Source organism: Megascapheus bottae, chromosome 1 (assembly GCF_031878675.1).
Source record: "Megascapheus bottae isolate mThoBot1 chromosome 1, mThoBot2.hap1, whole genome shotgun sequence".
Taxonomy (NCBI): domain Eukaryota; kingdom Metazoa; phylum Chordata; class Mammalia; order Rodentia; family Geomyidae; genus Megascapheus; species Megascapheus bottae.
In genome coordinates, this window is record NC_143509.1 from 22,156,066 (window position 1) to 22,732,781 (window position 576,716).

Genomic DNA, 576,716 nt, shown 5'->3' on the forward strand with positions numbered 1-576,716 from the left:
GCACTATGTGGAAGACACTAATGTATGCAGCCTGGTCATGCAGTATCCATTGTGGCTAACTTCCTGGGTTAAAGCCAAACTCAAGTGAATTCTTATCTAGATAGCCCTACGCCACCAAAGTGGCTCAATGGGCTCTTCATTCTCAATAGAAAATCATTGAAATTAAGTTACAATATCATGTCTAGAATGCACACATCAGGCTTATTTTCCAGTGCGAAGTATTTGGCTTCTTTTTGTTATCTATGTTATGGGGGGGTGTGTATATATGTATGCATGCATTTTTGTGGTGCTAGGAATTATCCCACATCTCCAGACCCAACAAATTGTTTCATTTTTTCTCTTTTTTGGTAATACTGTTTTGTTTTTGTGGTGCCAGGTAGATGCTCTCCATGTGAGCTAAGCCTCTAGCCCAAGGTTTCTTTAGAATGGTACTAATTTTTAAGCAATCATACCTTTCATGTCTACAGCTCTTTTTCTGATCTTACTTCCCATTTTCAAAGTCTTTCTGATTGGCTTTGTGCTCCTGGTTGGAGTAAAGTCTAGCTAAAAGCAACCAATACTAATCATAAGGGATGCTAAATGTCTTGAAAATTTCTCCACCAAATTAACTAGTCCAACACCTTTAAACTCAGTCTCCCACGAAGTGTCAGAAAACGGGTGAAATGTATGTAAGTTCTTCGCCAGAATATAGCACACATATCCTCTCTTCTGGTTCCAGAGAATCCAATTTCCACCTGAAAGCCTATGAGAGCAGCCTTTCTCCAGTCTGCCTTTCTGTCTGTGTTCTGATCTTCTGCGCTCCCAGCAGACTCCTCCATATGTTCTTTTGATAACAGTCTGGGGCTTGTCTAGTCCAGTGCTCCAGACATTTCCAAATTCCTCCTTCAAACTTGTTCCAAAGGCTTAAAAGCCACATGGCTAAGAATTCACAGAAATGGCCTCAACTTTCGGTAACCATTTTCTGTGTTCATGACTTCTCTTGTCAACAAGATGGAATGGTTGACATAAGCAACTTGAAGGAGCAACGATTTAACTTGGCTTATGATTTCAGAAATGTCAACCCATCAGAGCCTGATGGGACAGAACAGTTCACAGGAGCCAGGAGCCAGAGGAAATGAACAGCGCATGGGGACCAGGAAGATACAGTCCCCGAGGACATGTTCCAGTGACCACTTCCTCTATGAGGGTCCACTTCATGCATTTCACCACTGCCAATTATACTATGGCATTATGAATCTATCAGAAGAATAAGCCATTCTTTACTTCAGACCCTTCCTTATGCAGTTGTCTCTGAAAACCATCACAGATGTCCCATTGGTGTGCTTGATGAATCTCTTAGGCACTCTGTGATCCAATCAAGCTGATGATAAGATTGACCATTGATTGCATTTTAACAAATTTAAGAAGATAGAACTCAAATCAATATCTCTTTGACCATAATAGAAATCTCAGAATCAATGACAAATTTCAAAAAGCTTGCAAACATGTCGTTGAGCACCTATAGATTCATTCAAAGGGAAATTAAAAGTATCTTGAGACAAATAAAAATGGACATAAGCTATACCAAAAACTTAGCCGAAAGAAGCAAACAATGAATATAGCATGAATAAGCAAGATAAGAATGCAGAAAGTATTGGAAAATATTGATGAAACAAAGAGTTGGGTTTTAAAAAGTAATCAAGAAATGATAAGTCAAATCCAGAAACCAAAAAAGTGACAATACAACTGAAGCCATAGACACCCAAGCAAACATAACAGAATACTCTGAGCGACTAGATGAAAGGAATTTGGATATCCAGAAGAAATGGATAAACTTCTAGAATCAACTTACCAAGACTTAGTCATGAATATACAGAATATTTAAACAGATCAATAATGACTGAGATTAAATCAACATTAAAAGTCTATCAGAGAAAACATCAGTCTTGACTGTTAAATTCAAACATTTAAAAATAAATGAGTATCAATTTATTTCAATCCCTCTTCAGCTGGTGAAAGGAAGAAGAAAATCTTTCCAAACTCATTTACAAGGTTGTCACTCCTCTAATAGCACAGGCAAGTGAGCACAAAAGAAGACAATAAAGTTTAAGTTAATATCCCAGATGAAAATAGATGGAAAATTTTCAGCAAAATATTAATAATAGAAGTCAATAGTATATTAGAATAATTTAGTATAACTGGATACCAGAAACTTATCCCAGAATCTTGGAAGTTCAGGAAGCTGAGCTAGATTTCAGCTCACACCAAAAAGTGTAAGATATTTCATTTCTGAAACTAATGAACAAAAATCAGGACTGAGCCCTCCGAGATGCCTTAGGTGTTACGGTGGTGGAAGAACAAATAAAACATGCATGTGTGAGCTCTTGTTTTCAAAGCCCAGTATAACAGAAAGAGAGACAGAGAGAGACACAGAGTCAGAGAGACACAGAGAAAAAGGGAGGGAGGGAGGAAGGGAGGAAAGGAGGGAGGAAGGGAGAAAGGAAGGAAGGAAGGAAGGAAGGAAGGAAGAAAGAAAGGATCATTTATTAACATCAATTGTAACATATTCTTGGCATGTAAGGACTGTTTTGTGTATAATAGCCAAGAAACATAATACATCGCACAGCAGAATGAAAGTAAAAATCTGTATGCTCACCTTAATAAAAATTACCTGTATAGGAATGAGCCGCAACACAAATGAAAGCTATAGTTTATAAGCCCTTCTCTGATAACATCATAACTGTGGTAAAATTAGAAAGCTTTTCCTGAAGGATCAGAAACAAGACAAAGTTGTCTTCTATTGCTGATGCTACTTAACATAGCATGGGAAGTTTTATCTAGATCAACTGGGCAAAACAAGCAAACACACACACACACACACACACACACACACACACACACACACGCTAAATGCCTTCCAGATTGGGAAGGAAGAAGTGAAATGATCCATGTTTGTAGATAGCATGTATTGATACAGTTAGAACCAATAACCAAATCCAATAAAGTTGCAAAACACATAGTCAACATGCACAAATGAGTACTGTTTTTTAAAAAAAGAACTATAAAAAAGATTCAAGAAACTATATGACTAACACTACTAGATAACTGATTCCATAAACTTTTGGAGAAAGTAACATCAAAAATAAAACACTTAAAAATACAGTTGATCACGAAGGAAAAATGTCTCTATAAAGAACACTATGAAAAGATAGAAAGAGTGGAAATGTACAGTATGATCATGGATTAAATATTAATAGTGTTCATCAATCGGAATATCTATAGTACCTAAAGTGATATGCAGATTTCATATAATTCTATCATCAAAATTCCAAAGACATATGCCACAGAATGGAAAACAAGCAATCCTCCCACTTATATGGAATGACACAAATACCAAATTTGTGAAGTCAGTCTTGAGCAAAACGTGCTAGTTAGCTCAGCATCTGACTTCAAGTAATATTACAAGTCTGTAGTAAACAAACAGCATAATACTGGCCTAAAACCAAACATAAAGGCCCAGAATAATTTGAAAGAATATGGCCCAGAAATAAATCAAAACATTCACACAGTTAATTTTCTATAAAGATACAAATAACACACAATGTGGACAGGACAATCTTTTAAGTAAATGACATTGAGAAAACTAAATATTTACATAGAGAAAAATGAAGTTAGACCTTTGTTTTACTCCAGACATGCACCTCATTGCAAAAGTATATTAAGAACTTATACAACTAAGACCTGAAACTATGTAAGCCACTATGAGGAATCATAATGGGAAAGATTCATGACTGGCCTGGGCAGATTTATTGGCTATTCTCCCCCAAAGTATGGGCAGCAAAAAGAAACAGAGATAGCATTATGTCCAACTGCAAAGGAGTCAATGACAGGGAAGAGTGACAAAGCGGGTAATTGGAGAAAATATTTGCAAACCATGCCTCTGACAAGATGTTAGTATCCCAAATATATAAGGAGAGGGAGAAAAGCAATCACCCAATTAAAAATGGTCATAAAAACTGAACATGTTTTCAAAGGAGACATAAAAGTGGCCAACAGGTGTAGAGATAGTTGCTAGAGATTGTGAATCATTAGGGGAATGCAAATTAAAGCCACAATGACATATTACCTATACAACTGCTATGATGTCCAACATAAAAAAAGCACAAAAGAAGCTAAACAAAATAGGAAACCATGGACAAATACACTATGATTTTACTCCTATTTGTATGCTGAACATCATATAAGTTATCTATATAGGAATGAGCTTCCACACAAATAAAAACTATAGTTTATAGAAAACACTAGGGAGAATCACCATGGAAGAGATTCATTATTGGAACATCCCCCAAATAGGAGGTTGCCAAGAGCAGAAGAAAGGGAGTATATTAAGTTCTGTGTGTGGAGAGTTTTAATTTCTCAAGATTAAGAAGTTAGAGAGATTCCTTGCAAAACAATGTGGATATATTTAACTACACTGAGGGACACACTTAAAAATGTTAAGGTTGTAACTTTGATGTTATATGTATTTTACCCCATATATACCCCATATATACAAAAAATTAATGGGCTGTTCAAAGTATAGTGTTTTTTTGTTAAAGTATAAATCAATGATCTAGTTGGGTTAGGTTGCTGAATACATCATGATAAACATAGAGACAGAGCTGGCTAGTTCTTTCATAACCTCTGTAGGATTTGTAAGTCATTCAACCAACAAATATCTCTGTATGGAGAAATGATATGCAAGCCGCTTTATTATTTTAAATGAGTGGTATGTTTAATTTATCATTTTCCTTTAAAATGACAGTGTGAGACCTCTGGGTTTGTAAGGAAAACATTCAATGGCAAAAGAAATGAAAGCTAAGATGCCTGTCCATATTTTGGTGTGTCTTCCCCAGATGAATTCTGGGTGAATTTCATTCTGTTTTTCCTGGCATCAAGATTCCAATGTTGCACAGCTCATTAGTGCCTGTAGGCATTTCTATAATGGCAATTTATTACACTTGCAGGTGGCAGGAGCTTGTCCTTTGAAGAATTGCTTTCTGACCTCCTTTTCAACCCCCAACAACCAGCCAAATGCAGTGCCTGGCTCTTTTTTCCTCTTCTTTTATTTTCCCGATTTACCATATAGATCCTGGAAGTGTGTGTGTGTGTGTGTGTGTGTGTGTGTGTGTGTGTGTGTGTGTGTGTGCAAGAGGAGAGGCTGGCTGGAAATCTTTGGCAGGAAGGTTTTTGCAGCAGCCGGCCTGTCGAACTGCATGGATCAACAATTTCTCAATTAGAAGAAGATAGACGAGGAGATAAAGTATTCGGTGACTGTAAAGCTTCAAGCTGCAGCTGAGCAAGATGTGGAGAACATCTGCTCAGAATCTATTTCTTTTTAGGTAAGCATTCCTTTTCACAAGGAGCATACACAAAGCATGAAATTGGTTTAGCCACCTCCTCTAGCAAGAAAGAAGTTGCTTGGGTTTATTATTACTCCTTTGCTGTAAGAAAGGAAGAGAGAGAATGAGTTGAGCCATAGCATATCTGCTGGGCCCTCTCCCCAATATTTTCTTCTCAGAGGCAACAATTGTCTGTTATAGTAAACCTAATTTTAAAGATGCCAGATGGGTTAACAGTGCAAAAAAAATCACACATAAAAATAAAACCCAATTCTTGATGGTTCTAGATTATTTTTCTCCAGGAAATTTGCATTTGAGCAAGGAAAATTATTAACCTACAAGTCCTTAAAGTTTTAAATTATTTCTTCGTGTATCTGGCTCATTCTCTTGAATTGCTCATTTAATAATATCTTAAATTAGCACAGAATTAATTACTTTATTTCCCTCATCTATCTCCATTTTGTAGATTCATAGCACCAAACTACATGATTAGTTAACTATATTAAGACTAGCCAACAGGTTATATAGTGCTCCCTACTGTAGACACCTGGTAAAATCAACCAATCAAACCAAATGCACACTGTTTGTTTGTTTGTTTGTTTTCTGGCATAGACTACAAAGGCAGAGCCTAATTCATATCATGCATTCTTTTTGTTTTATTTTAGCTTATGGAAAAACTTTTCAAGCTAATATGAAAAAAAATCAAGCTAGGTCATTTTACTTAAGCATAATTACTTATAAGACATACGCTTATATCATGATCCATGTTAAGGTGATTTAAAAGCAACCTCACTTTATGTATCCACCAATCCCATTTTAGCCTGTGACATCCTAAATGCTTTAAATGTTGATGTATAATAAAAAAATGTACTTTCACACCATGGTATATAAAAGGGTGCACTGTCTAATTAATGTTGCTTCTGTTTTTTTTTCTAAGTCAATGTACTTACACTGATTTACTTCCCTCATGCATGACTATAATCATAAAATCAGTTCACATGTCTGTATTTCCTCATTATTATTAGCTCTTTACAATATTACAGGAGTTCTGTCTTTCCACTGTGGCTCACAGACAACTTAGCCTTATATTAAATATTCTCTACTCCGTATGGAAGGATTTTTAAAAAAATATGAAGAAAGAAAATACTTAAAAACTTGTTTACCTTCCAGAGGCAAGGGGATTAGTTGTAAGCCCCCGTAGAGTTAAAACTTGTCCAGAGGCAAGAAAGAAAGAAAAAAAAAAGACTTAGTATTTCATAGACATTTTCACATTTTCAGAGTGCATTTCATCTATACCATCTGCTTTAGGTATGCTGCAAATGTTCTTTGAAACAAATTGTAATGAAACAACTTAGTGTTTCAGCTTTCATCCACAGGAACAAGCCAAAAGATTGATTGAATGGGGAGGGTTTTCTAGAGATGGTGCCTGTGCATTCAGAAGCCACCTTTATGGAGAACAAGCTAAGTATTTTTTTCTTTCCACCCCACAGTGCCTTTGGTCATTGTGCTATTCATTAGCACCTTGGTAGAAGAAAGAGAGGAAAAAGAAGAGGAGGTGAAATGAAGCCACCAGCCTTGCTGCTTCTTAACGAAGGTGGCAAAAGATGTTAGAAGTCAGATGTTAAAAATAGATCTCCAAATTATCAATGTGTTTTTAGCAACCTGTGCTGGCCTTGTCATCCTCAGAACCAATTAACAGTCAAGTGACAATGCACTGCTAGCAGCTGCCCCAGCCACTGGAGGAGGGGTGGCAGGCCCGGGATGGAGGGAGCATGTAGAAAGGCAAATCAGAAGGAGCCCTTCTTTCATGAACTATGAGGGCTCCAACAGTGATTTCTATTGTGTCACCAGCACTGAAATTCTGTTTAGTTTGTTTCCAAAAGACAGGCATCTGCTGTGTGTTTATACCTTTTCACTTTAAGTTAAACTTTATTCAGAAAAAAAAAAAAAACCAAACAGGATACCAGACAGACAGACAAGCCAAGCCAACAATCTCAGAGAAACCAGAAGGGTGGTGAAAATCCCAAACTCCGAATGTACAGGGAGCAGGGTGCTGTGATCTCTCTCATTCTTACTTTCTATTTCTTTTTCAAAGAAATAATCCCCCCTCTCCCGCACCACCACGCTCAGACCCTCCTGTAAATTTCCAATGGATTCTTTAGTGACAGGGGGAAAAAAAGCAGAAAGAAAAGAAAGAAAAGAAAGGGGGAACAAAAGGCTTAAAAGCTTGAAGCTAAGAGCCAGATGGTTAATTCAAGTAGGCAAGACAGGAGGGAGTCCAAACCACCTTCAGAGGAAGAACATTTTTAAGAGGCCTGAAGAAATCAGGGAGTACCACTTTAAATAGCTGACTACAAATGAGTCCCTGGAGAGCTACTTTGGATAAGTTTAGGAATCAAAAGGAAATGAAAAACAAAAACAAAATATTTGTCCCACTGCAGATCACTCCATTTTTCTGCCAGGGCGAAACGACACAGATTGTGGCTTCAGATTTTTATTTTTTCACGAGACAGACTCCAGAGGCTCCAGGCCTTCCAGGCAGCAGCTGGCGCAGGGCATGAAGGCTGAGCCTCCGGGCCGCAGTCGCTGGCGGCCGACCGCCGGGCTCTTGGCTGCGCGTCCCGGGGCGGGCTGCGTGGAACGGCCCCGCACCGGAGCCGGCGCCGCGCGGTTGGAGCGAGCAGACGCTGCGCCCTTCCGCGAGGGCCAGGGGAGCGCGCGTTAGGCGACCGCCCCGAGGGTCCCGGGCTAGGCTTGGCTCCTCCTTCGAACTCTGGTGCCCAAAGTGAGCGCCAGGCTGGCCAAATCCTACTCGAGGAGATTGTCTCCCGAGGAGGATGGCGGATGTGCGGACCCGCCGGCTGCCGTGGACTCGGCGGGAGAGGCCACTCAAGTGCGCTTTGGTTCCCACTTCAAACGCTCTTCCCCAGTCGGGGGTTCGACCCATCCCCGCGCTCCAGGTTGGGGAGGCGGCAGGAGGTGAAGCAGAGTCGTCCGCTCGCGGGCACTGCTGGCGGCGGAGGAGCTGCGGGTGGGGCGCTGAGCAGGTGGGTGTTTTGGGGGACCCAGCTGGTTAACATCTTTGGCGGGGTTCATTACGATTATCTTGGGGGGGGCGATGGAGGGTGGGTGGGCAGGACGAGGTTGGGAGGCGTGTGGGGGGAAGGTCTAGGGAGCGAGTCCTTTATTTGCAACCCAGCTACTGGTCCAGCGCCCAGGCTCGGGCGCTCGCCTCCCCGCGGCGCTTTCCAGAGGGGCGGGGGAAAGGGGGGCGCGGAGGGCGGGGTCGTCCAGCCCCGCGCCCAGCCACCGCGCTGTCTCTTTAAGCGCTCCGGAGGGGCCGGGCCGGCGGGCGGCGAGCGCGTTTCCATGGCAGCGGGGCTGCGGGGGCCGCGGGGCCGCGGAGCAGCGGAGTCTCCACTCTCCGCGGCGGAGCTGAGCGGAGCAGCTCGTCCGCTCCGCGCGCCTCCGGGGCTCTCCCCGCGTCTCCTTCGGCTCTCTGGGTCGTCCGTACCGCCCGGCGAGGCCGAGCCGGGGCGGCGCCCTGGACCGGGATTCGAGGCCCGGGGCGGGCGGGCCGTCCTGGGATCCCCGCACACCAACTTCTGCTTGGGCGAGCCCAACTTCGGCACCGGCTTTTGGACTTGGTGGATTCGGAGCGGCGCGCGGCGCGGGGCGGTGGCCTGGGCGGCGTGGCCTGGCCGAGAGGACTTCGCCCGCTGTGGCTTCGCTGCGGTGGCGTTTGGGTGACCGCCAGCTGGCCGCCAGGAAGCGCCCTACCGCTCCGGCCCGGCAGGTGAGTGGCATCCGCGCAGCCCGCCGGGGGCGCGAAGCCGGAGTCCCGCGCGCCCCGGTCCTACGAGCCGCCGTGGGTCCCGCGGGGAGCGAGGGTCCGAGAGTGGGGGAGGGGACGCTGGCTGCCGGGGGTGGGGTCCCCGGGCGGTTCCTGGGGGCTGGCGGTGGGGACCTGGAAGTGGGGTCACCCGTGTGTCTCTGGGGAGCAAACACTAGGACTGCGGGCCGGGCTGTGTGCTTTGCACTCGTGGTACTTTGTGAGCGCCTGACCGATCGCGCCCCTCCGGCGCCAAGTTTGCATGCACGCGTGTGCGTGCGTGCGTGCGTGTGTGTGTGTGTGTGTGTGTGTAAGTGTGGGTTTCCGTTAAAAATCCGGTTCGGAAGTAATCGGTGAACAGCAGTGACACTTTCTCGGCAGGGCTTTCGAAGGCAACCCTGCGCCAGAGTTTCCTGATAGTGTCTGCTCTTTACTGAGCCCCTGCACGTGCGTTTTCTGCCTCCCTTTGGAGAGGCTCGGGCACGTCCCCGCCACGCGTTATTCCACAGGTTTGATGGGAGAGGCGACGTGGGAGCGAGCAGGACGGCGAGCCCCTGCCTTCTGCTTCAGAGCCGTCTCCCTCGGGGAGCCCGGCGGGGTCGGGTAGGCGCCGGGGCGCTGGTGAGGGGCGGCAGGGGTGGGGTGGGTTGGGGGGGGGGCTTGGCTTTGTTTCTAGATGAGGAATGCAGGGGTGGATGTGCTCATTCTTGGTGGAGCACAGTGTAGCACTGAACTCAGGGGAAGTCCTCTCCGACTGCCTGGAGAAGTTTGGGCAGATTTTTGCAACATCCGCAGGATCAACTCCACCCAACAGTCTGAGAGAGAAGCCTGATGCGGTTCTGGGCTTCCGTTTCTGCTCCTGAGCAATCACGCAGAGACACAAGAATGTTTTGAACATTATTTGTTGCCTTGCTGCTCCTCCACTGCTGGTCTGCTTTTCTGAAAGGTGCCTCTTAAGAAAAAACAAAACAGAATGTCTCAGATAATTAAGCAGAACCCCTCCTATTAAAAAATACTGTTTTAAGTTTCATTTTACATTTTCGTGTTTCAGCGCACTGGTGTGAGATTCAGTGTGCTACCTGGTACTAGCACATGTCACTAACTAGCAGTCTTGAGGTGTGGCTGGGATATCACTTCCCTTTCACGCCTGCAGAGTTTGCCAGTGCCAATTTGCAAAAATACAAGGAGTTTCTGTGAATGTGATTGTTCTTGATTGTGCTTATTTGGGAGAAGTGGCTGGTTTGGGCTTTCCAGTCTATCTCGGATAGCTTGTGCATGCATACATCTTCACTTCTTAGAGACTTCTCTCTTATTCTCTCCCCCCCCCCCCAAGCTTGCCCTTTTATCAAGGGCAGGTGTTCAAGTGGAGTCTGGGTTGCCTTAGTAGTGGTTAGTAATGGAAACACCCATGTATTGTCATGTCTTTGGGAAGGCTTTGAGGAATAGCAGGATGGAGCCAGTTCTTTTTACATCACTGAATGGGCTTTACCTCACATTTCAGGGTTGATCCCTCTGTGGAGAAGGCTGAAGGATGACATTGCATTTTTAAAAGTGACTGCCACTGCAGCCAGTTCATTTACTTATCAGGTGAGGTGAAATCAGATATTAAAGACAACATGAAATCTTGAATCATTTTGTAGATATTGTTTATTACCCCAGTGCTTCATTAAGAACCCTCTGAAAGTTCTTGGTACTCTTTAAAATCTGGTAGGGGAAAATCCAATCAAATTTATGTTTAGTCCTTCCTGGTATATGAGTGAATGATAAGTTCTTTACCAGGAACCAAGGATTCTGTGCTGGATTTCTGTGGAAGTGTTTTGCAATTGTTGTGGGCATGTGGAATGAAGCTCTCCATCACACCTGGCTTCCACACACCTGTCCATCTGGTAAATTACACAGAATTCTTCCTGAGATTTTTATTGACCTCTGAGGTCCATTATCAGTGAAAGCAGGCTTCTAATGAGGTGAAAAACACTAATGAGAATTTGTCATCTTACTGACTGGCACTTACAGGTCATTAACACGGGAAAGTGATTTATGTTGCTGATCTTGTACTTGAGCAGATTTGGTGGGCTAGAGGGCAACGGTGTGGTTGATGGTCAGCATGAACATAATGCATTGTGTTCGTGGTACATTCCTCAAAAGGTAAACTCACTTTCAAAATGTCATTAATGAAGCTGAAGATATACGTCAGGGAGTTTTCAGTTCCAATGGCGATCCATCTATCCAGCCAATTTTCATGTGTCGCAAATATTTAGACCTTGGGCAACTGAAGGCTTCTTGAGTGGAAAAATCTGTATTCCACAAAGAGTACACAATTGTCTATTATGAAACTAGACATTGGAAAATATTTGAGTTCTTACATAGAAGCGAGCACACCTCTACAAATGTCCTATTTCATTTAGTTTGGGACATAAGCAGTACGGTCATTCTCGTCTTATGGTGGATACTCAGTTATGTTCACACTCCCCAAATCCACAAGATCTGAGACAAGGCAGTTTGGTTCCACGGCTAGAGTTCTGAACATGTGTAGCATTTTGAGCCATCCAATCTTTATCCTGTTTTTACCAAGTTCTTTTAAATCATCCCAGGCATTGTCAATATTTGGCACCGTCTACCTAGAGGATATTAAAGAAAACTTTCTCTTATGATTAGTGCAACAGCTGTAAGGGACTATTGACATTTGATGCTGACTTGGAATGATAATTACCCATTCTGCAGAAGAATGATCTGAATTTTCTCTGCATTACAGAAAGGCTTCATAAGAAAATTTCCTGATCCTCAGATCTGCAGGCACAAGTGTTCCAATGATCTGCTCGGCGTTAACTAGGAATTGTAAGGGAAGAAACCTCCTTGGCAAGAACTTTATAAGATGCAGAGTTGGACTGGTGGTAGTATTTTGATAAAGGGATATTGAAGAGTTTACTTATGATAATGCCACTCTGCAAATGTTTTCTGAAGGATTAAGGAAGGGGGAAATAAACTCTACCTAGATCTTTGAGACATCAAAGGGAAATGACTAACTGTAATGTACTCTTGTTAAGGTTTATCCTTTGTAATTTACTCTTGTAAATAATTGCATAATCACACAAACAGTAGTAAATAATAACACGAGAAATAGTAAGATCAAACGTTGTTCGTGTCATACCAGAGATAAAACAAGACTGAGCCAGCAGTCTCAACTCATAGAACTTGGAATATTTGGGTTTCTTTCATCCCTGGAAGGGATTTTTAAGGTGTGGCTACTTTGTGTCTCTGTCTCAGCATTCTCCTAAGCTCTGTCAGACACCTCCCATCCCTGCTTCTATGGGACTCATTGTGCTTCTGGTGTGACAGGGTTTAGTCCCTGATAGGCTGGCTCTGTTGGTTCCAGGCAGTGGTGAGACACAATGTTGTGGGAGAAGGGCGTGGCTGGGCAGAATTGCCCACCTAGATGTGGGCTGTGAAACAGACTGGAAGTCTGTCAAGTACGTGGCCTGTCTTTTTAGGCTACATCCCCAGTAATCTATTTCCTCCAGGGAGGCCCCTATCACCTCTATGAAGGGATCAGTCTACTCATTGGGTCAGAGGCTTTAGAATTCAATCACTTCCCCAAAGCTGTACTTTTCAGCATTGTACTGGGGACCAAGCTGTTACAGGTGAAACTGGGGACACTTTATATCCAACCTCCTCCCCCTCCTCTCCCCCCCCCTCCTCCTCCTCCTCCTCCTCTTCCTCCTTTTCTTTTGTACTCCCTTCCTCTACTTCATGAAGAAGCTCAGGGTCAATATGGGAGAAGCAGAGATTTTATGAAGATCCGGTTGATTTGTAAACGAAGCAATTTAAGAAGCAAGGGGAACAATCTGGACTAGTGAAAAGGAGTAACAGAGTGTGGCCTATAGCTCAGAAATTCCTGCAAGATTCTATTTTCTTTTCTTTCTGTTTTATTTATTTAATTTTTTTTTTGTTGGTGATGGAGCTTGAACTCTGGGCCTGGGCACTGTCGCTGAGCCCTTCAGCTCAAGGCTACCACCCTACCCCTGGAGCCATAGCCCCACTTCTGATTTTCTGGTGGTTAATTGAAGGTAAGAGTCTTATAGACTTTCATTCCCCAGGCTGTCTTTGAACCTTGATCCTCAGATCTCAGCTTCCTCAGTAGCGAGGATTATAGGCATGAGCCATTGACAGCCAGATGCTTTTGTTTTTATTCTTCATTTCTTTCCTTTTCCCCCCTTCTCTTTTCTTTTTATACTGGTCCTGGGGCTCAAACTCAGGGCTTGAGCACTATTCTTAATTTTTTTTTTTTTGCTCAAGGCTAGTGCTCTACCACTTGAGCCATAGCTCTACTTCCAGCTTTTTCAGTGCTTAGTTGGAGTCTCATGGACTTTTCTTGTTGAGCTGGTTTTGAATTGCAATCCCCAGATCTCAGCCTCCTGAATAGTTAGAATTACAGGCATGAGCCACTGATGACTGGCTGATTTTACTTTTGTTAAGACAAAGCCTGGAATTGAGTTAGACTGTCAGGATGTTATAAGAAAACTACCAACTGGATTGTTTATAAAGAATTTATTTCTGAAGTCTGGAGCTTGGCAATCTGATATCAAGGCCCTGGAAGATCTAATGTCTTCTGGGACCTATTAAAACTGGTTCACAGAACTGTGTTCTCAAGTGATAGAAGTGGAAAACAGCATTTTGGGTTTATTCTATAATAAAGGCCACTAGTCTCATTTATGGAGACTCCTCTCCCATGACTCCCATGTCCTTCATTCTACCACCATTGACTTGAGATAAGCACCTCAAGAGAAACATTTTAGAGGAAATATTCAGACCTTGGCAAGAGCAAACTAGAGATGTCTGGGGCTGTAAAAATCCATTTTGAAGCATAGACTGTCATCTGATCATTAGTTTAAATTAGTTCAAAAATTACTTTCTCATGTAGATCAATGACATTAATGAACATAAAGTGAACTCAAAAAGTGAAGGGTGTACATGCCTCATGAGTGAATTATTTTCAGCAATTTGTATCCATTAATATCATTAATGCTAATAATAATCACGAAGGGCAAATAATATCATCATCTTTTACTCAGATGAGAGCACTGTGGTCTAGACAGGTAACTTATCTGAGGATGCTTAGGCTGTGAAGAGGTGGAATGAATTTTGGATGGACTCAGAAGAATTGTGTCTCAACAAACTTGTGCTAACGTTTCTTTTTTTTCTTTTTTCTTTTGGTTCTCTTTTTAACCCAGCATCTGCTTTCTGTTTTCTTCCTCCATCCCTCCCTCCTCTTTCCTTTCTTTTTCTTTCCTTCTTTACTCTCTTAATGTATATTAACTGTGTAAGGGGGATTTCCATGTGGTGTCTCTTGTGGTATGTTTACATATGTACATAATATATTTTTATCATACCCTCTATCATGCTGTTTTTTCTTTATGTTTTCCTGCCATGCTATTATACAATCCAATAGTCTCTCCTTTTTATATTCATGTCATCCCTACCCCAGTTTTCTGTCTAAATTGTATGTATGAGGGAAGAGATGTAATATTTGTCTTTCTGAGTATGGCTTATTTCATAATGCAAGCAACAAAATTTCATATCCCACATTTTCTGTTGCATATCCCACATTTTCTGTTGTAGGCACTTACATTTATTCCATTACTTACCTGTTGTGAATAGTGCTGCAGTAAACATAGGGGCCAAGCTATATCTGTTTTATGCTCCCTTATAGTCCTTAAATATGTCAGAATGACTAGTACAGTCTGTTTTTAATTCTGTTTTTAACTTTTTTGAACCTCTCTGTTGACTTCCTAATTACAGTTCCCAGTATCCTCACACATATTGGTAGTTGTTTGGGTTCTTGACGATGGCCATTCTGGCTATGGTGAAATGGCATCTCAATATTATTTTGTTTAATTCATCTGTAGCTAAGGACATTGAATATTTCTTCATGCCTTTATTTGGCATTTGTAAATTTTTGAGAAGTATATGTTTGATTTATTTGTTTGTCACTTGGGCTATGTGTTCCTTTGGTAGTTCATTCTTAATCTCTTTATATATTCTAGAGGTTAATTCCTTGACGGACAACCAGCTTTTAAAGATTTTTCTCTCTTTCTGTAGTCTGTCTGGTCATTATTTCCTATGATGAGCAGAAGCTTTTTAATTTGATGGGATCTCCTTTGTCAGTTCTTGCTCTTTTGCCTGATCTATTGGAGACTATTTTCTTTAATAGGTAGGAGCAGATTGAAACTAGATGAGTATAGGTTCAGTGAGTTTACCCAAAGGATTGTGTTCAAATTCCCAGTGTTTATCTTTTCTCCTTTGACACCAAAATCAAATCAGTAAGAGAGTTGGTTAATATGTGGCTGATTTCGTTTTGTCACTTCATCCAACAAACATTTATTCAGTGTCAAGTACTCCACTAGACTTTGAGGATCCAGAAGAGAGAAAGATGATTCTCTTTCCTTAGGTAACACAGAATTCAGAGGGAGGGAGATAATTCGGCCAGACTGAAGCTTACAGTTGCAAAATTTCAAGCCAGTGAGAAAGAAGACTGGAAGCAGCAGTAGATGAATTTAGCAGAGTCCAGATGCATAGTTCATTGGGTTTGTATACCAGGGCTTCCGACACTGCAGAGGGACCTGACGGACTCAGTGTGCATTCTTGCTTGGTCAAGGATCCACTCTGATCTGTCACCACTCTCAACTCATTTGTGCCTGGGCCAACAAGACACTGGAGTAACCTATAAACAGAGGAGTTTGCGGTTTTTGTGTCAAGAATGGGTTGGCGAGAGATGAAGCCATAGTTGAGAAGTTTTATCTGTAGTTGAGGAGAGGCGGCACAGTGAGAAATGGTTGTAGTGAGGATAGGAAGGAAGAGATGGGAAAAATGATGATGAAGTGGAGGTGCTGAATGTGAGGAGAGTGGATGACTCGAGTATAGCCACATGAAATTCAGAAACATGAGGGAAAAGGTGACCTTGGAAGAGAAAAGCCAGGTAGAGGACTCTGTGGCACTTATGTGTCTGAGGGATTTCAATGGAAGACTTTCTGGAACAGCTTTTCATCACCATCAGGGAAGTTCAATAGTGTTCGCCCCAGGTTTTGAGGTTGACATTATGGAAGATAAGGAGAAAAGACTCATGAGGAAGGGAACCTGGAAACTCTGTGTGTGTGTGTGTGTGTGTGTGTGTGTGTGTGTGTGTGTGTGTGTGTGTGTGTGCTGTTGCTTGAACTAAAGGCCTCATGTGCTTGCTTTGCTTTTTCGCTCAAGACTGGTATTCTACCACTTGATGAACACTCTACTTCTGATGTTTTGCTGGTTAATTGGGTATAACAGTGTTGTAGATGTATCTGCCCCGTCTGGCTTTCAACCGTGATCCTCAGATCTTAACCTCCTGAATAGTTAGAACTACAGGCATCAGTCATTGGCATCTGGCCTATAATCCAGAAACTACTAGAGGAGCGAGGATAGAGGAGCAGTTTGAGAAACTGAAAAGAGGAATGCATGAGACTACACAAGGCATGAGGGGAGGTGGAGAAAGCAGGGTGTTGTGAGGTGGACAGTGTCACTCATGAAAAGTGATTGACTAAAGAGACCCAAAGGTGAGAACATTGTTCTACTGAGAATGCAGCTTGCACAGCACTGCTCGGGGTCACTAAGACCAAAGTGGAGGCTACCATGAAGGAGCTTCATGTTCCTTCTATAGAACCAGACAATGGCTGTCAGGCACAACCGCCCCCTCAACAAGATTCTCCAGCCAGAAATGCAGAGAACTTTCCTCTGAATTACCACAGCAGAATTGCTCACACGTGGGCTGAAGCCAGAGTCCACATGCATCCATCAAGGCATTTGCCTTGGACCTGAAGAGCTAACAATGCTGGGTGAAGCTACCATTCAGGACTGTGAGATGGTAGTGAAGATTGACAAAACAGACCAAAGCATGACTGTAATCCTAGATTGTGAGGAGACTGAGATCAGAGGATCTCAATTTGAAGCCAACCTGGGCAGGTAAGGCTGTGAAACTCAACTTAATCTTAGTACCAAAAAGCTGCAAGTGGATATGTGTCTCAAATGGCAGAGCACCAATCCTGAATGAAACAGTTAAGGCACAGTGCCCAGGCAGTCAGTTCAAGGCTCAATATCAACAAAAATACAAAAGAGAAGGAAATCATGGTGGCAGTGGAGGTAAGCTTGGGACTGGGGTCGAAGAAAGAAAATAGCACAGGCCAGGCAGGCTGTGGAGCATAGACTGGCAAGGGCTGTATCTTCTGGGGCTGACAAACACCTGTAGGAGCAGGACTGGCATTGCCCTGTCTGCTGCAATAGAGTTCTAGGGTCCCCACGTCATCGCCCTGGGTAATTCCCTGCCTCTTCCTGCCCAGTCTTCCTGGCCCATCTCTCAGATCCAGTGCTGGATTTACCTGTTTCTTTCCCTAGGAGTGATTTTTGTCTCTGTCACAGCAATTGAAACTGACTTTTATATGTTATGGGTGACATGGGTGTCTGGAGATCTTTCCTTTCTTAATAACAAGTCTTTTTGATAACCACGTGGTAATGATGTGGACATGTTGAGAATCAGTAAAGACATTAACAGTCACAGCTTTATGACATCAATTCCATCCGCATAAATGACGCTGCTTGTCAAGGCATGATCTGGAAAATGTCTTCTGCCTCTCTTCAGCAGACTGTTTTCAGTGGTGCTTAATGTTACTCCTGGGTGACATGGCTAATTAAGGATTGACAGTAATTGTGAGCTTCAGTGGGTTTTACTCTTGAGGGAAGAGGCAATCCTCCGGAGGTGTGAGCTTCCTTTGCTTTCAATTAGTAAGAAAACTATCTTTATAGTGTAGTTGTAGGGCCTATGGATTTTTGTTATGGTGTTATGGGTGTAGTTGGCATATCAAAGTAAATGTGAAGTTCTAATGTATGATTTGCAGTTCAGACTGTCCTGTTTGCTTGAATTTTTCTAATAGGAGAGATCATAGATGTCCTCTCTGTATAATAAAATAGCCAGTTAGTTAATAGATATGTTCACTAGATAGAAAATCATCTGTATCTGTACAGATGAGCTTCAACTCAACATGTCAGCTCGTGAGTACAATGCATCTTGATCATCGTTAACGCTTGCATTATTTTTCCCCATCTCCCCTGACCCCGCCCATTCTTTCATTTTAGCCAGCTCCATTATCACATATCCATGTTCAATATGACTGCTTTTCCTCAGTCTTCCTTTCTGTCTATTTGTCTATAGCTTTCCCCTTCACCTCCTCCCCACTGGACCACTGGATAACACATATTCCTCTTTTTTTTTTGTCGGTTGTGGTGAGCTCTTTAGCTCAAAGCTTCTGCCCTACCCCTTGAGCCAAAGCCCCACTTCCCCTTTTCTGGTGGTTAATTGTAGATAAGAGTCTCATGGACTTTAATGCCTGGGCTGGCTTTGAACCGAGATCCTCAAATCTCAGCCTCCTGAGTAACTAGGATTATAGGTGTGAGTCACCATTCCCAGCTCACATATTCCATTTTTTACAACTATAAGTTGTTCAAAGACTTACACTATTGAAATTCTTCCCTGCACATAGCATGTTTGTGTATGAGTGCATATAATATTTTATTTGTAACTCATACCTCCCTAATTGCTGGAGAGAAAAATTATCTCATAATAAAAAATAATAGTCAAATCCTGCTGCATCTTGATTATGGAGTTTAAACAAATTTTGGCTCTGAAAGCTTTCAGAGTCCAAAAACAGATAAGAAAACAATTCTCAGCATGAATAAACTGGGGCTGTATGTTGACATCAAAAATTTATTTTCCAATGCGTTTCACAGTTTACTCATGCTGAGAACAACTTCTTATCTTTTGAACTTTTGAACTCTCTGTGTATTGGAATGGGCAAAACTGAACATGACTTTCCTTTAACTGTGCTGGAATGCCAAATACAAAATAAAATGAGTAGAAACTCAAGACACAGCAATGCACATCGGCCAATTATGTGATAACTACCAGTATGTACACTCATCTTTTGGCATGTAGATGCAATACTGGAATGAATTTGGATCCAGAAAATACCATTCATGCGTAGGAGCCATTCACATCACACAAATGTATTTCTTGGATTGTTTGGGAAGCTGGTCTTACTTGAATTCAACTATCAGTAACAAGTCTGGGCTCGGACACAGCTCAGTCAGTAGTCTTCTATCATAAGACTGTACACAGTAGATACTCCACATTTTAATTGTTTCACTGCTAAAGGTGTACTCAGGGCCACATTTAAAGAGCTCAGGTTCATTGAAATGTAAGGGACTAGAGAGCTGCTAGCCATGTCTAATGCACTACCTATGGCGTTGAAGGCTATACTAGTTGGTGGGGGTTCACTAAGTCACTGGGGTTCACTGAAGTACTATCACTGTATAGCTAAATATGCTCAAAGGTAAAGGGTTTCAATCCCAAATGTTTTATATTCCTTTTCAGCATGTTTTTCTGTGGCTCTTTCTTTCCTTGTGGCCAATCATTTCAACAGCTAGGTTCCCATTTCTTTGAGAGCTAAGTGTAAAGGCAAACATTATTGTTGAATGCAAACCAGTTTCTGATGCTAAGCTTTGATGCCTCATACCTGTAATCCTAGCTGTTGAGAAGACTGATATTTGTGGATCAAGACGCAAAGTCAGTTCAGGCAGGTAAGTCTTCCAGACTCTTATCTCCAGTTAACCAGCAAAGAAAAACTAAAAGTGGATCATGGCTCAAGTGGTAGAGTGCCAGCCTCGAGTGAAAAGGCCTAGTGTGTGGAAGGCCCTGTGTTCAATCCGCAGTACCAATGAATCCGCAGTATCTCCATACCCAACACGCCCCTACCCCCAAAATTTAGTAATCCATTTGCACCTTACATTTTTATATTTCACATCCTTTTGGTCTCTTATTATGCGCACGCATGCACACGCGTGCGCGCGCGCACGCACACACACACACACACACACACACACACACAATTACCTAACAGGAAGTTAAAGTATTTGTGAACATGCAAGCTCCTTTTGTGACTGTCCTAAAAGTTAGCTGTCCCAATTGAAATACTAATGGTATCATAGCTACTGTAATTCATCATTTATTTCTTACAACATTGGAGTAGGTTCTAAGATGCATGTGCTTCTGGGATGATCTAACCTTAACATTGTCTTATTTGACTTATTCAAGGCAAATATTTAGCATTCCCTCATTAATGTAGAGCAGTGCTCTTCTAAGATAGTAGCTCTCCTTTGCCTCTAGGTCATGAGAAGCCCTTTCTAGTAAAAAGAAGTAGTTGAGTGACATATATATATATATATATATGTTTTTTTTCTCTAAAGAACATTTCTATCCAGGCATGCATAGCTTGTGCCTATAGTCCTAGCTTCTCAGGAAGCTGATATCTTCCGAATCAGGTGCAGACCCAATCCAGGAACAAAAGCCTCCAAGATTCATCTTCAATGAACATCCAAAACAAAATAATAAGTGGAGCTCTGGCTCTACAGTGCCAGCTTTGAGTTCCAGCCCTAGTTTGGGCAGATACGCACACACACACACACACACACACACACACACACACACACAGGAACATTCCTAATCATAACAAAACCCAACCATCTGGGTAAAGAGGTGAAGATTAATGTCAAATTGATCCAAAACCTTCCATGCCAATAAACTGCACTAAAAACCAGTTTGATGTACATTGTGTCACGATGACTTGTGATTGGAGGCTAAGATTCTATTTGTCCTTGGATTTGGCAACCTACTACAATGCAGACCATATCAAACCATAAGAACTGAAAGGATGAGGTCACTCTAAAACTCCGTGCCTTCTGTGTGTGAGGCCCCCAAATCGTGATGTGAAATGAGCATGTAGGATGGTTTTTGAAACTGCCTCCTAAGCATGTTACCCATGGTGTGTGGTAGTTTTCCAGGGCTCTACTTTGGTTTTCAAATCCATGCTATGGACACAGGGCAAGAAAGTCTGGCAGGTAGTAGCAAAATCTCTGGAGGCATCTGATAGTACCAGTTTTTCCACACTACACCAGCACATGAGGCTTTGTGAAATGCTCTCTTGTACTGCAGTTATGTTCTTAAATATCTCTCTCTCTCTCTCTCTCTCTCTCTCTCTCTCTCTCTCTCTCTCTCTCTCTCTCTCTCTCTCTCTCTCTCTCTCTCTCTCCTCTCTCTTCTCTCTCTAAGTTGTACTATTAGGATCTATTGACCATATTTGCATTTTTTGTCGGTCATGGGACTTGAACTCAGGGCCTGGGCACTGTTCTTGAGCTGTTCCACTCAACGCTAGTGTTCTACTACTTTGAGCCACAGCACCACTTGTACAGATCTCAGCCTCTTGAGTAGCTGGGATTATAGGAATGAGCCACCAGCGCCCTGGCATAAGAGATTTTGAGGACATTTTCATCTTGAAATACTGGAACTCTTTACCTAGCAGTTTAGTATGTCCTTTCCCCCCAATGTTAGAACCAAAATTCTAGTTTTTTTTTTCTGTTGAGGTTAGCGACTTTAGCAAAGGAATTATACAATAATTTTATTTCGATTTTGGGGTGGTTCCCAAGTAACATACTTGAAAGTTTACCCGGACTGTAGCATGTGGCAAGTTTTTCTTTCGCTTGAACAGCTGGATTTTTGATTCTATGTTGAAGTTCTCTTCTTCACTATCTGTAGGTGAACATTTTGGGCTACTGATAATCTCTTGCGCATTTTGGAGAGTGTGGATGTGAACTTGTGTATGCAAACACCCCTGTTCATTTCAATCTTTCTCAGTTCTTCTAGATACAGTCTTAGAAGTCGGATTGCTGCTTTCTAGAGCATTTCTATTTTTAATGGCATGCCCATCTTGTTTTCCACAGTAGCTCTGCAGTTTTATGATCTCTGAGAGATATATTCTAGGGGTTTTAGCTTCTCCTCATTCAGGTAAATGGGTTGTCAAAAATATTTGGTAGAATTAGGTATATTTGGCATGCATGCCATGTTTCAAAAATAGGCCTGTTGTGGAATAACTAGATCAACCTCGTTTCTCTACACTTTTGTAAAATGGAAATCAAAAAATTGACAAAAGTATGTTTATTTATCATATACATCACTTGGTTTCAAAATATGTGCCTGTTGTGGAATAACTAAATCAATGAAATCAGTGAGTGCATTATGCATTTATCAGTCACTTTTTATCAATTGCTTTTGTCTTGCAATTTTCATAAACTTTTTTATTATGTGACATCAGTGTACAGTTGCCCTCATTATTTCTTAAATTTTTACCCTTCTCAAATTTACCTAGTAGACTGGCTTTTCTGCCATATATTTTTAGTTAAAAACGAGTGTAAACCTGCATCAGTCATTCTGAAATTCTAGGAGTTCCAAATATAGCCAGTATCTCTGTTATTAATTATTTATCAAAAACCAAGAAGGTAGTAAAGCCTACACTGAGATATATGAATTTAAATAAAGACTTTATTTGCATTTGATATAAAAATATATTTCCTTGAAGAGCCATTTATATGGTTTGGTTGGGGTTCATCAGGGCTTTTTTTCTTTCTTCTTTATCATAGCACTGGCGGTTTGAACTCAGGTCTCACCGATGTTTGCAAGGTAAGTCCTCCCTCCACGTCTTGTTTCCTTTACTTGTTGAATACATTTTTGAATCTGCCTGTGGCTGTTTGTCTCTTTAGACTCTTGTAGGTTTATTTGTATCATATTGTTTGTCCAAGAAATGAAAAAAATCTCAATTCCAAACAATTGGCCCCACCCACAGTTTGTAGAAAATTCAAACCTGTATTTCTCAAAACAGCGTTTAAAATAATACTACTTTCCAAACAGTAAGTCAGACTCCCTGGCATTTGCTTATTTGTTTATTTATGCAGAGTTCTCTTATAAAATAAGAACTTTCTCCTCAGCAAAGAAGTACCTACCTACTTTTGTTTAAAATTTGGAGATTTGTTCAATAAATAAAAGAAGGTTCAGCTGTCCATATCCTAAAGAAAAGGGAAAGAAAGAGCTCTCTTATAGTATTAATGGCTATTTCATCTACTCAACCAGCATTTTTAAAAATAACATGTGTTGGCATTTCCAAATAAGTAATTAGATTTTTATCATTTAAGAAAGTCCCCACCTTGCTGGTTAGAATGGAAGATTACATGGTTTTTTCAGGCTCCTGTCTGCAAGGTTGTCCTTTGCTCTTAAGCACACTGCTGCTACTGTAGTGCAGAAAAAGAAGCCACTGGCATCTCCATGCCATCTTTGACACTGAAATATCAAATTTAGTGATAGGAGGATTAGCTAAAGAATACAATCTTGTTTAAATTTCAGTGTCTGATTGAACCCAATTGAATTTTCTGTGCAGTGAGAATGAACCTTGATTGGTCCTGATTTATTTACCTTTTCAGATGTCTAATTCCAACCAGGGAGCTGGTATTTGGCAAGATAAAGTCATCTGCTCAGGTCGATCTACCATGCTCCAGTTTCAAGTGTTGTTTTTTTTTTGCACCAGGATTTGAACTCAGAACCTCACAATAGTTCCGTTTATTTGTTCATGGCCAGTGTTTTACTATCCAAATCATGCCTTCAGTCTGGCTTTTTGCTGGTTATTTAAAGATGAAGTTTTGAAGATACTTCTGTTCAGGCTGGCTTTGAACTGAGAACTGTGATCCTTTAGGTCTCCTGAGTAACTGGGGTTGGTGCCAAGTCAATCCTTTCCACTATAATAGAAGTGGGCTTTGAAGTCTTGGCTCTCTTTTGTCTCATAAACTTTCCTGTTTCATCTTTTCATGTGCTTTATTCTATTTGTCTTGTGATGTGTCCATTTTGACCCTAACAAGAAGTTATATTTTTAATTTAGACTTCATTTGTGACAGATCTCTAGATGTTTAGACTCTGGTGAACTATGAGGTTCAAGGAGAATCCATTGAAGTGCCTAGCTCACGTTGCTGTCGTTTTTGCATTTTTTATTAAATATGCTTAAAATATGCTCTTTTGTATGTGTTGCCTTTGTGACCACATGGTGCATTATTAATAGCCTCCCGAAGGCTTTGCTTCTTGCTGTGACTACTTCAATTAGCTCCAAGTTTAAGGTCTTCATCTGGTGACACAGGTGGGACATTTATGTTCCTGTTATGATTTCTTTGGAGGGCTGAGTGAGATGGACTGTTCTAAGCTCTTTTGTAAAGGGTGGCGCCCCCCAAGGGAGTTCTGGTCACCATGGGACACACAATGTAAGGGCTTGGGAAGACAAGTTAATTCTAGAGGAGGCAGCAAAGCCAAGGGAAAACCCTCTGGCATCTGACAGAACTGGCCAAGAATTGAGCTGAAAGCAAAGATAAATATTCTTACTAAATGGGAAGGAAACCATGGGAGGATCACAAGTGGAACTTCTAGTCTCTGGTCAGTGTGGCAATAAGCTATAGAGTCATTTTTTTTTGCCAGTCCTGGGCTTGAGCTCAGGGCCTGAGCACTGTCCTTGGACTTTCTCAAGGCTAGAGCTCTACCACTTGAGCCTCAGCACCACTTCTGGCTTTTTTCTATGTATGTGGTACCGAGGAATTGAACCCGGGTCTTCGTGCATGCTAGGCAAGTACTCAACCACTAGGCCAAACTCCCGGCCCCTATAGAGTCATTTTTGACCTTCTAACAAATTAAACACCACTTACCAAAATAATAAAAAGGAGATTTATGACTGAGTCTTGGCAATTGTGTGAGATATGAATCACATTTGTGAAGAGACGCCTAGTAATAAAAGTCTGAATTAAAATCAATGAGTGTACCAGACACCAGTGGCTCATACTTGTAATCATGGATACTCAGGAGGTTGATATCTGAGGGTCATGGTTCAAAGCCAGCTTTGGCAGCAAAGTATGTGAGACTCTTATGTCCAAGCAAACAGCACCAAGTCACAAATGGATCTGTACTTCATCATCTTTGAGTGAAAAAGCCGAGCAAGAATGTGAGGCCCTGCCTTCAAACAAACAAACAAGCAAACAAGCAAACATGATCAGTAAAAACATTAAAACATTATGTCTGGACTGAAAGAGAAATGCCTGTTTTGATAGAGCCCAAGGCTAACAGCCCATCTTCTACTTCAGTATGTCATGGCTGTGTACATCTTTGTCTGAGAAATAAACCTGTCTTCTATTGCATACCATCTTTAGAATCCCTGTGTGTGAGAAGAAACACTAGAAGCAGAGAAAATGTCCAAGAATGAGCAAACAGTTAGGTAAATCATGGTAAATCCTTACCATAGGACATTTATGCAGCTATTAAAAACGATGTTTACAAAGAATTTTAGTGCCCTATAAAATGCTTACATTATAATAAGTCAAAGAAGAGGCAGGATACAAATGCCTATAACAGCATGGTTTTATATAGAAATGTATAAATATCAGACAAGTAAGCACAAAAGGGAGGGAATGCATCAAAATATTTTAATAGTGTTTATCTCTTGGTGATGAATTATGGAAAATTGTTTTACTCTCTCATTCAGAGTTCTCAGTTTTGGCCAACTTTAAAAATAATGCACATGTATGATTTCCTTCCTTAGAAGTGTATATCTTTTAAATCTATTTGCTCCTGAAATAATTTTTCAGCCCATTATATGTTACTGTCTATAACCACTAGAAAATGACTTTGTGAGCACATTTTCTCTCTGGCAGTACTGAGCATTGAACACAGGGTCTCAGACACACGAGGCAAGCATTCTACCCCTAGAGCCCTTTTGGGCTTAGTTTATTTTTCAGATAGGTTCTCACCTTTATAGCCCAGAACTGACCTTGGGCTATGACCTTCCTGCCTCTATCTCCTGAGCAACTAGAACCACAGCTGGGAGCCTCTATGCCGCTCTTTTGTTTGGGTCTGAATAGCTTTTTTCTGGGCTGACCATGAACTGTGATTCACCTGTTTCTGCATCTTGAGTAGCTGAACTACTCAAGTAGTTCATGTACAAGTAGGCATGTACTACTACACACAGGTTTAAGACTGCCTTTTGTGTGTGTGGCACTAGTCCTTGACTCAGAGCCACATGCTCTCTTGGAATTGTGCCCATGGTGGGTGCTTTACCGCTTGAGTCAGCCTCCAAGTTTTATAAGACTACTTTTGGTTCATTAGTGTTTATCACATTTTTTTGCACAAATGACTTTTATATGATTACTTTGAATCTTCTATCAGTATATATGAAAGAAAACTCTGGTGCATTCCTATTTTAGCAAAAATGTGCCATCATGTACTTTCTGTTGCCCGTACTAAATATTCCATTTGTGGTCAAACAAAAGTAGAAGGAAATTTCTCCTATTTAAAGTTTCTTGTAACATGGCCTAGCGGGGAAACTAAGCCAGATCACATGGGTTCCAGTCTTGTAACTTGGTTTAATAATGACTGATGTTCTTACATTCTTCTACTCAAGAGTAAGTGGGCTGTGAGCATGACTTCTCCAGGAGTTTGTGATTTAAGAAAGTTTTTGTCATGTCTCTCTTGCTCTCTCTCTCTCTCTCTCTCTCTCTCTCTCTCTCTCTCTCTCTCTCTCTCTCTCTCTCTCTCTCACACACACACACACACACACACGTATATGTACACATTCAGCTTTTTTCCTCTATCTAGACCTACTAAAATTATTCTCTTACACGATGTACTAGATATTAGGAGAGCTGTAAGTCGGTAAATACTTTAACACATTTATCACATCTTTTTTCTCTTCCTCAGGCTATGATTACAACTGACTTAGCATTTTAAGGGAAATTCTAAAACCAGTTGACTTCCTATAGAATTTGTTTACCTCCCGCTCTGTTACCTGGCAGAATTAATTCCTGGGAGAGGATAAAGAACAACATACCTAGCAGCAGGGGGCAGTAGTGAGCACCGTCCATTTGAGGTTTTTTTTTGTTGTTGTTGTTGTTGTCGCTTTGTATTTTGTTTTGTTTGTTTGTCTTCTCTTCCTACATGATACCAGGGTTACTTGCTTTTTCTAGTTACAGACAAGAACTTTTTCAAGACAGTTAAGTTGAATACCTTATCCAAGGTCTCTTAGCTAGTTACTGTGGATGGAGCTAGATTGGAACCACATTCCTGGAACATGAATGTAATCTTTGCTATTGCAGCAAATGAAGGAAAGAAAATAGGAATTCGGAAGTTTGTATTCTAAACAAGCCTGGGCAGTAAACCTCAAGGCCATGAGAAAGGCGCATCCTATTTTATACATTGCTTTGGCCAATTGTAATCTGATTGTAGTAGTCACTGAAAAATCTAGAAGAGTTTGAAAGCATAATGTTCTAGGTGGTTCTTGTCCATTTTGCTGAGTTCTAGATGGGAATATAATATAAATGTTCTCAGAAGACTGAGAGATGAGGAGAGTGGTTTGAGGCCAGCTAATTTGAGAGACCCTTCTCTCCAGTTAACCAGAAAAATGCCCAAACCGGAGTTCAAGTGGTATAGCACCATTCTTTAGTGAAAAAACTAAGCAACAGTGCAAAGCCTTGAGTTCAAGCCTCAATACTACCAGCACCCAAAATATATTTTATAAATATATAAATATGTATTTATATATGTCACTTGATCATAATATACCAATCCTGTTAAAATATTAAGAGCCAATCTAGTTTTTATTCTAACATACTTATATTCTCATTATGTAACTTATACCTTTTATTGTAGAAAGGTTAGGAAATACAGGTGAGAGAAAATGACAAAGTAAAACCATCTCGTAATTCACTCTTTTTTCATATATTTTATTGTAATTAATAGAAGGGTTACATGATATTTGCCAGATAGATGGTGCATTAATTCCCATACATTGATACCCTTTCACATGTCTTGGTCCCCATTTCCCTTCCCTCCACTCCCACCCCCACCCCTCATCTTGTTTTCCCCCCTTCCCTATCCAATTTCAAATAACCAAATACAAATATATCTGATATATCAGGTAACAAAGTGAGATACTGTAACAATATGAGATAGCCAAGGGACAGCAAAAGAGATGAGAGATAACATAGTACCTTAAGAACAACAATCATTCATTATATGGCTTATGTTTCTATATCCTAGAGATCCTTTCATTTAGCGTCCTACTATATGGGCTTTTGTATCAAAGTTTTTGCTCTATTGCAAATCCCTGCTAGGAGAGCCCAAGGTTTCTACTGATTATGACAAATGAGGGAAACCATTGAGCCTAAGTTCATTTGAGTCTGGCTTACACTCTTTATTGTTGATTTACTAGAACTATAAAGTATAAATACAAATATGTATGTGTTGCAACAAAGTGAAACCCTGCTTTATATTTATTTAGTTAGTTAGTAAGGTAGTTAGTTAGGTAGGGCAGTATCCTGTGCTTGCACCAGGCCTGGAAACTGTCTCTGAGACTTTATTTCCTGGTGCTTTACCACTTGAGTCACGTCTCCACTTCATAATTTTTGATGGATAATTGTAGATAAGAATGTCATGGACTTTTCTGCCTGTGGTGAAATTGAATCATGATCCTCAGATCTCAGACTCCTGTGTAGCTTGGATTACAAATGTGAATCACCAGCACCCTACTTTACTTTAAAAAACCATCTTCATGGGCCGGGAGTTTGGCCTAGTGGTAGAGTGCTTGCCTAGCATGCACAAAGACCTGGATTCAATTCCTTGGTACCACATATATAGAAAAAGCCAGAAGTGGTGCTGTGGCTCAGGTGGTAGAATGCTAGCCCTGAGAAAGCCCAAGGACAGTGCTCAGACTCTGAGTCCAAGCAACAGGACTGGCCAAAAAAATTGTCTTCACTTATTATTTTTGTGAGCATATCTTACATTATTTTAATAGTAAAAATAGAAAAAATATATATTTAAGCATGCTCTTCTTTCAGTAAGAATAAAAACATAATATTTAGTGCTTTGAGAAAAAGCCATATTAATTAAGAGAGTTGTTTTATGTGCATGAGATCATGTTTTTGTGATGATGACATCAGTGAGGTGTTATTGCATTTCAGTTGCATCCATGCCAGAGTGTTCCTATTATTTTTCTCTATTTAGACTAAACATATTTGAGAAAATACTTTTCCTTAAAGAAGACAGACTAGCAATGACAATGTAAGGATATTTTCAAATGAAAAGAGTATATATTTCCCAAATGAAGCTGATGTGAACTAAATTCATCTTCTCTTACTTACAACATAGTTGTAAGAGTATTTTACCTAGCTCCATCCATCCTGGAGGAAGGGCAAGGCTAGCTTCTCAAAGCTTTGGCATTCATTTAGCAAAGATTTATTGAGTAACTACTTCATGCAGACCTTTCTGCTTAACATAGATGTGCTCTGTGTACTAAAAATAATATCAGTTTAGTGCTTAAAAGAAATAAAGGCAAACAGGGAATTAAAATTCGGGATAGTGAGCTTTTATATATTATCCGGAAGGAAGAAGGAATCGTGTTTCAAAGTATTTGAAAGGATTTTCAGCAGACGTGTGAAGACCAGAGCTGTGGCTTAGAGCAATCTCCTGCACAGGCATGTGGAAAGTTCCGTAACTCTTGTGGCCCTTGTCTATTTATAATCCTAACTACACACAGGATCAAGGTTCCAAGCTAGCCCAGGAAGATGAATCAGAGAGACTCTTATCTCCAGATTATCACCAAAAAGCCAGAAGTGGATCTGTGGCTTAGATGGTAGAGTCTCATACTTGACTGGAAAGCTAACATTCAGTGCCAAGGCTCTGAGTTCAAGTGTCAGTAGCAGCACCAAAGGATGGAAGGAAGCGAAAAGCAAAGAAAGAAAGACAGAGGAAAAAAGAAAGAATTCAGGGTGGAAACACAGAGATTTGGTTACATGCAGGCGGAATCCAAGGGGGAATGCAGCCAGAAGAAGGCAAGGCTGGGTCACCCACACAGTCCTGTGCGCCGGCTCTCAGGTGCCCCATTTTCTTCTGCTATGGTTTGGTGACTGTGTCACTGATTTGCACAGAACTGTAAGGTTTCCTGAGAGAAGGGAACGCCCTTCCTGGAAAGGGATTCTGGGAGGGAGGGAAGTGTCTTATCAGGCCACTCAGAACTCCCCACTCCAATCACCTGTGAGTGGAGCCTTTGCCTGCACTTTTTGGTAGAAACTGCTGAAGAAATAGGCCAAAAAGCCACAGAAAAGGGACTCAGGGACCTGTGGGGATGACAGGTGCGTGTGGAGACTATGAGGAAACTTGAGGGGCGCTGCACATCCATGGTGCTTAGCAGGTGCTTCTCCTAATCTCCTGTCAACTGCCAGTGCCAGGATAAGGTGGCACAGAGGAAGAGGCCGGATGATACACTTCTGCTGGGAGTAAAGGGGGTGGCCAGGGGATGTTAGTGTTGAGGGCTGGGGACTGGGTGACAGTGTCTATAATGGTTGCTAGTGAAGGATTCCATGGAAGCCCATCCACAGGCAGTGTCAATGAGACTGGCGTGATTTGGGGTGGGTCCAGCTGGTGTGTGCAGTGAAAAAGTGACAGGAAAGAGATTTGGTGACTCCCTGGATAAACAGGTATGGGAAGGAAGGGAAGGTCAGTCAAGTGCTGTTTGTGGGTTCACCCTGGAGGACCGGGGTGGCGACTTGTGTGGAGGACGAGTTAAGGCTTCTCTCCGGGTTCGAATCCTAGTTCCACCACATACGAAGGCAAGCCACTGACCTTCTAGTAAGTGTTTGTCCTCTTCTTCCATTGCCTCACAGTAAACACAGTGGAACCCATCTCTGAGCACACGGCTGGTTGGCAATAAAATGTGCCAGTGTCTTCACGTGTGCATCATAAGGCTAACAGCAGGCCATGGTCAATAGTTTAGCTTTACTGTATCCTTAACATGAAGGAGGGAAGGGTAGTGCTATGTATGTGTTTTAGTGCCTTTAAAGAAGAGGTAATCCATAGGAAAAAGTTCAATAGCTTCAGTTATTTTTAATTATTAAAGGAAGCTTAGTGGCGTGTGTGTGTGTGTGTGTGTGTGTGTGTGAGAGAGAGAGAGAGAGAGAGAGAGAGACAGAGAGAGAGAGAGAGAGAGAGAGAGAGAGAGAGAGCGCATACTAGTGAAGAATACAGAATAAGGATTGTCAGAGAGCTCTGAGTCCAGTCCTAAAATTGAAGGCAGAGCTTGCAGACCTTGATTAAAAGTTGCAGGAAGGATAACGGAAGCAGGAGCTAATAAATGTCTTTTCTCATTGGCTGTGAGTTTGCTGAGATACTTGGTGGGATGGACGAGGACTGCATGCAGGGGCACCAGGGGGTGACAGCAGACTCAGCCAATGTGAGCCACCTTTTCAAGCTCAAAGGGTGGTCAGAAGAAGGCACAGGACTGATTGAGATATGTGGCTGTCACACAGTAAGTGACCATGAAATGTCTGAAGTAAATGAGAGAAGATTCAGAACAGGGTGGTGCACTAGGTACTGAGTGAAAACAAAACAGAAAACCTGAATTTTTTTCAGCAGATTTTCTCAAAATTTCCTGTATCCAGCACAGAATCCTAAGCTAAATACAACGCCAGAGAACAGGAGCCACATATGGAGAGATGCAAACCTGACTCTTCCATCCATCAGCAGGGGTGGGGGGGGTGGGGGGGTGTCTGTCTCTGAGGTAAAGCTAAGGGGAGGGGACTTTGCCTCTTTGTGGTTGAGATGTTCTCCAAAGACATGTTCTGTAAGCCTAGATATTCAGGACAATGAGATCTGAAGTTTGTGGTTCAAAGCCAGCTTGGACAGACAAATCTGAGTGACCGTGGTCTCCAATTAACTATCTCAAAGCAGGAAGTAAAGCTGTGGCTCAGAGTGCTAGTATTGAGCACAAAGCTAAAGGACAGTGCTTAGGTCATAAATTCAAGCCTGAATAGCAGCACACACACACGCACCCCACACCCTTCTGATTGGGGGTAGAAGGCTCTCTGGGTCAGTAATGTAGCCTGGTAATGATGGAAGCTCTTTCTCAGGTTGGACCCAAGGTCAAAGATGCTCTCCCAAGGAAGCCAAACCTCCTCTCAAGTTATACCAACTTATTCCCCATGGACTGCTGGCTCCTGCTTAGATACACTTTCCTTCCAAAGTCAGGCTGGCTTATTGGTTAGATCATGGGGTTCATAGCCGAGCATTTGTTTCAGTTTCATTTATTGGTTGAAAACAATGTGCTTTATGTAGATGCTACCGAGCGGACAATATGCCCTGGGCCAAAATGTGGATGGTTGTCAGGACAACTAGGGCAGCTGCCAAAGGAAACAAGCATTACAGTGGGGTAGACCCCAGAAACCAGCACCTATTAGGACATATGCGGAGTTTGTACGTTAGTTGTGACCGAGTCTGTTATTCTCTGGAAACTCATGTTTAGATGATGGCTGTTTCTTTTCCTGGTTAAGTAATACTGGGCCACAGGGTCTGCTTTGCCGTCTCATGGTGAGGAGAAGGAAACTCATCTAGGCTGCTGCTTTTAGATAGTAGAGATGTTTGGGGTACAGAGAAGGTAAGACAGAGACAGGATCAAGATCCACTGGGAAAATGCTAGCTTAGTAGAGCCAGATGCTGGTAAAGTAAATGGAGAATGTAAATGGCGAGAGGACCAGTTTGCAAAGAACAAACGCAACAGTGGGACTCATTAGGTACTATGGGGAAATTGAACTATACAACTGGTGTGTAGGATGGGAGGGGAAAAACTGGGAGAGAGCAAGGGAAGGGGTGATATTGTTCAAAACGAAATATAGTCTTGGGCCCGGGAGTTTGGCTTAGTGGTAGAGTGCTTGCCTAGCATACACAAAGACCTGGATTCAATTCCTCGGTTCCACATGCATAGAAAAGCTGAAAGTGGGTGCTGTGGCTCAGGTGGTAGAGCGTTAGCCTTGAGAAAGCCCAAGGACAGTGCTCAGGCCCTGAGTTCACACCCCAGGACTGGCACACGCACAAAAATGAAATATAGTCTTTATCTGATTTATGTAACTGCAACTCCTCTATACATCACCTTTATAAACAATAAAAATACGAAAAACTAAAAGAAAAAACTGGTTTGGACATTTCTGAAATGCGATCAGGGAGGAGTGAGAGGGAAGGATCTAAAAAGCCAGGGAGGAGAGAAACTCACACAGTAGTGAGCTGCAATGAATATCTTCACCTTAGTGCAAGGAATTTATGCAAAAAGAGTTTGATTTAGCTCAAACTTGAATTTAACTTGAACTCCCCTTTGATAAATGTTCTTTTCCATCTGCTTAACTGGGTGAACATTAGGTTGAAACAGAAAAGATCTCATTTGTGACTGTTCGAAGCATTCTTGCTAAAATTGTTGATGTTGATTTTTTTTTTCTGACAGTGTTCGAACCAATTCAGCTTATTTCACTTTTTGATTACCAGTTTATGAGTATGAAGTTCCTTTTTTGGGGAAGTTTCTAGTGTCCTGTGTAACATGAAAGGAAACATTCGCAGGTTTTCCTCTGTTGGATGGGCCACTCTTCAGTGAAGGTTTGATAGCAATTAGTTCCAGTGGAATTGTGTGGAAATTTGGCTCAACTGATGCACGCTTGAATGCTGAAAGATAGGAAAGATTCTGTGAACAGGTAATAATGCTGTGTTCTTTAGGAAATAGGACTGCCCAAAAGAGCATAGCCAATACCTAGTATGAATTCGTTCTTGACCTGCCTTGATGCGGACACAGCCTGGCGGGCGCTGAGAATCAATAGGCAATCTCAGGCGCTGCAGGAGGTGGCAGCTCGCCTCACCCTGCACAGGCTGAGAGCTCCTTGGAATTCAAGATTTCCTTAGCAACAGGGACTTCGTGTCTAGTTAGCATTAATACCGTCAAACAAGAAACTTGAGAGCTTTAAAACAATGTCATCTTCGGTTTTCTTTCTCTCTGGGGTCAAGAAATACTGTTTTTCAACCAGCATCCTTCTTATTATGTCCATCAAAAAAGACTGATGTGTGGTTGCTATGGGAACATAAATAAACATTTTGAGAATTAGTAGGTTTTGGGTGCCTGGTGAATGGTGGCAAATATTCTATGGCATGCCATTCATTTATATTTATTAACTGGTCTCCTATTTTTTTACCTTACTTATTGTGCCAGTACTGAGGCATGAACTCAGAGACTGGGTGCTGTCCTTTAGCTTGTCCACACAAAGTTGCCACTCTACCATTGGAGCCACAGTTCTGCTTCTGAAATGTACACACACACACACACACACACACACACACACACACACACACACACAGAGGCAAGATTTTTTTTGTGTGTGTTTTTTTTTTATTTTTATTTTTTGTCTGAAGGACTTTCCTCTATGACTGGCCTCTAAGTGTGATCCTCAGATCTCAGGCTCCTGAGTAGCTAGGTTTATAGGCATCAAGTCGTTGGTACCCAGCCACAGTTTATTTCTAAATTTAACCATTTATTGATTTTCTCCCTCTAGAATATTTAGTACCTTGCTTGTCATTTTCTCCAAATTTTACCTAAAGCAGTATGGGTCCTTTCTGACTTGTGCTGGTCATTTCTTCAGGCATGTGGACGAGGCTTCTTCCGAACCTGTCCCAGGAGTCATAGGGTACCCAGAGCTCTGGCTTCTTTGTTGGATCTAGAATGTTCCTCCCTGCTACCATTCCCCTTTTATACCCTGATCTCTTTATTCCCTTTCCTCTAGTGTTACTGATAGTCATGTGAGAATAAATGGCTCATGTCCACTCCTGAGTGCCACTAAGCTTTTCCCTGGATACATCCTGCATCCCATACCTGTTTTAGTATTTGAGCTACTATCAAACAATTTTTTTGTCCTCCATAGAGCTGCCTTTTAAGGTCTTCACCAGGCAGTGAGATCTTCAGCAGAAATTGACACCCGCATTGCGATTGTGCAGAATTTCAAACTCATGTTCTGTGGACTTTGTTCTTTGTCTTTCAGAACGCTTGGGTATTAGTCCTGGAGCCATATATTTTGCACCCCATAGACACCTTCCATATAGATCCTGACTGAGCCTTTTGAGCATTTTCACTCTCGTCACCCTGGTCCAAATTATCTTCATTTTTCTACCTGGAGTTTAGTTTTTTAGTGACTATCCTGGGCTCTGTCTCTGAGCTTCTTTACCACTTGAGCTACAGCCCTACTTCCAGCTTCCTTTTGGTGGCTATTTGGCAATAATAATCTCACAGAAGCCCAGGCTGGTTTCAAACTGGAAGTCCTCAGATCTCAGCCTCCTGAGTAGCTAGGATTACAGGTGTGAGCCACTGGTGCCTGGTCTACTTAGAGTGTTGAGTCCTCTTCCTAACTGAACCCTTCTTGGAAGTCCCACCCCTCTCCCACCTGTGGTGACTATGGAGGCCTATTAGTCACTTCTGGTTGCCAAGGGCTCACTGCTTTTCACCTTAGCCAGAGTAAAAGCCAAGATGGGGTAAAATCCAAGCAGGGGATTGTCCCATTGCCTCTCTCCTCTCCCTTCGAGGTACTCACTGTCTCGCTCAGGTCTTTACTTGAATGCTACTTTTTTCAGGTTCCTCTAGGTTATGATCTTCCATTTTCCCTCCCCTATTTCAGTTTTTTTCCAACACCTTCTAAAATGATTTTACCCACCTTACATTTTCAATTATTTATTTTATTCACTTCGGACATGGAGATGTCAGTTCTATGACAGCAAGATGTTTTGTCTATTGTATGCACTGCCACATGCACAGTTTTTAAAGAAAACTACAGCCCATGCTTGTTCCTCACACCTGTAATCTTAGCGAGTCAGGAGGCTGAGTGCTCAGTTCAAAGCCAGCCTGGGCCAAAAATCAGCAAGACTTTAATTTATGGTTAAGTAGTAAAAAGTCAGAAGTGTGGAAATGGCACTGTGGCTTGAGCAAAAGAAGCTCAGGGGCAGCACACGAGCCCCAGGTTCAAACCCCAGGACTGGCACACACCCACTCCCCACCAAAACTAAAAGCTGGAAGTGGCTCATATAGTAGAGAGCCAGCCCTGAGCAAAATAGCTGAGAGAGAGAGAGCACGAGGCCCCGTGTTTAAACCCCAGTACAAGCACATACCCCAACAATACCTACTAGGTAATAGTTGCTAATAAAGTTACTCAATAACAAAATTGAATGTTGTTATCCTGTTTACATATTTTCCACAAACGTATCGATTCATTTTAGAAATAGCCATTCTGTCCCTGTTCAAGAGTAAGTGACGTATTAATCGTTCTGAGGTGAGTAAGGAACAGGCTTTGTGTTCAGGGATTGTTGACATTTACTTGATGAGCTGTCAGGTAGTTACAGTACCTGGTAGTAAGTATTTTGAGATGGAAAAATGCAGGTGGCTTGGGGAAGAAGCTCAGATCTGGGAAACATAATCACCTTGTTAGGCCCTAACCATCATTCTGTCCTTTCTCAACTTAGGTGAGCTAAGAAGATGTTCCAAGGTCATATGACCTGCAAGTTAGGAAGTTAAGACAGACTTAGTCTAGTCCTAAAGCCTGAGCTAGTGTTCCACATTGCCTCTCGACCGGAAGATCTGTTTATTTCTGTCCAAACACCTATTTGTTGCTTTTCTAGTAGTCTTAGAAGGCTACTGACAACATGTGCCTCCAGGGAGTTAAAATTATAAAGGAAAAATGATGTAAAAATTCATGTAAATATTTTTAACCATCAGCCCATTCTAAAGTAGTGTGACATGGCCGGCCTGAGTGACCTTTTTAGGGATTATTTTTTTTCAAGGGTCTCTTTCTTCTTGAAGCTTTCTGTGACCTACTCTGCCATTTGTAGACACGCTTCATGTTTTGTTTCCAATGTAACCAATGTTCTTGCCTGTGTCTCATGGATATTTGTATGTTTAGAGAAGTGAATGCTTCGATCACTTTTCATTAATAGAGGAAAAGTCTTAAAGGAGAGTGATCTTGATTCACTGGGTGTGCTGTGTTTAATGCCTCTGAAAATGCTATAGAAAGAATCTATATCTTGTTTAAAATATCCCATAGAAAGTATGTACTGTAGTGTGAAACTATAGCCTCTCAATCTTTGGCTATATCATTTCCTTTGTTAGAGAACAAAGTAAAACTGAGTTGTGTTTGTGAACCCTCAACTCAGATTTAAACAGTTGATGACAAGATATAGAAAATTTACTTCCAGTGTTGAAATACAGCTGGAAAATGTCAAAGAATCACACTTCATAATTAGTTAGGATGCATAGATTGCTTTATAATTTGCCAAATGCTTTCACATTTGTTATTTGTTTTTACAAAACTTAGTGAGGTATAGCGGTACAATCCCACATTACAGGTTAATAGTAATTTTAATCCCATATTGTGGATGAAGAGTCTTTAGAATGGTTTGGTTAACTTTGATCTTAAGTGAGTCACACCATTAAACTGGAGTTCACAAACAGAACTCAGTTCTTCTGACTCGAAATCCTATACAACTTCTTTCCAGAATATTCCTATCTTTAACATAATGTAATATTCTAGACATTTACAAGTTCTGCAAAAATAAGTTATATATGTTCATTTTTTGAATGGTAGAACTGAGGCTTGAACTTCGGACCTCATGCTCTTGCCTTGCTTTTTCACTCAAAGCTGGTGCTCTAACACGTGAGCCACACTTCCACTTTTAGTATTTTGTCAGTAAACAAGAGGTGATAGTGTTTCAGATTTTTCAGCCAAGGCTGGATTCAAATTTTGATCGTCAAATCTCAGCCTCCTAAGTACCTAAGATTATAGGCATGAACTACCAGCTTATACTTCTTTCTACTGCAAAATGTTTTGCCATAGATCGGATAAGGCTTAAAATATATGATAGCTACAACTACAGTTTACTCATCTTTCATCTATATAATATGTTTACATCTGTCTCCGTGAACAATTTCAAGCTTTCTGAATAATTTTATACCAACTAGGTGGACAGTTTTTATTATTTCTGAAAATAACTTTAGGTTCACATAAATATATCATGGCCTTTTAAAGATTTGTTGTTAAACCCAGAGTAACACTCTCCCTCTCAATGCTATTTGCCCTAAAAGATAATCTTTTGAGATGTATATAGGACAGAATGTAGATGTAAGCCGTGCAGATTAATGCCAGTGATATAAAGTCACATATATCAATATGAAAAAGACAGGCACTTAAAAATATAGAGTGAACTTTTGACTTAAAGTTAATACAGCCAGGCTGCAGGGACAGCACAGAATAGAGGAGTCCTGTTTCACACCTGTGTATTTTAATTGTTTCCTGCAGCATTACCGATTTCATTGATTATGGTTCTCATTTTTTCCTTTGCACTCCATCCAAGTTGCCAGACAATTCAAAGTGGTCTGATGATGGATCTGGCCATATGTTTTGATTGATTGCATTTATCACAAACCACAATGGGGAAAAAAGTTGCCATAAAGATCTCAATTAAATAATATACAGGTTGCCCTGGACAAGCATTTCATAGTTGAATTTTGGCTGAATACACTGGGCTGCAGTTTTTCATTTCCTATTGATTGGATGACCTAGCAATTGCACATAGGAGCTGAAAATAGTTCCCTGGAGAAATTCCACTGTTACAGTATCTGCACAACACAGCCACGAAGCCAGGGAGAATAAAGCAGGGGAGAGTGCCAGGCCAGTATGTGAAGGAATTATTGATTTGGACTCTAGAATTTGGTCAGGATCATCTTTTGGAGAACAGAGAGTCTTTTCTCATATAGAAAAATAACATACACTGAAACAGAAGTTACAGATCGTTGCAAATACTAACAGCTGCTTAATCAGACTTCTTCTCTGAGTAAGGGTTGAATTGGGTTTCTACGTTTTTTTCTTTTTTCTTTTTTGTCTTTTCATAGTTAAACGGGAAGTACTGAACTCAGGCTCTTTGTCAATCTGAGTTCCTTTTTTAGCAAAGCTCTTCCCATCTAGGGAAATAATAAAAATATGGGGGAAATTAGCTGCAGGAAGATGTAGGAAACGATGTACCCATTGGATAGAATTTTTGTAGGTATTTTCTTTATTTCAGCAAAATGAAAATTATTCTGATATGGTGACGCCTAAAATGTTGTTTTATGTATATGAAATCACAGTAAATTACTATTATAATTTTGTCATGAATATGCATATGAGAAGGGACTTATGGGTTGGTCTTACTCATTACTTTTTATAATGTAAGATGAAGTAGCAGCAGATGTTAATATGGAAAATGACAGATTCTTCTAAAAATATCATGTGAACTTTTGACTTAATATAATAAGCCAACAGAAAGAGTAACGAATAGATAAGAAGTCATGTTTCATATCTGCTCCTTTCAATCACTTAAGCTAAGGTTCAGCAGTACTGAATAAGTTGTTACAACCGTTAAGGTAAATGGGTATCAGTAGCTCTAAGCAGGCACCAGAAGCTCTGGCCTGTAATTCGAGCTACTCAGGAGGCTGAGATCTGAGGTTTATTGTTTGAAGTTAGCCCAGGCAGGAAAGTCTGTGAGAATGTTATCTCAAATTAACTAGTAAAATAGCCAGAAGTGCATTTGTGACGCATTATACTACTAAATGAAAAAGATAAGGGACACCCCTAGTCCTTGAGTTCAATCCCCAGTTCCAGCACACACAACAACCAAAACAACAACAACAAACAACATAACCAAACCTAAACAAAACAAAACAAACAACCCATATATAACTAATCCTTGGCAAAAACACTATCAGATTTCATGGTTGTCTTTAACATAACACTGGACCTTTTTCATTCTATCAAATAAAAATCTACCTGTAAGATTGCTTCTACATTGAAGGAATTTAAAAAAAATCTGTAGTATAAGGAAAACTCAGGGGAAATCCAAAATGCTACCATTAATTTCATTTTACTCCATTTGTTAAATTTTCTGTATCTTTCTACTTGGGATTCTTCCTTACTAATTCTTCCCTTCCCTTTTGTTTATGTATTTTATTTTCCTTTCTGCACTTTTAGATGCCAGCTAGAAAGAATTAGATTTCTATTAAGACTTGATTTGGTTGGTGATCAAACCACCACCTCTTTTTTTTAAGATCCCCACTGCCCTTCTTTCAGCCTTGGTCATTTTCTCTGTGGGGCCTCTTACTTGTTTTAGGCTGTTGGTCTTTGTGGAGATTGCTGGGAGATAGTCCAGGGTACCCTCTTTTGGGTGTGACATCCATCAAATCTCATTTTATTAAATCCATGAATTTGCATCTTTCTACTCCTGCCCTTTGGGTCCAATTGTATGAATCATCTTCCTGGATGGTGATGGCTGTGTGAAGAACAAATGTTAACTGTTTCTGGAACAATTCATTCTAATTTGCCCTTTTAAACACTTTAAGCAAAGAGACTGATCCCTGGCTTCCCAAGGCTGGCGGATGGAGGTGTAAGATGGTAGTGTTTAATCTCATGTTTTCATGAAATTAACATGTTTGTTTTTAAGTGTCTTTTCTTCTCTGATAATTCTCCCTCTGGAATCAGCAAGTTTTTGAATCATTGGTTCTCTTGCTAGGATGTGCAGTTTTTCAAGAAGCCCTGGAGTTTAGAAGAGACTCCAGAGATCAGAAAAGATGTTAATTAGGAGAAGTAAATAAATAGCCTGTTTATCCCGATGTGCATTTTAATGATGTCCTTTCTTCTTCCTCTTCTTTCTTTAAATTAAGAAGTCAAAAATGTTTCCTTGCATAAATGTAGTGTAAAGTTTCCCATAGTCCTTTGGGTGTGGGTATATTTTCCTTGCTGAAAATATGCTCAAAAGAATTTTATCTCTTGAGACTGTCCCTCTTTGCTTTTATTGTTGCCACAGCTCTTGGTAGAAAAAAATGGTATCTGAATAGGAATAATATTTTGTAAGTCTGTTAGAGTAACTATACATATTCATTTTCAAAAATCACATAGGCCTGGAATTAAAGAAACAGAGGTCTGGGAATTGCTCATCATTTACATAAAACTCTTTCTTTTAAAATGTGAAAGTAGAAAAATGTAGAGTGACATGGCAAGGAGGAAGTTTTAAGAAGGCCTTTCCATTCTTATCTTCAAGCAGCCTTACACTTAAGAAGCTCAAGCAAATGAGCGGCTGGCCTGCGTTGGCAGCCATTAAAATTATTCTCAAGACTTTGACTGGTTTCTTCCTTTCAAAATGTAGTAAGTCATGCTAGTGAAGCTTTCTGGTTGACATAATCTCTTGCAGCAGCCTAGCTTAATGAGAGAAGCCAGGTAGAAGGGTGAGTCATGAGCCTGCAGTGATATCCTGTCTTTCAATCATGATTTGATGGAGGTTGTGCCTGTAGTTCAGTGGCTGAAAACCTACATAATCTCCACAAGGCCCAACCACCCATCTCCAGCACAGAAAAACCAAACAACAGGAAACAAAATGGTGATTTTATCAACCATTTCATGCTCAATGACCCTGGATATTTACCTTGATAATTAATGGGTGTCTTACCTCCCTAAAGTTTGGGAGTACTGGTCCTGATAACTTAGTGAGATATTGCTTTTAAGATACTTAGAACAGCATTGATAGGCTAGATGTATGATTATTAAAAGCGGGAAATGCTTTGCACATCTGGATAGGATAGTGCAATACAGTGAGAGGAAATTGAATCTCAGAGTGTCAGGATATCTTGTGAGGCATGGTAGCTGACATCTATAATTCTAGCTCCTTGGGAGGCAGAGCTAGAGAAGATTGTGACTTGAGACCAGACAAAAAAATTAGTAAGTCCCTATTTCAACCACAAACTGAAACGGTTTTTTTTGTGTCCATAATCCCAATAGGAGGGAGGTATCAGTAAGAAGGAGGGTTACAGCTGGACACAGGGGGCTCACATCTGTGGTCTTAGGTACTCAGGTGGTTGAGATCTGAGGATCTCAGTTCAAAGCCAGTCTGGTCAGGAAAGTCTGTGAGACTTTTATATTTTTTTTGTCCATTGTGAGGCTTGGACTTGGCCTGGGTGCTGTCTCTGAGTTCTTCAGCTCAAGGCTAAGGCCCTATCTCTGGAGCCATCTGTGAGACTCTTATCTTCAATTAGGTAGAATGCTAGCCTTGAGCACAGAGAAGGCTCAGGTGCAGCACCTAGGTTCTGAGTTGAAGCCCCATGGCCAGGGAAATAAACAAACAAACAAACAAATCAAAACTTAACATATGTGCTACTATGGAACTTCAGACTTAGCTTTGAAATTCTTGAGAGGTAATACTATAAAGAAGGTATAAGGGGCGGGGAGTTTAGCCTAGTGGTGGAATGCTTGCCTAGCATGCATGAAGACCCCGGTTCGATTCCTTGGTACCAAATACATAGAAAAAAAGCTGGAAGTGATGCTGAGGTTTAAGTGGTAGAGCTCTAGCCTTGAGAAAGTCCAAGGACAGTGCTCATATCCGGAGCTCAAGCTCAGGTCTGGCGGAAAAGGAGGTCTTATTGGCTGTTGGTTCTGTAGAAGTTAATTTTTCTTACGGCTGATTTTATTTTTAAAAAATCCAACAAATATGAATCACATGAGACCAAAGATGAATACTGATTTAATGGAAACTCCACAAAGTTTTCTGGAGAAAAAAAATAAAGCAGTTTATGGGGGGGGAATCTAAAGCTTATATTGAGTATCAATTTAGCAAAAGAATAAGTGGACAGTTTACATGACTGTCATGTAGTTTTACTTATCTAGAGTATAGGTGAAATATATTCTTACAGGGTTTAGGGAGTCTTCTATAACTTGTTTATTTGTTTGTTTGTTTATTTTGAAGTCACTTTCTGAATCAGAACCTGACATCTAGGGGATAGATTCTATTGGGAGAAAAGTCAAGAGTAGGGATATTCTGGGTTGGTAGTTTTACCATAATGAATATGGTTTAGAAATCACCTGGAAGTTAATAAAGTCCATATCCCATCAGGGAAACCTAAAGTATTTTTGTGTTATCAAACTTAAAGTTTTTAGTTTATGACAGGTAGCTTGGGGGTCCCTTGCTGTTGGGGAGGAAGGGGAAGGCCTGGGGATTTGAGATTAAGCAGCTGAGTATTACATCTATTTTTTTCTTTTTCTGTGGAATATTATGTTCATATTTATTGAAGCTTTTTTATTAAAGAATTTATTAACATTGATTTTTACACCATATTTTAAATAAGTTTAACAATCAAGTGTTCAAGGCGGGAATCTCTTATTTACAATCACTAGGACTTAGTATTTAGAACTTAATCAAAATTAGGCTAAGGGTTTGTATGTCATAGAAACATATTAATTTAAGAAATAAAACATTATGTCTATAGAGTCACAGGTTTTAATGTCTATATAGTTATGTTTATATTTCCATTACCATGTCCATAGTTTGGGGTATGCAGTTGTTGAGTCATTGCTCTTATACTCTTTGGATTTAATAGCTACACATTAAGGATACCATGTACCTTTTGTTCCTTAGGTCTTGACTTGTCTCACTCAACATGATTCCCTCTAGATTCATCCACTTCCCTGCGAATGCCATTATTTTTTCTTGTCTGTTGGCTATGTAGAATTCCATTGTGTATATATACCACATTTTCTGTATCCATTCATCTGCGGTGGGGCATCTGGATTGTTTCCATCGCCTGGCTATTGTGAATAGTGCAGAGATGAACATAGCTGAGCAGGTGTCCTTATAATATCTTGGGTATGATGTTCAGGATAGATGCCCAGAAGTGGTATGGCGGGATCTTAGGGAAGGTCTATTTTCAGTTCTTTAAGAAACCTCCACACTGCTCTCCAGAGCGGCTGAACTAGTCTACATTCCCACCAGCAATGTAGTAGGGTTCCTTTTTCTCCACAACCCATTCTTGTTGGGGTAAGGTGGTATCTTAGGGTTGTTTTTATTTGCATTTCCTTTATGACCATGATGATGAGCATTTTCTCATATGCTTTTCTGCCATTTTAATCTCTTCTTTTGATAAGTCTCTCTTTAGTTCCCTTGCCCATTTAGTGAATGGTTTATTGGGTTTGGGGGAGATTAGTTTCTTGAGTTCCCTGTAGATACTGGATATTAAGCATTTGTCAGATGTATTACTTCTATTTTTAAAACATATTATCTTTAAGTAATAGTATGAAGTGGTGTTTTGTTTTTGTTTTTGTTTCTTTTTTTTTTTTTTGCCAGTCCTGGGCTTGAGCTCAGGGCCTGAGTGCTGTCCTTGGGCTTTCTCAAGGCTAGAGCTCTACCACTTGAGCCTCAGTACCACTTCTGGCTTTTTCCTATGCAGGTGGTACGGAGGAATCGAACCTGGTTCTTTGTGCATGCTAGGCAAGCACTCTACCACTAGGCCAAATTCCTGGACCCCTTCCTTCCTTCCTTCCTTCCTTCCTTCCTTCCTTCCTTCCTTCCTTCCTTCCTTCCTTCCTTCCTTCCTTCCTTCCTTCCTTCCTTCCTTTCTTTCTTTCTTTCTTTCTTTCTTTCTTTCTTTCTTTCTTTCTTTCTTTCTTTTTGCCAGTCCTGGAGCTTGAACTAAGGGCCTAGGCACTGTCCTTAAACTTTCTTTGTTTTTTTGTTTTTTGGTTTTTTTTTTGGTCTTGGGGATTGAACTCAGGGCCTTGGCACTTGTTTCTGAGCTCTTCAGCTCACGGCTAGTGTGCTACCACTTGAGCCACAGTACCATTTCCAGTTTTCTGGTGGTTACTTGGAGATAGGAGTCTCATGAAACTTCCAAGCCTGGGTTGGCTTTAAACCTTGATCCGCAGATCTCAGCCTCCTGAGTAGCTAGGGTGTGAGCCACTAGAGCCCAGCTGTCCTTGAGCTTTGTAAAGGCTAGCATTCTACCACTTGAGCCATAGCCACAAGTTCAGCGTTTTCTATGTATGTGTTATAGAGGAAATGAACCCAGGGCTTTGTGCATGCTAGGTGATCATTCTGCCACTAGGCCATGCTCCCAACCCACATTACTTATAATAGCACAAAAAATTCATTGGGACCTCACATGGATTGTTTTAACAAGAGTTCTGAAAATCTGACTAAATGAATTCGTTGTACAAATGTACTTCCATACAGGAACATGGGTAAACAAATAAACAAATGTCAGTTGCCTTTCAAAGGAGAATTTCCAGAGACACTGATTTTTAGCTCTAAAGTAATTAAAAGTACATTACTTGTAATCCACAATCCATTAGGTATGCTTTCTTTTTTCTTACTTAGGACACATAACATAATATATCTGGAGACCAACAAAAATAACACTTTATTTTAGAGCACATGGAAGAATAATTATATTTCTAATTTCTGTGGAAATGGGGAATGCTTCCCCATTTATTTATGACAAAATGAAGAATATACTAAAGGAAAGCCATATTCTATATACATAGAAATCATTTGTTCTGCTTTGGTAAAACTTGATTATTCCAAAGTATAAATATGAAAGTACATCAGAAGTAATCAATAGTTACGCATCCATATTGAATCAAGCAGTTTTGGTCACAGCTGGTTCCTGTCACTAGAGCCAAAGGGAACTCAAGATTGATTAAAAAAAAAGCTATCATCTTCAATTTGAAAGGAAAACTTACATAGGACTGGAACTTTCTCTCATAATCCCTCTGAGATTGGATCAGAGAGAACTTCAGCTGATTTTACGACTGAGATTTATTAGAGAGTTCTCTACCCTTTCTCACACTTTTAGAATGGCTTTGTAATTAGTGTATTAATAAAACAAGAGTATGAAAATAGTTAATATTGGAGTAATCAGCAAAAAAGAAAGCTACTTTTGTAAGCTAACTTCATGTATCATCTTTCCAGACCTTCAGTACGTTGCTACAAGTATTTCAGTGTTAAGAGGAAGGGAGATAGGGAAAAGTCTGAACAAATTAATAAAATACATTTACTGTTGATCAGTTGAAATACCCCTCCTACACAATGTGTGTGTATCAAACATATAAGATTATGACAATCACCTAAAATTGATTCCTAGTAAATATTTTTAATATTTAGGTAATGAATTTCTCCCTAGAACTTTTACCCACTAAGGAATTTGGTTTTGATAGTCTCTCTCTCTCTCTCTCTCCCCCCACCCCTCTCTCTCTCTCTCTTCTCTCTCTCTCTCTCTCTCTCTCTCTCTCTCTCTCTCTCTCTCTCTCTCTCTCTCTCTGTGTCCTAATTGAAATTAGGTTTAAATACTGTTTTGTAGCTGTTGCTTTTATTTAACTTTTAATCTTGAGCATTTTCTCATGTCATGTATTATTTGAAAATGTTCTCTTTTAGGGGCTGACATTATTTTATCTTAAAGTTGTACCATAATATATTGTTTCTGTCTCCTTCTTATTTTCAGTTATTTCTAATGTTGTCATAAAATGTGATGAGCCTTTTTGTGCTTCAGTATCTGAGCCCCTATTTTCTTGAAGATGTATTCACAGAAATGGAATTATTGAATTAAATTTTCAAGGCTGTGTGTATATATTCAAATTGTCCCTCTGCAAAAGTATAATAATTTAAAATACAACTAGCAATGCATTAGATTATCCCAAATGTTTTGTTTCTATGACAATAGCACTTGAAATAGAAGGAAAAAAGGAGAAAAAGTGTGTGTGTGTGTGTGTGTGTGTGTGTGTGTGTGTGTGTGTATGTGTATGTGGTTTCTTCCAGACTTACCTAATAAATTGGTATGTGGTGGCAAGTTAGTGGAAAATAATTACCTCAATGTGATACTCTTACTTTGTTGATTTTGGAGAAATTATAAGGGTTTTTTTTTATGTCTATCTTTTCCTCTGTATCCGGGCTTGACATAAAAGCATAGCAAAGTGAAGTGGACCAAACACCTCACTAGGGGCCCTGGCGGAGTGTGGGGGGCGGGTGAGTAGTCAGGCAGAGCAGTTAAGAGGTGGTCAGGTCAGGCCTCCCGCTGGAAAGGACATTTCAGGCTTCGTGGGTGGGAAGCCTGATGTATCAGAGCCACCTTGAGGTGGGTGGAGGGGGTCAGATAGCTTTTTGCTTACTCGCAGAAGATATATCAGGATATGTTTCCAGGAAGCTTACGTCTATCACCCTGGCATTGTTCTTTAGTGAGAAGATGGATAGGTGATTGTGGCAGCTCACCTTAGGGAGTCCCTGTGGTCCAGACACAACTAGAAATGCCACACTCACTCCACTTCAACAGATCTCACCAGCTACACATGAATCTTGGACTACCCAGGAGGATTTTGGTTGTTGGTTTGCATTTTTAGTTTATGAGAAGCCTCAGGTAAATTTCCTCTAGCTCTGATTACCTATTGATAAAAAAAAAATCAGCAGTCCTTGATAACTTTCTCTTGTCTTCCCAATTTAAAGAAGATATCCCCTGTTTTAAAGGTTTGATTGTGTGTGTGTGTGTGTGTGTGTGTGTGTGTGTGTGTGTGTGTGTGTGTATACTGGGGCTTGAATTCAAAGCTTCACATTCTTGCTAAGCTTTTACACTCACTTCTACTCAAGTGTTCTACCACCTGAACCACTCCCCTCATTCGCAGATTTTTGTTGATTAATTAGAGCTAAGATTATCTTGGATTTGTCTGCCTGGGGCTGGTTTTGAACCACAATCCTCAGATATCAGTCTCTGAAGTAGCTAGGATTGCAGGTGTGAGCTCTGGCACTTGAGAGATAGCTAGCTTAGCAAAGCTAATCGTGCAAACAATTAAAAAGAAGCTTTGTGTATTGCACAGAGACAAAATTTGACTCATTCTTGCTTTTTAATGGATAAATAACATAAAACAAAATGCAATCCAAGAGTAAAACCTGGTACTATCAAGACTGTAGTGGGTCATACATACTAAGACGGTGTTCCCTCTAATTAAGGGAAAATTACTCTGATCCACTTTTGCCAAAATCAGAAAAGGGGAGGAAAATCCCCTTAAATTGCAACATGAGAATGTTTGACACTAGAAAGGATTATCACCAAAGCTCTTACATCCCCACACAAAGAGGAGGAGCCCGTGTGAACACACCTGGCTGTGAATATGTTGTACCGCCTTTCCCAAAGTTGTTGACAAAGGTGTATGAGAAGGGATGGGTAAACCATAGCCCCTGAATTGTGTAGGACTTTTTTTTTAATGTAAGAGAGATAACAAAGAATCACTTGTAAGTAAAAAAAAAAACTAACAAAACAACAAAAAGTTACAAAAAGAAGTCATGTCAGAGTGAGTGGAAGTAGAGAAAGTGTTAATATACAACAAAACAGGAAAGTGCCACATGCAGAACTGTCTAGACAAATGCAGCCACACTGTATATGAAGAAATACTGGAGGATTAAAATGGGAGATTGCTATATTTTTAGGAGGCACTGTCTGATTGTGGAAGTGTTGGATTCTGTGGCTGGAAGATACCAATGAAATGTAAATATCACTTGTATTTAAAATACTGCACAATGCTATCTAAAAGTGTGTGCTAGAATGATAGGGTTTTAAATGACTGAGATGTTTATGTGCCTTCAGACTGAAAGATAAAATCAATGGTCTCCAAAAATTGATTCCCACATCATGAAAATCATTGAGATATATTGGTGATAAATTTGTGTTATGAGGTTTCAAGTGCATCTGGTTATATAATTAAACAAATGTTTAGTAAGTAACTACTCTGACAAAAAAGGCAGAACTATGAGATGTTTTAACCAGGTGTGATATGACATATATATCCATGTATATCTGTATATATCCATATATATGGATCTATCTATCTATTTATTTATCTTTTCTATATCTTTATGAAGCATGCAGTGGATATAGGGATTTGAGGCTGACCAGTTCACAAGGGCAGAAAAATTAATGCTTGAGCACAAATAAGTCTGGAATGCTTTTCTGGACTGAGATCATGTCAGCTGAGATGAGGCTTGGGACGGATGGATGAGGAGATAGAGGGGAAAATTCTGGGACATAGACAATATAGTTGGCAGTGGTTAGAAGCTGTGAAGTATAAGATGGTTGGTTTCACCTGAAAACCAACATGTTTTCTGGGAGAGGGAAGAACACTCTCAGAACTTTAGTACATGTCATCAGAGAGGCATGAAAAGAAAGAATAAATCCCACCAGTGTGTCAGAATAATCTTACAGAAGAGGTGATTGCAATGCGTGTGAGATAAGTGATCAGAAAATGAGAGTGGAGGACTCAGGAGAGTGCAGGGTGAAGGCAAAACATAGGGGGAGAAATCAGAAATAGGATAGAAGGCAGTGGCTGGATGAATGTTGAGGCTATGGAAATACTGGAGAGAAGGAATAAGATGAGGAAGCAAGTCTTTGGAATCAGCTTGCTTTGCTTCTAACCCACTTTTTCTTCCTTTCCATCCTTTCTTCCATCCTGCCCATATTTGGCACTGTGATGGGCACAATAATAAAAGGAAATTTTAAAAAAAGGGAGAAAATATCTTTTTGCCCTTTCCATGCTTATTGTCTAATCTGAGGCAAAGATTGATCCACATACATGAAACAGTGAAAGGTAGTGTCACCCCCCTATGATTTCGAAGGAGAAAAATGAGGGGTTGAAGTTTTGTCTTGCAGGAGCTCATCTTAGGGGCAAGTATTTGAAGCACCCTCTTTTAGTTATGTAACAAATGAGGTCAGATATCTGTCTCCGGGGTTCTTGAAGCTGTTGCTAGGTCTCCATATGTTGCCAACCTCATATGCACAGATCAGAGGAATATTAAATCAGTTTATGACAAGGCTTCCTGCCCTCTCCTTATTTATGGAGATTCTTTACCCATAGGAATTACTTTTCATTTGCTTCTCTCTTTGAAAACTTTTCTATACTTCCAAAATATTTGTTGAATAGGATGACTTTTTCAGTTCATTGAAAGGCAGGAAAGCATTTAAGGTAAATAGAAGGGACAGCCTGAAGTGGAGTGCACAGGCTTTCTCTTGGCAGGGGACTATTATCATACCAGGCTCCTCCCCTTGGCTTTTTTCTAATTGCTGGGTGGCTCTTTTCATTATCAGAGTGGGCATCCAGGACATTATGAGAGGTAGAAGTGTTTGAATGGAAGCCTAAAGGCACTATGGGAGCAAGAAATGCCATGATAGGGACATATTATGTGTCATGTGTTCTCTACTTTGTATCCCTGTTTAACTAACAGTCCCCCTACTCCTCCCTTTCCTTCCCTCCCTCTTCAAATACAGAATTGCTAGATTCAGGGAAGTCTACCTTTGTTCTGAGAGTTACATTGGCTGGGGTAATCACATAGGATTCAAGCTTGGGATTTTATATCTGGAAGTGGGGAGCTAGAATAATTAGACACTGCCTCTCTCACCTCCATTCTTCTAAGGCCAGTCACTTTCAGCGGTAACTGTTAAGACTAAGATTTTATACCTGGACTACAGTTCTCAAAAATCTTAAAAAGAATCCCAAATGGGCTGGCTATTTTGTACTTCCCTTTTAATAGCACCCAGGGATAAATACCGGTATCTTTTCTTGCCATCTGTTTCCTAGTTTCTGGGTCTATTTTTATTTCATATTTCTATTCTGTTAAAAGTCTATTTATATCAAGAAGTACATATCATTGGCAATGTGAGATTATTTTTCTTTTTACCTCTTCTTGCATTTCATGAGACAACTGACTTGAGCATTTTGGAAGACACAGTGAATCTGTGAAATTTGAGCAGGAACATCAGAGGCCAAGGGAACAAAGCAGTTTGAGTATTGTTTGCCAGATGGAAGGTGTTTTGTATCCCCATTTATCCCAAGGTCAAGACACTTGCCAGGAAGACACTCCACACCGCATCTTGCCTCTGACAGTCAGCCAGATTGACCCTGCAACTCAAAACCCATATTGTCACTAGGATTGTGGTGGCATTCCTGTGATACATTTGAGCCCCTTCCCCCGATATCTACTCTTTGGGGGGGCTCAGTACTGTAATTAAAATTGGTGTTTTGGAAAAAGAGACCATGAATTCCAAATACAGTAATAAATTACCTCCTTGCCTCAGATAGAATTAAAATGACTGCAGACTTGAAATTTCCCTGCCTCTGAAAACTTAATTTGATATTTTCTGTTACACACCAAGTAGTGATTTGCAGAGGCACAGACTGTAAGATTAATTGAGGCAGCCATCTCTTCTGGCACATCTAATCTTACATCTAATTATCTGATCATCTGAATCACAAATACAGTAGTTAAAGGGTATTCGTGGAAAGGGCAGACTTAAAATGTAAATATTAAAAAGGCGCTACCTAGTTTCCAGGAGGCAGACATACAGATTTGTAATAAGCCTTTCGGTATTTGTGGCACTGGGTCAGCAGGTCACATAAAAATGTTGTTAAATTGCTCTATCACTAAGATGCGAAACTGTTCCTGAAGTCTGCACTATGCTTGTTTTGACAATTAACCTCCATTAGTATTCTAGACCACACAAGAGCAAAACTCTTAAAAGACTCTCTTTTCATGAATGTACTGTCAAATTGACTCCATCATTTAAATAAGACTGTAGTCACACTCAATGATGAGTTGATATTTATACAAAGCATAACCTTAATTAAAATATTATGAGCAATTAAACCCAGTGTTCACAGAATTATTGTACAGTTACATGGAACAGAGTAAAAACATTGCACAGGACTGTTAAGCTTTTTTGTATGAATCTAATTAACTTTGACAGGCTTTGGGCTTTTCTTCCTCTTATTTTTAGAAGTGCTAGAGATAAATGTACTTGCATCTGGAAAACTTCAAACAGTTTTGATTAGCACTTCAGGTCTGATTTAAAATGTATGATTTGAGACACTGTCTCACGAAGGCAGATGTGGCTGACATGATCAGTGCTGAATGGACTCCACCTACGGGCATTGTTTAATGTCAGGGGAACACTCCTGAGAACAGATCTTTATCTATTTGGCTTGATTAAAAAAGTGGACTCAAGTGAATCCTAGTTACTCAGGAAGCTGAGATCTAAAGATCATGCATCTGGGCAACCTGGACCGGAGAGTCTGTGAGACTCTCATCTCCTGTTAACTACCAAAAGCCTGAAATGGATTTGGGACACAAGTGGTATCGCACCTGCCTAGAGAGTAAAAGCTCAGGGACTTTGCCCAGGCCCTGAATTAAAGCCAAGTACCAGCAGCATAAACAACAATACAACCTGTTTTGTAAACTCACGATGCTAAGTCCTTGGGAGATGAAGAGGATAAAGACACTTTCCCTCATCCTTGCATTTCTGCAGGACTGAGACAGCCCAGGAAACCCAGGTTACCACAGAATTCCAGAGACTCCCCATGTTTTCTAAGTGCTGAAGTTTTCAACATTCCCTCTAAAGTCTTTTTTTTTTTTTGGTGGGTCATGGGGTTTGAGCTCTGGGCCTTGGCACTATCCCTGAGTTTTTCAGCTCAAGGCTACTGTCCTACCCCTTAAGCCATAGCCCCACTTCCCATTTTTTGGTGATTAATTGGCGATAAGAGTCTCAGGTTCTTTAGTGCCAGGGCTGGCTTTGAACCATGATTCTCAGATCTTAGCCTCCTAAGTAGCTAGGATTACAGAGCCACAGCACTTGGCTTCCCTCTAAAGTATTGATACACTTTTCATTGGAACAAATGATTGTAAGACAAGGAACTTTTAAGAGATGCTTTTTTGTTGTCTTGGTTTTTTTGCTGGCCTTGGGCTTGAACTCACAGGTTAGGCACTGCCTTTGACACTCAAGGCTAGTGCTCTACCACTTGAACCACAGCCCCACTTCCTGCTTTTCTGAGTAGTTTGTTGCCTTGGCTGGCTTTGAACTTCAATCCTCAGATCTACAGGTGTGAGTCACTGAGGCCTGCTGGCTCGTAATTTGCAGGTTTGGGTCTTGGGTCTTGTATTACCATAGGAATGTTTAGGTACCCAGGAGGCAGGTTCCTCATTTGAACATGAGTTGACCTCATTTTCCTGACTGTTTTGTGTTTACTCTCTTGCTAGGCTGTAAGGCAGCCCTGGGGCCCTCACCACAGACCTGCACCATGCACTCAGAATTCCCAGCCTCTAGAACCTTGGGCTAGATAGGCTTCTATTATTTATAATTTAATCAGTCATAGAATTTCATTCTGGCACTGGAATATATACTAATACAATGAATGAAGAATGAAGTCTTCCCAACAGTGAGAAATGACATTGGGTGTGCTGGAATGTCTCCTCTGCTCTGTAAAATCCCGGTGAGCATCCGATCTGGGAGGGAGACTGGAGCTCCTCTCTCTGCTTTCTCAAAGGCGACAGTGACCACAAACACAGTAGTAGTTTATTTAGCATCCACCACTTAGGTGATTTGTATGTGTAATTTCTGCATTTATTTAACCTTTATCCCAATTCTTCCATGTAGGTACTACTATGTATAGTGTATTCTAGAGGAGACTGAAGCATAGAGTGTCTACTGTCAGTCTTAATAGCATTTACCTAGAAAGCATACACACTAATTAAAAGTAAAAGAGACCATGTACACTGACATTGTATGTTGAGTGAGGTTGAAGTAAAAGAAAATGTAACAAAATGACACGGACCTTTTAAGTACAGAACTGTGTCTATCTGTCCTTCTATCTACCTGTCATCTATCCATCTATCTATCTATCTATCTGTCCATCTGTCTGTTTATCTGTCTACACATGAACACACACACACACACACACACACACACACACACACAAGCTTTATCTGATACTTAATATTATGTTTCCTGGTTTTAGTTATAATCAACATGGTCCAAAAACATTAAGTAAAAAATTCCAGACAAAAATAACTTGAACAATTTAAAATTGTGCCTTATTCTGAGTATGCAATAATGTCTCCTATCAACCCCTCCTCTCCTGCTTAGAAAGCCGTGAAGCCTGTGTGCAGGTCTCCTCTCTACAGAGGCCACCTGCCTTCCAGTTACTTAGTAGATATCTCTGTTATTAGCTCCACTGTCACAATAGTGCATACTTCCTGTTAACAGCACACCCTTCTATAGTTGCCTATAGCTGGGCCACAAGTCTGCCATTCACCTTTTATCTCATTTCATAGGCACCTTGCATCATCACAAGTAGGAAAAGGTCTCACACTGCACAATGTTATAGTATTTAAGAGAGATCACATTCACATTCATAGACTTTCATATAGTGTATCTCTTTCATTACTTTATTATTGTTGTTAATTTCTTACGGTGCATAATTTGTGAATTAAACACTCTCATGGGTAGGTTTGTGTAGGAAAGAGTAAGTGGAGAGTTTGTTTCTGTCTGTGGTTTGAGAGGCCTGCTAGGGGTTGGTCTGGGTGGCCACCAGTTGGATATATTTGCACCTGTGTGCGTGCAGATAAAGAGTACGAGAGTTGAGCCCATGGGAACGCAGGCAGTAGGTATTTTAAAGTGGCTAAATATGAGTGAAGACAAAGAAAGAAGATGTTCAAGTGCTGCTGGAGACTCTCTTATATTGTATAGAATGATTGCAAGCTTTGTTCGTAATTTCTTATATCCTTTAAATCTTCAATCTTCGGTTATCACAAGTGTCATGATTTAGAAAGGACCTTGCTGAAAACAAAAATACCATAAAGAAAAATGGTGACAAACATAGTCTTCATCTGGGTCTAAATCACACATATGTGGTTCCTCCCCACTGGCCCCCCATACCACGCTATGTGATCTTTACAAATAGACATCTCTGTTTAAAATAGCTCAGGGGAAGGGACCTTCAGTCTTCCAACCTCCCCTCCTATGCATACACCATTGAGGAATTCTGGAACTCCATTTTTAATGGCCCTAAACGAATCATTATATAGCAGTGCATTAAGCACCAATAGTTATTTGTCCATAAATTCTATATGTGGATGTATCCTATATGCCTATGTTATTTAGATATGTGTTGAGCACACATGGCACTGTGGAGACAGAGGAGGTGGCAGAAATAGGGAAGGAACTGACTCTGCTCTTATGGCACAATCAGTTAGTGAACAGGTAGGACAGGATATACTGGAAGGTCCATTGGGTTATGGAGTTTTGAAGGGTGGAGAATCAAGTGTCAGACCATGTATATGGAATGGGTAAAGCAAAGGAAGACAATAAAGAAAGGAAAAGACAGAGGTTAGCCAAAGACATTTGGTTTTCAGCCATTAACTTCTGCCAGCATTTCAGTATTATACTGACTGGGTGAATTATTACTAAGCAATGTTCAACTTCTGCAAAGGAAGATAGTTGTGTGAGTAGACTAAATTACTACATGCTGGGCATCTGAGATGGTTATTTTCTAAATGATAGTCTATGATACTTGGTTCATTGTAACCCTTTCTACTGAGGAGGTTGAGATCAGAGGATTGAGATTCAAAGCTAGCCAGGCCAGGAATATCAGTGAGACTCTTATCTCCAATTAACTACCAAGCAACCAGAAGTAGAGCTGTGACTCAAAAGGTCAGGAACAATTCCTAGGTTCTGAGTTCAAGCACTAGGACTGATGAAAAATATATTATTTATTATCTTTAAGTAGTTGTATAAAGATGTTAGCATAAAATTGTTTTAATTTTAATTTTAAAACAGAAAAATCTTCATAGCTAGTCTGACTCATACTTACATAACTGAAGACCAAAACGTGAGACTAAAGTCTCTCTAGGGATGTTTTTAAAGGACAGATTTTTTCCTCAATTATATAAGTAAGCACTTTCACACAGAAATTCTGTAACATAAAGAATGTAGAAGAAACAAAGACTTGGAAGTGGCACTGTGGCTCAAGGGGTAGGGCGGTAGCCTTGAGCTGAAGATCCCAGGTCCAGAGTTCAAGCCCTACGACAGGAAGAAAAAAAAAAAGACTTGTACTCCTCCAAACCTTAAACACAAAAGTTTCACTCTGAGTTTTTCTAGTTTTGTTTGTGCTGATTTATAACACAGATATCATGCATTTGCTCAGGAATCATGCTGTTTGCATTTAGTTATGCAAGTTTTAGCGAGGCTCAGTAGAGAGTATTCCCTCTCATTAGAATCCTGAGGTGCTGAGGGAAGAGGCGTTGGTGAACCTGTTCCTCACTCCATGCAGAGACCTCTTACCTCCATTGCCCTTTCCTGTGATGATCGTGAGAGCTGCAGGCCCATTGGGGAGGCCTTTGCTGTGACCCTGGGGAAGGACACACTGTACGGACAGAGGTCTGTCTAGCCATAGAGCACCACAGCTGGCTGGTGAGGTGGTTCTAAAATGGTTGCCTGCATATGATCAGAAATAGGAGGTGTTAGCTGGCCTGGGTCCTGTGTCTGTTCAAAGTTGAGTGACAGGTTAGGACCTGGTGTGGGTAGAAAGATGGTGGGCTACTGGACCAGAAACAAAATCAGGAGGAGAATTAAGAAAAAAGTAAGATCAAGTGCTTCTGTAGACCAAGAAGTCTTTTTCTGCTGAATTCTCAGGATATTAAAGTGACTTTAATGCACAGGTACCTGATTCTTTTGCCCAGAGGGTCTGTGTGCAAAGGGCTCAGATGCCAATGACTGAGAAAGGAAAGACAAGATATTTCTCCTCCAACTCTTTTATTCAGTGCATATTTATGAAGCATGAGCCTTGTTAAGCTTTTGACTATTTTGAGTTCAATGCCCATGCTTTAGATTTCATATCCAAAAACTCACTGGCCATTGTTAAAGGGCTTGTCTCTTGTTCTTTTCTTCCAGTACTTTGAAGCACTAAGCACATGTACTTAATATTGTGGAGAACATTTGTGTATACTATTGTGGATTAAAGTCCATCTCAAGGAAACACAACATATTCTTAGGTGCATTTACAAAGTGGTTAGGATTTACAAAGAGAAACCTTTTTGAAAGTGCTGCTTCAGGTTGCTTACCCAGTTGTGGGAGCTGAAGAAGGAAGCAATCCTAATGGAGGATTGTTGCATGTTCACATGTTATGTTGGCCTATTCCCTATGGCCATGGTAGAGCTTCTCATACTATTAGTTGTGTGTTGAAACCCAAGCAACTATGTGGCAGTAACAATAGACTTCCTTGGAGCAGTCTTTCAATATCTTGCTGTTTCTTAATTCACTGTTGTAGCTCCTTTACAATCTATAACCTCAGAGCCTGGCTTGAGAAGTTGACAGTTTTATTATTCCTTTAACAGTATTAGAAGGCAGGATGCAGATTATTGTATGATGTCTGAGAAGTGAATCTTCACATTAATGGAAAGTGGATAAGGATCGCTGGAATATTTGTAAGACTCCTCAGAGGATCAATGTTTGCCACAGTTTATAAATCATTTCTTGCTTTGTTTTGGAAATAATGTTTATTCTTTGCTCCTTTTTGACTAAGTCATTTGTTTTCTGTTGTTTTGAGTTGCTTAACTATTTTAGATACTAACTCTTTACTAGCATTTTAGCTTACATCCCTCCCCCCACATTGTTTTTTCATTACGTTGATTGATGGTTTATGCAGAAGCTTTTTGTATTGATACAATTTCATTTGCTAGCTTCATTTTTGTTGCTAGTGTTTTGGGTTTCATATGTAAAAACATATTGGCCAATGATAGAGTTGTTTTTTGTGTTTTCTTCCACTAGTTTTTGGATTTTCAGTCCTTTATTTACATCTGTAGTCGATTTGGAATTTATTTTTTATGTGCTGTGAGTTTGGAATTTTATTCCCTTGCATGTGGACATCAATTTGTCTCAATGTCATCTCATAAAGATAATTCCCTCCCCACTGTGGGTGCCTTAGTAGGAAATCAACTAACTCTTAAAGCCAGATGTGTTTATGGAAAAATTTTGTTCCATTAATCTGTATGTCTTTTCTTTTCTCTTATGTGAGTACCATGGTATTTTGATTACTATAGTTTTGTAGTCTAACTTAGATTTGGATGTTATATCTGACTCTTCTTTCTGTTCAAGATTGATTAGATATTTATTTGGTCCCTCCAAATAGCAAATCTAATTTCCATTTCTGTGAAAAGATGTTGGGACTTTGGTAGGGATTGCATTGCAGTCTGTAGAATGTTTTGGGTCATATAGGAATGTTAACAATGCTAGTTCTCTCAAATCAGGCATTGACTTTTCATTTATGCATGTCTTCTTCATTTTCTTTCATCAGTGTTTATCAGTGTACAGATCTTCCACTTGATTAAAGAAAATCCTAGTTTTAATGTAGTCTGGAGTTTATGTAACCTGGAGCACTTTTAAAGAATAAAAACACATTTTATAATTGCAATTTGTTTTTTGGCCAGTGCTGTGCTTGAGCTCAGAGCCTGAGCACTGTCCTTGGACTTTCTCAAGGCTAGAGCTCTGCCACTTGAGCCTCAGCACCACTTCCAGCTTTTTTGTATGTATGTGGTACCGAGGAATAGAACCCTGGTCTTTGTGCATGCTAGGCAAGCACTCTACCACTAGGCCAAACTCCTGGGTCCTAATTGCAAATTTTTATAAAAAATATTCTAATGGAAATATGGTTTAACTTCTTTTAGGGAAGGCTGCATTGTTTTGTTCACTTCAGGGAAGATTCATTTTTGGCTCTACTCTACTCATTTCTTCACCCTTGAACAATTCCTGTTACATTGTAGATGCTCAGTGAAACTCTGTGACATGAATTCATGAATTCTTCAGCACAATGCCTTTGGCACAGAGTGACTTCCATTATTTTTAGCTAGTTGATGTCACTATCTATGACTGAATGTTGAATATGCACTAGCAGTGAGATGTTTTGTAGATAAAGAAAGCACACAGTCAAAATCAATCAGTATTTTTCCCTGCAGAATGTGTAACATTCATAAAGGACCAATCCTCATAGGCTCAGAGCATGAACAGTAAAGACAAAATAGTGATGGATAGTTCAGGCCAAAGTGATGTTAGCTGGATAGAACTGATAACCACATGTAGGATTGGTTACTCAAAATTCTGTAGATAGTACTGCTCCATCCTATTTATTTTATTTCATCTTATTTTTGAGGAGATAAGGCTGTGAGGTTTTGAATGGTGAAATGTTCACATCAGAAGATATTGGTGGGGATTTAAGAGGTCAACTAAAGGAGGACTGACATGGGAGCTTATCCTCCAGTGTTCTGCAGAGAGCCGACAGTGTAGTCTGGTCCTCAAGTGTATCGTTTGGAGTAAGGGTTGTGTGTCTCCTTTGCTCTCCAGCTTAATGTGGTAAGGTTAGGATTCACATGTGACATGCTGAATGGAAACGTCTTTGTAAAACTTAACTATATTTTACATATATATATATATTCAAAAGTGTTTCTGCTTCACGATACCAGTGAATACAAGAGGAGAATAAATAGTTGAAGATTCATCTTGATCATGATCAGTACAGTAGCTTAGGTTTTCCCAGAGATTCAGGAAGGAGACAATAAAATTAGATGATTATGGTGCTGAACCAAACAATTTACAGAGACTCACAAAACACAGGACAGTTTTTCTTTTCATGCTTTGATTTCGAGTTGTGAGGTGATCATTGAAAAAGGAAAGTACATTATTAGTCCATTATATCCTGGATCAATACAGCCCACCATTCCTTTTAAGTAGTTTATGCATCATGGCTAATAGATTGCCCACGGAAAACAGAGTAGCATTTATAATTGTTACTTGAATATTTTATAGAAAAGCTAATCTACTGAAGACTTAGAGAAATCATTGTAGATTAAAACAAGAAATAAAGATTTGCATTTATAAGACATTAATGATGGTTCTGAAAATCGAAGAACCATTTAGTGCTGGGAGAAATAAATACAAATTGTAACATCTCTCTGATGGAGTTGTGTTTAGATTGCTTCTGGTGATAAACCATCTATAATAATATAAATCAAGAGCTGGTGTTTGCCATAAATTTGCAATGTTTAGCATAATTTTCGTTTGCACTCCATACTAAAGTGACACCAAGAAATATGAGATTAATAGTTAGTTATTAAGTGAAAATGGCTTTCATGTCTGTAGTCATTTTTAGAAGTGGTTACGTGTAATTCATTTAGGGAGCAGAGAAAATTAATTTACAGCTGTGGAGGAATCTAGCACATTAGAACCAAAAGGGAAGTGTCACACAGTAATAAACTTTGGAAACATAAAAGTGGGTTTAGTTTTAACTCCTCATTTTGTCTTCTTAGGTAAAATGCTCTCAGGTCACCATACTTTCATTTGTTGACTTTAGAATGTTACACTAATAGTGTAAGGTACCAAAATGTTGGTGCTATTCTCCAATAGCTTTGGAGATCACAAGCTTATCTGCTCTTAATGGGAGAAAGGGCCAGGCAGCAGTTGGTGGCAGTGTGGTGCCTTTTATTAATTTTAATTAGTGTTTTCATTAGAAAGTGTCATATTTGATTCTGATTTTTTTTAAAAATGGCACATAATCTACTTTAATTTATTTCACCATGCTGCAAATCAGTAGAGAGGTGCAAGTTAAATTCTAAAGGTAATTTTTCTATGAGAAATTTCACCTTAGAGTTTCTTTTTTTTTTCTTTCTTTTTTCCTTTTGGTGGCTCTGGGAAGTTGAACTCACAGCCCAGGTCCACACAAGACTTGAGCCATACTTGCAGCCCTTTTGCTTTTATTATTTTCTCATCAAGTTTCACTTTTATGCCTGAGCAGGCCTGGAGTGTGATTTTCCTGTTTTATGTTCCCTGCTTAGCTGGGATGGCAGACATGGTCTGTCACACTCCGGTTTTATTTGTTGAATAGAATGCCTGCATTGGCAGACACTATAGAATGAATTGTGAAAGGTAAAAATTAAAGGCATCTGGCCAAAATGCTATTAAAAATCATATTTTCAGGGGCTGGGAGTTTGGCCTAGTGGTACAGTGCTTGCCTAGCATGCACAAAGACCCGTGTTCAATTCCTCAGTACCACATACATAGAAAAAAGCTGGAAGTGGTGCTGAGGCTCAACTGGTAGAGCTCTAGCCTTGAGAAAGTTCAAAGACAGTGCTCAGGCTCTGAGCTTAAGCCCAGGACTAGCAAAAAAATATATTTTCAGAACTTCTTAAAATATAATCAAAGAAAGATGGAATATTTTAATGCATAATAACCACAATACATTAGACAACTTGAAAGTAGATCTGTAGGTAAATCAGAAAAAGGTGGAAAAAAGCCAGGCAATTGTGAGTTTGGATGCAATGGGGTCTTGTTAAACTTTGATTCTACATTCTGGAAAGAAAAGTCAGATCGAAGAAGGGATGAAGACTAATTATCTGGAGGTGAACAATAGAATTTTAAAGACAAACACAGAACATGAAGGAGGAACCATTTTTCCCCATCTCTGATATTCTTCACTTCCCCAAATTCCAGGAAGCTGATACCAGTTTTGGACTGAGCAGCGGTGTGAAGCATTGGAAGTAAACCTACCATCAAGGATTGCTGGCTGACAGTATATCACTGCATTCTGGAATATTATAAAACTACGTTTCCTTTTTAGTTTTTGTTTTCCTAAGGACTAAATTAGATTAATCCCTCATCCCCATATAGCATGATTCCTGCAGTACATGCTAGGTAATTCCAAAGCCACTTTGATTTGTTCACTTCTTCTTGCTTAGTTTAAAAACTAATTTTCAAAATCTGCCACCTTCTTTTGACCACAACAAGGCAGAACTCTTATCCTAGTAGTTTGAAAGGTATAAGAGGACAAAGGCTCAAACTTCTTTAGCTGGATTGTGTGATGACTCAAGGCAACGGCCCTGGGAAAAATCAGGGGGCAAGGGGAGGATGGGCAAATCAAATACTAATTTATATAAAAGTCCAAACATGAAGGAAGTCATGGGAAATACTTTCAGTGATACCCATACTATTCTGTACTCCTTCAGGATAATCCCCAGACTCTGACTGAGGCCAGTCAGCCAGGGAAGAAGCAGGCTTCATGCTCAGTGTCTTTCCTTAACACTCCTGGGAAAAATGTGTTAGCATAACAGAATGGCTGGATTTCCAGCTTTGAAGAACGTGAGGAAGGAGGTGGCTCACAGCTTTGTGGTGGCTTTCTTTGGAATGTGAGTGTAGCTGATATCTTTTGTTTTTAGGAGTACTCTTTTGCTGCAATTCTAAAACATTAAGAAAGTCTGTCTTCAAAAATCCTGTTAGCCAGTGAGGTGAAGAGAGAGCAAAAGAGAGCATTAGAGTGACACACAAAGAGAGATAGTCTGAGGAGACTATAGATAGAGGCTTTCCAGTGAAAGAGTTTGCAAACACGAGTCTGAAAGAAAGAAAGAAATAGGTCCAAAGGAAAGCAGTTATGAAAACTACTGACCAGACTATCAATTGTTTGAGCAATTCTCAAGCTGATGAATCAACTCCCAACTGTCTGATTCTCAAATCAAAATTATGCACGTTAGTTAATTCTTAAAAGAAACAAAGAAAGCATATGTATATTAAATCTGAGATCTATTTATTATAAGACAGATGAATAGCGAACTGGCAAAATAAATTTGTTGATTTAATTAATCACCGACTTAAAGGTCTCTATTTTACTGTCATTTGGACAACATACTACTTTTTTTGTCGATCATGGGGCTTGAACTCAGGGCTTGGGTGCTGTCCCTGAGCTTTTTGGCTGAAAGCTAGCAGTATACCACCCAGAACCACAGTTCCACTTCTGGTTTTCTGGTGGTTAATTGGAGATAAGACTCTCATGGACCTTCTTCCACAGGCTGAGATTTCAGCCTCCTGAGGTGGCTAAGATTACAAGCATAAGCCCCCCCCAAACCCCCGCCACAGTACTAAGCTACATTTTTTTTTTGTTTTGAAGAATAAACTTAATGAACATTATGTTTCACCTCAATGCCAATGGACCGTCCTGCGATTGAATCCTGAAACTTCTGGGCCATCACGACAGACCCTGCAGGTACAGGACCAGGTCACCCACAAGGCTTCACTTCCAATGACATGTCTCAGAGAGTTCCCCAGCTACCCCTGCCTCTCACCATCTTGCTAGGAATTTGGTGTCTTCTACCATCTCTCAGGCCTCTTCATTTTATGACTTGGAGTCTTCAGGAAGACACTGGGCATGATGGCAGGCATGCCGTGATCAGTACAAGTGAAGATGCACCATGCCCACTCTCTCTCCATGTGGTCAGAGTACAGCAACCTTCCCAGCACACCAGTGGTTCAGGGTCTAGAAGGAACTATGGGGTTTCATTATATAAGCAAGATGGATTGAATCATTGATTGATGTTTGAACTCAGTCTTCTTACCTCTAATTATAAGCTTCATTTTCTGGGTGAGAAGAGCCCTCGTGAGGGCTACAGAAGTCTTGTCATGACTAAGGCCAATTACTATGAACCTAGGAAAGAACTGAAATCTCCATTACATCCCAATGACTAACTCTGAATACTATTCTAACAAAATACAAGTATGAGCTATAAAGGACATCATGAAACTATTAGAATCGCAATTCAGAAATAATGATATAATGCAAATATATTCATATATAAGTTACACATGTGTATATAGACATACAGAGGAGACATACAGACATATAAATATGTCTCTATATACCTATATATAAATATATATGTGTGTGTATGTGTGTATGTGCATCTGTATACCTGTATATGTTTCTTTACCCTTGAAATAATATACATTAATAAATTAGATTTTATATTTCAGGTATACACAGTTAAAAGAATGTATAGCAAGATTTAAATAATAGCACAAGACCTAGATAAGGAAATGTCAATCAAAAGTTAGTAGAAAACATTTAACGTTGGATAAATACAATTTAAAGTAAAAAGCCAGTGTAAAACACATAATGATTGCTTAGTAAGAACACTACAAAATGATAGAAAGAACGATTAAGTGTACACAGTAATTACCAACTTGCATACCCTTAAGGAAATACCCGCAAATATATAAAGAACTAAAATTAGCCGCAACTATATACAAAACTGAAATTCACAGATTTATAAACCAGTGTTCAAAATTGACTAGTGGGAAATTTAAATAAACATCTTTCAGAATCCCAAATAGAGAAAAATATTTAGCAAATATAGAGAGTTAGGAATGAAATATATAAGCTCAACTATGTCTCTATGTGTGTATGTACATGGACTCATCTAGTCATGCAACTGCTAACAAAAATACATATCAAGTACAAATGCATACAAAACCTTTAAACAGTTGCACAAATTTTTCCACAGGCAAAGTGATGGGTATGTATTGATACTGCACATTGACTCAAGGTCTTTTATTGCTGCATGTGTTGCCACTGGAGTCACACCATCATCCCTTTAGTTATTTTTCCAACTGGATCTCATATGTATGGTTGGGCTCACTTGAATAGCCATCCTTTTCTGCATGTTTTCTAGAGTAGCTGAGATGACAGACACGTGATGCCTCATCCAGTTTTTATTGGATTAGACAGGATATTGAGAAAATATTCTCAGGGCTAGTGGCAAAATGCCCTCTCCTGATCTCTGCTTTGGAGTAGTTAGGATAAATACATGTGAGCCAAAGCACCCAGCCAATAGATATCTTTATAGTCACAGAATTTGAAGCATCGTCGCATAGACTATGGACTTTGACATCTGTATAGTTTAATTAGAAATCAATAATGGCCAGGGTTTCTATGAGTTGAGATGAATTTCTTTCTTCTACCAACTTAGATAAGAATGAGCTGTGAATTAACAGGCATAAATTAATAGAAGAGTTTGTCATGCACGCAGCTAGGATAACCTATAGGGAATAGTTTACACAACAGCTTAGTAAGGGTGGCATTTAGGTCTTTGAAAGATGGAAATCTCTAATGAAGCTTGTTTAAATAGATTCTTTTTTTCATATTTTTTCTTTATTAACATTGATTTTTACATCATATTTTAAATGGCAGGTTTAACAAAAGAGTGTTCAAGAAGGGAATCTCTATTTACAATCACTGGGACTTAGTATTTAGAACTTAATCAAAATTAGGCTGTGTTTGCATGTCATAGAAACATTAATTTTAGAAAATAAAACATTATGTCTATAGAGTCATAGGTTTTTATGTCTATATAGTTACGTTTATATTTCCATTACCATGTCCATAGCATTGGGTATGCAGATATTGAGTCCTTGCTCTTGTATTCTTTGGATTTAATAGCCACATATTAAGGATACCATGTGCCTTTTGTTCCTTAGGTCTTGACTTGTCTCACTCAACATGATTCGCTCTAGATTCATCCACTTCCCTGCAAATGCCATTATTTTTTCTTGTCTGTTGGCTATGTAGAATTCCATTGTGTATATATACCACATTTTCTGTATCCATTCATCTGCAGTGGGGCATCTGGATTGTTTCCATCGCCTGGCTATTGTGAATAGTGCAGAGATGAACATAGCTGAGCAGGTGTCCTTATAATATCTTGGGTATGATGTTCAGGATAGATGCCCAGAAGTGGTATGGCGGGATCATAGGGAAGTTCTATTTTCAGTTCTTTAAGAAACCTCCACACTGCTTTCCAGAGTGGCTGAACTAGTCTACATTCCCACCAGCAGTGTAGTAGGGTTCCTTTATCTCCACAACTCCACCAGCCACCAGCAACTGTCATTGTCTAAGTTCAAAATCTTAGCCATTCATGTTGGGGTAAGGTGGTATCTTAGGGTTGTTTTTATTTGCATTTCCTTTATGACCATAGATGATGAACATTTTCTCATATGATTTTCTGCCATTTTAGTCTCTTCTTCTGATAAGTCTCTCTTTAGTTCTCTTGCCCATTTAGTGAATGGTTTATTGGGTTTGGGGTGGGGGGATTAATTTCTTGAGTTCCCTGTAGATACTGGATATTAAGCATTTGTCAGACGTATTATTGGTGAATATCCTTTCCCAGTTGGTTGGCTGTCTCTCTACTTTTGCGAATATGTTTTTATCTGTATACAGAAACTTTTTATTTTTAGGTAGTCCCATTTATTATTGAGTCTCTCTCCTATCTGTTGTGACCCTGGGATTCTGTTCAGGAATCTTTTGCCTGTGACTATGAGTTCCAGTGTCTCTCCTACTTTATCATGTAGCGGTTTCACGGTTTCCGGTCTGACGTTGAGGTCTTGGATCCACTTTGAGTTAACACTTATGCATGGCGGAACGCTAGGGTCAATTTTTAGTTTTCTGCATTTGGCTGCCCAGTTTTGCCAGCACCAATAATTGAATAGACTGTGTTTGTTCCACTGTATATCTTTGGCTCCTTTGTCAAATACAAGTTGCCTATAGGTATGTGGTTCTATTTCTGGGTCTTCTATTCTGTTCCACTGAGCTTCTGGTCTATTTTTGTGTCAGTACCAAGCAGTTTTTGTTATTATGGCTCTATAGTAGAGTTTGAAGTCTGGAATTGTAATACCTCCCGCATTGCTCTTTTTGCCTAGAATTGTTTGGGCTATTCTAAGTCTTTTCTTGTTCCATATGAATCTTTGAATTATATCTTCTATTTCTGTAAAGAATGTGTTTGGGATTTTTGATGGGGATTGCATTGAATTTGCATATCAATTTTGGTAGTATAGCCATTTTCACTATGTTGGTTCTCCCTAACCATGAGCATGGGATGTCTTTCCATTTCCTAGTGTCCTCTTTAATTTCTTTTGTTAGACTTTTGTAGTTTTCATTGAATAATTCCTTTACTTCTTTGGTTAAGTATATTCCTAAGTATTTTATTCTTTTGGGGGCTATTGCAAATGGGATCATTTTCTTGATTTGGCCTTCTGTTTTTGTATTGTTAGTGACAAGAATGCTACTGACTTCTGAAGGTTAATTTTGTATCCTGCCACTAGAAGTTTGGGAGTGGAGTTTGTTGGGTCACTCAAGTAGAGGATCCTGTCATCTACGAATAGGGATAGTTTAATTTCTTCTTTCCCTATGTGGATCTTGCCTTATTGCTCTGGCTAAGGGTTCCAGCAGTATATTGAAGAGAAGTGGACAGAGTGGGCATCCCCATCTAGTTCCTGATTTTAAGGTGAATGGGTACAGTCTTTTACCATTTAGTATAATACTGGCTGCAGGTTTTTCATATATGGCTTTAACTATTTTGAGGAATGTACCTGTTATTCCTATTTTTTCTAGAGCTTTCAATATGGATGGATGTTGGATTTTGTCAAATGCCTTCTCCGCGTCCAAAGAAATTATCATATGATTCTAATCCTTAGCTCTATTAATATGATGTATTACATTGATTGATTTGCGAATGTTAAACCAGCCTTGTATCTGTGGGATGAAGCCTACTTGATCATAGTGTATGATTTTTTTAATTAGTTTCTGGATTCTGTTGGCTAATATTTTATTGAGGAGTTTTGTGTCTGTGTTCATTAGAGAGATAGGTCTGTAGTTTTCTTTTTTTGTTGGGTCTTTCCCTGATTTGGGGATGAGAGTAATATTAGCTTCATAAAATGAGTTTGGTATTGCTCCTTCTGTTTCTATTTCTCGGAAGAGTTTCAAGAGTATAGGTGTTATTTCATCTTTAAACGTCTTGTAGAATTCCGCAGTGAAACCATCTGGACTTGGGCTCTTTTTGGTTGACATTTCCCTGATTGCTTCCACAATTTCATTGTAAGATATTGCTTCATTCAGTTTGTTTACCTCATCGATATTCAGTGTGGGTAGCCTATATTTATTTAAGAAATCATCTATTTCTACTGGATTTTCTTGTTTCTTTGAATATAGACCCTGGTAGTACTTATTCATTATGGACTGAATTTCTTGGAAATCAGTTGTGATTGTTCCCGTGGGGTCTCTAATCTTATTTATTTGAGTCTCACCTCTCCTCTTTTTGATTAATCTTGCCAGGGGTCTGTCTATTTTGTTGACTCTTTCAAAGAACCAATTTTTTGATTTATCAATTTTTTGTATAGTAGATCTTATTTCAATCTCTGATATTTCTGATTTTATTTTTGTTATTTCTGTCTGTCTAGTTGTTTTAGAATTAACTTTTTCTTGCTTCTCTAGGTGTTTCAAGTTTTTTTTTAGATTATTTACATGCTCTTCTTCTGTCTTTTTAATATGCGCTCCTAGTGCGATAAATTTGCCTCTTAGAACTGCCTTTGCTGTGTCCCAGAAGTTCATTTGTGATGCTTCTTGATTATCATTACATTTAAGGAAGTTTTTAATTTCTTTTCTGATCTGATCTGTTACCCAGGAGTTATTCAGAAGTGTATTGTTCAGTTTCCAAGTGATTGAATGTTTTTTTTGACTTTGACTGCATTGTTCAGAATTAGTCTGACTCTATTGTGGTCTGATAGAATGCATGGGATTATATCAGTCCTCTTGTGTCTGCTTAGGTTTTCTGTATGAGCTATTATATGATCAATTTTGGAGTGTGTTCCATGTGCTGCTGAGAAAAATGTCAAAAGTTTCGCCGTTAGGTGAAAGACTCTGTGTATATCTGTTAAGCCCAGCTGGGCTATGGTGTCATTTAAGTCGATGGCGTCTTTGCTTAACTTTTGTTGAGTTGACCTGTCGTTTGTTGAGAGTGGTGTATTGAGGTCTCCCACTATGATTGTGTTTGAGTCTATCTTGTTCTGTAATTCTAAGAGAGTTTGACGAATTTGGGTGCTCCCGTGTTGAGGGGAGTAAATGTTTATAATTGTAATATTATGGACATGGATTGTACCCTTTACTAATATGTAATGGCCATCTTTATCTTTATGTACTGATTTTACTGAGAAGTTAATTTTGTCGGAGATTAAGATTGCTACTCCTGCTTTTTTGCATGGTGCATTGGAGTGGCAAATTCATTTCCATCCTTTCACTTGGAATTTGTTTCTGTGTTTGGCGGTGAGGTGAGCCTCTTGGAGGCAACATATGGATGGGTGGTATTTCTTAATCCAGTCTGCTGCTCTGTGTCTTTTGATTGGATCGTTCACATTTAGGGAAATTATGGAGAAGTGGTCAATGTCCATTTTCATTATTTATTTTTACTTCTAGGTTTCTTTCTCTCTCTCTTTTTCCCCCCTTTTGTGTTTAGTGAATTATAGATATTTGCTTCTTGATGGGGGTTCCTGATGTTTTACAATTTGTTCTCGATTAATTAATTTTTTTGTAACGCTGGTTTAGTGTGCACGTATTCATAAAGCTTCTCTTTGGAGTGAAATATTATTGTTTCTCCCTCAAATGTAAATGCTATTTTTGCTGGATATATCAGTCTGGAATGGCAGTTGTTGGTCTTCAGGACATCAAGCTTTTTCCAAGCTTTTCTTGTATTTAGGGTTTGCGTGGAAAGATCTGCTGTAATTTGAATTTTTTTCCCATTATACTATAGCTCTTTCTTTGTGCAGCATTTAAGATAAATTCCTTGGTATTTTGGTCTAGTGTCTTTACTATGATGTCTAGATGAGTTCCTTCTAGGATCTTGCCTGTTTGGAGTCCTGAAACCTTCAATAATGTGAGTATTTTCCCTTTTGAGGTTGGGAAAATTCTCTGCTATGATTTTGGTGAAATTCGGCCCCCTCATCAATCCCTATTATATGAAGGTTAGACTTCTTTGCTGCATCTCCCAGGTCCTGGAGTTCTCTCTGGCGGATTCTGACTAATCTTTGCAAGATGGTGATTCTCTGTTCCAGCTGTTGTGTTTTCTCTTCTGTTCCTGATGTTCTGTTCTCCATCTCAGTCAATCTGCTGTTTAATGCCCCCATTTTTGCTTCAAGTGTGGACACTGAGCTGATCAAGTCTGCTGAGAGACTATTGAACTTTTCTTCCACTGCTCTTTTGAATTCGAAGAGTTCCTTGGAAATTTCTTGCTTTTGTTTTTGGAATTCAGCCTTCATTTCAAAATCATCTCCTTGATTTGAGTCATATTTTGTGTCTCTTCAGATGCCATTTCTTGGGATGGTGACATCTCTCTCACCCTTCCGCTCTTGTTTCCTTCTGGGCTTTGTGTGGGACTTTGATTATTTATGTATGTCGTAATTTGTCTTTGTGCTCTTCTAGGCATGAAGAACTGTTGTATTAGGTTCACTCTGTGGTCGGTAGGTGGCGGTCTTTACTTGGATTCTGGGAATCTGTGTATACCTGTGGTTCTCAGCAAAATTGATTCTGCTGCTGACTAGGTCAGAGTTTGCAGTTTTTGCAGGTGTTTGGCCTATTCCCAGAGGCTGTGTGCTGCTGCACGACTAGCTCTCAGCCCAACCAGTGGCCTCACAGTGGGCCGTGGGATGGGTGTGCACGCTTCAGTCTCAGCGCACTGGGCGAATGGTTGGTTTTCCTGCACTGTTTCCAGGGTTGGGCCCCCAGCCAAGGGTCTGGAGTTTAGGGGTTTCCAGGAGCTCTCAGCTGGAGCAGCTGGTTTCTGCTCTGTTCCCAGGGGCGGGGCCCAGCCGAGGACATGGGCTCCAAGGGCGGAGCTGCGCCTTTCTGATTCTCAGAGTGTGAGTTTGGCTACTGGTCTGCCCTTCAGTTCCCTGCTTTGTTTCCGCCACTTTGGCCAGAGACTGTGACTGTAGGAGGCCCCTTGGCGCTGTCTTGCTGGGGATTCCCAGCTGGAGGGTGCCCGGCTCAAGATTTGAGGGGGACAGATGCTGGCCCCTTGACCCCCGCACACCCCACCCGCTTTTGGAAGGCAGGGTCTCAGCGCCCCCCACTCTCCAGATCCAGTGGCCTGGAAGATGAACCTGTTGGGCGGGAGAGCTGTGACACCTCTACCCTCTTTGGTGAGGTGCTGGGTCTTAGCTGCCGCCCACCTGTCAGTCTCCAGTCCGAGACCTGGGGGAGGAGGCTGTTGGGCAGGTGGGGGCTGGGACACCTCCGCCTCCCTTGGTGGGGTTCTGGGTCTTAGCACCCACCCGCCTGTCAGTCTCCAGTCAATGGGGGAGGGGGCTGTTGAGGGAAGGGACAGGGTTCTAAATTCCTTGCCCCCCTGCACTTGCCAGTCTTTCTTGGGCGGGGTGAAGGGGTCTGAGTTAAGTTCTATAGCTCGCCACCAGCTCTGCTTTCCCGATGGGTTTGGGGACCCAGTGGGCTACCCGCTGGGCTACTCACTCCTCTGCATTTGGCTGTGGGCTGCTCGGCAGTATTGGAGAATCATTCACTGCCTTCGGATCTCAGCGGCGGCCTGTGCTCTGCGTCTGGCTTCTGCTGCTGGCCGGGTCTATGCTGGTTTCTGTGGTGGTCGGGCTGCCCGGCCGGGCGCCCTCTGCAGCTGCTTCCCTCACTTGGAGCCGGCAGCGAGGGGTGGTGGAGGGGTCCTCGCATTTCGAATTCTTTGAGAAAGTTGGATGTAAGCTTTATCTGGATTTATTTTCTGGTTTGAGTCCTTCTCTGTTGCTTCTTGAGTTTGTTGTTGTGGATTTCTTAAGGTAGTTGGCTCGTGGGATTCCCTGGTTCTCTCTTTTTGTGGGAAAGAGCTAGGCAACGTCCCTTATTGTCTTGGTGCCATCTTCCTCTACAGATCTAAATAGATTCTTTTTGAAATGTCCTTCTCCCAAGGTTAGGCGCTTTCCTGGCTGCAGACTTCAGGGAGTTGGGAAGGTAATGAAGGTGATTTTATCACACTTGATTTAGCAAGCTTTGCCATAGTCACTATCAGAGATCTATCTTCAGATCCTGGACATAGGAGATATATCCAAAAAATCAGAACCATAAAAGTCTCCATTGTCTGCTGGGCACTGAGAATAAGATCAAAGCTGTTTGGCCCGGAAACTCTGCCTACCTCACCGAGTGGCCTGTTCTTTCTGATTCTTCAGACATCAAATAGCTGACTCAATTTCTTCTGCCTAAATGACTCCCAATGGGCACTTTCATGGCTGGCTTCTCTTCATTCTTCCCAAAGTCAATTGTCATTGAAACCTTTCCTAATAAATACTTCTAAGTATGAATGAGCCTTTCTCTTTTTAATTTTCTTCCATCTTAAACACATCACCTACTGTATCTACTTAGCTGCTTGCTGTCTCTTCTATTTGGATTATCTGTAGAGAATATGGCTGCACTTTTGTTTGCATCACTTGGAACTGAACATTCCAGGACCCTGCTACCCAAGCCTCTTCATTCTTCCCATACCAACTTCTCTTTGTCTCTTCTGGAGGACTCTGGTTTCTGGAAGCTGACCTGTTTGTCTCTGCTTTGGGTGCGAACTATTATGGAGTGAACAGTTTTCAACCAATCATTGACAGAAATAATCCAGATTCCTCTTGGAAGGCTGTTATCCTGTGTTGACTAGCTGGATAAGCCATCTTTTGCCAACTAACTCTTTTTCAGTCTCCCTTCATCACTACTGGTCTGTGTTTTATGTGCCTCTCAAGAAAACTCCATCTCCTCCAAAACCTTATTTGAAAGACTGCATCTGACACAATCCTTTATGCTTGGAGTTTCACAATAAATAGCTTTTTAAAATGGATGAGTGCGTGGATGGATGGATGGAGAAGAAGTTGAAAAGTGGAGTCCAAATTGGGGTGATATGTAACCTTTTAAACTACTGACAGCAGACTATTAAATTTGCTGTGAGCTCAATCTGTTTAGGGCTGGACTGGCTCACAGAACACAGATACTTATACCAAAGCATGCTGATGGCAGTTCATACAAAATCTAACATGGGATTTTTTTTGTTGTTAATTTATTTTTAATGTGCTCTACGTAGTTCAAGGGATTTCAGTTTAGCATGTCCGTTTCTGAGCACAGTGCATCTTGGCTGTCTTTCCTTCCATCATTTTCCCCATATCCCCCTAACCCATCCATCCCCTCAAGTTACCCAGTCCTCCCATGGGATTATTTTTAATCTAAGAGTTTCTTTAAGCTGGCTGCCAATTAGTGGATGCCCTAAAAAGATACCATTTTTAAACCTAACATTTTATTATTGTATTTACCTCAAGTATTACAGTGTCCCATGTAAATGTGTAAATAAAGTTCATCCTGAACTTTATTCAATTTAGGTGTGTTTAACAGCCCACATATTCACCTTTCAGAACTGTACATGGAGGTGAGAATTGGGCTATCAGTGAAATCAGATGGTGAGAATTACATCCAGAGAAAGAAGTGACAACAAAGGGAACCAGACACATAGTGTGGGCTGTACTGGCAGACAAGAACAGTGTCATTTTTGTGTCACTGGACATGTTCACAGAACTGTTTAGGAGCTGAGTAGAACCCTTCAAGCTTATTTCGATTTCCAGTGGATTATGAGCACAAAAAGACTAAGCTAGCCTGAACACTTCCTGAGACTTTGAGTAGGGAGACTAAGCTAGACTGACCATGAACCTCAGGAAGGTAGGAATATCAAGTCCAAATCATCTTACTCCTTCCAGTGGGGTCAGTTCATGGCTTATCAGTGAGTCAGTGACAGTATGAAGTGGGTGGCACAACTTACTGTGATGATTTCTAGTATCTAGTGTGACATAGGTTGCATTAGAAATTCATCTTGCATTAAAAGCATTCTTCCAATTACCAGAGACTACAAGATATTAATTCTTGGAACCTGATTATCATTACCTTTTAAATTTAAACATTTAAAAATCAAAATCAGTGCATCTTAAATCTATAAATCGGAACAAACTTTCTATAAAGGGATGTTAGTATCGAGGTGGGAAAATATTTGTGTTTAAACAAGTGGTACATTTGCAATTCAATTACAAGTATAAAGACTGAAAATATTGTTCAGAAATAATTTCCTGTGGATGAATGGATAGAGAAAATGTAGTATACATACATAGTGGATTTTTGTTCACCTGTTAGAAAGAACGATATTGTACCATTTGTAAAGAGGTGGAAAGACCTGGAAAAAATTATGTTAAGTCAGGCCTCAAGAAACAAAAGACCCACGTTTTCCCTTATGTTTGGAAGCTGTATTTAGATTAAAATGTTATGAGTAAATGTATTAGGTAATATGCAAAGTGTATGCAAGTCTACTAACTAAAATAGGGTCATTTCAAAGAAAATCTCAAATAGTATAATTCCTTAGAAAGGTAAAATCACAGTCCAGCAAAATAAAACACTAAGAAGTATGTACTCAGAAGGAATTTATAGGGTCAAGGAGCAGGTGGTAAACGAATGAAGAGGAGAGGAAGGGTAGAAGGCAGTCAAGTATTCAATGTATATTCAACTTAACTAAGAAGAGTGAAAGAAGGAGGAGGTAAGCAAAAGATGGATGAGAATGTAGACAATGGTGGCATTAATTAAGATGCATTGTATTCATAAACTACTTTGTTAAGTGGCAACTCCTTTGTACAACTACTTAAAGATAATAACATACAAATAACATGGGAAATAATAAAAAGTCCAAATTTAAGAAAAAAGACATAACTGCTAGGGAAAAATTAAGCTCTTTTGATTGATTTGGCCTCTTTTTTAAAATTTTATTTTTATAAGCTCTAAATAATTGTATAAAGGGGTTTCAGTCCACATGTCACTTTATGAGTGCAATGCATCTTTTTCAATGACACTTCTTCCAATGCCTCCCCTTTTCTTCATGCGTGTTGAGACTTCAACTCTCTGCCTTTTCAAATACAATTTCATTATCTTTAAGTAGCTGTACAAAGGAGTTGCCATTTAACAAGGTAGCATCTTGTTCAATGTCACCACTTTCTTCACTCAACATTCTGATTAAAAAGAAATTTCACTATCAGGGAGAGCTTAATTTGCAGCTGAAGTTTTCCAACCATGTGGGAAATCTGATTTGTATACCCATTTAGATTTTCCTAGCATTGATTCTGACGTTCCTCTTCCTGGTCCTGATATTTACTAAGTATTTTTAATGTTTTATAATAACTACCCATGTATATATATTATGACTTGAATATTTACAAATATTACTTGCATTCTTCTTTTACTTTCTGTATTCATCATGATTGCAAACTTTTTTGAAAATAAAAAAATAAGTGCTTAATATTTTTATAGAAAATATACATATTTCTATGACACAACTGCCTCTTTTCTTTTTTTTTTCTAGGCCAAATGTTTGTGAAGAAGAAGAGCTGATGGTGGTACGACTGGAATGCCCATGTGTGCAAGCCTTCATACACCTGGTCAAGCTCTGGAAATCCGTCTGCACAGGCAGCAGGTTGTGTGCTGGCTAAGAAAGGAGGTAACAAAGCTTTCTGCCATTTTTTTAATGCCATTAAAAAAATCAACATCAAGAACCTTGCTTGCTCCCTAATATATTACCTAGTGCATTTTAGGAAAGAATTATTGCATCACTAATAAAAGGAATATGGCATTCTCCTCAGGATGATTTAGGATGATGCATTTCCCTTCAGAGATAAGGTGCTGTGTTGACTCCACTTCTAGGTCTCATGTATGTGGGAGTATTATGGGTGAGATGCCACTAATTTCCCCTGCTGCCATGAGATATCATTGTAAGTTCAAGATCAGAATGTGGACAGAAACAAGGAATATTGTGTTGGTCTGCTAAATTTAGCAGGCCTTAGATCCTGGATATCTACAGTTGTGAACTAATGCCTGACCTACCTTTGGCCCTCTTGTTACACTTTGAAACCTAGAGCTGCTTTAACTTTATTATGGCCTTTGAATTAGGATTAACTCAGCAGGCTGGGAACAGAGCAGAAAAGCAAGTGTCCACAATGCTTCCTACAAATTCAGGCTTTTTCTTTTTTTTTTCGAAGTTTTAAAATAGTTTCACAAAGCATCTAAGAGCCTCTTGATACAGATAGTTGCTGATGGGCTGAGTGTTATTTAAAGGAATCAAATGGATCTAAATTCAGGACACCCCTAACATTAAAACAAAGTGTTGTTTTAAGTTAATGAAAGATTTCTTGTTTATAAGTATCACTGCCAATTGTAAGCTTGGAATGTTTGCTTATCAATAATTGTTTGCTTTTGTGTATGAGAACAGTAACACAATAGAACTAGGTGAAGTATTGCCAGATGAATTTATAATTTTATATATTTACATATATATGGTTGTGTGTGGTGGTGTGTATGTGTTAGAAGGGCTTGTTAGCTTCAGATTCTTGGCCTAAATTCAGGGTACTAAATGAGATTTAAATCTGAATTTTTCTCTGGTTTTTAATAGCTGTGTGGCCTAGGCAAAATTTCTACATTCATCTGTGTCTCAGTCTATAAAGTTGGAAAAACAATGGTCATACATAGATATTATGGGGAGAAGCTGAAAGCATATTTAACACATTTTGTACAGTGCTTGAAATGCAATGTATTCTTAGTATGTGTTAGTATAATGCAGTGGCAAGAAAGCTTATTTTAAAAGTAATCAGAATGAAAATCATACTTATATGTATGTGATTTATTCATTAGGATGCTTGTTTCTGAGTATCTTTCAATTTAAATTTCTGTACAACTCCCCTCACCCCAGGATTTAATCATTGTCAGAATTAATCTGAAGCAACTAAAGAAAGATATGCTAGTTATTCAGAAATGAGAAAAAAACAAGTATGAATAAGTAAAACAGGTTTTGTATTTTTATCATAAAGAGGTTACTAGCCACACTAAGTAATGCATTCTGGGGCTAACATCTGCTAGGAGTGACAGCCAGGTTGAAACGTGCTTAGAATTTTTGTCACACTTAGAGACATTTTGTTCATATAAAAGCATACAAATTTATACTTCTGTTCCAGTTGGAGAGATACACACAAAAAACATTCGGGTATATTACAAGATGGTGAATAAATAAAAGTTTTAAACAGTGATGCGGCCAAAAAGCTCTGCCTTTTTGTTGTTATTGTTAGTGTTGTTTTTGTGTTTTTGTTTTGTAGCAGTACTGTGCCTTGAATTCTGTTTCTGAGCACTGTCCCTTAACTTTTTCACTCAAAGTTGGTGTTCTATCACTTGAACCACAGCTCCTTTTCTGGTGTTTTGGTGCTTAATTAGAGATAAGAGTCTATGGACTTTATTGTCCAGGCTGACTTTGAACCTTGATCCTCAGATCTCAGCTTCCTGAATAGCCAGGATTACAGGTGTAAGCCACCAGCAACCAGCTCAAGCTCTGTTCTTAAAGGATAAGAAAGAGCAATATACATATACACAGAGGGGAAAGAGAAGTTGGAGGAAATGAAAATTGAAATTATAAACTATTTTTAAAAAATCTCATTGTATCACCAGAAGAAAAATGCAAAAAGAAAAAGAAAAGAAAATTGAAATTAGAGCTGAAGAATAATAGGATTGGCTCAGATAGTGCTCTATTAGAAGCTATGAGAAGAACTACCTCATGAGGAATGTTGGGTTTTCTTGACTCAGACCCCTGTGTTTCTCAGGACTCGGTACTACACTGCATACAAACAGGTGTAGAGCACACAGTAGCAGACGGTCTGCAGGTGCTGTTCTGGCTGAAGCTGATGGAACAACGAACATGGCTGCTTGCACTGTAAGTTGTCATTCTTCCCGTCAAACTCTGTCTTCAGAAGCAGTGGTTTGGCCCATTGCTTCCTTCATATCATGCCTGCCAGGTTGGCAGGTTCAGAGCATTGCCTTGGACTGAATATTCACGCATGACATGTGCAAAAATGCACAAAAAGCCTTTCTGTGGAGAGTTCCTAATGGTAGGTCATGGCTTAGGACCCATGGAAGAGCTGCTTTATAGTCTGTCTCTTGATTTAAAAAGACAGTTGATTTAAAGCCAGGCAGGTTATACCCCAGCGTCCATCTCTCTTTTCTGTTTGCTTCTTTTCCCATATCATCAAATTTGTAATCCGCAGTTGATTCAAAAGTCCGGGGGGAAATCACTGTACTAAATCTAAATGGGATTTCTCAACTTGTACTTATCATGATTAATTGCACAACTCTGGAGGCAGTTTACTTTTGAAGATGAAGTGTGCAGTCCTTTTGCAAACCCCGAGTGGAGGGCATTTCAGAACCCTGGGAAAATGTTTGACAGTACCCAGGAAGCAGAATGAGTGGCATTCTCTACAGTTCCTTCACAGAGGGAGAAATGGCTCTGTTTAGCAACCCTTCTGCCTACATTTTGTGCTTATGGTTATTTCAAGTCACTTACAATGCTTTGGTGTGTTACAGTCACTGGAGTACCATTTATCTCTCCTATTACTTTCTGCCGTAGGGATTTGGTCAACCCTAATGGACTTCTGGTTCTGGAAATACCTTCATAGAGTCAGGCTTCTTCTGGCAAATGGGCAGAGTGTGGACTGGTGCATCTAGGGTCATTGTGTATTTACACGAAGTTCTAGGTCAGGGCAGCTGGCTGGCTTAAGATCAGTGCAAAGATCTGGATACAGTATCACCAGAACTGAGACATGAATTAGTTGCTTGCATTCCCTGCACAGTATATTGTCTCTGGTTAAGTATTAGTGTGTATTCTTCCTATATTGTCTTGGTCATCTTATTTATGCAACTTATTTAGACCAGTCAGTCTCAGATTTGAATGTGGAGGCAAATCAACTGGTAGCCTACACAAAGCCATAATTTAGATTTTGGTTCCACAGGTTCTGGGGTGGGCCTGAGACTGGGCGATTATGACAGCATCCAGGTGATGTGGATGAATTCGAAAAGAATTTAGGGAGCAATGCTCTTGCAATTACAAACGGAGACATGTCTCCACATTAGCCATTGATTTTTCTTCTTACCCTCCTTTCAGATACCCCTGTGGTGGAGAGTCATGTCCATGGAAAGAAATGCTCAGCTGGTGAGGGCCAGAAGTGCCACTGCTCAGAGGGATTTTGAGGGCCCAACTGTGGATATGGTGAGTTCTTCTCTGGTAGGATCATTTCATTATCATTTGGAGCTGTCTGCGCTGCTTTAAGGCACCCGATAAATTAGGTTGATGCAGACAAATGGTAGGGTTATCTCTTTGGGGATTGCTGATCATTTAACAAATGAGCCACTAAGCAGAAACCTAGAGCCTACCACGTAACAGGCATCATAGAATGAGCTTAAGAGTTTGGTTTTAATTATTTACCATATGGAGTTCAAAGGTATGCACCAAATAATCTATTTTGTAAAAGAAAGGAAAGCTGAATAAGAAAACCCCATTCTGACCTCAGATGTTAAAATTTTCAGGGAGCTATGGATTGAAATTGCTGGTACAATGCTCTTCTACAAAATCTCTGTTTTGTGACTAAACAGAATGGATTAGCATGAATTATGCTGTTTGCTAATCATAGTTTCATTCTGTCTATTAAAAAAACAGAAAAATCTTGTATATTATGTTCCTTAAAGTTGCCACATGTGGCAATCCAGTTTTCAATGGTCAATGTCAGACATGTTCATTTATGATGTTTCCAATGTGGGAAGGGTTTGGAATGGCCTTTGATTTTGAGCTTTTCTGCATCCACTATGAAATGGGTGATTTCAAAAGGAATTTTTTGGCGTTTATCTTCTGCTTTGCCTCTCCAGATAATGTGGTTGCATCTGCACTTATCTTTTAGACAAGGGAAAACCAAGTGAAATCAAGCTTACTGGAGTTGGAGGAATAGACCTACAAAGCTTATGAAAATATTACATTTGTTGTCTCCTGATGCTCAGTTTTCTTTCTTTTACCCATTACCTGGATCTTTTTTATTGTTCTTGAATTAAAATTTAGGCTCTTTTCCATAGATCACTTCATAGCATTTCTTATTATCAGTTAACCCCAGATGCCTTTTTCTGAGTTGCTTGTCTTATGTCTTTCTGAACTCAGGTTGCAAGTTAAAATACAAGCAGACTTCCAATCCCAATTCATTATCTGAATATAAAACACTGCTTCTGAAACATATCGTAGGTGCTTTGAGCTCCAAGATATGCCAGTTTTTCTTCTGATTTTAAAGCTACCACGGAAACCACACATGAACCCATGATAAATTATTTTCCTCTGGATGCATTATTTCATATACATGTGCAGTGCTAGTATTCTTGTCTTGATCAGTAACTGTGATGTACAATTGCAGGTGTCAATGTTTCATAAAGAATTAAAAATGATTACTTTACAAATGTATTCTTTTTGTGGGTCATGGGGCTTGAACTCTGGTCCTAGGTACTTTCCCTGAGCTCTTCAGGTCATATGAGATCCTCATATCTCAGCCTCCTGAGTAGCTAGGCTTGTTACAGGTGTGAGCCACAGCATACGGCTACAAATGTGTTTGTTTTGGTAGATCAAAGTAATTAACAAAGTTTCAGCAAAAGGTATTCTCTCAAGAATATAGTTGATGGGGAACATAACCTATTAAGCAGGTTGTCTACACTCTAGCTATTTACCTTGTAGCTAGAGTTTTGTTCTGATTTGTGAGTATGTAATCATTGACCTGATTGATACTATTTCCCATTATTCCCCCTACCTTTCTCTTCTTTTTTCCATATATATACTACGTATATATGTATATTCATAGACATACATACATGCATATATACACACATACATTGTTTCACAATAAAACAATTTTAATGCTTATTTCAAAATATGTAAATAATAGAAAACTATGAAAGGCTAAAAAATTTCAAATCTTTCTCTGGATTTCTGTAGCTCTGTATAAGTAGCTATTAAGGTATTAGTAAATACCTAATATCTCAGGGTATTACTGATCACCATCTCATCAGTTGCTGATGAACATTAGTTTTGTAGTTTTTCTGAATCATATTCCCAGCCATGGAATTGTTGAAGCCAATGCCTATGTGTTTTTAATTTTTTGTTTTCTTTTCATTGAGTGTGCATGAGAGAGAGAGAGAGAGAGAGAGAGAGAGAGAGAGAGAGAGAGAGAGAGAGAGAGAGAGAGAGACACAGAGGAAGAGAGAGAGTAAGAGAGAGAGAGAGAGAGTAAAAGAGACAGAACATGCATGAATACAAACACTGGCTCTAGGGTTTGAACTCAGGGCCTTACATTCCCACTTGTTTTCCTAGCTCAAGATTAGTGCTTTATCACTTGAACCACACCACTAATTCTGTCTGTTTGCTAGTTAACTGGATGTAAGAACCTCAGAGAGGGTTCTGTCTTGGCTATTTTCAAATCTTATCCACAGAGCTCAGCCTCTTTAGGACCTAGGACTATAGACATGAGTCACCAGCCTCTTCAGCCTCTTAATTTTTTTAAAAAAATTTATATCCTTAATGATCGAAGTATTTAAATGATTTGTAAGGATTTTTTAATACAGCAGTTATGGTGATTCCAATTTACTTGATCATAAGGAATTCAAACCTTTGTGAGTTGTATTTACTCACTTATTTATTTATGTTTGTTAGGGGTTTGCAGTCAGGACCTTATGTTTGCTTGCTAAACTGGTGTGCCCTTCTTTAAACAATGTCTCACATCCTGCATTTTTGCTTTATTCTGTGGAAGTACAATTTCATAGACTTTTCTGCCTTATCTGACCTTAATCTCTGATCCTGGATGTCAGCCTCCTGAGTAGCTAGCATTACAGGTCAGAGCCACCACTGCGTAGTTATTTGTATGATTTTGATATGTTATCATAATAGGAAATCACTGCATCTTTATGTATATGATTAGAACTCTTGTACACATGTACTACTGCACAGAAAAGATATAATCAAGTTTGAGATGTGTGGAAAAAAGAACTTCTGAAAGCAGATGGCCTTTTAAAGATGGAGAGAAGATTGGAGTTGTAGAGAGAGCAGGGACACATGAATAGCTGGGGAAAATGCTTGAAGTCAATAATGATTCGGAAATTGCTGATCTACTTAACTCATTTGAAAAATCTTCCTCTAATAAGGAAAAATGAAGAAAATGACTCAGGACAATTAGGAAGTAATGAAGAGCTTTCTAAAATAGCTATTGATTAAAAGAATCAAAAGGAATACTTTGAAAATTTGAACATATGCAAATCAGGCTAGATAGCTAATAGGAAAGTTTTCTCTCTTTTTTCAATTTTATGGATTCAGAAAGATAAACTTGGAGTTTCATTAACTGATTAATACCACACACAGAATCACACCTTTTCCACTCATCGCATATTCTATCTTCCTTTTCTTTGGTCAGAAGTCAAATTAAATGATAATGTGCCTAATGGATAATTTCAGGTTTCTGCAGTCTTCTTCTTTCCCATATATCTATATTCGTTCATCCACCCACTTAGGCAGTCTTCTAGTTAGTAAATAGTTATACCTCAGGCTGTGTGATCCATACTTACTACACCAAAAAAATAGGTTATTCTCAGTATGGTGGGAAATAGAGGCCAGGAAACAAATAAGTAAAATATAGCTTACAGCTTGTATCATGCAGGAGAATTCTGTGTTTAGAAACATGTGTAGATCTACTTTAGTCATACCAGAAGATGAAGGAAGCTTTCCTTTAAAACATTATTATTTTTTTAACTAGGAAGAAAGATTAATTTTGGTTCCTGAAGCAAGGCAGGATACAATAGAATTAGGGCATGTGGACTATAGCTCTTCATCTCATGGCAGCCAGGAAACAGAGTAGTAGCTGTCTAATGTGGGGCCTAGCTAGAGGAAAGGGGCCATTGCAATGTCTTTCTGAATTAGTGGCATATAACATACCACTAATTCTTAAAGATCAACAGAATAATAACATGAAGTTTGGTGGAGAGAATAGTGCAACTTTTATGATATTAAAAAAACAAGAACAAGCTCAAGGAATAACAATAATCATAAAATAAAAGTTGTAATTCTCCTGTTACAATAGAAATAAAAATGAATCTAGATTCATTTGTATTATTAGCCAAAGTGACAAAAAATAAAAAAAAACATTTTTAGATAGGCAGCCCTTCTTCAGCCTTTTTTGGGGGGTTGTATCTCTGGGGCCCTGTGTACAGGCGGTCATTAATGTTAGGATTCTACAAGGCCTCTCCACTCATCAGTTTAGTTCTCTGAACAGACAGTCCTGTCGTTGCATGTCCTGAGCGCATAATGATACCATTTGGTTGCTCTACTTCTTACATCTACGGAAGAGTCCACAAATACCTTTCTTATTTCAGAGTGTGATGTTAATGTGCATTAAACCCTCAGCCTAATTTTAATTATGTTCTGAAATCTAAGTGCCAGTGATTGTATATAGAGACTCCCTTCTTGAATACTGGTTTGTTAAACACATCATTTGAAATATGATGTAAAAAATCAATGTTAATAAATTCTTTAAATAAAAAAAAAATGAGGGGTTGTGGCCGGGAGTTTGGCCTAGTGGTAGACTGCTTGTCTAGCATGCACAGAGACCCAGATTTGATTCCTTGGTACCACATACATAGAAAAATCCAGAAGTGGTGTTGAGGCTCTACAGCCTTGAGAAAGTCCAAGGACAGTGCTCAGACCCCTGAGCTCAAGCCTAGGACTGGCAAAAAAAATGAGGTGTTGCTCGAATATTTTCTGAGGTTGACATGGAAGGTCTCAGAAGTTCTGAGGTTGAGATTAAATCTCATCATTGATCATCTATATTATCTAGCCTTAAAATTATCATTTAAAAAATAGAAAACACTTCCAGGTGTTGTGACTTTAGCTACTTGGGAGGTGGAGATCTGGGGATTGTGGTTCAAAGCCAGGTCTGGCAGGAAAGTCCATGGGACTCTTATCTCCAATCAATTTCCCCATAATAGCTGTGGCTCAAGTGGTGGAGCTCTCACCTTAAGCAGATAAGCTTAGGGACAGAACAATGACTTCAAGTCTTAGGATTGACACAAACAAAAACTACCTATCATAAATCAGAAATGCCTATCATACACCATGTAATATGTTAGATGTTTCATATACAGGAAGTCATTAATCCTTTGAAGACTCCGATACGTATACTTCTGCTTGCCCAACCTTTATACCCAACTGAACCCTATAGATTTCTTCTAGATCCAACTGTTTAGACCATGCATGCATATATATGCAATTCCCACATTGTATTTCCATACATATACATTTCCATATCCATATCCATACTCTAGCTTCAGAGTCTGTAAGCGTCACCTTAAAACTACGACAGGTGCCACCTTATGATTTCTGATAGTGTATAATGAATCTTTTGGAAAGCTTCAGTTTGCCTAGAAATTCTCCAGGAATCATGGAGGAGAGCTCAGAGTGAGAGAGGACAGGCTTCTGACCACATTTGTTGGCCTGCCGAGTGTCATGTTGGATCACAGGTTTGACTTCATCTCTTGGGTAGGTTTCTCCAGCCATGGAATTGAATGACTGCTTGTATGATTTAACTTTTCAGTTTACATAAATGTCTTGGAGAAAGGATTTTGTTAACTTGATGTCTTTGTAAGGCCGTTTTTGTTTAAAAAGTGTTACAGTTGAGTTGTGTACCCCCATTCTCACATTAAAGTTTTGAAGTCCTAGCTCCAGGTTCCTGAGGAAATGATGTTATTTGGATGTAGAGTTAGTGGGAATGCAATTAATTCAATTAGATCATACTGAAATCTGGTGGACCTTGAATCTAGTAAGACTGGATGCCCTTGCTGGGCAAGGTGGCTCACGCCTCTAATCTTAGCTATTCAGGAGGCTGAGATCTGAGGATCATGGTTCAAAGCCAGCCTGGCACTAAAGAGTCTGAGATTCTTATCTCCAATTAATTACTAGAAAACAGGAAGTAAGGCTTGGCTCAGGGGTAGGGAGGTAGCCTTGAGCTGAAGAGCTCAGGGACAGCACCTAGGCCCAGAGCTCAAGCCCCATGACCACACACACAAAAAATAAGACTGGATGTCCTCATGACAAGGGAAAATTTGAAAACAGAGGTAAACACACAGGGAAAACAAGACATCTACAAACCAAAGAAGACCTGAAGTTGGAGGTAAAGCAACAAGAACCAGGTGACAAGCAAGGAAAGATCTGCATTCAGAAGGGACTGTCTTGACATCCAGGTCTCAGAGCTCTACTTACCAGAACTGGGAGATGACACATTTCTGTTGCTTTTATGTCACTCAGTTGAGGTGCTTTGTTCCAGCACCACTGGCAAAACACGACTGGAAAGTATAAAAACATTTACTATTTATCCACAGTTTTATTTCAGCAGTCGGCCTGTTGAAACAATGAAAACAGGGAGAGAATGGCAGGGGGTTTATAAAGAGCAAATTATGCTAAGAAAACTTGATGGCTTATTTTAATTGAATTCTAAAATTAGTGAGAAAGCAACCAACTTAATTTGGAAAAAATGCAAAAATAATGAATTGAAGACACTAATAATCTTCAATCCTATGTGAGCATTATCAGGAGATTTTGTACAGTAGATTGCAGGTTATAGTGGAGGTAAAATGATAGGAGATCTTCACATGTCCACAGTATATACTAGTTAAATACAATGTTACTTTGTCATTTAAAGGCAAATTTTATATCAGCCTACAGTCCTCTACGAATTCCTAGAAATTCTATATTAAGGTATTGTGCTTTATATACTTGGGCAAAATCTATGGAGGAATGTGGAAAAGATCACTAAAGAATGGATGGACAGTAACAGTGTGTGCCATCTTCCTGTGTGCCCAATAAAAGGACATCCTGTTATCTAACATTCAGTCAAAGATTTATAACCTGACATGGTTAAAAACAGAAGCTGTAGAAGTACGTTTGCTAATGTCCCTATCGAGCTATCCATTGCATGGCGATTTTTAGCAGTCCTAGTAGATGTTTCAAAAGACTGCATGATAAATACTTGATATTTTCAAAAATGACAATGAAAGAAGGGAATGACTTAGAACTGTTGAGGGTTATTTGATTTTGCATGGTTTAATTAATGATGAACTAGAACATGTGGTGGTGGATAATAATGGTAATTACAACCAACTTGCAAATCATGCTTTCTATACACCAGGAACTATCCTGAAATTTTTTGTACATGTTGGCTTATTTAGAATTCACAATAATTTATGTAAGTGCTATAAACAATCCTCTTTTACAGAAAATACATGTCTTAGCCTGTTTTCTGTTGCTAAGAATACACTATAAAAGACTGGATAACTAATAGGCAAGAAATATATGAGAGTCTAAACCTACCTGGTTGACTCAATCTTGACACGAGCCATTAATCCACTGCATCTATTCATGTAGTGCTTAGACAATGAATAGGTCAGTCCATCCATCAGCGCAGAGCTTGACTAGTTTTTAGAAGTTCCAACCTTCTAGTATCTCATAATAATTATACTTGCACGTGCATATTGGAGGAAACAAACCAAAATCCCCCCAAAGCTCATGTCTCACTTTTTGAGCTGTTCAGTGGTAGATGGTGGTTTGCATCTCGTCCCTTGAGCCTTCATCTCTCTCTGCTCCCTGGATGCCATGAGGAGAGCAGTTTTCTCCTACCTGTTTTGCCACAGAACCAGTGCTTATGATGCCAAAAGACCATGAACTGAAATCTCTGGAACTATGAGTCAGAATAAATCTTTCCTCCTTTAAGTTAATTTTCTCAGTGAAGAGAGGTGCTTGACACAAAGCCATAGCAATGTATTTAGTATAAAGTGGTAGAAGTGCCATTGTGTAGCATTGAATACTTGCAAGACATCCACAGCTGATATAATTTGCCTGGGAGAATTTCTGTGTTTGTGAGGATGTTAATGGCAACAATTTCCTTAAAGAGTCATAAAAAGATTTGCATGTTATTTTGAGTGTTTAAACTTGTTGTGTGTAGGAAACACAACTACCATAAAAGCATGAGATCAATTGCTATCTCCAGTTTTCCTCACTGTACATACATATTCAGGTGACTTCTGAAATGCCGAAGCTGTTCTGATGTTAAAAAAATCTACCTTCTCCATATGAAAAAAATAAAAAAAGTGATTATCATCTGAGGAATGGCATTCCAAGACACAGCTTCCAAGTGAGAGGAGCCAGGTCCTGGTGGGAAGTTTGGTAAATAAGAATGAACGTCAATGTCATTGTATACGTTCTTGCCATGTTAAATGCATTTGATCTCAACTCTTTGGGTATATAATGCCATGGAAGGTTTTAAGATAGGATGTTTTATATATAAAATGTATATATCATTGATGGAATACAATCCAATGAAAAGACATTAGAATGTCAAAGGAGATGTAGATATAATCATGGAAATGTTCAGGTCTTGGAATCATTTCTTCTATATCGTTGTTTGTAGCCAATAAGTTTTTTTTTAATCAAGCTACTTTTATTCTATTGGGTACAGAGTAAGACTTTGAAATATACCATTCTGTTTATTGACTGGAGTTTAAATGTCATCTTCTTGCCAATCCTGAGGCTCAAGCCTCAGGCACTGGGCTCAGGCTCAAGCCTCAGGCATTGGGCTCAGGCACTGTCCTTGAGCTTTCTCAAGTCTAATGCCCTGCCATTTGAGCCACAGCACTACTTCTGGCTTATCTCTGTGTATGTGGTACCAAGGAATCAAACCCAGGGCTTCGTGCATGCTAGGCAAGCCCTCTACCTCTAGGCCACACTCCTGGCCCTGAATGTTATTTTTTAAAAGATTATGATATACATGATATAAACAAACGAATCCTAGGTAGAAACAAAATAGAATACTTTATTGCACAAATCAGTATTCCGCATAAATTACTGTTTTAGATGGCCAGTCTGAATTCTTCCCTGTAATTTGACTTTGAACTATGGAATATCTGTGTGCACATGTGCATGTGTGGGCTGAGATTTTAATTCAAGTTTATCTGTTTCTGGATACAGTGTGTTTGAAAGGCATTAGCATTATCTGGTTTGAATGAACAATTTAAAGTCTTGAGTTTTTTTGAAGCCACTAATTCCTTAGTTTACATGAAAACTATGAGCACAGTAGGAGATGGAATGAAACTTTCCCCTCTTCTCTATTGGAGTTTAAGCTGGTCAATGGTTGAAATTTTAAGTAGCTGTATAAAGGGGCTTTAATTCATTGGGTCCAATTATGATTATAGTACATCCTGAAGAGTACCACCCCTTCCACCATTCTCCTCAGTCTCTCCGAAATCCACCAATTGACTAGATAGAGAATTTTATCCTGAGTTCCAAAACAAAAAGAAGTTAAATTTCCACCTAGGATTCTCTGCTTTCCAGGGTGTGGCATTTGAATGCTAAGAATGACCTGGTATGCTGACCACATCGGTGACATTCTTCAGGCTGGGCCTAGGAAGCTGTGAACCCGAGCATGGAGTTGTTGTAGTGTCATTTGCTGGTGCATTTTCAGAAAGGGTGACAATAGAAGATGGGAAATATGGTAGAAAGTTGCCTTTTGCATTCTTAGGTAGAAACAGGAGAATTGACTGACTCCTGACCCTGAAGATGTAAGTGGAGCTATGTAGGTTGGGATCTTGTTTTTCTCCGATTGGTCAAGTGAAATGAATTGCTGACAATGCAGGACATGAAACATGACATGCTTTTAACATAGTTCATCTATGTAAGTTATTATGCCCCTTAATGTTTCTTCTTAGAATCACTGCTTCCACTGCATTTTAGCAATTCATTCATACAATGCACTTTCTGAGTGTATGTTTGAAAACTGCTGTGCTATATAACTTTATATCAGGTTTATTCTTGTAAGGCTTTCCAGAACATTCGATCGGTTAAGGTATACTGTGGTCCTTGCAGAATGACATACAGATACTTGAGTATTCAAATTTATATAGCTAGTGAGGTACCGGTGGCTCTTGCTCATAGTCCTGGCATCTTGAAGAGACTCTGGTCTGTACCTGTATCTGGGCCAGCTCAGGCAGAAAGGTCCACAAGGCACTGTTTCCAGAATAGCTGGCAAAAAGCTGGGCTTGAGGTGTGGCTCACATGGTAGAGCACCAGCAAAGCCATCAAGCCAAGCAAGTGCTAGGTCCTGAATTTAAATTTTCATATTGCCCCCTCAACCAAATTCCTACAACTAGAAGGATCTTTTAAAATAGCACTAGCTTGAAGCATTATTATTTATACAGAACCTTCATAAATATACATATTACCATATATAGATAATATACATATCATGCATAGATATATAATATCTCTCTATATGGTTCTGTACTTGTATATAATACATAATATGTGAAATATAATTTAAAATTTGCATACAAATCTATAGCTGTTTTTCTAATCTGCCTAACCACTAATAGCATACTTATGAAAGAGTAAAAATGTAATCACATTTAACAAGTTACCTTCCCATAGGTTACCCTATTTAAGGTCACACCCACATGTGAGGGAGATCCCAGAAGTATCACTGATTTGCCTAAGGCACAATTTGCATGTAGTGGGACACAAAGTCAGCCCAGATTTTGGCTATAATGCAGAACAATCCATTGTACAGCCATGGGTGTGTGAGGAGCAACAGAGCTGGCAATGCATCCTCAACTCCCTTTCTCTGAACAAAATGTGCACCAGAGGAAGCTGAATACTCTTTGGGATTCCTGTCTCGTCTTTCTTCATCTGGGATCTCATTAAAGCTTTGTAATTCCTACCTTCTCTTTTCTTACCTCCAACTATTGCTTCTCTCAGTAATTACACTTAAGCTCAGATATATATTACTGGTCTAACATAATTGCTATTTGACCTGGCCTCAGAGGTCCTGAAATCTAGTGGTGACCGGGATTTGATAGATAGATCTGGCTAGGTAGGGCAGAGTTGAAGGGTCTCTGAAATGTGCTCTGCAGACTGCATTTCATGTGGTTTTCTCTTTGAGGTTCAGAACTGGCTGTGGCTGTGGCTCTCAAGTCAGTGCTAGGAGTTGGTGGTAGCTGTTTCTTTACTGTTGTTTCAAGGTCCCGTTTCTGGGAATGTATCCTGTCGCATTCACACCCATCCCAGCCTTGTGCTCACCTCTCCAGGCTCTCATACAAACTATTTTGTAACTCTGTTTTACTAAAGAAATACTTGAGGGGCACAGGTGACATATACCTGTTATCTCGTTTCCTCAGGTGGCTGAGATATGAGGACTGTAGCTTGAAACGAGCAGGGTCAGGAAAATCTGAGACTCTTATCTCTAGTTAATTACCCAAAATGCAAGATGTGGAGCTGTGGTTCAAGTGATGAAACATTAGCCTTGAGAAAAAGAAGCTCAAGGACAGCACCTAGGCTGTCCCTGTAAATTAAGCCCAGTACTGGGGTCTGCACGCATGAGCACACACATACACACATGCATACACACACACACACTCACACACACACACGCACACACAGAGATAAATACTCTGCCTTTTAAAATGTCAATGCCATAATTATTGTAAGGCTGAGTATGTGTACAATATAGATAAGTGCCTCCCCCCAATCTAAGTTTGAAGGTAAAGTGAAGATATGTATGTAGCAAATAAATTAGTCTTGCCCAGGTGAGCCCGCTCACCTGATTTTAATTTTGAGGTCTTATACAATCAGTAGGACTGAATAAGATTTTTGGATGGTGTTCAGAGGATGAATTGAAGCTTGTAATCAACCAGTGGATAGTCACAACCAATCACTCCTGCCTAATGATAACAATTACTGTCAGGACTGGTGCTTGGGTTAGCTACTGGTTGGTAATTCTGTGCACACACCACTGTTGGGACCAGAACATTGAAGCCTTCTGTCACCAATAGGGAGAGAACAATAGAAGCTCCAATTTAGTATTTCCCTAGATCCTGTCCAAGGCACTTTTCCCCTTGTCTGAGGCCTTACAGCCAATTGTTGAACATCGGAATGGCTGGTGTCAAAAGTGAGGGTAGTCTCTTGTGGGCACCTTTCCCTATAATGGCTTTGTTGGCCTAAACACTCACAAAAAGGAGGTACCTCTTCTCTCTTGTTTCTTCTTTAAGAGGAAAGGCCTTCAGGCCCGTGTTCTACTTCCACGTGACTGAGGGACACAGAGACTAGGAGGTGCCACTTGTGCTCAGCTCTAGCGATAGAGTTGAAGGAGGGTTTTCTACAACAGGAGTAAAGAACAATGGATGCCTGTCTGCCTCAGTGGGTTGAAAGTAATGGCTTAACACACCCATTGATTGAATCAGATGGCAAACCACAGAAGGCAAGTACAAAAATAACATGATTATAATCTGCTCGATCCGAACAATGCTGGAGGCTGGGGGATGGGGGCAAGGAGGAGAAAGAAGCAGACATGAGACATGAAGTTTTAAGAGTCTGCCTGCATTTGCTGTGAACATTTGTTGAAGTCATTGTAATGGTTTAAACAAGCTTTTAAAATACCTAAGGCTAAGGGATATTTAACAACCAAAGATTTAGCTATGTAACTTAACCAAGGGGTATTTTTTTCTCCTCATTGTGACAGGACAGATGATATGTTTGGTTCTGTTGTGAGTTCTAGTGACCCTTGCTTAGCTTTCATTTATCACAAATAATCTTCTCTAGGATACTGCAATTGCTGCAATGTTGAGATCTTATATTACATCTAACCTTGGAGAAGGGTCAAAATAAATCTGTGAATTAAGTAAGAATATATTACAGCTGGCTGAAGAGCGTGTCAGGAATGCCTGAAGAGGAAAATAAGGCTCTCAAGCTCATGGGCTCCTTTTTCTGTCACTCTGGAATTTAGTGGCAAAACACAATCAGTTTTCTTATCTACATGTTTCTTGCATTCAGTCAATTAAAGACTGAAAATACTTGACAAAATGTTCTGAAAATGTCAGACTCCTTCCTTACAATATTCCCTAGACAATATAGTCATGAAACTACTTATGTAGTATGTATAGTATATTAGGTATTATAAATGATCTAAATATCATTTAGTATATATGAGAAGAGGCTCATCATTAAGATACAAATTATGTGTCATTCTCTGTCAGGGGACATGAGCAGGTGGGTTTTGATGTTCTGGTGGCAGAGTGCTATACCAGATGTCCCTGGAATATCAAGAGACAGCAGTATCACTTACTTAATTCTATGCGAGGAACAGAATGGTGGAGCTTATTGCCACTCACCTATAGAAATTAGAAAATACTTAGGTATATTACAGGTGACATTTCCTTTTTACCCAGGAACAAAAGTATACAATGAAAAGCTCAAATACCTTGATTATTTAAACATATGCTTACTATAGTTTAGAGAGAATCCTGAAAAAGAAATAAACTCATTGGTAACTTCAGTGTTAGCCTGGAGTTTGGCGTAGTGGTAGTGTGCTTGCCTAGCATGCACAAAGAACCAGGTTCAATTCCTTGGTACCACATACATAGAAAAAAAGCCATAAGTGTTATTGTGGCTAAAGTGGTAGAGCTCTAGCCAAGGACAATGTTCAGACCTTGAGTTCAAGTCACAAGACTGCCCTCCACTCCCTCCTACCATCCCCCATAAAAAAATTATGAACAGGTAACTGTTCAGTGACCTACACAGGAATCCCAATTGCAAAAACTATACAAGGAAAGGAGTAAGAAAGATAAGAATTAAATTCAATAGGAAGCTAATCAAATGGGGACTTAATATTGTAGGAAATGGTGGAAATGAAAACTAATACTAAATGTGATAATATCAAGATTTAATAGTTAATATGCCAGACACATCTTGAAAATGTAATTCAAAATCTTTCTTCTTTATGCTTTTTGTTCTCATTTAGAAATCTCACTTTATGACGATGGCTCAATTAAAGATGGGAAACTTATGTGTTATAAGAATGTCACTTGAAAAATGTTCTTCATGACAAGTCATGATTAAAATTTTATCTATGCATGAAAATACTATGCTTTAGACCGAAGGACAATTTTTCTAGAAAAATGAAAGGAAGAAAAAAATAGATAAATGACAAAAAACTAAATGGTGATCATACTTAATAGTTTAACAAACATGAAACCATAAATGATGTTTTTCATGAGTCAGTCACTTATGTATTGTGCAAGTTACTCAGGTGGTGGAGGTTGGAGGATTATGATTTCTGACCATACAAGGAAATACTCAAGAAAAATCCACTTTATTTTTGTGCCTATATGAAAATGAATGAAAGGGCTGAGTTATGGTTGCTGTGGTCAAACACTTTGTGTCACCTGACAATGCAAAGCCCTGAGTTCAGAGCCTGGTACACTGAGAGGCTGAGCAAGGAGAGGGAAACAATGAAATTTTGCATTAAATTTGGTTATTGGAATGATGCTATGCACAAAGCCTGCCTGTGCAAGTCTTTTGAAGTGTTTATATATTTTATTATATTATATTATGTATATATTATATATATATTTATGGGGCTGAGATTTAAACTTAGGGCCTTAAGCTTAAGTAGTGCTATAGCATTTGAGCTATACCATCAGCCCAGATTTTTGCTTCTTACATTGGAGGAAGAGTGTCAGACATTTTAGCCCAGGGCTAGCTTTTAACTATAATTCTCCAGGTCTCAGCCTCCCAAACTACCTGGAATTACTGGTGCAAGCCACTGGCACCTGACTGGATTGTCCTTGGTTATCCGTCCTTTCATATTATGAATGTAGATGGACCATTTATGCAGTTGCTCACTTGGTTTTCTAAGTTCAGAAAAATACGTGAAATCGAATTTCAGAGCCCTCATTAATATGGCTACTTTCTAAAGTAGCCATAGTCTAAAATAGTCTAAATTTCTATGATCTCTGAATGGCAATTTTGAGTCTAGGACTTGATCTTAACTTCTTTGGATCTGTGCAGCCATCATAATTTTCCAACAAGGGAGGGACGGACTTGAATCAAACAGCTTTAAATGTCTGTGCTTTAGCCTGCTACCTATTGTACACCTTTCAATATCAAACTAAAGTTAGGCTTTTAAGAGGTGCTCATGGTCTCAAGGAAATAAATATTGCAGTGTCTGTATGATCAACTCAGCTAGGCTGAGCTTAATATCCTGCCATATGACCCAATCAGTGACACTCTTCTGAGAAATCAACCAACTAAACATCTACACATCAGCGGCAGCTGAGATGACACACAGCTAAGGTCCGGACAGGAGGTGGGGGTGGAGACTAAAGAGATATAAATATTTACTTCAAATGAAATGTCATCATGAAATTTCAGTAGCAAGTCCCACTCCTTTCTTCTCTCAGGGCTTAAACACCCAAATGCATAGCAAATTCATTAGGTGTTAACATTCTTACCAGCTTGGTTCACAGTGCTGTGGGAGCTACTGAACAATGTGTGCATCAAAGCTCTTATTTCAGGCTTTGATCTTTCTCTTCAGGTTAGACCTTTTGCTGCCTGCTTGCAATTTCTCAGAGAGAAGGCATTAATAATTTGCCATCGGAAGGCTTCCGGTTTCATTGGCTTGTTTCTTTGTCTACTTTGCAACTTTGAACTTGTTTTCCCCCTTCACAGAGACAGGCAGGCATTCTGAACAACAGGTGCCTGGTTTCAGCTCCTCTACATGCCTGGCTGCACCCAGGCTCCCAGGAGTCTTCTAGCACTGTGTTTGACCTGCTTGCCTAATTCCCAACTTCTACCACATGCAGTTGAGGAGTTACTTTGCGTTGAATTAAAACTTCTTTAATTTTTAAAATGATGTGATTATCTTTAAGTAGTTGTGCAAAGGAGTTGCCATTGAGCAAAGCAGTTTATGAATACAGTATTTCTTGATCAACCCTTTCAACATTCTTGCCCATCTGTCTCCCTTCATCCACTTCCCCTCCAGTCTTCTTTTTTTCATATATTTTTATTGTAATTAATAGAAGGGTTACATTATATTCGCCAGATAGAAGGTACATTACTTCACATACATTGATACCCTTTCTCATGTCTTGGTCCCCCTTTCCCTACCCCTCATCTTGTTTCCCCCCCTTCCCTATCCAATTTCAAATAACCAAATACGTCTTCTTAAGTTTGCAGGTTATATGTTGGCTTCATGACTGAATTCTCCCCATCTTCTCTTCATTCATCTACACATTTTTTCCTAGACCATACCCTAGCCCTTTCTAGGACCCACTTCTAGTGTTTTGTTAAACTTTGATTTTGGCTTTCTAAAGAATGACACTAGCATTTGTCAAAGGGAATTTTAAGGCAAAAACCTTTACAAACAAGCCTGCTCTTTCTTTTGCGCATGCACATTTAAGCAGCATATAACTGAATTTGAAAAAGGAGACCTGGTAGACAACTCAACGATAATTCCAGATGGCCCCTCTCCCATTAGACAGAATCCATGAGTATTTATGTTTGAACACATCAGCAAGAAACTGTCAGATGCTTGCTTAGTTCGTCTTTCCTGATTCTCCAGTGAAAGTATGGGTTAAAAAAAGAGAGGATGCATTTATGGCTTATGCTTCTTTGATATTTCTCCAGAGGTGATCTTGGTGCTTAGATGAAATTGTAATGGACATTTGAAAATCACTTCTTTTTTCCACGTTGGCTTATTTCAGCATGAAACGAGTGGGAAGCAAATCTTGCTTATCTAATCTTCTTAGTATAAATTTGCCTTTGATGTTCTTGCTTCGAAGACTCACGAGTTTTTTTTTTTTTTGCCTGTTATGTCTTCTGGCACATGAGTGGGGATGTGGAGAGACATTTTCATTTCCTGTACAGGCTTGACTCGGGGGATGGGTCTGTCTGATGCTCTTGCTTGATAATCACCCCCTCATACACACCCCCTGACACCCCCTTGAATTGAGTGTGTGTGACAATTATCTCCAGGCACAAACCTTTGCAAAGCATCTCTGCCTAGCTATTCAAGTAGCTTCTGTTATCTCCAGTTTTGCTGCTTTAAGGGCCCAGTGTAACAAAAGAGTTCCTATTAATGTCAGCCACAGAAAGTCACTCCACAGCCCTGCAATTGAAGTATTTTGTGAAACTCATAAAGTCCAAATACATTATTGTAGATTCCGGCAATCTTCAGGTTTAAAATGTGAATGTGATTTTTGCGAAGCACTAAGGCACAAGTTTGTGAATCACTTTAGCTGTTGTGAAGTATTTTAGGTTTCACAAATATTTCTTTTTATATAGTAGAAGCAGTCTGACCTTGCTAAACTTGTTATCCTTAACTAGGATGCACACAGTACCAAAATGAAAATTGTACATTTGACAAAGGGGAGCAACATATTTGGCAGAAATAAAAACTAACAATTATTGGTTCAAGTTAGTCCAAGATATGTTTGTAGGGGAGGGCAACAGTGGAGGGGTTGCCTGTTTTATTTTATATTCTTCAAAGTAATCCTCTAGGCTGGTCAAAGCTGCAAAGGATTAATTGATTAATCATGGTGAAGGGGTTTGTTTTCTCACTGAAATGGATGAGTAGTGGGCACAGGACACAATTGGTTATAATGGGACCAGTCCCATTATTGCAAAGAGGGAATCTTTACCTCTGAGGACAAGTCTGTCATCCATCTGAGCCTATGTTGCTACACAGTATGGGAAGTATTTTAGAAGATATTGGCATTTTTCTGATAATTCAAATGGGAGTGACGAAGGGAGTAATCTGTGCATTGTCTCCCAAGAATGACTATAGAAAAAGAGTATTTCATTGCCATCATGCAGTTTAGTAATGAGAAGGTGGAGGTCAAGAATAAAGTGATAGATTGCCTAAATCCAGTATAAGTGGCAGTAAGACTCAAGTCAAAGAGGCCATGAACTTAACATTATTCTGCACACTTTTTTCCTGGGAGTAAAAGGGTTTGAATTCACCACTTGTCTCTTACTATGCAACTGATCTACCATTTGAACGATGCCCCTGAGCCCTTTGTGTATGTCAATCAGGGCTTGGGCCCTGTCCCTTTTTCAAAGTGACTGCTCTACCAATTGAGCCACAGCTCCCTTTCTAGCATTTTTATTGGTGGTTAAAAGGAAAGAAGAGTCTCAGGAACTTTTCTTCCTAAGCTGGCTTTAAACAGTAATCCTCAGATCTCAGCCTCTTGAGTAGCTACGATTATAGACCCAGATTCATGGATCTTTTTTATTTCATCTATCAAAACTGCTATTTTCTTTACAGACTGATGTCAGACAGTGATCCTCAGACTGTCTCTGCCTTCCCTGTGGCTGGAATTATAAAGGAGCACTACCATACTTAGATATTGTCTTATTGCCTTTTTTTTTTTTACCAGTCCTGGGCTTGAGCTCAGGGCCTGAGCCCTGTCCTTGGTCTTTCTCAAGGCTACCACTCTACCACTTGAGCCCCAGCACCATTTCCAGCTTTTGTCTATGTATGTGGTACCAAGGAATCGAACCCGGGTCTTCGTGCATGCTAGGCAAGCACTTTAACCACTAGGCCAAACTCCCGGCCTCTTATTGCCTTTTTGCTTAGGTTGGCCCTAACCCATAATCGTCAGATCTGTGACTCTTGAGAAGCTGGAATTTCATGCATGAACTAGTTACCCCGTCCCTTGCCTCCAGCTCTTAAGATGACTTGTAGCCAATAAAAGTACAATAGATTCAGAGACATTTTATATTTTCACCAGATTGCAAATCACAGACCTATTTATAATTTATACCACTTTTTTATTGCTTCAAAGTGTGCCTACGGAACATTCAAAATGGTCTGTGAAATCAGTTTAAAAGTGAGCTCTTCTGTAAGTTCTTACTCTCCTTACGAAGGAAAGAGCAAAATGGCTATATTATCAGCTAGCAGAGTTCGGGTAGTAATAGCCCATCTTGAAGAAAGACTGTAGTTTTTGAAACTTCAGCAGGTGCTCCTTTCAAGATACAGGGAGACAGACACTCAGTGTACAAAATAGCAAACAAAGGCACAGTAGCCTGAGGAGAACTGGGATTTCACTGTGAGTCAAATGTAAATGAATTAAAAAAAAAACAACACTTGAAAAGGAATTTTCCCTTAATGTTTTTGGTGCAAAAAGAAGAAAGAAAGAAAGAAAGAAAGAAAGAAAGAAAGAAAGAAAGAAAGAAAGAAAGAAAGAAAGAGAGAGAGAGAAAGAGAATTCAAATTGCATTGTCTCAGAAGAGTGAGACAAAGAAGTGCATTATTTTTCTAGCTCCTAGCTTTCTAATTGCTACTGGCGCCATGTACAGACTGACCTTGCAAAAGTGGAGCAGAAAGAGGGTAGCTTGCACTTTGCCCTAATCGAAATGGAAGAGAGAGGTTGAGCAAGATGCCACAACTGCCCTGAGATTTCTGATGGCAGAGGTTTATAAACAACCATGACACACACACCCCCGCCCATCAAGTCTCAAGAAAAACCACTTAAAATATCTTGTATATATTTTTTCCAGGCAAATGTTTTTGGGGGAAAAGAATTTAGGAGATGTGAAAACTTATTTTTACAGAAAGTAAACTGCTTCCTTTGAAGGCTTTTCCAGTAGACATTCAAATGACAGTTGAATGTCATTTGTCACTGAGCTGCATCCAAACCCTTGGGAATAATTCAGAGTTAGGAGCCAGTGTGTGAAATATGGGGCCTAGACTCAGCTGTGATCCAGACTGCTGCATTTCCACCACAGATTGGCCTGTTCCAGGGTCCAGGCAGTATCTCTGTGAGAGTGCCATGTGGCTTCTTGAACTAAAGTAGTCACAAGAAGGTGGAAGAAGGACACACTAAAGCCAAATCCTTTCTCAGAAGTCTCTCTGACCTTGGGGCCTGGAGCTCTCCCTGTGCTCTTCAGCTCAAGGCTGAAGGGGTTACAATTACATTACTTCTTAAACCTTGATACCCCTTCTCAAGTTTTTGCCCCCTTTTCCCTTCCCCCACCCCTCCCAATCATCTTGTTTCCCCCTTCCCTTCCATATTTCAAATAAACAAATAAATGTCTATACAATATATCAAGTAACAAAAATCAGATACAATAACCACGTGAGATTAATCATAAGCAGAAAAAAGATAAGAAATTACTTCACGAAGTACATTAAGAGCAATAATCACAAAGATAAACCTCTTATTTCCATAAACCAGTGTCCTTCCTCAATATGTTTATGAGGCAGATCCGACAGAGTTCATGTCCTTAGAAGAAAAGAGACTGGAGAGCTTGTGTTCCCTATATGTGCTCAGAAAATAGGCCTGTGAGGCCAGATGGCGACCAGCGAGAAGGATGGTGTCCTGGTAGGCACACTGACTTTGCTTCTGCTTCCAGAAGTGTGACACACGTTTCTGTTTGTGTTAGCTGTGGTCTCTACCATTGTGTCACAGTACTGTGAGCTGATTAATATATACTCTTCTGCATTCAGTCACAGGCACTCTGCCTCCATCTACCTTGCCTGCCTGTATGGTTGTCAACTCTTCCAGCTTGTGAGCACATCTTACAGGCCCTTGCTTTCTGGATAGTATGTATTTGACCCTGTATAGTTCACAGTTGGTGACTTGAACCTCACTGTGTTTTGTTTACGAAACTCAGGAAATGAGGTAACCAGTTTTGGAAAAGTTTTTGTAGAGGCTTGAAATAAAATTAACATAGATTAATCAGGTACACACACACACACACACACACACACACACACACACACACACTGGGAAGGAGAGCAGAGGGCAGGATTCCTGGCCCCTCTCCTTTGTGGTGGAACGAAAGATATTCTAATAACCCTATGATGGGAGGTGAGGAGGTGATGGAGCCAGCTGACCACAAGCACCCTGCTGGGGAGTTGAACTCACTTTGGCAGATCTCCCGACTTCCTGCCTATCAGCTACTCGACCTTGGGGACATACTTTCACCTTTCTCAGCCTGTTTTGTCACATGTAAAATGGGAACCATAAGTTTCACCTTGTAAGGTTAAACTGCAGCCTGTGCTGTATACCAAACATCTGGTAGATATAAGGTGACATATTTAGCAATAGTTTCTGGTGAACAAGCTTGGATTTCATGCGCTACATTCAGGAGCGGGATTGAGAGCAACTCTAAATGCACTCCACGCTATTAGCAAGCAAGGCAAGAAATGTTTTCTTAATTCTAGTTTATGTATAGTAGAAAGAGTCCTGACTTGTGTGTAGCTATATTCTGTTAAAGAAATACAGGAGGATAAAAAGTTATTGGTACATAGTGGCTTTACAGCTTGAGCTTTAAGAAACAATTTGAATGGAAGAAAAAGCATGGGGAAGGTGGAACACAGCACTCAGATGCAATGAAGGTGAGGACATGGAAAACTCACTTAGCCAACATAGGTGAAAGAGGGTGGGACTCAGGGCAGACTCCAGGCAGGTCTTCCTTTGTGCTCATTCTGTTCCTCATGAACATGTGTGTCCCTGGTGTCCATAGCTGAACTGTGCCAACTCCCTTCCCTGGCTGGTGGAGATCACACTTGGGGCATTGATTTTTATACTGTGCCCCCTCCATTGGTACTGGGGCTTGAACTCAGGGATTAGGCATTTTCTCTTTTCCCTTAGCTTTTTCTTTAATGGTTGGTTCTCCACCACTTAAACCACAGACCCACTTGTTTTTTTTTTCTTTTGCCATATCTTCTGAAGAAGCACATAGGCATTTGCTTTTGTGTTTCTTTCTTAACAGTATTCTCTTTTGGTCTTACTATGTGTAAGTATCTAGAATCCATATAACATATCATATCCCAGGGTATTTCAGATCTAAGTTCCACATATCAGAGAGTGCATGCACTGTTTGTCTCTCTGAGCTTCGCTATCTCACTTAGCATGATTTGTTCTAAGGAAACCTACCGCACTGTTGGTGGGAATGTAAACTAGTGCTACCACTCTGGACGTCACTCTGGAGGTTCTTCAAAAAAACTAAATACCTTCCCTACAATTTACCCTGAACATCAAGAGACAGCCAGAATGTGATAAAGGCTCCTGCACATTCACATACATTTTCATACTATTCACAATAGCCAAAATATAGAAACAACCCAGACACCAAACAGTAGATGAGTGGGTCTAAAAAATGTGTGGTTCCTATACCTAATGGAAATTTATACTTTTGTTTTTCTTTTGTTTGTTTTCTTGTCTTTTTTTTCTTTGCCAGTCTAACTGACTTACTTGCCTGTGTTGTTTTTAACCCATGATCTTCAGATGTCAGTCTTCTAAGTAGTTAGGATCACAGGCATGAGCTACCAGCACCCAGCTTTTACTATTTATTTTGCTCATTGACTAATATGGAAAGTTCTTTAGGAAGGCATTTTTTAAAATTTTGCTCACACAGCACACGTAAGAAACACTATTTGTTGAATGGATGAACTGTGGAATCATTTATATTTGCATAATTCTTAGTTACTATGGATGTATATTCCATTTAAGTAATCTGTTCATTTATCTCCAACTACAGATTCTGTTGTACTCAGAATTTTGTGTGTGAGGTGTGCAGTGTGTAGTGTGTAGTGTGTAGTGGTACTGGCTTGAGCTTGAGGCCAGCCTGAGTACTGTTTTCATTCAAATCTAGCTATCATTTAAGCCACAGATCCACTTCTTGCTTGTTAGTTGGAGGTGACAGTCTCATGGAATTTTCCTTCTTTAATTGATTTTGAACCATGATTCTCAGATCTCAGCTTTGTGAATACATAGGATTACAGTTATAAAACATGGGCACCCATTATCCCTAATAAGCCTATTTTGAAATGTACAACATTCTTCTGAGAAAAATAAAAGAAGAAAAGCTGTTTCTAGCTATTCAGGAGGCTGAGATCTGAGGATAGCAGTTTGAAGCCAGCCAGGGCAGAAAAATCCATGTTGAGACTCATAAACCAGATATGGTGCTGTGGCTCATAGTGATAGAATACTAACAATGAGCAAAGAAAGCTCAGTGGCAGTGCTCAAGCCCTAAGTTCCAGCCTCTCATGAATGCTCCCCTCCCCTAATATTTATATATTATATAATATATATACATATAATATCTAATTAACTAGTAGATCAAAACCCGGCATTCACCCACTCACATAGCCCAAGATAGACTACCCCTCCCCCATCAAAGGTCCTCAATCTTAATCATATCTACATAGATCCTTTTGCCATGGCAGAGAGTATTTTCCCAGGTTCTTAGGGTCATGAAAGAAATGGGAGATGTCACATATTTCAAGACACTTGGTGACAAATGTCATATCCAGTGATCAGTCATTCCCTTACTTAGTTGAGGAGGGTCTCATGAGTTAATTTCACACTTTACCAAGTGAAAGGATATGATTTGTTAGATGTACACAAGATAAGCTACACTGATGTCTTAATTTTTAAAAGCATGATTTGATAAAATGGACCCTTATCTGCTCCCATGCTCTGGACACTCAAACCCTAAATATGAGTTCCATGAATGTAAATGTGTGTGTGTGTGTGTGTGTGTGTGTGTGTAAATGTATATTTAGTTCTGATTCTCAAGTACTATGTAAGCTCTTTGGTACTGTTTTATTTTTAGTGGGATACATTTCAATGTTTGACAGTTGGCTCTTTTACCTTGTAAACTGTATCTTGTTTATAGGTTGTGCAGTTAATTTTTCATGGATGATGAATTCTGAGTTAACCTAAGTTTTTGCGACTGAAATCAGATGTTCTTCTATATTGAGCATAATATTAATGTGTACTGGGTCAAATGTCTAGACCCAAATAAGCAATGCTTTGGTACAGGGCCAGAGTTCTAATAATTCCGCCAAATCCCTTTGCGCAAAGAGTATTTATACTAGTTTAATTCATAGCATTCTTTAGCCCCTGAGTTTCATTTAATCTAAGAAGGCTAGTGGAGTTAATTATGTTGTCTAGAAATGGAAAAAGAAACCCACCAACAACCACCAAGATTGCTGCTAATGTTGATATGATTGAATTCCCATTCTAGGCAGCTGGATTTAATTATCAGTTTGTAACGCTGTGGTTTCAGCCGCAGTTGCTGAGAAAGGAGAATGCAAGTAGCCTTCAAAGCCACTCACATTAGAGATAAAAACCTTGTCATTCAGTCAGACAGCTGACTGAACAAGTATTAAAATGAACAAAGGTCTCCCAAGGGAGCTTGCCGAATAAGGTTTGGTTTTGTCTTCTTGGCTTCGATTCAAATATGTCAGACACACTGGGTTTGATTCTTTCTAATTTAAAAATGTTAGCCATTCTTAGCACAGGGAATGGATCGTAGGAAAGGTGTGGGCATTAAGCAGCAATTATAGCAATCCTTAGTTAGCTAATTACTCTGTTCCTTCTTTGACTCATTTATGAGAAGAAATGTAGGGGAAAAATCCCTAGGTTCTAATTATCGTGGTAGCATTATCTATGTATGCGCCAACCAAAATTTTGTCAGGGCTATGACTGAGCTTGCTAAGAGCAACAGTGACTACTGCTAGCAGAATTCAAATACTTTCTTTCTAAATCAGGGTTATTCAACAATATAGCCCTATTAACATTCTGACTGGTATCCTTTGGGGTGTGTGTGTGTGTGTGTGTGTGTGTGTGTGTGTGTGTGCCTTTGCGTGTGTGTTTGGTGTTGTGTGCATTAAAGGACACTCAGCATTAGTGATGATCTCTCCATAGTTGATGCTAGCAAGCTTGTCTCCCATTTGTGAGGAATAAGAATGGTTTCACATATTGCAAAAAGTACCTGCTGGGAGAATACAAATTCCCTCACCCACCTGGGAATGAATGCTGCAGATCTTTGCAAGAAATCTATCTTTCCTAAAGATACCAGCCTCTCCTCCTGACTGGCTTGTATATGGTCATCTTATAATTCCTTAGGAAGGACAATCATTGTGTTAGGTGTTCCCAACACAGTGAAATGTTTGCAAGGCAAGCTATCTCTAGAGAGATGAAGTGGGTGGATTCACACAGAAATCCTTGGACCCATTCTCCATGCATTTGCTCTGTTTTCTTTCATAAGTCACATCTCTGTGATATTTTGAAAGGATGTTAAGATACCTGACCTCTCTGGACATAAATCTGGGGTTCTTGTTGCTTCTCTGCACAGCAGTGCTTCAGGCAGCCCTTTAGCTGCATGAGATATGAAACAGCAGGATGCAATAAGAAATGAATGAATCTTTAATGAACAATTTTAATAGAAGTCGCATTGTTTTAATAACGGGGGAAGATAACACAGTATTAATGCCAGCAATTAATTAAGGAATTCTTGTCAAGATAATTGGTAATCATTTTCTTAATTTCTTTGTGTGATTCAATAAATGTGCTTTGTAAAAATGCAGTAACATTCACTCACTGATTGATAGTTCCCTTTGGAGGTAATGTAGATTGAAGTTCAATGTAAAATTGTTCATTGGTGTTTTTCATATGGAAATTGTGGTATTTGCGGATATACTGGATCAAATTAAAACATTCTAGAAAAATTGAAAAAGGAACTGTAAAGTGAGTTTGTCCTATTATTTTCAACTAATAAGAAATAATTTAAGATACAAAGGTTTGTCTGTCATTCAAAATATTATGTGCCCATTAGAAAATGAATTTTATTATATTTAGTGCCTATATGTAAAAATGGAATCAATAAAATCAAGGCAATGGGAAAAGTTGGGCAAGATGAGGGAAAATGATAAGGAGGTGTCATTGATCTAGAGTCATTGTGCTCACAAACTGACATGTTAAAGGTGAGGCCCCTCAGGGAGGACTACTTAAAGATAATAAAACAATAAATAAACCTTTACAATTATGTGATTAAAAAGACAACATCCACTTACAGTCCACTTGATCAAATTTGATTTGGATCATATTTCTCACCTCTAATCTTATACCCAGAGAATACAGGCTCTTGGTAGTGCTGGGATTGAGAAGATAGAACTGGGAAATTGTTCTGGTTCTGTTCTTGTCTTTCTCCCCTATATGACTTCAGTCAATTTGTGTTTTATTTTTCTTCTCTTTTATATATAATATAAAAGAAACTAGCCTTTTCCATACCAATCTCCCATGAAATGTTTTGGGTATTAAGTAGAGCAGTATTTTGTGAGCCAAGACAGAAGTCACTGTCAGTAATCTAGGTAGTTCTTGTTTTCTCATCCCTAGCATCTGTTTGGGAGGTTGCTGCTTCTCCTATCTCCTCTCATCTATCCATATAGCTGTTGGGGGTTGATTAAGCTCTTGGACTCTCTAACCCAGCCTGCATTAAAGGAACAGGATTAGATTTCATTTTGTTGAGAGATTTAAACCATACCTTATGTGACAGATTTTGAATTCACCTCTTTAATGCATTTCTACAGGCTGTGGTGGCAGTATCAACCAACTTGAAAGCCCCAAGTTTATTTCTTAGTCACCTCGAATAAAAGTGATACCATTTATTTTTAACAAGTTCGGAATATTCTGATAGAAACACTATCAGTTCTGATAGACTTCAGTAATGTGAATAGTCTTTGCGATGTTTTAATAGAAAACTTATTTCTAACACTCTTCCTGTTTTGTTTGTGTGTTTTTTTGTAAATCTAATTGCTTCTGGTTCACCAAGAATTCATGGGCAATTGCTTTTCTCACTATTACAAATATATTGCAAGTGGAGCTTTTGTATTCAGGGTTGCTGACCTGAATCTGTTTTCCTTCACAGTCATCTTGTGCTGTTTCCAAGCTAAGGGATGCTGACAGAGTCTGAAAAGACAATATTCATCAGTCAGAGAATTGCTGTTATTTGGGCATCCTTTACACATAATTGTCACAATTCTATTAATACTCAACTACAGGCTGATGCATGAAAATGAAATCAGAATATTGCAGAACGGATTCAGAGACAAACAGGAACTTCAAACTGTCCATCATTTCGACCCCAATTTACCACGATCCCACCCAAATTTGATGTTCTCAATTTCTGAAGAAATTATCTGTATCAGACATGCAAGCGCATGGTCCAGAGGTTATAGGAAATGTCACTTTATATTAAAAAGGAACCTACCTCAAATCTACCTTTGTGCTCTGCTCCTTGCATTAATAATGGTGTCTTTCCAGCCATCATTTTACTTTCTGTCCTGGGGGACACATATTTTAAATTTTTATTGTCTGTTGACAAGTAGAGAAAGCCCTAACCATGTGCTTCTTGATTTATTGAACCAGAGATTACAGTGTGTGTGTGTGTGTGTGTGTGTGTGTGTGTGTGTGTGTGTGTTGATAAAGGGAGAGTAGTAACAGTTGAATTCAATTAAAAGTAGTCCATTTGGGTCTCTATTTAAAGTAGATGCAAGTCAGAATATTTGAATGCACGTACTCATTTTCCTTTTTCTAATGGATCTTGAAGTCTGAAATTGAAGGCAAAAATGGGTTGGACTGGTTGGTGAACATGATAAAGGTGAGGTATGTTTACTCATGATTTAGTCCATATGGCAAAATCCTTTGAAACTCAAAGATCTACAATGTCAAGTTCAAGAATAACTTTGGTTAGCAACCTAATCAACTTTTTTCTGCCCTGCTGGTGACTGAATGCTTAGTCTCAACATGTTTGAAAGGTGACATACTTTCTCCATTGCTGTGCAGTTTTAATTTATACTCCTTATGTCTCTCTATGTAAAGATTGTTCTTTCAGTTTCAATACTGAAGCATAATATCTGTCTACAAGTTTTAAAAAAGAACAGAAAATACTACACTTAGGAAAATTTTCCATCTAGAGAAATGACAGAAGGTTTCTCATACTAAAGTCACTGTAAAACCATGTTTATTGATGTTTTCTGTGCAGCCCTGTTTACCATAGCCAAGATATGGAACCAACCCAAATGCCCCCGAGTGAACAAATGAATCGCAAAAAGTGTCATACATATATAATGGAATTCTACTCCTCCACAAGAAAGAATGTTTGTAATTTTGTAAGGAAATGTAAAGTCTTGGAAAAAAATTAAGTAAGCCGGACCCAAAGATGTGTAGGTTTCATGGTTTCATCCATTTGTGATAACTAAAATGTAAAAGACAAAAATGGACGATAAAAGATAAAAAATACCCCTGGACATGATAAGTTATACAGGTCTCTAGACATTCACACAGTGAGACCCAAGGAGCTATTCCTAGGAGAGAATCACAAAGGCTCAACAGATATGTGTGTGCCATCATAGTGATAACATTTATTGAAATGAACTCCAAGAAATTGAAATGAGAGGCTTTTTTCTTTGTTGTTGTTTTTGTTTTCTGTACATATTGTCTTATTTGTAAGTTTATATGTTTTGGAGAAGGAAAGGTGGGGTGCAGAACTTGAGGGACAAAAGATGAATACCTGCAGCAGTGATATACGTAGATACCATGTGAGTGAAGACAGGAAGGAAAAGCTTGGCGAGAGCAAGGGAAAGGGTGACACAGTTCAAAAACAAATGCACTCATTAACTGATGTTTGTAATTGTAACCCCTCTGTAGATCGCTTTTACAATAACAATTATGGATGTATATACATATATGTATCTCTATATCTGACTATATATAACAATTATATATGTATATACATATATGTACCTCTCTGAATATATATTCATATGTATATATATATGGAGAGAGAGAGAGAGAGAGAGAGAGAGAGAGAGAGAGAGAGAGAGAGAGAGAGAGAGAGAGAGAGAGAGAGATTGTAATATCTGACTCCTTAGGGAATATCAGGTTTATTGACTGACAGATCAGACGATACCATAGTTCAAGGGAGCAGTGTCCTTGTTTGTGTTCACCCTGGGCCTTGACCTCTGGGCCAAAGAGTTGTCCCTGGGCTTTTGTGCTCAAAGCTAGTGCTCTACCAATTGAACCATAGCTCTACTTCTGGCTGTTTCTGTAGGGGGGGTGGGGATGGGGGTAGTGTTTAATTGGAGGATAAGACTGTCATGGAGTTTTTTCCATAGGCTGGCCTCAAACCACAATCCTCAGCTCTCAGCCTCCTAAGTAGCTATGATTACAGGCAAGTGTGAGCCACCAGTGGCTGGCTGCAGGTGACCATCTTTAATGAAGTTAGATATCACCTGGAGGGGTAGAATGTGAATGAAAGATGAGCGTCAGCTATTTACCTAGACATTATAACATTTAGTCTTTATTCAGCTACCTGATATTCTGAAATAGGCTCTCTCTGGCCTCCTTTATTTATCTGTGGCTGTTGCATTACTCAATGACAATGATAGAGTTGTCCAAGAAAAGATTTTCATGAATAGATTTGAATTATAATTTCTACTGGAGAATAAATGATCTTTTTAGTTAACAATCCCACTTTTCATGTGTGTAAGTAGGAGAGCTAATTAGAATGCTTTCTATCATTAGATAAGTTCATGATGTCTTCACTTCCTTATATTCTTAGCATCGAATTATAAAAGTTTTCATATCTAATTGCATACTTCTTTATTTAGCATTTGCTCTTGGTTTTGTGCTTGAAACATTGTTCACTGTAGAAGGTTTGCTTCCTCTTATCAAGGTAGAAAGATGGACCATTCTGATACACTGTTAGGGTTATGAATATGGTATTGAGCAATTGTTATGGACTAAATAATTTTAAAGTGAAAATAACCTTCCAAGAACTGCCTCATCCCCTGGCTGTTTTCTCCCAAACTTAGTATTTATAGGATCTTTCTACTTCATGGAAACTTGACGTTTCCTGTGTGCTCAAAAACCTTGATACCTCGCTGATTTTTCTTTCTTTGGTATCTGATGTTCAGTTTTCCCAACAGTCCTTATGATCCTATACCTGCTCATCTTACACCTGTCTCATCTTTCCCTATCTCCATCTCCTCATTCATTTCAGCGACCCTCAGTCTTTGCTTTGATCACACAGAAGTCTGGGAACTGGCTCCATTTTTACCTTTGTTTTCTTCCCCCAGTGTCCTCTTGGATCATCCTGTTAAGTTCTCAGTGTCAGGTATTTGTATGAGATCTTGTTCAACTCTTTAACTTTTATACTTGGAGGTTCCAGTAGGACGAGATTCCTCATCCTATAGACTTTCTTTCATATGAGGGTGTCTTGACTCTCATTAAAATTAGTTGATTCCTTGCACCCCGCTGGCTGTCGTCCACCCTTCCTACCTTCTTCACTGATTTTTCTCTCCCTGATACAATACTTTCTAGAAGACTACACACACTCTGGGCGTGGGCACTGCCCCTGAGCTCTTCAGCTCAGGGCTAGCTCCCTATCCCTAGAGCTGCAACTCCGTTTCCTCTTTTCTAGTGATCAATTGGAGATAAGAATCTCATGGTCTTTTGTGCCCAGGCTGGCTTTGAATCATGACCCTCAGATCTTGGCCTCCTGAGTAGCTACGATTATAGGAGTTAGCCACCGTGCCCGGCTAACTTATTTTATTTTTGCCAGTGCTGTGAGGGCAGGGATATTTTTTCATTTATTTTTTATTGTTATTATAAAAGTGATGTGCAGAGAGGTTTTAGGTACTCATTACAGATAATGATTACATTTCTTTTTGGAAATGTTAACTATCCTTCACTCTCTCCCTCTCCCCATTTTTCCCTCATTTACAAGTTATTCAGTTCATTAGTGTCTACTGAGTGCCATTGCTCTATTTGTTTACCGTTTGTCCATTTATTTCTGTATCCTTTCTTTCTCTCCCTAAGAGAGATAAACAAAGAAAAGAAAAAAAATAACAAAAACAACTACAAAGAAAGTTCTATTTCCTGGCTTATTTTGATAAATGTTTTATATGATCAGAAGCACATAGGCATTGTGACTTTGTGATCCTCTCCTAAGAGTGTACTGCTTTGGTCTCATTGTGTGAGAATGCCTACAGTCCTGTATAATTTTTCATGTCCCTATGTATTTTAAATTGAACTTCCACATATGACAGTGAACAGGTACCATTTGTCTCTTTGAGCTTGGCTTGTCTCACTAACATGATTTGTTCTAGGCACATCCATTATTATTATTATTATTATTATTATTATTATTATTATTATTGACAGGATCTGGCTGGGTATCCCAAAGTGGCCTTGAATTGATGATTATCCTTTCTCCTCTTCCTAAGTGCTGGGATTCCAAGCATGTGCCACCTCCACTAAAGAGATTTTTCAAGTTTTGTTTAAGGTCATAGTCTCAACCCAGAAACATACTTTGTTATAGCATATTCTAAATAACTGCTCTTATTAATTGACTATTTACTTTGGAGAAATATTTATGTCTATCATTTAACTAGCTTCTGCCTACTGGTTGGACAATTTGACATAAAAGTGATGTTCAGACTTGTGGGTTGACTAAAAACAGATACATGACAAATGCCTGCTACATGACAATGGAAAGGCTTTTGGAGAGCTGGAGGGCTGTGTGCACATATACAGATGCTTGAAATTAGTGTATGGAGATAGTTGGAGGAGAACCTGAGAGTGTAGGAAATGCAAGGAAAGCAGGACAACACGCAAAAGTTAGTAGCAGATTATCAAGTCTTGTTTATCTTAGCCAGAGTATGAATTCATTTTTCAGCAGTGACAATGCATTCAAAGATATTTGAAAACTTGACTTACTCAGACTAGTATTTTGTAAAGGAAATGATACGTCATGTAAATTCTACTTACCAATTGTGATCTCTTTAAATGCACATAGGTATATAAAGGACAATGTTTCTTATAATGATCATGAAGCAGTAACCTGGATGTAGGTAAAACTCTGAACCCATGTGAGATGTGAGACACTTTCAACACATCAGAGCATGAGCATAAGTTTTTGGTGTTTATGCAAAATGAATTAAGTTTCAGGATTTTCTTTCAGCTTCTGAAATAATATTCTTTTTTCATATATTTTTTATTGTAATTAATAGAAGGGTTAAATTATATTCGCCAGATAGAAGGTGCATTACTTCACATACATTGATACCCTTTCTCATGTCTTAGTCTCCATTTCCCTTCCCCCACCCTGAAATAATATTCTTGATTGCCACCACCACCACCAGCACCACAGGCTGGTTATTACTGTGCATCGTAGACATTCTATTTACTTTTTATTATTTATAGCTGAAGGGAAATTGATACACTTGTAAATTCTCAGCCTTTTCAATAACATTCAAATCCATATTCAAAAAGAAAAATTGACCAAAGGTTTTAGTACAAAACCCACTCCCTTTGTGAAAACAAAGCCTTTTCTTTTTAATGGAAAGAAAAAAAAATCCCAGCCCCTTAAGGAAGAAATTTTATTTTTAGAACAAGTGTTGGTGGATGATATTTTAAAGATAGTTTGTAGGTGGCCAACAGTGGTTGCATTTTTTTTTCAGGTAAAGACAGCCTCTACCAGGTGAACAGTCTCTGCCAATTAAAATGTCTTAACAAATTTAGGCAGGCAGGAAAAATCTCAACTTTACCTCAAATTCTAGTACATCAAAAGAATTCAGCTTTAATTGCATCTAGTAGGAATTAATCTGTACGGAAGCCTGTTTTTAAGTAGTCAGGGAGGCCATGCCTAAATATGTACCTATCTTTCCTTGGCAGTGCCCCACAGAGAGTTTGCTCATGTAAACAGACTCCTATTGAGTTCCTGTTAGAGTTAGTGGAAACTTATTTTTAATTGAGAATTTGAACGTGTTTTCTATCAGTTGGGATTCTTGATTCCAAGCAGCAATACTGGCTGGTTATTCTGATTTTAAGCTCAAAGGGATTCTGGGAGGCTAGTCAGGAAGATAGGCTAATGTAGAAAATCTCCTGCTTGCAGGAAGTCCTGAAGGGGGACCAGACACTACCATTAAATGGTCTGGCTGGTGTGTAAATCTTTGCTGTTTCAAGGGTGCAAAAATTTCTCTTTTCTTTCTTCAGGCTGAAAGAAACAAGAGTTTCATAGGATAAGAGAGTATGGGTATTAGAACATTCTGTTGCTTTCTGCCATCAGTGAGGTAAAGCTTCAAGGAAGGTCCAGTGGTCAAGATGATACCAAATGGGTAATTTTCTCAAAAGAGAGACCAGAATGCTCACAGCAGATGGGAGCATGGCTGGCTGCTCTCAGAATAAGCAGTATTTCCTGTATTTGTAATTTGATTGTGTGTAATTATGCTGTCATTTTTAAAAGGACTGATGGAGTGAAAAGAAAGGATTCTTACTTTGTAATAAGCTAAAAATATCCACCTATCTATATCTATTCATATAATATGTAGAGTTTCCTTTTTCCTATAAAGAAGGAACTGTGGGATAGAATGAAAAATGAGTCAGGTTTGATACAAATCAAATTGACAGTTTGCTTCTATTAACTCAGGATTATTTGTATTCTTGTACATCTAAAATTGTTAGTTTTAAATAAGTTTGAATTGCTCAATTTTCATTTTCTATCATTTAACAGATTCCTGATGAATAAATGACAGGAGTCAAAGTAAACAAAAAATATTTATATATTGTAATTCAAATCATGTTAGGACCAAAGGAAACACTGATTAAAACTCAAGGAGATATATGCATCTGTCTGTCTGTCTGTGTGTCTGTTCTATCTATTCTATCTATCTATCTATCTATCTATCTATCTATCTATCTATCTATCTATCTTATCTATATCTGTCTATCTGTATTTATCTATCTTATATATCTATATGTGTCATCTATTTTGTATCAAACATTTACCAGTTACTTTGTAAATGTTTACACACATACAGCTGTATGTTTGTCTTATTTACATTTTGATTTTTTCCAATATCCTTGACTATTGAATAAATTATAGGTCCAGTGCCTCTAAATTCTTCAGTGAGATTTCTTAAGAATAAGTACATTATTTTATGTAAGAATTGAATCATTATCAAAATCAGAAAATGTATATGTATATAATAATGTAGAAATCTTACTTGGACTTCCTGTTTTGCATAAATGTCTTTTAGAGCAAAAAAGAAAATCTCCGGTCCTGTATGGTAAACAACTATTGCCATGTCTCTTGGTGTCTTGAATATGGAATCGCGTCTCACTATCCTGGAGTTTCTTTGTAGTTTAAGCCACAGGCATTTCCAAGAATCTAGGCCCCAGTCTTGTAGCATGCTCCCCCATGCTGAGGTTGTCTGATGAGTGGGTTGGTGGCAGGATAGGTACAATGAGATTGTGTGCTCACTGCATCTTATCCAGAGGCAACTGAAGGCCAGCACCACTCCCAGCAATGCCAACATGCTCATACAGTGAAGCAGGTATCTGCAAGTTTCCACCCACGAGGCAGAAACCATTTGTCTTTGGCAGCTAATTAATATTTCATAGAGAGTAATTTTGGAACAATGGAAATAATCCGTTGCTTTAACCTGCTGATTTTACTATCTATGGATGCTTTTACCAAATTCTGCTTTTCCCAATTTAATCATTTCTTCTATGTCATTTTATTAGCTTTATTGGTTAGAAAGAATTTGGGTTTTGGTGGTAGTGGGATTTGAACTCAGCACCTAGCACTTGTCAGATGGGTGCTCTACCTGAAGCAGGCCACAGGCAGAATGTGTTTTCCTATTTGTTTATAGACAGGGTTTCAGGCTTTTGCCCAGGCATGCCTCACTGTCTTCCACTGTCTTTTCTTTCACTTTTCTCATTCAAGGGATCACAGTCATGAGCCCTTATGCTTGTCCTAAGGAAGAAACCTTCATATTTATTTATCAAATTTGTGTCCAGGAAAACAAAAGGAAGCTTCTTTACTATGTTATCCTGTCATTATAGAATTGAATGGTCAAATTATCCCAGATTTGCCCAATGATATAGCCTTTATTATGCATTTTTTACTGCTGTTGTAAAGGTGATGTACAGAAGGGTGGGGTGACAGTTACATAGCTCAGGTGATGAGTACATTTTCTTGTAGACAATGCCACCCTTCTCTCACTCTCTCCCAGTTTTCTGCTCCCATCCCCACCCATAAGTTGCATAGTTCAATTTCAACATAGTGAGTACCACTGCTGCATCTCTTCATCCCTTGTCTCATCATCTCTGTGCCCCCTCTTGCCCTCCAAAAGTCAGATAAATGAATAAATGAGACAAAAGGAAAAGAAAATAAGAATAGCAATGAAGAAAAAAAGTACCTCTTATTTCCAGTTCCTGGAGTTCATTGTGATGAATATTACTTTAAATGATCACAGTGGTAGCTTTTTAAAAATGGTTTCTGTAGTCATCTGTATTAGTTTTTGCTCCATATGGCAATTACGTTCTCTACAGAATGGTGGTTTACAAAACATACATGCTTAATAAGGGTATTAATTTTTCCAGAAATTCATACGTACCAAAAATGTCTGCTTTGTCATCATTTGTAAAATGTACCTTAAAATAAACTTTAGTGGTGTGATGTGTCTCTTGGTAGCATGCTTGTTTAGGTTCATGGAAGCCATAGATTTCTCCATAGCACCTAAACCAAACTAAACCGCATCAAATCATAGGAAAGAAAATGAAAAAGAATAACATATTTATTGTGCGGTGAATATTATGTCCAGATGCTGAGCTTCTCTCTCATCTTCAGCTGAAAATCTAGAGACACACAGGCAGAACATTCCAAGGTAAGCAATAAAGGCTGCACATAAAGTGCTCTGCGCTCCAGGGAAAGATGTGCTTCCCAACCAGGGGTTTTGAAATACAAGAGACCTTTGATAATAAGTGCAAATCAATGAGTCTAGGAGGATATAGTCTTTATCTTTTTCAATGGTAAAAGTCAAGGGATAACTCTAAAGGGGACTGTAATTTATGTGATCAAAGTACTGACCATTTTAATTTATAACAGGATGTTAGATAACTCTTGCATGTACTTTGTGAACATATCCTAGCTGTCATCCTTGCTCTTGCATAATGAGGTAACAAGATGGTCTAATGAATGGTTGGATGAGGCCTATTTAGGATATTATGATGGCTTTGATTATCTTGATATGGCCTAATTGGTGTTTTATGCATGTTTCATGTTAAAGAATCAGGAAACACAGGCCAGGTGTCCAGGCAACCCTTGACCGGGAAATAGGCTTGGCTGTGCTTTATGAGTGTAAGAAATGTTTTAAATTATACTCCGTTTTTGTTTTCTGCTGTTTTTCATTTATAGATACTTTTTCTGAAAGATTTTATTGTATTTCAGCAGGTCCCTCAAAACACTCTTTATTAAGAAGCTTTTGCAGGTAGAAACAGCGTTGGACTAGAGCTGGACCTTTTTACAAGCTACATTTGATGTAGCATAAGATCAATAATTAAATCCTAAGCTTTGATTATTCTGTAGAATAGGAACACTGGGTCCAGAGCTTCCCAGGAAACCTTTCTATCCTAGCATATATGTTCACAGTTTTGCAAGCTTTGGTGGACACAATTTTTTAAACATTAAGTAGCATCCCAAAGGGATGTCAATGGGATGTGTCCATTTATGGGTACAAAGCAGCTTTTTTAAAATTGTATTTTATTGTTGGGATGATGTATAGAGGGGTTACAGTTACATTCATCAGGTAATGTCTACATTAATTCTTGAACATTGATACCCCTTCCCATGCTTTCCTCCCACTTTTCCTCCCTCCAACACCCTCCCAGTCACGTTGTTTTTCCCCTTCCCTTCCCTATTTCAAATAAACAAATGAATGGATATACAGTATACCATGTACCGAAGTCAGATACAGTAACAGCATAAGTGGAATAAAAGAAAAGAAATGACTTCACATGGTACATTAAGAACAACAATCACAATGATAAACCTCTTGTTTTCATATCCTGGAGTTTATTTCACTTAGCCTCATCCTATTTGGCCCTATGTACATATCTTTTGACCTATTGTGATTCTCTGTTAGAAGAATCCTAGCAGTATACTAATGATAACAAATGAGGGAGACCATGGAACCTATGTCTCTTTGGATCTGGCTTATTTCACTTAATATGATTTTTCCCCAAGTCTTTCCATTTCCTTACAAATGGGTGTCATTTTTCTGATGGGAACATAGAATTCCATTGTGTATAAATATCACATCTTCTTGAGCCGTCATCTACTGAGGGACATCTGAGTTGGTTCCATATCTTAGCTATGGTAAATAAGGCTGCAACAAACATCGTTGTGCTGGTAGTTCTAATATGTCCTTGTTTACAGACATTTGGGTAAATGCCCAGAAATGGGATTGCTGGGTCATGGGGAGCTCTATGTTTAGTCTTTTAAGGAATTGCCATACTGCAAAGCATCTTGATCAATATTACCTCTTCCATTATTCTCCCCCATTTCTCCAAATCCCAACCCTCTCCTCAGTTTTCTCACTTTCATATTCACATACATACTTTGAAATTATCTTCCTCTCTTTCTGAATAGCTTTTATTTCAAATTTTATTTTATGTTTTTGTTGTTTTGAAGTGGCTTTACAAAGAAGTTTCCATTCAGAAGGTAGTTTATACATATAAGGCATCTTGTTCAACATTTCAACATTCTTACCCATCCCTCCCAGCCCACCTCTTCCTTCACTTTTCTTATTTTTCCAGGTTATACAATGAATTCTTGAATACATTCTCCCCCTCTTCCTCGTCTTCATTTGCCTATGTCCCTTATTTTTAATGTCTACCTTTGTGAATAATTAAGAAATTTGGAATATATTTTTCAGTTTCCCTGCCTCCTTTGGATTCCTATTACAGTACCACAACTGTTTAGAGCAGATTAGTGTGGAGAAATCACCTGTGTACAGATTCTTCCCAGCCCATGCATGGCTTAGAGTTCCACATCAGCCTGCTCCCTATTCATGGAACTTCCATACACTGGAAGCAGTTGTTAATAGTGTTGTCAGAAATGCAGAACAAAACCCCAGGTAGGGAGAGATAGTGGATGGTGAAATACAGAGGTGGCAGATTGTGAGGAGGGCATGGCCTCCAGGGGTCCTTGCCTCATATGTTATGGATACTTAGAGGTTCCTTTGTGAAGAAGGCTTACGACTTCATCACCCCAAAAGCCTTTCTTGCTTATAACTGAAGCTGGAGAATGATTATCAACTAGTAGTGCACATTTGGATGACATTCTCAAGCACATGCCATACATTTGTATTTTAGGGTGGCTCCTTAGCCCAAGCTCAATACAGTCCTAACATTATGTCACATGGCCTTGTGCAATTACTTTGACACTGAGTATCATTCCCTAGGCTACTTTTTGTCTTTTTGTAGCTCTATTAAATGTCTATTTTTTTCCTGGGGAGGCTATCCTGCTTGCTTTCTTTTTAATTGGCCTGAAATTCTTCTCTACCTTTTTACTTTCTATGTAAATTATAGAAAGTACTTTATTTTCTACTTTATGGGTGAAGATTGCTTCTCGTAGGCAGCATATTCTTGGATCTCCTTTTAAATTCATTTAGCTGGTCTAAATCTTTTATCTGGAAGATTTAATTTATTTAAAATAAAAGTTATGACATGTAAATAGGATTGGTTGTTTTTTGTTTCTATTATTTGTTCATTTGAAAGCTATTATTCATCTTTGTTATTGTATGTGTTGTGTTATTATTCATGTTGGGCTTCTGGATTTTCTTCATTGATAAGATTAGGTTCTTTTCTCTTAATGTTTTGTTCTGTTGAGCTTGATTCTTCATATATTTTCATTTTCTTAATTATTGTCCTTTTGCTTCTAGTGTAGTTTTAGTGCAATGAATTTCCTTGGCTTTCATTTCCCTTATATTTGTGAAGAATAGTTTTGCTGGGGCCACGAGTTTGGCCTAGTGGTAGAGTGCTTGCCAAGCATGCATGAAGACCCCTGTTCGATTCCTTGATATTACATACATAGAAAAAAACAAAAGTGATGCTGTGGCTCTAGTGGTAGAGCTCTAGCCTTGAGAAAGCCCAAGGACAGTGCTCAGCCACTGAGTTCAAGACACAGGCCTGGAAATAATAATAATAATAATAATAATAATAATAATAATAATAATAGACTAGCTTTGCTATACCTAGCAAACATTCTGGTTGGTGGGGTTATTGTTATTTTTCTAAATCTGTTATTTTATCAGATCTAATACATTATGTCATCCTCCCTTGAATTCTAAGGAGAGAATGCTGTTGCTATTAGTCTAATAGCAATAATTTTTTTAAAAACTTGATTTGGCATTTTTCTCTTAATAAGGATTCTTTCTGTCTTTGTGCTTTTGACAGTTTGAATGTGATATAACTTAGTGATAAGGTGTTTTTTTGTTTGTTTTTTGAGCTTCTTGGGCCAAAATATCTGTATTAGTCACAAGGTTTGGAGTGGTCACAACCGTTATAATTGGATAGATTTGTTTATACTATATTGCATCTTTCATCGGAAATGCCCTAGCTGCTGCCTGAAAGCCTCTGTTGGGCAGATCCAATCAGGAAAGGGGTGTGGAAGAGCAGGCAAGACCATGTGATCTGTCACTGAACTGAACAGAGGAGATGCTGGGATGCCATCCAGGCTGCTCCACAGCCCCGGGTGGGTGAGGTCTTCAGGAGGCACATGGGCAGATTTAGGAGAATCACCACGTGGCCTTGACTCTCTTCTTAAGATGGCTCAGCTGGGTAAGTTTGCCAGCAACTCTCCACGGGGCAAGATGGTGAGTACTTCAGGTTTTATCAGATATCTATATATTAATCCAGGCTACTGGGTTCTTCCTGATTACCCTCTCCATTCGCACCCTGTAAAACCTGGCTGGGTTCAGGAAGTATCCATGATTTGCAGTGTCTCAGCTGTATCCTACACTTTAGTGTTCTGCCTCCAAGTCTCTAGCAAGGATAGGGCGCTCTCTGTACTTTGATCCTTTATTGTTGGTGTCAAGCATCTGAGACCCCTGTACTCAGCCATCTTACTGCTCCTTTTCCTAACATGGGTTGTATTGTATGAAAATCTATGGAATCAGTAAATCCATCTACCATGTTGGAAATGACAGAGTATTCCTATGTGGTTGCAGGCTTACCATCCAGGAGGAATATGGAGTTAACTGTGATTTCTGCGTTGTACTTATTAGATGGTAAATAAATTTCAGTCGAGATACCTCTTCCCACTAGTAGTGATTGAATCTTATCATAATTGCATATTAAAACTTCATCAGAGAACATCTGTATCCCACAGACATTATTTAAGAAAAGTATGAGATATCCCTTTTTAGAACATGTCTTAGTTTAAACAAGAGACTTAATGTACATATGTACATCATAAGTAGGCATAATTGCCTTATCAATGCAATTCTACTCTGAAATCCCTTCCACCTGTGATTAAGTTTGTTCTCGTTAGTCGTGTAGGATGGCATTGAAATTTACTTCAGAAATTCCTTATATAACCAAGAATTTTGAAAATAATGCTTACACAGAGTTTACCATACCAATGTTTTTGTGAGTGATTGTTTATATGTGAGCAAACAATATGTGTACTGACTTGACGTGTACCAAGTTGACTCTGTATTATGAAGGTTATTTCTGAATATTAATTTCAGCCAAAGATAAAATTGGATCTCAAAGAAACATGAATAGTCTCTGAACTTGAAGGATTCCTCTATGTAATATGACTTATGTCTGCTAATATTTATTCATATTACGATTATCTCTGCCACATAGAGCAGTTTCAGCAGTAATGCTGATATACTTATTTTTTAAACACAAAGTATAATTGTGTACAGTAAAATACACTCAGTAATGTATAGCTCAGCTGGTTTTGAAATGAACTTGTAACTATAACCTGATTTCTGTCAAAATTGAGAACATGACATCCATTTGAGGCATCTCCTCTTTTTTATATCATTCCCTCAATTAAGATCCCAATATTCACACAAAGAAATACTTTGCTGTTTTTTTTCAGCATGTACTAAATACAAACAAATGAAATCTGTGTCTTCCCTTATTAGATGGGGCCTCATGAGTAGGCCAGCTATGCTGTACAGCTTGCTTCCATCAGTGTGACATGCTCTGAGGTTCATCCATGATATTACATGAATCACCAGCTCATTCCTCTCCGTTGCTGAGCATGGATGCCTGTTTCATAGGTGAAAAGTTGCTTTATAAAGTGAACTGAAATATGAAATGATGCTACAAGAATGAACTACTTTTTTCCCATGGAATTTAGAGGCTTGAACGGAGTGCTGGTGATTCCCATCTGTAATCCAAGCTACTCAATAGGCTGAGATCTGAGGATAAAGTTTTGCCATCCTTGCAAAACAGTTCATGAGCCTGTTTTTTTTCACTGAACCACTCAAAAGCCAGAAGTGAAAGTCAGGCTCAAGTGTTAAGAGTGCCAGCCTTGAGTGATGGTGCCAAATGAGAATTTATTTTGCCTTGAGTTTAAGTGCCAGTGGTCCTGGTACATTTAATATATATATATATATATATGACTAAAATAGGCATTGGTGGCTTTTGTCTATGATTCTAAATATTCAGTAGGTAGAGATCTGACATCTACCAGCCTGGGCAGACAATTCTGAGATGCTTACCTTTAATTGACCAACAAAAATAGAGAATAGGAGACCTGGCTAAGGAGATAGAGTGACAGCTATAAGGCAAAAAGCTTTGTGAGAGCCTCAGTACCTGAACACACCAAAAAATAGACTTAGGCTGGAACCTTCTGGCTCACATTGATCATCCGATCATCCCTGTAAGGCAGAGATAGAAAAGACTATGGGCTGCTGGCAACCTGGGAAATCAATCAATCAACAAAGCAAACAAACCCCTTCTCAGTACTCTTGCCTTTGTGGAAGTCATATGTCGGAAGATCATAGCCCTAGAAAACCTAAGGCAAAACATGCAAGAACCCTGTGGCAAAAGAGCCTAAAGGCAATGGCTTAAGTGGTCCAGTACTTGCCTATCAAATATGAGGTCCTAGGCTGAAACTCAATTCCAGAAAATAAACAAACCAATAGATACAATTTAAAGACTAGCAGCATATATTTGAGGATTGTTGCTTCTCTGGCAGTCAACTCTATTATATATACTTTTGTCTAAAGTATTTCCATATTTAAAAAAACCTAATTCCAACCACAGCTAGTTCATAGATTTTACCATAATATGTTAGGACAAAAATTGCATCGGGGTCTTTTAATATACCCCTACCTGCTATTTATTGCCTTTATGAGACACAGGGCTACCATGTGGCAGGCATTATTTTACACAAGTTGTCTCATGTTTAGAAAGATTTGGGAAAGCTATAAAAGAAAGGAGCCATCAGTAACTCATCTAAATCTGTATGTTTACACTTAATGATCATTAGCTTCAGTATTAATGTGGAGGTAGGAATTATGTTTGTAAGATGTGAGTATTGAGAAAAGCAAGATTCTGTGCAGCAGTTTTCAAAAGCAGTTTGTCCTAGAGGCTTTCTTTCCTGCTTGTTGTTGAAAAATGGACTCCATGGGGTTGAAGCATCATGGAGATTTTAATTAAGTTTTAATTAAATGTTTTCCATGGTTTTGCATAATAAGGAGATAATATCAAATCTAATTCCTGCAAAATCTTGCATGCATCTGGGTAATCAACACATGAGGAATCTCTGAGCATTCACATAATTTAGCACTATTTCTATTAAATGTATTTTAAAAGAATAATCCTTATTGTGTCTCTAAATATCTTTATTAGAATTGAGAAACTCAGTAGAACACTCCAGGAGAGAAAATTTGTGCTCTAACATTTACTTCAGATTTCATTGGTTTATTATAATGACAATTTAATGTTTTTAATGTCTCAGAAATTACCGCAGTGCCGTATTTATTGTCCTAAAATAAATCTTGCATCAGCTCTCTTCTGTGTTTTCTTGCATCAACTCTCTTCTGGGTTTTCTAAGGAGATAAAATAAAACATTCCATCAGTTTAGATTGTGGGATTGTGTACAGGCTGCCTAAGATATTATTTGTTTTATAATTGGGAATAATGGCAACCTCACTTTAAAAAGTTGTGACCGGGTCGACATAGGATAGTATTTCACAAGATTGCTTTATTATACATTGTCTGGACTCCATCCTTCAGGTTTCAGATTCAAATGAAGTTAGAGACGCAAATATGAATATCATATAACAGGGCTGAAGACTTAGCACAGACCACATTTTTGCATTTCTCTATTTTTCATCCATCCCCAGGCTTGGGCCAATATTGTATTAAATATTAGGAATACAAAGCTGATGAATGCAAGATTCCTAACTTCCCTTTCCCTTTTCATCCTTCCCCATTATTTACCTCAGTTTGTCTCCAGCGTGTGCTTATCAAGGCCACTGTTTTCAGTAGAGATGAACACGCCAGACTCGATCGTTCTATAAATCTCTTCCAAGTCTGTAATTCCATGACTTCAAAACTAGTGCTTTGAATAATAAGTGTAAGTAATGAAATAGATTTTGCTGAGAAATGCATTGTTTGATATTATTTTAAATCCAAATTCCAGAAACCAGGCTTCTGAGTTTCAGAAGACCTAAGTGAAAATCTTCACTACCTGAGTAAGCTACCGATGCCTATGAATTTATGTCTGTAAAGTAATGCATAAAATGAGGATAAAAACCATTCAAATGCTCCTTTATATGGTGGTGGGAAAACACACACAAGGCACTGAAACAGATGTGTTTATAACATAGCATACTCAAAATAAATATTAGTCATTATTACTCAGGTACTATAAAGGTAGGCAATTTTCTTATATAAAGAATTCAAATTATGTCCACCTTAGGTGAGTTATGTTTGTTCTTATTTTAAAAGAAATATAAATACCTTGATACATAAGGCCATATAGTATGACGCTCAATGAAAGGACCTCTAGGATATAGAAACAAAAGTCATATAATGAATGATTGTTGTCCTAAATGTACTATATTATCTCTCATCTCTTTTGCTATCCCTTGGTTATCTCATATTGTTACAGTATCTCACTTTGTTATCTGATATATCAGATATATTTGTATTTGGTTATTTGAAATTGGATAGGGAGGGGGGGGGAAAACAAGATGAGAGGTGGGGGTTGGGGGAGGGAAATGGGGACCAAGACATGTGAAAGGGTATCAATGTATGTGAATTAATGCACCTTCTATCTGGCAAATATCATGTAACCCTCCTATTAATTACAATAAAAATATATGAAAAAAAAGACAAAACAAATTTACCATAGCAAGGATATGGAACCAACCAAAATGCCCCTCATTTGATGAGGGGATCAACAAGATGTGCTAGCTATACACAATGGAATTCTATGCTGCTGTCAGAAAGAACATTGCCACATTTGTAAGGAAATGGAAAGACTTAGAAAAAATCATATTAAGTGAAGTAAGCCAGACTCAAGGAACATAGACTCAATGGTTTCCCTCATTTGTCATAATGAGCATAAACCTTGGGTTCTCCCAGAAAACCTAGATACATAAGGCCATATGGAATGATGCTAAATGAAAGGACCTCCAGGATATAGAAACAAAGCCATATAATGAGTGATTGCTGTCCTTAATGTACTATGTTATCTCTCATCTCTTTTGTTCTCCCTTGGTTATCTCATATTGTTACAGTATTTTACTTTGTTATCTGATATATTGTATATGTGCTTATTTGGTTATTTGAAGTAGGATAGGGAAGGGGGGAAAACAAGATGAGGAGCGGAGGTGGAGGGAGGGAAATGGGGACCAAGACATGAGAAAAGGTATCAATGTATGTGAAGTAATGCACCTTCTATCCCATGAATATAATGTAACTCTTCTATTAAGTACAATAAAATATATATGGAGAAAAAAGAAATATAAAATAATTTGGTGCTGACGAAAAAAACGAGTGAATTTCGTGTATCCTAGTGTTGTTCTTGATGAGGACTCTGAGAGAGAACACAGTAGAACAATCTTTAATCTAGTATCCTCACTGCTCAGAACAGGGCTGAACAAACATTTGCTAAGGGATGGGCAGATGGATGACCTCAAGGAAGCTTGAGAAGGGGTCTACAAATAATCTCTCATGAATACACCTGATAACAAGTCCAACCCACAGCAACATTGTTAAATGACTGACAGACTGCAATACCGATTTGCCTACATGTTGGGATGTTTCTTGTTATTTTCCTGGTTCTCAGGATATCACAAATACAGGGGCAGGTACTATAGTGATTTCACAACCTAGGATACTGTAAGTGGCTTTACTTCCTGTAACAAGAATCCTGGGAGCTATTTGGAAGAGTTGGTATCCTTTTTCTTATTTTATATTAGAGTGTGAGTGGTTTAACAATAAAACAAAGGACCTGGGATTGCAGACCAATATTTAGTGAATATGAATTTGCTCCAGAGGAAGTGACTTCTTCCCTAAACCTGTAATTGTCATCACCTACTCAGCGTCAAGGGTGATCTTCCATCCCAGAGGTGAAGGAACCAACAGGAGGCCAAGGCTTTAGACACTGACCTCAGCTAATTATGATTTCAGCTCTCCATTAAGAAGACTCCCTTTGAGATCTTCAGATTTAAAACAACCAAGCCAAGTGTACTTTAATGTTTTTAATGCCCATTACTTGAAATCACTGGATCATAGCCTGGGAAAAAGTTCTAGATTGTATTTGAAGAACTAAGAAAAACAAAAAGAGAAGTAGGAATATGGGTCAAGTTGCAGACTATTTTTCTAGGAAGAATGAAATTCTGTGTTCAATTTCAACTCTCTCCCTCTCTCTCTCTCTCTCTCTCTCTCTCTCTCTCTCTCTCTCTCTCTCTCTCTCTCTCTCTCTCTCTCTCTCTCTCTCTCCCACACACACACACACCTAGGCTGTGGTATTAAAAGTCATTTAAAGTTATAAATCATACTTTACTTTCTATCTTTGAGTTTTAGCAATCTGAGTTTGTAAACAGTGATTTTATACTCTTAAAGCAGCTGTGGGAATATGAATGCAGGTTTCCAAGAGGGATAGAGGTTGAGAATTATGAATTAAAATCAGGATTAGGACCTGGAGTTTGGCCTAGTTGTAGAGTGCTTGCCTAGCATGCACGAAGACCTGGTTTGATTCCTTGGTACCATACATATACATAGAAAAAAGCTGGAAGTGGTGCTGTGGCTCAAGTGGTAGAGCTCTAGCCTTGAGAAAACACAAGGACAGTGCTCAGGCCCTGAGTTCAATGCCCAGGACTGGCCAAAAAAATCAGGACTAATGTAGTTAATACAGCAGCTGGGTATAAAGGAACATTGTAATGTTTCACATGGGAATGAACCACTACTTACAGGTCTGGTGTTTTGAATAAGCATACCTCAATGTATTAAAAAATAGAAATATGCCTCTTTCAAATGCTTCCTTCCTATTTGCCATACGTGGAGTCAAACTGAAAGTGGAAATATAATAGGGAACACAAAATCTGCCAGTAGGAAAGTCAGTTGAAGTAATCCAGATGCTTCCACTATTTTAAAGGTCAAGTCTGGTTGGCTCATAAAGCTCAAAGTAGTGTGAAAAGAGATGTTTAATAAATTTTGGAATTTGGTGGTAGAAGAAAAGTGGTGAATTTACAGACCTTAAGCCCAGTTGCTTGAATTGTCACATTTTGCCTTCTAAGAGGGGAAAAACAGATTTCTTCCAGCTGTAAAATTGTGGGTTAAAAGAAATGTCACACTTTAACTTTTTTCCTATTTAAATGAATATCCATATGCTCTGAATGTTACCAGATTTTCAGGCTTTAGGAACTAAGGGATTTTTATTCATAGGACAGGCTTTGTAGAACTTACTATAGTACAAATTCATGCCCACAACTGCTTGCACACACACACACTTGTCTTTGGATATATCCATTCTTGGGTAGCAAGCATAATTTCACTGTGGCGGTCATAGCCTTTGGCTTTTGTCTGAACGATTCGGAAAGGCCAGAGTTTAGGATGCATCGCTTCAGTGCCCCGAACACTTGTCCCCTAGGACTGACATTTCAGGAACTTCTTCATGTGTTACAAAGCCACATGCAGAGAATGTTTGAAAGTCACTGGATAGCTGAGTTCACCCACCGGGAAAGAGACAGGGACCTGGAACAAAGCCTTTTCAGTGGAAACCTTTAGGTATAATTAGATTATTCTAGCAGGTAGTGGATTCATGTCAATCTAGCCATCTCTAGAGGATGCATGGAGTTACCAGATCACAGGCCAACTTCACTGGCTGGTTGCCATTGAACTCCAAGTTAACTTCAGGGACCTTTTGAACTGCCTTCAGGGTGTTGGCATAAGAATGCAGAAGGCTCAGGAGAACAATGGCACAGATTCATTCCACTGTACATTGGCTGGGGAGATTCAGACAGACCTCGATAGGGAAAGTATTCCTAGGGTCCTCTGAAATGTGAATTCCCTATGAAAAAATGATATAATGTACAGTGATTTATCCTGATATTACCATATCAGTGACCCAATTCTCGTATATTCTATGCAAAATGTTTACAAAATGATATTTAGAAATTTAGTGAAGCATATTGAAATGAACATTAAAATATTGGTTGATCCTAAATTTTAGGTCAATGAGGCTTACATGATCATTGCTTAAGCAAAGATCAAATGTGTGTGACTTTTTTTGGTCGTTGTTGTTCTTTGTTTTGTTTTATTTTGTTTGTTTTATTTTGCCAGTTCTCAGAACTCAGGGCTTTGGCACTGTCCTTGGGCTTTCTCAAGGACTAGTGCTCTACCACTTGAGCCACAGCACCACTTTCATCTTTTTCTGTATGTGGGGGGTAGCAAGGAATCAAACCCAAGGACTTCGTGCATGTTAGGTAAGCACCCTATCACTAGGCCACACTCTGGGCCCCAAATGTGGTATGTAAAGGCACATTTTGGCAATATGATTATCCATTAGTTCCTTAGTGAAAAATATATGAGATTTTGTCATAGTAACGTCTTTGCTGCCTCACCATTTATCCATCTTCCTCTTTTGGTTGTGTAGTGCACAGCCCAACAGGCTAAACCATCCATGACAGGGTTGCTTCCAGCCTTCTCTAACACGTGATCCCTTTTCACCAATGAGATCTGAGAGGAAATGTTTGTTAGCTCTGCAGGCTCTGTAAAACCTTGTATTATGGAAAAGGAAGTGTGTCTTCTGGGCCTTTGGGTTCTTGGCGTTTTAGCTCTCATTTTTCTACTTGCTGCCTCATTTCAATGGTGAGTTAACGACTTCAGGAACCTTGTATTTCTTCTTGTGAATAACAAACCAATTCGGTGATTTTAGGTCATATATTTCCAGATAAATCTTTCCTAAGGTGAAGAATAAAGCATAGTAGTAATTGATTTTCATTGATTCTAGGTTCACGTCTCACAAGGGTGCCCAGGGTTGACCTCAACTTTGTCGGTTCATGCAATTCTCCTGTACCTCTCCCCACCACATGCTACGTAGTTGGAAGTAGGAGTGTACCAAAGCCCATGGCTGTGGCTTCCATCCGTATTTCATTGGTCACAACTGGTACACATGATGAGAAAGCCTGGGTTTAAATATAGACAGTACCTGAATCAGGGTTATATATGAATTCTATTATTCTTTTTTCTCTTATTTTATTTTAATGTATAGAGGGGTTACAGTTATATTCGCCACATAGAAGGCACATTACTTCTCACACATCCATACCTCTTCTCATGTTTTTGTTGCCATTTCACCCCCTCCCTCTCCCCCTCATCTTTTTCCCCCTCCTATTTCAAATAAACAAATACACACACACACACACACACACACACACACACACACACACACATATATATGTATATGTATATAATATACCTGGTAACAAAGTCAGATACTGTAACAATATGAGATTACCCAAAGAGCAACACAAAAGAAGAGATAGAGAGACCAGGGGAAGGGGGGAGGAATGGATGGATGGATAGATAGATAGATAGGACCAATAGAGAGAATTTGCAAGAAAGCATATTCAAAACTCAGGAAGAATGAGCTGGTGAATAGATTGACTTCTCAGAAGTAAATTTGCTGTTCTCGAGCATAGTAGAAAGCAGGTTATTAAATTTATGAAAGACTATTATAAAATGACAATACGTTCTAGTACCATTTAAGATATTATTAACAAAAATAGCCAACTGTTTTGCTGGTATATATTATGTTTTATTAAACATTTCTTTCTTTGTTTTGTGGGTCATGGGGCTTGAACTCGGCCTGGGCGCTGTCTCTGAGCTCTTCAGCTCAAGGCTACCACCCTACCATTGGGCCAAGCCCCACTTCCCATTTTCTGGGAGTTAATTGGAGATAAGAGTCTCAGGTCCTTTTGTGCCCAGCCTGGCTTTGAAACTTGATCCTCAGATCTCAGCCTCCTGAGTAGCTAGAATTATAGGTGTGAACCACCGTGCCTGGTTTATTAAACATTTCTTCACCAGGAAAAACTTCTAGCTATACAACCAGCAATTCTGCTGGTTAGTGGTAGGAAAGAAAAGATAAGTAATTTAACACATCTATATTTGTATCTGTCAATCAGAAAATATGTTGCAGAGTTTACCCTTGTTTTGGTTCAACTGGAAGGGTCCTATTGCTAGTGAAAAGTGCTTAATTTATTGATAGATTATTGAAGGTTAATTGTATGTGATTCAAGAGGTAGTAATCCATATTCAAAAAATGCTCTTGGCTTAAATTTAATGTATGTTGCTAAATAACTATAGAATATATTTTAGATATTTAGCTTTAAGTATCTATATAGTGTTCATTAAAATTCATTTTTAATAAGGTATCTGTAGCAAGGCTTGGCTTTGCAACTTATGGGTTTGAACTGTTACCATAGACTGAGGAGAAACTGGCACAGACATGATGAATTTCCTTTCTAGTCAGCCAGTGTCCTAAGTATAACACAGCCCAGTCTGGTGTGTCAATGATTTTTCACATTTGGATTCTCCCTGGCGAGTATTGCATTGCTGCAGCGGGGCTGGATGTGGGTGAGATGTTACAAATACCAGCGCCCAGGAAGTCTGCTTCTTTCCAGTCTGTGTTGTTGGCTGAGGCTACAGGGTATCCCAGTGGTATCTGTTATAAAGTACCATGAAGCACCTGGCAGCCAGTTAGCGATAGCAAGACTTGTGTTGCAAAGCCCAGCCAAGACAAATGCAAAATGGTGCCCATCTGTTACTAGTCTCCTCTGTCCCTTGTCAGAGTAAATTTGGAAATGGCAGTCACTGAAGAACCTATTGTGACTGGGAAGCAAAGCCCAGAGGTCCTGTTGTGTGTGACAGTTAGGATGAACTTGAACAGCGAAGGCAGTAAACATGGATTTTCTTGTGTCCGTCAGTCCTGCCTGAGGGTCCTCCAGTGCAGCTACTAAATATTATATTGGCAGTGCCAGCTGCCAATGAAAATATAAAACTACCATAAAAATACCCTTTCGTTGGAAGATACTTGTTGCCTAATGACCAAGTAGCAAATGAATCTATTTTTAGAGAAAGATGGCTTAGAATATTTTACTTTCGAGCATAGTATCAAACACACAGAATGAAAACCAGATCCGTTTACACACATCCAAATGGGTGAATCTCAGAAGGAATGTTCAAGAAATGAGGCCAGACGTAAAAAAGAAGATGGAGGATGTTTTCATTTATGTAAAATTTATAAGAAGAAGAAAAATACAGTGGAATCTAAGAGTTCAGGGCCATGAATGTGGCTTTTTGGTGGAGAACTTTTCTAACATGTTTAAGGTTCTGGATTTGATCCCTGGCATCAGGGTAAGTAATGGTTACATTTGAGGTAGTAGCTTTTAAGTGGAGGTACCTCTGTGTAACTAGTAATATCCTTGTGTGGCTAAAATTTATGTGATATGTTCATGATGTGAAATACGTATGAAGTTCTTTGCTAATAGTTGATATGCTTTTCTTTTTGAGTATCATTCTTTGACCCAAAAAAATGAGTTACCACATAAAGAAAATAACATTTATTATCTTTAAGCAATGCATAGAACCACAAATCAGAAAAACTTAAAAAATGTATCACTCAGCAAGACCAGTGATAATAACACTGCTCATGTATGCACTGTACCTTTTCTGAGTTACCCATGGCTCTCAGTGTTCGAATTATATTAATTTACTTAATGATTGCACCAATTTACAGGTGCTGATTATCCCCAAATTGCTAGGGAGGAATTGGAAGTTGGAGAAAAGAATCAGTGTGCTCAAGGTCCTATATCAGGTTCAGCTTATTTAACCATAAAGGAGGTGGAGCATTTGATCTGTCACACTTCCATGTTGACACCATTGCAGGTTGAGACAGGTTGTTAATTTCATACTCTGGACTTAATTTTCATGTTGAGAACAGGTCTCTTCCACCCTGGATTTAACTTGTTTGTTGAAGAATGATTTTGATTTCTTAAATTTTCTTTGCAGACTGTACTTAGAATGGAGAGAACTCAAGAAGAAATCACATAGAAAGCAGCAATAGTAGTTTCTCCCAAATGTTTAGAAAAGTGAGAGGGTTAGTCATATATTTCATGAACAACCACACATGGTAAATTTGAGGACAATTTGATTGGCAGACTCAAATTTATGTTCTATTATTTCAGGAAGCTACTTTCTAACCTTTACCTTTGTGCTTCAAAGCCCTGTGATTTGAGAGAAAGAAATGAGAGATGTTAAGATTGAAAGGTTTGGATTTAAAAGCTGTAGCTTTTAATTTATCACAGCACTATTAGGCTATTAGATTGTGAGAAACCTTACAGTCTGAGGAACCGCATTGTATTTCTGATTAGAAATTGATTTCCTTCTATAGGCCACCCATAGCACTGGTAAAAATGGTAGGCAATAGGGCAAAGAAAGGATACAGACAAGTAGAGTCCTGCCTTGGGCAAGGCAGGCATTAACTTCTTGAAAGTCAGAATTTGTCAGAATTTAAGAAGTAGAAGAAATGAAGCATTAATATAGTATAGTTTAATATAGTATACTTTTAAAAGGCCTGCCTTGTTTCATTTTACCCTCATGGTTTAGAACATGGTTTCACTCTTATATTCATTTCATAGTTTTGGAATCTCTGGGTCAAAAAAGGCATTAGCATGACAAACTTTTTACCTTATAAGTGGCAGCCTGGTAAATGAAGGGGGAAAGGGACTTAATATGCCTGGATAAATCAGGAAGACTTTATAAAGGAAACAAATTACTTAAGTTCTGAGCCAGGAAGATTTAAGCACAAGAAAAGTAAGGAAATGGGTGGGCAGGGTTGGTTAGAATGCTTGAGAAGCAGAGCCTAAGTTCAGTGGGAAGTTTTTCTGTTGGTCTGTGGTCAGTCATTCACTGTGGTGGGGACAGCAGGTCTTGGGGCCATTGCCGGTTGACCATCAACCAGCATTGTAGAAGGAGAAGCTGGCCTGTATTTTAGAAGGCACTGATACTATAAATAATTAGAAGTGCATAAATGGAAGGGGGAAAAATAAGTGGTGAGTAATGGAAATAGTTTCCTGTGGGCTTGAACTAGGAGAAAATGGCAGAAGTAGAGGAAGGGGATTTGGAGAGCACCCTGCAAGAGATTCTTTTCCATTGCATCCCAGGTGTCGTGCTTGTAGCAGAATTCCTCCCAGTTGCCTATGCTGAGGAATGGAGTGAAGGAATTTCATTGCAGTTCCCTCACATCTTGTGCGGCTTTGACCTACGCAAGCTGTGTGCTAGGCTGCACTTGTGCCTGCCGTTCTTTGAAACAGGATTCACTGGCAAGTCTCTGGCTCTCCAATAAAGACTCTCAACTCACAACCTTAAGAAATTAGGCTTCTTGACAAATTTAATAAGATTATAGCAAAGAACGTACACAATACTTTCCATTTTTTGATTATTTTATTGTTCTATGCAGGCACATTTTGAAACAGAATTTGGAATTATGAAGGTTTGGCTTCAAAGCTATTTGAAGCAAATATAATTTGCTCTATCACACGCAATTATGACTTGCTACTTTAAGAATTTCCTACCCTACATAGCATATTTGACCTCCAGACAAATCTTTTTTTGAACTTAGGGCTTAGACATTGTTCCTGAGTTTTTTTCGCTCAAGGCTGGCACTCTGCCACTTGAACCACAGCTCCACTTTCAGCTTTTTCATGGTTAATTGGAGACAAGAATTTCACAGATGTTCCTGGACTGGCTTAGCCAGAATCCTCAGATCTCAGCTTCTTGAATATGTAGGATTACAGGCACAAGCCTTTGGTGTTTGGCTAATTATTTTATTTTTAACAACCTCTTTGCTACATCAAGATTATTTTCTATTAATAATCCTGAGAAAATCAGGCATGTTTTTACTTTCTTAATTTTTTTCTTTAGGTAAAATTTGTGACAACATTGAAATGGGAATATATGTTAATTTTAAGTTTTGATTTTTGTCACAGTAAAATTCTCTCAAAATGTAATAAGGTTTGTAGTTAGCAAATGAAGATGTTATACGTGAATATTTTTTCTCTTTACTGTTTCACTGGCTAAAAATTTAAATGCAGACAAAAATTCCAACTCATCACCCAAAATAACAAAATTACAGGACTTCAAGTTCTGTTTGTTCTGAAGGAGACTGGGCTGTCACTGCTTGTTTAGAACCCACTGATTGACTGAATGTAAGAACAGATAGTACTGTATATCTAGGAGATATGACACCTGCAGCAGGCTCACATGATTCTGAAGTGTTACAAACTTAGACTTGAAGTAAATGTGAAGACTGAATAGATTCCTTACTCAAGAATTAGCTTTAATAGTCTTTCTTATTATTTTATTAATTTTTAGCTTAATTAGTTTTATATTAGTTCAATGTCAGTACAATTGCTTAGAAATTAGGCAATTTTTAACATAACATTTTCTAAATGACACATGTGGGGTGTTACCAGTAACTTGATCACTATTTATTAGCTTTAAGATATACTTGGATTAACCATTTAATAGCCTGTGCCAAAGGTAGAATTTTTTGGTACTGCTGCTGCAGACAACAGTCACTGCTTTGTTGAAAGAGGGGAGCAAACCATAAGTTCTGGTTTCATGCCTTGAACCTGATTCCAATCCTTTGACAAAAGCTTGGTCATGTCACCCTACCTTGAATTTCTTTCTTCCATTTGCTTCTTTGGTTTGATTTCTATTCCAATATGGTACTGTTGTGTTTACTGGCTGTTAAAATATTACATATGTATACACATACATATCATCCTGAATACATATGCATATGTATGTATGTATGTGCGTGTTTCTTCTTTGCTATATTTTTGAACCAATGGGAGTGAGAATTTATACCCACACTCATAATTCCATCTTAATATGAAGTTCTCACAAGATTTAATTTAAATGAGATTAACCCTTTGACACACCATCATAGTCCTTTCCTCATTGCAAATTACAGAGATTTCATTTTCATTTTTTCTCTACCAATGTCTTTCACTTGATTTTTAAAGATTTTTTTCCGCAAAATGAAGGTCTTTTTAGTGCAAGGTAAAATCAGTTCATCATGTACGAAACCCACTATGGCAGGCTACTCAGCGCCATTAAGTCTTGTAGCTCAACTTTCTCATTTGTTAAAGCAGAGAGAGGAGTTGTGTGTGGAAGACTGAGCTTATTGCTCTCTCATTTTTTTCCTTGACTGAGTGATAGAAGTAATATCTTAAGGGAATATAATGGATGATATTAGAACACCATCCTGAAATCATTTAATAAACGTTATGTAGGAGCTAACTGAAGAAGGTTATACGTCCCTCATTCTCTGTCTTACTGCACGTGAGATGAGGTCAGACTCTTTCCTTCTGTGATGGGGAGTCATCGAATGCTCAATCCTTGAGGTCAGCTAGAATAGAAGATGCAATATTCTCTAGAATGGCTCTCATTGAGATGGTATGTTTTCTATTGCATGTGTCTCCCTGGGGAAGAAATTTAGGGAGAATGAAAACATCAGAGACTTTCAGGTGGGCCATTTCCCACATTACTATTGGAATCCTTCGCTTCTTAAAATCACTGGCATATTAAACTTACTTTATACAGTCACTTGCCTTCAAATAATTTATTCATTTACCAAAAATATTTCACCTTGCAGGAGCTAGTTACTTTAAAAAGTCCTTGAATTGATGTCTTATATTTTCCATTTTGTAGTGAGTTAAACAGTTAGGCACCTAGAACCTGTGAAATTATTTTAAAAAACTAAGGCCTCTATAAGATGTGTTTGAATTAAGACAAGGTCATACCATATTAGACTGGGTTTGCATCCAGTCTAATATGGCTTGGGGAATGACTAGGGATATTTATATGCAGAAGCACTGAGTAGCACTCCATGTAAAGACAGAGATGGGAGTGGTGAGCCCACAAGCCAAAGATTGCTAGCAAACATCAGAAGCTAGGAAGGAGGCTTGGAAACGTGAGGCTTGGTAGAGTTCATCCATCACAGCATCCATGGCATCTACACCTTGATTCTGGATCTTACATCTTCAAACAACAGGAGCATTCATTTTACTTGTTGAAAGTCAGTCCATTTGTGGCCCTTTGCCACAAAAAGTCTTAAACACATTCATGCCATAATCTAGCCTAGTCTATTCTAGATAAAGTACATTGTGAATGCCTTTCAATCCTTGTGTGTTAGTATGAATAACTTTTTAAATTTGAGTATGTCTGAAGAAACAAAACCAGCTAACTTTGCTGGTCTTACTGGACGTTCTGTCTTCTTATCACCTATTATGCTATTTTATAGCTATTTCTGTTCTTCTGCCTCTTTGTTTTTATGTGGCTGTTACAGTCTAAAAGGTATTGAATATTGCCAGGAGAAAATAAAGCAAAATAAATAAAAAACAACACAACGTCCCAACCTAATCAATCAACCATAGATTATCAAGCCAGTTGTTGACTTTCACTTATAATTCTGCATCTGTGCACTCGAGCTTGAAAGATCTCAGTTTTCCAAAATATATTTGCCCATAGATGGTCTGGAAAAAATTTTAGTGGAGATGGCTGTTTGTTGTTTATATTCAAATGTCTGGGAAACTATTTTTATAATAATGTGCCTTTATAAAATGTATATTCTCTCACTGCATGTGTGTGTGTTTATGTATATGTACAAGGTATGTCTCCATATACTTAAGAACCATATTCAAAAAGAGCATTTGATACAGGAACTCTCCTAGGTTCTGTGTTAAGATCTCAAATTTCTGTAGAAATTACTCTAAGGAATACAGTCATACTAGAAACAATGTTTGCTCCCTGTCAATCAGTTTTTCTCTAAACTCAGAGCTGAAGTGTTCACTGTGGGCCTTCCTTTCAGGCTTTGTCTGAATTTCTGAGATTATCAGAAGCACAGACACTATAGACATGAGCAGTTGTTCTAATTTGTTCTTAAAAGATGACTAATCTTCCAAAGTATTCTGTATTTAAACAGGAGGTTTTTGTTGTTTGCCTGAAGTAATTTGCATTTGTTTTCCTATTATAGTGTGGATATTGAGAAAGATTAAATAAACATCTATTTGTAAAATGCCGTAGAAACTTGAAATCAAAGACAAACAACACTGTAGTTGGGCTGTTTTTATTTTATTTTATTTTTTTCAGTACCTCATATTTCCCATGGCATCTTGCTTCTGAGGTAATTATGCCATGTCATGTCTTACATGTAATCATGTTAATTTAGACACTAAGCAGGTATTGAAATACTGCTGTTCATTGTCCTAAGAGAGTTGGAACAATTCATTTGAGTCAGTCAGTTGAATAAAAAAAAAATCTTTGAAACGATAGGTTTTGTTCTAGGTAGAAGTAAGAGAGCAGGTAAGATGACACACCAAGTCCTGGGCCAAAAAGAATAAGCATCAAACTACAAAGAGCCCAAAATACAGAAGTAGATTGGTAATATCCCTCGTAGGTGAACATCCAATAAGCCTTACAGAGAAAAATAAAGTAGACACAAGGAGAGATAAGGGTAAATAAAAATTTTTACTTCATGTTAGAATGGGTTTCACTAAAGTTGGAGAATTTGCTTATACACTCAAATTACATAGGGGAACTTGTAGTAGGAGAACTTTTGAGAAAGAAAGACCCAGGGACACAGATTGTATCTGGAATGACATAGTAGCAACATAAGCTGTACAGAGCTGGAGTGAGAATGGGCAGAGGAATGGGGTGGATTTGCTGTAAAGGAGTGATTTCTACTCAGCAGAATGAAAGGTCACTGGAGACTTGTGGTAGGACATACAGCATCATCTAAGTTACATTTCACTAAAAGGATGGTGAATCATGGGCTGTGGCCATTTTCGCTTAAATAGTAGTCATCAAAAAGACCTTTTGAAATAGACATAGGTGCTTTCTCCGGAAAGTATGCCTGTGGAGTTGCAGCTGCAGGAAGTATAGGTGGAGATTGTAATCTCCCAACAGAACAAAATGACATAGTAATAACAAAGAGTCACAGTAAAAACTATATTTGGAAAGTCGGAACTGAGCATATTTGTATCCTTTCTAGCTTTTTGACAAGGAATTCTCACTCAGGCTGACATATATTTTGTCAGTTATAATCTTGCTCTAGTAATGGAACTTGAACTCGAGACCTCGTATTCTTTCTTGGCTTTTTTGTTCAAGGCTGGTGTTTTATCAGTGAGCCTTCAGCTGGATTATGCTAATGTTACAAAGAATTTTGAAAACTGGTAAAAAGAAATACAAACAAAAATATGATTTTTCCTGTGTTTTTTTCTCAACAACTGCGTTGTAGAATAACCATTTAGTTAATGAGAAGAATATTCTTTTTGTAGAAGTCCCTGAGGTAATGAAGAAGAGAGAGCATGCATTAATTGGTCCTTACTCAGACATTCTTCGGTCAAACATTGCTCGGTTCCTATCCTATAATATCAACACCTTTTATCATTCCTTTTGCTGACCAGCAGATCTGTGGAACAGATTAACATGCACCATTCTGTTCAGCATGTAAGATATGAATTTTATACCTAGTAAAAGGGAAATTATTACAAAATGAAAGTAGCCATTTGTCAAGGATAATGGGATTTCATGCAGAGAACAGTGTTCGGTAAGATTTTGAACCATGTGCAAAATTAACAAACAGGAATGTGGCTTACTTAATATAGTTATCATTTGGAGACCAGAGAAAGCCATCATTCTGGATTACTGAGGTAAGGCTTCTAAAGGGAAAGACTCTTTCTGCAGATTCACATATAATAATAACAGTAACATTACAATAATAGTTATAAATGATTTAGCTGATTATTTAATGAATATTCAGGGAATTTTACATGTACACTGAGTTAGGATAATAGTTTGGCTGAATTAGTTTGGCAGTGTTCTGAGCTGATTTGTTGTTTTCTAAATTTATTTTCATTGTAACAACCTGGATGGAAAAGGGTTCTTCTCAGCAAAATTCTCAGAGGCTAGACTTCTTTACTGCCATTGCTTTACTTTTCTGTAGCATGTTACTCAGTAGCATGATCAAAGAATCCTAAGTTTCTTCCTTGGATTTCTCTTAGTCGTAGTTTTCTTCCTTCATTGGTCCAAACTGGAAGTTATACGTATCAAAACGGTCACATCTAGCTATGAAAAAATGGGAAAAAGGAGATATTTTTTCTTGGTGTCATCTGTTTTGGTGATTTAACAATAGGTAAAAACATATGAGACAAATCTGTTGAGATTTCTGTTTATAAATCAAACAGCTGAAACATGGAAAGGATTGATACTTTTGCCCAAGGTTCAGGAATTCTGTAAGTGTATTTGCAAGCATATCAGTGTTTCTCAAATATTTGGTGATAAAGAGATTCTTATTTCACTGAAATAGTTTTTAAAGTAATAACTTTCTAAATATGATAGAAGTATACTGCTATTAAAATTCAAAACTCTAAATTATCTTCATAATTTTGTAGACCAGGAAAATAGCTGATGTACTTGTGTCAGTCTTCAGATCATCATTTATTTAGCTCCAAATTAGATTTGTGTGTGTGGTTTATATATACATATGCATGCATACATATGTTGTCTTTCTTTTTCAGAAGTGGAGATTAAACTTAGGTATTTGGGCTTGCTGAGGTATGTCCCATTTTAAGATGCTATAAAGTTGGGACATAATTGGGAAAAAGTGACCATGTTCTCTCAGACCTGACAAGTTTCCTTAATCCAGTCTTTCCCTGCTTCAAAAATTGAGGGACAAAAGGCTGGGAGATTGGCCTAATGGAGCATACACAAAGACTTAGGTTTGATTCCTCAATACCACATACATAGAAAAGGCCAGAAGTGGTGCTGTGGCTCAGTGGTAGAGTGCTAGCCTTGAGAAAGTCGAAGGAGAGTGCCCAGCCCTGGGTTCAAGCCCCATGACTGGCTATAAAAAAAATCAAAGGACATTGTAATCCAGTCCTGCTGCCTCTGTTCCAAGGGGAACTATATCTCTGACTTTCCTCAGACTCCTTTTATTTTAACCCTGTTATGCTAAAAAATATCAGTATTAAACTTCTGAAAAATTTAATACTGAAGTGCGACTATAGTTATATTTACAAGTAGACATAGTTTATTTTCATAATTTTTAGTTTTACTTTTCAAGAAAATGTCTTTTTAACATTTCTGTTATTATTTGCAATGGCATTTTACTTCATTGTCTTTGAATTGCTAATTATATTATTATTATTATTTTACTAATTATTCCCAGGGATAACTTTATGTTCATTTGTATACTAAAAAAGCTTGGGTACAATGAGAGCTATGAGATTGTTTTCATTTCTGTAACCTTGGATAAATACAGATAATAAAAGCTACATCAATAAAACTAACAAGTAAGAAGAAAAAAATGAAACCATTTATTGGAAAGAGGTGTAGCAAACAGAGCAGAGCTGTCAGCTAGGCTGGCTAAAGCCATTTCGTGGCATGTACAAATTCTGCTTTCTTGGTCATGGGCACCTACAATATAATGTGGAGAAAGGTTTCGAGTCCAGATGAGATCGTCTGGGAGAGGTTGTCATGCCTGATTAATGATGCCTGCAAGAGAAGCAGGTGGACAGCTTGAATTCTGCGCATTTCCTCCCTTATCTGTTATACTGGTTCTGAGCTATCAGCAACAAGGAGAAAGCAGTAAATATAGCTGGTTCTTTCCATTATTTGAAAAGAAATACTCACACTGGAAAGAAGGATAAAATAGTTTTATTTTGCTACATTCCACAGTTTCTGTTTTCTAGATCAAATGAACAGTGGAAAATAGGACTCAACACTTTTCTATGAAGGATTCAGAACAATGCATTTTAGGAAGCCTATAAATAACCATATTCCCCTTTTCAAAAAAATCTCGACCCTTAATAATTCAAACATGTATCAGAAATAAGAAACCAGCTTATTTTTGTAAGAATTTCCATAAGTATTTCACTGAAGTTCGAAATAGTAATCAAAAAAGGCAATAATAAATGAGTAGTAAGTAAAGTGATGCATGCCAGGCAGACCCTCTTTATAGGGCATTCCGTACTTATTGTCATTTTTTTTCTTATATTTAGTCCCTACATCTTCCTTTCCTGTCCAAAGATAGGACATGACATTGTACAAAACAGGTAGAAATTCCCTCAATGAAGTATGACTTAGATATGTCAAAGAGTTTAGAAGGCCTTGGAAGGTGATTTCTGCAGACTTCCAAATTACAACTGATGTGGTTTTGACAATCTGTGCATATGGCAAAAACAGTGTGGTTATTATTTTAATAATCTATGGAGTCATAGTACAATCTTCTATCCTGTGCACTCAGCTATTTTTCTCATTTTGTTGCTGCTTATCCAACATTTCATCCTTTTCTCCCTGCGCTGAACTTCTCAGAGATACAGTTTTTGAATATAATGCTAGCACCTGAAAATCATCTCCAACCTTGTTATTATTTTCACTTGACAAAACTGACCTTAAGATTTTAGCTCTTCAAGGAGTTACATCTTAAAAGTAAAAATTAGTATTAGTTCTATTTCCATTTATGCTTTCTCTAGCCCTGCATCCTCAAACTCAAATAATTCCTTCAAACTTGCTTTTATCTACCAAAATTACATGTCTATCAGTGCCTGCACATATTAGTTAGGAATGTGTTCTGGCTAATTCTCCTGGAAGGTAAATGCATTTTAAATTATTTCAAAGTGTTTGTGGTGGAGATTTCCATTTGTCCAAGTAAGTAGCAGAACTGCATTTGGGACTCTGCATGAAACAACCCACTCCAAATAGGTAATATCTTCGTCTGTCTGTCTGTCTGTCTGTCTGTCTGCCTGTCTGTGTATCTATCTATCCATGAAATTCAATCTTGAGAAGCGGAACACAGGTGATCACCCAATTCACGCTTTGAACACAGTCCAGGCCATTGTATAGAGGTGAGAGAGTGGAAACTGAGATGCCAAATTAGAGATGACAAAGTAGAAAGCCAACAAAAATGTAGCATTTGTGAGTTCTTTGGACAGACTCTGGAAGGGAAGGCAGCTACACGGTAATGAAATTCAAGAATTACATGGAATTCTTTTTTTTTCCCCATTGTTATTTTTTATTGTCTAAGTAATGTATAAAGGGGTTACAGTGACATTCACCAGATAGTAGGTGTGTTATTTCTCACACATTGATACCCATTCTCACCACATGGAATTCTCTTTGATTACATGCACTGACCATCATTTAGGAAGAAACCTTGACAAAGATTCCTTTACAAGTATTTGATGCTCACATGCTCATAGGAAAAGTATATTTGTACTTATCAAACTGAAAAATCTATGATGGGTTATTGGACAGAATGCTTAGGAGATAATTGTTCCTAAATTCTGCAATGATTTGAGCCTAATAAATCCTCAAAATATGACCCAAAAGCAAAACTGTTACTAAGCAACCAAATTTTTCAAGTAACTCAAAACAACTATCATGATAGACTATGTGGAATCATAAAACATATTTCAATATATTTGAAAGATTCAAGTCATATATTCTTCTCTGATCACAATACCAACTAATGTAAATAGAGTAACATATATATATACACACATATGTATACGTACATATATTTGGTACAGTGAGAGCTATGAGATTTTTTTTCATTTCTGTAAAGTTGGATAAATATAGATAACAAAAGCTTGTTAGTAAAACTAACAATTAAGAAGAAAAGAAAAGAAGCCATTTATTGGAAAGAGGTTTAGCAGCCAGAGCTGTCAGCTAGGTTGGCTAATGCCATTTTATGGCATGTGCAAATTCTGCTCTTTTGGTCATGGGTGTTTACAATATAAGGTGGCGAAAGGTTTTGCCAGTCCTGGGGCTTAAACATTGTCTTTGAACTTTCCACAGTACCACTTCTGGCTTTTTTTTTTTGCCAATCCTGGGGCTTGAACTCAGGTATTGTCCTTGGGCTTTCTCAAGGCTGGAGCTCTATCATTTGATCCACAGCACAACTTCTGACTTTTTCTATATATGTGATGCCAAGGAATCAAATCCAGGTCTTCATGCATACTACGCAAACACTCTACCACTAGGCCACACTTCTGACTGAGTAACAGATACTTTAAGAACCCTAGTGTTGAAAATGAGACTATCCCTTACTTGTAAATAATTCATATGTCAAATAAAAAATCAAAGGTTAAAGTAATAGTAGTTTTAACTAAATGCAAATGTGTTCATCCATAAGAGTTTCTGAAATGACACTAAAGCAATTTGAGGGAAAGAATTTTTGTATTTGTTCCTGTTAGAGATGAGAAAAAGTCTCTAATCAATGGCTTTAGGTTTCATCTTAAGAAACGAAAAAGAATAGTGTTGATGAAATCTAAAATCAGAGAGAAAATCAACAAAATGGAAATGGAAAACCTATAGGAAAAAGTCAAATTAAAACCTTATTCTTTGAGGAAAATCATCAGAATAAAATCCTATGGCCAGACTGCTAAGGAAAACGACAGAATATGTAAATTAGTAACTCCTTAAATTGGAGATTTTGCAACACTGAGGAAATAAACTTATTTAATAGATTCAGCAATTGGATGTAAATGACATAAGCATCAAAAGACAAAATTGCAAAAGCTTAAGATGATGGATAACCTAAACCATATGCCTGCATGTTAATTGTGTTAGCGGCTTTAAATCTTAAATGAAGAACCTTCTAGATCCATCAGGCTTCACCACTGAAATCATGAAACTGCTATAGAGGAAACACTATTACCAAAACCCTCTCAGGGTTTGTGACCAGTATTACAAAGCACCAAAATGGACACACATTTTCCAAGAAAAAATATGGCAGAGAAAACTATTTCATAAATACTGATATTAAATTTGAAATAAAAATTCCAGAATGCTAGGTTCATGTATGAAGTTTTTATATAAAATAATAATACAAATAAATGAAGTTCATCACAAGAATGGAATGTAATATAGTGATGAGCTAATAAATAAACTGTACAAGAAGACATTTCATCATGTCCATAGGTGCCTAAAGAGAAACAATTGACAAATTTCATTTTCTCTAGTCCTTCTAAACTAAAATCTGTTAGAGAACTTGTCAATTATGAGCCAATGTTCTGCACCAATGAAACAAGACAGTAAAACAAAGATCTTAAGGCATGTAGAAACTAGGTTAAAGCCCCTAAGCTTGACAAAGGCCATCTATAAAACTCATAATAATGATAGAAAAAATCCTGTATGCTTTCCTGTAAGATGAGAACCAGAATAACCACTAAGCACTTTCTATTCAACCACATGTAAAGGTCTTCATCAGAAAAATAAGGCAAGAAAGGAAATTAAAAACATTTCCACTAGAAAAAAGACAACTATTTGTACATTGTACCAGTCAGTTCATTTTTTAAAAATCTGTTTGAAAAAGTTTGAAAAAGATACAAATACTAATAGACTAACTTTGCCACATAGTAGTATATGAGATAAATATTCAAAAAGGAAATATATAACATAAATGACTAATATGTATGATGTTCAATCTCACCAAGCAGCACTGTTTAAAACAGATTGAAAGATATGAATTTGTATGGGACAAATCTGACAAATGATAAAAGAATGCAGCAAAAACTGCTGAAGAGTGCAGCTCAAAGTTAAGAGTACTTGCCTATCATGCAAAGTGCATGATTAAAAAATTAAATTCGTGGAGCTTAGAGTTTGGCCTAGTGGTAGAGTGCTTTTAGCATGTACGAAGTGGTGCTATGGATCAAGTGGTAGAGCTCTAGCCTTGAGAAAGACCAAGGACAGTGCTCAGTCTCTGAGTTCAAGCCCCACGACTTGCAAAAGAAAAAAAAAGAAATTAAATTCACTGGGTGCCAATGATCCATGCCTGTAATCCTAGCTACTCAGGAGGTTAAGATCTGAGGGTTATTGTTCACAGTCAATCCCGGGGAAAGTCCCTGAGACTCTTAGCTCCAATTAACCACTAGAAAACTAGAAGTGGCGCTGTGGCTCAAGTGGTAGAGTGATAGCCTTGAGCTGAAGAGCTCAGGACAGCGGCTATGACCACCAAAAAAAAATTATATATATATAAACACATTCTTGACAGAAACTGAAGAACACCCAGACAAGCAGAGGATTTATGCTACATTTATGCTTTACTGAACACAATATTTTAAGTCAGTTCTTCTCAAACCGATCCATAAAGCGAATGTAATCTCAATAAAAATCTCCGAAAAATGTTTTGGTAGAAATTGGCTACCTTATTATAAAGATTGCATAAAAATGTAAAAGAACTCAATAGCCAAAATACCTTCTTTGTGGGAGACAAGTTAGATAATCAGGATTAAAGGCCGGTGCCTGCCGGGGACTCACACCAGTAATCCTTGCTGCTGAGGAGGCTGGACACTCAGAATTTCCTTCAAAGCCAATACTGGCAAGAAAGTCTGGGAGACTCTTATTTCCCCCCCAAAAAAGTCAAAAGTGGAGCTGTGGCTCAAGTAGTAGAGCACTAGCCTTGAGCCTTAAACCTCAGGGATTGCCCCCAGGGCCTGAGTTCAAGCCCTAGAACAGGTAAACACCCAATAGAAGAACCATTATTACATGAAAACAAGACTTACAAATCTACAATAATCCAGACACTATGGTATTGGCATAAGGTTAGACAAATATATCAAGGGAACAGAAGAGTAGAGTCCAGAAATAGACCTATATATACACACAGACAGCTGGTTTTCTACAAAGCTGTAAAGGCAATTCAGTGGGTATGGGATGGTTTTTTTTCCCCCATCAAATTAAGCTAGAATTATTGGATATCCATATGCAATAAAAAAGAACAGACTAAAAAAAGTTCAAAATGGATCCAAGATTTAACTATTTAAAACAAAAAACTAAAGGACAAGTCATAGAAAACTTTTCCGATCATGGGAAAGACAAATAGTTCTTAGTTATAATACTATGTCATAAACAAATTGATATATTCAAAACCATCAAATTTAAAAACTTCACAGAAGTTCACTGTTAAGAAAATGAGAAGAAAGCCACAAAGCATAAAAATGATAGAATATTCATCATGAGTGCATAAAGGATTATCAAATCTCAAAAAGAAAACATCTCAGTTTCAAAATCTGGAAAAAAAATTAAAGACCCAAGGAAAATATGCAGATGGCAAAAAAGTACATGAAAAGATACTCAGTATAATAAGTAACTTGAGAAATGCAAATTTAAAATGAAGTAAAATGGAATTACATGCCTATTACAATGCCTAAAATGTAGAAGACATTGGTAAGAATATGGAAAATCTGGAAATTTCCTACACTGGATTTGGAAATAATATAACTATATTGTTGACAATTTTGACAATCTTTGAAAAATGAAAGTAGATAATATCATCTAGCCATTTCACTTTGGGATATTTTTCCAAGAAAAATGAAATTGTATTTACACAAAAAATTGTATTTGCATGTTCATTGTAGCTTTATTTATCCAACCATATCTGGAAAAAATATTCTGTGGCAGGACTATACACAGATGTAAATTAGGAAAATTGAGAGAAAAAGTGTGTTGAGAGAGATTGGGAGAATGACAGAGCCACTGTCCTCATAAACTGACATGTTGAATTGAGACTCCTTTGTACAATTTCTTAAAGGTTTTTAAAATTCCAAAATATGACATGGCTATGCGGAATAGTACTTGCCAATATAAAGGAATTATCTACAAATCTCTATCTACTTACATATCTACAGAGCAAAAGGATGAATCTCCAATTAAGTTTGTTAAATAAATGAAGCCAGACAGTAGAAAAATAATAGGATATGTGTTTGCATTTAGAACACTTTAAGGGTTATAGATTCATATTTAAAATAGAGAGAATAGATTATTTTGTGCCTGGTAGCATTGTGGGATAGATAGGCTGGTTCATGACTAGAAGGAGAAATTACCAAGGGAACTTGGCAAGTTCCAGTTCAGTGGAACCCATTTCAATGGAACACATTTTACCAGGTTGATTTTGGTGGTGGTTTCAAAGCCATGCACATAAGACAATACTTATGAAATTGCACACTCTAAAGCTGTTCACTTTGTTGTACATCTATTTTACCCCCCCCCCGTAAAGCTACTAAAATTGCACCTGTGGGAGATTTTAAGGTGTCCTGTGGCAGCTCTTTGAGGATACCTCGCTAAGAAATAACTTTTTCTGAGAGTTGATTTCATAAAGATGCCTAATCAATATGGCTTACTTCAAGTTCACCTTTATTAATCTTTGAAAGTGGCTTCTTAGCACTAAAAAAAATCTGTGAATATAAGTTCTTTATTTCCAGCACAGAAGAGATCTTCACTCACCCAAAGTGCTTGGACCTGTCATGGAGCCTATGTTTGAACAGGAATTTACCTACTTGCCGGGATGCTGTCTGGTAGTTACTTCATTCGAATATGGCTATTTTTTTAAGTCTGTTTCAATATTCTGATTTTATGTAAGCATTCTTTGACAACAGTTATTTTGCCTTGTTTTTGTTTGTATCTGAGCAGAGCCATGAGTTTACATCTTACTCAGCCATTTTCTAGATGTCTACTAATATGTAAATTATGACTGGTGTTTGGTCTGCCAGATGAAGTGCAGTGTTGTTATTACAGTGAAGTTACCATATTCGGTACTCTGATTTTGGTGTTAATTGGTTGGATGTGGCATAAACAATGAAGATGGATGGCTTAGGGAGTTCAGAATTTCTCTGAAGCTGCTCCTTGGTTTCTATTCCATCCCAAGAATGGCTATGGTCCTCTTTGTTTACCCTACTTCCTATTTTGTATGTAGCCTTTTCTGTTTGTTTTACTTGATTCTTTTTCCCTTCAAACAGTATCTCATGTTGCTTTTGCTCAGGTTGGCCTTGAACCATGATCTTCCTCTCCCTGCTTTCTAAGTAGCTTAGATTATAGGCAAGCACCTGTGATGACAGGCTTTATTTTTTTCTTATTGTTTTGCTTTCTTTTTTCTTTTTTTTTGTAAGAACACCATTCGTATTAGGTTAGGACCCCTCCCACATAATGTCACATAATCTTTTACCTGCAGCACAAGGGCTTGAACTCAAGGACACATCCTTGCTAAGCAGGTACTCATACCTCTGGAGCCACTTGCCTCATCCCTACTTTAATTAGTTTTGAAAAATTCCAGAGGCCACTATTCTACTCATAACAGCTTCTGTTTTAATGTATAAAGTACAATACTATCTTTTGAGATTATTTTTAGCTCCAGTGAGTTAATCTCTGTACAGCATCAGTAAAGTATTTGACAGAGTTTTGAGATTTAGTAAATGATCATTATTGTCAGTGTGAAATAAATATATGATTCTAAGCTCAGGTAGAAAGAGCAAGTTTTAGATCATTCTTTATTTGACCATCTATGTATGATCTTTTTTTCTCCCCCTACTTAAAATGCACTAAGATGACCTTGGGATCTATAAAGACATCGGGAGAAAATGCTATACTGGCATGTCTGTTTAAATGACTTAAATATGAATGGGAATGGCAAGGCGACTTTTATTTATATAGCCATTCCTGCAGACAAAGAGGAACAATAGCCCTCAATGCTCAGGAAGTCTTAAATTAAGGAGACACCCAGGGAAGCATCCAGGTTATTCAGATTGTGCACAACAGTTTCCAGTTTCTTCCATCTTTTGCTTCAATTCCAGAGGAGAGAAGAGTGTTTGTTCTACAGTGTTTTAAAACTGTACTCACAGGAAAAGTGATTTTGCTTCCTTTCCTAGTGAGAAACACAAGAAGTCTGAAATTCAAATACACTTATGGAAAGCAAACAGTGTTATTTATTAATGGCTAGAAATGGTCGCTAATCATCACAGCTGATTAAGTAAATAAGCAAATAATTTATTCTAAGTGTTTGCAGAGTTGGACTCACAAATTCTTAATTGTTTTCATTCAGATATGGATTTAGCCATCTCTGATCTTGAATTGAGTTCAGAAATGAGACTTCAGAAGAAGATGGTTTGAAGAAGCTGGGGACTATATTGTAATTATAAGTCATCACGATACTCCTTAACATTCTATATGTTACTCATAATTTCTAAGTTCAGTGATCTGTGCTGTTATATTAATTAACTCTCAAAATTCTAATAGCTGAGCAGATCACTTGATTTCACTTGCCTACACTACTTTATGTTAATTAATGGAAACCATAAATTTGGAGCCCTTGCAAATTGTACTGCTTCATTGCATTTAGTACTCTTGTAATTCCTGCCCTTAATTAAATAATGGGGCTCCAGAGCCCATTTCTAGCTGTGAGTTATACTCGCTTCATACTGGCCAGTCAATGTGGACTTTTTCCACTAGATAGTGGAGTTTATTATTCAGTTTTATAGCCTGATGTAGAAACTTATCTTCATCATGATTAACTCACCACGATTGGATCTTCAGTTGTTTTCGGGATTGAATGGTGAATCATTTTATATTTATATTGAGGGGTGAATCATTTTATATTTGGTGATTGGTACAAGTTTTGAAGTACAGAAATGGGAATCAGGTAGAGTGTGTTCTTTTCTTTTCTTAAAGGATACTCTCTTTGTCATCCATCCAGAAGTCAATACTATGGATTAAGATAGCATTGTATATGAACATGCCTTTTAGACAACACTGAAAATGTCACTTGTATCATTTTCTGAGTCACAAGCTATTTCAACAGAAAGGACATGTTGGTATTTTGAGACTCTTCTTTACAAGTGAAGGGTCACTGTAAGAATGAATGACAGAAAGCTAATTTTCATTAAAAGTAACTGATACACTCTTAAACTTAGTTTACAACATTAATCCCATTCCATCGTCATTCCTGAATATAATTTGTGCCTCGTTTCTTACTTTGTACTTTTCACTTGCAAGAATACAATCATCATAACAGCCCCTGCTTAACAGGTGTTAAGATATTCTTCCATCTTCACTGAAGATGTTTCACACGTTGTCTTTTGTTCTGTAACACAACCCAGAGAGGCTAAGAATGGTTTAAGACTGGGAGGGGGGGTTGGAGGGAAAGGGGGACAAAAACATGAGAAAGGGTATCAATGTTCGAGAAATAATGCACCCACTACCTGAGGGATATAACCATAACCCCTATATATATTACATTATCTCAACAATTAAAAAATGAAAAAAATTGTTTTCTCTTCTCTCAATGAAATGGAAGTTTAAGGTCGTAATATGGTGTAAAACAACAGCAAACAACAAAACAGAACAGGAATTCCATGAATCAATTGGCAAACTCAGCTGCTCAATATTGCATTTAATTGCCCTTTCTCGTACAGTGTCTCATGCTGAAAAGGTTTAAATCAGGGATACTGCGTTGTAATACACATGATGACCAAGTGTGATAGCTGTCTTTGCTTAGGGCTGGTGGTCGTGGCAGGGCATGTGGAGTTTTGTGTTGATTAGGATTTAATTATGTTGATAGAATTTGTGACTTGGAGAATGAGATCAAAAACAACATACAAATAATAAAGGAATACAATAGCATCTTTGACAGAGTAGTGATTTGCCTCTGCTACCAGCTAAAAGGAAGGGGATTCTAAATGATTCTTCCCAGTTAGCTGAAATCAAACTCAGTAATGACGGGGTCAACAAATGCATTGGAAAACCTAACCTCCTATCCAGAGACATACATAGAACACAAAAGACTGGTGTGTTCTATCCCTCCTATGTATTTTTTTAATTAAGCTACAAATTTGAACGTGTGTGTGTGTGTGTGTGTGTGTGTGTGTGAGAGAGAGAGAGAGAGAGAGAGAGAGAGAGAGAGAGAGAGAGAGAGAGAGAGAGAGAGAGAAAGAGAAAGAGAGAGAGGGAGAGAGAGAGAGAGATAAACATCTTCTGTTCTTTGTTTCAGCATTGTTATTTTTCCTCACACCCAATAAAAGATCTGGCAATGTCAGTGAATCATTCTTCATAATAGTATGGCTTTAATAATCTCATCTTCTATTTTAGGGGCTGCTGTTTAATTGAGTCACGGGAGCTGTTTGTGTTTCACATGTGCCAAGTTGGCACACATCACAGGTAGTGGACAGGCAGATAGGGCTATAAGAGCTCACATTTAGCCATAAGCAAAATGGTAACAGGCTCTGTGGGACCTTCTCCTTTCCAAAATGCTGAGGGTGGCTGAGAAGCCAGCCATCGAGAGGAATGATTTGCAGTATTTATACATGAGAAGTGCTGACGTGGTGCTTGGCCCCATCCTGATTGCCAAACAAGGGAGCCACACTTGAATCACCCACATAATAAGTGAGCATCTCCTTGGCCCTCAACATGTGGTATTTACCTTTTGGCCTTGTGAAACAAAAATTCAGACTTGGTCTTTCATATTTGGATGTAATATTTCAGTGATGGCTTGTGACCGATTTCATGTTTGCTGACTGGGCTTTGTGAAAGTTTAATGACAGAGGTGTGTGTCTGTGTGTGTGTGTGTGTGTGTGTGTGTGTGTGTGTGTGTGTGTGTGTGTGTTAAGACTTGAACTCAGGGCCTGGTGCTGCACCTTCGCTCTTTTGCTAAGTGCGCTATTGCTAGTGCTCTACCATTCGAGTCACAGCTTTACTTCCTGATTTTTGGTGGATAACTGGAGCTAAGGGTCTTATCAGCTTTCCTGCCCTAGATAGCTTCAGGCTCAATCATCAGATCTCAGTCTCCTAAGTAGCTGAAATTACAGGCCTGATATGTTTTTTTTATCTCTCACCAAGTATTAATAATACATTCAATATTTCATTATTTTTTGAGCCTCAATTTCCTCTTGGTAAAAGGAGAAATAATAAATCCTGTCCAGCAAGCTGGTTGTTAGAAGCAAAAATGAAAAATATATGTTTAGTAGAGTGAGATCTCAATTAAAATCAGCTACTGTTATTTACATAAATGGTTCAAAAGATCTGTACTCATTACTCATTAACTGATTCATATAGCCCTCTATTTCCACCCTATAATAACAATTAAACATTTTTCAAAAAGCATTAAAAGAGAACAGGAGATACCAGCTTTGGGTATTAGGAATCCTTGTTTGCAATTCTTTGTTGTTGTTGTTTTGTTTTAGCCATTGGTTATTTTTAAAGATGAAAAAGTGTTTTATCTTTCTTCACAATAGAAATGAATTAAATCAATGTGTTATGTGTGCAAAAACAACCATAAGTAATATGTAAATTAATGAGCCTGGTTATTATGCAGATTTAGAAGTGAAATTCTTCTATAAAGTTGATTAAAACAACTTTTTCCACCATTAGTCCATCATGCCCAGAGACAGGCTTGCTCTTTTTCTTTTGTACCTGACATGTTTGGTATTTTATACTTGTCACTCCCTGTTTCAGTGACTGAGCTCTAGTGTAGCATCCTTTAGAGAAGGATGCTTAGTTTCTTACCTAGAATAGATTTGAGTACAGAGATTTGGGGTATTGTTTATGGTGACAGAAGAAATCATCTGTAGTTATTTATGAACATATTTGGAATAATTTTGTAGTGGTCATTAATTTTTGGAGAACACATGATTATATTTGAGTGTCAATATTTTGTGACAGTGGTAATGGATCATGAATGGTTGACATTCACTGTTGTAATAATAATTTAAGCTCATATAATGAATCTGTTCAAATCACTGAGCATATTTACCAACCTGTACACATAATTAACATTTTAATTCCCCCGAATATCTTATCTCATTATCCACATAGCTTAGGAAAATTTATTAAATAGACCCTAGAAACCAGCAAGCTTAGGCTTCATTAGTCCTTTAGAGAAAGACTTTGGGTTTCTATTAATGACCAGGACAGTCTGAGTTAAACTATAAAATGAGGATAAGACTCCATGTAGATGATTGTATGATTGCAACTCACTAAACATTGACGAAATGATTGCTGGGATTTGTATTGAGTCGATGTGATCAAAAAGTAGAGTCTTTTATCTTAGAAATGTTCATTTGCCTTATAACTGAGCCAGTATAGTTTTTAAATCCAACAGACTTTATGGTTTCTTTCCTGGCCATGGTCATAATATTCATTCAAAAGTGCTGGTGTTTCTAAACATTTGAATAGCCATCCAAATCTATTTGATTTGTTTGGTTCCTTTATTCAGTAATCCTATTTTGCTTTATGCATTATTTCCTCCTATTTTTCTTTCTTTTTCTTTTGCTGGTACTATGGTTTGACCTTAGGAAATGCTCGTGTTCTGTCACTTGAGCCACACTTCCATTAGCAGAATTTTTTTTTTACATAAAAGTCTCTCAAATCATGATCCTCAGATCTCATTCTCCTGGGTATCTAGGATTACAGGTATGAGACAGTGTGCCTGTCTCCTGAGACTCATTATTTTCTTTTGTGGGTCATGGGGCTTTAAATCTGACTGGGCACTGTCCCTGAGCTCTTCAGCTCAAGACTACCATTGTACCCTTTTTCTAGAAGTTAATTGGAGATAAGAGTCTCAGGTCCTTTTGTGCCTAGGCTGGCTTTGAACCTTGATACTCAGATCTCATCCTCCTGAGTAGCTAGGATTACAGGCATGAGCCACTGCGCCCAAACTGAGACTTATTCATGAATGAGGAAATTACTGTTCAGCAATAGGATCAAATTTCAGATCAGTAGCTAATGTTCAGGATCTGATATGAAATTATGTCATACAAACCATTGAATTCTGACTGCAATTCCCACTGGGGCACAGAAGAAAAATTCAATGTCAGATGCCAAGACTTATTATTAAATGCTGGCATATAGCAGGTATTTGTGAGAGCAAAGTGAGGAATAAGGACTCATAAAGTTTCTGAAAAGATAGGTACACTGAGCTATTCATTTGAAAAATCTAAGTTGAAAAGATAAAATCATTTCCTTTGCAAATCAATCATTTTAAGGAGTACTTCTGATTATTGAAGTAATTGAAATGTTAGATGTTAAAATGAGGGAATCTTTGTGTAAGAAGAGATAAATTGAGTGCTAGTGGCTCATGCCTGTAATCCTAGCTACCAAGGAGGCTGAGATCTGAGGAGCTGAGTTTAAAGCCAGACCAGACAGAAAAGTGTGTAGAAATCTTATTTCCAAGTGAGCACCTACATGCAATTGCTCAAGTGGTAGAGTGCTAGTATTTTTTGGGGGGGGGCAGTCCTAGAGCTTGAACTCAGGGCCTAGGCACTGTACTTGAGCTTTCGCAAGGCTAGATTTACCACTTGAGTCACAGCACCATTTTGTCTTTTTCTGTATATGTGGTATCAAGGAATCAAACACAGAACTTCATGCATGCTAGGCAAGTACTTTACAACTAGACCACACTTCCAGGCCCTATTGCGCTAGTCTTCATCACAAAAATCTTAGGGACAGAACTCAGGCCCTGAGTTCAAGTCCCAGGACTGGAAAAAGATAAAAACAGGAAGGAAGGAAGGAAAGAAGGAAAGGGGGGGGAAGGAAAAAGGGAGGGAGGGAGGGAGGGAGGGAGGGAGGGAGGGAGGGAGGGACAGGGAGAAAAAATTAAGAGCATTTAGCAGATATTTAACAAATAGAACTAATAATAATTTGCACTTGATAATAAACTTCAGGGAAACTGTTAAATTATTTTATGCACATTGAAAATCATTTAAGTTCTAATTGATGTTAGTTGAACACTTGAAATTATACAATAGAAAGTAGTAGCTGGGTGGTGTTGGCGGCTCACATCTTTAATCCTAAATACTCGGTAGACTGAGATGTGTGGGTCTGAGTACAAAGCTAGCATGAACAGAAAAGTCCACTAGATTCCATTTTCAATTAACCAGCAAAATTCAGGCAGGAGGTGCAGCTCAAACTGTAGAACACAGGCCAAGCAAACTCAAGATCAAGTATTGAAGTCCCAGTACCAGGAAGACAAAAAGAGGATAATAGCCAAATGTCTTTGTTTCCTCACCTTACATGGCGAAAAGAAAACATAGTGGTTTGATGTATTTTATCCTTATCATTGATAACTTTATAATTTTATAGATTACCATTAGTACAGCTAAAATTCTGTACATTGTACAAATCACTATAGAATTCAAAAGTATAAAGGCTGTAGATCAAAGTTATTATCTTAAGCACCATAAAACTAATAAAAGAAGACCAATGATGACCATTCTGGGAAATAAAATGAACTTTACACACAATTTAACTAAAAACTAAACAACGCCTGTCCAAGGAAAATATTCAGACAAGCTAAATTAATTAACAGTTTACATTAATTTCAGACAAAAATTTTTATTGTAATTAATAGAAGGGTTACATTATATTTGCCAGATAGAAGGTGCATTACTTCACAAACATTGATACCCCTTCTCATTTTTTTGTTCCCATTTCCCTCCTCCCACCCCTCCACTCATCTTGTTTTTCCCCTTCCATATCCTATTTCAAATAAACAAATAAACATATATACAATATGCCAGATAACAAGGTGAGATACTGTAACAATATGATAATAACCAAGGGACAACAGAAGAGATGAAAAATGACATAGAACATTAAGAACAACAATTACACAATATATGGCTCTTGTTTCGATATCCTGGAGGTCCTTTCATTTAGACTCATCCTATATGACCTTATGTATTTAAGTTTTACCTTACTGTAAACCTCTGCTAGGAGAGTCCAAGGTTTATACTAATTATGACAAATGAGGGAAACCATTGAGCCCATGTTTCTTTGAATCTGGCTAACTTCACTTAATATGATTTTTTTCCAAGTCTTTCCATTTCAAGCAAAAATTTTTATAGAAATTTTTATTCTTCTTTCTTTTGAGGCTATATCTCTGTGAAGCTATAGCTAGAAATAAATTTTTGAAAAGAATGTAGCACATACTGTTAGTATAAAAAGCAAAATGGACAAAGAAAATGTTTTAGAAGAATTTACTGTTTTGTTTAGCCAAGTAAAACAACACAACTGGGAAAAATAATATGTTCATAAAATTGAAATTACTATTCAAAGAGTACACCCTCTTTAAAGGTAGAGAAATACTGATTTACAAAATCCTTTCAAACTTAAAATTGTCCAAGCTGTATTCTTGGATAACAAATATTCATCAAGTAACAGTTATAGTAGGAAAATAGACTAGAAATTGAATATTTTAGTGAACAATATTCTCTAATGCAACCGAAGCCAGATATCAGAGCTAAGAGTTCTAATAATTATTGCCAAATAAACTTTAACTTTATCACTAAGAGTTCTAATAATGGAAGTTATTGGAAAAGTCTATAAATAAATGAAGGATTCAAATTGCAAATTTGTTTAAAGAAATTAAGTAAAAAATGATTGCAAAGCAGAAATCCATAAATTAGAAAAATAAAAATTAATAATTTAAAATGAGTTGGAACCAGGCAGGTGCCGGCGGCTCAGACCAGCAATCTCATATTCAAGGGGCTGAAATTGGAAAATCTAGGTTGAAGCCAGCCTGGGAAGAAAAAGTATGTGAGACTTATCTCTTATAAACTAGCAAAATGCCAGGATAGGTGTATTGACTTAATTGGTAGAATTCCAGAATGTATTAAAAGCTAAGCAAAGCACAGGATCCTAAGTTTATGCCTTGATTCTGGCACCACACAAAAATAATTTTTAAAAAAGGCAAGATAACATTCACTCATAGGAATCTACAGACTTTATAAATGACATTATTAAAAATTTTAAATTATATCATATTTATCTCTAAGTCATTAAATTTGATAGAGTAAGGAAGCAATAAACATTTCCTTAGTGAAAATATGCGTATTATTATTAATTTATTCTTACAGAAATAAAGGATCCCTACACCAAGAATCTGCACAAATAATACAAAATCAGAATCAGATTACTCATTCCATAGAAAGTTCTGAAATTAGATTTTCCTGAGGTTTCCAACATTTATAGAAGACACACCTCAAAATAGCATTGCAGCACATGCAAAACTTAGAATTCTGTATGTCTCTTGTAGTTACTGAATATAGCACGCTGAGTGCAAAGAGACTATGCAACAGAAAAAAATAAAACAGATATTGATGCAGTTGTGTTCATTTGATCCTTAAAACATCTTCACGCCATCTCCTTTCTTGCTAGTAAGACAGTCCTCATCTTTATTCAGGGTTTGCTCTTCTAACCTCAGATTATACTCATGACAGAATGACAGCCATGTTTCTGGTTTTCCAGCCATTTGCTTTCCAAGTCTTCCTTAAATCATGGATATGGCTACCTGATTCAGTTCTGACCAATGGGACTTAAGGAAAAGTGTTAAGGAGAATTAGGGGAAAATGAATTGATGTTAACATAAGGACCAGACTTAAGTGATGTGCTTCTCAATGCTTCCTGGAAACAAATATGAAGTATCAGGTGGGGAAAATGAAAAGTTTGCCTATAGTTGAGGGTGAAGTTAACAATGTTTAAAAAGAAAGGAACTCATTACCTTACTTTTATAATGCTAACCCCCCTTATCACTTTTACAATAAAATTTTTTTAAAAAAGATCTTAGACAAGAGGGATTTTAAAAAGCAAAACTGTTCTAACATACAGAATTGTAATAACATAGAAAAACATTACTAATTCTGATGACGCTATAGAAAGTTAATCATTAGTACTAATAATTTCAAATGTAATTATATTTAAGATTTATTTTACCCATGGTGTTTCACTTTATGGATAAAATTATGTGTGGTTGAAAAAAGTTGAAAATGATAATTATATTTCTAATTTAAGTGACAGTTTAAACTTGCAGTCAATGAAAAATGGTCTGAACATAGAAACAAGAGCATAGATTTTGAAAATCAAATCAATAGTAGTATTGTTTGAAAACAGTAGGATGTTATACCTATAAATCCCAAGAAAATAAAATGAACTGGTGAGAATACTCAATAAAGTGGCCAAGAGTGAAGTGTGTATTTGGTATAGTTTGATCTAAAGAAATTGGCAGGGAATATACAAATGAAATAGAAGATGATAACCTCAACACATCCAAAACTGACGAAATTTATCCGGGAACAAAAACTATAAATGACATCTGTTTTATCCAAGAGAGATAGACATAGGCTGCAAGACACATAACTCCAGTTCTCAGAAACAACTGGAGCTGTGAGGTAAAGTTATTTCATTATCTTTCACCAAGGGCTAGATTAAATAACCTCAGCTGCATCTATAAGCTTTCAACCTGATTTCATCTCTATCCAACAACATTCTGATAAACTATTTGGTACCTTGATGGAGTGTGTGTGTGTGTGTGTGTGTGTGTGTGTGTGTGTGTGTGTGTGTGTGTTCAGTGAACAGGGATTGCTAATACATTTCCTTGTCCCTAAAACACACCAGCAAATGGGAATTCAGGCTGGCTGCGCTAGAACAAGAAGGGTATACATCATTCAACAAAAGACTATGAAAATCAGTGTATAGAATAGAACACCCAGTAATACCACCATATTTGCATAAAATACATTCAAATGAATACTACGCAGACAAAATAGGAAAAAAGTTTAAAAAGTGGAGAAATAAATTTTTAAAAAACCACTGTATTAGAAAAGTGTAAAAAACAGGTATATGATTCATTAACTTATATCCCAGGCTTGGGAAAACTTTCTCTTAGGGAGATCATTATTACATGCTATTTAAAAAAATCTTAATAGATATAATCATAGAAAAATATTGGAGGTTTAAATACCCTAATTAAACCCAACACTACTTTTTTTGCCAATCCTAGGCCTTGAACGCAGGGCCTGGGCACTGTCCTTGGGCTTTTTCAAGGCTAGAGCTCTACCACTTGAGCCACAGCACCATTTCTGGCCTTTTGCTATGTATGTGGTACCGAGGAAGCCCAGGTCTTCGTGCAAGCTAGGCAAACACTCTACCATTAGGCTAAACTCCTGGCCCTCAAGACTACTTTTTTTTTTTTGCCAGTCCTGGGCTTGAGCTCAGGGCCTGAGCACTGCCCTTGGACTTTCTCAAGGCTAGAGCTCTACCACTTGAGCCTCAGCACCACTTCCAGCTTTTTTCTATGTGGTACCAAGGAATCGAACTCGGGTCTCCATGCATGCTAGGCAAGCACTTTAACCACTAGGCCAAACTCCTGGGCTGAAGACTACTTTTTTAAAGTGGAGTGTCCTCTGTAAAATAAATGAATAAACATGGTGAAAAATAAATAAATATTCATAATCTCTGCAATTACTGCCTTTGTCAGTCAGGGAAATCTTAAATCTTAGAGGGATTTTTAGGATTTCTTACAAGTTCTGGGATTATTTCAGGCTGTCTTTATGTACCCTCCCCCACCCACTATTCGCATTTCCATTAAGAATTAAGACCATCTCTGTACCCCCACCCATCATCTCCTGTGCCAGGCAGAAGGTACCAGCAGCAGATCACCAACCTCCACCTTGAGCCACATCTTCATTAATACCTGCTTCACAGAGCTCCAGTTTATTTTGTTTTGTTTTTAATGCGACTTTCTGGAGATGCTTGCCATTGGAAGTGGCTTCAGCTTTGCATCAAGAATATTGTATTGAAAGAAAATCAGAGTGGTGCAATTCATTTACATTACGGTTCATAAAGAAAATAAAAAAGGCTATCTCCTTTGCTGGCTCCATGACTGTAACCTCATTGCTCCCTAATCAATCTTTACATGGAGATGGCAAGTCCAGGGAAAGAGGAAAGCATGGCCATTCTGCCTCTGTCATCAGAATCGGAAGTAACTGATTGGAGGTTCCCAGGCTTCTGCCATGTCCTGCAGCTACACTCTGCTGCTTGGGGCCTCATGAGGCCTTTTCACAGGAAGTTGAAGGAGGAACCAGCAGGGTGGGCTAGGAAAGTACAGACTCCTCACTGATGTGCTAGGTGATCCTGCTTACAAAGCTGTCAGTGTCTGCTCGTACTTGGAGCTCAGGCCTGTTATCCTAGCTACTAAGGAGGCTGAGATCTGAAGATCGCAGGTTGAAGCCTTCTAGGCATAAAGTCCAAGTCCATGAGACTATTATCTCGAAGGAATGCCATGTTCAAGTGATAGAGACTCACACAGACCTTGTGAGAGAAGCCACAAATTGACTGTAATTTTACCTAAATATGATGTCATCACAAGAATTGGGAGTCTGTACCCTTTGTAATTCTGGGTATCTCATCAGAAGTCTAAAAATTTATCTCAGACCTGTGCAGTGGTTCAGAAAGACCCTTAATCATCTAGTCTTGTAAAACACAGATTCAGTAGCAGAGAAAGTATTATAGATATCAATCATAATACATGAAGACACAGGGTACATTAAAACTGAACATAGGAAAGGAAAGAGTATATACTCCAGGGAAAATTTTCTAAAAATAAAAGAATATCCTAGAAAAGCAATAAATATTCAAACAGGGTTTACAAAAGAAATTTAGGGTTGGAAACACCTAAATTTTCCAGCAATTCTTACAAGCTCTTGTATTTTCAGTTCTTATAGATTTCTTGATACATGACTCATAGGCATGTATATTTAATAAATAATATTGTGTTTCATAATCCTAAACATGTGTAGTAATTTTCATTTTCTTTCTCTCTTCCATTCTCTAGTTTTGTGTATTTTTCCATATTCTTATTAACTTAAGTTTTGAAACATTATCTTAAGTTTTAAAACATTAAAAATTATCTTCTGTAACTTTTGTATATGGCCTATGAGACTACTTTCAAAATACTAAGGCCCAACACACATTGAAAATGCTCAGATTTCATGCCTCTACTTGACTATAAAACCACTGTTTCTGGACCTATAGGAAGTTACTGTCTCTTCCCTTGTCTTTGTTGTTCCAAAGAATAGTCTTCCAGACATCAAGCTGCTACTGATTCTCTTTCTTTCCCATTTTCTTACCTTTTTTATGCTGTTTGAATTTTTTTCTTGAACTGCCTGTGTTTGGGGGATTTTGATGGAAAATCTGGAACAGTAGTTCTTTCACAAAGAATGCTTGAGTGGGGAACTGTTGTTTGCTTGAATTTGAAAAAAAAATAACTTCTGTTTTTCTTGTGTGTTCATTTGTCAGGGTATGAAGTTGTAACTTCAACATGTAAATTTCTGAGTACAGGGCATCTGAATCAGTTTCATCACCATTCCCACTCTCTTCATTTTATCTGTCCCAACTCTACTCATCTCCTCAAGTTGAAATGAAATCCCTTTGTACTGCCACTTAAAGTTAATAAAGCTAATAAAAGCATGACAGCAGAAGTTAATTCAACAAAATTTTCCTTAAGACATAACAATCATACGTTTTTATGAGTTTCTTGGAAACACTAAAGTAATGTGAACCTGATCTCAGGCATGCAACTAAATCCTCACTGAACTTGTTGTCATTGGTCATTCAAGTTTTGATAGTGTTTCCCTTATCTTTGGAATTATGGAGTCATATAAGGAAGTGTAGAAACCTATCTGTGTTTGTTATATCTTTAAATTGGTTGATGTTGCTTGGCTTTATCTGAATGCTTTCCACAAAACATTTCTTACTGTTGTGTCATTCATTTCTTTTCTCCAATGACATTGTGTATCTCTAGTGATTATGTGTATCTTGAATATTTCATATGTAATTATGTTTTTTCACTCATGAACTCAGGGCTTAGATGCTGTCTCTGAGCTTTTTAGCTAAAGGCTAGTGCTCTAACACTTTGAGCCACAATGCCACTTCCGGTTTTCTGGTGATTAATTGGAAATCAGAATCTCATGGACATTTCTGCTCAGGCTGTCTTTGAACCACGATCCTCAGATCTTAGCTTCCTGAATATCTAGGAATATAGATGAGAGCAACCAGTGCTAGCCGTCAAATGTGATTCTTAACTTGCTATTCTTAACTGTTTTTATTTATTTATATGTTGTTTCATTTTTCACTCTGTGACACTCATTCATTTTACCCTATGGATCATACTACACTACAAAATCAACCATTTCAAACTCTGAATTCGACCAATCAATGAGTCATGAAATAACGATTCCTCTAGAAAATATAAAATATCCTTCATTGAAACTATACACATATATAACATGCATGCATGGTATCATAGGTTCAGTTTAAGTTTACAAGCCACTGATTTAGCCTATAATTTGTTAGGTTTTTAAAAAAATGGTTATTATAAGGTGACATACAGAGGGATTACAATTTGTAATTCAGGTAATGAAAATATTTCTTTTTGAGCACATAGGCATTGTGTGTCTGCCTTCCTCCCCTGATACTATCCTCCTGTGGTCTCACTGTGTGTGAATGGCTACAGTCAGGTATAATGTAGCATGCCATTTTGTATTTTAGGTCTAGCTTCCATAGAGAAAACATGCACTGTTTGTCTCGCCGAGCTTGGCTTACCTCACTTCACATGATTTGTTCTAGGTACATTTGCATCCCCGCAAATGACATAACATGATTCTTTCCTATGACTGTGTAGAATCCCATTGAATTTATTAGTTTTGTTAAGAAATTTCTGAACTCTACCTCTCTCTTTTTTCTTTCAGTGCTCTTGACTGATCAAAATTCTTAATTTATGGAAATAATGTCCACTTGACTCTCTAAAGTTACTAACTAGAATATTTTTGAATAATTTCTTCCCTGTCTCCATTTTCTTTGGGGTTGTTGATTTATTTTTATTCCTTATCTCAATGTTATTAATATTTCTCTAATATCTGAACTATTTATCTGGATAATTTCTGTGCTTCTGAATAAAGGGTTAGTCAACTGATATAGGTAGCTTGCCTTATATAGTGTTATGGATCTATTTTCTCTAATTCCTTTTATTATGAGATTTTCAATTTCAAAATTGAAAAGGCGCAGTGTTTAGTAGAGACATTAATGACCCATGATATCAAATGGTAAAAACATAGTTCCCTCCCTATTCTGTCAGCAGGATTCTACTTAGGATTTAGAAGCTTTACTATACATCTGTTCATGGCCAAAAGGCATATATATTTTTCCATGTATTATATAGACTTATCGTTTTCCCACTTTTATTAACAAAGGTCATTTTATGGTGCAAAGGTCATTTGACTGTGATATTTCCGTTCATGTATATAATATACTTTGATCAGATTTACCTTCTCTCTTGTTTCTTATCCCCTTCCTTCTCTTCCTTTTCCTACCTGTAAAGCAATTTTATTGTGTTTCATGAAAACGGAATTTAGGAATTTAGTAAAAATACAAAACCTTCAGCTCTACCATCTTTAAAGCTCCTTTCTGTGTTTTTTTCTCAGGCTCAACATTCATACCAGACCCTTCACAGACAGATGACCCAATAGTACAGAAGAAAGTTTCTCTGTACTCAAACCTGACAGATAAACCACTCACCTCTGTGTGAAGGGAAAAGAAGGGAATGCCTGGCCCAGTGATTCTAAATATAGTTCTTTAATTACCACAATGCACCTGGGCTCCTTTCTGTCCTTGCATCCGCTGAGTTGAACTTAAAACTCTGCAAGCTCCTTTGAGAGAGCACTGCTAAGTTCTTGTGTTTGGTTCTTCTCTTCTTTATCTTATTACCAGATTTCATATGATTTTTATCCTTCAGAAGCATCTCTGGTATATAATATATGTTGTCCATCTTCTTCTTTATTAAAATGTTATGATTTCTTTTTCTGCTTTTTTTTCTCCCTGCATTATTTTGTCTTTTTGTTAATCACAGTTTTATTACCTTTTAGGTAGTATTACAAAAGAATTGCACCATTCCACAGATCAATATATGAATACAATGCATATTGTCTTTTTAAAATGGGGACATGTAAGAGACAGCAAGACACATGTTATTTGTGTCTTAAACTGGACTAAGTTTGACTTTAAATGTCACATGCTTGCAAACTGTTCTTAGTTTTGAGTGATTCTTCTTCAGGGAACAAATCCTGAGAGAAATGATCTGACACATAGAAATACATATATACTTATATAGAATTATAAAAAACACTGTATGATAGCAAAAATCCAATATATGAAGACAATTAAGTGAAGTGTGATTTACACACCCAATAATGTGCAATGCTTCTAAGCTTTTTAAGGTTATCTTGATGTTCTGCACATTCTAATATTAAGCTATCTATGTATTGATCCATCCATCCATCCATCCAACCATCCATCCATCCATCATCTATCTATCACATGATATTTGTAAGATAGTCACAATTCTCAGATTATAAATTTGTTGGTAAAATTATGTATATTTGTACTAGAGACCAAGAGGCAAATATGTCAAAATATCATTAGCTGTAGCTAAGCCTGAATTGGGGTTTTCTGGTTCTGTGTTCAATTTATATCTTCAATATACTTCAGTTTGCATTCATAAACAAAAATTGAGGATAGTTTTTATGTTTTGTAGTCCCTGAGAACAGATTCCTGCTACTACTGTTTATCTTCCTTCTTTTGTTAATGTCCCTGTATCAGAATGTGAACCTTAATACTCTCCCTTATCTTTCTTGGTCATAGCTTGCTCTCTACCATTTGAGCCAACATGTAGCCCAGCTTTGTGCTAGCTAATGTAGTTTCATTGGGTTTAGTGCTCCAGAGTGGCTTTAGATTACTTTCCTTTGGTTCTCAGCCACACGATGGGCTAAACTGCAGACATGAGTCACTGGCACGAAACTTCCTGTCTCAATTTTTTATCTCTGTCTACAGCTCCATAGAGTGTGGTTACACCGAGCTTATCACAATGTTTCAATTACCTTGTGACATTTCCCCACACCAAGTGAATGTAAGTTCTCTGATGACAGTACTACATTTGATATACCTTCAATTGTTTCTAAATAGCAGCAGAAGTTATCCAAGTGTTAGCCTAGGGTCCTGTAGGCAGCTTCCAGTGTCTATGAAGTAGATTATTTCATTGGCATCATTAATGATAAAAGCAATTCTATTTTATTAATGATTATTAAATTATTAATTAATTAATGATAAATAATGGCATTAATAATATTTGTTATTACTTACTTTAAATGCAAGCCTTACATTCTCATTTGTCTTGCTTGCACATGACTGGCACTTCATCACTTGTGCCATGGTGACAGCATAGATTTTTTGGTGGTTATTTTGGAAATAGTCTTGTGGGTTTTTTTGTCCTCATTTTGGCTTTTAACCAGTATCCTCCAGCTCTCAGCTATTAAGTAGCTAGGATTACAGGTGTGAAACCAACACCTGTCTTCTATTGGCATTTTTTTCAGTGAGATGACAGTTGCCCCTAGGGTTCAAAGCAATTGTGGGTGACACAGACTGTAGTGCAGATAAGGTTGGGGAGCCCAAATTGTGCTTTCAGTCATGGTGTTCTTCATTACCATGCTTGTTTCCCAAGTTCAAGGTGAGCAGGGGAGGTGGGATGTGCTCACTGGATTTGATGCTGGCCTCCATTGGTCATGGAATTTGCTCCATACTTTAGGTTTTGCTTTAAGTTATTTTTTCTATTAACATGTCACTGCTTTCCATAAAACATATCTCAACACATAAACTGTTGCACATTTACACATAATGCTTCAGGAGAGAATTTATCTGGGTCAAACAGGTGCAAATAAGACCGTTCTTTAATACTACTTACTAGGCAAGCCCTTCCATGGGAGCAGTGAAAGCCACTACACTCACTGAACTACAAGTGTCCTACAGGGATTGGTGATACTCACCTCTAATAATAATAATAATGCCAATTGCACGGGGGCAATGACACTGATCAAAGTGCATTGTGTTTACAATAGCTATTAAATTGAAATTGTTGCGTACAACTATTTGCAGATATTAAAAGAATAAAAATGAAACCAAGTTCCAGTAGCTTGCATTTGTTATCCTAATTACTCATAAGGTCAAATTCTGAGGTCTGCGGTTTGAAGCCAGCATGTGCTGGAATGTTTGTGAAAGTTTTATCTCCAATTCAGTCCCCAAAATGCTGGAAGTGGGACTGTGATTTAAGTGGTAGAGTGCTAGAATTTAGGAGTTCAAGCCAGCCCCAGGATTTGTGTACAGACACACACACACACACACACACACACAAACACACACACACACACACACACACACGTAAGCATGTGCACGCACACACACATACACACACATGAGTAAAAATTTAACAAACATATGCCTTTGATGAAACTGTAAAATGTACTAATAACATAAATCATTATTCTGAATATACATTTATTTTCTGGACATAATGGGATATTTCAAAAAGCACCTTTTTCTTTAAATAATATTTCTTTTCTTTATTATCTTACAGTAGTTATATAAAGTTGCCACTTAACAAAACAGTTCATGAATGCTATGCATCTTGATTAGTGTCACTCCTTTCACCATTCTCACTCATCCCTCACTACCCCTCCTCCCCTGCCCTCACTCTGCTAATCTTGTAAAATATACACTGAATTCTCAGTGGAATTCTCCCCCTCTTTTGCTGCCTTAGAGACAGGCTCTCTTCACCGTCCAGGTGGACCAATAAGCTTTGAAGTGATTGACTGCCAAGGCCACTCACCTCCTTTCAAAGTCTGCACTGCCATGAACCATTGAGGAATTTCTGCTTGAACACTCAATATTATCTTTACATTTTATTTAAATATCCCATGCTTCCCCAGAAGTACACCTCTTACAACCAGATTCTCTTCATATATTTCAACCAAAATAGCCACTTGCAACAGAATGATTGTAGAGGTAGGTATGAGAATTTAGCTGTTTTCTATTGTCAGAATATCAAGCATTTGCAAAACAATTAAATATGGCCTTTTTCTATTTTGAAAAAAAGTGTTTTATTTCACATATACATGTGATACTAGTGCGTGATAGCTTTTTTCCTTTTATTTTTTTATTAAAGAATTTATTAACATTGATTTTTGCATCATCTTTCAAATGACGTGTTTCACAGACAAGTATTCAAGAAAGGAATCTCTATAATGGGATGCACTTAAGTAAACTAATGAATTTTTATTTTTTAAATATATTTTTTATTGTAATTAATAGAAGGGTTACATTATATTCTTCATTTCTTAAGAATCATTGCTACCCTTTGTCATGTTTTTGTCCCCATTTCCCAACATAAATTTCGTTGTGTTGATTATTAACAGATATGACACACATATACAGAAATTCTGCAATCTTTATTAATTTTTTCAATGTGAAAAATAAAAGGAGCCACAGGCAGGTATTTATTTTTCTTTATGGGGTGTGAACTCTGTATCTGGGCACTGTCCCTGAGCTCTTCAGTTCAAGGCTACCATCCTACTCCTTGAGCCACAGTGCCACTTCCATGATTAATTGGAGATAAGAGTCTCACAGTCTTTAGTGCCTGGACTGGCTTTGAACTATGATCCTCAGATCTTATCCTCCTGAGCAGTTAGGACTGAGGGCGCAGTCACTGAGCCCGGCTTTCACTCAGATGAAAAGCCAGGTTCTTGTGCTCATTTGCGTTGCCTGCCCATGACTGGCACTCTACCACATCAGCTTATCCTAGCCCTTATTATTCTGGAGATGGAATCTTGAGGACTTCTCCTCCAGGGGTTGGAATTGAACTGTGATTCTCTTGATTTCATCTTTCTGAATAGCTAGGATTACTGGTATGAGACATTGGCACCAGGCTAATCTTATTATGAATACTATAAAACTTCAGATGACTTGCCCAAAGATATGCATTACTAAAAGGCAGAGGAAGGATTTAAACTAAGCTCTGATGACTCCAAGCATTTTTATGTCAAATCTTTGAAACCTAATGGGGTTTTTCAGTTCACTGTCAATATCTCATTCTGAATAATTTCTTGCTTGATTATCACTTTCATCCTCCCAGCATCCAGCAAGGCTTTGAGTATCGATGGAGTGTATTTGCAAGTGGAGCATCTGAGGAGTTTATGAATATATTTCTGAAGCCTCCTTGACATGCTTAGCAGTTATCAACCATTCTTTCTTCAGTCAGAATTGACTTCCAGTTATGACACCTGCGTCTATTCAAGCTTTCAGATACTCTATGAGCCTATTCCTCCCCCCTCCTCCAAATTCTTTGTCTCTTCTGGATTTGAATGTATCTCAGTTGAGAATAAGAATGTGGTTATCACTATTGCTTTTCAGAGTTACTATTGTAAGATACAAGTAAAACAGCCATTGTTCAGAGGCTTCCATAATTTGCCATTAAGTCGCTATTATAATATCTGTCATGCAGTACTAACAATCAGTATTGAAATTCCAGTATGTCGCTGTGTAATCATTGTGACAACAGTTCAGTCTCTGGTGGCTTCTATCATTCTCCCCCACCCTCCTCCACCCACACTTCCTTTTAATGAGGCTACATTTTGGTGACCGGCAAGACAGCTTCTTCCTCCAGCTGGAACTATGCTGTTCTGAAGCAGCTGCTGGCTCTTCTGAGAATTCTCCCTGTGGCATATGAATTGCAGAGTTGCCACTTGCTCTCTTCCTACCCAACCTCTGCTCTGTCTGGACACTGAGCTGTGCTATTGCTCTGGGGTTACCCAGGGCTCCTGAAACCTATGTGGAGTATTTGCAATCATTAGCCAAAGGATCTCCTTCACCAAAGGACCCAGAATCCTGAAATGGAGATCCCTGACTAGGTTTCAGCTCCCACTCATGCTTTCTGCCTAGTTTGTGTGGAGACCACTCTCTGAGAATGCATGTCGCAGGGAGTGATACAAGAGTTTTGTGACACTACCACATAATTCCACATGCATTATTGGTGAGAATAATCAGATGGCATAATTTTCTAATTAGAATAACGAAGATGTAGTATTCAAATTTTCAAAAGAAAACGTCCACCTTTGTTAACTATAGATGTAGTCTTTCTAGAAAATGTTGGGCTACTTCGATGCTAAATATCTGTGTGTTTCAAGTATTCATTCACTGTGACTTTACTCTCAAAATACCTGATAGAGAACGGCTAGATAGTACTTTGTCATGTTTAGTCATCATGTAACACTGCTCTGAAGTTCAACATGAATGAGTAAAGTAGATTGGTCGTGGTCTGTGTTTGTCCTCTGTCTCTTTCATTGATTATCTGATGGATTTCCTCCCCTCTCGGTATCAATACTTACTTTCCTTTCCAATTTGTTCCTTCCTTTTAAATTAGGAGAAGTATCACTTCTGGTTCTTTAATATGGCCGAGTAAATACAGAGAAACCAATCAATATTTCAAGAATACAAAACTTTCAACCCCTACAAATTAATATTCAAAGAGACAAATGCCTATTTCCTTGATTTGATTACTATCCATTCTGTACATTGTACTGGGTTACCATAACACACCCACATAGCTATAGAAATTTCTCAAAGAAGAAAGATGAATTATTGAATCTATGACATATTTTAGAATGATCAGGAGCCAGAAGTCTCTTTCACTGACCATTTCTAGGATCATTTCCCCCTAGGTTCCCTCATTTTGCTTCTGTACATATTATTCTCTCATGTAAGTTCTAAGAGGGAAATTCTAAATTTGAGGCTAATTTTTAGCCTGTAGTACAGTTTGTTAACTTCAGTCGTTGCAAAAATATCAGAGGACCGGGGCAGGGAGTTTGGACTAGTGGTCGAATGCTTGCCTAAGATGCTCGAAAACCTAGGTTCAATTCCTTGGTACCATATATGTAGAAAAAAGCTGGAAGTGGTGCTGTGGCTCAAGTGGCAGTATACTAGCCTTGGAAAAAGTCCAGGGACAGGGCTCAAGCCCTATGACTGGATATACATATATCAGAGGACAAAGGCTATATACTTGGTAAAATCAGATTGGTAGTTGAGGTTTTTGTTTTTCTTCCTGAACCACGTACAGAAGTGATACCACTCTGAACCTCAATTGTACATCTACCACCTATGAATTTTTTAAATTTCTTATTAGCTTTAAGTTGTTGTGCAAATGTTCATTTATGGATGTACAACTGTACATTTATGGCACTTTATGAATAGAATATATCCATCAATGTCACTCAACATTCTCACCCATCTCTCCCTACATATTTCATCCCTTACTCCCGTCAGTTTGTATGATAAGCATTGATTTTCTGACTGCGTTTTCTCCCTCTTCTTTTCTTCATTACTTTCCTCCTTTCACCCTAAGTCAACCTGAACCCTTTCAAGGACTCACTTCCTGCTGTTTATGTGTTGAACTTTGAGATTGCCTTTTGTTGAGGTTTCTCCCTTGAATATTCCACAATTGAGTTAATATACTACATACTACTGAATACTTGCATATCATTCAATATATTTACTTATAAATTTATAAGCTGGAAGTGGCACTGTGGCTCAAATAGTAGAGAGCTAGCCTTAAGCTGAAGACTTCAAGGACAATGCCTAGGCCCAGAGTTCAAACCCCACAACTAACAAAGTCATTCAATCAATCAAATTATAAGCTAAAAATCTATCTTCCATATCAAGGGAAAACATATAATTTTTTGTCTTTCTGGGCCTGCCTTATTTTACTTAACATAATATAATAAATGTCTTTCCACTTTTATACAAGTGGTATGGTATAATATCATTCTGTGTAACGAACAGTAAAATTCCATTGCGCATATATACCACATTGTCTTGATCTGATGGTCTATTGAGAGATATCTAGGCAGATTCCATATCCTGGAAATGATGAATAGTGTTGCAGCGACCCCATTCCATTCCAATAGATACATCAATACAGAAATATAAATCAAAGAATAATAGGAAATGAGCCATACCATCAATAGGAAATATGCATACAGACCAGGCAAGGTAGCAGGAAATTAAACTGAGTTTAAATGAGATGATAAAATACGTTAATATTTTCTAGGTTGGTGATAGAATAATTCAGAATCACCTTTTTTTAGCATATGAAGAATTTCCCTCAGATTCTCCTCTCCCTCAGTGTTATTACTGACTTCTCATTAGGCCTGTGAAAAGTAGACTGAGATGAGGATTTCCTGCTCCATCCTACTTGATACTTAGTGGTAGTGTCCCAGAGGACAACCATAGCTTTGCTGAGATGAAGCCAGTTGATCATGTATGTCTACATTCAACCATAAGGTTGAGTAGAGGCCTGGGATCTTATCAGGACTGTCTGACACCAAAAATTTATAAGCAGAAACTTTTTATCTATGACATCTTTAATTCTTCTCTGCTGGTCTTTCTTACAAACCTTTCTGTTATAGTACCTATTCTTTCCCTCTCTTTTCTTCTCCAACCCTCTCTTTCATAGGGGCTGGAAATCCCTAAGTCTATTGCTCTGACTTTGTTTCTTACACTGATCTTCATGAAAAGGCTTAGAAAATTTTCAACTGAGTATTGTATTTAAGAAGGTGGGATGGAGAAATTTATTTCCAAAATATGAAACTGAGTGCCCAATAATGAATTGTTCATCAATGCTTACTAGCAAGGAAAAACTTCCTTGAAAAGTTGTACCTGGGTATGATATCTGTGAAATGAAGGCATAGGTTCCAGCCTGATGTTTTTGTCATTTCTGAAGATATGTCTGTAACCTTGATGATCAGAGCAAAGGAATGGAAAGGTAGAAAGAAGAGCTAAGTAAAAAGCCATCAATCAACAAGTAAGTGAAATTTTATATTCTTTAAGACAGTCTTATTTTTAATAATTCATGTTTAATGTCCTTGTAGCAACCAAAGATCTTAAACATTCTGATTTACTTCTGGAATAACAAGCTTAAATACATACCTGAGTCTGAAGGGTATTAATTAAGATATTCTAGAAGTAACATGTTAGAAATGAGGAAAAGCTTTCAGAGAATCAGTATATAAAAATTATCATGCTCACACATACATATTTCATTTTCTCTATCCCTACTCTCTTTTTTCATGTTGCTAAAGGACACTGTCATGACTATTAACAAAAAGGCACCTAAGAATCAATGTACCCAATTTCATACAACACCATTGGACATAAATGAGTAGAGGGCCCAGTCATCTATACCCTCTCCAAAGGATCAGCATGGAAACCAGATTTAACTGACAACAAATTGCCAATGGAAGCACATATCTGCAGACTATTCCACTCAACAGTCACAGAATAAGTATCATCTCAGCAACCCCTTCGCTTTCTCCAAAGGAAATAATATTTAGAGCACAGAGGCAGCATTGTTCTCTTTTTCCATTTTCCTTTCTCAATTACTAGTCTGTAGTAATTATCCAAAGAGGTTTCTTTTTAGAGTATAAGGGAAGTTTTAACAAATAGATATAATATTGTATTACTGCATGCTGTCATACCATGTGGAATTAAAATAGAAATAGCAAGATAAACTACAGAAAATATTGAAATACATACAAGTAGAACAAAACACTTTTGAATGGTTCATGGATTATTGAAGAAATACAGAAGGGATATGTAATCAAGTCTAGAAAATCATTGGAGATGTCTGACAACATGCTTTGTTTTCATCCTTTAGTGATATCTCAATATAACTTGAGGAAGGAAACAACAATGAAGTGTAGGGTGTAAATATACATATACTCTCACCTATGTGTATTTATAGATATTTACATGCATGTAAATGCAGACACACCTGAAAGCATAGTCACAGAAAAGAAAGTGATAGATATCAGAGAAGTTTATTGGAAGTATTGATGACAATGCAGTGTCTTTGATATTTTTTCTAAGATTCTTTGGCTGTGATATATGTGGGTACCTTCTAAAACCTTAGCTGTCTGAAAAAAGAAATATCAAGAATGCTTTCTACTCCTAATTGTAGTAGCCAAAGCCAATTTCCCCACCTCTCTTAACAATACTCAAACTGCATTAAACTGAATTATCCTTAGATTTTCTAAATCATCCTAGAACTTTTGACCACAGTTGATAATCATCCAACAGCCTCCTGAGTATCTGAATTGCAACTATATATCACCATGCCTGGCTCCCAAATTGCACTTATGTATTCCATGTTTAGGTATACTTGGATGCCATGTTCGGAATGTTTTTCATTAATTTTTCCTTTCAAAATGTGTTGCTTTGAAGAGCTCTGTATGGTTCTGTAGGGTGTAGGTCTACACAGTTATTACTTGCTGTCAGCAACTCTAAATACCTGAGAGGGCATAATTATACACTCCCGGGTGCCTTGAGCCACATCTGAACATATTGCAATATATACTGGATTCATTTTAACATGGTTGTAACTAAATGAATCATGACCTTTTGGGGATAGGGTAGGAGATAGTGTATTAAGACTGTGTAAAGTCTGTAAGAAGCCTGTATATTAAAATCTGTCAGAAAAGGTCATTGTTGACTATGGGTTAATGTCTGTAGTCAGAACCTTGGACAGCGCCACATGTGTTGGTCCTCTTTTACTCTTTTCATTCATGATAGGAAATGAGATCTGAAAATTTTAACTAAAAAAAAAAAAAACCAAACTTTTTAATAGAGAGAGGTTTCTGCTATACACATTTTTTTCCTTTTTGGCCTGTCCTGGGCTTTGAACTCTGAGCCTGAGTGCTGTCCCCAAGATAGCACTCTACCACTTGAGCCACAGTGCCATTTCCCACTTTCTAGTGGTTAATTGGAGAGAAGATTTGCACAGACTTTCCTGCCCAGGCTGCCTCTGAACTATGATCCTAAGATTTCAGCTAGGGTTACAGACATGATCCACTGGTGTTGGTAGGTTTTACCTTTTAGGTTTTGTAAATGATTCCTCTGTGGAGAGATGTTTCCAGGCTTTATCTTTTAGATGATGATGATGATGGTGATGATGATGATGATGATGATGATGATGTGTGTGTGTGTGTGTGTGTGTGTGTGTAATTTTAATGTTGAGGCATATATAATATTGTTATGGTTACTAGAGAGAGGAAGCATATACCCTTATCTTCTGACCCTTTTTCTAATCTGTTATCTTTGTGAGGGATTAGTTGAGTGTTGCTAATGAGTGTTTTCCTGAGAACTTCAGGAAGCTCACAAAACACAGGGACATGGAGGAGGCAGTCCATCAGTCTGGCTGTGGCTCTCTTTTCAAGTCCTCTAGACCAATCAGTGGGTGGCTGCTTTTGAACATTTCTGAGGAGGTAGGGAGGGAACATTGCTCTTAACATTTGGCATGGACATCTGTTGTCATGGAGAAAATTAATTATACATTTTATGCTTTAATAATAAATTTTACAATGAATAATTTCAGGATCCATTACACATTTTATGATGCCTTTTGGAAGAAAATTTGGAATGAAAGGTAAAAAATAAATAAGCAAATGTCTATGGAAGGAGGAATTGCAGGGAAAAGTATCTGAGTGACTTATCTCTGTGAGTTCAAAGTCCAAAAGAATGAAGACAAATATGTTTCCTTGGCCATGCTTTTCATTAAGTGCCCATTGTTTTGATAATTAGTTCATTACACAAGAGAGATGTGAATCGTGACCTCTATCCTGCCTGTCTAGTGAAAAGCAAATGAACTGATTTCCTTTGGGCAATGTGATCAATTACCAGTAATGAAACCAAAATGAGTGATTCTCACATGCCTTTGTACATTTTATTTCACAAAGATATCAACATTCATGCAGTTTTAGAGATGGCCAGCAGTTAATATGAGTACTGTGAAGCATAAAAACCTACTTCCCATTCTTGCCCATCTTCCCTTATTCTATCCACCTCAGGCCTTACTATCAGATAAATTCAACTGGTGTCTTCAAGGACAAATTGGGCAAATGGGAAACAAAGCTGGTGGGTCTAAATTTTGTTGATTTCCTACTACATGAATGGAAACCACTTATGGAATAAGTAAGTGCCCACAGTTTTATTTAATTTTTTTCTCAGGGAATCTTAGGGAATCAGTGTTTTTGTATGAACAGTTACCTTTTTCTTTCCCTTAAATTGTATGACTGAAAATGTGGCTATTACTACTTTTACTGATTTCAGTTAGAATGGTATCAGTTGACATGGAGGTTATGAACATCTGTTGCACAAGCCAGGACTTCTTTTCAATAGAATAGTCTAGCAAATACTCCCTAAGTCCTATTTACTTGCTTTCTTCTGGGATGAATTGAGTTGGTGTGTTATGAGAGACCTTGAGGAATTGCCTTGTTCTTTGTCCCAAGTGAAAATAAGGCAAGAGTTGCATCAGGTACTGAGAGGAGGTGCCTTAAGAGGCAGCAGCACTATGTCTTTCCTGGGCCTGTGCATTAACTAAAAAGCTGAGGCCCCAGATGCTCCTCTCCCCACTTCTCATCTGTGCCTTTTGCATTTGTGAACTTGAAGCCCTTCTCTCTGCTGCAGTCACTTTTCAATCATCTTGGGCTCTAGGAAAGAAAAGAATTCACTTGTAATATGTTGTGACCAAATGCAAACTGCCCCTCAAACCGGCCAGAACATCTCTCTATCCTATTGAAGAAAACAAGCAGAAGCTACAGGTTACCATCCGGCCTCTGGCGTCAAAGATTAGTGGTAAACCAGATCGTATGTGTGACTTAGCACTATTTTAACAATCCATACCTTTCTCATCTCTGACTCCAATTCTCCCTATTTAATTTGAGGCCAATATCTGTACCTTTGAAGAGAGATGAAGATGTACTTAAGTGCCATCTTCTATGGCTGCCATGTAATAAATCTCTTTTCTCTGTCCTTGGTCCTGTCTCTTTAATCTGGCATATGGGGAAGAGGGGTGGTGAGCGGCCACACATAGTGTGGAACTCAGGGTCTTGTGTGTGGAGTCTCACATCCCTGCATTCAGTTCTGTCTGTGAGGAACTCAAATGTGTCTGCCTTCCCAGACACATGAGCTTGGAGTCTCAGATTCCAGCAATGTGAGATCTAAATCCTTGTTGTTTGTGACTCAGTATACTTAAGATAATTCCTTTTAGAAGGTTGGATGGAATAGCTCATCTTGAGATAATATCCATCCCCTAACACTTTCTTGCCATTTGAACAAAGCTAATTCTTCAGTATTACCAAGCATCCATTACTTATTAAACATTCTAGTTCTTTCTTAAGGCACAAATTGTAGTTCATAATTTAGTTTCTTCTCTTGCTGTCTTTGTCAGCAGCTCAAGTCCTGGTGCTCCTGCTTATGTTTGTCGACTCACGCCATACCTCCACTTCTGCTTTTTATTTGCTGGCTAATTAGAGATAAGTAAGAGTCTCACAGGTGCATCTTTCCGGGCTGTCTTTCACTAGCAGTCTTTCAATATCAGCCTTCTAGATAGCTGGGATTTGAGGCCCATGAACCACTGGAATGTAGCCTATAATTTGTTTTCTTAAAGTCCATATATATTAAATTGGTATTAAACTTTAACTCCCCATGCTCTCCCTCATCATTTATCATTGTTTTGCAAAGATGAACTATAATTGTACTATCTAATGGTAATAAATGAATTTAGAACACTATAGAGAAGGGTCACCCAAGAGCATTTCTGGAGTGCTAAATGTGTAGAAGTTTGAGCGCCCATCTTCTAGCAGAAGTTGGAATGTCTGTTTGGACTGTATGTAACAGAACACCACCTTGAATTAATATTATGACAAGTCAGGTTAAGTATCAGAGTTAACAAACCTACTAGTGCATGTCCACGAAATGCCATCCAAATTTCTCTGAGGAAAGATGTCCATTTTCTCAAGAGCATAGCTGCAAAAAGGACAGCAACAAGTTAGGTTTTTTTATTGTTTTTTTGTTTTGTTTTTATGGGTCATGGGGCTTGAACTTGGCCTGAGCTCTTCAGCTCAAGGATACCATCCCCTGGGCCTGAGCGTTGTTTCTGAGCTCTTAGCTCAAGGCTACTGCCCTATCCCTGAGCCACAGTCCCACTTCCCATTGGCTAGTGATTAATTGAAAATAAGATTCTCTCATTCTTTTGTGCCTGGGCTGGCTTTGAACCACAATCCTTGGATCTCAGTCTCCTGAGTAGCTAGGATTACAGGTGTGAGCCACCTTGCCAGGCTGCAACAACAGTTTTGAGAGGGGATGAGAGCAAGAGCTACAGGTGAGAGCAAAGAGCCCCTTTCCTGTGAGTGTCATATTGTGGGAAGGACCACCAAGATTATTCTGGAAATGCCAGGATACTATACTGGAGGAAAAGTGCCCTGAAGCTGGATCAGAAGCTGTAACTGCTATACCAGCAAGTGTCCAAGGAAAAATGAAGACTCTAACACATTTTCTGTTCTTTGTTCTCCAATGCACTAATTCAACCTTCCATTTATTTATCCTCATTGGGAAGTAGTGACAGCACAATGGACAGCTCCTGGAAAAGGCCGAACGTTTGTCAGTTGTCTCTGTGATAAGCTGCACTCTGATTTCCAAGATGCTAGAATGTGGAAAGATACACATCTGAGAACTGAAGAGATAAGATGTGTGCATACAAGCATGCCACCAGGTATTGAAAGCTGCAAGGCAATGAGGCCACTTACTTGAACACTTTAAGTGTTGTCAAATAATTCTGTTGACAAGTTGCTTTTAGCTATTTCAACAGTTCACTGCCCTGCTTGTAAACCAGCCTTTCATTATAAGAGAAACTAAAAGCAGATGGAAAGCCCTTTCCTTATCTTCTGAGAGACAGAAACAAGGAGGTCGTGTGTGTGTGTGTGTGTGTGTGTGTGTGTGTGTGTGAGAGAGAGAGAGAGAGAGAGAGAGAGAGAGAGAGAGAGAGAGAGAGAGAGAGAGAGACAGACAGACAGACAGACAGACAGACAGAGAGACAGAGACAGAGAGAGTCAGAGACTCTTTCCTTGGAGGATGAGTTTCTAAGATACATAATAAATACATTTGAAGAGACAAATAGTAAGAAGATCTAACTTTAAGGAACAGTTCGTATTTAAAAGCCATTAAGCTGGGTGACAGGATTTAGAAGGAAAGTGGTATGGTAGATCCAAGTTAAGAGAAAGAAGTATTTTTTTGTTTTGTTGAAACTTCATTGAGTTCTCTCAGGCTTTTCTGGGCTGCAGAATCATGAAAAATGAAACAAAATAATAGCCTGGATATCTTTTCTCCCCTACCCACTCAAATGAGTAAAGCTATCAACTGGATGAGAGTTTGATGAAGGAACAGGTAGAAAATATTCAGTGATGACATGCTTCTTTTCTGGAAATTCTGGAGCTCATTAAAGTGATGGTATCCTAAAATCTATTTTTTAATCTCCCATTACATGTGCATATGCATATATGTTTGTGTGTATGTGCCTGTACATATGTGCTATGTGTGTGTATAATGCTCTTTAAGTAGTTGTATAAAGGGACTTCAATACTCATAAACTAACATGCTGAATTTGAAACCTTAGTTATTTCTCATAAAGAAAGATGGTGTGTGTGTGTGTGTGTGTGTGTGTGTGTGTGTGTGCGCTTGCACACACGAGTTGCACATTGAGAAGCATGTCCTCACAGTAGATAGTGCAGTGTATCATTTGGATGTTTCTTTTCCATTCTGAGCACTGCTCTGGTCACATTTCCTTCTTCCCTCAGGAATCCATAGACTGGGAACAATCCCCACCCTGACATGCAGGGCCTTCTGTGACAGAATGGGAACACTTTTGGCTCTGGTTTGGTTGTTTTGTTTTTGTTTCATTTTCACAAAAATTGAACTCAAGGTCATGTGCAGGGATTCTATGACTGGAGCCACAGTTCTGCTTTAATCATATTTTTCCAGATGCCATCTCCAGGCAGCTTTGCAAGGGCTGACCTTCAACTGTGATCCTCCTTCCTCTACTCACATAGGATCTGGTTTTGCAAGCATGCCACCACTCTGCCCTTCTCTGGCCTAGATTTCATTATAGGAAAAATAATGAAAACAGTTTTTACATATATTCTTTTCTAGGAATATACTTCTTAGCAGTCTTAGATTTCCTGTTTTGCTGGTGAACTGCTTACTCAGCAGTTGCTTTCACCACCCACTGGCTCCTGTCTTACAATGCAAAGTGCTGCACACATCATGCCAGCCATTAGTGTGCTGCATTTTGAAGGGCACCAAGACATCATCCATCCTTTCACTGTATTAACACATCCCCCCCTCCTGTGTGATCAGCTCTGCAGTGTATCCAGAAAGAGGAAAACATCACAATGGCATTGCTCATTGAGAAGCATTGGTGGGTCACCATGCTAAATTGCATTGTGCAAAGTAACAAATATGAATGGTTGGGTGGTGTGGGCGGAAATATGTCAACCAATTTATAATCCACTGCCAGGAGCTTTGGATGGCAGTTGAATGGCTTGATGATGGTAGTGAAGGAATTTTCCTTCCTTCATGAAGGAAATGCTACTTGCAGTATTCCATATGTAATGCGTTGAGGGAGAGATAATTGCCCTACACACCAATCAAGTACTTGAATTTAATTAACAACAATTTCGACTGAGTTTTATTTACTGTAATGTTTTCTTTAAGTAAATATTTGCACTCTGTTGGTCGTATTTAGGAACTTTTAAAAGATATTGCCATAACTCACTGCTTTTTAAGGTGATTTAAATATCCTCCTCACAGTAAACATTTCTCAATTACTCAGAATTATAGGCTTCAGGGAAAGTCATGTGAAAGCTGGTTCTGCCTGCTGGCTCATAGTCTTCCCAGCCTTCTCATGACGTTGAAGAGTTTTGTGGTACTTTCTCACCTATTGGCTTTGCAAAGGTGCTGGCATGTATTGGGGTAGTGATTTATCCATGACCATTTGACAAATACTTCCCATGAGTTATGTCATCAGCAGGTTTGTCCTGGTTTATGTGGAAACAATGCAGACATGGGCTGAACTTTCCCAGAGGGAATGGCAGTGCAGTTTGGCACCTGCTCTCAAGAGTCTTCAGACTTTCTGTCCAGAAGTGTGCGAGAGACCTTTCTGCAGACACACCAAGAAGAGCACTCTAGTCAAGCTTGTAGTTGGGTGAATTTAACTGTCTCTGTACATTTCCCTGTCCTTACTCTGTAAGCCAACTATATTATACAACTCTTATTACTCATTTCCATGCGATCTACAAATTATGACTAAGTAATATGATTATTTTTCCAGAGGAGAATTAATGATTCTAGAAATGACATGGTGAAGGAATTTGTACATGCAAGAGAACATTGCCAAAGAACAGTGCTTAAAGGATTATTTTAGATGACCGTAGGTGCTTCCCCTTCCTTAAGCAGCTCACTTATTGCTGGTGAGCATGCACTAGCACATGCATACACACACACACACACACACACACACACACACAGAGCCATGCACTTTCCAAATAATGTCTACATATTCTATCTTGGCATTTTCCAGTTCCCATTTCACTAAAGAAATTGGCAGGGATACTTCAAGCTTGGTCTTTGAAAAGAACAAGATGGAAATGGTGGGATATTCTGACCCACAATTAGAAAAAATCATAATAATAAGCAAAACTATATAATAGATTACTAAATAGGTGATAGATGTCAGGAAATATTTGTAATTCACCTAGCTTGAGGATAACATAATACTATTTTCCTGCTCTGTATCTTGCACATTTATGAATTTACCGAGACCAGGTGTTTAGGTGCATTGTGTGTTTGAATAACCTCCAATTTTGATAGCTTAGGATTTATACAGGCCTTTCTGACTCTGACCTGTTTTATTTTCTCATGTTTTCATTAAGAAGCTTTTGGTCATTGTTAGAGGACAAAAGAACAAATATTGTAGTGGCTTCATTGCATTTAATGTGGGGGAACTGTAAACTATTGACAAGTTAACTTTAAAACTTTTTAATATATTTTTATTATCTTTAAGTAGTTGTGCTAAGGGGTTATGTGCTAAGGGGTTATTTTTTAAAAATAAAATAAAAATAACCATTCTATAGGCCTGTTAAAAGACAAAAATGAACAAGACAATGTGTATATCGTCTCAACAGAATAAGGACTCAACCACTTTCTATTACAAGCAGATAATGGTTGTTATGGTACAGTTGAGAATTATTTTGACCAGATACAGAGAAACATTTGGAATTATTGATTCTGTTAGTATTTTTATCCTATCATGAGGTGTGTTGTGAGAATATGTTATTCTGTCAGTATTATGGAAGGTAACTTTGAACTTACATAGAAATATCTCTTCTTCCCTATTCTGCTAGAGAACCCGTAGGTGTCAGGTTCACTTGTAAATGAAGGAGGACTTTGGCAAAGTGGAATATTATCCCAGACCCCCACTTCAAGAGGCAGGATGGTCCTTGCTGCATTTCAGTTTTTTTTCTTACAAAATAAAGACTTTTGAGAGAGCAAGAGGTGTCGGGGCTTTTAGTCCTCGTTTCCTCCTGACCTGCAGGAGGGATAGGGAGAACATGCCCTGACCAGGACTAGCCAAGAAAGGAGAGAGCCAACTGACTGCCTGCACCCACCCCTCCCTCGCCCGAGGACAATCAGATGCGTCAGGGAGACCCATCAAGGCAGGAACTCGTTTATTGAGTAAGTACATTCAGCTAATATAGGATGCAGGAGCTTATCAGCACAAAGGTGGGCAGGGCAGAGGAGGTAGGTAAAGAAGTGAAATCATGTGCTGTCAGAGAGGGTGGAAGGGTTTGGGGCCTATCCCAGAGGTAGCCTTACTTTACATCACAAACCAGAGCCATGCCTTCCAAAACCAGGAAATGAGCACTGGGCCACGAGTTAGGCCTCTTTTTCTACAGCATAGGTTTCCATTTCCCTGATGTGACATGCCCTACAAGGAGGAAAATGGAAGAAGAGGGAAAACAATATGGTAGGAAAGGCTAGGAGAGGCAGGAAGAGGGGAAGGGAGAGGAGGGAATGGGAAAAGAGAGGGAGGAAGGGGAGGGAAAGGGAAGGGAAAGAAAAGGTAGGAAAGGAGCGGGAAGAAGAGTGGGCCATAAATTAAAGAGTAGGATGTGAGAAGCAGCAAGAGCTCTTTGTTGAGAAGAGTAAAGCAACTAGACAGCTAGAAAATAAGTCGGTAGGGGTGTGTGTGTGTGTGTGTGTGTGTGTGTGTACTCTCATTGCTATTTTTCCTTCAAGGAAAGTAGAGAGTGTAAATATGCAAGCTAGGTGTATTTGACTCCAAATGGATAGCTTTGTTGTCTCACTCATCACTCTCACTGTGTGAGCAGGAGCAGGAGGAGAGCTTAAGCTGAAGTGTAGTTTTAGTAGCATAGCCCATGTAAGTGAAATGCAAAGGCCAGATTGTGAGATGTTTGACATTCACATCCACAGTAACCTCAACCAGTTAAAACTGTTAATTTGGTGACTCATAAACTGCCTCCTTGCCTGTCATTTGAACTGTTGTCATTAAACAAGAAAGGAAATATTAAACTCATGAGACTCTTACACCTTTACCTCAGTGTCTTCTAATATTTATTATACTGGAAGGATTACTTTTTAAAAACATAAATTCAGAGAGTTTTTTTAAAATCTGAATCCTGTTTACATATGTCACTTGAACCCAGTACAGAATATACTAAACCCAATACAGATCATTGGGTTCTAGTGTTTTTACATAGTCGCGTCAACACCACCAGCACAATCAGAATATTTTCCACCCTCAAAACAGTAACCATGCCAAGCACCAGTGGTACATACCTGGAATCCTAGCTACTCAAGAGGCTGAGATCTGAGGACCATGGTTCGAAGCCAGTCTGGGCAGAAAAGTCTGTGAGAATCTTATCTCCACTTAATTACAGAAAGAGCTGGAAATGATGCTGAGATTCATCTAGTAGAGTATTATCCTTGAGCCAAAAGGAGCTCAAGGACAGCACCCAAGCTCAGAATTGGAGCCCTAGGAATGTAAAACCAAAACACAGCAGTTCTTTATCTTTCAACCATGAGCACTCATTTCTTCCACACCTCCCCCTCACATTAGGTAATTACCCTACTACTTTCTGTATAAGTTTGCATTGTTTTAATCTCATATCCATGAGATCATTCAATATGGCTGACTTCTTTCACTTAGCTTGATATTTTCAAGCCTGTTCCTACTCTAAACCACAGTGCTTTTCTGTGATTCAGTATCTAGACTCACATGCATAATACCAGATAGCTCCCCTTTACTATCTCCTTAGGGATTTCCAAAATAGTATTTTATTCTTTTGTATTCCTATATATTCTGACTGGGTGAAAGATACATCCTAATAGGAAATCCTTCTCTCCTGAAATAATCCATTGCCAAATCTCATCGATTCAACCTCCTACACAACCGTGAATGAAACTTCTCTGTCATTCACTGCTATTGCCTTAAACTCTTGAGACTTCTCTGGCCATAGCTTCTCATGCTATCTCTCTAGGCTACTCTCTTCCTCCTCCTTCAGGCTCTTCCAGAGACTACCACAATGGGTTGCACACACCCAAAATATATCAAACCTACTTATAATATCTCAGTGTCTACCTCATAACCTAGAGAATGAAATGCAACCCACTGGCCACAATGAAGTGAAACAAATCTTTACTCTGGCAGTAATGATTTGTTAGCTTCCTAATGGACTATTTATGACCCGAGGATAGACATACTAAACTCTGTCTGAGAGTTTTAGATAAGCTATAGGTAATTTCCATCTTCATATCTTCCTATCAATCACCTCTACATTCACTGCACTTTCCATAGGGCCTTGTGTGGGTTGGCTTATTTTTTGAATAGAATTTTATTGTTATTATTAGGGCAAAATGAGAGGGGTTACTATTTCACAAGTCAGGTAATGAGTGCATGTCTATTTTGCAAATTATCAGTTCTTTGGAAAATCATGAGTGTTCTCCAGTTTTCACCTCACATCTTTGCCTACAAGTTCCGTAGTTCATTTTCCACTCAGTCTGCACTAAATAGCATGATTGCATTTGTTCACCCTTCCTCCTTCCCTTTCTCTGCCCCCTATGTCTCCTCTAAAAAAGTCAAAGAAACAACCAAACACCAACACCAACAAAAAAAAAGCTGTTTCCGTTTTCTTGGAATTCATTTTTGATAAATAGTATCTCAAAAGTTCAGGGGAATTACATACAGTTACACATTTATCATATGCACTTCTATTTCAGATCTACCTCCTCAATCGGAGAGAAAACAGGTACCATTGTCCATCTGAGCTTGGCTTACCATGATTTGTTTTAGGCCCATCCATTTCCCTGCAAATGACATCCATCTTCTTATTCTTTCTAATGGATGAGTAAATTTCCATTGTGTATAAGTAGCACATTTTCTTGATCCACTCATCATTTATGGAGAGGCAGCTGGCTGGTTTCTAGGCTACTGTGAATAGTGCAGGCTGGAAGAATTTTATTATACTTGGTGTGCATGTGTGAACAAATACACATATACTATACAAATATAACCAAAAGTTCTTTAAGATCTCTCCATCCTTTGGGGAAAATCTTTTGTAATCCGTTGGATGAGGTTGGACTCTTTTAAAACACCACACGTATACTTTCTTTTACCATAAATACCATAGAGGTATATATGAAGAATCCTTTCTACTGAGCTGATTTCATCAATTCAGTGTCAATGCTTTGAAATGCTATCAAACAGATGGCGTTGTGAGATACCTTTGTTATCTTAGCCCTCTGTACCATGGCAGGCACTGAATGTTGAATGAATGCATAAATTCCATACTCTGCAAATATTCCAGAATTTCTCAGATCTTAGTTTTCAGATTCTCTGTATGGGTTTCTCTGACTCCATTTCTCCCAGTCTGGAGCTCAAGTAACACTAGCTATTAAATCACTGATATGCAAGATTACCAGTTCCCTTATTCCAATCACCTGTTTCAGATCTACTTGGTTGCCAGCTGTTGACTTGCTTTTCTCCCTGTTCTGACAGTTCTTCTTGCCATTTTGTGTCAGATTTGGCAAAGACCCATTCTCTAACTGTTCTGCAAAGGCCACAGGACTTGAACCCACTCTGGCCTGGAAGGGATCTCAGTGGACGTACTCTTCATGCTGGTAATTTAGGATTGAACTCACCCCTATAGGTGTTTTTTTTTCCTTGCAGATGGATATAATAGAAAATGAAAACCCTTTACTCTTTGTCATGTAGCTATTGCTTAACTACAGAAGAAAAGTCCTAATAGTTTTACAAGCTTTCTGTAAGTTTTTTCAGATGCTCGCCTTTGAACAGTTGTTGAATTGAGACCTTAAAAAGGGAGGTAATATGGGGGTAATATGGTCATTCTACTCCTGTACATGTTTTTTTCCCACACATCCTTCTAGAATCCCTTCTTAAACATCTGCTTCTGTTGTAAGGGAAATAGCTTTTATTTCAGTATCCCCATGAGGCTTGCATTTCCCCCTCATTCAAATAAATGTTTTCAGTTTAGAAGAAGAATTACAATTGGACTCTCTTGTTGATTGCTGAATGAAAAAAGTGGATACCTTTTAGGTGAAAGAAGTTTAGGATAAAATGTGAAATACCGTGCAAAATATAGCTGATAACTAGTTCTAAAACTATAGCTTATATTGAATCTCTTAATCAATCAACAACATTTCAATGCCTTATCATTGAAATTTTGATTGGCAGCGTCAAAGTTTCATACATTGGTGTAGGAATTGACATAAAGAAGCATAGAAAAAGAATTTTAAAATCTATCTTTCTTATAGTTCACACAGATTTTCAAATTGACACAATATGCAGTTATATTGGTGATGGTGTAATTTTATGTTCATTGTTTAAATAATACATTCCTCATGGTTTTAAACCTCAGAGGAGTTTATGGTTTCCAAACATATGAAAATCTATTTCAGAAAGCAGAGACAGTGGTGATATTATAAGTAGCTGTCAAATGCAATTGTTTTTAGCTTCCAATATGGTGTTTTGAAGGAATATGAATAGATTTTCAATTGAACAAAAATCCCTTGCTACCTTCCTCTGGAAGAATTGGAAGCAAATGATATAAAGTAGCAACATTTCTAATGAGACATTAAAAATGCCAGAGGTAAATATGATTCACAGATGGGCATGTGGGCATCAACAATAAGATTGCTGAATGTGTGAAGTTTGTAATTTGTGTCAGAGATTTCCTTTTTGAACTTCTGAAATAATATCAAATGCTGGCAGATGTTACAGATTGTTTGAGAATTGCTTTCCTCATTTTTATTTATTTTTTCTAGACATTACTTGTGATTACCATCTATAGATTCGTAAGACAAGAAGGTATCTGTGCAGTCAAAGCAAGTGTTTCCCTCATTTTTACATGCTCACCTCTCTGCTTGCTGCTATGAAAAGACAGTCAGAAGAAGACAAGGAAGCATGGGTTTATTGTGTAAAGAAATAAAATAAATAAAAAACAAAAGGGATTATTGGACATGAGAGTCAAAGGAACAGCTGCTTCGGTTGCTTTTCCTGATCGTTGCCTAATAGAAATCTGTAAATACTAGCAGGCATAGGAGGTGAAGATCTGCTTGTAAATTTATGGAGTAGAATATAAATGCAGGAGCACACTGGGAAAGATATTTTATGAGAGAACAGTCTTTAGATGGAATGCATCCCATAAATTTTATGCTTGACTGTATAAAAAGAGATAAACTGAAAAGCCGAGTCATTTTCTAAGTTAAGAGCAAAGACTTATTTAAATGACATGTTTTTACTTTGCCTGGGAGTTTAAACTCCGAGACAAGACTTGCAAAGACTGTGTGAGAGCTTTCCAAGTGTATTGACAATAGAAAGAGACAGATGTCTTATTTAGCTTATGGGTAGATATTCTTTCTTTGTTTAATGTATTATTGTTAAATACTGTTTCCTATCTGTCAGCTCTTCAGTTCTTACACCAATTACACAAGCTTGATGTAGGAGTATTCGCTAAGATTAAGCCATATTCACATCCCTGATTCTTACGTTGACAAGAATGAGTTCATTGAACATCAGTCATGAAAATGATGTAGCCGGGGATTGAAAGACAGTGACAGTTACACACCCACCCAAGTCCTTGTTCTGCCAGCTGCCTCACAGGAATTTGAAGCTTAATATTTCCTGCATGGTTAGACCTAATTGTTCACTTGTATGTAAGTATGTATATATATATATATATGTAGGTATGTATGGTAATTGCTATCTATCTATCTATATATATATGTGTACATACTAAACTCTCTTAAACTGAAAACGGATGGTCCATCAAAATATGTGTGCATATATATGCATATGAGTTGGAAATATATGGTATACATATAATATAGTATATACATAAATATATAAATGTTTGATATATGCACATAGATAATATATAAATGTGTATAGTGTATATTGATGGTTATCTAAATGCCCTATATCCATGCATAGGAAAATTATGGCAGAGTTCTACTCACATAGGAAGACATGGTAAATATTATTATCTTGAAATTCCAGTAGAGAAACAGAGGCAAACGAACTCATCATAATGTACTCAAGTATTTGAACTCAGATAATCTGGATGTAGCATATGTACTCTTAGCTATTAAGCTATAGACTTTGATCTTCCCAGTTCAGAATTTATACAGTGTCTTTATTTATGCAGGCTATATTTTAAAGATGAACATGCTATGGTAATGAAGAAGAGCACACTGATAGCAAAGATGGCATTAAACCTAAGGAAAAAAAATACTTGGTGACAGCTGACTGGCTTTCCTGGAGAGAAACTCAGATGTAGCTCACTTAATAGGAGGGCAGAAAGGCTGTGTGGAGGCTGTGTAGAAAGGAAGAGGTCTTGGAACAAACTTCATATTATTTGAAAAAGGGAACTCGGAGGCGAGTGCTAGTGACTCATGCCTGTAATCCTAGCTACTCAAAAGGCTGACATGTGAGAAGTTTAGTTTGAAGCCAGTCTGGGAAAAAATTTCCATGAGAAGAATTCACAATTTACCACCAAGAAAGGAAAGAAAGAAAAAGAGAGAGAGAGAGAGAGAGAGAGAGAGAGAGAGAGAGAGAGAGAGAGAGAGAGAGAGAGAGAACAAGCAAGGAAGCAAAAGCAGAGCTGTAGCTCAAAAGGTCAAGTGGTAGCCTTGAGCAGAGAAAGCTAAAGCCCCCACTATCTGAACACAGAATTCTGGAAGATGTGCTGGGTGACTCCAAAGATTTGAGTGTTTAAGAGTATTATTCACTTTGGATCACCTTACTACACTTTTTATTTATACATTTGCTTCCTCTTGTTTGTTGACAGTTTCTTTAATTTCTCTTCTCCCTTTCTTTTCTTCTCCCTCCTTCACTCGTCTTACTTTATAAAGTAATGCCAGCATTATGCATTCTACGTGGCAATCTAAGATATTTTTTTCGATTGAATGTGACATCTCTTGCACATGCGCATCTTAAGCACACTCAGTGATTTAAACTGCAAACTGACGGTCTATAGGAAATTCATATCCTCTTTGGTGTATGAATTTTTTTTGACTTTCACTTAGGAGTTGAATCAGCAGGATAAGCTTCCCTGCTACCCCAACAGAACCACAAAGCTGCACACCCAAGCAGTTAAAAATAGCAGTTTTATCTCTCACTCAGGTGACACATTCATCAAGAGAGAATGCCCATACTGATTTGTCTTCATCTAGACCCAGCTTGATAAAGCACCCATTATCTGAAATATTAGTAGTCAAAGCAGTCCAGAGAGTTTGAAGGTCAGAGTATCACAGTTAAAGTGAGCTTATAAATCACAAAGCAAAACAGTGCCATGTCTGGGTCCGGCCACTAGGGGTCTGGGCTGTGCTGTCCCCACCTGGGGCCTGAAGCCCCTGTGGACTTCAGAAACATTTGAAATTTAGAGGAATTACACCAAGATTGTGGTTTTTTTTATTTTCCCTTGGGAGGTGAGCCAACCTCCTCTCCCCCCCAAAAATATAAAGATTAAGATTGTTCCCCATTTTCTTCAGAAAACGGCAATTTACAGCCAAATTTGTAAGCGTCCTCTTCATACAAATGTTAAAACATGATTTCTGTTAGCCAGCTTTCCCCCACTGCCTTGATGAGGTGATTGTGATCATATTTATTTTTCTATCATTGCTCATTTACTTGGAATGGGCTGAAAATGGAAGCATTTGCAACCATGTCTATCAAATATGGAGATATCAAAGAGGACATCAATCTCCAAACACACAAGTCTGTAAAAATGATATTATAGAAGAATGCAGAAGTACTCTGTGTGTGTGTGTGTGTGTGTGTGAGAGAGAGAGAGAGAGAGAGAGAGAGAGAGAGAGAGAGAGAGAGAGAGAGGCACAGAGGCACAGAGGCACAGAGAGAGAGAGAGAAAACAAGAGCAATAGAGACAGAGACAAAGAGAATTAAGTCTTTGCCAAAGTATACTTGTTTATCCTTCCTGTCCCCTTCAATCCCATTTTGAGTACATTTTAATGATCATTGGTTTATGTAAATTAAATTCTAAATCTGGGGTAGGTTGTTTAATTTTTGTGTAAACACCTTTTACAACTTGGAATGGTCGCCAGGCACGGTAGCTCACACCTGTAATCCTGGCTACTCAGGAGGCTGAGATCTGAGGATCAAGGTTCAAAGCCAGCCCGCGCACAAAAGGACCTAAGATTCATATCTTCAATTAGCCTCTAGAAAACAGGAAGTGGGGCTTGGCTCAAGGGAAGGGACAGCACCCAGGCTCAGCGATCAAGCTCAGCCCCATGACCTACAAAAAAAAAATTAACTTGGAATGTAGTGCGTGTGTGTGTGTGTGTTTGTACTGGGGCTTGGATTCAGAGCCTGCACACTGTCTTGAGCTTTTTTGTTCAAGACTAATGATCTATTATTTGAGTCACTCCTCTATGTCTTATTTTCTGGTTGTTATTTGGAGAGAAGAGTCTCAGTGGACTTTCCTTCCCAGGCTGGCTTTGAATCACAAACCTCACATCTCAGTATCTTTAATAACTAGGATAACAGGTGTGAGCCACCCAGCACTTTGCTACACTCTACATTTTTATTTGTTAGATATATTGGGTAAATATCACCCCACTAATATATGTAATTTGCTACTAATGTGAATTCTAATGATTCAGTTTTGAATTAAGAGTACTCACCCAAGTGGACTACTGTGCCATCTTCCTTTTGTTACTTTACCTGTTCTGTGGACATTCTTTTCTCCAAAATTCACTAGGAGATTTCATTTTACACCTTTCCACGGTGTTAATAGTAGGCAGATTATTGAATTTAGTTCATTTTAATTGTAAAAGTGATCCTTGGCAAAAGGGATTTTTTTCTTTCTTATTGTAATTAATAAAAGGGTTACATGATATTTGACATATAGAAGGTGCATTAATTCACATACATTGATACCCTTTCACATGTCTTGGTACCCTTTACAAAAGGGATTTTTATACCAGTACTTTGATATTCAAAAACTAGCCTTTTCAATGGTTATATAATTTGGGGGGGGCAGAATTTACATGCGTGATAAAAAAAATTTTTAAGTGGCATTCATTCCTGTCAGACTGTAACAAAATAGTGTTTGCCATTTCCTAATGCTCTGCATTTCAGGAATTGATCCATAGAGTCTGAAAATTGTTATTTCACAGAGCACTTCTATGAGATCTCTACCTATGGCAAAAAAAATCCTTTCTTTTAACCTTTTACTATTAAATTAAGATGAAATATGGCTACTTTAACCTGAATATGAAGTGTCACACTTTAAAATATATTAAAATTTAGATGGCTCAATAGGTATTGCCAAATCATATGAATGGCCACAGACAGTGGAGAGAATAATTTTGAGGAATGGCAACTCAATATGTTATTCCTTTCAAATGAAAGCTGTGAAAGCTCACTCTCCCTACTGTACTTTTAGAAGTTAATATAAGTTCAATCTATTTTCATATTTCAATTGTACCTGAATTTAAAATGCCAGCTTTCATCCATCTCTTACAGTAACTCTGAGTCTAACAATTTTCCCCGATGTTTTCAAAAGTTCATATAAAAGTATTGGAAATGAAGTAATAGTAGCTTTGTTCTCACAAGTGAATCTAGGTATGGAGAGTCAAAATTAGACTCTCCTTAAAACAAGATTATTAAGCACAGTGAAGTGTGATATGTTCCAATTTCTACTTTTCTCAGAGAGTAAAGTTAAAATTACAGAATAACCAGGGAAAGATAAGTATCTGTATTTTCTGCAAAGGAGATTTTGAGATGGTGGACATGTAAAGAATTTTGATAAGTGAGCTAGACTACCATTCAGTTCTAGGTTTGTACAAGACCCTGGGCTTAATCTCTGATAACGCAATTGGAACATTGACACACATATACACACACACCACACACACACATGCACACACTGGAGTTTCAACCAAGCATTTTACTTATCAAGTCTGAATATTGAAGAGTCTGACCGTATGATTGCAGAAAAACAGTCCCTCAACAATTCTCTGCTTTTGATTTTCCCAAATGTATTAGCATACATTTTTTTCCATGTAGTGTTTTTCTAAGTATTTTTGTTTTCTAATTTTGGCATTTTTTTCCTATGTGTACAACATTCTTATTATCTCTTGATAGGAATCTACTCGCTATTTTAATGAGAGAGACAAGATCTAGAATTCCAGAAATCTGTTTTACTTGTACAATTTTTTTCCTGCAGATATGTATTTTTCCCCATTCTGAGATCTTTGAACTTTACTTTCTTGAGTTTAAGGACTTAAAAGTCTTAGAGATATGAATTATCCAGGGCATGGTATATAATCCCTTACTAGCATGTATAATGGTATGGTCATTTTCTGCCGAGATCTCAGTGATTTCTTTAGTCCATCAGTTCTTCCACTAACTTAGAATGGTGTAGAGAGCGGTATTTCTTGCTGCCTCTTCCAACTCTCAAGGGACAGAATTGTTAGATAATCAAGTCAGCCATTTTTCAGACCCTCCAGCTGCAGCTAGATGTGCATGTCCCTCTGGCTGAAGGCTTTTCCTGCTTTTCATCACCACGGATATCATTTGTTCCTCATGCTCAGGAAAGTAGTAGTATTAACATCTCCACCTCCACACACGTACACCATAAAGGGTCTCATTGGATCTTGCAGCATTTAATATACAATTTCTTCATAGATTTTGTTGTTGTTGTTGAGTAAAGTGCTGAATGAATTCAGTCTGACCTTCTGCCTACTGATGGTTCTTTCGAGGCCCACATGAGGTGTGCAGACTTGGCTGAAGTTGACCTCCACCTGTTGCAGCGTTTAGGACAACTTGGCTCTGTCTTGAGTCAGGAGCTGTAAATCATGTGTTAGAGAACCAAGGAGAATTTATTCACTCATCATATGAGGTTTTTCAAATTCCAATTGAGGTGCTTATTCAAGGTTGTGTTTGTCTTAGGTTTATGTCAAGTGGTGTTCCAGAATATTCTGGGCATCAAACTCCAAGATATTCCTCTTAGGTACTGTGTGGAGAGTGTTGTAGCACCCAACTGTACTTCTCTTTGAGCAGGTTGTGACTTGTTTCTGAATATTAGTTTACAAGTTTCCTTTGAATATCTATTTTATACTCTCAGGTCTTTGACTTTTACATTGCTTCTACAGAAGCACATTAAGAGAACCACCATAAAAATTCAGAGCAAAATGGTGCTTTCAGCATGTAAAAAGTGTGTGTGTGTGTGTGTGTGTGTGTGTGTGATCATTGTAGAAATATTTTAAACCTGTACTCTGTGACCTTTAACCTTACACTCAAGATTATCTGATTATTAAAACACCCTCACCTCTCAAATCCTCCATTTTCTTATAATGCCATGACCTTTAACTGAAAGAAGAGATGCAAATTCCACTTGTTCTCACCAATACTTAAGTCACAAGAGGGGTGTTTTAGATTTCTGTTGGCTTTTCCACTTCTTCTCAGAGGATTAGCTGAATTGATGAGGATCCGATGGACTTTAATGCATTCAGGAAGAAAGAGAAGAAACCACTTAGCTGCCCAAAGCATTTCAAGAGATGGTTCTTAGATCTCACAGCATTCCCAAAATCATCACCCCAAATACCATCTATCTGCTAGTGCCTTGAAGTGATGTGAAATGTAAATAAAAAGACCACATTTACATAAGTGTAGAGTTGTACACTGTGCAGTAATTTCACCACTGGAAAGATACAGAGCAGCAGCTCTTAACCCTAACTCCACACAGGGCTTCCAAAAGTGAACTTTCATGGCATATATTCTTAGAGTATAGTGAGGGAGATTTGGGACATTCAAAGCTTTAAAAGCTTCTCCAGTGACTTCAATATGCAGACCACTTTGAGACTCACAGAGATGTTGCCATCCTTCTCAGAGCTCAATGAGCATGCGTGCTGATCTCCCAGGGGTCTTGCTGACTGCCTTTCTCCTACTCAAGGGCCTTGGAGTGAGCAACCTACCAAGCTCCGAGGAAATGCTGCTGCTTCCGATTCATGGCCACACTGGAATAAGAAGCATACAAAATGTCATTTTTCCATTTTCATCATCTTCTTCCTACTTTTCAGAATGTCAATACTAGTTTTAATTACTTCTACTTCCTAAAGGTTCCCCCCTTTTCTCCTTTGCTTGTGGAATTTTGCTCTGAATTATTTCTCAAAATATATTCCTTTGCCATATCCCTGTTCCTTCCTTTCTAACAGGAAATCCAGGAAGATAAATTCAATCCTAGTCTCTGCCAAGTTTCCTGTCTCCTTGGTCCCAACTTGAAAAATTCCTTTGCCCCTGGACTCAGAATCCTTCTTGCTAAATCCTGGCCAGAACTCTTATCCAACCAGTCTCTTCCTCCTGCAGCTAACTTTTGCTCAGTTCCTTACTGTTGATGCTCAAACGTACTTTGTGCTAACTCCCTAACTTCAAAAGCAAATACTTTCGTATTTGTTATTCCAAACTCATAGTCATTTTGTCTCTTTTTCTCTTAAGTTGCCCAAGCCCTCAAATCTCTGGACTGCATTTAAGGATGTTTCTGAAATTTCACTGGTTGTGAGTGTCATTGCTGATCAGGATTCCGTATTTCATAATTAGGGACCTGACTGGTGTGTAGGTTGTGGGCCTTGGCAGCTTGTGAGCCTTCATTAAGTCCCAGCCCCGAAAGAGTGTATGCACCATTCAAGGAGATATCTGTTCTTGGTCTGACTTCTCAAATTTAAATGTGGATTTAAATCACTTACCGGTCTGGATGCATGATTGATTATGCTTTAGCATTCGGGAGTAGTGTGTATCTATTAGGCTGGTAAGCCAACATTATATTTTTAATAACACTTTCCATCCTATAAATATTACCACAAAATTTCGACTTAAAATTTACTACCTTCAGTGCATTTTTTTGGTCTGTTTGTTTGAGTTGGTACTAGGGCTTGAAATCAGAAACTTGTACCCTCCTGGGCTTGCTTCCTTGCTCATGGCTTGTGCTCTATCCCTTTACCCACACCTCCAGTACAGATTTTTGTTATTAATTGGACATGGAGTCTCTGTTGTCTGGGCTGGTTATGAACCTAGATGCTCTCGTCATAGCCTACAGAATAGGTAGGATTACAGGCATGACGCAGAATACCCAGAGATCTAAATGTGTTTTAAAACATACCTTTATAGTTAAAATGTAAGCTGTCTCCTTCTCCTCCTCCCCTTTCTCCTTTTTCTCCTCTACCCTTCTCAGAGCTTATGAAGTAAGCATGCTACCTCTTGAACCATGCCCTCCAGGACTTTTTCCTTTGGTTTATTTTCCAGTACAATCTCCCTTTTATACTTAGAACCACTCTCAAAACCATCCTTCTCCTACCTCTGTCTCTGTTGTAACTGGGATTAAATGCATGTACCACCATGCATTGCCATAAAGTTCTTAAAGTAAAAATCTCAAATCTTGGGAGGCATTTTCTGGATAATGAACTCGAGATTACTACTATTATTATTGTCCAGATGAACCTGGAGACCCTAAAATTCACTATTCTCTAGAAATAAAAATATTAATATAAACATTTGATTTACATTCACCTTTCTTTCAGGGTCCTTTAGTCTCATAGTATGGGACTCACGGAGGGAAGTCCCTCAGTTTACACAATATTGCTGCTTTGTAAAAGGCTGGTGCTGGCATCGTAGCCAGGGTGTACACAAATGACCCTAAATGCTGACTTGTTTGTTGCTTATTTCAAATCTATATTATGGGGCTGCAGATCTTATGAAAAGACATAGCCTTTGCTGGACTTTAGCATTAAACATCACCAGCAATAAAAGGCTGCCCTGGAGATCCATTGTGGAGATCCATTGTGGTTGGTCTCTGCCTTTGGCTTGCTTTTGTAGTTTTAACATACGAAAAATCCATCTGAAGTATTGATAAACTGACATCTCTCATGTTGAAAAGAAGCCTTCGTTTTTCAAAATATCCTTTAAAAGGTAAGAAGAATTTCCTTTCCATCATCTCTTGTGGAATTTATTAATGTGTAGGAGAAAAAATGTATTTTCTTAAGAGGAAAAGTAAATTGAAATGCCTAATATGGCCTGGGCAGAAACCTGGTGCTGAAGAAAGCTAAATGCAGTCAAAATCCTACATTTCTGGGTGGCAGGTCCTTGACAATTTATTCTAGTTTCTTAGATCTGATTTTCCTGTCTGCAAAATGGAGATAAAAATAGTTGGCTATTCAGATGAATATAACAATAAAAATATAATAAATTTTTTCTGTCTTCCTAGATTTGTTTTCTTGCATATTATAGCTACTGTAAAACCTACTGTTTTTGCACACCTGCTTTCTCTGAGGAAAAAATGTACAATTTTAATACCTTAAGTCTCTTTAAATACTGAAAGTTTTATATAGATACCCTTAAAGACATTAATATAAATTGAAGACTGTGGTTAAAACATTCAAAATTACATATTACTGTAGGACTTTTTTTAATAAAGCAAGGTCAGGTATTCATAACAAAATTTATGAAAGCAGCAAAAGGATTCCTTTGTACTGCATTATAAAATTGAACATTATTAGATTTTTAGAAAATGATAATTTGCTAAGATAATTCATTTCTCTTTCTATAAATTGTCTACTGATGATTGTTCTCTTGGAGAATTTTTTTAAGCAATGGAAAGCCGACTGCTCTGTAGCAGCGAGCTTTATGTCCTCCCTTTCTTTGAAAAAAAATAATTAAATATCTTTATGTCTATTCTTTTACCTTTGGCATTTCCATTGCAATATAATTTGTCACCTAGTACATTCAAAGGAGACACCTGGCAATATCTGGATATAGCCTGGATTTTCATGGCTGGAAGGGAAGCCACTGAGATGTCAGGGAAGAGGCTAGGATTATGCTTGAATCCTACACCTTACAGAATGTGTACTCTAGGACAAAGAAGTAGGAGAGATCCAAATCTCACTGCAGAATTCTGTGCTGGAAACACTCTGAAAGAATCTTGGAAAAATGAAAATATATGGCCCAGTGGTAGACTGCACCTTGCTTTATCATTGTGGGCAATGCTATTTTCTAAGGAGGAGACCTTGGTCATTGGTTGTTGACGAAAACACTTAGCAATTAGGATGACTTGTGACCCAATAAAATAAAAATATGTGCGTCAGAGCTGGATGGATATAATTTCACAGGGATAAAAGTGGGACAATTTGGGCAAAAAATATGTAAATATGTTCCTTACATTGTGATCATGAAAAAGAGTTAAGGTTGGGCCAGGAGTTTGGCCTAGTGGTAGAGTGTTTGCCTAGCATGCACGAAAACCTGGGTTTGATTCCTTTGTACCACATACATAGAAAAAGCCCAAAGTGGTGCTATAGCTCAAGTGGTAGAGTTCTAGCCTTGAGAAAGCAGGACTGTGCTCAGGCCCTGAATTCAAGCATTGGGACTGGCAAAAGAAAAAAAAAGAGTTAAGAAATGTTGTGTGTGTGTGTGTGTGTGTGTGTGTGTGTGTGTGTGTGTGTGTGTGTCTGTATCTATGTCTGTGTGTCTGTGCACATATACACATGTATAGACTAAACTGTGCCTATATGGCCTGCACCCCCTTTTCCACCTCCAGGTGTTGTGACTTTTGGGCCACAGCAGCCATGGTAGAAACAGGTCTACTCATGTCTTATTCATCCCTTGCTTCCTTTTGAGTTGTAATACTCCAAAGTTAATCCTGACCTGAGAATCCTCTCCGTACCCACCCATTCTCCCTCACTTTTCCTTGGATGAACATACTGCCTACTCTTTATTCTACTTTTAAGTTAGAAAACAACCTTATGCCAAACATCTCTCTGCCCAGGAAAAGGAAATCAACATTTTGAAAGACACTGGGCAGATGAAGGTACTTGTGCTTCAACCTTGACAACCCAATTCCCTTCTAAAATCTCTGTATATACCTCCATCCTTTTTCTTACCCATTAATATTTAATTCACCTAAACAACAAACATTGCTTGAATATGTTTCAGGAGTCAGATGCACTAAATTCTTTCCGTTGAGGAATTTATGTCCTAGAAGAACAGACAAAAAATAAACCATGAGCATGATGCATAAATTATACATCCTACCATATAATAAATGTTACTAAGAATGCACATCAGCATAGTGAGGATTTTGAAGGACCAGGTAGGGGAATTTGCATTAATTAAACAGAGGGTCAGAATTTGATTTACTAAATATAGGTCACAAAACAGTTACAAGGTGAGTATTTTGTTTACTTTTGTTTTGTGTTGTCCTTCTTGAAGGCTTACTTTGTTTCCCATGCTAGTCTATATCTTGCTTTATAGCCTTGAACTTAAAACCCTCTGCCTCCTGCTTTCCAAGTGCTTAAGTTACAGACATACACTACCCTGCTCAGCTTATTAGTCATTTACTACTCATAGTTAAGAAATAGATGAGAGGGTTTTAGACTTTACCATATGCTGCTTATATTTAGGTCACAAAGAAGCCTGCAAAATAGACATCATTATTATCATCACTGTTTTGCACATGGCATCATCACACAGGACCATACAATATTCCTAACTACTGTGTGATGCTCCATTTCCACGGAGTTTAATGTCATTACAACTGCATGAATGTCTAATGGTGTTTTCTGGGCAATACGGTATGTTGATTGTATAGCAAAACAAACAACAACAAAAGAAACCATTGCACCACTTATTAAAAATATCAAGGACACTGAGCGCTGGTGGCTCACACCTGTTATCCTAGCTTCTTAGGTGGCTGTGATCTAAGGATCATGGTTCAAAGTCAGTTGGGGCAGAAAAGTCAATGAGATTCTTAGCTCTAATTATCCACCCACACACACAAAGAAGTAGACCTGTGGCTCAAGTGGTAGAGTGATATCCTTGAGCAGAAAAAGCTCAAGGACAGGACCCAGTTTGTGAGTTCAAGCCCCAATACTGGCACACACAGGCACACATATACAAACAAATGTCAAGGAATACTTACGGACTGTCCTCTACTCAAAATCTTCTTCTTTGCTGCTCTGAGGAACTCCTTTTCTTTTGCTTGACATCAAATGCTGGCTACTTTAGGGATCTTTTCTACCTGAAATTTCAGGGATAAGTGAACAGAATTTCCTTCCCAGAGAGCTGTTCATTCATACTGAATACAGCATCTGTGCTTTGTGTGTGTGTGTGTGTGTGTGTGTGTGTGTGTGTGTGTGTGTGTTGTATGTATGTGTGATTTTTATTTATTTTTTGAAGGGGCGGGGGTCATGGGGGCCTGGGCACTGTCCCTGAGCTCTTTAGCTCAAAAGTACCACCCTACCCTTGAGGCACAGCCCCACTTCCCATTTTCTAGAGATTAATTTTTCCTAATTTGAATACCAGTGCATCAGAAGCTAGACTTTTGAACGAGTATGTGTCATTGGGAAAATTATTGTTCCACTCGTTCTATAAAGCAGGGATAAATAAACCAGTGGCCAGGTGCCAGTGGTCATGCCAGTAATCCTGTATACTCAGGAGGTTGAGATCTGAGCAACAAGTTTCAAAGCCAGCCCAGACTAGGATGTCCGGGAGACTGTTATCTCCAATTAACCAGCAGCAAACCAGAAGTGGTATGGTGGGTCAGAGTGATAGAGTACTAACCTTGAACTGAAGAACTCAGAGACAGCACTCAGGCCCAGAGTTCAAGCCCTATGCACAACCAAAAAAAGAAAAAAGAAATCTGTGAGAGTTTTGAAGACCCCCCACTGAGTTACATGAGGACGTAGTTGGTAAATCGTTCCATGTCACTTTTCTGCTCTCAACTATGTAATGGGTTTCCATCATACTTCCCATAAAATTTGTGGAGTTCCTTCTTCCTTTGTTATTCCTTCCTTTCCTCCCTACCTTCTTTCTCTTCTTCCCTCTTTGTCCCTTCCTTATTCCCTCCCTTTATTCCTTCTTATTTTTTAAGACCCAATCTCTTTGTATCTCCTTTGCTAACCTTAAACTCTTAATCTCCTTCCTTGCTTCTCAATTACTAGGACTACAAGCTTACACCATTCCTGGCTAGCTAAATATTTTCTCTCTAATTCTTGCTGTCTTCTGACAGTATTAGATCAAGAGAGTGTCAGAAGTAAAAGCTGCTATGGTTGCCTTTAAGTCCTTTTTATAATCCAGTCTTGGTTGCATGGATTTCTGACCCAGTTTCCTGCCATTCTCCTTACTCTCCCTTCATGCCCACTGGCAGTATTCCTCCTTTTTGAGGCATCTAAGCTGTTGTACCAGTCTTCCACCTGCTTCATAACCATAACCTCCAGGACCTCCTGCCATTCATGTCTACGTGGTCTACTTTCTTGTTCCCAAAGCACTGTGCTGAAAGGTCACTTGGTTGCCTATATTAAAGGAGGCATCTCCTCCACCATGTCTTTCCATTCTCATTTGACATTATTTTTGCTGATCCTGTGGCTTGAACTCTAGTCCGGGGTGCTATCCTTGAACTTCTCTTGCTCAAGGCTAATAGTCTACCACTTGAGCCACAGATCCCACTTAGAGCTTTATTTCCCCGCTGTGATTAATTGTGGATAAGAATCAGACGACTTTTATTTTTTTCCAAAGGCTGGCTTCAAACTGACATCCTTATATCTCAGCTTCCTGAGTATCTAGGATTACAGGCATGAGCCATTGACACCCGGCTTTGACTTTCTTTAGTTTTATCACACTATTATTTGATACATGCCATTCTTTTGCTTTTTATTTATTTTTGTATGTTTCTTTCACACTGGGAATATCATTATTGCTATCTCCTCAGAACTAGAACAATGCCTCACTTATAGTAGACATTTCAATGTTTCTCCTTGAAGGGGAAGACAATAGAAAGAGGACATGGGTGATGAGGAAGAATGGAGAACAAGGAGGATAATTGAGAGAGGTTTGAATGTGATTGATACCAATTGTATATATGAAGGACAAAATGTCCTTTATCTTGTAAATATGATTTGTACTAATGAAGTATATTTGTAATCTCTTGGCTTGCCCACAGCTGCTGTTCTAACACTTTATGCATTTCTCCCTCCAATATGTTCTTTTGCTTGTAATTTTGGAGATGGAGTCTTCCAGACATTTCTGTCCAAGTTAGATTTGAATCACAGGTTTATGGAACTTAGCCTTCTAAATAAGTAGAACTAAAAATGTGAGCCACCAGTGCCAGGGTAAATTATGTACATGTGTGTATAATATTACATATTATATAATATACATAATATATGCTATAGAATATATAATTATATATATAACTCTTGAATAGATGTTAAAAGAGGTTTGCACTAATACTCATATTTTCCTTTATGAAACAGATCATGAAAGGTTGTAAATTGTATTCCTTAGAGTGTTAAAGAGTTCAAACACTGACAATTTTCAGGGTCCCGTTGACCTGTCAAGGGTTAGAGTTCCAGTTTGTAATGATTTTACCACTAAAAGCCTTTGAAGTCCACTGCCAATGTAATTCTCAACACATTCACTAAGTCACTTAATAAGTGTTTTCTGAGTTAAATGAACAAGACAAAATAAAACTGACAAAAAGTTTTAATATGAAGAGACACAGAGAGCTGAGATTTTCTTGAATATCTTACTCATCATAAAATATTCCCAGAAGCATTAACTTTTATTTTCACATCTCTGAAAAACTAATTTAAATTTGATTAAAATTATGGTATATATTTTAAAATGCTTTTCTAATACTGCCTAATGGCTTCTCTACTGTTATGGCATTGCTTGATTGTTTCCTTCATATTATTAAGTAGTTAATGTATCCCCATGATACATATGAAAATGGTAAGCACTAATTAAATTAATGACCATAATATAATCGTATTATTATTATTAGAAAGCTAATAGAGGATAGTGATTCAACATTTTATTATTTGAGCAGGGTTGAATTTTTACTTATATTTAATGACTCTTTTGGACATAGTACACATTTACACTTATCTGACATACGTTATTAATGAGAATTAACTCGTTTGATCTGACAGAATGATCATAATGACATGAAACTCTAAAGTTTATTATATTTAATGTATTTAGCCTAATATAAAATTGAAATAGTAATAGGTTAAATGCTATGATCCTGAGAATAAACAGAGTTCCATTATGATGCTAAGGATTCACACCTGTAATCCTCGCTACTCAGGAGGCTGAGATCTGAAGATAAAGGTTCAAAACCATCACAAAAAGACTGTAAGACTTTATCTCCAATTAACAGGCAAAAACGTGGATGTGAAAGTGTGGCTCAAGTGGCAGAGTTCCAGCCTTGGGTAATAAAAGCCAAACCAGAGCAGGAGACTCTGAGTTCAAGTACCAGTACCATCACTAAAATAAAATAAATGAAGTTCCATATTTTAACAAAGAGAGGTGATTCCTGGTATTTATAAGGGAAAGACTATTCTATTATAGTAACTACGAAGAACAATTTTTTTCTTTTCTATCCCAGAAATGGAGAAGTGATGATGGTGGTTCAGATGAAGGGTCTTTGCATTATCAACACAAGATGACTGGTCGTGAATTCTGACCAGAAAGCCATCTTTGCATGGTAAACAGGGAGTGGCTTGAGAATCATTGGGAGGCTTTTACTGCATGTTAAGGAAAATCCAGTTCTGTGACTCAAAACGAAGTGAAGAAAAATGTGTCAAAATAATCCAGACTGCTGCGTAACAAATGAGCTATATGAACTGCAGAGGCATTGCTGTTTAGAAATTACACAGATTAGAGGATCCATTTGAGAAGGGAGGCAAGTTGTATGATCAACTCTGAAATTCTGCCTGCTTCCTTGGTGGTATTGACAGTGAGCAGATCTGGGCAGATATGGAGTCAAACTGGAAGGATACACACACACCCCTATGCACAAACACAATGTGAACTTCACTTGGCTGTAGGATGCCAATATCAAATCATGCAGTAGCCATATTATAATGAAGTATATAAGGATAGCATTCAGGGAGGTAGCACAGAGTATAAACCTTTGTGGGGGGGAAACCTGATACCCATGTTAAACACATGAATTTCCAGGTATGGGATCTGAAATAAAGACAAGAAGCATGTTCAAACATCATACAGCACCAACGTATGGCAGCATCAAGTCTCACAGAGTCATATAATTTATCAGTGACGACAGGAGAGAAGTCAAAATTATTTATTTAATATGTGTTTTTCCATTCTTTCAGATTGTTTTGAAATCAAAGTACATTTAAGCTATACCTGTTCTAATAACTTTGGCTGTCTCTCATAAGTAATTTTACCCATTTCCTTTTTAAACACATAATTAGTTTATTATCACTTGTTTTCTTTTTGACAAAATTGTCTTATTTGGGTTATTGTTCCTCTTTTTACAATAAAAATGATAATATAATGGTGTTTAAGGTCAGATAGGTTTTCTACTTTGGGAACTTGATACCTTATAGACTCAATACAATGAAAATTTAAAAATATTTTATAAAACCATGTTTTTCTGGTTTAATGAAGATTATGTGTTTTAAATTACTAGGTTATAATATAGCTGAATTAACTTTTTTGCCTATGTTTTCTTTCTTCTCCACTTGAACTGTTTTTTTTCTCAAAGGACTGTGATGTATACTAGCACCTCTAGTATTTTTAATTTTTCTTTATACATTTCAATCTATATTATTTGTTGTATAAAGTTAGGGACGCATCCTGGCTTACTTCACTTAATATGATCTTTTTTAAGTCTTTCTGGTGTCTATTTAAAGAAGAATAAAAAACAACATGTATCTATGTGGGCTATATTTTGAGTCTAGCAAATTTTCACTGGAGAAGGGCACCTTCTTGCTTAAAAAATTCCATCTTCTACATCTCCTTTTCAGTTTCCCAGCCATGTAGCTATTTAGGAGGTAAGACAAGGAGATGTCATTTCTTCTACCCAGCATTAGTGGAAACTTCCTCCCTACCTAGTGAGCACGTCTGAATGTCTGAATGTCTGTGCTGGCTAGGTAGAAGAGAAGGGATGAGTACAATTGAGGGAAGGCTCACTTCTGTCTGGAGTTAGAAATGTAGAAATACAGCTACTGCAAAGCAGCCTACTTGGTGCAGTTATAGCTCCCTGGGGTGAACCAAAACACCTTCTTCTCAGAAGAAAATCATGTAGGTTGATTTATCAAAACAAATAAATAGAAGAATCAGCTGCAAAAAAAAGTTAGGGACACATACTTTTAGTGGATTTCAGTTACTCTTCTAGTTATGTCTTAGTGCAGACACAGTTTGTTTGGTGTGTGGTACTGGGATTGGAACTCAGTGCCTTGCACTTGCTTTATAGACAAGCTACAACTAATGCCACGTGCCAGTGCTGGCTGGATCTTGTATAGAGGATCAAATGTCCTTTTTTTGCTCTTGAATTTACTAATATTAGTATTGTGTTTTTGCTTAAATTTCATCGGTAATTCCACATTTGTCTCACTTCTACTTTTGGATGAATTTATTATTTTCTTTCTTTTGATTCATAATGTCATGATATTTTATGTTTTATTGGTGCCATCTTACTGCCTCATCACTCTGTCCCTTTTAAAAATTTTAATAAGTTTATAATTTTTATGTTTTTACTTCATGATGTTTGGATTTTATCTAGCCTGTTTTTGTTATTGGTGATTACTTTTAAAATTGTAAATCTATGTTTAAACAAATATTTTTAGCTAGCATGAAATGGCAACCAATACCTTCTTTCTCTTAGCAAAAGACAACCATGTCTTTACTCTACATTATGGATCCTAGCATAAATTTGCCTGCAAATAACCTTTTCCAAATAAAGTGACATTCAGAGATTCTGGAAGGATATGTCATTCTGAGTATCTAAATTTTACTACAGCAAAGTAGAATTCAAACATAAGTACCAAAATAAATAGTAATATGAAAATAAGATTTGGCCCTAGGACTTATTTACATTGCTATGACATGAATAATGTAGAACAGGTACTAAAATGAGTAAACAGGTAATGCTCTGTATTTTATCCTTCCAGAGCAATATGCAATGCTCCCATAAAAGCACTTCAGATTCATTACTCAAACACAATTATTTTAGGGTTCACTTCCAGATTTAGTCAATCTGACATGGACTTAGGGATTTGGACTCCACTGCTTGTGCTTGTGAGGCAGATGTTATAATCATTCTGTGACACCTCCAGACTTAATTTATGTTAGTAATTTTTGTATGCGTGTGCAGATCCTGGGACTTTCCTCAAAGTCTGAGGCTCTGTCCTTGTGATTTAAAGCTCAAGGCTACAGCCATACTACTTAATCCACGGCCCCATCTTTGTATTTTTGACTGCTTAATTGGAAGTAAAAGTCTTGGGAATTTTCTACCCTGGCTGATATCCATCCATGATCCTCAGATCTCATTCTCCTGAGAAGCTAGGATTACAGACGTGAGTCACAGCCTCCTGTTATGTCAGTAACTTTTGAATTAGGGTCTCACTTCCTGCTCAAGAGGTCACATGAAAGATATTATGTTAGACATCCCTATAGCTTGTGTAGGCTCAGGTCTGTCTGTGCAGCTCTTCATTGACAACTTGTCTCTAGAATGTTTCGTCCTAGGCAGGCCTGCACCATGACTCCAACACTCTCAGCCTTCCAAATACTATTACAGGATAAGCCACCGGCCCTTGATTTAGTATCTAAGCCTTAACAGGCAGAAAGGGAAAAAATGGAATGTGTTAGATGCCCTGGACTCAATACATTCTGAGGACTATTCTAAAAGAAAAAATAATAACATAAAATACCAAGTATGGTATTAGGCTGACCAATATTTTGGGGCATCAGATCTGACCTAGTAGGCATAGCAAATGTGCACACATTTTTTCTGTGGAGCACATTACATAGAACTCTCTTCCAATTGCTCTCTTTGCCTTTCTTGGTTGTTTCTGTCAACATCGTCCTTTCCAAACTGAGCTTCCCTTTCCAGCGTCAAGCTATATTTATTTACACAAATCTTTAATATTAAATCAAATGATGATCATAGTCTGGGATAAATTGAATGTAAGACTCAGACCTCCAGAATATTTCCTGTGATATAATGTACTATTATATTACACATTTATACTATGATTCCTGGAAGCCTGCTAGGGATAGAACTAAATGTACGAGTTCAAAGCAGAGTTTCCTTTCCTTAGTGGATACAAATATCTCAGCAGACTGTTCCAGTGATTAAATGAGACAGCAAAGGACTACCTGACAGAGGGTCTGTTCCACAAAGCACAGATGCCTTTTACATCCATTACTATGTTTCAGTCCCACAACCATCTATGTTGTATGTATTTGAAGTCTTATAAAGCTTTTTTTCACTTTTATAGGAAGCCATATAATGAAGAAGTGGCAAAATAATATTTACATTGGCCCACCTAACCTTATTCCTGAGCCCTGATACACTTGCAAGAAAATATTTCATAGGAAAAGTCAGTTCTGTTCATGACCATCAGGTCAGTTTCTATTACTCAACTGTGAGCCTCTACACGTAGTAGCAGCCAGTGGTGATAGAACACGTGTGTTTCATTAGAAGTACTGGGACAGAGAGAATGGGGTTACAGGCATTTTAACCCAGGAAATTACTGAGAATACAATTTTCAGTGATTGGGTAAAAATGCTTTTAATTTCCATCTTCTCTGGGCAGCTATCCTTTTTTAATAAAATTCTTCACTGTACATTTCAGTTTTACTAATGTGATTATGTGGCTAACTTCAAAAGGGTTCATTGCTTAATGACCAAGAATCAACCATGTCAGTAAGCAAGAGTTGGAAATGGTTTTAAATAAATCAATTTCAACTGAATTAATCATTGAAAGCAGTGCTTGAACGTATTCCATATGAAAGTCATTTCCATTATGACTTCATTGAGGCATTCAAAGTGTCTTTTTGATGTTTATTGTCTTTTTGGTACCCGCAGTAGCTGCATTGTATTATGATAACATGGTTTATTTCTGCTTGGAATTATCCTCAGATGAGAGTGGATTTCTATCACTGTGTGCATTAGCTCACTGCCTCTTCAATATCTTTCCAGAATCACTCACATCGCCTTTGGTTGTGCATGCATCATTGTGAAAATGGCAGTGAGCCCTGAATCAGGGTAATGCTCCATTTACTCTGAGCTGCACTGTGCCTTGTCACCACAATTGCATGTTCGTAGGCAGTTTGGTGTACTTAAGATTTACAAGCCATTTGCTTGCTATCAAGAAGCCATCTGAGACAGCAGTGAATGAAAGTTGCTAAACAAATGATAGATTTGGGGCCTAAAACATCAGTGAAAGATGAATCACCATCTTCCTTTTCTCTTTGGATCCTTCCCTATCTTTCTTCAAACCAGTCTGTGTGTGTGTGTGTGTGTGTGTGTGTGTGTGTGTGTGTGTGTGTGTTTCCCTCCCAAAAGCAATATATCTTTTATAGCTCATTAGGAAACTTCCCTGAAAACTTAAAATCATTTTGTCTCATATATATCCTTGTCTTGGAATTTTAGCCTTTGGATTTATATTGGCTCAGTGGCCTAAGTGAACATGTAAGACGCAATTCTCATTTATAAGCAGTCTTCTCAATGTATTATTAGACTTGGATTTTTTTCCCCTTCCCCACATCTAGTCTGTAAATTGATAAGATCAAAAGCTCAGTGATGGATTGGTATCTGTTTAAATCTTCTGGGCTGGAGCAGTGGGTTATGCCTATAATCCTAGATACTTGGGAGGAAAAGATTGAAAGACCATATCTGAAAAATAACTAACATATAAAGGGGCTGTGGTATCACTCATGGCATAGTGAACTGCCAAGCACATGCAACACTCTAAGTTCAACCACCTCTACTGCCAAAATAAAATAATAATAATTTTCTAATCACTTTCTCTGTGTGACAAAAGATATGAAAGTCTGTTGGGGGACCTACTGCTAAAAGAATTTAATAATCTCTCTAAAAATGAGTAAGAAAATTACTTTATTCTCTCTTAAAGGGACACATGAGTTCATATAATTGTTTTAGTAAACATTTACAGCAGTCATTTATGAAAATATTTCTTATTTTTAGAATATTATGTTAATCAGATGGTTTTATTCAATCCAGGTCCCTGGAAATGATCCTGAAAGCTACATGCATCCAGGCTGTAACATCAGAATAAGATTACATTTACTTTAAGAATTCTTCCAGTTTTCTTCATAAGCAGATTCTTCCTTCTTATTCCTTATTACTTAATCCAATGTAACCTTGTGTCTTGAGTTTAGCATTTGTATAGAAATCCAATGACTGAGAGCCTATGTCATAGGCATAGTAGAAACCTATTTGTGATTGTGCTTATGAAACACTAAGCTGATTGAATAAAAAAATTCCAAGGAGGTTAATCTCCCCAAATATTATAAACAGTCTTTTATTTCTTCTTTTCATCCTTTGTCCCTGTCTGTTTCCTTATTTCTTTCTACAGCAAATATAGCTTTAAATACAAAAGTGACAAGTACTATGCTCTGTGGATAGCATTCAGACATCGACTTCTCCTGTCTAGGAAGAACTTTGTCACACAATTCAAAGTATTTTTTAAACTGTGTAGGATTTGAATCATCAAATTTGAAGGAATTTGGCAGTTATTCAGACTTCCATCTGCCTCCAATGAAAGCTGCTATTACTAAGTCATTTCAGTGAGATGGGAATCTATGCTTTCTTTTTAGGCTTTGGGAGAAAAGGATTCAATAATCTCTTTTATAACTTATTTCAGTGTTTAATAACTTGAACTATCAGAAAAGATTTTTTTCATCATTGACCTGAATTCTTTTTGTTGTCATTTAAGCTCAAAAATCTGATGAACAGCCTTACAGAATTAATCTATGAATACCACATCAAAGGACACAATAATTAAGATGGGTGCTGTTTTGTATCATCCAAGCCATCCTAATTATAAAAGTCTAGTCCTGGGACTCTTATTAATAGTTATTAAGTTTTAGTATTTAATACTCATAATATTTGTAAAGACAGAATTTCTTGGATGTGCTTCTGAATATGTGCTAACTTCTCAAAAACATATAAAAGAATACTATCTTTCTAGAATATACACATTGCCACTCTTTCCTATGGTTCTGAATAGCAAGAATATGTGTTTCTTTCTATGGAATAAAATCAACCACGACTTAAAGAATTTATTCATATGGGATTTTTGAAGATGTAGAGAATCAAAACTTAAACTATTCCATTCATAGTCCAATCAGAACATTTTTCTTTTTTTCCCCTTTCATCACCCAACTTAATCCTCTGGTTTGGATTCTAATCTGTGTCTTCTGTCCTTCAACTCTGATGTTAGTAGCTTTTCTTGCTTCTTATAACTTATCTATCACTGTGGCCCACACCCCAAATTTCTGTCATTATTGTTGTCATACTCTTGACTAACTTTAAAGTCAGCTCTAAAGAAGTTTGGTGTTTCATGGCTATACCCTGGACATGGAACATTCCTCAAAGATGTGTGTGTCTAGTTTTACACTAGTGGTTGGGGGAGGAGGTGTTTATGCTTGGGGCCAGTGGACACTGTGGGGTTCCTTTAAGTGGAGCTCTTTCTCTCTTTCACCTCAATCTCTTTTCCAATGAGTCTGCAGGCTTTATAAAGAAAATAGATTAAATTCCTTCAGAGTTCTGGAAGCCCTAAGGTATGCTGTCAAAAGTATGGAGAGACCAGAGATGAGTTTCCCCTAGAATCTTCTGCTCCTAGAACATCTTAACATCACTACTTACCAAGGTCCTGGGTTTGCTCCTTAGAATTTATAAAACAGAAAAATGACAACCTCACTGCTTCCAAGTCAGGAAACGGAATAACCCACATCCAAAGCTGTACCACTTTGTAATTAATTATGTGGGAGAACTTAAAAATGAATACACTTATGTAGGGAATTGATTTTTATGGATATGCTTTATTTCTTCATATGGCTTCCAGTTATTTGGTAGATTTTTTTTCATTTCACCCTGCTCTTACTTCAGACTTTAGTATTTCTGGTAATCACCCTCCCTCAGCTTTTCTTTATCCAAAGATGTCTTAATATTTTCCCTTATTTTGAAGGATAGTTTTGACAGACATTGTATTCTTCCAAACAGGAACTTTTGTCATTTACTATTTTGAATATATCATCTCAGCGCCTCCTGACCTCTAAATGTTCTGATGTGTAATCTCCTATTCTCACTGAAGATTTCTTCTATTTTCAGATTTTTCGAGTCTTTCAAAAATTTGCTTGATCTGTGTCTCAATGATTCAGTGACTTTTGGAGTTCTTTGGACTTCTTCAATATCTATGTTCATTTCTTTCATCCATGTAAAGAAAATTTGGGCCATTATTTCTTCAGACTTTTACCACTTCTCTCTTTTATCTTTGTAGACCTTTCACAATTCATATTTTAGTCCATGTGAGGTGTCGTACAGGCCCTTTAGACATTGTCTGACTTTGTTTCTGTTGCTCAGAATCAGAATCTTTTATTGACCTGCCACGAGTTCACCGTTCTTGCTCTTTCCTGACCTGATGCGCCTTAACGTTCTTCTAATGACGTTTTCCATTTGTTGTTTATTCCATCTCCAGAATTTCTTTTCAGTTTCTTTTCATACTTTCCATATCTTTATTAATATCTTGTTTCATCATTATTTTTTACTTTATATGTCTTCATTTTCTGAGTGTCTTTAGAATAGTTGTTTGAAGGTTGTCATATAGGCTTGCCATTGAGCTTCAAATAGCCTGTTTTTTGAATCAGTCATGCATTTCATATATACATTGTGTCTACTTGTTGAAAATATTGCATTTTCCTCTTGTAATGTGATATTCTCCCCATGAGACTTCTCAGATTTTTGTTTGCTGTTGTTTTTTGATTTTGTTATATGACAACATCTTTGTGCCAAAGATTAACTTGCACTGTGACTAAAAGAGGATCTCAAATATGTTCTGAATTTGGGCATGTTCTCATAAAATCACTTCATGAGTTCCCTTGAATATGTGATTGCTTTTCAGTGTTCTCAACATCGATGTCTAGATCTCAGAAAGGGAAAAATGGAGCAATATAAGGCAAGATGCTGTCTGATTAAATGTTCTAGCAGTGCTGTCAGCACAGATCTGTACTGTTTTCAGGGCAACATCCTTTTAGACTGCCCTGGGTTCTGCAGTCTGTGTTTAATTTGCTCATGGAACACAGGCACACTCAGCTGAAATGGCTGAGCACTGGGCATCTAGTCCTGGAGAAGAGCTGAAATTAGTCTAAATTAACCTCAATTGCCCACCCAATGCTACGTTTGGAAGTTACAGTCTCAGCTTTGGTTACCACAGACAGATTTTGCCAATGCAGTTGTTATCTAGGAAATAAGGAGATCTAGGAAATAAGATTGATTTCTGTTGCTTTCACCTCTGATATCCTGCAAGAAAATAAATTCCTCCTCTTTTGTCTCTTACTTTTTTTTTCTTGTTTTCTTTTTTTGGGGGGAGGGGGGAGGTGTTAGAGGGGAGGGTCTTGGATGCAGAAATTTACGTTCGCGTTTGGCTTTTTCGACCCCTGGCTGGTGCTCTACCATGTAAACTACACTTCCACTCTAGATTCTTTTTGCTGGTTAATTGGACATGGGGTCTTACAGCATGTTTGAATTGTGATCCTCAGATCTTAATCACATGGATAACTAAGATTACAGGTGTGAGCAACTGTCTGGATGGAACACTCTTTCTCTCCTGTCATTTTCTTCCTCTTTGTCTCTGTCTCTCTACCACACACGCACACACACACACACACTCATATAAAAGTTTGAAAATTTTATACAAAATTAATTTAAAATTTTATATAATTCGAAATTACCCAAGAGGACATCGAGCAAAGAGCCTTGTTTAAAACTGAGCTCAGAGAATTACATGTCATTTGGATTAGTCAAGAATCCCCCTCAAAGGAAGACAAACCCAATTCAGACTAGCTCAGGCAGCAGTAAAGAACGTACTAGTAAGAGTAAGCAAGTGATGTGAAGGAAGATCCACATCTGATGTACCAAGCTGCAGGAAGGAGGATACTGAAGCAGTCCCAGAATCTGCCTGGTCTTTTCTCTTTGACTGAGGTATCCATCACCCCAGGAGAAGTTTCATACCTGCCAGAGATTTGTCCATTCATAAACTTTTACCTTTGCTGCTTGATGCTCACCAGAATTCTTTCCTTAATTCCTCAGTTAAAACTTCTGAGTTTCAAAAAAATGTATACTTCTGATGATACCTCATTTGAACAACAAGCCAGGTCTGTCTCCTGGAGTTATTTATGATCTCATGAAGATCACTTTGGGTTCTGTTGTGTCTGCATGCAGGCCAATGGGGTAAGAAAGATGGGCAAACAAATTAGGTCATTCCAGCAGTTCTGGTCAGAAATAATGAAAGGTTGCAGTAGGATGGGCAGAAGAGAGAATGTGAAATGGTTCAAGTAAACTTATTTCCAGTGATGATGTGCTTGAAGTAAGAGGGAAAGAGAAAAAAATCAACACTCTTGCATCTTTTTTGGCCTATGAAAAAGAATAGGTAGTATTGCATGACCAAGCAGAGAGGAGGCAGGTAGAAGATCTATGCAAATTAAACACTGCAGTGAATATTCAAGTGCCTACTATGTTATTTTATGACGCTCAGACCAAAGGCGAGAATAGATAAAATATTATTAGAAAGAATTGATTATAGGATTATCATTATCTGCAGCCAAAGGTGATTCTTCATCCATAAAATAGAGTAGAACTGTCTTAGAAATACTTAGAATCAGACTAAGGGGATTGAAGAATGTTCAAAGCCCTAATATATATATATGTATATTATATATACACATATATAATATATATAAAACAGCTTTGTTCTGAATTGAAGTAATAAAATTAAAAAATTAGAAGACACAAATCTTTTAAATTATAGGGAACAAAACCTCAAAATAACCCTAATATGCCCTACACAAGACTATTCTCCAACCAATTTTTGTGGTGTTTTTAATGGATTCATGCTAACATCCCTTTTTCTGAAGATAGACTATTGTGGGTGTGCTATTTCATGTGACACTCAATTTGATCTCTTAGCAGATCAGAATGGACCAACACTATTGCTAGGAATGACTTAAAAACACAGGACTTAGTTCTTTGATCCACAAATGACTAGACTAGACTCAACCAAAATAATACCAGGACTGTACTTGACATAGCAAATGATATGTCCAGGGCCAACTTTTGACTAAGAGGCATAGAGCCATTCTGGTTAGATAAAAGGAGAGGAAACTTGGTCTTCCTCTAAGGCTAGAATTCGACCACTGACCTGAAATCACAGAAAAACTGAATGAGAAGGGAAGAAGAATCCCACGAGAAAATTTGTGTGGGAGGGTGTGTGCGAGCATGTATGTGCACGCCCCCATGTGTGTGTATATTCCTGTCTTGCAAGTACATTATTCTTTAGAATGAGAGAATTTTATGAAATTTATACTGGAGTTTGTTTACTTTTATTTATTGTCAATGAGCAATCTATTTTTAAGCTAGCTTGACGAGCACTGACTTAGTATAAATTCATTTTAAAAGAACATTTCTCATCCTAAGAAAAACCAGATGCTGCTATTAACCGAACAATGTTTATGCTTATAAGAACAGCAGTCAGAATGTCTATCAGTGTAGAAAAAGCTCCAAACTCTTGAAAAATAACAGAAACAACAAAAAGATTGAGTTAATTTTTTCCTCCAATTAGTTAAGAATACTCTCAGCTGTATCTTCATTGAAACTCAAGACAAAATTCCTTTTTGTTGCTACTTTATGTTGTTGGGAACCCTTCCTTCCTTCCTTCCTTCCTTCCTTCCTTCCTTCCTTCCTTCCTCCCTCCCTCCCTCCCTCCCTCCCTCCCTCCCTCCCTCCCTTCCTTCCTTCCTCCCTCCCTTCCTCTCTCCCTCCCTCCCTTCCTTCCTTTCTTCCTTCCATCCTCTTTCCTTCAGTTGTTTCTGTCTTTTTGGTGGAGAAAAATATATGGGGTAAGACTCCCTGAAGACCAAAGGCACAGAGCATGGTATCTGAGGTCATCAAAAATTTCACCATTAATGAAATTATGTCATGCAGCTGAACTGCATTTTGGGGCCAATTAATCATATATGCCAACAGAGTTCAAGTTCAGTTAATTTTAAACTCGATACCCTTTGACTATGGCAGAGCTAGTCAGGAGACTAATTTTAAGTGCAAAATAATTAAATGAATTGAGCTTACAAATGGAATGTTGTGATTGCGAATGACAAGAGATTAAGAAGTTTTATAGGGTTTCTGTGAATGAAAATAAATCTGGGCGTAATGTGATACACACTAACTTTCTATACTATTGAAAACATTTTAAATTTTATTCTTTTTCTTTTAATTAATCTGGAGTATTTTAATTTATTTTATGGTTACAGGTGTTACAGTTACATAAGTAAGATGAGTACATATATTGTTGAAATCTTTACATTTAAAAGTCATACATTTTTGAAAAAATCATTTCTTAAAACAAGTATGTATACATATATGGAGGCCTTATCATAATAAAGACATCATAAATAAATAATGAATATATAATAAATAAAATAAAGTACTTTTTAGAGTATTTTATTTTATTTTATTTTTATTCAAGCAATGTTTCCTTGGGCTTATGTATTTGCACATATGTACAAATTTTATTTTGTACATATATATCCTTCATTTCCAGTAAAAACAACCTTTCATAAATGCCCTTAAAAATAATTAGAATATTGCCCACAACAGGAGGATCTGCTGACTCATTTGAGGTGTATCAAAGCAGCTTTCATGAGCACTATTACCTTTGGATTCTTCTATTTTTCCATCTGTTGAAATGTCAACCTTTAAATCATCTCTTAATTTCCCTTTCTCATTTTCACTTTCAGTGTGCAACTTCCCCATCCTTGTCCTGACCTTTATAAATGGTTCTCTTTGTTATAAGAACGAAGTTACCATGCCCTCTTCTTGATAATTATCAAGAAACAACAAGATCAAAGAAGGAATACTTAATTTTACATCTTCTTTCTTTGAATTTTCTGGTCTTTGATGTCATTCCTTATCGATCACCAGTCTACCTCACACAGAGTAACAGGTCAACAGACACATCAGATTCTGTCAAAGCACATCTTTTAAAACAAGAATGGCTGTTTTTATTTTAATTATTCTTGAATGGGTTAACTATATTGATATTTTGCTATCAAACATTTAATAACAAAGCTAGGTACTTCTGGCACATACCTGGAATTTTAGCAACTCAGGAGGCTAAGACATAAGGACACAGGTTAAAACCAATCTGAGCAGCCAAATCTAAGAGATGCATATGTCTAGTTAACCAACAAAAAGCCAGAAGTAGAGATGTGGCTTAAATGGTGGAACCCCAGCCTTGAGCACAAAAGCTAAGGAACAGCAGCCAAGTCTCCTGAGTTCAAGCCCTAGAACCAATATTTTCCTCAACAATCAAACAAGCAAGCAAACATAGCAGACTGATTTTTATTAGAAAATCAAATTAGTTTTGAAATGCATTATTGAACTTGCCTATGCAAATTTCATTAAGAACAAACTTATTTCTTATAGAGTGAGTAGATTAGGCCAAAAATCAAAATCCAAGTCATTATTATATAATAATTTATACCCAGATATTAGGGAAAGGAGTGAATTGTGGTCTTTCTTATTTTTTTCTAGATTCATCCTTATGTATTAGGTACTTATTTGTTCTGCTAGATAATGTATGTTAATTAAAGTTGATTATCCCAGAAAATGATTCATCTATTGAATTATTATGACCTCTTCTCAGTTTTTGAGTCCATTTCCATCTTTGAAATGACTCCTGACTCCTGGCTTGTCAGAAAGACTGTCTATCCACAACAGACCAAGTAGGATAATGAGGCTCTTTTCCCACCTTATGGTGAGAGAGGATTTTTTGGTGCTTAGGAATGCTCCGTGGATAAAACAGAATACATGTTGTATTTTAAGGACTATTTCTCCTTCAAGATTCCTTTTTTTAAAATATATTCTTAATTCAATATATCTTGTTGAACAATAAAGCAGGTAACATAGATAGCCATTTGGCTTTAAAAATGGGCTCCTAAAATTTATTTGTTAATTATATCCATAGGCATTCCTAGATATGCACTCAAATAATCCGTTAGAGTCAAGAATAATTGTGCCCATTTCATTGTCACAATTTGAAGTAGAGAGACCTTCAGAAACCCTTTTATATGTAACAAATGCTAAACTATGAAAACAGCTAATTCATTGCTTTAATATTTATATGTCTGCTGAGAAGTTTACATAAATTTTAAAAATTTTTATAGATGTTTTCAGAGTGAAAATATGGCCATCCTTGAGATGATTATTAAGCCTCTTGATTTTGCCAACTGGCTGTATCCAGTAAAGTCTGATATCTCCTGAAGGACCATTTGGCTTACTGGATTATGGCGCCTTTTGGGTTTATAAAGTTGTTTTCTCATTTGAAGGCATTCCAGTGATGGGTTTATTTCCAAGATGGCCATGTATCTGAATGAATCACGTCATGACTACATACACACATGTACGCAAACAAATGTATATGCAGATCTGTGTGTATGAGCACATATACGTGTGTGTGTGTGTGTGTGTGTGTGTGTGTGGATATAACCACACACAGTACATGTACCTCAAATCACATACACACAGAATACATATGCATGTTCATGTGCACACCTGCATGCACATGCATACACTTGGCTCAGGTGTACACATACATACTCACATACACACCCAAGCTCTGACACTCCTGAAAAGCATAGTAATTGTGCGAGGGCAATTGCACTTTCAGACAGCACTGCGGAGTATTAATGGAGACTGGTTTAGGTGACTGGTGATTATTAGTTTGTCATACAGGAGAAGATCACAAAAAAGATGTTAGTCCCTCGCCTTGAGGTTTCTTCCTCAGCATACAGGATTTTACTGCTAGGCCTTTGGTGCTTGACACTGGTGAATCTGAATTTCCTTACTTTGATCAGTTTCTATGAACAACAACGTCATAGTTTGGAGAAACTAACTAAAAATAATGTACAGCTCTGTTTAGGGACGGGACAGAAGGAGAGAAGAATCTGGACAATGTCCTGTCATGAACAGGAATGGAAGTTTCTCCTCTTCACTGTTAGGATTTACAGCACTGATTCCCAGAGCCTCAGTGTAAGCTTGAATGATACATTTTTAAGACTGTATCATTCTATTTCACTATTCCATTGTTTGTGAATATTAAATCCATAACATGCTACCTTGGGGCCAGGTCAGACTATTGAATAATGGATAAAGTCTCTATGACCATTTGAGAAATTTAGGAAATCGCTTCACATGAATGAACTTGCAAGTAAAAAAATCAGAAATGTATCACTATTCAACTTTACTATTTGATCTTTAATTATGACCTAGGCAAGTATCAAAGAAGTGAAGATTTTACTGGACCCATGAATTAATAGGAAACGAGTAAGAAGGTAGGTCCATTTTACTGAGATTGTAAAGAAACTCTGCGTAGGTAAGTACAGGAGAGATCATGCCAGTGTTCAGATAGGTGCCAAACCTCTGTCCACCAGTCAAAAATAACCCCTCAGTGATGAAGCTTCCAGGATTCGATTAGTTTACATTTTCATAGATGGTAAGTAGGAAAGGTAACCAAGAAAAGCACATTAGATGGGGCACCCAGGGACCCTTCAGAGCTCCTCCAGTTGCATGCATGGCCCTCGTTCCCAACTCTTCCACTGAAACGACTCCCGTGTTTCTTTTTCCTCCTCCTCCTGCTTTCTTTTTCTTCCTGTTCTTCTCCTCCTCTTGCCCCTTCCCCCTCCTCCAATCCCTCTCTTTCTCTTAAAGTACATTTTATGAGAAAATAGTTGTACTATACTCAAGCCAATGTTTTGAGAGCACCCAGTAAGCATTGTGATTCTAAGAGTGTATTACTTTCCACCTGAGATCATTTAGCCTCTTTAGACCAGCAGTTGGGGATGCTATGTGCAGGGTGAATGTTGTACAAGTTTTGTCTTACGTGGTCAGAGAGGATGGATGGTATTTAATGATATGAAGCATTTTTTGACTTCTTTGTATATTTAGGGAGATTTTCCTTATCCCCTGCATCCCATTTTTCTCATGTCTCACTGTAGGAACTAAGCCTTTCACCTCCGTGGAGAAAATCTAATTGAGGGGATAGGATGGGCCTAAATCACGGGCTCAAACTTTTAATGCAAAATTGAAGACATTGTAGCTGGAAAAGTTTCTTGAACTAAAGTATGCTGTGGAGAAGGGGAAAAAAATGTATCTCTAATTGTTAAAGAATTGAAAAGCAATTTGGTGTCCCATGGTGGAAAGTGGAGAACCCAATATGGAGAACGCTAAGATTAGGATTAGACTGGCAAAAGAGTATTAGAAAGACAACCTGTGAAACTACAAAGGCACACCTTTAATGTGCAAACACACCTGAAGTGAAAAAGCTGTACATGCACCAGCTCTATTCACCAAAGAGGAAACTTTTAATATGCACTAAAGGAGTTGAGTAAAATTAAAATGCCATTTAAAATAGTTCCCAGGATGCTACTGCAATCACGGAATTCATTAGAATGCATACATATTTCTGACTTTCCAGAGTTCTCTGCCTTGCTGATTACTATGCAAATTAATCACAGCAAACTTTCCCAGTGACATTTTTGTTGGTGTTGTGGTTGTATCAAGATCTGTGTTTACAGAAGTCAAGGACTCACATGAAATAAATTAATCCTCTTCTAATTCATGAGTAGGGGCAAAGGTTTCCACAGCACTATTTCAAGAGGGCTTTACTGATGATCATTAGAAATTTTAAAAAAGAAATCTGTTTTCGGAAGATGTGCCTTTGAAATCATTTACATTAGTAAACCAAGAGCTTCCAAATTTGCCTAACCTACATAAACTAAGTAGCTGCGAGAATTTAGTCATAAGATCCTAAACATAATTGTCTGGGTCTTGATTAGTATGTGAAAAGTTGCCAAATAAAGGTAACTGACAAAGTAATTTGCTTCTGCTAAACTAGTCATAAACTCTAGTGAATTATATATAGTGATTAATTTATACTCTTGTTTAAAATTCTGCACCTGAAGTCCATCAATTGTTGGCACAGCTTTGAAAGAGGGGTTGTATTTTGCTTTCATTATATTTGTAACCTTTATTATCTTTAAGTAGTTGTACAAAGAAGTTGCCAATCAACAGTTTATGAACAAAATGGACCTTAATCCATGTCATCTCTTTCATTATTCTCTGCTGTTCCACCTAATCCTCTCCCTCCCTAAATTTTATTTTTTAGGCTTTATATTGAATTTTACAATTGTATTCAATACCCTTCCTTTTTTCATTTATATACCTTCCTACCCTATGCCCTATCTCCCACCTTTCCAGTACCTGTTTCCTGGTATGTATTTTGTTTGAGTGTGAGTTAGCCTTTCTAATGAACTACATGGTTTGAGTTCTCCTCTGAGGATATTATATTTTGGGTGAATACTTTTGTATACATTGGCATACTACCCTGAAGTGTTTATTTATACATTTATAAATTAACTCCAGCTTCCACATATGAGAGAAGACATTCAGCCATTGTCTCTCTATACTTGGCTTACTTCACTTAACCTAATTACTTTCCCCCAATCCTTCCAGTTCTTTGCAAATGATGCAGTATTATTCTTTCTAAAAGAGAGTGAAATTTCAGTATTTTCCTGATCCATTTGTCCATTGAGGGACATCTGGTCTGCTACCATCTCTGGGCTAAACTGAATAGTGCTGCAATGAACATGGTTGTACTGGTGGTTTTACTGTAGCCTGGTCTGTAATCTTTGGGTTAAATGCCCAGAAGTGGGATTGCTGGACCATTGGCGAGTTCTATGTTTAATTTTTGGAGAAATCTCCAAGGTGATTTCCAGAGTAGTTGAACAAGCTTACATTCCCACCAACAGTGTGTTATGTTAGGCTTCCTTCTTCAAGTCAGCATCTGTTATTGTTTGTGTCCTTGATAGCCATTCTAACTGTGGGGACATGAAATATCAGCGTTGTTTTGATTTGCATTTCCTTTCTAGCCAGAGATGTTGTTGGGCGTATGTACACATGTCCACTGGACATGTCTACTATTTTTTTTCTGAGAAATGGCATTTAGCTCATTTACCTACCTAATAATTGAGTTGTTGATTCTTTAAGGATTTTTTTTCTTAAGCTCTTTGTTCAGTCTAGACATTTGTTCAGCTGACAAAAAACTTGTCCTATTGCATAGGCTGCTGTGTTAGCTTATTAACATGTTCTTTGCAATGTAGAAACTTTTCGTTTGATGCAATCCCATTTGAAGTTTTTTCTTTCATTTGCTATGTCCCTAGATCTCTATTCAGTTTCTTGCCTTTGCCAAGAAATCCTAATGTTACTTCTAGTCCTTACCGGTAGTCGTTTCATGGCGACATATCTTACATTGAAGCATTTGATCCATATTAGTGTAACTTCAGTGTTTTCTATACTATATTTTCAGTTTCTTTAAGTAGTTCAACAAAGCAGTTTCCATTCAGCATGGCAGTTTCTAAATAGAAGCACTGATGTCACCATTCTCATCATTCTCCCATTCTTCCCAACCAAACCCTTCTCCACAGTTTTCTTAATTGACTAGGGTATACACTGAATATGAAGGCTATGCTCTCCTCACTTCATCTCTTCATTTAATCCCCTTCCCCTTTGCTCCTCACACCTTTCAAGTATCAGCTTTCTGGTCTTCATTTTGTTGGACGGTGAGGTTTTTTTTTTATACCATTTGAGTTCTCCCCTACAAATACCATAATTTGATTAATATATTTGTGTATGCTTGCATACAGGGGCACCACTTTTTTGATATTATTTTTAAATGAAACAGTGTGTTTTATAATTTAAAGAAGATTGAGAAGGATAATATTTCCATGAGATCTTTCATTATAAAATAGTGCATGTAGGTAAAATGCAGTAAAATGCATGAGCCCAGTCCGAAATTTTCATCTGCTAAAAAATCAATTTAATATGAAGCACTTGAAGTAATATTTGTATCTAAAGATGTAGTATCACCTCAAAAGGAGGTTTCAAATACGTTACAAATGAACTCATAGACCAATTCTGGCATTTTCTAAATCTAAAAAAAAGATATTAAGTTAGCTATCAGTAAGTAAATGATCATTCATAAAAGGATTATGAAATGATCTTGAGATAATGTTAAATTAAAAAGTATTTTAAGGGCTGGGAGTTTGGCCTAGTGGTAGAGCACTTGCCTAGCATGCACGAAGACCCGGGTTCGATTCCTTGGTACCACATACATAGAAAAAAGCTGGAAGTGGTGCTGAGGCTCAAGTGGTAGAGAACTAGCCATGAGAAAGTCGAAGGATAGTACTCAGGCTCTAAGCTCAAGCCCAGGACTGGCAAAAAAAAGGATTTTGGCAGGCTCATAATATTATAAATAGTGATGTTAGAAATGATCTGATAATAGGCTTGGAGCATAGCTGAATTGGTAGAATGTCTGCCTAGCAAGAATGTGACATTGAGCTAAACTAAAGAAAACAAAACAAAAATCATGATTAAGAATTAATTTGCCATCAACTTGAGGAAATACTCCTATCTATAGGATAGGCAATTTAGGCACTGAGAAGAGCATAAATATATATATATATATATCTTATTATATATGTGCTCTTCTCATATATATAGGATAGATATATATGACATGTCACATATATGTCATATATGTGACATATATATGATATCTATCATATATGTATGATAGATGTAATATTTGATGTTAAAGTGGGGAGACATGTTTGGGTACCATCTTGGCGTTTGTTAATCATCTTCTGGGATAATGATTTCCTTTGTCTTCCTCTTGCCAGTGACATTAGGACTATTACCACATAATCATTGTGAGCAATAAATTGAAGAAAATAATCTGAACTCATACCTGGTTTAAAGAATGAAGGGACTTAGTTCCTTTTACTGTGGTTCTTTGATGAGCATCAGTGTGCCTGTCACATGAGGAAAGAGAAGCATACTGTGTCACGTTTGTAACCGTGGCATGCAACTGGAGTAGCTGGATGGTACTACAAAGTCTAGATGAAGTAGTGGGAAATACAGAAATCTACACTTTGAAAATCACATCTGCACGGAGGTTGATATGATTTCTCTGTGATTTCAGTGCTGCCTTAAATAATTAGAGTTTTTCTGAAGTGATTGATGACAAGAGGAGAGCTTTCAAAAGAAATGCTTACTTCTTATCTTGCTCTAGAAATTTAAAATAAAAATAATTATGTGTGATACAGTAATCATGTTCAAGCGAGATATTAAAATTCAAGGTAGAATGGCTAAGGCAATTATATCCATCTTAGGCAATTGTATCCATCTATATTTCACTCTGTAAAGGTATGGCTTTCTTCCTTAAGCAAGTCTCACGATCCAATCATCAGCAACCTTACACTAAGTGACAGTTGGGTGCATGCAATCTTGAAGAATAAGTAATACCCCATCCATGGAACTGGAAACCTTTTCTTCAAAGTTGCTTACTGATCTCAAGCAAAAGGTGGGAAAAATAAAGTTTAGTAACACAGAGCAAACTTCTAAATATGTTGCTTATTTTTTTCTCCCCCTTGGGTACATTGTTTATGCTGAAAAGTTAATGCTGTTTTTAAGCTTAATTCATGATAATTGAACTAAGTGCTCAGAAAGTACTGTGAGAGTCTATTTATGAACCCTGTGCCCTCTTTGTCAGTTCAGTAAAAGCCCTGAACAGTACGAGAAAGGAGAGTGAGATGGCTACATGATGTGCACTTAGCCATATGTGTGTCTTTTCCCCCTAAATATCTGTGTCTCTAAGTGCTTCTCTTTCTTTTAATCCATCCACCTCATTGAGTCAGCATGTCTGCTAGGCCCATTATCACTCCACTTTGAGAAGCGAGGAGGGCTCATAAAATGTATTTTGGTAATGATTCAACACAAATCACATTGGTTGCTTGCTCTGAGGTACAGGTAAGGGCTGGCAGGAAAGATCAGCAGGAAGAAGATGTGGGAGAACTAAATAGATAAACTTCCATTTGGATGGTCACACTGACAAATACTTTACATACATACAGTTCCCAGGGTTGTTGAGGGTACTAGATACGCAAACTAATTTTCTGATGCTTTTGGGAGACAAGATTTTTGTGTGCGTGCGAAGGGCTATACTTCTACCTAGCAGTCCCATTTTATAATGGGAAAAGGTTGGCAATTTCATCTTTGACAATAGATTAATTGAACTATGCTTGTTCAACTTGATGGAATTCTAAGTAGGCACTTAAATGGGGATGAAAAATAGCATTGTAATTGCATGGAAATTTTTTCTCCAACTACTTAAATTAAAAAGGAGGATGTAACATCAGACTATTTTGGTTTTGAGTTTGTTTTTAAAATAGTTCTTCATTTGAAATAATAAACACAAAGAATATACAGTATATATAATACAAATGAACAGTTATATGTATATGTACATATCAAATATTATGTATGTAAATTTTTAACCCAACACTATTTAAAAATTGTGCTATTTGATCTATTACTTGCTCATGGAAGTAAATGTGAGTTTAGCTTATGTGGGAAATCAGAAAGTTCCTAGACACTAGAATTATCTGACATTACTGGTAGATCTTCTGCGGTTGGGAGAGGTTGGTGGTAATGGAAGGACCAGGAGGTCAGAATGGCTTTCTATTTTCCTTGTTTGGCTGCAGGACCTCTTTGGACCTTGGTTTTCTCATCTATAAATCAGAGAAAATAAGAATAAATATCTATTCAACTTGTTAAATAAAAGGCATATCTAAAGTGCCCAGGAAAATGTTTGCCAAATAGCAGCTCTTCTATGAACATTAGCTCTGTACTTGAATTTGGAGTCTCCCTTGGTGATATAAATTTAATTACCGAAAAGGCTAATGTCTTCAAAAGTAGCCATTTTAGTCAGTGAATTCACAGCAGGAAGAAAAAATTCAAGCAGTTACTCTTTCACTGAACTCCCAAACAGGTCCTGAGCTAATTTATTCACTTCAATACCAAGGGCCATGGAACAGTGAGTTTTCAAATTTCGATCATTTGTTTGGGTTCATTTTTGACTTTGATAAGTTCACAAGTGCAGAGATTCTTTTAGCTAGAGAACAAGTCAAATTTGCAGCCTGGCAAGTTCATATTCAATAGGTTGGCTTGATTGGCAGCCATCCTAAGACAGATTCAGAAGTAGAATAACAAGTCTGCGGCAATTAAAATCTGAAATACTGAATAAGGAGATGAGGTTGGAATTTTGTCATCATGACATCTATTTGACTTCCATAATCAATACCTCAGGAGAGAAAATTGCTTGGGTTCTCTGTTTGAAAGAGACACCGTAGTAGAGGAAAGGAAGTACTAAAATAACTTTGTGAAATTCCATTCTCTGAGGTGTTGGGCATAGCCTCCTCTCCAAAATGTAATTCACCTTTGAACAACATGGAGGACTCAGAGTGGGTACATGCGATCATAATATCCAATGCACACGTGGCAGTGGAGCCAGATGGAAAGAGGAATCCTGGAATAGGTGACATTAATCAAAATGCATTATACTCGTAAGTGGAAACCTAGAATTGAAGCTCCTTTCTACAAGTACTTCAAGAAAACAACAACAGATACACGTTGTCTAGTGGCAAGAAATCCCAACATCTTCATCCATCAATTCAGTTAAGGCTCGGCCATTCAGCACGGTGTTACATTTGGAAATGCATTCTGATCCACTAACACACATTTTTCAGGGCATCTTCTGAGGACACAGAAATCAAAAAGTTTCTTTCAACATACAGAGATGGAAATCTTACTGATTTTGTTTTTAAATTAGTACAGACTGAATGTGCTTTTACTTCCCCCCCCCAAATCACTGTGATTATGGAATGATCATTTTACAAAGAAGAACAATATTGTTCTCCAAGGCTTTTCCAATAAAAACAATGCAGTTTTCTATAATTATCAACATAAAAATAATAAAAAAAACAACAAGCTCTAAACATCAGCATTTGGTTTGGGGAAAAGAGCGCTGTGTAATTAATATCACTGCAGACTTGAACAGAGAAGGATCGCATTGGACATATGGAGTTGTTCATTTTGCAGAATACCAGCTCTCAGCTGCTTTTAAATAACAGAATGAAGAACACATGCTTAATGAGCTCAATTGTTTATGGATAACTGTGTTGATGCTCAAGTTTTCCCTTGGTTTCAAGTTTAGGTTGTCTTGTGAATTCTTTCTGAATGTTGCTGATATATATATATATATATATATTCTGGCTCTTGTGCATAAATAACATTGCTGAGGCTTGATGAAAGCTGAACATGGTCCATTAAAATATTTCTACTCAGAAACACTACTATTGTGTAACAGGACCCAGCCTTAATTTAAATTGAAGTATATGATTTATACTTCGAAGATAATACTCTTCTGCAATGCTTATGCAACTATAAACACATTTCCTACTGTGTTTGTGTTTGGAAAATAGCCATTAATATTAGACCTAACTGATTTAATGTTTATTTTGGTCATCTAGTCCCAGAAGGATTGTTTTAAATGTCATGAAGTCAATTGTAGGAAAAGGATCTGGCTGTGGCATATGGAGTGGCAGCTGCCACTCTGCTCCTGGCACTTGCTGCCATGAATGAACAGAGGTCTCCTATGCTGGCTATATCCAACTGCCACAATTTGGGGGCAAAAATGCACCCATTTATGAACATATTGTCTCATTGGTAAGAAACTGAAAGGTGCCTTAGGTTGCCAAAGCTAACTTGCTGGCAGAGTTCTTTCTGTGATCTCTAGGGGGAATATATGTCCTTGTTTTCTCCATATTTCAGAAACTGCCACATTCTTCTGCCTTTGTCATCTGCTCCTCCTCAACGTAAACAATGGCCCATCAAGTCTCTGTTTTGTTGCTCTGACACTGTTTCTTCTGCTTCTCCAGTCCACAGCTAAAAGGTGTTTGGGATATTACTGGTCTTGCTTGGGTGATTAAGAAAACATCTGTGTTCCAACTGAAGTTCATTGGAAGCTTTCATTCTCCCTTGTCATTTGTATTAGTGAAAGCTTTGAGGGGGAAGGTGTGTGTGTGTGTGTGTGTGTGTGTGTGTGTGTGTGTGTGTGTGTGTGTGTGTGTGTGTGGTGTGTGGTCTCACTTGATTATGGAGCCTTAACATCAAGTACTGATACCTACACTGTGAAGAGCCATGAAACCTGGTGGCATATTTGAGTCTGATTCTGAAGACATGAACATCAGGAGGCTTGTGGAATTAAACCTTATTTGACTCTGAAAGCCCAAGGAATAGGATCTCCAATATCTAAGAGTGGGAGATGACAGATTCCTCTGTTGAAGAAGAGAGAAGAAATTCAATATTTCTTCACATGTTTGTTTTATTTGAGATCCTCTAGGACTGAGTGATGCTCACTTATGTTGGGGAAAGCAAGGACAATCTTCCTTGATCAACCAATTAGCAACTACACACACACACATATTATGACTGAACCTTAGCTCTATGGCTATGCCTTATCCCAATTAAATTGACACACATTCTCCTGTTCACAGATTTTATGAATCAAGCCAAAGGCTTTTCAGGGTGAGAAATGATGATACACATATTACAGAATGTACTTTCACTTTGAAGAGTGGACTGGAATTTTACATTTTTGGTGAAGTCTCTAGGTACTTAAAGGAATGGTTGGGGTAAGTTATTAAACTTTGGTGACTCCATGAGAGACATGGTTTTTGGGTAGGCCCATCTTGGCCTGCAGATTGCTGTTTCCATACAGCAGTTGACTACGTGCCAAGTCCTCAGCCCATTATGACAGTCTTGTCCCTGGATTAGGAATCTAATTTGGAAAGTAAAAATTTAAGAACATGTGTAAAGGTACTACTTGGACACCACAGCACAAAGGCACTGTGTAAATGCTTAGGGAAAGCTTACTGCAGGACAAAGAAAAATGAGGCCTAAGATAATGATGAACCTAAACTAATAAAGAGGAAATTAAGAGCTACTAAAGGTACAATAAGACTATTAATAGCAGGGTAAGAAAGAACACTGAGACACTGAGAGGCTGATCTTGCTAGATGATGAAGGAACAACTTGAAGAGTGTTTATATGAGAAAGTGGGTGAGTTAATATAGTTTCTAAGCCTTTCTTTACAGTTTGTGAAACTGTGTGTGTGTGTGTGTGTGTGTGTGTGATTGTGTGTGCGCACATGGGTGTACATGTCTTGAGGGTCTTGGAGATTTAACTTAGGGCCAGATCGCTGTCCCTGAGATTCTTTTGCTCAAGGCTAATGCTTCACCACTTGAGTAGCAGCTCCACTTCCACCTTTGTGCTGCTTAATTAGAGGAAAGAGCCTCGGAACTTAGCCTGTCGTTCAGCTGCTGTCCTCAGTTCTGCTGAATAGCTGGGATTACAAGGATGAACCACCAGTGCTCAGCTTCAATAATTTTTAGGTTGATGAACCAAAGTCAGAGAAGTAGGTGGATATATTGCTGGCAAATGGATGGTATTATAACAGAGAGACGGGGTGGATATGAAGGCAGAAACATGACTATTTTAGTTTTCCAAGAGTGCGGTACTAGGATACTTGTACCTGTGGTTTGACATGGATTTAAAGCCATCAGAAAAATGTTGCAAAGAATAGCTTCACATTAGAACTGGGAGAGATGAGGGAGAGCCATGGAAGGGTAACTTTGATCAAGATGCTTCATAAACTTCATCCTTGATTATGGCATTGAGCCATAATCCTCGTCCCTCCATTTCTTGAAAAATTGGGATTACCTTCAGCTTATTCTTTTAGATAGGGCTTTCTAAATTTGTGGCCAGAATGGTTTTGAACCATAAACCTTCCATCTTTGCCTCCCAAGTACAATGGGATGGTACAAATGCATCACCACACCAAACAAAGCTTTTCCTTTTCTAAGTTGACCTATCTCAGGTACTTATTACACTCATAATACACATCATCCATGAACACAAATTGTAGCACGTACTTTGCCTGTACTAAGTTCTGAATGTGCTTATTTGACTTCTATCAAGTTAAGTCCTGTGAGATGGAGGGCTATGTATAGTTTTGGAAACAGTGGTACCAGGTTTGAACTTGAAGCTTTGTGCCCACTCAACTTGCTTGCTTAGCTGCTGCTCTACCACTGGAGTCAGGCTTCCAGTCCAGCCCTTGGCTAGCTTTTTGAAGTTGAAGCTACATCTACTTTTCTGCAGAAGCTAGCTTTAAACTGTGATCCTACAGATCTCAGTCTCTTGAGTAGCTAGGCTTACAGAGATGCCTAAAAGTTGACTAGTGAAATAATAGCTTTTATCTTCTCATGGAGAGGCCAATATCTTGCCACTTAGCTAGTAAGTAAAGCCTTATTTAATGGAAATAGGCCCTCCCTAAATAATCTGAAGTAGAATGTTGAAATTTGATCCTTATAACACCAAGAGATATACCTAAAAACTTCAGCTATGTACTTTAATTTACATTGCAATCGCATTTGAATTTTATCTTGGAATATTTGATCATTTATCAATACCAGTTATTTTCAAAAGTCACCTCAAATTATCTGCTCACTTTAAACATCTGGATTTTCTACATACAAATATGGAAGGTAGGATAAAAGAAGATTCATGCTCACTTGTAATTTGTTTTTTGCACAGGTCTTTTTAAGATTAGTAGCAGCTGTGATTTGTGGAAAATGTCAGAAAGGAAGATAGCTATCTGATAAAATGATTAGGGCCTGTGACTATTCTACACTAATAGTTCTGTAACTCATAAAAGCTTCAAATAAAAGGAAGGTCTATATCCATGCTTATAACAATGCTCACTCTTCTTAAAATTTCAAAGAAAAAGGACCAGTATTCAGCCTCTCGTGGTAATTATAAAGACCTGATATAATAAAAATAAAGCACAATGGTACTGCTAAAATAAGCCTAGTTGAGGTCTAACACAGGTATTTGGATTAAAAGAGCGGTGTTGAAAATGAATTGTACAACTTGTGGATGGAGAAAAAGTGGGAGAGAATGAAGAAAAGGATGGCATTGCCCCAAAAGAAAGGTACTCATTATCTGACTTATGACACAATATCCCCTCTGTACAGCACCTATAGAATACCACCAGCAAAACTGAAAGAAAATGGCACAGTAAGCGTGATCATTGTTTTCAAAGCATGCTTATATTCTAGTCACATGGTCTTGAACAAATTTGCCCTACTAATTAGAAATAATTTTAGCAGAGTAAAAAATAATAGAGGTTTACTTGGTGTGGTGATACATTCCTCTAAAATCCCAGCTACTTGAAAGGCAGGAATCAGGGTGTCATGATTTAAGGGCAGCCTGGGCATAAATTAATTTTTGATCTTATGTTTGAAAATGTGAAGACACAGTGGCTGCTCCTGAAAAGAAAACCACATTTCCCCATTCACACCCACATCTAGCTCTCTGTTTGCCTTGCTCTGAATATAAGACAAGGTAGAAGCTGGGGAGCCCGCCTTGTCCTTTATGTCAGTATTGGCAGGTGTCAGATTGTCAGTGCTTCCAGGTCTTTCCACATGCACTTGAGCTATCACACTCATTTTTATCCCTCATTGAAACCCATTCTATCATCTTCTGAACATATTGATCTTCACAGTCTTTGTGGTGTTTCTGCCTGCAGGCTTCTCCTCCTCATTATTTTTATATTGGTCACTCTGTCCTCAGACCCGGTACCCATCATTCTGCTCACAAGTACATTTCAAAGGCCTCGAGGGCATCCTCATCCCCTCACGGGAGAATAGCACTGACTCCCTTTCACCTGTAACATGGGTGCCCTTACCTGATTTAACTCAAATCCTTGTCAAGACTTTTGTTAACTTCAATAAAATTGAGTCATTTTCGGCCCCCTCCTTGTCCTGTTCCCCTTTCTGCCCTATGTACAAGTGAAAACAGGATCTTCATATAAAGAGCACACAGAGAAAAAATATATATATAGCAGTCAGGAAAAGAAAGGATCAATATTAATCAGTTCTTCTTTTGGCTATGAGCATCTCAAAACCCCTGCGAAGAACTCAGATGGATGACTTTTTTAAAGGAGGCCAGGGTTGGAGAGCCAAGAGCTGATCAAAAGCACTTGTGGTGACTGTTTTTGTGACACTGCAGCTCTGCCAACCACTTTTCTGGAGAGTTACATGTGTCCACTGGGTTTCTAGAAGAAACGTGCACAAGATGGTTGCTAGGCTGCATAAACAAGAGTAGACTGACCTTACCTCACCTGTTGGGCAGAACATCATTATAGGAGTTAGTCTTGGTAGCATCATGGAAAATAATAACAATGTTATCATCCCAGGTTCCATACAGCTTAATTCATCACATTCAGTTCTCAGTAATATAAATTAGCATCTATTCACACATTCAGGAAAGAAGTGTAGTTTTGAAACATTAAACATGGTATTTCACCAATTTTGAAATACACATCTTTCACGTTTTTAATGTCTCTGAAATTGTACTGTGTCTGACTGTTGATATGTCTTATGAAGGTAGCTGACAGTTTTATTTTTCTGAATGGCAGATAAAATACTAGCGTATCTTCCATTCAAAAGTACCTCGAATTCTACAAATCATAGAACTTGCCTAAGTGAAGCAGTTCTAGACACTTTTCTGAACCCAGGTTTTAGGAAGAGCAATTATACAGTTCAAAAAAGACTAGAGAAAAATGACATAAGAAATTCCTTTCAATTTAAAGACTTGGAAAAAATCATATTAAGTGAAGTAAGCCAGACCCAAAGGAACAAAGGCTCAACGGTTTCCCTCATTTGTAATAATTAGTATACTCTCCTAGCAGAGGATTACAATAGCTCAAAACCTAGATACATAAGGCTATATAGGATGAAGCTAAATGAAAGGACCTCCAGGCTATGGAAACAAGAGCCATATAATGTGTGATTGTTGTTCTTAATGTTATTTCTATGTTATTTCTCATCTCTTTTGTTGTCTCCTGGTTATTCTCATATTGTTACAGTATCTTACCTTGTTATCTGGTATATTGTATATATGGTTGCTTATTTGAAATAGGAAAGGGAAGGGTGGAAAACAAGATGAGGGGAGGGGGTGAGGGGAGAGAAATGGGGATGAACACTTGACAAGGGTATCAATGTGTGTGAAGTAATACACCTTCTATCTGGCAAATATAACTGTAACCTGTCTATTAATTGCAATAAAAATTTAAAAAAGAAATTTTTTTCAGTTTTAGTCTTTCTGGTCCTCATGTTTGATTTGAAGACAAGGAAAGGACCTTGTTCCCTTTTAGGTTTTCTTTGATTTTAGGATCTTTAATTCTCTGGATTTTTTCTGTATTGTCCCCCTGTAGTCCTGAGGAGTCCTTGAGAACACAGGTATCCTCTCTGGATTTATAACCTAATTAATCAAAGGCAAGGGCATCCATCTCTTTGCTTAGAGACTGAGAGTTTTCAGTAGCACTTTGGGGAATATGTTCCAGAAGGCATTTATCTCTCCTTACTTGCCATTCACATTGAGGAGGGAGGGAGGGAGGGAGGGAAAAAGCAATAAATGGTTTCTCCTCTACGTGTCTCAGCATCCTTCATGGGGCTTCTTGAACTCTCTGCCTTCTGTTTAAGTAGCATTTCAGAGTGTCTGCCAGTCTGTTTCAGAGACAGTTTATTGGCTGTGACACTGAGAAACAGTCAAGTTAATGTTTCTTAACTTTAGTCTTGCTATATTTTCCTTTCCAAATTAATACTACAAATCACAACCAGTTAAAAAGTGGGACCTGATCAAGAGAACTGGAAAAAAATTATCACCCAATCCTAGACTTCTGTGATAGGATGTTAATGAAATATTCTCGTATGCTGAAACCTTAAATGTAACATTGGCCTGGGAAATGAAAACTGTCTTGTCATGAACCACATTAAGTCACAAAACTTTTGAAATGTTACCAAAGCTCCACCACCATTCTGTACTCTCAAATTTCATCTTGGAGTCAATCATGTAACTACTTCAAACACTTAACACTCCAAATTCAATCTCACTTTAGTTGTGATATCAAAATTCTTGTTGACCTCTGATAAAAGTTATATTCTGAGAATCTTCACAGAATTGAGCATCATCTGTTGTAGGTAGATGCTCTTAGTAATCAAAATCTCAATTCAAACTGATGATAGTGACCTTTTTTGAAGTCACAAGGTTCTTTTGTTATGTTATGAAGATGCTTTTTAGACTTTAAAAATCCACTACTCTTGGCTATACACCTATTCTTTGTCTAGGATTTTCTCTTTTTATACAGTCTGACAGCAGAGGTCAGATCCTCATTTTTTTTCATTTTATTTTTTATTATCAAGGTAATGTATAGAGGGGTTACAGTTACATTTGCCAGATAGTGGGTACATTACTTCTCACACATTGATACCACTTCTCATGTTTCTGTCCCTATATCTCTCCCACCACCCACTCCCAATCATCTTGTTTTTACCCCCTTCCCTATTATTTCAAATAAGCGAACAAATGTATATATATTAGGTAACAAAGTCAGATACAGAAACAATATGAGATTAATCAAAGGGCAACAAAGGAGAAGAGAAAAACATGGTACATTAAGAACAACAACCACTCAAGATAAACCTTTTGTTTCCATATCCTAGAGACTCTTTCAATTAGTCTCATCCTATATGCCCTTATGTATCTAGGTTTTGTTCTATTGTAATCCTCTGCTAGGAGAGTCCTAGATGTGTACTAATTATTACAAATGAAGGAAACCATTGAGCCTACATTCCTTTGGGTCTGGCTTATTTCACCTAATATTTTTTCCAAGTCTTTCCATTTCCTCACAAATGGGGCAGTATCATTCTTTCTCATGGCAGCATAGAATTTCATTGTGTGTAAGTAACACATCTTGATCCAATCATCTACTGAGGGGCATCTGAGTTGATTCCATATTTTTGCTATGGTAAATAGTGCTGCAATGAACATTGTTATGCAAGTGGCTTTAATATGTCCTTGTTTCTGGATTTAGGAGTAAATGCCGATTAGTGGAATTGCTGGGTCATAGGCAAGCTCTATGTTTAGTCTTCTGAGGAATAGATATATTGCTTTCCATAGTGGTTGAACGAGTTTGCACTCCCACCAATAGTGTAGTAGCAATCCCTCTTGGCCACATCCCCACCAGCTTCTGTTGTAATTAGATTTCTTGATCATGGCCATTCTAACTGGTGGAATATCAAAGTTGTTTTGATTTGTATTTCCTTTATGGCCAGAGATGTGAAGCATTTCTTCATGTGTCTATAGCCCATTCTTATTTCCTCTTCAGAGATGTCTCTCTTTAAGTCTTTCGCCCATCTTTTAATGGGATGATTGTTTCTTTGAAGATGTCCTTTGCCATACAGAAGCTCTGCAGTTTAATGCCATCCTAATTTGTCCAAACTTTTTTTACTTCATTGTTTCTGGGTCTTTTTTAAGAAAGTTTTGACCTGTGCCAAGGAGACCTAGTTTATCTTCTGTTCTTTCTTATAAAGTTTTCAGGGTACCTGCTTTTACCTCGAGGTCTTTGATTCATTTTTTGGTATTTCCAAACAGAAGTTATTTCTTGGCTCATCTCCTTCCTGCCTGCCTGGTACTTTCTCATCCCTCGCCTGCCATCTGCATTAATGCACATCGGTTTTGTTTTGTCACCTCTGTTGAGAAATGTGATTGAGTGATTAGTCCAATTTTATGCTATTATCTAACACATCACACATATGTAATTGAAACAAAATTATACCTTATATAGACTTTGCCAGAGTCTGTGCCACAGGAACTGCTGACAAAACTTTGGTGTAAAACATCATTCCTTCAGAGACAACCTTCTCAAGGTCACCTATATAATCTCTAGTGTCAGAAACAAAAGAACAATTTTAAAACTCCTAAGCTTCCACTTAGGAGAGAGAAAGTCGGCCTTTTCCTGGCAAGTTAGTGAGCCAGTTAACTCGGGAGCAGCACAGTGTAGGGCCAGCAGCTGTCTGAGAGTTGGGACCTACCCAACCAGACTTCCTGGGCACACACCCTCGCCCTCCACTGAACCAGACCTAGCTGCCAATATCTCAAACATGGTGGCAGGGCTAACTTGCCTGGGTAGGAGGAAGAAGGAGAATGAGGTTCAGGGAAAGGAGAGATCCTTGTCAGTGGGAAATCCATTAGCAACTTCCATTAGCTACCCTACAAACAAAAGCTCCAAAATAAAAATATTATATAGGATGGTGGCCACAGAATATTAGCTCCATTAGCCACTGCACTGTGTAACACAGCCATTAACCCTTTCCTGATGATAACCGTGCTTTCTATCCTGAAGCAACATACTTCACTTTCTTTGTTTCACATTCAAAAATCCAAGTTCTAATTTACATACCTTTATTTGCACTAATTATGAACCATGAAGCAGTCTCGAGGGGAAAAGTACCCTCTTTGGAATTTCTCTTCTATGTTTATCGCTGCTCTGCTGAACATAATAGTTTTGTTGTTGTTTGCTTTTTATAGTTGAACAAAAATACATAATTCAAGGTCTGTTACTTGAACTCTCCCTTGTATCTTATTTCATTCAGTTATGGAATAATCTCTTTTACTATTTCAAGGCCCCCCAAAAATATACATGGATAATTGTTACTTTCTGGTGGTGATGTATTATAAGTCAGTGAATTTTAATACTGAATGCAGATTGAAAATATCATCACTTGGTATTATTTTTAGAAAGTCATTTATGGGCCTCTGATTAAGAGATTCTGATGTAGTTAACTGGGAGATGGGGTTCTGGTTATTATATTTTGTTCGGTAGTCTCAAGACAGGGTATGCTGGTTCTCCATTGGAATGTCCTTACTCTCAGCCTCCATCTGGGCTTGGGTTCACTCTATGCCAAGCACCTGTTTTGTTTCTTCTTCTTCTTCTTCTTCTTCTTCTTCTTCTTCTTCTTCTTCTTCTTCTTCTTCTTCTTCTTCTTCTTCTTCTTCTTCTTCTTCCTCTCCTTCTTATTCTTATTCTTATTCTTATATTTAAGTAGTTGTACCAAGAGTTGCCAGTTACCAAAGCAGTTGATAAATACAGTGCTTCTCAATCAGCATCCTGAGAGCAAATGTGCTAAGAAGGGTCAGGTAGAGCTTCCTGGCTTTTCATAACTTGCCTGAATAACCAGATCATTGCTTCGGCCACATGCCAGCTTATAGGCCTGTCACCGAGACCCACCCCACATCCATGAGAAAGCTGGCCAACTGCTCATTGGGGCATGTCAATGTTTTATCACTTAGATTAATATGTATCTATGACATAAAAACCCTCAACGTAATCTTAACTATGTTCTAAATGCCAGCGATTGTGATTCCCTTCTTGAATACTTGTGTTTTAAACACATCATTTGAAATATGGTATAAAAATCATTGTTAATAAATTCTTTAATTAAAAAATAAATTTAAGAAATCATACTTGAGCATAGTCTGCTGTAGTTATCTTACTTGAAAATACAATTTTCCAAGGAGTGCTATGGACCCTTTAAAATCATTCATAGCAAATTAGCAATGGTAAGAAAAAAGTGAAGGAAGTAACCCATGCTGTGGTTTTTTACCTATAATTTTCTAACCCAGAAATTTGGCTTTTATTTTAGAAAATTCCAGTGCATGACTAAATGAATATTTTTAGGTGCTAAGATCCATTTATGCTACTCTATATTCCTTCCTATCACCATTTCAGTAGTCTTATTTTTCCCATGTAAAATACAGAATTTGGATAGACAATCTCTACAACTGCATAAGTTTACATCTGCACAATCAAAGAGACAGAAGACCTAAAAAGCCTAACTTTGATCAATCCTCACCTTAGCATGACATCTTGGTCACTACCTCTTTAATTAAGGTACTCATTAATTACTTCTTTGTCCAATCTGGTTCAATCTAGTCAAATTTTATACAATAACAGGTGGTATTTATCTGAACCTACCTGACTTCAGGTTCTTTCTGGACATGGCAATGTGTACAGGGGGAGATATTTAGATTTCGTGTTTAGGACCACAATATATTATTGTTTTGGTGTTATGAATGTTTCCTCAATGTGAAAAAGCTGGACCATGAAATTTTCTCATCCACTATATTTACAATAACTCTTGAGCAAGCCAAACTCACTTAGGCAACCTGAAATGAGCATATAGAATGCAAAATGCATAGATAGTTCATGGGATTCTAATGAGCATTTGTCTTAGGTGAGAGTGTATTCAACAGTTACTAAAACGTAGCCAATGGGTACACCAGTACCGTTGTTTCATTATAATTAAATTTACACTCACCTCATGTTTTCTTTCCAAATACTTTGAGCTATAGTTAGTAGTGGGATATTTGGCATAGAACACAGTGTTGGTCTTACAGAATGAGTTGGTTACATTCATTTCAGAAACAACAATTCAGCCAAAAGCAGTGTAAAATTAACTGTAAGTAAGAACAGTCCAGTTACTGATCCAGTCTAGAACCCATTACTCCCTTAGCATTCCCAGCAGAATGTTAAGTGGGATGCTTCCTTGGATGCTTCTAAGGTATTGCTATTTTCAAACACTAAAAACTAATTAGCACTCTTCAGGATCCTTTCATGTGCGCATTCTTCCGGCTTTTCAAACTACCCACTTCCCACCATTGTCAGTCTGCCTCCTGCAATCCTTCACTCCAGGGCATCTCTGAGAACTCACACAGATGTCAAGCTCTTGGCCCTACTGAAGATGGATGGAGCCAGTAAAAAGTTACCCAGGTGATTCTTACAAGAAATTAATTTCCATTATCTTTAAGTAATTATATGAGAGTTTCAATTCTAGAAGTTAGCTTAGGAGTGCAATACAACTTGATCACTGTCATTCCTTCCTTTGTTCTCCTCCATCTCTTCCAACCCAGTTTACTCATCTGCAATTTACATGGATTTAATTGAAAATAATCACTTAGTGCACCCATTCTTTCTTCATTGGTCTCTCCCCCCACCTTCCTCATTAGTTGCCTCTTCCAACAGCACATTTGAGTCTTCTGAATTAAACCACTGCATTCCTCTGTGCATACCATACTTTATTTACTTGAAGTATATACATAAGATTGTGTATGTTTACAATTTAGATCTAACTTCCAGGAAAGAAAAATATGTACTCTGTCTTTTGGAACCAAACTTACTTCTCTCAACATAATTGTTTTCCAGACTCATTCATTTCTCTGCAAAACACATGATATTCTTCCTCAGAGATGAGTAAAATTCCATTGTGGTGTGTGTGTGTGTGTGTGTGTGTGTGTGTGTGTGTGTGTGTGTGTGTACAATTTATCAATCCATTCGTCTGTTCTAGGACATCTGGGCTGATTCCATAAATTGACTATGATGAAAAATACAGCAAGGAAAATGGGTGTGCAAATGTTTACTTGTAATCTTTTGTGTAAATACTTATGAGTGGAATTGCTGAATGGTGATGTAGGCCTATGTTTATTTTTTGAGAAATCTCCAAACTGCCTTCCTTAGTGGTTGCAGCACTTTACAGTCCCACCAATAGCTCTTGAAAGAAAATTTGTGACTCACTTCTCTAGAGCTTCACTACAGAATAGGCAATTTCCACAGACTTGGAGGAAAAGCAGAATCTAGAGTCCCTCCCCACATCTATGAACAGAAATCTGTATTTCACATATCTCCTAGTAATCAGAGTTCTTAACAAATGAGAAGCATTGATGTACACATAGGATTAAGTGTAGTTCCTTAAATGCATCAAAATAGCTGAATATTCTGGTTTTATCCCAAGCCTCTATTTCCTTCCTGTGCCTGTTTCCTATTCCAACTACAGTATTCAGCCTTCAGAAACATCGAATATACTACCTTCGTTAAGGTACAAGATGGCATTTTCCTATGGTTCAATCTGAATATTCACAAGTGCTTTTATTTATTTAGTTTGGCAGTACTGCAGTTTGAACTCAGGGCCTCATACTTACTAGGCAGACCCTCCACTATATTAGCCCCCCTCAGCTTTTGTAAAGGTTGTTGTTTGCTTTTGTACATTGAGTCAATGATCCAGTCTCCTAGGTGGTAAACTATCACTCTTTCATGATTGATTCCACTTCTATAAATCTTCTTTGGCATGGGACATCTGAAATCTTGTTTTCTTCTGCCTATCACTTATAGTAATGTCTAGAATACATTTGGACTGAGATGAAAAGCTGTGGAATGAAGAAACAATTCACAAATTTTCTTGTTTTCACTACCTTTTTCACTATACTAGTCCACTCCTGATGACAGAAGTTTTGTTTGATTTTTCTTCTTTTTATCTTAAAGTAGTTGATAACAGCACAGTTTATGAGTATAATGCATCTTAATTAATGTCACCCCTTTTAACATTCTCATTCATTCTCCCCACCATGCACCATTCCCTCATCGTCTTCATTATGTAGGATTCTTAACTGCATTCTCCTCTTCTTCACTTCATTTGTCTAAGCTTTTTCCCCTTAGCCCACCCCATTCATTTTAAGTACTCTTTTCCTGGTGTTATATTTTGATGAACTATATTTTGATGGCTTTCTAAGGAATTGCACTATTTCCCATCTCCTTTGAATCTACCAGTTTAGTTAATACAATTGAGTATAACTTGCATGCCACATGTAAAAAATTAATTTAAATTTGTAAGCTAAATCTAGCTTTCCTGTAAAGGGAAAGCATGGTTCTTTTGTCTGTCTGGGCCTGACTTTCTTTACTGACTTGGCATATTTTTTTCCAGGTCTTTCCATTTCTTTAGAAATGGGTGAGTGAAATTCTACTGTGTATATAAACCACATTTTAATCCAATCCTTCAATTAAGGGTATGGGGGCTGATTTCATACCTTGGCTATGGTGAATAGCACTAAGGTGTTTGTGGGCTTTAGTGATGTTTCTTCTCACAGCAGCTAATATCACAAGGAAATAGAGAAAACAGATATTTTTTCCAAATACAAAAATAAAAGAGACATATAAATGGATTTGACCATCTGAGAATTACATGTCTTAATACCTTGTTTCATTGTTTAATATCTTGTTTCATTGTTGCCACACATACCTTTAGGGGAATGCACATCTTTCTAAGGTCTGAAACCTGTGTGTAGTCCTTATAGAGCGTAACAAGTAGGCTCATAGCCATCATTTTTGAATTTTACATTTTGCAACAGAGACTTGGCAGGACCTCTCTGAATTTGTTCCAGAAGAAATAGGAAACTCGAGTTCTTTACATCTCAAGTTCTGCTGCTGTGATGTCTCCCTGACAGGGAACACAGGTTGAGCCCCTCTCAGCTTGGCGAGGGTGTCTACACTTCACATATGCTCTTTGACTTTGGCATCCACATCTCTTAGGATTTTCCTTACCATTGGCAGGCTGCTCTTCCCACGAATATATCCTCGATGATAATAAAACTAACTAAGCTCAGTGACTGTGAACAACAAGCACTCCCCTGCGTGAACATTCTACTTCTGAAAAAAAAAGTTCACATCACAACGAATATTAATCAATAAATTTATCCAGAATTTTTGGCCAGTGAATGTATGAAAAATTCATATTATCAATTTCAATAAAGATCATCCTCCCTTATGACTTTTCCTGCTTGCAAAAATAATTCCCATTCATTATCAAAACCAAATCCTTCAGAGATACAGCAGGAAGTTTAAATTCATGCTAATAATTCTTACTGTTTTTTAGCAAATATTTTCTAGATTTAACTGTTTGTAAAGTCTAAAACATACATACTTATTCCAAATAAATAATTGCATCTAAGATGACTGGAAAAGACTAATTCATTGAATATAACTACTGTTTTTTCTTCTTTGTGTTTGACATGTATATGAACATTGTCACTACTTTACAGATATCTGTGGTCAGCAGTGAAATTCAAAAACCAATGTAATATTAAATTATCACCCCCAGAGCTTTTTTAAAAAAAATTATATTTCATTTTTTTTGCCAGTCCTGGGGCTTGAACTCAGGGCTTGAGCTCTGTCCTGGAGACTGTGTGTGCTAACAGTCTACCACTTGTGCCACAGCACCACTTCTGCCTTTCTCTGTGTATGTGGTACCAAAGAATCGAACCCAGAGTTTCATGCATGCTAGGCAATCACTCTACCACTAGACCATCCTCTTTCAACTCTATTAATTCTATCCTTTTTTCTGAAATTGCAAAAAGTTTTAATATGTTACTTTTCACAGAAAAAATGACTAGCAAAGTATTGTAAAAGCTAACTTTTAAAGAGTCATTTTTTTTGGCAATTGGGAAAAATTTCTAAACTGAGAGCACACGTTCTCTAGTAATTTTTTGAAAGCACTGTTCATTTTAAAAGGCATGGAGTTGAAAGGTCACCTTGCAGTAAACTTTTTAAAGCAAAAAGCTGATGAATCAGTCAACTTTCACTTTCATATTTTGAATTTCATTCTTTAAGAGAAGCCTTACTTTACATAGAACTCCCCTATGACCCAGCAATTCCACTACTTGGCATTTACCCAATCATCCAGAAACAAGGACAGACTAAATCCACTAGCACAGTGATGTTCATTGCAGCACTACTTACCATAGCAAAGATATGGAACCAACCTAGATGTCCTTCAGTTGATGAGTGGATCAACAAGATGTGGTATTTATACACAATGGAATTCTATGCTGGCATCAGAAAGAATGACATCGCCCCATGTGTAAGGAAATGGAAAGACTTTAGAAAAAATCATATTAAGTGAAGTAAGTCAGACTCAAAGGAACACAGGCCCAAGAGTCTCCCTCATTTGTCGTAATCAGTAGAAACCTTGGGCTCTCCTAGCAGAGATTTACAATAGAACAAAACCTAGACACATAAGGCCAAATAGTATGACACTAAATGTAAGGACCTCCAGGATAAGGAAACAAAAGCCATATAATGAGTGATTGTTGTCCTTAATGTACTATGTTATCTCTCATCTCTTTTGCCATCCCTTGGTTATCTCACATTGTTACAATATTTCACCTTGTTATCTGATATATTTTATATGTGCTTAATTGGTTATTTGAAATTGGACAGGGAAGGGGGAAAATCAAAATGAGTGGGGGCGGGAGGAAGGAGGAGGGAGGGAGGGAGGGAAATGGGGACCATGTCATGAGAAAGGGTATCAATGGATGTGAAGTAACGTACCTTCTATCTGGTGAATATAATGTAACCCTTCTATTAATTATAATAAAAAAGAAAAGCCTTACTTTAAATGTTGATGTTTTCCAGCTTTTATTAGGTTATATTTTGGTTGTTTGGACTTTCTTTGTGATTTTTAACTTACCATAGAAAAGCAAAAAAATCCCTCATCTCTTTTCCAAGACTTGTGTGGTTTTATAGAAAAGCTGCTAAATCTCTTATACATTGACATATACACTTCAGTTACAGCTATTGGAATTGTATTTTATGTTCAGGGTCAAGGTCTAAATATTTCAGTTGATTAAACTTAATGAGAATAAAGCATTTGAGACAGCTGAATAGAATATGCTATGCAAAGTTCCAAAGATTATGGAGTAATTATATAAAAGTGGGCCCAAATGTCTTTTATCTGGGAAATTTTCTAAAGACATGTAAAATCAAGTTCTTATCATAATATGATATTGTTCTTTAAAATGACTCCTGAAATGGCAATACTAATTACTCTGGAAAACTTTGGAAATGCAATCCATCAACAGGGGATGGCTAGTTGTAAAGCTTGGATCAAGGTCAAAGTGAAAATCTCTGTGCTCAGCAAGAACATTACCTTTGTGACTAGAATCTCAAAGGACACACACTATTTTTCTGTGAGATTTCTTTGTGTTTTTAATCCCATTCTATCTTTTTAAGAAACTAAAATGCCAACTATCTTACTCTCTTCCTAAGACATCTGGCTTGTATTCTGAAAGGTCAGTCCAAAGTTGATTTGTGTTTATATATGTACTTTTAACTCTTAATTATCTTAAATTTGGGTTCAATAGGAAGAAAACACCTTTTCTTTTATTTAATTTTGTTTTTCAGAACTAGGCTTCCAGAGTTCTTTGTCAATGCCAAAGTGTGGTTTCACTGAATCTCATCCCCTGTCTAGCATCCTTATTTTGCAGATTGCAAAAAAAGCCTGGCTTTGTGGTATGCTCACTTGTGCACAGCTGTTGCACTTAAGGTGCTGTTTGCCCAGTCATTGCAACAATGCAATCTTTAAATGGAAGACTAGTGGAACACAGAAAATTGGGCCCATTTAAAATAAGTTTAACTAACATGTGTCTCATAGCTATAATAGTGATATTTCCTGTCCTGGCATGAATTTTATCCTATACAATTGCAAGACAGGGTGAAAATTTATGAAAGGGAAGAACTAAAATGAATGAGAGAAAATAGCAGCGTGGATGGAGGGGTGTTGAGGTGAGGGGATAGTTTATCTTGGGTTTCAGAATTAGAACTTTTTGGACTGAAATCATTCTAAACTGGATTCCTGGGATATAGACTCTGATACTGACTATCCAGAAATTGCTTGTGGAGTTTTTCCCCAGTCCTGGCTTGAATTCAGGGCATGAGTACTGTCTTTGCACTTTCTCAAGGCTAGAACCCTACCACTTGACCATATCACCTCTTCCTGCTCTTTCTAAGTATGTGGTATCAAGGAATCGAGCATTAGTCTTTGGCAAGCACTCTACCACTAGACCAAACCCCATTGTTTTTGTTTATATGTAGGTTTAACTTGCTATGTTAAATATTAGCAAAACATGAAGAAAATGCTTTTATTTATTTTTGTTTCTCAGAGCTGAGAGTCCATCCTAAGTTCTTGTTCATGCTATGCAAGAGCTGTCACAGTGAATTACATTCCCAGTCTTTATTTTATTCTCTGTCTTTATTTTAAGGTTGTTCCAGTAAGGCTTGAAGTGAGAAGTAACAGAGATTGAAGTGAGACAGGGATAGCTAGCCTCACAGAGATGAGGAAAACTCAATAATCTTTCATACTTGTCCCCTACCTGGAACCAATCAATGCTTCCAGGATAGCCTCCATGCATCTTGTACACACACACACACACACACACACACACACACACACACACACATAACACACATACACACACACATACATACACACAAATACACACACATAACTTACCATCTTTGGATGAGGACTACCTCTCAACAGAGAGAACATGAGACAGTTGTCATAGCTATAACATTAGCCACTCAGCAGGCTGAGATCTGAAGATCAAGATTCAGAGACAACTTGGGCAGACAATTTTTAATCCTCACTGAATTAGCAAATACAGTCATAATACTCAAAGCACATGTATGAAAAGGGAATCAGGTAATTTGAGAAGATGAATACGGTTGGAAGAGATGATGAGAGAATGACAGAGTCTTGGAGACAATAGAAATGGATACAGTATATTATTCAAGAAGCACTAGAATGCTGATGAAACTTGTAAGCATCCAGTTGACAGAATTTCAATTTCTGTTGACAAAATATCACCTTGACTGGCATGGGGGCTTTGCTGCGGGAAACAGTAGGAAATTATTTAAGAAAACATCTCCACTTATGGGAACCACAGGTCGTAGTGTGATGGAGAGTGATAATTTGAAACTCATTTTTGAGATTAACTTAAATGGGTAGAATGTGGGGGTGAAAGAAAAGTCCTCCCCTCAATCTCCAACTACACTAGAGTGCAGATATTAGGAAAGAGCAGTGAGCAATGACATTGTGTAGAAAGAATGATATTGCAGAAAAGCCCAACGTTCTTTTATGGAGACATCACTGAGGCTACTGGGCTGAGTCTGAAGCTAAAAGGAACATAAAAGGATTGGGAAAATGGGGGGGGAAATCTATGCTGTGGGCTGGGTGGTATCATTTCAATGGGGAGAAGAAAAGAGGAAAGAACAGGACTCAGAACTAAGCCTGGGAAATCAGCCTAATCCGCAATGACATGGTAGAAGGAGGTTGAGCAAGGCCACTTGCCTGCCTCGTGATTCTGTTATGTAAGGGGAACTCATCACTAAGTATGAAGCTCTGAGGAAAGCAAGCACAGTGTGCTGTTACAGGAACCTACAGTATAAAGCTCCTCCAAAGAGATAATAGTTCAATGTGGACTGCTATGGCACAATGGAGGCTGTATGCTGGCTGAGAATGAGCAGGTGCATGGCACAGGACCAGGCCTGAGGACCAGTGGAATAGAACTGAAGACACAGAGGTGATCTTACAGACCAATGGCCACCTAATCTTCGATAAGGGAGCCAAAAACACAGGGTGGAAGAAAGACTCTTCAACCAATGATGTTGGCACTATTGCTTATTCACGTGTACAAAACTGAAGTAGACCCTTATATATCACCCTGTACCAGAATCAAGTCCAAATATATCGAAGACTTCGAGGTGAGAACAGATACCTGAAAATATTGCAGGAAGGGATAAGGGATAGGCTAGGACTCCTTGGCACAGGTTGAAACTTCCTCAATACACATCCAGAAACACAACAAATCAAAGAAAGGCTGGATAAATGGGATTGCATTAAACTCCAGAGCTACTGCATGGCAAAGGATAAAGCTACAAATTTAAACAGAAAGCCCACAAAGTGGAAGATCTTCACTAGCTATACAATAGACAAGGGCCTCGTATCAAAAATAGAACTCAAAAAATTAAACCCCCAAATAAAAAAAAGCATCAAAAAACAACCATCCTACTAGTAAGTGTGTGCTAAAGAATTAAAAATAGATTTTTTTTTTCTAGAGAGGAAATAAGACAGCCAATAGACACATGAAGAAATATTCAACATCTCTAGCTATTAAAAAAATGAACATCAAAACCACATCGACATTCCATCTCACCCCAGTTAGAATGGCCATTATCAAGAAAACAAATAGCTGTGTTCATAGGACCATATAAAATGATGTTAATCAAAATGAACTCCAAGATATGGAATCAAAAGATTTTTGTTGTTGTTGTTGATTTTGTTGTTTAAATATATTGTATGAATTTCTCCCAGTCCTTCCCCTCGGAGTCACTGTTTTTGATTCTGGTACCTTGTGTCTTTTGTATATGTCTCTCTGATCTGGGAAATGGAAGGGCAATAACAAAACAGTAAACAAAGGATGAAGGTATAACAGTGAAACTCACAAGACACTATGATGGATATGAATTTTACAACTTGATGGGCGAGTGGGAGAAAAAAATGAGGGGAGGGGTAAACACTGTTTGGCAAGAAGTATACTCATTACTTCACTTATATAACTATAACCCCTCTGTACATCACCTTTACAACAAAATTTAATTAAATTGTGGCGAAAAGAAAGAGAAAGGCAACAGAGGAAACAAAATAGAAACCTAGTGACAAAAAGTTAATAGGAGGAAATGAAGTATAAAAAGACCAGGGAAGACCAATCTTATGCTAAATTAGGCTGAGAAACTAGAGCAGAAAAGGGCCATGGTCAATAAGGAATGGTGAGAAGAGACACCTTCAGTTTCCCAGAGCAGACACCTGAGCACCAGTTCATACAACAGGAAAAGCTGTAAGCAGTGCTGTTCAGAAAGGGACATTTGGCCCCTGCTGGAACCAGGCAGAGGTCTGCATGGATTGAGGTTGGGCTGTGTGTGCCACAGAAGAAAGATGAAGAGCCCAGGTGAGTCTGATGCTTTTGTTGATGAGAAGAGATAGACAAGCCCTCTCCTGTACAGCCACTCCCACGCCATGAACTATGACGAATGAAAATGGCAGTGAGCTTGGGGAGACAGGTACGTTAAAGGAGTGACTAAGAGCCATAAATCACACACGTCCTCTAGAGAAGGAATCAAAGGACACAGTGGAGGTGATGGTTAGTTGGTCATGTTTATCAGATAAGGAAGGAGGGCAGATCTGTGGAGTGACAACAGGCTAGGAGAGCATCTACTGCTAAGAGCAGAATGGGTTAAACATGGTAACCACAGCGATCTCACTGAGACATTTTCCTATTCCTCAGATGGAGTAATGTGTCTAATCTTTCCAAAATAATGGACAGAGCTACTTAAGTCTAACAAGCCTTTCTCGGAAGGGAAGTTTTTAAAGGTAGTGGGGTGATTGTGGATATTCGGGTTCATATTTTTGTGTGTGAAAAATATGAAAAAATATTTCTTCAGGAAAGCGAGTTGTCAATGTGCCCTTTCGTTCACCATAAATAACAAGTGACCGCCCCTTTTGAGAGCCCGTGTTGGGTAGCTTGTAAAATATCTATTTTTAGGGCAGTAAAACCACCTAGAATGACCTTGTGTCGCTGCATCCTCAACTCATTCTCCATTCAGCTGTGCTGAATATTAATTGTGTGAAGGTCACGAGGGAAGAAAAAAATCCTGCTCATGGAAGTGCTTTTGAGGGCAGATTTTATCATGCTTGATGAAAGGCCTGTTCCACTACATCTTCTATCACTGGGAAAACACATCATTCTAATCTCCTAGTTCCTCCAGTACAGACGATTCACCTTTCTGGATAACTCTAAGTAGGAAGGAAGGTGGACTCTGAAAATAATGCTCTGCCACTTTTCTTGCTTGGTATGGCTTGTTTACTTAATGATTCAATCGCAGTGAAATTAAATCTAGGGTTTGAACAACTAGGTGGAAAAATGTTCACATTTTCCAGTATCCACAAAATGAGCATATGTGTGTGTGCATGTGTGTGTACATGTGTATGTATTTGTGTGTGTGCTTGTATGTGTATGTGGTTATTCAGGGTTTTACTCAAGCCACAATCCTACTTCCAGCTTTTAGCTAGAAAATTGGAGATAATGAGTCTAAACAGACTTTTCTACCCAGGCTGGCTCCAACCCAGATCTTCACATCTCAGTCTCTTGAATAGCAAGAAGTACAGGCATGAGCCCCAGTGACTGGTTTATGTGTCTGTTTTTATGTGCATATTGCCCCTCTTGCCTGGTATTAATCATTAAATGATGATATTATGGTATTTAATGTGATATCGTTTCTCATGATTAGAGGTATTTTTTTAGTTCTACTTTTTGCATCTTTTAGCATTCTTAGATTACAGAAAAGAGCTTAAGGATTTAACATATTCTCTTATCCAATGCAGCAATGAAAATGAGGGATTGGGTGTTTGAAATTTGAAACTGAAGACACACAGATTTAGAATGGCTGCATATTTTCATCCCAGTTTAAAAATATTTTTGAGAGCCCAAGTATGATTTACAAGGTGGTAGAAAGGAAAATTTTAGCTCTAATACAGTCTAACTTTTCAGGAATTGAAATCTGTACCCTCTGGAAAAGAAGAAACACCTAGAAACTTGAAATGGTACCAGGTAAACAGAGTAGAGCAAATATGGCTATAAATGTTAAAGATTTGTGGACCGGTGCCAGTTTGCAAGCCATTTCTGAGTCTTCAGTGATCTTATTAAGATGCACAGTCACTTGCAATGTGCTATAATGACTACAGTTAAGCATAAACTTTCTCTGCCTGCAAATCTGCTGCTCTAATCTGCAAGAGAGTTTAAAAAAATGCAAAATTCAATTTAGTCCTATTATTTTAGTCTCACCTATTATCATGTTTTGTTATGGGCTAGCACTTAACCTTTGAGACATATTCATCTATTCTACACATGTTCTTAGGGGACTTGCTACTTTAAAAATCTAAAAAAGAAAAAAAATAAATATAGGCCTATTATTAATGTGGAGCTGCCAGAGTATATTTATGATGCATGATATTTTTCTTTGCTCTTTTAGAGTGATTGATTTTTGTCTCCATGTAGCTTTTATGGTGAGATTGAGTGATGCTTTTCTCTCTCAGAGGTATCAGTGGAAACATTTCCAACTGCCCCAGGCAGTCATATGCCACAGCTGGCACCATATTTAAACTACTTCCCCATGTAAGTGTATAATTTTGTCACCTGGTGATAAACAGCAAAACACTACAAAAGAAATTTTGGAGGAAATAAAAAGCTAGAGAAAGAGCAAGTCCTATTTTTACTGAGCTGTTGCTTCAACTCTGTCAATTAGGCTTTTCAAGGTAGATGAAGACATTTGTTTGCAAATTAAATAACTCAGCAAATTTCAGGAAGAATCAGCAAAACTTCGAATGTCATTTCCTAACAATGCTTCCAATGTTCTTGTTAGGAAGGGGAGAATACACATTGTCTGTGACATTTAGTGGCTCCCTAGGTATGCTCAGTCTTTCAAAGGCAAAGAAAAAGCAATCTTATTAACTAAACAGGGGTCAATGAAGATCACAAATAAAACAAGAAAATACTGGAACAGAAATTAAATAAAGGTTCAAAGAAATATAACCTGGAGGGAAAAAATTCACAGAAGGCGTAAGAGAGGATTAATTTATTTGATAAATCTTTTCATTTTATATTTCAAGGACTGTATCTACTGATAAAAGGCCAGGATGAAATAATAGGAATATTTACTGTGAAGCTTAAACACAAGATGGTGAATTAATAAAATCTAGTAAATTAGTACAATATGGTATTTGAGGAATTCTCTTAAAAATCTGCCTTCGCATTGACCAAGAGTCATTATGCTCATAACTTTTTATGTAGAACTTAAACTTCTTTGTGCAACTACCTAAAGAAAATTAAATAGATTTTAAAATCTGTCTTTGATGTTTTATACTTTTTAAATTATTCCTTTCTTCTGAATACCATCAAAATATATTCTTCTTCCAAGGAAAAGAAAATGATAGAAATATTTATGCTCACATTTTGTTCAATCTGCATCGAATCTGAGTTATGCCTTAGCTTTCTGAATTCTGTCATCTCTAATATCCTTAGATCTGCTGTCGTTACTTTTATAACCTAATTTTGACTCTAGAATCTTCCCAGCTTTAGATCCCATTCTTAAGTTTCCTAAGTTCTGCTTATTAATTTTGTTTCTCAAGTGAATGGATGGTTGACTCCTTGACGACAATAATAAGAGTCCATAGTTCAAAGGCCCAGCAGGGGAGCAAGTCCTTCCTGAGTACAGATGCTGCAGGTGGTGATTCCCTGCATTGCTTTCCTCCTCTTTACCAAATTACCTTAGGTGGAAATCTGCCGCTTTCTGTAGCGCTGCTTGACCCTACATCTCTCCACAGAGAATTGAACTGTCAGCCTTTCATAGAATGGAATAAATTTAGGTGATGAGGTTTCCACCCTGCCCCCATGCCTTGTTCCAGGAAGATCATCCTAAAAACCATAATACTATCTACAGAGATAAACTTCAAATTCTCTGAGACCAGTAAGGAGAGTCGTTTATGAGATAAGTGGACAGCGCACGTTGTAAATTTGAGGTAGAATTTTCTTTCTGGAACATGAACAGCAGCGGGAAAATTAAGCCTTCTAGAGGACAGAAGATTGAGAGAAGTAGCACTATTTTTGATTATAGGTAGACAGTGAAAAAAATACTAAGGTAAAGAATTATGATTATTTTTACTAGAGGAATAAAAAATAAGAACTGGATTGGTGTACACTAAGTAGCATTGTTCTTAAAGAAGTTTCCTTTTTTTACCCCAGTTCTGGAAAGCGTCCTGTAAGTGTGTCCAATTGATCCCAGGCCACTGTTGCTGTGTGTGTGTGTGTGTGTGTGTGTGTGTGTGTGTGTGTGTGTGTGTGCTCTGACAAGGTTACTTCTAAACTTATGGCTGACATAGTTGATCCAGCGTGGTGCCATTGGTCAGGCTAAACATAAAAGGACAAAATGAGAGGCCAGGAGTTTGGCCTAGTGGTAGAGTCCTTGTCTAGCATGCATAAAGTCCCAGGTTCTATTCCTCAGTACCAAATTCATAGAAAAAGCCAGAAGTGGTGTTGTGGTTCAAGTGGTAGAGCTCTAGCCTTGAGAAAGTCCAGTGACAGTGCCCAGGCCCTGAGTTCAGTCCCCAAGCCCCAGGACTGGCACAAAAAGACTAAATGAGTAAATTTTAAAAGACAACAGAATTCATGGTCATTAAGAATTCAAGGTAAAGTTAGCTCTTCATGTATTCAGAAGAGGAAGAGACAGGATCTATGTCAAAGCTGAGTTCAAGCAGCAGATTTAATCCAAGAAATACCAGATAAGCATTTGAGGGTTCTCTGTTGATGGTTGACTTCAAGGGAAATGAACAAACTTTTAGAAATTCAGCCTATAGGGAGCCTGAAATATTCTATATAATTGTTTTAAAAATTAAGAAAAATATGAAGACTAAAAAATGAGATCCAGAGCCTCAGAAAGCATTCATAGATATATCTTGAAAGCTCCAGTGTGACAGCTCCTCATCCATCTGCCTCGAGAATGACGGTGAATACGAAAAGATTGGGTCTTAGCCTGGGTCATTTTCTGACGGAGTATGAGCTTCATGCACAAACCAATGAATTGGCTCAAGAAGAAACAGGAGCCAGGTGCGAGTGGCTCAAGTCTGCAATCCTAGTTGTTCAGGAGGCTGAGATCTGAGGATCATGTTCAAACTCAGCCTGGGCAGGAGAGTCTGAGACTCTCATCTCGAAGTAACTATGAATCAAGTGGTAGAGTGCCAACTAGATGAAAAGAAACTAAGGGACAGCGCCCAAGCTATGAGTTCAAGCTCCAGGACATGCACAAAAAGGAAGAGGAGGAGGAGGAGGAGGAAAAAAGGGAGAGAAACGAGGCAGATGGAGGGGAAAAAAGGGGAGAAAGAACAAGGGGGAAGAGGAAAAGGAGGAGCAGGAGCAGGAAAGAGGGAGAAGGAAGAGGAAAAGGAGAAGCAGGAGAAGGAGGAGAAGAAGAAAGGGAGGAGCAAGGCAGACTGAATGCAGGAACTGCTTTCAATGAGACTTGATTGGATTTTGTCTCTAGGTATTTCCATCCAAATCCTTTGGGCTGGTGCCATCGGGTTGGCATCCCTTAGCCTCTGGCCCCTATGTAATCTGTACTATTCCGCCAAGGTTTATAGCAATGAGTAGTCTTTCATTATGAAGGGGAAGATAGGCTCTGCATGAGGAGACAGTGTCATGGCGATGGTAGACAGTATCATTTTACCATGACCATCAATGGCATGTGTTACTGCCTTCTTGGCAAGAGGGTTATAAGGCTCGAACAGCAAGTGCAAGAGTCCAGCTATGAACTCCATTCAGACCCAATTCTTTCTGTAGACACAGATTTCTACTGTATATGTTGAGAGGCCAGAGAACGCACAATGTCCCATAGCTTGAGACAAGGAATGAAATGTTCCTGCAAAGGGACCTTTGGAGGAATGCCTGTCATGCAATCCTTGGAGGCTGGAAACACATCTCCAAGGGTGGAGGAAACTGTGGGGTTTGGGATGTCAAAGATATTTTTAAAATTTCCCTCTCTCTTTGCACTCTTACCTTCTCATTCCCAAACTTGATCCTTAAATTTGCAGTCGATTCAAGTAGCTCATATTTCCTCTTCTCTTTTATTTATGGGGTCACTCTTGATGCTCCTGGAAGGTTTCTGGCTTCTAATCAGCATAACCTCTATCTCTAAAGGTTAGGATTAGCCATATTGCCTAGGCTGACCTTGAACTCCTGCCTTATCCTCCAGTTAGCTGTGACCATAGGTGCGTAGCAGCAAGGATGATATTTACGGTTTTCTTCCCCTTTATTCTATGTCAGTGCCTTTGCTCTTCTTTTTCTGAAATAGCTATACATTTATGATGTGTGCTTATATATACCTTTGCATACAAAGACATAGGCCTCCTAATTTAATTTCTGACTTAAACTGTAGTTCTGTTATACATCTTCCAAGAAGAGAGATCTACTGTTATTATTTCTTCCAGACTTAATCTTAAATTATTTTGCTCCTCCTGTGTTTCCCGCCCCCCCCCATTCATGGGGCTTAAATTTCAGGGCCTCGGTACTATCCTTAAACCCTTTCTGCTCAAAGCTAGCACTCTACCACTTTGAACCACAGTACCACTTCTGGCTTTCTGGTGGCTAATTAGAGATAAGAGTCTCATAGACTTTCTTGCTCAGGCTGATTTTGAACCACAATCCTCAGATCTTAGCCACCTAAGCAGCTAGGATTATAGGTATGAGCAACCAGCACCTCACCCTTGCTTCTGTATTAATGCCTTCTTTTCTCATGATAAGTTGGACACTTCCATATCTTGGGAACTGAGCAAGTCTGTACAAGGTAGGCAGGGACAATTTTTTTGCCAGTCCCTGGGGCTTGAACTCAGAGCCTGAGCTCTGTCCTTGGGCTTTCTCATGGCTAGATCTCTACCACTTGAGCCATAACACCACTTCCATCTTATTTTTTCTATGTATGTGGTACCAAGTAATTGAACCTGGGTCTATGCAAGCCCTCTACACTAGGCCAACCATTCATTTCTGTCACTAAGTCATGTTTACAGGCCCAGTCTTTCCTCTCTAGCTACCTGTTAGCATCTCTATCTACATGGCTCTCTCTCATTGACTAATAAAGTTCTCATGATGCTCATATAAGAATCCCAACTTGCCTGACAATTTGAAAATTCCCTTGGTGGCCATGACATGGTTACTTATTCTGGTTCTCTTCACAAATAGTCACAGATGAGTGATAAAGGAAAGGGCATATGAAGACGAGTCAAAATATTGAATTCTAATCCAGTTGCACTGTTTTCCCTGGACAAATTACAGTCCTTCCTCAAAAGTGTCTTACATAGTGTCTCTCCTATGTAAAATGGAAATATAATGCCAATTTGATTCAGTTGTGAAAGGTGGTAACATTAAAGTAACTTGAAAGATTATCAGTTGGTACATAAGGCTGTTTCTCAATATATTTTCAAATATTGCTTTTCAGTAGAGATAGTTTATTGCTCCAGAAAACTGTCTACTATAATAATTCTTTCACAGAAATCCCTGAGAAAACCTTTTAAAATTTTGGTGACCCTGGTTGCACCTCTCTTGTGTGAGGCCAATAAACTGTCAGAAAACACTGCATGTTTTTCTGAGGGGTGCGGTATAGATTTAGAGATACAAGATACCAATAAGTTTTGTTATTTCCTTCCCTGCAGATTTGGCCACCCCAAATACATAAATCAGGAAAAGTCATTAGAAAACATCTCAACTCAGGGCCGGGAGTTTGGCCTAGTGGTAGAATGCTTGCCTAGCATGCACAAAGACCCAGGTTCGAGTCCTCGATACCACATCCATAGAAAAAAAGCCGGAAATGGTGCTGAGGCTCAGGTGATAGAGCTCTAGCCTTGAGAAAGTTCAAGGATAGTACTCAGGCCCTGAACTCAAGCCCAGGACTGGCAAAAAAAAAAAAAAGAAAACATCTCAACTCCTCTTTTTCTTGTTAGGGTAACGTGTTCTGTCAATACTGATTTATGCATGGCATAAAATTCCTCTTTGCTTAAATTGTGCTTCCTTGTTGCTAATTGTTTAAATGAAAAAAACTACATGTTTTATTCTGGATATAGGTCAGAAATAAAAATAAATGGTACTTTTTGTGTCTGAAGTATATAGTTTTAAGGAATAGTCAAAAGAAAATCGGTACTTTGTTTGCATAGGGGTTTGATATTACATCAGCAAATTACTGATGCCTGCTTTGTTCCAGGAACTCCTACTGATGAGAAGGGACAGACCCTACCTTCTGCTAACAAAATTGGCATAAGCACTTGGTAGGATAAAATAGGAAGGCAGATTATTTTTTCTCTCAATTGTCAGTAACCAGTTTAGCATATCTGTGATCCTTGTTGTACTAGAATTTATCTCGTTAAATGCTTCATAGAGTTCATCCAATCAACTATTCCTAGCAAACGTGTAAGCATAGCATTTGTTACTTAATCTTTTCTGTGTGTGAGGAAAGGCAAGTTCAAAGTCACCTAAAGCCTCAGTGGTAGACCTGACTTCAGAATTTCCTTAGTGACTTAACACTTTCCACCCCAGCCCTCATCCCACTATTACTGTTTTCCTCTCCCCTCATGAATTAATGCTCTCTTCCATTCCTGGGAAGAAAGACTACTTAGAATTGGCTTCTCATTTACTACACTATACGTGCAGAAATCATAGTAATATCCATTATATCCTTTCCAAATGATCACCATAAGTAAATCCAAAAGTCTAAAACAAGAGCAAAAATAAAATTCATTGCATTTATAAAATAATTGCACAAGGCTGGGAGCAGCTTACAATCTCCTATATCTTATGTACTTTCTTTTTGGCTTTTTACTGTCGTCTTAGAGACTGCAAAACATTATGCCAAAGTCAGTCAATCTCAGTAGGTCTCAGCGTAGGTATTTATTCAAATTTAGTTCCAATATACTAATTTTATGTGTCCTTAAATGTATTAAAAGTTATAATTTGGTAAGATACAGTTTAACATTTTTTTTTCATATCATGGCTTAGGCTTTTGTATTGAGTGAAAAGAATGAACGTGTAGTTCAATGTCACAAAGGTCAGCCCCTACATTTCTTCCAAGGATATTACAGTTCTTATATTATTTGGGTCACTAATCTATTCTGAGTGAAGTTTTGCATGTCTTAATTTATTCTTTTGTACCATTTGTTGAACTCTCTCCTCTAATGACATGGATGCTTTTCTTTTTCGATCTGCTGAGTAGAATTTTTCCAGATGTACTTCCGTCTTACTTCAGGCATTGTTGCAGAGGAGTAATTTTTTTTTGGACTGGAAACATACTTATTTTAGGAAAGTATCTCACATTCTTATGTGTAGCTTTTGCCATGTGTTGTAAAAATGCAATTATTTTACTTTGAGCTAATATATAGAGATAATCTGTTTTAAGGAAAGATATTCAGAGAAACATAACAAGAGGTCTTTAGATAGACCATTTAATAACAGCAAGGTCAAAATAAGGAGTGTAAAAGACTGTTTAGAAGGTTGTAATTGAATTATATTTATGTACATATATATACACATATATACCCATACATAGACAGGTAGACATATCTGTATCTATCTGTCTGTCTGTCTGTCTGTCTGTCTATCGCTGTTTCTGTGTGTGTATGTGGTGTGTGTATGTGTATGTGTGTGTATAGTGACAATACTGGGGCTTGAACTCAGAACCTAACACTTTCACTTGACTTATTCAGTAATGATTGGTGTTCTAGTGTTTGAACCACTCCTCTGCTTCCAGCTTTTGTTGATTTATTGGAGATAAGAGTCTCATGGGGGCTGGGAGCATACCCTAGTGTTTGTCTAGCATGCATGAAGTCCTGGGTTCGATTCCCCGGTACCAAATACACAGAAAAGCTGGGAATTGTGTTGTGGCTCAGGTGGTAGAGTGCTAGCCTTAAGAAAGCCTAAGGACAGTGCCCAGGCCCTGAATTCCAGCCCCAAGACTGTTTTTTTTTTTACAAAAAAAAAAGTCTCATGGCCTTTCCCTGCCCTAGCTATCTTCAAAGCTGGATCTTCAAACCTCAGCCTCTTGAGTACCTAGGATTACAGGCATAAGCTATCAGAGCCCAGATCCTAATTGAGAACTATTAAGACATTAGAAGCTAATGAATTTCTGTAGAAGTGAATAAGATATTAATATTTTAAGTGATAAGACCTACAGCCACTCTCCTTGCTTCTCCTGAGGACAGTGCAGGGGAAGATTGGAAAGCCTACTCACAGCTTTCATGGTCCCCTGTGTACTCGTCTGCTTTCAGCACTGCACCAACCAGAGCAAAGCTTTTAATCATAGGAAAAGCTCACTGGGACTGGCTTAGCCATGTTGGGGCTGGGAGGTGTGGTCCTCACAGAGGTGGGTGTGACTCTGTCATCTCTCACCATTGTCCAGGCAACCATGTGATCAGCCTTCCCTGCCTCTTTGATTATTCTGTGCCTTCTTAGTTCTTCTTTTCTATTTCATGATATCTTTGAATACACATTTAATATTTTTTGTTGATGCTTGCAGTTGCCATGTACTACATTCCAAATCTAAATAGCGCTAGCAGTGAAAAATTCCAAATTGTGGTTTCTATGCGTTGTTATCAAAAGCACATAATCCCCTTCCTCTTCTCTCTCCCCTACCTCATCAGGTATGAAAATCTTAGACCATTAATATGTTTATGTAGAAAAATCTTTTGAGTTATTCTTCATTATCCAGAGAGTCAATGAGTTCTACCTTGGCTTTTGGAGGTTCAATCTTGGATGATTCCCCAAAATATTAAGTCTTTCTGACCTCTGATTGACCACTGATTTTTCTCAGAAAATGGAAGAAGGAAACACTCTTATTGGATGGTTCTGAAATTCAAGTGAGGTATACTGACATGACTATATAGGCCACTCAATAAAGGCACTGATTGTAAACTCATTTGCACATCCTGTCTTCAGCATTCTTTTTTTTGTTGTTTTTGGTTTTTTGGGTTTTGCCAGTCCTAGGCTTGGGCTCAGGGCCTGAGCACTGTCCTTGGACTTTCTCAAGGCTAGAGCTCTACCACTTGAGCCTCAGCACCACTTCTGGCTTTTTTGTATGTGTGTGGTACCAAGGAATTGAACCCGGATCTTCGTGCATGCTAGGCAAGCACTTTAACCACTAGGCCAAACTCCCGGCCCAGCATTCTTCTTCTTAAAACAAATATTTGGTAAATGTTAGAGCTCTTTAAAAATCCATACAGAAGGAGAAACACAGGTAGTATGGACGTTATTTGTGGGCTTCCTCTGCAAATAGTTACAGTGTGCTGGATAACATGGAAACCACTAGCAAGTGTTCTGAAAAGACCCAGATTCAAGAGTGGGCCTATGGCTTTCCAGCCATACAATGTCGTCCTTCTTTATATCAAGCATGATCTTAATTAAATCTGTGGGCAACCCAGATTTATATTTTTAATAACTGGAGATATATGACCTGAAATAAAAGTAAAGAGTTACGATTCTTGACTAATCTGTTTCTGAAAATGCTCCTGCTGCCTTTTGCACATTTTATGTAGACTAAGTAATACAATCTATGCCAGCTTTGTAATTATATTTCTAGAGAAAGGCTTCAAAACACCTTTCAAACCATGATCCTCTAAGCCTAGAGGGACAGCTTGTAAGAATTGTTTTGTCACTAGAACTATATATTTTTATGGTGATATAAAACGTACTCATGTAGTTTTTCAAACATTCTATCTGGCACATGGGAAGTAATACATTTATATTGCTAGCTAGCACACAGCATTTTTAACTAGAAAAAAAAGAAAAAAGTCAGCTATGGCTCTGTTATTTGTAGTTCCTCCTAGAACTTTCTTATCAGTTTTTTTGTTCCAATTCTAGTCCATGAACTAATGCGTATTAATTAACCTCTCAGCCTACTAAGGGTTTGCATTGTATAATGTGATCAACGTTTGCTTTCAAGAAATAACCACTTTGCTTTTAAGTTTTTGCCAGATCTGGATCAAGAGATTTTATGAAACACCTAGAAAAGTCATAAGATTTATGAGCTTATTTAGTCTTTTCCATTTTCATGCCAGATCATTTTTTTTAAAAAAATGAAAAAAAACATACATAATAGTTAAAAGTTAAAGGTCTTCTATATACTTGTATTTAGGGCAAGGGCACATTCCATTCCTCTCCTCCAATAAATTTTATTTTCTTTCCTTTAAGTACAACAAGATATTTCCACTGAGTGTACATTATTCTCTTTCATTTTACTTCCCCTATGATTTCTATTGATTATCCTGTATTTGATAAAGTTGGCATTTTATATGAAATTCATCTACGTGAATGATTTTGCATTGATGCCATGTTTTAAATGTGAAAAGGAGTATATTATCACGAGGAAAAGGGAAGGATGTGAAATAAAAGAGCAGACGGACAGGGCTTGATTGAGTTCCGGAAGTTATTCTTGCTGTGAACTCCTGTCAGCCTAGAAATCATAAAACAGAAAGGAGGCTTGGTTCAGCTCACTCGCCCTTAGGGGATGTACAGGAAAGGATTTAAAATTCTGATAGAGTAACTTCAAAACTGCAGCAGCTGAAATAATTTATTTCACTACAGAGAAACCAACTGAACTTTTACGTTGAAATGATTCTTTTTGAAGTTCCACGTGTTTGCAAGAAGGCGCAGGAGTCTCTGTGCCTGGCTTTTTGAGAATGCCAGAACAGCAAAGGCTCTGCTACCTCTAGCTTTTCTGGCCCGTCACTTCCAAATAATGGGCTAAGCAACGAAAAGCCCTTGGTTTCCAGGATGGAGATTTTCAGGGTGAAGAAGGAGATTGTGTGGAATAGCAAAGTTTTGCATGATATTTTTCAAAAAAGTTTCCAAAGTTCAGTTTGGAGGCCAATGAAAAAACTATGGGAAGCACTTTCCAACTGGGTGTTTCTATTGATAATGACTATCAATTAATTAGTGAGAATATGATATTTTGAGCTAGTAGACTTTGGTGTCATCTTAAAAAGAAAAATATGGGAAAGGAGAAGGCTACTACAAGTAAATGACACATAGCATGGCCTCTAATCATCTTTCTCTTAAGTAAATTTTGCCAGGCAGCTCTGTGAATCCACTTACGTTAAGTGACAATAAGATAGTGACCTTCTATCACCTCTAGATAATGTTTGCCAACCTGAACCCAGCTGTCACTGTTGGATAAAGACTGCTGTTAACTAGAAAGATGCAGAATAATGAAAATGAGACCAATAAGCTGAAAAGTAAACTTGTATTTTTTTCACCTGAAATGGAAATAGGCCACTGAAAAGCCATACTCCTGTTTCTTCCTGTGTATGAGAATGAATGATCTGTTATGTGTTGCACCTGCCCTGCATACTCATGAAAAAAAATTTCCAGGCTTCTCAAAATCATTCTGCATTATCTATGGTGTTCTCTAACTCACTCGCTGAACTAAGTTGCTCTAAAATTTAAATAATCACCATCAAATCAAAGAGAAATAAAAAAGATTGGTGAATCATCTATAGAAAGGGATACGTGCAGATATAGTCACTCATTCCTATAACCTAAACCATTCAGAATCTAAAGAGAGAATCACAGTACATACCAGTCCAGGCAGAAGTTGGTAAGGCATCTTTCTCAACCGAAATCTGGTCACAGAGATACGCCGGTCATCCTACATGAGATGGGGAGGATGATAGTTCAAGGACAGCCCAGGCAAAAGGTTTGGGAAGATGGAGGAAGATGAACATGATGATGGCATGCATCTGTCATCTCTGCCACAGTGCCACAGGAGGACTGTGGTCCAAACCAAGGCCCAGGCCAAAGCAAGAGACTCTACCTCAAATTGCAGAGCAATAAAGGGCTGGAGATGTGACCCAATGCCATGACACCTACGTCGCAGACACAAGGCCCTGCACTTAAAACACTGGTACCTTCAAAAATAAAACATAAAAATAAACCAAAAGGTTCAAAATTCAAAGCAACAAAAGTAATGTGAGTAAAGGAAATATGTTACCCAATTTGTCTTTATTTACAGTTGTGCTTAGACATAAGTAGAAAAAAAAACTCCAAATGGTGAAAATCCCATATTTGCTGTTGTTTAGCATTTTCATAGAGCCTAATGTTTTAGGTGACATCCTTCTGAGTTGTACTGATACAAAGGAAAAAAGAAAAGAAAATCAGGACTGAGCACCAGTGCCTCATGCCTATAATCCTAGCTAATCAGGAGGATGAAATCTGAGGATTGTGGTTCAAAGTCAACCCAGGCAGGAAAGTTTGTGAAACTCTTATTATATCCAATAACTACTTAGAAAAAGCCAGAAGTGGCTTTGTGGCTCAAGTGGTACAGTGTTAGCCTGGAGACAAAGAAGCTCAAGGATAGTGCCCAGGCACAGAGCTCAAGCTCCAGACTAAAACAGAAAAAAAGAAAAAAAAAACGAGACAAATAAACACAGCTGGTATAAATAATACTTAAGATGTTTATATTTTCCAGTACTAATTGCTTTAATTGTATTGTATTTTAAAATAAAATACCTGAGGAAAATAACTGGAACTAACAAAGCTAAAAAACAGCGATAGCATCAGCAAAACAATCCAGAAACAAAAAAGGCAGAAAACATAAGTTTTCACTTACATCCCCCCAAAACAGTGAAAAATCTAAAATTACAGAATGTATTTTCAATTTACATTATATAAACTCTAATAAGTTTTCTTTTTTGCATTCAAGGAGAAACATCTAATTTAAAAACAAAACAAAACAAAAAAACACCAGAACTCACTAGCTGATAAAGAAAATTTTGAATATTTTGTTTTGAGGTAACATTGAATCATGTTATAGTTTATGGTTAGCATTTATCCAATGCTGAAAAGATAAAGTCAACTGAAATAAACAAACATGAAGATAACAGCTTGCTACAATTGAGGGTAATTTTTGTTCTCCTTAGAAGAAAACTGGATTGAATTTTATGCTAATGAAACTGTCTTTCAGTGAAGCATACAGTGAATTCCACAATTCCAGTCTTGGCTGAGATGTTGGGAAAATGGCATATTGCCAGAATAATTAAAATGGGATTTAAAGCCTTATCTTGGAAGGCTTTCATTGTCATGGTGGTTATAATGCTGACAGAAGTTACTTTTCAAAATTTTCATACTTAACTGGGCATCAGTGACTCACACCTGAAATCAGTCTGAGACCCAAGGATCATAGTTCAAAGCCAGCTCAGGCAGGAAAGTTTGTGAAACTCTTACCACCAATGAACTACTCAGTAAAAACTGGAAGTAGTGCAGTAGCTACTAGTGGTAGAGCACTAGCCTTGAGCACAAAGAGATTCAAAGACTGCACTCAGGATCATGCCCAGAATGGAGAATAATAGTAATTTTTAAAAAATATTTAGACCCAAGAGTAAACCTGGAATTTATAAAAGTTATAACCTAGACCTGAACAGAATCCCGGGGTCACAACAGACTGGAGAGAGACTCGATAAATGGGACTACCTAAAAATAAAAAGTTTCTGCACAGATAAAAGCATAGCCACAAAAGTAGAGAGACAGCCAACCAACTGGGAAAAGGTATTTACCAATAATACATCTTACAAATGCTTAATATCCAGTATCTACAGGGAACTCAAGAAACTAATCACCTCCCAACCCAACAAACCATTCACTAAATGGGCAAGGGAACTAAAGAGAGACTTCTCAAAAGAAGAGATTAAAATGGCAGAAAAGCATATGAGAAAATGTTCATCATCCATGGTCATAAAGGAAATGCAAATAAAAACAACCCTAAGATACCACCTCACCCCAACAAGAATGGCCAAGATTTTGAACTCAGACAATGACAGTTGCTGGCAGGGTTTTGGAGAAAAAGGAACCCTACTGCACTGCTGGTGGGAATGTAAACTAGTTCAGCCACTCTGGAAAGCAGTGTGGAAGTTTCTTAAAGAACTGAAAATAGACCTTCCCTACGATCCTGCCATACCACTTCTGGGCATCTACCCTGAACTTCATAACCCAAGATATGATAAGGACACCTGCTCAGCTATGTTCATCTCTGCACTATTCACAATAGCCAGGCGATGGAAACAATCCCGATGCCCTACTGCAGATGAATGGATACAGAAAGTATGGTATATATACACAATGGAATTCTACATAGCCAACAGACAAGATAAAATAATGGCATTTTCAGGGTAGAGGATGAATCTAGAGTGAATCAAGTCAAGAGCAAAGGAAAAAAAGGCCCATGGTATCCTTAATATGTCGCTATTAGATCCAGGCAGTACAAGAACGAGGTCTCACAAGTTGCATACCCAATGCTATGGACATAGTATTGGAAATATAAATGCAACTACATAGACATAAAAACCTATGACTCTATAGACATAATGTTTTATTACATAGATTAATATGTGTCTATGATATAGAAACCCTTAGCCTAATTTTGATTATGCTCTAAAAACTAAGTGCTAGTGATTACATATAGAGATTTCCTTCTTGAATACTTGTTTGTTAAACATGTCATTTGAAATATAATGTAAAAATCAATGTTAATAAATTCTTTAATAAAAAATAGCCTTGAGCAAATAAAAAATGTCATAACCTTTGAATCACACCTCAACTTTCGTATTTCTAGCTCTATTACTTGCTTAGTTACACTGAGATTCTGCTTCCTCGCTGTTAGCTATCTAATAATATTTGTCTGTCAGGGTTGTTAAGAAGGTTCTTATTTGAGAAAGCCTGTTATGTATGCTATATACAAGAATTCCTGTTGGCTATTACCAGTCGCATTATTAGGAGTACAAACAAGCAGTGACTTATTCCTACATGACTTAGCAGGATACTTTTACAAATATACTGGAAATAAACTCTGAAATATGGATGTTAAATATATTAACTGTAAAATAAATGAATGGGATTTTTTAATGCATCTCTATGATATGCCCTTGATCATGCACTTTAGAAATGAGAATCTGGTAAATTGCCTCAGTTTCTTTACCATGAACAGGTGGCATTCTTGATGGGTCCAGTGTGTCACATCCATAAATAAATTGATCAGATCAAGGACCTGTCAATGAACACTGCTTCTCTGGCAGTTGTGCACTGGATTATTAAAATGCCTGGATATCCTTATGATTAATACTCATTTCTTACTTTGGCCAGGCAACAGTATTATTTCCCACCCACCCTCCTTTGTTGTTGACCCAACCCACTATTCACACTTTCTACTGGAAAAATAAAGTGTTTCCCTTACATTAAGAAATAAGAAATCTGAGTGAAGACAGAAGGAAATGTCAAGTGAGCCCGGAAAACTTTCTTTATACTTTGCTAGGCTTTGTTTGGAAAAAAAGAGAAAAGAATGAAAATGTTAAGCAGATAGCTTGGTGATTGTGGGTGTGGCTCTCTCCACCAGAGGGCACTCATTCTCCCTCATTTAAAAAAAAAAAGTGACCAAAATAAATATGTTCCTTTCCTTTGTATGCAAAATGGAGATATTGATAATTTAAGATTCAAAACCATATCTGGTTTCAAATATTTTCAAGCATTCTGTCACGTTGCCTACTCTTAGTTACCAAGAGTATGATTTTATTTTCTCTCTTTCGTTTAAGCACATGGTTACATGGAAGAATGTACTTATCCCTAGTCCCAACTCTCAAATGTAAGAAAACTCATATTCACCTTCTGCTAATTTCTCCTAAAATCTCCATAGAGGATGATTTAGGAAAATAAAGAACGCCACAAACATACCAAAATTGAGGAATGGCTAAAAAAATGAAGAAGGCTCAATTTGCCTTGCTTATTAATAATTTAAATTCTAACTGAACATGTGCTTCAGTTTTAAAGAACTAGAGTTTATGTACCTTCAAGAAGCATAATTCACCTTGCTTTTTTTTACTTTATTCTTATTTCTTGGTCCTGTATTCGTACCTTAAGCTAACTCAGTTGGAATCTTTAGAAGCATTCCAATTTTTCTTAAAATGGAGAACGGTTGCCACATTAAATAATTGCTGTAAAAAAAAGCAATATTTGCTACTTTTAAAAATGCTAGGCCCTTGTTTTCATTTAAAAATAAGTCTAAATGACAAATCTTACAGAAGAAAGTAGAATTCAATGAAAATTCTACACTTACGTCTTCAGTATAGAATCATATTGTGTTCCTCAGTTACCAAAAGCCTTAGCAGATATGGCCTATATGTGGGTAGAATTAAGGTTCAGTCACATTGATTCATTTATGTAGTATCAATGACAGCCTGTTGAGAAAAACTATGTGTAACATAGTTTCTAGGTCCAGATTTTGTTTTGGCCAATTATGAAGCAAAATTTTAGATTAAGGTTTATTTGTGTGTGTGTGTAGTGTTGGGGATTTCAACTCAGAATTATACATTGGCTAGGCACTTGAGCCTTTTCTTCTTTTCTTTTCCATTGTTTGTTTAGACAGGCTCTAGTTATACCAGAACCGTTCTATGATCTGCCTCTAGTGCCAGCTGGATCACAGAACTGAACCACCATGTCAAGATTATTGATTCTTTTTGTCCCAACTGACCTAGAACTATAATTCCCTAATCTTGGTCTTTCAAGTAGCTGAGATTTCAAGCATGGGCCAGTGAGTCTAGCTGAGTTGATAATTTTTACAATTTGAATTTCTAAAGGTCACAGTAGTCTTTTATACCATGATTATATATATTCTTATGGAGTTTTTCCATCACTACTTAGGGCTCCAACCTTGCATAGGAAACTAATATTGAAGAATACTTACTATCTTGTAATGAAATTCATGTGTTGAAAAGCAGAAAAACCAACCAACCAAAAACAAACTCCAGAGACCTTAAGAACAGGGAGAAAAAAAAATACAGAACAAAACCAAATATCAAAATGCTCATAAAAATATTGGAAGAAAATTTAAATGAGTTCATCGCAATCCTAGACATCATAATAGTATGTGTTATGGACTAGACACTGAGCCATGTGCTTCACCTATAGTAGTTTATTTATACTGAAATCTTAGGAGGATGGCAAAAGTCATTATTGCTCTTGTTAACAGGCAGAATTTATAAGAATCAGAAAGGTGTTTGGAGTTAAGACTCCAGCACTAATGTCTTTCTTTAACCACATCATAAACACCTGTCTTGTTAATTTGTAGGAAAACAGAATACTAGAATTTAACTATTGGCTTTGAAGATTAGTAAAAGTTTTTATGTCTTTCCCTGTTTTAAGAACATGTTGAAAAGGAGTTTTCAGTGAACTCAGGAAAGATTTGATTTGATTCCTAGAGGAAACTCTTGATCCGTAGTCTGAAAAGAATGAAAGACCCATGAAAGGGGGTTATAGTGTCTGAAATATGTGTCTAAGAATCACACAATCAAGGACTGGAAGTGTAGCCTAGTGGTAGAGTGCTTGCATAATATGAATGAAGCCCTGGTGTATGTCCTTCAGTACCATATACACAGAAAAAGCCAGAAGTGGTGCTGTGGCTCAAGTGGTAGAGCACTAGCCTTGAGAAAGTTCAAAGACAATGCTCAGGCCCTGAGTTCAAGGTCCGAAATTGGCAACAAATAAGAAAAACAAACAAAAAGAATCACACAGTCAAAACCAACTTTCCTTGATGTTATGGGTCAAATCCTCAAAAGAACATAAACTACATATACCTCTCCTTTAAAAGATTTAATTATGACTGTAAACAATTTCATGTGAAATACACATAATATATTTTGAACTTAGCATTATTACCTCTAATCTGGGTTGATACAATACAGACTGATAAGACTATTCTTTTCTCATTTACCATTTTTTGCACCTGCCTCGGCACATAGGCTGTTTTCATTGGTGATGACTCTCTGAGCTGTTCTCCTATGTCTCTACCTGCAATTACCTGTTATTCCTAGTCCTTTAGGTGTTCAGAGTTCTCCTCTCCGCTTTTGTTGTTGTTGCTGTTGTGAAAATATTTTATTATGGGAGAGAGGAGGGACTGGACTTGGAAGATTGTGTGTTGTCGTTTCTCTTTGAAATAAAATCCCTGAAGTAGAATTATTGTATCACAGTCTATGAATAGCTTTCAGATTTTTGGGAATTACTTCCAAAATTCTTGTTTTGAGTGAACCACTTTTCTCAGGATGTCAGGAATCTGTAAGTCATAAAGGTACAATTCAAATTCTGAACCAATGGGCTTTTCCTCATTTTCCATAGCAATGAATTGGAATGTTCTTGATTACATGTCTGACAGAAGAATGTGGTGGAGGCTGCCTGTTTGGGGACACAGGAAGTGTGGAGAGGCAGAGAATCCCCCACTATTCTCACCAAGTCATATCATGATTAGGACTGATGTTAACAATCTCAACTGAAGTTCATTGGCGGTTTGATTTTTCTTGTTTTGCCAATCCTGGGCCTTGAACTCAGGACCTGAGCTCTGTCCTTGGGCTTTCTCAAGGGTAGAGCTTTACCAATTGAACTCCTCACCATTTCCAGCTTTTTTCTTTCCTATGTATGTGGTACCAAGGAATTGAACTCAGGTCTTCATGCATGCTAGGCAAGCACTCTTATCACTAGGCCAAACTTCCATCCCTAGTGGTCTGATTTTTGACATTTTTTTCTTAATGTATAACAACTGCTTTGTGTTTTACCTCTGATATGGCATCCTACAACAATAGTTCAAATATTTCACTAGCCAGATAACGTATTCTTTCTGTTTTCTACAGTCCTTTCTGGTCCCAATATTGTAGTATGCTTTTTCTAACTCTAAAATAAGAAAAGATAAATAAATGGTATCAGCTCAGAATGAAGGAAAGACTATTAGCAATAACATATCCTGTGCTTAGTGAATTGTGTAGTATTAATTGCATGGTAGAGTGTAGAGCTTTCAAGTCAATGAAGACTCCAGTTTTGTTGAATAGTATATGAATTTATGAAATTAGGGAATGACATTGATGGTCTATAAGTCCTCTGACACATTTTTCCCCTGAAATAACGAACTCTACTGATTTGGATGACCCAAGTTTCTGACAATGAAATTCTCTTGTTATATGATAATTATCTCAGACATAATCTCCTCTGGGGACCCATCTCTAAATACTATCACAAACACTACCTAAATCTCCCACAGTCTCTCACGCATTCATTCCTCTGTCTCCTTGGCCCCTGGAACTTCTCACTGCACAGAGCTTGGAAAACAGTACAGAGGAGGTTAATTTGTTAATGAGTTAAATCTATCAGAGGTCCATGGACTGATTTCACTGATTCAATATTTCTTACTTGTTCTGGGTGTGTGTGGGACACGACTATAATCCTAATTTCTCAGTAAGCTTGGATTCGAGGATTCCAGTTCAAAGTCCATGTGGGTAGAGAAAGCTGAGAAACTCTTTATTTCCAAATAACTAGCAAAAAAAAAGAAAAAGAAAAAACCCGCGGGAAGTGGAGGTATAGTTCAATTGATAGAGTTGAATGAAAAAGCTAAAGGACAGCACCCAAGCCCTAATAATAATTATTATTATAAATAATAATAATAGTAATACTTCCCTGTGAGTAGAAGCAAAATACATTTCAAAACTTTCAAAGTCTTAGATTCTGGCACTATGGGATTCTTCCTGGGCTTTTTTCAAAGGCAACTTCTTCTTGCCTATGGCTCGCATGTTTGAAATTGGAGTGATTGCTAAAATAAAACCAGCGATACCTGATAAGCATGGTGACAAAATTAACATATGTGGCATTCTTGGAATTCTCTGCCTAGTCCAAGATAAGCAGTGAAACTTGTAGCGAGCTACAGAATTAGAAACTTAGAGTATTTTCAGTCTCTGTCCAGAAAATTGTAGAGGATATCCTAATGTATAAAAGCTTGAAAGTCAGTGAATCTTCACCCTGGAATTATTCTTCCCTGACAGTGATAAGCTGGTTATTCTCTTATTCCTGTAATGTATTGTACTGAGATCCGGGAGCTACATTTATCTAGACAGCAGCAACAACAACAACAACAACAACACATACCATTAGCACAAATGGAATTTTTATCTTCTAGTATGTTTCTTCAGTCATATCTTAAAGAAGAACATTTTGGGACACATATCTAAAGTAAAGGTGGAGATATTTTACAATGGTAAACCATCCTTGCATAGCAGGGATATAGTCCATTAATTCTCCAAATTCTCTGAGTGAGCTTGAGGCAAGGCTGACAGTTCATAAGTGGTAAATCCAGAGGGCTATGAGGATATGAAATCTCACATCTGGTGAGAAAAACAAAATGTGCTCTTTCCCTAGTTTGATTGATGGACACTCCCATTCCAGTGCAGTTTGGGAAATCACACTTTTAATTGCTAGGGTTTTAGCAAAGCTCTGTAGTTCAATTCCAATTACTTTAGTTTTGAAAAACAGAACAGCTGGATGGCCAAATTGCCTGGAGCTGTCACTGCAGGAGGGAGGGTGCAAGCTGCCACCTGACCTCTGCCACATCTGACTGGGATTTTCTGCAGAGCTATTAGCTAGGGAGATTGAAGGCTGGTGACTCTGACCTTCTGGCCTGCTGCATTCTAAGGATTGGAACAAGCTTGTTTGTTTGCCTATCAGGTGATCACTAACATAACTCTCCCCTTCTGACTCATTTTCTTCTTTCCTTACTAGAGAGAAGAAAAAAACTAATCTCATGATCTCTTTAATGCAAGGTGATCACTTTCTTGCTTGAGAGTGGAGCCAAGCTTTCTCCCTTCTGATTTACTCTCAAATTTGGATCTGGAGGGCCTCGGAATATGGGATGAATTACAGATTTCTACACGTAGTTTCTTTGTCTCTGGCTAAATGGATAAAGAATAATTGCTGTTGTGGTTTGAAAATTACCTGGTATGATGTGTGGAGTGGAAGCACACTGGTTGATTAGAATCCCACCCCCTACCCATCTCAGCTCACTGACTCAACCAAGTGTCCATCTACAAGTCTCCTTGGAGAATGTGAGCCATCTTCCTGGCGATAGAGCCATGAATGCATGTGGGTGTTCCTTCAGTATTCTTAGCCTTAAGAATTCTATGCAAAGGACAGGATAAATCTCATTGACCAACGGGAGGGATTTGATGGAAAAACATTGTGTTTGTGAGTGTGTGGGGGAGGGAGGGAAGCTTAGACACATGGATGGGAAATTTAGAGAAAAGAAAATGACAGCCACGATTTTCCAGACTCTTCTTAGTATTCAAATAGATGATAGATTGATAAGTAGACAGACAGACAGACGGATGGATGGATGGATGGATGGATATAAATGTAACTCTAGCTATAGATGTGTAGATTTGATATTCTATATTCAGATAAATAGCATTTGGTGGCTTTTCAAGTTCAAGTCAATATTCTGAAAATTCATATTCAGTGTAAGGAATTGGGCTGATCCATGAGATTTAAAAGAAAAGATGAGATCCTTTCTCTCAGAAATTTTCTCAGCACAGGGTAGCTCTAGCCTCATATTAAAAAACATTCAATTAAAGAAATATCTGCCCTAATCACTATTAATCTTAGAGAAACATTATTATTGAATTGTTTCCCCTTCTTTCTCTGAGAGGCTTATGAGTAAAGTGATTATATATATATATATATACACATATAAATATATATACATATATGTGGGCTGAATTTGTCCTACTAACAATATTACTCACAATATCCATTCACCTATAACGCTCCAAAGAGTTAACTGCTGGTTGGATGATATACATTATGCAGCCACTTATCAATGTATGTCGTCTGACACTTGTACATTACTTAACGCTAGAGGCAGTTTGTTAAGTGAAATTTTCTCAGTACTTTGGAGATGGATACCCCAGCAAGTGGTTCAGTCCCCAGTCAAGTTCTACATCAAGTCCTAAAGTCGGAGAAAATTATGCCTAAAGGGAACTGTAAAGCAAACAGTAGTACCAACAAATTAACGTGCTTGACTTTGAAGCTGTAATTGTGCACACAAGCATTGTTTTATTTGTTACGATTCTTTACTTGGAATTTTATATCAGTAGCAAATATGGCTCCTGAAATCTCTGAGGGAATAATGTCTCAGCCTTTCCTGGACATCCTGTCCTCCTTTCTTCTTCACAATTAGCAAACTGATCACTTCTCTTCTTCTCTTGTAGGCTCTGGTTTCCATCTCCCCATTCCTGTGGATCTGTCCTGTATTCTTCACATCCTGCCTGAAACTCTTCTGTTTCTGAAAAATAGGCAAATGCCTATTGGCCAAAGGGTGAGGGATTATGATCAGAGGTAGGAATTAAGTGAACTAATTTCAATGAATCTCAGAATATTGCCAACTCTGTTACTAAATAGGCACTTTATTAATGAAAACTTTAGTCTTCACGATTCTTCTTTCATTGTTTGTGGTGGTATGTTATTACTCTTCATTTATGTGCTGAAATTTACTTACTTATACTTGTAATGACCGTTGATGTAGTTTTGTACATTGATTCCATTTTTTTCTTCTTCCAATAAAAATCTACTAACTTCTGTTTTGTTCTCTCCCATTCCAGAATGACTGTTGCACAGGAACTGGGAAATTTTCTTAGAATGGCTATTCTATAATTATTTTCTACTTGGGAATTCTGGCTCCCAAATATTTGTGAGGGGCGGAAACAATGACTTCATACAAAACTTGTGGAATCCTTACAGAAATGACATTCTTGTCTTACTGCTAAAACATCCTGACAGGTTCTTGTCCAAAGAACATGAAGCCAGTTGCTGTGTGTTATAATCCTTGTATGTAGAGCCTGTTTTCATCAGGACTCTGAAAACAGGAGAAAGAGTGTCTGGCCTAGCTGAGTGGCAGACAGTAAGAGAACTGCTGAGATCTGAGGGAAGGCCTAGGGGTAGCTCAAAGAAACTTAAGGAATATAAAAAACGCTAATTTTAGGAACAGCAGAAACCAAGGCAGCACTCTGCGTTCTGTCTGTTGTTAATCTGCCTGGTAGATTTCATGTTAATTGGTTCACAATTTGAACTCGAAAACCTAGATTGGGAGTCATGGTCATGCTAGGCCAGGAAAGCCGTGTCTCCGTGCATTAGCTTTTCTCTTTAATCAAAACCAATGATGAGGCTGGCAATGTGGCTTAGTGATCAAGTGCTGGCCTTGCATGCAGGAAGCTTTGGGTTTGAATCCTCAGTACCATATAAAAGAAAATTAAAAGAGAGAAATAAAAGACCAGTGGTAAAGATTTGAAGGGAGAAGCCTTATCTGTGAAGCTTCAGATTTTATGTGTCTCCTGGAGCAATCGGCACTACAACTCGATCTATTACTCTTCATTCCCAACCACTGCTATTTCTTTCGTGTTTCTTTTCCCAATCAAGTGCCCATGCCTCTGCCACTTGAGCATGCATTTATTGAGACATAATCCTATGGCACTTCTCCACTTAAAAGATTCTCTAGTAGGTTTAAGCTACTAGCACCAGCTAGACTTTTGTGCAGATTAAAAGAATGGGTGATGGTGTAAATTCGCTTGTCCTAATTAAAATGCTGTCAGGATCCCTTTAGTCAAGGATTCAAAGCAATTTATTTCCTTCTTATTCATTCCAGCTAAATATTGAAATCAAAATGATGGGCATTTTTTCTATTACCTCCTCTCAGACAGGTAAGATCAACCTCTTCATTCATAAGAATTACCAGTTTCCACAGTGTTAGTAGAGTATCATAGTCTATAGTATAATACAGTCAAAGTTAGTCTCCTCAGATTATCCAAAAGGATATGTGATAGATGTTTGTTTTAGTCTGTCTCTACTACTATCATAAAATATCCGAGACTCAGTAGTTTATAAAATATACAAGAGCATTTTTACATAGTTCTAGAGACTAATAAGTTCAAAGTTAAAGTGCTGATACCTCATGAAGATTTTCTGATTGTTCAGAAAGGAAGAAGGTTAAGAAAGAGTAAAAATGGGTCAAACATTTAATTTTTCTTGTTTGAGCTACTAGCATTTGAACTTCCGTGTTGTGGCTTTCTGAGCAATACATTGCCTCCAGCTATGCATTTTTGCTGGTGAATTTTGAGACAGGGACATGTGCCTGTCCCAGATAGATGCCTGGACTGCCATTTTAGGAAAACCATTTTAGATATTCCATGGTGGTTGAGATGATTGCCACTGTATTAACTTCGTTCTGTTGAAATGATGTCACATGGGTTTATCTCCCTGGGCCACAGTCATCCAAACTTCCTAATCTTAGCTTCCCATGCAGTTAAGGATGCATCCTTGTACCCAGATATTGGTTGAGAAGGAGTTTCAGGAACACTTCTGCCCAGGCTGGCCTCACCCATGGTCTCTCACCCCCATTTTCAACTTCAAAAGTAGCTTGGATTAAGGTGTGAGCCTCCAGTGCCTGGCTTAAATATCCATCTGCACCAGAGGTAGAGTCTTCATGCTTTCTCTTAAGAGTCCTCTCTTACTACTGTTACAATGCAATTAAATTTCAACATGAATTCTAAGATGGGTGCTGATGGATCACGCCTATTATCATCGCTACTCAGGAGGCTGAGACTTGAGGATGGTAATTGGAAGCCAGCCTGGACACCATTGTCCATGAGACTCTTATCTCCAGTAAAAAGAATGCCAGAAGTGGAGCTGTGGCTCATATGACACACACACACACACACACACACACACACACACACACACACACTTCCAAAATAAGTTTTAGAGAGGGAAAACACCTCTTGCTGAAATCATTATTTCCTACATAGTAATGTTGATTGTCCCCCTCCTTTGGCATTTAGGAAGTTTAGACTAGGTGTATATAAGTAGCACAAGTTATTTATATCATTCATTAAATTTGTGCATATTAACTACTATGTAGCATTAATAATGTATTGTGATATGAACATGAACTGGAACTAACTGATTTCTACATTTCAGAGTATGATTATTTTATATCTTGGTGCTTCTTTTTGTGTAAAATTTGTTCAATTTAAGAAATGGTATAAATTTAAGAATGAGATACAATTGAGGATGAGAATGGAAGTCACATAATGCCAATTAGCCTGGGAGACTGAAATCTACTAGATAGACATTCAAGCAATCATACTATGTAATTAAGCTCCAATAAAATCTCTGGACTTGGAGACCCATGGATAGATTCCCTTAAGAACAACAGATCTCAAGCTTGATAGGGAAAAGACTATGGAGATGCTATAGTTGCTGTTTAGCATCTCCAAAATTCTACTCTTTCACTGTAGTATCCCTGAAAGCAGTACCCTCCCATCTCCCAAGAGTTCTCAACATCCTTCTTGCAGATTCCTTATTACTGCCACTTTATTTATTATAAGCTTGCAAATGATGTAAGAAGTGAGGAGGTCTCATGAGCCAAATTTCTAGTTGTTTAAACTCTGAAGAATTTGGCTTAAACTTGGCACAGTCAGGAACTGAATTTATTAGCATTTCTTACTCTATCATGCTAGTTCTTTTCTGAAAGAAACTAATCATAGATTCAGTTTTGGCATATTTATGACAGACTTCATTCCCAAATTTATTATTTCCCAAGTTGGTAAAACTAAATGCAGGTGTTTAAAGAAATCGGCCAGTTGGGACAGTAATATCTCAAAATCTTTTTAAAAAAATCTTCTTTCATTAGCAAGCTTAAAGATAAAGAGACAGAAAAATTAAAGAGTCTTAAACATTCAAAAAGGAACTCACATGCATGATAAAAATTGAATCAGTACTGAAATTTTCTGTGAGAACATAAATCCGTTGCCTTCCTCCACTGGTAAAACCTTTGTGCTGAAAGCAAGAATAGTTCTCTTCTTACATTCTTATATTTGTTAATTTATTAATGTTATGACAGATTGGGTGTCTTAAGGTTCTCTTGTTGGTGTGCGAAATTTCTCACTGCACATCCACTCACCGATTCTCAGTGTTTTATACAATCTGCCCCCATATCACTAATTAGCAGGTTCCATTTCAATTTGTTTAAAATCTGTTTACATCATTTTAGAACAGTTTTATTACCTTTAAGTAGTTGTACAAAGGAGCTGCCATTCAACAAAGTAGTTTATGAATACAGTGCATCTTAATCAATGTCACCCTTTACAACATTCTCACCCTCCCCTCCCAACCCTTTCCCCTGCTTTTACTCAATGTTTAGGTTATGTATTGGATGTTTTTGCCATTTTACAAAGCATCTTACATATACAATGCATCTTGATCTGTGTCATCCCTCCAACATCTTCATCTCCCTTCACCCCACCCCTTCCCTGATATTTCTCAGTTCGGTGGCACATGCTTGTATTGTACTCTCCTCCCCTGTTCATTCCTCTAGCCCTCTCCTTTTGCCCCTTCCCTCTTGCATGTACCCATTTCTGGGTATTTATTTTGGGGGGCTTTGGCTTAGTCTTTCTAAATTAGTGTACTATTTATATTCTGCATCGAGTCAATTACATTTCAGTTTACTTGTATAACCTCTTGTATACCACCCATTGTGTTGACTTATAGATTTGTAGGCACAGTCTAGCTCCCACAAATGTAGGAAAACATGTAGCCTGTGTATTTGTTCCTTTTTTCACATCTACTAGTGCTCATGTCTTTAGCCTTTTTGACTGTGCACCTGCTTTAGGAATGTTTCTCTGTTTCAGGAGCTGGTGGCTTGCAACTATAATACAGGTACTTTGAAGGCTGAGAAAGGGAGGATCTTGATTTGAGGCAGGCCTGAAGAAAAGTTTACAAGGCACCTTCAACCCATAGTTAAGTGTGCCTTTCATCCCAAATTACATAGGAAGTTGGCTTTGGAAGGATCGTGGAAGCAGAGAAGCTTCCACTCTCACTCCACAGAAAAGAAATTGGAAGCAGAGCTGCATACCTGTAATCCCACTGACAACAGGAGGCTGAGAAATAGAGGGATCACAGTTCCCATATGAGCCCTAGAAAGAATCAAGACCTTTCATTCTAAAGATAACTAGTGAGAAACAGATTTGGATGTGTGTCTCAGTGGCATTGTGATACCCTACTAAGCCTGAGGCTCTGAGTTTACACTTCCAACAGTGCCCAAAAATTTTAAAAAGGAAGAAAGAAAGGGAGAGAGGAAAAAAAAGAAATATGTGTCTCTTTTCTCACTATATCAGTTCACATACAGGTTTCTTAATGATGACTTACTATGTGTAAAATTCCACATAATATTCCCAGGATCACATTTTGCAAATACTCAAGCCTTAAAGACCTTATTGTCAACGGCATTCTATTCTTAGATTTGAAGAGTGTATATTTGTATGTGTGTGCATATGTGTGTGTATGTGTCGAGGCATATTTGTTTGTTGGCCTTTCTTTTAGAAAATATCTTCCATTTTTTAAAAGAAACTCCTAACACTCCCTGAGGCAATCTTTACATAGAAATTGGAGAAAACTGGACATATAACTTTAGAACCCACTTTAATCTGACTGAAAGAACTGGATTATCCATGGAAAATTGTACTCACCAAGTTTTATCTAGTTGTTGAAAATGAGCATAATTTCTCAGAAATTAAACATAGAAGAGCTTTCTGCAGATCGGTGGATAAACAAGATTTAACACAAAGTACTACTTTAGACATGTTCTCTTTTGTTGTTTCCCTCTTCTTTGAATTTTACTGATAATTCAAATCCTTTCTGGATGATTACTTCATAATACTTTATAAGATGTTTCAGTGTTGACTATAGTATCACCAGTCTAGAAAGTTATAGATCTTGATTTCATCTGCATTTTGAAACCTGCCAATTCAGGGAATCCAGTCTCTCAAGTCATGCAGCCTTTTGTGGTTTCAGATAATTACTGTAAATTTATTTTTCAATGATGAAACCTGTTTCGTATATATATGCACAAAGGGATCCAGGAACCTTAAGGGGGATAGGTGGGTGGTAAAACATGGAAGAGGTGACACTGATCAAGATAATTGTACACAAAAGTGAAAGTGATGAATGAAAACACCCTGTACTTAAAGATAACAAAATAAGTGTGGATTGCACCTCTTCTGTTCACCTGAAAATGTTTGGGGTATAAAATTAAATGATTAAATTTAATATAATTTGTGAAACATATGGTAGCAATGTAAGATACCATTAGTATTATTTCTATTTTCTATGCCTGATTTCATTTTCCTCGAATTCTTTGTAATCATTGCCTGAGGTTGGAAGAGATGTTTGAACATTGCCAAAAGTGATATGGCATAAGACATTATTTGGACCCAAAGCATAGTAGTTCTAGTAGCTTCCGCACACTGTTCATCTCTAGAAGGAACCCTCCCTGTGTGTTTTTATAGGATAGATAGCTTTAATTTGTTTCCTTTGATTTTCTCTCAGCTATCACAGCTAGCAATCCTGTGGGAAGCTTTCTTTGTCTTATAATACATTTTTAAGTGAGATGGTATAACTGTTTTAGTTTAATGCATTTTTTTCTTTGAGTTTTCTGTAAGTGGCATTTATGAGCAATTTCAGATTTATTCTGTTATAATGGCATTTTAAAAAGATTATCCTTAGGCATTATGATAGCTTTAGAATAAATCTACCTAGAAATTTCATCTTTAGCATGAAAAAGAAAGCTCCTAAATGTCTTTAAATATAGTCCATCTTTCAAAGACCTTTCTGTTTGGAGACAAGTTTGTCTCCCGAGTATATTGAACAATAGTAATTCATGGCATTTATTCAGCCCTGTGTATTTTCAAAGCAATTTGCCATCATCAATTCATTTAATCACCCAACAATTCCATCACTGAAAAGCAAATGTGACCAGACCACCACCTGAGTCAGTATTAGTGCCCCAAATTGCTTTCTTTGCTCACATTTTTCTAGCCCAGCTTTGTTTAAAAGTTACTCTTGGAACAAAAGAAACACTAAGTATAAGTCACTTGCCCCAACTTTCTTGTCCTTTATTTTGCTCTTAAGTAGACTAACCCACATCATTTGAGTGGATTCTGCCTGTGTCCCTGTTACTTCTTAGAGGTAGTCTGAGCGTGTAAATTTGAGACAAGCTGTCATGGTGTAAGATCTGTACGGAGAACTTGCTGTACTCTCCCTTTCAGGTCCAACTCAGATGTTATTTTATAACTGGAATGTTCTATGAAGCTTCTCCTTCTGTCTTCCCTTGGCTTAATTAATCCATTCCTCCTGTGTTCTCACAGAATTTTTTTTATATATACATATATATACTTCTGTTACAGATTGTGGCATAGCCGTAGAGCCTGGCATGGGAACATTTATAACAGCCTGTAACCACAGCTAACTTCTTTATCTGTCTATTGTCATTCCAGAACACAGAAGCTGGAATAAGTAGGGATGCAATGAATCCTTTGTTAGGAAACAGCTGCTCCAGGTGGCTTCCACATAGCCAGCCACCTATAGAGAGAATCGGGATATCTTTTTCGTGGTGCTAACACTCTAAATTCCCCTGATTAAGGAGATATATTTTGATGGTGAAGGTCAGAAGCAGATTGAGAATGCCACAAAGCAAGGACCAGTGAATGACACTGGACTATAAGTATTTCAAACAATAGTAGTAATCACAAGCAGGCATCTTCTTCAAAACCTTCATTAGCACACAGAACTGTTCACTGTACTGTTTCAGAGCCTCTAGGGATGGCCTTGATGTCTCACCAATAATCTCCCTTCCTAATCAGCACATTCTGGGCACGGTAAGAATGATTGCCACTGCACTGACTCAAGATAAAAGAGTCAGGTTCAGAAGGACTCAGGAAAACATCTCACAGTCCTATGGATGTCTAGAGAGCCAGCCTGATAGGATTGGAACTTCATCACATGAAGATTATATTATTCTGTGTTGGCCAGGACCACATGGCTAGCTTTTCAGGATTGCTTGCTTCTTGGCCTACCTGCTGACTCCATCCTTTCTCTTTCCTCCTTTGTCCATGAACCTATGAGTGGCAGAGTCTGGAGGCGACATTCAGTGGAACTTTTCAGTTCTGTGATTCTGTTCACAATGTGCACAGCCTCTCAAAGGCCGCCTGTGGAACATGTCCCCATTAACTGCACATAGACCTCTGATCACAGGAGGGTGAGGACAAGAGCTGAAACCATTATTCTCCATTCTAAGATGTCTAAAGCAGACCACAGCAGCTTTCATGTTTTCATTTCCTACTTTGAGGTCTACACCTTGAAGGGTACCTTTCTTCTCAGGTTCCCCAAATGGTTTTTATTCTCAAAATTATATTAAAAAATAAAAGGCAAAGCTATTAGTGCATACATGCTGTTTTAAGTAGCACAATTCTCTAAAGTCTTGAGTACAATTACTTAGGGGAGTTGTTTGAGATTTAAGATGGCAGGTATGCCTGATAGTAGAGTGGACTAAGAAGTGGCTTACTGCAGCATCTGAGAAGTCCAATTGAGAATTACCTGACACAATCTAGAGCCACTAGTGATTTACATCAATAAAAAAAATCAGTTAAATTTCCAAAGTTCTATGGCACTTTGAAGACATGGGTATTACCTAGTCATATATCCACCTTAATGTGTTGAAAGCTTCTGTTCTTTCATTTATCCCAAATATGTCATGTCATAGAATTAGTAGAAGAGAAAGAAAGATAAGAAGAAAAGATCATTTGTGCATGTGTTGTATGACATGAGCACATATATGTGTTCTGCTCTATCACTGGGCAGAGGCATCCGAAAGTCTCTAAACTATTTCCTGGTCACCATTTCTTCCTTTATCCCTCTCTTTATTCTCCCACATCCATAGGGATGTGATTTTGATAGACTTCATTTTCAGAGCACTTTAGGATTAATGTGAAAATTGAAGAGACCTAACACAACTTTCCCAAATCATCTCCTCCTACCAGATCTCTCACTACCCAAAAAACACATCATCATCACTCACAGGACATCGTCTACATTCAGGTTCATTCTGGGTGTTGTATCTTCTTTGGGCATGAAAAAGTGTGTGACAGGCAGCCATCACTACAATGCCTTACAGAGTCTGGCAGAGTCATGTCAGTGATGGAGAAATCCTATGCTGCTTCATTGAACATACACACACACACACACACACACACACACACACACACACACACACACAGCCCACCCCTGGCAACTGATCAGTTTCCATCTCTGACATTCTCCCTTTCCAAACTGGTTGGCAGCCTAATGCATATATCCTGACTATGAAGCATTGAAAAGGAATGAGCTGTCAAGTCATGTAAGGGTATATAGGGCAACCTTAATTGAAGTCAATCTGAAAGAGTACATTCATTTTTTGTTGCTGTGGCAGTTGGTTGTGGGATTTGAACTCAGGGCCTGGGTGCTGTCAGTTGAACCCTCTTTGATCAAGGGTGGCTCTCTACCACTTTGAACCACAGTCCTGTTTCTGATTTTCTGGTGGTTAATTGGAGATGAATCTCACATATGTTCTTGCCTGGGCTGGTCTTGAACTGTGATCCTCAGATCTTTGCCTCTTGAGTAGCTAAGGTTATAGGTGTGAATCACCAGTGTCTGGCTGAAAGGATATATCTTGTCTGCTTCCAAGTATATGACTTTCATTTATGTTAACTCTAATCAATAGCTTGTATTGTCTTGACAAAATCTTAAAAATTGATTGTGATGCCTTCTATGTTATTTTTATGGTGTGTGTATGTTTGTGTGTATGTTTGCTGACAGTAGGGCTTGATGCTCAAGGCTCTGGGCCTGATCATCATCCCTTAGCTTGTTTACTCAAGGTTGGCATCACAGGTTCACTGGCTGATAACTGAAGATAAAAGTCTTGCCGACTTTCATATCTGAGCTAACTTCCAACCTCGATCCCCAGATCTCAGCCTCCCGTGAGTAGCTAGGATTAAAGGAATGAACCACCTGTCCCATCTTCATTATTTATTTTCTTTCTCTCTCCTTCCATTCTTCCTTCCTCCCTCCCTCTCTCCCTTTCATTCTGGAGCTTGAATTTAGAATCTCACATGTGCTAGACAAGTGCTCTGCCACTTGAGCCACATAGCTTTCTTTGCTTTATTTTTCTAAGAGGTTCTTAGACTTTTTGACCAAGTTGGCCTCTGACCCTGTGCCTACTGTCTAATCCCCTGAGTAGTTTAGATTTTATGTATGCACCAGAACACTCAGATAGTTTTTTTTAAGTATATTAAAGGTTTCTTTGGTAGCACTGAGCTGCATGAGACCTTTTGAGAACTGATAGGTGGTAGGGAACAATAGACAGAAGTAATACAAAAAGTATTGAATTTATGGCCTCATGTTAACATTTGTGGCCAGAGAATTGTGCAATAGAATTAGTGTATCAGTAAAAAAAAATCATAAATGTCATGGTGTTCACATGAAAGCTGTCAATATGATTAGGTTAATGATATCTTTCCTAAATAACACAACAAAAGTATTTTGAGATCTTAACATACATATTGGTTATTTGTGAAATTGAAGAAATAGCGAAGATTATAAAAGTAGCAAGGTTTATATTTAAGTGTAAAAATAATCTAATAAGTGTCTTCTAGATAGTGGCAAAGAGAGACATTGAAAGTTTCTTACTTGGCATAGCATAATAGTCATTTTAAAAATTAATTCATCAGTGAAAATTTCATAGAATGTTTAGATTTCAGGATTCTTTAGAAAAGTCAATAATTATTAAAAATATTGAAAATTACAAAGGAGAAAATAGGTACAGTGATATTTGTCATAGTGGTTATGAATAACTCTCAAACAGCTGACTTATAGTTTTCATTCTTTGAGATCTAATGGAAAAAATAGGGTAGGAGCAGGGAGATAAGGAGCAAACCACCAGGCACTAATATAAATATTTTATAAATATTAGCTCAAAGCAACCAATAGCATGCCAAATGTGTATATCACATTAGTACAATTGGCAGGCATTAAAATTAGTGAACAATTTTACATTGTGTACCACTTCCTTTTTTTTTAGATTTATATATTTATTATTGTAATTAATAGAAGGGTTACATGATATTTGCCAGATAGATGGTGCATTAATTCCCATACATTGATACCCTTCCACATGTCTTGGTCCCCATTTCCCTCCCCCCCCCCACCACCCCTCATCTTATTTTCCCCCCTTCCCTATCCAATTTCAAATAACCAAATACAAATATAGCTGATATATCAGGTAACGAAGTGAGATACTGTAACAATATGAGATAACCAAGGGACAGCAAAAGAGATGAGAGATAACACAGTACCTTAACAACAACAATCATTCATTATATCCCTTGCCCATTGTAAATGTTTTAAGTTCTTTATCCACTATCTTAAGAAAATGATTTTCAAATAAGCTGTGCTCTGTTTCAATAAAGGCTCTTTCAGCCACCTCAACATTGAATGGATTCAAAATGAATTATTAAATTATTGGCTCTTGTACTAGATTCAAAAGACCTTTGTCTGTGATTGTGAGGGTAAGACACTTTTGTCTCAAAGCATAATCTTAGTCTGTGAGCAACACTCTTCTCTTTCTCCTCTTTTGTCTGTCTCTATGTCTCTCTCTGTCTGCTTGCATGTGCTATATATGTGTGAGTCTATCTTAGTCTCTACAACTTTCTTTCAATATATTGTATCCTAAAATTTTATGGACAAATGTCAGGAACTTACTGAATCTTTCATCATTTAATTAAATTAAAATCTCAGTTTTTTTCTAATTAGCCTAAACTGTAAAAGGTAGTCATTTAAGTTCATTTGAACCATTTTTTTCATACTTAACAACTAAGCATTTAAAAGTAAACTCACATTTAAAGTACAATACTTGAATTTAAAATAACTCTTGGTTGGGAAGCTTTAGTATTTGTGTACTAATAAAATTATTTATGATTACTTTTGTTCTTTAAATGATGACGTTCGTCATGACCATCAGAGTAAGTTTTAATTGTGCTCAGGGCAATTAGCTTTATTTCTTCATAGAGTACAGAAAAAACTGTATAGCAAACAACAGATGATTTGATTCCTTGATACTACATACATAGAAAAAGCCAGAAGTGGTGCTGTGGCTCAAGTGGTAGAGCTCTAGCCTTGAGAAAGCCCAAGGAGTGCCCAGGCCCCAAATTCAAGCCCCGAGACTGGCACAAACAAAACAAAACAAAGAGCCCCTTGGCAAGTGTTAAGATTATTTACCTGGGAGAACTAGTGTTTACAATGGTCCGTTTCGGGGCTGGGCTCTAGCTCACAGATCTCCGTACTTCTGAAGGAATTTGTACATAGGAGTGAGAAACCTGTTTCCAGGTGTTTGGTATAATTACACCCTGCTGGTCTTGTAGAGGAAGAGGTTAGGACTTTAAGAAGAGCTATTCCACATTTTGGCTTCTCACAGTTTGAACATATTAAAATTAATTAAATGGAAGGTCACTTAGAGAAGTTTCTGATGCCCTTGGGTTCCCAATTAACTCAAGATTTAAAATGAAATAAAATAGTATGCGTGCAACCTGTTTCTTTGGGTAGAGAGAGTCATTATCGAAAAACAATGCCTGTGGTCTGATGTGTTCCTGAGACTGGTACATCCAGTGGATGAATGATCCAGTCTGGACATCCAGGTGGATTTCTGGTAACCACAATGGCCATTCACGGCCTAGCAAGGAAAGGTCACTCTTTATGTCCTTTAGGCATTCACACCCTTTGTTAGATTTCAAGATGGAGTTTATTGGTTGAGGTCGAATTGATGCTCAGGGAGAGAGAAGGAGTCTTACCCCTGGAGAGAAGAATAAAGGTGGCTACTGGGGATAAGTGGTCAACTAGGCATTCATTTTGTTTTTCTGAACTTCCAACAATGATAATAAAATGAAGACCATTGTGTACATCTTTACCATATCTGTTTCTTTGTTCTGTTCTCATATTCTCTTATAACAAGTACTTTTCCCCAAAGCATAATGCTGTTCCTCCGTGTAGCTTCCCAGTTCATGAAGTACTGTTTAAGTTCTTACATTTCAGTACACCCATATCCCATATCATAGTGTCCACGAAGCAGCAACCATTCCACTGGGCTTCCGAGTTACCTAGTTAGAATGGTGGCCAAGTGTTAGGCTTTTAGATTCTAACCATGACAGAATAGGGGGGAGTCTTCAAGCTTTAGCTCTTACAAGTGAAAAATGATTCATTCCTCGTTCCTTTAAGAGAATTGTAGTTTAAAATATCTTCCATTTCAGGCATTTTTTTTGGAATATGTGTGTATACAAATACAGATATTTATGAAAGTCTCCTTGAGTCATAGTTCTGTAATCTGGCATTTCTAGAGTGATACTGGTTATAACGTAGGTAAGAGATTGAACTCAATTAAAGGAAGCAAAGTGTTAGAATACATTTCAGCTATAAACTAAAGGTTCTCATTTGCTCCAGCTCTCACTAATGTCCTGCTGTGGGATAAGATTAAGTTGGAAACTGAGTATGGTAGGATCAGTACCTTTCAACCTTCAAACTGAAAGATTGTTCTGATCCTGTGAGTTCAAAGTGTAGAAAAAGTATGAGAATTTTTGTAAGGACTTCGTAAATTCTCTCCTAGAAAATCATTGAAAAGCCTTTCTTCCATAAAATATCTTCCTACAAAACAAAAGAGGAAATTAGGTAAATTATCTAAGATTATCCATTACTCACCTGAGAAGGGACCACTTAGTTTTCCTTAATCAGAGATGATGTAAATGAAGAGTTCTTTCCAGCTTTAAGGTCAAATGGGCATGAGCAAGATTTCTGGCTAAAGGATTCCATCAACTCTGAAGCTATGCTTGTTTTCCTTCTTCTTTCTTTTCTAACCAGGGGTTCCTGAGCTGTGTTCGTAGAAACAGCTACAAACCCCACCTTGCATTGAGGTGGAAAGGAATGTTATTAAGAGTATTGGTTTCAATGGATGTCTCCAAAATGGGTTATGGCTAATCTTCTGAGCCATTAATGATATTCATATGATAAAATGTTAATGTTTCTCTTCTAATTTAAGTGCATTTCTGAACATACCTCAAAGCCAAGCTGTACTAAGCTGAAATGAGGAATGTGATTGGATTTGATTTTAATAGAACATAACATTGATGGAATTGAGATTGACCTCATTATGATTCTCAATTCCATACTAGATCTTTGCTTTAGGCATAAAAGAGCATATGGTAATAACTTTTTTTAAAGCTTTGCTGTTAAAGATTTAGTGAAAAGATTATCTAGAATACTTTTTTTAACCAAATATCATATTTAAATAAGAAGAATTCTTTAAAGCACAAGCATTAAAAATTCACAGAGCCTACAAAACTAAAGATAGAAAAATCTATTAGGTTATCTTTCTTCTGCCAGTAAAGGATTACTTCAGAGGGAAGAGCTATGAAAATGAAAATAATAAATGAAACAATTATAATACCAACTAGTTAGGAAAACAACTGAAATAAATATTTCATTTTATGAGGTATCATACCTCTTTTTATATATTAATGTCATATCCCTGAAGATTTTACAATTAAATCATTAACTACTTTTGTTTGTTATTTTTAAACCTAAGTGATTTTGAACCCTTTTTGTTATAAATAAGTAGCTGAAAATTGAGTTTGATTGAAAATTCCCAGTGCAAATTATCTGCTTGTGGTGATTTAATAAGCTTTGTCTTTTTGGTTCTGAATTCTCAACACAGGATTAATTTAATCACATATGTATGACATATTCATTTTGTTATATAATATGCACACAAATTGAAATAACTCAGTTGTATATGTGCATTAGAAAGAAATTATCAGCAAGTTTATGAATACAATACAATTTTATTCATAGGATTCATTTTACTGTTACTCATTTTTATTTTCAAGAGCCAATGAACCATCATCCAATGACACACAAAATTGGACAACAAACTTTAAGTTTGTAAAATTAGAGTATCATTGATACTTGTCATTTCAAAGAACGATCACTTTCCTTTCAGGAAAATGTTCCAAAAAAAATTCTGGTATTGAGATTTCTTTTTTCTCACCCTGCTTCTCTTTAGCAGAACATCTATGGCTTTGTTTCTGGAAATGAAATGACCTTATCCAACCACAGTACAGCTGTTCAGAATGCAATGGGGCTGGTACCTCCAGGGACTGACTGCCCCCTCTAATCTGGACGTGTGAGTGGAATGCTGACAACCACAGTTGAAATGTGGGGTCCCAACAAGGATCATTCCTCTTCCTACTCTTTTTTTCTGCCCATCCCCTAAATTCCTGTTAGATTTCAGGATTTCACCTGCAGATTGAAGTCAAATGAATGTCCAGGGCTTAATGGTCTTGTCTTTGGAGAAAGAAAAAGAAGGAAAAAAAATGGGATGGGGGGAACCAAATGAAGTAAATACCACCAGTAGCTATTGTTAAAGAAGGACAATTATCCACACACAAAAGGAATTATTTTATTGTCAATAAAAGTTCAGATACTAGTTAGCTATGTTCAAGAGAGTAGCACAGGATTGTGGGATTATCCCAGCCAATCTCTAACAAGTTGCCTTCTTCATCACTTACAGTTTCCTGGTCACACTTGCTTCCTGTTTCTGTCTTCTCGAACTCCTGCAGCAGTCTTTGAGAAGCTCAATTCTCCCTAGAAAGTTCTCTGCTTGGATGAATTATTTGTTCTTATCTATCAGTGTCTCAGACCCTTCCTTAGCCAATTTATTTTGTCTTCATTTTGATTTGAATTTTTTTTTCTGTATTCCTGGTGCCTTGGTCATTACCTGTTATATATTATCATGTATATTAATTAAATAAAAGTTTAATGAGAAGGGATATCATGTAGCCCTCACCATGACTAGATGGCATATGTATTGCTATCTCTAGTTCATGATGGAAAAATTAGCTTTAGATAGTTAGGTTAGATAACTTGCGTCACTCTTACACACTAGAAAGGGGCAGAAGTAGAATTCACATTTGGCTTTGTATGAATGCAATGCACATCTTTAGACATAAAACTGTACTTCTCTCTTTACTGTGTATATCCATAAAAATACAAATTCACAAATCTACATACATCTTAGGATGGCTCTTCTTGCATCTTTTTTTTTTAGTCAGTCGTGGGGCTTGAACTCTGGGCCTAGGCATTGTCCCTGAGCTCTTCAGCTCAAGGCTACCACCCTACCCCTGGAGCCACAGCACCACTTCCGGTTTTCTAGCAGTTAATTGGAGATAGGAGTCTCCTGGACTTTAGTGCCAGTGCTGGCTTTGAACCAAGATCTTCAGATCTCATCCTCCTCAATAGCTAGGATTACAGGCATGAGTCACCATTCCCAACTTCCTCTTGTATCTTATGTATAAACAGAGTCACATTTGCATTTTCATTTATTTTAAAAAGCCACCTAAGAGGAGTTGTTGAATCGTGACTTCAACAATAAAGCTGAAAATGTCGTATCTGCACTTAAGGAAATAATTTGCATAAACAATCCAAAAATATGACTTTATAAGGTAATCTCTAAGTAGTTTGGGGGGCAGAAGTAGTTTTGTTGGGCTTTCAAAAATTTATGAAATTTCTCATCACATTTATCTTTATGCTTAACTCTAGCCACAAACTCTGATCATGATGGAATAATCTAGTCAGCTAAAGGAAACGTTTAGATAGAAAAAAAAGCAAAGGTGGACTACTAGGAAAGTTGTAAGGGCAGAGGAGTGCAACTAGGAAAAAAAATAGAGTGAGTATAATCACATATATGAAATTGATAAATCCCTGACTTTGTACAACTAATATATTGTAAAGAAAGCGTTCTAGTAGGAAAACTCAGGTGTACTATGGATTCATCAAGATTTTACTGAGACAGCATAAATTGATCTCTTTCCTCACTGTTACAAATACCATGTTTACTCTCTGGGACACTGACACATTTGCACAATAGGTGAGAAATCGCATCACATTTCTTATCATGAGAGATGTGTGTGTGTGTGTGTGTGTGTGTGTGTGTGTGTGTGTGTGTGTGTGTGTACTCATGCCTCAGTACTGGGTATAGTTACTTTAGAGTATTTCTAGTTGAATACAACTTATTTTATGGATGAAAGGAAACATAAGAGTTCTATCCATATTTTGCCTGACCGTTTGTTTACTGGGAGGTAGCAATGCCCAGCACTGGGTAGGCTGCGCCTTTTCCTACATCGCTCCACACAGGGCAGGTGAGCGCCCACTCTGAAGAGGTAGGAATCAGAAACAAAGCCAAATCAGTAAAGCCAAACAAAGCAAAAAGAACCAGAGGCAAATAATCATCACAAAACCTCTTACAAAATCTGCAAAACATGCTGCCTTACCTTGATCCCTCAATAAATTAATTCATTTGTGACTTTATATAGCTAAGGAATTTAAATGAAAAGAGATGCTATCTATATAATAAACCCAGTCATACATGTAAGATAGACATGTGGAAAGATTGATTTTTTTGAGAAAGATTAATAGAAATAACTGAAATTATTGCTATTATATTATGCATTAGAGACCTTTTACTAAAATATTGCTAGGGTAAGTAAAAAGAAAGGACAGACTTTTCTTCGATATAAACTCTGACTTTACTAAAACAGAATGCTCATCATTTAAATTTAATTCTTGACCCAGAAACTTGAGTTTTTGAACAAGAAAAGTTCAATCATACACCAAAAGAAATGTTGCTTCCATTTATTAGTTTCTCTTTTAGCTTATTAGAATGTTTTCTGTTATGAAATAAGCTTCATTAATAATCATTTGCCCAGATAACTGTGCCCACGGATCACATGGCAATCAATATTCAAATTGTACACAATCCCTGGTCCAGACGTGTTATCCTAGCTACTCAGGTAGGTGAGATGACAAACAAATCTGGAGATTCTTAACTCCAGATAACCAGCAAAAAGACAGTGCCAGCCTTCAGTTGAAGCCCAAATACAAACCCAAAAAGAATAAAAGAGAAGAATATTAGATTTTTTCTTGCCATTTGACTTTTCCATGTCTTACTGTGAAAACCAGCTGCTTCACTGTCTGTGTCATGCGCTGATGGGATAGAAATGGTTGACAACAGCAGTGGCATTCATTACTGACCACTTTCAACTTTGGCTTAAGACCTAAGTAGCCTTTGAGCAGGGGGAAAGGCAGATCTATTTTTCATCTTTGGAGGGATTTCTATAACAGCTCTGTTAATTTGCATGCCTACTATCAGTGTACAGGGGTTCCTTTTCTTCTCCATCCTACCAGCACTTACGTTTATTCTTTTCAATAATAGCCATGCTTACTGGGATGAGGCAGTATCTCATTACAATTTTGATTTGCATATTTCTGATGATCAGTGACCCTGTTGACCATGGATGATGGAAGAATGGATAAATAGATGTGATTCATAAAGACAATGGAGTGTAATACTCAGGCATAACCAAAGAAATAACCAATGAAAATACAATATTAAAGGTGAGGATGCAGCTAGTCCCAGTGAGAGCGCAAGTTAAACCTTAGTAGCAAAAAAAGAACATAGTTATCAAGAGTTGTGATCCCATGTGAAAACCCTAAAACTCTGCCATTGTTCTGCCATCTATAGCCAGCCAGCTTAGAATTGTGTGCTATTAGTTTTTCTAAACAAGTCCAGGGTAGCTGGTGGATGAACTAACAGAAACAACATACCCATCCCTTCTCTATTGCAACAGACTAATTGCGATCCCCAAAACTACAACACATACAGGAAGCCCTCTTATTCAGTATCCTAAAAGCCAGATGCCAGCTGGACAATCTATGGACGTGTCTATTGCAATAGGGAATCCAGATTCAATCACACTCATCATATGCATCTCTTTTTGAAGTTAAAATTTAGAAATAAACTTCCAATGCCCCATCTATTGATAAAGAATAGAAGCATTCTCTTTGAATGAGTTTCTTGGATATTTTCTGTTGTATTACGAGCATAAACAAAATCCATTGTGCCTCCTTTCTAGAAACAATTTTAGTTTCTTGGTGGGGGGTAGGAAGAAAATGTTAAGGTGTTTACAAAGTTGTCTTTTTTTCTTTAATATATTTTCATTGTAATTAACAGAAGGGTTACATTATATTCGCCAGACAGAAGGTACATTACTTCACAAACATTGATACCCCTTTTCATGTTTTTGTCCCCATTTCCCTCCCCATACCCACTCCTCTCATCCCTATCCTATTTCAAATAAACAAATATATATAGAATATATCAGATAACAAGGTAACATAATGTAACAATACGAGATAACCAAGGGACATCAAAAGAGATGAGAAATAACATAGTACATTAAGAACCACAATCACACATTATATGGCTCTTGTTTCCATATCCTAGAGGTCCTTCCATTTAGCCTCATCCTATATGGCCTTATGTATCTAGGTTTTGCCCTATTGTAAACCTCTGCTAGGAGAGTCCAAGGTTTATACTAATTATTACAAATGAGGGAAATCATTGAGCCTATTATGTTCCTTTGAGTCTGGCTTACTTCACTTAATATGATTTTTTCCAACAAAGTTGTCTTTGAACAATCTTTTTTTCACTCAACAGTGCTACAGGAGATTTCCTAAGTCAAGTTATGAATACAGGGCATCTTGATCAATCTCACCCTTCCTTTGTTCTTCTCCATTTTTTCCTCCCATCCTTATGTTACATAGTTCAATATTACATCGTTTATACTGAAGGGGTCGTCATTAGCTTAACTGCGAGACAGTCCTTTTTTATGTTATTACTGGGTCTCGAGTGCAAGACTTCGTGCTCTTTCTTGTTTTTTTACTCAAGACTGCTATTATATCAACTGAGCCACACCTCTGCTTCTGGGTTTTTGCTAGTTCATCAGAAATGACGCTAAGAAGCTTTCCTACCCAAGCTATCTTCAAACCATCATACTCAGCTTGCTAGTATTATAGGTGTGAGCTTCCAGTGCCCAAGTCTTTTTGTGTAATAGTTGCTAAAGTGAATAAAGGGATTAGATTGATAAATCAGATAAATGGATGCCCCTTAAGAAATCCTCTAGTGTTTTAATTTCTTGATTCTGACCTCCTTACATGCTGTGACTGTGTCCTATGTATCTTTGTTCTTCCTATTTACCTGGCCCAGTGCCCTCACATGACAGATATAAGCATTTTTTCTTCATTTGAATTAATGCATTGACAACATGTAATCATGTCTGTGAAAAACTGCTTCCCCTTAAGGGCGAGAGTGGTGATTGTATTTGCTGTTTTCTCCCATGCTCAGTGAGCAAGAAGGCAATATTAACAGCCTGTTTGTGTTTCATTTTGATTGCCATTTGGTCAGCTGGAGCCTGTGAAATATTTATGTACTGTGTTTAAGAGGACCAATTTATGCTGAAAGCTTCGGAATTATCTTGCAGCCATCTTGAAGTCACAGAAAATTGCAGTTGGAGTCATAGAAATGCTAGAAATCAAATGATTCAAGTGACATTTGCTATGCCATGTCAAAACATGTTTGGATTGCTCCCCTAAACACAGCATTGAAAAGCGTTAGCCATTAATGGTTCAGAAGATTTTTTTTTTCTGTACTAGCTCTGTGCTTCACACGCATATGCATTTAAGGAAATGTAGATGTGCATAGTTTTAAAAGTCACAGAAAGACTATCAAAGGCTAATTATCATTTTTAGAGTAAAATTCTTTGCTTCCCACTACCCAAATTGTTTCCTTAGATTGGACCTTATCTCATTTTTTTAAAAAAATTGATGACTAGTTTATGTGAACACAAAAGGAAAGCCACGAAAGGAAGATGTTGAGACTCTTCAGGTGGTAAGGGACTCAAAGAGGAGTCCAATGGGGTCCACGGTAGGAAGGTGACTATAGTACAGGAATCCTCCATAGCTCCTCTCTTGGCCTTTGTGCTGATTGGGTGATGGCTTGTGGGTTAACCCTGTGGGCTTTTTTCTGTGGTTGAATAGGCACCCAAGGGCATTATGGGAAGTGCTATGATGAGACACAGATTATGTGCCACATGTTAAATCCAACACTTTTTCTGTCTATGTAGCAATCTTTTCTGTCTCTCATCTCCCTCTCTCTAGTGGAATACCTAACTTGCCACAAGAGAACAAAAATACAATGACTGCTCTAGGTTGCTTGTATATTTTTATCTTTCTAAACAAGATGACTGAACAGTTCAGGTGAGATACTGTCAGTGTACTTACAATCATTTTTTCACTGAATACGAAAACTGAGCTCTGCAAATCCATCTGTAGACATTGTTGCACATTTTCTCTCACCTTCATTCTCCTACAGTCTGTGTCTCATCCTTTTATGGAATTCTTCACACTTTATGTAAACACACAAATTCTAACCACAGATAAGCTGTTTATTATGGAGCAAGGCATTGGTTCATTTTTTTACATTTATTTTCTCCTTGTAGTCTTTGAGGGAGAATTACAGATGTAGTTCAACAACAAGGGTCAAAGCCATAAAGGAGTCTAAGAGTTCTATTTCGTTTAAATGAACTGCATCTGAAGGGCCAACAGCCTCCAGTGAGGCTGGTTTCCCTTATGTCTGTAGCACAGTTCTTCAACAAAACATCTCTCAATTATGGATGTAGGTATTGCCTTGGAATCTCCACTATTAGGTGTACTATGTTTTCAAACTCATGTCTAGTTATTCTTGTAGTGAAAACCACACTCTAGAGAAAGACTTGAGAAACACTGACAGAAGAATAAATTCCTTGAAATCATGACAATCACCCCAAACTCTTTCTTATACCACAGGTATTATTAGTTATTTCTGGTTACTGAATTATAGGTTGAAAAATTAGCTCTCAAAAATTTAAAGACAGTATTAAGTACTAGCTTGGAACTAAGTACCATTCTTATGAACTTCAACTTTCTCAAAGTATTGAGATTAAGGGGTGATTTTAGATGATTTTTGCAATGTTTTGTTAACTTGTATTTTGCAAGTTTACAATATTGTGTCTTGGTGTGAGTCTTTTGCATTCATTTGTTTTGAACAGTTAGCTAATACTTTTAATAAAGGAAATGTGCCCTCTGTAGTGGAAAAATGTATTGCTATTTATGTTATTCTGTTTATTATTTGCATTTTTGTTTGTTTGTGAGTCCTGAACTCGAGGCCTAGGAGCTATTTCAAGCTTTTTTGTTCAAGGATAGTATTCTACCACTTTGAGCCACAGCATTACTACAGGATTTTGAGTGGTTAATTGGGAATTCAAAGTCTCACTTTCCTGCCCAAGCTGGCTTCGAAACGTGACCCTCAGATCTCAGCCTCCTGAGTTGCTAGGATTATGGAAGTAAGCTACCAGTACCCTGGCAATTTGTGTTCAATGAATCAATGTTGATTCTTCTATATTGATCCTCTATTATTCATATATAATTGGTCATCTATTTTTTTACCCATTTTCATTATCTTATAGTCTAAGATAGTTCTTTGGCTTATATAATGTTTTGTTTAGAGGAAGCCATTATTTTAATTTTTAGAAGATTTTTCCCCTCTCTGTCTCTCTCTCTCTCTGTGTCTCTCTCTCTATCTCTCTGTCTCTCTCTGTGTCTCTCTCTGTCTGTCTGTCTGTCTGTCTGTCTCTCTCTCTCTCTCTCTCTCTCTCTCTCTCTCTCTCTCTCTCTCTCTCTCTCTCTCTCTCTCTCTTCTTCAGACTACAAAATCACTGCATAATGCTGATTGACCTGGAACTTATACTCCTCCTGTTGCATTGTCTGAATGCTGACGTCAAAGAGCGTGCCACTAAGCCTGATGGAATAATACTTAGATTTTTATTTATTGGAATGATTCTGCTTGCTTTTCTGATAAAATTATATATCTGACATATAAAATCATACATACACTCAGTTTATTCCTCTTTGTATCATTACTTTAAAGGTGATATACTTATTTTTTCAATATTTATATTAATCTTTTTCAGGTTAAAAGTCTTCCTCATAGAGAATCCTTGACTATACATCTGTATTTGAAAACAAACTATGCAAAAATTTATAAGGTGTATGTGTATAGAATTTTCTTTAATTGAAGAGAGATTGGTATTTGTATTCGTTTCTTTGATGGATCTCAATCTACAAGAAGTCTTTTGTGGAGGAACTTGTGTCTCCAGAAAAGAATCTCTTTTCAGTGTACCACCCCTCTGAGTGGTGTCCTTGAATCTTTTCACAAGTTCAGTTTACATTGAGGAAAGAGTAATTAGGCATCACAATGACCAAGAGAATCTGAAAGTAATTTTTTCTTATAGAGACTTCATAGTCACTCCTGCTTTCATTCCCACCCTGCTGCTTGGATTTCTGTGTTCCCTAAGTAATCAACTTCTAAGCTTAGCAAATGCTTTCCTCATGAACGTGGCTCAATCCTCTTGGTAAACTGACTTCCTCTGCCTGAGTAGTGGTTTCTCCATTTGGCTAATCTAATCTTCTCTCTTCCATCTGCTTTCTTCCTTATAAATTTTGGCTGCCATCCCTTATCTCCTGATGCTCCAAGCCTTGGGTACACTTCTGTTTAGAATGAATATCTTTATTTTGGGTTTAGGGAGATTTAGGGAGGGAAAGGAATATAGATTATGGAGGTTACATTTTCCATTACTGAAAAGAAAATGATCAATGTATGCTTTTAAAAATGCAAATTGTATTTTATAGTAAATTGCTGCTGATATATTTACCATGTCTGACCTTTGGTTAGCAGTATTTTCACTTTGGACATTACTTTCCAAAATTTAAAAATGCTAAAAACTCTTTACCATTTAGCTTGATAACCCAAAGCAGAGCAGCTTGAGTTCTTATGAAATGAAAAAATAATTTACATAGTGTTACTTTTGCATTTATCCTTTAGATTATGTTCTTCAGTTTATCTTATCTAGTCTAAAGTAAGATACTTTAATAGGCATAGATTCCGTATCATTCTCATGAGATTTCATTCAAAGCTTTGTTTATCTGATTTAACTTATGAAATATTCCCTCTACACTATTACCTATTTTCTCAGTCAATGAGATCTCATACATGTAAACATTATATTCCATTCATGCAATCTGAATAATTCTGCATACATTCTTGATTCATTCTCTCGCTCACGAACTGTCCATTGAAATATATTACCTTCTTTTGTAGATAAAATGTATTAAGGGTTTCTTAATACAGTTTTAAATAATGGATGACTTCTTAATCTGTGTTTGTAACTTTATGATGCCTTCAAGTCAGCCACGTTTCAGCAAAAGAATTATGGTGCAAGTTTGTTTTAACACTGGTAATAAAATGAAACTGTTATAGGTAAGAATACATTACAAATGAAGATGAAGCCACTAAATTATGTGTGTTCGCATTTAAACAAAATGCAGTATTTACAGATCACTCCTTGAAGCAAACAGTATGGATGAAGTTTTTTTTTTTTAACTTGGGAAACAATGATAGAATAGAATAAATTGTTGGATAAATGAACAATTCCTCCTCCATGTTCACTTTAGCAATTTTTTACCCAGTCCAAATCCTGATGTAAGCTAAATTTAATGGGTGATTTAGTTGTGGCTTGATTTAAGCATAAAGTTTAACATTTACCTATAGGATGAAGAAACTCTGGTTTCCTTTTGGGGGGGGTTCTAAGTTATGCTGGTTCAATACAGATATTACTTGAGGAATTTTGACCTTATAAAGGAACCCAGGGTGTTGTGTTAGGCTGAATAATATACTTCTGTATCCATATCCTAATTTTAACCCCCATATTCTCCAGATATGTTACCACATATGACAAAAGGACATTGTGGATGTGATTAATTACTAGAGGTGAGTAGATTATTCTGGTTACCCAGATGGATCTGTGATATCATTCCAGGTATCCTTTAATGAGATGGAGGGAGGGAGAGAAAACTTCAGAAGAAAAGAAAATATGATAGGGTACCAAGACATGTGAAAGGGTATCAATGTATGTGAATTAATGCACCTTCTATCTGGCAAATATCATGTAACCCTTTTACTAATTACAATAAAAAATGCAAAAAAAATATGATAGAGGAACAGAGACACCAGAAGACAAATGGATGAAAGAGTGGGCCAGATCCAAGGAAAATGAGAAATGTGACTCTAGAAACCGGAAAAGACAAGCAAATGAATTCTCTCCTAGTGTTTTAAGGGATATTGTACTCTCTCTAATATCCTGAATTTAACACAATGAAGTAATTTCTAGATCATTGATTTCCAGAACTCTAAGATGATTTAGTGTACTTTGTGATATAGCAACAATACAAAACTAATACCACCCCAAATCACTGCAAAAAATACGAAATCAGATATAGAACAATAAAGCCAAATTTATTTCCATCTCTACCCAAAATGTATGTTGATTGAAAATAGATGGATTGCTTGTAAAGTTTCTTCTGCCACTATTTCTGTATAAAGACTTCTGAGTTTTTTTTATTAGGTAGAATATTCAGTAAAATGATTTGTAAATGTTATCGAAAGTAGTCAAGCATAGAAATATCCTCAGGTTCAGAAAGAGAACAATTTTCTTTTAATCCCTCCTGGAATTTTCCTTTTTGTACTGTGTTCTCAAAGGGGAAATGAAATGAATTATATAGCATAGTAATTATAGAGAAACTTCCCTCTAATTTGCTTCCTGACTCTTTTAGAAATGACCATAGCGTGCATCTTTCTTCTACGAGTATTCAAGGGGAAAATAAATGTAATGGTAGTTTAGTACAGAGTGGAAAGGTTGAACTGCAAAACACTTTATGAAGTTGGGATTTTAAGAATTTGCAAACTTTAAAAATTTGTGACTTACAAATTCTATCCAACATTCCTGTATCAAAGCAAGCAAAACAGTCCTCAAATTCTTGGGAGGATTAGCCTAAACCTCTATACTGGTTTCTTCTTGAAGCATAATAAAATATGTAATACTTACTTTTTAAAATACCAGTGCTTTATTTATGTATCCTTCTACAGATTTGGCTGAGCTCAGCCACTGAGTTGTTTTGTAGTTCCTCCCTATAAGGCTGTTTCGTCATGCTCCTGCATCTATGAACTGTAAGGACTCTGCTGAGGTTGGTGGTCTAAATCTCACTAACAGGCATGACAGTTAAATCTGGTTATTGGCTGTGGCCCTCATTCTTTTCTATCTCACATCTAATTTTCCAAAAGGCTAGGCTAGATTTCTTCAAATGATAGTGGAAGCTTCACAGGAAGATCAAAGTAGAAAGAGGAGGTCTGGAAAGCCCTGCCTGAGAGGACACACAGTGGGATTTCCATCACATGCTCTTGACATTAATCACAAGGGCATCCCACTTACAATAGATGAAGAAGCAGTCCCCACTTCTAATGGGCAGGGCATTAAGGTTGCATTGCAAATAATGTGGATAAAGGGTGATATGGTACAGGAAAGATACACTACTGAAATCAGCTACCACATTTCTACATAAGTTCCATCAATTTATTTTTACCCAGATAGAGCGGGTCTCCAGGTATTCCTCCTTTGCCTTTAAATCATTGACGTCTAATGTCTGGGGCAGGAGAACTGAAGATGTTTGAGAAAAAAGTGATCATTTCAATGTGTGAGTCTGGGTGTCATGAATATTTGTTTGTCCTTGTTTTTATTTTTCACATATTAAAACACAAAAATATATATTATTCTGTTTGGGTAAAGGCTATCCTGGATATTCTGAAAATTGTTTCATATAACAAGATATTATAAACCAGGTTTATTTTGATCTCTCATTTTAGGGTGTTGATGAAAGGAAAGTGATTGCTCTACCTATCATTTGGTGGAGCCGTGTTGAAAACAGATGGGAAATGAAGAAGATGAATCTAGGGCAGTGGTCTTCTGCCTGGCTGCACGGTACTTCACCCAGAAAGCTTATGAAAACATTAATGTTCAAGCCCAACCCAACTGCAGATGTAACTTGACTTCATCTAATACTTCCCAAGAGAAGCTTAATGCATAACCAGGACACAGGACCACTGACTCGTCTTATAAGGTTAATTTGGAGGAGTGGTTTTAAATAATATGTTTTGAGAGGATAGGGTAGAAGAGTGTTATTTGTACAGGGCCTCCAGCCAGCAGTGTCAGTGCCTCTATGTACAAAAATGTTAACTCTTCTGTTTGGTTGGATAATAGAAAAACAATTTTACTAATTTTTGGTGGCGTTTCTCAATTTTTACTACATTTGTAGAGAGAAAATTAGGATCCGTGACACATGTTTTAAACCACTAAGAATAATTACATGTCTCTGATAGGGAGATGACCTGGGTTAAATAATGGTAGAAACAATTGTGGCAAGCCAAATGAATTTTTAATTCCTTTCAAAATGAGGAAAATAACTAGAGATTGATAAGCTATAAAAATTCACAATAGCATTATGATTAAGCCACTTGTCACTGGTATTAAAAGTATACTGTTTGGGAAGCGGTGCTGTGGTTCCAAATAGAAGAGCAGTGTCCTTACACAAAAAATAAATAAACTCATGGAAGCCAGGTGTGGTGGTTCATGCCTATAATCCTAACTACTCAGGAGACTGAGATCTGAGGATCTTGGTTCAAAACCAGCCCAGGCACTAAAGAACATAAGACTCTTATTTCTAATTAACCTCTAGAAAAGGGGAGTGGGGCTGTGACTCAAGGGTAAGGCTATATCCTTGAACTGAAGAGCTCTAGGACAGTGCCCAGGTCCAGACTTCAAGCCCTATGACCCCCCCATCCCTGAAAAAGAAAAGCAAAATGCTCATGGATAGCACCCAAGCCCTGAGTTCAAGCCCCATGACTTACCAAAAACAAAGGTTATGGGCTGGGATGTAGCTCAGTGGCATAGCATTTGGCTAGCAAGTGCACTGAACTGAGTTTGATGCCCAGTATTGTAAATCATTTGAAAGTCAGTCAGGCTTTGCAGGGGAGCTAGAGGCTATGTTACCTTCCTGCAATCAGTCTAAAAGGTACTTCATACAGGCACTAGAAAGATTCATCTGATAACAGGCAAAGCTTTTATCCAGTTGCACTTCTCTAATTAATACAGAACTGCTGTCTGCCATATTTGGGAAATGTGGAAGGATCTAGAAAGATGGGTAGAAATGGAGCTTCCATACTGATGCCACTGCAATTCTGCTTACAGCAAATCTCCATTTTTAGTGTTTTCCACAGTGAATGAAGTGTTTGTGTCAGATCTTCTTGTAAAGATCCAAAATAGTGGATAACTTTATTCGTTGACCCTCAAAGGAAGCTGATTTAAAAATAAAGCAAAAATAAGAAAACAATGTCATGCTGACTCTTAGGACCGTCATCAGACTTTAGGGTGAGTGAAAGTACAACCTAAGCAAGACTGTAGAAAGGGAGATTCATGCCTTAGACTGGATGAAATCACTTAAGTTTCTCTTTCACCTTAAAAAATAATTATTAAGGGCCAGGTTCCTTCTATAATCCCAGCTACTCAGGAGGTAAAGAGAAGCCAGGATCACACTTCAAGACCAGCTCAGGCAAAAGGGGGTGAGACATTATCTCAAACACAAAAGCAAACAAAGAGCCTACACCAGGGGTGATACTACGCAAGTATAATTCCATCAATTGGGAAAATAGGAATGTCGTTGTCCAAGGTTAGCCATGGAAAAATTGTGATCTTATTAAAAACAAACTAAAAGAAAATGGACTGGGAGTGTGGCTCAAGCAGTAGAAAAACACAAACAAACAAACTTGATGTCTAAGACAGCATAGCATCTTTGAAATTACAGTTTATAATCACTTTATTCTGAGTCCCTGAGAGCAGTGACACAATGAATGGAGCCATTTCTGCATTTGAGACTTTATGTCAAGCTAAGTTTTCCTGATGGATAAAACAAGTGTTAAGATGAGAATTTTCATCTCTGGAAATTTCTCTGTGCCATAATTTAGGATTAAAATACAAAATTAAATGAAAGTTCTCCTTTGATCTTGACTCTAAATCTAAAAAAGTGATCTGCCACAAAAGGCTCTCTTTGTTGTTGTTCCTGTTTAAAAATTCCATCTTTTGAGGTGAGGTGAATGCTGTGTTTAATAGAGATTATGTGACTGATTGCTTTAACCATCCTGAGAGCTCCCTGTGGTGTATTTTATGGGGACAGAGAGGGAGATTATATGAAAGTTCTCTCTTTCTGTACAGTGTCCACCTGTTCCTTAAAAATAAAAAGGGGGTTATATCACACTTCGTTGTAACTAAGGTTATGCATCCAAAGCAAAAACATAGGAACTGTTGAAACTCATGTATATTTATAGGAACAGCCAGAAAAGCCAGAGAATGGAAAGGCTCCCTGCAAGTTAAGGTATCTACTCAGTTGTTTTATTTACCAAGGAGTAGACTGAAGTCTAATTTTGCTTTTTAGCAAACTGTTATACATCACTATGGATAATAAGCACACAAAATCGAGGAAGAACTTTCTTGTGAGGTCTATACATAAATGAGCTTTGCAAATGTCTTTTCCTAATTGGTTTCAAAGAGGAATTTTTTTTTTGTGGGTGAATGTGGGAAGAATAATTTTACATGAAAACATAGTATAAAGTAAAAACAAATGATTACTAGAAGTCTTCAAGGTAATTGTACTATATGGAATCAATATGAACACTGAATTGCAGTGTTTGCGTATAAGCCTGCATGTGAAGTTGGAAATGATTGCTGTCTTACCATAATTTAACCTGAAGTTTGCATTTAAGAAAATAAAAATAAATAGATTTCAAATTAGTACCAAATACAATTAATGCTTGGATTTGTTAAAAAGCCACTGCAAATAAAAAAAAAGTTATAGGCTTTATAATATTTCTAGTATGAGTCATTCGTTTTCTTTGGCCTGCATAAATTTTGGCATTTTTATATCATTTTATTTTATCTTTTTTTGTAAAAAAAAACTGTTCATCCTTACTTTCCAGCTTTGAGCTACTTTGAGTTGAAGCATATGACTTTTTGTTCTTTATCTTCTTTCTTTTCCTTCCTTCCTTCCTTCCTTCCTTCCTTTCTTCTTTCTCTCTTCTCTCTCTTCTCTCTTTCTCTCTCTCTCTTTCTTTCTTTCTTCCTTCCTTCCTTCCTTCCTTCCTTTCTTTCTTCTCTCTCTCTTCTCTCTTTCTTTCTTTCTTTCTTTCTCTCTCTTTCTCTCTTTCTCTCTCTCTTTCTCTCTCTCTTTCTCTCTCTCTTTCTCTCTCTTTCTCTTTCTTTCTTTCTTTCTTTCTTTCTTTCTTTCTTTCTTTCTTTCTTTCTTTCTTTCTTTCTTTCTTTCTTTGTATGCTGTGCTTCAATTCTAGGCCTGGGCATTTCCTCTTTGCATTTGTGCTCAAGGCTGTATCTCCAGGATGAAATGCTTGAAGAGTGCTTTGTGTACACAGAGATTTGAGTTTACTGGAGAAGTGTATGGAGATGGGCAGTGTTAATTGCTGTGGTTCAAGTCAAGAGAGAAGACCTAGACTGATTGCATCTCTGTCTCAAAAACCTTAAAAGTGAAAATGCTAAGAGATAGGGTACTAGAGCATTACCTATCTAATTGAAGTACAAAACGCAAGCATCAGGTTTAAATGTTTGTGTAAGGGTGGTGGCACTGAGAAGACTGGCCGAGAGCTAGGTCAAAAGGACTCCACAGGGACAGGGAGAAACTGAGCCTGAACAGTGCAGTCTTTCGGTGGGTAAGCAGAGGCATGAAGCTTGGAAAAGCTCTTCCTGCAACTGCCCCTGATTTCAAAATCACTTTTAAACTCAGATCATAAAGAAAACTGTGATTTCTGCTTTCCTGTCTCCAAATAATGAGTGTTAGACCAAAATATGTTGTATCTATCGTATTTTTGTTGCTATTATATCATGATTTTGGTTTTGATTATGATTCTAGAGTTTGAACCTAAGGGACTGCACTGGCAGGAGATTTACCATATGAACCATACCCAGTCCTGTCATTTGCCATTTGTTTTTTAGGATAGGGTTTATAATTTTCTCTGGTCTGACCTTAGATTTTTAGATTGAAATACTCTTACTCTCCCACCTAGCCACCTCCCCCTCAAAGCTAGGAATACAGGAATGTGCCACCATACCAAGCTTTCTTTGAAGATAAGATCATCTTATATTTATAATGGGCTGGCCTCGAACCACAGTCTTCTTATTTCTACCTTCTGAGTAGCTGGATTACATGCATGACTTATCATGTCTGACCTAATCAAGTTTTGACTAGGTAGTTTTATATGAACCATAATTGTTTTGGTTTTCTTTGCAAATATCTATACAGTTTTTGTCTGCTACTTCACTTCTGCTTTCACATTGAAAAACTGGTACTCATCGTAACATTTCAAGTTAGCAGTCATTACTTGACTTTAGAATTTCTTAAAATTATATAGTCTATGCCCATTTCTGTGGTTATTGTTAGAGTTTTATTTGCTTGATTGATTTTAAACTCTACTTTTTTTAAGATCAGATTGATCAGGGCACAATTTTGGTATCTGGGAGAAATTCAGTCAACTTATGAATAAGCAATATAATTTGTATATCATGTCTTTCAAAAGCTTATATAGACACATACATGGACACAGATACACACACTCTAGAATTCTATAAAAGTGACTGCTTTGTCGATACAATTGGATAATGGAGAAGTTAGACATTCATGTCTAGAATGATTGGTGAAACTACTTTGCATACAAATTTTCTAGACAAGGAAAAATAAATAGTAAAGAAGTATACATATATATGCATACATATATATATATATTTCAAAATAATAATGTTTACCTATAGGAGTAGGTTATCTTGGAGACCATATGGATCATCTGGATGGAAATTGTACCAGATATTCCTTTTACTGAGCCTTTTTAATTGTTTTTTTTTTTACCAGTTCATTGGGAAATTGTTATGTAGCTAATGCTTGTTGTTTTATCTTTAACCTCGTACTTTCTCCGGCTGCCTGTGGTGAATGTTGAATTTCATTTCTCCTACCACACCTGTTCTTGTGTCCCTCGAAATCAAGCGTGGGTGAGACCTGGTGCAAAACAGGAAAGGCGACCCATACTTGGTTTCAGGGGCTGCCAGAACACCAACACCTGCACTTTGAAGGAAGACCATTTGTGTGGTCCAAGCTTCGCAGAAAACTACAGTGTCAGGGCAACTTTGTTCTATTAGTGATAGAAATCACTGAGAACCAAGAAAAAGAAAACATTCTTTAATTAGATTTTTTTCCCCAACTTTCTAAATAATTCGAACCAAGTGGACAGACTCCGATGCCTCTGGTGGTGATTTTAAAGACAAGGACAAATCAACTGCTTCTTTTTTTAATTAGTAGAAGGGTTACAGTTATATTCACCAGATAGAAGAAGCATTACTTCACAAACATTTATACCCCTTCTCATGTTTTTGTTTCCATTTCCATTCCCCCACCTCCTCCCCTCCTCTTATTCCCCCTTCAATTCCTATTTCAAATAAACAAATAAACATATATACAATATACCAGATAACAAGGTAAGATACTGTAACAATATGAGAATAACGTAGGGGACAACAAAAGAGATGAGAAATAACATAGTACATTAAGAATAACAATCACACATTATATAGCTCTTGTTTCCATATCCTGCAGGTCCTTTCTTACACCTCCTTATCCTTCCCTTCTCCAGCTGTGATCAGTTTACCCATGAGTATTGACTCTTTGACTGACTACTTGATGCTACCAGGAATTGACAAAAATACAGATGAAGAGTTGGGAATTTGTGTTGGGCCATTGTTTGTTGTTTAATCCTAGGCATTTACTAGCTCTTTTCCAGCCATATTTTCCCATACTCGGCTTCATTTTCATATGCTTTACAGTAGGGGAAAGAAGGGAGGGAGGGAAGGAAGGAGGAAGACAGGCAAAAACCTCTAGTTAAAGATTTGTCAGAAGCTCACTTTTTTGTATGTAGGAAATTGGAATTCTTTCAACTGAGTCCATCTGCTAAGATGAAGAAACTGAGTTCCATAAAATATATATTGATAAGTGCTTAATTGCATGTGTTGTATCTTTCCTGTTAACTCATATGTGCTCTATTTTTGGACTGTCATTTGTTAATTTTTGTTTCTGTGCTCTAATATCTTTCTTGTAATTTCATTTTACTGGGAAAAAGTGGGACACTGTGATACACAAAAAAACCTTTAGGCCAGAGGAACTATTTCATGTTCTGCTACATGTTTATTACACTTATCCTGGTCATCAATTTTGATGGGCTCACTTAGAGAAACGTAAGTTATTCCCCAAGAAGATTTATTCTGAACTCTCATACTTGGATTTCATTTTCCTGATAATTTCCCTGTTTATAAATGGGATTCCATTGTTCGTCTTTAGGTAATCCAATTAAAATATGGAAGTTAATAAGTGACAGTGTCCTTTCGTTGGATATGGAAGAGAATTTTGTATGTAGACTTTGCTGGGAAATGAGTAAGAGAAACATGCAGCTTCTCACTGAGGAACTCTTTTTGGAAATTCTAAAGAAGTGTGAGTCAGTAGATTTTTTTTGTGGTGATAGAAGTGAATAATAATCTATGATAATTTTTAGCCATTAGCCAGTATGAGAAAGTTTAGTGATGCTATTGAAGAGCTACCTATTAAATTTGCGTGGGTACACATGGTTAGTGGTTGATATTCTGAACAGCACAGTTCTGCAGTAGTTTAATCATGTAAGGAAGCTTTTTTTCTTTTTTAATTTAATTTTATATTATTATATCTTTAAATGATTGTCCAATCATGGAAAATTTATGAGCACAATGCACCTTGATTCGTGTCACTCCACTCCTGAAGACAATTTTAAGAGGATAAAATTTTACCACGTTCATAATTATTACTTCTTTCATGGATAAATAGTAATTTATTACATTTTTATACTTTGGAGCAGATTTAACTCACCACCATATCTTTGGGCTTAGTCTTTTGGGGGAGCTATGCCAAAGCTCAAAAAACTAATTGCATATAAACAACAGGAATTCATGTCTCACAGACAGAATTTTGGAGAGCCAAGGTCAAGATCTGAGCATGTTCGGAGTTTGCTGAGGGTCCTGTGACCAGCCATCTTCTCACTATTTCCACAAATGGTGGACTGTGCCTCATTTATTAAGGTACTAACTATAACTTCATTTATGTGACCTCCTTCTGTGACCAAATCATCTCCTCAAAGAACCTAACTCTTCATATCATCAGTGGGGGTAGGGGAATGTTGGACTCTCAACATGAATTTATGGGAAAATGGACACACAGGCATTTGAAACGTAATATCCTTCCCTAGTCATAAACTGTCTATGAAGTTGAACAAGTAAAACAACTTTTCAACTTAAAATATATATACATACAGATACATACATATATATATATGTAAAACAGTTAATTTGAAATTAAACCACTTAACCAGAATTTTATTAAAAGCTAAAAGCTGGCCAAATTAGCAAGGAAAAAAGTCACATATTTTAGAGTTACTCTTTGGCTATCATTGAATAACTACTCTAAATTAGCAAAAATGATTTGAGGTGATTGCTTTTTTGCAAAATAATTGAAAATATATCTGTGATAAACTCTATCCTTTGACATGGGGACAGGTCCATGAGCATTATAATAGCTAAGCTCAAAAGGATCCAGAAAAATCACTTACTCTGTTTTCAAAATGATATATGTTAGAGTTTAGCATGCCAACTGATTCAAAGTACCATAATCCAACCATTCAAAAAATCAAAAGCAAATCATAAAAAGTCCAATATTTGAATGGAAGTCTTCTGACTCTCATTCTCTTTCTCTCCCTTTTAGGATTTTGTTCTGTAGCAGGTCATTGTTAACAATTCACTAAAAAGGATAGCTTTAGAGTAAAGTAATTATAAGCAAATTCTGTTTTCAGTTACTTTATTTACCAGAGTACTTCTCAACTTTTAATTGTTCACCCAATACATTTACAAGTCAGAACATACTCGTTTATTAGACAATTACTTGTGTATGTTATTTTGTTCTATATTTAACTGCACTTTAAGGAAAATGGAAAGTCAGGTCCATTTAGTAGGAATTTCAGACAAATAGTAAATAAATACCTAGAAAAGTAACAGAAAAGTTGACTCTAAATTCCCCAGACTTTTTGTCTGCCAAGGTCAGTTTTCTGTCCCTTTCTTTATAAAGGCAATCACAGAGTGGTGGCAAAATTGTGGGTACCTAAAACAATTGTCTTTTTCACTACCAGTTTTCATTACTAAACCTGACAGCTCTATTGACCTATTTCTCTGTGTCTGTCTTTTGACAGCTTAAGGAAGAAATTAGCCACATACCTTTAGATTTATACCGTCGCACACAAATATGTGCATAAATATGGTTGTCAGGGTTGGCTGCTGGTGGGGTTCAAGGAACAATACTTGCTCTTCTAACTGTATAATGTTTGTGTACTTGTTCTAATTTTTTTTCCTCCCTGAAACAAAGTTCAAAGTGAATCACTGTATGCTTGCTGACTTTAACAAAAGTCAAAGAATTATATAATAAAAAGAATGTTATATGTTAAAGCTTAATTAGTTTCCCTCCCTTTGTAACTGTGCAGTTTTTTCCCATTCATGAAGTAAAATATGTAAATGATGAAGCAGTCAGAGCCTCATAAGATGCTTTGGGTTCTGATACGGGTTTATCTGAGGAAAAGAATGATGAGGATTTTTCTCTTAAAAGTAAAAAGAAATGTTGCCAAAATATAGTCTAAAAATGTTTTAAAAATGACTTGTATACACTTATCAATTGATGAAATGTCAAAGATTATTCAGCACATTAATGAAAAGCCTCAGGACAATGAATTGATTTGAGAAAATATTGAGTGACGAGAGGCAGATAGCTATTTAGAAAACATAGAATTAAATGAAAATGAGGATAGAAAAAAAATGCCAATTAACGTCCAGGGGAACTCTAAAATAAGAACCTCTGAGATGTTTTCTAAGAGAAATCTACCAGAACAAAAATCTTTGAATTAAAAGTCAATTTGTAGGGGCTGGGAGTTTGGCCTAGTGGTTAAAGTGCTTGCCTAGCATGCACGAAGACCCGGGATCGATTCCTTGGTACCACATACATAGAAAAAAGCTGGAATGGTGCTGAGGCTCAAGTGGTAGAGCTCTAGCCTTGAGAAAGTCCAAGGACAGTGCTCAGACCCTGAGCTCAAGCCCAGGACTGGCAAAAAAAAAAAGTCAATTTGTAGAATCTGGGCTCTTGCCAGTATTGCATGGCATACAGAACAATTGTACTTCTCCACAACGAGAATGATTGTGCCACATGGGGACTGTCTGCAAAGTCAGGAAACGTTTTTGGATTTGGCAACCTAGAAAATGCTACTAGCCCCCGTGTAGACAGCCAGTGAATTTTTTTGCCTTGAACTCAGGGCCTGAGCACTGTCCTTGGGCTTTCTTAAGGCTAGAGCTTTACCACTTGAGCCACAGTACCATTTCTGGCTTTTTTCTATGTATGTGATACCAAGGAATTGAACTTGGGTCCTCTTGGATGCTAGGCAAGCACTCTACCACTAGGCTAAACTCCCAGCCCCAGACAGCCAATGTTAATGTTAACTATCCTAAAAGCATAGGCTGGCCACTCTGTCCTTCCCTCACGTGCCAGGGAAGTATTATGCTGCTCTAAATATCAGTAGTGCACTAGTGGGAAACTGTAGGCTAGAGGATTATAGAAGCCATGTATAGGCTGGTGAGTGTCTGGGTATGGAAGACCCAATGAGATTGTTTGCATTACTTTTCTCAGTGCTTTGAGATTTCCCCTATGACACAAGACTTTTATCATTACTGAGTATATTTTAGAGTGAAGATAGAGCACTCGTTTGAATTTTTTTGGTGTGTGTGCAAATGTTTTCTTTGCTTTCTTACATCTGATTTAAACAACAACAACAACAACAAAAGGTTCTAAAAGTAAATGGTGAAGCCATGGCAAACCATTATCTGTCACAGTGACCATTTTAGAGAAGGCTCCGCTCCATTTTCTCACATTCCTGACAAAGACACACGGGAGGCTGGTCCTCACTGATGTAGGATGGGAAAGAAGAGCACAGCTTCTAGACGTGTGTCCCACTGTAGTTGCAAAGTCAAGTGGAATGACACACCAGGCGCCGGTGGTTCACACCTGTGAGCCTAGCTGCTCAAGAGGATGAGATCTGAGGATTGCAGTTAAGCCAGCCTGGGGAGAAAACTCCATGAGACTCTTATCCCCAATCAGATATTCAGAAAAAGCTAGAAGTGACACTGTCACTTAGAACGAGCACTAACCTTGAGCATAAAGAAGTACAGGGACAGCACCCAGGCCCTGAGTTCGAATCTCAGAACCATAAAAATGAATGCATAAATAAATATTCTCTAAAAGTAAATATGGAGTTGATAATATCTTTTCTTGTCCTTTTTAATCCCTTCAGAGGAGAAAACAGAGAGAAGGGAATATTAAAAGCAAAAAGTCTTCTCTTGTTTCTTCTGTTTAGTGAAAAGCTAGTATATGGTGGGGGTTGGGGGGAATGTCTTCCTAGTCTACTCCTGGATAATGCAGCATCAGTCCCTGGAGCTTTTGTGGATTAGGTTCAGTCTTTTGCCTGGGATAGCCTTGTGGTATATTCTCTTTAAAATGGTGTTGTTTAATTTCAACATATGCTTCTTGACATAAGCACAAACATAAAACAAAGAGAGGGTGAAGGCCAGTGCTGGAGCACACACTTGTACTCTCCGTGATTCAGGAGGCTTCTGTGGGATGACAGCAGTTCAAGGACAGCCTGGCAGAGCTATCAGACCCTACACGCAATGTAAATAAAGTAAAAGGGTTCGAGGTGGGGCTTGAGCAGAACACTTGCCTAGCAGGTGCCAGGCTCTGACTTAAATTCCGAGTTCAGAACAAAAGTAGAACTACGGATGGAAGATCAGCACACAAGAACTGCTTAGGCTAGAACACAGTTATTGTTAATGAGAATATTCAGTTTAAGGTACCAATTGCATCTATTTTGTTTATTGTCACCATATTTCTCAGGTTACTGTATTGACCTTGATTCTCATTTTAGTGGCCTGCGAGGCGGTTTAGCAACCAGATAAGTTTCCTTTAGGATATCAGTATTGTTGCATTTCTAAGATGAAACTTAACAATAGTAGTAATGGCCATATATAGGATTAAATTTACCTTCTAGTTCATTCAGCACAGTTTTTCGTATTGGGGAAAAAATATGGTGCAGGCCCTTCCCTTTCCTCTCCCCTTTGTTCCCCACACCCCTCTCCCCGCAATTTTACCTTTCCTGCCCTGCCTTGCTGGCCCTTTTCTCTCTTGCTTTTCCCCTGCTCTGCCTCCCTGACTTTCCCATTCTCTCTTACAATAATGAAGAATCTGGAAGATCGTTAATTAGAAGATTAGATACAAGGTTGAGTTTGACTCTTCATTGTTTCTATGACAATAGGTAAGTCAGCAGAATTTTAGAAAAATATTTCTATTTGAAGGGGCTGAGTTACACTAAAGAGCATGGAACAATGAAGAGTTGTGGGGTTTTGGTTGCAGTTGTGGTTGTTTTGCTTCTATCCAAGATCTCTTTCTAATAAAATGAGATAAAATTCTTCTTCAACAATTTTTCTTTAAGAAAAATTCTGAGATGAGTCTTAATGCATCCAATATACTTAGAGTTCAGGAGTCCTAGAATAGTATAAATCATATCCATTCATTTCTAGCAGAAAGCAATATTTTGGTGCATTCTGCATATTAACAAAGGCTTTCCAATGTTTTCGTTAGGGGTTCACTATTAATTTCAGTTTATTTAAGGACACAGAAACCCATGGAGGGTCCCACCTTATCCTCACGAGCCACAGAGCACTTCCCTGTCCAATACATACATCTTGGTAGCATCTAGAAAATGGATTTACTTGTTAAAAAAACATGATTTAATCCTGCACACAGTCATCTATTTTTCTTCTTTTAAGTGTTAGAGAATACTTTTTTAGAATACTTTTATAAGCCACAGCTTTTTCAAAAGCTCTTCAAAGAAGTAGGCAAGCTTTTTGATTAAGTTCTATCAATGGTTCCTAGAGCAAGGAGGCCATCAAATTCATTCTCCTTGACATTAGCACTGAGTAGCCTGGGGGATGGGGGTGAGGAGCCAGAAAGTTCCAGAGTGGATGTGTGAGTACTTTCTCCTGTCCCAGAACCGATGTATGCATGGCATGTGAGTTACCTAATTTTGGTAGTTCAAGTTCAAAAGCTGGGAGAATGTTCCAGGTGGTCCTTAAGATCCTGTTCTGTTTACTACCCTCACCCTCCCTGTATACATCCATATATTTTTTTGTTTGCTCTTCTGTCCCGCCAAGGACCGACGTTCTGTTTACAAGTTTTAATAGCTGATGTTTCAATAACTGATATTCAAATTCTTCCCTACTTTTCTCCTCATCCGTCACCTCAGTCATCCATGCCATAGGATCCTACAAGTATCAAATCTTTTTCAGTTTGTGTCAGGCAACTTGTGTTCTGGCCCTTTCTCCCTCCATGACCATTCCTGAGTTTTAGCATTATTGCCCCTTGTACATTTTCTCCTTCCACTCACACGTAGTTCCTGATTGGTAATGAGGTCTCCTATTAAGATCTAGTCCCCCCTCCCCCATCCATAGTCTTATTTTGCTTTTTTGTTACTTTCTTTTTGGTGTAGGTGTTCTTACCATTATTATACTTTCCCAATGAGTTTAGTGTGATTTCTAGACAAAAAGAAGATAGTTACATATGGGAGTATACCAAGTGATAGTAATGGGAAAGTAAGTGCTGGCCAATATTTGTCAGTAGAAATAAAAGGCAGATAACGTAATTAGAATATCCCAAAGGAATTGAGTGAGGAGAGATCAGGTATTTATACCTGATGGAGTCTCAAGAGAAGAAAAGAATTAATATGTGCCATCAGGGCACAAATGAGTAGACTTCTTTTAGGTACTGTGCACATCTTGCTGAGAAGCCAATACCATTCATTAAAACAATTATTTTCTGAGTGCCTAGTAGTGGTAAACTCTTCCTAGCTGATGGTAGATACAGATACAGTTCTGTCTTCCATTTGTTGGGGTGGAAATGGAGAAAATCAAACAAACGGAATAGAAACACAACACAATAAATTCTAAAGAGAAGGTCTCATAATTTGAAAACAACTCAGTGCCCAAGTTGAAGGAAATTTATAATGCACATAGTCTAGCTAATATTATAAAAAGGAACATTATATATTCTTTTTAAACTAATACTAGTTTAAAAATATTTATTGACCAATATTTTCTAGGCTATATTCCAAGATTTATTTGTGGCACGGTTCCAAGAATCATGCTGTGTATATAGAAAGGTACTGATGGCACACACCTGTAATCCTAGCTACTCAGGAGACTGAGATCTAAGGATTGCAGTTTGAACCTAGCCAGTGCAGGAAAGTCCATGAGACTCTTACCTCCATTTAACTTTCAAAAAACTGGAAGTGGACCTGTGGCTCAAAGTGGTAGAGTCCTAGCCTTCACCAAAAAAATTCAGGTATGGAATCCAAGCTTTGAGGTCAAGCCCCACAACCAACAACAGAAAAGGAAGGAAGGAAGGAAGGAAGGAAGGAAGGAAGGAAGGAAGGAAGGAAAGAAAGAAGAAAAGAAAGAAAAAAGAAAAGAAAAGAATAAATAGAAATGAGCCCAAGAAAGGAGGGTGAATACTGGGTAAGGTTTCTTCCCACAGGAGGAAAGTCAGTAACATATGGCAGTGGAGTAGCGTCACAGCCACTGGAGCATCTTGGGGTATGATGCATTCTGTGCGAGGGATGGACTTTAAATGTAAAGCAAACACCTGTAGGTGTTGAGGGCTCACAGGCTTCTTGGGTTAAGGGAAGTATGTGCAATTCTAAGGGATAGGCTCCCTTGAGTTATTCAGACTGATGACTATTAACACTGAGGTGGGGCAGGAATGGGACTTAAGACCGGATCCACTGGGAGGCACACAGCTTCTAGTGCTGCCACACTTGGAACTTTCCCACCTCTCCTTTTACCATTTTCTTCTCCTACAAGGCCCCTTGTTGTGATTGGAAAGAGACCTCAGGACATCATCACCATGTCACCAAATCCCCCTCACGTCCTTTCCAGCGATCAGGAGCACAAACCAGGACATCGAAAACAATGACTGCCAGGCACTGCTTTCATTCATGTTTTTAATATATTTTTATTGTAATTAATAAAAGGGTTACATGATATTTGCCAGGTAGAAGGTGCATTAATTCACATACATTGATACCCTTTCACATGTCTTGGTACCCATTACCCACTCCCAACCCCCCACCCTCCCACCCCCATCTTGGTTTTCCCCCTTCCCTATCAAATTTCAAATAACCAAATACAAATAAATTCAATATATCAGATAACAAAGTGAGATACTGTAACAATATGAGATACCCAAGGGACAGCAAAGGAGATGAGAGATAACATAGTACATTAAGGACAACAATCATTTGTTATATGGCTTTTGTTTCAATATCCTGGAGGTCCTTTCAATTAGCTTCATATTATATGGCCTTGTATATCAAGGTTTTGCTCTACTGCAGATCTCTGCTAGTAGAGCCCAAGGTTTCTACTGATTATGACAAATGAGGGAAACCATTGAGCCTAAGTTCCTTTGAGTATGGCTTACTTCACTTAATAGGACTTTTCCAAGTCTTTCCATTTCCTAACAAATGGGTCAATGTCATTTTTTCTGACAGCAGCATAGAATTCCATTGTGTACAAATACCACAACTTGTTGATCCACTCATCAACTGAGGGACATCTAGGTTGGTTCCATATCTTTGCTATGGTGAATAATGCTGCATTTCATTCATTTTTTAATAAGGAATTGTAACCAGGCATAAGTCATGCTGTTATGAATTTCGCATTAAAACTCAGCCTGTGTTTGAACTCTTTAAATCAGCTATTTTCCAATTCATTTAGTTCAGCTCTAATTATAACTGATTGCTCAATTCTTATTGAAAGAACTATGTGTGTTTTGATTTTAGTTGAAGCCTTTATAATTGTTAATGAGGGAATCTTTTTTGGATATAAATGCAAAAATATATAATATATAGTCTATACACCTACATTATACATTAATCAAAGTATTAAGACTATCAACTTGGATAGATGATAGCTCCACCTTTCCATCTTACTGCATGTAGAAGGGAATTCTGTGGCTATATTTGGTCAACTTCACCAAACTGAAATTAATTTCTTTTACATAAAAGAAAATGACACATTTAAACCATGCAATGTTGATTCCTTGACATTAAGTGTGTGTGTATGTGTTCCCATAAATTTGTCTTTCCTTTGTTTTCCTTTGCATCTTGAAACTAGGGAAAAGGAGCTTCATTGATTGACTTTATGTTGTAAAAGACTCAACTTCTTTATTTGACATTGTGTTCTACTTAACCTCGTTCTTTATCATCTGACAGAAATCCATTTTAAATATTGTTTTGAAAGTCAGATTTCTGATGCTTTTTACTGCTGCTAGCTGTTATTTTTGTGTATGTGAGGCACTGCATAAAATTGTCTATTGATATGAAGCAGGCTGGGGAATGATTTTTCGGCTTTGATCACTGGAATGAATCGATTTTTAACAAGCGCTGGGCAGGGTGGCAGCAGCTGAGGTTGGGTCCCTAACAATTTCATTGAAGAGCTGTGTTTGATTGGCTGTTGCTAAGTGCTCTCTTTCAGTGAGCTTGTCTGAGAAGACTTCCGAATCCAAGTGAAGATCTTTTATTGGGTTAGAAAATGCTGTTAAATGTTATTTACTGATTAAAATATAATTACAGGCTGTCTCTATTACACAGAATCATCAATTTGCCATTAGTGCTACTTGGTGTAAACTTTGAAAATGTTAATGAATCTGTAACTGGCCTCCCTACTGAACCCACTGAATAAAATAAAATAAGGAAGTACGTGATCAATTTGTGTGTGCACATAGGTTCATTAATTTATTGAGATATATCACAGTTGATTATTTTTTAAACTCAACTCATAGTAGCAGTATTGCTATGGTCTCTTACTCTCCCCCTCCCCTTCCTTCCTTTTCCCAGTATCTCCCTGTCTTCATCTAAGCTGATCTCTTGGAATGTGCTGGGTGAGAGGCCTAAGCTATTGTGCTAATTTGTTTTATAATGTTCACTATGTTTTGTGTTCAGCTAGCAGACTTGATTAGAAGGCATTGTTATCTTCAGGGACAACCATGCAACCTAGCTTTCTGAACTGTCAGCACACTAATGTAATCGGAGACATGAAATCTAATACTACTCACTGTTGATTGCCAATTCATCAGCCCTGCTCTGGTTCAGTACATTAAACTAAACAAATTGTTATTAGTTTCCTGAGAAAACAGAAATAGAATTCTGTTGGCATGTGTACGTGTGAGTGTATGAGTGTGTGTGTGTGTGTGTGTGTGTGTGTGTGTGTGTGTGTGTGTGCGTGTATACTGGGGCGTGTATACTGGGGCTTGACCTCAGGGCTGGGGCACATTCCCTTAGCTTTTGTTTTGTTTTGTTTTTTTCCTTGAGAAAGTTTACACATACTTCCACTTCTAGCGTTTTAATGGTGAATTGGAGTTGTCTCATGGACTCTCCTTCTTGGGCTGGCTTTCAACCAAGAACCCCTGTGTAGCTAAGATTAAAAGTGTGAGCCTCTATTACTCTATTCAAGAGTAATAGAATTTCTTAATCAGCAATAGAATTGTCAGTCATTTTTTTTCTTAAAAGCCTCATGTGATTTCTTATAGTGAGAAGCCAATCTGGGACAATTTTCAGTTAAGAGTTTATTTTTAAAAGAATACACACTTATATTACCACAGTTTTGTTCCTCACAGTATGTTGCCCTGTTTAATATTATTATTATTGCATTATGATTATTTTGAATCTCTGTGAGGAGATTCATGGGTAAAAGTATTTATGTGTATATATGTAATGTTATATCTTTGAATCATGAAACAGGGTGTTTTTCCCCTCCAAAAAATTATTTAGTCTGTCTTAGCATTGTTCTTTCCTTGTTGGATTTCACCAAAGAACTATAGCCAAGAATACAGTATTCTTTAAATACATTGACAAAATAACTCTAGAATACTTACGGTTTCTGCCTTAATTTAAAAACATAGTTTAATTTTTTTCTTTGTACTAATCTTGATATTTTCATCTTGTCTGAAGATTGACAATCTTAAGAGGATTTTTGACAGCTGTGACTTTCAAAGAGTAGAGCAAAATCAGATTTAAAACTGGTTAAGTCCAACCTGCCATAGCAAAGAAAAGAGTTCTTTCAGTCTTTAGAAATAAATATGTCAAGCTAAAATAATTGCATTTGTTTCCTGAGAGCTTTGAATTCTAGCTGCTAATCAGCCACTTCACAGCCATGGAAAGATTTGGATTAGAGAGAAAATAAATATTCTGTATTTTCCCAAGGATAATCAAGTCATCACTCAGTATAAAAATTCAATGCCCTATGAAAATATGTTAAGTTGCAGAGGAATGGAAAGAAACAAATATCATCATCATCAACTGAGTTTTGTTGTATAACAAAACAAGTTTCAATCGCAACGAGACTATGATACATTTACTTAGAAGTTAGGTTGACTTTTTTCTTTATATCTTTGCATTTGCCCCATGTGTCTAGGTATTAGCAAAAAAAAAAAAAAACCATGCCCCCCCAAATTAGGCAGAAGGTGTTGTTAAATATACAATGAAATATCTAATCTGGTAGGTACATTCTTATTAATGTTTTACTTAACAAGTTTTACTTTGGTGCCAATTAACAAGAAAAATAATAATTTAATGTTTCTTTAAATCTTGTTTCTTGGGAGGTTTCTGAATCTCAGCATTATTTTAGGAACATATTTTTTTCCATCTCATTTTTTTAAGTATGCAAACATGAAAACCAAAAAAAACCCACAAATTATGGGCTAAGAAATAAAGACTCGAAGTGGATGGCATGTTTTCATCTGTTTATGCTTCAGATTGGCAGGGCATAAAAGACCCCCTATAAAAAACCCTGTCTCCTGTAATGAAACTCAGCTCTAATCCAACTTCTACGGCTTAGGACCTCCTACAAACCCTGGACTCTATGAGGCAGGCATCTCTTGGTGCTCCATTATTTCTTTACCAAATAATAGCTGTTTAATGATTTACTACTTAACAATTTTTATAACTGCTTAGAGAAAAATTTGGCTCTTTTTAAGTCTTTTCATTTCCTTTCACACTTCCTCGGGAGAAGAAAAATACTTATCCCAATTGCTTAAGTAATTTTCTCCGAAAATACTCCAAAGTCTCTATCACTTTTTAAAAAGGCAATTCTATCTTCCTTTCTGAAAACATGTTAGAATAAAAGATGCCTGACAGCTGATTAGGAAAGTGACATATATTTTACTTCCTTTCAGAAGAAACATCCTAGAAACCTATTTACTTAGCAGGGACAGTGACAGGCTGTCCAGCAAAAAATAATTGATATCCTTTCTGGTTTGGGGAAAAGGGAACAAAAAAATCAGGAAGATCTTTCTTCTGCCTTCAGAGATGAATAAAGAGGGAGAAAGTGATTGTCATGAAATTAAGGCTTTCTTTGGGGTACATCTGGCTTCTGACACATTTTATGTAATGGTAAGAACTCTTTGCCTCATGGGGTTAATAAAGCTTAGTGTGATATTTTCCGTTCTTTTCTGCTACAGAAGCTGCCATATTCCTCTTTTGAGTTAGAGCTATAAATGTCTCCAAATGGGCAAATTCATATATCATTGTCCCTGAATTGGCATAGACATCAAATGTGGCACAACTTCAGTCATTCAGATTAATTATATGCAAAAAAACTCTTTGCTGTATAGTAGCTTGTTGACTTTTGAATGAGAGGAGCAGGCAGAGTTGTTGGTTTCTGTATTACTAAACAGAATGGTCACAGGAAAATTAGTCCACCTTTTAGAATTTTTATTTTTTATTTCCTTAAAACAGGTTGAAGCTGTAGCAGCCCTTTCATAGGATCTCTGTTATGAAGTCTGTCTGAAGAAGAGCAGAATATTGTTATGGATAATATATTGAATATCTGAATAATATGTGAATATTATTATGAATACCTTCAAAGTAGCTATGAGCAGAGTCCATCCTGCAAGCTGCAGAAGACCCACAAAAACCACAAAACCATGTAATATGCATGCTTCTGCCCATCTTCTGTCAGTTGCCTGCAACTGCTCTGACTGTATTGATAATTTTGTATGGCCTTCAAATGACATTATCAATATTCAAATGACTATTGATAAATTAAAAAACACAAAAAATAAGGGAGTATCCCGTCCTGTGAAGAAATGTTGTTTGGGGATTCTTCTCTATTTTTTTGCCTTTTGAAAGAAATACTAGAAATGAAAATATGAAATATTCTGAAAGGGGGTCTGTCTGTGGTTTTCTTAGAAAAGAAAAATGTAATTTGTCTTCTAATAGTTATAGCTCAAGATGTCAAATTTATTCTTATGAACACTATTATTTTTATAGAAATAGTTGATGCTCCAAGCAAGATTAATTTCTCCAATATTTCATTATGAATATTTTTATTGCCATGTTAATCCCTTTCAAATCAGGCTATTCTCTGCAAATTTATTAACAAGCATTTTTTCGTTGTTTTTAAATGGCATCACCAGTCAGCCTTACTTATCATAAGTCTTAGTAAAGCTATGCACTGTTCTAGAAACTATGTTAATCCACAGCAAACGCAGGCACCAGAAAGAACCACTCTGCCAAGTTCCTGATTGCCCTGTACGATGAAATATCTGCGTTTCTATATTAACATAAATCAATAGGTGGCAGATCCCATCTGATGGGGACAGGCTGGTGGTGCATCTGCAGAAGTCATGCTTTGCTGACCTAATAGAATATCTGTATTCAGAGAAGTGGAAAATTGGTTGTTTCTGTAGGTTATAAAGTTCTAAGCCATTGCTTGCCATCTGAGAGCGTTAATTCCACTCTGTCAGTTGTTTCTATACTTAAGAAGTTGCTTATCACAGAACTAACTGTCCATGACTATTCTCCAAGCCATTTGGTAATAAATAGTAGATAATGTGTAATTTTCATATTTTTATAATGAAAGATACTATGTAAAATTCTGTGCACCTGACCTTCAGAACCTTCAGATATTTCCTCCTCCTCCTCCGCCTCCTCTTCCTCCTCCTCCTCCTCCTTCTTCTTTTTCTTTTTGGTGGGTCACAGGGCTTGAACTCAACCTGAGCATTATCCCTGAGCTCTTCAACTCAAGGCTACCACCCTACCCTTAGCCAAGCCCCACTTCCCGATTTCTAGAGGTTATTTGGAGATAAGAGTCTCAGGTCCTTTTGTGCCAGGGATGGCTTTGAACCTTGATCCTCAGATCTCAGCCTCCTGAGTAGCTTTGATTGCAGGCATGAGCCACCGTGCCTGGCTCTCATCAGTTTTGATTTGAAAAAAACAATAATTTACAGGGTTACAGAGATTCCATTTTGCCATAGGTTTTATTTGACAGTTGATTTTCTTAAGAATAACTCAATGCATACTTGTAAAAATTATTTGCAGATAATTGTATAAATGCAATGTGTTGTACAATAACAATTAGATGCTATTGACCAAGTGGTGGATCTGTGGGTCTAACTCAGGGCTTCCTACTTGCTAGGCAGGTACTCTACTAACAGAGACGTATCCCCAGTCTCTTGTATTCCATTGTTGTTGCATTTTTATTTATTTTTTCTGGTGCTGGTCAAGGGGCTTGAACTCAGGGCTTGAGCGCTGTTCCTGAGCTTCTTTAAATTTAAAGGTAGTGATTTACCACTTTGAGCCACAGCACCACTTCCAGTTTTCTGTGGTTGAGAGTCTCATGGACTTTCCTTCCCAGACTGGCTTCACGCCATGATTCTCAGCCTCCTGAGCAGCAAGGATTATGGGTGTGAGCTTTATGTGCCCAGCTGCATTGGTTATTAATTCTTATGTTGGGTCTCATGTTATGCCTGGGCTAGATTAGGCTATGATCTGCCTATTTGTCTATGTGCACTTCCCCTGTATGGAGGAATAATACCACTGTACCCAGCCATTGTGCTTTCCTGGTATCTGGGGGAGCAGATGTATGCCAGGGCACCCAGCCATTACTTGGGAAGAAGTTTTTTAAGCTTTTTGTCTTGGCTGACTGCTCAGAATCCCTTAACCACCACCTCCCAGGCAGCTAGAACCATAGGGCTGAGCTATCACACTCAGCTACCAATGTAATTTTTAATGTATCTCAGGAGATCAGGGAATTTGCTAATCTTTCATGCAGTATGGTCACAGAATAACTTTCCCATGGCTATCTTCATCATCTCCTAGGCTAATACTATGAATTACAATTAATTAAATCCTGTTGTGGATGGACAAATAGTGATTGACAAAACACAACGGGTTAGAATGTTTTCTGTTTTCAGCATATTCCATATAATCTATAGAACAAACCACTATGTTATTTCACCACATTTTATTATGGTTAACCTCATTATGGAATTTAGTATTGTATGTCTGATTGAGGAAATTGAGGTGAGGAATATGATTTGATGCATCACAGCTAATTCCTGGGTAAACAGAGGCAACAGGAAAAGATGTGTTGAATACCCCTGGCTGTAATTCATTGCTCCTATGAACAGAGTGATTTTTTTTTAATCTGATAACTTCAACTTTCTTCCTTGATACTCTTGTGTTTTGTTATTTGAAAATAACACAAACAAGGCATGCTACTTTGCCAATAATATCTGACCACCTAATTTGCTACTAAAATTCAGGTGTAGAACCTGACCAATTATAGATACAGATATTCTAGGCTTCTAGATGAAAAAAAAAAGTAAAATAAAACATCTCAAACAGCCATAGAAGATTTCAATTAGAGCATCATCTAAATATAAAAACAATATTATTGTGTTACCTACACAAGAGAAAATTCTAAAGCATCTACCACAGTTCCAGTCACATTCAGTGCATTTGAGGATTTTTTTTTCTCCTTTAGAAAAACTAAAAATAGTTTCTATCACTGTAGATCCACAGAATAAATTCTAGTTGAAAAAGCCACATGATTTCCAACCAAAATTTCTCCAGCCTTTTGGATCTCTCTTGTTTCGGTAAAGAATCAAAAAAGGAAAAATGGTGTTCCCAGTTGAGAAGCCACAATAAGGGCTTTATGTAGATACCAGGATTAAAGCCATGTCAATGGAGGGAAACCAAGTCTAAATGAGAAAATTCTTAGCCTGGCCCCTAGTGGCAGCTCTAATGGAACCTGGTTCTCCCCTGGTTCTGCCGTTCTTATTACTGGATCCTAGTTATTTATGAATTGAATTCCCACATAGTTATCTTGCTGTTATTGTAAAATGCCACATTGTATTTTGTGTTAAGTCAATAAACGCCTTGTGCGCACCACTGTATTTATTTCAGGTTTGTAATATCCATGCTTTTACCCTTTTTCTGACATTTTCCAAGTCTCTCCCTGCAAATCAGCTGGCCAAGAAGACGAGCTTCCTTTCAGAAATTGACAGTCTGCTGCTGTGGGCCTAACCACCAATTCACACCCCAGGGGACTGTCTACCCCTGCAAGAGATTTGCTCTTAGTCCTCTGACACATTGGTTCGTTTAAAAATTACTTCTAGGATTTCTACTTCTTGCAGGTAATTCTTAAAGAAACATGAGAAATGTTGGTTGTTTGAAGCTTAGACTTAAAAAGTAAAGAAGCAATACAAAGAGATCATTTGAATTGGAGAAATAGAGGTGATTTCATGAGGTCATTGAATATATTTTCTAACTGACTTTCCAACTCCTTTGAAGAGTATCAGCAATAAAAAAAAATACAGTTCTCAGGATGATGTTATCTTCTTCATGCTTTGACTTTGAAATGGAAGTTTTGTAAAATGATACCCTTGGAACACAGGCTTATCAAAATGTGTTAAAAGTTACAAATATGATTCTCATCATCTATGTTGATTAGTTGTGTTTCAGTTTGACTGGGTTCAAGGATGCCCTATGAAACAATAAATCTCAGTGTGTGTGTGTGTGTGTGTGTGTGTGTGTGTGTGTGTGTGTGTGTGTGTGTGTGAGAGAGAGAGAGAGAGAGAGAGAGAGAGAGAGAGAGAGACAGACAGACAGACAGACAGACAGACAGACAGACAGACACAGACACAGACCGACAGACAGACAGACAGACAGACAGACAGACAGACAAATACAGAGAAAGAGATGGAATGTACTTTAGTATGTGGTTCAGTAGATTCCTCGGCAGATTCATCTTCTACTGTTACCAATGCAGTGGGAATTCATTTGTTCAATACTTGTGGGGTCTGGTTAGAACCAGACAGAGAAAACTAGTGGAGAGCCCACCTACCCACTTCCAGGCCTAGACTATCTCTTCTACTGTCTTTGCAGATCACCGCTCTTTGTTATTATGCCTCTGAATTCTGGGACTTACCCCTATTTCTCCTTTATTCCCCTCTCAAAAGAATGAAGCAAAAAACCTGAACTGAGCTGCATGATCAACTTTCTGGGTTCTCTAGCTGAGGATTTCCTGGTTCTTACTTACGGCTTCCGGATCATGAGGCAGTTGAGGCTCTATCACCCCCTGTCTCGTTACTGTAATGAGTCAATCCTGTATTCTCTGAGTCACACTTCTATGGAATAATCAGAGTAATACCTCCCACAACAATGAAGTGAGATACAGGCTTTAGATGTGACTCAATTTATGCATCCAGTGGGATGCAGTTCAGATGGATTGCGCCTCTGAGCATTTACCAGTACTTAATAGAAATATTAAAATGAGCTCTCTTGGTAACACATAAAACTGAAAATTGTGCTAAAGTACAATTGACCATAGCCTTTTAGGATTATTCTTTTCTACTGGAGAGAAATAATTTATTTCTGTATAAATATAGGTATAAACCTACTACTATACTAATATGGAACTTTGTCGGACTTAGGACTCTTTTATTAACAATCAGTTAAAGTATGTTTATTTTTCTGATTAATTTTTGTTGAACCTGTAATGCATATATATGATATTGAAGACATTCTACCTGACCATTTTACTTGGATATTTCATGCCTGATTAATCTTCCTTAATCAAATATATTTTAATGTTCTCATTTAGGTTCTGTTTTATTGTTTCATTTTAAAATGCACAGAGTCCTTAATTTTTTCATAAGCCATTTTAAATAATATTCTAAAATACAAATATGTGCTTCCCCACAATAACAGACAGAGACAGGATTTTCTTTGTCTCATGAATAAAAACTAAGAAGAAAAAAAGGAAGCTAGGAACAAGGAGAGAAGAGAGCCGCACCTATCTACTTCAGGAATGTCCTGAAAAGAAAAAGTCCTAATTATTTTCTCTCATGAAGCAAAACTTTTGTGTAAATGCACTCTTTCTTCCTAATTAAAGTACAAGTGGACACATTTGTAGAGTCAGTTACTACTGTGAAATTTATGCTGAGGATGAGAAAAAGCACAAATCTAAGACAACTTTCCAATCACCCCTCATTCCATGGGGAGCCTCTATGTATAACTATGCATGAGAAGAGTCCCTGGACACAGACGATGTGAAGGACAGCCACCATTTAGAAAACCTCAGACAAAGCATCTATCTTTCAAATCTATCTTTCTTGCCCCACCTTAAAAATGAGGACAGAGGGGTGGGGAGTGTGGCCTAGTGGTAGAGTGTTTGCCCAGGATGCATGAAGCCCTGGGTTCAAGTCCCTGGTACCATATACACAGAAAAAGTGGTGTTGTGGTTCAAGTGATAGAGTGCTAGCCTTGAGCAAAAGGAACTCGGAGACAACACCCAGGTCTTGAGTTCAAGCCCCAGGACTGGTCAAAAAAAAAAAATGAGAGGGAGCTTTTGTGATCATTGAAAGGTAGATCAATTACCTAATAAAAGTATTTTGTGAAACTGGAATACATACTGACAACTCTAGGGGCTCTGGTGATTTCTGTCAGTGCCCTTTGAATACTTTTCCACCCCTACATACCAAGTAATAACATAAACTCTAAATGTTTGTCTGGTTTAGTTACACATATTTAGAAATAATTGATATCCTGAGTCCATTGGGTAGGCAAGTCAATTCTGTGAGTGCCTTCTCCCTTCTATATCAAGTTCCATATTAAAATATATAAAGATGTGATCGCTATTATTGTTAATAGGCCATCACTCTAAAATGCTCTAAAACTTCCAAGTTAAAAAGCGCCATTCTGATAAAATGTACTATTATTATGTTAGGTTTTCCACCTGTGAAGGCTTCTAATTATGCTTTCCCTGCATAAAAAATGCAGCGAGGAAAACTGATAAATGGCCAACAGCTACTTCCCTGCTGATTACACAAAATTTCATTATAGTCGAACATTTAACAATTTAATTCTGAGCTCTCTCAGGAATAGTCCGTAAAATGTTTTGCTTAGGCCTCCTATTAAGCACTGAATTCTCAGTTTAAATAAAAGGTACATCAAGCCTTTACCATAAGCAGAGTTAACTCATTTAGTCACTAGAGAGGAGCCTGAAGATGACAGTTAAAGACAGAAGAAATAAACACAATGAAAACATGCTCAAACGATTTATTCTTTTATTATGAGAAAGCCAGTAATTACTGCTATGGAAATGAGGCAGTTTTAAGGCAAAAGCATCTCCTTGATTCTAAGAGATAGGTTTTTACAAATGGCCTATAATATTAGGGAAAAATTTTAGGCATATATATGCCTTTTATTTATGCAGTGTAGGAAGTGCTTCAAATAGCTACAGTAATTATTCTCTTGACTTTTTTTCTTTTAGCATTATCCAACTGAGCATTCTTCTCTGATTCTCTTGATTGCATTAGAGAAATGAGACAGCTTCATCTAAATATGATGGTGTTTCTGACACTGCTTCCACACTAGGCAGTTACTAGTCTCTCATTTTTAAGTGATGTGGCATGGCCCTGGTCGGTGACCTTGACATGCCCTTCACACAGCCCAGTGTCCTTGTATGTGTGACAGCGTCTGCATCTGAGGGCCAACAACAGTAGGGGCTAGGATGCATGCCAGAGGGCATTTTTTTCCCACTTCTGTGTGTGAATCACATGACATATATTATTAAAATCCCGGGAATCTTCTTTTGGTTTCTCTGTTGTGTGACTCCAGCGTACAAAGTTTCAGACATCGTTTCATGTTGTCATGTTCTGACTATCTTATTCTCTAGCTTTCTGAAATTTAGTCATTTCACTTATATCTGTTAGTGCTTCCTTCTTTCTCTCCTAGGAAATGTTCCAGCCCTCTGCTACTCACACTTCTCAGACCTACACCAACTCCTTGTCTCCTCCAGGCACAGTAACCATGTGTTTCCCTGTTTGTGTGCAGGGAAGGAATTATGAGAATGAAGGACCACGGGGTGGGATTCAGCGGTATGGTCAACACCAGAACCCAAGCATGGATGGATCTGACTCCAAAATTACCTCTAAATTTTTCTATGCATTGTCTATATTGGCTCATCTGATTTCCCATTATGCCAAAAAATTAGAATTATAGGAGGTGATTATTTTCCTTAGACCCTTTCTTGCCCTCTAGTTGGAAGTACTTCTGACAACCAATGATAGGCAAGATTCCAACCACAATTTATGGGAAAAATTGTGAGGTGCTCTCTGAATTTGTGAATGCTCTCACAGCTCTGACATTGCAAACTATTTTTGCTTTGGGTTTGATTTCTATGCCTCATCTACGTTTGTGTTTAAAGTTAGAGCAGTCCTTCCAAATCCTGGGCTTTTTGCAGTTTTGGAAATTTAGTAAAAGAATCAAATTTACTAAATTCCTTAATGTAGTCAATTCAGTAAATGATTTTGTTTCGGCTAATATATGATTATCCATGTTTAAAGGCAAGGTAAACACTCATCATATTCATGTTGTGTTATAATCTTACACTTTATTAGAGTTTTTTTTCTGAGTAAATTCTTCTGCCAAACACCAAGATCACATATGTAGGTTTTAATTCCTTAATTAAAGAAAGACAGTGTCCCCTACATGTAAGGAGAACTTAATTATAGCTGGTGAGAATAATGAATATGTACATTTTAAATTAAACTGCAATTCAGTTATATCTAGAAGATGAGCCAATAAATGGCTTGATATTACTATAATTGCTTCCATTTGCAAATAAGAATTTTGCAAGCAAAACTGACTTACAGCTCTTTTAATGCTATTGACTTTGAACAAGGAAATTCATACATATACCCTAAGGAGGGAAAATGGAAAATGTGTCTTTCTTTTATCATCTATCTCTGTTGTATCACAACTTTGTAATTTTTATTGTGATTATCCTTTTAAAGAAAGGCCCAACATAAATGACTTTTTCTTGTAATAAAATGTTCTGATTTAATTGTTTTTAATAGTCGTTCTGGATTCTGAGTTCTGTTTTGTTCTTCCTGACAAGCCTCAATTTTCAGATACCTCCTCCTTTTTTTTGCCATCCTTATGTTGACAGGAAAATATTAAGAGACCAATGAGAAGTGTCTAGATGCCTCCAGCATTCTGTATTTTAGCATAACAATTTCTTAACACTTGTTTATTTATTTGTAGAATGAGCACTTAATTTTTCCTTTTAATCCAGGCTTGGAGTGGGGTAGTAAGGAGTTGGCTAGAGATGGCTGCATGCTCAAATGTTTTATGGAAATGTTGATGGTTTTATAAAAATGTTTATGGTTTTAAGGCCAAAGTTTCCCCTTGATTCCTAAGGGATATGTTTTATTCTGAATTCCCTATTCCATTAGGGGGAAATCTTCAGTATGTACATACCTTTTATTGATACCTTTAATGAAGTGTTTTGAGTAACTCCGGGAATCATTTTGATGATTCTGGAGCATTGAACACCATTGTGCAGAGAAGGGAAGATGGATTCTGCCGCTGGCAGGGAAACTCAAAGAACATTCTGGAGCCATCTAGGATGGGTGAATTTGTTTGCTTTATGAACTTGATTCTTCATCTCTTCTTGTTCTACAGTGTTTCCTTTATATGTTGCAATACCTGATGTGAGAGCAGATCAAAGAAGGTTATAAATACATGTATTGTGAATACAAACAAATAATATCCTCTTGCTATAAAATACAGTGAAATGATTCCTCTTTTCACCACTGGAATGCTTTTAGTTTTTTCAGAGTGACAGTGATTGCCATTTAAGGGAACAGATGTTTTATCTCCACCCATTAAAGAATTAAAGGGTAGGAAAACGCTTACTATAGAAAAAGTAAGTTTATTTGAAAGTGAGGTGGGAAAAGCCACATAAAGGAAAGTAGAGAGACTCTCCAAGCAGAAAGAGGCCCAAAGAGGACTCCAGGTGGTTCCCTTGAAGGAAGGTTATTATACAGAACAGTGCTCTTCCACAGCTCCGCCCCTGGCTTTGTGCTGACTGCTTGATGGTTCTCCAATGTACTGCCCTGGCTCTTTCCTTCCATTGAATGGGCATCTAGGGCATTATGGGAAGAGAAAAAAACATTGGAACAAGAGCCTGAGGCACTATGGGAACAAAAGTGGATATGATGGAAAACATATTACCTATCACAAGCCATGTCCACTACTTTTTAATCTCTACTTAACAGTCCCTTTTCTATCAATAGAAAAGAGAATTCTTTTTGGACACAAGACAGGATCATATCAAAAAGGGAATAAATCTGTCTGGATAATTACTCAGGTAGTAATAGATCTAGATAATAGACTCAAGCAGTAAAGTTTTCCATCTATTTATTTAGATTTTTTTTTTTACATTACCTAGGAAAGAAGTGGCGCATGGTGTTCAGTAAAGAAAAATTCATGATGCAGACAAGAAAGACTTTTCAAACTTCTGTTTTGAGAACAAAAAAATAGGATTTCTAATCAGTAAGCACCCTTTACAGTCATTCAATTGATGCCTACATATTTAGGGAGAAAAGAAATGAGGAACAGGAATAGATTTCCTGAGAGAGTTAGAGTTGAGCAGTGATTAAGCTTAGAACATAAAATTACCATTTATGATTAGTTCAGTCCAATTAATTCCCATCTATCTATCCCTTAATTCATTTATTCAATCAACCAGTATTTATTGAAAATCCGATTTTGTGTCTGGCTCCATGAAATACCCTGGGAACCCAAGGATCAAAGACATTGTGGAAGAATTCAGAGGCATGAGCTAAAGACAGCTGGAGCTGCAGTAGCTGTCGCATGAGCTTTGTGCTAGGGAACTAAAGCAGAGGTAGGACACAGGCTTGGTAAGCAGGGAAGGATGGCATAGGGGGGAGGGAGAGGTCACAGTTGATATGAGGCTCACAGGCCAGGGAAGAATGTGAGGCATCACACAGGAACCAAAACACCATTTCTATTGAAATAGTAAAAGTTCCTCCCCCTCAGGGTACTTATTCTCTCATCTTTGAAGGTATTCTTCGCATTGAGATGCTTCAGTGAAGTTTCTGGTGATCAGCAGAGGGTAGGTAATCCCAGGCTTTGGCCTGTTTTTTCAAGGTGACTTGTTTGCAACCATCCCATTCTGCCAAGGATTTCAGCGCTGTCACCAGTTTTGCTTAGTGCTACATTCAAAAGTCATCGAAACATACAGAAAAACAAATCCAGTAAACCAATGTTAAGCTTGATGATATGACATGTTCATAAAATTTTCTATATTATCTATGTAATACCGTAATCCTGTTTGCCCCAGGAAAACGCTTGCATTTCTGTCTTAATTAAATCTCTCAAAGCAAGCGGGGGTTTTCTGCAGGCCATAATCCATTCATTCAGGTGTGAACTGCAGGAACCTATTTACATATTCACAACCCTGATAGCTGAGTCTGGGATAAAATAAATTCATTTCAGAGTTGTCTGGGTTCCGCAGATACTGCAATTACTATTGTATATTCAGCCTTCCTCCTAAAAGACTCATTTAGGACAGTTCTGAAAAATACCAGGAATAGGAAAATAGATTGTAAGATCGTGGGGCAAAAACCATGCTTTGATTTGCTTACTTTATTGCTTTGAAAGTGTGTGTGTGTGTGTGTGTGTGTGTGTGTGTGTGTGTGTGTGCATATACATGTGTGGGCCTAAAGCTCTTTATAAATATGTAAGTAATAATAAAATAATTACCCACCCTAAATAAAACAAGTCTTTCTTATGAAAGAATTGTTAATGCAATAAAATAAAAGAAACTTTACAGTGTAAACCACTGAAGAAAAAAATGTTCTGGATTATACCGGTCTGGGTTTCTTAGGCTCCTCACAGTGGGAATTGTATTTGTCTGAAGTTATAGCAATGGCTGGAGATGAAGGAGATGGTGACAAACTCACAATTCAACATGTGGCAAGTTCAGTAATTAGAGTGTTCAGTTACTTTGTCAGCCAGTAATGGAGGAGAAATGATAGAATACTAAGGAAAGTGATGGAGAGAAACAGAACTCAGCGGGGGGCTAACACAGACACCTGCTTCAGCTTGGAGTAGTGGAAAGGACTATTCTGTGAATATGGACTCTCAGAGGAAAAATTGGGTGAGTGAGTTCTGGGAATTCCTTTCAAAGTTAAAAAGGAAGACCGTATTAAAAGCAGAGCGTGAGCGATAACCACACTGATGAAAGGAAAGATAAGGAATCCATAGAAGTCGGCCACCATCTGTACAGCAGAGTCTGTTTTTAAGATCAGAAATGCAAAAAGCAATTATCTACTGAATAGAACAAGGACAGATCAGCAAGGACAAGAGAGTAAGCGAACAGCAGATGCCTGCAGGGCAGTCAGAAAGGCCAAGACACAAAATGAGTTCCAATTAGAGGAGGTCAGCAAGGAGAAGGGGGAAAGAAGCCCTTTATAACACATCTGAAACAAGAGCAAAGCAAAAGGAAGTGCAGGCTCCCCAGTTAATATGAGGGGACACAAATTTAGCGAGATAGAGAAGCTTTAGGTTTTCTATGTGCTTATTTTTAGATTACGGAGAAGAAGAAAGAAAGCATCCACAATAAAAGACTGAATGTAACTGGCAAATGGTGGCTCAGAAATAGTTGTTAAAGGAAAGATCAAGCAATTAAAACTCCATCTTAGTGAACTTCAATAGAAAGACTAAGTGCAGATGGATGAAAATATTCCTTCTAAAGTTATTACATTTTCTGTAACCTTAACTCACCCACTGGAAATTAGAGAAAATTCCATAAATCGCAGTCTATGGGTACTTCTCTCTTTAAATTTATTTTAAGATGTTAGAAATGCAGTCATTTCGCTGAAGTTCGTGTGTGTGTGTGTGTGTGTGTGTGTGTGTGTGTGTGTGTGTATGTGTGTGTGTGTGTGTGTGTGTGTGTGTGTGTGTGTGTGTGTAACAATACTCAGGTTTGAACTCAGGACCTGGGCACTGTCCCTTAGCTACTTAGCTATTTTGCTCAAAGCTGGCCCTCAACCTTCCAGCTTTTTTTTTTTTTTTTTTTTTTTTTAGTGGTGGTTTCTCAGATTTGTTTGCTCAGGATGGCTTCAAACCATGATTTTCAGATCTCAAGCTCCTGCATAGTTAAGAATACAAACATAAGCCATCAGTGCCCAATATTTCAAATAATTTCAAGAATGAGGGATGTTTGGAGATAATATCTTTCAATTGCCTATTAATATCTTCAATTAGAAAGGAATTTCAATCCAGTGTGTCAATGTATGAGTTCAATGGATTTTGATCTGTGTCATACCTTGCATTCTTTGTTCCACCCCACCCTAATTGCATTTCCATACTTAGAAGGGGGAACCAATCATTTCCAAGTCAAGAAGTCTTGTTCCAATTATTAATGAACACTGGTTTATTCATAGAGAACTGGTAAAGGAAAAAATAATCACAGCCTTTACATAAAAGATGAATGATATATTTTGTTTCAACTATCTTCTGTGCATTTTCTTTACAGTACCTTTCGGGGGTACAATACAAAGGGTAAGGCTAGTAATGTTGTTCTATGTAACTCTAAAAAAAACCCCTAGAGAATCTGAATATGGTATAATCTAGGCATATCTCTTCAGAATTAAGTCATTTCAAACTACATTTATTATACATCTCTTCTGGATATAGGATCTGTTTATTGAACAATTGAACTCAGTGGGGTAGTGATATGAAATGGCTTTGTTTTTCCAAACATCTCCTTAAATCACATTTTGTGTCTCCCTTTATAGCTTAATTGCACAAGTTTGAAGAGCTCAGTGTTTAGCTGGAGGAGCTGAGCCACCTGGTTTACATTGCACTGGTTGTAGGACCTCAGGAAATGACTTAACCCTTTGTGTACCTATGAAATCTGGCAGGAAGTGTACTTGATTCAAAGAGCTCTTGGAAAAATGCAATATGTTATTTAAATCACTTAGCACAGTGACTGACCTATGGCCAGCCCTTCTTGAGACACTTGTTATAGTATCTTAGTAAAATCCCAGACTCTTTTCCAGTGCAATCCTTTCTAAAAAAAAAAAAAAAGAAAGAAAAGAAATCATCTTTTCTTCCTTTTTCTAGTTTAGGTTTGACTCTAGTCTTGAGGGAATGCTTTCAAAAAGATGACTTGGTTGTTAATTCTTTCTGAAGCAATAGGTCCAACATTGAGATAGACTTTGAGCATTTAGGAGAATAGGGAAGAGTATGAAGAGATGGTGTACTTGGGACTCCTGACACAGACGACATGGATAGGAATCACAAGTGGAGGAGCAGCATTTATATGGCAGGAGATTCTCACTTGATTTTCCCACGTTCATGGTGAGCCTGTGGGAAGTTCTCAGGCATTCCCTGATGTAAGACTCTGTCTTCTGCCTGAAGTTACTAGCATGTCATCCTACTTCCCTTACTCCGTGCTAACTGCTGAACCCCATACCTAGCTGTCACAGGGGGCAGTGCACAGTAGTGAGGCTCCTATTTTCTGGAAGCTTCTCAGCTCTCCGATTACTTTCTTGTGAAAGATAGAGAACACAGGCTGCTCTAGTCAAGCCCCGGCCTTCTGGTGGTGAAAACTGTGGCAACCAGGAAAACAAAAGTAACACACCCACATCTTCATAGTCCATAGCCTTCAGAGTTGGCAGCCCTTTTCACAGCACAAGATAATCATTGTCTAATTAGTCACAGCTTTGTGACCTGCTACCAATTCAAGGGCAGCAATGAGAGTCCCCATAAATTTATAATCAATGGGTAGGTCCTTTAATTTGGGGACTGAGGCTACTCTTTGTAGTCTTTTAGCATAAGATGGTTTCCCAATTTCCCATTTCCACATGTTCTGTTCAATAACAGTGCCCCTTGTTTCCGTCCTGATTATCTGATTTACCTTCTCCATTTAGTTATCCTGTCCATGTCATAGTCATGTTTATTTTTAATAAACAGAATTTGGGGAGATCCTATATGGGCACGTGATACTGGATGACTTATGTGGATAATTTCACAGATTACAGTCTATTAAAATGTCCCAGACTATGGCTTGACTACAATCAACTAGTATCTAATTGCAGATATTCTTAAAGAAATGTATTTATTGGATCAAAAGGACTAAATGAAACTGGCACCAGTGACTCAGTGCAGTAATCCTCAGGAGGCTGAGATCTGAGGATCACAAGCTCAAAGCCAGCCCTGCAGAGAAGCACTGAGACTCCTGTCTTTCATTAGCCAGCAAAAAGCTGGAGATAGATCTAGAGATGTGGATCCAGTGGTGGAATGCTAGCCTTGAGCACAAAAGTTCAGGGACAGTGCCCAGAACCTGAGTTCAGGACAAACTCCTAGTCAAGCATCAGGAAGAGCACCAACATAGCTAGATAGATTAGATAGATAGATAGATAGATAGATAGATAGATAGATAGATAGATAGATAGATAGATAGATAGATAGATACTGTTTAGAAGAATCTAATTATTGGCTCCTCGTTCCTGCACTCTTGGTTCCATGTCTCTTCCTACAGATATAAACTCTGGATGGATAGTGCAATTGGCTGCTCCTGTTTCAGTGCTCAGCAATCTTCAGCTACATTTTACTTTCAAGGATAGATGGAATAAGTAGTGAATTTAAGACACTGATCATGACACTAATACCAGAAATGGATCAAGAGAAATACAACATCTCAAGTAACAAGATGCATTTAAACAAATAAAATATATCCCTGATTTCTGGCGTGGTTAAATAGAGCTAATTTTTTGAAAGTTGATCTCCCGAAATAGCAATACTCTTGAAGCAATATATTATTTGAACTTCTAAATTTTACACCAAGATACATGTAAAAGGATGCAGGCATAATACTATATCATTAATTTAATGATTTCACACGTTAAACAATATGGCTTTAGTTCTTTCATTCCTATATAGTTTGCATGAGAAGGAGATACTTACTCACAGAGGGAAATCATGTAATACAAACTGAAAAATTACTTCACCTTTTGTGTCATAAATACCAAGATTCCATAATCATATAACACAGCATAAAGCCTTCTTAATACAATATTGCCATGTCTCTGGTTGTTCTTCCCTGGTTGCTCATTATGTCATCTTTACCTTTGATATAATATGGCAGTCCCTTCTCAACTTTAGTGTGGAAATGGGAAATTGGGAAATAATACTCTAATCCGATAGGACTGATTTCATTCAAGATCTTGTTATATATCAGTGATCCAGCCTTGCCTTCTTAAGAATATCTCTGCAGTGACATCGATGGAATTACTCCTGTGGATAGAAGTCAAGCCTAACAGAGGAGCAGCAGCAGCAGGCATATTGAATTTTGTCCAGTGACCCCAGGTTAGGTATTACAGTTCTTGGATTCTACCAGTTCAGAAAGTCACTTCATTTTGCTCACTTTCTGTGTAAAATATAATTCATATAAAACAATTCAGTAGTTTTTTTTCTCAAAGGAGAAGGAACAAGAAAGGGACCTTGGAGAAAAATATCAAATTAGGTACCATTTTCCTAATACCAGTTACCTACCTCTCTGCTACCTTCTGATGGGACCAGGACCTCAACATATGAACCTTTGGAAATGTCTTATGTCCAGAGAAAAACAAGAAGTATAAATAAATTATGTATGTGTGTGTTTATGCGTATATGTACACATACACACATAATATATGTATACTTACACATACATGTACAATTTATTTCTAGCACTTGGATATATATCAGCAGTTATCAGCCATTATTGGTGTTACCAATCATTTAATGTATTCACTTGATCTGTTTTATTTTTTTCTGAGCTCAGTTGGGCTACTTTTGTTGCTGATTTCTATTTTCTTCCTTGTGAAATGGGATTAGCATTGCTGGAGAAGAATCACATAAATCAAGAGTGGTATAAACAAACCAGAGAGACAAAGAAGGAATAAATGCAGACTTGTATGTGTGTGTGTGTGTGTGTGTGTGTGTATGTGTGTGTGTGAGAGAGAGAGAGACAGAGAGAGACAGAGACAGAGGGAGACAGAGAGAGACAGAGAGAGAGACAGAGAAAAAGAGAGAAAGAGACAGAGAGACAGACAGAGACAGGTGGTGGCTGAGGGAGGAGCATGCTGGTACACAGCTGGATTTCTTTTGAGCCTTCTTGAGGAAACCTGATGTCTTGGGGATTAATATAATAGACTTGAGCTACTTCAAGTCTTTTAGTGCTCAAATTCCTTTACAATTTTTTTTTTACATTAGTCCCACCATTATGTTTCAGCAGGAATTTTCTAGAAAAGACACAGATTTGGGGGAATGGGACTTTTTAGGCACATCTCCTGAACACTTGCCTTGTCTGTGCCTTGTCTTTTTCTTGGGGAATTTTTTTAAACATATTTGCAGAATTAGACCTAGAGCTATAGATACATGAGCTGCTCAGTGGGAGGGATATTTGAGAAATTTGGTTCAGCAAATTGAAACAGCTGTATTCATGACATGCCATCACAGAAAGGTGGAGAATGGGGCCAGAAGTTTGGCCTAGTGGTAGAGTGCTTGCCTAGCATGCACGAAGACCCGGGTTCAATTCCTCGGTACCACATACATAGAAAAAAAGCCAGAAGTGGTGCTGTAGCTCAAGTGGTAGAGCTCTAACCTTGAGAAAGTCCAAGGACAGTGCTCAGTCCCTGAGCTCAAGCCCAGGACTGGCAAAAAAAAAAAAAAAAAAGAAAGAAAGAAAGAAAGGTGGAGAATGTTCTGGTGAAGCCACTCCTAGGAGACAGGATAGTTAGCGAGTTTGTGACTGGAGGGTTTGTGACACCCCTCCAAAAATTTTGTGGTGAGCTCTCCTCCCCCACCGTAGTAATATTTTGAGGCCTTCCTGCAGGAGATTAGCTGCTTCTGGATATGTCTTCATGAGTGTTGTTAGTGCTTTTGTAAACCAGACCCCTGAAAACAGCCTCGCCCCTTGTGAGGACCTAGCCAGAAAATACCTTTTGTGAATCAGGAAACAAAGTTGTGTTCACAGACACCAATTCTGTAACCCCTGGGTTATGGAGTGATTTGATTCTGGAACTGTAAGAAACACATTTCTATTTTTCTACAGTAACCCGAATACTCTAACAGAGTGAAAATGAGCTTTCCTGATACTTGGTCCCCAAAACCTTCTTTAGAAAGCAATAAATGAGAACTCCTAAAAATACCCCCATGGAGAAGAAATGTTATTATATAAATCATAGTTTTACCCTCCTGTTTGGGTAAAAAAATGTCATAGTCCTTCTGCTACTATAAATTCTTGGTAAATATTTCCCACCTATATCTTGTGGCAGTGTAAATTACAGAGTCATTTTAGAAAACAAGTTGGCAGTGCATAGAAAGAATAAAGTATTCTTTTTATTTTTGACCCAAGGAAAAAGATGCAAAGGTAAGATACAATATAAAGAACTTAACATATGATGTTTTTAGTGAAACATTTTAAACAAACACATTGTAGTATTAGAAACAACTTAAATGAACAAAAAAAGTTACAGAACTTTCTTCTCCTTCTTCTCCTTCTTCCTCTTTTCCTTTTCCTCCTCCTCCTTCTTCTTTTCCTTTTCCTCCTTCTTCTTCTCCTCCCCCTCCTCCCCATCCTCCTCCTCCTCCTCCGCCTCCTCCTCCTCCTCCTCTTTCTCCTCCTCTTTCTCCTCCTCCTTTTTGTGATAGACACAGGGCTTGAATTTAGAGCCTAGATGTTGTCTCTGATCTTTTATTGCCAAAGGCTAATGCTCTACCACTTGAACCACAGCTCTACTTCTAGCTATTTGGAGGTTAAGTGAAAACAGGAGTTTCAGAGACTTCCTGTCTGGGCTACTTTAAACAGCAATCCTTAGACCTTAGTCTGAATAGCTAGGATTATAGAGGAGAACCACAGCTGCCTAGCTTATAATATTATCTTACCTGTGAATTACACTATTGTCATTACAAATGTTGGTTATAAAGACTGCAGGAAAAGCCAGAATCTAGATTCAGAAGCTGTGGCTCAGGTGCTAGAGTGCTAGCTTTAAGCACAAAATCCCATGGACAGTTCCCGGGCCATCACAACACAAAACAAAAATGACTGAAACAATATGAAAATTTTATAAGGAGGATATAGCCTGAATAGAACATTAAATTAATATACTCAATGACCTCATCAATGGCAAACTAAGGGAAATTTTCTCATAGAGAATATTCAAATGCAAATAGTAATTATGAATTTTTAAGCTGGTACGTTTATGCATGGTAATTTTCCTTATTTTATGGCCTAACTTTTAATAACAGTATTGCTAGTTGATATTGATATTCATAGTTTAAAAGTATTTTTGCTTTATTTCAGACTGGAATCAAGGCTTCTAATCTCCTTTGAAATTCAAACTGTGGTTGTTGAATGGGTCAAGTGTGTTAATACTACTCAGGTAAACAAGGCCCATTTTGGCACATAAGCCAGATTGGTGAGGTTTAAGAGAATTCTCCCATTAGCTTAAGGAGTCTCCCACCCAGCCCTTTCCTGAGAGAATAGTAAGTTTAATTTAAAGTTTCAGGTACTTATTAAGTCTAAGTAAGTGAACTTTTGTACATTACTTGGCTGTTCACGTATTAAAATGTAAAATGAAAAGAAACAAAAACAATCAGTTCTGTTTTATTTTATTGACAGGAGTTCTTTGAAAAGCAGAAATGAACTGTTTACTGACTAAAGTTTTTTCACATGAAATAATAAGGCCTTGTTATGGAAACCCAAGATGAAAAGTGTCAGTGATAAATATCATGTAGATGGGATGCTTTTGATTTCAATTCTACACCAAGTTGTTAATGATTCAACCTATCCTAAAGTTCTATGCAAACTTGCTTATATTCCTCATGCACTTGAGAATGGACACAGGCCTCTGGGGTTTGGACTCTTCCTGACAACTGCCTTTCTTAGCCACATTAAAAAGTATATCCACTGCCAGATATATGCATAGACGGAAATTGTCATTAGAAAATGCATCAGAAGCCCCCAGGGGTGGCTCAATCTGTAATTCTAACTACTCAGGAGCTTTGTAGTTCCATCCCAATCAGAGTGGAAAAGTTTATGAGGTTCTTTATCAATTTAAGCTGTAAAATTCCAGACTGGAGTCATGGCTCAGTTGATAAGACAACAGCCATGAACAAGAAATCTAAGCCAGAGCATGAAGCACTGGGTTTAAACCTCCTATCAGCACCAAAAACACACAACACAACATGCACCATATATGTGCACCAGAAATTTCCAAAATGTATCCACATATATTCTGACCTAAGAAAGTGTACTTCATTGCTTTGACTTTTGAAATGATAAATGCACAGAAATAAATTACTTTGTGGTAACCCAAAGTGCTCTTACCTTAGAGCCCTGAGAATATTTGCTTATGTTGACACTCCTCAGTCTTCAATTGGAAATTGAACTAGAGCTTACGAGTAGAGCTGGGCTGTATCTCTTCCCTGTGTTTATATGAAACTCTCTTCAGAAACATTGGAAAAAAATTGTATTTTAATTCTAAAATCTTCTTGGAGAATATGTAAATGTAGAACAAGTTCAATACCACTAGAGAAATCAAGTGTGTAGATGTTCAGGTTTGGTATAGAGTATGTTCAATTGAAAATAGCTAAGAGGAGCTGAGCAACTAGTTATATATTTGTCTCTAATTACGAGTGGGCATGGGAAGATGTGGAGGGACAAATGGCTGACAAATGTCACTAAAAACATTCTTCTCCTCATGCCCCAGCTTTCCTTCCATCCCTCCATCTATGATTTCCAAATATGTTTTGCATCTCAATGTACTGCACTGAGTGACAGAAGAAGAAGCAGGAAACAAGCCAGGTCAGTGCCTGCTTTCACAAATGTCCCCAGAAATCTTGCAGCTTTCTATTTACATTCCATCACTGGCTTTGTAGCTGCAGCTAGCTGCAGGAACGCTTCAGGCTTTTGTAGAAGAATAAAGCAGACAGAGCTTAAGAATGGATGTCAAGTGATCCAAGCTCTGGCAGCTTCTACAGATCTCTCTAGAACACAACTTAGAATCCTGAAAATAGTCCCAAGCATGTCCTGCCATACCTATTTCAATTTCAGAACTTTAGCATGGAATTTTACACTCGTCTCTTGATCTTGCAAGAAGTATCAGGGAAAGAGAGAAAGCCAAGACAAGGTGAATTCTGTGAGCCCGCACACTTACACTTGGTATGCTAAAACGGAAGGATAAGAAGTGATTAGAAGAATAATTTTACGGAGGTATTAAAAGGAGGAAGCCTAGGTTCATTTCATTTAAATGGACATAAGGAGTTTCTTATCATTACAGTAGAATATATGTGGGCATGTCCATGGTCACTGATTTTCACTTTTAGAAAAAATTATATTCAGTCTTTATTATTCCAAAAAGAGAGTATAGCAGGAGGATTCATTTTCTCCATTTTCATAAATGAAATTATGACATTATGTGAAGAGGCAAATTACTAATGTACCTGGAAAACTTTGACTGTAGAGAGCTCCAAGAGACTCTAGTTTTCACTCTTTTTTTAAATTTTGTGCTTACAATTGAGCCACAGTGCCACTTCTGGTTTTTATTAAGTAGCTTATTGAGGATAAGAGACTCATAGACTTTCCTGCCCCATCTGGCTTCAAACCTTCCATCCTCAGATCTCAGTCTCCTGAGTAACTACTATTACCTAGCTGACTTTTAATGCCTAATTTTCTCTGTTGTTCTTGTCTGCTTTTTTATGTGTGTTGCTTTTATTTGACCAAAAATGTGTGATAGCCTAATCCCATCCTGCTAAGTGTTATCCACCTCTTGACACCTGCATTGGTAGTGTGATTTGTCATGGGGTGAATTATTTGATTTCATCACCTGCCATAATCGTTTTGCTTTTGGTTTAAGTCTAGTGATGCATACATTTATCACTCTTTCTCTTCTCTTTCTTTCTTTTTTTCCGGTTGTGGAACTTGAACTCTGGGTCTGGGCACTGTCCCTGAGCTCTTCGGCTCAAGGCCACCACCCTACCCTTGGAGCCACAGCTTCACTTCCCCTTTTCTAGTAATGAGTTGGAGATAAGAGTCTCATGGTCTTTAGTGCCCCGGCTGGCTTTGAACCTTGATCCTCAGATCTCAGCCTCCTGAGTAGTTAGGATTACATCCCACCAGGCTGCATTCATCACTCTTGACCCCTCCCCGAGTCCAAGGCCACCTGAGAGGCCATAACAGCGTTTCCTCCAGTCCCTCCAGAGAACATCAGATCCTAGCTCTACAAACCACCCCAGTCCGCCCAGGAGCACTCACTCCCTGTCCTCGAGCCAGATATTATTTCCAGACGGCCTTTGTTAAATGTGCTTGTTAGGTGAAAGGGGGAACTTATTGACAGATGGGTTCAGAGAGGACCAGCTGTTGTATGGCAGAGAGAAGAGTGCTGCCGGAACAGAGGAAAAATCAATTATGTCTTAAAGGCACGAGGGGGGAGGCTGGAAAGGGCGAGGCGATCCCTGCAACAGTTATGGGGGCTCCGAGTGGAGCTGCGAACTATCCAGCGCTCCGGCTTTGAGCCCCAGCCATCTCTCTGCTCCAGGGGGTTCTCATGCATCTCTCCAGCTCCAGGATTGTCCTCAGTTCGATTTCCACCAAGCACTCTGCACAAACTCTGGCGCATCTGTGGCTGGCCCCAGGCATCTCCAGGCTTTGACCTGGCTGTGCTTTAGCCTGCATGCTCAAGTACTACCTGCCATGGCGCAGAATTAGAGCTGGTCCTGAGTGCCCGTGGGGTTAGAATGAACTAGGGTGTTAAGTAGAAACATCTCATCTGTGATAGAACAGAGTGAAATATGTATATATGTATATATACCATATATATATACATATACATATCAGAGAGATATGTGTGTGGTCATAAATAGGTTATATATGTATATATATCAAATATACATATATACCAGGGGGATTATAATTTAACTTAAAATTCAAAGTAAACAACAATAGTATAAGAAAACAAAAGACATGAAAATAATCACTCATGATTCTGCCATCTTAATACAAATGACTTAGCATTTGGGGTCATTTTCTTACATACTCTTTCTTCTTTTGGTGAAGAGGTTTGTTTCTGTTTTTAACTATTATTTTTTCTAAGTCTTTATTAAAGAGGAAACTTACAATTACCTAAGTCAGGAAATGAGTGCATTTCCTTTTGGATCGAGCCACTCTTACCCTGGCTCTTTTGACGTTTTCTTCCCCCCTCCGCACCCACAGATTATACAGTTCATTTTCAACATGGTGTCTGGTGAGTGCCATGGCTGTATTTGTTCATCCTTTGTCTCTGCATTTCTGTGCCTCTCTTTTCACTCCCAAGGGCATATAGCCCAACAAAACAAAGCAAAAATTAAAGAAAGTAAAAATAGCAACCTCTGTTTCCATTTCCTGGAGTTCATTTCGAGAAATAATATTCTGCATGATGAGATGCACTTAGGCATTGCGTCTTTCTGTTCCTCTCCTAAGAATGTCCTCCTTTGGTGTCACTGAGTGTCAATGCCTAGAGTCCTGTGTAATTGATTATGTCCCAGTGTATTTTAGATCTGGTTTCCACATGTGACAGAAAACATGTGCCATTTGTTTGTCTGAACTTGGCTTACCTTGCTTACCAGGAGGTAATGAAGGGATTTGTGTGTTTTGTTATTCTCTCACACTCCTCTCAGTCAGCAGCTATTCATTGCTGCATATATATGATATATATGTATATATATGATATATATGTATATATGTATATATATATCATAGGTAAACTATGAGACATGACTGAAAACAGACTTCACAGTGTGACTCTACATCTAGACCCACGCCTGTGTAAATGGCTTCAGTTTGTTACATCTCAGCACTAATGTATGTAAGCTTATAGGACATTAGTTGCCATTTGTTCTCTAGGTTTCCAGTCCGTTCCAGGCATAAATGGTTTTTAGAGCATTTGCTTCTTGTTGACATAATGCTTTCCACAAGTTTCGATCCTTATTTATATTTGAATCCGCAGTATCTGGAAAAAAAGCAAATAGGCTTTCACTGTACCTTATTTTATACCTTAAAATAGTTACATTTTACAGGGCAAAGACAGAATTGCATGAATTTTTTTGTTTGCCTAACATTGTTGGGGATCTATTTCAGGTGTCTGTTAAGGCTAGAATTCATTCCCCATTTATGTTTTCTTTATATACTGATTTTATATTTCTAATTGTGTTCCTTTTCATAAGGGTGATGATATTCTGTTGATTACATACATTTTCAACTACTCATGGCTCCTTCTTTCACTTTTTCTATGCGAAAAACCAATTCTCTGAGCACAATTTCCTGGATGGTGTTCTTTAGGATTTTTCTCTTAGGAATAGTTTGTGAGGTTCCCCTCTTCAGATATTTAATAGACAAGCCAATTTTACTTACAAAATAGTTTTGAAACACATTCAGCTCTCAAATCTGCTTTTGTAAGTGGTTTGAGCTGATACTTTACCTAGGATATTCTGATATTCTATGATATGATATTCTATCTAGAATTCAAGTTTCACAGTAAATACACTATTGTTGAAATGAAGTGTTATGAATGATAAAAATAGAAACATTTTTTAATGAAGATTATTGTGGTATTTGTTTCTAATTCAGAGGACCATGGCAGTTAAAGTATCTCTCAGAAGACAAAAGTACATCTCAAGCCGGGCTTGGTGGCTCACTCCTGTAATCCTAGCTACTCAGGAGGCTGAGATGTGAGGCTCTAGGTTAAAAGCCAGCTGAGGCACAAGAAGACCTGAGACTCTTATCTCCAATTAATCTCTAGAAAATGGAAGTGGGACTTGGCTCAAGGGTAGGGCAGTAGCCTTTAGGTGTAGAGCTCAGGGAAAGTGCTCAGGCCCAGGCTAGGGTGATAGCCTTGAGCTGGAGAGCTCAGGGACAACATCCAGGCTGAGTTCAAGCCCCAAGAACCACCCCCCCCCACACACACACGCATACAAAAGTACATCTCAATGGTGACTTCAGTGCGCTGCGGGCAGAATATGTTTCTAATTTTTTCCTGCATAGGCAGAAGGCTTAGACTTGCACCCAGATGAGTTCTAGTCGTGTATGATTATTGTCAGAAAATGAAGCATTCAAATTATCAGCATGGGACCCAGAGTTTGGCCTAGTGGTAGAGTGCTTGCCTAGCATGCATGAAGGCCCAAGTTCAATTCCTCTGTACCATATACATAGAAAAAACCATAAGTGGTGCTGTGGCTCAAGTGGTAGAGCTCTGGCCTTGAGAAAAGTCCAAGGACAGTGCTCAGGTGCTGAGTCCCAGTGCTCAGGCTCAGTACCAGAACTGGCACCAAAAAGAAAAAAATATCAGCATGTGGGTTTAGCATCAATATATGGACAGAGGGTATCAGGTGCTAGTGCCTCGCTTTTGTAATCATGGCCATTTAGGAGGTTGAGATCTTCAGGAATGTGGTTTAAGATCAGTCACCTCAGCCAGAAAAATTCACTAGACTGTTTCCAAAATAACCAACAAAAAAGTAGGCTGTAGGTATGGCTCAAGGGGTAGAGCATCAGCTGAGCAAACAAAGAAGGGCCTAAATCCAAGACCCAGGGCAGGTTGGAGGGGAGGAAGTAAGGAACGTTTGTATGTGTGCACACAGGCCTACACAGTTCCTGAGGCTTGAATTCAGAGCCTGGCACTGTCCTGAGCTGCTTTGCTCAAGGCTAGCACTCCACCACTCTGAGCCACAGCTCTGTTTCCAGTTTTCTACTGGTTAATTGGAGATAAAAGTCTCAGACTTTCCTGCCTAGGCTGGTTTCAAACCACAAACCTCATTTCTCAGCCTCTTGAGTAGTTAGGATTACAGTTTGTGAGGATTATAGCTAGAATTTACAGCTGTGAGCCACCAGGGCCCAGCCTAGAGAAGCATTATTTATAATAGGAAAATGAGTGATAACCCTCTTTCATAAGAAGCTCTCAACATAAATCATGATACTTTCTTATAATTATTAAAACAAATAACGTGATGGCCATGACCCAGAATATGTTCATAGATAGCTATTAAATTAAAAATAATAGATATTTATGACGGGGAAAATACAAATTCTACATTGGTAAAAAAAATTGGCTTGTAGTATTCTCTACCTAATTCTTATTTTTTCATTGTATAAATCAGAGAGAGAAATTCTTCGCAGATATCCAACCTAACATTGTGAAGATTAGCTGGTTATCTTCCTGGGAATAAAGAACATGTCTACATAAACACAGATTAACAGCTATCTGCTTAGCTTCTTTCTTGATGCTTCCTGATTCCTCACTATAAATAGACAATTGGCATTAAGTGAAATTACTGTATGGAGGCTCCATAATTTTTATGGCTTAACAGCATACAAAAAGATCTTTAGAATGCTAGGTTTGTGTTCAGAAAAGAAAATAAAATTGGTAGTAAATGTGAACCTTTGTCTTCCTTTATCTGCGCCACTGACAGAATTCAGTACTAATATTTCACAACATACTTAGCATCTTCGAAAGAACTTCAAAACATCAAGGCTTTAAGGTCTCCATTCTAAATTTTTTTTAAAAAAAAGTTGGGAGGCCGGGAGTTTGGCCTAGTGGTTAAAGTGCTTGCCTAGCATGCATGAAGACCGGGTTCGATTCCTCGGTACCACATACATAGAAAAAAGCCAGAAGTTGTGCTGAGGCTCAAGTGGTAGAGCTCTAGCCTTGAGAAAGTCCAAGGACAGTGATCAGGCCCTGAGCTCAAGCCCAGGACTGGCAAAAAAAAAAAAAAAAAAAAAAGTTGGGAGAGAGGGGAATCCTCACAAATATAACCCCTGGCTAAATAGCTACTTTGTCTTTTGCATATGGGTGTGCTAGCCCTGGGGCTTACACTTAGGGCCTGGGAACTTTCCCTGGGCTTTTATGCTCAACGCTAGGGCTCTACCACTTCTGGCTTTTTGGTGGTTAATTGAAGATAAGGGTCTAACAGAATTTCTTATCTGAGCTTGCTTCAAACAGCAATCCTCAATTCTCAGCCTTCTAAGTAGCAAGGATTACATTTGTGAGCCACCAGTGGCACAATTGTTTGTTGCCACTCTCTCTTGTTGCTGTCTACCCCCACAGGCTCTATGTAAAAAAGCAAGTCATCAATTGACCTTACTAAGCCAAAGAAAAGAATTAGCTTATCCTTCTTTGAAAATACTTCGCTTATTAAAAAAAGAAACTGTATAATGAATGTGGTTTTACTATTTTTGTCCTTTTGGGTTTCTTGGTTTGAGGGACATTCAGAATATATTATATTTTGCCTGATAAAGTTCTGTATTTTTCTCTTAGAGAAAAACATGTTAAACAATACAAAAGGAAATATATATATATGTTAATTAAGCTCACAAGTTCTCTAGAAACATTAATTTTTCCCATGGAAAATTTGCTTTTGTATGTGATTAAGGTAAGCTCTATTTTATTGGGGACTTAGAGGGGGTCTGTTTTTTTTTCAGTCAGAAAGTAAGTTTTCCTACCAACAATTGAAAATATGACCAAAACATAATCAGGGCAAGACTACAAGTGTCTCTTCATAATGACATCTCAAACTCACTTCCTCTCATGCTATGTCTATCCCCGACTGTTGGAACTGAAAATGGTCACTGAAGTTTAAACACAGTGCCAAATATAGTGACGGTAATATTCTTTTTTGTTAGCATTCTAGATGCTCAGGGAGAAGCTGACTTCTTAGCAAAGTACATGGGAACCTGATGAAAAAGTAAGGGCCAGTATGCTGAAGACAGAATGGATCTACGAAGAACATGCAGCGTGAATTATTTTTGTAGGTGGGACTTTCTACAATATTAGTATGAAAAGTGTTTAGCATCTTATATAATGTCCAAAATCCACAATTTAAGGCAAGATGATGGCACTCCCTGGAAGATTTCTTTGATCAGCCAATCATAATTCATTTTCTGGACTGGGAAGTTGAATCTGGGATGTCTTGGTGACAGACTTTTTAGTCTAGTACTAAAAAGTACTTTTAGGATCTCATTAACAGTTTTCCAACCAGTGTGGGAAAATACATCAAACAAGGGACAGGTATATCAGAATCAAAAGTCCTTTCAGAAACTTTCTGTGTGGGTCTAAGATTTCAGACTCCCAGCTAGGATTTGGAGCTTAATATTGAAGTATCTTCCCTCTGAAGAGATTTCTCGGTGATACTTCCATCCTCCCCTTCCCACAATATTGTCTTGCAGGTTCATCTTGTTGCCCAGGTTACTTTAGAAGGCAGTTGAGTCCTGAATTCATCAGGAAGGTCATTTGTTGTGTCTTCAGCCAGCCACAGCCCAGGTGATAACCAATATTCTCCCACTTCAGCTTCCTTTGAGGCCGATTTCCTGTGTGTGTGGCTCTATATCAGCTAAAAGGAACGCAAGGCCATTATTCAATGATCCAAATGCCCCACTTGTTTTAGAGGACATACTTATGATTCCTCAATGTTGCAGACGCCTTGGACATGTGTTCTTCTAAAAGCAGTGCTCCCCTCACCTCTTATCCAGTGTTTGAATTTTCTCCTCACTTTTTTCTTGCTTTGGGAGCAGAGAAGTTGGTTTCTGGATATCATTTGTGGTCCATAAAGTCCTCCTATCTGACTTAATTTGAAAGAGTCTTCACTTTGGAGAGCTGACCTTCACATGGACTCTGTTTATAACCATTTAAATCCCAAATAAGTTATTCTTGTATTGAAAGGAGAGGAGGAGAATGTAGTGAAGAATTCAGTGTGTAACCTAAAAAAGGAAAAAGAGGGAGGAAAGGATGAAGGAGGGAGGGAAGAGAGGGAAGGATGGGTGGAAATATTGAAAGGTGTGATATTGATCGAGATTCATTGTATTCATAAACGGCTTTATTAGCTGTCAACTGCTTTGTACACCTGTTTGAACATAATAGTAAAGAAAAGTTTTTGTAGCGTGGGAGGCTTTTCTGAGGTTTTGTTTAGTTTGTCTGAGTTTCATTCTGTAAAGTCCTTGTACCTTTGTCAAGAGGAAGAAGAAAACTGATACCTAGGTGTGATAATTCATGAAGTGATGATTTCAACAGAGAAAAGACACACTACAAAACACAAAAAGGAATACAAAATGTTCAATTCTGCTAAAATGCGTACATGGAAAAGGCTAAGATATTGTGAGAAAATGATAGGAGAAATGTTTCTGATGGATCAATGGGTTGTTTATTTTTAATCAGCTTTGAATCTTCCTATTATCACTTACCTTCCTGGGTTTAAAAACTTTAAAAATAAGAATAGGAATCATTTTCCAAAGCTTATATAAATGTGACATTGATTCATTGATATACAGCCCATTAGCCCAGAGTTTCATCTCTTCATCTATCATTTCAATTATCTCCTGAGTTCTCCAGGGCATTTGATAAATGGCAGACCATTTATGTTCGGTGCATTAATGACCTTGGTAAATTTAGAAAATGCATCCCCTTATTATATGTCTATTTTTTTCCAAAGCCACCGACCAGCTCTTTGTGAATTCTAAGGGACAGAATGACATTTATGCAACTCTATAACTTGGACATGATTTGAAAATAAAATTCTGAAAATGTGAGATCATTCTGATGAGATGTTGTTACAATCGTAAGAATATCTGTAATATAATTAGTAATTATGTAAGATTAAAAGATACCTGTTAGCAAAAGAGCTGGAAAGGCATTGTTCAAAATGGACATGGAACTTTTTGGTATTTTTCTCTTTCAAGACCATTCCCTCTGGCTTCTCTTAAAGAACAAGGGTTTTTTTTTTTTATCTTGTTGATTATTTATTGTTGATTTTTTACTTATTTGTGTTACAGTCAGTTGAGAAAGAAATTTATTTTTTCTGTTGAGAAACTTTTGACATATTCCTAAGTATACAAACACCAAATGCTACATGTCATATATATAGATCTATGTATATGAATATGCAAGTGATATGTATTTTATATATATAAATGTTACAAAGTGAAACATTTACATGTGTCTATCATCTATCTATCTATCTATCTATCTATCTATCTATCTATCTATCTGTTTGTTTCTATTTAGTTGGTTCTTCTTTGGAATTCTAAGAAGAATAGTTGCCACCTGTTCTCATTGAAGTTCCCATGAAATCAGAGATGCTTCAGGCATAGTGATTTTTCGTTTCTCTAGAGGTCAATTTGATCATTAATCTGAATTTGGAAAAAGAAATATCTTCCAAGTAGGAGCTGAACCTTTAAGGGCTTAAACAAATAGACTATTTTCCTTCTTTCTTTCTTCTTTCTTTTCTTTCTTTCTTTCTTTCTTTCTTTCTTTCTTTCTTTCTTCCTTTCTTTCTTTCTTTCTTTTTCTCTTTCTTTCTCTCTTTCTTTCTTTCTTCTTTCTTTGGTCCAATACATCAATTCAAACTTGGTACTTGACTTTTTTGCTCATTGGCTAACACTATCTTAACTGAGCCATGCTTCCAGCCTCTGGACCATTCTCTACTCTTCACAAAATTTAAATTACTTCTAAAAATCTCCCCTTACCACCTTATCTAATATCTTTTCTATGGGCTTGTGTTTCTTCATGTTAATTGCACCACATCAATTATCTTCACTGAAACTTCACTGAAAAGAATCTTAAATTCCTTCAATTAATGTATCAAACATGAGAAATTATCTGTGCTTTTGTCTCTTGTATTAATTTTCTTGTCCATTTGATTATATTGCTTAACACATCTTTGATCAAATAATTCTACAAAATTAGAATTAATGTGGTCTTGTTAAAAGTCCTTTGAAATGATGAGATAAAGAAGAGATTTAGATTGAATAGGTTAGAGATAACATTACTGAGAAATCAAAGTGATTAATATTTTTCTTTGAATATGTAATTTAAGTTGATATCAAATAATACCAGATAATTTAAAAGCTAAAAAGTAGTTTACAAGTCAGTTTGTTCACTGACTTCATTTCTTTGTGGAATGAAAGGCACCTCTTGGGGTCATATTTCTGACGTAAAGAATTTTCCATGACTTTGGTCAAACCCAAAGCATAAAAGTGGCATTACTGTGAAGAGGATTCCTTGAGTTCCATCTCTGCTCCTCAGCTCTTCTAGTTTGATTTCACAGATGGCTGCTTTATAGTTGGGGCTTCTGGGTAGTCTACTATGCAGACTTGGTATATACATGAAAAGGTTACACCTTCATTGCTTTGTAGCACTGTAGCTCAGATTTTATTTTTTTTTTGCCAGTCCTGCCTGAGCACTGTCCTTGGACTTCTCAAGGCTAGAGCTCTACCACTTGAGCCTCAGCACCACTTCCGGCTTTTTTCTATGTATCTGGTACCGAGGAATCGAAGCCGGGTCTTCATACATGCTAGGCAAGCACTTTAACCATTAGGCCAAACTCCCGGCCCCTGTAGCTCAGATTTTAAATGACAAAAGTCTATTCTATTTATCTACATGTTTTCCATCATCTAGTATCCTGCCTAAAATATACAATTTTTAAATTATTTTTTGCAAAGGAAGAAATGAATATAATAGAGATATGAAAGAGAGAGAGAGAGAGAGAGAGAGAGAGAGAAAAGGAGGTAGGGAAGGAAGGAAGGAAGGAAGGAAGGAAGGAAGGAAGGAAGGAAGGAAGGAAGGAAGGTTGGTTTTATTGTGTTTAGAGATTACCAGAGCAGTGTGTAAATCATATGATAAGTACACAGGACCCAAACAGGAAAGAAAAGGAGACACCAGTGATAGAGGAAAAAAGAAAGAAAGAAAGAAAGAAAGAAAGAAAGAAAGAAAGAAAGAAAGAAAGAAAGAAAGAGGGAGGGAGGAAGGGAGTGAGGGATATGGGGACCAAGACATGAGAAAGGGTATCAATGTATGTGAAGTAATGCACCTTCTATCTGGTGAATATAATGTAACCCTTCTATTAATTACAATTAAAAATATATAAAAAAAGAAAGAAAGAAAGAAAGCGAAGGAGGGAGGGAAGGAAGGAAGGCTTTATTGTGTTTAGAGAGTCATGTGTAAATCATGTAAGTACCCAGAACACAAACAGGAAAGAAAAGGAGACACCAGTGATGGGGATGTACCCAAATGGAATGGTTGGAGGAAAATTTAGGGATGATGACATTTGATTAGTGAAGTATATGTTCATGTCTGGGCAAATCACTCAAATCTATTTCTTTGGCTCCTCCCTTTTTGAGCAGAATTCACTGCAGCCACAGTCAAACCACTAAGACAGGAGCCATTTCTTCATTTGTGGGTCTAGGTTTGTGCAGTCATTTCACACTGAAACTATCTGGTGAAATCTGAGTCTAATGTCTGAGACTTGCCAAAGAGAAACGCTGAGAGCCAGCCAGCAGGCAGGTAATAAAAACACAGGGATCTAAGGGTGTCTGTGTGGAGAACACAAAACCAACCGTGGTAAAGGAATCAGGAGAAAGCCGACTGTTGACAGGAGAGGAGGAAAGGGAAGGAGTCTTCTAAGTGGCCTTCAATTTCAGTCCGTTCTCATATCTTACCATTTGTGCACTGACTGAGGATGAACATGGCAAAAACAGGCACAGGTGACGGGGGTTTCCAAATTTGTTTCTCTGATGGGCAAAGCCATGTTTCTGACTGTGTTCAACTTTCTCCTTTGAGGGATTCACTGATACTGAATATTTAACATATATGAAATGAAAAAAAAGAAAAAAATCTACTCAATCTACTCTTGAGCATATTATCAGAAAAAAAAATAGACAAAGATTGAAATGAGTGAAAAGGAATGACAAGGTATCTGTCTTCTCAGCAGAATGCTGAGCAGGACTGCGTGCTCCAGGAGAGGATTACCTGCTTCTGTGTGTGTGTGTGTGTGTGTGTGTGTATGTGTGTGTGTGTGTGTGTATCTTTGATTGTTTTCTCTTGACAATGCTATTTTACAGCATGGACGGCCTCAATGTGAAGTTGTAGAACACTGGTAGTCGTGTCAATCATTCCTCTCCTCAGCAATGCAGAGATACTTTGTCCCATAGAAATATATTTGTTTTTTTTCACTAAAGGGAAAAAATGGCCCAAATCACTTATTTTTTACAGTAATAACTAGTTTGACATTTACTAGTAAATTAATTTATGCATTCCTGCTTGCCTTTTCTATGCATGTATCTAATTGGTTTTCTTGTTAATTAATAAGCTGAATGAAATATTTAAAATGTGCTCATTCTTTGTTTGCAAGATAGCCACATTCATGATTTGAAAATTATACCCACATTCTTATTATTGATAATATCTGCAGTATTCCAAATATTCCACTGGGCTTAGTAATTCCCTAGTTCTTTGTTATATTGTCCATTTTCAAGTTCATTAATCCCACTTAAGAATCCTACTGGCCTTATATTGAAGTCGCTTGTTATACTTGCTTTCCTCTACTTTATGTCACTTTTAAATCCTTCCAATCATATTATGATCATTTTGCACTTTACTGTTTTTGACAATAAACATTTCTTAATGGCAAGCATATTATTGACTCTTCTCAAATTATCCTGTGATATATAACCTATTGTCTAAAATATAATATTTTCTAAATTAGGAATTCAAAGGAAGAAGACAGTTTGTGAAAGAAAGGACAATGACTTTTCAATCGGTCTGGAGAATGAATGAGTCGAGAGAATGAATGAAGGTGGGGGGTACCAGGCAAATGTAAGTTAAGAAACTTAATTACAATAACCAAAGGTAAACCACTATTTGAACTTTGAGGTTTCAGTACTCTATCTTTCAGTTGATATTTTAAATAAATTATACTCCATTTAAGTGAATGCCTGCCTTCCGGCAGAGGAGAGCCACTTTCAATGGTTCATATGAATGCTTGCCTGGGTGCCATGGCATCTGCATGCTTGTCCTCCCACTTCAGCTACTCTTGAGGCAAAGGCAGCCAAGGATCTTGGCATCCAGGATTTGAAAGGTGGACTAAGAGCCATCATTCCCTCTCCTCTGGATTCTGTGATGTCCTTATTTCTTCTCTATCACGCCATGGTGAAGACCTGATTTCATTTAGATCATCTGCCTTTCAAAATGAACTGAGGCATGACATAATAGTACAAGCATTGCAGCAAATGTGATCTTTAGTCCAGCTAATCTCATGTGGCTTGTGAAGCATGCAAAGACTTGAAAGCCCAAGATAAAGGACATCACACATCTCCCATTCCCTAAGCCAGGCTTACACTCGTGACTAGATGACCACTCCTCCATCCACAGCCACTTCAGCCTGCCATTGACTGTTGTGACAGTTCCTGAGACCAATTTGTTTCTGTGCCACTATTACCATCCTAGAACCATACATGGCATGGTTTCAGCCATATCAGCCTTAGTGCTTTATTGTGTGTGTGTGTGTGTGTGTGTGTGTGTGTGTGTGTGTGTTTAATTCTTACACTTACCTTGCTGTGAAACTTTCATAAGTTCCCAAATCCTTTTGATATTAAAAATAAATCATCCTTTTACGAGAGTCTATAATTATTAAAATGTTTTTGAAGGGGTTTTGTCTGATTTCTAAATTTAACACTGTGCTCTTATGTTGGGATTAATCTTAATAGCCTTGGCAGGATTGTGAGAGGAGGGGAACTGAATGCCATCTCACGGTGCAGTCAACCCCTCTCAGTGGAGAGCTAGCTGTTCCTGTGACATTATGCTTCAGTGGGTGTTGCTCTGTACTGTCTGGGAAGCTTAGAGATAAAGACAACATGGTGAATTTTCTAGTCATCCACCCAAAGAAAGGGTCAAATAACCACAAAGTTCAAGTTGCACGAGGAGGTCTTCATGGCAGATGTTAAACTGGCCAGTGGGGGGTGGGGCAGGAGCATGTTCTTCAGAGAGTTAGATATACTTGGTGCTCACATTCCTTCAGGTAGAATGTGGTGACATGTTGAACATCTTTGGATTTAAGGAATTCAGAAGATCTTAAAAGCTACATTAGAATCAAAGACTCTCTAATCTTCCCTGTCTCTTCCCACCAGACTCCAGTGCAGGGAGTTTGGTTTTCTCTGAAAATTCCTGATCAGACAAAATGCTATGTAATAACCTTTGACCCCACTCCTCTCTGGCCTTCCAATTCCCTCCATTATAATATCCCAATGGAGACAGATGGGTGTCACCAATCCTAGAAAGATTTGGGCAAGAATTGTTCTTCTTGCCAGATGCTGGAGGCTCAGGCTTGTAATCCTAGCTACTCAGGAGGCTAAGACCTGAGGGCTGTGGTTCAAAGCCAGCCTGGGCAGGAAATGTCCATGAGATTCTTATTTCCAATTAACTGCCAGTAAACCAGAAGTGGAGCTGCACCTGGGCCCCCAAGTTCAAGCCCTGCATCTAACAACAACAAAAACAAATAATTCTATTCCTCAGAAGAACAATTCAGCTTCCCTGAAAATCATTTATTACCTCACAGGATTTCCTCCATTCCCTTACTACCCATTCCTTTATGAGAAGCATAGATGCATTTCCAAATTTCATTTGGTTATTAGGTAAATGCCTTCCTCTGTTACCCTATGTACATTATTGAATATGTGTGTGACTGGTTTCTTGTTAATTTATTCTATTGAGATGACATGAATAATCTTTTCAAGGGCAGAGAGAACATTTCCAATGTCCTGGCAGTTGTCTGCATTGGAAGGTTTAGGAGAGCTGGAGATGTCAAACTCAACACAATGATTGTGCTGTATGTAAAAATATACGTGTGGGCACTCCGCAAAAGCATGTGGACAATCCAGGCTCAGGAGAGGGACATCGGTATTGAAAAGGACATACCCAGAAAAGAAAAGCCATGAAGAACTAAGAACAATGCTATTAGAATACCAGCACACATGTACAGAACCCCAAAAAACCATGCTATGCATGTTACTTATCTTCATGATTATAACTGGCCTTTTACCAACCTTATGTCAGTGACTACAAGAAGAGTTGATGATCTTGAAAGCCTCAGTAACTGTCAGTGGAATGAGGGTTGCATGTCCACAGAGGTAAAGTATCCATTAGAGTCCACTGGTCACCTCTGTAAAACACTGGCTGCAGAGGGATGGAGGTTAAACCTAGAAGCTGGGCCCATCTGAAACTAGATCAATTTCTTTTGTCTCCCTCAGCCTACTCACTCCTTTAGGAATCGTTTCCCTCCTCTTTTGCTCAATTTGGACTTACCTAAGCTATTCTATTAGAAAGACTTCTCTGATTACCAGGTGCTGCCATCATCTGCTTTCTTTGCTACTATAACTCAGGGCATTCATTGCTTGAAGGGAAAACACACACTTTTGGACACACACAAAGAACTTGCTGGTTCTTTGTGTTTATTTCAGGGTAGTACATTGAACATTTGCTTTTATGACTGTGATGCTTATATGGAATAATTTTTCCTTCTACAAATATATTCTTGTTGCCACATCCTATTCTGATTAAAAAAACCTTTTCTATTGTTATTTTTGTAGTATCCATATATTAAATTTCAAATATTGAATATCTGTTAGATGATAAGGTGATGTTTTGAAAAATGCACACAACCTGATTCTGGCACTTGAGTCCACACTGTGGGAATGTTAGATATACCAAGCCTTATTAGATAAGCTAATAGCCATTTTAAATAGAAAAGACTAAGTGCCTTACTAGATGTTATATGTAAATGCTTTGTCGAGAAGAGAAACACCCCTCTTATTTGCTTGATAGATTTTTCCTTATTTCTCTCTTTTTTTCTTTTCTCTTTTTTGGTTCTTACCCTGCCGGTTCTCTGCATGGGTTCCTTTTATATTCCAAAATCCCCATTAAGGGACTTTCTCACTGATTATAATGACATAGGTCTGTTTTTACAGCTGTAATCTTAAAGTTCCTTAATAATGCCATGTTTTAAACATTATTCTGAAATGCTAGAAGGTTTGAAGGTACTCAAAAATAAACAGGCAGCTCATATTTTAAGAAAAGAAAGAGAGAACAGTTATAATATAAAACTTTCCACAATTTGTATCTGATCATCAGTACTTCATTGAAAACCTCCAGCTTTGGAGACAACAAAAATGTCCCCTAAGGGGAACTAATTCACAGGCCATATTTGCAAATTTGAACTGGATGACAATGGTGCCATACACTGAAAAAATAATTCCTGAGCTTAGGAGAAACTGGAGTTGAAGGATTTGTGTGTCTACTGGCTTCTTTGGTCCTGACAAGAATCATTTTCCCAGTGGAACAGATTTGGGGAATTTGCATTTATGTTCATGAACACCTTCGACATCCGACATGCCGAGGACTTGACATCACACACTATTATTATTATCAACAGAGCTCCCAAGCTGGTAAGCTCAAATTGCTACTTTGGTGTTAAACAAGAATGGTGCCACATGGTGAGCATATGCTATGTGCCAAAGTAAATGATGTTTTAAGGGTTTTTTTTTTTTCTCTCTCTCTCTCTCTCAAAAGGAAGTCTACAGGGCAGAGAGCTTATATTGAGATTCTATGTTTTCATTTGACCACCATAAACAATATCTAAAGATTCAAGGTTGTAATATGAGAATAAATCAGGGCAGTCTGGAATATTTGATGACTATATTCACTATAAAACACAGCAGACAGTTTTCCTTGCATTTATCCGTTTAAAGTGTATTTCCACTTCAGGGCCCCATAGATCTTTTCGATGATACCTAACAGTGTTTCCTCAGCACAGAAGTGATTAATGTCTTTCAGTGAAGGATTTTCTTCCATCTACTATTTAGAACTTTTAATATCTTCACTCTAGGTATAGAATCCTTGTTCTTTGGACAGACTAAAAATGCAGCATTCCCAAGACTAATTAGGCAAGTTAAGTGTGAATAATGCTATTTCCCTATGCGTTTGCTTGGCGAGTTTAGCTGAAGGAGATGTAATCTTCTCTTTCCTACTTTCTATTGTCTGTAAGCCTAAAGAGACATTTTTATGCAAGATTTTCTTTTGTGTTGTTTTAGAAAGAAATTTGACATTGAAGCGGTAACTGGTAATGACATTCTCTGTGGGTTAGGTGTCAAGGACAAAATATTAACATGAAATTAATGAAATATGAGCAAATAAATTAAGTTTATAAGAGTCACTGTTTTCCTTTGTTAACAATGGTAACCTGAGAGTTATGGGTGAGTAGTTTTGAGCTTTGATCTGAACATTCTGAGTAATATCCTCATTGTCATCTCCCCCAAAAGGGAGGGATAGGAAAAAAAAAAGAGATTATCATTAATAATTTGAAAGCGTGTGAGTTTTTAAGCCTCTTAGGAAACTATTTCCACTTTAAGAAATATTATAAACATGAACATCTAATGTATGATCATGTGAATTTTAAGATTAAAAATGGATACTAAATAAGGAATTTCACTTCCCTTTCTATTTCCATAATTCTAACTCTTCTGGTATAATGAGTAGGGCAAACACTGCCAAGTTCATCATACCATCTACCTTGAAGGACTAGGGAAAACAAAAGAAGGGGCTTTAGATTTGATAGAAAACTAGAGACAGCCCCCACTGGTGGCTCACTCTTGTAATCCTAGGTACTCAGGAGACTGAGATCTGAGGATCGCCATTCAAAGCCAGCAGGGACACTCAAGTCAGTGAGCCTCCTTTATCTTCAATTAACCACCAGACAACAGGAAAGGGGCACTGCGGCTGAAAGTGGTAGAGTGCTAGTCTTGAGCTGAAGAACTCAGGGCAGTACCTAGGCCCAGAGTTCAAGCCCCACGACTGACAAAAAAGAAAAAAGAAAGTGGTTATCCTTTAGCTATCCTTTAGCATAAAAGTTCTAAGACAGTGCCCAAGCTCCAGGGCAATTGTTCACGCTCCAAGACGGACCAAAAAAAAAAAAAAAAAAAACCCAAACTAACAACAACAAAAAAAAAACCCCAGAAGCAGGGATATATATATATGTATATATATATGTGTATATATATATATATATATATATATATATATATATATGGACAGTATCAGCACAAGAGAGTGAAAAGGTACATATGGCTAATAATGAAAATTCATATTCATTTGGAAACTAAGAATTAAATTGGTGATAGAGACAAAGAGGCAGCATTCATATCCAGTAGAAAACAGGGATCAGAACAAGAACATTTTTTTCTCACTAGTTTGGCTCAAGTTGGAGAGGAAACCACTAGATTCATGATGCAAACAATCTTATTGACTTTAAGAAATTGTTTTTCAGAGCCAGGAGCATGGCCTAGTGACAGAATGCTTGCCTAGCATTCATGAAGTTCTGGGTTCGATTCCTCAGTACCACATACACAGAAAAAGCTCAAAGTGGTGCCATGGCTCAAGTGAGGAGCACTAGACTTGCGAAAGCCTGAGGACAGTACTCAGGCCCTGAGTTCAGGCCCTAGGATTGGCAAAAAAAAAAATTGTTTTTCAGAAAACTGTGGAGACAGTTGTCAGCTCAAAGTTATTAAGAGTAGGAATTTTCTGGGGTTGTATTTGGTTTATGGAATGAGGTCTCACATGACAGAGAAAGCAGGAGTGTAGCCGGAAGAAGATGCAGTATGATTTCTGTCTTAAAGTCATAAGGAGCACATGTCAATAGTGAAGTTGATGACGCTGAGGCAGAATTCAAATTGCTAAGATTCAGAGATCCCAAAACGTTCATTTTCCTCCCAGATAGCTCCCTCACCTGGAGAGTTGACTAATAAATATCTAGGTACATCTTTTGTTTGGGGATTCATCAGATGGTTTGATTTCTTGATGACAGCGTTGTGTGAGAGGTGTTCACCTTTTCTGATGACAGCTGTTTCATTAGGGCCATAGGAATATAAACAAAGAATTCTTTGTGTCTTGATTTCAAAGGCAGGAGGTAGCCTGTTGGTAGCTTGCATATAGAGGAACTGAAAGAAAAACCACAAAGAGAAAATAGAATGCTCATTACTGTTTTCAGGAGTCAAGTTTTATAGCCACAGCTGTTCCCAGCAGGACAGGAATTCACCGCCTTATCAATGATTAGAGGAAGGATGGATGAAGGAAGGAGGAAGAAGAGTGTAGTTGAGAAGAGAAGCAATTCACATACATTCCAGGAGCTGAATGTTTATCAAAAGTTTGCCTATAATTAAAATGCTTCAGATGTTCCATTTCAAAGGCATACAGATTGACCAGCCATCTACACTGTTGAATGACAATCTAGCTCAGTTGGCCTCTTTTCCTTCACCCAAACAGAACTCTTCAGCCTCTAGAAGTCATTACTTGGGTTTTAGCTCCTAAACATGATCAATTGCAGCGCTGTCATTTGGGAGATGAGGCCTCAGGCAGAGGTGAGAGGCACTTCTCATTTTAGAAGCTCTAGGAAAAAGGAAGTGTCCTCTCCGATCTTAAGTCTGCTGTATTAATACTCTGTGTGACGCTGTGTACATGTGCCTGAGTACTTGTCTGTGTATTGTGTATAAACACTCAAGTATTTAGTCTAGATCACACCTTTCTTGATCACTTGTCCTAAAAAGGACAACCTCTTTCTAAAACTTAGATATGTGATATGTCAAATTCAAGGTGATTACGTTCTTGAGAAGAGGAACTAAATCGCAATGTCTGTTTATTCCCCCTTTATCACACAGCTTCCTTTTCTTGATACTTTTTTCTGTGTTTTAAAACTCAGAAAGGGACTTCATTCCTCTTGAGTTTAATAACTTTACTTACTTTTTTTTTTTTTTTGCCAGTCCTGGGCTTGAGCTCAGGGCCTGAGCACTGTCCTTGGACTTTCTCAAGGCTAGAGCTCTACCACTTGAGCCTCAGCACCACTTCTGGCTTTTTTCTATGTATGTGGTACCGAGGAATCGAACCCGGGTCTTCATGCATGCTAGGCAAGCACTTTAACCACTAGGCCAAACTCCCGGCCCCAATAACTTTACTTTCTTAGTCCTTTTTTAATTTTTCATTTCATAAAACATAACATTTGAAAAACTGGTATCCTATCACATGTTAAACTGATGCATAAATGCAAGATGAATTTGCACAATTATCTTCCCTCCGTGATCATCTTGGGTCATGCAAGATAGTGGAAATGAATTTCTAGCCCATGTTTACATGTCTCTCTTTTTCTCTGAAACTCAGTGGGTCTTAAATTTTATCTTTCTGCCTTTGCCCTTTCTGGTCATCAATGGGCATTGTGCAAGGCCCATTCTTGTGGCACTGTCCCGTTGTGTGTCTTCCTTATTTATGGGACTTTTTAAAAAATTTGTTTCTGTTACAGTTATGTCCATTACTTCATATTTCATGGTAACCTCACTCTACAATCTCAGGGTCAGCTGCATTTGGTATCTTAGATTGCATGTGGGACAATTACAAAAAGACATCAGTGGCTGAGAGACTTGATGGATGGATGTTTGCCAGAAGAGCAAACATGCCAAATGCTTGGGACAGTATTAGAAGATGTATATACAATTGTAACACAAAAATGGGCCTGCATTAAAAATGTCATCTCACTAAATAGAAATTTCTTGAGATTATTTCTTTTTTCTGCTTCCTAGATCAATGGCCATGAACACACAATGTTTTCCTTTTAGAGATATTCACATCAGAATAGCCTGCCATAATTATTATTATTTTCTGGGGGGGGGGGTTGGTGGTTATGGGGCTTGAACTCAACCTGGGTGCTGTCCCTGAGCTACTCAACTCAAGGATACCACCTTACCCCTGGGCCTGGGTGTTGTCCTTGAGCTCTACAGCTTAAGGCTACTGCCCTACCCTTGAGCCAAGCCCTACTTCCCAATTTCTAGAGGTTAATTGGAGATAAGAGTCTCAGGTCCTTTTGTACTCGGGCTGGCTTTGAACCTTGATCCTCAGATCTCAGCTCCTGAGTAGCTAGGATTATAGGTGTGAGCCACCAGGCCCGGCTCTGCCTAATTATTGTAAAGAAAACTGGAGCCCTCTCTAAGCAGTGCTTTTACTATCATTCATTTATACAGTCATCTCATAACATCACTGTGAAAGCGAAAGAAAGCTAGCTGGATATTTCTTATTCTTCCTTCTTTTATAGACTTTGCAAAGTAGCATATGCAGTTACCTTTGCTGGATGTGTTGAACCAAGGTACCTGGGAGGCAGAGATCAGAGGATCATGATTTGAGGCCAGCATAAGTAAAAAGTTCCCAACACTTCATGTCAGTTCTTGCCAGGTAGCAGTGGCAGTTGCCTGTAATCCAAGCTATCAAGAATGGCTGGGCACAGTGGGGCACAGCTCTTATTTCTAGGAGCACAGGGAGCTTGAGTGGAACATCACCAGCCCAGGCTGGCAAGATATAACATTTTTCCCTTAATTTGATTTACTCTCTAGATGCTCTATTTTATTGAGAGTAACAATTTCTAGTTGCTGCTTTGTTAGTCTGATCTTCCTCCCAATTTAGGCACCCAGTTCTTTCTCACTCTCTAAGACTGAGGAAATGGAATCTTACTTTGTCCAACTGTGGGGGTGGCGCTTGTGTTCTGTTGTTCTTGCATTTTGTCATCTAAGTTGTATATGGTAGCAGCGTCTAGCCTGCCTTCCTGGGAATTCTACTCACCACTTTCTTTTGAGCATTCTTTCTCAAGCAAGCTATCCTCAGCCTTCTCCCCATCTCTGGACAATAAAACTCCAGGCTGAGACAACACTCCAAAGAGTAAGCAGAAGCTAGAGGCGATGGGTGTACTAGTTTTTGTCCTCTTGCTCTCTTCTTCTACCATTTTCCTCTAGCTAAAGATGAGAACACTGGAGAGATATTAAGGTTAAACTAGGGATTTAATTTTCATCCTCATGTTTAAACATCCAGAAGATAACAATACAATAGGTAATTACAGATTATCAGAGAGGACTCTTAGATATTTAAATTGCTATGCTCCTGCTCAGTAATTTATGTCAACACTTACATTTTAAATCTTATCTCTAGTGGTATAATCAGCCTGGTCCAGCTCTCTGATTCCATCTCTGCCTGTCCATGGCTATGGCTTACCATTAATATTCACTCTGCACTTGATCATGGAGCCAGTAGCTCGAGTACTAAAGTTTAGAGGCTTCCAGTCTATGGTCTACATCCACCAAAGAATATCTTGTTTGGTTTGCATAAATTACACAAACCAAAGGGTGAGAGGTTTTATATGGAACTGACAACTTACCATAACAGAAGAAGTTTTTTTTTTAATTTTTCTTTAATGGATTTGTTCACCCAAAATAATGAGGAAAATCTGTTTATGTAGAGCATCTTAAGTACAGGTAGATGAAATGGGTACTTTCTTATTGCTGTCCAACATATCCATGTCAAATTGCATTTTCAATCAGATATTTTGTTTTTCAGAAGTGGGGGATGATGGACTCCTGACTCTCAGGTAAGCTTATAATGAGAGCGAATACATTTGTATCATATGGGTTTAGAAGGAACACATATCATATAAAAGTAATTTAAAGAGCCACAAGAAGTATTAATGTGTACAGTATGGAGGGTAGCCATCTAACAATTTGTGCTGCTTTTGCCTTCTTTTAGTCTTAAATCGAGGTACCAAGGTAAATGCAGTTCACCATTACAATGATAAACAGTGCACATAAAATGCATAATTAAACATTATATATCATACAGTTACAGATAACGTAATATGTTGTATGATATAGATGTCACATATACTATATAATTATCAATTATATGTTAATTCAGCTTCACCCATGATAACTAGTACAAACATAATGCCAGAACAGATTTTTCACATTCCTTATTCCAACACCAACACCTAATTATAGAACAACAGTCGCAAATATAAAATTGCTCGGGGAACAGCTTTTGAAGTCTCCTGTGGGAACAGGTGTGTCCCTCTGAGAAGGATGAGTACCGGGGATGGACAGTTGATGCTGCTTCTGTGTTATTCTGTTTGGGTTTGGTGGAGTCCTGCCTGAGTGACCTCTTCTCCTGATCTATCTCTTCATCCGGAAATCAAACGACAGCAAGATGCAAGTGAGACTCTTGTTGGAGAGAAACCTTCTGACCCCTTTAGAGCTACTGAATCTCCTCTGGGAGTCCAGCTGACCCAAGGACTTCTGATATTTGGGGATTTATTCCTGAGCCAGCAAAAGTCTGGCTTGTTCTCTGAGCATTGTGGTCCACTGCTGTTGATTTGGCTTTCTCATTAGGGCACTGCTATTGAGTTTCTTTCAGAAACTCAAATAAGGAATCATATCATTAAAATCAAATATTTTACAGGAAAATAGCATCTACTTTTTCCTTTGAGTGTATGTGGGTTTTCAATTGATTCTGATGAACAAGCACCACTCTAAAATACACTCTAATAAGGAAACAATATTGAACATTCTACTGCGGGAAAAAAATGAGTTTTCTGGAGGGTGTAAGGAAGAGGTAAGAGACAAGGAGACAAAGATTTACACAGGCAAAGTATATATAAAATAGGTATACTTTGATCCCTTTCATATTATTGGGGTACAGTTCTGCCTGCAAATCCACAAAATAATATAAACACAAATATATCATTTTTTCCTGCTGCGATTAAATTTCTCTAATTATATAACCTCACTTGATATGCAGGACCCATGCATCACCTCTTTTATTTTTTTCTTTTGTAATCATTGTTATATCTGTGCTCTATAATCAACGTTCATCACAGCTAATTAGAGTTTCTTCATCTGTTGTTTCTAGGATCTGACATTCCTAGAGTTCAACAGCAAAATTTCATTTTAATCATCTCTAGGCCTTGAAAAGGGATGAAAATTCTAGGGTGGATTATTCACAAAATGTATTGAAATGTGTGTGTGTGTGTGTGTGTGTATGTGTGTGCTAGTCTTGGGGATTGAACGCAGGGCCTGGATACTCCTGAGCTTCAGCCTGGTGTCTACTACTTGAGCCAAAACTCCACTTCCAGTAGTTAATTGGAGATAAGAGTCTGGTGTACTTTGCTGCTTTAAATGACAGTTCTCAAATCTCAGCCTCCTATAAGTAGGATTATAGGCATGAGCCTCTGGCACCTATAATTATCTTTGTACTGAATTTCAATATTGATTCTTAGAGCAGAAAACCAAGCTCTGAGAATGGTTTTTGCAGGACTCACTTAGGCATATAGTGCTGTTACTGAGAGTTGAAAGTCTTTCTTGTTGGTAAAGGTTTTATATATTTGTCATGATAGTAGAGAAGAGATATTTCATTTGCAATAAATTAGAGTTCATATTGATTTTTCTTCTAATAGGAATAAAAAGTCATGGATTTAAATTATTTACTGTGGAAAGCTTTTGTTCATCACAGATGCAATTTGCTCTCAAATGGTTTTAATTGTGGATATTTTAAGTGTTAAATTACAGTGGCAGGAATATCAGTTAAATTTTCGCTAAGCTGTCATTTTTGTCTTACATATATAGCTCTAGCTTCTCAGGAGGCTGTGAGTCAGAGACTCATCCAGGTAGAGACTCCATTTCCCCCCAAAACAGCAAAATCAACGCTGGAGGCAAGCATCAAATGGTGCAGCCCAGTAGATCCAGCAAGCTGAGCATGAGACCGTAGACTCAAAGCAGGGTATTGGTTAAAATAATAATAACAATAATATTAATGATGAAGAAATAAACTAAGAAAAGAGCTAGTCTATTGCACAAAATTTAATCTACATTTTAGATGTTAATTCGGCATGAGAGATTTCTCACTCACACACAATTCTCTGAAAATTCCATCTCCTGGTAGTGATTGCAACCTTTAACACCCAACTGAAATCTAACCAGACACTCTTCTGTGCGTGCACCACTTACTACTCGATTTCACAATTGCCTTAATTTGCATTTTCATTTCTGCAATTTGTGTCTATTTATAGCCTAAATTATCCCCAATAAACAAATCTGTATTAATGAGCAACCATTTTCATTCCGGCTCCTGAGAAGTTTTTTAGTACACTAGTTAATCTAGGCACATGAATGCATAATTACTGTAAAATCTGAAAATGTCTATTGGAAAAAAAGGTAACTTCATAACCATGGTAAATTTGGAGAAAGAGAGAGAGAGAGAGAGAGAGAGAGAGAGGGGGGGGGGGAGAGAGAGAAGGAGGAGGAGGGAGCATCAGTGAGAATAACAGAGGTGATTTCCTAGCAGAAGGTATACTTGTGCTGAGGCTTGAGAATTGAGAATATTAATAGGAGCTGAAATGTACAGCTTCAAGCACAGCTCTAAGCTCCTGAGTGTATTAATGGCAAGCAAAGCCTGTGAGGTCCCAAGGTCAAGACAATGGACTTTAGTTTCCCAAGATGAATGTGATAACATCTCCATTCCAATTCTTTTTCTAGTCTTGGCCATTATCTTGTTGAAAGGGGACGTCTACTTCCTGAGTCTAGAATGATTTGGGACGAGCATGAAACCAATAGAAAATGGTAGAAACAATGCAGAAAAACTAATAAGGCTGATCAGAAAGAAAGAAGGACTACTGGAACATTTGTACTGAAATTCTAAGCTGCCATAGTGCCAGTCCAACTATCCCCAGGCTATCCTGCTCTGAGATAGGCCACAGAGGGAAGCTTCAGATTATAAGGAAAGAAAGAACGAAAGAGACAGAAGGGCCAAGGAGGAAGGGAGAGATAGAGATGGAGACAGGCAGAAAGAAGCAAAGGACTGAAGAGGAGGAAGGAGATAAGGGAAGGGAGAAATAGGGGAAGGAAGAGGAGGGGAATGAAAGCAAGGGTAAGAATAACTGGTCAAAATCCAGGAGTTCTAGTGGTCAGTATTTCTAGCTGTGCCCACGATATGACTATGACCACAGGAAAGGATGAGCTCTGTAGTTGGCTAGACAAGTTTGCTCCAAATGCCTGACACACAGAAACGTTTAGATTTCATATGCCCTGTTTCTAACCAGTGACTTTTAGGGTGACTTGTTATACCAAAGCACTAACAGCTAATTAATGATTGACTTCCCCTCCTCCCAATTTGAACGCTGACTCCAGAGCTGTTCTCTTCCCATGGTGGGTATTTATGAATATTTCTGCAGGTTTAACTAAAATCTCCATATTGCATGGATGTGTACAAAATACATTCCCTTAGTATCCGTATTCTGAATCTCAAGAAATGTTTGCATGGTGAGCTTTTTCCTTTATGGTTGAAAATTAAAGGAGGGAGGCAAAAAATGTGAGTGATCTCATAAACTCATCAACTGTCACAATTGTCAAAGCTGACTGTTCAAGAATTGGGTATATATGGTGTAGCATGTGATTAATGACTCCTAGCCATACTAAAATGATATGGCAGTTTAGATAAGGGGGAAACTAAAATTTTTTAATAAGGCAGTAATTTCTCATGAAACGGATTGGGTTAGAGAAGACTGAAGTTACTTTGGATCTAGAAAAATTGAATCGTTGTGAGCTTATATGTCAACTATGCCTTTGGTTAATTTATGGCCACTTGTTGAACTGCATTTTCCAAACCAAGGAGTAAGCTTACTTAGCATGGAAATGCAGTCTTCTAAATAAAATAATAACAATGGTGATCATGATGATGGTGAGTTTGTCCTTGGATTCCCTGAAACCAAGCATGTAGAAGACATTTATCAAATATTGATAAATAATTGATAAATAAATGTCCATTTCTTTATTACTAAAATGTGAATCAGTAGTTGAGTTGTCAAAGAAGAAATTAGCCACACTTATCATACTTTGGACCAGAAAAATTTATAGGCCATGAAGGGGCCTGTACTTCATAAGTAAATGAATAGCTACGTTGAAATGTTATCTCCTTGTTCTGCTCGAAGACAGGTCGATGTAATATGTAAAGCAAACATTGTTACCACTAATGTGACAGCTGTTCTGCCATTGTCCTGTAATGACCCATGAATGAGAGAAGATTTGAAAATCCATCTAAAAGATGGATTTAGGACATCTCATTTCACTTCAGGCCACAGAGGCTGGTGTGATTTCTTAATATTCCTCTGGGATAGAAGTTTCTCAACCATGACTACTGTGATTTAGAAGGTTATATTCTGTCATGATTAATAATAAGGTGTATTTTTATCTCCCTCATTTGTGAAGGTCACAAGTCCAAATGTGAAAATTTAATACAAATGTTGATGGTGTAAAGCAATATATATATGTGTGTGTGTGTGTGTGTGTGTGTGTGTGTGTGTGTGTAGGATAATTGTTATTTCTCATCATAGCTCATTTGCATTATGCTAACATAAGGAAAATTCAGATAAAATAACAAATTATTTATTTACTTTGTTATCAGATTTTTGTTAGTTTTATGCATTTGTGCCAGTGCCTTTTGTTTTAATGAAGAAAAGCCCATAGTTAATTGAGATACTGTACTAGCTAGCTCAATGTAACCTTTTTACCATATAACCTAAAGGAGGAGTTTCTGTGCAGCTACTTGAGTGGTATGTTTTGTAAATTGCATAATGAATTTAAATTAAATGACATTTCTTTTAGAAATTTAGCTTTCTGTAAACACAATGACAAAAAAATAAATTTTATATGTGATTACTACTTGGTAAATAATGACTAAAGTAAACATAAGTCACATTTATGAAGCCCTCATTTTGAAACTGCTCATTTTATAATGATTATTCATTTAATTTTTATGACTCAGCTGATGGGACATATGTGATTACTAAAACACACATTTCACAGATGAGAAAAATGGAAAATGGGATAAGTGAATTAATTACAGAGGAAATTTCCTAGTTAAAAACAACTTTATGGCTGGCACCAGTGATTCATACCTGTATTCTGAGCAACTTAGGAGGCTGAGATCTGAAGATGATGGTTTGAAGCCAGCTTGGGGAAGAAAGACAGTGAGACTCTTATTTCCAAAAATCTACTCAGAAAAGGCCAGAAGTGGATATCACTTATTTAAGGTGACACAGTTTATTGGAAGATGTTTTCCATTCTTGAAGATATCCGGAAAATTTCTGTTTAATATTCTCCAGACGTCTTCTAGTAGAAGTATGAAGGGAAAATAAAGGTATTTGCATAGAAAACATAAGAGTGAACTCCAGTTGGATTAAAACGCAATGAGATATCTTGAGAACAGTCTCCCAGGAGGATTACATTGTGACTCATGGAAAATGGAGGTGTCCACACAAGGTTGTCAGGGACTGAGGGTTGAGACCAAATTGCCTGGTAACTGGGAACAGATCTCCTTTCTCTCAACTACCAATCAGAAGAAACTGCACTGGTCTGTGGATACTCCTGCAGCTGAAGATTTTAGTCCTGAGGTTCTGTTGTTTCCTAGTTACTTGAAATAGAATCAGATCCAATGGTCTGGAAATGTAACCACATATGTATCATTCCAACAAAAAAAATCCAAGAATTAAAGCCACACACTCCTGGCCACATCCCCTCCAGCATCTGTTGTTATTAGTTTTGTGGCCAGGAGGGATCACTACTACACTGTTGGTGGGAGTGCAAACTTGTTCAACCACTATGGAAAGCAGTATGGCAGTTCCTCAAAAGACTAAACATAGAGCTCCCCTATGACCCAGTAATTCCACTACTAGGCATTTACCCAATCATCCAGAAACAAAGACATACTAAATCCACTAGCACAGTGTTCATTGCAGCACTATTTACCATAGCAAAGATATGGAACCAACCCAGATGTCCCTCAGTTGATGAGTGGATCAACAAGATGTGGTATTTGTACACAATGGAATTCTATGCTACTGTCAGAAAGAATGACATTGCCCCATTTGTTAGGAAATGGAAAGACTTAGAAAAAAATCATATTAAGTGAAGTAAGCCAGGCTCAATGGTTTCCCTCATTTGTCATAACCAGTAGAAACCTTGGGCTCTACTAGCAGAGATCTGCAATAGAGCAAAACCTTGATACATAAGGCCATATAGTATGACGCTAAATGAAAGGACCTCTAGGATATAGAAACAAAAGCCATATAATGAATGATTGTTGTCCTTAATGTACTATGTTATCTCTCATCTCTTTTGCTGTCCCTTGGTTATCTCAGATTGTTACAGTATCCCACTTTGTTACCTGATATATTGGATATATTTGTATTTGGTTATTTGAAATAGGATAGGGAAGGGGGGAAAACAAGACGAGGGGTGAGGGGGGAGGGAAATGGGGATCAAGACATGTGAAAGGGTATCAGTGTATGTGAATTAATGCACCTTCTATCTAGCAAATAGCATGTAACCCTTCTATTAATTACAATAAAAATATGAAAAAAGCTACACAATCCTTTAGCTTCATCTAAATACTTCAGCATCGTCAAGTGTTTAATATCTTTCATATATAACTGCACTGTTTCAGCAATGAGTTTATCATTCTGGAGAATGTTAGGAGTTGTATGAGTTTTCCAGTCATGCATATCAATGCCACAACTTCCTTTAACCTAAGGAGAATTACATTAAGCACGGTAGCTAAGGAGAAATTGAGTGAATTACTGTAAACGCTAATTACCATGAACCGCTTAGGTCATCAGTTCGTGAAACCTATTGGTTTGAAAATGACGGATATGCAAGATGTCTATGCATTGTTGGTAATTTGAGGGTCATTTTCCTATAGCAAGCAAAAGAAAAGGACTTTTAAAAGCAAAGGGAAAAAGTACACATTGCTAAATTGAGCCGAACTTGTTTTGTTTGGAAAATGAAAAGAATTAAATCATTTCTCATTATATATTTAACCAGCCCTGGGACTTGACTCAGGGCTTGGGCACTATCTCTGAGCTTTTTTCCTTAAGACTAGTATTCTACCACTTCAGCTATAACTCCACTCCTGGCTCTTAGGTGGCTATTTGGAGATAAGGGTCTCCTATTGAGGTTGGCTTTCAATATGGTCCTCGGATGTCAACCTCTTGAATAACTAGAATAACAGGTGCTATCTACCAGCATCTAGCTAATTTTATTTTTTAACTCTTTTTTGTGGCTACTCTTGTTCCATTTATTTGCCAAGCTCTTCAGAGTAAGATAAGCAATCACTGATTTAATGCAGCAGCCAAATCAATAGAACCTACAAGTTAAAATAGGAGCCTCATTTAGGAAAATGATCAAATATTAAGGAACCTAAATCTATAAAATTTAAGGGTAGAAACTAATATGCTTCCTGTTTATGTAGATGATCTTGAAGATCTTTTTGTATTTCCAGTTCCATCTTATGTTTTGTCTTACAAATAGATATGCAACATTGCTCTTGCAAACATCATATTTAATTCTTTGAAAAACCAGTGTGTCATTACAGATGGATTGATAGCCTTGAAGATATCATTGAATTTTTGTCATGACTAAGCTAGAAGACTTGCTATATGTCAGAGAATTTTGTCATTCATCTTGCTTTTGAAAGACCAAATTTATTTGCAACCTTGAATGACATTGGGCACATGAAACAGCCTGAAATCTATCATGCCGTGAGTATCTTAGAAAGCTGCAATTTAAAATCCTGCATATTGACCTGGTTTTCAGAACCATCTTCAAAGCCTATGACTCTTGATTTTTTTTAACTTATGAGCACTGATTTTCAGTGAATAACAACTTTATGTTTTCATGTAATTTTTCTGTGTATGTGGTACCAACAAACATGTATCATACAGTCTCATTTTCTCAAAGAAAGAAATTTAAATGTGGTTGGAAATGCATGGACAGGTCTTTTATTAATGTCTAGGTAGTTGACAGTGAACAAAACCAGGTGCAGTTGTGTATACTTCGATTGGATTACTCGGCCAATTATTTTTTTAAAGGCCCAGAGAAATGTAGAGGAATAACAGGAGAAGTGTGCAGATATAAAACCAGGTTGTTTTGTGTTTTCTGTGTCAAAGGGCAAGATATATGATACATGTTACCATGAATTTGTAATTCCATCCATACTAAAACTGAATTCATGGAGGTGATGGTGGGATTGGGAGAGGGTGGGGAGACTGTTGGAAGGAATGACATTGATTGAGGGGCTTTGTGCTCATAAACTGACATGCTAAAATGAAACCCCTTTTTACAACTGCTTAAAAAGATAAGCAAATAATTTAAATTGAGGTCCTGTTAACTAAAAATTAAAGAAAAAACATTTGAACACCTTCTCAGAACCAGGTTTGCATGTTTAAGCAGGTAATAATAAAAACTTTATAATCATAAAGTGTGATATTTATAGGGTTTATTTTCTGATAGAAGCTGGGTTGAACACCTTTATGATGGCCTTGTAGAGGACTCTCTTTTTTAAAAACTTTAATGTAATGTATAGAGGGGTTACAGTTACATTCGCCAGAAAGTAGGTGCATTACTTCTCACACATTGATACCCCTTCCCATGTTTTTGTCATTTCCTTCCCCGACCCCCTCCCAATCATCTTGTTTTCCCCCTTCCCCTTCCTATTTCAAACAATGAAAAGTATATACACTTTACCAGGTAACACAATCAGACACAGTAAAGATATGAGATTAACCAATAGGGTTAATAAAGTTAAGACGTAGGATGTTGGAGACAAATGTTTCACAAAGCCCATTTGTGCCCTGATAACTCAAGACCTAACCAGAGTAGAAGAGCCATTTCATTTAGAATTGTTGACTCTCCAGAGAGGATACATGCCTGTTAGATTTAGTGTTTCTTATGGCATTTTTATTTCAGTTCTTCTGGTGATGTACTTCATTTCTTTATGGTACAGTCAATGTGACATACTTTGGTTTATCACCTCTTCAGCATGGCATCTTACATACCTTCCTCTGGAGATATTCTAGAGTATTATCATTGCCATTTGCAAAAGTTCCAGAGTTCAGTGTTTGTATGCATCATGGCTTTAGTCATGAATGGAACATCCAACAGCTCATACACTGCAGCCCTTGACATATCATTGAAGAGTTTAAAGCTCTTAAAGACGTCACAGAGGCTCTATGAAAATACACACACACACACACACACACACACACACACACACACACACACACACGGAACCCCCTCCTCCACTCCCTGGCCCCTTATCCTGGAGTACTCTACTTAGCCACATAATAAAGTAGATAGGGGCCCAGAGTTTAGCCTAGTGGTAGAGTGTTTGCCTAGCATGCAACATAGGCATGTATGTATGTACCACATATGTAGAAAAGAGCTGGAAGTGGTGCTATGGCTCAAATGGTAGAGCTCTAGCCTTGAGAAAGCTAAGGACAGTGCTCAGGCCCTGAGTGCAAGCCCCAGGACTGGCAAAAATATATTAAACAAAGAAGGTAGATAGGATTGGCAATCCAGATAAGCTAAAAATTGTTGATTTCTGCTCATTTGTTAAAACTGTAATTAAAACAATGTTGATGATTGTGGTGGTGGTGATGATGATGATGATGATGATGATGATGATAGGACATAAATGTAAAAAGGGGGTCTATTGGGGGCCTAGAAGGAATGGGAAGGAGAAAAGAAAGAATAGGAATGAAAAAGAATGAAATTCTCTGTGTTTGTGTATGTGTATGTGTGCGCAGATATGTATAATATATATGAAGACAGAATAATAAAGCTCACTAAATACTTTGAAAAAGTGGAAAAGGGAGGTAAGGGTATAGGAGTCTACTGGACATTCAAAATACACAGACACATTTAAGGAATTACTAGAAATTTTAAAAGGAAAGCAAAATAAATGAACGGATAAAGACAATGGGTTACATATTACATATGCATTGTTATTTAGCCATGAAGAAGAATGAAGTTATGTGGGTGGCTGGCAAATCATCAGAAGTTCAGGTATCTCATTTTTGCTTCTATGCTATATTTAGAATATTATAATAATATTTAGAAAATAATAGTAGTAGCAATAGAGTGTGACATGAATATAAAAGGAGGGAAAAGGGGGAAGGAATGTGGAGAACAAGAGCAAAGTACAGTATGTATATGAATATGTATTATATAGGCAGAAATCATATGTCTAGATTCTTAAATACATATGCATTGAGAGATCCATCTGTATCATATGACAGACATATATATAAGATATAAAATTATAAAAGATATATAATGTCACATATATAAAAGTAACTACACATACATATCACTGAATGAAACCCAATAAATACTGCTAGAAAGAAAGCACTAAAAAGTAAGAGAAACGCTGAATTTTTCGAAGAGTCCAGTTGAAGGATTTAAAGTAAACAAGCAAAATTAGATAAAAACAGAAAAGAAAGAAAAGAAAAAAGCCAGTTCTGTTGCTTGGCTACCGTGAAAAATGATGGTGATGTAACCATGAGTTACAGGCGTCTGGATTGCATGTTGACCTTGTATGTTGTCCTTCAGATTTTGCACAATGTGGTATGGCTGTGTCCTAGGTAATTCTACTTCTAATCTTTTGAATGTATACAGATTTCTACATTGATTGAGCTAATTTACATACTCATCAGTGGAATATAAATATATTCATTATTTTTTGCCAGTCCTGGGGCTTGAACTAAGGACCTCAGCATTGTCCTTGGGCTTTCTCAAGACTAGAGCTCTACTACTTGAGCCTCAGCACCATTTCTGGCTTTTTCTATGGTCTGGTACCAAGGAATCGAACCTAGGCCTTCGTGCATGCTAGATGAGTACTCTACCACTAGGCCAAACTCCTGGCTCCAATATTCTATATTTTCTGCCTCTTTACCAGAATTTGTGATTTATTTCCTTGATGATGGCCATTCTGATGCAGTGACATAGAAACAATATGATTTTCATCTGCAATTCCTTTATGGTGATAGATTTTGGACATTTTGTTTGTATGTTGATATCAGGGCTTGAATTCAGGCTCTTATGCTTTCCTGAAGTCTTTTCACAGATGAATAGCCTTCTACTACTTGAGCCATAATTCCAGTCTGGAATTGTGCTGGCAAATTGAGAATAAAGTCTCTTTCTCTTGAATTAATTGCTGATCTGGCTGTTGAGCATGGTCTTAGATGTTAACTTCTCAGGTAGCCAGGACACAAGCATTAGCTACCTGTGGTAGATGTTACATATTTCTTTATATTATCTATCTACCACCTACTTTGAAAACTCTCTATTACCCTCATTTGGCTATTTATTAAATGGATTCTTTTGGGGGGTTCAATTTGTAGAGTTCTGAGCATATTTCAGATCTTATGCTTTTATCCAATAAAAGATTAAAATGATTTTTCTTCCAGTCATGAGTTGTTTTGTTGTTGTTGTTGTGTGGTAACTATTTTCTGTGACATGAAGGATAGTTTTTAATTGGCTACAATCCAATTTGTCAATTCATGTTCTTTGTTTCCCTAGCAATTTATGTAATATTCAGAAAATAGTTGCCAATGCTTATAGCTACCTGATTTTCCTGTTTTCTTAGGTTTCAGGTCTTAACATTAAAACTTTTGATCTGTTTTGAATTAGTTTTTTTGTAAAGGATGAGAGACGGGGTTAGCTTCAGTCTTTTGAATGTGGATACTGTTTTCTCTGGAGAGTTAATTGTAAGGCTGTCTGTTCTCCATTGGGGATTTTGGGCACCTTTGTCAAAAGTTAGATGTCAACATACAAAGAAATTTAAAAATAAGTTTATGTGAGACTTTCTTGTGGTCTTTCTATTTATGCTTTTTATTCCTGAAATTAACCTAACTTCAAAAATATCAAATATACTTATGAAATACCTGTCTTTGTTTCTTGTACACCAATTTCATTCCTGTGCAAAAGGGACTTTATGTCTTTTTTAAAATCACTAATCATCTCATAAACATTTTGACAAAAAAATTTTCATTTTCTAACTCTTGTATGCATTCAATATTATCAGTTTTTGAGTTTTCTGGAAGTAAAAGGCCAAGTAGTATAATTCTTTAAAGAAATATATATGTAAAGAAACCATAATATGCGACATTTTTAAACTGTTAATACTGGATTTACACAAGAGTTAAGAAATAAAAGCTAATTAGAGAGTTTGTGATTATTGCAAAACCACTGTTGCAAATTATAATGAAGTAGTGCATGTAATTTACTTAATTATACTGATGTTGATGAATATTTAAGTTACTACAAAGTTTTTGCACTGATGTGCATGTATACATGTGTGTGTACATGTGTGTGAGCCTTTTTTGATATGCATACATTTTTGGAATAAGCATAATTACACATGGCATCACCACTTCACTATGAAGTAGGCAAACTATGATACATGAAAAATTCTAAATTCCTGAGGACTGTATTTTTAGATTAACTTTTAAGAGTGATATTATAGATCTCAATACACATTCCAACATATTTCCACTTTTTTCAGAAACCTGTGTTTAGGACATAATTTGCATTTAACAAATAAACTTATGCCCCTAATATCCCACTGGTTTTTTTCTCTATGATATTCCTCAACACACAGCCCAGTACCTAATCATAAATTTTACTTTTTTTGATGACTTTATTTTTGTTAAAAATGGATTCCTAGCTCAAATCAAGTGTGAAACCAATTTTAAAAATTATATAAAGACAGTTATTTTCTTTGGAATAATGTAAAGAAAAGTAAGGAGGATCAATAAATAATGTGAACAGCTGTTCCCCTTCTGGCTACAATGAGCTAAATAGAACAGACCAATTCCTTTGCTGAGAACAACCAGAAAAATGAATTGCATTCTCTACTTGAAGACATTTTAAAAAATATCCAAGCAGCCAGAAGAAGGAGGGTGTTTTCCATCCAAAACTTATTCATAAGACAAAGCAGGGAAATGGAGGCACAACTCAAGTAGTAGAGCAGCATCCTCATCATTGAGCAAAAAAACCTAAGCAAGAGCTCTAGGCACTGAGTTCAAGCCCCAGAATACACTGGCACAAACAGAGATATCAAAGAGGATATAACAAAAGAAAATAAGACAAAATGGAAGGGAGGAAGGAGGGAGGGAGGGAAAGAGGGAGGGAAGGAGGGAAGGAGGGAAGGTAGGAAGGAAGGTAGGAAGGAAGGAAGGAAGGAAGGAAGGAAGGAAGGAAGGAAGGAAGGAAGGAAGGAAGGAAGGAAGATGTTATGGAGCAGGAAGGTGGGCAGGAGCCTCCCCTTGTGGGTGGCAGTGTCATTCCCAGGACTCCTGTGGCTGCAGCATCCAGCAGTGCCCCAGCTGTCACTATGTACCTGCCACCTTGCATGAGAGCCATGTTTCTGGGCTTCCGTTCCTTATCATCAGGCAATTAAAAAAAATGACTACACATGGAAAACTACCTAAGCAGGGTGTTTAAAAGTATCAACTTAAAATAGTCGAAAATAAAAAATGCACTAGATGAAATTATGGAATTTAGGTACATTCATGGCAAGTAGAGCTAGCCTGAACCCAAGAACTAAACTAAACAGAAAATAGCCTAAAACAAATGATGCTCAGGTAATAAAGTCTCAAAAACCCACATCAGATGGAAGAACATAGAGAAAATGAGACAGAGACAATAGTTGAACAGACCATATTTGGAACATTTCTCTAACCCTGAAAGAAAAACATCAACCATAAAAACATTCAGGTGTGATACAATCTCCAGAGGAAAACCACAAAGTGAAACATTTAAGCACAACATAGTAGAACATGTGAGAAAAAATGTATTCACATTATTTTCAAAAAATTAAATAGTTGAGTGACTTTTGACAGGCTTGAAGAAGCCAACTAATAACCTCAAGTTCTATTTCACTGATGAAAAGTACTCTTCTAAACCTACTGTGTAACAAATGGAGAGTAGGAAGTCTTCTATGAAGAATTCCACATAATTTATGGAGATACTCTACTCTGTAGGAAGAGAACTTTAGTTTCCCATGCTGGAACTGTGAGTGTTATGATCCAAAGTGGAGACTGGGAAGAGAAGGAAGAGGGAGAGGAAAGAATGAGGGCCGGGAGTTTGACCTAGTGGTAGAGTGCTTGCCTAGCATGCATGAAGACCTGAATTCAATTCTTTGGTAGCACATACATAGAAAAAAGCCAGAAGTGGTGCTAAGGCGCAAGTGGTAGAGCTCTCGCCTTGAGAAAGTCCAAGGACAGTGCTCAGGCTCTGAGCTCAAGCCCAGGACTGACAAAAAAAATGAGGAAAGAATTATATCTTTGTTCTAAAATGAAGAAGCTCACAAATAGCAAGTGTGGCAGCCAGGGAATCAAGGACAGGATCAAGTTATCATGAGGTGAGGAGTACGTGGTCTCTCTGGTCTTCCTCTCAAAAGTATATTCTAAGGCCATAACAAAGAAAGAATCAGAAAAAAAAATCAAATTCAAAGTCCTTCTCAAAAGATGGTTGACCAGTAGTCCTCAAAATACTCAAAGTCACTAATAACAAGGGAAGTCTGAGAAATTTTCAAAGCCACTAATAACAAGGGAAGTCTGAGAAACTTAACTACCAAAAGGAGATAAAATGTGACGTTAAATGGAATATAAAATCTGGGTAGCATCTGGAACAGGAAAGGGACACTGCAAATAAAGGAAATATGAATCAAGTAATATATTATTGACTCATTGATTATAACAACAGCTATATTTTTGGAAAGTGATTGTCATCACAGATCACAGAATCAATGGGGGTTGTAGGAGTTACAATTTTTCCCTGTATATATAAATCTGTTTTGAGATGCACATTTTATTTAAAAGTTCACTTGAGGAAGAAAACATGAAAAAAAATTCTTGCCAGCTTATTTCTATGAAAAGATGCACAAAGAGCATTGTTTTGGAAAGAGACACGAAATTATTGTAGGAAGCACTTATAAGGAGTAAGAAAGTTAAATACGTGGATAGTCTCAAGTTTCCACTGGTTCAATAAAATAACAGTAAAATTTATGAGGTTTAAATATGTAAAAATAAAAATAAATTGTGACAGTGATCCAAAAAGTTTGAGCTTAAAGGAGTTGAAATGCAAGAGTCTGACAATGGAAGTGGTTAAAGTATTAATTTATATTAGACATTAATAATAGATGTTGTAATATCTATGGTAACTACTAAAAGAATAATAAAGCAATGCTTAGCTGTCAGTCTAATAAAGGGTAAGAAGAGAACTCTGAAATAATCATTTAAAATGAGATAATATTGGAGAATGAAAGTAACCAAAAATATAAAAAAATTTAGAAAAATAATGGAGCAAATTCAATTCAGATGTCATTAATGACACTAGAGACCAATATGTGTATTACCTCTATCACAAGCCAAAGATAGCTAGACTGAGTTAAAAAATAAAAAAATACATGTGTCTATAATTTCTTAAGTATATAAATAAATGTAAATGTTTTAAAATTGAAATTTCATGCAAACATTAACCAATAAGAAATTGATACCATTATACTAATATCACAAAATGTCAACTTTAATAAAAGATTGGCTGCTTCCTCTATTGAGACATATTTTATAATAAAAAAGGGTTGGATCTCCTGGGAAGCTGTAGCCACTCTAAATTTGTATGACCTCCTTATGGACCTTTAAATGATGAACAACAAAAATTTCAGTCTTCAAAGGGCAAATGCCAAATCCAAGAGATGAGATTATATCTTTCTCCCTGAATGTAGAAGAGAACCCTTAAGGATGTACAGACACAAAAGACATGCCTAATGAACTTGAGCGAATTAAACTCACACATTCATCAATTATTGAAATGCGTAATATATAATTTTCATCCAGATTTGCCCATGTGCTGAAAATTACAGCAAGTTTTAACAAATTTTAAGGAATTGAACTTCTGTAGAATCTACTTCAGCTTTTGGTGGGGTGGAGTGGGGGGTAAGGGGATATCCACAGGGTTGAACATAGGGCCTGGGCACTGTCCTGGGCTTTTTCACTCAAAGCTATTGCTCTACTAATTTGAGCCACAGTGCTAATTCTGTTTTGTTTTGTTTTGTTGGTTAATTGAAGATAAGAATCCTATGGCCTTTCCCCCCCCAGGCTGGCTTCAAACTGTCATCCTCAGATATATCAGATTCCTGAGTAGCTAGGATTTTAGGCATGAGCCACCAGCAGTCAACTTTAAAAGCTTTGTCATGAATTTTACTTTATTGTTAATATGGAGGTGTTGTACACAGGGATTATAATTCCATAAGTCAGGTAATTGAGTACCTTTCTTTCACACAGTGTATTCTGTTCCCTCACTCTCTCCCAGCCCTTCCGTCCAGACTTACGTTGTGAATGTAGTTCATCTTCATCAGTGTCCAGTGAGCTCCACTGTTTCCCTTTTTCACCTTTTTCCCCTCAAGTGTTCTATCCTCCCCCAACTCTTCTGAAGATGTACACTTGAATATACCATACAGAGGGTAAAGAAGACAGGATCATCCAAAAGAAAAATGAAAAAGAAAGAAAAATGAGACGACTCGTTTCTACATCTTGGTGTTCATTTCAGTATGTATATTATTTTCTACAAACATGAAGAGGCACTTAGGCATTACACTTTTGCGTTTCTCTTCTAAGAGTATCCTCTTTTGGTCTCACTGCGTCTGAGTTTCTATCTCACTGTGTCTGAGTAATTTATCATATCACAGTGTACCTTAGATCTAATTTTCTCATATCATTTAACATTTGGTAATAATGAGAGATTAGAAATCACTCAATTATCTTGAACTCTCTGCTAGTATATTTCAAAATATCTTGAAGAATTGTCAATGTAGCTTAGGAATTACAATGAAGATTATGAAATGCTCCAATTATTATCATTAAAATATATAAAATACCTCAAATAAAAATGAAACTATTTGTAGGAAAATAGTCTATAATGACAATGAAATATATTGTCTTTGAGTGGATTACCATTGATTTTTTTAATTCTTCTGGACATGCATTTAATGTTTTATGGAATTCGTCTTCCTCAAATGTCATTTGCCTATAACTTATTTCATTGATAGATATTTAAGAAGTGATACTGTCTGGCTTTTACAAAGAGATCATAAGTTGCCTTGCAACATCTTTTTTGATCACTCTAGGGTCAATAGCCACTATATAAAATGACTCAAGTCTGAAACCCCCAGAGAGGGACACAGCGAGAGGGATAGAGAGGCAGAAGAGAGGACAGAGACAGAGACTCTTGTCTCCCAGCTGTCTCAAAAACCTCAGCCCAAATCCCAGCATGTCTGAAACATCTGCATTCTAAGTCTAGCCCCAGATGCCACCTGACCAGTACCTACTGTGGGATCCTAAATGGACATAACCCACTGTGTCCTTCAAACACCAGAAATGTGAATCACAATCATAAAGTATGTTTTTAAACCATTTAAGTGTTAATGTAGATTGCTGCACATATATAAATAATAAGAAATACCTTCAAAGAACAAAAGCTGAAAAACAGTGATCTAAATTTCTGCCTTGAGAACAATGAAACAAACTTGTGGAAAGTAAAAGAAGGGCAATCCAAAAGAACATAGCTCAAATAAAATAAGTGGAAAATGTACATTATTGAAAAATCAATATAACATTTTTTCTTGGAAAATCCAAACACATATAGGTGATAGTTGATGATGATGATGATGATGATGTGGTGGTTGTGGTGATGATGATGATGGTGATTATGAGATACATAGGTGATAGATCAAGGGATAGATAGATGATAAATAAAATTGATACATGCCAACAGAGCATGAGAAGGAAAGGAAGGCACATATTTTGAATTCCAAGAATAAGAGTAAATGTCAAGAAGACTTAACTACAAAATAGAGAGAAATTTTTAAAAAAGCATTGAGATCTTCTGTTAGACCTATCCTAGGTCTAATATACTTATTATTACAAATGAGAGAAATCATGGGATCTGTGTTTCTTTGGGTCTGGCTTACTTCAATTAATATGATTTTTTCCAAGTCTTTCCATGTCCTTACAAATGGGGTGATGTCATCCTTTCTGATGACAGCATACAATTGCATTCTGTATAGATACCCCATCATCCTGATCCATTCATCTGCTCAGGGACATCTGGCTTGGTTTTATATCTTAGCTGGTAAATAATGCTGCAATGAGCATGGTTGTGCTGGTAGCTTTAGTATGGACTGGTTTGTAGTGGGATTGCAGGATCATTGGGTATCTCTATGCTTAATCTTTTGAGGAATTTCCATACTGCTTTCTGGTGTGGTTGAACAACTCTACATGCCCACCAAGAGTGTAGTAGCATTCCCTTTTGGCCACATCACCACTAGCATCTGTTGTTATTAGATTTCTTGATAAAGGCCATTTAACTAGGGTGAGATGGAATCTCAAAGTTGTTTTGATTTGCATTTCTTTTATTGCCAGAAATGTCCAACATTTCATCATGTGTCTATTGGCAACTCTTATTTCCTCTTCAGATAAGTCTGTCTTTAAGTCTTTATCCCAATTTTTAATGTAGTGCTTTGTTTCTTTAAGGATTTGTTTTGGGGGGATTCAATTTTTTGAGTTCTAAGTATATTTTAGATATGAAGCCTTTGTCTGTTTTATGGCTAGTGAAGACCTTCTCCAAATCTACCGGCTTTCTATTTATCTGGCTAGCTGTGCCCTTTGCCATGCAGAAACTCTGCGGTTGTACATATGACCATAAAAGATGATGCTAAGTAAAATTAACTTCAAGATATCTAAACAAGAGGTTTTTCTTGGTGGTGGTTCTTTTTAATGTACTATGTGAGGTTATTTCTTATTTCTTTCATTTGTTCCCTATGGTTTATCCCCTGCAGTCACTGTATTTGGTTTTGGTGCCATGTGTATTGTATGTACATTTATTTGATTTAGGAAAGGAAACAACAAAACATTGAGCAAAAGACAAAGAGTGAACCAATGCAGTAGCAATACTCATAATACAATATGTTGGAAATGAACTTAACAACTAGATGGGGGAGGGGAAAGATTGGAGGAGAAGGAAAGTGGCAGAAAAAGAAAGGAGAGGGTCACAACCTTTGACAAGAAATGTACTCACTACCTTACATATGTAACTGTATCCCCTCTGTACACTGTCTTGACAATAAAACTTAATTAAAAAATTAAAAATAGCATGAAAATGCCATGAATAACTTAATACATTTTCCCATGTACACAAAATGGAAAATTACCTTGATGTATATAACGTCTTCAATATAGTGAACTGCAAAACTAAATTGAACTCATTGGTAAGTCTAACACAACACAATCTCAGAGACACAATTCCAGGTACTAGATAAATTTATCAGAACATTTAAGTAGGGAATTACATTCATCTTAAACATATTGCTTCCTACAAAGTAAAGAAAAAAGAAGAAAACCTTCCACCCTGATTTTTGTATACAGTACAACTTGGGTTCCAAAATTCAAAGAATATTACATTGCATGCAAATCCCCTATGAAAATAATATGAAACTCCAGGAAAAAGAGTGGTCTGTTATTTCAAGGATGTGAAACCCAATCAATCAGTATTATTAATCATATATAATCCATTAATAAGAAAATTGTATAATTATCTTTATAGAGTCAGTAAAAAGTAGCAGGTAAAATTTACCACATATTTAAAATAACAATATGTAGCAAAGTAGAAGTGGAAAGGATTTTTTTCGGGGGCGGGGGCAGTGGCCTGAACTCTGGGCCTGAGCTCTTCAGCTCAAGACCACAACCCTACCCCATAAGCCATAGCTCCACTTCCCCTTTTCTAGTGATTAATTAGAGATAAGAGTCTCACAATCCTTAGTTCCCAGGGTGGCTTTGAACGGTGGTCCTCAGATCCTCAGATCTCAGCCTCCTGAGTAGCTAGGATGTAGGTATGAGCCACTGAGCCTCGCAACTTTTTTATTCTGATAAAATGAATCCTGCTGGATCCATAGATCCAGTCCTAGGGTATACATTTATGTGCACAGTAAAATGATAGAAACTACCCTTCAGAGTTCTAAGGGAAGACCAAGATTATCATTGCCATCATTTCTGTTCAATTTTATATCTGAATTTTCCCAAGTAAAATAGCTAAATTTTAAGAATTTAAAAAATGGAACGGATGTTTGGAAAAACATCTCAACAAATGTCATCCAAAATGGCCAATAAAATGAAAATGTGCCTAACCTAATTAATAATCAGGAAAATGCAAATTGAAGGCACAACATAATCTATTATAAAATTGTGGGAAGAACGTAAATGAAAGGGAAAAAACAGAATATTCCAAATGTTGGCAAGAATGAATAACATCTGTTCCCTAATACACAGCTGGTAAGGGTGGCAATTAGTCTTACAAAATAAAGCATATCCTACTTTTTGACCCAGCAATTCCAGTCTAAGTAAGTTTTACTCAATAGAAATTCGTACGTAAGTTCAATGAAGACATGTATGAGAATGTCTGCAAGAATATCCTTCACATGAAGAAAAACCTAGCCGGGCTCATACCTGTAATCCTAGCTACTCAATAGGCTGAGCTCTAAGGATCTTAGTTTCAAGGCAGCCACTGCAAGAATGCCTGTGCAATTAACTACCAGAATACAGGAAGTGGTGCTATGGCTTAGTATGGTAGAGTGCTAGCCTTGAGCAAAAGAGCTCAGGGACAATGCCCAAATCCTGAGTTCATGACCCAGGACTGATGCTTTAAGAAATAAACAAAACAAAAGGAAGGCAATATCCAGTTGTTCATTATTTGTGAAGTGGAAAAACTAGTATCATGACATATTCATGGAGTACAATAATAAATATACTGATGTAAGAATGGAGTAGCTACAATTACATTCAACAGCAAACTGCGTATCTTCCAGAGTGCACGTGGAAATGCGCACACAAAACTGCAGTGCAGTTATATCCATAGGTAGATAGGTGATGATGATGGTGATGGTAATTATGATAGATTCATAGATAGATTTAGATAGATATTTGAATGTTTTGTATAATTATGGTATTGCATATCACATGTAGCTTGTAGGGTTGTAATGATTAGGAGTATTATTGCAAGCCAGTCAGAGTATTCTTGGGATCCTCTTCTGGCACTGCATTAAGATTATAGGTGACACAGGGATGTAGCTTCATGATAGACTTGCCTAATGGTTCCAAGCCCTGAAGTTGCTGGAGCCCCAGCATCTTAAAAATGTTGCTTTTGAACATTTAGTTTCTGCAAAATCAATAAAGGGTGTATGCCTGAGAATACTGTACCATCAGTGTATATGACATACTTCGTGAAAAGTTCAAAACAAGCAGATGTATTCTCAAGGGCTGTGTATGCATACATAGACAAAAACTGGTGTTGTCCAACCAATACACATGATTGTTTGCTGCCTATTTTCTCCTCTCCTCCTTCTTTCAGTATCTGCTACACTGCTTCCATGTTTGCTTAGTGTTGAGAAAGCCCAGACTCCTGATTCTCCTCACAATCCATTCTCCATTCCCTCCTCCAGATCCCTCAGTCTTCCTCTTCCTTTCTCTCATTCTTTCCTGCCTTTCCCCACTATTTTCCTCCACTTTCAGACCCTTCCTCTGCCTTCCTCTCATGAGACAGGATCTGTTATGTCAGCTACTCAGCCTGAACAGAACTATAGCCATGAGTCGACTCACAGGGCACAGACAAGCCTATAGAGAGGTCGGGTTGTGTTCCAGATGCCAACTGAAGAGGAGACAGAGAGAACATAGAGGTCTAGCAGCAGGTTTAGCATTGGTCATATCCAGTCTACCAACACAACCCAATCACATTCCACTCTAGTCCTTTACCCCATCTGAAGGTAAATCTCTGGAGGAAATGACAAGTTGTTCTTTCAACTTCCTCTTAGTATCTAGCCTTTGCCAAATAGATGCTCAGGAATTATTTCAGAAGCCAATCACAAGACATGTAACAGGTGAAGTGGTGACTTCTAGCTTCTCATGCTGGTTTCTCTCTGTGTTGTCAGGCTCATCTTATAATAAGGACTTGGGAATTCCAAGGTCTGATCTATAGGTCTCCTAAAATCCATAAGACTATCAAACTCTAGCCCACTGTTGAAAAGTAGCATTTTCAGTACAAAAGATTTCGACTGTCTCTTTCATTACATAAAACCCAGCATGCATTGGCTCTGATTCTAAGGAAACAATATTTGATCTCACTTAATCTGAGGTTAAAACGTGATGTCACTGTGATTCTTCATTCTGGGAGAGTTTCTTTTTGTGGGTTTGGACTCAGGAGTCTGATCCTTTTTAACTATTCAATTGCAGATATAGATGAATTTGCTATTGGTGATGGTGGCTGTCAGGACCAATGCTGTAATACAATTGGCAGATATTACTGCAAATGTCAGGCTGGCCGGAAGCTGAAGACAGATGGCAGAAGATGTGAAGGTAATAATTAAGACTGTCTGCTTATAGATAAGGAAAGAAAGAACAGCTATGCAACACTAAAGAGGGGGTTTGTATTTAATCCAGAGCCAATTGAAGTGCTTGTGTTGAATATTGTCAAGAGTACAGATCTTCCTCTCACATCTAGATTACAAAATTGTAACCCATTAGCACACTTCAAGTAACTCATTATAGGAAACATATGATTATATGCTGGTTTGGTTATGTCATGTTCTGATTATGGAATAAATCCATGGGTAAAGTACATATTTCTGAATGTCTTTCACAGAAATCTAAAGCAAAAAAAATGGTACTTATCATAAAATACTCATATTTTCTTACAAAGAGAAATGGAGAGATAGAAAAAATGGTATCCTTGGTGGAATATTAGCTTTGTACACTAACTTCAATATTCTAGCATCTTTTTTATTTTATTCCTTCCTTCCTTTATTAATTCATCATCTTATTCATTTGACAGTCATTGATTTCCCATTCTATATCAGAAATTATCTCCTGCTCTAGAGATATAAAAATTAATGAGAAATAAATGATTCCTAGAAAGAGCTCATTGGTAAGAGGGGATGGGTGAACTTTACTAAACCCTTTTATGGTGCATTAAGGCATGTTGCATGAGGTCAAGTGCACTGGACCCAAAAGACACTGGGTTTAGTTCCATCTGTCACATACTATTTTTGTAACCATCACCAGTTATTTAATCTTGCGAAGACTCCCCTCATCTGAAAAATTTAGGATAGTGGTAGTGACAAAAGCCACAACAGTTGCTGTGAGAATTAGATAAGATGATGTGTCATAAACACTCAGCACAGTCTTAATTTGTGAATTCAATTTCTGCTCAATCCAGATAGAATTAAGGGCAGAAAGAATGCTTCCTATGGTAAGCTTTAAGAAGAGAACTCTAAACTAAGAGGATCATCTATGTCGTGCCTTATAACTGTCTCTTTGGAATGTTTTCTATTTGTCCTACTCAAAATGTTTGAGCATTTTATTAATTCCGGCAATGTTGTTTCTTTAAAATCACCATAGAAAGAGTATTTATTCTGATTGGGTCTTCTCATTTGCCTGAAGAAAATCACATTCATTTCGACCCCTTTATAGTGCCTCTTTCTGAAGGGTCGTATATGAATGATGTGACTGGATAAAGGAGAACAGACAAAAGATTTCCATCCCCACTAAAAGTGTGAAGGGCTGGCTGGAGCTGTGGGACTGATTGGGGTTTCTGGTTTTCTCACTTCCTCCTTCCAAGGCTTGGAAGGGCGATGTTATGGAATCTGGGCTAATTGTTTTTGTTGCCAGTCCTGGGCTTCAGCTCAGAGCCTGAGCACTGTCCTTGGGCTTTCTCATGGTTAGAGCTCTACCACTTGAACCACAGCACCACCACTTCCAGCTTTTGCTATGTATATGGTACCAAGGAATTGAACCCGGATCTTTGTGCATGCTAGGCAAGCACTCTACCATGAGGTCAAACTCCTGGCCTGGGCTAATTTTTAAAATAGCTATTTGGGTGACAGACTACAATAGACTTTATACCTACTAGCTCATTTATGTACATTCATCTCATAATTTAGTTGAAGTTACTGACTCTTGGTCACGCATATGAATATTAATATATTTAGAGAAAGACTTTCCACAGTTTCATTCAACTGAAAGCTACTTGTTGAAGTCTATTACTGTACAGAGGTCAGGATCTCTCAGAATCAAGACTTTCATAATGTGCTAAGTTTGATATGTTTTCCAAGATGCAGAACTAAGAATAGTTAAGGAGAGTGGAGGAACTGTGCCAACAAGTCTATTTTCCCTAAATTCATTCTTTTAAATGTTTCTTCTCATCTTCCAGTGGTCATAGAAAGGGGTTTCAATTCAATATATCAATATATGAGTAAAATGCAACTTAACCAGTGTCACCTCCTCTATCATTCTCTATCTCTACCAATCAACCCACCAATCCAACTTATCCACTTCCATTTTGACACAGGTTGAGTGTTATGACTGTCCCACATACACTTCATCTATTTGTCTGTCCTCCCTCTTCCTTGCTTTTGTGGCAGATAAGATGATTCTAAAGATTCAAATTTCTTGGTAGTTGAATATATAATTACCTCAGGTTTGTTTATGGGAATACTTAAATTTAGGATTACAGAAGTCATTTTGAAATCCAGTACATTCTGAAGTCCCTAAAAATGAGTTTTACCATTCATGTCTGCATATTAATGGGCTTGGTCTTATATTGACCTGCTACTCTAAAAGTTAGTTGTATTCAAAGAGCAACATTGTGTGAAAAGCCTACAGCCATACAATTAAGCAGTCAGGTGATCAGACTTTTTCATTGCATTAATCTACGTTGAATTTTACTTGTGTGAACTGTTTTTTTATTCAGCTAAACATGTTATGCACATTTGTTGTGCTATTCATTGACTGCCCTTCATTGACATTGAAATACTTGTAAGTGTTCTGGTAAGCTAATCTTCACTCTTAAACTTTTCTTCAGAGACAGAAACTTCTGGAAAACCTTTCTGATTAGCTCTACATACTGGCAGCATCTCATGTCAGGCATAGCTTGGAAACTAGAGCATATTTTTGATTCACAGTGCAGATGGATTCATGTAAGATGTCGATTTAAGGAACCAATAAGAGAAAGAGCTGCCTGCCACTGCTTCTGATTGCTGTGGAGTTGTTTTTTTTTTTTTTTTTAATATAGATGACTCTGTGTGTGTATGTGTGTGTGTGTGTGTGTGTGTGTGTGTGTGTGTGTGTGTGTGTCTGTAGTATCTATTGAAAGGATAGAGGATTCTTCATCTTTCTTGGAGTTAGGTTATTTCTAGATTTTCTTTTTTTTTAATTTTTTTATTGTGATTAATAGAAGGTTTACATTATATTCACCAGATTGAAGGTGCATAACTTCACAAACATTGATACCCTTTCTTATGACATGGTCCCCATTTCCCTCCCACCCTTCCCCCGTTTATCTTGATTTCCCCCCTTCTCTATCCAATTTCAAATAACTAGTTAAGCACATATAAAATATATCAGATAACAAGGTGAAATTTCAAATGCAAAACTGTCTGAATTTCAGAAAAAAAATCACTTTACCATTTTATTCGCTATCATATTCATGTCTACTTTCCTTTGTTTAAGATATATTTTATTTATGGTTGTTATAGAGATGATGTACAGAGGGGTTACAGTTACATAAGCCAGGTAAATGAGGATGTTTCTTTTTAGATAATGTCACCTCTTTCCTCCCTCTCTCCCCTCCCTCCTCCCTTTCCTTCCCACTCCCCTCCCTGTTTTTCACTCCCATCCCATCCCACACAAGTTGTATAGGTTATTTTCAACAGTCTCCAGTGTGTGCACCACTACTGCATTAATTCACCCTTCATCCTAAACTTTATGTTCTCCCCTTACCCTTCCCCAAACATACAAACTTACATGCAGTACTAAATGTACAGAAAACAAAAATAGCAACAAACAAAAACAATTATTGTTTCCATATCTTGGCCTTTATTTAGATAAATATCGTTTTACCTGATCCATTACACATAGCTATTGAGCCTCTGGGATCCTCTCCTCAGAATAACCTCGTTTGGTCTCACTGTATAATTTACCACCTCCCTGTGTATTTTTGAGGATTTTTGTTATCTTAATTATGAGTAACATAGGTCAGTGATGTTTGTTTCACTATCTCTTTATGGGGACGCCTTTCCCTAAAATAATTTTTTTTTCCCCTGGAGGTACTTGGGGATGTTTAGACCTTGTTTAGCTTCACAGCGAGAGGAGCAGGAACTATTGAGACTCCAGGGGTTCAGGCTTCCTGAGGTCCCACGTGTGATCTCAGGGGACACCCCCACCACACGTTTTCCTTCCTCCTCCCCATTTCTGACATCTACCCCATTCTCCTGTATCTTCACTGTACATTTTCAACTAGCGGACTGGGTTCAAAAGGGTGATAATTTCCCTTTTTTTTTTTCAAGACCCTATTTTTTCCTCAGGTCCATTTTCTTTTATATAGCCTTTCTATATTCTCACTGCTCCAATAGCTGTGGTCCTTAGTGTAATGATTCTAAAGCTATCACTTTACTATATAACTTTATAACTATATAACTGTATATAATTATGTGTATATATATTTATGTGTTATGCATATATTTATGTTACATATATGTATATGTAAGTTTTGTGCCATATAGCTAGTAATATATGTAGTAATATGCATGTTCAATAGAGACATAGATATGTGTATATAAGTTTATATATAGTAATATATAGTTATGTATAGTAATGTATGTATGGATAGATAGATATATGTATATAAGTTTATATGTGCAGTAGTTATATATAGTAATATATGTGATATAGGTAGACAGGTAGATAGATGGATGAATGGATAGATAGATATGTAGATGATAGACAGATAGATAGATACATAAATCTGATACCAAACTTACAGGACTTGGTGATTGTGATTATTTATAGGTCTGTACTATTAATCAAACTAAGGATAACTGAAGGCCTGACTTATCATCTTTTAATTCTTAGCACCAGCTAGAATCCCATAAATATTTATTGAATGAATGGGTGGATGAAAACCCTTCAGATACAGATGCATTAAAACCTTCTGCCAATATACATTTGGCTCCTCTCTTATCTACAATTTTTAATCATGCCAAGATTGTCATTTAAAGTTTGACTGGTTCAAACTTTTACTTATCAGTAGTTCTCAGTGCAAACAGTTGCTGATAACAAGCCCATTACATTTAAAAGAGAAAAATTACATTTTTTATTTCTAGAGAATAAATAGAACCTTTGGCTTCATTTCAACTTTCTGAACAATCCTTTGCAGTACTAATCCCAGTGGTTAGTTCTACAGCATCTGTAGTGTGATTGTCCATGGACACACAACATTTTACTGAATAAAGTTGAAACTGCCTTCCTAACCTTGTGAGCTCAAGCGCAAAGTTAGTAAACACTGGCTACCTATCGGAGATAAACTCTATTTGAGAGAAAAATAATAGCGTGTGAAACTAAAATTACTTACTGATTGTTAAAATACTTTAGAAGTGCTGAGTGCCGGTGGCTCACACCTGTTGTCCTAGCTACTCAGGAAACTGAGATCTGAGGATTGTGTTCAAAGCCAGCCAGGGCAGAAACGTCTGTGAGATTTATCTCCAATGAAATACTTAGGAAAAAAACAGGAAGTTCAAGTGGTAGAGCACTAGCTTTGAGCACAAAAAGGCTCAGGGACAGTGCCCAGGCCCTGAGGTCAAGCCCCAGAACTGAGGGGGGATGGGAATTCGAAGTCAAAACATATTAGACATGAAAATGTGAATGAATAAACATAATTAGCATGTCATTTGTAATAAATGATAACATCCTTCCTGGACAGTATTCTTGGTGGGTCAACTTCCGCTTCCACACTGTATGATTTGAAAATATAGGAGTAGTAGGCACTATCATTTTTTTTAATGTTGCTACTGGAGCTTTTTCATCTCTCTGAGCATTTTCAGTCATGTCTGTGTTCTACCATCTGAGCTACACCTACAGTTCAGCATTGTGCTGGCTATTTGGAAAGAGTTGTACAGACTTTTCTGTCCTGGCTGGCTTCAAACCGGATGCTCCAGATTTCATTCTCCCTAGCTAGAATGACAGGCATAAGTCATAGGCAACTGGCTACAATACATGAAGTCTTTCTTCATCAAGTTTCAACATGGTTGAGTACACTGGACATCTGTGCAAGATCTTAAATGGAAGTGCCATCCGTTATATTAGATGCTTTGGCTGGCCTGAGGATCATAGAGGTGCTGGATCTTAACTCCCTGGGTGTTTATCCTGATGTTAGGGATTTCCAGAAAGTAGAAGGTATTGGCTTAGCTCCCCTTGCTATCAGGACAGCCTTCCTGGTATGTGACTTGAATCGGTTGCTTTTCTCAGTTCAGAAAACTTAACTACTCAGAATCCTCTTTTATAGTCAGTTTTTTTCCATGTAGTTCACTTCTGTGTACATCCTCAGTGAAACTATCAACTTTGGCCTCCAATTGAAGACTGCTAGTACTTGAATAAAATTATATATGTGTACCTAACACACACACACACACACACACACACACACACACACACACACACAACTTTATGCATTCATGAAAAATGATTGGGAAATGCTGTCAAGAATTTGTTCTTTTATGTATTATTTCTTATTCTTCTATAAAAGAATTCCCAAATGTCTTTTGATGTCATGAAGTGTGAAGCTTGAAGTTTTCTGGCTTCAATAACTGACAGACGAGGCAGATGCTGGTGCTTAGCACCTGTAATCCTATCTACTCAGGAGGCTGAACTCTGAGGATCATGGTTCAAAGCCAGCCAGGACAGGAAACGCTGTGAGCTATTCTCCAGTTACCTACTCAGAAAAATCTGCAAGTGGAGATGTGGCTCAAGTGCTAGCCTTTAGCACAAGGAGACTCAGGGACAGTACTGAGGTCCTGAGGTCAAGACCCAGGATTGGTCCAAAAGGAAAGGACTGACAGATTATTTGAGGTAGAATGTAAACAGAATGGTTTTGGAAACTCCCATATAGGATGTGATCATTTGCAATAGAAAGAGTTCCCCGTTTTCAATTTACCAAGGCAGATTTACGATGGAGTATGCATTGTATTTCAAAAGACTGGATACTAAAATTAATGACACTTATTAGTTACATAAATATATGAAGATATCTTTCTCTTAAGGTATTCATTCATTCATTCATTCAACAATCACATCTGCCCATGTGCTGTCCATTGTGGCAAAATAGAAACTGTTGGTGCAAATATCAACCCTTAAATGTACTAGCTGTGAGACTGAGAACAGTAATTACTGAATATATCTAGGTTTCACCCCCTTGTTCTACAAACCAGGTAGCAGTATGAACCTGATAGAGGTTGAGGGATTAAGTGAGATGCTGTATAAAGACACTGACTATGGGGACAAAAAATCCACTTTCCCTCTGCTTCACAACATGAAAAGACATCTATTCTCAATACAGACTTCCCAACATGTCTCTGTGAGCTTTGGACTGTGTTCCATATGGGAAGAGCAGAGTCACGCAGATACATCTGCACCAGATGATCAGCCAGTCTGTGTAGGATATCAACAAGTCCATACACACACACATCCTAGCCTCTACTTGCAATTTTTACCGATCTAAAGCCAGTATTTTGTCTCCATTTGCTTGTTCTGGATGGGAGCTCAATTAATTCAAAAACAAGGCAGGCTACATAAATTTGTTATTGAGCCCTCTCATGTTCCATTTGTCTAATGTATAATCGCCACTTAGAAAATTGTGTATCTATCCTCTGTTTTTTTATTTCTTTTTTTTAATTTCTTACTTCTTCCTGTGCTATTTGTTGTTGAAGAATGTGTGTGTGTGTGTGTGTGTGTGTGTGTGTGTGTGTGTGTGTGTGTGTGTGTGTATGGGCAATGTTATCTTTCTCTCTCCAAGGAGCTTCCAATTCAATAAAAGAGATAAGTTGGATACACAAACAGCTATACTGGAAGAGAGCAGGGGAAAATAGAAGGAGTACAAGGAAGATGCAGTGGGAATTAAGGGAAGAAAAAGATAACCCAATGTTGAATCAAAATGAGCTGCAAGGAACAGACACTAGTCATAGTCCTGGGACTGTCTCCTTCTGTTTCCATAACTTTGTTAACAAAGCTCTCCACAAGAGCTCTCTCTAGCACCACTCCACCTGGCCGCCTCTCTCTCCTTTCTCCATTGACAGCAGAGGGAAGGCATGTGAGCTTAGAACAACAAAGCCACAGGGATTCTTTGAGAACTCAGGAGGGCCTTCTTAAGTGAGTGTGTCTTTAAGGCTGGCAGGAAAACACATGCAATTCAAATCTAAAGCCGCAGCATGTGAAAAAGAAAATCCACTTGGTTTCTTTTTCTAAAGCCCATGTGTGATGGAAAAGAATCATGTGAGCCCCTCAGCTTTCAGAGAGGACCGTGGCTAACCTAAGGGCCTTGAGCTGATCAGAACTCACCTTGGTGAGCTCCACTTTCTAGGGATATGCACACGCATGGCAGTTGTAGCTCTCATAGGTAGAGCTAACACATACACACACACACACACACACACACACACACACGCACACATACACACACACACACATACACACACCCCAAACCTTGCAGTCTATAGCTGACCAACAAGGCTTCATTCCAGAGACCACTCATGACAAACACATCAGGACAAAAGTTAACCACAGAAAAACTTTCTCCAAGTAACTTAGACCACAGCAAAACCAGTCTCCATCAAAAAGAACAGCTGGACAAGGGGTTTGGGGAGCAGGGGATGGGGTGATAACAGATCACCTTTATCAAGTTTCCCTTTTGACTCCAAATCATTCCCATATCTTAGGAAACACGCCACAGGCTTCATATCCTGAAGAAAATATGTTTTTCTTATTTCATTCACAGTGATTTTGAGTTTCTCTGCTCAGGAATCTAACATGAGGCAATCATTATAAAAGATATTATGACTACTACACATTTTACTTCTTCTCAGTTATAATCTTCATCTTTATCACCATACGTCACATTCCTCAGATGTATGTTTCTCTTTCAAGGATTTCTTTTTAAGAGTCTAGAATCCCATCTACCAAAAGGTTAGTATCATCCTCCATTCTAAAGGCTAGTCTTTTTCAGATTTTAAAAATGTGGAGGGTTAGTTCTGTCCTTGCAAAATCCATATTCCTTCCTATTGCTGTCATAAAAAAGTAGTCATGGATGAATGATATTTTTAATTTTCTTGCTATAGGACATAGTTGTATCAATTTCTAAATAATAGAGATTTTTTTCCTTTCGACAGGCCATACTTAGGGGAATATGAAAATACATGTGTGATTTCTACTCAAAACATAAGACGCTTAAAATTGACCTGTTATTTTACCATGGCTTTCCATGCTCCTGTATTTTTAGTGCCTTCTAGAGATAGCTCAATCTTACTATAGTTTTTCATGCATAGAAATGAAGCTCTTTGTTTCTGAAAAACCATGCACCTTGTTTGGTTAGTTAAATGTTTATTACTAATCATTCTAGTTCTTAATTTCTGAATAGGGCAGGTCTGTACTTCCTTGAGTAGAATTAATAGTGATAAAACACATATTCTTCATTGTATTTATCCTCATGGATACTTTTGATGGACATGATTCATATGCTTTGCTGAGAAAAACATGCACCTGAAAATATGCATACTTATTCACCGTTTTTACTTTACATGAATAGTGTTCCTAAGAATAGCAAATACCCTGGATATATGAGGAGTCCCTGCTGTTGCAAATATAAACACGCACATAGCTAATATTCTCCACAAACTAAAGAACCTGAAGCATTTTTCTAAAAGAAAATACACTGCCCTTGTTCTAAGAAGAAAAGGGAAGCTGAAGGAGAGTGATGGGGGGCTGAGTTTGATGGAGTACTGTGTAAGCATGTACAAACAATTAGAAATCTAGTTTAAGAAAACAGTATTCTTATCAAGTGCTGGTGACTCAGGCTTGTAATCATACCTAATCAGGAGGATGAGATCTGAGTGTCTTGATACAAAGCCAGACCCTGGGTAAAAATGTCTGAGAACCTGATAGCCAATTAGTCAGCAAAAGCCAGGAGTAGAGCTGTGGCTCAAGTAATAGAGCATCAACCAAGAGCAAAAGAAGCCAAGCAAGAGGATGAGGACTTAAGTTCCAGTCTGAACCTCCCCCCCACACACACAGACACACACACACACACACACACACACACACACACACACACATTTCAAGTCTTATGGCAATTTCAGTTCTAAACAAGCTGTCCAAATGGGTGTCTATTTTAAAAATTTCATCTTTGCTTCATATATGTTTAATTTTTTAAACTATGAACAAAATGACCCCTGTAATAATTCATTAAAAGTTGTTTTGCAGGGGCCGGGAATTTGGCCTAGTGGTTAAAGTGCTTGCCTAGAATGCATGAAGACCCGGGTTCGATTCCTAGGTACCACATACATAGAAAAAAAAAGCCAGGAGTGGTGCTGAGGCTCAAGTGGTAGAGCTCTAGCCTTGAGAAAGTCCAAGGACAGTGCTCAGGCCCTGAGCTCAAGCCCAGGACTGGCAAAAAAAAAAAAAAAAAAAAAAAAAGTTGTTTTTACAATAGCATAAAGAGGCAGCCATGAGCTACATTTCATCATGAGATAAATGAACTCATATGAAATTGTTCTGTTATGTACCTGAATATGAGAACTAAGAGCTCTATGCATTTAAATCAATGATTGTAAAACACATAATTTCTGGGAAATTCAATGGACCAAACAACCTAAACAAGTTATCTATTTATTTTATACAGGTTATTACATTTTAAATAATCATCACATTTTGAAGTCCTGACTGAGCACTAGAAAACACATTAAAACTGCAGCTGGGAAAATTAGGTTAATTGCAATTCATTAGGTGCTGTCCTTATTAAAAGTGAATTGATTTAACTCTCATGAAAAGCCCTAAGGCCTGAGAAAGCGAAATAGCTGTGTAAACATGTGCTGTGCTCAAAACTCAGCAGCTACTACAGTCCACACTAGGATATAGAATCCTCAGACTCCACTGGTACACAGATCCTCCTACAGTAACCCAAAAGCTGAGTTCCTGTGGTACCAGCCCAGGAAGATGTTTCTTCAGAAAAAACGTCAATAAGGTGAGTAGTCAGAAAGTTCTAACATCACACTAAACCCAAGAGAAAGGGTAAATATCAGAATGTGGCCAACTAGATGAAAATAGTATGGAATAAAAGACCAGAGATTGAAATGCCAAATGTAGTAAGATCACAAAAGTATATCTTTCCAGAGTCACTGGGCATAATTAGTACATCTAACCTGTGTGTTTAGGGCATAGATGTGAAATTTTCTACCGTTGTTTCTTGTTTGACTATCAGCACCTGGTTTCTAAGCACAATGAACTCCACTATAGATTTTGATATCGCCATCTGGCCTAATGTACTGATTATCTTCACAACGAGCCTTAGCTTGCCTTTTATGTTAACTCCTACTTTTGCCCATTAAATCCTAGAGTACGTGGGTTTCAAATTAATGAGAAGTAAGATAAAAGATGGAGACTTCTGCTGCCTGTTAGCATTAATTACGTTTTGAGGCATAATATTTTGTACTGCTCAAATCTGGTTGTAAATATGTTCTTGTCTTTGATGAGATAACCTCTCTATACTTTTTTGCCTGTGACTGTATTTACCATTTTCCTTTGTTGAATGTCAATGAAAATGGCATTGCCAGATGGTTTGAAAGAGAAGTGAGCAAAGACTGCTTTATAAATATAAAAAAAGAGAGAAAAGAACAAGAGGCTTTATATACAAGGAAGGAAGGAAATAACAAAGAATCATTGCTTAAAAAAAATAACAGAGAAAGTGATTGCTTCATCTACACTCATGTTCTTCCTTGGTATCTTAAAGTATTCACTCTCTACTCTTCTGTGTAAGGATCAGTTTAGCAAATACAGGAAATGGCTCCTGGAGAAGGCAAAAAAAAAATAATAGGCCGAAAGTGACACAGATTGTCATCAAAAGACACACGACATTCAAGTCGAAGGAGATTTTGCTCAACTGTAGCAATTTAAGTTTCTGCCTTCACAAGTGAAGCTCTCTGAGCTCAAGAAAGAGTCTCTGTTTTAAGCCCACCTGAGGTCAGACTGTGCTCGGGCTCACTCAGGCTCCAGGGATCTCACTGGTCACTGGTGGTTCCAGAGCTACCCCTTGCACAGCATGGAAGTCATCTGTTGTTTTCCCCCGGCCTTCATTTCCTCATCTGCATGAGGAGTCATTTGGAATGGAGGGGGAAAAGTTTCTCTGAAGTGTCTTCCAAATTGAAAAATGCATAATTCTCAAGCATATAACCAAACATTTTAAATGTAACCCAAAAACTGAGTTCTGGGGTACCAGCCCAGGAAGATGTTTATTCAGAAAATACAGCTATGAAAACAAACCGTAGATGTCGAATGAGAACTGAGATATCATCCATTGAGAAGAAGGGACAGGGAAGAACACTCAGCAGTTACATGCTGTCTGAGATGATCAGAAAAACGGAGTCTACTTTGTCTTTCAGTTTCAGGCAGAGGCATTAGACAGCTTTGTTTTTATTTAGGAGTCTCCCTCCCTCTCTCCCTCCCTCCCTCCTCCCCCCCTCTCCCTCTCCCTCTCCCTCCCCCCTCCCCTCCCTTCCCCCCCCTCTCTTAGTAGTAGTAGTAGTAGTAGAAAGTTCCAGGGCTCTTGCCCAACATTACACATTGACTACCATGTAGAACATTTTCTCATTGATCGAGCTTATGCTGCTCAATATTCTCATCTTTAGTCCGTCTGGAGAAGAATTTAGAATAAAAAACGAAAACAGGAAACCAGGAACTAGTGGCTCACACATGTAATCCTAGCTACTTAGGACATGGAGATCTGAGGAGTATGGCTCAAAGCCAGCCCAGGCAGGAAACAAATATAGCCAGAAATGGAGTTGTGGCTCAAATAGACTTGAGCAAAAGAAGCTCAGGGACAGAGCCCAGGAATTGCCCCAGAACCAGCACACACAAAAAAAAATAAACAATACGTTTTTGAACTGCTCATCTTTCAATTGAGAGGATTATAACCTCAAGAAACATTTCTGTAAAAATCTAAACATATACATTAACTAAGTGCAACTTTTTCCTGCCAATGAAATAAATGGCTGATAGTCAATTTTTTCATCTTGGTGTTTTCTAGAAATACTCCACAGGCAATCACATAATTCAACTCATAATTACCTAAAATTGATAAACTCATTAGAACTGAAATAATATTTGTAGTCTCAAGGCAGTAGGGCATTTAAAATATGGCTTTTCTTTTTTTCTAATATGCAAATGATTTGCGTGTGTGCATGTGTGTGTGTGTACATATGTTGTTTACCAACATAGGCAGTCCAGTCTAGTGATGCCAAGCACAGTCATTTGGAGAAATTAAGAACATTTGATAAACCAACACAAATCAGGTACAACAAAATTAGAAGTAACTCTTTTTCTCAGAATGAAGCACCTGACCATCATATTAAGATCAAGAAAACTTTGGTGAGCAGCTCATACAGCACACAAAATATATCTAAACTTGCCCAAGAAAGACAGAGCCTTAATCTACAAATGTTGGGACTGTCAATTCAAATGGATAAATCATCTTAACTCATTCTACTGAGCCAGGGTTCATCTCACTGTCTCCACTGAGTAGATCTTTCTGATAGCTTATGATTCCAATATCAGTTTGACTCCAACCAAGAAAAAGGGAAGGAAAGAATCGTAGTAATTTAAACAAGAAAGCTTACTATAAGGAACATTATTAGTGATTACTCCATCTGAGGAACTGATCTGGAGAAATAGAGACAAATCTGAAGATCACAGTACTACAACTCTCATTCAAACCTAGCAGGAAAAGTTTTGACCATGGTTTAGAGTGTGGTAAAGAGATTCTTGTGTTGCCACAACAGCAGTATTTGGTAATCTGGCTTCTTCAGCTTGCTAGAAACCTGCTCTCTAGATTTCTGGAAAGAATGTCTTGCAGAGTTGTCACTTCCAAATGACATTGCCTGATAGAGGACTACAAGGAGAACTGCTGGTCTCTGAGGTCTCCTGGTCACCAGTGGCTGCAGAAACCAGAAGCAGAGGAACTCTTGTGCAGCGGGAGTCTGGCTGTAGAGATGCTGCATCTGTGCTGGGGAAGCTGTGTGCAAAGCAGAAACCTAGCTGGAAACTCGTAAAATAACAACGCTGCTCAAGAAGAGGGATTCTCCCAAGAAAGCTTGGTGGAGAAAAGAATAGCTAGAAAAGAAATCAGTGGGGAATCATGAGGAGAGACAGGTGGTGTTATTGAAAAAAATCCTTCAGTGCTTTTTTTTTTAATTTTTATTAGCATAGATCAGCTGTACAAGTTGCTTCCAATGAGATATTTATACACTCCATGCAATGTCTCCCGACCTATCCTATTCCTTTCTTCTCACTTTTCCTTACCTCCTCCTTCTTGTGGGAACAATTTTAATGGGTTTCATTGTTCTGCTTTCTTTTCAAAAAGTTCTTTTCCTTGCTCTTCTGTTAATTGTACAAAAGGGCATCAATATACTATCTTCATTCTGTGTGCACTGCATCTTGCTCAGTGTCACCCCCTGTCACCTTCCCTGCCCCTCCCATGTCGCCCAGCCCCCCCCTCACACTTGGCCACTGCGGGGGGGGGGGGGAGGCCCTCCCCCTTCCTGGTGCCAGAGCGACCTCTGCAGTCGTATTTTCACCACATTCTCCTTCCCCCTCTCACACCAATAGAACTGCCTATACATTCCGGAAGTTTCGTTTTCAGTGAGTACTAACTGTACAAGGAAGTTTCCAGCTGATACTTCACACACGTATAGATTATACTTTTGTCAGTATTAAGCTGTCCGTTGCTTTCTTTCCCCTGATTTCCCCGTCCGCTATTATTCAACATCTTTCAGTGAGTTTCCTTATTCCATAGTCTCAATACTACTCATCTTCTATTATTCCTTTCCTCTTTGTCACTTGTCTTCCCAAACAGTCCCACTGTAACAAACATGTTTTCTTGGATATACATATGTTATATACATGTTTGTATATATTAGTATGTACATGAATACATGCAAGCATATATACATTTATTATTGTTTCATATGGCATATATTAATCAGCATATAACCATTAATATTTTGCATACATAGTAACAATAAATTAAAATGTATATCATTGATATATACACACTACTTTATGTACATATTTGCACAAACATGAATAATGTATGCATATGAAAGTATATACACATTAATGCACATACATAATTGTATGCGCAATTACATATGTATGTAAGTATATTTCTTGAAGGTCTAGATTCATCATATGATATACTTCCTAAATGCTAAGGTATTATTTTCAGGACACAGTAGGACACACTTTATATGAAAATTTAAAAATAAACATGTCGATAGTACAAATACTTTTTCAGCGTCATCCCAAATACATGCTCAATCTCTGAGTTTTGTTATTTCAAAAAATAATTGACATGGTGGCTGCAAAGGCATAGAGGAGTATCATAAAATTACAGAGAAACACTCCAAAATGCATGAACCATTGTGATCCTATAGCATACAGAATATTGTAACTGTTCTGTAAAAGTAGTTTAAAGAGTGTTGCAGATTCATTGTATTCTGAATTGCAGTAAGAGCTTTCACCTCCTTTTTCTCTGAGGTCTTACAGTTAGTGAAGGACTGACTTTCAAACATTTGCTGCTATGTTTGAGCAAGCATAACTGTTAACATCTATAACTAGGTCATCTCTTTCATAATCTTGAGCATGACAAAGAGTATATATAATCCTTGAATATGATTAAGGGAAATATTAGAGGCACTAGCATAGCAGCAAGGCTGTTCCTATTTCATTTCCCATGGAAATATTTGGAAGAATAAATCTTACTTTGTCCAATACCTTGCCTGCTATGTGATATAAACTCTTTGCCTACTAATCACAAATCTGAAGATCTACTAGAATCGAGCTCCCTAGGACAGGCTATGTATTTTTTATTGCCACCCGAATCAAACGGGTGCCATTTTTCACACGAGGACTAATAAAAGTCACAATCTGTATTGAAACATTCCTGTATTTTATGGACCCATCTGATACACCCTTAATAAAGTTTTAAAACAATCCATAATAGATTTCACAGGAAGCTTGGATGCGCCTGCTCTCTCATTAGCAACCCAATTTTAAGCACTTCTCTAGACATGATTATCTGCAAATTTTAGGGGGTTGTTTAATATTGAAAGACTAGCAGCGAAGGGACAGGAAGCTCAATTATTCAAAAATCCAGTTATACTGCTGTTTAGCGTAATTTAACAAACAAAATTGCATTTTGTTCTTCTTTTCAAAGTACAGACTTGTATTAATTTCCCTCAAATAGGTATGTCGCTCACTGAAAATGCCAGTGCTCTTAAGCAATTCTGCATGAGAAGAGTTGATTAAAAGAAAACACCTCTCAGCTTGTTAAAACACAAATATTTTATGATTGACATTCCACTCACATTGCTTACACTCAATTGCCACTATTATAGAAACGGAAAAAAACCAGCACACACAGACTTTTCCCTAGCTAATATTCACAGCAAAAACAATTAGTAAATTCATCGAATACATACTGTCAATTTTAGTTTATTTATCTAGTTACATTATTGGTTTTGCATTCTTTTTCTGGGCCTCAGACTTGTTTACAATAATACTTACTTATCTAGATTTCCTTTCCTACACTAACATGTTAGTAAAGGGGCATGCCAGGCCTCAGTGGTCTACACTTTTAATCCTAGCTACACAGAAGGCTGAGATCTGAGAATCCTAGCAATTCAGAAGACTGAGATCTGAGGATGGAGGTTCGATACCAGCCTGAGGAACAAAAGTCCTTGAGAATCTCATCTCCAATGAACCAGCCAAAGGCTGGAGCTCAAGTAATACAGCAGTAGTCTTGAACAAAAACAGCACAAGGAGCTGGGCTCTGAGTTCAAGGCCCAGGACTGGCTCAAAGAGCAAAGCAAAACAAAATGAACAAACAAAAACCACATCTGGTAGCACTTCATGTGGTGATGCTGGGAGTTCAGCAGTTATTTGGGGGAACAAATCAAGCACTTTTTTTTCCTTTCTAACAGAAGAGCTTTTCTACGAAGGACAGAGGAAACAGCCATGTGCTCCATTGTACCCAGGAGTCCAGGATGTTAATTTATCTCATTTTGTCTTCTGGTCTCCTGCCAGCTTAAGGTAATCAGTAGGGATGAAACAATGAGGACAGCCAATCAGAGGAGAAGCAGAAACGGTTTCCAATATGATGGAGTTTGGAACTTTGACCTATCTCTCATCTAATGATGTTTGGGAATTTAAATTCATTTTGAGTAAATGATAAGGAATAAATAAACTCTGAAATTAGACATGAGTAAAAATAGCAGGAAGACATTATGAATGTTCAATTCAATGCTGTTCCAAATGTTAACACCTGACCCAAAAATGGGCTCAATGGCCTAAATAACATACAGAAAGCTAAAAGGCACTGCAAGTCAAATACCAAAATGATTTGAGGTGTCTAGGTTGTATAATGACGGATGAGCATTGATTGAGGTTCCCATGGAAAGTTCAGGAAAGAAGGTTAAATACTGATAAATATGCAGCAAGTCTTTGCTTATTATTTGTAGTCTATTACAAGTGCTGCTAGTCTAATAACCAGGCCCTGGATTTTCTTTCTTTCATAAGAAAGAAACATATCCTTTCATGTTTTGAAATTAACAAGCATGTCCCCTATATTTTTGTGTGAACATTCTTGCTGGATAATAAAATACGCTGGAATCCACAGAAATGCAATGATGTCACTTTGACGAGATCCTGAAGGATAAAAGTATTGCATGCTGAAGGTCACAGCAAGAAACAGTCATCAACACAGTGCATTGAAGAAGGCATTGAAAATAGCTTCTGCTCTGTTTCCTGTGCTGTGGAGCATGGAACACAGACCTTGTGCATGCTAGGCAAGCTCTCCTGAGTAGCGAAGATTACTGGAGTGAGCCAAGAATGAGCCAAGATTTAGTTTTCACTGGAAGGTTGCATTCTGGGTTATCACTCTTGACCTAGTATGCTTACCTCCTATTTCAAATAAGATTGTATCTTTCTGTACCCCGTAGTACCCTGACTCACCTAATGACTTGTGCAAGTATTATTTCCATGATGTTTTCTAGCTCCAACACTACAATCTCTCTCGCTTTTTAAATGTTGTTGTTCAATTCATGGTCATTTTATTTGGCTGTTTTTAGTATTTAAGAGAGTCCAGAAGAGTCCCTTTAAGGTTAATGAGGGATTGAGATGGTTTGAGGATTTACTTTCAGGTCTAGGTTATATTTTTTTGGCCAAAGCTAGAGAATAATTGAAGATCATTCAGGATGATCTAGCACCTAATTTGTTATTTTTGAACTACTGTTTGGCTTTAGCTATTAGCCAAATTTCCTAGGAAATTTCCTGGTTTGATTCAAGATTATTCTTTTTCAATGAAGACAATATATTAACTATGTTATGAAATGTATACAACCTCAGAGAGAGAATTAGAAAGAAAGAGATATTTTATTAACACTTTGCATGAATTAATTTATAAATAAATAATTTACCAAAATGTCCACAAATTTGATTTGGGAAAGAAAATCCATACTGGTTTTTTTTCACTGTGTGGCAGTAGTCCACATGAAACAATAATAACAAAGTAATTATTTTGGAGAGTCCATAACCTAATAATTTGCCTTTTCAGTGAGATTCATGACATAGCAGGTTAAACCTAAGCAGTAGCTCCTTAGAACTTGCTCTACTGATTGAGGTCCTGACATAAGGCTAGTAAACTCTTGGCAAATGTTCTACTCTACTTAAATACAAATAGAGACCCTGTTGGCTGCTGTGCCTGGGTGGAACCTTCCAGACAGTGAATGTTAGTTTCCCCATAAACGTCTATGCAGATGCCCACTGCCAGGAATGAGCCAGGATTCTCGAGGTGATCCTTGCTTTTACTGCCTGATGGGGGACACTGGCAGCATAAAACAAGGCAGAGAGGTACTTAAATAATTCAACTTTTATAGTTATAAGTGCTGAAATGTAAAATGTAGTATATCCCATAAACTAAGAAGTTGTGGTTTATCACTGGTAACCCAGACACTCTGCGGCTGCTCTCTCAAAGCCCCTCTGTTTGTCAGGCAGGTCTCCTCAGACTCTAAAAGGAGCCTGCAGCAAACCCACTATCCAGTGACCCTGCCAGTATTGGCATGCTATGGCGAGGATGTTGGGGTCACTATTCTGGAAACGTTTAGAGGGCAAGGTGGCACAAACTAATATATGGGTTACATCAGCTGGGAAAGTCAAGTTGAATGGAAAAAAAATGAGTGAAGAAGGGGTGATCTCCCGTAACTCTACATACACCTCCTTTCCCGTTTCACTACTCATTGCACAAATTTACACAAGTATCCACATCATTATTTTCCTCAATGTGTAGAGTCACTTTCTTCATAATCACCAGGAATTGAACACAAAACACATTATGTCTCAATGGGGGGAGTTTTAGAATACAGGGAGACATCAACACAATGGAATACTGGTTACCAAAAAGCGGAATAAGCCTGAAGGGTTATTTCCTCTTAGTTGCTGCTTTCAGAGACTTGCAGTTAGAAACCCTGATTTTACAACAAGGAGTCATTTTATTACAGGTAGGGTTTTACATATTGTCTTATTGGCTGCAAAATGGACTATCTTTCCAGTCCAGGAACCTATCTATCTCCTTTGGGTCCAGTGTATTTCTCAGATCATAAAAAGCAAATGTTGATGAGTTCAATGTTTCAGAATATGCCAAAGATGAAATCTTCTTTCCTGCCCATCCTTCCTTATAAATAGAGAGAAGCAAGGTATGATAGAGAAGCTCATGTGGAGTTCAAGCTCCACAACCAATGGGGAAGGAAACAAGGAAGATAGGAAGGAAGGAAGGAAGGAAGGAAGGAAGGAAGGAAGGAAGGAAGGAAGGAAGGAGGGAGGGAGGGAGGGAGGGAGGGAGGGAGGAAGGGGGAGGGAGGGAAGGCGGAAAGGAGGGAAGGAGGGAAGGAAAAAGGAAAGGAAAGCAAAGGAAAGAAAACAAAAGGAAAGGAAAAGAAGGAGGGCAAAGTTTTTTGAACCATAGAAATAGCAAGTCCATCATGTATGATTATAAAATGCCCCTTAGCCTGTGCTGAATGACATTTTTATTCTTGATTATTCAAACTTTCTTCTACAATGAATAGATCATAATTTAAATACTCTATTGAGTCACACATTTTTTCACCTGTAATTGACCGTATACAGTTTCCACATAGGAAGAAAAAGATAAGCTGAGAAAGATTTTTGCTTTTCCCATAAGTAAATTGAATACCAGCATTTTCCATTTTATGCACTGCATTTTTATAGATTATATACAAAGGTTTTATCATTCTTCTAATGCAATGATACGTTTAAACTGGTGAGCTAACACCCCACAGATGCTGCCTTTAAAATTATAATAAAAAATCAGATAGAAGTTTTGGGGAAGATCAATTCATTGTATTTGCTTTCTTATAATTGTTATCTATTTTTACATGTGTGACCTCGATCCTATGTTTATTGGGTACTTTAAAATGCATATTTCAAACTAACTTCAAGTCTATTTAAATTTGTCTAGGCTGTTTGACCTGTTTCTGGGCCTTGGCTGATGTGTGCAGATATTCTGAGCCTGGAATCTCGGAAAGGTTTTATTAACAAGCCCTTCTCAAGCTGCTCAGGGGTGAACATGACAGGAATGTCTGTGGAGCACTCATCTCGGTGTAGCACAAGGTTCTTCATGCCCAGATCCACTGAAGGGAGCTTGGCAACACACCCACATTTCTTGAGAGAGCCAGTGGAAGGTTGCATACTGTTTGTTAAATAGATATCTGGGTAAGAGGTGGCCAAGGCAGGAATTATGGGAAAGCTGGATCTAGAAGTCAGGATTTGGCAATGCTACCATTGATCAAAGGGAAACACAAGTGACAAAAGATTTTTATGATTATTGTGGGTTTTTTTTAAAAAAAAATTTCTTCTCCCGAGAATCTATGCATAGAGAAATCTTTATCTGCCCTCTAGAGTTATTGTGTTTTATCTTTCAATCTTCATTTCTCTCATTTCAGCTTGCAGATTATTTTTCAGATGCACTAGGATAGTTTGTTCGTTTGTTTTGCTTGTGGTCAACTATGAATCAAGATTCTTCTAGTGGCCGGGGTTTATGTGCATGTAATCCCTTGTTGTTGATTGGGTGTTTCACTGTTTTTCCCCTGTGCTGGACTGGAATCTCAGTCCTCCTGATTTCTTCTGATCAGGTGCTATCACCTGATCATTTTTTAATCTTTAAACTATTCTTTACTGTTATAAAGTAGTAGACTTTCATAGAATACTTTAAAATAGACATTTTTTTAAAAAAAAGATGTGTTTCCCTATTGAAGGTGGCCTTCCTCTCCAGAGATATTTTATTGATTTTATACACTTCAAATTAAATAAAACAAACTCATCTAAATAGTTAATATGGAAGGAGGTAAACTTCCTCGTAAGAGGAAGATTATGTGGAAACCGTCTCTTTCCCAGCCCACCTACCTTCAGGATAACCTCATTTTAACTAATTGCATCTTCAGTAACCTATTTCTAAATAAGGTCGCTTTGGAGGGACTTCCAATATGAATTGGAAGGGGGCATTGTGTATTTCATAGCATAGGGCATCAGGGCTACCTACATTCCCTGCAGGAAACCAGGGGCAGGGTATAATTTCCATAGTTTTCAGAGTAAGCTGACTCCAGTCCCTTGTTCCAGTTCTGATTCCTCAGATGGTAGAAGTAGCAAGATCTAGGTCGAGCCACCTGCTTAGTCAAAGACTGTGTCTGTGTTAACCTATTTCTAGGACTTCGTGTCTCCTGGTGAGGGACTTTTTCTGAGGTGGGCAAATATAGGTGGCTGCAAAACTGACAGAACAGGAGGAAAGAGAGGAGAGAGCAAGAATGAATGTCTTTCTGCAAATTGAATTTGCCAACTAAAATTTGAAAGCATGCAGAAAAAGAAAATCACTTGAAAGGAAATGAAATAAAAACGCAAGGGAGCCACATCGATTTAGTTCTAATCCACCAGCAAATAACCATCATAAAATGATTTTTAAACAAGTCCAGTCGCAAAGGGGCAGAGAATGGAACACTAACAGAAAATAGTGAAAGGGCGATATAAATTGAAACTGGTGGAAGCTGTGGATAAAGATAAAGTTTAGAAAGGAATTTGTGAATTGGAAGATAGTACTGAAGGTTCATTTCAGTATAGAGCTAATTTTGATGAAGAGATTCAATTATGAGAGAGGAGTTGAGGTATTTAGATAAAATACTCAGAGAATCAAGTGTGTGTGTGTTTGCACACTCATGCACATTAGAAGTACCACACACACAAAAAAAGAAGAAAATGTCAGAAAAATGGTAATACTTGATGATAACATACCCAAAAAACAAAAAAGCCTTTGCCAGAATTGCAGTAAAATACATTTTCAAGTTGAAATTAAAGACTTAAACTCTTACACAGGCAACTGGTAGAGCTATGACACTGATCAAGATGTTTTGTGCTCATAAACTTGACATACTGAGTAGAAAACCCTTTGTACAATTACTTAAAGAGTTTTAAAATTTACAAAAAAATGAAATGCATTTTTCCAATAGTGAAATTTTAGACTATTAAAAAAGAGAAACAACTAAGACTAATGATATTGAACAGACAGCTCAACCTAAAATGTGAGATAACTTTTCATAGTAGAATCTTAGAAGAAAATTGATCACTGACGTTAAAAGATGAATGGCAGGAAGGATGAACAAATACAGTTATGGCATTCAGTAACCACTACGTGGAAAATTAACTATGCTATTTGTGGGCAGGGATAGGAGGGGAAAGCTGGGGGAAGCTGAGGGAAGATATTGTTCAGAAGGAAATATACTCATTCCTTGAATTATGAAGTGGTAGTCCCACTGAACAAATCTTCATAAAATAAAAAGATGAATTTAGTTGATTCCTTATGAGAACCCCTAAGATCCCTGTGAGCTCTATAGGAAACAATGGTTGGGATCTCATCCAGGAAATAAAATATGTATCCATTTCACATATATCCTTGCTCAAAGAGAAAGTAAATTTGCTAATGCAGAAATATCTATAAACAAATTTAAACTCAAGGGACTCCTTTATCAGCATATATTAAATTGTACACAGTGAAGAGTTTCATCATGACATTTTTACATATGTATGTAAGATACTGTGATTATAATCCTCATTTCTAGCCCTCGTTCTTATCCCTCATCCTCTCTTGTACTTTCCCTTCTTCCATCTCGTGTAATTCCCTCTTTTGTTCTGATGTGCTTGATTTTTTTTTTATTTTAATCTCCTAGTTTTGCATTTGGGCCGTGAGGACAAATGTGCAATGCAATCTTCATAGAACTAGCTTCTTTTACTTAACACAAAGTCTCTGGACATATCCATTCTCCCTGCTAATGACATAATCCCATTCTTTTTGATAGATAAGCTAAATAACATTATAAGCCAGGTCCTGGTAACAGACACTTGTAATTCTAGATCCAGGAGGCTGGGATCTGGAGAATTGTTTCAAGGCCAGTTGAGATAGGAAGGTCTCTCAAACCACATGTGCAAAATAACCAGCAAAATGGAGGGTTAGAGGTGTGGTTCAAATGGCCAAGTGACCATCTAACAGACCAGCATGACCTGGTGAGTTTAAAACCAAACGTACAAATACAAGCCATGTGTATACAAGGCACATACTCTTTTACATTTAGTGATGGGTGGAGGAAGGGTAGGTGGAGACAGTCATAATATTCAATGTACATATTGTGAAAATAGAACCAGATAACTTCTAAGGACAGGTGGAGTTGAGACAGATGAGAAAGAAGGATGGAGGGGGTGATATTGATCAAGATACGATGCACTCATAAAGACTCATTGCATAGAAATTCTTTTGTACAACTAGTAAAAGATAATTTTTAATAATAAAAATGTACAAACCTAGAGGTATTGACATATCTAATGAAAGTATATTCTTCATGTACTTGAAAAAAACATCTTTGGCAAAAAGTAAAAATCAATGGAGATGTTACACATTTACATACACTATTTAATGTATGAAGGATTTTTAGCTTAGTTTTTCCTCTGTGTTTCCTGACACTTTTGATTGACTTAGGGATGACATCAATTTGTGGAGGTGGAGAGGACAGTATTATTGTTTAGAGAGCTTCATATACTTCATATTTAAAAGAAATCATCTTAATATCCCCTTTTGTGCTGTAAATGTCTCCATTTCTCTTCTTCCAGGCCATATTAAGACTTCTGCACAACCCAGCAAGAGGCATTCATTTCCGTTGCTAATGAGAGAAGCAGCTACCTTCCCTGGGAGATCAATCATTATTTTCTGTATTCCTTATTCAGTAACCTTATTTTCAATATGCATCATGTCCCGCTGAGACAGCAGTCAGGGGGTCTGTCACATAACAGAGCTGGACACAGTTTGAGTTTTGAAACAGTAAACCTTCAACTGCAAAAAAGGAGTCCTGCGTTTTCTTCTTTAATGATTCTGCTATTACAATAATAATGGCTTTACTGAGCCAAGTAAAATACAGATGAAACTCTACCTGTTAGATAGAAATTGTGTGCAGTAAGGAAGAGACAGGGAAGACCTCAAAGAGGATTTTTTTCTGTTCACTTTCCAGCTTCCAGTTCTTTGGTTCTTGTTGAATCTGTGTTTTTCACTGGATCATACATGTTCCCCTCTGCCCATTCTAGCTAAAATACCCATAGTCTCCCTCTTGTCAAAATGATAACAGGAGAAGAATGTGATATTACTGATTTAATTTCTGCTACTACAGGAAGCAAACCCTGCTAGGAATTAGCTTTCATCAGTTTCTCTTTGGCTAAACTTTCTGACACCTCTTAATAATGGTGAAAGTAATGATAGAAGCAGGCTGGGTTCTGTCAACCTGAAGAATCCTGCAGGCATTGCTTCGGGTTAGGCACCATTACTAGGCTCAGGTCTTGCAGATGGGAAAAGCAGGTAAGGCTTCCCCTGTGAACTTTCCTAGGAGCTGTTAGAAATGCAAAGGATCCTACTTCACTGGAAACAGAAGAACTAGAAACTCAGGGCCAGGAGTTTGACCTAGTGGTAACATGCTTGCCTAGCGTGCTTGAAAGCCTAACTTCAATGCCTTGGTTACTATATTATACACAGAAAACCTGGAGGTGGTGCTATGATCAAGTGGCAGAGCCCTTGTGAGAAAACTCAAGGACAGTGCACAGGCAAACAACAACAACAACAACAGCAACAACAAAAATCTAGGAAACTTAGCTGCTGGAGCTTAACAAACCCTCCATGTACACTGTAGGTCAGACTCACTGAATCCAATTGTGTTTTCCTAGAGAATTTTATGAAGAAGATCTCTAGCTTTTTGCTAGAAAGCAGAAGTTATATGCCATGTCTCTTAGTTCTAGGGCCTTAAAATATATCTGATATGTGGGATATGTCCAATGAATTTGTACTGCACATTATGATTAGATCTTGAACGAGCCATCCCAGATAGCTCTGTTGGAAGATGTAATCATTTGCATTGCCTTGAAGCCACTTATTTTCTCATTTCTTGGTAAAGAAGGTCTGTAATTCACTCTGAGCTACTATCAGTCTTCTAAGACACTAGGTCCAAACAGGTCCCAAATTAATTCACGGTATTCTCATTTCTGAATTGCAACATTCTCTTCCTCTCGCTCCTCTCTATTACACTTATCCACACTTCTAGTGGAGGGAATTAAATTTCCCTTCCTGGAGAGTGGCAGTATCTAATGCCACATGATGATGATGTAACCAAATGATTTGAAACTCTTCACAGGAGATGTGCTAATTCTCTACTTATAACACGTTACATTACGGACCCAGACTAGAGCAAATAGTCATTCTTAAATGTGTGTGGCTGAATCAGCAAAGCAGAGCCTCAACTCTCAATGCAGGCCATTTTATTGACACTTGCTAATGAACAAACTTTTAAGATCTCTGAAACTGTGATAATCTTGTATTTGCGAAATAGAGAAAACCCTCAAGAAAAAAAATGGATAGTGAAGTCAGCTTGGTCAATGGGAAGTATGACAGGAATAACATTCCAGTAATAAGAATTAGACCATTTTCATGCTCCGCATTCTAGAATGTAGAGAAAGATGTCCACTGAACCTGGATCCAATCACTTTCCGTCCATTTACACAACGTTTCTTTATTTGCTTATCCTTGGGAACAAATCCCTACTATACCAGGGACAGAAAAAATAAAGAAATCAAATCTGCATCAATGCATCCAATTTACCTAGTTCCCTTATTTATAAATACATTATCGGCTCATTTTTCATCCCAGGAACAGAGTAGCAACAACACAGGCTGTATTCTAGAGTGCTGTTTTTTAAAAGCATGATTCAAATGTAAGGTACTTTTATTAACATTCTTTTCTCCAGGTTTATAAGGAAAGGCCCAATACTACCAAAATTGTTAGTGTAATCAAATCCGTTATGAATTTTTCATTAAATCTTCAACATGCAAATGGCAGTGTGCTGAATGTCTTAGGGAATATTACTCAAATCAACTCTTTGTAGCCTTTGAATTCTCTCCCAAGTGATTGGGTTATATCTTTAGAAAAAGCAATCAGTTAATATACCACTGTTTACAAAAATTCTGCAGTGATATCAAGATAATATTTTGGTGTCTTCATACCTCTAGGAATTAGATATTTAAAATAACCGTGTATCCCAAAAGTATGTTTCTTTTAATTGAAAATATTATTACTTTTATATAGCTGTACAAAGAGACTTTAATTCACCAATTTATTTTATAAGTACAATGCATCTTAATCAATGTCATCTATGTTTATGTATGAAACTGCCTGATTTTGAAATTATTCTAGCATAAAATGTCAGGAAGAATAACAGTAAATTATAACAATAAGACAGGTCTTGTTTCTATGACCCCAGGGGAGAGGAGAGCACCAAAGGGCTTCTTTTAGATTGTCCCCTTTGCTCTCTCCACCAAAACAAAAATACTTCCTTTCAGGCCTGTTTAATCCACTTGACTTAGAAAATATTTGTCACCTATTAGATGGTTAAAAAACAATGTCTGGACATTGGACAGTAAAGGAAATTCGGGAATATAGGAAAAGTAGAAAGAAACAGGTATAATAAGGAGAAAATGAGGAGAAATTCTGGGAAGAGAAAAAATAACATGGGTGTTCTCTGAGGAGAGAAGTTTTGTCCACGGCTGCCCAGTGCCCAGGAAAGTGACAAAGCCAAATGCAGCTATGACCACTCCCCAGGCACAAGTACCCAGCCTGTTGGCAGGCTTGGCAGAGAGAAGCAGAGGAGTCTTGAGGATTCTGCAAGTGATTCTCCCAGGCCCGAGAGCAGAGCCCATTTGTCAGGATCTGCATTGCCCCCCCCTTTTCCCACCAAAGAAGTAGGGTAGAATTCCTGGCAGATGGAAATCAGAGCAGGTTAAATTTTGTTTAGAGGACAAAGAGAAAAGGGAGAAAGAAGGGGGAGGGAGAGGAGGAGGTAGTATGTGGAAGAGGCAGGGGAAAAGGAGAAGGAAGGAAAGAGAAGTAACATTCATTACTTCTTATAAAGCTATTGTCTATATCCTCTTGGGTTGTCGAACACTCCATAAACCTAATGAAAACATAAAATGCCTCTTACTAGCTTCTTAAGTAGCATACGTTTGACTGAACTTTGCTTGTACAAGAAATACATATATATATATATACACCTATTTATTGATTGCAGCAAATGCAATATATGTGTGTGTATTTATATGTATGGGTTATATTTACTCTAAAAACAACATAGCATGTCAATCATCTATTTAGCAATATCGCATTGCATTTGCTGTGTCCTTTTTCCATCTCATCCTCATTCTTAATTTCTTAATGTCATTTCTTATTGCTGTGGATTAATCACAGTAGCCCTGATTTCTTTTCTACTCCTCTTCGTAAGTTAAGGACTATGTTTAAACAATAATTTTCATCAAAATATAAAAATGTATTGTGATATTAATAAGGTGAAAATAACTTTGGCCACATGAGAGAATCTGATGAAAAATTTTGGTAAAACTATCCCACTATGATATTGGCTCAATACTAAAAAATCAAATATGATTTTTCAGGCCATCTAATACCCATTAAAAAATACAAGGCAGGAAAGTTATTTGAAAGCGGTGTCCATCAGTTGGGAGAGGGTACCAAAGAGGCCTCCAATGGAGTCCACTTAGGGTGTTGTTATAATAGACCTGGATTCTCCAATATCTATCACTTGGTGCTGACTGCTTGATGGAGCCTGGATTTTTTCATTGATCGAGCAGATAAACAGAGCATTATGGGAAGAAAAAGTATTTGAGCTGGAGCCTGAGACACTATGGGAACAAAAAATACCAAGAGGAGGTGGTACATATGATCTGCCAAGTGTTATGTCCATCACTTTTTATCCCTATGTACCTAACAGCTCCCCATTCTTTCTCTCAATTTGAGCCACAAAAAAAAATGCTGAATGAACTTAAAAAGCTCAAAATACTTGACAGAGCACTGCTAGTTCACTCCACATAAGATGATGAGTAAAATACAGATATGCACATTTCTTTTCTTTTCCCGCCTAGAGAAAATAATAATAATGAGGGAGTTTTGAGTTTTGTTTTATTTTGTTTTTTGCTTTTTTTTCCCCTGCAAATATACATTGAAGGAAGAGACAAAGAGTGGAGGCCTGACTGAGGATTCATCTACTTACTACCTGGTAGACAGATGAATGTGAGATTGAAAAATAAATCAGAAATAGAAATCATGGATCTAGAGAGATAAGAGGCTGGAAAAGAAATTCATAAAGATCAAAATACAGACACAGATCAGATATGTGAAGTGTAGAAAGAAATACACCAAAATGGTAATGTGAACCCTCTCCCAATACTAGCTTCATGGGATATTTAATTTCCTTTCAAAATGTTATTTACAGCTGTGTCATTTATGGCACCAATAGTAATGTTTTACTTATAATCCTAAAAATATTTTAAATGAATGCAGGAACTATGCTTGAAAAGCACAAATAAGCACCTAGTTCCTTAGTTTCAGAAAACTATATAAAAAAAGCAACTCCCATTCACACAATTCTAATATCTAGCTTTGTGTGGAACAGGAGTACTATGTCCTGGTGTTCATTAAAGAGAAATCAATCCTAATACATAGCATGTGTGTAAAATGAGTTTTGTGGGTTACACCAGTTTGTTCATGTTTTCCTTTTATAGACAAAAGTATGGTGTAATGTCAGTGCTGGTGGCTCATGCCTGTAATCCTAGTTATTCTGGAGTCTGAGATCTGAGGATCGCAGTTCAAAGCCAGCCTCGACAGGAAAGTCCTTGAGACTCTTATCTCCAATAAACAACTCAGAAAAAGCTGGAAGTGGCACCGTGGCTCAAGTGGTAGAGGGCTAGCCTTGAGCAAACAAAGCTCAGAGACAGAGCCCAGGCACAGAGTTCAAGCCCTTGGACCAGCAAATGTGTGTGTGTGTGTGTGTGTGTGTGTGTGTGTGTGTGTGTGTGTGTACAGTTGTATAAATACGATCTGCTTAAGAGTACAGTATAGTAAATGGCTTCCAGATGATAATTTCTCAGTAATTTCTTTAGAGTTGATCTTATGATGGGACCTATAATCCTGATCTCCACATCACCATTGTATTGTTAAGCACTTTCTCTGACAATTTGCAATGGGTAAATACATCATGAGAAAGTGATCTTACATTAGAAAGAATCTTTGCAAGTGAGAGCCACTAAAGGACTCAGAAGCTAGGATCATCTTTGTCTTTCTTTTTAGTGAAAGTCAGTTTACCCATTCTAGTGTTTCTTAATATTCCTGGAGATGAGGATATAAAAAGACTCATTATCTCTATCAGCTAAAGTGATATTTTTTTACGAAGTATTCTGAGAGATGCTAATGAGTGCATTAAACTATTCAATTAATTCAGTGATTCCTTTCATTCTATGTGTATGTTTCTAGATAACATACATATAGAAGTCAGATAACTTCTCATGTTAAATTAAAAAATATATATATCTTTAGGTTTTGAACTGCATGAATTTGGTTGGCATAAGGAAAAACAATTAGAAAAAGAAATATTAGCTTTGTAATAATCAAGTTGCTCTTACTTGAAAGATAAGTTTTTGAAGCTTGATGCTGGAAAGATCTAGCATATTACTTCTGCAATGACACTTTGAAAGTGTGTGATTTAAATTTGGAATATGTGCATTGTATATCTGAAGCACATTCTTAAGAACATTAAGAACATTAGCCATACATTTTGATTTAGAATATTTAAAAGTAACAAGATATGTTTCTTGAGATCAAACTATTTTGGAAAAAATAAATTCATAAAGTTCTCTTGAGTATTTAGTAAGGTATAAAATGGTACTGATTGTTGAAATTTACTTTCAAGTGCTATATTATTAAACTATGTCTTTGCTATTTTTATATTGTATTTTTCTAAAATTTTTATCCTTCATACTTTTATTTTTAGAGTTTGATTGCATTGTGCGCAGAATTAGCGAAAATTATTGTTCCACACTTTTATCGCAGTAAGTAATTTATATTAAGCAATTACCAAGCACGTAATAAATCAAACTAAAATGATTCTATTCAGGGAAAAACACCAGATTTTCTTTCTCTTTAGAAATTAATAATTAGATGAAAATGAAGAAGATTTTTTTCTCTCCATTTGACTTCTCAGTTGTTTAGAAATTTACAGTTTCCATTAAGTATGTATACACAATTTATACTTTTTGGGGGGATGTTCTCCAACAAGTAGTTTGCCCTAGGGAAGTTAAAATCAACTCTACCTTGAGTTTATGAGTGTCTGGGACTGAGTATTCATGTTTTATGCTTCTACCTATCCTAACTCAATGTTGCTGGAAGGAATTCACTTTATTGATTTATTAAATCTATTGATTTAGGGCATCAGAGATTTATCTAGTTTACTATTTTCCAAAGGAATATGAAATAATTAACCATTTGCAGGGCTTCTCCACTCCGCCAAGATCAAATGATCTTTTCTATATGTTGTCTTGAGCGTGCTTGATGGGGAATGTGCTGCTCTCTCTCTGTCTTACTTGTTTCAGCATGGATGGGGACCACTGACACTCCCGAATGCCATCATCTATTTAAATCACACTCCCATTTACTTCTTTCTAGTGGACCATTTTATTTACAGTTACTAAGCATCTAATCATTTTATATTTTCATTTCTCTCCATTAGAATCTTTCTTTTTCTTTTAACTCATATATGAGCTTCAGAAGAGGAATCTTATAATTTCCTTAACAGAGCCTTTCTTTTAAAAAAAATGAATTAAAAACCATGTATAGTTTCATAGAAGCCTTGCATGCTCAGAAATATATATTCCCCCAAATCTAGAAACTAAAGTATATCCTGCATTGACTTTTACTGTATTCTTTACACATCTTTGTGTGTGTGCGTGTGCGTGTGTGTGTGTGTGTGTGTGTGTGTGTGTATTATTCTCTTTCAACTTTTACCCTGATTGTCAAGTGAACTGTTACAAGATAGATCCTCTGGAAGAAGACTGTGAGATGGGGGTTCAGAAGTGAAGGCATTCTTTGGTGGATGCCTTTAGGATTCATAGCCCTGTGGAGTGAGGAATCTGTTAGCCAGGAGGATGAAGTGGAGCAGGAGCAGGTACTAGGATCTCAGATGACCTCTCTGGAAGTTCTGAAGCTCTGATGAAGAAAGGCCTAGAATTTCCGATGAGCCAGGAATTGGTGTCAGGTCACCTGTGTAGGGCCACATGCTCAAGGGAATGCTCTCTCCTCTATGGTGACAGTTCTGCAGGAAGCTTGACACAGGAAGTGGGCAGGGCAGAGTCACTGGCAACTGAAAGAGGAGTCTTTCATCTTGAGCAGGGATCTGGGTGGTGGGACTGGGAGGGCCCATTCCCCTAGCACCCGGAAGCCCAGGGTATACACAGTGAGTACGTTAAATCAAACTCTTTGGAGCTGAGGTCCACACAAGCCTCTCACACAAAATATGGAACAGATACTGCTTTCCTTCCTTACCTCTTAGCTTATCTGACATTTTAATTTTCTCTACCTATCTAAGGAACCAAGCAGTGATATGCTCTGTCTTTTGATTACCAAATAGTGCTATGTTCTGTCCTCTGATCTTTCCTGTTACAAATCTGGGTGACAATGGCTGATTGATTTAACTGACAATGGCTCAGTGTATCCTTCTCTACTTATACTTAACGGTCTCTAAAAATCTGTTAGATCTCAACATACTTTCGTTGCTGACCTCGTTTAATTTGGATGGACACTTTTAATTAGAGCCTGCAAAAATTTTAGAATGTGCCATATGGTTTGCATAAAAGATTTAGAAGAGAAGGCGGGATAATTGCTGTCTGTGGAATAGCTAAACGAATGTTCCACTAGCTATCTATCAAATGAGATTCACAAGTGAAAGCAAAATGGAAGTTTGCAGTAATCAGTTTTGAATTTCATGTAATAATTCTTTCTGGACTGTATGTAGAATTCGTGAATAAAACCTTAATACAAATGATAAAGAGGACTCTCCACCAAAATCCTGACATATTGTTAATGGCAGGGGGTGGAACTTGCTTGTAGCAGTTATTTGGAAATACATTAAAAATTTGAAAAATGTGCTCCTTCTGACTATACATTTTGAAAACCCTTCTTTGTGATAAATATTGAAAATTTTCCCAATTATTTATTTATTTTTTGTGGGTCATGGGGCTTGAACTCTGGGCCTAAGTGCTGTCCCTGAGCTCTTCAGCTCAAGGTTACCCTTGAGCCCTACCCTTGAGCCAAGCCCCACTTCCGGTTTTCTAGAGGTTAATTGGAGATAAGAGCCTCAGGTCCTAAACTGGGCAAGGTGGCTCACACCTATAATCCTAGCTATTCAGGAGGCTGAGATCTGAGGATCAAGGTTCAAAGCTAGCCTGGGCACAAAAGACCTTAAGACTCATCTGCAATTAATCACTAGAAAACTGGAAGTGGGACTGTGGCTGCAGGGGTACAGAGGTAGCCTTGAGCTGAAGAGCTCAGGGATAGCGCCCATGCAGAGTTCAAGTCCCATGACCCACCAAAAAAAAGGGTCTCAGGTCCTTTTGTGTCCAGGCAGGCTTTGAACCTCCATCTTCAAATCTCAGCCTCTTGAGTAGCTAGGATTACAGGAGTGAGCCACCACTCCCCACTTCCCAATAGTTGATTTTTAAATTATCTTTAAGTAGTTATACAAAGAAGTTGCCATTCAACAAAGGAGTTTATGAATGCAATAGGTCTCCATCAATGTCACCCCTTTCTCAAATATTTGAGTGTGAGCAATTGCCTTGCTGTTGTCCATGTGAAGTTTCTGAGGAAGCTGAAGGAATCCCTGGGAAAGGCCTGATGGTGGCAGTGTGCAGATCACAAGCCATCACAGTCTGATGAGCAGAGAGAAGTAGGCAGGAGCCACTGGTGATTTCAGATCTCCAATTTTGGAGACTCACTCATAAAAGTGATTCATTTGTTTTATGATAAATATAAATTATTAAGAGAAATTAAAAGTGTCTCTTTAGTAACTTCTTTTTATCCTCTGGGCTCAGCCTTACCTATGACTTAACCACTGTTATCACTTCTATATCATCCCTAGGTAGTTGCCTTCTCATCATTTCCCAAAAAAAAATCATATCCATAGATGCTTTGATGTCTCTGATTAGAGATGCCAGAGATTACACCTGCTGAGGGTCCATGGCTCAAACCCGAGATCTGAGGGTTGAAGTTTGAAACAAGCCTGGGCATGAAAGTCTGAGACTCTTAGCTTCACTTGAGTACCAGTAGTACCACATGTGGAACTGTGATTCAAGTGGTAGATTGCTAACCTTGAACAGAAGTGCTCAGGTACAGTTCCCAGGCCAAGTTCAAGAACCAGTACTGGCAATGAAGGCATGAAGAAAACAAAACAAAATGAAAGAACCAAGTATATACCTGCATGTACACACACAGAGGTACAAACACACACACACACACACACACACACACATCCTGTACAGAGACCTATCATACCATTTTGTATTACTGACTCAATGTTATCACACTGATGTTTTTCATGAAAGCACATTTAAAATATAACTTACACATTAAAAATGGTTGCATAATATTTTATAGGGAAGTTTTCCATTATTTTATTTAGTAATTCTAAAGTATATAAATAAATTTTATTTGGAGATGAATTCATTTGAATTTTTGACCTTATTTTTGATAAAGATAGATGGATTGTTTTACTATTTCTTTCTAAGATCAGAGTGCTATTCTTTTATTTCTCCTTATTTAGTGCTTACATTTTGTAGAGGTTTTAATATTAAATGTATTTGAATGTATATAAGGCTAGAGGGTTAATGTAAAATAAATCCCTTTTAAAAAGATACTTTGATATCCTCACTTTGCACATGTCCCTTTCTTTGAGGTCACATCTCTTGTGTACTTTATCTCTTTTCTGAGAAAGCATGTTCCTCCAGCACAATATGTAATATAGAAAAGCACATGCCAGTTTCTTCATAAATAGTTAGATCCTGTCAATTAAAACCTACCTCTAAATAAAGTGTACATATTCAGTTAAACTTCTCATTTATTTGAGACATGCATTATAAAAACCTGACCTACTACAGTACAGTCTTCTTCCAATTTCCAATCAATGTCCATTCAACTGTTTCATAACTATTTCATAAGCTAAATTAGAGTGCCTTCTTATAGCTGATAATTCTTCGTATAGCCTCTTGAGCATCAAGTGGGAATTTCAAGAGAATCCATCCCTAGACAAATTCAGTTTTATCAGCTTGAATCCAGACAGCTTTTGCTTTCCTTTGAATGTTACTAGCCTGTGCTTTCCATCTCTTTCATTTGTGCTGCCTTTGTGAATCCACAAAATCATGTTCCAAACAGTAGTGGAAGAAAGAGCATGGGGCTACATGCATGTTTTCTTTACTGAGGCACTTCAGTCCCTCCAAACGCCTCTTCCTTGTTCAATTCTCGCTGAGAACCTCATCTATGGTGAGTCTGCCTGCAGTCAGAAACTGCAGTGATAAACCTGGAAATGTATTTTCCTTACACTGTCACCTCAGGTGTTAACAGCTCTTTGTGAATTAGATCCAGTGGCTGAAACAATGACAGACTTAAATTTGGCTCCATTCTGCACCTTCGGCTGGAATATCTCTGCTGCAGCTTAGGTATATTTCTGGCACTATTTTCTGTTGTGGATTCATGGTGTGTCACTTGATGTGTGAATTGTTTGATGACATTTTTAAAAATGTTAAGCAGGTTATTTTGTTTCCAAATGGATATGTTTATGTATATTAGTCACTTCTTTGCTGATACATTTCTATTGGGTAACTGCAAGAACAAAATAGACATGAAAAATGCACATGCTCATTCACACATCCACCATATAACAGTGATGGTGGTATATGAGAGGAAAGCAAGCCCTAACTTAATCATCAGAAACTGAGGGCCTGGATAACCCTCTATCAGTTAGCAGCAAGAGATTTGACCTTGTCCAAATTACATATACCACTTGAGCTTCACTTCCCATGTGTACCTCAAATGGGACTGGTAATATAGTTTTCACTGACTTCACCAGAATTAAATGAATGCCAAATCACATCAAGATGGATTAACATCCTAACTATAGGAAGTTAGTCTTCTATCCTATCTTAATGAGTCTATATTTCAAAAAAGGAGAATACATAATTATTTATGAATAGTTATAAAGAAAATCAAGATGTTTATAAGAATGGAAAATAGGGAAAATGGAATAAAATCTTTGTTATTGTCTTGAACTATCACAGCATTTTTCACTCAAGACTGGTGTGCCAACACTTGAACCACACTTCTATTTTAGACGTTTTGCTCTTTGAAGGCTTTCTCTGCCTGAACTGACTTCAATCTTTGATCCTCATATCTCAGCCTCCTGACTAGTGGGGAGTAAAGGAATGAGACACCTAGCTACTATAGGAGTTTTCTTAGGAACTAAATTATTTCCAGTCAGAGAAAACAACAATGTCTTTATTTAAAAGAAAGAAAAAGAATTGTAGCTAGAACTGAGCTTTGTGTCCAGCCCTGGAATCATAGTTACTTGGGCGACTGAGGCAGGTAGCAGTCAGCAAGTGTCTATTTCAAAAATAAATAAAACAAAGGGGCAAGGGGTATACTTTATATGGTAGAAAATTGGCCTAGCAAGCATGAGTCTTTAGGTCCCATTTCCAATTCTAGGGACAAGTCACTGGAACTTGTAAGATGATAGAATTCTGGTATATAGAAAACAGAAAAATCACCCAAGGTGATTTTTGAGTGAGCTAGGGCCTGAAATTAGCAAAAAGTCTTTGCAATAATGAGTGGTACAGTTTATTTTGAGCCAGTTAGTGTACAATTCATTCTAGACAGAGGACGTCATTAGTTAGGCCGAGCTCACTTAGATATCAAGAGCTTGGCCTCCACTTTGGAAACTTTTAAGAATTCAGTGAAACTATCCATGCTTTTCAGGGAACCATGAATTTAGATATTAGGTCGTGAACTTCTTTCACACAGAGTTAAGATTTTCAATGGAATAGTAGATAACCACTTTCCACTCTGTTTTCACAGTGTGAGGGGCAAGGTGAGTGACCCAGTAGAGCAGATAGCAGCTATGACACAGAGATGGTAACTGTTGGTCCACTGGCTTTGGGGATTGAAAGCTCAGCAGAACTGGGGAAGCAAAAGCAGAGAAAACAGAAAATAGATATTTAATCAATGGCATGGGAAAAAGGAAGATTGAGGCTAAAGGGAATAACTTACGTTACAAAGTTGGCTGATGAAAATTGAAGAAGCAAAAGAATTACGGGTGATTCTTAAGTTTCAAGGAGGTCTGATTACTAAGTTATTCTTTTTTACAGCTCCAATGTGTTTGAGTGAAATCAATGAAAGCAATGGAAAAAACAAATGCCATTTTGTTCCAATGTGGAATGTTTAAATCTAATCAGCGAACCAGTTTTTTTTGAGCACTAACTTCAGCATTTTTAATTCACAAGTGGTAATATTTCTGAAACAATTTGGAGCAGTATGGCATCAAATTATATATGAGCTATTTTATAATAATAGAAGTCACTTTTAACTATAGGTTAAGTGACTAAATTAAAGGGAAATACAATTATTTTAATGGATTTCTAATTAAAGGCGTAAATCCTAGATAGTTTAGAGGTGCACTTTGAATTCAGTTCATCTTTCCTGGAGGCTTAGTTGAAAGCCATAGGCAATAAATAAATAAATAAACAAATAAATAAATAAATGTAAAACATCCCATATTTAATTTCCACAACTATTAACCTAGGAAATGTGGAGGGAAATTAAATGATGGGTAAAAATTTAAGAGAGCTGGGCGTGATGGCTCACACCTGTAATCCTTGCTACTCGGGAGGCTGAGATCTGAAGATTGTGGTTAAAAGCTAGCCTGGGCACTAAAAGTCTGTGAGACTCTTATCTCTAATTAACCACCATAAAATCTAAAGTGGCACTGTGCCTCAAGGGCAGTAGCCTTGAGCTGAAGAGCTAAGGGACAACACCCAGGCCCAGAGTTCAAGACCCACAACTGATAAAAACAAATATTAAAAGAGACATTTCATCAGAAAATATAATTTGTAAACCAAGATAAGGCTTTATTATTCTGTGAGAGTAATGTTTTTTAAATCCCAAATACAATTGTTAATTAGCAAAATATTAAATCATTTTACTTATATTATCATGTTCATCTTTTTAATCTTTTATGTTTCCATGAAATGTCTTGTAATATGATTATTTTATAAATATAAAGGCAAGGGAAACGTAGAAGTCTGCAGCAGGAGATAGAGAGAGAGTGGGAAAGGTGCCAGGTACCAATGGCTCATGCCTGCAATCCTAGCTAATCAGGAGGCTGAGATCTGACGGCAGTGATTTAAAGCCATGAGATGCTTATTGCCAGTTAAGCCAGTGGCTATGACTCTAGCCAAAAGCCAAGGCTCTGAATTCAAACCCTAAACTGGCACAAATTTTTTTTTTAATAAGGGAGGATAGGTGATAATGGAGAGGGTGAAGGAGGGTGAATGTGTTCAAAATCTCTTATTGGTTTGTGTGAAAATGTAACAATGAAGCATGCTGAAGCTGGCTTGAGAGGGGCAGGTGTCCAGGGACAGTGATGGAATGCGGAATCTGAGCAAAGTACATGGTATATGGATGGACATATCAGTGAAACTATCTGTACCACACATTGATGCAAGTACAAATATGAGAAAAATGAAGCAAGAATAAAATAGATTAATAGTGAACTTCCTAAAGTGCTTAATCAGAATGTAGTCGTTTGTTATAAATGAAAATAAGGGGCTCCGATAAATGTGTGGGAATCCTGAGTAGTTTATTTCTTAAGCTCCTCACCAATTCTATATTTGGATAGATCAATGATGACCAGTGTGGTCATAAAACTTCTTACTAGAAAAGAAAGAGAAGTGTTATACGATTTAAATGTCTTCACAAAACCATAAGGTAAAACTAAAGATTTTTTAATGTTTATATAGGGGACAGTATTATGAATATTTTTCATTTTGTCATTAAATATGTACCCTGTATAATATATGCCCTATATAATTCATTATATATGTATTATATGTAATGAAATATAATATGATATATAATATATATCATAGATAATATATAATATACACAATATACATGATGTATAATATGTATCATAGAAAATATATACATAGATTCATACATACATATGATGTGATATATGTGATACATTGATAGAATAATTACTTTTTAGTTATTGGCAGGTTCTTCTGTAGAAGATACTTTTTCCTGTCATCTATCTATCATCTGTTGTCCATCCATCAAATGGTGTATGTATGTATGTATATATGTATCTCTCTGTCTGTCTGTCTGTCTGTCTGTCTATCTAACATTCATCCCCAAAAGCCTGTAGGTGAAATTGCCAGTAAGTAAAAGTGAACTATGCCTCTTTGGTGGCCCGTCCTTTCGTGTTTCATGAAACATGGAGTTTGTGAGCAAGTTGGAGAGAGTTCACAGACTTACACTCGATAATGAGGTTCATGGCAGATAGTAATGGTCACTGTTGAACTGTAATTGAGGTGACCAAGCATTTCCAGAGGGGTAAAACTCTGTGGTTGTCTGTCAGACTATCCAGTAAAGAAGGTGAGAGAGTGAATAGGTTGAAGGCTGGTTGCTAGGACAATCTCGGGGGGAAAACAATAAATAAATCGTAAGATACTTGAGAAGGGTAAGTTGTAGAATGAGAAGCATATCAAAAAGGCTTGGGAATGTAACCTGTGATGAGTTGAGAGTACTGGAGATGTAAATGTGGATGGAGTCTGGGGGCTGGGGGAGGTTGTGGGGAATTGTAGAAATACATTGCTTGTGGGGCATTCCATGAGAACCATAAAGTTGCTTGCCTGTACTCCAGCACAGCACAAGTTGTGCAGCAGGTCCAAGCCCTTGATGCAAAGGAGCATCTCAGAAGTTAACAGAAGGAAACAAGGAAGAAGCATGCCAGAAAGTGTAATGTCCAGGAAGCGCAATCACAGGATTTTTCTCAGTAAGTTCTTTGAGAAGAGACTTTTGAAGTATTTAACTTCTTTAAAATTCACCTTCTATCTGGCAAATATCATGTAACCCTTCTATTAATTACAATAAAAATATATGAAAATAAAATAAAATAAAATAAAATTATTGTGGGGAGAGTAAATTATTTTTTGCTAACTTAAAAAGAAAAGGAGTTGATTTGTACTAGAACAAAGATACTAAGGATTTTCTCTTTAGTTCTCTACTTTTGTTGTGTTGTAAGTTGGTCTGGTGTAGAATTACTTTTATCTCAGTTGCAATATTCTATATACTTCACAAAGTGATAGGATGCAGATCTAGTGACAATTACTGAAAAGTATTTCTGAATGGAAGGCAAGATACCACATTTAGAATGTCATATCAGCTGCAAATAGGGTAAGAATGCCACTCATAAAAATAAACAATGTTCATATGTTTATTTGTTATTTTGAACTTTTTCTTTTCTGTTGGTCATGAGACTTGAACTCTAAGCCTGGGCACTGTCCCTGAGCTCTTCAGCTCAAGGCTACCCTCTCACCCCTGGAGCTGCAGTGCCACTTCCAGTTTTCTAGTGGTCAATTGGAGATAAGAGTCTCACAGACTTTAGTGCCCAGGCTAGCTTTGAACTGAAGTCCTCAGATCTCAGCCTCAGTGGCTAGAATTACAGGTATAAGCCACTGTGCCCGGTTTACTTTGAACTTTTATATAAGTGAAAGTCTACGAATTACATAAAGGGGAAGAAAGAGATAGTGTAAGTGGAATTCCTGTGTGTGTGTGTGTGTGTGTGTGTGTGTGTGTGTGTGTGTGTCTTGAACTCAGAGCCTCGGCACTGCCCCTTGGCTTTTGGCTCAAGGCTAATACTCTACTATTTGAGCCACATCTTCATGTTGAATTATTCATGGTTAATAGGAAATAAAAGCCTACAGACTTTCCTGCTTAGGCTGACTTTGAACTGCAATCCTAAAATCTCAGCCTCCTGAGTAGCTAGAATTATAAGCAAAATCCGTTAGCATCTGTCTTGAATTCCCAGTTTCAATCTTGTTACCCCGAAGATAGGGCTGTATCTGTGGGCAGCTATCATAAGGATCAAGAAGTTATCAGAGGGTTTTCCTCAAAGCTGTAAAAGGCTGAGAAATTACTACAGAGAGGAAATTGTCCCTAGCATTTCTCAAAGGAACATCATTTCCCAGTGTAGAGGAGTGATCTGACTGGTGAGAAGAAAGCTACTCTTTTTTTAGTGAGGAATGGGGTTAGTGCATAATGCATGAACCCCTGACACAAATAATCAATCTTCAATATTGGAGAATTATTAACTCTGGACTAAAAGCTGCTCCTAACTTACATACCAAGTCTTAAAGGCAAGGGCTCAAATTAATCAAACTCATTTGAGATAGCTTAACTATATTTATTAGCAAAATGCCATAATATTAAGAGGAATATAATGCTTTTCATCACATCACAAACTATGATTCACAGTGTCTAGAATCCATAAAAAATGAGTATCTTAATCTAAAGAAACAAGAAGGCGTGACTCATTATGAAGCATAAAAATCAATCAAATAAAACACTGATGATGGGTTATTGAACCGTGATGTGTTATTGAGGGTAGACAAGCAATAAGATTTAATTGTTATTTCGAACATTTTTTTTGCCATCCCTACAAAAGAAAGAAGAAAATTCAGATTATTTTATGTCTCATACTCATTCCTAAAAATTCTATCACCTCACATGTCAAGAGTATAAGAAAATTTAAATTATGGCAAGAAAATTTGAGGAGTCTATATATTTTGTAGATGTCATTGGGAAAACCGAGTTCATGAAGTTTTTTTTTTCTATTCTTAAATTGACTTCAAAAACAAAAAATTGGGTAATTTTTTGCATTTTGCTAACATGGAAGCTAATCATATATATGGATAAAAGTCATCATTATTCACCAGAGCCAATGTAAAGAACCACTCAGGTGCATTTCAATGGATAAATACATCAAGAAATTGTGGTTTGTGCAAATATATTAAGGGGATTTTTACTCATCCATCTAATTTGCAAGGAAGTGGATAAACTTGGAAAAATTAGGTTAAGTGAAGTAAATTCAGCCCAGAGAGATGGAGGGCATATATTTTCTCCCATATGTGGAAGCTACAACTAATTTATAAATTTACAAGTAGACACAACAGGGTTGTATGCAAGTGTACACAGATGTTTTAACTGAAGTATGAAATTTTCAGGGGACAGTTCAAATGGTGTAATTCCTCACAAAAGGACTAGCTAACACATCAACAAAATGAGTATCAGGAACTTGAAAGGTGGGAGTAGATATTAAGTGAAGTAAGCCAGACTCAAAGGAACATAGGTTCAACGGTTTCCCTCATCTATAATAATTAGTACACATCTAGAACTCTTCTCGCAAAGGATTACAATAGCTCAAAACCTAGGTACATAAGGTCATATAGGATGAGACTAAATGAAATGGTCTCTAGGATATGGAAGCAAGAGCTTTATTTTGAGTGATTACTGTTCTTAATGTACTATGATATGTCTCTTCTCCTTTGCTGCCCCTTGGTTAATCTCATATTGTTACTGTATCTGACATTGTTACCTGGCATATTGTATATATGTTTATTTGTTGATTTGAAATAGGAAAGGGAAGGCTGAAAACAAGATGACTGGGAGGGGAAAGGGAAGGGAAATGGGAACAAAAACATAAGAAGGGGTATCAATGTGTGAGAAGTAACGCACCCCCTATTTGATGAATAACTGTAACCCCTCTATGCATTACCTCGATAATAAAAAATATAAAATGAAAAAACAGAAAGGTGGGAGTAAGTTAAGAGGAGGGAGTAAACAAGTGTAGGATGCAAACATATTATTCAATGCATATCTTATGACATTTAAGAAATTAGCTGAATGCCAGTGGCTCACACTGGTTCTCCAAAGGCTAAGACTGAAGATTGAGGTTCAAATCTGGAGAAGGTAATAATGTCCTTGAGACTCTTATCTCTAACCACCAAGAAAGACTAAAAGTGGAGCTGTAGCTCAAATGCCAGAGCTCTCACCTTGAGCTAAGAAAATACTGAAGAACAGAACTCAGGCCCTGAATTCAAGCCCCTAACACACACACACACACACACACACACACACACACACACACACACGCACGCAAGAAAATTGAGCCAGATTAGGAAAATTAGATTGAGAGGGATGGGGGAAAATGATGAATGAATGGTAACTCCTTTATACAACTACTTGATAATTTTTTTAAAAAGTAAATTTTTAGCTTGGTGCCAGTGCCTCATGCCTATAATCTTAGCTACTCAGGAGGCTGGGATCTGAGGACCGTGATTTAAAGACAGCCCAGGCACTAAAGACCATGAGACTCTTATCTCCAATTAACCACTAGAAAACCAGAAGTGGCACTGAGCTTAAGGGGTAGGGCAGCAGTAGTTTTGAGCTGAAGAGTTCAGGGACAACGCCCAGGCCCAGAGTTCAAGCCCCACAACAAACAATAATAAATAAATAAATAAATAAATAAATAAATAAATAAATAAATAAATTTTAAAGGTCACCAAATATTTAAGAGAGAGAGAGAGAGAGAGAGAGAGAGAGAGAGAGAGAGAGAGAGAGGACACAGCATCTCCAAAAGGACAAAAGATGGTGAAATATTTGAAGTTTGTAATATACAGTAGGAATAGAAAGCATGCTAGGTCCCTTCGTTTCCTAGGTAGGACATTTTTGTGCTTGCTGGGTTTTATTTTAATCACCTACAAGCATGGCAACAAGATGCCTTTTATTTCCTCCCCATCAAACCAGCACAAAGGATCAGACTGAGGAGCCAAGCCTATACACTTGGTATCCTCTTTTTTAATAAAGAATGTTTTACTCCTAAGCAATCAACAGCTGTCAGTTGCATGAGAAGACTGGAAACTGCTCAGGGCTCTGGTATCCTCCTGCTCTGCAGCAGACCCTGTCTCTCATCCACAGTAAGAAATGATCACCAAAGTGGTTTCTATTCTGGGTACTGGGAAGAACTCTGTGGGCTCTGGGGTTTTCCCTACCTTTATGCTAATAAATTAAACTGTTGCCCATATCATGGAGCCTGACAAAAGACCCAAATCCCCCAGGTCAGATGCAAAGGACTTATTACTCAAGGCAAAAGCAGTAGCCAGTTCCATTTGTTTGTGTCAATTCCCTGCACTCCTCCAAACCCCACAGCAGTGACACCACGAGCCCATTAAGGATGCGGGTGAATGCAATTGCTTACCTTATATCAGAGAAATACTCCCCCTGGGGAATCCATTTCTGCTCTAGTTAGGGAAAACAAGTCTGCTGTTTTCCTCGGGGGACATGTTAGCTATTTCTCCGTGCAAATACAGCTCTGAGAAATCGCTTGGGTAAAGAGGGATCCAGCCTATACATTCTTAATACACCTAGCAAGAGTGTGTAGGAACTGTGATTATAGCTTTCACTGGAACAAACTGATATGATTTGAGATTCTAACAGATCTTTTCTCTTTAAACTAACCTTTCATCAGTCCCTTTGCATAAGTGTTTAAACTTCTGCAAGGGACATTTACCCTAAAATTCTCTTCTCACTTTGTTATTCAAATACACTCTTTCCCAGGAGTCAAATTTAGCAAAAGACATATGCTTATATTTCATCTTCCTTTCATCCCAACTCACTAAAATGGGGCTAATTCCACCTTGCCATTGAAGTACATATCTATATCTCGATTTACCCCATTGCAAGCAAAAGTAGTATTAGTGTCCACTTCATCGATCTTTTGAGACATAAATGAAGCGAACATCTATAAAGAATTCAGAGCCATCAATGACACATGGTAAATTTTCCATAGCTGCTAGGAAAAAAATACTGCTATTGTCATCCTCTAGTTTTGCAATTTCACCCATGAAATCCTTAGCCCTAAATCCCATTGTCACTTTAGGGTTTCTCATTGACACTTTTGCATAGATGTCTTTTTCCTGCTGGAAACATCCCCTTCTCTGGTGTTTGTGATGTCTCCCCCGACCCCTTTCTTTACATATCCTTCCCAGCTAGCATTGTATGTTCTGGTCTCAACTTGACTTAGGTATTGGTACTCACCTATGATTCCTTTATGATCCCTGCTCCTCCTCACCCACATGCTTTCCTCAGTGATATCATCTACCCAGGGTAAACTGAGGGAAGGAACCCTTCAAGCCCCTCTGAGGTAATGGCATTGGTTGGCCATCCATCAGTTGGAAATGTATTTTCAAGGTAAAGAATGGGAGAAGTAAGTAGAGTAAGACTGTCTCCAAGGAACTCAGAATCAGATTTATGTTGTGAAAACAGCAGAGATGAGACCATGCAGAGACGCACAGACCACACCATTGTTCCACCCCACCCGAACAGCAAGGAGACACGCATGAAGCCATGGGAAGACAGAGTGGGGGAACTTTTTTGCTGGTGAAGCATTACTAGGTGCACAGCACGAAGGCACTGAAGGACCCGGGGGTGGTGCAAGGAGCTGTTCATAGGCTACTGCAGCCATCCGTGATGGCTATGGTGACACTGAAGGTTGGAGGTGAAGAGCATTGGGAAGTAAGTCTAATGAAGTGAAATTGGATTGGATAAAGGTGAAGGAGGGAAAGAAATGTGTGACTCAAGTTTTAGGGTGGTGTGGATTGATCAATGGTAGCTGAAAGTGGAGCTTCTTCTCAACCTTCCATCTTTCTTGCCATCCAATTGTTTATGTTCAGTGCTGACTTGTTCTTTTAATAATGAATGCTTCTCTTGCTGTCCTATTTCAGGGAGTGCAATATCCCTCATCCAGTTGTTCAGTGTCAATCATATGGACTTTTCTCCTCCATCACCTCAAATGAACCACAAAGTCATTGCTTCTTCTTCCCTTTTGTATCTTAAAATATATTTACCTATGCTTTTTCATAGCCATCACTACTACTTTAAGTTAGAGCTTCAGCAATCATCATCTGAATTTTGATAATAGTGTTTATTGTTTCTACAATTAGTCTCCTACCCCAGGACCTCCTCTTACTATGCTAGACCCCTTGTTGTTAAGTAAAGCCATGATTCCTTGCTGAAAGCATGAAAGATTCCCTGTGACTAAATCTTCATCCCATCTCCGATATTGACTCCTTCTACTTCAGACTTTCTACACATACTGAAATATAATCTCTTAGGAAAGTGCATACTTTCCACTTTGCACACAAGAATGTTCTCTGAACTATGCTTCTTTTTTTCAATTCACAGTTTGATGACTTTTTTCATATATTTTTTTGTAATTAATAAAAGAGTTACATTATATTCACCAGATAGAAGGTGCATTACTTCACATACATTGATACCCTTTCTCATGTCTTGGTCCCCATTTCCCTCCCCACAACCCCACCCCTCATCTTGTTTTCCCCACTTCCTTATCCAATTTCAAATAACCAAATACAAATGTATCCAATATATCAGATAACAAAGTGAGATACTGTAACAATATGAGATAACCAAGGGAAAGCAAAAGAGATGAGAGATAACATAGTACATTAAGGGCAACGATCACGCATTATATGGCTTTTGTTTCTATATCCTAGAGGTCCTTTCGTTTAGCACCATACTGTATGGCCTTATGTATCTAGGTTTTGCTCAATTGCAAATCTCTTCTAGGAGGGCCCAAGGTTTCTACTGATTATGACAAATGAGGGAAACCATTGAGCCTATTGAACTATGCTTCTTAACTCTCTCTTTGTTCTCCAAAGTCTTGCTTGCCTCTCCTGAAATATGTGGCTGTTGGCTGAGGTATCTACTCTCAATGTGTATCAATGCCTGAAATGCTAGAAAGCTTGGGTGCTAAAATACTTTCTTGGTTTGTTTTTTGTTGTTGTTGTTGTTTACTGCAAAGAAAAAAATGAGGAAAATACTTTGTATCCATAAAATTACCAGCCTTCATTTATTGCTTGTTAACTGCAGTCTTTGGCAGCAGGCTACTAAAGCTTGTAACTGTCAAAAAGGGATAAAGGGAGAATGCGGGGGGTCATAGGCCAGGAGGAAAGGTTACAAAAAGGTCACCTAGAGGGGCACTAGGCAGAAACCCTCCACACAGTGGTTTCATACTATCCTTTTCATATTAGCAACTGAGTGGAAAGGCAGTTTGACAAACACTTAAGGTTTGAGTCAGAATACAAGTGACTCAGAATGGTCACAAATGTTTAAATTCATTTAAATCTCAGTATATAGAACTCCAAAACTACTATAAATAAGCCCAAAGTATAGCTTTTAAAGTCCCCATGGAAATGTTTTGTGTTTGGCAGTGCTAGGGTTTGAACTCAAGCTCTGGCACTTGTTTGTGTGGCTTGCTTGACCAGAGCCCTATCACTTGGGCCCCACCTCCAGCATATACTGAAGAAGATAGAACCCAATCCACTTACTGTGGTAAATGCAAATGAGATGGTATCAAAAAGCCCCTTTGGCTCCATCCATCCCAAGTAAACTATAGGGGCTTCTTTCAAATGAAAAGTGGTAACTTTCTTCAAAGGAAAACTCAAGAGTTTGGATATTTAGAATAAGAAGAGAAAAAGATATGGATACTAAGTGAGCAGAAAAATTCAGTATTTATTACAGACACAGTTGAAATATGCCCATCAGCAAATTTAAGATTTATATGTAACCTCAATGGTTAAAGCTATGTATCAATGATTAGAAACAGGGCCAGAGGCTGATAATAGGGAAGAAAAGATATATGAGAAACCTTAGTCCCAATTCTGAGACAAACTATTCATGACTATGGAAAGATAAGGAGATCAAATGAAGGCAAACAACCCTGGAATCACTTAATCATTTATTCATTCCTTCATAGAACATTTATGGAGTATCTACTTTGTTCTATAAATTGACCTTACAATGTTGATGTGATCACACATTAAGGAATTAGAAGCAAACTCAGCAGTTTTAATGTAGGACATGACTATTTACTTCTCAGTAAAGATAAAACCACATGGAAAATCTAGGGATCTCTCCACTGCACCTTGCAGATTTTCTCCCGAAGTGAACACTTCTACAAAGCAATCTAATAGAAAGCACCACAGGAATATTTACATTTTAGCAACCAGGTTCTGAGAACTGTAGGTTACAAGACAAATGGAAGAATAATGTATCTTACATTGGTCTTCAGTAAATAGCCATCCAGTCTGAGGGAAAAAAATAATCTGAAATAATTTTGATTGTGCAAGAACAGAAGTGGATCATTGTTGTCTCCGTGAGCTTTTCTGTACAAAATCTACTTGATAATAACATGAGCTCTTTGATGCTATTATATTCTGTGGCCATCTGGGGAAATAGTTTGGGGGATAAATATAGCAGAAAGGATATTAAAAAGGAAAAAGAGCAGACATAGTGGATTCTTTTTGACAGTCTTTTATAGTATGAAATTGTGGGTTTATCTCACAGTGATAATGCTGAAAAATTCTAATCACTGTTGTTATTCCTGGCAGTATTCTGAAGTTCTAGTTCTAAGGGCAGAGTTTTCTGTAGGCATCTGACATGATGATATAACTCAGAGAATTTTTTTTGTGAAAGTGTTTCTTCACATGAAGTATACTTGATAATAACATTTTAATGCAATATTGACATTTCTGGTTTTTAACTCTGTTGGGCAGAATCTTGATGGAAAAGAGAATGACTTGTGACTGCTTCCACAGTGTCTAATATCATGGCAATTTAATCTGGTGTTATTCCATATCAGAGGTATTATATCAGAAAAAAAATGAGAGAGACTACCAACAGGGTCTTCAAATTATCATTAGGGTGAATATAAATGGAAATACTGGTACTAATCTAGGAGTTTTACTAAGCCATTAAATATTGTATAATTTTATTTATCCTCCTATGTATATTTTTATCTAGTTAAGTATCTTTGTTGGAGTATTGATTTAGGCATTTGGACTGATTTGATGTAGTTTAGCCAAATAACAGAAAAATGGCACCAAGTCTTCACATTTATGATCCAAGTGACACTGGTTGCTAAGGAGAGGATTATCTTTACTCTTACTAGTTAGAATATGATCCAAAAGCCATTAGAATCTCCTTGACTCTTTGGGAAATTTGCAATCTTGGTCCTCAGCTCCAGATCAACTAAATTAGCACTTATATTTGAACCAAGGCTCTAGTTAATGAAGGCTATAATCACAACAGGCAAACTCAGCCCTGCATACACATTAGACCCACATAGGATGTTTTTAAATTCTTTGTTTCCCAGACTTATTAGCCAGAATGATTGAATAAGATTCGTTAAGGTTGGAGCTCTGGCATCAGACTTTTTACATCCTCATCTAATGGGCTGCCGTGTTTGAGAAACTATTGGTTATACAATGCCCAAATGATCAGTAAATTCACTGTATCTGAAAGAGATAAAAAGAAAAAATAACATAAAACCAAATACTTAGCATTTAGTACTATTCTGTAAAAGTTCAATTAGTGTTTTTTTTTTGTTGTTTTTTTTTTTACTGATTTTTGTTTTCTTTTTTTTTTCTGCAGGTCCTGAGACTTGAACTGAGGGACTGGGCATGAGTCCCTGAACTTCTTTTGCTCAAGGCTAGAGCTCTACCACTTGAGCCGTAGCTCCACTTCTGGCTTTTTTTTAAACTTTTTTTTCAAACTTTTTTTTCACTGTAATTATAAAGGGGATGTACAGAGGCATTACAGTTACATAAGTCAAGGGATGAGTATTTGTTTTGGACAATGTCTCCTCTTCCCTCGTTCTCTCCCACGTTCTCTCTCCCATCCCATCCACAAACTGTACAGTTCATTTTCAACAATGTCCAGTGAGTACCACCGCTGAATTTGTTCACCCATTATACCTGCATGTCGGTGAGCTTCTGGCATTGGGGTAGCTTATTTATTTTCTATAGAAGTCTCAGGGACTTTCCTATCTGTGATTGCTTCAATCTGTGATCCTCAGATCTCAGCCTCCAAATTAGCTTGGATTATTGTCATGAACTACCAATCTCTAGCACTCTATTATTTTACACATTTAGGTTCACTGGTCAGTAAAATAAAGTTACTTGTTTTGACTTCTGCATATAATTTTGAGAATTTGCAATGTATATCAAAATCAAATGCATAAACAAGGAAAGATTGTTCAGGAGCCCACCCTTGTTATTCTGCCTTAGAGAAAGAAACTGAATCTCAGGGGCAAGCAAGACTGAAAAGTTTCATCACTAAGATATTTTGCTCTAAACTACATCGATCTTTTGTGCACGGGGGAATTCTGCCATGTCTTAGTTATAATTCGGGTGTACACTGCAACATGAACATAATAGGACTTACTAAAAGGAGGCCCGTTCTGAAAATCTATGCCCACTCTTTAATTTGGACTCAGTGATTTTTTTTTCTTATTTTAACTAACTTGGTGTCTTTTGATGAAAACTGCTAAAACATTGTGGGAGTGTCAGATATATTACGATTATACTTCTTTCTTCAAATTTATTTTTACTAGCTAGGTTATGGTGCCTCATGCCTATAATCCTTGCTACTTATGGGGATGTTCAGAATGGAAGGATCACAGTTTGAGGCCAGCCCAGCCAGAAAAGCCCAGAGACCATTTTTCATGTCATAGTTGTTTACAGTAGCATGTACTAATTAGTCATTCTAATCTCCACAGAGGGCTGTGTTTGGGGGATCATGGTTTTAGGCCAAACTCCTTCTCAACAGAAAGAAGCTGTGATCACACTTGTCATTTGTAAAGTTTAAAAAAAGAAAAGAAAGGAAAGGAAATAAAGGAGAAGGATTGTAGCCAAGGACAAGATTGGGCAAGAAGTGGGCTCTCATCTTAGAAGTAACTAACACAAATAAAGGACTGGAAGGCTCAGCAGTAGAAAGTCTGTCTAGAATGGTAAGGCTCTGAGTTCAAACCTCATTTCTTTGTTATTGTACAAAAAACAAATTAAAATACCATAAATATGGCTAAAATGTCTCCTTCCCTGAAGTTACTATCATTAAAATCCACCCCCCTTTCACCTACCCTTGCAAGTAACAAGTGGTATCTGTGCACATAGTTTTAAAGTTTATAATATATATGTTATATATTAAATCATTCTTGATGTGGAAAAATCATTTGTCATTAAAACATAATAGTATTAGGAATTAAGAATTTTATACATGTCCAAAATTAAAGAATTGGGAAGGGTTTTAAGACAAGGGGTTGATAAGGTTAATATTCAAAATTGTAATTCAACTCTGTAGAACAATAACCTAAAGACACATGATAAAAATGTAGCTCATAAAATAGCAAATTCCTATATAAAATATAGGCAATAAACAGAAAATTTGGATTTAACATTATATTTATGCAAAAATCTACAGATTTGGTGTTCATTGACAAAATATAAGATTCTAGTATCCTAGTAAGTATTATCTCTAAAGTAAAATTCCTAGTAATTGTTATCTATAAAGTAAAATTCTTTTTAAAACGTAAGGGATCACTCCAGAGTATCTTATTTTTGAAAGAAAATTGCATAAATTGTGTAAAAACTATGCAAAATATATTAAACTCGTGATTTTAAAATGTAACACTGTTGTGATAATGTATTCCTTTTACTTATCTTCTTTTTACTTCTTATTAAAAAGAAAAGACAACCAATGTTGGGTAGAAGAAAATATATCCTTTTAGGCTTATCTCAAAGGCTTTATATGGGTATGGAGCATTCTTTTATTATTATTATCATTATTATTATTTTGTGGGTCACTGGGCTTGACCTCAGCCTAGGCGCTCTCCCTGAGCTGTTCAGCTCAAGACTACTGCCCTACCCCTTGAGCCATAGTTCCACTTCCAGTTTTCTGGTGATTGATTGGAGATAAGAATCTCATGGCTGTTTTAGTGCTTTGAACCTTGATCCTCAGATCTCAGCCTCCTGAGTAGCTAGCATTACAGGCGTGAGCCACTGAGTCCAGCTTTGGAGCATTATTGGCCTTGGCAGGCTAATGTGACCACTAGTTATTCCACTAGTAATTCTCCTTCATGCTCCTTCTCTTTTTCCTTTCTTTCTTCCTTTCTTCCTTTTTTCCTTTGTTCTCTTTCTTTTCCTGTTTTCCTTCCCTTCTTTTCTTTTTTGCTTTCTTTCTTCAGCCTTTCTATACTTCATTCTTTCCTTCTTTCTTTGTCTTTCCTTCTTCCTTTCTTCTTTCCTTCTTTCTTTCTCTCTTTTTCTTTCTTCCTTTCTGCCTTCCTCCCATTATTTTTTCTCTCTTTCTCTTCCTTCCTTCCTTCCTTCCTTCCTTCCTTCCTTCCTTCCTTCCTTTCTTCCCCTCTCTCTCTCCTCCCTCCCTGTCTCTCTCAGTCTCTGTCTGTCTCTGTCTGTCTGCCTGTCTGTCTCTCCTTGTCTGTCTGTCTGTCTCTCCCTGTCTCTCTCTCTGTCTCTCTCTCTCAGTCTCTGTCTGTCTCTGTCTGTCTGCCTGTCTGTCTCTCCCTGTCTGTCTGTCTGTCTCTCCCTGTCTCTCTCCCTGTCTCTCTCTCTGTCTCTCTCTCTGTCTCTCTCTCTCTGTCTCTCTCTCTGTCTCTCTCTCTCTGTCTCTCTCTGTCTCTCTCTCTCTGTCTCTCTCTCTCTGTCTCTCTCTCTCTGTCTCTGTCTCTCTCTCTGTCTCTCTGTCTCTCTCTCTGTCTCTCTCTCTGTCTCTCTCTCTCTCTCTCTCTCTCTCTCTCTCTCTCTCTCTCTCTCTTCCTGTCTTTCTTTCTTTTTTCTTATGTTATGTCTGTGTTTCTACAGATGTTTTCACTATGTAGACAAGGCTGACCTGGAACTCAAAATCTTGTTTCCTTCTACAGGGTATTAAGGTTAAAGCATATACAACTATGACTACTCTGATTTTCATCCATAAATCACACACAGAAATACGAGTAAATGTTATGCTACAAAAATACTTTGCATGTAATGCTATGAAAGTGCTTATAGGCCCATTTAAACTCTTGCATTTAAACTCATCATTTAAAGAGAAATATTTTTATGTTCATTATTTTATACAATAGATGTAGCTTTCTTTGAAAGATTATCATAAAAACAAAATGCGTATAAATGATCCAAACTGATTACCTGAACATCTCCCCTTAGGAGAATGCAAGGAAGTATACATTTTACTAGAGGAAAGGTTTTTTTCTAGTGAAAAAATGAATATTATATTTATTTATCATGACTGGGACCATCACAAAACATGAATCTTGACCTCTTTCCATTTTATAAAGTTAAAGTAACCTCTCATACACACACAATGCTACCAAAAAGGACAGTTTGAATGTGAATGAAGAAGCTGAACTCAGTAGAGCAATTGTATCTATGTATTTTTAAGAACACCAATCCTTGCCTTTATTGGAATTTATCTGTCTTTGCTTTGAAGTCTACCTGAGCACAGGAGAAGGAGTTTCAAGGTCTTAACTCCATTACTGGCTTTATACAGCAGTGTCAGAGCAGTAATAGGTGTTTATCTACTAGTGTGTGCTGCTTCAGATAGAGTGGCTTATTGTAATTCTCCCGTCCAGTTTCCTTCCCCAAGGAAATATCTATATCTCAGATCTGTCTAATTAGACAGTATGTGAAGAATAGAAAATGGTGAGACAATCCCTCCACCCATGGTTACTGAGCTTAAAAAAAAAAGAAAACTCAATAAAGTTTCCATCTACATTTTCTTGTTTACATAGTAGATCAAACAAGCACAGATTTGTAACCACAGAGATGGTGACTTTGTACAATAGAACGCATGCTGTGTATCAAAGGAAGAGTGTGCCATCCCTCCACAGCTGACTTTGGGATGACATTGTAATCCTGGCCCTCTGTCTTGCTCCTCTAGACTTGGATGAATGGGGGCTGCCAGCAGTGCTGTATTAACACTCTGGGCACCTTCCACTGTGAATGTGATATGGGATACAGACTCCATGCTGACCAACGCACCTGCATAAGTGAGTAAATATTAGAACCAGCAGGAAACCATTTTCAATGAAAATCGACCTGCCTGCGTAGGAGTAGAAAGGAAAGGGTTTTTTTTTTATTCCTATTGTAAAAATATCTAAAGAAGTTGATCATCATCCAGTGCAATTTTGTCCTAGAGAATGAAAGAAAAGCTGTCTTGCTATTAAAACTAAATGACCAAAAAAACAAGAAAAAAGGGAAAAAAAGATGGGGAAGGATATGGAAATTGGCATTCGCAAGCAAAATGTGAATCTTCAAACGTGTGACTATTTCTATAGGGTGTTGCTTTTGCCATTTCTCAGTGGAGTAAAACTTTCCTAGTTTTGGTTGATATATACAGATAGATAGATAGATAGATAGATAGATAGATAGATAGATAGCATAGATAACACAGAACCACAATGGAACAGTGGGAGACTTTGCCATGATAATTACTAGCTATGATGATGTCATTTCCAACCAGATGTACAAAGTAGATTCAGTACATTCATGGTTAATATTCAATCCTCAGAGAAAGTTAAGTTGTTTATCTACCAAAGGAGTTGGGTTACTCATGCATAGTTAAAATTACATGTATGAAGTATAGATTATGATCTATTTACTCTGCATGTTCCTAAATGTAATTTGTGTTTGATATGACTGTCATTTTTTCACCCCATTTATTTGAATACAAATTTGCCAAATAAAATTTCATAAAATGTATACCTTTTACACCTAATGCCTTATAGCATTCTAATTTTATTTATAAGTGTTTACAGAACTCAGTAGCACATCAGGGCTGTGTGTGTGTGTGTGTGTGTGTGTGTGTGTGTGTGTGTGTGTGCCAGTCCAGGGGTTTGAACTCAGGGCCTGGGCACTTTCCTTGAGCTTTCTCAAGGTTAGCACTCTACCACTTGAGCCACAGCACCACTCCTTGCTTCTTCTGTATTTGTGGTTCTGAGGAATGGAACCCAGGGCTCGGTGCATGCTAAGTAAGCACTCTATCACTAGGCTACGCTCTCTGTCCAGTAGCATCTTACTTTTATAAACAACAAAAAAGAAAATGTTTTCTTTCTTTCTTGTATGATTTTTTTATTTCTTTTTTTTAACATGAATTTCATTGTCCAGGGATGTACAGAGGGTTACATATCTTACATAGGTAAGATGATGAGTTCATTTCTTGTTGAATATTGTTGCCCCTCCCTCATTTTTCTCCCACTTCTCCCCCCCAACATCCCCTTCAAAGTTGTGAAGTTCATTGTCTTGTGAGTAAGGTTGTTGCATTGGTTCCCTTTGTCCTTTGTCTCACCATTTGTTGTTACCTTTCCTTTCCCCAAAACAGATATATTTATATAACACACAGGGTACTTGTGTGGTCTTTAAATTCTATTTTTGCTAAAGCAATTTATGTGGGTTTTTGGTAGTTGAGTTCACTGAGCTGTGATCCTCTGGTGATTTAAAAAAATACATCTAATTTTATCTCCGTATCCTTTTTAAACTAATCATTATATTAAAAAATGTGAGACCTAGTACAAGACTATTTAATTGCTGGCTTTAGTCACTAAGAGTTTAGCTAGTTTATTACAAAAATTATTAGTATCATATCATATGCTCTATAATTACAAAAATCAGATGATGAACTAGCCAATGTAATTTAGTTTTGCAACATGAACTCCTTTACTTTTTCTTAGCATGTTTTACAGCTGATGAGGATCAAGGCAAAGTTAGAATGTTCTAGTCGTAGGTTTGATGTTGACCAGAGAAGACAGTTTATGAGCAAAACCGTGGGAGAAGAAAAACTTTATCACAGTCAAATGAAGATACGTATAAAAGTCACATTTTAGCATCCGAGGACATCAACGTCATCATGATTATATCTATAGCAAGCACTGATTGTGGAATGGCAGGCAGTACACATATATTTATTTCTGGAGACAATCCTCTTTATTTGGGGCTACTAATAGTTTTACTAATAGTTTTAATAGAAGTCAGTGCTCATTCCCAGTCCCAGCTTTAGGACATCATCTTCCAGTAGCATCTTTAAACTATCACTGAAGAGCAACAAAAATTATTGATTTGTGCAAATGTAGTATTTCCACTAATACTGACCTGGCAAATTGTGATATCTAATATAAAAATATTTTGAAGAGTAGGGATTAATGGGAATCAATATTATCTGGCCACTCTGATAAAATGAAATAAACACACTAGTCACCAATTACATTTCATTTAAAGGTATAATTAGCTTTCAAAACTCTGCCAGTTATTAGGTAGTTAAATCATTAAGCTCTTACCTTCTGACCATCACCCTTGAATTTTCTAAGTTTTATTTCAATGACATCAGGTCTAAAGTTGAGTTGGATAAGGATATTATAGTTTATCTTTTCTGTCTTAATTCCTTAAATGTTAAATCCTATTATATGCACTCATGTATGTTGTAGTAACAGTTTATTTTCATCTCCATATATTGTTTCCATCATGCAGAATTTCAAGAGCATAAAAAGTGAAGTTTATTTTTGTATAAAGGATGAATAAATTAAGATAATTCATGTCTGCAATAATTTCCAAGTTTTAATTGCCATATAACATTCTGAAGAAGCTGTTAGAATGAGAGCATGACACTTGACTTTCATTGGAATCTTCATGTACTTATCATGTACACACATTGAATTTTGGCTTTAGAAATTCTAGAAAAGTCTCCAATGATATATCTTGCCATTACATCAATGTTGTTCGTAAGACTCGAAGAAAGAAGGCAGGCCCTGGGGTTGATACCTGCTCTACTAGCCGCTCAGGAGACTGAGATTTGGAGGATCATATTTGAGGCCAGCCTGTCTCCAATTAACCAGCAAACACATGGGCTGGAGGTGTGGCTTAAGCGGTAGAATGCCAGCCATAATCTAAGAGAGCATGAGGCCCTGAGTTCAAAAGTAAGTACTGCCAAAAATCAACAACATTAGCAATGAAAAAGAGTTCAAGCAAAATTTAAAATTTAAATAAAGACCAATAATAAATTAAATAATGTTTCATTTAAAGATCGATAATGTGACCTGAAGGACAGCTGTTTGTATATTTTTCTGAGAGAAAGGCTTCACCGTAGAGAACTCAGTTCATATTTGTCTATCCTTTGGAGTATATTGCAGGAAGTTTGAAATGTTTTTATTTATACATCTCCTGTGCTGGTACTGAGGCTTGAAACCAGGGTCTTGTGCTCTCATTTGGCTTTTCAGTTATTGTTCAGGGCTGATTCCCAACCAATCAAGCCATATCAGCACTTCAGAAACTTTACTGGTTAATTGGAAATAAGAGACTCATGGATGTTCCTGCCCATTCTGAGTTTGACCTATGAGCCTCAGGATCTCAGCATCTGGAATAGATAGATTTCAGGTGGAAGTCACTGGTGTATTTTCTTTCTGAGATACAGCGACACTGAATTAGTTCTCTTCCCATTGCAATTGCTTGCCTAACAAAAGACAGAATGACAGGAAATGCTCAAAAGGAGATTATCATATATATTCACTTTACTACATAAGAAAAGATGGATCTAGACAGTTGTATGATTTCATTGCATTGGAGGTCTCAAAATACTTTCCCTTCCCATTTTTTCCTCTCATTTTTTCTTTATTTTAAAGATTTTATTAACTTTGATTTTTACATCATCTTTCAAATATGTTTTAACAAACAAGTATTCAAGAAGGGAATCTCTATATACAATCACTGGCACATAGATTTTAGAACATAATTAAAATTCAGCTGAGGATTTATAGGTCATATATACATATCAATCTATAGAATATAACATTATGTCTATAGAGTATATATCCCATCATAGATTTTTTTTATGTCTGTGTAGTTACGTTTATATCTCCAAGACCATGTCCATAACCTTGGGTACTCAAGTATTGAGTCATCGCTGTTGTACTGTTTGGATTTAATATACACATATGAAGGAGACATGTGCCTTTTTTCCCTTTGGTTTTGACTTCTCTCACTTAACATGACTCACTCAAATTTCATCCACTTCCCAGTGAATTCCTTTCTTTTCCCAATTTGTCCATCAACCACAGATCCATCTTGCTGTGACTTTTTTTTGACGCATCTTGTTTTCTACAGTCTCTTAACGTCAAAACAAATACCAAACACCCCAAACACGGACAGCCTTTCAGATGCGCTGCTTTCATAAAGGGCTCCCTCTCCAAGAGCTGTAGCCTTGGTGCTGCATAAACAGCTGTTACTCTCAGCCTCTGTGAGAATGAGGAGCCTCAGAGAGTGGTGTGGGCATGCATGGCTCTCCCTACACAGTCTGTTCCACACTGAGACCCCAATAAAACTAGGATGAGTTTGGTTCATAATTCCTATGCACAGTTTTGGAATGCATGGTGTCTTAATGCAACCTGAAGTCTATAATTTTTCTCAAATTCTTTAAGATGCATAGAACACCCAAAAATACTACCTATGCGTGTGTGTGTGTGTGTGTGTGTGTGTGTGTGTGTGTGTGTGTATCTGTTTCAGTGTCTGTGCTAGTCCTAGGGCTTGAACTCCTGAAGGCCCAGGGGCTGTTCATTATACCAAGGCTAACATTCTACCACTTAGCTACAGCTCCACTCCTGCTGTTTTGTGCTTAATTGAAGATAAGTGTCTCCCCATGCAGTATACAGAAGCTGACAGGTATAGAATTCCTGTCAGATTTGCAGTGTTATTGTGTTCTCTACTAGCACCGGTATTATCAAGCATTAAAAAAAAAAGCAAGCTGAAAAAAAAGGAAACTGAAGTTTAGCAATCATCAGAAAGGCAGAAATAGTTATGTTTGTACTTGTCAGCAAATTAAATATCACCTCTTGGCTTCAGGGACAGTGAAACAGCGGAATCCAGTTGAAATGATCTATATTAAGCCATTAGATATCTATACAGCTTGATTTCTTTACATGAAAAATACACAAATTGGATGAAGCTGTCTTTACTTAGTTTTACCGAATTTTCAAAATTACTAATTTATTTTAAATCATCAACTAATGAACCTCCACTGGCTTATGTAGAATGACTGCCTTAGAGCATTTTAATTTTCTTTAAAAAATATTTAATGAACTCAGACTTTAACAAGGCCAAACATAAAATAGAGTGTGAGAATTTTTATCATTTTAATAAAAGTAAGTAGGTAGCTTAAGTGCTTTTATTGAAAAGAAATATATTTGGGGTATTTTGTAAAAAAAAGTCTCATTCTGTCTAATAGATTCATATCTAGACAGGATCTGAGACATAATCTAGAGCAATATTTTACCTTAGATATAAAAAGTCTCAGAACCAAAGAGACATATTCACTTTCATTCTGGGAGAAAAACAAAACAACATAATAGTTTTCAGGAAACCTGGCTAAGCACACTTTTGCTTTTCTATCCTCCAAATAAATTCTGACAAATATAAAAGGCACAATAACAAACATGATGAAAACATTGCTAAGAAAAGTTTTATGCTACATTTGATTTTTTTTAAAAAAAAAGAACTAAGGTTTAAAGTAATACATTGTCACAATGGCTATCGATAACAAGAATTCACCTTATGTCATTTGCCTGTAAGTACAAATTTACCACTTCTCTCTGCACTTCTTTGACCTGCTCTGAGGAAATGGCTACTCCTAATTTTGGCAGCTGTAGCCTTTTCTACTGCTTAACTCCGAATTTAGGATATATCCTTTCCCCAAGTCTCTATCGAAACTCTATTCACCATGTTTCATGCAAATTATCACACAAACTCTAAGCATTCTGACTCTGGCTAAAGATAGTCTTTGTTTTTGTTATTCTGAAATATCATGTTCTGTTGCAATAATGACAAAGTACATAAATACCTACAGTGTACATGGATGCATATGTGTGTATATGCAATTGGACTTGGCATAAAATGTAAGTGGCTAGTGGCTTCTTAGTTACCAAGTCAAAGCTGTGGCATTTACATTGTCTTCTTCATGATTATTCCCTTTTTTAACCACTCTGCCCCTTGGTATCTTGACACTACAGTGTCAGCTTTCAATTGCTTCTTCTTAGCACTATCTTCCTGGTGCCCGAGTATGGATCTCATTGCCTCTTTTCCTTACTCTTTTGCTTGATTATCTGAGTTGTGCTCTTCTGTTTTTACATGTAAACAAATGCTTCTAAAATACCTAGAGTATTACATTACATACACTAAGGATCCCTTAAATATTTAATAATGGTAGAAAATATAGGAATTTCACTCTGATATTTTTGTTGTTATAGGGGAAAATTTTGAATTTGTTGCAGGATTTCTAGGTTTTTGGGAACCTTACATACAGTCTCTATTATAAAACATACCAACTCTCAATAGTTCCCCCCCAATGGTTTTTGATTGACAAAAGTTTCATTATTGAGAGGAGATGTTAGGAGACTATAACTAAATGTAAGTATTGATTATATAGACTAAAATTATCTACGACCAGAGGATGGTTTTTAAAGGCTGGAAACTAGACACTAAATAATTTATGTTATCTAGACTTATAATAGTTTGCTGTGAAATTTGCAATTGAAGTAGCTTATAAGGTTTTAGCTCTACTTTCATATACTTCATAAAATGGTTCTTGAATTTCCATTTTTAATAGCAGTCTTGTGAAAGATGCTCAGCCCAAATCTCTCTCCATAATCATATCTTTCGTTTGATGTATTTACTGAAATTGGCCTTCCCAGAGAGGTGAAATAATTAAATGATTGAAAATATAAAGCTTGCCTAGTTCTTTTTTCTCTCTTTCATGCTTTCATTACATAGGTTTATTAATATCTGCATTCACAAATAAACAAGTTGAAGCACTGATGTCTGCTTAGAGAAACCACAGCCAAAGAAATCTTAATTGCTTCAGTTCTCTAATATAAGAATTATTCATTCCTAGCTGCTTGGAATGGTCATGATCTGTTTATTCAGTGGTCCTTTTTTATTCTCACAAAGTGAGAAAAAGCCAAATAAAAGCTACCCAGATGGTATAGCCTAAAGATTTTATTTCTCTCTGTGTGATTACAAATAAATAGAATTTGGATGAGAAGAGGGTAGATATACAACTGAGCAGCTTGATTAAAACTAAGATATGCTGAGCGAAACTTTGAGCCTGAATACATTTCCTTACATTAGGTTTTCATGAGTTTCACATTTTAAGACAATGCTAAATTAAAAATAAAATAGAATTAGAAAAACCATTAGATGTGATAATCTTCAAACAAAAGATTCTTTTCTCCAAGATTTTATTTGATAAGAGGGGTGGAAGATCCTTTCTAGGAAATGCAAAGTGATTGCCCTCAAATTGGAGATGAGAGAGGTTAAAGACTTTCATTGTAACAACCTTTCAATTACTTGCATTATTTATGAAGACAAATGAGAAACAGAATTCATTTCAGATGACAGCTGATGTCTTGAATAGAGCTATGTCAGGTTAAAAAAATTGTTTAGTTTGTGAGATTGATGACACCTCTCCATCATTATTAAATTCATCACTCTTGAAATATGAAGCACTTTTTGTGTGGCAGATGATCTATTTAATCCTTGAAAAGTTGGATTTCAGGAACACATTCCCTTTGCACTCCTCATCCCCATTTTTGTGGCCTTGGTAAGAATTGTGAACTTCTCAGAATTCTATCCAGAATGTTGAGTTTTCAACTCAATTCAAAAACGTTTTCCCTCCAAACTCGAGTTTCCCGTACATTTTTCTCTTACAGGCTAAGGTAGATAGGCTTGAGTGTTTTCGACAGAGACAGACCAGTTTGAATTCTGACTGCACCTTGGGAGAGTAGTGTAGTCTTGGTCCAGTTACCCTGTCCTTGTGAGTTTCCGGAGTCTATGTCTCCATTCTGTACCCACAGCTACCAATGCTAGAAAATAATTCACAGAAAGCAAGAGCATACATTGCAAAGACACAAGCTATCCAGTAGAATGTCATTAAGAGAAAATAACTATGCAGAGGAGATGCAGGAGACAGAGTAGATTCTGGGAGTAAAAGAGACGAATATGAGAGAGGCTTTTTAAGAACTGGGATAGTGAGACAAACCTTTGACTGAACATTGTGATGCATCCCACTTTCATTGTGTAGACTGTGTTTTTTTTTGTTTTCTAGGTGATTGCATACTAAATTATAGAATACCTACCACAAGATTCCTTCCCATGTGGCTTAGGCAAATAACTTACAAGTATTGTTTATCTACTCCTACAATGTTTCTCCTTTCATGAAATGCAGATACTGAAAATAAGAGATTGTTCTTGGTGTATAACTAGGATTCATGGATTTTGCTTTAAATTACATATATGTTAAAACTTTCCATGGGATTTAGGGTTATGAGAAAAAGGTTATGCTAGTCTAAGAACAGGATGTCTTGGAAAAACTGTTCCCCCTTCCCTTTTATTAGGATAACAATGTAGTTCTCCATATATATGCTATGTGGCTTTGATCTAGTCACTTAACTAGTAAATCTCAGTATACCTCAGTTTGGGGTATACTGAAGTAAAGTGGCCTATAGATAAAATATCACTACTGCAATGTTTGACACAGAATAGACACTCAGCTGTTAGCTAATACTCCATTTGTCCATGTCAGTAGAAGTAAACAGATTAGAAAGGATCAGACAACCTAGGTATGAAGTTGTTTTAGTAACAAAATAACTTCTATTGAGCATCTTTTTTTTTGTACTGTGGTCTGAATGTGACAAAATTCATAAGGTTGACTTATGATCCTGCATACGTTGATTGTGGGAGGCAATGAGGCTTTCTGGAAGGGGATCAAGTCCTCAGGACGGAGCACTCAGACATCAATGCTGCTAACAAAGATGCCCCAGAGAGCTCCATCACCCCTTCCAGGACATACGAATACACAGAGAAGGCACAGTCTACCCACAATGAGCCCTGCCCCTTCCTATGCTCTGTCTCCAGGTGCCTTGAGCTTGGACTTACCAGCTTCCAGAATGTCAGAAATAAACCTTTGTTATTTATAAGCTACCAACCCAATGGTATTTTGTGATAGTACCTCAAATAAGCTTTTAAAAGTACCAGATTTTTAAGATACACTCATTGATTTAAACAAGTCCTCCCCCTCTTTTTTGCATTTTTAGTGTTTTCAATGTTCTGAGCACTATCCACTTTATTTTCACCATATGATAAACAGCTCCAGACTCATTTATCAGCAGCTTGTATATTTATGTCTTTCTGCTTCCTAAACCACTGGAGACAACAAGCTTTCGGCAGCTACAGGTTGAAAAGCACAAAAAAGACAAAATAGTCCTACATCTTAGAGAACCAGAAGGAATGAATTTTCCAGAACACCAGATAGGAGGAAATAACTTCAATCTAATATCCCTTCAACCACCGGCTGTTAACATAACAATCACAGAGACATTGTTTTGGCCTGGTAACTTCAATGATTTCATTATCTATAACTGGATAACTGGACTATGGACTATATACTATATGTCTTCTATTTAGCAGATGGTATGAAAATTCTGGGGTTTTTTTGGTCAGTCATTGCACTTGAACTCTGGACCTGGGCACTGTCCCTGGGCTCTTCTGCTCAAAGCTTGAGCCACAGGGCCACTTCCAATATGGGAATTCTTAAAGACTCTCTCAAATCTTAATCCTGTGTGTACACTTCAGAATTAACTCTGACCTCTGCCTCTTTAGCTCTTCAGAGTTCTCCTGTATTTTTAGACTAATTTCTTCTCATTGAGATTCCATTCTACACTCCTTTTTAGAATCTTCATCCATCAGTCTCTTCTACTATCTTCTTCTAGTTCTCTACCAGTATAGAATCCCTCTACAAACCTTGTCTTCCACTGTCAAATCTAAGCTGCATTTGGTTGCTTATTATTTTTGTTTCACCCATTGAAATGCATGACTTTCCCTTTACTGTCTCTCCTCCCTGGATTATTGGTCATACATTTCTCTCGGGTGATTCTTATCTCAGTGGTCATTATGGCCTCCTTTCCAAAAGACTTCTTTTTAAACCTCTTTCCATCCTTGAATTTTAAATCACCTTTGGAGTCCTGACCGTCACCTTCTATTTCTTTCTGGTTGGTCCTTTGCACTTACAAAATGTTGTCAAATATAATTGATAGAGCTGATCAGCACCCAGGTCAAAAAGGCCCCAGGACTTCTCTAGAGGCGTCCCCCACCATCCATGGCAAGCCTAGTGAATCTAAACTGGAATGTGCCTTCCCCCACTCCCCAGCTTTCCTTCCCCCTGTTGCTCTCCCTTCCATGCTTGTGTGGGCACAGCTGGAAATACCCCGTTTATCCACTCTCTCCAGCTGTATACATCCCTGGAACTACCAGTTTCTCCCACCTTCATAACGTCCCACCAGCTCTCTTCACAATGACTGCCCTCATTAAACCTCTCAGAGGCCCTTATGGAATGCATTTTTTTTGAAATTGTTCCTCACTGGTATCAACCTCCATCCATGCCACCAACTTTCATCCACCATCTTCACTTTTCTCACACCATCTTTGAAAAATATAATTGAAGAACTCTTTGCGGTATGTAAAACCTTTTGTGGTTTCTATGTAGTATTCAGAAGTGACCCTGAACCCTTGCAAGAGGCTTCAGGGTTGGACTTTTCATTGCTTCTGTCTCACCAGCTGTTTTCCTACCTAACTTTACCTACAGCAGCCTCAGGCACACAGAATCAGTGCCATCCCCTGGGTATACTAGCATTGCCACATCCTTAGTCCTTGGACCACACCCACCGTGCATCTGCACCTGCTGAATTTGGGGGTTGGAGGCATAACACCATTTCTCCTGCTCTAATCTCCTCTCCATTTCCCTTAAATCCTGTCTTTTCTCTACATGGAATCCCCTCACCTAAAAAGACTTTCTGGATCTACTTTCTGATTCATAAAGCAAACGTGCTCCCTGTTGAAGTATTTAAGGTTCTTTTGAAGGACGGACATCACATAGAGGCAATCTGAGTAGACAAAATAATTCTTTATTATCGTTGCAATTGAGAGGAAGGAGCAAGTATGGTTACACATTGGGTAGTAGTCTGGATAGGGTAACTATGAACTGAAAATGTTGGAACCAGGTTATTTATGTGAAATAAAATACTGCTCAGTTAAATATCACTACCATCCTGAAGACTGGTTAATTTGGATTCTTACACAAGCCAAAGAAGGAATGGGTATTTGGGTTTGGAAACCTGAGGTCTTCCAGTGCTAAGTGGAACATTAGGGCCTGACAAGGAGAGGTGCTTAGAAAAATGCCTGTGGAAGGCGAACCCAGAGCTTTTAGCCATCATTTGAAAAACTGGATCAAGACAGGACTTGTGAAATATGGTTTTATAATCATGATAGGTTCAAGGCACAATGATAATACATAGCATTTCATGAATGCCTTGAAAAGCTTGCTCTTCTTATCTGTCTCTGACAGTAGATTTGCATTATTTTTATATCTTACAGCAAAGGATGGAAGTAAAGCATTCTGATTTATGTAATGATTGTCAATTCATTTATCCATTTATGGTTTAAAATATAAAGATCATTTTACTTTAACACTTATGAAACCCTGCCCTAAGTTGAAGACTTAATTACAGGGACCCAAGTTCACCTATATTCCCAATTTAGCAATTTCTACTCTACTTGATAACACAGATATTGTTTTATGACATGGTTACTTTTGTATTTTCTTCTTCTTTTAAAACATATTGCTAATAATTCTATTACAGGTGTAATTAATTCTGAGCATTGTCTTGAATCATCTTTGGAAGAAGACAATAAAACGTGATTTAGGAATAACTAAATCCAAGCTTAGATTTGTCACTTGACTTCTTCACAAAAATCATCCAGTGACATCCTTGTACATTGTCACCCTCAAATGTACTAGAGATATGCACCTGTCATTCAGCTGGTTTGCATATCGGTCCCCAGAAATTCTGAGTATTTGTCATTACCACAACATAAGAGAGAAACATGCAGAAGGACCAAATCAGGTCTCCCCATCAAAAGGAGAGTAGGAATACCTAAAATTCAAGAGCTTGGTGCAAAGAGGCCACTTCAAAAAGACAAGTTATGATGATGATTAATGAGTTAGGGACAATGCTCTGGTTTAAGTCCAGGGCATTGGACTTGCAAGATTAAGGAGAAAGACATGCAACCTGAGTTTGAGGACTAATCTCACCACCTGAAACTCAGTTTAAGTAACTGTAAGTTGGAACAATGAAAGTTAGATTCTGAAAGACAAGGCGATAGTATTGACAGACAAGTGGAAGGCCCAAGTGAGAATTAAAATTGGAGCAGCTCAAAGTAAGGGTAGAGGGAGGAAGGATGTTGTGAACTTTCATATAAAAAACCTTCAAGGACCTTTACAGGAATCATAAGAACAAGATTAACACTAACCCTACCATCAAAACTTAATACCACACGCTCATGCAACTTGCAGGTATGAGTAAACAAAAGCTGCTATGACAGGAAAGCAGCCATCTCCAAGGCTCAGTCCTCTGGATAGTCTAACTCCCTACCTTTAAGCATCATTAATTAAGCCAAAGATCAATACTCTAGAATCTGTACATTGGTGCTGTGCTTGTTACTTTGGTCATATTCATCAATAATATGATTGCTATGATTTTAAATGATCATTTCCAATACTACAATAACCTAAAAGATTAGATATGATTATTTTCATTTTTTAAATACTGGAAATGAAGTTCACAGTGATTAATCTCAGAGATTGGTCATCATAGTCTTGGGTAGATAGCCCCATGGACTATTTCTTAAATCAGTAACTACTGTAAGACATCAGATTGTAGTGTATTCAATACATTTTTTTTTGGAGGGGAAAAGGAGATGCATAAGAGGTGGACCATATGTGTCATGTAATCCTTAGTAAAGTTTCTCATCCGGGTTCTGATGTCCAGTCCTTACTTCATGTTATGGGAATGATCTGTGTTCCTTCTTGAAAAGAAATGTTTTCAATGACCAATTGTTTTTCATCACCATCCTCCTTGGCTCAATTTGAATTGTAGTAGTTTGTCCTTCTGTTTGGACAGGACCATAGAGCAGAATCTTAAACTTTTATAACGCCATGGCCGTCTTACCTCCTTTTTGTCTGGTATGAGTCTTACAGCTCTTACTTCAATCAACGGTATAGAAACTCAGTGCTATCTACCCATGGTGGACCGAGGTGACCTCCCATGGTGGCGACCGTCCAAGACTCCCTTCAGACAGCTTATTATACAGAGTGTGGCAGAGAGATCGCAGCCTTGGCAACAGGAGGCGCTGAGCTAACGCCTCAACCTTGCACCTAGCAACTATATGCATGAGGATGTGCACCCCAAAGATAACAGTGGCTAACAGAAAGGCCTTGCTATCTATGTGAGCACAATATGGGCACTTTCTATGGACTGTTGGGTTTAAACTTCATAAAACTCTGTGTACTGGGCACTTATGTTGCTACTGTTTGTCAGTGTGAAAAGCAAGGAGATCTGGAACATTCCAACAGCTTGACAAAAGTCATTGTACTTCTACAGGACAGATCCACCACCTGACTTTTGAGTCTCACTAACTAGTTGAATCCAATAGTGTTATGAGAAACAACAACAACATAACAACCAAACACAAAGCCAGGCGAGGTGGCTCCTCGTTACTCAGAGGGCTGAGATCGAGGATCAAGGTTCAAAGCCAGCCCCAGGCACAAAAGGACCTGAGACTCTTAGCTCCAATTAACCTCTAGAAAACAGAAAGTGGACTCAGCATTTACCCAACTGTCCAGAAACAAGGACATACTAAATCCACTAGCACAACGATGTTCATTGCAGCACTATTTACCATAGCAAAGATATGGAACCAATTCAGATGTCCCCCAGTTGATGAATGGATCAACAAGATGTGGTCTTTATACACAATGGAATTCTATGCTGCTGTCAGAAAGAACAACATCTCCCCATTTGTAAGGAAATGGAAAGACTTAGAAAAAATCATATTAAGTGAAGTAAGCCAGACTCAAAGGAACATAGGCTCAATGGTTTCCCTCATTTGCGATAATCAGTAGAAACCTAGGACTCTTCTAGCAGAGATTTGCAATAGAGCAAAACCTAGATACATAAGGCCATATAGTATGACACTAAATGAAAGGACCTCTAGGATATAGAAACAAAAGCCATATAATGAGTGATTGTTGTCCTTAATGTACTATGTTATCTCTCATCTCTTTTGCTTTCCCTTGGTTATCTCATATTGTTACAGTATTTCACTTTGTTATCTGATGTATTGGATATATGCGTATTTGGTTATTTGAAATTGGATAGGAAAGGGGGGAAAACAAGATGAGGGTGGGGGGAGGGAAATGGGGACCAAGACATGAGAAAGGGTATCAATGTATGTGAAGTAATGCACCTTCCATCTGGAGAATGTAATGTAACCCTTCTATTAAATACAATAAAAATTACATGAAAAAAAAAAAGAAAACAGAAAGTGGGGCTTGGCTCAAGGCTAGGGTGGTAGCCTTGAGCTGAAGAGCTCAGGGACAGCACCCAGGCCAGTTCAAGCTCCATAACACCCCCCCTAAAAAAAAAAAGAACAAAAAGGCATTTCTCTGCACAAGTTAGTTGCTGGATGCTATTGTTAACTATTTTAAGGAAAAGATGGTAACTGGAATGTAAAGGACTTGCACTGAAGTGTTACATACATCGAAAAGGGTTTCGGCATATTAAGAAGTCTGAAGCCTGGCAAAGGGATTATTGTATTAATTCTGGACTGGTGACAGATTCTAGCACTGTGGATTATGACAATAGTCAAAGGACTGACTTACTAGAAACTGCAATCCTTTTTCTATGGATACCCAGATAAATCCATCTTTATTTTGCCATAACTATGGTCATTTCAGATTATACAATCTTGGAGTTGAAGTTCTCGGCCTGGGCAAGTAGGCTACCACCCTACCCTTGAGCCCAAGCCCCACTTTCTGTTTTCTAGAGATTAATTGGAGATAAGAATCTCAGGTCCTTTTGTCCCTGGGCTGGCTTTGAACCTTGATCCTCAGATCTCAGCCTCCTGAGTAGCTAGGATTACAGGCATGAGACACTGTGCCTGGTGCAAAGGTTTTTTTTTTGTTGTTTTTTTTTTTTTTGCTAGTCCTAGGTTTGAGCTCAGGGTCTGAGCATTGTCCTTGGACTTTTTCAAGGCTAGAGCTCTACCACTTGAGCCTCAGCACCACTTCTGGCTTTTTTTCTATATATGTGGTACCTAGGAATTGAACCTGGGTCTTCGTGCATACTAGGCAAGCACTCCATGACTAGGCCAAACTCCCAGCCCCAGTTTTTTTATTTTTTTAAACTAGCTTTATCAAGGGTAAATATAATGGATTGACTATACAAGCCAAATGCATAGGAACTTGGATCAAACTTTGTTATAATGTTTAATAATAATTGGGTAATTTGGAATGAAAAGAGTGAAGTTCCAAGATGTATTCTTGTTAGACCTTGTTCGAATTTTGAATGTTGTCTACTAAATGGTTAAAAACATACTAAGCCTTTATCATATTGATCTCTACCCAATGAGATTCATAGAATAAAAACCAGTCCCATAAAAAGTATCTTTACCCAGTTTTGTGTAATGTATCAGTGCCTGCAGTAATTTATTTTAGAAGTGAATATAGTATATGGCTCAAACTTTTAATAATTGCAGTACAACAATTTGATTGATTTTTCTACCTCTGAAGTTTTCTATACTTCATATTGGAAAAAAATGTACAAGGTTTCAACATTTTTCTTTGATCTAGGCTAAATGTAAAGTTAAATGCACGTAATTTTATGGAAATTTATATTTTATATTTAATTGTTGAATTGGTCTATTGTTTGCTTATGTCCTGATTCATACAATTCATATTTTTTAATCTTTAGATTAGAATACCATCTAACTTCAACCTGATCTTATTTCCAAAAGAAGATGATTTAATAATCTTTTCAAGTTCTCATTATAACTTTTATGAGACCCCACGGTGTAAGAACAACATTATTTCATCTCTTAATATTTCCTTGGGACTAGTGAAAGTTTTGCAAAGTATGATATCACAGACAGATCAGAACAATGGCGTAAAGCAAGCAAGAAAAAAAATACCCATTAGGTCTCTGTAGCCCTATTCTGAATGTCGAAACAGACTGTCCCATCTTTGTCACCCAGTTGATTAAGCCCATAGTACAAGGAATTTAAACTTGTATGTAATCATTGAGCTACAAAATTTAAGACATAGGAGAATAAGCTTCCTTCCTTTCAGTGACTGACATATTGGCTAACCCTTTCCTTTGTAGCTTAAATGAGTAAGTGCAGAATCTCAAATTCAGTAGGCTACATCCTACACTGGAAGCAAAAAAAAATATGAAATAAAGAATAATTGATATTGTACATGCCCCCATTAAAACAAGTCTCATTTAAGTGTAATGTGATTTAAAATTGTATTTCCTTTAAGTAGGCTAACCTGAATGAAGGCACCCTTTATGCAGCTTAAGCAATTCCCTCACCATCTCGATCAGAGACCTTGAACTGAGAGCACGTGTTTAATGATGCCCGGACTAGCTATTGATTAAACACTGACAATGTTCAGAGGAACAGAGAATCAAAAAGCCTCCCCCATGGCCAGCTCTGCGATGCTCACTCCTTAATAGATGGCAAAGGAGGATTCTAAATGAGATCTGCTGCCCTGGCAGCCCTCAGAACTCCACAGGCAGCGGGCTCATTTCTGCTTTGCAGTCCTTTGCAGCTGCCATGTCTACAATGTGCATTGCACTCTAGAAATAAACCTAGATGTCCCTCTTCTTTATTTCTTATTCTTCCTTTTGCAAAAAGAAATATATAATCTATTAACATACTATCTATATATTACAGATGTAGTATATGTTATATATACATTTATATAATATATGATATTTAAATTCATATACATGAGTTAATGGTCACACTTCAAAGATGGGATGAATTCAAGTTTGAGGTTAACAAATATAAAGAACAATGAAGGCAGATCCTGAAAAAAACAATTTATACTGATTAATCATCCCCTGAATTAAACAAATACACTATAACAAAGATGGCTAAAAAGAGCTGAAGAGCAAGGCATAATACAAAAAATTGAAAAGATTTCAAAGTCAGGACTGATATTCTCACTGAGTTACTCTGTTGACTTGGCTACCTCCCAGAGACTCAGATATTTTTAGCAATCCCCTTTTTTTTTGGTGTGGGAAGGATTGTGACCTAGAATTGTAAATTAAAGCTGATTTTCTACGTGGGATTGGGAGGGGGGGAGAAATAACTTCCAGTGGTGGAACCACCTACTTGTTTTACCTCTCACAAACATTGAAAGGACCACCTAGAGTGTCAGGCACATTGCTGGGCTCTTTCCTTTTCAGTTATTTAATCCTTGGAACAACCCCACAAAACACTCATAATCTATTTTATAGATGTAGAACGTGAAGCTTAAAGGAATTAAATAAATCCCCTATTATCAAACAATCAGTAAATAGGTGAGAAGAGAGTTGAACAGCTAGACACTGAAAGAGCAAGGATTAAAAAATCAGATATTTTGATTAATAGTCTATTGAACTAATTACCATATAATGCCTTTCTCAGTTTAATCATACCCTAGATAAGAAGGTTGTATGGAGAGCTCAGGTCTTTAAAATTTGTATCTGTTCTTTGACTAATTTATTTCTTATTTTTACCCTAAAGATTGTATATTGAAGGCGTAAACTTTGTAATTAAGAATAAAATTGGAGATTTACAATAGAGCAAAACCTAGATACATAGGCTAAATGAAATGACCTCCAGGATATAGAAACAAAAGCCATATAATGAGTGATTGTTGGTCCTTAATGTACTATGTTACTCTCATCTCTTTTGCTGTCCCTTGGTTATCTCATATTATTACAGCATTTTACCTTGTTATCTGATATATTTTATATATGTTTATCTGGTTATTTGAAAGAGGATAGGAAAGGGGGGAAAACAAGATGAGAGGTAGGGGTGAGGGGAGGGAAATGGGGACCAAGACATGAGAAAGATTATCAATGTTTGTGAAGTAATGTACCTTCTATCTGGTGAATATAATATAACCCTTCCATTAATTACAATAAAAATTATATGAAAAAAGAATAAAATTGGATAACCATATCCCCCCCACTTACAAGCAACCATTGTCAATATTTGTTCCATTTTTGGTGGTTTTTGGTTTTTCTTCTTATACGATCAAGACTCTGTCACATTTTACTTATCCACTTATTTATATATATACACACCCATCTTAATATATATTAAGATTGAACTATTTGTTATACTGGTTTTAATGCTTGTAAATACTTGTGCCTATTTGTTTTGTTTATCTAAACAACCATAGACCTTATATCTCTTCTATAATTACTACAAACAGTTCTACTATTATTCACATAAGTTGCCTAGAAATTTTATTGTTTGCTATGCAATACATTAAATTCTTCCATTTCGCTATTTTTGTTGGTGGAATACTCTCCTCCTCAATTAATGTGCCAAGCACATAGCTTAAATTGCTACAGTTTTTTAATATAGGGAACTGTGAAGCTGACTAAGTCACCAGAGTAATCAGCTTGTCAGGTAATTATGGTTACCTCTGATTCCTAAAATCTACATTTTTTGCATCTTTTGGAACATTTCTGAGTGGGTCTGTGTACTTGATCAAGTGAAAATGTTTATATCCTTTTAAAAGTGTTCAGGCTCCCGTGTTCTTTTCTCTTTAAAACTGTTTTCTCTTCGATTAATTCTTTAAAAAATAATCCCTCAAGCCAGGCACTGGTGATTTACACTTATAATCTTGACTACTCAGGATAATGAGCTCTGGTGATGGAATTTGAAAGCAGCCTTGGTAAATAGAATTTTTCTCAAATTAACCAGAAAAAAAGCCAGAAGTAGAGATAGGGCTCAAGTGGAAGAGCACCAACCTTGAGCAAAAAAGAAGCCAAGCAAGGGTATGAGGCCTACAGAACAAAGCAAAATAAAATAAGCACTGAGGTGCATGTGTCATTTAAAATGTCATGTATTACCTCCCATGATTCTTATACTATGTAGCATCAATATTTCCTTGTTGATTGAAAACAATCATCACGTTTCCTTTAGCTCTTGATTTCTCAAGATTATAAGTCACATGTAGAATACTTTATAATGCAGGAAGGAATGAAATAAGAACATACGTGCTCATGAGCTTACTTATGCAACTGTAACCTCCTGCTCATTACCTGCTCAATAAAGATTGAAAAGAGTGATTACATTGAAATACTTTGAAATAATACATACCTATCTACATGTTCTTTTTTTTCCTAAACAGCTAAACTTCATAAGAATTTTGCTACTTATAAATTGGGTAGCTGGTGATTTAGGTATTTTTGCATTTATGGAATGAATTTCCAAAGTTTGTATCTGTATTTTTTAAGGTTGAGTCAATTTTCCAGATTTAAATAAATTGGAAGAACTCCCAATGTGCTTTAAAAATTTAGATATTACATAATGAAAAGGTAAGATAGTCATTTGCTTTCATTACTTTGTTGATTTGTTTTTATTCATACCACACATGTAGTGAGTAGAGGACCAGGTACATATAGAGATAAGTAGAGAGTGAAACAAACAAGCAAAATACAAAAGCTATACAACACAGAGTATGTCAAAGGTTTCAACTCAGGTTACAGTAATGACACTTGCACAGTCATCTTTTCTGCTGTGCTATTCACTTTATCCATCTAATGAAAACAGCCCAGATGCTGAACAACAGATTAGTGGATCAAGAAAAGGTGGTATATGGCTGGAGTGTGGCCTAGTGGTAGAGTGGTAGAGTCCAAGTTTAGCATGCACAAAGCCCTAGGTTCGATTCCTCAGTACCACATACACAGAAAAAGCCACAGAGTGCTGTGGCTCAAGGGGTAGAAACACTAGCCTTGAGAAAGCACTGGAAAAAAAAGGAAAGAAAGGGAAGGGAAGGGAAGAAAAGGAAAGGAAAGGAAAGGAAAAAAGAAAAGAAGGTGACATATGTATACAAAGAAATTATATTCCTCTATCTTGAAGAATGTATGTCATTTGCAGAAAAAATGGATGAACCTGAAAAAAAATATTTTAAGCACAGTAAGTCACAATCAGAGCCTGACACACAGCGCACATGTCTTCTCTTATCTATGAAGTTAGGTCTAATTATAAATATTCATGAAAACACATTCAGAGTCCTCCGAATACATACACAGACAAGCTGAATAAAGTAGGGTCTACAGAAGGGTGGAGTCCAGTGGTGTCACTCCTTTGAACAATTCACTGACAGTTTAACAAAATGAATACTTGAAAGCAGAAGCATGTTGGCCTCGAAGGGGTGGCACTTAAGAGGATGCCAGACAGACAAACGGAGAAAGGAAGTGCATAGCCATATCATTCTATGTCCATATGTGAGAACAGAGCTGGATAACTTGAGGGGATGGGCAAAGGTGGGAACGATGGGAGAGAAAAATGGAAGAGGCGTCAATTGAGATGCATTGTACTCATAAACCGACATGCTGAATTGCAACCTTTTTATACAACTACTTAAGGATAACAAGCTAAATATTAAGACTTTCCAGGAGGAAATACCAAGGCATTAAAATAAGTGTGGGGCCTTTTGTGACTGCACTTACCTGAGCATCCATGAATCTGGCCCCTATGGGAACGCCTGCCCACCCTGAGTGGGAGAACACATTATATCACAGGAGAATTGGATGTGGTTACTGCCCTGGTTAAATTTCCCAATTAAATGCAGATGGAAGTGGAAGAGTGACAATTTATTTCCTTGAAGAGTTCTTTATTATCTGCTTTAACTCAGATTGGTTTCAGGAATTTGATTCGGCGACATTCATTTCCCAGTCCCCACCTAGTTTTTCATCTGCCATGACCCTGAGTAGCCATTTAGACAGGATTTGTTAAAGGACAACACTTGAGGACACCTTCCTATGAACCTGGTGAAGATAAAATTCGGATGTCTTTTTATCATTAAGTACACCATTTTCAATACAGCCGTGTAAAGGCCCTTTGTGGAGTGTGTGGATGTGCTACAGATTGCACGGCAGCTAGAAATCTTTTCTCTCATTAGTCTGACTTCCTGAGAGGATATTGTCCTCTGAATGTGGGAAGTATCATCACCAAGAAAGAAATACATCGTATTAGAATGAGAAAGTTATATATGACGATTATAAGATTTGTCTTGAGTGTTGGACTAATTCACAGGAAATGATTTTCTTTTCTGGGGAAAGAGAGAGAGAGAGAGAGATAGATATAGATATAGATATAGATATAGATACTCTCAACCCTCAGAAGTGGAAGGAAATAGAAATATATTCCCTTTGGCAATCGACTCTTCAGCATCCTAGTTATGTCCAAACAAGGATGGGATTTTTATTTTGACACCTGTTTTATTTTTGTATTTCTTATTGATGAACACTATAGGCTCAGGTTCCTTCCACAATGCCAGCTCAAAGGAGATGGCAAATTTAAGAAGGAAGTCACAGTAAGTGCAGATTACCTGTGACAAAGGAAAAGTATGTCAGAGCAAGAAAAAGCTCCCAGCACTACAGGCCATTTTGCAAGATTATGCGTTCAGAAGAACAATAATTTTTTCCCATAATGTCCCTCAAACATTGTTTTCCACAAACAGATGTTGCTTAAAAATAAAATATTGTCCTAAAACTATTTGTGGACCCTATGTTCATGTCTGCTTTCTCTTGAGGAAGGGCAGGAGCTATAGCAAAACGCAATCCATGATGGTCAAACTGTAACAGAACTCAAGAATTCCAAGTGGTGCCAAGAATTGTGTTGAGTTTCTAAGAAATTCCAAAAGAAGAATTTTCTGGAGAGTGCTTGTATGCACACGCTAAGCACAATCAGTGAGGGTTTTATTTTAATAATCTATTGTGATGTTATTGTATATATACACACACAAACAGGATATACATGCATCTATGTATGTGTAAACTTAATGTATCTATATAGACTAAAGACAAACTGCTTATACATGCAGTTGGTCTATGTGTAGATAATGATGAAGCTTCCCTCATTTGATGTCCAACAGCCACCCAGAGAAAATGATCTTTGAACACTGATTGATACTTGCAGATACTTTCTTAACTAAGTTCTGCTTTGATGTAAGCAGATTCTCTCTTTATACTCATTCATTTCTCATGCTAATCTGACCAAAACTAAAGAAGATATTTCATTTTTCTCTCCAGCACGTTAGGCTACCGTTTTCCTGTTTGCAAACAGATCCGAGAATGATGCCTTTGTCCCTAAGATCTTAGTGACCCAGAAGTCAGTGGGAAGGTTGCTCAGCTAGAAAGGGAAGGGTGGGATCATATGATCTGTTTCCGGAAGGAAGAGATCTCCACTGCATCCATCATGGAATAGTGGAGAGGCATTGCCAGCTGCTATGAGCAGATGCAGGTAATCTCAGGGAAATGGAATCATTTCACTGCCATTGAATGCTTGGAACATTGCTTTAATGTACATACATACATACATATGGTCTTTTCTATCAAGGTCTATTTACTTTCCAATTAGAAATCAAATGACTGAGAACTTGTTGACTTAATTCACATTGATTTGTTTTATTTTGAACAGCAGACTCGCTTTGTACAATTGTGCCAAAGAATTGAGTTCGGAAAATATTCTATTTCTGAGAGATAAATTGTAAGTCACTTTAGTTCCTATACAAAATCATTCACAAAGGAATTGTTGTGTCAGTCGCAAAGACGTTTACATAGTGTTCACAGATACAAGAGTGTGATTTTGTTGGCAACATGTCACCGCCTACAAAGTGGAGAGCTTACAAGAGGATTTAAAATACACTTCCTCAGAAATGAGCACTGATTTTTTTTTGACCAAACAATGTGATCATGTAAAAGGGTGAAAGAAAAAAGAAGAGAGGGAAATGTAAACAAGCTAAGTCAACACTAAAGGTTTCAGGTTTCCATTCTGATAGCAGAATTAATGGGCCTATCACATGGTCTCCATCACACATAAAAACACTGGAATTAGAGGAGTGTTTGGGAGACTGCCTAGGTAACCAGGTAATTCTGGATGTTTACGAGGCAGGCATGTTCCTGTTCATCAAACAAGGCTCAGGATAATGCATAGGAAGGGAAGAAACGACAATGCTTACATTCCTTTTCTTTAGATCTCACATATTTTCTTTTCCTGGGAAAACTCCTTATTATGCCTCAGTTTCAATTTATAAACTTGCAAAATTAGTACATTCACTATAAACAAAAATCTGTAGGGATATTGAAGCAGATAGAAAGATGGAGTAGGAGTAACTGGACCAAGGGTCAGAAGAGTAAAATTGAGAAAAGACTAGAATTGCCCTAACAAATACACATTCTTCGGATATCACATAACAGCAAGGAAAATGACACTGACCCATGTATGTTATATTAATATTCAATTGGAAGAAACAGATACTGCTTTAGTGACCACAAAGACTCATGTGTAAGGGATCAGAAGTGATTGGTCCTTGGTGAACAAGGGCCCTCCAAATCTTGCGTCTCCTAATTTCCCCTATCAAAGTGAACCCGCCTGGACCCCTCTCTCTCCACTCTTAAAGTAGAAATAACCATAACCAAGTGTAAGGGAATTAATAGGTCTAAAGAATGCCTTACATTCTTAACTAAAGATAAAATGGCAATATTTCTAGATCATTAGAAGCAATTATTTTCTAATAAGTCAGTGGTAGTGGCCTTCAGGTAAAAAAAGAATGAAACTTTTAGCTTTAGATGACATAGATTCTGGGTCTTAATATTACAAGCCTCAAATTTTACTACTTTTTATTGTCTTTACAGTTTGCAGGGGACAGGATCTTACTATAGAGTTCAGGCTGACTTCGAACTTGTGTTCCTCCTGACACTGCAGCCAGAGTACACCAGATATCATCAGTACAAAGGATTTCTCTCCACATATCTCCATCCACCTCTGATCTTGGTGTCATTTACATCTCTTGCCTCAGGAACTGTGGAGATATATATATATATATATATATATATATATGACAGTAACTTTCTTTATGACAGTAACTTTTGCTGAGTTCCTTTTAGCTTTCTCTTAGGTCAGTATAGATCATGATTTTTTATTTTATGTTCATGGTTTCATGCCCATGTTATTAAAATAATATGTGGAGCCAGGCACTGGTAGCACATCCTTATAATCCTAACTGCACAGGAGGTTGAGGTCTGAGGAGGATTGTTCAAAGCCAGCCAAAGCAGGAAAGTCTATGAAATTCCAATTAAAAACCAAAAAGCCTGAGTGGTTCTGAATCTGTGGCTACAGTGGTAGAGCGCTAGCCTGGAGCACAGTAGGCTCAGGGGCAGTGCTCAGGCAGGCCCCCAGACCAGCACAAAAATTATAATAATAATAATGTGTGTTCATTGGAGGAAATTTGGGGGAAGTGCACAGCAAAATAAGACAAAGGATAAGTACCTCTCAGAATCCCACCCTACACAAATTACAATTGTTAAGATATTTATATTTTAAGTATTTTATTTGCATAAATGAAATGTCATTATAAAAGAGGTTTATACTTTACCTTCTGCCTTACAACTTGCTTTATTTAGCATTACACAGTGTCATTACTCAATGTACATTAGCATATTCTTCTGATTCTTAGTGATGGCATGACAGCTATTATCTTTAGAATGTTCTTTGTGCTAGTCACTACTAAAACAATAGATTCTTTTGTATTATTTCATTTGAATTTCCCTAAATCTTATGAAGTTGCCATTATGAATATCCCCATCTTATGGAAAAAAATCATGATACAGGCTAGATCCTTCATTCAAGACTTTATAATGTGTGAAAAAAAACCCCACAGAATTTGAATCTCAGGACTGTAACTCCAAGATTTTCAACAAGGCTATATAATGTGTATCCTGCTATTGTTTTTTATAATTACACCATGGCAAGTTCCTGTTGTTGGATATTTCAACTTGCACATTTTTTCTAGACATAATGATACAACACTAAATTCAAATTATTTCTTGGTTTTCTGAAAACTCCTACCACCATATCAAGTTTCTTACCAGAGAAAAGCCTATTATTTCATGTTCATTAAATCAGTTATAAGATAATTTGAGGTCATATTGATTCACACTTGAAAGTCACATTTGAAGTCATATTGATTCACATTTGAAAAAAGATATAAACTTTATGATGTTGTAAAAGGCAAAAGCTGGTACCTTGTAAGGTACCTCAAATGTTTATCTTCAAGGGATCTGAGGACTGCATCTGTCAGATCTGAAAAGGATGTAGGTTACTGTTTTTGTTATATTTGTCATAATAAAAGAATTAGTAAAACACTGAGTGGCTCCTATCTGTAATCTTAGCTACTCAGAACTCTGAGATCTAAAAATTACAGTTCAAAGCCAACCTGAGCAGGAAAGTCAATGAGATTCCAGTTAACTACCAAAACAAAATAAAACAGAAGTGGAACTATGGCTCAAGTGGTAGAGATCTGGCCTTGAACAAAAAATTTCAGGAACAGTGACCAGACTCTAAGCACTCAAGCCCCAGAATGGGCACATAAACAAATAAACAAACAAAAACAAATTGATTTTTAAGTTCAAAATACACCTAAATCCTTTGATATTGACAGAGATCATTTGCAAGCTAAATAAATGATATAGTAGCAGATTAAGGTTATATGGTCAACATTTAACTATGGTCCCTTTTGCAAATACACCAAGAGATTATAATTACATCTCTTTTACATGTGGAAACTACTAATGTCAAATATTATGCTGTAGTAGCTCTTTTGCCCTGCTCAGCTTTTTACATTTTACATTTTCTCAGCCAAAACTCTAAAAGATTTGTCACCTATATCCATACCTATATCTGAAAAACAAAATCTACTTTCCTTTCTTTCCTTTTTTTTTCTTTTTTTCTTTTTGTTAGTTGTGGAGTTTGAACTCTGAGCTCGGACCCTATCCCAGAGCTCTTCAGCTCAAAGCTACCACTCTAACACTTGAGTCACAGTACCACTTCTAGAAACTTTACTTTCTATGTTGCAAATCAGTATGTCAGCATTCCAACTGCACTATAAAATTAATAAACTTTTTGATAAATAATTTTCTTCTCTCTAGAAAATTAAAAGGAAATACAGTAAAGATTCATTTCTTGTCATTTCATTTTCTTTTTTTAATATATTTTTATTGTAATTAATAGAAGGGTTACATTATATTCTTTCTGACTGCAGCATAGAATTCCACTGTGTATAAATACCACATCTTGTTGATCCACTCATCAACTGAAGGGCGTCTGGGTTGGTTCCATATCTTTGCTATGGTAAATAGCACTGCAATGAACATTGTGCTTGTGAATTTAGTATGTCCTTGTTTCTGGATGATTGGGTAAATGCCAAGTAGTGGAATTACTGGGTCATAGGGGAGTTTTGTAAGGAAAAAGAAAGACTTAGAAAAAAATCATATTAAGTAAAGTAACTCAGACTCAAAGGAACATAGGCTCAAAGTTTCCCTCATTTGTCCTAATCAGTAGAAACCTTGGGCTCTCCTAGCAGAGATTTACAATAGAACAAATTGTAGATTCATAAGGCCATATAGAATGATGCTAAATGAAAGGACCTCCAGGATATAGAAACAAAAGCCATATAATGAGTGATTGTTGTCCTTAATATACTGTTATCTCTCATCTCTTTTGCTGTCCCTTGGCTATCTCATATTGTTACAGTATTTCTCCTGGTTATCTGATATATTGTGTATATGTGTATTTGGTTATTTGAAGTCAGATAGGGAAGGGAAGAAAATAAGATGAGAGGCTGGGGTGGGGGGAGGGAAATGGGGACCAGAAACAAGAAAGGGTATCAATGTATGTGAATTAATGCACCATCTATCTGGCAAATATAATGTAACCCTTCTATTAATTACAATAAAAATATATGAAAAAGAAGGGTTACATTTCATTCTCCAGATAGAAGGTGCATTACTTCACAAACATTGTGTCATTTCATTTTCTAAAAATATCTACCAGTGTCATTACATTCTATTTCTGATAGGACTTAATACATTCCTAAATCTGTACATTCCTGATTTCAACCACTTGTCCAAGAAATTCAACTCTGGAAACAAAATAAATGCTCACACTTGGAGTGCATATTCCTATGCTATCTGGGGCTTTGGGTTTTGTGCCACACACCAAGGTAATTTCAAAAATTCATACTCAGGCAACCACCTGCCAGGTTTCAACCTCCTGTTGAGATGTAAGAATCGAGGTTCAAAGCCAGCCCAGGCACTAAGGAACATGAGATTCTTATCTCCAGTTAATCACTAGAAAATGGGAAGTGGGGCTGTGGCTCCAGGTGTAGGGTGGTAGCCTTGAGCTGAAGAGTTCAGGGGCAGACCCCAGGCCCAGAGTTCAAGCCCCATGACTGACAAAAAACAACAACAAAAAGCGATTTATTTTTCTCCTCAGTGACAGTGGGCTATTAGAGTTGCAGAAAGCCATGATGAAAAAAAAAAAAAAAAAAGCCTGGGAAAATAAATCTGGTTGGAATGCTAACTCTCCTATTCACTGTGATGTTAAGCAGTTACTTAAACCCATTGGCTCTCATTTTCTTCATCTGTGATATGAGGATTTAATGATCACGTGACTATCATGAGGGTGTAAATAATAAATGAGACAAGCATGTAAAATGTTTAGTGAACAGCAGAATGATGATAAATTTCTAGAAAACTAAAGCACATTTTAGCTGCAGGATGACAAAATTGTTTCTTGACTGAATCTGCATGGTAATCTAGACTTAACATCCTCCAAACCTATGCTCTGAACTCACTGCACTGCCATTACATCCCGACTCCTGGTTGATGGCTTTCAGTGGCAACATGCTGAGTTTTAGGAGTGAAGTTCTGTGCACTCTCAAATCTTTCTTACCATTTCTTTCATGCCAGAGACAGAAGCCCCATCTCCTTTTCAGCTTATATGCCCTCTCTATGTTTTGCTCCCTAGATCAATACAATACTCTCTCAAGTCTTTCGGGAAGAATCCCATCTCTGTCAATGGAGGGCCTTCATTTCCCACCCCAAGAGAGAACGCAGGTACGCTCTGACGCCAGACTATCTGAATTCCAAATCCTGTTTCCACAAATACCAACTCTTATCATATTTGAGCTGTGGCATCTTGAATATAATTTCTGCCTTGATGTCCCTATGTGCAAAGTGGAAATTAAAACTGTATGTCCCTCATAGAGTTGTAGTGAATGATCATGTATTGAAGTCACCAAGAGAACTTAAACATAGCCCAGTTATCTGTTCCAAATCCATCTCCAAGCCTCTGCAACCCTCTGATAATTAGAACTTATTTGACTGAAGAAGTGGTTGAGAGTAAGAAGTACCTGAAACTTTGCTTAATCCAGGGAAGCACTCATAAAATGTCAGTCTTTTTTTTTGGATTGTGTATGTGCGTGTGTGTGTGTCTGTGTGTGTTTGTGTGTGTATGCCTATCCTGGGACTTGAACTCAGGTCCTAGGTGCTGTCCCTAAGCTTTTATGCTGGAGGCTAGCATTCTACTACTTGAGCCACAACTCTACTCCCAGCTTTGCTAATAATTAATTGAAAGTAAGAGTCTTCTCTAAATTTTCTGTTTGGCTGGTTTCAAACTGAATCCTCAGCTCTCAGCCTCCTCAATAGTTAGGATTACAAACATGAGCTACCAGTAACCAGCAAATGCCAGTCCTTAGGGGTGATTTGTCACTTTCTTTGGTCAGTCATGGGACTTGAACTCTGGGCCTGGGTGCTATCCCTGAACTCTTGAGCTCAAGACTACCATTCTACTCTTTGAGCCACAGCTCCACTTTTTGTTTTCTAGTGATTAATTGACAATAAGCGTCTCACCCCACCAACCTGCTGCTGACTTGTCACTTCTTAAGACTCACTGGGCATACTTTGCCCTTGACTTCATAAAGTCCCTTTCATTTTGAGATACTATTCTTTCCTGATAGCTTATTTCTTTTGTTCCAAATATTTGGACTCCTGTTTTCATCTCTATAGAATGTACATACTTGTTCATATCCCCATATACTATAAGCTCTGTAGGGGCACTGGGAATGTCTTGTTTTTCTCTGCAAATATCTTAAAAATCATAGGAATTTCATAAATCTTTGTTGACTTCAGTGTTTGTGGGGTTTTTTTGGCACATCTTACAAGAATAATTTTTTAAATTCCAGTTTCATTATGTTTACCTGCACACAAGCCTTAAATATACTCTGACTTTAAAGCCATCAAAATTATTTCACTCAACTGTCTTCAATTATAAGATCTCTTTTTTGTAAAGCTAAATTTTTCTTCTGTCTGTTTTATATGTGTGCTGTACTGGGGCTTAAAATTAGAGCCTCTGTATCTTACTCATCATTGTTTTGCTAATGACTGCTGCTTTACCATGTGAGCCACGACACACTTTAGCTCTTTGCTGGTGAACTAGAGACATCTCCACCCAGATTCGGCTACTCAAAATGGCTTTGAACTGTGATTCTCATAATTCAGCCTCTTGAATAGCTGACATTGCAGGCATGAGCCAATGGTGCCAGCCCTTCTGCTCATGTACTATTAATGTCTAATATCTATCAAGTGCCTATAATAATCTAGACACTGTTTTCCATAACTTATTTCACTTTGTTTTCAGAGTCATGTAAAATAGTTGTTATTCTGCTTTTTTTTTTTTAGATAATAGGTATATATATGCAATTGTTGCTCTAGCTTGGCCTTGGCAGAGTCAGGCTACAATTCACATCTCTTTGATCTTTTCTTTCTGTCTTTATGAAAATATAGTTTATTAAATGTCAACATGAATATTCTGCATGATAACTTTCATGAAAATTTCTGAGTAGTACAATTGTTTCTACTTTAAAAGAAAATATCTACTTCGGTCCATTCAGTTCTTTATTCCATTAATTCTTAACAAAATAGATAACCTCCTAGGACCTCAGAGAAAGTGACATTTGACTATCAAACCTCTGGCCTGGACCGGATGCAATTGTGTAAGAAATAGCTTCTCCAGCTGAGCCAGACAGGAGTTGGGAAACATGACTGGGGATGGAGAGCTACCTCTGTGGGGATGCAAACCAAACATGAATGCTAAGCAAGAAGGCCCACTATTTGCAACCCAGGAACTGCTCAATTACCAAAGTCTTAGCTAGACTCCACTACACCTGCATAGGACGATAGGACTAGTTTCAACATGCACTCCACACAAAGTCTCATATTATGCTGTCATCAATACAATCTTCCTGTGCTGCAAACCAAGATGCTGCCAATTATGACTCTCAGTTAGCTTTGTGGCAAGTATTTCTTGTGTGAAACCCTTGAAAGCCTAATAACAGCCTGAAGTCTATCTGTGTTGAATTAACCTTTAGCATGAACATAAAGTTCATTAAGCTTGTAGTAGATCCAAGGCTACTGTACTTCTCTTGATGAACTAAATAGATCCCATGCATTTCATCCAGAACGAGATGAAAGACAGCCATAATTTTGGACTGGAAATAAGCTTTGACTCTCTGAGGGACTTGAACAGATAAAGTGAGTATATATGAAATGAATAATATTAGTAATGAGCAAAACTTGAAAGAAAAAATGTCCAAACATTTGGAGGGGTTGGTTTCCCATCTGTTTTTAAAGAGCATATGCCAACGGATTGTTTTATCTCATTTTTACTTTGAAAATTTCTTTCTGAAGTTTTCGAATCATCGTTTAATGTTTTACCAGAAAGGAAAATCTACTTGCTTCCTCTCCACTCTGCTTGGTTTATTCAATTCCTTCATGCAAAGGATATATTGCATTTGTGCCAGTACCAGGACTTGAACTAAGGGCCTCACATTCTTGCTTAGCTTTATCTGTTCAAGGCAGTGTTCTACAATTTGAGCTATGGAGATAAGAGTTAATGGTTAAATGGAGATAAGGGTCTTTCAGATTTATTTGTCAGGGCTGATTTTGTTCTTCTATCTATGCTCAGCTCTCAGCCTAGTGAGTAGCTAGGATAATAAGCATAACCCACCAGCACATAGCATCTAGGGACATTTTAAAGATTTTTATTATGTACTACACCCTGGAAATGGAGCCTGAAGAGTCTTTTCACCCACAAAATAAAGATCTTTTTACCCTCTGGCAGCTCATGGTCTAGCAGGGAAGGCAGGTGCAAAAGGAGGCAGTGTAGTAGAACAACTGTAAAGGTGTTTATTACATAGTTCCAGAACCCCGGGCAGTGGTAGCTAAGCTACCCAATCTAAAAGTGCTCAAGGAAAGTTTCAAAGTGACAGATAACCTGAGTTGGAAATGTGTAAAAAGCATTCGTCCAAAGGAGAGCTCAGTCAAAGTCCCAGAGAACTGTCAAGATCCCACGTACCCGTAACATCTGGATGGAGGATTACTGCACAGATAGACATTGCATTGCAAACAACAATGATTAATGAGGCTCTTTGGGTTTCCCATAGGTCTTTTTATTTGTCATTTACCAGATTTCTCCTCCCCTTAGAAACAAATTTCTTCGGGCTGAAACATGTTTCAGTATAGCATGTGACTACACATGCCATATAGTTTAAAATATGTTAAAACATGAATACTTCAGCAGTAGGAGCAAAGTGATTCCACAGATCCTTAGGTATTGATGAGATCAAGCTTGTACTGGCAGCCGAGTAGTTGTGCACAGAGTTGACCAACATAAATCCTGATGAAGCAATGACTGTGCTGGAATTTCAGGATCACACAGTCTCCTCCATTGAATCTAGACTCCTTTGGTTTAAATGTAATCATTCAATGAGATGCCTCTAGTCCTTTTCTTTATGCTTAATATTATTTGAGCTATTCAAGGTCATAGGTAATGACCCTTGAATTTTAGGAACATCCCTGTTTCCATGAAGAAATGCAACTGAAGTTTTAGGGGGAATGCATTGAATTATGGGACTGAACTGAATTTGATATTTCTCTCTTGTGGGTTACTTTGATTCTTTTGTCTTTTTCATTGGTATATCTATGGCAGATTTTTCTCCCTGTGTGGTTATCATGAGGATTATATTAAAAATTTTGTAGTTATTTTAAGTTGACAGCAATACAATTTGGATGAAATGTAAAGCTTCAATATTTTCCCCTCACTTTTTATGGTTTTGTTTTTGTTTGGTTTTTGTTTGTTTGTTTTGTTTTGTTTTGTTTTGTGGTGTTTTTTTTTTTTTGTTTGTTTTTTGGCCAGTCCTCAGGCTTTGAGTCAGGGCCTAAGCGCACCTGTCCTTGAGCTTTCCTCAAAGCTAGCCCTCTACCACTTGAGCCACAGCACCACTTCTGGATTCTTCTGTGGATGTGGTACCAAGAAATGGAAGCCAGGTCTTCCTGCATGCTGGGCAAGCACTCTACCACTAGGCCATACTCTTGGTCCCACTTTTTATGTTTTTGATGTTACAGTCTACACTTTAATATCTCTTGAGCTTGTTGATTATTTTTTCCTGTTTGACCTGAGTCTTCTGTTGAAATTTTCTGTGGAATTTTTCAGTTCCCTCTTTGTGTTCTTTAATTTCAGAGTTTCTTTCTAGTTTTTTTCCCTTTTTTCTCCTGTAGTTTTGGTCTCAAACTTCTGTTATGTCCTTATACTATTTCTTTAATTCCATTTATTTGTCTTAAATGGAATTAAGGTAACACTTGTGGATACTGCAGTGGGTTCTTCGTAGAATGTATATCGGTGGTGTCCTCCTTCTCTTGCTATTGGCAGTGGCATTGGTTTTAGCTTTGCATTGGTGTCTGTGCACTTAACCAATCCCAAATTTCACTATCTTTAACTCTTCACGTGGGATCCCGAGAGTACCATCTTGCAAGGTGTCTGAGTACATTGGGGTAGACTTGGCCATTGGGCCTCTGAAGATTAGACTGGACCATGGTCCCACAAAGACCAGCCTGGCAAGGAGCTGGTCTATGAATCAGAGTGAACAGAATGGAAAAGGCTGATATGTAAATCCAAAGGCCAGACTGACACTGGTCCAGTCTGAGTCTGAGATGCTCATGGTAGTCCTGGAAACTGAGACTATCTGGAGATCTACCTGGAACAGGAGCTGGACAGGTGGACTGGGGGACTGGTCCGAGTCTACTGACACCAGAAACTATGAGGATAGGCCCAGAGCTCTGTCCTGTAGATCCTTTCTAGGCCTGGCATTTGGCTACAGAAGATGGCTTGGAGCAAGGAAGACTGGAGCTGCGGGAGCCAGATGAGGGCCTGTAGCCAATCTAGGAATAATGTAGTGGGCTGGGAGGCCTTCTCTGTGGATGCTAGCTTAGAACCAACTTAGGTTTAGTCCCTGGGTTTACAGCGAAAACTGTCCATAACAGTTGCATGCTCAGTTCACCATTCTTCACCTGTGCTAAGAGTACTTCTCAACCCATTGTGCTGTCTGGCAATAACAACCCAACTAGTGTACCCTTGCACTGGCCTTCCTAAGTTCTTCACTGTGCCAGATCTTTCCTCAGCCCTCCTACTATCATCTCTCACTGGAATTTCTTAGCCCTTGGGAAATTATTTTCATGTATGGATGGATAGTTTCTCAATATATTTCTGTGTGGCTACTAGAACAAGACAACCTTATTTGGCTGTCTTGTCATTCCTGTTCTTTTCATTCTTATATTTCATATCTTGTATTGGATAAAAATTGAAATCAGGCCTAAAATTGTGCTGGGAATATGTGAAATAAAATAGGTCTTAAGAATCTCCCCAAATTGTGACTAATAATCTAGTCTTGAAATGATTTCATGCCAGGGTTTGAGCTGTTCAAGATAAATTACAATGCATTATTTTAAACTACTGCTAAACTAATGTATTTAAGGGAATCCTTGCCAACTCATCTATCCAAATTACCCTTATTTATATTCTCCAAGTTACACAGGAAGTGCAGAAAATAAATAATAAAACCAGAGCAATTTCTCTTGAATTTAAAGTGCATTAACTGAACATAGGCTACAAGATGCTAAGGGATTTAAGAATGCAAAGTCAGTGAAAGATGACAAACTGTGTGGCTTCTGGGTTGCTCTTTTGAAATAAAACATTTCCCTAATACAACACACATATGTTTTAATAATAGCTAGTAAAGAGGGAAAGGATTTTGGAGGAAGAGTCAAGAGACATGGAGATTTCCCTGTAGAAGCTACCATTTTCCTATTCAAAACCTATTGAATCAACAAAAGATTTGAAAGACCACAGCTACAATGTGCAGGCAGAGGTTTCTTTTGCTTGCGATACCCTATAGCTTAAATATGTTTTGACTGTGTTCTTTCTGTCTTGGGTCCTGGTCTCTTTCTCATATTTCTTGTAGAAGTCTTTGTCTACTGAATGGGTTTAGGATTTAAAATACCACTTTTGAGGATTAAAAATAGTACTTTTGTGGTTTGAGGTGGCTCACACCAATAATCTCAGGAGCTTGAGATCTGAGGATCTTGGCTCAAACCCAGCCCCTGCACTCACTAAAGACTGTGAGACTCTTATCTCCAATTAATCACTAGTAAACGGGAAGTGGGGCTGTGGCTCCAGGGGTAGGGTGGTAGCCTTGAGCTGAAGAGCTCAGGGACAATGCCCAGGCCCAGAGTTCAAGCCCCATGACCCACAAAAAAATGGAATACCTCAATTTTCAAATGACTCGATTTGATGGCACAGTAAAGACTGTTAGAAATCAACAATGAACTGTGTGTTTTTTTGTATGTTTTCTTTTGCCATTTGGAAGATTATTTGCTATTGGACACTTTTACCATGTAACATTAACTACTACTTCCCAAACTGGATCAAGAGATCTAACTTGAGGAAAGGAAGCTCCATTTAATAAGAACAGTAATCGTGAGAACAATCAGGATCCACCGAGGGGATAGTTAACAAGGGCCCACCTGCAAAAACAGAACTGGCCTCATCTCAGTTAATCAGGGAATCTATGAACAAATGACTATAAGACAACATGAACAAAATGTAAGCTAGATTGTAAACACTACTTACAAAAAGAGACAGAAGTATATCCATTGTCCACATCATAGACAAAGCAGTAGCATTCATTTTTTTATTTTAATTTTTGAGTGTTATTGTAAAGGTGATATACAGAGGGGTTACAGTTACATAGGACAGGTGATGAGCACATTTTTTTAACAGTATAACAACCTCTTCCCTGATTTTCTCCCAGATTTTCCCTCCCAACCTTTCTGTCCCTTAAGTTATATAGTTTATTTTCAACATATTATCCAGTGAGTAGCACTGCTGCATCTGTTTACACTTTGTCCCTCCATTCCTGGGCTCCTCCTTACCCTCATCTAAACCAATAAACTCACATGCTAGACAAACGTTACAGAAATAAAGAAAACAGCAACAAAGGAAAGAGAGAAAGCAAAATAGCTGTTTCTATTTCTTGGAGTTCATTTCAATAAACATTTTATCTGCTCACATGCTCACAGCTATTGAGCTCTGGTTATCCTCTCTTAAGGACAATCTCCTTTGGTCTCACTCTGTGAATGTTGAGAATCCTGTATAATTTACCATGTCCAAGTGGTTTTTTCTTTTTGTCTTTTACCATCCACTGTGTTTACTTGCAGATTGAAAGGCACCCATGTCTTTCCATTTCCTAATTAAGAAGCAAGGTTATTCTTTCTGATGGAAGTAGAGAATTCCATTGTGTATATATACCACATTTCCTTCATCCAGTCTTCTACCAAGCTGCGTCAAGGTTGATTCTCTCTTGGCTGTGGTAAACAAGGCTGCAGTAGCTCTGGTGGCTTCATTGTGGCCTGGTTTGTGGTCAATTGGATAAATGTCCAGGAGGATTGCTGGCTCATAGGGAAGCTCTGTTTATGGCGGTTCCTCAAAAGACTAAACATAGAGCTTCCCTTTTTGAGGAACCGCCATATTGTTTTCCAATGTGGCTGAACAAGTTTACATTCCCATCAACAGTGTAGTTGTGATCCCTTTTGGCCACATCCCTGCCAGCATCTGTTATTGTTAGTTTTCTTGGTACTGGGATGAGGTGGAATCTCAATGTTCTTTTGGCTTGCATTTCTCTTATGGCCAGAGATGTTTAACCTTTGTTTTTGTGTCTATTAGCCAATCTTACTTCTTGTGAGAAGTCTTTCTGGAAGTGATTTATTAATTGGGTTGTTCTTTGAGGGTTTATTTTGGGTAGGTTGAATTTTAGATATGAGGCCCTTGTCTGATGCATAGCTAGTAAAGATCTGCCATTCTGTGGCCTTTCTCTGTGTCTTGTTAGCTATGTCCTTTGCCATGCAGAAGCTGTTCAGTTTGATGTAGTCCCATTTATCCCATCTTTCTTTGATGTGTTGTCCTTCTGGACCTTAGAAAGTTTTGACCGGTACCTGGGAGACCTAGTGCTTCCCCTAACCTTTCCTGTAATATTTTCATGGTATCTGGCCTCACATTAAGGTCTTTGAGCCACTTGGAAATGATTCTGGTGCAGGGTGATATATGAGGATCTAGCTTCAGTTTTCTGCTTGCATTAATTTCTTAAGCATGAGTAGCTCATGGTAGAAGAATGAATAAAACATGGTACAGCTCTGCAGGGGTCTCAGATATCCATTGAGACATGTAGAAGGAATGAGTAATTCCATTAATTTCTCTGCCTTCATATAATCCACACATAAACAAAAATAGACCATATTTTTGTTAGTGGTGCTTATCATTTTTTTTTACCAGTCCTGCAGCTTGAAATCAGGGTCTGGGCACTGTCGTTGGGCTTTTTTCTTAAGGCTAGAGCTCTACCACTTGAGCCACAGCACCACTTCTGGCTTTTTTTCATTAATATGGTACTAAGGAATCGAACCTGTGTCTTCATGCATGCTAGGCGCATGCTGGACAACTAGGCCAAACTCCCAGCCCGGTGCTTATCTTTGTGGTAATAACTTGCATTTAGTAAAAAAAAAAAAAGTAACAATTTTAATTTTTCATCCTTTAAAATGTACATTGAGACTATATTGCAACAAAAATGTGAATATTTCCATCTCCTCCAAAGTTTTCCTGAAGTCTTTTTTCTGACAACTTTGTCCACTCTTGATCCAAGACACTAATGATCACTCTGTGTCAGTGCCAATCTGATTTGTTTTGTCATAGCGTCAGATAAAGAGAACTTACTGTGTAATCATTTGTGCCTGGCAAAATGTTTCTCATGTGTCTTGTAGTAACTCATTCCATTTTTATTATTAAATACTATTTTGTCATACAATAAATGGCTAAGTATACACTTGTTGGGTTTTATGGTAAGCACACCAGAAGCATTCATAAAGCACTGACATATTGTCTTCTGGAATTCAATGATTTTTACCTTCTCACCGAACGTGCGAGGGCTCCAGATACTCCATCTCTTTCTCTAACATTGGAACTGTCAATCCAGATGCCATACGAAGTCTCTATATGTACATTAACCAGAATTGCTGTTCTCCAAGCTTGTTTTTTCTGGCTTGATATTGGCTGACTTCATAAAGGAGATGAAAAATATTACCCCTCAATTCATTTCTGCAAATGTTTGTGAAGACTTTTAAAGATCTGAGACAATTTGTCTGTGATGGTATTGTGTCAGGCATTCTCTTTAGAAAACCAAAATACATTTCTTCATTTGAGTGTGTGTGCACAGCTGTGTGTGTATGCCAATTCTGGGGCTTAGACTCAAGGCTTGGGCATGGTCCTTGAGCTTTTTTGCTCAAGGCTAATGCTCTGTTATTTGAACCATAGCTCTTCTTCCAGCTTTTTGGTGATTAACTGAAGATAGGCATCACACAGACTTTCCAGCTCTGTCTGAATCCAAACCGTGATCCTAAAAGCTCAGCCTCCTGAGTAACTAGGATTACAGGTATGAGCCACTAGCACTTGGCTTCATTTATTCAGTTTCAGAAATTAGGATGGATCTTTTTAAGGCATTCCCTGAGTTCCTCAATAAATTTTAATAAACTATAATCAATTATAACGTGCAAGTTATATGTCTATTTCATGCAAAATGGCCAAATATATTTTCATATGTTTAGTTATCATATCTTCTTATTCATTCCTGTTTTTCCTTTAAATTTGATCCACTTAAGCGGTTGACATTTTATTGACATTTAAAAAGGACTTTATGAATTGTTTCGGTGCATTTTTATTTTATTGGTTTCTATCTAAACATGTTACTTTTTCTCTTTGGGATTAAATTCTGCCAATTTCTAAATGTTAGACTTCCTTAATGATGCAAATACCTAAAACTATCCATTTCTCTAACTACTGCTTTATTTTTCTCTCACAAATTTTGATAGTGATTTTGTTTACTTAAAAATGTTTTATTTTTAAAACTGGTTGGTATTGACACAAAAACAGACCAGAAGATCAGTGGAACAGAATAGAAGACCCAGAAATAGAACCACATACCTATAGTCAACTTGTATTTCACAAAGGAGCCAAAGATATACAGTGAAACAAACATAGCCTATTCAATTATTGGTGCTGGCAAAACTGGGCAGCCACATGCAGAAAACTAAAAATTGACCCTAGCCTTTCGCCATGCACAAGCATTAACTCAAAGTGGATCAAAGACCTCAACGTCAGACCGGAAACCATGAAATTGCTACATGATAAAGTAGGAGAGACACTGGAACTCATAGGCATAGGCAAAAGATTCCTGATCAGAATCCCAGGGTCACAACAGATTGGAGAGAGACTCGATAAATGGGACTACCTAAAAATAAAAAGTTTCTGTACAGATAAAAACATAGTCGCAAAAGTAGAGAGACAGCCAACCAACTGGGAAAAGATACTCACCAACAATACATCTGACAAATGCTTAATATCCAGTATCTACAGGGAACTCAAGAAACTAATCTCCCGAAAACCCAATAAACCATTCACTAAAGGGAACTAAAGAGAGACTTATCAGAAGAAGAGATTAAAATGGCAAAAAAGCATATGAGAAAATGTTCATCATCTATAGTCATAAAGGAAATGCAAATGAAAACAACCCTAAGGGGCCGGGAGTTTGGCCTAGTGGTTAAAGTGCTTGCCTAGCATGCATGAAGACCCGGGTTCGATTCCTCGGTACCACATACATAGAAAAAAGCCAGAAGTGGTGCTGAGGCTCAAGTGGTAGAGCTCTAGCCTTGAGAAAGTCCAAGGACAGTGCTCAGGCCCTGAGCTCAAGCCCAGGACTGGCAAAAAAAAAAAAACCAACCCTAAGATACCTACCACCTTACCCCAACAAGAATGGCCAAGATTTTGAACTCAGACAATGACAGTTGCTGGCGGGGTTGTGGAGAAAAAGGAACCCTACTACACTGCTGGTGGGAATGCAGACTAGTTCAGCCACTCTGGAAAACAGTGTGGAAGTTTCTTAAAGAACTGAAAATAGACCTTCCCTACGATCCCACCATACCACTTCTGAGCATCTATCCTAAACATCATGACCCAAGATATTATAAGGACACCTGCTCAGCTATGTTCATCTCTGCACTATTCACAATAGCCAGGCGATGGAAACAATCCAGATGCCCTACTGCAGATGAATGGATACAGAAAATGTGGTATATAAACACAATGGAATTCTACATAGCCAACAGACAAGATAAAATAATGGCATTCACAGGGAAGTGGATGAATCTAGAACGAATCATGTTGAGTGAGACAAGTCAAGACCTAAGGAACAAAAGGCACATGGTATCCTTAATATGTGGCTATTAAATCCAAAGAGTACAAGAGCGAGGACTCAATAACTGCATACCCAAAGCTATGAACATGGTAATGGAAATATAAACATAACTATATAGACATAAAAACCTATGACTCTATAGATATAATGTTTTATTTCTTAAATTAATGTTTCTATGACATACAAACCCTTAGCCTAATTTTGATTAAGTTCTAAATACTAAGTCCCAGTGATTGTAAATAGAGATTCCCTCCTTGAACACTTGTTTGTTAAACTTGTCATTTAAAATATGATGTAAAGATCAACATTAATAAATTCTTTTAAAAATGTTTTGTTTTTTTTTAAGGCTGGGAGCATAACCAAGTGGTAGAGTGCTTGCCTAGCCTGCACGATTCCTCAGTATCAAATATACAGAAAAAGCTAGAAGTGGTGCTATGGCTCAAGTGGTGGAGCACTAGCCCAAGGACAGTGTCCAAACCCTAAGTTCAAGCCCCAGGACTATCAAAACAAATGTTTTTAATATTTCCCCTAGGATTCATTATTTGAGTTATGGATTAGAATTTCATAGTTCAATTTCTGAATACTTGAGGAATCAGCATGTCATTTTACTTTTTGTACTCTAACAATGTATTTTGATCAGAAAAAAACTATATATAATCATTAAATATTTATTGAGACTTTATTTTGATTCAATGTGCAGTTGAAAAGAATGTATATTCTTCAGTGGCTGATTGAAGTGCCATAAATGTCATTTCATTTACACTATCATTAAGTCATGGGTATCTATCTATCTATCTATCGATCTCGCTCTCTCTCTCTCTCGCTCTCTCTCTCTCTCTCTCTCTCTCTCTCTCTCTCTCTATATATATATATATATATATATATATATATATATATATATATCTTTTGTTTTGTTTTTGTTTTGTGTTTCTGGGACAAAACCCAGGATCTTATGAATGCTTAACTCTCTACCTCTGATCTACATACCATAATTGATTATAATTAGAGAAATGTTAGAAATGAGTCGATTCATTGAAAGCCATAATTTTTCAAAACATACAAGAGACATATCCAATGTGAATAGCTTTGTATTCACTAGAGAAATTGTATCAATAATTAATAACCTCCAAAAAACAGAAAATACTAGGCCAGAAATCAACAGATCGGGCAATTTCACAAATTGTAGAAAGTTTCACAAAGAAGATCTAGAAATATTTATGCTTACTATTGATTGGGTGACCGGTGTATGAATATGGAATAAGGTAGATTTGTACACCATTTTATGATTTTACATTCTGGCTTACAGGATGAAGATGTGGCAGGAAGAGAGTGGAATTTTGCTATCCCGCTCTAGCAGCCTGTAAGCTAGACAGAAGTAGAGTCCATAAGAGCTGACAAGAGCTGCTTAACTCAAACATCAACAAGTGAGCTCTCTGTGGAGTGTCCCTGAATGGATCTGAGACTTCTCATTTCTGTGAATTTCATGAAAGAAAACTGATAGATAGATAGATGGATTAAAACGGAAGCAAATGAAGGATGATGCCCAGTAATCCTTGGGGCTTCTATTCGAGTTCTAATCAGGGACCCCATTGTCCTCTGTGGTCTACTTTCTCCTGACATCATGACTGCTTGTCCAGGGGGATCTAGGAAAAGACACAGACTTTATCTAAGGTTGATCACGTGGCTTAACGAAGTACGAACAATGGGGAGAGAGAGAAAAAAGAGCCTTATCTGTGTGATTACTGTTCTTAATGCACTATTTCTCTTCTCTTTTTTGTTGCCCTTTGGTTAATCTCATATTGTTACTGTGTCTGACTTTGTTACCTGGCATATTGTATATACGTTTGTTTATTTGAAATAGGAACGGGAAGGGGAGAAAACAAGATGATTGGGAGGGGACAAAAATAGGCGAAGGGGTATCAATGTGTGAGAAGTAATGCACCTCCTACCTAGTGAATGTAACTGTAACCCCTCAATACATTACCCCGACAAGTAAAAAAAAAAGTATGGAGGTATCTGAAGGAATTTTTTAAATTATTCATTTGATTTTTGGGTAGCAGGTTGCAGGAGATAGATTGTCCTGACTTTCAATTTATTCTTCTTGTCCCTGATCTAAATTTAGATCTGTCCGGGTGTGAGGTCGAGATCATGAAGTAGAAAAACACTTGTTGAATGACTTCCATAGGAGACAAGGCTTTCTGGAAATTTTCTCCTTTTTAAGGAGCAAATGCCGGTATGCCTTTTCGACCTTTGTTTGTGGACTCATCTATCCTGTACATGTTTCTGAACGGACTGGGATGTAAGCTATCACTGCTTAATTGCTTTCAGAGTTGGACTCCTGCACAGGTGGTAATGGATGTGCTCACATATGTCAGAGTGAGAACTGTGGCCAGGTGTGCCTACCACCCAGGGTACCAGTTGTCTGAAGACAAAAAGGCCTGTGAAGGTAGGAAGCTGCTTCTGATGGCTTAATTGTGTAATTGTTTCTCATTTTGTGGCAGTTCCGTTTTGAACAGTAAGAACACCTAGGAGAAAAGATGTTTCTATTTCTATCCCAAAAAGAAACAGTGAAACTTGTATTTGATCATTCCAAAAAGGTATTTTTATAATAGTGTTGAAACGCAGCAATATTTAGTTAGAAAATGTTTAATGCCCTACTGTCATTTAAGAATTAATGCTTTTTTGTTTTCTGAGTGTTTTAAAAAAATATTTTGAAGTAAATTCCAGAATTAATATTTTATAACCTTCTCTAATCACACGGGGCTTTTTTGATTATAGGCTACAGAAGGTAGAAATAATCTTTCAAAGCAAGTATGTGCAAATGAATGCTCTTAGAAGTCAGCAATAATTAAACTACACAAGAAGGAGACTCAATAAATGCAAGGGTACATGTTTCTGTTTCCTAGAAATAGCAGAACAGACATCCTTCAGTTCAAGGATGAAAACATGAATTATTCCACGACCAGCACCGATAAATCCAGCCCGTCCCTGGGGGACATCTTTTGTTTTAATAACTTTGGAGAAATCTCTGAATCCTTCATTTTTATCATGACATTTTCATGAAATGAGAAAGTTTACATTTGGATTAATGATGAAAATGCCAAAATGTTTCTGGACTTCGGGGACTGATAAACATGTCAAGGAACTGAGAAAGAAATTAAATGTAAAATTAATGAGGAGTTAGTTTTGTTTTCTCTAATTCAGAACTAAGATAAAAATTTCCCACAATTTTTTTTCTTTACCGTAGCATTCTGACAGGGGGCAGTTTTGCTATGCTACTCTGATTCCACAGAGCCTGCCTAACAGCACCTGGGAGAATGAAAGCAATAAAATGAAACCTTGCTGGATATTTGTTGAAAATGGATCAAATTAGGTAGAAAGGCAGAGAGGTAGATGGGGTGGGATGGAGGGGGGGGCAGATAAATAGATCAGATCATGTTTTGGAACTTGAATTTTAATAGTTTATTTCTCGAAAAATCTATCACCAAACTAGTTTATGTGCAGTATTTTACAAAAATTGTAGGAAAATAAGCGATTATGGGATGGCACGTTGGATGGCACAAAGCTGAAACACTTGTGGGAAGAAAATGAAGACAAGCTCCATCCCTTTTCATTGTAGGGTCAAGGATTACTTGAGCAACAAATCTGGAGTCACATAGAACAGAAGTGACCATAGGTTAGGAGAGACAGAGACTGAGAGAAAAGGGACAGAAACACACACACAGAGAGAGAGAGAGAGAGAGAGAGAGAGAGAGAGAGAGAGAGAGAGAGAGAGAGAGAGAGAGAGAGAGAGAGAGAGGGAGATCGAGATCCATGGTTACATGCCTTACTTAGTAACAGTTACATTAAGACTCAAAGAGCCTTACCAAAGACCAAACACATGCTATCTCATTTAAAATGGGGAGATGCTAATACTTATTAAGAATGCGATAAATATTCCTACGTACATGGTCAAATCAGTATAGGAGAGATTTGGTCTGTTTATTCTTTTCTTCTTTTTCTAAGCAATGATTCTATACCATTAAATATTTTTTTCATATATTTTTATTGTAATTAATAGAAGGGTTACATGATATTTGCCAGATAGATGGTGCATTAATTCCCATACATTGATACCCTTTCACATGTCTTGGTCCAAAGCAATTTTCATGCCACTTTTCTATTTGTGTCTACAATGCATCTTGATCACATCTTTTCTCACCTTTTCCCAGTTAGTAGATATCACTGGGTTCTAACTGAAGTGTTTGATGGTAACTGGCCAACAGCTAGGCCTAAACTGTTGGTGTATTGGCAGATTCCTTCTCCAGACTATGTGGTATTGATTGTCACATTAAATGTTAGGGGTTCGTTGCAGAAGAGTTAGTTGATTTTTGTAGTGCACTGAAGTCTTCATCTGAGCTGTAATGACATAGACAGCCATTGTGTGTCTCTCTGGGCAGGTATGAAGGAGTGCTAGGAAGGCCTGGATCTCTGCAGTCACCACTGCGTGAACTCAGTGGGAACTTCCACCTGTGCCTGCCACCTTGGCTTTGATGGAAAACACTGTTACAGTAAGTGGCAACATTCACCATGCACGGAATGTGTGACATTGTATAACAACAGCAGGGACTATCTTGAGAAAACATCCTAAGGAAGGATGGAGGTGGGGAAATCCAGGCGTCTTCATTGCTAGTCAGATGGTCCGACTCGTGCCTCATTGGCACTTGCAGTGTTCTTTGTGAAACTTCTCTCTTCTTCTGTCACCTCTGCCAGGCAATACTTACCTCGCACTAAAACATCAATGGGCAATTCTAGGAAAAAGAACTCCCAGTAGCCAAAGAAGCAGTGCAAGCTGTGTGCTACCTCAGGTGACTTATCGCATGTCCAAATGTGTCTTCCTTCCATGCTGGCCTTCTGCCTCTTTCTCTCACTGCTGTTCACCAGACCATTCTTTAAAATTATGTCTAGGTAATTGTACAAAGCAGTTGATATTGAACTAAGCAGCTGATGAATACAATGCATCCTGGTCAAAGTCACGCCTTTTAACATTTTTACTCACCCCTCCCCTACACACTGGTTCCCTCACTCTTCTTAATTTTACCGGATATACATTGAATTCCTGTCCGCATTCTTCCTCTCTTCTCTTCGTTCAGCTAACCCTTTCCCCTGCTTCCTGTTTTAGTTTGCTAAGCTACCATATTTCAATTAATACGTTTATATGCCCCTGCATGCCACCCTGTGTATTTACTTAAGAGGTTGTAAGCTAAACTTAGCTTCGACTTATATGGGGCAACATGCACCCTTTTTCCTCAGACAGATTTAAGCAGCACCTTCTGCGTTGCCTTCTTTTTGCCTCATCCCTCTGCCTTTACTATTCACACAATTATGATGCATGTCCTCCAGCCTTAGCTGTCTTCCTCACCTAGATTCAGCTACCCAACTTAATATGTCTACCATAGTTAGGGATGAATTAAGATGTTAATGTGCTCAGGGCCCTTGTGATCTTTAGGCACAGCTGACCACATCTTCCCTTCGGTCTTTCTGTACCTTCCTACCTTGCTCTTTATCTCTGCTCCAGCTCAATGTGAATCTTTTATATTCCCAACTCTTCTTCTTTTTCTACCTACATGTGAGCTGACTGGGTACTCGGTAACTGCACTTGCAAGTCTGGTAGTTCTGCAAACTGAAAGGACCAAAAGGGAGTAGCGAATTGTAAGTCTCTGCCCCCAACGATGTTTTGCTCCCATTCTCACATGGCAGTTAAACTGGCCTCTCAGTGTTGAAGCCCAGAGCCCAACAGTTTCAGTGAGTGACAGCACTGGGGCTTGAATTAGACTCTCTTAGCTTGAGGGACATTATCCTTCCAACTTTCTCCTGTGCTCCTATTCATTGCATGTCTCTTTATCAGGGATAATTCAAAGAAGAACAAAGGCACTAGGACAGAAGATAATCCTGAACTCCTCACCTGAGCTCCTTGGTCAGAATGACTTTACTTGCTCTGTGGTGTGTATGCTTCTTGGCCGCTTACCACTACATTTCTACTATGCAAAGACTGCAGTTTGCTACAGTGATATTTGCCTTTGGAAGAGCAAACTAAATAAGATTGGAGAGAATCGACTAGTAATTAAGACACAACTTCTCATGTTAGTCTTTCTGAATGCCTTAGGGATTTTTTTTCAGGGAAAGAAAAAATGCAAATAGTATTTGGTTTTGAAACATAGCCAGAGTTCTAGGGAATGCACACATTTCACAATTGTTCGAAATAATGCATCTTACAACTTGACATGTTCATTATCAGTTATCATGAAAAAGGGCCATGACTGCTAATGAGTTAATGAGTACAGGCTTTCTCTAGAATTTATTCAGAAAAGCAATTTGCCCTAGAGTTGAGCAAATTGGATGTGAGTCTCTTTGTTATATTTAGTTCCCTTATGAGAGTGTTTGCCTAAGTTCTTTCTGAAGCTATAACAAGACTACAATATTTGCTAACCAAGTACCAACTTTCTTCATGAAAACTCCTATGTTGAGATGTTTCAGAGCCTGTAGGCAGCACAAATCTTTTCAGAGCATGGTCACATTTAACAACGAATTATATGTCTGTCTAACAAGTGCACTTTAGGATACACTTGCATTGACTTTTCCTAGAAAATAGAATTTTGTTTTTTGCAGTTTCTTCTGAGAGTAGTCCCAAACGACATTATAGTCAGACATTCAATCTTCATAGTGCACTATGAATTAGCTCTCACTATCTTGTGAGTAGAAATTAGAAAGTTCACGATATGGGATGATTAGATAAGATCTTCTTCTCCAAAAAATGTTACTAGAATATAACATAAGTTCCAGACATTTTATTGCATTTTTATTGATACAGCAATAATACAGGTAGGCCTGTGAGAAGCAACCAGGATCACTTGTATATTCTTGTTTTAAATATATGACATTAAATCACTGTGTATCATCTAGATTAAAAATTCAAAATCTTAACTTGCTTCTATTGAGATGTTATAGATCTGATTTTTGGCTTGTGATGATCTCGGTTGTTTTTAATGAAATTGTCTCAATGTAAATGTATAAATATGTATATATAATGTATATATTCTATGAATTTTCTAGGGTAATGTTTGTAAGGAAATAGAAAGACTTGAAAAAAATCATATTAAGTGAAGTAAGCCAGACCCAAAGGAACATAGGCTCAATGGTTTCCCGCATCTATAATTAGTACACACCTGGGACTCTCTCATTGCAGAGGATTAAATAGCACAAAACCTAGATACATGAGGCCATATATGATGAGGCTAAATGAAAGGACCTCCAGGATATGGAAGCAAGAGCTTTATATTGTGTGATTGTTGTTCCTGATGTACTATGATACTTCTCTTCCCTTTTGTTGCCCTTTGATTAATCTCATATTGTTATAGTATCTGACTTTGTTACCTGGCATATTGTATATACGTTTATTTGTTTATTTGAAATAGGAAAAGGGAGGGGGAAACAAGATGTTTGGGAGGGGTTGGGATAGGGAAATGGGGGACAAAACCATGAGAAGGGTATCAATGTGTGAGAAGTAATGTACCTACTACCTGGCAAATATAATTGTAACCCCTTTATACATTACAGTAAAAAATAAATAAAAAATAAAACCTAAAAGAAGAATTTTCTAGGGTAAGTGTTCTTTAGAATAAGTGTTTAAAAACAACTGGGAGACTCAGTGCTTCCATTCTGCATCACTTAGGTAATAACTTATTTTAGACAGTTAGAAACTGCACTACTCACAAGTTCATTAATATTTTAATTACAAAAGCTTAGTAACCCTCAGACTTTTCCTTTATAGGTATCAAGTGTTGTTAAATTTCCAATAAAGTTGGTCCAATAAAGTATGTCCTTCCTTGACATGTGTTCAGGCTTCTCTGTTGCTATGCTAATGATCTTCTTCTGCTTGCTTTGGAAAGGGAGTGAACTGGAAATTGTCAATGGTTGTGAGAAGGACAATGGTGAGTGTTCTCACCACTGTGAACCTGGCATTAGTGGGCCCCGCTGTTCCTGTAACCATGGACACCAGCTGGATTCGGATGAGAAAACATGCATAGGTAATGTTTGGTAAATGCCATGTTCATTCAAATGTCACCTGGACTCATTTACCCTTGTCATTTCAGTGCTTATTGCTAGAATACCAGCCGCATTCCTCAAATTTCAGGAGAATGCGATTGAACCCTGTTTCTGACTGGATGATGATGTGAAGAGGTTATATTTAGTAACAACAACAAAAGAAATACCTGAACACTTAAATATTTATTTTCAAATTAAGGAGACTAAACATATTTCAACAAAATACATAGGCTTACCTGTTTTTCACAGGAAAATAGCCCAAGGTCTAGTTAATCATTGGTTGCAATTTGAAATCCAACAACACATGCTACCATCCATGCATCTCACTTTCCACTGCAAGCAGAAACTAAATCAGGTGCATTTAGATTCCAACTACATAGTGATGCAGTTGAATGTTCACCTCTGACATAGCAGATGACTATTTCAGAAGAAAGTAGTAAAGGATAATTGTTCTCTGGATATTCCAAGCTAAACCTCTAATTTTCCCAAAATATTACTAATATTTATGCCATTTGGTGTAGTGAGAAAAATAAATCTTCTCTCTGACCCTTCCTCATAATGAATGTTTAATTTTAGATCATCTGGAAAAGAAAAAGAGAAAGGAACTTCTATAGATAGACATAGAACCATGTCACACTGCCACGCTCTCAGGCTGTGAGGACATTTTCAAGACCCCAAGAAGTGATTTGTCATCATTCAGGAATTTGGGGACCATATGTTCTTTCTTTCTTTTTTATTTTTGCTCTCTTGAAATTATAATATGAAGAGTAAAAAGCACTTTTGTCCATTCCATGCTGTTTAGTACAATGGAAAATAATTTGGAGAATCTAAAAGAGAGATACAATTTCATAGATTAAGCATTTAAGGATTTCTTTTCTAGTCTTGGCATTGTGGCAACAGAGAATAAATCTCAAGAAATTTCACAGCAGCGTGGTTTCATAAATTATTTAAACCAAAACGTTGCCATTACTTGTAATTCTTGATCCAATAAGAAGTTCTGGATTGCTGTCAGAGTCTTAAATGGCTAACTTATCAAAAACAAATTGATTTCCTTACCTCTCTATGTAGTGAAAAATATCTTTTTTTCTACTATGCTAGTGCATACATCTATGGAAAAATAATTTCTTTCCTTTTTTCTTCTGTCCTCCTTCTTTCCTTCCTTCTGTCATTTTATAAGAAAAAGTGAAAAATTAATACACTCTTTCTTTGCAATTTATAATTTGGTAACTTTACTATTTGAATAGTACAATTCAGTGACATTCTTATTTACAGCTAGAAAAAAATATAGCATCTGCCAGGGTCAAAATGCAGAAAGTTGCATATTTATGAGATTTCAGCAGTCAACATGACAATGTTACATTCCTTATGGTTCAAGCTTACTTCGCTTTCAAACAATATAAAACTTATTCCCAAGACCAAATATTCACTCTTGTGAATGATTCATTTGGAGTGCAATAACCATACTTGGCTTATTTGCCTGGGAACAAACTAAAGCCCTGTATGCTTTTTAAAAACATTTAAGCATGAAGGATATTAAAGAATTTCAAGTTTATTTTAGTATCAACTGTTTTCTAAAATATGAGAATAGCCACAGAAGTGTAAAAATAAGTCAGCCACATTTAAGTGATCAATCAGTCCTGACCTCAATGCAAAACCTAAAATGCCAAGACTTGTTGGCACTGACTGAGACCTAGAGATGTGTGGAAAGCATAATTTGAAAGGTAGCTTTACAAAATGCAAATATAAAGAGCAACAAATATCTAAATTTAGCAATTGTATGGTCAAGGAAGAGGACTGTTTTCTCATTTTTAATATTGGAAGGTTTATCCAGTGACTGTATTGTTGACAGAAACAATGACATCTTTTATTTTAATGTTTTACTGAGGTCAAAGCTGAAACAACCAAGTGTTTTGCTGGATTGAAATCAGTGTTCTCTTCCTGATTTACACGGAACTTTCATGTAGGTGAATGATGTAGTATATTTCACATTGGTCAACATAGGTAAAATATGACCATCAGAAAGGAGGGAAATTTAAAGGAAAAAATAAGCAATCAAAAAACTCAACAACAATTGGGGCCGGGAGTTTGGCCTAGTGGTTAAAGTGCTTGCCTAGCATGCATGAAGACCCAGGTTTGATTCCTCGGTACCACATACTTAGAGAAAAAAAAAAGCAGGAAGTGGTGCTGAGGCTCAAGTGGTAGAGCTCTAGCCTTGAGAAAGTCCAAGGACAGTGCTCAGGCCCTGAGCTCAAGCCCAGGACTGGCAAAAAAAAAAAAAAAAAAAAAAGCAACAACAAAGATCTTCAAAAGAAAGTAAGAAAACAGTTCACCTAAGGGTTGAAGTGACAAGGAATTTTAAGAAATGATTTCAGAAGACCTTTGAAGACTGTGGACATGGGAAATAGTTAGAACTACACTGAAAGCAACAAAAATGGAGGAAGAATCCAAAATGGATCGTAAAATAACAACCAGAGAGAGATTTATTTTTGAATTATGCAATGCCGTTTTCCTCCTCACTGAGGCTGATATGTTTGAAGGTTCTGGCACTGAGAACATTTTAAATTTGGAAATTGAAGGGGAAAAAGAAGATCAGATTTTCAGATGAGATGATTTTTATTGTCTTCTCAAAAAATTTAAACCTCTCTGTCCATGCTATTTAATCTAAAAGACGAAGGAAGTTTTGATATAGAGGAGAAAACAAACACCTTTTGAAATGTTTTCCAATGTTTAATTGAATTTATTATAATTTTATTATCCTTAAGTACTTTTACAGAGGTTTCAATTCTACATGTCTGTCTGTCTTCTGGAATTTGATTAGTGACTCTGCTTGTGACATTTTGCAGGAGCCTGCTTATATCCAGATAATCTTCATTTAGATGGTTTTTAGTCATTTCCTCTCCTTGACTAGCAGCATTCTTTAAATGACTTATGTCTTTAAGTAGTTCTACAAAGGAGGTGCCCTATTACAAAGCAGTTTATGAATATAATACATCTTGATCAGTGTCGTCCCTTCAACATTCTCCCCTTTGACCCATCCCTTCCCTCTCTTGTGGTATATACAATAAATTCTTGACCAGTATTCTCCCCCTTTTTTCCCCTTCAAGTCATCTTTCCTTATCTTCTTGCCCTCCCCCACTTTACAAGTATCCATTTCCTGGTGTTGATTTTGTTGGGTTTTGATCTAGTCTTTCTAAAAGACTATATACACTTTGAGCTCTCTAGAGTCTATTATGCTTCAGTTCATTCATTTGTAACCACTTGCATACAGCCCAACTTTTTTACTTATATATTTATAGGTACATTCTATCTACCACAAGTGAAGGAAACCATGCAGCCTTTGTTTCTTTGAAGCTGGCTTATTTCACTTAATGCAATATTTTCCCAAGTGTTACTTTCTATTTCCTTACTGGTCTAATAAGAATTATCATCCTTTCCAATAGATAAGTAAAATTCCACTCTGTGTGTGTGTGTGTGTGTGTGTGTGTGTGTGTGTGTGTGTGTGCATGTGTCACATTTTCTTGATTGGTTTGTCCATTGGGGGATATCTGAGGTGATTCTGTTGGCCATGGTGAGTAGTGCTGAATGAGCATGGTTGTGCTGATGGCTTTACTGTAACTTTCCTTCCTTTCCCATGTCTTCATTTTGTTGACTCGGTGTCTTTTCCAAGGTTGAGACACCAAACTTTTTTTGTTGTTGTTGTTATTGTTGTTTGTTTGTTTTTGTTTCTGATCTATAGCTACTCCTGTAGCTATGAAGTAACAGGATTCTGTAAACTCAGCATTGAGAGACCATCCAGCTTAACAGTTCCACAAAAAGATGGTGAATTGAGGCAGAGGCTTCGTGTCAGTAATCTTGACCGTACAATTCCCAAGTGCCAAGCCTTAGGGCAATAGATGGTAGTGTTTGAAAGAATCTTTAGTCATTATATTAGTAATCTACTAACATATCTACTGTTTGGTTGAAGCATTTCATTCTGACATCTCATGCTTTTTGGTATTTCCCAAAGCAGTTAGGTCTTAGGAAGAAATGTTCCAAATCTCAGACTTCTAGAAAATAATGCTAAAAGAAACTTAAAGGTTATCATTTAGGATGGATTATACTCACCTGAGAAGACATGCCAGAGTAGTCATGACAAAGTTAGGATAAAACCCCCTGGCCTCATTCAAACCTATCCCCATACAAATGTTCAAGCAAATGCTCTGAAAATATTCTTTAGCTTAAGTAAAGCATAATATTTAAAATAAATATTCTTCCTTCCCTCAGAACTAAAGTGCATGTTTTTCTTCAGGATTCTGTGAGCATGAAACTTTTTTAGGGAACACTCTTTGATCTGAAGTACTAGAACAAACACATTTTGGAATCGGGGACTGTCTCCTTTTTGCAGCTGTCACATGGTTACTAAATGAATAGTTTGGCTCTCCTTTCTCAATCTGTCTTTTTGTTCTTTAAATTCTCTGTTCACTCCCATGGCTGTTTTAAATAGAATAATCTGTAAATCTTTTTTTTTCTCTGCTCCTAAGTACATTTGCAGATTATTTACATTCTTTTAAAATAAACAAGTAGCAGCAGAGAAACCCACACACAAAGTGTGTCTCATTATTTTCCTGTTCTAGTCTCTTCAACCTCTGCACTGTGCAACTTCAAGTGAAGCCATTTTAATTTGGAAATGAGGCATTTCATAGCTTCAGAGGCTTGGTTAAATTCCTGTTTCTGCCATAGCAGACTTACCCTTTCTCCTTCAGATCTTGATGAATGTGAGAATGGAGAGTCCTGCTGTGCCCAGCTCTGCATTAACTATTTAGGAGGCTATGAATGCAGCTACCAGGAAGGCTTCCAGATGAGCTCTAGTGGTTGTACCTGTGATGGTGAGTCCCTACTATCTGAAAGTCAAAGCATGCAGAATGAGCCAACCACTGGAGATCGAGTTCTGACTCAGAGGCAATGAACAGATGTGGGTTTTTACCTGTGTCTACTACCTAGTATTGTCACATAGACAGGGTGAATCTAACATCTAAGAACGACAGATCCTAATCAATATATTAAATCCATTTATAGGGTTAGTCAGCGCCATAAAATAACAAAAGTGCCTACTAGAGTGATAGACATAGAGAAATCTTTCAACTAAAAGCAGCTACAATTATTATCATGGTCATTAGGCCATAATCCCTTTTACCTAATTATATGTACATATACATAATATACATAGATATCTATATAGATGTATATGTAGATGTATTTACCTAATTATATATATATATATGTGTGTATATATACATACAAACACACATATTCTGGCAAATGCAAGATTGTGAAGGTCATAGCATACTGTCTTTAGTATCATCCACAACCTGCCTGACTTGAATTAGGTGGATACTGAAAGTCATTTTCAATGAGCTTCCTTTATTAAATTAGATGACAGTATTAAAAGGCTTATCATTTTATGAGTGAAAATCTGTATCAGAATCCTTTAAATATTGAATACTAATAGAGCTAAGGTAAATTTCAAGGTGAGAGCTCTCACAATATTCGAGCCCAATTATTAATATTAATCTCCTTTCTTCTCAGATGGCTTCTTCGTTAGGTATCTTCTTTTTCATGTATAGGAGTTAGAATTCAATGGGTAGAGTTACCTGACTTTTCATATACCATTACAAAAGTCTCATGTGAATTGTTGCTGTGATTTACTTTAAATGTATCATCATGACATTTTCATTTGTTTTTAATTAAAAAAATATGACCTTTAAGTAATACATAAGTCTGTAAGTACAGTGCATCTTAATCAGTGTCACCTCTTCCATTCTTCTCCCTCATCCCTCTAAATTGCCTTATATACTAATTATTATTAGTGTGAACTATAGTTTTCTTGAAGTTAAGGCATAGGTCAAAAGACTGATATCCATTCATGTATCAATCCACTTTAGTAACAGGTCAAATATATCATTTTACCTCTCAGGAAAAATACCATTTCTTTGCTTAGAGACAAATTTCTAAAGTCCGATAATTGGCTTATTTCTTCAGAATGATGGCCTAACTCCGTGCTACTCTGGCCAGACACACACACACACACACACACACACACACACACACACACACAGACACATGCACACACGCACACACACACACAGAGAGAGAGAGAGAGAGAGAGAGAGAGAGAGAGAGAGAGAGAGAGAGAGAGAGAGCGCGCGCGCGTTTGGCTATCTATATATACTAAACACAGTAGAGTGAGTGTATTATCATTTACCATTTTTCATCCAATTAACAGAGCCAACAAAAAATTGAATTTTATATGCCATCTGTTCTTATGCCCAGAGAGCCAAAAAATGATCGTATAGCGTGAATATACATACTGCATGCACACATCCAAGTGGAAAAACTTAGAAGCTCAGCTTTCTTCCTGAACTGTTAGTACCTTGAACACATTGATGAAATTCAGAACTCAGATGTGATCCTGAACTTCTAAGCCATATGGAGATAGGGCCCAGAATTCTTCCGTGTCCAAAATTCTTCACCGTCCCTGTACATTATGGTTAGAATAAGTACAGTATTGTGTTACATGTTTGATTTGAGAGGGATTGAACATTCTGTGCTATAATGCACCACATGAAACCATGGCCTTGAATGTTCTCCCTCTAAATCCTGTGAAGTTTCAGAAAAAACTAATTTATGTGCACTAGAGTGGGCTTGGAAATAAGGAATAGTAATTGGCAGGATAAACTTGAGAATGAATTTGGGCTCTGCTTTCTTTCTTGTTGGTTGGCTGCACTAGACTTTGAATTCAAGGACTTAGCTTGCTGGACCAGTGTTCTGTTGCTAAGTCATCACCCTCGTCCTGCTGGTTGTTGGTTATTTGGGGGTCTCATTTCCTACCCAGGCATGCTCCTAGACTGCAGTTTCCCTGTTTTAGATGTCTCCACACCTAGCTTCTTTTGTTGAGAAGTAATTTCACCAACTTTTCTGCTGAGACATTTCATGGACATTTCCAAGCTGGTCTGGAACTAATATTTTCTCAACCTCAGCCTACTGCATAGCTAGAATTCTAGACATGATCAAAAGAAGGTACCCCATGTGCTTGCTAGCTGTGTGAAAGTGTGCCACGGCTGGGCAATGATGAACACAGACAGGAACACAGACACAAGCACAGGCCAGGTGCCAGTGGTTCACGCCTGTAATCCTAGCTACCCATGAGGCTAAGATCTGAAGATTGCTGTTCAAAGCCAGCCTGGGCAGGACAGACTTTGAGACTCTTATCTGCAGTCAACCACCAGAAAACTGGAAGTGGAGTTGTGACTCCAAAGTAGTAGAATACTAGCCTTGAGCAATAAAGCTGAGGGACAGAGCCCAGGACCTGAGTTCAAGCCCTATGACTGACAAAAGCAAAAGCAAAAAGTAGACATCGTGGAAACATACTCAACACACTTGTGAATTTTCAGAACTGCAAGGGCAAGAAAAATCTTGCATCTCTATGTCACTGAAGAATCTAATTAAGTCTTTCTTAATAGCTACATTTCTTTTTTCATTTTTAAAAATTTTATTGTCCAGATGATGTATAGAGGGGTTACAGTTACATTCATCAAGTAGTGGGTACATTACTTCTTGAACATTGTTACCCCTTTCCATGTTTTTCTCCAACTTTCCTTTCCCCTAGCCCTCCCACTCATCTAATAGCTACATTCCTTACTTGCCTCTCCTGTATTAAAATTTTAAGTAGTTGTACAACAACCCTTTCATGAACATTTTTTTCATGAACATTTTTTTATTGTCGGGGTAATGTTGGGGTTACAGGTACATTCATCAGGCACGGGGTGTATTACTTCTTGCACATTGATACTGTTTCTCATGCTTTTGTCACTCCTCCCCTCCCCTTTCTCAGTCCCAAACATCTTGTTTTCCCCCTTCCCTTCCCTATTTCAAATAAACAAATAAATGTACATACAATATACCGCCTTACAAAGTCAGATACAGTAACCACATGAGATTAACCATAAGGGAAAAAAGAAATAACTGCATATAGTACATTGAGAACAACAATCACAAAGATAAGCCTCTCGTTTCCATATCCTAGAGTCCATTTTGTATAGTCTCATCCTATATGACCATATTTAAAGATCACACATTCCTTAACCCAACCTGTCATCTGCTTTCTCTCCTCAAAGACTGCCATCTTTCTTCCTTTCACTCTCTTTCCCTTTCTCCAACTTGCTACCCATTGCTTCTTGTCATCCTTTTCCAATAGACTTTTGTGCTAGCCATGCCCTTTCTGATACCTACTGCTCAGCTGCCAAGTTCAAAGTCTCTCCCTCGTTTTCCTTCTCTCACCACATAATGGTGAAAGCCACCCTTTCCCTATGTTGCTTTCAGCTGTGGATGATGACCAGCCAGACGAGAAGAGAAATTAGAAGTCGTGATGTTTCAGAGCCCACCTCCACGGCTATGCTGCCTTGCTGCCTCTCTGTCTTCCTCCTCTGAAGATGAAGAAGAAGAGACAAAAGAGAATGAGTTCCAGGAACGAACTGCTTTACAAGAAGTCGGTGAGTACAACCATCTAGTGCCTTACATCGATCTCTCTCTATATTTTGAAATTCTCATATATTTTGATAGAAGCCATTTCACTCAGTATTAAATGCCATCAACAGTTTCAACATACGGTTCCAGAGAAAGAGCAGCCCAAATCACTTCTTCAGAACTTTCCATTGAATCGACCATCTTTTGTCTTTTGGTACAAGATGTGTGGATATTTATAGAGAAGGAGATGCAGTGTATATGAGTGTTTTTGAGCTGAGACATAGGAAAAACAAGTTGAAAATAATTTTTGAACTAGAATAGTGAGAAGGAATGAGATCATTAAATTAACTTATTATTATTATTATTATTATTATTATTATCACTATTTATTTTGTGCTGGTACTGGGGCTTGAACTCAGCCTTACTCTCTGGTTGGCTTTTTGCTCAGAGAGGACGTTCTACTACTACTTAATACACAGTTTGACCTCCACTGTTTTGCTCCTTAATTGAAGACAAGAGTATCATGGATTTTTCTGTTCTAGCTGGTTTGACCCATGATCCTCAGTTCTCAGCTTCTGAGTAGCTAGGATTAGAGATGAGCCGCAAGCAACTGGTCTTGATTTTCCTAGTGATTTTGTAATTTATTGTGATTATAAAGGTGATGTACAGAAGGATTAAGTTGCACATGTCAGGTAATGAGTGCATTTCCCTCTGTACAGTGTTGTCCCTTCCCTCAGTGTCTCCCAGTTCCTCCCTTCCAGCTCCACTGCAAAGCTGTAGAGTTCACTTGCCACATAGTATCAAGTGAACACCATCAATACACTTTTCCACCCTTTTTCTCTCCAGTTCTGTGTTCCCCGACTCACCCAGACAGACAAACAGACAGAAGAAAACAGAAACAACAACGAAAAATATTTTCTAATTATTAAAACACCACTAGGTGTTTATCATTAAAATTATCTCAAATAGCCTTACAGTAGAGTTCCTTGTAAGACTGTAAAATACAGAAAACCAGTTGTTTAATAGACTTATCTGGACTAAGAAACTATCACAACTATATTCAACCAGTTTTCAGATGCTCTTCCTTTTCTTTGTAAAACAGAGCTAGGCATTTTGCTTTGCCTGTATTTGTTGTCTTTTTACAGTTTAAAAGTTTGACCAATTCCCTAGATGGCATATGTTAATATAGCAGTACTATCTAAGTCATATCACAATAATATCAATAAATCCCTCAGTAAAACATTCCTTGGAAAAAATACACAGAGGAAAGTCTGAGAAAACAAAGCTTTAAACTGCCCAGTATACTGGTTGCTTCTGTGTTCTGTGATAAATGGAGTTTCTTTTCTTTTTCTTTTCTTTCCTAAATACTCTAAATATTCTTTGGGGCCCTATCCTAGCACTATAATTAGAAAAAAATTAAACAAGCTCTCTTGTAACTCTACTCCCTTTGTCTGTTACCTCTACAATAATCAAATAAATGAATAGTAAGTAAAAGAACCACTTTTATGCTGTTTTCCTTCTCTGGGTTTCTTTAAGAAATAAACGAAGGATTCTGGCCTTTCTTTAGGAACTTCAGTTTCAGTTTGAGTTATTTAGAGAGTTATGAAGCCACTTAGCTGGATCACAGCCCCATCTGTTTGGGTCATTTCTCTGGACACCACCACAGCTTCACCAATGAGGATCATGGGGCTGGAGAAAGATGGCAGGAGGGAAAGAGCAAGGTTTCCTGACCAGCGGGCTGGGGCAGTGTTTTTGATAATGAAAGCAAGTGAGGCTCTGAGAACAGATGCAGAATAAAAAGCTCCAAGCATTCCTCTTAACATGTATGCCCTAACTGTGCTTATGAAGAAAGCAAACAATTGATGTGGGTAAGAAACCAATACTTGTTGTGTAAAACAAAACAAAACAAAAGTCCATGAATTCTGGGTCTTTAAATTGAACAGATGCCTGGAGAGGAGTTTTGTATGTTTCCTGGGAAAGCTGAGGCTCTGCGTCTTATTTAGTCACACACACCAAAAAAAAAGTTAATAAAGGATGTTAATATGTGAGGACTATAAAAATTCCCTTTATTTAAATAAATCACCAGGCCTTGGCAGGCTATTCCCAAAACAGGACTAAAAGAAAACAATTTGTTCCACAAAGTACAATTCAATGCTTCGCTGCTGCTTGTTTTCAGGTGTTTCCTTTTCTTTCATTAAAAAAATGTTAACAGCCAATATGCTCAATTTTTACCCAAATTTCTCATGAGAAAGTGTTAAAGATTTCCATACAATGTCACTCAAAAATCTTCATATACCTTCAGAGATAAAAACTGCCATATAAAATAAAAACGATTTACTCTTTATTGGCTTTTTTTTTAATTTGTCATACACATTTTAAACAACTATCTTTATGATTGGCTTGAAAGAAGAAATGAATTTTTTTGAAAGCCCTGCTTGCAGAAACAAATAGCATAAAGATTTCCTAATATAGAATGGAGAAACAAAACTTGATTCATACATCGCAGCTGCTGATTGTCACGGAAGCTACTCAGGAGGCTGAGACCAGAAGGGATATGGTTGAAGACCATTGTCTCAGTGAATGGATTCTGTGGTTTATACTTGTCACGCCAACTATGTAGGAGGGTGGGAACAGGAGAGTTGTGGTTCCAGACCACCCCTGGCACAAAGTTTACAACAAAAGAAGCTGGGGCATAGCTAGTAGTGCATTCCTATCTTCTTTTTTTTTTTTTTTTTTTTTTTTTTTTTTTTTTTTTTTGCCAGTCCTGGGCTTGAGCTCAGGGCCTGAGCACTGTCCTTGGACTTTCTCAAGGCTAGAGCTCTACCACTTGAGCCTCAGCATCACTTCCGGCTTTTTTGTATGTATGTGGTACCAAGGAATCGAACCCCGGTCTTCATGCATGCTAGGCAAGCACTTTAACCACTAGGCCAAACTCCCGGCCCCATTCCTATCTTCTTATGTACTACGAAAAGCCTAAAGTAATAGGACCTTCGTCCAGATGTGGAACCGGGCAAAATGTAAGACACAATGTAAAACTAAGCAATGCCAAAAGGGGCAGGGCAATGGCAAAAAATAGGACTGTGCAAATCCACCTTCTAGAAATACAATGGGAATTGAACTGAGTGTGTGTGTGTGTGTGTGTGTGTGTGTGTGTGTGTGTGTGTGTGTGTGTGTGTGTGTGTGTCTGTGTCTGTGTCTGTGTCTGTGTCTGTGTCTGTGTGTCTATGTGTATGTCTGTGTGTACCAGTCCTAGGACTTGAACTTGTGACCTGGTCACTGTCCCTGAGCTTTTTAATTCAAGGTTAGTGCTTTACCTCTTGAACCACAACTTCATTTTTGGCTTTTTTGGTTGTCAATTAGAGACAAGTCATACTTTTCTGCCCTGTTTAGTTTTGAACCTCAAACTTAAAATCTAAGCTGAATCTATCCTGAGTAGATATATAGGTCCAGCTACCAGCACTTGGCTAAAGTAACTTTTTAATTTTAAAAAGAACCAGGATGAGGTTAAAAAGTTTTAAAAAAAGTTAAAAAAAAATGAAGCGGGGACACACTAGACACTATGCTGAAAATGCACTGTAGAACTTGGATAGGTGGAGATGAGAAGGAAAAACTGGGAGAGAGCAAGGGATTGGGTGAAATTATCCAAAACGAAATGCATTCATTACCTGACTTATGTAACGGTAACCACTCTCTATAGTACCTTTATTTAAAAAACCTAAATAAACTTAAAACTCTCTTCAAAACAGGATGGAAGGATAGAAATGGTGACATTGACCAAGATGCATTGTAATACTAACTGGATTTCTGGACTTAAAACCACTTTATACAACTATTTAATAAAAATCAAAGAGTATATTGGAAGTGGCACTGTGGCTCTGATAGCCTGGAGCTGAAAAGCTCAGAGACAGTGCCCAAGCACTGAGTTCTAGTCCCACTACCGACCAAAAAATAGTACAAATAAATAAATAAAAATACAGAGTAGAAATAACTTCTTAAGGATGCTTCAAAATGATAACAAATGGAAATAATCCATCACTAACCACTATATTTCTTTTTCTTTTTCTCATTTTTTGTGGGTCATGGGGCTTGAACTGGGCCTGGGTGCTGTCCCTACTCCCTTCAGCTCAAGGCTACCACCCTACCCCTAGACCTGGACATTGTTCCTTAGCTCTTCAGCTCAAGTCCTTCAGCTCAGGTCCACTTGAGCTGGCTTTGAACCTTGATCCTCAGATCTCAGCCTCCAGAGTAGCTAGGATTACAGGCGTGAGCCACCATACCTGGCTAACCACCATGTTTTTAAGGCTATCAGTTTTTAACATATAGTTCTGGAATTGTTGTGAGTGTATTGGGACTGAGGATTGAACTCAGAGCCTTGGACTCTTTTTTTTGTTTGTGTGTTTTTTTATCAGTCCTGGGGCTTGAACTCAGGGCCTGGGCACTGTCCTTGAGCTTTCACAAGGCTAGCTCTACCACTTGAGCCACAGTACTACTTCTGGCCTTTTCTGTGTATGTGGTACTGAGGAATCAAACTGAGAGCTTTGTGTTTGCTAAGCGAGCACTCTGCCACTATGTCACACTCCCTGCCTGTCTTGGACTCTTTCTTAATGTTTTCCTCTGCTCAGGCACGGTACTCTACCACTTGAGCCACACCACTACTTCTGGCTTTTTGCTGGCTAATTGGAATAAGATTCTCATGGACTTTTCTTGCTGGGTTGCCCTCAGTGATCCTCAGATCCTGAGTAGCTAGGGTTATGTACGTGAGCCATCGTGGAAATTGTCTATGTGACCATTAGCAAAGGCAAATTTTCTCACTGAGTAAATCTTATATCTCAGTTTTTTTATTATTCCATTATGGAAACCTCTACTTGGACTTCATAGAAATGTCTGCAAGAAATTACAATGAAATAATTCAAAAAAATCACCATGTATTATTTAATTTTAGTGGCATATATTTTAGAGGCCCATTTCTTTGGAAGAAATTTCATATTGAAATCATTTATTATTGTGACATTATCTAGCAGAGAAGGAAGAAGGGAGTAATTTCGTATGACGAATGGACTAGACTGTAGAGGCGAAGATTTATGATGCCATTGGCGTCATCCAGCTCCGGTGTGAGATGTTTTGAGTTTAAAATTTTCCCTTGTAGGATCTTTGCTGTATTTGGTGTCAATCCGGTGAATCCTTGTATCTTTGAAATCTCATCCTATTTTTTCAGGTGATGGAAAGTAAATGGGATGATTTGTATGTATTGACACATGGCTATAATTCAAAAGCCATGTAGAAATTATTACCATGCAGAAATTTTACATAATTGATCCTTATATGGTAGCTGTAAAACTTACAGATTAACAATGTGGAAGCAACAACCATTTGTTTCTGGTCTCTTCTGTCTCTGTCTTTTCATCTCATCCTTTGCTTTGCTTTTTCTTTCACACTAGCCTACGGCTTGACAGTAGAGAAAAGATATAGCCAGGTACCAGTGGCTTACACCTGTTATCCTGGCAACTCAGGAAACTAAAATCTGAGGACCACAGATCAAAGTCAACCAGAACAGGAAAGTCTGTGAGACTTGGATTTCCAGTTAACCACCATTAAGTCATAACTGGAGCTATGGTTCAAGTGGCTGAGATTCAGCTTTGAGGAAAAATGCTAAAGGATTACACCAGAACCCTGAGTTCAAGCCCAAGCATTGGCATAAAACAAACAAACAAATTAACACATAAATGTAATTTTAGAATATGAAACCTCTTGTGATCAAATAAATGTCAATCAAAATAACCATGCAATTATCTCAAAAGCCTTATTCATTCAAGTTAAAATAAGTAACATTTTCCCTCAATACATGTTTTATTTTTCATTCTTATCCTAAACACTTCCAAAGAAAACAAGCTTGAGAAAACTGTTTGCTTAGCTTCATCATTCTTTGACAATGCAAAATACCTTGGGACCCTCAAGAGAGGTCTGGCTGCTTTCACTCTTGGTTAAAAATACATGACTTAACTTTTTTTCTACATTGTCTCCCTATCTTTCAAAACAGAAGATTCATTTTATTTCTCATTAAGGTTGGTTACAATTGTACAGCAAAGGTGCCTGGGTAGCTTTGAGAGAATGTGAAGGTTAGAGCTTAAGGAATGAGTTCAATTTTGCATTTGAACCTTGTTAGCAGTTGCTTCAGTCATCATCATTTTTAACTAGCTGTATCAGTAATCCCCTAGGAATGATTAAAACATACAAACTAGGACGATGCCAGAGATTTTTTTCCTTGGGTCTGCAAACTCCTGAGATTTTAATTACTGGGTATCCATCCTAATAAAAAGACAAGCTTTCCTTCCTCATCCATTTGTAGCATGAAAAGCATGTTAGACTGCTGGGCTCATCTTTCCTGTTTTCTTCACAGCTTCCCCTCCCAAGGCGGATGGGAAAAAGTGTGGCAGCATCTGCAATTGTGAAAGTGGAGGTGTCTGTGTCACGAGGACTGGACAGTGCCAGTGTGCCCCAGGGGCTCATGGAAACCCTTGGAAAGATGGTAGGAATGACTAGTGCCACCCTAAAGGGCCAGAACTAAGAGAAATTGGGTGGGTCTGTGTTTTTGAAGACGTAAATGACGATGTCTTTCCATGCCAGGATGCAACTGCTCTGACTGATGCTATGTGTCACAGAATAAAATAAGTGATACTTGCTGATGCCATCTGCGATCTAAGCAGGATACAGCATGGTGCACAGAAAGTCTTCTGGTCTTTCCTGGGCATACAAATAGAGTTTGTGTTTGCAAGTCTAGAGGCTGAGACTAGGGATAATTTTTTCTTCTGCATGGTGAAAAGAAGAAAAGAATAATGACAGCAGGTGGGGGAGGGGTTCCAAATGTTAATAGAAGGGAGAGAATTGTTTTAAAACAGAGTAAAGATGAGAACAGTAAGAAGAGAAAATAGTGAGTAAGAATTTCACAAGCTGCTGGTACATCCAGCACATGGATGGGTCTTTACGATCTGTGACAAAGCTGCTTACCTTAAATAGCTGACAAAGACGTGAAAGGAAAGTTCTTAAAGGAAAGTTCTTGTATAAGTAGAAGAGTAGAAGGCAGAGAGGCCGTGAAAAGTTCATGTGTGGGTGGGCAGGACACATAGTACAGACTCACAGTCCACAAAGCCAGAGAGATGAGAAAGCCAATTCCCTTCACTGTCAGAAGCACGGAAAGGCTGCTGTTGGACCTGCAGTCACGTATCCCTGTGAGCACGGTTTATTTATTTAAAAGATATTAAGTCGAGCTGCCAGGAACAGTGCTAGGCATGGTGATGTGATTGCCAATAAATGAAGGACAAAGAAGTAGGAGGAGAGGGGAGGGGGAAGGGGAGAAGAAGGGGGAAGAGAAGGAGGAGGAAGAAGAGGAGGAGAATGAAGAGGAGGGGGGACAAGAGGAAGAAGAGGAGAATGAATAGGAGGAGGAGGGGAAAGGAGGAAGAGAAGAAGGAGAAGGAGGAAGAAGAGGAGGAGGAGGGGGGGGGGAAGATTCCAGTCTTTCCATATGGAACATGTTGAGACAAATCTATGCTACTAATGTTGATAGGTATTGCAAATGAAAACTGAGTTCACAATTCCAAGTGAGACCACAAGAACAATCCGGACGATGTAAGACAGAGATGACATCTGGAGAGGTGAGAGCTTTGGCAGAAGTCTACACAGGAGAGATGATGAGATGGGAAGACTGGGGAAACAGCAGTTGGGTCTGACACGGGAAAGTGTGCCCTGCACTGTGGAATTAGAAGAAGGCAGAGCAAGGGTGGTGGGGATGGTGGGAGGGAGAATGAGTTTGGCCAGTATAGAGGACCATCATGCTGAAGAGGGGATTTTTCAACTGCTACAAAGGAAAATTGTGGTAGAATTTCCAGCTGAGGAAAGAGAATGTAGAGTCACACACGTTTTTCAAAAGAAAAGAAAGAAAGAAAGAAATGGATCCTTAACCAGAGTGGAACCAAGCTTCTTGTTTTCTGTAACAGTGGCAACAGGTTTTGCAAGTGGGTTACTATTTACTTTCTTTGCTCTTCTATTTTCCAGGATGCCCCAGAGGATTCTTTAGGAAGAACTGCAAAGGGAAATGTCAGTGTGCCAACCAAGGGCACGGTCATCAAATGCACAGGGCGTTCACGTGACAGCCAGGCTGCCACGGGAGCTTCTGTCATCTGTGTAAGTCCAAGTGCTAGCTGCAGTCTGTCTGGAGGTTGGTGGTTGAGAAAGGGGGAGATAAAACAGAAGACCAAGGGAGAGATGTTCATTCATGCTTCAGCGTACATGATGCCTATAATCCATCCTCTACTTTGATTAATTATGGACTAGGTGTTGAAGAGTGAATGGAGAGTGTCTCCAAATTGTATACATTTGTTTTTCCTCATCATGTTTCCCTCAAATGCTGAATGAGGGTGCTTGGTGCTCTGTTGAAGTGGACACTTGACACTTTCCAGAAGGTAAATATCAAGGGGTGGGATCAAGTCTCTCTGGATTTGAGCATATGCTCATTTCTTCGCCTATATTTCTAAAACAAGCTCTCCTCATGTGCATTTGACTGCCAAACACATTTTGCAATGATACAAGAAAACAGGATCACCAAAAAAAAAAGGCATAAATCCAGCATTCCACCCATATCATTTAGATTTTCCCTCGAGTAGTCCAGGCCCGGGTCCTGACACTGTGAGGAAGTACTGTTAATCTTGAAAGGACTCCTGTCCTGCATCCTTCTGCTCTGTGTCCCTTCTCTGTCTATTGAAGGACTAGCTCCTGTCAACATCTTCCCTGAGTGAATTCCTGTGTCCCCGGCTGTTTGTATACTACAAAAGAATACTAGAGAGGAAGTAGCTAATAAATAAGTTGGTATTAGTTTCCTCTCTCCTTCCCTCTCTCTCTCTCTCTCTCACCAAGCCTTCAAGAATGCATCAGGGGCCTTTCTTTCTTTCTTTCTTTCTTTCTTTCTTTCATTTTTGAGCCCTAATGTCTAGAAGATCCAAAGGTTTCCAGCAGAATCTTATAAAAAAATCTATGTGGTTCATAGGCCATGCTGTTCAGTGTCCTTATGTGGTAGAGAAAGTGAATGAGCTGTCCAGCCTCTCACATAAGGCCACTAATCTCACATAGAAGGGATCCCCATCACTAATATTTCTCAAGACTATACCTCATGCATCAACATTATTTCAACCTTTGCTTTTGGGAATACACAAAAAAATCAGAATATTTCACTCATCAGGTCTGTCTCTTAATAATAAATACTTTTCAGGGCTTCAGGGTCACTATTTCATACATCACAATGAATACATGTCTTTTGGGACAATATCATCCCTTTCCTTTGTTCTCTCCCTGTTCTTCCCTCCATTTCCACCCACAGATTTTCTCATTCATTCTCCCCATAGCATCCACTAATACTGCTACATTTGTTCACACTCCCCCTCCATTCCTCCTCTAACCCCTTCCAAAGACAGGTAAATGAACAAACAAGACAAAAAGGAAAAGAAACCCTTGTTTCCATGTCCTGGAATTCATTTTCCTAAGTGTTATTTTATATGATCAGAGGCATTGTGCTTTTGGGTTTCATAGTTTTTCTTTACATCTTATGTCTATAAACATAAGATGGAAAACAAAGAGTAAATTGTGAAGAAAGCTAATGAGAAAGCCAGTGAGAGACTCACAGATATTGAACCTGGATCAATAAAAACCTGAGGCTTACTTAGATCCATACAATAGAAGAGAAAGGAATATGACTTTGTTAAATGTGAACTGTGTTCATGTCGCATCTCTCTTGGCTATGCCCAGGGAGGAAGACAGACTCAGTTCTATTATTGCTTAGGAAATATAGCAAGACATACCACATATGTGATAATAACTTTTGAATATTTTATCAAAACAATATCAGACATTCTGGCACCAAAAAAAATTAAATCATAGAACATCTGGTCAAAAATGACAAAAACCCACAACTTTTCAGAAGCATCCCATTGACATTTTTAGGTTTTGAATACCATCCTAAGTGTGATTTTTTTTTTATTCCTTTACCTTTGCTTGCTTGGGGTTGGAGACTCCAGAGAAAAATGCAGTGAGCAGGTTTGTAGCTGCTGTGACATAGGCAGTAGTAAGTGTTGTGATGTAGCCACAGGAAGAACATTCTTATCCTGGTTCAGTGAGAATCTATTGTCTTGGCCTTGAGGCTTCATTCATAAGTACTACTTGATGAGCTCAGAAAAAAACCCAAGTTTTCAAGCTGACATTGCTTTCTGAGGCTTCTATAGTCCAGTATCACAGATCTGTAAGCAGCAGAGACATCATCCCTCTGAGGATACTCTAGAAACACTGGTTCTAGGCTTCTCTCCTACTTCTAGAATTTCTCTGTATTTGTGGCACCATCTTTGTTTTGTGTGGTGTTGTCCTTATACACACATCTCTCTATGCAAGAATCCCCTATTGATTAGGTCAGTAGTTATATTAAATGAGAAACCTATTTGAACTGCATCATATTACTGCATCATAACTCAACCAATTATAGCTGGCATGGCCTAACTTCCAAAAAAGTTTGCATTTGTAGGTTATAGGAAGTAGGATTTGAACATAAGATATTTTATAGAATTCATTGTAAGCATAACAGAGCCCTAGTAGGCGAATGGATTATCCATGAAGGTTATTCCCACTGTTGTCTTTTTCCCAATCATATTTTTAGGTTTATGATTTTTCCTTAATATTATTTTGCCAATTTGGGGGCTTAAACTCAGGGCCTGAGCACTGTTCTTGAGCTTTTTTGCTACATGAACGACAGCTCCACTTCCAGCTTTTGTTTTCCTGGGAAAGGGTATGAGGATAGGCCTAAAATAAACTCAAAGCACTCCACACTGATGAAATCATGGAATCTTGCTTGAATTCAGCTGTCACATTTAGGCATCCCCTTGCACCTGAGTTTTCTCCTGAAAGGGGTAAAGCATAGAATCGATCCAAGATACACTGAGTCAAGCAAAAAGAAATCTACATCAAAATCAACATGGCCAGTAGATTGACAGAACCTGGAGCTGCGAGAGTCTCCAACAGGACTGAAAACTTGGCAGTGGCAGAATAGATAATAGGACATCACTTATCACATGATCAAAAATTAGACAATGTCAAATGTGGAAAGGGCCCTGATACTAATTCTGTTTTGCCTAGAAGTAGCACTGGGCTGCCCCAACAATGTGGAAATTGTAATATCCTGGGCACTACTTCAAATGATCTCTACCAGTGTTCCTTCACACATACCAGAATGCCAAATGGCCTGCATCCTCTGTTATCTGCTAAGAGCACTACAGAGCAAACAAAGTCCATAGAAGTATTTAAGTTTCTTCTCTTAACTCTGCACCTATTTGTGAGGCTCTTTAATTTGATGAGCCCTTTGGACAATTACAATGGGAGGGGAGGAGAAATGATCAAATCCATGTTTTAGAAATTCTCCTAGATACTCATCAAACAGAACCATAGGTATATTTTGCTAATATGAAAAAGTGTGAACTTTTCCAATGAGAATTCCAGCACTACTCTGCCCTCAAACTCAATGGCACAGGTCAGATCCTGGAAAGAGGGCTAACGCCAGACACCAAAGACATGGTCAAGATTCTGCTGCTGGTCTGATGAACACCTTGTGTGATCTGTAAAATCCTTTCTGATTACCATCCAGTGAGGAGAATGGAAACGATGGCAAGTCTTCACATGCACGCCTGTCTGTCATCTCTGGCCTGTGTAGCCGGAAGATAGCTCAGCCCAACAGCCAAAGCTGCTCTTGAAGGATATTAACTGTAGGCACCTATGGAGCACATGGAGAAGCAATTTCACTCCCAGAAGCACCAAAGCCTTTTAAGTAGCTCAGGCTTCACTGTTCAGGTCCAGTTGCCAAAAAAGGAAATGAATTGCCAGATTTCAAAGACATTTCCCTCTCTCTCTCTCTCTCTCTCTCTCTCTCTCTCTCTCTCTCTCTCTCTCTCTCTCTCTCTCTCTCCCTCTCTCTCCCTCTCTCTCTCTCTCTCTCTTTTCTTTCTCTCTTTCTTTTTTTTAGCAGTCAGAATTATCTCCTTGTTTTCCTTCTAAGCAGGCCCTGTAGAAGGGCATGCCCACACAGCAACAATTTGAAATCAACAAAACATAGTTTTCAGTGACCAGTTTGCTTCAACCTGCTTGCAGACTGTCCCAAGGGCTCCTCTGGAGCTAGCTGTTCTATCAGCATGTGGAGGACAACACCCCAGAATTGCAGCGCCAAAAAATGGTACTTGCACCTGCAAATCTGGTTTCCAAGGCAACAGATGCCAGGAAGGTACAATCCAGTGATGGCTTTTCATTCTCAGCTAATAATTCCATTGCGCCTCTGTGCAGCATCCTACAGTTGTTCATTAGTTAATCCGCCAGTGTCCTCTGGAGGTGTGTGTGCTTTATCAATCCCCTAGGGCAGGTGAGGAAACTGAGATACACAGCAGTAAAGTGGTATAACCTTATCTCCCCACCCTCTGCTGTTAGCCGGGCCCCTTGCTAGCCAGAACAAGTGAAGGCAGAGACTTTTAACGAGCCAAAACATCAACTCATTTCTTCCAACTGAGCTGACTCAGCCAGGTTATCGCTAGTTTCTAGAATAAAATAATTGTTCTCTTTATGTCTACAATATAATCATATAAACAAGTTCAACTTAAAGATACTTAACCAGGGGAAGAACTCCCTCTCTCAAATATCTAGGCACTGCATCCAGAAATAGAAAAGTTTATGGACAATGTGATTGCAATCTGAAGTCACACATAGATGTATGGAGCTGTATATAAAATGTAGAAAAAGATATCCCAGTGTAACTGGCTTGTGGGCTTTTACAATGTACATTGACGCTTTCAAAAAGCTTACATCAACTTTTCATTGAACTGAATCAGTGCCATGCTTCTTCAATATACAACCTGCAAGTTTTCCCTGAACATACTGTTTCTATTCCTATAGCATATATCACCTTCTGACATACTACATCCTCTAATTATTGCTATTTCTAATATGTGTCAACTGGCTCTTCCTTGTAGAATCCAAGCTGCTTGGGGGGAAGGTAGATATCCATTTTGTCAGTCAAGGGTGCCAAGCCCCTAGAACAGTCTAGCATATAGATGGGTGCTCAATAAATGTTTACTTAAACCAATATATAGCTGCACCAAGTTCCTTTGTATTATGTGTGCATTTTCTTATGTTAGCATGTATTTCTCATTAGACATTCACTACTGTTTTATTTAGGGAAAATTATAGTATTTTCCCTCTTTAGTACAAAATCCACAACAAATAAAAAATCACCATAACTGATGCTAAGTTAGCATACCTTTAATTTTGACAGTCATCCAGGAAGCCTTGGTGTTGCAAAGCCAGGGTAATAATGGCTTTGAAAGGAAGTCTATGGTGTTGGGTTTACATACAGAGGCAGATGCTGGATTGAACTTTGTCCTGGCCCCTCAGCTATCATCATTGTCTCCATGTCACTACCTTCAGAGTCTGTGAAGCTTATGCAGCTCTGTGTAAGGCAAGGCTGCTATGCCTGGCTGTCTTGTGCCTCTGGGACTGGAGCATTTGAGCGAGGCTGTCCAGCCAGGTTTCTGCGAGGGCTCGTTAGGTAATGAATTGGACATTTGTAGGCCTTGTCTCATACAGAATGAGAACGAGCTCAAGCCTCACTCCAGAGCCTGGAAGCCTGGATCTGACATTTATTCCTTTCCATATTGAGGAAGCTATACCGCTCCAGAAGTCAGTGCCCAAGTAGACAGGAAGGGCAGCATCCCCACACCCATGAGGTGATTTAATTGATTCAGGTAATGTTTCGCTAAAGCAGCTGCAGATTCTACTTTATTGGAAAGTACTTCTGAGATTCCTACTGTGAGTGAAAATGAGTTGAAAGTCCATGGAAATCAGCAAAATAGAGAGGTCACCATAATCTCTGGAAAACATATTATTTTTCAATCAGATAACTGTCCAATCCTGATATTTGTGTCTAGCCACAAAGTGAAATTATGAATCAAGATGGGAGCAGGTGAATGGGCTCACAGTGATTGGCAGTTGAAATCAAGGCAAGAAAGAGCGACTTCAGAGTTCTGCCTGATGAAAATCAGACCTGTTGTTTTCCTTCCTCCATTCCAAAACAGGCAGAAGTAACCCAAGTGCTGTCAGAACAGGCAGAGCCTTCAAACTCTCAACTCCGGACACGTGTCTAGAATATAAATGAATGGTGAATTGAAGACTTCAAGTGGTTTCCATGGATTTAATGAACCATGTTTCCCATAATCAGCATTGGGCCTTATTTAGCTTATCAGAAATGATTTCTAAGAATGCAAGAGCTGCGTTCTTTAATAAGTGAGGTGAACTATGTAAATATTATACATATTATATATATTATACGTATTATATATTATGTACATATTATATAATATGTATAATATATAATATGTACATAATATATAATACACATCATGATATGTATTTTCCTCTGGGGAAATCCATATAACTCTGATATCAACACAAGAAAGATAAATTTTATTTAAAGTAGTTCCACATCAGTTGACATAGTACATACCTATAATCTCCAGTTGTGTGACTACGTTCACACACACACACACACACACACACACACACACACACACACACACAGAGGAGTTCTGTACAAACATGAACTTCAATGTTGAGCATTTCTAACACATTTATAATCTCAGGATAATGAAGTAGCAAGGTTTGGCCTCTCTGGTCACGGAGTAAGTTGAGCACAGGGAGAAGAGCATCAGAGGAGCTGGCAATCTGATTCACAAGCCACTCATGTTACCTACTAGCTGTGTGATCCCAGAAAGTCAATGTCTCTGAGGCTCATGTGAAAACTGCTGTAGGCTGTGTCTATGAAAGCCAATTCTCGTTTGCATAAAGTGTTGGGCACTGACTAAGGGGGCCAAAACACAACATCACATCACTCTATTATCTATTTATTAAAGAGTAATTCTATTATCCTTCCCAGCCTTAGTTTGATGCTAAGTTTCCAGCATAGCTATAGATTTATAAACATGTCACCATATTCTCTGCATTAAATGAATGCCCTCCATCAATTTCTAATTCCAGTGATTTTGATGGTGGAAGATAATCTGACACCTCGAATGAGGTCTTGGGGCTACCTGAAGCATCCCCCATCTTTTTCTAGTTCAAGGGCCATACAACAAGGCAGCCTCTGGTTCCACAGGACTGACCTTGCATATAGGTTTATAAAGTGCACCACTTATGAGCATCATCATTCTAGCCCAGGAAAGAAGCAAAGACTGGGAGAAGACGCTTTCACCCCACACTGGGAAGGGCCTCTTCCTGAACCCCATGCCTCCTGAGCTTCCTTTACAAATTACATCTCATTTTCATGTTTTGTGCTGGGCCACTGCCTCCGAAGATATATATCAAAATTGCTTCCATTGTTACTGCCTGAAAAAAAAAAAGACACTACATTTTCAGCAAAGAGCTAACCACTGTATCCTTGTTTCCAAAGTGACAAGATAGAGTATCGTGTTGATTTCTTCAGGGAATATTTTTGGAAGTGCTATAAATCCTCAGAGGCTACTAGAATGTTTTTTTCTTTGCAGCTCAGGCACACACACACACACACACACACAGAAGCATACAATTTGCCAGCTCACTTAGGCAGCTGTAGAAATGTGGAAGCATTTTGAGCTTTGTTACAAGTCTGAAATCCTTTCTTTCTGTGTTTATTCTGCAGCCAGCCTTGATGGTCTCTAGACATGAATGCTGGCTCTCCCGTGGCCCTTGAGAGAATGGAGGGTGGTGTGACACGAAACAATGAGAACCTGTGAATACATTCCTGATTACACAGGAAATGTCTGTGCCCTGAATCAGTAAGAAACTTAGAGAGGTCACCAAGGAAGATAAGACAGTGCAGAGATTCCCAAATGGTTTTTCCACTCACTGCTAAAACAACACATCGTTGTACTACAGTACATACTTCAACTGTCTATAGTTGGATAACAATACAGTGATTTCTTGTTTCCTTTGAGTCTGAGTTTTGATGAGATGGTTCTCCTGTGGCCCTCTCTGGGAGCAGCAGGTGACTCTGGGTGTGGGTAGGCCAGTTGGGACACATGACACTTGATTGGGCTCCTTTTGGGATGGTGGCTAGGAGTGGTTAGCTTGGACTTCTTCTGAGCATGGCCATTTCAGGACAGCACTCCAAGAAGCAGAACTATAAAAGGTCCCTAGTCTAGCCTCAGAATCCTTACCTCAGCCACTCCTCCATTGCTTCTATGTGGGCTAAAGCAAGTGATAAGGCAAGTTCAATTTAAGGAAAGGAAGAGATTCTATCTATCTCTTGATGCACAAGAGCAAAACCTCACTGCCAGTGACCTGCAAGTTGGGAGATAAAATTGCAACCACTTTGGGAACCAATATACTAGAGTGTCATATTTAAAGTCATACTGAAAATCACTTTAAGAAATTCTGCACTGGAGTTATCATTCTTTTCAGAATGGGAATAAAGTCTGCTAAAACATGACTAGTGGGATTGAACCTGTTTCAGTCAATAGGACTATTTCCTTGCTCAGTCCTTTCTGAATGTGATTCTTATCTGAATCTATGCTAGCCCTGCCCATGGCAACTGCCTTCTCTGAACTGCTCACAGGAATAGAATGGTTTAAGAGCTTGAGAAAACCACCCCCCACACACACACGCATATGCACCAAACTAAACTAGAGCTCGAACTCAGGGCCTGGGCACTGTTTCTGAGCAAAGCTAGCACTCAACCAGTTGAGCCACACCTCCCAACTTTTTGGTAATTTATTGGAGATCAAAGTCTCGGCAACTTTCCTGCCCAGGCTGGCTTTGACTCATGATCCTCAGATCTCAGCCTCCTGAGTAGCTAGGATTATAGGTGTGAGCCACGGACGTCATGTTTGGCTGTCATTTTATAAGTTTGCACAAAGATGTGAATTCACCAGGGACCAGAATCATAAGTCCTCAATATAAAATGGACTTAGCACTTTGCTCATCAGCTGATCATTTGGGGAAACACATGGCTGCCCCTAAGGCTCACCCTCAAGCGAACCTGGGAGGAAAAGGTCTTTGCCTGACAGCTCTTCTGTATGTGATGAGACAGGTTTGGTTGCAGGGCTGTCACTCCAGCTCTGCTGACAATCACTGCAGTTTAAATGTTTGATCAAGCAGCAACTCCTATCCCTAACCCACTTGTTTGCTTGCTCAAAGAAAGGAAGGCTTAAAGGTAAGAATTTACATATTCAGAAGATGGCTACTTGCTATTTCCACAGTGAAGTGACATTTTCTCTTGTCTAACTCAACCTTAATGGAATCATTATTAAGCAGATAGTAATAAAGTTTATACTATTCCAACTGTCACGGCTTATAAAGACGATTTTAAAACAGTAAAGCAAAAGAGAAACTGTTTGTGCCCTATCATATTAATTTTAGTAGTTATGTTACCATGTATGCATTCTAGGATTTCAACTCCTATTTCTTATTTCACCAGTAGTCTTAAGAAATATATTCGTGATAAGCAATATTCATGAAAATTTTCTTGGCAAGCCATTTATTCTATGATCAGGACATATATGGAACTGCATAGGCAATATAGATTCCCTCCCAAACCAGCTCCAGTTTTGTATTACATTGTTATCTGATTTTCTATTAAACATAGAAATACAAATTAAATGGGCCAGGAGTTTGGCCTAGTGGTAGAGTGCTTGCCTAGCATGCACAAAGACCCGGGTTCAATTCCTCGGTACCACATATATAGAAGAAAGCTGGAAGTGGTGCTGAGGCTCAAATGGTAGAACTCTAACCTTGAGAAAGTCCAAGAACAGTGCTCAGGCCCTGAGCTCAAGCCCAAGACTGGCAAAAAAAAAAAAAGAAATACAAATTATAAAATCTCCATAATAAGTTGTTTAGGAAAGTGAATGAGACTGAACGATAGGACTCATGAAAATGTTTCACGCATGCTTCACAAAGATTGTGACATTTTTAAAAAGGCTTGTATTTGGAAAACAACATAGAACAGTTCTCTAAATACCCCGTTACACTGCTTGTAGAATTTTAAAACCTACTTGCTCTGCATAATGAACTGTGAAAGTACTTCTATGCCATATGAGGTAATATGTTTCACAAAGAGGAAAAACCAAAAATAACTATTTTAAAGATATTGGTTTTACAAAGATCTCGTTGTTTGGAAATTATAAATGAACATACTTGGGGAAATTTTCTTTATAAGAAAGATTTTGTTCCACTGTTAGAAACCCCTCTGGATTTTGGTAAGTTGTTTTATGTGCTTATGTGTCTCTGATGTGCGTGTGTGTGTGGTGGGGAGGGGAACTAAGCGTTATGTGGTGATGCTGTAGTTTCTAAGGCTCTCATACCTTAGAAAGGGCAGTTTAGGGCATTTTATTTTTTGGTATGTGTCTTTTAATATTTATTTTTTATTAAGTAGTTGCACAAAGGGATTTCAAATCCAGAAGTCATTTGTAAAGTATCTTGATCAATGTCAGCCCTTTCATTCATTCTTCCCCTTGTTTTCCCATTCCATGCCTACCCTGAAATTATGCAGCACAATTTTTACATAAGGTACATTGAATGACTGTATTTGCCACCCTTCCTTCCTCCCTTCATTCATGTAGTTCTCCCTCCCTGCACCTCCACCACACACACACACACACACACACACACACACACTCACACACACACACACACACACACACGTTTTTCCTTCCCGGTATTTGTTTTGATAAACAAGACATTCATTGCTCAGAAGAGTTCTGGTTTTGGATTCTTCCCCTAAGGATTCTTCTCCTTTAGTTTGTTTGTGCGCAAATGCTTTGAGCTCTGTATATGTTAGGATGCATGTTTGTATTTTAGATCTAGCTTCCGCACAGGAGAGACAACATATGCTGTTTGTCTCTCTGCGCTTGGCTTATCTCGCTTAACATGATTTCTTCTCAGTCCATCCATTTACCTGCAAATGACATAAGGCAGTCTTTGTAATGAATGTGTAGAATTCCATCATGTGTAAGCATCACATTTTCTTGATCCACTCATCAATTGTAGGCCTCCTAGGCTGTTTCCATACTTGGCTATTGTGAGTAGTGAAGCAATGGACATGGATGTGTAGTGTCTTTATGGTATGGTGACTGGTTCCAGGTAAAGATTCAAGAGTGGTATGGCCAGACCATTGAGAAGTTCTAAGCTTAGATTTTGGAGGAAACTCTAGATCTTCTTCCAGAGTGGGTATACTAATTTACATTCCCACCCATAGTATAATAGAATTCCTTTTCCCCCACATCCACGCCACTATTTATTATTGCTCCTATTCTCAATGTTGGATGATCTTATAGGAATGGAATGGAATCTCAATCTTGTTTTGTTTTCCTTTATGGCCAGGGACGTTGAGCATTTCCTTGTGTGTTTATTGGACATTCTTGCTTCTTCTTCTGTGTGTGTGTGTGCTGGTATTGGGGTTTGAACTTGAGGCCTGGGCACTGCGTCATAGCTTTTTTCCTCATGGCTCTACCATTTAATCAAGCTCCATTTTTTTTTGTGGGTCATGGGGCTTGAACTCAGCCTGGGTGCTGTCCCTTCAGCTCAAGGCTACCACCCTACTGCTGGTCATGGACATTGTCCCTGTGCTCTTCAGCTCAAAGCTACCACCTTACCCTCGAGCCAAGCCCCACTTCTCATTTTTGACTGATTTATTGGAGATAAGAGTCTCAGGTCCCCTTGTGCCCAGGCTGTCTTTGACCTCAATCCTCAGAACTCAGCCTCCTGAGTAGCGAGGATGACAGGCCACCACACCTGGCTCAGCTCTACTTCTTTTTGGTGGTTAATTGGAGAAGACACCCAGATGTTCCTGCCTGGACTGGCTTTGAATTGTGAACCTCAGACATCCTGAGGGCCTGAGTCATGGGAACGCTTGTCAAGTCCTCTTGCTGTATATCAGAAAAAGAGAAGTCCCTATCTCTTCCTCATTCTACCTTTCTTTCTGACCACGAAGGTACCAAGTAGAAATACCCTAAACATCTACCTAGTAGGCAAGATTCAAGATAGGATTTCTGTTTTTGATGAACATAAAATGTCAGGAGAATTGACACGAAGGCTATCTGCAGAGAATAACTGAAATTTGTAAGGATGTGTGGGAATCTGTGGTAGTGAACAGAGCAGTTACAAATGGTGGCTAGAATCATTTCCAAATAATGAATATCTTAGTTGAATATTCTGGTTTTTTCTGATCTTTTATGTTCTTTTGTATTTCCCATTCTTACAACTCTATTACTTCCCTTTTAATAATCTGAATGGTGTAAGTAATCACTCAACTTTTGAGCGATCACTGTCTAAATATCTCTCAGTGCAGGATAACCATCTATTCCCAAGGTCGGGTATGGTAGCTTTGACTTTCCTATTTGATGAATATATTCTTCATTGGTATTGCTGAATTATTAGCTGTTTAGGTTGAGACTATTTTCGCCTTTGTGTCAAAACTCACAACAGACAAACACCTCCAAATAAACATAATCTCATTTCCTCTGAATACTTCATTTCTTTTTCTCCAGAAATCCCACCTTATACTTATTACTTATTTGATGATTTTTATTTCTGAACTTTACCTTGTTTTTCATATAAGAGAGTCTGTCTGTCTCTTCAAGAAAAGAAAGAATGAGGGAGAAAGATGAGGTGAAAAGGAGAATACAAATTCTGAAGACAGCCATGTTTGAGACAGGATCTGATCATGTCACCTTTCAGTGCAAAGCTGGGAACTGTTGAACAACTGATGCTCTGAAATATAAAACAGCTAGCTGTGGAATTTGCCCATTTTCACAATTTATATTCCCATCAAAATGATGCCTCACAAAATTCCTAGAAATCGGGTAATTGGCCATTCCAAGCTAATAGTATGTCACGGTACACTCCTGCTTTGTGAACATTGTGCTCACAGTACAAAGAATAATGTCTTCACCTTTCCTTTGTCTTTTGTGTATGTGTGTGTACCAGTCCTAGGGCTTGAACTCAGGTCCGGCGTGCTGTTCCTGAGTTTTGTTCTCAAGGCTAGATCTTTATCACCTTGCCCCAGCTCCACTCCTAGGTTTTAGGTGATTAATTGGTGATAAGAGCCTCTCAGACCTTACCTTCCTGAGCTGGCATGAAACCACAATCCCCAGATTTCAGCCTCCTGCATAGCTAAGATTCTAGGAATGAACCACCACACCTGGTTTCTTTTCTCTTTGGATATGATTTTTTTATATGGCAGTGTTACTTGGTTTAACACAGTTTGATTTTAATGAACAGAGAGCACCAATACTGTGCTGGCGTATTGTGTAATCTAGAAACAAAAATCAATAGTTTGACTGAACTGATTCAAGACTCAAAAGTGAAAACAAAGAATGAGTTACTTTGTATGGGAAGAACTTTTTTCTTAAGACTATTTAAATTCAGATTTTACATATAATCATTTGTTCCCTTTAGCAACATTTAAGCTGTTTTCCAACTTTTTCTACCACATATAACACAACCAGGGCTGGGATGGGCTTTATAACACATCTTTACTTTTCCAAAAGAACTGTGTATGTAGGAATAACACAAAAAATAAGAAACTGAAGGGGAAAAAAAATAGTAACTTTCAAAGAACAATTACAAGTTTTCCATAGCAGCAACGAGAAAGACGTGAGGTGCATCCGAATGCTAAGTTCCCTCCCGGAAGTGACTGCAAATCTGATTTTTAAAGTTGCAGTGAAATAAATTGTGTTTAAATAATACATCTCCCATCCTTTCCCACCGTGAGATGCATTTCGCTTACCAATCTGTTTCTCAGCAGGCGGTCTAACTCCAGAAAGTATCAGCAAAATGTCAGCTCCAGCAGAGAAGTGCCACAGAGGCGACTCTGAAGCACTGACAGGCCTTTCAAAAAGCTATTGTGCAAATTCAGTTTTAAAATAGTGATGCGGTGGAGGAGTGATGGGCATGTCATTACCAATGCGTCATCTCCCAGGATTGGGAGGATTGCGGGGGAGGGTGGCAGTTGGAGCTGGTCTAAAGTCATTAAGTCATGAGGACCTGGACTTCCACAGTCCTGTCCTCATACCTGTGTGGGTACAAAGTTCATGTTCAAATTAATTTTCCATTTTTTTAAGAATAAATACCCAAAGAAATGGGGATCCAGCCATTATCTCCTCTACTAGATGGTCTCCTGTTGCAATGTGTAGGACTGGACATGAAATTAGATCAAGCATGGTGGGTCATACCTGTAATCTCAGCTACCTAGCAGGTCTCAGACAGAAGGACCAAGATCCAAACCAGCATAGGAAAACAAAATATTGTGAGATGCTATAAAATAGAATATCGAATTAATTATTTGTATTTGGATATTTGAAATTTGATAGGGAAGGGGGGAAAACCAAGACGGGTGGGGGGTGTGGGGGGGGAGGGAAATGGGTACCAAGACATGTGAAAGGGTATCAATGTATGTGAATTAATGCACCTTCTATCTGGCAAATATCATGTAACCCTTTTACTAATTACAATAAAAAAATTAAAAAAAGAATATCGAATTAACAACACAACAAACACACAGACACACACACACACAGACACACACAGACACACATACAAGACAAAACAACCAACTGAAGTAGCTATTAATTCAGGACTAAATAATCAAATAAAATACATACCATCCCTATACGTACTATGAAAAAGTATTTAATATTGACCTTTCAATCGCCTGCTTGTAAAAGGGAGGGAAAATTGACATTCCTTCAAGAAGATCACAAAGGAAAAGTTGAGTCCTCAGGAAGGTTGGCGAAGACTGTTGTTTTAGGGCTCCACATTTTTGGGCTGCCAAAAGAACACTGACAGACACAGCCAACAGCAGTGTTGGAATTTCAAAAGTCCTAACAGTCCTTGCTCAGTTTCTTGATGGAGGGATAGTGTTTCCCGTTGATCTGTTTGCAGCACAGCCAACTTATTTCCACAGCCTAAGCTGCTTCGTGCACCACAGCAGTAATGAGAATTCTCAGTGGGACCTGATGTCAGCCAGGATATCTCCTGTCCAACCTGACGACAGATGCTGAAAATCAGAAGCTGATTAGAAATCCTGTTCTTCGTCTACCATAAGTAACAACCAGAGGGTTTTTTTTTCCCTACACTGTGCAGATGTTGAGTGGCCCCAGTCTCCTTTGTTTTTATTGGGCTCCCCAATTTTAGCGGTGTTTAAAATTCTCTTTGTGTGTTGGTAATCACAGTTGGCTACTTGCCGCCAGTAGTCGCTGATTGTTCCAGAGTTCCAAAATGAATATCTGGCAGAGCACAGAATAGATTCTTATTTCCACAAAGTGAATCATCCACGAATTTCACCCTCTTGAACATACATCTTTCATGTAGACACAGGTACAACCTTTTCATGGGATTTTAGCTGTGCCCAGGGTCAACTGTATCTTGCCATTTTTATCTACTTAAGACTGAATATTTATTTTTACTTTTTTGGCATGTGCTTGTTCTACTATTAGATTTTCCTCATATCAAAATATAAAATCCAGCCAGGCATGGTAGCTCACGCCTACAATCCTAGCTTCTCAGGAGGCTGAGATCTGAGGATTAAGGTTCAAAGCCAGCCTGGACACAAAAGGAACTGAGACTCTTTATTTCCAGTTAATCTCTAGAAAATGGGAAGTGAGGCTTAGCTCCAGGGTAGGGTAGTATACTTGAGCTGAAGAGCTCAAAGACAACACCCAGGCCCAGGGGTACAGCGGTAGTGGATCAAGGTTCAAAGTCAGCCCAGGCACAAAAGGACCTGAGACTCTTATCTCCAATTAATCACTTGAAAAACGGGATGTGGGGCATGGCTCTTGGGTAGAATGTAGCCTTGAGCTTTAGAGCTCAGGGACAATGCCCAGGCCCAGGGGTAGGGTGGTGGCCTTGAGCTGAAGAGCTCAGGGACAGTGCCCAGGCCGAGTTCAAGCTTTGTGACCCACAAAAAAAAAAAACAAAAAACAAAAAAAACAACAGCAACTATATATATTATATAATTCCAGTCTGAACATGCAGAACTGAAATTTTTTCTTTAATTCACTTTTATTTACACATCTGTATAGAAGGTTTCTTTTGAGGCAAAGATTTTTCAAAGTTACACATAGTGTAGATTGTCCTAAGAAGTTTGCCCAATGCATTGAAGTCACAATATTCATCATGTTTTAATTTTGCTATTGTCCACTGACACTTCTCCATATGTATAATTTCCAAAGCACTCTATAGAGTTTAAAATAAGATGGCATATATTCTTGTCCTCAAGGAAAACATGCACAATCTAGTGCATAAGAAAATTATACAGACCTTTTCTTTAATGTAAGAGGAAAAGAGAGTAGAGGTGGGTGAGCTGAGCCAGGAGAAGGTCGTCAGTCCTACTAGGATAAGCTAGTAGTAAACTTTCTTTTACAGGAGGGGCTATCGGAGAAACTTTACTTCTTTATTCATTCATTCATTCAGATGAACCCTCAAGATTGAACTCAGGCTCTCACAGTCGCTGAGCAAGTACTCCATCCATTCAGCTACGTCCTCAGCACTCAGCCAGACTTTAAGTGGACAGAAAATGTTAAGAGTAGTCTGCTCTGAGGTTCATTGCAGGCAAGCTACTAGCAAGACTCTGTGTCAGCAAAGATCAAATGGTGTGAAGTGCTGCGTGATTGGAGTGGGGCGGGGGATCGAGATGTGATGAGAGATGAGGGTGAAGACGATGGGACCATGGACAAACAAGAAGCTCCTACGACTCCTTAGTGAATCTGAAACTTGTTTCTGGGATGCACGAAGGAGACGTGGAACTTGATGAGGAGTGAACCATACCATTACAGCCATTACTGTGTATCTGCTCCATCCGTTCTCCAGGTCCACTCATTCTTCTCTACTTCTCAATTTGCTTCCAGAAAGACACGGAGACTTTTCAGTCCTCAAGTTATATTGCATAGAACAATTAAAGTGCTGGTCCTCTTTACCCACATACAGTTCTGTATCCTCATTTAAAGCTGGCCGTTTTGCCTGGTGGCAGTCTCAGAAGAAGGAACTCTGTCCTCTGTGTCCCCCTGCACTTGGCTCCCGCACGCTCTTTGGTGGATCCCTTCGAAGGTAGCCACTGCTGTTCAGCTAGCATTTGGCCTATTGGAAATGTGCTGCTTTATTTTGAAGTTGGTAGAAATGGCTCTCCCGAGTTTCATTTTCAAATGTAGATCAGTTATCTGCACATCACCTTCCAATTTCCTAGAGGCATGTAGCAAGCTCTTAGAGTCATTCTTCAAACCCTCTGTCCTTGGATTAGGAAGAGTAGAGAAAGAAGACTCCGTCCTGTGGCAATCTGAAATGTTGTCTACCACGGTAATATACATAGTTAGGGTCTTCTGCTTGGCTGCTAATCCTGGCTTCTCCATTAAAGCTCTGTTTCCTTAGACACCTACTTAACCTGCCTCCCTTTCTTTTTCTACAAAATGGGATCCAGGCTGGGAGTTTAGCCTAGTGGTAGAGTGCTTGCCTAACATGCACAAAGACCGGGTTTCTCAGTACCACATACATAGAAAAGAAAAGCCAGAAGTGGTGCTGAGGCTCAAGTGGTAGAGCTCTAGCCTTGAGAAAGCCCAAGGACAGTGCTCAGGCCCTGAGCTCACACCAGGACTGGCCAAAAAAAGAAAAAAAAGATTCTTAAAGGTTCTCTCCTCGCTCATGATACTATTATATAGATAAATAACATCAACATAGACTATGCCCTCAGAAAGGCATTTAGCGCATAGTATACACTCTCGCAAGGATAAAATAAAAAGAAATTCCCTGAAAAGTTAAAGATGACAAAATTCGTTTGGTACTGGTGAGCAGAACTGATTGTCCAGTGGTCTTTGTGAAGTCTCTGCTACAAATTTGGGCAGTGAAAGTTTTCATTCTGCATCCTGCAATTTAGCCAATGCTTTCTTTTTCTTTTCCTTTTTCTTTTTAAAAGATTTTATTAACATTGACTTTTACATCACATTTCAAATGTCTTCTTTAACAAACAAGTATTCAAGAAGGAAATCTCTATATGCAATTGCTGACACATAGATTTTAGAACATAATTAAAATTAAGCTAAGGGCTTATATGTCATAGATACATATCAATCTATAGAATATAATATTGTGTCTATAGAGTATATAGCTCATCATAGATTTTTTTTATGTGGGTCATGGGGCTTGAACTCGACCTGGGCACTGTCCCTGAGCATTTCAGTTCAAGGTTACCGCCCTTGGGCAGTAACCCCCCCTGGTTACACCCCTGGGCCTGGGTGTTGTCCCTGGCTCTATAGCTCAAGACTACTGCCCTACCCTTGAGCCAAGCCCCATTTCCCATTTTCTGGGGGTTATTTGGAGATAAGATTATTGGGTCCTTTTGTGCCTGGGCTGGCTTTGAACTTTGATCCTCAGATCTCAGCCTCCTGAATAACTAGGATTACAGGAGTGAGCCACCACACCTGGCTCCCATCATAGATTTTTATGTCTGTGTAGTTATGTTTATATCTCCAAGACCATGTCCATAACCTTGGGTACCCAAATATTGAGGCATTACTCTTGTACTGTTTGAATCTAATATCCTTTTGTTCCTTTGGTCTTGACTTATCTCACTCAACATGATTTGCTCTAGTTTCATCCACTTCCCAGTGAATGCCATTATTTTATCTTGTCTAGTGGCTGTGTACAATTCCATTGTATATATGTACCACATTATTGGTATCCATTCATCTGTAGTGGGGCATCTGGGTTGTTTCTATTGCTTGGCTATTATGAATAGTGCAGAGATGTGCTGTGTAGGTGTCCTTATCATATCTGGGTTATGATGCTCAGGGTAGATGCCCAGGAGTGGTATGGCTGGATCATAGGGTTGGCCAATACTTTTTAATCATCTTGTGAGGTGAATATTATTGCCTTCACCAATTCCAGGTTAGGAAGGAAACAAGTAAAACAACTTTTCCCAGGTGTAATGGTAGGCAAGTAAGAGAATGAGTTTGGATTGAAACCCACATAGTTTGATTGCAATGACTTCTCTGAGATATGATCATAAAACAAAGAGAAAGAGGAGAGAAAGGTAGAAGGTATGAAACAGAAACAGAAAAGGAAAGATGACTGAAACTTCAGACCATACAAGAAATAAAGAAAATAGTACTGTGGAATAAACACAAAAAATACTGAGTATGATATGCAAAAGCAATATTTGGAGAGGGGATAAGATCGTAGAATTATAAGTTGAAGTATGAGAACAATCCATATATAGATGAGTTTGAGATTACCAGGTAGCAAATTGGAATGGGGAAAGCCAAGAGGAATGGGAGGCATAAATGGTATAAAATGCCTACATTTCCTACATTCCTACATGTCCTTAGCCAGTGAATAAGGCTAAGAGTCACCTAGAATAAGCAACCAAACTGGCAAGCTTAGAGCTCAGTTCAGCCTTTGGATGTGTTGTCAATAGAATACAAATTCCTTTTGAAATGGAAGCGTTGATCATTTAAGGTTCAAAAGATGGCTCCACACGAAGGGGGAATGACTACTTTGAATTAGCTCCTCTCCCTGTTTAGATAGGGCGGGGCTTTGGAGTTGGCATACTTCCTCCCACTTCCGGTGGATAGCTTGCTGACCCTTGTTCACTGCCAGTTAAACTGCCTTGTAACTCGTGCTTCTGACAGTTCACATAGGAAATATTATACTTCAAAGATGTGATTCAAGAAAAGAATATGTTTCAAGGAAAAAGAATAATTAGAGTTCCATATACAACCATTAAAGTCCTTCAGATTCATTACCTAGTATTTAAAGAAAAAAATAACAGCATTCTGGGGAAAGAATGCAAACAGAATTGGAATTTTAAAAACCAGAAAGGTGAATGAATGATATATCTGCTGATGTTATAACCTATCAGAAAATTTGACAATGAGAAAAAGTGTCAAGTTCTTCTTTTTTTCCCTCTTCCTCCTGTCTTCCTTCCTTCTTTCTTTCCTTTCTTCCTTCCTTTTCCTTTACCAACAAAATACTTAAAATCTCCTTCACCACTCCAAGATACATTACCTTTCCTGTTGGTTAATAAGCACCTGCTATCTATTGCTGACTCTTATTCCATCTCACTCTTTCCTAACCTAGTATATCAAATCAAATGAACTCATAGTAGGAAGGATTCAGAAGCCATGAGATTTATTTGCATTTGAAGTAAAATCAAATATTCAGAAATGTCGTTTGGCATAATAATCATCAAGAATATGGTTAAACAATTTGTCAAAAGGTGCATTAGAAGTAACTTTGGAGATTCATGCCTGTTGAAAACCCAGCTACTACTGAGGCAGAGGTAGGAAAACTTCTGTTGGAGGCTGGTCTGGTTGTTGTGGAAAAAGCTTGAGACCCTACCTGAAAAGCAAGCTAAAAGGTAAAAGGACTGATGGCGTGGCTTAAGTGGTAGAGTGCTTCACTAGCAAGCAGGAACATCTGAGTTCGTTAAGAACTATCAATAAACATAGTATTTCCTTAACACATTCATTTAGTGTTCCCCCCTTACTGTCCAGTTTTTATTTATCTCCTTTCCCTCTTATATATACCCATACACCATAATATTTATATTATGTATTCCAAAGTCATAACTTTTGATATTCTAATGTCTAAAACATAGGAGCATCTCACAACTGATAACAGCAAAATATAACTATATTTGTAATTTTCTAACACAGTCTATTTTCTAGGAACACATTGAAGGGACTGTCTGAGACTGCATTACACGTAATTTCTATCTGTTAGGCCCAGAGGGAGATAGAAAGGGAAGAAAAATTCAGATGAAATATGTGTATTTAATCAATTTTCAAACAGTTTGAAGTGGCTCAATTTTAAATGCCTGATTGATCATAGTAGTTATTTCCAAGCTGAAATAAATAAATGTCTGTTGCCTTCAGACACAATAGTGATAGTCATTCTGTGATATCTGTATTTGCTTTTGTTCTATCATAAACATGACAGGCCCAAGAACTAGCGGGGAAAAAATCCTTCTGCTATTTTAAGATACTGTCGCTCTTACTAACTGTTTCTGTGCCATCATTAATCAATTGTCTGAATATGGAAAAGGAAGGGAAAGAAGTCTGTTGGCCACTTAATGTACCCTTCCTTTAGCCCAGCAGCAGAAAAGCTCAGACTTCCTGGATGTCAGCCTTTGTTTGAGTAGCCACATAATTAATGTGTTTTGAAAGCTTAGCTGGCAACTTTTTTAATCCGGAAGAAGCAGCTCCAGCATATCATTGAAACTTTATATGTATTTCCTCCAAGATAATGTAAGTTCACTAATATCAAAAAATTCTATTTGACCATATGCTAGAATCTGAAATAGACCCATTGTTTATTTCAACTAGATATGCTGCCTTTTAATTCAAGCTTAAGCGAATGCAAAATGATAGGGCTAACATGCCATACGTAGTATTTTATAGAGGATATCTATGATTTTCGTGGTGATCAAGCATCCCAATTTCTCACTCTAAATTATATTAGTATGACAAATTCACAAAACATTTTCACATCTACTAATACATTCAGACGTAGAAAATCTAACGGATATAGGCTCAATGGTTTCCCTCATTTGTAATAATTAGTACACCTGGGCCAGGAGTTTGGCCTACTGGTTAAAGTGCTTGCCTAGCATGCATGAAGACCCAGGTTCGATTCCTCGGTACCACATACATAGAAAAAAGCCGGAAGTGGTGCTGAGGCTCAAGTGGTAGAGCTCTAGCCTTGAGAAAGTCCAAGGACAGTGCTCAGGCCCTGAGCTCAAGGCCAGGACTGGCAAAAATAAAATAAAATAATTAGTACACCTCTAAGACTCTCCTAGCAGAGGATTACAATAGCTTAAAACCTAGGTACATAAGGTCATATAGGATGAGACTAAATGAAAAGATCTCTAGGATATGGAAACAAGAGCTTTATCTTGTGTGATGGTTGTTCTTAATGTACTATGTTATTTCTCTTCTCTTTTATTGCCCTTTGGTTACTCTCATATTGTTACTGTATCTTACTTTGTTACCTAGTATATTGTATATATGTTTATTTGTTTATTCGAAATAAGAAAGAGAAGGGGGAAACAAGATGATTGAGAGGGGGTGGAGGGAGGGAAATGGGGAGAAAAACATGAGAAGGGGTATCAATATGTGGGAAGTAATGCACCTACTACCTGGCAAGTGTAACTATAACCCCTCTACACATTACCCCAACAATAAAAAAAATAATAAAAAGAAAAGAAAAGAAAATCTAATGGAAATAAGGCTTACTACAATCTTACTGAAGAATGGCAAAGAAACCAATTTCACATCTCTGTGTGGATGTGTGACCTATGCAAGCATGTTTGCATACATACATGCACACACTGGTACTGGGATTGAACTCAGGGCCTCACATTCTCCCTTGGCTGTTTCTCTCAAGCCTGGAATTCTACCAATTAAGCTACACCAACACTCCTGCCTTCTTGTTGGTTAACTGAAGATAAGACTCTGGCCTTTCCTCCCCAAACTGGCTTTGAAGCGTAATCTTCAGAACACAGTAGCTAGTATTACAGGCATGAGCCACCAGAGCTCATCCCAATTCCACTACTATTTAGTTTCTTACATTTCTCAGCAACCTTGTTTTGTATATGGTCCTTAAAATGACTACTTTGCCATGTTATGTCAGTATCATTGATTTTTTATGCAATTTATTTTTCTTCTGGATTTTCAGAAATTAAAATAAGAGGAATCTGGTTGGTAACACTACATATTAGATGATGAATAGTTTTAAGAGACCCAAATAAACATTTATACTAGTTACCCTTTGCAGAATAGCACAATGTTACACACTTACTATTCAAATTCAGTAGCCACCTGATAAGACAATAAATTATCCCACTCATCTGTTCTGGATTAATTTTTCAAATTTTCATAATTTTATTAGTTCTTGACATGGCCCTTAAAGCTTTGCAAGAATATTAATAACTCATTAATTGTGAATTCTATGTCAGCTTTGAAGTCAGAGATTTGGAGTTGATTTTTTCATTCTTATTAGGATTAAGATATATTTGCCCTGAAAAGAATACATAATGTAAGACTCTCTGACTTCTTCACCAGCCCCAATGTCATACTGCTAGAAACACATACACAGACACAGTTAACTCAATTGTTGTCAACAATTAAATGAAAAAATATGGCCACACACACACAGGTAGAAAGGACTGTCTCAAAGAGACATGAAGTTAGCTCTCTTCATGTGTAATTCCACAGCTCTGTGGCCAATCAGAATTCATGTCACTTATGACATATTTACTGTCCGTGTATGTTGCTTTTATAAAACTATAACTACATAAAAATAAATTGAACAAGAGATTTGGCATAAGATGATTAAGAAAAATTGGTATCTAACGAAAGAACAGAGGGAATTTGAGAATTATGAGGAATCAGGAAATGAAGGTGACAGTAAAAAGGAAAGGTCTAGAACAGTCTGTTTGACCCTTACATAATTCTGACTTTGATGTGTACATAGAGTCTGCCAAAATTAAACAGTGAAGGTAAAATGGGGTAAAAAAAATCTATATTAAAATTATTTAAATCACTCATAAATTTCAAATATCCTCTCTGGTGACTCACCACTCTCCTCATCTTTTAAATCAAGATTTAATATCCATATTAATGGGTTATTGTGGAAATCAGAGTTACTACAAACACAATAGTCTGGAGAGCAGCTAGATAATGGAAACTATTTTTATGAGAATTAAGATTTATCAATACCAAATACTATTTTCAAAACACTTAAAGTAATTTAAAAAAGATAATCCAAGCAAGTATAGCATGGTGACACAAATTCCTATCATTTTTAATTTGGGGGAAGGTTGGATATAGATTCTTCATCTTCCAAAGTGTAGATTTCTTTTATTTCGGATGCCTGTATATCTTTCCCCAAAGGTTTTCTGGTTGCTTTTCTTTATCAATAGATGCCTCGGGGTTTGGGGGGTTGGTTATAGCTCCTTCCTGGTATTCCAGAACTTGAGCTTAGGAGTCTGCCAGTCAGTAGTGTGCGCTTTCCCTTGGTCTTGGCACACAGCACATGATTCTGTTTCCAAGGCGAAGTATTCAATAATCTGTATGCAAAGTATTACTTTTACATCGCTCTGAATGTCATAGCCAAATGTAAAGCTGCCTGTTGCCTCAAGTGTGAAATTCATTCTCATTTAAATTTTATGTTGCTTTGCAACTGGTGGATGCTGGTATTTAGAAGACTGGGCTGGGGAAATGCAGGTGACAGTGGTTAAAAGTAGTCATTATTGTGACCATGTCCTTGTTTCTTCAGGACATGAGAAGGACTTCCTATCAAAGCCAGCCTTGGGCCACAGCCATAAATCCACAGGGATGGAAATATTTTTTGGTCTTGATGATATTTTACAATCTCTTCCAATTTGTAGCATTTCCAGTACGTTGTGAACACTCATATTTTCAGAAAGCCCATGTTTTACATTACGTGGTTTCTTTTATCATTTCGAATTCAAATATGTAAGCTTGGGTGCTAGGATATTTTCAGATATCTTTGCTTGGGAAAGGTCTCTATTGCCTTTGGAGTTCCATTTTTAGGAATAAAGACTCTTTAGGCCATTTGTCCTTGTACCATTTGCATGGCTAGGCCAATGATCATAGCTGCTGGCTGTCCCGAATGTTTTCAGAATATTAGTCGTTTCCTTTCCTCAATGCATTTCATTTTGAGTGTTTGAGGGGGATGTCAGTTCAAAGTACCAATAGAGCTTAAAAAGGTGAGTAGAGTTTGCCTATTCATGATGCAATCTGCTTTTCATCTGGATCTCAAGCCCAGACCCCTTTCATCTTTCCCATTGCTTTGCTGAAATGGCTGCTAGGCCTTTGAACTACTTTATCTAGGACCCTAGGTCAAAGGCAAGCAATGTAGTGTCTCTGGTTGAAGCAGACCTCCCACGTAGATAAAGTGCTGTCACTGAAATCTAAATTGTCTAAAGCTATTAATTATAGTCAGTGTAAGGAGTACTCAGAACTATTCCTGACATGAAAGAACAGGAATGTTAATAATGGCTAGACTGCAGTCTACAAACAAACAGTAAAAAGAAAGTAAATATATCCTATTCTCCGAGAGGTAATTAGTCAGCGTGACATTCATGGAGTAAGATACTGCCCACAAATTTAATACTACAAAATTTTTACCGTTTAGAATTTCTCAAGAGGCCCTGAATACTCAATGTGCAATGTGTGCTGGGCTGGACCTGGATGGGGACCACGCTGCTGTGATGGTGTGAAGTGGGCTGGCAGCTGAGCTATGATGGATGCTCTAGAGTGAGGCCCTAAGGCTGAGACTCATGACTGGCACAGGACCACTTCAGCTGCAATCTGCCAGCCAAAGCCAGCTGACAGCCAGGCCAGACTCAAAGGAGGGGTGGGGGGAACTGGAGTCCTCAAGGGAAACGCTGAAATTCACCTTGCAGAGAGATGGAAGGTTGGGTAGAACATCACGGCTGGCTGTGTGGTTAGTCTCAGGTTTGTAGAGGGCGTGTAGAAGCCTCCACCACCTTGTGCTGCATTGGGCCAACTCCCTCATGGTCTAAAGAAAGATGTGAGAAGCCTAACTGGTAACGATTACCTGGAATTCTAGCTATACTGGAGGCTGAGGTCAGAGGATAGCAGCTTGAAGCCAGCCTGAGCAGGAAGGTACATAAACGTCTTGTCTCGAATTAACTATCAAAAAGGTTAGAAGTGCAGCTGAGACTCAATTGGTAGGGCACTGCCCTCGAGGAAAGAAAGCTCAGGGACAGGTCCTGAGTTCAAGCCCCATGACTAGAACAAAAAAAAAAAGGAAAGAAAGAAAGGAGGGAGAGAGGGAAAGAAAACTCCAAGAAATGAAAATGAGATTTTCTTCTTTGTGGTTGTTTTTTACTTTCTTTTTGTCTTTTGGCTCTTTTATCAGTTGTTTGGCCATGGAGAAGGTGAGGTGAGAGACAGAAGTGGAGGCACAAAGGGTGAACAAATGTGACAGTGATACTCAACATGGGAGGGGGCAGAAGGGGAAACTGGGGAGAACAAAGAAAGGATGACATTGCCCCCCAAAAATGTCCTCATCACCTGACTTGTATAACTCTAACCCCACTGTGTAATAACAAAGAAAGAGAGGGAGGGAGAGAGAGAGAGAGAGAGAGAGAGAGAGAGAGAGAGAGAGAGAGAGAGAGAGAGAGAGAGAGAGAGAAGGGAGGGAGAGAGGGAGGAAGGGAGGGAGGGAAGGAGGGAGGGAAGGAGGAAGAGAAGATAGAGATTAGACATTTGAGTAGTCCATTAGCATTTGAGGAAAATAACTAGGCAACTTCAAAATGTACTGCCTAAAACATTTGGTTTAAAGTGGATGTAAGCTCCTTATGTAATAGTTGGTTTTTCAAATAACCGGTTTCAAAGTATCTCCTGGTTTTACTCGTGAGTATGTGCATTTGTTTGTACATGGGTGTACATACGGAATGAACATGCATTTGTACACATGCATATATGTTTATATGTTTTATACTGTGCTCCTGTTCATATGACCTTGTGTTTTTTGCTAAGTACATATGCACTTGTATGTGTGTGTGTTTGAGTCTGTGTTACTCTGTAGTGTCATCTTACCATGGTATTAAGTTAACCAATTATCCTAGTGTTCCCTCCCCAGGTAAGAAAGTGATACCTTGTTCTAAGGAGGAGGACATTCATCTGACTCTTGGTGCATTTCTTCACTTGGTTGTTCTGATAGGAAACTCATACGTATGGAGACAAGGGTTCAAACTCTGGCCTATATTTGACAACTGCATTTATCATTCTCTATCGATTCTCGTATCTTCATCTCCATTAAAGAATTTAATGAGTGCCAATGGGCCTCACAGATATACAGAACAGGAAGGCCGCACCCTCTGCCTGCTAGCTGTGGCATGGGCAGCTGGCACAGGAGAAGAGCTGGGCCCTCTCTCACCTTCTCGCTTTCTTCATAAAGCTAGACACAGACTTCACTCTGGAGCTCATATTATTAAGAGGAGATGACATAGGGAAAATAAACCCCATTTGGTAAAGCCTCTAGTATGCTAGTTTCTGTAGCTACCCATGGTTTATGACTGTTGTAGGTTATTTCCAGCAGTCTGTCTAACAGTGAGTGGGAGACCTTGAAAGACTTGCTCATCACCCCCTGGGCACTTTTAAAATAAAGAATTCTGCCTATATATCTTCCATCTTGCTCTTGTTTGTTATGAGCATGTTTGCATGAGAATAGGCCATGTAGGTATTTGTCCTTTGAGAAGTATCGCTTATTCCTTCCTCCACAAGAATGAGTCTTGGCTGCCACAGCCTATTCTGTGACAAGGTGAAGGTTTGTAATCTGTATTGAGGGACGTTGCATAGAGCAGGTAGGCCCTAAGAAACCAATGGGATCCCACACACATTTATTTGATCTCTTTCTTCTCAAATCGTGTTGACTATCAGTTGGGGAATTTCAGCTGACTCTCTAGATGGCACCTAATGTGTGGGTCTGGAGAGAAGATGTTCAAAGTACCACAGTAATGTTTAATTGTCCAACAGATGCACATCTTACATAGATATAACCCTGTTTTCAACAGGATATATTAAAGTCAATAAAGAATCTATGATTCTGAAGAATACCAGCTGCTCAGGCTTGCAATCCCAGCAACTCAAGAGGCTGTAAGCTAGGTACCAGTGGCTCATGCCTGTAATCCCAGCTACTCAGGAGGCTGAGATCTGAGGATGGTGGTTGAAAGTCACCTGGTCAGGAGAGTCTGTGAGACTCTTATCTCCAGTTAAGCACACAAAAAGTATGATGGAGTTGTGGTTCAAGTAGTAGAGTACTAGCCTTGAGCAATAAAGCTCATGGACAGCATCCAGGCCATGAGATCAAGTGCAAAGATATACACACACACACGCACACACACACACACACACACACACACACACACAAATGATCCAAGTCAGCCTAGGCAAAAATATGTATGAGATTCCATGTCAAAAATAACTAGCAAAAGCAGAGTTGGAGGCATGATTCAAGTAATCATGATACTCTGAGTTCAAACCCCAGGACCAAAAAGAATATGTGAAGTGAATTAATATATTAATTCTATTGAATTCATAGCTATGTCCCAAAGGTATCTGAAGTATGGGCTTCCATATACAAACTCTATGTGCTGTTTACTCTGTTGTGAAGTAAAAGTAGCCAACAGCCCTTGTATAGACAGTTAAATTGTGATTTCTATTTGCAATCCTGAAAAAAAATGTAGCACAGCTTGTAGGACATTTGTGCATAGTTGTTTGATTATTTGCTTGTTTTGTCAGTTCTTGAGCTTTTCTGCTCAAGGTTAGTGCTCTAACCACAGCATCACTTCCATTTTCAGGTGTTAGGAGTCTCATGAACTTTCCTACTCAGGCTGGCTTTGAACCATGATTCTCAGATCTGAGCCTCCTGAGTAGCTAAAGGTACAGGCATGAGCCACCAGCTCTAGGCTTTGCATACTCTTATTTCCATGTTTTACAAAGTATCACCATTAAAATACTAGTTGAAGACAGGCCTTCCTCAGGGCATCTCACTCAGACTCTATGAGACTGAGATAATATATCCCCATTGCAGGGCAATCCGCTGGATATTCCTTATCCATACTGAAGTGTGACAACCATGATAAAGTTATTTTAAAATCAAGCTTTGCTATTGAGAAAGTGTACTTACTCTGAGCCTGCATTAACTTAACTCTCTAGAATAATCTATATGACACAATGAATCATGTTGCGCTTGATAATTTTTTCAAGAATCACACACACACACACACACACACACACACACACACAAATAGCACCAGGTACAGTGGATTTGTACTTTTAAGAAACCCCCTAATGCGGCTGTTTGAAAGAGATGACGTTGATGAAGATGCACTGTATTCACAAAGTGCTTTGCTCAATGGCAACTCCTTTGGACAACTACTTAAAAATAATAAAACTTATTATTAAAACAAACAAACACCTACACTGCTAGTTTACCATGCTGCTTCAGAGTTCTCGGCAATGATCCTGTTTGCATTTTCTCTGAACTGAAATAAACGGCCTGGGGAATTGTAAGGGACGTGTAGGAAATGAATGAATCAGCCAACAAGATGAATTTTCAAATGAAAACGCATGCATCTCCATCTTTCCACTCCGGGATAGCAACACAGGGTCCATGGTGCCTCATGCCAGGGGCTCACAGGGAGACCCCGCCCAGCTTCCATCCAGCTAGTACAGGTAGTGCCCTCTCTCTCTCTGTCTCTGTCTCTCTCTGTCTCTCTCTCTCTTTTTCTGTCGCTCTGTATCTGTGTCTCTCTCTGTCTCTCTGTGTTTCTGTCTCTATCTCTCTCAGTGTCTCTCTCTGCCTCTCTCCCTCCTTCTTCCCTCTCTCTCTGTCTCTCTCTCTCACTCTGTCTCTGTTGCTCTGTCTCTCTCTCTGTGTATCTCTGTGTTTCTGTGGCTCTCTCTGTGTCTCTGTCTCTCTGTCTCTCTCTGTCTGTCTCTGTCTGACTCTGTCTCTCTCTATCTCTCTCTCTGTCTCTCTGTCTCTCTCTCTCTCTCTCTCTCTCTCTCTCTCTCTCTCTCTCTCTCTCTCTCTCTCTCTCTCTCTCTCTCTCTTCATGTTGGTTGCATTCACCTGTGAGCATGCGTGTTCCGGTACTTGGCTCATTGCCATGGCTAGTTTAGTCCAGTTAGTATTTCCTTTTGTGATTCTCCCACTTTATTTTTCATTCTGCCATGAGAAGCGTATCGTTTATCTTGTTGCTACCTGATAAATCACAACAAAATTTGCAACAAAATTAGGCCTCCATTTTGTCCTGGGAGAGTTAAGTCTCCCAGTATCTATCTGTAAGGGTGGGGAATGTGAACCTGGCCACGGGGGTGTGAGAGGGGTGGGGGGGGCTGGCTTGCTGTCAAGATGCTGGCGAGCTGCCGCCCTGGCTCTTATTTTGAAGAGTAAGAACAGACTTGCAGAACTTTCATTACTACAACACCCAAGGCAATTAAGGTGATGAATTATCAGGAAAATGCAACCCTGGAAGGTGATAAAAAAAAAAAAGTCCACAAAATGACCTATGTATATAGCAGCCATTGATTGGTGACTGAGATCACCTGACAGATTAGTAAGAGAGGAGGGGCTTTTAATAAATGGCTTTCAGTGTCTCCAGCAAACATTTATATAGAAAAAGAAATCTATCTCGACCCTTACCTCACACCAAACACAAGTTGAAACTGTTTAACTATTCAAAAGTATTTGTCTATTCTAAAAACTTAGCATCTGTCAGGGAATTATATTTGTATTCATCCATTGCTTTGTGTACTGTTATGTAGAAGCTCATAACTTAGAGCATGTCTGAGTCAAAGTAATTTTCTTTAATCTAAGGTTTTCATCCCCATTCTGTTCTTTCTTATTATTGTCTGGCTATTGTTTTCAGCATTGTTCGAATTGCTGTGTTTTAAGGCACTCTTCTTTTGTGTAAGTTGTTTTAAATCTTTTTAGATGTAGGATATAAATAATAAAGAGCTCATCGGCCAATGAGAAAAGTAAACCTTCTCTTGAAATTTTGAAGTCTTATTGAATTGTCAGAAAGAATTATAGCTCAGATAGCAGGCCTAGTAATTACACTTGGATAAAATTATATCTGTCCAACATCATCATGCTCACACCTATTACACACATAAATATTATATAGAGTGTTCTTTAAATGTTAACATATGTGTCAGTATTAAAAATACGTAGCATTTACAAGAGAAAGAATCTACATTTTACAAGTTGTACCTATTATAATGCCAATTCTTAAAAGATAGCTTCTTTCTCTTTAGAAAAAAGTGACTGTTGAATTAATATCCTCATATGAAAGAGAAGGAATAATGGCAGCAGTGAATGCAGGAAGTATAGTGACAAAAAAAAGTTTAAACTCTGATAGTGATTATGAACCCAGGCTTTAGAGTCATTAGTTCTATCTGTCTCCACTAAGGAACCATACAAACTTGAACAAGTTATTTGACCTTTTTTAAGAACCCAGATTTCTCCAGATTCAAATGTTCGATAATAATCTATCTCGTACAGGCTTACCTCAGTATAAGACTGAAGAGACACAGAATACATTTTCTGTGGTCTACAATTTTGTTTGATATTTTTAGTCACTGTCCTTTAAATGCTCTGTTTTGACATTTGGAAGCAAGTCAACTTGAAACCCTAAGGATAGACCAGAGGGGACACAGAAGAGCAGGTGAAAGCCTGGATGAGGTGACATACATGGATTAGCACTGTGGACCTGGTACAGGCCATGGGACAGGATGAGGACCAGGGGAGCTGTTACTTCTGAAACTTCTGAAACTGTGCTGTTGCTGCACTGGAAAGCACTTCAGGCCTGGTGAATTCTCTGAGCACCCACTGTACCTCACCAGGATCCCTGAAGTGCGGTTGGGTGCAGGAGAGGCTGAGTGCAGCCTTTGAGTTTATCACTTTGTGGGGGGGGGGCTGTCTCCCCTCGCCCCCTAACCCCCTGGTCCCCTATGGTGGCACAGTCATCTGCAGATGTCTGGCGCAAAATGATCAGAGAGAAGCTGGGTCCCGCCGTGGCACCTGTCTATGCTGATGGGAGAATCCAGGCCCGGGCCTGAAGGTTGGAAAGGGATGATTTATGTCCCTCTGTGTTTGGCTGTTTTTCAAGCCTGGCTGCGGCAAAGGTCGACTTTGTCTGCAGAGTGGAACGACACCTTCCACTCTGGGGCTGTCTCTGCATTCATTGTCTGTGGGCTTACTGGGTAGTTCTCACCGGTTCCCACCACAAGCACTAGATCAATATGCAGCTGAGGGAGTGCTTTCAACCTTTATTAATTTTAATTTTAATTTCCTTGGCCTGGCACCAGTGCTTGAATTCAGGGCCTGGCCTTCTCATGTAGTTATTTTTGCTCTATGTTGGCACTCTACCATTTCAGCCATGCGGGGCAATGCTAGTTTTTTGGTAGTTAATTGGAGATAAGAGTTTCATGGACTTTTCTGATTGGGCTCACTCCTCAGATCCCAGGTTTCTGAGTAGTTAGGAGAACGAGCATGAGCTGCCTGTGGTCTGGCTAGTATTTCCATTATTTAATTCGTCCATCTACCATGGACGAATTAATTCATCCAACTGCTATTTCTGCTCCCAGTGCTAAATGTTTTCCTATTGGTGGGGGCATAGAAAAACCAAGTATTTCCTTCACTTCAATAATACTCTTAAAAATTTGGAACCTTTTATATTATATTAATTAAATGAAAAGTCAGCCAGTGAATTGGAATACACTACAGACTAAATGTCCTCTTTATATATATAAAAAAATCTCAATACTAATGATCAAGAAAGAGTTTGAGGAGATAATTTAGCAAACAAATTTCCAAGCTCAATTTTATTCAGCAATGAGAAACATAGGGGCATGCAAATATCTACAACTAAAACTGCCATTGCTACAGAAGGAATAAATTCACTTTTCAGAGATGATTAAAGCGTGGAAGGGGATTTGTGATGGTGCAGTAATCTGCTAAACTGAAGCGAGAGTTATTTTGGATTGCATTTGTTGCATATCTCATGCATGAAATGATCTGTGAAGTTGTTTTCACACTCTGAAGCTACAGAGGAGGGAGAGAATCTTCTTTTGCGGACATTGTGAAGTTTGTGTAGAGGTATCTAACAATCTCTTGTCATTGATACTTTTCTCATACCAATCATTATTATGCCAGGATCACCCGGGGTTCAGAAGCTGGGCCCTGACACTGTGAAACAATGTGGTAACACACTGCCACCATGTGGCGTAAATACCAATTCCAATGAGGTACTGATTGCTCACCAAAGTGGATAACTAGCAATCCAAAGCTTTTAGCTGGTTTTGTTCTTGGTTTACCCTCTGTTTCAAAACTACAGACCCACAGGAGTGAACTCAGTGGTAAGATAGCATACAGCGATGTACACACAAGACAGGTTAGCAATCCAACATGATTTTCCACAAATCTGTCTTCTTTCCTAAAGAACAACATGGTAATTATTGCAAGGTGATCCTGGATTTATCCACCTTTTCTGCAAAGTCTAATGTTTATACTGTCCAAAATGATCTGAAAGCTCACATAAACAGGAAAAAACAAGACGTCCTCAAGCTGAGATATCCTGGCAAGAAGTACCAACCTGCCCGGATTAGTCAAAAACACAAATTATTCAGCTTCACCTCACATACTGAATCAAACACTTCGGAGGTTATGCCTAGAAGTCTGTGCTTTAAAAATGCCCACAGCTGCTAGGCACAGGTGGCTCACACCTGTAATCCCAGCTGCTCAGGAGGCTGAGCTCTGAGGATCACCTAGGCAGAAAGGTTCTTGAGACTCTTATTTCTAATTAACTACCCAAAAAAAGGCAGAAATGAAGCTGTTGTTCAAGTGGTAGATTGCTAAACTTGAGCAAAAGAAAAACCCAAGGACAGTGACCAGGCGCTGAGTTCAAGCTCCAGGACCTGCACACACACCAGCTCATGCTTGTAAACGTTTGAGCATCAGTGACAGTGCATGATTGCAGCTCTTCTGAGGTTGATTAATACATAATTCCCTCGATAGTGTTAAATTTAGCCCCGGCACCTGGCCCTGCTGAAGAGCCCACATGGAGATAGTGGAGAGGGCACCAGAGCCTTCCTACAGATTTGGGCACCTGAAGATCAGGCCCTCCCTGGGCAGGACCAAGCAGAGGCTCTGTACTGTCCAGAACTGAGCACAAATGACTCCTCGCCCCTCTTGATCTCCATCTGCACTGTCACTCCCCGCATACCTGGGATCAATGGGTTGGCCCTGTGGCAGGGTGTGGGGAGGAGTGTTAGGAGTGGATGTTCTGTAGCCAGCTCATCCTCCAGATATGGGAAATGGAGTCTGGAGAAGGGAAGGGAAGATGGAGAAGGTCCCTGGGCTCTAGGACAAGCTGGGCTTGGTGGGATGATGGGGGCCCAGCCAAGCCACGATTGCCCAGTGTGGCTGAATCTTCTGGTATGGGGGGAGCACAGCCAGTACTGGAAAGTGTTATGCTCAGGATTCATTGTCATGTGGGTTCATGATTAGATTTTTTAAATTATCTTTAAGTAGTTGTACAAAAGAGTTGCCATTTTACAAAGTAATTTAGGAGTACAATCTTCTTTAAAAATGTTATTGTGAAGGTGAAGCACAGAGGGGTTATGGTTATACAAACCAGGTAGTACATTTCCTTCTGAACAATGTCACCCCCCACCCCCCTCTCCCAGGTTCTTCCCTCCTAAAGTTGCATAGCTATTTCCAACACTGCATTCAGTAGGTTTCACCGCTGAATTGGTATCAATATCACTCCTTTCAACATTCTCACCCATCCCTCTCTTACTCACCCCTTCGCTCACTCTTCTTAATTTTGTAGGGTATACGTTGGGTTCTTGTCTGCATTTTCCTTCACTCCTCTTCATTGGTCCACACCCTTTTGCTTGACCCAACCCCACCCATTTTGAGAACCGGCTTTCTGGCATTTCATTTTGCTGACCCATTCATCCATTGAGGGGGAGCTGGGTTGATAAGTTTTCTTGGCTATAGTAAATAGTGCTGAAAAAAAAACATGATTGTGCTAGAGGCTTTACTGTACCCCGGTTTTTATTTCTAAGGACATGTTCAGTTAACAAAATGAAACAAAAATTGTCAGTTTGATCTGTCTACTTACCTCCTGATTTTATTTGCTGGGATGGACAAAATAAGTGTTCATCAATTTTAGTATACATTTGTGAGTATATGCAGGAATTGTATCAAGCTGTCTATACCCATGTGTTTCTCTACAGGTGTCTAGATACCAAGCTATTATCTATCAAAATATGTATCATATACTTACCTATATCCATTCATCTATCCACCTATTGCCTTCTATCACCTATCTATGTATCTATCAACGGTGTGTCTTTAATCCATTTTATATCTTTGTTACTACCTACCATCTATCATCAATTCATCTATTTAATATTTATGTATTTATTATCTATCTGTAGGTCTATCTATCACTGTATGTGTCCATGTGGTTAAATCGTCATCTTAACACCTGGAAGAAATTATTCTATTCAGCTACTTACCAGTTTCAAGCTGAGTAAAGATCAAAAATCCAAAGTGTATCAGAATTCAAAACAGTCACATCCTCAAATTTCTATGCTTTAAGAAGAAAATGCATGATATTTCTTTTAACATGAAATGTGCTTTCACAACATAATTTTCAAATCTTATACATTTCACAGCATACATAAAATAAAAACACTGAAGACAGGCAAATTACTTGTGGCGCAGTTCCCTCTTAGAGACACATGAAATAAAATATAAAACTCAAAATCATTAAACTGACAGATAAATTTAAGGTACTTATTTGAGTAGATAGAACTCACACATTTGAATTCCTTTTGCTTCCTGCCTAGGAAAGGAGAGCATAATAAGTAGCTGCCGAATTAACAGAGAAAGTACTGGTTAGGTAATACTGAGTGAATTTTCTTTACTTTTCAGTGGTTAGACTGTGCTAATTGGCCTTAAGACCAAAAACAAATGCTCTATTACTGTATTGCAATTTATAGATTTTCTGGGAAGACTGTGAGGGTAAAAATGCTGTAGATAGACTTGTAATTTTCTCTTTGGATCTTCCCAAGGCCACTAAAATTCCTGCAGCTACACTGAGGAAGTATCCTGAGACCCTGCACTGGGGGAACTCATTCTGGGGCTAATGATCAGGCTGAGGCTGAGCGGGAACGCTGCAACCATGCCTGGATGTCCTTCCAGTCCTCTGTCCAGTGGGGTTTTGCAAAGCCACTGGGTCCTTCTGCTTCTCCAGCCAGACTGGATGAAGAGAGGATCGTATCTTTGTGCCTCGCCTTGTGACAGTTTTTGGGCTCTTTGCTTTGAGTCTTCGTTGGTTTCTGAGTTCCAGGAATATCTCATTAAAATGCATCCGATGTAGGATCCGATGTGAGACTTTCCTCCATCATTTTGCCAATCATGTTAGGAATGTAACATTGGCAATACAGTGCCACGGAGATTGCATGTCACTTCCGGACAGGGCAAGCCCAGACATCAGAAACCCACAGAAACAAATTGACAATGCAGTGCAGGTATGAACAGGAACGTGCTTGGGGTCCACTGAGGAAAAAAAAGTGGCAATGAAAAGTCTGTGCCCAGAGACCCTGAGCATCAGAGCTGGTGTTTGATCTTGTGCCAGCGTGAGAATGGGTCTGAAACTGCTGCAGGAAGAGCTCCCCCTTCTCCTTGCGGGAAGCATTCCAAGCCTTGTGGTGAATTCTGGAAACTGCTTCACCACACTTGTGTGTGTGTGTGTGTGTGTGTGTGTGTGTGTGTGTGTGTGTGTGTGTGTTACACTGTTTTTCTTTAGGTACATACTTATGATGGAGTTTATTTAGACCTAAGCACCAGAAACACTCATAGCAATAATTAATGATATAATGGCCCAATAATACATTAGTAAGATAAAAGCATATGCATACTAAAGAACATTTTCTCTTTCTCTGGTGTCGATCTTTGGGGCTTGAACTCAGAGCCTGGGTGTTATTGCTGAACTTTTCTGTTCAAAGTGAGCACTCCGTTACTTGAGCCACAGCTCTACTTGCAGCTTTTTATTGGTTCACTGGAGATAAGAGTCTTATAGGCTTTCCTGCCCAGGCTGGCTTTGAATTACAACCATCAGATCTCAGCTTTTTTTTTTTTTTTGATGGGTCCTGGGGCTTGAACCCTGGCCCTGGGCACTGCCCTTGAGCTCTTCAGCTCAAGGCTACCACCCTACCCCTGAAGCCACAGCTCCACTTCCCCTTTTCTAGTGATGAGAGCCTCAAGGTCTTTAGTGCTTGGGCTGGCTTTGAACCATGATCCTCATATCTCAGCCTCCTGAGTAGCTAGGATTACAGGCAGGAGCTTCCATGCCCAGCTAGATCTCAGCTTCTTGATTAGCTAGGATTGCAGGTGTGAGTTGCCAGTGACAGGTGTATATTAAAGAATATCTTTCTTTCTAGAACTTTTCATTTCATATTTTCAGACCAATGTTAACAAGTAAGTAACACCGCAGGAAGGAAACCTTCATGTAAGTGGAAACTATGCCTATTTCTTGTGGCTAGAGATTACATCAACAATTGTATCTCTGAAGCATAGCACAAGGTTTTTATAATGAATTTCATAAGTATTGGTTAAATCCATGAATGAATGGAAGGGATCGGGAGTAGAATTCCATGGAATGGTACTTGGCTCACACTCAGAGGCCTTACCGTCAATCTTTGGCATGGGAAAAAGAAAGAAGAGGAAGAACAGACAAATAAAGGGAAGGAGTGAGGGAGAAAGGTAGAGAAGGAAGGAAGGAAGGAAGGAGGGAACAAGTGTTTTTATACAAGTATCGGACACTTGGGGCAATTTGAGTAGTAGAAGACATACAAACAATTAGAAAGGTTAGCTCAGGGAAAAGACCTTTAGTCTTTGTCTGTGAAAAATATGTTTTCTTTTGTAGATGACAGTGACCCTTCCATCAGTGTCCCTGTGGGTGGCCTCTGTGGAGATTCTTGCAAATAATGCCATTTCTTGGGTCTACCACAGATGACTAAATCTAAAACTGAACGGAGAACTTAGTAGCTCTTTCACTCTGTTAAAAAAAAAAATACTGCTGAAAACCATGCCCAAACCTTAAAGCTTTATCTTTTACACTTGTGCGGGGTGGGGAGTCTCAGCTTCTTAGAGGATCTGTTGCAAGCTTTACAACATCTTCCTAGGAGAATGCATAGACAGAGTCCATGTCTGTTCTAGCAATTCCAAAGACATGGAAAACACTCTACGATGAAATCATGGTTCCGAGTACATTGCCCTTGAAAGCAAGCCAGCTAACAACTGACTTAGAGAAAGTCAGGTAAACATACTGCTGGTAGGAATTAATGCCAGGCAGGCTTTTAGGTTAAGTTGAAGAATATGAATCAGTTTTATGCAGGACCAAGCTAATGTCATCCTGTCAGTGTTTACATGAAATGAGCCACGTTCTGTTTTGTTGTTGCTTTAAAGAGAAGAATTTAGGCAAGCTAAAATCTGCTAGGTCATCACCATCAAGGAAAGCATTTAATAAAAATTAGAATGTTGCAAAAGGAGATAAAAATGTTGCATGAGCATTTAGAAATGGATACATTGTTTTGCCCTGTTTCAAATAACCAATGAAGTTTCTGGCATTCTGGACAGTGTGTTTATGTACATAGGGCTTTGCAAATGCCGATTGCGATCTAAAAATCTTGCTATCGTTCTAAGAATCTGGCTTTTGGGAATCATGGAACCGTCCTGTTTTCACCAACATTGAAGAGCTGTGTCTGGAAGTCACAGCTAAATAAATGGTCTACTGCTGGAGGTATGTCACACAAAACAAGATAAAGCCCATGAAAACATCCATTCAGAAAAGTCATGGCTGAACTCTAAGGACTGAGATTACTTAATGCAAACATTGTGTGGAACTTCGGAGGCTGGGGCTGGCTTTCTGAGACTCAACTGAAACCAGCCTTGTGGCTGTGAAGCCCACGTGGAAAGGAATTCAGGGGCACGACTCAGTGTTCTGTGTATATTGGGCAGAATCGATGAACTCTATCCAAAGTTGGAACCAAATCAGAAACCAGGTGACTCCTTGATTCTGCATCACCATACCATTGTGAAACAGCTCTGCAAACTACACAAGCAGAGCTAACAGCGTGTTCTGTTCACAACAGGATGTAATTTGCAAGCTTGTCGCCACTGATGAACACATAATATGACATTGTGATCACATTGCAAGTTATGCAGAGTTATAAATGTTTATGGTTTCTATTTTTATGTGCTTAAAAAGTTATGGATGTATAAATAGACTAAAACTTCATGTTTCTTTTCTTTTGGCAATCATGGGGCTTGAACTCTGGGCCTGGGTCCTGTCCCTGAGTTCTTCTGCTCAAGGCTATCTCTCTCCCACTTAAGCCATCAGTTTTCTGATGGTTAATTGAAGATAGGAGTCTAATGGACTTTTGTGCTTGAGCTGGCTTTGAACCACGATCCTCAGAGCTTAGCCTCCTGAGTAGCTAGGATTACAGGCATGAGCCACCAGCATTCGACCATATTTCCTATTTATTTCCTTTTATAGTGTGTGTGTGTGTGCAGGTACTGGAGGCTTGGGTGCTTTTCCTGAGGTTTTTCATTCAAGGTTGGTGCTCTATCACTTGAGCCACAGCTCTCCTTCTGGCTTTATCTTTGGTAGTTAATGGGAGATAAGAGTTCATGGACTTTCCTTGCCTGGGCTGGCTTTGAACTGAGATCCTTAGGCCTCAGCTGGGATTTCAGGCATGAGCCATTCCGCTAATTATAGTGCCCAGCTAAATTTTCAGATGTTTTGTTTTTCCTTGCTTTGTTTTAAACCAAGAATCTCTCTGCTCTCTACCTGCTTGTGTGTGGCAGAACTTTTGGAGGGTGGCTTGTATTAGAGATGGATTTTCTGGCGGACAGACTATCACATCATCCATCAGCATTGTTCAGTTGTGACAAACTTTTCTCCAAATCTAGTGAACTAGTTAGATGACAGTTGCATTCTCATTTGCTTGTTGGGTAAAAAAATAAAATGTCCAAGTTTAATGAAAACATTTCAACTCTTGTGATTTCTGTGAAGTTTTACACCCTTTCATCCATTTTTCTCCCAATGTGTGCTGGCAACTATTCTACACAATATAGGCCACGACTCATCTTGGGTAGGGTTGAACTAAGCCCGTTAGGGAAACAGGGGTTCCCAGCACCTTGCAGCTTACCTCTGAGCAAGAAGAAACGCGTAATCATTACTAAACACAGCAAGCAAATGTATTTTGAAAGTGATAGATGCTAAGTGCCACTGGAAAAAAAAAAGAAACACCACATCATAGAGTGACATGCAGAATATAGGAAAGGGGACTGGGAGAGCAGGTCACGTGGTCCACTTGAGTTAAAGGAAAATTAGTGTAGAGATGAGGACAAGGCACAGAGGGCCAGGGCAAGTGGGAAAAGAGCCGCAGGTCAGAAGAGGAGAGAGGAGGAGGCTGGCAGCCAGGGTACGTCCTGGGTTCAAGGGGGAGGGGGCTGACAGGCCTGGAAGAGGAAGTGACATGATCTGGCTGATGTTCTAGAAAGTACCACTCACATGAAACATGTGCGTGCCACGGTGTGTTCAACAATGAGCTCTTCACAGTGCTCTTCCGTTGCTGGATGTATAGTTGCTCGATATTACTGCTTTCAGGAGGGCGGGGAAACAGTGTGTGTGCATGAAGGAACACAGCAAGGTGAAGATTTGGATCAGCAGAGCTTTACACATTTCCTCTTGGCCGTTCTGGCCTCGTGCCTTTGACCTTTGACCCTTTGCATATCTACTTGCCAATCAGGAATAAACCCACTCATTCTTGGTTGTGCCAAATGCATGCCAAACCCCAGTCCAGCTGTCTTGTAAGTTTATCTGTGAAGTCTGGGGAATAATATTTAGTAGGTACTGTCATCTTCGTTTTGCAGAGTTAGAATAGAATCTAGATCTCCATCCTGCCCCTAGGTTTCTTCTGTTAATTCATTCTATTGTTTCCACTGTTTGTAGTAGCAATGTTATAGAATTTTAAAACAATGTGCACGAAGATTCAAACAATATGCTTTAACAAGATGGGACCCAATACTTCATAAAGCCACATTAAAACTTTTTTATAGTAACTATTTAATTTCTGTGGCTCTCTCCAAAATATCTGGTTTCCCTTTTCTTTGAAGCCAGCATGTAATAAGAACTTTCTTAGTTTATTCTTCTTTGGTTTGATACATGAAGGAAAATAAAATCCATGGGATAGATTTGGGATCCTTCAAAGATTTGAACCAACTTTTGTAAGAAAGTGCAATCTAATTTAATCCAGTCATCTGACATGGTTAATTTATTCTTGAACTCCAGTGGAAGTGACTAGTTCCATGTTTTCTAACAAATAAAATTTTTGAAAGAAAAACTTTTACCATAGTGGGTTATGAGTAGCAAGCCAGCCTGATTTTCTCCTCCTGACTTAGGAATATTCCATGTGGCAATCAATCTATTCTCTGCACTCATTTGAATTCTTTCTACTTCGTATGTGGTAGCACACATAGTCCAAGCCCCAAAGAAATACTATTAATAAGAAAATCAGAGGAATGGGGTGCTGTTAGCCCACCCCTGTAATCTAGTTACTCAGAAGCCTGAGATCTAAGGATTTTGGTTCAACTCCAGCCCTAGCAGAAAAGTTAGTGAGACTCTCCAATGGACCACCCAAAATCTTGAAGTGGAGCTGTGGCTCAAGTGGTAGAGCACTAATCGTGAGTGGAAAAGTTCAAGGATAGCTCCTAGGTCCTGAGTTCAAGCCCCAATACTGGCACAGTATGTCATTTCTTTGAACTCTGAATGTCTGTTGTAATTACATTTTGCCTTAAGCACAGTTTATTTGAAGTGACCTTTAAATAAGTCAGAATAAATAATTGCCATTTTAGATCACAATGAACTGGCAGACACAGCATCATGTACTGTAAATAAATGAATGTGTCGGAATGGGGCAATTGGGCTGAGCTGAGCTCAACTAGAGTCCTTGTCTAGGGACCCTAAACAGAGCTGGCAAATGCCAAGTTTACCTTGCAGCTTTGTCTGGATGCCTTATCACCCGCCAAACTGTCTAGAAATTCAGATGTATGTGGCTGTGTCCATTTGGAACAATGATTTTTTTCCTGCTCATTATTCAGCAGAACCCAAAAGCCTAAATACAGTTTGTTAAAGTAGTATCCCATCTATTTAGTGTGAAATAAAGCACACCTTTATCAATTCATGTATCAGAGAAAGGACTCTGAAAAAATGTTGTCCTAAGCCATCTCCCCTAAGATAGAAATCGCATAAGAAAAATAAATAGCACACTTTATTACAAGTCTAAAATATGATTTCTCCCGGCTGGAAAAGTTCCCTCTCGACTCTAGATTAATGGGACGAAATTTAACCATCACACACATCAAGTTTAACTGCAAATAGTAGTGGTCAGTTTCACAGCCAGAGTGCCATGTAGCACTTGTTCATAAGAGGATTAAAGGAAAAGTGACTACAGACATCAGTCTAGTAGATGTCCTTTAGTCTGGTCAGAAACATGGGCTCATTTGCTCAAGACCTATGATGAAGGGTTAAACCCAGAGTTCCTGAAGTGACTTTTTTTTCCATGACACCTCCTCCCCTGAGCCTTGATGAAAATATCTTCCTATGAAGTGAATTCTGAAACCGAACCCGCTTGCCCGCTCTGCCTTGGTACCAGGTTTCCACTGTGACATTCAAACTTCTGCCATGGCTATTGCAATGTAAATAGGAAATTCTAAATGTGATTTGCATTGTCCTTGGGGGAGGGGGGTCGTTTCAAGGTTCCACGGTGGTTGGGGGGGGGGGAATGGGAGGGACCTGGAACAAGTATGCCTTCCTCTAAACGGGGGTGGGGGGGTAGGGGGTGGGATATGGCAGCTGACAGAGCCATATATACTTTTGAAATACATTTCTCTTGTTAGAGATGTTTTACATTAGCCCGCGAACATAAGCGCCTCCATTATTCACATACGTGATACGGGAGGTGACAGTGGTCTACATGGATCTAGTTTCCAGATTGGCAGAAGCAACTCGGGTTTTGAAGTAGCAGTGGACTTTCCTGAGATTTCCTGGGATGGAAGCTTCTATGCCCTCACCTATACCCTCACCACAGCACAACCTTTCCCACCCATAAACCAATGTGAGTGTTATTCTAGGACATACAAAAAACGCAGCATGATGCTTATCTGGACGGTTCTAGGAGCTTTAAACACACCCAATTGTGTTGAATTGTTTCTATTTTGCGATGTTACCTAATCTACAAATGTAGTTGATTCCATCCATGTGTAAATGCGGATGCTCAAAATATGGGATTAAATAGCATTCCAAGAGCATTGCTAACATTGTCCACTAGAGGGCAATCGCTTCCCCACACATTGTGAATCTGGACCAAAGCTTCACAAAAGTAAAACTAAAATAAACTAAATCCTATTATTGTTCCTGCTCACTCTTGGTTTAATTGATCCAAATATGTGTCACCAATGCAGGGTAGGAAAAAAAAAACATTTAAACATAGATCCAGAAATGTGTAGTGTGATGTTTCTCAGTCCACAGTTACCTTCCAGTCACGGGTTCAGCTGTAAACACAATTATACTGGCTTTTTACACAAATGATTGTAATTGCACCACATATCTTCTCTATATTTCATCACATTAAACTCTATTGTTGGCAGGTTTTCTATCTATCTATTTGCCTTTTGGCCATGTACATTCTGTAATGTGTTTCAAAAGTTTTTTTTTTTAAAAAATAAATCCTTTATAGCAAACACTAAGATTACTTTTCCAGTATTTTACAACTAAAAGCAGTGTTGAGATGGACATTCTTGCATGTGTTTCTCGTGGGAAGTCCTCAGTAAATGAGAACTCCCCAAACTCATAACAGTAATTTAAAAATACCATCACTTCCAAATTTTGTTCATCCACTCAAGAAAAGGGCTTTACTAATTTGCCATCACAAAAGTACGTTGAATCCTATCACGTTGGCTCATTTCTTCAAGGAAAAATAATATCCCAATAATAGTTTTAACATTTTCTAGACTGGTGATAATGTTTTTCAACTAATTAATTCACTAGCATAGTATAAATTTTGTGGGTCTACAATTTTATTTTACAAATTTTCTCAGGAAACGGTACTAATAGTCCCTAAAACACACATTATAGCTATAATAAAAACAATTCTATATCTGAGTAAAAACTTATATTTACCTACTAATTTTATGCCCTTTGAAATGTTTGGATGATTATTTAAAATCCTTCAAAATAAGGTGATCATCTTGTTTTATTTCAGTCAAACAAATGTAATTGAGTCCTTGGATGTCAGTTTTCTTCTAGATTACCATTCAGATTACCTTCCTGAAAATCAGTTTAAGACACTTCTTATCTGAATTTTACCTGCTCCTGAGGCCTATATCTGCCTTTCACCTATGACTTTCTTTTCTTCCTGTTCCAGTGTAGAGCATCCACCCTTTCCTCTTCAGTTTTAGTGAAGAAAAAGAAATATCCAGACGTGAAATACCATCTATTTTCTTTGCTTAACAAAATATTTCTTTTTTTATTATTGGATTAAATATGCACCCAACATGACAGGTTGAAAAATAACTACCAAGTTGGCTAGTTTGTTGCATCCTTTGTGATCATTTTTTTCCCCTTCAGAAACATGATTGTTTGGCTAATAGCCAAATATATCTTCCCCAGGATCCAAAACTGTCTCTTCACGGGAAATGTCAGCCTGAAGAACTGACAAAGCAAGCAATGGCCATACCTGGTCATCACCCAAAGACACAGAACGGCCTCAGTCTCAGTTCCTTGTCCTTCATTCACCCCGCCCACCACCGTCCTATTTAACTTTACCCCAGTCTCCCCTAGGACAGAAGTCATTGCATATTGATTGAGCTAACCAGTCAGGGAGAAGAGACAAAATCGAGAATCTTGCGAGACTCAAGGGAGACTTTCTCTCAAGCAGATGCTTTAGGAAGATGTGTTTTCAGAGAATAGGTGACAGGTGTTTGTAATGCCTCAACACAGTGCAGCCTCTGTGTAATGGCAAAAATTCAAATGTAGAACAAGAGAGTGGCAATGAGCCTTTAGGTGAGCTAGAGTAGCATTACTTCTTTGCACGGAAAGGTCTGTTTTTCCATGAGCATCTGACAGTGGCTATTTTGTATCCTGTTACCTTTAGAGTAGGTGTGTGTATGTGTGTGTGTGTGTGTGTGTGTGTGTGTGTGTGTGTGTGTGTGTGTGTGTGTGTGTGTGTGAGAGAGAGAGAGAGAGAGAGAGAGAGAGAGAGAGAGAGAGAGAGAGAGAGAGAGAGAGAGAGAGAGAATGTGCTAGAGCTTGAACTCATGGCCTGGATGCTGTCCCTGAGCTTATTTTGCTCAAGGTTAGTAATCTACTACTTGAACTTCTTCCTCCTCTTCCTCCTCCTCCTCCTCCTCCTCCTCTTCCTCTTCTCTTCTTCTTCTTCTTCTTCTTCTTCTTCTTCTTCTTCTTCTTCTTCTTCTTCTTTTCCTCCTCTCTCTCTCTCTCTCTCTCTCTCTCTCTCTCTCTCTCTCTCTCTCTCTCTCTCTCTCTCTCTTCCTTTTTTTTCCTTTTCCTTTTTATTTTGGTAGTTGATTGAAGAGAAGTTTTTCTGCCCACTCAGGCGTCAAACCTCAATCCTCTGATCTCACCTTCCTGAGTATCTAGGGTTACAGGAATGAGCTGCCACTATCACCCAGCTGAAATAGAATATTCTAAATCCTTGCTCAAGCTTTTCTGAGTATGAAGATTAGTATTGTGTCCAACAAATTCTGAGGAAACAGGCCTTCTCCTCTGCCAGCTCCCTCCACCAAAACAAAAGTCAGTCTGACTTGAGTACCTCAATAATGTCTATCTGGAATTAAGTGGTTCTATATCAACTCCACTGTCTTATCAAATAACTAATGTGTTTGAAATAAGGGCAACAAAATGAGGCAGTATTATTATTATTATTAGCTGCCAGTTTCTGAACTTAAGAAATACAGCATTGTTAGTAAAGAAAATACATATGAATCAGGGAAAAATGAGTTAGTTATATATATGACTATGGTTTTGGTTTGTGAGATATGAGTTATGACTATGGTATGAATTCCTGAGTGTGAGTGTTGTTGTAAAAATAATAATAATTTAATAAAAATGTATTTATATAAGCCAGAAAGGAAAGAGATTTGTGTAGATCAATTTGAATTTATTCTTGCCTTGTGTTGTAACTTTCTGTGATGAAAAATGTGATTTGGGGTTATAAAGTGCCAGCCATGCCATAATTTCTTATCAGTTGTGTAAAATGACCTTTGGACTGAGTATTTTTAAATTGCTGTATGGTCTCCATTACAGATATTGGGCATAAAATCCCTTGAGGTCCATGTTAAACAGATACCAGATAATTGTTCAGGGGCCCAGATGCCTTTAAGCATAACTAAAATATTAAAAGATTCCTTAGGGTTGAAAAGTTTATACCCAGGAGCCTCAACACAGAATTACAAAGTTGATTATTTACTTGATACTGAGCCAGTACAGAGAAAGAGAGGGAGGGGAGGGAGATTTTTCTATTTTTAAGCTTGATCTGACAGGATTTTGTTGAATTGTCAAACAATGCCTCTCCTCTCTGAATGGGTGAAAACTAGAGACAACGTTGAAGGTAGAAATAGCAGTGTACAATAGATTGCTACAGGCTTAAATGATGGCTTCTATCAATTAGACTTTAGGGGAGGATTTCATTGCTCTATCCCTCCTCAACATACACACTGTATTCCAATCTCACCCCCCTCTCACACTCCTTGCACGCCTCTTCCAAGGACATAGCATCCCCCAAAGATTTTCAAGGAAAACTATCGTTTTAAAATATTTAAATCCCACTGGACACTAGAGACTCACATCTGTAATCCTACCTAGTTAGGGAGGCTGAGATCTGAAGATTCATAGTTCAAAACCAGCCTGGGTAGAAATGTCTGTGAGATTCATGTCCAAAATAATTAGTAAAAAGCTATGCTGGAAGTGTGACTCAAGTGGTAGAGCACCAAGCAAGCAAGCTGAGCAAGCACAAGGGCCTGATTTTAAACTTCAGTACTGGCAAAAAGATAATAATATTTTGATTAATAAACACATATCCAAATAAAAATGAGTATTTTATACTCATCTTACAAATGTATTTGCTTAAGGAAAAAAATGTCTTCACATGACTTTGCAGAGAAAGACCATTTTCAATCCTGGAAGATGGTATACACCTACTTTATCACCTGAACGAACACACACGTGTATATGCATGTAAATGTATGTATATATGTATCTATACATGTATGTGCATATATATTCTATAAACATTATCTTATATATACATAGAAGAGTGTGCTAATAAACTTGAGAAGACATACATATACAAATATTTTGGATTCTAGGGTTTCTTTCATGATATGTAAGCATATATATATATATATATATATCCAGTTAGAGAGCAAAAAAATGAAGTCCAGAAATGCATTGGTGTGGTCAGGATACTGCTCGCAGCCCAGGTGTGCATGTATGTTGTTAGCATTCTCAGGTACTGGTGAATGCCACTGTCTATTAAATTGCACTCTCCAGAGCACAAAGAAATGCTCGTGTGATTCTAAATAAATAGCTGGTGCCAAGGTTTAAAACCTCCAGATTTCGCAAGTGTTACATTTTGGCAGACTATGAAAAGGAGGAACTTGTGCACTGTTTCTGGGATGTATCATCTTCTGCTGGAACATTAAATTGCAAAGCATTTGGAGAGGAACTCTCTGAAGGGTGGATTTGTTTCTTGTGTAGAAAAGTAAATTTTTTCTAGAATAATTTTCAAAAGGACTTTGTTTTGCAAAACCACTACTTTTAAGGAGACATCAAGAACAATAATATTGAACTGTCACATGATTCTAGACTGGAAAGAATGCTACTGCCAACCAGAGTTCAAGCAGAAGAATCAATCAGAATCAAATTAAAAATATTAACAGTGGTGTTTTATCTTATCAACACCATAAAATGTCATTTTTTGAACCTCCATTTGATTTTCTTTGGTTTTAAACATTCTAATTTTGAAAGGTACATCAATATTTTCATTTCTATCTCCATTTTCTAGTTAAAACTCAGTGGAAAAATAGAGTGGTGGAAAAATAGACCAGGAACAATAATGAACTGCTATTATCTGAACTTCCAAGTCTTTTCTTTTTGTCAACTGTGAATCCACAATTTGAACTGAGTTCAATCAACATCTCATAAAATTGCAGTCTAACTGATGACATGAAGGCTTGTAACATATTCATAAAATTCATCCTTCGTGATTATGTTTGGGCTAGCCATGGCTCTTGACTACCCAACTTTATCATACCTCTTCCATTTACCAAAACTGTGGACTTTTCAGAAAGCTTTCTCTCTTTTCTCCATTTGCAATTTTGGTGCTCCAACTCACTGCATCTTACTTTGATCTAAATCGTACAAGTGGGCTACTTCAAAGGCTAGAATGCTAGAATTTAATTTGATTGCTTTAAGGAAATTAAGGCACTGTTATCCATATTCCTTCCTTCCTGTGTTTCTTAGGTAAAGTGTGTTGAGAACTGTACACTTAGCAAACTCTAAGAGCCGATTCAATTCATCAAACTATTTGGAGCCAAGATAAAGTTTGTTTCTTCCATATTTTATTAAACTCAATTAGGTAATGGGGTCTTGTGTCATTCGTCTCAACTTCATCACCCAAGGAAAGCCCATGGCATTTTATAGTTCATAAGATGCCCACTGCTCATTTCTTTGTGGTACTAAAGGTGAGGTGATTTATGTCTGTCTCTAGTTAAGATGCCCTTGTCTTCAAGCATTTTTGACTCGGAGTCAGAGGCTGAGGTCAAGTTAGCAATCTCTCTGTTTAAAAACAATGAATCACTATTTGGATTTTTAAGACTGGGTGGAAAGTGTTGAGTTGGCAGCTTGGTTCAAAGGTTGTCAGCAAAATGTATGGAAGTGGCCTCTGTCCCCAACCTCTGATCATAGATGTTAAGGATTTTCTAACAAGGCCACCAATGAAGTGGTGAATAATTGGTGAGAAGTGGGTGTGGCTAGGACCCAGGGGTCCTGTGCTGGGTTTGGACTACAGTGATTTGATCCAGACTTAATAATATTAAAAGCTCTCCTAGTCATTCCCAGGGCACACATGAAAATGCTTTTAAATTATTAAGAAGGAATGTGACTTCTTCAAGACAATAGGTTAGGAGAAAGTTCATTTTGATGCCTGACTTTAGACCAAGCTAACTGCCACAAGGAAGGAAAGAGCTTGAAGGAGAGTCTCCCTGGTTTATTACTGATTGGGTTGGCCTTTGTTTTGGAGAGCTGGCAGGGAAAGTAGCTGAAATTGTAATGAGCAACTCATAAAACCCAGAGGCCAGCTTCCTTCAAGCATCTTGTTGTTCTTATTCTTGAGGAATCCAACAATGTAGTGGCTGAAATGCAGAACACTCCACCCCCCAAGATCTGCTCAACTCTGAGCCTATTCTGTCACACAGTAAGCATTAAGTTAATATGTGCAGATTAAGTGAATGTTCTGTATAGTGGGTACTGTGTGTGTGTGTGTGTGTGTGTGTGTGTGTGTGTGCACATGCCTGTGTATGTACATTTCCTGGAGCTTCAACTCAGGATCTGGGTGCTGAGACTTTGCTAGCTCAAGTCTAGTCCTCTATCTTAATTTGTGCTATAATTCCACTACCAGCTTTTCTGGTGGTTAATTGAAGATGAGAATCTCATGGACTTTCTTACCTAAGCTTGCTTTGAACTGTGATTTTCAGATCTCAGACTCCAGAGTAGCTAGGATTACAGGCATGCACTACCAGTGCCCAGCTAGTATGTGTTTTAAAGTGAGCATTTATACTAATGCTTAAACTATCAGTGCAAAGAATCAGATATTTGTTTGTAAAATCCATGATCTGAAAGCAATGAATCCATGACTCGAACTAACCACAATCTACTTACTGTCCTACAGATATGTGATTTTACTGCATTATGAAGAGTAACATTACTTTCTATTCTTTTGTTTCTGTGGTTACTGCTTATAGATCTGCAGTGATAAGGAGGAATGGGTAGCTCAGAATCTAAGATTTATGTCTATAATCTAGTTATTCAGAAGGCTGAGACCCAGAGAGCTGAGGTTCAAAAGTAGTCTGAGCAGGAAATTCTGTGATACTTAAAATAAGAGGCTAAAGGCTGAGCTGAAGACAACAGGATCAAATGATCCAGTACTAAGCAATCAAATGTGATGCCTTGAGTTCAAACCCTAGTACCAACAAAATTATGAAAGTAAAAGCTAAAAAGGGAATGTCTAAAGGATGGCTAAGCAGACCGCTTTTAGGTCGGCACTGGCTTTTGATGTAGAAGTGTATTACCTTATTGGAATATTATCAACTAAATTTCATCTTCCTCAGTGTTCACTGGAAGACACATTCTCATGAGAGAATAACTTTATTTGGAAACTCAGAATTCATACTGTGGGGATTATACTGGAAACACAAATGCATTTCTTCTCGAAATGATTGTGGCTGACCATGCTGCTCTTACACCCACATTCTATAAACATTATCTTGCATATCCACTTAAGAGTGTGTTAGCAAACTTGACAACACACACACACACACACACACACACACACATATTTTGGATTCTAGGGCTTCTTGCATGATATGTAAGCAGGCCTCTCATTGGTCCTGCCCTATCTGTTAGTTGCCATGTAACTCATCAACCCAGCTTTGAGTTCTATGTGGATATTAATGACAGTTTCATGATCACTGCAAAGGAGAATCCTTGAACCTTCAGTGACTGACCCACACAATCCACTGATGTGGGATATTGGATGAGGGGGTCCTTTTACTGTCTATAATCCATCCTTCCAATTCTATAGCACTTCAGAAAAGTCGTTACTAGTGGGGCCCGGAGTGTGGCCTAGTGGTAGAGTGCATGCCTAGCATGTATGAAGCCCTGGGTTCAATTCCTTGGTACCACATACACACAAAAAAAAGCTGGAAATGGCTCTGTGGCTCAAGTTGTAGAGCTATAGCCTTGAGAAAGCCCAAGGACAGTGCCTAGGCCCTGAGTTCAAGCCCTAGGATTGGCAGAAGAGAAAAGGAAAGTAAAGAAAAGAGATTCCTATTTAGTGAGGCTTAGAGGCTCATGCCTATAATCTTAGCTACTCAGGAGGCTGAGATCTGAAGATCTGGGTTCAAAGCCAGCCTGGGCATAAAAGGACCTGAGACTCTTATCTCCAATTAACCACAAGAAAAAAATGGAAAGTGGGGCTTGGCTGAAGGGTTGGGTGTTAGCCTTGAGGTGAAGAGCTCAGGGACAGTGCCCAGGCCAAGTTCAAGCCCCATGACCCCCACAAAAAAAGTAGTCGTTAGTAGCATAACATCCCATACCTAATGTCTAATTGTTTCATGGAGGAACAGAGAATTACAAGGTCTAAATTAATAACTAGTCATCACCTCATATTTCAGTCACTTTGGACTTGACATATAGAAGAACTGACCATGTATTTTACATGCTTATGAAAAACAATCTACCAGATTCACTTCATTGCAAAATGATGTACTGATCATTTTTATAAGAGAACTTATTCTGAATTCAAATTGTGAGTAGAGCTATAGAAATAACATCTAATATGGGTCTCAGAAGGCGACTTTCTCAAAGCAACAAGAGAACATCACTTACTCTCAACCCTCAAGCCACCTCTATTAACATTGAATTATATTGTTTTGGTGAAGTGAGGTAAGGACATAGGTGAGAGATCCTTCTAGAAGGTCCTATAAAACATGCCATGTTCTTGTCCTCCCCAGTATCCCGTCACTTTGAGGAAGCAGTAGACAATCACATTCAAGAATCCGGGCTCTGGCCAGGTACCACCTGTGATTCTAGTTACTCAGGGGGCTGACGATCTGAGAATCCTGGCTCACAGCAAGCCCAGATAAAAAAAAGTCCATGAGACTCCTATCTCTAATAAATCAGCAGAAAATCTGAAGTGGAGTTGAGGCTTAAGTGGTAAAGCACTAATCTTGAGCAAAAGAGCTCAGGGATAGCACCCAGTTCCTGACCTGAGTTCAAGTTCAAGCCCCAGGATTGACACATACATACACAAAGAAAAAAAGAAATAAAGAGAGGGGGAAGAGGAAAGGGAGAAGGAGGGAGAGAGAGAGAGAGAGAGAGAGAGAGAGAGAGAGAGAGAGAGAGAGAGAGAGAGAGAGAGAGAGAGAGAGAGAGAGAGAGAGTGGGAGAGGGAGAGAATCCTAACTATGGCAAATGAATTCATAATAGCTCATTCTCTAAAACTAAAATTCATTTTTCCCTTGGGGAAGTGCTTTGAAAATCAAATGAGATGACACAAATGAAGCCTTCCAATAGTGAATGACCCATACTAGACATTTAGACTTGATCAACTTTTGGTGGGCCCTTTCTCAAGTCCCATTGCTATTTGTTGTTTTGTCTTTCTCCCTTGAATTCCTACATTCTGAACAACTCCTAAGTTTAGTCTTCCAACCACAGATACTTCCAGCATGCTACCAATTTCCATATTTTAGTGGCTAAGCAAAGGAAAGGATGTGATGTTTTAAAGAAGAGTTACAGATAAAATAACTCTTGGTTTTCAGAAGGGACATATGTCTTCTGTGTCACTAGGTCCATTGGCATGCTAAATATTAATGTTCTGATATTTTGACTCATTGCTTACTTTTGTCTGGAAGACCAAATTGAAGATGTGGTGGCTAGGTATTTATTAATAATGTGTGCATATCTGGAAACCAGAAACCACTACATTTTCCAAACACACAGCAGCCATGGAAGTCCTCATGTGAATCCCTGTGGACAATGGAATCTGAGGTCCCCATTCCAGAAGGGAAGATGCTCGCATTCATCTCCATGACTGAACGCAGTCTTAGGAACCATAGCCCTGAGCATATCCATACAAAGCCAGCTCACAGAAAATGAACAACTTTGAACTTGCAGCTCCGCTCTCCAGGGGGAAGTACCAGTTTTCACTCTGCATGCTCACACCACTCTCCAATCCTGGGCCTCTCTCAGCATCTGGGCCCTGCCCATTCTTCCGCTACTGAATAAAGCTAACAGGGGCTCCTCTAAAACAGAAGGTTGTCTGCAGGCTGCTTCCTATTTGACTAATTGCTGCAGCTTTCTGAAGCCAACGTCTTCATCATTCATAGCTGTTTGCAACTAGAATGTGAGTAATGGCTTAGACCATTTTGAATGAGCAAAGCTATGCAAGATACAATGAAATAAATACTGAGAAATAAGCATTCATATAACCTGTCATCATGAATTTTCATTCCACCTGACAAACATCTTGAGTTCAACTCCTCCATCTCCACCCACTGCTATCTCTAGCCAACTTCTCAGTATTTCTTGCTAGCATGTCTTCTAGCCTCCATCTCTTACTCCTGCATACACAGGGGAGTCCACGGGATTCTGCACTGAGCATGACACAATAATCACTTGACTCCTCCGAAACAACTGGACTCTCAAATATTATCCCAACCTTTAGCCATGGAGCAAATGTAATTCATTCAAGTAAAAGACTTCTGATCAGCTCTGTTTCTTCTGACAAATGCACTCATTCTGTGTCATGTAGACTCAATCCTACTGTTCCTTCTTGAGGGCACCGTGACTTTCTTCTGATGAACTATTAGTTGTACCCTGGCTACTGCTAAACTTTGGTTATTACTCTGCATTATCTGAATGATTTAGCCCTTTCTACTTGTCACTGTGTGTAGTGCTTGCCAGAATTTTTCTGTATCTGATTTTCACATATCTTCTTGGCTTGTATTATGTTCCAAATTGTAGTATTTTCAATTTTACATCATCAGTGCCAACACACAAAGCCCTCCTCTTGAGCAATGGTTTAATGGGTAATTGAATATATAAAAATGACATGCAGGGGCTGGGAAAGTGGGTTAGTGCTTACCTAGCATGCATGCAGCTTAGAGTTCAATTACTCGGTACCACATACACAGAAAAAGCCAGAAGTGGTGCTGTGGTTCAAGTGATAGAGCACTAGCCTTGAGCAAAAGCAGATCAGGGACAGTGCCCAGGCCCCACATTCTACCCTAGAATGGTCACAAAAAAAAGACATGCAGGTAACCATTGTTGGGTCTTGGAATAGGGTCAGGGATCAGCTTTCTCACTCTTCTCTGTATAGTTTTGGATTAGAAAAGTCATTCTCTTTCTTTTCATTCCTTTTAGGTTTTTGAATCTCCCCCAAGCATTCAGTGAGTATTCAGTGCTTTGTATATTCTACGGTCTTTGTGACGGCTCAGGCACATTGAGAATACTGAAATATTTCATCCCCAAGAAGTGTTCTAATTATAGATGTGAAAGACAAAAAATAAAACAAAGACATGATTTTATTCTGAAAGTTTTGACAAGAACCTCCTCCATGTTTGAAATTGAACTGTGAAGATGTCAGCTTTTCTCCAAAGGCCGGATTTCACCATGAGATTTAATACGAGTGGTCCTCTCCCAGACGGGTTCCCAGGATTCCTGATAGAACCGTATTTGGTGAGGAGAACAAAAAGAACATTGATTTGATTCCATTTCTAGCCCTATCACTAATTAACTGTCACCTTGATTCATTGGGTCAATCTATCAGACATTGTGTGTGTGTGTGTGTGTGTGTGTGTGTGTGTGTGTGTGTGTGTGTGTGTGTGTGAGGGGGGGGGGCTTGAATTCAGCCTGGGCGCTGTCCCTGAGCTCTTCAGCTCAAGACTACCACCCTACCCTTAAGCCAAGCACCACTTTCCAATTTCTAGAGGTTAACTGGAGATAAGAGTCTCGGGTCCTTTTGTGCTCAGACTGGCTTTGAACCTTGATCCTCAGATCTCAGCCTCTTGAGTAGCTAGGATTACAGGCATGAGCCACACCGAGCCCCCCTCCCCCGACTCTATCAGGCATCTTTTTAAAAAACTTTATCATCTTTAAGTTGTTGTACAATGAGGTACCATCTAACAAAGCAGTTTATGAGTGCAATGTGTCTTGATCTGTGTTCCCTTCATTCTCACCCCTTTGACTCATCCCCTCCCTTTGTTCTGTGCTGTACTCAATGGATTGTTGACTACGTTCTCCCTGACTCCCTCTTGTTTCTTGTTACTCCCCCCCAACCCCCATCCCGCCTTAGGTGGCCCGATTTTCTTGTGTTGATGTTGTTGCGCTTTGACCTAGTCTTTCTAAATGATCATACTCTTTGAGTTCTCCATAGACTCTGTTATGCCTCCATCAATCCATTTGTAACCACTCGCATACTGCATACTTACAGAGTTGTGAGTGCCTCCCATCTACCACAAATTGTGTGTGTGTGTGTGTGTGTGTGTGTGTGTGTGTGTGTGTGTGCGCATGTTAGGGTGTGGGTGCTGCCTCTGAGCTTTTTTGTTCAAGGCTAGTGTTCTACCACTTGAGCTATGGATCTACTGTCTACTTCCAGCTTTTTGGTGATGAGTCTCACCAACTGTCCTGCCCAGGCTGACTTGGAACCTTGGTTCTCAAATCTTTGCCTCATGAGTAGCTAGGATTACAGGCATGAGCTACAGGTACTTGGCCAGATAACTATAAGTTAAGAGTGCTGGTCATGAGTCTAGATTGATTTTTTCCACCTGAACTTCATATTCAAAATTTTATCTATAGTATATAAGTAGCATACTACTGCACTGCTTTGGCTGTCACCAAAATTTTACTGAACCATACAGACATTCTACTGTGAGGCCAAGCCATGTGATTTAGCAAAACCTTCCTGAGGTATTCGTTGTTACCAGTTTCAAGATAAATCAGGTCTCTGGGCCTCAGAGAATCTAAGACAAAATCTAGCAGTTCTGCACTCAGATAGGGCCAGAGAGACTCAAAGGCCACTCCAGTCTTTCCTAGATTGTGAGAACCAAGAACATTGTTTGCAGAAACAATCAGCTCACTAGCTGACATCATAGGTCTTCCGGAAAGAGAGGAAAGAGATACAGAACAGAGATAAGACCAAAAACCAAAATGAAGCATCTCAATTGCTCAAGGCTTGTCGATGATCACAGTCACCACGAAGGCTGTCCACGGCTTCTTGAACCAGAGAGGGACACTGTCATTCTTGTGTCTGGATGCCAATATATTTATCGTGTGAATGGGGCACAAAGGTCTGGGTGAGATAATGCATCAACCCATGAAAAATGAACAATTAAAACAATGAAGCTGTCAGTTCTTTTACCAGATTGCAAATAAATAACCTTCCTGTCAGGCAGGCTGCTCTACTGGGCCATTAGTTTAATACAAAGACATTCTGAGGACTGGGTCCATGACACCTTATCTGTCACTCTAGTCGTTCTAGGCCTTTGATAAAGACCTGAGCAAAAGATGTTGTCATCAAGTTCAAGACATCAATCCCAATTTGTGGAAAGCCAAGTATTAGATATCTCTCTGACTATCCTGACAGCCAGAGACTTTTTGTGGTTTTTAATTGGTGATGTGGAAGATATGCCATTTGACATGTCAAGACATTTTTCTCTCTAAATACGCTTGTGTAGATTATCAAACACTTGGGTGAGAGTAGGTGCCTGCCGAGTTTGTAATTGTCAAAATGGAGGGACTGAAATCTTGGGACCAAACAATAAAGGTCTTGTCCATTTGGACAGCATCTTCCTAGAAAATTACTCTAGAAAGTAGTGTCATAGCTCATGAGCCTTGCATGAAAAAGCCATGCAAGACACCAGGCCTGGAGTTCAAAAATTCCAGTACTGGCACACACACACACACACACACACACACACACACACACACACACACACACACGCAGTTACTCACATATTAACAAATGACTGCAGTCATGACTGAGCAAACACAAAGTCAATTCATTGCATTTTCTTGTGCATATGGTCTCTCTATGCCATCTTATAAAAGTTTTGCCAATCAGGAATGTTGCCTAAGGATAAAATTAGATAAACTATTAGATAAGATAATTGAATAAGAACAAATTCTTCAAACTCTCTGGTTGATGTATTGTTTAACTTTATGGAAATAAAGTTAAGGAGCTGCTTTAAAATCACTTTGAAAAGAGAACTCTAGGTGGCCATTGGTAGTTCATGCCTGCAATCCTAACTACTCAGAAGGTTGAGATTTTAGGATCATAGTTCAAATCCAGCCTAGGCAGGAAAGTCTGTGAGATTCTTATCTCCAGTTAACCATCCAGAAAGTTGGAAGTGGCTCTGTGACTGAAAGTGGTAGAGCACTATTATTGAGCAAAAGAACTCAGAGACAGTGCCCAAACACTGAGGTTAAACATCACAACCAGCAAAATAAAAACAAATCCCCAAAGAAAACTATTGCTCATCAGATGCACGAGGTTCTCTTAGGAAAATACATCCTGGAGAGTAGCTAGTTGTGAAGCAGCTGTTGAGATTTTCAAGGCTAACCAACCTGCCACTCTAATTTACTTTATCTCTGTTTGAATCTTGCAAAGCTGACTCTTCAACTGTTAATAATAATTGAATGTCTGAGAATTCCTTGAATCAAAGCCAGCAATATTTCTCTGTTTGAATTTACCTATAACCAGGTTATAACTTCATTATCAAAATGATTAAAGATACAATTAAATCACTGCCGATTTGCTCGCAATTATTAGTATATTCAATAGTTAATTCAAAGAGGAAAATCTAGTTTTCACAAGGAGAAATAATTTAAATGTATAGGAAAGTCACAAGTAGAGATTTCATGGTCGTTTTCTAGCTCAGAATGATTTCAGCTATGAACTGGCCATATCAACATTAGTCGGACAGTTTTTCCAGAAGTCTGACTAACTGCCAAAAAGATGGATAAGATATTTTTTTAATGGAAAGGGCTATTGAGTAATTATATATAATATATATTTAATATATATATATATATGTAATATATATATATTATCTAGGCTTTGTCCTGGCTCTACCATTTCCTGGCCATGGGATTTGGTCAAGTGGTATTTAGTATCTCCTCATCCTCTTCTATGCATAATGCCAGCTAAAAGAAATGGTATACAGAAAGCAAACACTCTCCTCTTTAAAAAATGTACAAAGAACATTAAGCAAGCAATTTGTGGTCTAGAATTGTGATCTACAGTTAATCCTTCATTTTTCTGAGGTTCAGCCCTAGGGAAGTCTCTTCTCTCATAATGTACTGCTATGTGAACGGATATCTCTTTAGCTATCTCTGGAATTTCAAGTTTCTTCCGTATTTGATTTGGTTTTGTTTTAATAGGTCCTGCCTTCTCTATAAAAACTCCAATCATTCTGAAAGTGGCATTGTATTAAAATCACTCTAGGTTGGGCAAGGTGCTATGAGCCTGTCATGTAGCTATAAAGAAATTGTCAGTAGGAGAATTACAATCTGGAATGATCTGGAGAAAAATGTAAGATCCTATTTGGGGGAATAGATCCTATTTGGATCTATTAATAAATAAGCTAAATTTAAATAAGGGACATTAATTTCTACAACATAGTTAATATATTGTTATTCATTTCTGGAAAGAGTTATCTATCATGAGACACAGTAGAAACTCTTGCATCCTTAGCCTTGCCTTTCATGCAATGAATTCCTACTTAAAGGCTTCATGCACATGGGTTGAACTTCACATCTGTACTTAAACTATGGGATGGAAACATTATATATGCACAGATCCCTTCTAAAACTCAGACTCATCATTTCCCTAAGACCAGACCATTGGTTGTTACCATGAACCCCTTCCCACATCCATGCACTCCAAATCCTGGTGAAAAATTTTCAAAAATCCTTATATTGAACCCTTACAATACTGCTTCTTGCTTTTATTTCTTTATTTCCATTTTCATTGTATTGTTTTGCAAGAAAAGTTGGAAATTCCTTAAATAAGGACTTATAGCTTATGGATCCACTAAAGAACTGACTATAAGATCTCTCCCCCAATAGGCCAGTTTTACACAAATAAATTATTTACAATTTTTACAGTTTCAGTTCTTCTAGAGTTTAATAGCAAATGCTAAAGGTGTCCCTGGTCTCCTTCTAAAATAAAAAGGTAATTAACATCCCTGAATGGTTTCATAAAGCCCTAAGAGCTTAAAAAATGAACCGAATTATGGCTGAATTTTATTTACATGTGTTACAGAAACTTTATACCAGATAAATTCCATGTTTGTTTCAAAGGAATAATTTCCTTGTGTAGTAAGCGCATGCTCTTTAAATACTGATTTCTTCAAAAATTTTGGTGAGCTTTCCTATGTGGAATTAACCAGGCACAGCTCATTGAAGAGTTGATTCTGATGATAAACACAGGAGTTTTGATGGAAAAGGGATGCGTGATCTTACAAACTTCTCAAATTTTTATGTAGCCCTGGTCTCTGTTATTTCTCTACATCACAATCTGTGCCATAGATTCTATTCATCTCATTCTACAGAAGAGAAACTCCAACATCTTAGAGCTTACATACCTCCTGTAGAGTCAGATACAAGTTAATGGCAGTCTAGGGCCTGCCTTACCCTCTTCCTCCTGCTTCCTCTCAGCTGCATGAGCATCATGGATACTGTCTTTACAGCATCATTGGACAGAAACACTTGCTACCCAATGTCCCTTTTTTCCATGTCCTGTGCAGTTGAGCTTCATCCCTCAAAATGGAAAATGCAGAGATTTTTGTCATTTGTACTTCAAGAAACCTGGGAGATAGTGGAGGCTTAGTCATGGGATGTCAGGAGAATATAAAAATAGAAAACATCAAAAATCTCAACAACAAGAATAAAAATAAACAACGTGGATAGTGGTTGAGCAATTTTTTCAACATGAGAAGATGTCTTGCAAAGCAGGCTAATTCTTTCAAATATGCTGGATGCCAACTTCCATTATGATACATTAAAAGGTTAATATAGGAATTATTATTCAATTTTAGTTCTGTAGGAGCTAGTAGCCATCATACCTCTTCCCTTCAAAGCGTTTGAGTTTCATGCATACCTAAATGCCTACTTGACTCCATTTTGTAAGCAAAAATCCCCAGAAATCCAAGTTTTCTTAGGGGTTGATGGGATGGCATGATGCTGTTTAGAAATTGGAAGAGCCGATTTTTCACTGTTCAATCTATATAAAGAAACGACAGAGTCTAGCCAAGTAGCTGATGAGTGACACAAAGACAGCATATGGTAAGAGAGAAAGAATCTTGAGACTTAGAACCAGCTGCACCACACAGAGAAAAAATACCTTTACCCAGATATGTGGTTCCTCATGAATTATTCTATTATTTCAGTTGATTTTACCTGACATCACTGTATGATTTCTTTTTCAGTGACAAGAAAATTGCAGACGGCCCTTGACAGTCAGTCACAAATTGACTTGAACAAAACAAAATCAAACAATGAAGTAATCCCCAAGTAAATTTAATGAAACCTAAATCCCGAAGGATGGTGCACTTCTGTAGGCAACTGGTCTTATTTAATAAATTCTTCCCTGCTTTCACTTTTAGAGCTATATTTACACAGACAAATTTAATTCGTTGGGTTTACATTTCCTCTTCCCCTAAGTTTGTCCAGCAGGCACATATGGGTAGGGTGGTAATCAGGTATGTGAGTGTTCACCTGAGAATCAAGACTGTCTCCTACTCTGGGGGAAATCTACCTGTCCACCAAGTTACCATAGCAATGGCTGCCCAAGCTTCGCTGTTCTAAATACAAGGGACGCCATAGCAGTGAGTCATCATAGCTCAGAAAATTAAAAGGTGAAAGTTAATTCAAGCTTTTAAGTTCAAGGTAAATTCTATGAGATTGTTTCCACACCTGAAGAGTTGAAAAGTCTCCTCTTATGTAACTCATTTTGCAATCAACATTCTCTATTAAATTTTTTTCCAAGTTCTTTGCATATGTCCATCCTGAAAACAAATAAGGGACATATGAAGTTGGAGGCATGGTTCAGTTGGTAGAGTGCCAGCCAGACACAGCATAAGGTATACAGAGTTGGCATGCTGATCTCACAACCAAAAAAAAGAAAGGAAAAAGAAATGTAAACATTAATATTAACATCACTGTAAGTCAATATAGAGCAAATGATACTTTTTTTAATTTCCAGTATACTCATCATCAAGCTGGTCATAGGATCTGCTAAGGAAGGATAAAATGAAACAAATTGTTATTCTGGAATAAAAATGGTGACGTGCTTACATGACCAGATGCCAGCTGGCTTGTCATTGTATAATAAAAAGAAAGGAAAAGAAATAAAGAAATACTCCCAGAACAAACACCTTATATTGATTTGTTAGGATGTTTTAGCATTGAACATTATTATAAGAGAACACACCAAAAAATGTCCCAAGGAGTATGTTAAACTGTTCCATCAACTACTTAATTTTTAAGCTTGTAATCATTTATAATGTACTTTTTATAGGTTTAAGAATAAAATGATTTGGCCTCAGTGTCATGTTCCCCCAATTTGGCCAAAGATACTTTTTTTCCTTCCTAGTCAATCCACAGTAGACGCCTTTTACTTTCTTCCTAATTCTGAAAGGATATGAATAATTTGGGAATTCAGTTCCCCGAAATACATCAACTCGTGGTCAAACTGTTTAATTTTCTTCAGGGCACAGAATATAAAGTTTGACTGTCACTTCTCCATTTTTTTCCTAATTTTAGATATCACCAGCTAAAACCACAATTAAACATATGTGAAAATGGTTGTAATTAATACTCTATTGGGAGGCCCAGGACTATTGCAGTTATTCATTCTTAAATTGAAGAACTACAACATCAATCATTACTCTTTGACTTTTTAAAAAAAATTTGGTTCATTTTTGAGGACCCCACACAAGAAATAAAGGGAGAGATTAGCCTACAGTTGATGTTGTCACCTAACTTGGGATTTTTTTTTCTGATGGTTTATCAAGGATGTATTATGTTCATAATATGATATCAGGTTACATGCATTTCAGAAGGCCAGCTACCTGGGGTTAAAGAAGGGTGGCTTCACCTTGTAAAAAGCTGGGTTCTGGCTGAGGGAGTGAGCTGCTCCCTCCCTGGCTGGTGAAATTGGCTCAGCCCCAAGCACCACGTGGTTAGATGTGGCTGCAAAGGCTTCCTGGCAGCAGCGCCCAGTATAATTACAGGACTATGAGGGAAAAAAAAGATTGAAGAAAATATCCATAAAAGGTGTAGCTGGCTCAAAAGCAGAAGTTACAGCAGCCAAGAATAACGAGGCTTTCATGTTCTCAAGTTCAGAGCAGAAAATCACCATTTTCTCTCCACAGAGGTCAAAGGATGCAGACACTCGTGCTAAAAATCTCACCACTTCTGCATAATTCAGAGGAGAGGAAGGCCAGTCTCAATCTGTGGGAAGCATGTAGGCAAATAAATAAATAAATAAAAATTAAATCAGTTCCCGTGAACTCATCATGTCATGTCTTTTATAATTAAGAGGTCTTAAAAGTATCACAGACCCTGGAAAACTTTCACGTCTCCAGCCTGCAATATACACTATTTATAGCCACTCTTTGGGGGAGAATTTTGGGCACTGGAATTCTCTATAAGCATAGTCAGTTTTATTGAAAGGATTTATTATAAGAACCCCCCACCCCTACCCTCCTCCAGCCCCTCACACACATCCTAAAACACACAGCTCACGGAATAGCTTATAAAGGTGAGGGGAGCAATACCAAAGCATTCACAGAAGCTGACTTTCATGGTAGTACTGAATCTTAGCTACTCAGGAGACTGGGATCTGAGGATTCTGGTTGAAAGCCAGCTGAGGCAAGAAAGTCCATGGATTACCTCCAATAAACTAACAAAAGGCTACAAAAGGAGGTGTGGCTCAAATGGCAGAGGATTAGCCTTGCCTGACAATGCCAAGTGAGAGTTCAAGACCCTGAGTTCAAACCCTACTACTGGCACAAAGCATAGACATTAAGATACTGTAATGCTCAATCTAAATCAAAACTACAGAACGAGGTGAGGTGCGTGTATGAATTTTTTTTTCAGCTACTAGGAAAACTACCTGTGAAGAACACATTCATGGCATTTATTTGCTTGGAACTTAGAATACCATAGGTGTCTAGTTTGTTTTAAATTTCTGATGAAACCACCAAATATCATTCATATCATCAGAGCCTACAGTAGGGGAGGGAGGAACCATTCACTCTGTAGTATTTAAACCAATCAACTGAAAATCCCTCTCCATCTTTCTTCTTACAATAATGAGCAAGTAGTGGTTGGTCAAGTGTAGGGGAAGAAAGCATCACTTCATAGTCATAATTGACTGTTTCTAGGGAGAAATGATTATAAAAGGCAGAGCAAAGGGTGACTAATGATCAAAGTAGAATGTAAGGAAATGAAGGGGAGCCTGAAGTTTACTCAAACAAACCAAATTAAATTGCTACATCATGGATGTCTGTTTCCTTGGTAAAGTTCCTGAAGACTTGAACAGGTATTAAGTACTTGTTTCCAGAACTCAAATTTCCACATAGTACAGTAAAAGAATATATGCTTGGAAACAAAAAGTTGTGGGGATTTTCTTTTTTTCCCATATATTTTTTATTGCAATTAGTAGAGGGTTACATTATATTCACCAGACAGAAGGTGCATTACTTCACAAACATTGATACCCTTTCTCATGTCATGGTCCCCATTACCATCCCCCCTTCCACACACACACACCCCTCTCATCTTGATTCCCCCCTTCCCTATTTTATATATCAAATAACAAGGGGAAATATTGTAACAATATGAGATAACTAAGGGACAGCAAAAGAGATGAGAGATAACATAGTACAACATATACCACACTATTGATCTAAATATAATGAGTTTGTGAACTAGGAGTCTAATGCACATATACTGTCTTTTGATAGGTGACGTATTCCTAAATTGGTTAGCAAAAGAACTCAGAGATAGCACCCAAGACCTGAGTTCACCCCATAGCCATCACCACCAACAACAAAGAAAAATAGAGGGATTGAATATGATCAAAGACCATTACAGAAATGTGTATTATATCATAATGAATAAAATATTACAATGAGCTCTCCACATTATACGGTTAATATGCACCAACACAAAAGGATTTTGTTTTGCTTTTGGGTCAATCATAGGGCTTGAACTCAGGGTTTGAACACTGTTCCTCAGCTTTCTTGTTCAAGGCTTCTACTCTATCACTTAGTCACAGTCCCTCTTCCAGCCTCTTCAGCTCAAGGCTACCACCCTACCCTTGAGCCAAGCCTCACCTTCCACTTTCTAGAGGTTAGTTGGAGATAAGAGTCTCAGCTCCTTTTGTGCCTGGACTGGCTTTGAACCTTGATCCTCAGATCTCAGCCTCCTGAGTAGCTAGGATTACAGGCATGAGCCACTGTACCTTTTTGTTCCTTTCAACTGAAATACTGATGCTCTGTTGTTGGTAATTAAATATACAGGGACACACTTCCCTCAAAAAGGACACAAGTTTATCACATGTTGCTATTCTCATCCTTTGCATAAGAGTTTGATATCTCTTACTTCAAAGTAATGAGACTCCAGAATAATTCACACCAATCAGCGAAGTCACTTTCATCTCTTTTCAGAAGCAGTAAAGCATCTTTCTCCATTTTTCTACATCCAGCTTGTTTTTGACATTTGTCTTTGGTGTTATCCAGCCAACAAATGTTATCATATTGTAGCATCAGTAGATCAATTTAGGCATACTAGTAATTATTTTTGTCAGTTGTGGAGCTTGAACTCAGGGTCTGGGCATTGTCCCTCAGCCTCTCTGTGCTCAAAGCTAGCACTCTGCCACTTGAGCCACAGCACCACTTTCGAACCACAGTCCTCAAATCTCAGCCTCCTGATTAGCTAGGATTACAGATGTGAACAACCAGCACCCAGCAATATTAGTAATTTTTAACTATAATTTTTTTAAATTATTGTCAGAAAATGTATAGAGGAGTAACTACAAAAATTTATATTGTGCAACACTGGCCCAGTTACATATACAAGGTATAACATTGACAAAAGGAAGAGCAGAAATCACTTTAAAAAATCACTAATTCTATGTTTAGATGCACTTCATTAAATGTTTTTTAAATAAAGGAAAGACTGCTTGGTAAGATTAAAGAATGGAGTAGACCAAAAAGAAACTGGTTAGCAATGAGAACTGAAATCCTTCAGAAAGAGGGAAAGACAGAGACACTACAAGATGAACTCATCTATTTTGTTCATACACAATTATTTCTCCTGTCAGAAATAACCTCTGGCATGAGCAAGTTTTGAGTGTTTTGCTTTCCACAGCCATCATGGAGAATTCTATTTTTTTAACTGGAAATAAGGAGAAAAACAACACTTTCTGAATATATAGGGAAACATTGCCAGCAGAAATGGGAATTTATAGATCATATGCAGAGAGTATAAAAATTTTAATTTTGGTTAAAAAAACAATCTTTGAGCAATTGTTTATGTTTATACATCTGTAATCATGATATGGTTTTGTTGCCATAGTGATGAAAGTAGATCAATGAAAAGCTAGCAGAAAATGAGAGGCAGCCATTTCAATTTTTACCTTTATTAATGAATGAAGATCATTATGGAAAAAATTAATTTTAATATTAAACAAAATAATGAATTGACATAGATTGAGAAAAAATAGTCTTCTCCTGGTAAATTGTCTCCCCCACCTTTTTTTCTTTTTTTTGCCAGTCCTGGGGCTTGAACTCAGGGTCTGAGCACTGTTCTTGGACTTTTTCAAGGCTAGCACTCTACCACGTGAGCCACAGCACCATTTCCGGCTTTTTTTCTGTATGTTGGTACAGAGGAATCAAAGCTGGGTCTTTGTACATGCTAGGCAAGCACACTACCACTAGGCCAAACTCCTGGCCCTCCCCCACCCCTTTTGTTATACCAGTATTAGAGCTTGAACTTAGGGCCCAAGCACTTAGCATTATTCACTCAATCCTGGTGATTTACCACTGGGACAACAGTTCTACTTCTGGCTTTTTAGTGATTAACTGGAGATAAAAGTCTCTCAGATTTGTCTTCATGGGCTGGCTTCAAACCATGATTCTCAAATCCCAGCCTCCTGAGTAGCTAGGAGTGAGTCACCAAGGCTAAACTCAACCATTCTTTAGAAAGAGATTTCCAAGGAAACTTGCAGTTTAACTTTCCTGAGGAGCAGCCTCAGACCTGAAATCAATCAATCAATCTATCTATGTATCTATCTAGCTATGTATTTATCCTCTACCATTCATACATCTGTGTTGTCTATATTTATCAATCTATACCTACCTATCATAATTTTATTATCTATCATCTATCTATCTATGTATCTATCTATCCTTCTATCCATCTATCTATCTCTATCCTCTGATACTCCTGTCCTCTATTATCTATCACTATCTATCTATCTATCTATCTATCTATCTATCTATCATCTATCTATCTACATATCTGTCTATCCATCTATCTATCTCTATCTTCAGATACTCCTGTCCTCAAATTCATTACTTAAAAGTTTCACAGCCTGTCCAAATCTGTCCCTGGGCGGATGGAGTGAGGTCCAGTCAAGGGCTTGGCTCTGGCTCTGACTGGCTACAGTTTCAGCACCACATCTCACTTTGTTTTTCCCCACAGGGTGTCCAGAAGGCACTTATGGTCCACATTGCCAAAAGATGTGTAAGTGCCAGAATGGCGGACACTGTGACAGCGCCACAGGCATCTTTGAGTGTGGGCCAGGCTTCACCGGGGCAGACTTCAGTGGGGGTAAGTGGCCTGTGCCAGTGGTACAGGAGATGTGTGCATACTCCAGTGCCCAGGGCGGGACATACAAAGGCCTGACACAAGATTTTAAGGACAGCAGTTGTGATCATTTTACCTAATAATCTGTTGCAGTGACACCCAATCCAAGATGGCCTAATTGATTTTGGCTCCAGGAACGCTGGACTACAATCAGAATTCCAAACCCACCCTCCAAGACCACGGCACATGGGTGACTCCCGCGTTCTCGCCTGTCATCCTAGCTACTCAGGAGGCTGACAGTTCAAAGCCAACCCCTGTCACGAAAATGGTGAGACTCTTATCTCCAATTAACCACCAGAAAACCAGAAGTGGAGCTTTGGCTAAAGGGGAGGGCGGTAGCCTTGAGCTGAAGAGCTCAGGAATAGCACCCAGGCCAGAGTTCAAGGCCCAGGACCAACACCGCCCCCCCCAAAAAAAATATTTGACTCATCGCAAGAAATACATAATTCCTTGAAACCCAAAGACCTTAACAACATATTACAAAGCATTCATAATATTGCCATAAGCCTTAAGGGCCCAAAAGTATGGTTTATCTTTTGCAACAAGCTTAGACAATATGATTTTAGTAAATACACTTGGGGTTTTATCATTCTTTGCATATATATGTATATATATGCAAAACTACTATATAATATAATATAATATATAGCAAAAGAACTCTAGATGTACCCATTCCCTCTAACTCCTCTGGGTCCTAGGGTTAGAAGTCAGGGTCACAATAATCTTTACAAACATAGAGGATGGGAGTGCTGTGTAGGACAACATTCAGAGGGATGGCAGTCCTGGAAATATCAGTCCTGAGAATGAACCTGTGATGTCCATAAAGTGATACGCTGAGTTGCACATCGCTATTCTTGTGTTGTATTTTGTAATTATTACCATTAACAGGGCAAAGGTGGTAAATGCTCTGGGGCTAAGGGCAGAAGAGATGTGGAACTTTCCTAACACCCCAACATCTGTGACCAGGTTGGGAATGTTCTTCATGTAGAAGAATGACAGCTAAGTTCATGCTTAGGTGAACACTGAAATGTTACGTGCTGAAGATACCCCAAATGCCTCTGTTTCTCAAGCAGGCAGTTTTGTTCTGTCTACTTCTGCCATTTTATGTAATTATTTATTCATTTATTTATCTATCTATTTATTACTGTCCTGCATGAGCATCTTGCTGTCCTGAGAACAAATCACCAATAAGCAAAGACTTAAAGCGAGGTAATAGATGAGAACATCTGTTGGAGACCGCCTGTGAGATCTCAACAGCCAAGAGACCTTGTAGTTATAGCCAGCCCATAAACATTTCCTCAGGAAGGTTCTGGCTGGCTCCTTTGTGTTTGCTCTTCAAAGGGAATCAATGGGGGAAATATCCTCTTGCCAAAGCATTCTTGAAAGCTCCAAGAGTCGGGAACACTTTGTCTTAAGAAAACTAGCATCTTGTACTGCACACTTTTCCTTTGCTTTGACAGACAGGTAGGCAACAGCCAGCTTTGCAAGCCTACATCTGACAGAGGCAAGGCATTGTGATATTTATTCATCTTCCTTCAGTTTATGTTTTCTGCTCACTTGATTCTCATGGGTACTTACGTGATCTTCATTTGGGTATGCATCAGAATTAGTTTCTTGAATGAAACAAAGTAAGTGTGAATTCAAAACTAAATAATTTGGTTGATTAATACAAATACAAATAGAGAAAACTGTTTGACAATATCCACATTATGGATCTTATAGTCATGTTTAAGAGAATAAACTAAGATTCCAGGATGAACTTACGAGAAAACACAGTCAGGATTACTGAAAAGAAAATACATACGCAATTCAAGTTCAATTGCATGTACACATGCACATACACACACACAAACACACACACATACACATACACAGAAGACAGATCCACCTGGCAGTCAGATTGGATGGATGCTGGAAAAAGTTCCTGTTCTTAACCTAAATGTTCAGTAAGAAGAATGAGGTTTTGTTTCATTTGGCTTGGCTTGGCTCTTTCTCAGTGACTTTCAGGTGTCTTGCAGCTCACTCTGGAAAAGACTGTGCCCACTGGTGCTCCTGCAGCCTGGGACAGTGAGACCAAAGACAGGGCAGTGCTCCATCCACCTGAGCAGATGGGAGCCAGATGTCAGCAAGAGAACAATGACGACAGACTCATTTTGTCTATGTAAACATGAAGCTACAATGAAAGATTCTGGAGAATCTGAATTACAGGGACATTATTTAAAGTATTCCTATCTAAAGGTGACTTGAATAAGATAAAAGTTCACAGGCCTGCTGCATTATTCAGAGGAGGAAAAAAAAAGCCTACTAGTTACATGAAAGCTGGAAGCAGAAGTAAAGAATATCATGTAAACTCTTGACTAGCAAGACATTTATAAGCTACTCACTTGGGCTCATTTTGAAAGAAACTACCAAAAACTGTATACAGATCATCAGGCCTCTCTTCCTTCTCCGTGGCCCACTATGAGGAGAATGGGAAACTGGACCATAAAATCAGAGTATTATCATCACAATGAACACAAAGAGCTATGAGAAGATGCTGGGTTTCCCCAGGGGAAGCACCCATGACCCCCTGTCAAACAAATACCAAGTAATCACTCGGTGGTTGTGGCTGATTGGCTGTAGGAGCTTCCTGAAACTTCTGGGTATCACAGAGTTAAGAAAAACATGGAAGACTGGGGTGGGAGAGGGTCCCGGGGGGAACATACCATGTTTTCAGCTCTACAGTAAGGCCAAGAGGAATTAATGGGTGATAAGAAGCCTTTCATCTCAAGAAGGCCTAAAGATACACACACATACCCACATATTCATATATACACATAGCCATAGACACCTATATACATGTACATGCATACACACATGCATGTCCCAATATATGCATGTTTGTATACATACATACATACCCCAATACACACACATGTATTTACATGTGTGCATACATAATAGACAAATATCTGTACATGTATGCATGTGTATATACCCACATACATGCATGTATTCATATGTACATGTCTATATATACATGATATGCACACATGATATACACATGATATGCATTCACACCATTCACACACACAGAGACACACACATGTACACACACACACACACAAACTTGTGAATGCAGACAAACTTCCTAACAGATGAAACCATTATTCTAACCTAGATCTACACTACCACACTTACAACTTGTGAATGCAGACAAACAAACTTCCTAACAGATGAAACCATTATTCTAACCTAGATCTACACTGCCCTTTCTGAAATACCTGTTGCACTGAAAAAAAATATTTTTAAAATAAAGCTTACTTTAGAAAGATCTGAAGCTGTTCACAGCTTTACTCGTATTTTAGGGCAAATGTTATAAAAAGAAAGGAGGAAATAAGCAGGAAAACAAAAGGCAGATAAAACTGGGGCAAGAGAGATTTTACTGTGGAACACATGGAGTTATGACCCAGAATTTCTTCCAGGCTTTCGAGAGATGTAATAAGAGTTTGTTCACCATAAAATGTGAGCACAAAGCAGAGATACAAGGGTTCATGGGATAAATAAAAAGATAACAATAGGAAATGAAAAGGTAAGCTTGGAGAACTCAGCATTGAAGGGAAAATGAAATTCTAGCCTCCCCTCCTATAAATGGAGTTCACTTTAGGAAAAGGTGATGGGAGGGTGAAAAGGCCCAGCTAAGGATAAGCAGCATATGTGGGCCAAAGAGAAATTATGGAGTGGAAAGGAATAGAGATGTATACAGATAGAAAAGAATAACACCAATGATGACACAGACTTTGTTATTCCTCTGAAATAAAGGACGATGCACATTGAATGGATCCATTCTTGCCTGAGAGACAGTAAGTATGACTGATTATAGACAAAGGACACTGTAGAGCATCTGCAGGAAAATAGGAAATAACTTGAGGAAGAAAAATCAGTTATGGTTCAATACTTGACAGCGATGTTCACCACAAGCCTGGGATTAATTCATGCTTTTTCATCCAGTTTCGGGGGAAGAAACACAAGTGTTTTATACACAGTTAAGCTGTCAAATAAACACCTATTTTTAAAAGTAAAAATATTACTGGATATACAATCACATTTAAATTATTTCTTGAAAGATAAATTTGAGTCACTAAATAATAAACATAAACCCTATGGTCAAATGATTGCTACAAAATGTTAAATCCATTTCAGTCGGAAGCATATTTAAAAACAACTGTGGAAATTGTGACTGCATAACATAAATTATGACAATGGAGAAATTTTAATCATCACTTTAGGAAGCCAGGATTGGAAGAATAGAGGGTGTGAAGAAATGTACCTACAGTGATCTTCTTTCCTCTCTTACATTTGTCAAGCGCAAAAATTTCAATCTGAAAAACTAAACATTATTTTAATACCATAACACAAGTACATTTAAATTTAGAAGGGAAAGTCTAGAATTAAGAATTCTGTAAAAGCTGGGCGTGGTGGCTCACGCCTGTAACCCTAGCTACTCAGCTAGATGAAATCTGAGGATCTCCAAAGACAGCCCAGGCACTAAAATCCATGAGACTCTTATCTCCAATTAACCTCTAGAAAACGGAGAGTAGCGCTGTGGCTCCAGGGGTAGGGCTGTAGCCTTCAGATGAAGAGCTCAGGGATAGTGCCCAGGCCCAGAGTTCAAGCCCCACGACCAACAAAACAAAAAATATTTCTGTAACAGAATTCAAAAATAATAATATAGACAACTAAAATCAAGTCAAGGAAAGGAATGAGGAAAACAATAGGTAAAAATACATATTAATACTGGAAAGTAAATATGCAATCCATAAATAATACATAACTCTATGTGCACTACCGAAAGAAGATCCTGTGGGTTCTATAAAGTTCACTTAGAGAATGATGGAATGCATGCCCCTTTGTTCTGTTCTTTCCTTTAAAGAGAACAAAAGTTATAGGCAATGCTGAAACCCAATCTAATGATATGAGCTAGTAGAAATCTCAGGACCCAAACGAGCAGCAGAATGGTTTTTGCCATCTTATCTCTTTGATTTTTATGTCAAAAGACTGGCTGCCAGAAAAGCCCAGAGCCCTGAAAGGACAACAAATGATTTTTATTTTTTCCAGTCCTGGGCTTAAGCTCAGGGCCAGAGGACTGTCCTTGGATTTTTCTCAAGGCTAGAACTCTACCACTTGAGCCTCAGCACCACTTCTGCCTTTTTCTAAGTATGTGGTACCAAGAAATCGAACCCGGGTCTTTGTGCACACTAGGCAAGCACTCTACCACTAGGCCAAACTCCAGGCCCCAACAAATGATTAATTTTTTAAAAGGCCTAAAGTAAGTCTGCTTCCTTTACTCAGAAGACCAGGAATGAGGTCCACTGGCAAAAACCATCACAGACACAGACACTGACACAGAAACTGCTGCTAGTCAGAGAGATGAGATTTCTATACCTCATTTAAACTAGTAAAATGTTGACACGGTAGAATGTTGAAAATCATATGTGTATAATGCAGAAGTACTTAGAAGAAACATTACAAATCTAAATTAAAACCAGATATGGAAATACACAGTCCTCAAAAGGCAGAGGCAGGATCCATGAGTTCAACAAGAATGTAGACTTTGAAACAAGTTCAAGGCCAGCCTCAACCATGTATGAAAACCCAGTTTCCCAAAAAAATCTGTATGAAAACCTAGGGATGGTGGCACTTATGTGTAATTCTAAATACTCAAGAAGATGACTCTGAAGAATTGAGTTTGAAGTTGTCCTGTTCAATTTAACAAGTATCATCACATCAACTGATGTAGGAAGAGATTCAACAACTCAATACACGTAAGTGATGAAATCCCCCAAAGATGGGCATTCCAGTGTTTTTTTTTTAACTTGATGAGATGCATTTCTCTCTCTCTCTCTCTCTCTCTCTCTCTCTCTCTCTCTCTCTCTCTCTCTCTCTCTCTCTCTCTCTCTCACACACACACACACACACACACACACACACACACACACACACACTACAGCATTATAGTTAATTAGAAAAGCAGAATGCTTTGTCTTTAATATGAGGATCTCTTTTATTCAAAACAACTCTGGAAGTATTCATCCATACCACAGAACAAAAAATGAAATTTTAGGTGATATAAGCATTTCAAGACTATTTTTTAAAAAGCTAGAATAGGCCGGGAGTTTGGCCTAGTGGTTAAAGTGCTTGCCTAGCATGTATGAAGACCCGGGTTCAGTTCCTTGGTCCCACATACATAGAAAAAAGCCAGAAGTGGTGCTGAGGCTCAAGTGGTAGAGCTCTAGCCTTGAGAAAGTCCAAGGACAGTGCTCAGGCCCTGAGCTTAAGCCCAGGACTGGCAAAAAAAAAAAAAGCTAGAATAATCAGACTGTGGTATTAGGGAAGGAATCGATGTACACTGAAAGGTACCAACAGAGAACTAAGTGTTAGACCTGTAAGAGTATGTGAAGCTGTTTTTCTATATTATATTATTTAACTTAATGCTTGGAAGATTGTTATTTCAATAAATGGTGCTGGGATAGCTTAGTAATTAGGAAACCAGAAGTGATGCCTGTAAGCTAAAGTAATAAAAACATAGACCATGGGACATCAGCAAAAAAAAAAAAAAAATGAAAACAACTGAAACAAGTCGCCCAAATTAGAAAGGATAAAGTAATCAGACAACTGAACTGCTACCTGCCTAACAAATTCAAATTATTCTCTTTGTTACTTAAAGTGTAACTTTCCAACCAAAGACAAGAAAGAATCACAGTGATTAAGCACTGGATTCGTTTTGTATGCACCATTAGTTGGCATAACTTTGAAAAGCTGTCTGATGTGATTCCTGCTAGCCAGAATAAAAATTCTCTAATATCTCTCCTGCTAGGTAGAATTTTTTAAAAAATTGATTAGAAGTCAGATGTTCCAAATTTAAGTCTTGATTAACCTTACCAACTCTGAGCTTCAACTTCCCCAAGAGTATAATAATAATACCGTTACCCACATCACAGAGGTATTTGTGAGCACTAAATGAGATAATTCATGTGGAAAAGATCACTGTGTTAAAAATATTATAAACTGGAGGTCATAAATGGCAGGCCTGTCTCCAAATCTTAGCCACAAATGTGTTTGAATTGGCTGGCATAGCTTGGCTTCCATGGTGCCATAAAACAATTTTAATTAGTTGCCAACTTTCAAAGATTGGATAATCATATATAAAATAGAGATTTTTAGTTTTCCTAAGGAAAAAAACCATATTAGCTGGCAACATTGGTCCCATATTCTTCATGACAAAGCCAACTAAATATGAGGCTTATTTTCTCATTAGATGGGCACTGCTTTACTATTAGTTGTTCAATCCATCAATCCATCATTTCCTCCTTGTATACTCTATATGGTCTCAGTAACCCACTAACTTGAACAGGACATTTTAATTTGCAGAAAGAAGTACCTTTTCTTAAAGTTTCAGCACCAAATATTAAACAATAAACTTCCCCTCTTTCTTCTTTAGTAATTCTAAGGCATGTTATGAAAAGCACTCTGGAATTGCCACTGCTTGCTCCTGGAGTATCTGCAGTTCTAATTCTAGGCCAGTTCATAGTACAAGCTCAAAGAAAATACTTGGAGATGGAATGAAGAATGAATGAATAAATGATGTTTCCGTGGCTATCTGTATTTAGTAAGTTCTTTGTATTAATTTTAACATTTTTGTGTGTTTTGCTTCAAGATAAAATCATTCTATCTAAAATAGAGAAAATTGTTTACTCATGTGAGCTTTAATACTCGTTGGCAATTAAAACCTAGTAATTTTCCTGCAGAATGTCCCCAAACAAGATTTGGTGCCAATTGTGAGCTAACATGTGCTTGTAAAAATGGTGGACTTTGCAACCCTGTAGATGGAAGGGTACCTGCAGCCTTGGATGGACAGGAAATTACTGTGAAAAAGGCAAGTTGAAGTATATTACCTTCCCTCCATACCTCCCTCCATAAATTCTGCTTGGAACATACTGCCATTGGCTGAAAACACAGAATAAAAGCCTGTGAAAATATGACTTTCCAATCAGTTCAACCAAATTGCTTGTAATTATGATTGCATTACCAATAAAAAGTAGTTATATCAATACTGATTGATTGTTACTTACTATTGGAATATTACATCTCATAAGAAATTGAAATAATATTAACAAGCTCTTCTGAGGCCTAAATACCATCCTTCTTCTAGTCAGTTTTTAAATGTCAAACCCTTGTACACAATAAATCTGAAACTTGAGGTTCCAGGAACGAAGCTAAAGAACTTTAGGTACCACTAAGGCCTTGGGGATACTTGCCCCAATCAAGTGGAAGATTTGGGGCTCTGGGAGGAGCCAGTGCATATTAAGAGCTCACTCCGTGAAAGACTTGGTAGAACATGCCTGCAATCTAAACATAAGCAGGCTGAGACAGGAAAAATCTCCAATTCCAGGTCACTCTGTTAAATAGCAAGGCTATCTCAAAGAATGTGGACCTGGAGAAAGAGAAGTCAAAAAACCTTCCAGACTCTCGAAACTTTACACCATCAATAAAAACGTTATCCTGTACCATTCCATAAACAAAAAGTCTTATTTATAAATGACTTATTGAGTACATAATTCTGCATATCTATGATATCTATATGAGGATGAGATAAAGGCATAGTAAATCTACTGTTTAAGTATTTTATTTCCAATTCAATGCTGGCTTTTCCTATTTGCACTAAAATATTGATTATTAATTTTCTAACTTCTGCAGTGTTTTTCTGAAAGAATTTACCACATGTCTTTTTATGCATTTATGCAATTGAGGTAGGATTTTTTTCTCTTTTGACTGAAAATTGTGATGCATTCGTGAATTTCTAATACAGAATGGCCTTACCTTCTTAAAGTAAATACTGATTGGATTCTGTGCACGTATATGTTATTTTATGATTTGGGGCCTCCACATACTTAAGTAAAGTGGAACAGTAGTTTTTTATGTAGTGTTTGTCAAGTCTGGGAACTGTTGTTATACTCTCAATGAAATGTACTTGAACATATCTTTCCTTTCAATGTTGTGACACAGTGTGAGTAATAAGGCTCCGGCGTGACTAGCAAAGATTTGTAGAATTCCCTTGTCGCTCTGGGACTGGTTGATGTATTTTGCTTTTTTGTGTATTTGTTTGTATTGGTTTGTTTGTTTTGGTTTTGAATTTGGTTTTGGTCATTTACTCCATATGCTTCTGTCCGTTGTGGGGCTTGAACTCAGAGTCTGGGAGCCATCCCTGAGCTTTTCTATTCAAGGTTAACACTCTAGCACATTTTCAGCCACAGAGGCACACTCATTTCTTCCCTGTCTTATGAAATGTTTTGTCTTTTTATTTACCAGTTTATTCTGTGTGGTAAATTGACATTTTGTCTATTTTTTCCCCACAGATTCTATTCACTTTTCTGTCTTTGAGCTCATTAAAGAGAGTGCTGCTATGGCTCAAGGGGGAGGGTGGTTGTCTTGAGCTGCAGAGCTTAGGGACAACGCCCAGGCCCAGAATTCAAGTCCCATGACTTACAAAAAATAAAATAAAAATAAACTCATTAACAACTTGATCATCTTTTAATGAAAACTCGTGCTATCTGTATCTTTGTTTCTTTGTTTCTCAGAATGTTCTCCTGGCTATGATGGTCCAGGCTGCCATTTTAATTGCACCTGTCATGACAATTGGCTTTGTAACAGTTTCTGGGAGCTCTGAGTTCCCACGGGCTACTTTAGACAAGGCTGTGAACACGGTAAGAATGGGAAGAAATTGGGTACAGTATAATATCCTTAAGTTTGAACCTTTGGCAAGAAAAGGTAATGTGAAGCTTTTAAATTTACATTTTGACAAAGAGTCTAAATCTTGGAAATCAAGAAGTCTAGATAATTATATTTTTCTTTTTGTTCTTTTTATCTTTTGTTTTAGCTCCAAAACTGAAATAAAGGTAATGAGATAAAGAAGTATTTATTCAAAATTCATAAGTTTTTTCCTACATCCAGAAGTGTCAAGGGAGATTTAAGTAGGTGAGAAATATCACGAGCAAAATTGTTGATTGTTTCATTATTACCAGCAATGAGAGGTCTTTCCCTCACTTTGTGTGCAGGCGAGAGCTACTGTGATTATCTAGGATCTTAATTTCAAGACTAGAGTGAAGAAAAATCATGAACAGAAAAATATTTTGGAGACTATTTGGTGACTAGAGTTGGCATAGAAATAAAGAAGGTAGGGAAATCAAAGAGAATCTTAAAATCAAAAAGAATCCTAAATTCTGTAATGACAAAATTATTGACTATTATTTATTAAAGTGGAAAGACCAAGGAAAGCAAGCTTCATGATATCCATCTTACAAATAAAGACAGTAGCAGAGATCTGATTTTCTGGTTCCTTCTCAATGAAAGAAAAATAATTACACAAGAAGAAAAAGAAATCTTCATTATCTTTTTAACTATATTTTATTAGTTCTTTATTATTTTCTTCATTATTTTAATATTTGAGCATGTAAATGATGAATATAAGTAATATATACAATATAGTATATATAGCACACTGTATATTGTATATGTAATTTTTTTAGTCTCTGATTGTTCTTTGCTAGTTGGAATGCTGTCCTGGGTGATTCTAGGCTTCCTGGTGATGGTTACACATGTCTCAGCCTAAGCAAATCCCATCCTCACATGCCTAGGAAAGGGGGTGGGGGAAGGGAGGTTAATGGTGAGTACCACCTTACAGAAACCTTCACTTACGTGATTAGAATCCTTGAAGCTCACTCAAGCTTGTGCTTGCATACCACCTCCTCAGGGTGAGTCCTTGCCTAGGTAGGTAACAATTTAAACTTGCGAATGAAATATTGAGAGACAAATCTACATCACACTTGATAGGTCCACTCAAGGACATTTTTTTCAATGATTCAATTTTACTGACATTGAAACCCAATTTTCTCCTTAGAAGCTAACCTACGGTAGATGCATCCATTTTTTTGTCCTCTTTTCCCCTTTTCATTTATCCTCCTTCTTTCCCTCTGTATATACCTCTGCCATCTGTCTCTGGCGCTTCAACTGTAAAATGTTATGTATTATCACTTTTCTTAAGCACTGTCTTATTTATTTAAGAAACCTAATTCTAAGTCATTATCACTTAATTTAGTCTGGATCTGCAGATTGAAGACTGCTTTCTTGGGTGTTTATTTAAGATTTGAATGGATTTTAGTGACATCTTTGGCGAGCAATAGCATATCATGACAAGTAAATTTTATCTATTTGGAGATATTTCAATTTTTTCCTGCCAGTTGTAGTGAGTGATGTCTATGTATCCACTTATTTTATGAGTAAACTGTTGGCAATATCTACATATTCATTTACCTTAGTGATACTGATGATATGCCTTCTTCATATAGATTTTTCTCCCCTCTTGCCTGCTTTATTGCTCTTGATAAGCAATTACTCTAGAGCATAACAGTTCATTTCCTTTTATTTATCACCTTATTTATTTATGAAGAACACCATGCCATGTCTGTTTTCTAGCATGCCCTCCTGGATTTTATGGCTTGAATTGTGCTCACATCTGTAGCTGCAGAAATGGAGCCACTTGTGACATGGCTACAGGACAGTGCATCTGCCCCACTGGTCTCTGTAGCAACCAGTGTGAACAAGATGGGGCTGGAGCCTTCTAAGCAGGTGAATGAGAGAATGTTGTGTGATTATGAACTCTTTCTTCTCTGGGGCATGTAACCTCAACCCCAAATCCATCACCTCCGTTTCCAACTAGGACATTAAACAATGCCAGGATTTACTCAATGGCTGGCACAGCTCCATCCTTGCTGTGTTGATACTGGCTTGTCAGATGCTAATCTCTCTTAAATAAAACTGTTTAGTATTTCCAATCAGCATCACAGCTGCTAAGACTTCACAGATGAAAGTTCTAGAATCTGAAAGAGTATGACGTATATTGGGTTAATAGAATTGCAACAGGTAAAAGGGAAAAATTAAGCAAAAAAAATCTTTCTAGAATGTGAATTAGGCAATCATCACTACAAAACCATCACAGTCACAAAGGTGGATGAAGAGAAAGTGAGAATTTAAAATGAAATGTTATGAAGTCAGTTTTGGTCCAGTCAATTTATTATCACATCACACAATTCTCATGTAATAAACCCAAAGTGCCATTGTGATCGTATCAAAAACATTCTTCTGCATGTAGTTTTACAGCCCTGTTTTTGCTAATAATATAATGATTATGGTCATTTAAATTTATGTGATGAATCAAAACTATTGTCACTTTGGACTTAGAAAGCAATTCTGTATTAGTCCTATACCATATTCTAAAGTGCCCTTAAACTTTTCCATCTTTTACCTGTGGGTCAATCTTTATGCATGCATTCTCATTATTTAATGATTAAATTATTCTTTTATTTTGTGTATATTTAATGAGTAAATTATTATTTTTTGTGGGTCGTGGGGCTTGAACTTGGCCTGGGCGTTGTCCCTACCCTTGAGCCAAGCCCCACTTCTATTTTCTAGGGATTAATTGGAGATAAGAATTTCAGATCCTTTGGTGCCTGAGCTGGCTTTGAACCTTGATCCTCACATCTCAGCCTCCTGAGTAGCTAGGATTATAGGCATGAGCCTGTAATTATTGTATTTTATAGTTAGCAATTATGTTATTACTTAATGATAGAATGGCGAATATAATGTGCCCATTCTGTATTAAATTCTAGTAGTACAGTGGAAGAACTATGAACCTTGAGCTTATGTTCCATGTTAGGATTGTATGCACAATGCATAGTGCAGTAAGGAAAAATATCACTGTGCACTGTAGCTTGTGCTTGCAATCCTAACTACTCAGGAGACTGAGATCTGAGAAGTGTGGTTCAAAACCAGTCAGGGCAAGAGAATCCATGAGACTCTAACCACCTAAAGAGACAAAGGTGGAGCATGCCACTTCCAGCTCAACTGGTAGAGTGCTAACCTTGAGAGAAGCTAAAAGAAAGCATCTAGCCCTGAGTTCAAGCCCCACAAACACCACACGCCCAAACACACACACACACACACACACACACACACCATGAAGGTAATACACTTGGATTGTATATTTTATTTCTTCCCTTGAATTGTCATCTATGAAAAAATTTACTTACTTTTTTTTTTAAAAAAGAATCAACTGTCAAAATAAACCAAGTCTAATACCACAGTATGGAATCAGGAAAAGGGCAGGCTTCTTCTCAGAGACTAAGATTTTCTTTGACCAGCAAATCACATTTCATCATTCTGGTTGATTGTGGCAAACTGAATCTTAAGAAGGCTGAGTCTTTAATCTTTGCTTAGGTGCAGCCATGATGGCTCACAGAGGTAACTTTTCAGCACTTTTCTTCTCTAAGAATGCCTGCCTGGAATGTTTGGAGCGCACTGCCATCAACTTTGTGACGGTGACAAAACAGGTCATCTAGTGATGAGAACATCCCTTTACCCAACAGGGAGGAGCACCAGGAGATGTGATGGTGGTGTGGGAGCCAAAGCCACAAGACAGAGGGCTCTGTGGTTTACACCTGTCATCCCAGCTACTCAAGAGGCTGAGATCTGAGGATTGGCTTCCAAGCCAGCCGGACAGGAAAGTCCATGAAACACATACCTCCAGCCAGTCACGGATTAAGCCAGAAGTGGAGCTGTGGCTCAAATTAGAAGAGTGCTAGTCTTGAAGGAAAATGTTCAGGGATAGCACCCAGTCCCTGAGTTCAAGCCCCATGACAGAAAAAAATAAATGATGCAGGGCTCCCTTCTAATGACATAGGAAGGAAATGATGCTTCTATGCTAGAAGCTATCATTTCACTAAAGGACACTATTCATTCTGCTTTCTGCCTTGCCTTTCCACCATCTTACAAGCTGAGCACGAGGTAATGTGCAGAAATTACTGGAATGAAGCTAACATAGGGGAAGCCAGAGGTCATTTTGGAGATTCAAGTTCCTTTCATCTTTGGGAGCTGAGATTTATACTGCACTCGATTTTGCTTTTCGTTTGCAGGAAGAATGACATCGAATGTGAAGTTCTAATGCCACTGGAACTGCCCTAAGAAGATGAGGGAATATGTTTAAAGTCCTTTGCTAAGCCATACTCGCTATGTGACACAGTGAAAAAGCATTCCTCTAAGTGAGAAGATTGTTGAGTGTCTTCCACAGAGGCATTGACTTTGTTCCAGATATGACCCAAAATAGAGCATTTACTCTCAGAAGAAGGTTTGAGATATCATATTTTTAAGATCACTTCCCTGTACTCATAAATTATGATTTGATAACATGGGGATTCAGTAATGGTGAGAAAGCCATAGTAACTTCCCAGGCTAACAAAGGTCACGGTTCACTCGGAACAACTGTATTGCTGACTGCTTCTGAGCAGGAGGTGATAGCTGTCTACTTTGAGAACAAGTCATCACTGTAAACACCCTGTGCTTCTGAGACTGTCAAGAATCTATTCCCCATTGCCAAATAAGAAAGATCGAGTACAGAAAGTAAGTCACAGAACCAAAATATACACCCAGACTGTCTGCTTCCAGACCTTCCTCAGTATTATCATGTACGCGTTCTCACGACTGTTTACCTGTATGAGCGTGTGTAACGCAGAGTAAAGAACTTCTAGGTACTCATCAAGAGTGTTATATGCGGGCTGGGAGTTTGGCCTAGTGGTTAAAGTGCTTGCCTAGCATGCACAAAGACCTGGGTTCGATTCCTCGGTACCACATACATACAAAAAAAAAAAGCCAGAAGTGGTGCTGAGCTCAAGCCCAGGACTGGCAAAAAAAAAAGAGTGTTATATGCCTATGTTTCTTCCTCTCTCTTCTTCTGTCATACTTTAGTGACTTTTAGGATATGGTCAATAGGCTAAAAAGATTGACTGGGAATCATTTCAGACCTACACTCTCAGGAGCTTTCTGTTGTAGACCTTTCCCCCTTTGCTTTGTGGGGAGAGGAGCCCTATTTAAATTTCTAATCCTTGTGATGTATCACACTAAGAGCTTGACCCAGTACAAAAATTTGCTTTCTATAAAGATTTTTAAAAGTAGGTTAAGTTCAAGTTGAGCACACAAGCCTGTTTAGCAAGTATTGGTTGAAAGAATTTTTGCTTCCAGGTAAGGTTTGGGAAGATGGAGTAACCACAACACACCTACTCTCATCTCATCTAAGCTTAATGCAGCCGAAAATTTATCTATAGCATATGCCATTCAATGACAGGCCACTAAAGCTGGTGAGGTCCCAGCCAAATATTAAACACACACACACACACACTCATGAATGTTTTTCTATGCCTTCCTTACATGCCAGGCCTTTTAGTTTATATCAAGTTTCCTTCCTGTCATAATTACGCCTGCTGTACATGAAGATGTTGAAATACACACACAAAAAATTAAGTGACTTGATTGATGTTCCACAACTGGTCTGTGGTCTATTTGATATAGTTTGGGTTTGGAATAAGATGCTTGACATACTCTGTCGCCTCTCAGGAGAAAAATAATAGATAGCCCCTAATTTTGTGTATCTGCACTGTTCAACGCCAGTCATTTAGCCACATGTTGCTCTTTCCCTTAAATTTACTTTCACTTAAATTCACCTTCTCAAACGCATGGCACATTTTCAATATTCAAAGATCATTATTGGCCAACATAATAGACAGTGGAGCAAGGGACATTTCCATCCTTGCAGAAACTTCTATTGATTTCACCTAGGCATAGTTTAAAAGTAGCTCCTGGAACAAGAGAACTTATGACAGGATGTAAATGAAAGGCTCATTCTTCTTTCTACTACCTAAATCGTGTTTTCCCCTAATTTCCCCCTACAAGTACATTGCAACATGATTTGGGTTATAGGTGTTGATGAGTCTGCTCTCTGTGGGTAATTTGGGGTACCTTTAGCCATGGGCTCATTGAGAGAACTTCGGCCTACACAGATGTACTATGAGGCCTTTTACTTGCATTTTTATGTTTAATTAGGCGCAGTTCATCTGCGATATTAACTGTGAGCAGCTGTGTCTGTGCAGGCGCCATAAAGATAAAAGACCTCATTTTAACTTGAACTCTGGTAAAGGGCCCATTAAGCAGCCATAATATTAATTCATAAAAGAATGTAACAACTTTTTATTGGATTATTCCGCCCCTTGGTAAATGAACATTTGCAGACATTCAAACAGATGTCTTAAATACACAGTTATTAACATGAAAATGTGGTATTTTTATAAATTAAAATCAGATTCAGGGCTGCTCAGGAGAGATCCTGACTAATAATTCTCTTTCAAACAAGAAAACGCGGTCTTACCACCAGAGGAAGTAATCCCGCTATACCCTCAGCAGAGGTTGGTGTGTTGGGCCAAACTTGAACTGACACATTTTTTATTTCCCCACACTTGATGGTTTAGGGAACAAATTCCCATTTTGGGTCGGCATTAACTGTCCCCCTAAGCATTCCTGGTGATCCCACATTTACAAACAC

At 38.0% G+C, this 576,716-nt stretch overlaps 1 long non-coding RNA gene and 1 pseudogene across 1 annotated transcript; both read left to right on the top strand.

Annotated features, from left to right (window-relative positions):
• The first annotated feature begins 8,478 nt into the window (after positions 1–8,478).
• Positions 8,479–482,227, top strand: LOC150068502 (uncharacterized; annotated as a pseudogene).
• On the top strand, positions 265,384–291,190 carry LOC150068503 (uncharacterized). The gene is made up of 4 exons (XR_016536497.1): positions 265,384–265,493; positions 266,817–266,871; positions 289,789–289,841; positions 290,997–291,190. It is a non-coding gene; the product is annotated as an uncharacterized LOC150068503 (long non-coding RNA).
• Positions 482,228–576,716: the final 94,489 nt, after the last annotated feature.